This window comes from Trachinotus anak, unplaced genomic scaffold (genome assembly GCF_046630095.1).
Source record: "Trachinotus anak isolate AG129_WGS33_773 ecotype Australia unplaced genomic scaffold, CSIRO_AGI_Tana_v1 ptg000012l, whole genome shotgun sequence".
NCBI classification, from domain to species: domain Eukaryota; kingdom Metazoa; phylum Chordata; class Actinopteri; order Carangiformes; family Carangidae; genus Trachinotus; species Trachinotus anak.
In genome coordinates, this window is record NW_027273863.1 from 11553010 (window position 1) to 12093851 (window position 540842).

At 41.6% G+C, this 540842-nt stretch overlaps 29 protein-coding genes and 2 long non-coding RNA genes across 75 annotated transcripts; 15 read left to right on the forward strand and 16 right to left on the reverse strand.

Moving 5' to 3' along the window:
• The first annotated feature begins 282 nt into the window (after positions 1-282).
• onecut3b (one cut homeobox 3b) lies at positions 283-11590 on the forward strand. Its single transcript, XM_071491329.1, has 2 exons — positions 283-1363; positions 11203-11590. The coding sequence occupies exons 1-2, from the start codon at positions 283-285 to the stop codon at positions 11559-11561; spliced, it is 1440 nt and encodes a 479-aa protein (XP_071347430.1). The 3' UTR covers positions 11562-11590.
• Positions 11591-17439: 5849 nt separating this feature from the next.
• LOC139629278 (leucine-rich repeat and immunoglobulin-like domain-containing nogo receptor-interacting protein 3) lies at positions 17440-55414 on the reverse strand. Of its 2 annotated transcripts, XM_071491815.1 has the most exons (5): positions 54807-55414; positions 26758-27367; positions 25697-26440; positions 25296-25506; positions 17440-25155 (listed from the first exon to the last, which is right to left on the reverse strand). In XM_071491815.1, exons 2-5 carry the CDS (start codon positions 27310-27312, stop codon positions 24878-24880), a joined length of 1788 nt encoding a protein of 595 aa, XP_071347916.1. In that variant the 5' UTR covers positions 27313-27367; positions 54807-55414; the 3' UTR covers positions 17440-24877. The 2 variants fall into 2 exon arrangements, with proteins under 2 accessions (XP_071347916.1, XP_071347915.1); XM_071491814.1 differs by having other exon boundaries at positions 17440-25506; positions 54807-55413.
• A 32800-nt stretch (positions 55415-88214) lies between these two features.
• LOC139629428 (junctional sarcoplasmic reticulum protein 1) lies at positions 88215-92226 on the forward strand. Its single transcript, XM_071492036.1, has 7 exons — positions 88215-88436; positions 89052-89152; positions 90005-90033; positions 90190-90265; positions 90852-90986; positions 91071-91168; positions 91274-92226. The coding sequence occupies exons 1-7, from the start codon at positions 88288-88290 to the stop codon at positions 91646-91648; spliced, it is 963 nt and encodes a 320-aa protein (XP_071348137.1). The 5' UTR covers positions 88215-88287; the 3' UTR covers positions 91649-92226.
• A 132-nt stretch (positions 92227-92358) lies between these two features.
• On the reverse strand, positions 92359-95543 carry sf3a2 (splicing factor 3a, subunit 2). Its single transcript, XM_071492037.1, has 8 exons — positions 95403-95543; positions 94493-94787; positions 94340-94386; positions 93925-94034; positions 93777-93826; positions 93188-93328; positions 93036-93104; positions 92359-92923 (listed from the first exon to the last, which is right to left on the reverse strand). The coding sequence occupies exons 2-8, from the start codon at positions 94688-94690 to the stop codon at positions 92660-92662; spliced, it is 879 nt and encodes a 292-aa protein (XP_071348138.1). The 5' UTR covers positions 94691-94787; positions 95403-95543; the 3' UTR covers positions 92359-92659.
• A 2610-nt stretch (positions 95544-98153) lies between these two features.
• On the forward strand, positions 98154-102065 carry plekhj1 (pleckstrin homology domain containing, family J member 1). The gene is made up of 6 exons (XM_071492038.1): positions 98154-98641; positions 98808-98875; positions 98960-99026; positions 99260-99350; positions 100318-100381; positions 100805-102065. The coding sequence occupies exons 1-6, from the start codon at positions 98548-98550 to the stop codon at positions 100895-100897; spliced, it is 477 nt and encodes a 158-aa protein (XP_071348139.1). The 5' UTR covers positions 98154-98547; the 3' UTR covers positions 100898-102065.
• Positions 102066-103063: 998 nt separating this feature from the next.
• LOC139629294 (fizzy-related protein homolog) lies at positions 103064-111075 on the forward strand. 3 transcript variants are annotated; one of them, XM_071491832.1, is made up of 14 exons: positions 103064-103242; positions 104144-104217; positions 104705-104833; positions 105016-105079; positions 105842-105972; positions 106064-106149; positions 106237-106420; positions 106666-106731; positions 107030-107132; positions 107291-107475; positions 107608-107841; positions 108166-108270; positions 109318-109410; positions 109579-111075. In XM_071491832.1, exons 2-14 carry the CDS (start codon positions 104149-104151, stop codon positions 109618-109620), a joined length of 1491 nt encoding a protein of 496 aa, XP_071347933.1. In that variant the 5' UTR covers positions 103064-103242; positions 104144-104148; the 3' UTR covers positions 109621-111075. The 3 variants fall into 3 exon arrangements, with proteins under 3 accessions (XP_071347933.1, XP_071347932.1, XP_071347934.1); XM_071491831.1 differs by having other exon boundaries at positions 103074-103211; XM_071491833.1 differs by lacking the exon at positions 103064-103242 and adding an exon at positions 103363-103500.
• Positions 111076-115360: 4285 nt separating this feature from the next.
• Positions 115361-117844, forward strand: LOC139629277 (uncharacterized). Its single transcript, XR_011692935.1, has 2 exons — positions 115361-115565; positions 117297-117844. It is a non-coding gene; the product is annotated as an uncharacterized lncRNA (long non-coding RNA).
• Positions 117845-123067: 5223 nt separating this feature from the next.
• LOC139629337 (spindlin-Z-like) lies at positions 123068-129088 on the reverse strand. 3 transcript variants are annotated; one of them, XM_071491887.1, is made up of 5 exons: positions 128975-129088; positions 128271-128312; positions 127036-127295; positions 124691-124924; positions 123068-124248 (listed from the first exon to the last, which is right to left on the reverse strand). In XM_071491887.1, exons 2-5 carry the CDS (start codon positions 128288-128290, stop codon positions 124043-124045), a joined length of 720 nt encoding a protein of 239 aa, XP_071347988.1. In that variant the 5' UTR covers positions 128291-128312; positions 128975-129088; the 3' UTR covers positions 123068-124042. The 3 variants fall into 3 exon arrangements, with proteins under 3 accessions (XP_071347988.1, XP_071347990.1, XP_071347991.1); XM_071491889.1 differs by having other exon boundaries at positions 128895-129007; XM_071491890.1 differs by lacking the exon at positions 128975-129088 and adding an exon at positions 128631-128803.
• An 18520-nt stretch (positions 129089-147608) lies between these two features.
• On the reverse strand, positions 147609-180317 carry LOC139629487 (potassium/sodium hyperpolarization-activated cyclic nucleotide-gated channel 2-like). Its single transcript, XM_071492126.1, has 8 exons — positions 179014-180317; positions 176092-176515; positions 173907-174068; positions 165214-165432; positions 155133-155279; positions 154640-154880; positions 154386-154550; positions 147609-153833 (listed from the first exon to the last, which is right to left on the reverse strand). Exons 1-8 carry the CDS (start codon positions 180186-180188, stop codon positions 152884-152886), a joined length of 3483 nt encoding a protein of 1160 aa, XP_071348227.1. The 5' UTR covers positions 180189-180317; the 3' UTR covers positions 147609-152883.
• Positions 180318-183466: 3149 nt separating this feature from the next.
• rnf126 (ring finger protein 126) lies at positions 183467-189431 on the reverse strand. Its single transcript, XM_071492087.1, has 9 exons — positions 189272-189431; positions 187864-187922; positions 187703-187763; positions 187375-187613; positions 186814-186882; positions 186637-186706; positions 186076-186169; positions 185503-185618; positions 183467-184644 (listed from the first exon to the last, which is right to left on the reverse strand). The coding sequence occupies exons 1-9, from the start codon at positions 189344-189346 to the stop codon at positions 184492-184494; spliced, it is 936 nt and encodes a 311-aa protein (XP_071348188.1). The 5' UTR covers positions 189347-189431; the 3' UTR covers positions 183467-184491.
• Positions 189432-190694: 1263 nt separating this feature from the next.
• sugp1 (SURP and G patch domain containing 1) lies at positions 190695-198266 on the forward strand. The gene is made up of 14 exons (XM_071490747.1): positions 190695-190834; positions 191387-191555; positions 191750-191853; positions 192263-192511; positions 192670-192793; positions 192889-192989; positions 193450-193573; positions 193691-194019; positions 194131-194237; positions 194430-194607; positions 194738-194844; positions 195718-195863; positions 196390-196519; positions 196761-198266. The coding sequence occupies exons 1-14, from the start codon at positions 190816-190818 to the stop codon at positions 196785-196787; spliced, it is 1914 nt and encodes a 637-aa protein (XP_071346848.1). The 5' UTR covers positions 190695-190815; the 3' UTR covers positions 196788-198266.
• A 107-nt stretch (positions 198267-198373) lies between these two features.
• stk11 (serine/threonine kinase 11) lies at positions 198374-214511 on the forward strand. The gene is made up of 11 exons (XM_071490748.1): positions 198374-198539; positions 199358-200340; positions 206508-206591; positions 206784-206873; positions 207193-207325; positions 207843-207979; positions 208572-208699; positions 210099-210156; positions 210354-210547; positions 212706-212950; positions 213763-214511. Exons 2-10 carry the CDS (start codon positions 200057-200059, stop codon positions 212912-212914), a joined length of 1317 nt encoding a protein of 438 aa, XP_071346849.1. The 5' UTR covers positions 198374-198539; positions 199358-200056; the 3' UTR covers positions 212915-212950; positions 213763-214511.
• A 118-nt stretch (positions 214512-214629) lies between these two features.
• Positions 214630-230955, reverse strand: LOC139628739 (voltage-dependent calcium channel beta subunit-associated regulatory protein). Its single transcript, XM_071490746.1, has 11 exons — positions 230869-230955; positions 230418-230595; positions 225354-225425; positions 222079-222224; positions 221807-221868; positions 221526-221688; positions 221259-221439; positions 220999-221139; positions 219760-219958; positions 219411-219606; positions 214630-219327 (listed from the first exon to the last, which is right to left on the reverse strand). Exons 3-11 carry the CDS (start codon positions 225399-225401, stop codon positions 217422-217424), a joined length of 3042 nt encoding a protein of 1013 aa, XP_071346847.1. The 5' UTR covers positions 225402-225425; positions 230418-230595; positions 230869-230955; the 3' UTR covers positions 214630-217421.
• Positions 230956-236020: 5065 nt separating this feature from the next.
• On the forward strand, positions 236021-240574 carry LOC139629619 (midnolin-like). Its single transcript, XM_071492357.1, has 7 exons — positions 236021-236461; positions 236575-236662; positions 236759-236821; positions 237673-238257; positions 238462-238567; positions 238837-239082; positions 239887-240574. The coding sequence occupies exons 1-7, from the start codon at positions 236232-236234 to the stop codon at positions 240057-240059; spliced, it is 1491 nt and encodes a 496-aa protein (XP_071348458.1). The 5' UTR covers positions 236021-236231; the 3' UTR covers positions 240060-240574.
• Positions 240575-245974: 5400 nt separating this feature from the next.
• Positions 245975-251186, forward strand: cirbpa (cold inducible RNA binding protein a). 7 transcript variants are annotated; one of them, XR_011693037.1, is made up of 8 exons: positions 245975-246123; positions 246851-246950; positions 247089-247195; positions 247446-247577; positions 247669-247814; positions 247887-247964; positions 250651-250739; positions 250835-251186. XR_011693037.1 is itself a non-coding variant. In XM_071492591.1 (7 exons), the coding sequence occupies exons 2-7, from the start codon at positions 246851-246853 to the stop codon at positions 248549-248551; spliced, it is 549 nt and encodes a 182-aa protein (XP_071348692.1). In that variant the 5' UTR covers positions 245975-246123; the 3' UTR covers positions 248552-249522. The 7 variants fall into 7 exon arrangements, 3 of the variants coding, with proteins under 3 accessions (XP_071348692.1, XP_071348691.1, XP_071348690.1); XR_011693035.1 differs by having other exon boundaries at positions 247906-247964; XR_011693036.1 differs by lacking the exons at positions 250651-250739; positions 250835-251186 and adding an exon at positions 248538-249522.
• Positions 251187-252138: 952 nt separating this feature from the next.
• On the reverse strand, positions 252139-255507 carry ndufa13 (NADH:ubiquinone oxidoreductase subunit A13). Its single transcript, XM_071492592.1, has 5 exons — positions 255349-255507; positions 254008-254086; positions 253835-253906; positions 253660-253729; positions 252139-252386 (listed from the first exon to the last, which is right to left on the reverse strand). The coding sequence occupies exons 1-5, from the start codon at positions 255440-255442 to the stop codon at positions 252267-252269; spliced, it is 435 nt and encodes a 144-aa protein (XP_071348693.1). The 5' UTR covers positions 255443-255507; the 3' UTR covers positions 252139-252266.
• Positions 255508-256760: 1253 nt separating this feature from the next.
• LOC139629762 (transcriptional repressor p66-alpha-like) lies at positions 256761-273595 on the reverse strand. 14 transcript variants are annotated; one of them, XM_071492588.1, is made up of 11 exons: positions 273436-273595; positions 264644-265155; positions 262948-263080; positions 262489-262617; positions 262207-262284; positions 262001-262120; positions 261500-261664; positions 259760-260018; positions 258847-259271; positions 258631-258754; positions 256761-258033 (listed from the first exon to the last, which is right to left on the reverse strand). In XM_071492588.1, the coding sequence occupies exons 2-11, from the start codon at positions 265150-265152 to the stop codon at positions 257894-257896; spliced, it is 2082 nt and encodes a 693-aa protein (XP_071348689.1). In that variant the 5' UTR covers positions 265153-265155; positions 273436-273595; the 3' UTR covers positions 256761-257893. The 14 variants fall into 14 exon arrangements, with proteins under 14 accessions (XP_071348689.1, XP_071348679.1, XP_071348683.1 ...); XM_071492578.1 differs by having other exon boundaries at positions 258496-258754; positions 261500-261688; positions 262948-263077; positions 273436-273594; XM_071492582.1 differs by having other exon boundaries at positions 258496-258754; positions 261500-261667; positions 273436-273594.
• A 9274-nt stretch (positions 273596-282869) lies between these two features.
• Positions 282870-287842, reverse strand: mau2 (MAU2 sister chromatid cohesion factor). Of its 2 annotated transcripts, none has more exons than XM_071490721.1 (19): positions 287469-287842; positions 287272-287289; positions 287034-287099; positions 286741-286836; positions 286556-286650; positions 286436-286463; positions 286174-286329; positions 285943-286089; positions 285755-285821; positions 285562-285665; positions 285359-285436; positions 285035-285100; positions 284678-284761; positions 284514-284563; positions 284359-284436; positions 284141-284252; positions 283950-284040; positions 283191-283318; positions 282870-283093 (listed from the first exon to the last, which is right to left on the reverse strand). In XM_071490721.1, the coding sequence occupies exons 1-19, from the start codon at positions 287700-287702 to the stop codon at positions 283019-283021; spliced, it is 1773 nt and encodes a 590-aa protein (XP_071346822.1). In that variant the 5' UTR covers positions 287703-287842; the 3' UTR covers positions 282870-283018. The 2 variants fall into 2 exon arrangements, with proteins under 2 accessions (XP_071346822.1, XP_071346821.1); XM_071490720.1 differs by having other exon boundaries at positions 285755-285845.
• Positions 287759-291917, forward strand: armc6 (armadillo repeat containing 6). Of its 5 annotated transcripts, none has more exons than XM_071490725.1 (8): positions 287759-287882; positions 288661-288802; positions 289416-289501; positions 289604-290174; positions 290301-290446; positions 290541-290672; positions 290835-290972; positions 291075-291429. In XM_071490725.1, exons 2-8 carry the CDS (start codon positions 288682-288684, stop codon positions 291285-291287), a joined length of 1407 nt encoding a protein of 468 aa, XP_071346826.1. In that variant the 5' UTR covers positions 287759-287882; positions 288661-288681; the 3' UTR covers positions 291288-291429. The 5 variants fall into 5 exon arrangements, with proteins under 5 accessions (XP_071346826.1, XP_071346825.1, XP_071346823.1 ...); XM_071490724.1 differs by lacking the exon at positions 287759-287882 and adding an exon at positions 288295-288387; XM_071490722.1 differs by lacking the exon at positions 287759-287882 and adding an exon at positions 288349-288458 and having other exon boundaries at positions 291075-291917.
• A 401-nt stretch (positions 291918-292318) lies between these two features.
• On the forward strand, positions 292319-302903 carry slc25a42 (solute carrier family 25 member 42). 3 transcript variants are annotated; one of them, XM_071490730.1, is made up of 8 exons: positions 292319-292701; positions 295285-295446; positions 296019-296130; positions 297501-297526; positions 297825-297991; positions 298125-298241; positions 298613-298764; positions 298898-302903. In XM_071490730.1, exons 2-8 carry the CDS (start codon positions 295366-295368, stop codon positions 299221-299223), a joined length of 981 nt encoding a protein of 326 aa, XP_071346831.1. In that variant the 5' UTR covers positions 292319-292701; positions 295285-295365; the 3' UTR covers positions 299224-302903. The 3 variants fall into 3 exon arrangements, with proteins under 3 accessions (XP_071346831.1, XP_071346829.1, XP_071346830.1); XM_071490728.1 differs by having other exon boundaries at positions 292333-292701; positions 295285-295458; XM_071490729.1 differs by having other exon boundaries at positions 292552-292692; positions 295285-295458; positions 298898-299362.
• Positions 302904-305758: 2855 nt separating this feature from the next.
• LOC139629651 (uncharacterized) lies at positions 305759-327354 on the reverse strand. Of its 2 annotated transcripts, none has more exons than XR_011693015.1 (4): positions 327106-327354; positions 324100-324194; positions 315385-316239; positions 305759-306367 (listed from the first exon to the last, which is right to left on the reverse strand). It is a non-coding gene; the product is annotated as an uncharacterized lncRNA (long non-coding RNA). The 2 variants fall into 2 exon arrangements; XR_011693016.1 differs by lacking the exon at positions 327106-327354 and adding an exon at positions 326044-326161.
• A 24879-nt stretch (positions 327355-352233) lies between these two features.
• Positions 352234-398227, forward strand: LOC139629495 (neurocan core protein-like). Its single transcript, XM_071492141.1, has 20 exons — positions 352234-352511; positions 365824-365903; positions 369794-369991; positions 370694-370876; positions 371513-371687; positions 372609-372736; positions 373453-373737; positions 374281-374424; positions 374564-374635; positions 374719-374876; positions 374957-375119; positions 381382-382569; positions 386309-386425; positions 390511-390624; positions 392651-392702; positions 392921-393027; positions 393356-393438; positions 393755-393899; positions 395033-395215; positions 396969-398227. The coding sequence occupies exons 2-20, from the start codon at positions 365831-365833 to the stop codon at positions 397082-397084; spliced, it is 3684 nt and encodes a 1227-aa protein (XP_071348242.1). The 5' UTR covers positions 352234-352511; positions 365824-365830; the 3' UTR covers positions 397085-398227.
• Positions 398228-400236: 2009 nt separating this feature from the next.
• On the reverse strand, positions 400237-404904 carry tm6sf2a (transmembrane 6 superfamily member 2a). 3 transcript variants are annotated; one of them, XM_071492123.1, is made up of 11 exons: positions 404785-404904; positions 404543-404656; positions 403509-403612; positions 403304-403401; positions 403103-403206; positions 402930-403012; positions 402710-402834; positions 401820-401921; positions 401617-401709; positions 401400-401519; positions 400956-401302 (listed from the first exon to the last, which is right to left on the reverse strand). In XM_071492123.1, the coding sequence occupies exons 1-11, from the start codon at positions 404814-404816 to the stop codon at positions 401093-401095; spliced, it is 1185 nt and encodes a 394-aa protein (XP_071348224.1). In that variant the 5' UTR covers positions 404817-404904; the 3' UTR covers positions 400956-401092. The 3 variants fall into 3 exon arrangements, with proteins under 3 accessions (XP_071348225.1, XP_071348224.1, XP_071348226.1); XM_071492125.1 differs by having other exon boundaries at positions 404792-404899; XM_071492124.1 differs by lacking the exon at positions 404785-404904 and having other exon boundaries at positions 400237-401302; positions 404543-404782.
• A 10648-nt stretch (positions 404905-415552) lies between these two features.
• Positions 415553-460103, forward strand: LOC139629536 (myomegalin-like). Of its 8 annotated transcripts, XM_071492216.1 has the most exons (49): positions 415553-415757; positions 417312-417358; positions 417495-417562; positions 422000-422110; positions 427546-427622; positions 430101-430224; positions 430317-430474; positions 430568-430724; positions 431314-431367; positions 438899-439036; positions 439134-439253; positions 439371-439463; positions 439572-439796; positions 439883-440041; positions 440139-440240; positions 440879-441016; positions 441208-441387; positions 441606-441800; positions 441892-442074; positions 442149-442265; positions 442367-442447; positions 442564-442670; positions 442777-442919; positions 445569-445693; positions 445830-446005; positions 446171-446540; positions 447474-447678; positions 447800-447916; positions 448018-448280; positions 448358-448572; positions 448821-448938; positions 449058-449175; positions 449302-449356; positions 450657-450904; positions 450983-451087; positions 451199-451360; positions 451527-451784; positions 451912-452043; positions 452140-452256; positions 452339-452528; positions 452622-452743; positions 452978-453214; positions 453346-453447; positions 453743-453963; positions 454050-454193; positions 454319-454457; positions 454873-454919; positions 455179-455233; positions 457144-460103. In XM_071492216.1, the coding sequence occupies exons 1-49, from the start codon at positions 415708-415710 to the stop codon at positions 457284-457286; spliced, it is 7011 nt and encodes a 2336-aa protein (XP_071348317.1). In that variant the 5' UTR covers positions 415553-415707; the 3' UTR covers positions 457287-460103. The 8 variants fall into 8 exon arrangements, with proteins under 8 accessions (XP_071348317.1, XP_071348310.1, XP_071348311.1 ...); XM_071492209.1 differs by lacking the exons at positions 415553-415757; positions 417312-417358; positions 417495-417562; ... (4 more) ...; positions 430568-430724; positions 431314-431367 and adding an exon at positions 435462-437511; XM_071492210.1 differs by lacking the exons at positions 415553-415757; positions 417312-417358; positions 417495-417562; ... (4 more) ...; positions 430568-430724; positions 431314-431367 and adding an exon at positions 435462-437511 and having other exon boundaries at positions 453746-453963.
• Positions 460104-460705: 602 nt separating this feature from the next.
• On the reverse strand, positions 460706-466078 carry prkab2 (protein kinase, AMP-activated, beta 2 non-catalytic subunit). Of its 2 annotated transcripts, none has more exons than XM_071492222.1 (8): positions 465934-466078; positions 464801-464980; positions 464504-464661; positions 464214-464307; positions 463761-463875; positions 463336-463469; positions 462694-462762; positions 460706-462574 (listed from the first exon to the last, which is right to left on the reverse strand). In XM_071492222.1, exons 2-8 carry the CDS (start codon positions 464957-464959, stop codon positions 462497-462499), a joined length of 807 nt encoding a protein of 268 aa, XP_071348323.1. In that variant the 5' UTR covers positions 464960-464980; positions 465934-466078; the 3' UTR covers positions 460706-462496. The 2 variants fall into 2 exon arrangements, with proteins under 2 accessions (XP_071348323.1, XP_071348324.1); XM_071492223.1 differs by having other exon boundaries at positions 465983-466045.
• A 501-nt stretch (positions 466079-466579) lies between these two features.
• LOC139629537 (mitochondrial adenyl nucleotide antiporter SLC25A24-like) lies at positions 466580-474833 on the reverse strand. Of its 3 annotated transcripts, none has more exons than XM_071492220.1 (11): positions 474698-474833; positions 471928-472360; positions 471690-471816; positions 471482-471569; positions 471230-471341; positions 470011-470169; positions 469753-469905; positions 469064-469171; positions 468730-468897; positions 468409-468559; positions 466580-468078 (listed from the first exon to the last, which is right to left on the reverse strand). In XM_071492220.1, the coding sequence occupies exons 2-11, from the start codon at positions 472105-472107 to the stop codon at positions 467897-467899; spliced, it is 1428 nt and encodes a 475-aa protein (XP_071348321.1). In that variant the 5' UTR covers positions 472108-472360; positions 474698-474833; the 3' UTR covers positions 466580-467896. The 3 variants fall into 3 exon arrangements, with proteins under 3 accessions (XP_071348321.1, XP_071348320.1, XP_071348319.1); XM_071492219.1 differs by lacking the exon at positions 474698-474833 and adding an exon at positions 472748-472846; XM_071492218.1 differs by lacking the exon at positions 474698-474833 and having other exon boundaries at positions 471928-472636.
• Positions 474834-474924: 91 nt separating this feature from the next.
• Positions 474925-483365, forward strand: LOC139629538 (EEIG family member 2-like). The gene is made up of 11 exons (XM_071492221.1): positions 474925-475205; positions 476777-476897; positions 477200-477229; positions 477743-477859; positions 478337-478383; positions 479743-479846; positions 480238-480333; positions 480453-480660; positions 481225-481361; positions 481886-481949; positions 482241-483365. The coding sequence occupies exons 1-11, from the start codon at positions 475060-475062 to the stop codon at positions 482281-482283; spliced, it is 1113 nt and encodes a 370-aa protein (XP_071348322.1). The 5' UTR covers positions 474925-475059; the 3' UTR covers positions 482284-483365.
• Positions 483366-483892: 527 nt separating this feature from the next.
• On the forward strand, positions 483893-488958 carry prpf38b (pre-mRNA processing factor 38B). Its single transcript, XM_071491459.1, has 6 exons — positions 483893-484321; positions 484793-484861; positions 485102-485253; positions 485657-485717; positions 486945-487180; positions 487523-488958. The coding sequence occupies exons 1-6, from the start codon at positions 484112-484114 to the stop codon at positions 488175-488177; spliced, it is 1383 nt and encodes a 460-aa protein (XP_071347560.1). The 5' UTR covers positions 483893-484111; the 3' UTR covers positions 488178-488958.
• A 114-nt stretch (positions 488959-489072) lies between these two features.
• LOC139629581 (pneumococcal serine-rich repeat protein-like) lies at positions 489073-512649 on the reverse strand. Its single transcript, XM_071492291.1, is given in 45 exon segments — positions 489073-489850; positions 490064-490111; positions 490488-490724; positions 491446-491736; positions 491863-492123; positions 492246-492506; positions 493044-493313; positions 493423-493686; positions 493769-494032; positions 494140-494397; positions 494906-495166; positions 495326-495583; positions 495882-496142; positions 496238-496495; positions 497165-497428; positions 497518-497778; positions 497863-498123; positions 498240-498497; positions 498633-498893; positions 499949-500209; positions 500337-500591; positions 500676-500936; positions 501574-501834; positions 501961-502221; positions 502529-502786; positions 502886-503155; positions 503265-503522; positions 503609-503869; positions 504778-505035; positions 505134-505394; positions 505533-505796; positions 505895-506152; positions 506246-506512; positions 506830-507121; positions 507123-507445; positions 507549-507785; positions 507870-508162; positions 508283-508571; positions 508690-509015; positions 509720-510045; positions 510654-511149; positions 511431-511794; positions 511934-512200; positions 512297-512554; positions 512646-512649. Coding segments are annotated over 45 exon segments (11910 nt in total). The 3' UTR covers positions 489073-489566.
• A 4793-nt stretch (positions 512650-517442) lies between these two features.
• Positions 517443-526653, reverse strand: LOC139629125 (fibronectin type III domain-containing protein 7-like). Its single transcript, XM_071491538.1, has 14 exons — positions 526504-526653; positions 525983-526001; positions 525523-525780; positions 524382-524636; positions 523505-523762; positions 523146-523400; positions 522558-522812; positions 521552-521809; positions 520665-520922; positions 519993-520247; positions 519395-519658; positions 519266-519295; positions 518818-518854; positions 517443-518192 (listed from the first exon to the last, which is right to left on the reverse strand). Exons 1-13 carry the CDS (start codon positions 526558-526560, stop codon positions 518823-518825), a joined length of 2454 nt encoding a protein of 817 aa, XP_071347639.1. The 5' UTR covers positions 526561-526653; the 3' UTR covers positions 517443-518192; positions 518818-518822.
• Positions 526654-529749: 3096 nt separating this feature from the next.
• LOC139629586 (protein AKNAD1-like) lies at positions 529750-540480 on the reverse strand. The gene is made up of 22 exons (XM_071492302.1): positions 540261-540480; positions 539205-539411; positions 537893-539079; positions 537676-537750; positions 537463-537574; positions 536909-537048; positions 536770-536829; positions 536475-536608; positions 536171-536363; positions 534118-534299; positions 533465-533641; positions 532930-533089; positions 532687-532781; positions 532376-532581; positions 532176-532290; positions 531811-531993; positions 531580-531686; positions 531327-531467; positions 531116-531208; positions 530853-530967; positions 530527-530695; positions 529750-530388 (listed from the first exon to the last, which is right to left on the reverse strand). Exons 2-22 carry the CDS (start codon positions 539398-539400, stop codon positions 530218-530220), a joined length of 4011 nt encoding a protein of 1336 aa, XP_071348403.1. The 5' UTR covers positions 539401-539411; positions 540261-540480; the 3' UTR covers positions 529750-530217.
• Between the last annotated feature and the right edge of the window lie 362 nt (positions 540481-540842).

A 540842-nucleotide genomic window follows, 5' to 3' on the forward strand; every position in this document is an offset into this window, starting at 1 on the left:
TCGGAACAACGGGACCCATCTCTACCGCACTGGATTGATCGGAGAATTTTAGCTAATCAATGGATTGGCGTTCAAATGTAATTTTATCGCTCCAGGAGGGATAGGGGGTAAGAGAGAGAGCGAGAGAGAGAGAGAGAGAGAGAGAGAGAGAGAGAGAGAGAGAGAGAGAGAGAGAGAGAGAGAGAGAGCGTCCCTGAGTGAGAGTGAGAGACAGGAGCAAGAGGGAGAGACAGGGGGAGAGGGTGGGGAGGGTGGGACAGGGGAAAATATATCCTTTCAGCTATGGAGCTCACCATGGAGAACCTCCACAGCGTCCCCTCGCACTCCCAGGCGGGGGACCTTATGAGCTCCCCGCACGCACGGCCGTCTCCGTCCCCCAGCTCCACTCCCCGGAATCTGGTCTCCCACGCCCCCGGTGCGCGGTCAGCCATGGTGTCCGGCATGGCCTCGCTGCTGGAGGGCTCCGGCGGGGATTACCGGGCAGACCCGTCCGCGCTGTCCGGTCACCTGCACCAGTCCATCAGCATGTGTGAGACCGGGATGAGCCTCAGCAACACGTACACCACTCTGACCCCCCTGCAGCATCTACCTCCGATATCCACCGTCTCGGATAAGTTTCACCACCCGCACTCGCACCACCATGCTGCCGCCCATCAACGACTCTCCACCGGGAACGTCAGCGGCAGCTTCACGTTGATGCGGGAGGACCACCGGGGGCTCGCCTCCATGGGCAATCTGTACAGCCACTATCCCAAAGAGATGTCCGTGTCCGGCATGGGCCACGGCTCGCTCTCCCCGTTGTCCAGCGGGCTGGGCTCACTGCACAACTCTCAGCAGCCGCTCTCAGCATACGGTCCGAGTACGCACCTCTCCACCGACGCCAAGATGATCTCTCCGGTGTCGGGGTTTGAGTCACACGCCTCCATGCTGTCCCGAAGCGACCAAGAGCACCTGGCAAGGAGTTTAGGGGGTCACGGCCACGGCATGATCTCCAACCTCAGCGGCATGCACCACCACCCGCACAGTCATCTCCACTCCCAGGCGAACGCCGCGGTGATGCTCGGGGACCGGGAGAGGCACGGCCACGGAGCCGGCCAGGGAGTCGCAGGGTCGGGCATCCAAGCGGAGGAAATCAACACAAAGGAGGTGGCTCAGAGGATAACGGCCGAGTTAAAACGGTACTCCATCCCACAGGCCATATTCGCCCAGAGGATCTTGAGTCGGTCGCAGGGAACCCTCTCAGACCTGCTACGGAACCCCAAACCCTGGAGTAAGCTCAAGTCAGGCCGGGAGACCTTCAGGAGGATGTGGAAGTGGCTGCAGGAGCCGGAGTTTCAGCGGATGTCTGCTCTCCGGCTGGCCGGTAAGATACTGTCCTCTCAGTATTAGTATTGATATTTCACATTACACCTGATCAGTCTTTAGTAACAGCCAGGCCACGTCCCACCTTTGTTTGTCAAATAATAAACCGACACATCAAACTTGCGCAGGCCTACAGATTCAGCACCACGGACAGTTCAACCGGCTAAAACAAAGCGCGGAGGCTCAACAGCTTCACCACTGACATGAACTGCATCCTTATCTCCTGATACAAATGTAGATTGTTTATAGAAAGACAACAAGTCTAATTGTTGTTTATTTAGATCTTCAGGAACGAAGGATATTAATGATTGCTTTGGGCGTGTACATGTGCGTTTTACGCGGGCTGTTGTAGACTAAATTTGTGGGTCTATATTTCTGATCGGCACATAGCAAATCGCCATTGATTCACAATAAACCTCGGAATAGTTTCCCTCCCTCGACGCCTTTTTTCTCTGTCTCTCTGTGTCCGGCTATAAACACGCAGCCGCGGCGGTGGGGCTACTGGGCCAACTAGTTGCGCGGGAGAAGCGGGGTGACCCCAGGCTGCCATGATCAATACGCCAGTTCCCACTCTCCCTTTTAAATGTGGCACACAGATCAATAGCCTTCTCGTATCGGAGCTGAAAGACGCAATAACCGCATGGTCTCTCCGGCTTTTCATTTAGTGCTCTGTTGTAAAAGCTCTAAATTTAGAACATAGACAGGTAGGACCGCTCAAACTCGACTTCCACTGTGGTGTCAGTGCAGTCAGATGACCAAAATGTGAGCACTAATATCATTACAATTTCACTGAATTAAACCAGGACCCAATTCTTGTTATTGCAGATGTAAAAAAAAAAACAAACAAACAAAAAACTTAAGACATGGATTATACAGTAAATCTAAGGTCCAACCCAGCCAGTATATGATCCCAGGTCTATTTCAAGGCAAGGTTAAGCTGCATGAACAGTTCTGATGAAATATTGATTGTAGCTGGGATGGGGATTGGTAACAGGGACCAGTATGGATAAGAAAAATATAGAGAATAGAGTTTTTGATGGTGAAAAAACATAAAGGGCGATAAGATTATTGGCAAAATTGCCCTTTTCTCACTGATAACGGTGGTGAAAATAAGGATTTCAACAACTCAGATGAATAGATGTCCAAACCAACATCTAATGTGCAACTGTATTACAGTACAATACATCACAGTCATACCTTTCACCTCCTGTTTTCAGATATGGAGAACAATATGGACAACAACATTAGATTTAGCATCATCGGTAAAGTGTCTACAAACTAGCAGACGATAGATAGATAGATAGATAGATAGATAGATAGAGATTAGTAGCTGAAGCTGTGAGTGTCATTAATAGTGTAGCTCCGTCCTTTCAGTGTTTGCCTGGCTTTGCACATAGAAGATCAATAAGGCCGTTTCCCCTTCCCAACCCCCTTCTCTCCCACTCCCTATGGTTCTCCCTCTCTGTTTTTCTTTCTCTCTCTTTCGCTCTCTGCAGCACATGAAAATAATATCACTAATGTTTTACTGGTTAACCTGGCAACAGGCAGGCAGGCAGGCTGTTTTGCTTCAAAAGATCAGCGCCACAGAACAAAACAAAACAAGAAGAAAAAAAAAATCATTGACTGGAGGACGAGGAGAGGGTGATTGTGAACATGTTTCATAAAGTCAAACAATGCACACAGCCATTTTCCATCCTCTCTGCTCTCTCTTACCAGCTCCATCTTTTAATGCCCATCAAACTTGCTTGTGCCATGAAAGATTAATATCAGTCTGCTGTTTCTCATATCTTCTGTAGAATCCAAACGGATCAAATTGGGATGTGCAAAACTTCAGTCGGCCTGGCTTAAGTGCAAAGGCGAGAAAAGCAAAACTGACATGTGGAAAAAGAGCTGGAAGAGCTGGGAGATGCCATTGATTGAGTGAGGGCAGGCAGGTTTGGGCTTTGTGTGAACAGCCAGATAGAGGCAGGGTAGTGAAAGGATCAATACCGACCTTAATAATTGATAAGTATAAGGGAGAGGGAGGGGAGCGGGGAAGAAAGAGAGAGGCAGAGAGTGGTGATGTTAGCACTTGTAACTGCATCTTCTAGGTAAGCAAAGTCAGGTCTGTGGTTAACGGTTGAGGACCACACACCAGTCTCACTGCCTGAACACCACAGCAGAGGGGTTGTAAGTGGTTTTGAAGAGCACTGTTTACACCCCAAACATCCTGTGAAATATCAATTGCACAGTTTTGACACCAACAGTGATGGTGTACACTTCTAATACTGAAAACCCAGGCATTTACGAAGCGAGAAAAGAAACCTCCCTGGAAATTTGTAACAAAGACTTTGCAATATTTCAAGCAAAATCAGGGCAAAAGGCTGATAATTTTAACACAAACGTGAAAAGATCAGAGCCAAGGAGCATCTTACAGTAGACAAAGAGCATCAGAGCATCCAGTTGCCTATCGAGTTGTAGTAATGAGTGCTTTCTGCTCATGTCAGCGAATCCTCAAAGCAATCCAAGGTTGTGATGTCATTTGATTTTAAAGGTTGCTATGCTTTATGGGGATTGTAATGTGTCTTTATGGAGGCATGCAAGCACATTTCACAGAGTGTGTGTGTGCGTGTGCATGCACATGTGTCTGCGTGAGTGCTTCCACATGCACGTGTGTGTGTGTGACTAGGTTATAGAGTGTGTCTGCACTATACATTGTTCAGGCTTATCTGACTCGCTCTGAATCGGTATTGATTTCCTCTCTTCTGCTCTCTTCGGCTCTCTCATTCTCTCTCTCCCTCTCCTTCCTTCCCTGCCTCCCCCTTCTGTCTCTTCTGGCTCTGTACCAGCATCAGAAAAGCAGATCCTTTGCCTTCTACCCTGATTTCATCTCTGCTCTTTGGTCATCTCTCTCTGTAACCAGCTGAACTCATTTTGCATAGCCACTACACTGGCACGCTTCTGTGAAATACTCTGACACTCAGTGTGTATACGAATGAATGTGTCATGACCTATAAAACCTACAGGCTCTTAAGATACCGCATGAACAAGCTCAATATAGTGTCATACAAACTGTAAAACGACCTCCAGCCAAATATTTGAAATGACCTTTCATGGCATATGCCTGATGAAATTAGGTATTATGACCATCAAGCCCTCATTCTAATCAATCCCAGCACATCATTTAATGAAGAGAATTTGTGCAAGAGATGCAGGGCCGTAATATATACTTTAAAAATAAATGTCCTTAGTAAAGTGAGGAGGTATAAGATAATATGTGAACCAACTGCTCACAGATATTCAAGCTTCCTGCTATTTTGCCTTAAGGTGTAATGAAAATTAATAAGATAAACTTGTAAGCACGCAGCGATAATGTTGTTCATTTGATGCAACCCTTAATTCAGGCTCTTATTTTGAAGGACAGCCTGACTTTGTTTTGGAAAACCTTCATTAATTAACTTCATGCCAGTGTGGAAAAGGCCTCCTGGTGCTGAACAGACAGCTCCCTCTGATCTCACACAGCAGTGGTTTGGTGTCAGATAACAATAAAACATTTAGAGCACGGATTTGTCCGATTAGTGATGGTTCAATTAGCACTTTTCAAGTTTTACTTTATTGTCCACAGGGGGAAGTGTATTACACAGAAACTCGTTTCAGCATTAGCTGTGTGTATGTCAGAGACTTTGTGTGTTTTATTTCATAGAAGTATCTCTCAGCAGAGCCTCACTGTAGCGACACCTTATCACAAAATTTCCCATTTTCATTCCCATTACACTATTAAAACGTCGAGCAGGAGAAAACCGACACAGACTTCCTTTATAGAAAATTAATAATTAATTCTTAATTAAACAATGGATATTTTTCAAACCCAGATTTACATTTATTTTATATTTATATAGTTTACAGTTCACGTATTACATTAATCTTTAAAAAACATTGTGGTTTTCGTGTTGTTACAGGCCGCACATTTCTTAAAAATTTCAAGAAAACATTGTTCGTTGTTGTTGCCATTCTCACCAAATACAAACTCTAAAGGATGCGACATTTTTCAGATAATAATATAAAGATAAATAAATAAATCATAAAAAAAATCCAAGCGATGAAAACATTTAAAAATCCCGTGTCTGAGACTTCAATAAAACAGATTCTACAAAACCATGAACGCGGAGCATTTAATGTCCCTTATTTCCGATTTTCGACCAGATCTGTCAGCCTGACAAAGACAAAATGACTACTGTATTTTCTAATAACCTTTTACTTGGCTAAATGTTTGTAAATACTGTATATACCTTTCTCACTTTAACGTTTCCCTCAGTGGCTTTTCTTTTTAAGTTTCATTTGCGTCGAGAGCTTCGTTTTATTCTCTGAAATTCAGCAACTAATGTTTGATTGGCGCCTGTGCTCTCTGGAGTGAAATTGTACATCTAATTTTCGAGTCGTTTTGGAGTAAATGAAGTAGATAGTTTCCTGGAGAAAAAAAAAGGCATAAAGAACATTTAAAAGCCAAGCAGAGGTTTTATAGACTGCAAGCCAATATCTGACGGGCTGTAAAGCTGCCGATCACTCGTCTGAACAAGACAACACAGGCTTTACACAGACAAATAAACGAAAGCTTTCTAATAATCCAATCCTAATCAATTGCGAGTATTTAAAGGGTGAAGGGACGTTTGTTTTCATCGCTGCTGTGTGTTGTTACGGGTGAGGATGATGGTGATGGGAAAGGGGGGGGGGGGGCGTTTTACCTCCCAGCAATGAATAGGCCAATAATATGATCAATATAATCAATAAGCGTACATCAGAGAGGTGTGACAGTGAGTGACTGACGCCAAACTGTTTCTCGCCTGCAGTAGTCCGTCCAGGGCGGGAGAGGGCCCGTCTCACCGCTCACAAAGCCCGATCTCATCCGTCCGTCCAGGCGTCGACTAGCAGCAGCACGGTGCGGTTAGTTCACCGTCTGCCCCCCACACCCCCACCCCCACATCTATCTCATATCTCATCTTCCTACACACACACACACACACACACACACACACACACACACACGCACGCACACAGACAGACACATACACACACACACACGCACACAGACAGACACACACACACACACACACACACACTTTAGAGGTGTTTAACACATGAACAGTCTCCTGTAACTGTAAAGTTAGTGTCATCATTTTCAGGATATTTTATGCCTTATCCACTTATTGGTTTTCAACTGTTTAATTGTAAAAGGAGATCCAGCTGCCATCTGAGAATCTCATGTTTTCCCTTCTGCACATTCAACATTTCAAAACACACCAGGCAGAATTTCTTCAGGCAAAACCCTGTCCATATCTGCAGTCCTGCTGTTGTGTGATTCAACCTGTGCAAGACAGCTATAACTAACTGTTTTTATTCATGAGCATTAAGGAAGGTAATTTAAAGCCCCCGCCCCCCCCCCCCATTTAAAATTATGTCGGGGTTATTGTAATTTGAGTTTCTCTGTGCAGAAAGATGGATTTGCAGGGTGATGCTAGAGGCTTGCTTTCAAATTAAGCTGCTGAAGGGGGAAAAGTTTCTCTCTGTGAGTTTAAGACATGTTTGTATGAGCAGGATTTGTGACATCACAGCTAGTTTGGTTGAGTATGTACCTTACGCAGTCTGATCTGGAAACAGTGAGAATGGACCTTTCAGTGAGGCAGGAGACATCTTATTTCTAGTTGCTAAACTTTATTTTTCAATGAAAGAGGAGCAATTGGAAGGATTTGTTATCTGGTAATCAACCTGTTTTGAGGAAATGTTATAAAACATCTCAGAAAGGGGAAATTTGGTCCTACTGAATAGGAATAGCAGTGATTTTTGTGAGTTAGCTTGATTAAGTTGTAAATTCCTATCGGGTACTGACTTGAAGTGTAACATAACAGACAAAGGTCAGCCAACATCCACCTACTGCCCTTCTCATCTTCATGTATAAGTGCACAGTCAAAGTAGAAACAACAGCAGCCACTTAAGTGATAAAGCAGAGCTGCTCTTAAAGGAGGCACGAGTGCAATTTAACATGCTGCACGGCCAGCAAGTTTATCTTTGGATCAGCAAGAGGTTGAGATTAAGCAAAGTGGTAGCTGCCTGACACCTTTAGCATTGTTGACACCAGGGCATATGAAAGAAACGACATGAGCAAGTGCCACTTGAGACTGCTGAATGTCCCCGCTTGTCTCTTCAGAAAAGCCCATTTGGTAATGAGGCAACTAAAGATAGCCTGCAACGGTTTGGTTCTTGTCTCAAGAGAGGCCGCTTTAATGAGCAGCTCCCTCTTTTCCTTCCCTGTGGTCCTATTCATTGCTAGGTAAGGGGATGTTCACAGGGCCAGAGGAGTCTCATTTGAAATGGACCTATTGATTATCTGAAATATGTATTGACCATGCAGGCCCAGGCCCTGTGCTAACTCCTCTGGTGGCTGTGTTGAGCTGCAGGGCCTCCAAGCTACAGAGTTGCATTTGAGCTGATAGAGGAGAACCAGAGTGGTGTTGGCATTGTAAAATGGCCGGTAGCACAAGTTGTTCGAAAAACAGGCATTACATATTAAATTATCACTATATTAGCACTAGCATTCAGTCATTACATTAGGGAGTATTGAGTTTGGTTTGAGACAGCACTTAGAGAGCCGTGAGGAGGTTCTGGCATGGCTGGGCCTGAACCAATTGAATAAACGTTCCATGAAATGGTTCTGAAGTGCGGATCAATCAATATGGGGGCTATCAATCTGAGGGCAAATTAAAACAATTGAGAAAAACAACAAGAGGAAAACAGTTTAAGAAGTCGAGTGGGGATGGAGTGATGTATCTGTGATGTAGGGACAAACATATAACCTACGTTGAGCTGAGGAAAAATATCTTGTAATTATGCTTTGCTTGCAGTAACAAAGCATGAACAATGGCAATTAAAACACATGCGCACTCACACATAGGCATGCATACACATGTGCACATTCATATTGATCTCCCCCTCACAGTCAAATCTGTTTACTGCTGTTGTCTAAACCTGCTGTAAAGTCATCAATCATTTGCATACACCACCTCCACATTGCAGCCAGGCTTTATTCCCTTTCTCCCCCCTTTCCTTCCTCTCATCCTCTCCTCTTTCCCCCTCCCTTCTTCCTCCACACATGTGCACAAACACTTCCAGACTGGGGATGAATATCATTCCTCACCTTGTTTCTTTCTTTCACTTACACCAACAGACCCCAACTCATGCACAGGCACACTATTTTTTTTTTTTTTTGATAAAAAATAATCAGTGACATAAGTGTCATTTTATTTTTTGTCCTCCTCCAGAGCTCTCAGACTGGATGACTGCCACTCTTTTCCGCCACATCTCCTTTGTTCTTCCACAGATAAACAATTTCTTCTCCATCTGTCTGTCACAAAGCGCGCTCTTGAGCTATACTCCCCATCACGCCACACACACACACACACACACACACACACACACACACACACACACACACACACACACCTCGGTCTTGCGGATCGATAGGGATCGATCGGGTGGGGAAGGGAGCCCTGATTACTGGACCACGTGTTCGGGAGAAAACCGCGGAAAATCGATCATTGCAGCTTTTTAGGGCAGCAGAACAGAACAGACTCCCTCCAGTCTCCACAGCCAGAGCCGAGCCAACTGACGGTGCATCCAGCCACGGCAGACCGCTTCTTTGTCAGCATTTCACATCACGCTCCTCCAGTTTCAGCACAGACACACAGACCCACAATGAAAACAGCCCATCCACCATGACCTTTTCTAAGGAAAACATTATGATTTTACCTGGAGAGTAAAATAAGCAGAATAATAACAATTCAACTCGCCCCCCTTCCACATCTGGCCAGTGCACTAAAAGGACCCCGGTTGTGTTTTGCAAGTTGTCGCTAGCCCATTATCCAGACTGCACAACCCTCTTTACATTACTGATGACCATTTTCCAGGTCTCCTATAAGTTTTTAGATTGATTTCTTATCCTCCAGGCGGTCGCTGGTTTCACTTCATTTCACTGCACTTTGAAAATCAAATACTAAAGATTTGAAACTTGCCTGAAATCCATCCCAGTGAACAATTAGCTTCCTCAATGTTTGTTTTCTTCATGTTATTGTCATGCTCTACTGCAGCTGCAAGCAGTGGACATTTAAACAAGTCATCCTTTCTGTAGCATTCAAGGACAGTTCGACATCTGGGTGGTAACGCTCAACTGATTAAAAGTATGATTTTGCATCCATGTGCTTGAATATAAACAACCACAGAGAAACTGTCGGCTGACTGAAAATAATATTTGTTCATTTGTTTGTTTCTTTATACAAAAATGAGCTGTTTTAACAATTGAGCCTCGGTTGTTGGGTGTTTTTGAACACAGCAACAGGAAGAGTTTCAAACCTGTTTGCAGCTGCAAGTTTAATACCAGTGAAATAAAGGGAAACAAAATATATCTGAAAGGTAAGAAAACAATAATTAAAAAGCCATTTTAAAGACCCACTCCTATGTAAGTCAAGTTTTTAATCACCTCATGAGCGAAACAAGCAGTCAACCAATGACAAGTCTAATAAAAAACAAAAATAAAAAGTTTCATACACCATGTAAGGAGCCAATCCTGCCAACTTGTGAGGATGGGCGGGCAAAATAAACCCCAAACCTTGTCAGTGCAGAGAGCACAACCACTAAATCTGTCAGCCACGGCCGCTTACAAGCTAACAAACAACACAAACAAATAAAAAAAATGCTAACTACCGTTTAGCCTACTAACTGTTGCAAGCTAACAAACGACCTAAACAAATAACTACGCTTACCGTTCATGCTTACATCTTCTAGTCGCCGATTTTGGTGCACAATATACTCCTCAAAAACTCCTGAGTCTAAATCTAAGTTATATCCAGCCTACTATAATCTAGCTGAGTCTCTCCTGTCTTTCCTCCGCTAGCCGTCTTGACATAACCGTCTTTTTCACCTGGCAACGTAGCGCAATCAGCGGTGGTGGGCGGGGCTAAGGCCGGAACCAGAATTTCTCAATGAGGAAGTAAGCGAAAATGTGCCCTAGCCCCAGTTTTCCTTTTTTTTTTTTTTACGTGGGGAAAACCATGTTAAACAAAATAATAATCATATCAGTGGTATTTTTACATAGTTAAAACATGTCTGGAGAGGAACGTTAAAGGTTAAATCCACTCTGACAGTCTTTAGGGTGATTTAAGCTGGGGAGACTGGTTGAGGCGGGAGTTACCTTTGGCTAACGCCTTTTGAAAGTAATAACATGATTAGATATTTAACATAACATATTGTTGTTGAAATATAGTTTTAATTTGGTCTTTTTCACTCACTAGTGTTGACTGATTGACTTTTTGTTTTCCTCTCTGCCTTTCCACTTTTCCACTCTCTCCTTTGTTGCCTGCATGTTACTTTGTTTTTTTCATCTCCAAATTTGTGCCTTCCTCCATATACTACCATACAGTCATGATATAATTTACATTTGGACAACTAATTAAACACATTTGAATGCAATATCCCCAGAACACTAAAATATCCATTTATGCATACAAACATCTGTGAATGGTCCTTTTTCAACATCTTGCTTTCACACTCTGATTTTCCTTTAAGTCATTTCAATTGTCGGTTTTGATTTCTGTGGTATTTCCCTTTATGGCATCATTAGGTGTCTAACACACCTGACCCTGATTATGTAGCTAGACAATGTTGGTATATATAATTTGTTTCTTTCCATCCAGTTCTATATTCTGTATTTTGTAACTTTACAGTAGTACAGACTATTTTGATGGCAATAAAACTCCTCTATCTTTGTGTCCTCTCCCCTCCCTCCCTCTGTCTCTTCCCTCCTTCTCTGTCCAGCATGTAAACGTAAGGAGGAGGACCGAGGACGAGAGCGCAGCCAGGTGCCAAAGAAGCAGCGACTGGTCTTCACCGACCTGCAGCGTCGCACCTTGGTAGCCATCTTCAGAGAGAACCGCCGCCCCTCCAAAGAGATGCAGGTCACCATCTCCCAGCAGCTGGGCCTGGAGCTCTCCACCGTCTCCAACTTCTTCATGAACTCACGCCGCCGCTGTACGGACCGCTGGGACACAGAGGAACATGGTCATGGAGTGCACGGCCACAGCCATGTGCACACTCCTCACGGAAACAGCAACAACAACAACGCCTCACCGATCCAACCCGGTACCTCCTCTGCAACCACGTTCTCTAAGGCCTGATGGTGGCAGGACAAATCATTGAACAGATGCATGGAGGATGGAGGGGGAGGGGGGGGGGGGGGGGGGGGGGGGGGGGGGGTTTTACACTAAAGAAGTGGGCTCTAACTGTGATCCTGCAGAGCTATAGGGTTTGTAGCTTCAGATCACTCATCTGATTCATCTGCTCAAAGTGCTGAGGACTTGCGTAGATGAATCAGATCTTCTCAGTGCTCCGTGTGTTTTCTATTAATCTGAATGTTACTCATAGGGGCTAACTTGCATTTCAAATTGTGGCTCTTAAAACCAAAGATCCAGTAGCTTTAGGAGAGTTGCCCTCAAACCACCACATGTGGCTCTTAGTTAATCCACCTGAAAACCAAAGAAAATCCATCCACCCTAAACCACACTGTGGGTCTATGTTTAAGCCTTGAAAAGGGTGGAGGGGGTTTGCCTCTTGTCAGTATGTAAACACACCAAAGAATCACTCATGACAAGGAACCGATAGCTTTAAGACAAGGAAACCTTAAGCAGCCACATCATGATCTTCACAAATCAACCAGAAATCAGACAGCAGATGTGTCTGCCGGGCCGTGATCAACCACTCCTCATTTCAATGACAGACACTGAGGCTGAGTGAGAGGTGCGCTTGAGTGTCAAGTGTCTGTGAAATGTTCTCAGCAGGTCCTTTGACCCGCTAACCACATACCACCCCTCTGCATCACTGCATGCGTATTTGTCGTGCGTGTGCATGTGCATAATGTTCACATGCTGTGTGTGCGCCGCGAGTGTAATTCCTCTGCAGTGATTCAGGCCGCTCCACATCAGAGTAACAGTGCCACCTGCTGTCCATTTAGACCACATCTGGACATGTTGAGAGCATGTTGGGTGTAGTTACAGCTCACATCTCCAGCAGGCCTCCAACACATTGTAGTCTGCAGTATAGATTTAAGCATAAGCATAAGTATAGCCCTGCAAACACCAAAAACACTGACACAAAATGATAAAATAAGATAATCCACGCACCCTTTTATACATGTTTGAATGTTAGTTTCATAAGACATGTTGTACGGCTACATGGCCATAGCCCGTGTAGCTACTTGAGAGGATATTTTCAGGTTACAAGAGGAGAACAATCAAACTGGGACGACGCTCCCCACGGTCAAAGGTGTCGTCCCAGAGTGTAGGGAGTGAGGGAGGGGGCGGGGGTGTGCTCTGTTCTAGTGGCCAAACGTAGAGGTCAAATATCACAATATAGGATCCTGAGTGCCAATGATGTTTGCCTCTTTATGATAATCAGAGAACAGGTGCAGCCTGCTCCGTCGCCATGCGCCCTGCTGTGTCTGGCCCGTGTCATTACAACCTTCAAATGCGAGCACTAGACGGGCATGTAGCCTATTCCATACCTCAGAAAAACATTGATGTGATCGACATGAAACACAATGAAAATAACTGTAAATAATCTTTAAGTTCATCTCTCTGTCTCTCTGTCTTATCTATTCTCTATTTATCTACTCTCTTGCTAACCCCTTCTGTTGTGTCTTTCCTTTATTTTTCCCTCCTTACTATTGATGCGGGTAATAATAGTACCATAGACACATGGTTTCTCTCTCGTGACTATTGTGCTATGTTGTGCTGAAACTATATGTAAAAAAGCACCTTCTCGACAAAATGTAAAAACGTAAAGATAAAAAAAAAAAAAGAAGACTCAACATGTCATAGACTGATCCTATGCACAGACAAGGAAGGGATACACAAGTGACAAACTGTGCATATTTGTGAATACCTGTGTGATGGAATAGATGGACTGTCTGGACGTGAAGGACCTCTTCCTTGATCTCTGAACTTTGACCCCTTTGAACTGGACTGTCACTGCATTCCTCTGCTGATGGTGTTTTTTGGTTACCATGAGAACCGCCTCATTTTATTTATGCCTTTTTTTTGGTTATTTTTTTGTGGGCAAAGCCACTCGTTGTGTAGCATCTTCTAGCGGGAGATAATCATATTAGAGAGGAGACGCAGACAGGAGGAATAGGGGTGCAGCAGCGGAGGCAGGAGCATCAGAGGCCTATCATCAGACTGGTAGGAAACATCTAAGCGACATTCCTCCATGGGTTGGGTTCTGGTCTTTATGTAGTGCACTATAACAGATTCCTTGTTGGAGGTGTTATTTAGGACTTCTGCTAGAGTCCAGATGGGGAAAAAAAACTTTGTAGGTTTTTTGTGCAGATGTTCAAGGTTCAGACCCAAAACAGAAGAGTTAGTGTAGGAAACAGTTGTGTGTGCGTGGCTACCTCACAGAATAGAGTGGACTGTGACACAGCCATCAATACCAAAGATACTTCAAGCCTGCCATGTTCACACTGGACTTGGGACGTGCACACATGCAAACACTACCCACATGCAGATTCAGTCACAGGGGCAGATATGCTTCTATGTGCACATACACATTTCCGCAGAGCAGTCGTGCTGCATGGCAAACACACGGAGGTGTTTGTTATGTGGGAAGAGTTGAGTGCCTTTTTCCTTCAACCAGGGGTTGGACTGCTCTGAACACACATACACACACGCAAACACACACAGGGTTTAAAGTGAAGGGGGGAACACACTGGGTGACAGGGGAGCAACACTGGAGGGGTCCTCAAGACATTAAAAAAGTCACTTTTGTTCTGATTTAAAAAGCACTTGTTGTTGGGGGGATTGTTTGCCGGCACTATTTTTTTTTTTTTCACTTGCTGTTAAGATGTCATCTTACCGAGTCCTCTCCATGATACACACATGCACACGCACTCCCACCAGAGATATTTTTGTGTAATTTGTAATCCGAGTGTAGGTGTGTGTGTCTATCTGGCAGTTTACAAAGCCCTCTGATCACATCGAACAACCAACCGATGAGCAATCAGTGCAGAAATTCTTATTCTCCAGAGCTTTCATCTCCTAAAGACACATGACGCCTGCTGGTGACCCCCACCCATCCAAACCCTCTTCGCTGGTCCCTTCGTCCAGGGTAGCATCACAACGAGGCAGGCATGTGTAGACAATTCATCTTGATATACCTCAAATCTTTATTGTAAAGGTTATGTAGTGAAACAATAATGACGATGTTTAGCAATGAGAGTGACATTAAAGTCACAGCAAAATGATTGTTCTGTTTTATATTTCTTTAAGGGAGCGTGTGAAGTATAAGCTGTTTGACATCTTTTTTCAGTTATTGTTTGTAGGTTTGCACGTTGTCCTTTTTGAGCTTAAGAGAGAGACATAGGGAATAAATGAGCAGGTAGGAAAGGACATAGTATATGTTAAAGTAGCAGGGGCGAAGAAGAAATCTGAGGAAATGGGATTATGAATTCAAGTATGACTTTGTAATTGAGAAAAGGATAAAGTCAAGAATGAGACATCAAGGACACACTGATTTATGTTTTGCATCACTTTTTGGCTTATTTTGTGTTTGAAGATTGTCTCCTATGTGTGTTAAGGTGATTCCCATATTAAAAAAAGAGATCCAACCAACGCACCTCTGTTATTAGGGGTGGGATGAGCAATTCTTTTATGCATGGATACTATATAAGTGTATATAAACTGCAGGATGAACTGTATCTCGACATGTGGAGGATAGGGGGAGAGACAGGGAAAAAACTACTGGGTTTTGGTTTCCAAATAATCTTTACATTCTTTTTTAGCTCTGTGTCTTTTATGTGCTGTTTGTGTATTTGTATAAAAATGTGTATTTGTACAAGTATCAGCTTCATTACTGTGTCTTTCCTCCTGTTGTAACCCCCTCCCCTCCCGCCCCTCCCTCCCCTTGTGTGGAAATAGTCTCCACACTTCCATGTCTGTATCTGTATTTACCCCTTGTTTCATCACACAGGTGTGAGTGTGAGCTCGTGTGTGAGTTTCTCTGTTTTGTTGCTGCGTTTCAGCTCATCTAATCTAAATTCGATCGGCCTGGGTGTTTGTCTGCTTTAGGAGCCTAAACAAACAGACGGCCAGGCAGCTGAAATACAGCTTCTTCCAGTGCATCAAAATGGCATCATTTGCTTTTTCCTTCAGACAGACCTCAGAGCTCTGGAAGCCCCAGTGTCGATGTTCTCTTCCTCTTCCCTTACCAATCAATCAATCAGAACCAAGTGTCTTTGTGATGGTAGAAGACAATCAATTTCAAATAGAGCAGAGACAAAAAAAAAACAATAGGGAGGGAGAGAGAAAGAGAGCGATGGAGGAAGGCAGAGAAACTGACTGGACAGGAGAGATGGGAGGAAAGGAGGAAGGATGGCTCTCTGAGAGATCAGTGTATGTGTGTGTGATCACCTTTAACCTCTTCACAGTGACCTTTACGGTGGGGGCCAAGGCACCCAGGACCCTCCCCTGTCTACTAGGGAGGGGGTGGTGGGGGATCTGACTTGTTAAGTGGACATCTAATCGAAGATGTTGATCAAATGCCTGCACACATATGCACAGAACGCATAAACACACATGAACACACAAATACACACACACACACACACACACACACATACAGTCGCCATGCAGAGAGCCTTTCTTCTGATCTTCATCTCTCAGAAATACAGTGAATCTGTCAGGTCTGCCTTCAGCCAGTGGAGGGAGAATCAAGTAATAACTGGAACAAATAATACACCAAGTGAAAACCAGTATGGGTAAATTGTGTGTTTTGACTAAAACAAATAAAAAACCAAACAATCAGTTGACTGACTTTTCATTTTCTGTGTGATGGTTTCTTTCTGTGGTGCTCTGTTGCCACCTAGTGGTGTAAAACTGTACACTATATGACTACAGGTGCACCTTTGGTCAGGGCTGTATTTCATGGTTTGGGCTAAATCTATTAATTCAAATTAAAAGACATATTGTATCACACATCATTGGGGCTTATGCAGGATTTAAACACACATTACCCCCTTAAATGAATCCCCCACCAAAATTTTGACCAGAACCCTTACAGAAGATTTTTTAAATACTTTTCATCATCTGGATCATTTGCATTTTAACGTACATATTTAAATATTTAATACTAATTTAAGAGTCTCATTCACACTACAGGGAAAACATTCTGGTAAAGAATTGCTGATGCTTTTATTTATTTATCATTTATTCTGATTGAAAGTCATCAAATTTAAACATACTGACTTTAAAAATTGGAAACACCTCAAAAACTATCCATCATGTGTTATGTGTGAAATTTGTTCATCATTACATGAACACAACACTGGCATATCATCATCTTTTAGGTTGGTATGACAAACATGTTATTAAATAGAGCACTTATGGAGCAACATTAGCGTTGATCTGGAGTCTTTTTTCTGTCCACCCGAGAAAGTCCAATATCCACTCTTTATTTCTCTCTGCTTTTGGTCTACACCAACTGCTGAGGGAAATATTTAGCTGTTAAATGTTCCACCATGTTCACCGGTCAGTTGATAACTGCCCATTTTATAGCACTTTTTGGTTGAGCACAGCTGACTTCTATGGCCTAAAATGGTGCCATGGCATAAAACTAAACCAATGAGCCGAAAGATGTCATAAAACCTCGTAGAGCTGAGGAAAACTGATAATTCTCATTGGGTATGTTAAAATGAGTGACCTCTTTCACATTCAAGTAATGTGTTCCATTGTTAATAAAAATATTGATTGTAGCAGCTTTGAATGTTGTATGTATTTATATCATACTGTCTTATTTATTCAATGCTGAACACTTTGTATTCCATACTTACTCTCATACTTGGTTTTTGAATGATGTGCAACAATCGTATTGGACATGTAATGCAGTGTGTGTGTGTGTGTGTGTGTGTGTGTGTGTGTGCGTGTTTCATTGTTTTCCAAACTTTAGCCCATTTTTTTCAACATCATGTGACACAAGCAGACAACAAGGAGGGACACAGGACACAGCTGACAGAGTCACATCATGCTTTTATGACGAAAAAGGAGTTAATTTACAAGACAGACAGTATATAAAACATACATTGAAATAAAAAAAGAACTCATGTGTTTTATAGACAAGTACATTATTGTCTTATCCTTCCCTTTGAGACCAAGCAGCCATGGGACTGAGCAAAACATGGGTGATCCCTGGAGAAAAGAAGCAGCAAATAAATCCTATATTACTATACCTACACTATTTACAGTTCAACAGTCATTTTCCTCTGTCAGACATGGCAAGGAGGTCTACAGATTGGATGACGTGATATGGCTAATAGACCTAATATGTACAGTTTCTGTTCTTCACATCCAAGGATCCACACATTAAAAATAAATAAATAAATGTGATAATTCGGGTACAGTCAGATGTTTATGAAGCCAGAGAAAAGGAGAGTCCAAATTTGGTACTTACTGTATAACAGTCGGTATATTGTGAGCTGAGCCATCGTTTGACACCATTCAACTAAACAACTTGCCTTTACATTAGCTCTGCATTATGTTGGAGCACTCAGCACCCATTCCTAGGTTTCAGAAGTCAGTAGAGGCTGTATAAAAGTGGAACAAATATACATTAGTGCATAAACTCAGAGTGATCGATAAAAAATGTTCTGAAATGTTTAACGAGGTTGGTGCCATGTTGATAGGGAAAGAGAGAGAGAGAGAGAGAAAGAGAGAGAGAGAGAGAGAGAGAAGTAGACAGAGAGAGAGGGGAAAAGATACGTTTATCCCAGCCAAATTTGAGAAATACACTTCAGTATTTTCCATTAGAGGGCTCCAACAAATACAGAGCTATATCAATGACAGGCTCCTCTCTCTGAGGAGTGGGAGAGGCGAGAGAGCGTTACATCGGCTCAGACCTGGAGAATAAAGTCGAAGTCTGGCACCATCTCGTTCTTTAAAGAGGAAAAGTGAAATTCTTCTTAAAAGGTAATGTGGAAACCTAGGAATGAGTGCCAACCAGGTCTATGAGAGCTCTGTACGCCTCCTCCTACTCCAGAGGGATTCTGGGAGAGTGACAAGGTTCAAGATAGATCAATGTAAGTATGCCATTAATAATCCTATCCCCATACAGCATTGATCAGTCCCACCATCCTGCTTGGAATATCAATCGCTTTATCTACAGCTTACATATCTGAGCGGATCCTCTGTGTGTGGATAGATATGTGAACAAGTACAATCATCCCAAGTAAACAAATGCTTCTTTTGTAAGATATGCATTTCCTTCAATATTCGTGAATGCAGGTGCAGATTATTACTTGTCCCTGGCTTTGATTTGTACCACATTTTAATGCTCTCACTTGCTCTTACAGCAGTTTGTTTCAACCAGTCCCATGGCCAGCATCTATGGCACCCATAGCTCTCCATACAAGTGTAGGTGAGAGTTTGGCAAGACCAATCACTGTATACAAAAGGCATGCATAGATTAAACCTGCTAAGACCACAAGAAAGAAAGTTTGTTCTCTAGAGAGGAACTGATCGTTTGCCGATCAGCTCTCAGTCATATACAGAGAAAGAATGATGCTGTGATATTTTACTATAGTTGGTTATTGATTGTTATGTTGGTGGTGAGACTGGTGGGGGCATCAGAAAGTATTTGTCTAATCTACAGACTGAGTCCCAGCAAACCAGGTCAGCACTGTTGCTTTTGATCAGATGGAGGCCTGTCCTGATAACACCTTTTCCCACACAGGTACCTGAGAACAAAACATTGCTCCAGGCACCCAGAGCGGAGAGGAGGTCACTCTATGGCTATAAGAAAATCAGTGAAGCACTGACTTATGAAGCTAACAGTCAATTTGCTCTCTTTAGTGTTTCACTGTAAGAGACCCAGAGTTGTTTGTTTTCATACCACATACAATACTGGTACATCAGCGGCAACAGTATGGTCCCATTTGTTGCTGTTACTCACAGTGACCACTGGGGGTCAGTATTGCCACATAGAAAGGGGGGCACTTGTCTGGTCAAGGTTAAGATGGAGCAGTTGTCTGTTCAAGGTGCTTTTAAACAATCCTTCACCAATGCTCTGCTTCATGTCCTGATATACTTGAATGTGACTGTTTGCATTATCATCTCTTTGTCCAGTTAGAGGAACCTTCCAAAGGTAATATTTCTATTTAACGGATGTGTAAAAGCTAAAAAAAAAAAAAAAAACTCCATAAATTCAGCCTCCAGTATTTGTATGACACCCTGCTCTGAGAGGAAATGAGACTAATAAGCCAAGTAATCACCCAATCAGCCGAGCTCACTTCTCCGTCATCCCATTACTGCTCCTCTCAGCTCCGATAATTTAACTCAAGTCTAATCCAATCAAAACAGCAGCCGTAGGATCTGGTGTAAGAGATGGATTTGTTTAGAGCTAATATGGAGTCAGAAATGACTGGAACGGTGAGACTAAAATTCTTACCGTCAAAATAGTCTAAAATCTAGTAAGAGCAAAGCCCCCTTTAACTGAGGAATACAATGAGAACTTACTTAAATCTTACAAACCAAAAATGATTAATTAAAGCTTGGCTGGTAATGGTGCCATGATTATCGTTGTCTGAGGGTTTGTCTTATTTTAGTCTCAGTCTTTGAAGAGTTCCCCAGTGAACGGTATCCCTAACAGTGTCGCTGCTGCTGCTGCTGCTGTAAATGGGGCGTCTAGACTACGGTACACCAACCGGAGGCAAGGACGAACCAGAGGAGGGAGCGGGGGATCGCTCAGCCTACTTTCTCAAGGATCGCAGCAGAGGAGACGAATCAGGCTCAGCCTCACTGGTGTCTACAAACACTGGGAGTCTGTCAGCCAGACTTAGGCGATGGCTTGGCTGCAAAGCTGTGTGCACTGGCATCTTTTACTTTGAGGAGAGCTGCTGAAGAATTGTTTGGCAAAATTTTTGTTGTATCAATGAAAATATTTGACATAATCCGAAAACCTTTGATAGTTGGCCTGTGGGAGGAAATTTAAGTTGGAGAGGAGAGGATAGATTTTTTTTCAGAGAGCATTCAGCTTGAAGGAAAATGAGTTCCTCCAGCTTTTAAGTACTTGTGAAGCTTGAATAGAAGTGCTTGTTTTCAACCCTGACCTGGAATGTCAGTTTTCAGTGAATGGACTGCTTCCTTGTCTCAGTGAACCAAAGTAGACAGAAAGTGAGCGTAGGTGCACAGCTTTACAATAACCCGACCCCCAACCCCCCTTTCTACATTTGAAGGTTAAAGTGTGACAAGATATCATCAGATAAAATACATACAATACAGTCCATGGGTTTTCATATCCAGAGAAAGATCCCAGAGTGGCACTGTGCAGAGCGGGAAAGTTCCAGAAATGGTTTTTCAGGAATGGGTAGGGCGTGAAATGGGAACCAATGTTTTTTTTTAAATTTTTTAAAAAAATGTTTTTTGGGTTTTTTTCGGGAACCTGGGTCACCCCTTTCATCTCTCGTCTCCACTGATCCAATCGCTGCTCCGTATTCGATGGCATCACAAGGAGCAACAAATCATAACACGACAACACTGACTCACAGAACACGTGTCTACTACCACACAACCATAGTCCAGCCTAATACTGTGAACAGGGACAATGAGGGTCGGAAATGTTTAGACAGGGAACAGGAAGTTGGGGAGGAGGACGGTAAAGAGAGGGAGGAGAAGAAGATAATAAAATGAAACACACCCTCTTCTATGCTTACATATGTGATTGATGCTTACACAACAACACCATCAACAATCACTACAGACATTCTCACTGTCTTCTAAACCTAGTTTCCACTGAGAAATACCGGGGAATGGAAACACAAAAGGGTCGACTCAGGGAGAAGAAATGTCCATGAAGGCAACGTCCTGTTCTCAACACCGTGCGAGCCACAATGCCTGCTGACACATTGTTAATCTATTCTCATTCAGCCTCATGAATCTTTAACAGCTGTTCAGTTATTAATCCTGACACAGAAGCCGGAGTTTCATCATCTCTCGCAAGGGACAAAAATGGGGTTTGCAAGATATATATGGCAAAAGTTTCAAGAGTTTGAGGCCCTCTCATTCCTGAGGTAAGCCTGTCTTTAGAAATAATTATAGTTATGTTTTAGATCGGTGGTTCCAAACTTTTCTTTTATAGTATGACCCTCTGTCTATTTGCAACCCCTATGTTGCACATGCTATCAATCTTTAACCTAACCAATGTCTGGACTAGGTTACACAAGCTATTTGTAAACTGATTAGTTAGTTTGTGTATGAAGTCCTTTCTAGTTACTACAACTACTAGATAGTTCCAAACTAGAGACTATACTAAATCAGGCTGCACCATTCAAATAATGTGTAATGTGTAAATTGGTTTCTAGGAAACATCTGTAGTCTTGTCTAGTATCACAAGTTGTATATGTCCCAAATGGAAAAAGTTAGTATTCATGCAGTTTAGAAAGAGTGCGACATATCTGATTATGCTAACCTAATGTTAGCATAAAGTTTTGTAATTTGAGGAATATTGTGTATTTTGGTGAGAGGATTTTAAAAATCCTCCCAGTTTACATTATTTTGAGACAATATCTTGATCAAGTGTCAGGTCACATGTGTCAGCTGTATTGTATTACATCTTACATCAATGTGAACAGGTCAAAACAGTGGCTGTTACACCTGACAGTTAGTGGCTGTAAGTAATTAATAACTAGTAAACTAATCTCTCACAAGTTCACAAGAACTAGCATGTATGGTGCAACCAGTTTTAATTTAGTGATGTGTAAATCTCTGCTTAGCAAACACTTTTAACTAGGCTGCATTTTAACTTGGCTAATTTTCAACTCATCTATGAAGTAAAACTTAGATAAAAGTCAGAAAATATATATCATCTTGTGCAGCAGACCTTTTTCCCAGCTATCAAAATTACTCTGGTGAATACCTGGACCACATATTTGCGTTTTTTTTCTGGCTCAATGCACGCTCTGTTCAGCCCACATACAGTGTGACTGTCAGATGCTACTTCCACATCTGGACCAATTCTGGCGCACACACAGAAAGTCTTCCAGGCTGTCAGCCAACACTGGAGGATAACAGCTGGAATCATCCCAGATGTGGATGTGTGTGGGCCAGACTCGGGCCGAGGACCCAGGCTCAGAATTTTAATTTTGCTATCTCTTGTAATGCCTCTGATTTAACTTGTGACACTAGATTAGGAAACAGAGCTTTGATTTGGTCTCTTTTTTTTACCAAGATATTGCTCTGTCTGGTTTCAGTAGATATGCCAACTGAGATGCAAACAGGCTCTGTCTAGTCTAAGTGAGCTTTATTGGGTCTTGAGAACAGAACAGTCCCACATGGAGGACAAGGAGCTTTAAAACGGTACACAGCTAAAAGGTCACAGAGAACAACAGCTGAATAAATTAAAATGGAGGACAAATGAAACAACAGAACACTTCAAAGAAAGTTTTTCGTCATTTTTTTTGTTTTTAAAACCACAGTACTACTCTCCACTATACGATGCACATGGCGTGGGTAGGGTTAACACGACTTCATTTACATTTGAATCCTCGGTCTCCAGCCAGGGACCCCTCCCAAAGGAGGACCCAGTGGGGGCGTATGGGGGGGGGGGGGTTGGGGGTGAGGAGGGGGGATGCACTGGGCTAGGGGGGCAGAGACATTTGCGCACCGACCGTCTCGGAGACAGAGAGAGCACTCAGCGTCACACTTTGTGATGTCTGTGGTGCGTTGGCAATTTGCATGTTTATTCATGCCTAACCGTGATTGTTATTCCTACCAGTTCAAATAACCTTGATGTTGGCTTTGTGTGAATGTGTGTGTGTTATGGGGTGCAACTTTATGCAAGCACAGTGACAGCAGATGGTCTTGTGATCATCCCGACAGCTTGTAAGATGGCAGTGGCGATAATTATTATTATATAACTGAATCATGCAAACACTACTGTATAAAAAACAACCTACAGATTCTATGGCTTTGTTTCTTCACTCACAAATTTACATCTGTTCTCTTTCAGAGAATGAATTTTGGCTTTATGGTTCTACATACAGTATTGTTGGAATGTAATATTCAAACAGAGTAACTATGTGTGTTTACACTCACTCTGTTGGCTAGTTATTTCACTTTTCCTGAGAAAAGGTGCTATACACTACTACGATGAGTGTGTAGATGTTTATGTGAACACCTCCATAGTGTTTATGTGTGTCCTCTGTCTGCCTCTGAGTATGACCCAACACTCCAGGCTGCTCCCCCCTGGCAGCACTGGGAAGGTCAGGTGTCCACCAACACAGCAGAGGGCAGGGGCAGGGCAGGGCAGAGGCCGGTGGGTTGTCCCTCTCCTGTTGATGAAAGAGCATATGATCTAGAGGAGTGAAAGCAGAGGTCACACTGACTTTTTTCTTTCCTCCTCTTTTACCGAGCAACCCTCCCGTGGCCACCAGCCCAGTCCCCCTTTCTCTTGCTTCTATTGGTTGCTATGGCTACCGCAGCAGCCTGTGTCCGGTGGGCTTGACTTCCTAACCAAACCCTCCGACCCACAGGCAGCCACCGCAGCTCACGGCTAGTGCGCTCGTCCCAAACTCACACAGCTAACATTGTCGCAAAATCTTACGAAGAAAAGGCCAAATCATATTTTCTTTGCCTATTTGTCATTTATGTGAATGATCCAAATCCATTCCTTCTCACCAGATACTATAATCAGATCATATTCTACATCCATCGAGCTTTTGCTCATTAAAACGAATGACATATGATTACGTTAATGAAGTGTCTGACCCAATATAATCCTCCTCACTGTTCAGCTGTGGTCAGAATAGATAAAGCTGGCTGTTATACTGAAGGTTCTATAGAAAACATATTCAAATTTTCTTTCAAAACCATTGTGTTTTATTTAGCGGTATAAATTTACAACTTAACTCTCAACTGCAACTCTGCATGCATGACTCTTAACAAGGCAGATTTTCGAAGAGCATAGCTACAAACTCTATAAATGGATGGTAGCCAGGTCTCCTTGCATTACATTCCTCTTAAAATCCCCGACTGCACAGAATACAATAAAGGGAAATTTTAATGAAAAGGAAATCTTTTTCATTTCCTCATTAATGTAACCAAGAGACAGGACTACCAGTATTACCACAGCTCAGTGATCATGCCAATTCACAACTTGTCTCCTATAATTCTTAACTCTATTCTTATCAAGCATGGATGACAAGTAACTCTTTCTATCTATCAATACTGTAGTTCCTTACAGTATCATTCAAACATGTTTTTCACCACATGCTGAATAAAACTACTGAGTGGCAGAGAGATCAGGGTCATTTTGTTCTCACTCACAAATCAAATCAAATCGAGTCATGGCTCTGGTTTTGATGTGGGCGCTCAATTTTGGATGGAGCCATAGACAGGAACTTACACTGTGCTTTCAAACTTCTTTGCGAGTCAGTGGCTGTGTGCGTTTGCGTGTGTCAAACACGTTTTTGGGACGTGCTCATGCCTCCCCCGAGGGACCCCTGGCTGCGTTGTTTCATATCATCTTCATGTTGAACTTCCTGGTCCCTCCCGAGGAGCCTCCAGTTGCGGGTTCGGATTTCCGGAAAGAGTACTCCACTGTGAAGTTGTTCTTGCGTTGCCCTCGTCCCCGGCTCCACACGAACAACAGCAGGAAACAGAAGAGGACCACCCCCAGGAAGGTGATGCAACCCATTGCCGTGGAGACCAAGATGGTGGTCAGGTCCAAGGTGAACTTGAGGAAAACACGTGTACTGTTCAGATTTGTGTCGTTGAAGAACTCGCCGCTGTACAGCGAGCGGTTGAGAAAGAAGGCTGAGGCGGCGTCAAGCGGCTGGCCGCGCACTGTAAGTGTGGCGAAGTAGGTATCATTACCTCCAGCGTTACTGGCAATGCAGATGTACGTTCCGCTGTCAGTAAGCTGGGCGTAGCGGATCTCCAGGGTGCCACTAGGGAGAACCGTAATGCGCCCTGAACTCTTAGCTGTGATCCGTCTGCGCTGTGGGGAAATCCAGACAATAGCAGGTGCAGGTTCTCCTTCAGCTCGACACAGAAAACTCACTGGCTGGCCTTCACGAGCGATCACCTGTGGGAGGTGGAGGAAAGGAGTGCATGTACTAATAAATGCAGGAGAATCAGAAAACACAGCTAAATATATACACAGTGAAATCTGGCAGTGTTACACAATACTTTTTGTGGTTGTAGAGGCTAGTAGCATAACCTCAGTTATTAATATTTTGCTAAGTATTAAACCTAAATGTAATCATCTTCATTACCTGCTGCAGTTTGCGGTTGCGTATCTTAGGTTTCTGGCATGTAAAGTGATCGAAGAGTGCAGAATCGGTGAAGGTGCTGAGGCTGACCCCTTGCACCTCCACCGGCCCCGCACACACCGGCACTCTGCCGTCAAAGTTGAGGGTCTTGCGTCTCTGCAGGATCCACAACAGACGGCAGTCACACATCAGGGGGTTCCCATCCACTCTGAGGGTCTCCAGACTGTTGACAGAGTGGAAGGAGCCCTCTTCCAGAGTCTGAAGGTCATTGGAGGAGAAGTTGAGCACCCGGATCTGTCGAAGGCCTCCGAGGGCATGGGGCTCCACTGTCATCAACCCTGTGCTTACCATGATGAGCTCCTTCAGTCTGAGCAGGTCCTTGAAGGCCCAGGGCTCTAGTGTGGTGATGGGGTTGTAGGACAGGTTGAGGTGGGTGAGGTGCACCAGGTTCTTGAAGGAAGCTGAGGGGACAGAGGTGATGTTGGTGTTGGTGATGGAGAGCCAGTGGAGGTCCAGGCCCTGGAAACTAAGAGGGGAGATGTACTCCAGGTACGGCCAGTGATCGATGTCCAGACCCCGCAGGTTGGAGAGCTTGCGGAAGTTCTGGTCCTCCAGGGCAGTGATGCTGAGGTGACGGAGGCGAAGCGTGACCAGGCTGCGGAGATAGGACAGTGTCTGGCCAGAGATGGAGGTCAGGTTGCAGCGCTCTATTGTGAGTTCCTCCAGCCCAAGCAGCCCTGAGAATGCCTGGAAAATAAAGGGGATGGATGAGTTTAATGTGATGTTGATGTTCAGTGTTGATTTTAAAACAAACACAGTGTGAAGGAAGTGTGTTTACAACTAACTGGTGACAGAAACTTAAGGGTTCATTAGCATGATATGATATAAGTACATAACTTGTATAATATACTGAAGAACATATTCTACTACTGCCACCAGTGTGAAAGTCTGATCCTTCATGATCTAATTCCCAAGGAGCTATCTAAAAAATAAAATAAATATTTTTACATCCAGATTTTGGTTAATACAACAGTCACGCACTGACAAGATGCTGGACAGCTTACCTTGTGGGATATGTAAACCAGGTCATTGTCTCCCACCTCCAGATGTTTCAGACTTCTCAGATCCTGGAAGGTGTAGTCCAATAAAATCACCATTTTGTTCTCACTCAGGTCCAGGCTGGTCAGATTGCCCAGCTTTGCGAAGACCCCCATGGGCACTAATTTCAGCTGATTTCCCCTTAACTTCAGTACTTTAAGACTCTGGAGGGTGGCGAAGGCATTGGGCTCTAATGTGGTAATGAGGTTCTCACTGAGGTCCACTTCCTCCAGTCGCGGGTATGGTGCCAGGTCGCCCGCCTGCACCCAGCGGAGCCGGTTCTTGCTGAGGTCCAGGAGCTGTGTCTCTGTGGGAATGCCCTCTGGAATGTTGGTGAGCCGCCGACGCTGGCACGACACCGACCTCAGCTGAGCCGAGCACTCGCACCGTGGCGGACAGGCCTGGCTACTTCCTGGCAGTGTCAAGGTTATCATGGCAACCAGAGAAGCAGCCAGGACCCATTGCCACACCCTCGGCCATGGCACTAAGGCACGCCCACCAGGGCCAGGAGAGCCAATCATGGCCCTGGTCCTCTGACTCCTCGCCTGTCGCAGGCAGGGTCAGTACACCATACACCTGCAGGATGAGAGGGAGGGAAGACAGGAACAGAGTGGAAGAGGGTAGAAACAGAAAAAAAGAGAAGTATGAGTAAAGACATGAAGAGGATGTGAAAAAGAAAGATGGAGCCTATAATCCATCATCTCTCAGGCTCATAAAAATTACATCCACATGGCTGTAAATTATCCATGCGTCCTGCAGTTTAAGTAATATTGTACTAAAAGCTGTGGAGATTTCAGACATATCCTGACACAGCATTAAAATACAACTGACGAGACCCCATTACAGGAACACAGATCCCTTTAAGATACTTAACATAATTTGTCTTTTCACTAATTCATCTATGGATTCAGCTGGAGAACTAGGACACTGGGACCTTCTTGCTTCAGCTGAATTCATGCATGTTGCATCTCCTCTGCTCTTGCAGCACTGAGGCCGTCTGCTCCATTTTGACAAACACAATGAATTTATTATCACCACGCATAAACACAGACGGAGCCCCTAAACAACCACGTACGCCGTGCCTATCGAAACGCGAGGAGAAATAGGTGTTTGAATCACTGTGTACTCGAGTCATATTATGTGTTTGATCAGGTACGTGCTGATGCGTGTATGCGTAGGATGTGGCATTTTGCTGGGTATGAATTAAAAATCGTTTTGGTCCCTCTTGCACGAAGATGAGATGAATCACTCGTGCTTTAACATTCCTTCAGGCAACCTGTCATCTCTCCCACGCGCTGTTTTCAACTCAGAGACAGTCAAAGAGCACCTGGCATTAGATCTGGAACACAACTCAATGTCCATCCAGTTAGCAGGAAAGGGTAGGAATACTTTTATACCTGAGGAAAATGCTGCTTAATAAGAAAGTGTGGAAGGAAGAGGTTTTATTTATTTTTTTGCTTTCAGACACAAAGTGCTTACCAGAGACCCCAGATGTTGAAGTGTTGATTATTTACTCGGATGTTTGTTTTTCAGATGAAGTGGAAAGGAGAGAAAAAATATAGTATATCACCATCACCAGGGAGTATCATGTTAAAATGCACTCTGATGCTGCCAGTGGAACGAGGAAGAGCCAAACAGATTAATAATATATGGGTTGGTTTGTGCTTAATGGGCAGTCGACAGAGGGCGAGTCGCAGAGTTAAAAGAGCCAAAAGTCATCAGTTTCCCTCGCCACTGCAGGCTTCGCCTCAATTCTCTTTCTAGCAAGTTGGATTTAGAAAAACAGCCTCTTGAATGCCTAATCATATCTGACTGTTTCAATGCGTCGGCATCAATGGGATCAAACAGGATGAAATGGGATTAAAGCTAAATTTAAATGATGGCAGACATGAATTCTTTGCACACATGATAGCACACACACAAACTGAAATAAACCCCCCTGAGATTGTGTCTCATCTACTAAGCCTCAGGGTGGATAAATCCCACAATTTTCGACAGGCCCATGAAAACACTCTGTTTACAGATCCTGTATGTGAAGGATCTGGTTGAAATCTGGCACGATTTTTCCTTTCGCTTGGAGACAAAACGCCGGCACAGAGAGGCCGCTGTGCCGACTGCTGCAGAAAGTGACCCATTTCTCAGCAACAACTCAGCCTCGCACTGTCAACCAGCAACAACTCAGCATGACCACAACAACAGAGCAGCAAACCTCAGTGTCTCTGTGGAATAGAGCTCAGGAGAGAAACAGAGAGATCTGAAAAACAAACATGAGTATACAGATGTTCTGAAATAACGAGCTATTTATAAAACCAAAACAAACAAAATTTCTGTGTTCCTGCACCATCTGGCTAATTTTTTGTGACAGTGACATGATTATGATCATGTCACTGTCACAAAATTTTTTTAGATCTTTAGCCATTTTAGATCTTTTAGTGGCACGGCTCTAGGATTGGCAATGTCGGTCAGTTGATCTGTCAGCTGGTTTCATGACCCTAGAAAAAGGATCCAAATGACTTTAGTGACACCCTGACCTCTCCTCTAGTGACACAATGAGCTTGACATTTGTGATATTCAACAACTACTGGATGGTTTGTCATGAAATTTAAAACAGACATTTAGGGTCTTCACTTCGAATGAGGTCAAACTTTTTACTTATTCAGTGAAATATCTCAACATCTACTGGCACAAACCTTTGTGCAACAGCCATGGTGCCCAGATGATGAATCCTCATAACTTTGACGATAACCAAACTTAAATACCTGTTGGAGAGATGACATGTGGTTACAGCACATGCACCATCTTCATCATCTTGTGCTTATCAGTGTGTTGGTTTATGACCAAACACCTGCAAAAAATGATTCCAACCATTGTGTTAAAATGATAAAATAAGTAGTTAAGGATATTATTGCTGAACATCAGCTTGCTAGCATTATCACTGTGAGCATGTTACCATGCTGACTTTAGCATTTAGCTTGAAGCACTGGTGTACTTAGGCTGCTAGCATGGCTGTAAACTCTGGGCCTTCTTCTGTGTGTGTATATAGTGTCTGTGTGTGTGTGTGTGTGTATGTCACTGCACATCTGCCCAGCTCTTAGGCAGTGTGATTGATGCAACCAGTCTCCACACCGCCCCCTGAGAGTCATCCTATGGGTCAGTGGCAGAGTCACCGCATGAATCAGTGAGCTGACATCGTCAAGGCACACAAGGTCCTAAGTGCTTGACTCAAGGACAGGTTGGGGATCCTTAAAACACACACACACACTTCTTCAAACACACAGACCCAGAGGAGTCTGCACATCATCTGGTGAGCAGGCAAATAAATATACACCTTTACTTTCACCCCAATGCCAAATACTGAGGATATGCTTTTCTACAATTGTTGTAACAGGTGGTTTTATCAGCAGATTGTGTCCTTCTGTGCATCTGACTGCTTCCATATTCTGCTCGAAAATTAAAGAGCACAGGGCCACTCTTACAACATGTTCCTACACCTGGACTGCTGACACACACAAAATCACAGCAGGAGTCCCCAATTCCACACTACACACTGTAAATTAACATCTGCCAGATGTTAAAGCAACAGCAGTGGCAAATCCCACAACTATCCAGACAGGGAGGAAGGCAGAGTCTGCCACAGGCCGGCTGTCCATAGAGAAAATGGAAGAAAGAATGGGAGGGAAATCAGCCCAGAAGCTAAAAATAACTCACTTTTAGACAGCTGACCTGATGAACAGATGTTGGGGAACAGCATCTTTGCCCAATCACACACACACACACATCATCACAGCACTGATGACCATGGCCAGATGTCTCAAATACCCGTTGTTTCACCTTATGTATACAGTCAGGTAAGTCTGATTAAAAGCAGTGTTGCCAAGAAAAGGCACATCTCAAATACTGCGGAGAAATATCAGGTTGCGGACATTGTCTGGTGTGTATTTGTGTGTTTGTGAGGCAGTGTGTCTGGCTGTAAATAGGTCATCCATGCTGACTGGTAGCCTTTATAAGCCTTTATATTTGGCCAGCAGTGCGTGGCTCTCCTCAACCCTTGTATCCCTCCCTCCTAAGCTTTGTCTGGCTTTCTATCTCTCTCCTCTCTCCCTCTCTCTCTCTCTCTCTCTCTCTCTCTCTCTCTCACACACACACACCCTCACCCCTACACACACAATAAAAACCTAAAAGAGACACAATTCAGTATCAGTCATGTATTAGCAGTTCAGCAGTCAGCAGGTTATTAGAGAAAGCTTTTACATTTTATTGTTGCAAACAAACAGCGCTGCGAATTTCATATTTTTACTTCCAGAGCAAAGCTGACAGTTTGTACTTTCCATTGCTAAGTAGCTATAAACCCAGTATTAAATCTGTGCTTAGTCACTCAATTTTTAGCCCAAGTCAAGTGTGCAATATAATTTAGCAGGTCTTTGAAGGGAGGGGGGGTTGTGAATGTTCGGGGGAGAAGGCAACTGTGGTAAATTTCTTCAATGCAGAGATTTGTGATTTTATTAAAATCTGTAAAGTCTCAGTTTGGCCATATTAATCTACAAGAAATATCAACTAGTTGAGGTCAACATAAAAGTTTCTTTTGTAAGTCTGAAAAGTCAAATTGTTTTTTTTTTGTTTCTCAGCAAGAATTCACAGTTCCCAGGTTGTAATCTAGTAGGTTGGGAAAAAAACAACGCCTAAAGCTGTTGACAATAAATAAAAAACTGTCATCACAACATAATTTGGGGAAGAGCTTCACGGCAATGAACATCTGAGGGGGGACATTACGATAAAAACATGAATAAAAAAATGGTACAAACAGAGTATGACCATATTCAGAAACTTCTGGTCACTTGTCTACTTCATGACCATCGTTATAGTGACACGCAGTGACAGCTCACAACATGACCCTTAACCCCAGCTCCCAGTGAAGAAAACTGAACCTTTCTCAAGCTGACATCAGTTCAATGAGCTGCAGTGTGAAATGCAAAGGACACTGCAGTTGTTTTGAGTTTGCAAAGAGGGACGGTACCCATGACGGAGTGTGGCGCCATACAATACTACTGTAGCTTCACCCACATCCTTCCTCTAAGAACTCTGAGTCACTGAGGCAGCGAGTGTGAACTGATTTAGAGTGACATGCTGCCTGGTTTGACCCTCAGCTGATTAGAGACAAACACACAAACCGCTGCTGCAGTAGAGTTTCATTGAACAGCACATTGGAATATACTGTCTTTAGGTAAAATCCTGTTGTTCAAAACCTATATTCTGACTTTGGGTTAAACCATTTGGTCATAGGATATAGTTTCCTTGTTTCAGGCGGGTCTGGGGCACTTCATTCTGCAATATGCCTGTGTTATTGGGTGAAACTAAGATTAAAGAACCAGATGCACAACCAAATGACTTTACATGGAGAAGTGTTCCTGCTCTAAACCAAATGCACATCAAGGGAAAATCTTTGACTTTTCCTTCAACTTGCAAATTTAAAGCAGCTATAATCTGTATTTTTCATAATAACAGAGTGAAATGAATGTGAAGACAACGTGACAACAGCCTGGTGCTTGGTTTCTCTAAAATGTTGCTTTAAGTCAAAGGAAAGTGACTGATACATTTTTCTTTGCGATAAACTTCGCTCTTTAAAGCACTTTTGTAATTGTAATTCTCATGAGTTTTATTGATATGGGCCCAGGTCTCTCTCACACACACACACACACACACACACACACACACACACACACACACACACACACACTGGGTAGACAAGCTGTTGAGCTGAGGATGCAAGGTAACATATCTACACTGTCAGTCTCAATCCTCTCAGATACTCCTGACAACATGACTCTGCAGCACAGCAAGAGGCTTACAGAGACACACACACACACACACACACACACACACACACACACACACAGTTCATCATCATTTAAGAAGCATCACCCCTTGCTGATGACTGTCTCCTTGTGGTGCAGGGTGGTGATGTTTCATGAAAAGAGAGACGCTTTCTGACTCACGCAGCATCCTACTGTACTGTTTCCCCTCTAGCCGGGTGATCCCCAAAATACTTCACAGATCTCTGTGATTTCTCTGAGCTGATGTATATCTGCATCCTTCCTGAGCAGTGCAGCAAAGCGAGGCGCCACCAGTACTGAGAGTTTGTTAACAAAAACCAGGAAACCAGGAAACCAAACTCCAGCCTCAATTCTCTACTGGCATCAAAGTCAAAGCCAAAATCACATTGAAACAGAACATCACGTACAATGCATCAAGAACAATGCCTGACAGCCACCGACATCAACAACGCAACAAACAAAAGCTAAAACAAGCTAAGATAAAACCCTACACAAAAAAAAAAAAAAAAAACGTGTACTGCTTGTTCATTATGGGGAGAGAATGTCTTCCAGTCCTCAAACGACTTCTCCAACAAAGATCACACCATCGAAAACAAGTTGCTTTCATCATGCTAAAAATAATGTTGGAACAGACACACACACACACACACACACACAACACTATAACACTATAAATGTCCCTGAATTCAGACAGGAGCTGTCTGGGTTGGTGTGTGGGCAGGAGGTAGACAACATTAAGTGGATTAGAAGGGAGATGAGCCCAAAAGGTCGCTTCATCCATGTGTGTGTCCACGTACGTGTGTGTGTGTGTCATGATTTCACTTTGAACTTCACCAACACTGAGACCTCAGTGAGGGGTGCCGGGCACAGCGGGGAGTCTGACTGGCAAATCCCATGACACTGATAGCTTTAGTCTGTATCAGTGTCACTCAGGGCAGCAGAAGTTACTCAGAGTGATTAGTCACAAGCAGCTAATCCCTAAAACTTCATCACTGAATATTCACTGAGCTATATGTAGTTAACCTGTCCTGCTCCACACTCGATTACTAATGAAATAGTTAAAAAGGCCGACAGTCCTGCTGAGGACGCCCTGTTGTTAGTTAACAAGATTTCAACCTTGAAACCTGAAACAATGTCAGGCCAAGTGTGAAAGACCTGGTTCCTGATGCATCCAGATAAAGGATTTCTCAGAGTTGTCTGATGGAGATATGGCAGATTAATATTAGTGCTTTATTTGGCAATAGTAAAGAAAATAGTCAAGTTTTAATCCAAGTGCAGATTTTAACCAAAACTGTCAAAAGAAAATTCAAAGGAATGCCTGTTTCCATCCACTTCTGGTATGTGACTATTTTTTCTTTGTTTTATAAAGATGTGCAATAACATTTCTCCGGTCATTAAACCAAAGAGGGTGCAACAAGATAATGTCAGTAAAAGACAATTGAAGGAAAACATGTGAATGTGGAAAACATTTTGAAATTCCCTGTGTTTCCATTCGGGTTTTCCTTCTTTTCTTTAATGCACAAAATGACTGTTGACTGTTCATATAAACAGGTGGACAGAAACAGACTTTACTGACAGGAAAGATCTGTTATGTTTTCACTGCAGTAAAGTGTTTACTTTGTTGTCTTTATTCACAAGCAGTCATGACTTGAATATTAACATGAATACTGCATAAGCAGCACGCTGCACATAAACACACTCAAAATGTTTTCAGAGGGCAGAAAATGTGGAAGGGTCAGGCCGTATCGACTGTACTGGTGGGTGTTTTCAAACACATTCACCGTCATGGCCCAGTTAAACCTTTGGCATACACGGGGGGGGGGGGGGGGGGGGTGTAGGCTGCATTATTTATCACATATGTATTTCACACATTTTACAGCAATAACCCCAAACTTTACAAGCAGCAATGACAGACCACAATCAGACCTTCGATCAGGGTTCGAAATGCAGTGGGGTGTGTCTGACCCCAAAAGAGGTACAAACAACAGTTACAACTGAGGGGTGAGGTTGAAACAGTTATATCCTTCTCACCTGTGACTGTACACATTACAATATGTAACCCATATTCACGCCTGGAAGAACCTTTCAGTGGACTATAAGTGGACTATAGCATTTCTTTCCTTTACATTAGCTGAACTCACGTGTCTGCTCCCACCTCTTGGTAAATGTAAGTAGCAGTAACTAAATATCTACCTTGTTTACTACACTTTACTTTCTGACCTTCATTACCTTTCTGAATTTCATTGTGTCAACTATCTACGGATAATGTTAGCTAGTTTCTATTTTTAATTTAGCTAACTTTGTTAGCTAGCTGATAGTGCACCCTTTCATTTCCAGTGGTGGTTTGGCATTTCTTTCTTTCGATGGGTGTGTGATGGTTTAGTTAGTCTTTTACCTTTTTGATAGTAGTGTTTATAATAGGCCCCCCTTTTGTTTTCACTCAGGAATTCAGGAGTTTTACCTGGTTGTGTAATTAAACAACATTAAAATCCATTTGTGCTGAAGGTGATTGTAAATGTAAAAGTAATTGTATTAGTTCAGTTCAGTTCAGTTCAGTTCAGTTTAGTTTATCTCATCTGGCTTTTGAGTTCCCTTCGTTTTTACCAGTTTTGTAAGTTACTTTTTGGTTAAATTCCACTACATTTCTGAGTGAAATGTACTTTCTACTCCAATATATTTATTTATCTGCACTGTACTGTGTTCCCTTTGCCCTGGAGAAAAAGTCAACAACACCCGACTGTCATTGTATAATTCGCACTTTGCCTTCAATGCATGCAGGGGGAGACTGACAACAATTCATCAACAAATCACCAAATACATTTATTTTAGCTTGTGAAGTTACTTATTTCATTGAACCTTTATCTTCACATTAAGGTCTATGCACTTGGCCTCAGGTAAATGATGCCTCGCACAAGTGCTAAGGAATATAAAATAAATCAAATTTGCTGACAGTAACTGGATGTGAAATCCAGAAATGCCGTTGATACCCAGTTCTCAGAGTGAACAAAATTCTCAAGAAAAGAGAAACTGCTTCTTTCTCTGGTGTCTGTCGACTGCTTTACTACAAGTATCTGATGCACGCTTGGTTGTTACGGAGATCTGGCCGTTCTTGTTGTACCTATCGTAAATTAGTTGGTAGGTTTTGCATCAGCTGTTTCACTGAGAACGTACATATTGAGAAAGATAGAATATTTTTGCTTCGTGTCTTTGATGTCTTGTGCTACTTTGTTCCTTGCTTGATTTTTCTCCCACTCAATGCAGGCTTTGTTATTTTCCTCTCTGTTATAATGAGCAACAGTGCTGTGTAGTCCAGATCATCAAATCCATGACAAACATCAATGAAGTGTGTGTGTGTGTGTGCGTGTGTGTGGGCATGTTTCAGTCCTCTGAAGTGATCAGATCAGTACATCCAGTTTTTCGGCTGTAATTATTTTTCTCTGCGCAAACTGCAAACCAGACCAGGAAGGGAAACTGTGTGAAGGCCTCACTAAACCGTCCACCTGTCGAGTCAAAGCACCATCTATTGTGCTGCAGCTGATCCTGTATGGTTGCTCAGGTTACAGTGATGACTGACGATAATGTAAAAAATGAAAATTGACCAAAACTATTCCTAATCCCAAAATTAAGAGCTAAACAGTTTTCAGTGTCTCAGCTTTCACAGCATTGGTATTGCAACCTTTATGTGAAATCCCCTGAGCGCCGCAAATAGATTCAAGTGGAATCCTACATGTAAACCTACACACACACACACACACACACACACACACTCTCTCTCTCTCTCTCTCTCTCTCTCTCTCTCTCTCACTTTCTTTCTCTCTCTTTCTCCCCTTGCCTTTGTTTCCGACAGCTCCGGAGAGTCCTGTGTTTGACAGTCATGATAAATATACACAGAGGGACGGTGGGATTGAAGGGAAAAACAAAAACAAAAACAAAACACTGCACCAGCCAGTGAATCACTTCAAACACTGTTTGTTCTCTTCAAAAGTAGAACAAACATCTATGAATTTATCTATTACACTGTTGCGTCCCATCTGTTGCCTTTCGTAACTGACTCTTGTGGAGCAAACACACACTGACTTGAATTGACAGACATATTGCGGAATATTTTGGAAAAAACATATTTGGACCAATATACCGTCAAAATTAACTAAGTCATGACAGATTTTCAAGTCTTTGATGACAAGGTAACAAGATGACAAGAATATTAATATGTTGCAATCTAAAATGTCTATTTGTTGTCAAATAAAACAAACACAAACATTGCCAATAAATCTAATGAAAGAGCAATGAGCAAGAAAGAACAAGGAACTGATCCTAATAACACATGTTTTCTGTGGAGCCAAACCCTGATATATCTTATTATATCTTATTCCTCTGTGGCGTAGAGCCGCAGTGTCCGAACACACGAACACACACTGTGGCTCTGGGTGACATGTTGCACCACGGGCAGGGACACTGTAGTTTATTTTGAGTCAGTCTCACATATATTCTCCTGTAGCTAGGAATGAACTGTTTACTTTTTAGAGTAACGTTTGCAAACAAACAAACAACCAAACAACCAAACAAACAAACAAACAAACAAAAAGACTACAATGGCCTTTGAAAAAGTGAAACTACATTTCTTTTTTTTTTTAATCTTCATGACATTTTCCAAGGTGAATGGAGCCACAGACAGGAAAATATTACTGATGCTGATTTTTTCATGGGATCTGATGACGATGAAAAAAAAAATTGATAGCATATGATAGTAAATATGATAATATAATAGAATACGTGCTATGAACTGTAAAGTGAAGCATGCTAAATTGCTGGTTGATGTAAACAGACGTAATCCCATGATGGCAGGTGAGATACATTATTATAATTATTAAGGATTAATACCTTTTTCCTTCCTATTTCATTGTACTCCCCAGAGAGTTTATTTGCTCTTGGTAAACTCTTGGGATTCTTTTTTGCTGTGATTTTATTCTATGTATGTATTTTTACGTTTTTATCTTCAACTAAAATGCTAAGAATAATACTAAAAAAACAAATTGCAATCTGCATGTATATACAGTATATACAATATATTGATATTTTAAAACTTTCTTACTGCACTTCCTGTTTTGTGTGTCTGCCATGCTTTCTATCATCTAACAACAAAGTCAAAACTTGACATGTAATGATTGATTACAGTCTACTCATTCACAAAGCTTAAGTCCAGTGCATTTCATTGGCTGAGACCAATAACATTTGATGTCCCTTTACAGTAGACAGTGGGTCTGAAGAGATTAATGGTTGACATCTAAACTCATCCAAAATGTAATGTTTTGAAGACAAAGAGCAGTTTCGTTAGTGAACATGGATCCTTTTGTTTTCCGGGAAGGTCTGGCACGTTTAATTAGCTGTAGCTATTCTGATGATTCTCACACCCTGCAGTGTTTTGACCTGCTTTTCTCTGGCTCCAACCTGAGCACATGGCTACACATGCTGAGAGCACAGACTCTTGAAAAGGCACACAGACAGACACACACACACACACACACACACACACATACACACACACACAGGCAGGCAGGCAGATACATATAGTGTAGTAAACAAACAACAGAGGGCAGCCCAGAATCTAGCTTATTAGATTGGTAACCTCGCCTGCAACCATATGGCCTCTGCTCAGGTGTTAGGTCTTCAGGTTTTCACTCGACTCTCTCCGATTCAGTCACCGTAAACCCATGTACACTTTTTCCACCACATAACATCACACTTTCCTCTGCAACGCATAATGAAGTCATGTGATCTGGAGGGGGTCAAGGGTCACGGTGTTATAATAAATCTCCAGTGCAGTGGTCATTTGGGGCTTAGTCAGCAGACATTAGTGGCATGCCAGGGCTAAAAAGGGGAACAGATTGGTTTACATCCCAGCTAAAGTCAACCACTTATTATCACTAAATCACTGGGTCTGTTTAAACTCTTAACATACTTATGTCAGAGGCAGCTCTGACTCACACACTGATGCCATTTACAGTACCTACACAGGCAGGTCCTCAAAAGCAAAGAATTAGAATCACAAAAACTTTATTGTATCTTTAGAAGATGATGGAAATCCGCCTTTTACATTCCCCACAAGTAAGCAAAGTACAACAACGTTTCCCTAATTGAGAGGTGTTTCTTGTCTGTACATTTGAACCTTTTTCATGTGTATTCAGCAGTTATGGCAACTACAAGTGTTACCCTGTCATCCAGGATGGGCCTCATTAGTGAGCAGGTTGGAGCGGCTATAGAGCCCACTTCAGATGTGCAAAATCACCTTTTTGTTCTGGGTTCGGAGCTGAGCAGAGTCGGCTCTGAAGCCAGATGTATGATGCCTTGAAATGGCGTGTGTGCCCATCTGTGTGATACAGTGCTGCATGTGCACCATCATGTTTTTCAGGAACGATGAAGAGCTCGCTCCGCAGATCTGAGGTTTGGACACCTGCCAGCTGGTAGGCAGATAGAAGACTTACAAGTCATTAAGTCTGGTACGTGCACTGCTGAAGCTACACAGAGCTGCGCAAATTGTGCCTGTGCGTGCACGTGCACTGTGTTTACATGGTTTTTGTAAGTGTATCGAGGAAAAGCATTTAGTGTGGCAATTGTTTATCTTGGGGTGTAATTAACCGCCACGTGCAGAGATTATTACAGCATTAGCATGAGTGCAAGTTGGAGAGAAAGAGTTAAGAATAGCAGGGAGATAAAAATCATTTAATCAAACTTGACCTGTCTCTGAGAAAAAAAACCCCACACATGCAGACACCAATCATTTTGAGTGACACACGCTATGACAAGTGACTGAACAGCCTTGAATTAGTCTTGCCCTTTGGGGATCTGTGGCCTTATTACTGGTGTGGATTGAAATGACTCATTAATTATCTCACACATGCTTCGAAAAAGCTTGGTCACCGCCATCAGCCTTATTTCATGTTATTACCTCAATAAATACAGAATATTTGGTCTTATTTTTACCCACCGGTGCAGCAGCATTTTGTAGGTCATGCTGATGAATGTGGACTCATATTGTTGCAAAAGAAGACAAAGCAGGGATTCATGCAAACAGGAGGCTCTGTCATCACAGCTCTGATGACTGGGCTCAAGATGGGATGTGAAAGCAGTTCATTTCTGGTGTCATTTCCTTTCTAAAGGCTAATGAGTTTCCAGATAACAAAATGGTGGGGTGATCCCAAGGGTTGGTCATTGGGAAGTGAAATCACGTCTTCTGCTCCGCGCCAACAGAGCAGCTGCAGATTGTGATGATAGCCGGGCGATTCCTGCAAAGGAAAACATTTCCCTGGAGACGTATCACCTGAAAAGCAACGGCCCCTTTTTCCCCTGCACAGCTCAGTGTGTGTGTGTGTGTGTGTGTGTGTGTGTGTGTGTGTGGATGTTTGTGAGTGTGTATGAAGTGTGGGAGTGTTAAATATATCCCTCAGGTCTGAAGAAGAAAAGAAATTAATTCAATTCTCCAGCTGGTTAGATAGGTGAAAACCAAATGGGGAATTTAAGATAGAAGATGGCCGACACCTCCTCAATATACCAGAGACGGGTGCAAGAAAAGGTGTGATGAAAAGACAGTAAAGGGAGAATATTGAAATAGATAAGTGTTGAGCTGCATAATATAACCGCAACGTGAGCGATGGATAGATTTGGGCATCAAGGGAGGAAGTGATGGACATGGAAGACAGGAAAGTAGTGAGTGTGATGGATGAAAGAGGAGGAAAAGAGCGAGCGGGTGGTGGGGGGCGGTGGGTAAGAGGAACATTCTGTCTCACTCTGTCACTAATGATGGAGGAAGGTCAAAGCTATTCCACAGCTGAGAGAATCGAATGATGCAAATTAGGCCTGATGCTCAATCAGACGCCGTAAGAGAGGCCCAGGAACCCTGATGTTGCTCGATAACACAAGGCTGAGATTTAGTATTTTAGACATCCTCACTTTATAACACAACATGTCAAAATGTAAAATAGCTTCAGTGGCATTTTACTGAGTGAAAGGGCCACACATGTCCACAGAAGAAAAGAGGAAAACCTGTGTAATTTGTACAGCTGAACGCAGCCTGGCTGAGTGACTGACTGGTACGTGGTACAAATATATAACTGTGTGGCAAGTAAACAGTGAGAAAAGGAATGACTTGGAGGGAGAACGAAGGGGGAAGGGAGGAGTATGACAGCTTTCCTTTCCCCGGTCTTTGAAGAGCAGCGTGGTGCCGGATTCACACGGGAAGAATTCACGATGAATATGGAGACAGCTCTGACCTGAATGCATAAACTGATTGCAAATTTATGTTACACTGCGCTCAGACTCTAACACACTTTCTCATTCTAATTAAAAAAAAAGAATAATAAAAGAAATAATAAAATAATAATAAAAAGAATAATAAAAGAATAAAGAACTTGATATCAAATCAGCCTCGAGCATATAAAATGCCCCTTTTCACTCTCATTCAAGCTGTGGTAAATAAACCATATTACCAAAAAGGATGTTCAAGTACAGTAGAGATTAGTTACTGTTTAGTGTAGGTACAAGGACGGGGGAAGCATTGCATATGCATACATGGCAGGTAGGATGTAGGCAGCAGAGTAATTGCACTGCTTCATGGATAATAGTGACCCTGTTAGCCCAAAAGCTTATTGGCTATCCGTTTCTCTGATTCTGCCAGCACATCCAATAGGAACTGTTGCTGCCGTTTCAGATGTGGGGATAAAGGGGTGGAAGGGGGGGGGGCAGAGAAATAGAGGTGAAGGCATTAAAAGAAAAAAAAAAAAACACGGGAGTGGATGATGTGGGGAGGGGAGAGAAATGGAGAGTGACAAGGATGGAGACGTGGAATAAAAGAAAGCAGGGATGTGGAGGAGAGATCTGAATCCTTTGTACAGAGGAAACAAAAGCGACAATCCCTGAGCACTGATAAAACTGTTCAGCTTGTGATTGTACAACAGCAACAGAGCATGTGTGTGTGTGTGTGTGTGTGTGTGTGTTGGTGCTGTGCAGCTTTGTGTGTGTAAAAAGAGGGCTGCTTCACAGGACATTAGGTGATCATCACACTTCCTGGATCCTCTTCTCACCAGAGATCCCAGAGGAGAACATACAAACCAGCCTTCTCTCCCTCTCTCTCTCTCTCTCTCTCTCTCATACGCGCACACAGATACACACATTTATGTGTACACACACATGGTTGTGAAGGCTTTGTAAACACTGCAGAGCAAGGTGGTGAAAAGAAACAGATTACTGTGAAGAGGAGGAGGAGGAGGAGGAGGAGGAGGAGGAGAGGGATCACAGGGGAGGAAGTTTCTGGAAAGGTCATAAAAGCGGTTGAACAAATAAGGGATGTTGGAGGAGTGAGAAGAAGGTAAAATGAGAAATAAAACATACACAGGAGGGGACAATAGATGAGAGGAGGAGATTAGAGGGAGGACGAGGCAGAGAAAGAGACGGAGCTCTGGATGAGGAGCATGTTGACAGATTTAGGGAGAGTTCAGAGTTGGTTTGGTGATTGACAGCAGACTATCTGGAGTCACAGCATCATGACAGCTTCTATTAGCCTCCTCATGTCTGCACCTACACACACTCTGCACACACTTTAGCAATTTTAAAAAACTTTTTTTTTTGTATTTGACACCTTTATTAGGAAGTCAACAGTAGGAGCACTTGCAACCAAGAACTCAAACCTGTGACATTTTAGTTGAGGGAAGTTTATACTATCAGGATTAAAGATTTGTGCTTATTTATGTATAATTTTTTACTAAGCAGATTTTCCTGGTAATTTCTGATGTTCTGAATCTACTACTGTTAAGCACAAGTGAATCTTTAAGCCCTACAGAAATACAAATCAAAATAACAAATGAAACCCTTGAGGTTAAGTTAAAGAGGTTAAGATTATTTGGAAGACAGAATGAGGGAGAGTGGGTCATATTTAATACGAGTCTGTGAGAGTCAGTTTCATGCCAGCATTGAAGAGAAACCATGCTTACAAACATCTGCAGTTTCAGGACAACTGGGCAAACTCCATCTGCTGAGGAGGCTTGTGCGATTGCTCCAAAGCAGCTGCTGACGGACATCATGGTGACACTGTGTTGACTGCTGCTTCAAAGGTCAAAAATAAACTGTCAGACTCAAATATAAGAATGTAGAATATCTGTTGATGCTGTTTTCCCAGATTTCTGAATTACTTTTGGTTGCACAATGTCTTCAAGACTGAAAGAAATGATGACCAAAACTATGGCAATAAGATCCAAGTTATAGTTAACCAATTTCACATTACCCTAGGGATGATACAGTTGGAGCCCTGATCAGATTACTGATAACTGATAACTGACTTTTATCCTCTGGTCCATCCTCTGCTTTGGAAGAATTGGCTGCCGCTGGAGGAGCATCATTATCCAGCGCTAAAACCAGATAAGAGAAACCCTTTGCTACTGATTTATCAAATGATTCCTCTTCCATAAAGTGAGAGATGGCGGATGAGTTTCCCTGAGAGAATATTACAGCACTCAGGGACCTTGCGCTGCTAAAGGAAGCTGTAGCATTGAAGACACACAGAGATGATGGGAGTTCTCCCCTGGGAGCATCCAGTTAAAATTCAAGGACTCTCTCTGTCTCTCATTTTCGCTCCCTCCAATGCTCATCTCGCTCCCTCTCCCCCTCTTAGCGAGGTCACAGCTGAAAAGTTTCAATGATGCCCCAGGAGACCGAGTATAATCATCCAAGTGCGCGTCTGCATCTATGTGTGTGTACCCAAGCGCATGATTGACCTTATGTGCGCACAGAGCGCGAGTGTCCGTGTTTTTGTCCACGTGAAGCTCATGTATAGATGTGTAGGTGGTTGACCGCCCAGTGGCCTCTGTTGCATCCTTTCAGGGCTATCAGATCGCCTGCCGCTCAAGTTGCCGCACCATTTTGCATCCCAAACAGGCGATCTGATGAGAAGTGATACACATTTTAACCTCTCCTGTGTTATTTCCTCTCTCTGTAAAGTATCATAAAACTGAATCAGAGAGCTGGTGGGACTTGTTTCAGGACGCTCAATAACTGTCATTCCACATCTTAAATGCCAAATATCGAATGCGAGTCAAACAGAGTGAGACGGCAAGTGCTCCGTAATGAGATCAGTGGCTGTCTTAGAGGGAGCAAGCTGCTGAAATACACTGTCTGTTGCATGTTGTGCCATCAGAGCTATTCATTAGAAGGAGCATCCGTAATCACCCTATCAACAAATATATTGTAAAGATGCTAGAAAAAAAAGGCACAACAAATGTGCACACAACCAAACACACACACAAACATGGATGAAGGCATACACACCCCGACCGTATACTGTAGATACAAAGTCACAAACACACAAAGAACGAGGCTGATTTGATACACCACCAATCCCAGCCCATCTGCTTAGTATGCAGTCTTTCCCAAGGACAGAGAAGATAGAGAAGAATCTGCTCTATCTTCATGTGATAGCGAGCGAACTGGTGGGAGGAATGAGAGAGAGGCACGAAGAGAGGAAGAAGAAAGAGTGAGAGCTGCAGGAAAGGCGCTGACAGCTCGCCGTTCGAAAATAGCCTGAATAGTGCGGCTCCAAAATAATTCCCTTTTTCTCCCTGATCCTAATTTCAACCACAGTGGCTGAATAATTCATTCCAGAGCAATGACATGCAGAGAAGGGGACAAAGAGTCATTGCTCTATTTTGATTCGCATAATAAATTCATGACTCTATGTTTAAAAAAAAAATAGATGGGGGGGGTGTCAGTGGAGGGGGAAGGCCAGGTGAAATCATGACACAGGAAGGAGCAGTGGGAGGAAAACAGGAGACAAATCAAATGGAAAAGGATGTAGAGGGTTTAGAGATAAATACGTTAAAGTAGTTTCTTTGTAAAAAGAAAAAAAAATCCACACACGTGAAGGCACAGCTGACACAGCATATTAACCCCGGATCAGGTGTGAGTGAGGCTGATAGGCAGCGCGGGAAACAGGAAAAGGAAAAGACTGAATCAAATGCTCAAGTTTAGGAAGACCGTACTGGCCTGAATATAACACAATATTTTTGTTATGGGTTGTTTTTTCAAGTCCATTTATAATGTGTATTTTAGAAATAGTCAGCTCTAAAAATGTCTTGTTAGTCCACCTTGACCTACCAGAGTTTCTTACGGCTTGTATCATGGTTTGCTACGAAGGAAATAAATTCCAGTGAGAACAATTCGAAAGCATCTCCCGATGCCTTTACTGCAGAAACTGACCGAGACCGAATCATCTGTCAAACAGATAAGACTTACTGAAGTCACAAATATCATGACAAGCTATTCGCTTATGACCGAGTGACAGTGGTTAAGACCAATCAGCGTCCTCTGCGGGCGGGACTACCGGCAGCTACAGAGAAGTGACTGATTTAATATGCATAAAAAAATAGTCTACTGACATGCTAACTGGCTTTGAAAGCTACTTAGACTGCAGTTTGTTGTTGTGTTGTGTCGTATGGTTCATCCAATCACCTGCCAAGTGTTTTCAAAAGTGCCAGCCCTTTTCGACAGTTTCCAACGAAGCCTTCCCACTTGGCTCCGATTAACAAATCATTGTTGGGTTAAGTATATTTTATACTTTAATGGACGTATTGCATATTTTACTTTTATGGGATAAGAGGTTTTAAGAATTTATGACTATCTTCTTCCTGAAGTATCCCAGGGAAACTTGTCCAACAGGACTCGTCTGAGGGTTTCAAAAAGCCTTTTACCAAAAGCTGTTGGAAAAAGCTGGGTCATCTTATAATCGGGCCAGTACAGTAGTTCGCAGGAAACAATGTACCAGATGATCTGCAGAAGGAGAGACAAGATGACAAAGAAGCAGAGAAGCAACTTGCCACAGGCTTTTGTTCTCTCTAAAAAGACAGTCATTTGAACAAGTTCCTGAAACAAACTGAGTCAGGGGACACACAGCACCACACAGTCAGTCACGCAAGACCACGAGCTAATGAACAACTTCTATCTGTTCACCACTCTCTTTAACTCTGTGAATGTAGATGATCGTATTAATATGCACGAACGCAGCTGCTGCCCTCCTTTTCCGTCTTTGTTTTACCTTTTGAGCGAAATGGGAAGTTGTCTGTGGACGCAGCCTCTCTTCTCCGGCGTTTGTTTTCGAACGCTAAAAAATAACCCGACTGCCTTGCTAAAGGGCAACAAGTCTCAAGACTGATATAGAACTGCTGAAAAACACAGAGGTCAACACGCAATTGAGCACATGATTCGATACAGTTTTGTTGTATAAACGAGAGGAGATTGAGAGGAGAGTGATTTCACTTTAAAGAGGCAGCTAACATGAAGCTCCACAGGAACCTTCACAGACACTGTAAACATCTACACAGTGACTCAACTGTTGGCCTCTTTATAATATGTGACACATATAAAGGACAAAGCGACACGTATATGCTGGCATCCCCAAGTGACTTCCACATGCCTCCAGTCCTGCAGGGAGGGTGATGCACATGTGTGCGAGTGTGCATTCATGTGTGTGTCTCTGTGTGTGTATCTGTGCACACCAATGGTGAACAGTCCCCAGGCTTCTGCAAGCCTGTTTGTGTAGCAGTGAGGCAGAAGTAATGTCTGAATCTGTGCTTCCTCAGAGCGAAATGTATGTGTGTGTGTGTGTGTGTGTGTGTGCAGAATAGGGGGTCAGTGCTGAAGGACATTACAGAAAATCTGTCCATCTACAGTCACCCAAACAAATTACTAACACAGCAGCATGGAGGATGTCTAACAAGAAAAAAAGCACAACCACATAGAAATGATAGACATTTTACAAGCACTGCATCTGAACATCTGTTAAGATCCAACTGAAATTTGATTTCTGCCCCATTTTCTGTAAGGAAATACAAACTATGATGATACTGCAGCTGTTGTTCATGGTTCATAATTCATAAGGAGATAAAACCTACATTTGACATATCTGTGGAGACAGCGGCCGAGCTTCACGGTGGGCATTTTCCCATGAAAGAAGTTGACTGACATTTGAGAGCCAGTGTTGCTAGGCAACGCACCATCAACTTCCCAGATGCACTGAAACATGTCATAGTCTTGTAGAAGCAGCAAATGTTGATACAACAGGCTGTTGTCCCTTTTCTTGAGTTTGTGTTTCACTCGTTAAGTGGAAGCTGGTAAGTTAACTGACCGTAAATGTAATCTTGTGTGGAACTTTTTCAGTTCTCACAACAGCAACGACGCTGTATGTGATGTGTGTGGGAGGACTGTGAGCCACTGAGGGAATACCACAAATCTCGTTAAGTATTGCACAAGATTTAATCACAATACAGAATGTGATGGGGTTATGCAGCGGAGGAGGAGGAGCGGTGCTCCCAGAGACTTCACTCACTGAGTCCTTTAGCTGAGGCAGGCGTTATCCAGGTAAACAGAGAGAGCGTGTAGCTATAGGCGACGTTTGTCCGTGTCACTGACTGTGGGAAAGTGATTCACATCTGTCCAGGCTTCAGTTTGTGTGTTGATGTTCAAAAAACTGTCGTTCCCTGCATCCTTAAAACTAGACTTGTGTTTAATTCTAATTGATATAAATAAAAATGCCATCTAATTAAATAAATATGTTAATGAAGTAAGCAAGAAAAAAAATGAATAAATGCTACAATAAATAAATATATAAAGACCAGAGCTGCAACTTTTGTTTTGAGTTCAGTGGAACATTCAGTGGAACATTTCTCAGTTGTGTTGTTGTAATCTTTAAAACCCAGGATGCTGAAATGACTGTTTTATTGACAATATGCTATGTAGACATGTCCATTTAAAATAATTTACTGTACAGGTAACAAACCTTACCATACTAAATGTAGGTGTATGACCTATGACCCAGGCTTGTTTGTTTTGACAGCTGATGGACTACTTCAAATGTATTTTGCACAAAGTATTGGTATCATATTGGTGTTAGCCTGGGTTTTACTTGGTATTGTATCAGAAAGGAAATCAATGCTATCTCATATCACTATTAACTGCTTTTAGTGCCCACCTACACAGATATTGTACCAATCAAATTACTAGTCTGTCTTGTCCTGATTTACTTTTTTATTTCTTGGCTAAAAATGATCTTAATTTCAATTCAGCTTTAATACAAAACGAACACATATTTTCACACTGATTTTAACATCATTCCAGCTCCAACACCAAAACATTTCTTCCCTGACCATTTCTGTCTCAGTCTTTCATAGAGGGCATCACATTTTAATTTCTACAGGGTGAAGTGAGCAGTGTTCAAGAAATGATACTTGAATCATTAAAATCCAATTTGCAGGACTGGGGTACAACACTCCATCATGGCTATCAGCCAAGCCCTCCTCTCAACCTCGCAGGAAAACGTGGTTTGTATTGTGCCAGAACAAACTGAGGGATCAGAGGAGAAATCAATAGCAATACAGCATTCATTAACCTCACAGATCAGAAAGACGTTCATCTACTAAGAATCACAGATGAGAGAGTGAAAGAGAGCGACAGGGAGAAAGGGAGGAGAGAGGAGAGGAGAAAAGTGAAGCGTACAAGTGAGACTGATTGACCTTATGTGTATTAAGACAATGCTCCATTGTCACGAAACAACACACACACACACACACACACACACACACACACACACACACACACACTGAGTGAGACTTCGATTGTGCTCTTGCCTTGAAGGCATGCGGTTAGAGTTAATGAATAACCTCCCCCCTGCCCCGAAGGTCTGCTCTACAGATGGCAATAGATGGTAATACACACACACGGACACACACGCACGCGCGCACACACACGCACATACTTGTCTTACATTAGTTGTGAGGACACTCGCTGATGCCTTCCCTATCCTAAATAAACAGCCCTTAGAAGCTGTGATGGCCAGGCCAAATTTCCACATGATAATGGTTTCAAAAGAGAAAATTTGTTTACACAACCACCGAAAGACACACACACACACACACACACACACACACACACACACACACACACATTTACATGAATACTAAGGCTAGCAGGGCAGTCACGACTATAGCTAAGAGTATTGTAGATCTAAATTTCACTGTCGGTTCAAACACCTTTCTGTAACACACACACACACACACACACACACACACAGAAGGGGAAACAAAAGCGAAAGAGAGAGGAGGAAAAGTGAAGAAAGTGGAGATCCTGCAACATGCGTGTGGTCATTAATTGATTTGCATTATTAAATTGTAAGGTGATGCCATTTAACCTGCATTGACATTGAATTAGCAATATAAGCTATGTGTGCACTTTCACTCACTCAGACACACACACACACACACACACACACACACTTATATATATATATATAAAGGGTAATCTTATTGACCTGCATTAACATCTGCAGAGGGACGGGAAACACAGGTGAGCAGCGCCACAAACTTCATGACCCACATCAACATTTAATGAAGTCTAAGAAACATGAGTCCTTAATTCAAGCAGGGCAGGTAATGAGAGGTCAGCCACGTGTACACACACACACACACACACACACACACACACACACAGAGAGAGAGTGAGTTAGTAGACCCAACTGCTCTTATTACAACAGGTGACTAGAGGTAGAGATCATAAACACACTCACCCCTTTTCTGTTGACATTTTTCATCCAGCCCACAGCACTAACACCCCATATTACCGACAATATTAAGAATAATTACCTATAATATCAAAAATCAATGGCTTTTTTTTTCTCTGACTCTAATAAGCTTCTATTTCAGGTCACATTTTCAGGGAGAGAGTGAAACTTTTACGTTATAAACAGCAACTTGCTATGATAAAATAATTCCACTTCAAGGTCTAACTTATAGTTTTTTTCAGATCCTTCTACCACACCAGTCAATATCTATGACCTCCAGACCAAAGGGGCCAAAGTCATTGACCAAATACAACTGAACGCTCAGAAAAAAACTGCTTTGCGTTGAGATTGTTTCGTCACACACACCAAGGTCAAGAATGAAAAGAACGAACTTCAGTCCTCACAGGAATCTTCCTTTCAACGTTCCTTGATGTGGACCACTTTGAAACAAGTTTCTGAGGCAAAGCAGTGAAGTGTAAAGTCATAGCATAATATTCAGACTTAACTGCTATTTTGTTTCATTTCATGGAAGTTTATTTTGTTTTGTTCTGTTAACTTTCATCACTATGATCAAAGAAATATGTCAATTTAAGAGATATTATCCTCGTAAATCCACTTAAAACAACTGCTACTTCAGTCTGACACATTTATTTTTCATGAATGTTGTAGGTAGCTAGCTAACCATGAAGGAAAATGGCATTCGCTTTGGTAACCACACCTACAGAGCTTTGATTGGTTGATTGATTCTCCATCTGGAGGGCACAGTCCTCAAATGAGCACAACAGCAGAATCTCAATCGCTGAACAGATCTGAGATGAGGGCAGCGAGGTCTGTAACCAGGCAAGGAAAATAGCAAAAGACTCTGTGACGTTTAACGTTAATATTATCCGCAGAAATTATTGATAAAGCTCATACGGATCTGGAGACGGACGCAAGAGGATGTGGATATAAACTGAGTTGATGAAATCCCAGTGAAGTACTAGTCTGATGAGAGAAAAGACAGAGGTCTGCGATTGGTCCTCATTGATCCAAAAGCAGCGTGGCTCTTCACAGTCTTGTTAAGATTGTAAATGGTAGGGATCGATTTCTTTTTGAACCGTCAGCTGCTGCTTGAATACCAGTGAAATTACATTTACTGACTGAGCAGTGTCTATTGAAGGCTGAGCTTGAAGGTCAATAAATTGCCTGCTGTAATGTGTCCATTGTAAGAACCAATCTGTGTATTTTTCATAGCTAACACTAAGCCAGTGGATTTTCTTGACTCCTTTTCCTCTGCTTTGTAAAAGCAATCTCAGAAAAATGGTTGTTGGCAGGGTGTAATATTAATTGCAGTTATGTGATGTCGTGGTAAAAGGCTGTTTGTCTCCAACAGTGTATCTTTGTGCTTCCTGCTGTTGCACAAGAAGCTGTATTAGGAAGACATCAAGCGAGGTGTCAAGGAGGTAAAGAATGAGGCAAAGCCACAAAAGAGGAAAAAATTTAGTTTCTTTAAAAATACATGTTTGGTTTTTAAAGTCAGTAAAATGAGACCCTTCAGCCGACTTTTACATGAATCTGCACCTGGCTGAATGATCACAGAAAAATGGGATGGACAAATCCTCAAGGACTTCATATCACTCAGAGGGTAAGATTTTTGTTATTTCAAGGCAAGATTCAATCATCACTAAATTCAATTTGAGAGTTTATTTTACAGAGATTGAGAATGACCCCGGGGATGGTTGTGTCAGACTGAATAATGAAGCAAAGCTAAATGCTAATTCATTATGAGTGTTAGGGGGAGATAGCAGGTGACCTTAAAACTTTCCTATCGGACCCATGCAGCTGAAAGAGAGAGTCAGAGACGGGGAGTGAGAGAGAGAGAGAGAGAGAGAGAGAGAGAGACAGACAGCAGGCAGGTCTGTGAGCGGAAGAATGAACAACAGAATCTGAAGGCCTGGGGTCACGTCTGAGAAAATGCAGCCAGGAAAGTAAATTAAAGTAAGTGAAATGGAAAGTGAAAGGGCAGAATGAGGAAAACAGCAAAAGTGTGCGAGAGAATAATTTATCATGAGCGGGGAAGTATAAGTAAGAGGAACAGCGAGAGGAAGAGGAGGTGTTGGAAGAAGGGCAGGGGGTCACAAGAGAGCGGTGAAGGAGGCAGAGACTGCGGAGGAGTCGTACGTTCCACCAGCAGGTTATTTGCCCTGAGACTGAAGCCCACTTGTTCATTATTGACTGGGATCATGCCCAGTATTTTACACGTTCATGTGCGACAACACCAGCGACCAGCACTTCAAAAGCCTAATAACCTCTGTGGACACACACATTCACACACTCAGAGTGGTGAAATTACACAGTCACTCATGCTGTTGTGCTGAATGATACTGGAAGCAAGGCCATTAAATTCAGTTTTGGGAACGACCTGTGATGCAACCTCAAGGCTCTGTGCTGTAATTCCACACTTATTAATAAAGACTGGTGTGTGTGTGTGTGTGTGTGTGTGTGTGTGTGTGTGTGTAGCTGTGGGCGTTGTGGATGTGTGTTTTTGCCCTTGTCCGTGCATGCATCTCAATCACCATCTGGCAATCTAATAGCAGCAATTCTCCACGCAGGACATCCTTAAGAGCCTTGGTGCATTTCTCAAGGTCAACCATCATCCTCACACACACACACACACACACACACACACTCATGCACACACTGAGATCAAAGATCCTTCAAAACGCCTACATACCCTTGGTCACCTTCCCAGTCAAAGCCTCTCACGTGTGTGGCCAATCGTAGCTCCTTTCCTCCTTTCACACGTCTCCTCCGGCAGAAACATCACGCTCACATTTTTCCTCCCTGGGGCCTAATCCTAATCCCAATCACACAATCGGTGTCTCATTTCATAGCTTTGGTCATCATTCCTATCAGTTATCATAACACTGTTCTCACCAAGTATGTTGCTGAAATCTGGCATTGCTAAAAAAAAAAACAAATCTGAGACAGGCAGGAGTATCATCAAGGTTATAAACACACAACCAGGGTGAAAAGTTTTGTGCTCTTGAGTCCCAACTTATTTAGGTTTTAATCACGCTCCCGGGTTACAGAAAAGAAAAAACAAAGGTGACTGGTAAAAATATTACCCAAACTAAATATTCATAACTTGGCAGAGAGCGAGGTTGATATGAAGGACGAAGAAGAACCAAAACACTTTGCTGTTGGCGTCAGATTAGTTCAGATTTGTTACAGGGCCACCTGCCGATGCGCCACACATCTGTTTGGTTCAATTAACAGTCAAAGTGTCAACATGAGTGTCCTGACTGACTTGGCAAAAACACAAAGTTTTCTCGTACAATGTGAAATTACTACCAACATTTTGGGTGTGCATGCTTTTGCCTTGACCTCCAAATAAAGTGGTTTATAAAGTGGGAATTGTTGCCCTGTTTGCAACCTGTGTGATTGTCTAACTTCTCAGTGAGATCCTGACTGAACTGATAGGAATGATGACCAAAGCTACACAAAATAAGACCCAGGTTGTAACAAATCAGAATTTTCCTTTAAGGTGCAGCAGAAGATTTTTTTTTATTTTATAAATAAATGAAACCCTCTGCTTCCAGGGGCTGTCTGTATCTGCTTCTCTCTGTCTCTCTCTTCACCTTCTGTCCCCAGGGGTGGCTGGAAACTATCACTTTACTGCGGTGTCCACTCACTGGAAAATGACATCAGTAATCAGCACCTGTCAGCACCGAGGCCAAAACATTTTCAGCCACATTCTCCCATTTTTCTGTCACCCTCCAAACTCTTTCTGGCCCGTCTTTCCCTTTTGACTCCTCAGATTCACCTCAATCTTCTTTTATGTGATTCACTGTTCAATCAGTATATCATTTTTCTGTTCATTATGTCCCCTTCCTCTTATCCTCCTCCTCCTCCTCCTCCTCAGTGATCCTACTATGTCTTATTTCCAGTATCAGACTCCATCTGTGTCTTTTCACACTGTTTTACAGGCTTGGCAGCAGGAACGACAGTGATGCTACACTTCAGGTGGCTGTCACACCGCTGCACTAAAAGGGTTATACTGGAATGACTGGTGCTGGGGTTGTGTGTGACTGTTTTATGTAAATGTGTGTGTGTAGTGTATTTGTAAGAACGAGGTTATAAGGTGGTATCATTACCACAGTGGTGTCAGGAAAGTAGAAAAAGAGGCAGAGAAAGGTAGAAAGAGTGGAGTGAAAGACGTCAGCAGGAAAGAGAAGTTTTGATTTAGGGGGTTTCAGCTCTCTGGCAAGTCTCTCCACTCTGAGACGCCAACAGCAAGTCCACCCATATGTTGGGAGCGATCTGCCCGCCAGCTCTGTCTGGGTTTTTTTTTTGTTTTTTTGTTTTCAGGAAGACAAGACCGTGAACAGCGATAAAGTTAGGAACCCAAACAAGTTAATGAGGACCAGGAAATAATGAGCTGATTGCATGATTAGAGGCATAATTCTTCCGTACACTGAAAATCTCCCACAGCTATTTCATATTTGCATATCTTTTCTGGATCTACGGGAGCGGCAATAACATGTAGTTGCTGCTGCGTTCAGGCTCCGCTGAGGTCACAGGCATCCGTAATAAAATGGCCATGAAATCACCGCCCATCCTTCACTTTGGTTGCTGAAAAGGCAGACAGGAAATTAGCCGGCCATGCTGTCCGGAGGGGCAGAGCCAGGTAAAGGTAATTGCTTAGCAAGAGTATGAAACAGGAGATAGGATCAGGAGGGGAAGGGAGAGAGGTGACAGCCTATAATTGGAAATGGAGAAAGAAAGGAAGATGGTGGAAAAAGAGGAAGAGAGAGGGGAGTGGGTGGTGGGGGTTAGATGAATGGAAAGGGGGGCGTCTGGCTGATGCACCTCATGCAAACCTGCTGCCATAAGCCACATGCACTCTGCCACAACGTGACATAACACATGGCCCCTCATGTCATGTTACCACACATGGCATCCTGCAGTGCAGCAGGGGTAAGCAGAGCTATACATGTCTCAGGCTCACGAACAAGTCTGGACTTCAGCTTACACTCACACAAGTTGGCCTGTCAGATTGTTGTTGTTTTTAAATTGCGCAAAACGTACGACTGAACACTGTGCGCAGGACTAATGGCTCGTCAACAAAAGTTGATGCGATGAGCAGTGCTGCGGCCGCAATAGCAAAATGCTGGAACGAGTGAGATGTGATTGTTTAATTCGTCCAACGACATGCATTTACTGGCATCCTCTCTCTGACAGCTTACGAAACCCATTATGAAATGCCTGTGGTGGTACACAGTGATGTTATAACAAGATGTAGATGGTAAGAGGGCATGACCAGGCACACGCACGCACACACACACACACACACACACACACACACACACACACACACACACACACACACCATTTCTCTTCCTTTTCTGGGAGTATCTGAGGGCAAGTGGGGAGACTTGTCAGGGTGCGTAGTCGTCAACACTGAAGATCTGCAAACACGCACTGTTGCGTTTCAAGTGTGTCTCTGCTCTATTGGTAAAAACACAGCAACCACTGAGGACAAAATGTACATGTCTGAGAGAGTGTGTGTGTGTGTGTGTGTGTGTGTGTAGTAGCCTATACGTGGACATACCCAGGACTGAAGCGTGGTCCTTGGTGCCTCCTCATCTGTCCAGCTGTGCGCAATGTGAATCTATTTTCCTCTTCTCCTCTCGGCTCCACAAGTTCCGCTCCACATGTGCCAAGCCGCTCCACTCCTCAGGTCCCCCTCTCAGTCTGTCTCACTCTCAGACTCTGGCATCAGCAGCTGTACCAAACCTGCCACTCGCCCCCCTCTTCTCTCTCCTCCTCCCTCCCTCCTCCCTCCGGCAGGCTGGTGTGTACACACCTCCTTTCACTCCTTGTTGGTTATTGCCCCTGCCAAAAAATGACCCAGGCACTCACGGGAGGGGAGGGGGCTCATTAGAGATGTTCCTCTCGTTCAGACAGTGCTCCTCAGCGGGTCGGGGCACCCTCCATCTCCCCCCGGCGTGGATGTGGGATTATGAGAGAGGCGAGGGAGGATGGTGGGGAAGGGGCGTGCTGTTGCTGTAGCTGCCTCCTTCAGTGTGATCGCCTCTCTCGCACTTAGGATGCTTTTCTCTCTCTCTCTCTCTCTCTCCCTCTCTCTCTCTCTCTCTCTCTCACACACACACTTCATCTCTCACTACCACCCCTCCCTCCCTCTCCTCAGTCACTGTCTATCTGCTGCTGCTCCGGCTGTTTGGATTTACAATTCAGTGAGCCGCCGGGCGTGCGGTTTAGGGGGTGTCTCTAAACAGCCAGGCCGGGAAAAAAACGAAGAGACTGAGAGCAGAGATTAGAGGATGGAGAAACAGGAGAGAGGGAGATAACTGCATTTTGAGCAGGAGGAAGAGGAACTAATAATAATAATAATAATAATAATAATTCAAAAATGTAAAAAGTTATGGAGTGCTTTGTTTGCAAAGCATTTAAGGCGGATTAAAATATAATTTGATATGTGACATGATTAAAAGAAGCATGAATGCAACAAAAGGACAGAGCTAGGAATGTTTTTCTGAAAGATGAATTTCCTGCCAGGGATGGGAAAAGAAGGTCAACATTTACCTCTGTTTTGAAGGTCTCAAAAAGTTTTCTAATCATGAGAATAAAAAAAGTCTACAAGCAAATAATTGATAATCTTTTTTTTTTTTTTTCTTGCAGTGCAAGTTTTTTTTCCCATCCAGATCATTAGACAAGACTTTGATAGCAGTAAGTGTTAAATGTTAAACCCTCTGGCCTTTAAAAGTTAACCAAGGTTCTTAACTTACAGAAAAACACATAGTTGGGTTCCTGACTTGAATGAAATAATGGCAAATGAACAGTTTGGCTAAAAGAGACACTGAATACAATTTAAGAAAATTATATTTTACAATAATCGCTTTGGATAGCTGAGAATGCTGAGAATTCAGCACATAAAATACTGGGAGCTGATCCCATAGATGCCTTAAAGGTGATCATTAAAATCTTAAAATCACAGGAACAAGCAACCAGGGTTGGGATGCTGACATTTTGGTTGCAATGCATTCATCTGTTGGTCTGATGGGTATTTTTTCTGCAGCGTGCCGAACCAAACAGCACCAAAAGGTTCCTGATACAGTATTATAACCATCACAACATACAAAAGGGGGGTTTAGGTTCCAAAAATGACTCTTTGGGAATGTCACTCTTCCAGTGGGTTTGTTCTGTTTAATCACCTCCCCCATTTTGCCTGAAGCACGCAGAGAGAGGGAGCGAATGAGAGAGAGAGAGAGAGAAAAATAGACATTTTTATTGTTCGGTCCTGTTGCCTTGTCAGGGTAAATCAGATCACAGGGTACTGAGGTTCAAACACACACGCACAGAAACACACACAGAGAAACACACTCTTCTACCCTGACTGAGTGCCCCTGGGGTCAGTTAGCAGCTCATCGCAGGAAAGGAGAAGTCTGGCCTACGACCCTGAGGCCAGGGGTCGGCATGTCATGATGCTTGGTGGAGGCCAAGTCCAGCAAACACCTAACATGCCAACCTCTGAGCCAATATGACCCACCAACCGACACACAGAACAGACACACAAAGATACCACGTCACATGCTTTTCCTCTGCTAAAGCAGCAACACATTAAATTGATGGTTCTTACCATCCTGTGTTCTACCTAACTATGTAGATAATTATCACACAGTTTAACACAAATGTCCAATCAGATGAAACAATGATGTGAGGACATTTTATATCCAAGTGGTCAAAGGTCAAATTCACTGTGGCATCATAATGTTCTGCAAAAACACTTGTGGCCATTATTCAATGTCATAACCCTGGAAGAGGAGGGGAGATCGTGACCATCTTTCCTGCAACTTGACTGGTTGGCAGAGACATAAAACTACAAGGTGGTAATTCTAGTTTTATTTTAATGTAATGTGAATGTGGGCTCTGTTTTATTCAAGTGTCCTAGTACTAAACACTGACAGTGTGACATGCACCAAACCAGGACCCTGCTTTTCTTACTGTGCCATGTTTAAATACCTCCTGTGAAAAAGGCTGATGTCACATACTGACAGACTCCAAGAAAGTTGTTGCAATTCTTTTGTCCTCTAAAAATTCCATTGTTTTCATTCACATCTCTTTTTTTGTGTGACAGTAAACTTCTATAATTGACATCATTTATATGAGTGAATGATTGAGCTGTCCTGACCAATGTTGGACAAGTTAGTTGAAAAATGCAGTCAGTTATTGATTATTTATTACTCTTTGAAACAGTTATTACATTACTTTAGTAATTAATCAAAACTATAAGTAATTAGTGACATTAATAGTCACATTGCTTTCCATTACCAAGCCCAGCTCCATCAAAGATGCACATCCATACAGCACATCTTTGGAACGTGTACAGTAGCAGAATATGAGATGTGGTTTAACAGCCATCCATCCATCCATCCCGCTTATCCAGGATCGGGTCATGGTGGCAGCAGGCTAAGCAGGGTGTTCCAGATGTCCCTCTTTCGAGCAACACTTTCGAGCTCCTCCTGGGGGAACCTGAGGGGTTCCCAGGCCAGATGGGATACGTAATCCCTCCAGCGAGTTCTGGGTCTAACCCGGGGTCTTCTCCCAGTTGGACATGCCCAAAGAATCTCCTAAGGAAGGTTGGCATCCTATCAGATGCCCGAACGACCGCAGCTGGCTCCTTTTGACATGAAGGAGCCAAGCTCCTGGGAGTCCAAGCTGTTCACCCTATCTCTGAGGCTGAGCTCAGCCACTTTACAGAGAAAACTCATTTCAGCCACTTGTATCTCATTCTTTTGGTCACTAGCCAGAGCTCATGACCATAGGTGAGGATTGGAACAAAGATCAACTGGCAAATTGAGAGCTTTGCCTTTGCCTTTGCAATGTCCACATTAGTGCTGACGCCGCACCGATCCATCTGTAAGTCTCCCGCTCCATCACACTCTCACTCGTGAACAAGACCCATAGATACTTGAACTTCACTTGGGGTAACAACTCACATCCAGCCTGGAGGGAGCAGTCCACCGTTTTCCAGCTGACAACCATGGCCTCAGACTTGGAGGTGCTGACTCTCATCGTGGCTGGTTCTATTTACCGTACCAACCGTTAACGGCTTCCTTAACATTAATTCCTTAAACTGACTCCTGAATATAGGCGTGTTGTTAACATTAGCATGCTAGCTATGAAGACACAACATGTAAGTAATGCCAACTTTGGACTTAGCAGAATGTGTACTTGCACTCTGTTGTCAGAGCTGTGCCAGGCTTATGCATTTGGGACTAGTCTGTCCACTGAACACAACCAACCATCCTGGTAATACAACAAACAAGACAACTCTTTGATGACACATCCATTACACTGAAGCAACTCACAGGCACATAACCAGATTCATGTCAATTCGAGGTTTTATCTGTGGACAGATCCACTGCAGCAGGGACTGCAGTGACCGTGTCGGTTCAGGGTTACTCTTATCTGATGACTTGCACTTTAAATGAGTGCTGCATATCTAGCAGACTTGCTTGTGGTTTCCCATGCCTTTGTTCAAGAAGTGTAGTTTCAAGTTTCAAGGAAAAACTTCATCTACATCTGCAGATTTATTTGAAGAGACTAGGTGTTGGTTTGGTTCAACATGTGTTCGCTGAACCATTTTCTTTTAATGTTTCAGATTTATATTGATGTTATTGATGATAGGCCATCTGACTGAAACAACAGAGGAGCAGATGGTGTTTTTCCACCGATGTCTACTTTATGAACAACCTTTGCACTGTGCAAATGATTAAATGATGTACCAGAGCAAACTAATATATGTGCATAGTCTTCTTGTTTAACCACATTCATCAATTTAAAAATCTACTTTTGTCTCAACTCGGAAGATGCCTTTAATCAGACTATTGCAGTTGTTTACTCCCACAAATTGTTCTGGACTGCTGAAATCCCACATTTCTGTAACCACACCTTCTGCTTCAAGGTCATGAAATTATTTCCCGTCACTCTGCTCAACTGACAATTCTGGTATTTGTTTAACGGCTCTTCCTCGAGCAAAGATGTCCCTGTGGGAGTACTGTGACTGCAAACACGAGATGTCTTCTCAGTTGGTGCAGAGTGTGAAGATTATGGCTGCGAATGTAAGAATTTGATATCAGAATGGGTCACACATGGCAGCCAAGTGACAGTCTCCTTTCTCAAAGTCCCACTTTTGGGAGGATTTTCATTTGCACTGACATTTAGGACAGAATAGGATGACATTTGAGTTGTGAGTGTATGTGGGACGTGGGTCAGACATAAATGCAACAGAGAGCTTGGATGGAATTTAGCAAGGACTGCAGACATATTATTGCTGTTTAAGAAAGGCGATTATGAAAAACACCTGAATAGTTGCATCAAAAATCTTGTTTATTCGTTACAGAGGCAAATGCAAAAAAGTATTTGTGATAAAAGCAACTACTGAGTCATTATCTTCAAAGCCAGCAAAGGTTTCATCACACTTGTGGGAATGATTCACGCTCACACGTACCTTTCCTTGTCATCCTCTGCTTAAGAATCTAAAGATATGCAAATTAATTCAAAAATAAGTGCAACTTCACAATGATGAAACAGGAAATTTGATTTAAACATGCATAAATTATGCTTATCTTTTTTTTTTCTAGACTACATGCTCCATATCAGCAGCAGTGTGATGAAACTAATCACAGCCTTGTTCATTACTGTTGTGTTTGGCAACTTCTCTGCATTTCTGCCCGTTCAAAAGGCAGACAGCCAAGAGCCAAGTGGAATTACATCTCTGACGTGGTCACACTCTCAAAAATACCACACACATCTCATATGACCTGAGCTATTTCCCATCAAGTAACTCTATACTGGGGATGCCACAGTCGGAAACTCCAGAACTTAAAGCTGTTGCATATGAAAAATGCACATATGTCATGCTCAGTACTCAAAATGTTGAAACATCACCACAGTTCTGTTTTCATTATGCTGTTAAATCATAGGCCTCTTCATGCAATACAGTACGATACAAAGATGGATTATTTATCACTATAATGTTGGCATGATTTTCTAAACTCGAAATTAACACAAATCTGTGCTTTTTATTACAATTAGATGAAAAATGATAAAATGTATGTTTGTCAATCTGCTCCAGAGTAGCTACAATACAATCATATACATTTAATATTAATTGAGATTTGTAGGGTTTTTTTTGTTGTTTTGCTTTAATGTGAAAACTGTGTTTGTGTGTGTCAGACAGAAACAGTTTATCTGTGTCTGTGCCATAACCAAGTGACTGGCCTGTAGCTCAGCCTGTGGTCTCACATAGTTCAGCTTATTCACTGCTCTTCCTCTACGTGAGCCAGCCATGATGTGAGGTAATAACTTTGTTTTCAGTGCAGCCCCAAACAAAATGGATTTAGAGAAAAAAAAGGAGGAAAAACAGAAAGAAAGAACTTTTTGTCCTCTTTTGTTCACCTTCTCCCTCTCTCCATTTTCTACTTTCTCATCTACTCACTGCTCCTATTTGGCTCAGAGAGAAATATCATTGATGACACATTCATTAGCAACTAAATTAGGGAAGAGAGGCATAGCAGTTAGCTGTGATGCTAACTATGTTGGCAATCCAACATCGTTATCTCCTCTACTCTGTATGTGTGTGTGTGTGTGTGTGTATGTGTGTGCGCGCGGCGAGTGTGTATGCTTGTGTGAGTGTGTGGGTGTTACTGAGAGTCTTATCAGTGGAAACAGACCTGGACGTGAGCAGGGTGGCGAGCAGGAGGAGGATGTGGAGGGAGTGGGGGGTGGGGGTGGGGGGGTGGAGGAGGGATGGGGTAGAAAAGCAAGAGTGAAATTGAAGGATAAGAAAAGAAATAGGGAGACTGGAAGCAGGCAGAGATGGGGGGAGATGGACGATAGACACATGGAGGATATCAAAAAAGGGATAATGCGTTGTGAACGAGGAGAGCGTGAGATAAAAGACAAAAAAGGAGGAGAGTGGACGGCAAACGGGGACCAGATGGGACGTGATCCGGGTGGAAAGTGGGAACGGAGGGGGGGACTGGGTGGAAGAAGAGAACAGAAGTTGGTTTAGGGAGAAGATGCCTAAAAGGTGGTACGGAGGACTGGGCAGGTGAAGCGAGACAGGCTTCAGAAATTAGGTTTTTGATGGGCTGATCTTCTGTGCAGGTGCCCCGGGGGTGGGCAGATGCCCCCATCTCCCACTTCTGGCTCTTGTCCAGACCGTTGCCATGTGGCTTTAAACTGGACTAAAGGCTACAGAATACATTATGTCCAGTGTGTTCTGACACTGGGTTTACAACAATGCTTTAAATGTCCATCAGGGATTCCAAAGCTATGTCTGAAATTGCTCTCATTGGTATTCACTTGGTATTTGCTCAGTGTGATTTTATTTGAGTGTAAAATACATACTACGTGGTACCATGAAATTCTCACAATGGATCAAAAATATTTAGTCTCACGGCATGTACAGGGGGTCCTGTAATAACAGACTTTTTGTTGTCATATCATGTCAATAATTTCCAATGTACCCATCCAGTTGATACACATGCACATTCATTCAGGGCTGCATCTCTCCCACCGGATGAGGTTGGGCCTAATGGATGGGTTGACAAAACACAGGACTTTGACTTGGGAGACCACTGCTGGTTTCACATTTGAAACTGATATTCATTATAATTTTATTTTAATCATGACCATTTCACAACCTTAACCCCCTTTTATTCTAAGCATGATGACTGAGGCCCACTAACCTCAATGAAGAAGGCTACGGATTCTAACCTAAATCATGACCTCTCCCTAACCCTAACCAAGTTGTTTCTAATCTAAATAAACCGTGACCAAACAGTCTACCGTAACTGGTCGATTAAGTTGGAGAACTGGTTGAAAAGGATGCTCAAAAGCTCAGAAGTGCTACAGGTCACTATGTGCTCATTTTATCTGTTGTTAATTTTGAAAATATTAATAAGAGCAGCTTTAAGACTAGTCTAGTGACAAGAGGTGTCCCTCTGGTGCAGGAAAACACCATTAACCTCCCATAGTGCTGTTTTTATCCAAAGCAAAGTTGGAAATGTTACAGTTTTGTACCCCTGAAAAAAAAATTGTGATTCCATATACAAACAGCCTGAAGCATCAAACGTCTGTTTCCTTGGTGCTCTGTGCAGAAAATGTTCTCACCTAAACAACCAGTGAGAAAACATGTGCACATCTATCTTGCCCAGGTGCTGAGTCCAAAAACCTCTAAGTGTGATTTATATCTCTCTGAGGGCTCCCAACACCGTCATCTGCCACCATTAAAATAGATTCTCTGTTACATGAGGAAAAGCATAATGTTTTGAGAACAAATTGGCTCTTCATCACACACATTCAGACGTGTAGGAAAGAAACAGTCTAGTCCAACTCAGAGTTGTTGTTACAGCCAAGTGGATAAGTGCGCACATCCACGCCTTACTCACCATAATAAGAACTACCCATAATACACCACAAATTGATTTACAACAGCCCACATGCTGGGATGTACCACTTTCATGTGTGTTTGGGCTCAGTGCAACAATTACCAAACAGTGACCATTCAAGGTCCACTTATTAAGTTGTTCTGGAGCTTTCAACCAAATCACACTGTCCTCATCAGAGGATTAAGTTTTTATGGAGCTGCAGATGTTCAAACCCTCAGTTATTCTCAGCAGTTTTGACGTCTCATCCACATACGTAATGTATTTTTCTACTTTAGTTTATTGTTAATTGAACTGGACTTTTTGTTTTAAATGTTTTAAACATGTTTGTTCCCTCTTTTCTTTCCTTTTTTGTATTCCTAGCACATCAGCAGAATTTCATGTATGAAAAGTGCCTTACAAATAAAGTTTATCATTACTTCTGATCTACTACTAATCTACTACTGGTCTAAGATGCACCCATTAGATCACAACATCTGGAGTTTGATTCTGGCTTGATCCTCCCTCTGTTTTGAGTCAACCTCTACTGTCATCTGTTGAAAGAGAAAGGCAAAAGTTGCTTAAAAGTGTACTATTATTATTATTATTATTATTATATATTTTTAAATTATTATTATTATTACTATTATTAGAGTGAGCTATCTGTGTGCTTATACCATTTGATTCCTTGTTTTAGTTACATGTTGGCCCATCCCCTCTGCTGCTACCTGCTGTCCTTATGTGCTCACTCAGTGTTTATTTGACAAAGCAAACCTCTATACGACAAGTTGAGATTGATCTATTTGATCTATGGTTATCCTGTGTCCCTGTGCAGAAACATTGTTGTATCTTTGCAGAGGCACGTTTCAGCTTCAGTACATGCAGCTGCTGCTGCTCTGTCACACCAACCAGCAGCCACGAGCAGTAAAAACTCTCCGAACTGGACGTAAATGTTCGGCATGGCACTGACACAGAATGTGTGTCTCTCAGTGATACAATCAGAGAGAAAAGGGCATTATCAGCGTTTTGCCCTGCAAACACTCGGCAGCTATGCAGCACCCTGAAGGCACAACAAAGACACATTGCCTCGCTCAGAGGCCACAGCAGGCAGCCAGAGCCAGAGTGTGTGAAGTCTAACAGAAAGTCACCACAAAAGCTTGGACATAAAAAAGAGAGTGAGGAGAGGGGAGATGAAACAGAGTGTACATTTTTTTTAAAGAAAGGGAGCGGGACATAGCAAAAGATAGATATAGTGTGTATTTTAGAGGGGACTAGAGAAAATAGAAAAGCACTGATAGAAAAGCACAAAAAGACATTAAGAATAATCATATCTGGAAGGGAAAGATGGAGTGTGTGCCTGCCAGAGATAGCTGGAGATAGCAAAATGATAGAGAGGGAAGGAGAGATTGTGTGTGTGTGTGTGTGTGTGTGTGTGTGTAGAGAGTGAATGTGTGAATTAAGAGATATGGAGATATGACAGGAGGGGCCTTTCGAAAATCAATACAGCTATGGCTGCAGAGAGATAAAGTGGATTGAGGGAGAATTGGGGCAGTGGAGGAGAGAGACCGATGACAATAGAGCTGAAAGAAGGGCAAAGGAGGCAGAGGGAACAGGAGAGAGAAGGAATGAGAGGATGATAGAGAAAGAGAGAGAGAGAGAGAGAGAGAGAGGGTGTGATGAATGTAAGAGAGAGCAAGACGATGTGAGAGGAGCTGTTGTTTGTCCTCAGGCTGCTCTCTTCGAGGAAGGACAAGGATGTGGGGGTGGTTAGCAACATTTACTGACACAAACTGTGAATGTGTGTGTGTGTGTGTGTGTGCGCGTTCATTTTTCACAGCAACCAGCCACCAATAAAATTATATAAGAATGATCAAAACTGAAGAAACCATGGCAACAGTAATCCAACAGCCACTAGCTTCACATAGAGTGAACACACAATATCAGGTGTGGAAAGTGCAATTATAGATGCTAAATATCTTTTCAGATATCTAAAATAACATCTGTGTGTAATACTGCCAGCCTGATGGTATTTTTTTTACCATGAGAGGAGAGAATAGCTTGCAGCCTAACAGGGAAGAGATGTTTTTGTTATCGTGCCACTGCAGACCACGGGGCTCTTAGTCAGAAAATTCCTGACTGGAACCCAGACAGTGACAGGCATAGCTTCTGGGAGATGAGCGTATTTCAGGCCTGAAACAGAGCCATGATGGACAGAAGATCAGGGCATCTGGGTCACCGTCCTAAATGACTCCCTTGCTTCCAAAAACTCAGGCACGAGCCTCCAACTGCTGTCTGGATCCCCGGCTTAGGAGAGGATGAGGGGGGATGAATGAGGTAGCTCTAGAGAATGCTGTTTCACTAGCTACAGCTTAAAAGCTCATTTACATCTGTTTCACCCTCCCGCAGGGCTAAACTGGGCCTTAGATGGCCTAAATACCAGGTACCCCACCTGTCTTCAGTCTTCGACCCAGAGACCACCAGACTCTCAGACCATCAAGCCAGATTATTGATCATTTGCTCAATTTCTTGAACAGAGACTGCAGTGAGACGGATTCACAGCATGTATAATGTGCCCAAGTCTGTGGGCAACAGGCTGCACCAGCCACATATGTTACATGCTGGGGCTATGGCTTTTATGATTTATGATGCATGGTTTGATGTCAGTTTTGATGATTTTCGTCATTTAATAGCAGGTTCACCTTAAGTCTTTTGCTTCCACCTTTTGGATGTCTAATGATTGTTTTTAATGGTACTTGTTGTAGATGCAGATGTCCAAAAAGTGGTGTTTTATTACTATGTCTTTTGATGTATTTCAAAACACAACACTGTTTACAAGTGTCTGCAATCAATAAAGGATAAGAGCACAAATTATTTTAACTTAAACCTAAAAAAGAGTCAACAGCCATGCTAGTAACTCCATAAGGCTGAAGTTGGGCACAGCTTTAAGCTAACTGCTAACATTACTATGCTAATATGGTCACAATGATGATGCTAACATGCTGATGTTGAGCAGATATAATGCTTTTCTTGTTCACTCTCTTAGTTTTGCGTGTTAGCATGCAAAGATTTTCTAATTAGCACTATACACAAAGTGCAGCTTAGGCAGATGGCAAATTGATGTTTTTATTAACTGATAAAAGTATTAAAGTTTTCCCTGAGGCGAATATGAATGCTTTACCAAATGTAATGAGTGTCCAATAGTTGTCAAGACATTGCACTCAAAACCACAAACGTGAACCTTGTGGTGGCACTAAAGAAAAAATCATCATCATAGTGAGTCACATTCATCCTCTGGTCCCAATATTCACTTTTTTCCCCACAAAATTTTATTGTGTACAAATATTGTCTAAAATCTCCAACAGTCAACCACTAAATATAATCTCATTATATACCAGTATTGAGGTGTATTATCAAAAATATTCTAATATTTGCTTTTGCAGCTGTTTCCCTGCCTCATTTTCCTAACAGCTATTCAGGCAAATATACTGTGTGTAAGGTCATTTTGCCTACAAACACTTGGCACTGAGGCTCTGTTAGTTTTGGACTAAAGACGAGAGGCTTGGCAGCTTCTTAATATTCAAGTCAACACAAATGGTCAGGAGTCCTGTGGGGACCTGAGGGCCCTTACACTGAAATAAGGAAATAGTAACATGAAAAATTAGTCAGCTAGCAGACCCACGGAGGCATTTTTTCCACAATAATTAAAGCTTAACTGTCAAATCTAAAAACCACTTGAGGCCACTGCAGGGAGGAGAGCAGTAGAGTGCTGTCTGATGTGTGCATAGATTTCATCAGTGGGACACATGTGGAGCCAAAGGAGCAAATAAATAAATCTAGTGTCTGCCTCAACTTTCACATTTTAAATTTTCAATCTTGAAATATGAAATACCTCATTGACTCCAAAAACTCTGGTGTGCATGGAATTGAGTGAGAGTTGGCAGGGGGGCAGTGGTGGCTGACTGCCTACCTCTCACCATCACCTGCTGATATAATATCATTATCAAAAAATGCAGTGGGAATAAACAGAAGGCAGAAGGCATCCTCTCTGTGAAGCAACAGTTTCCATTCATAGCCAATAACAGGACATCTGTCACAGTTGGTCATGCAATATTCCTTCACATAGTCGCTCTGGACCATATGGGTCATAGGCATATTCTGTGGTATTTAACCAAGCATTTTATTACAATATGCTGTCTTTCTGTGCTTGGATTGTGACAGAAATAATGGTGCTGAGGATGTATCACAGCACTCCACACAGCTTTCCATGTTAAATCTCTGTTTTTGATTGAGGTGTAATTAGTTAATATGGGAAGTTCACCATTAAGTCATAGACATATTATACATTACATACACTTGTTACCTTGGACAGGTTGGCTCAGCACATAAAGACAGACAGCCATTCACACTCATATCCACACCTATAAAAAAATATTATGTGTTATTATGTTATCCATTGTTGGCATTTGCCAAATAATTTAATAACTATCAGGTGGATTGGCATGACATTTGGTACAGATATTTATTATCCCAAAAGGAAGAAAACTATTGACTCTCGTGACTTGGGTGACTTCTCCTCAAGTTCCACCACAAGGTTCACATTTGTAATTTTGAGTGAAATGTCCTAACAACTATTGAATGGATTATCATGCAGTGTATTTAAGACATTCATGTCTCAGGATGAACTCTAGAAAAGAGTGATCTGATGACTTCCTATCTATTGCCATCTTCAAGTCAAATATTCAATTTGGCCAGATCTTAGATTTATGACCAAATACCTGCTTAACTGATGACATTCCCATTGGCTTTAGCTGTACTTTGTGTTTAGTGCTAATTAGGAAACGTAACATGCTAACCAAATATGGTGAAAATGGTAAACATTCATTATGTCCCCAACCTGAACGAACATATAGGTCTCAGATATGACCCATAGGAGCATCTCCTCACACCCTTACGGCGACAGATGTATAGGGCTTTGGTCACTGTGTTAGAGCAGCTATTTGTAAGTGTGGCTTTCGTTACATAGCCAACATTAGCATTAACACCTGTTTACTTACCAGTCTACAGGAAAGGTTGTGAGTTCAGCATCAAACGTCATTCCTTTACTCGTCAAGAGCTGTCTCCTGTGGTGGAAAGCAACTCTTTTGCTTTGCTTCTGTGTCCATCACTTCTTTTTTTCTACAGAAGTTAGCATGGTAAGCAGCTAGCTCCGGCCTGGTCAGACCATCTTTTCCGATATCTAGTTTCTGTAGTGTACAGTCAGCCCTGAAAAATTAGTGCTGCTCAGAGGATGTACTATAACCTCTTGTATTGTAAACTCAGTGAATCTGAATCTTGGTAAACCCGGTAAGTAACAAACTTTAATGCTAACACTGGCTATGTAGCAAAAGCAAAATGTACAAATAGGTTGTGGAATGGTCATGGTTTGGTTGGGTTTAGCAACAGAACACTAGCATGGCTGCAGACTCCTCGATAAGAGTTTTAACCATATATTAAAATAATCATAGTAGTTTTAAAATGGAGAAATAATCATTTCCAGAGGAAGATAATAAGGATACCAAATATAAATCTATTTGTACACAAAATAATGCATAAAAATAAAATATAACAGCCCAGTAGAAAGTAATCTGTTTGTGTAATTGTTGCTTTTTTGTAAACTGAAACAAAGAAGATTATCAGGGCATTTTAACTAGTCCTGAGCGATTACGATCTATTGTCAGTCTCTTGTGTTTTCTACTCATTTCACAATAGGTTTGATGGTGCTGTGTGATACTGTGTGGGTGCCCAGGTGTGCTTTGCATCTATTGTGTCTGGTGCTGAATCGTATTTATGAATATCATTGTACTGGGAAGACAAAGGAGTGATTGTTGAGCAGTCGCCCTCTGTTATAAAAGCTATTCTCATATTTCATGATACCAACTTCAGTGGATGAAAAGCTGCTGGCACAGAGATAATCTTTGCTTTTTTCCCACACTTTAAACTTAATTTTTTTCTATTCATAAAGAGACATACATAAGGCCCGATTGTTTATGCACATATTCATCTTTATTGCTTTCCTTTTTCTGTTCCTCATAATGTTTCCAGTCGATGGGAGCGGAGCCTGGAGGAATCCTTGTACATGCTGGCTGGAGATGAAATGAAAAAAAGATGAGTCAATTAATGGGAAGAAACAAGAATAATGTCTTGTGACATTTGGGATGAAGTGTGAGGATCACATATTGTCACTGCAGGAGCGCAAACACAAAAACACAATTACTGTGGCTGTGCATTTCTCGCAGTGTGTTACAGACTGTTATAGACATATCTGTGTGTGTGTGTGTGTGCTCTGCATCTGATGATCTTAGAAAATGTTTTGTGGCATGTGGAGGGCCAGAGGACATAACACTGAATCATATTGGTTGCTCCTCATATTAGATTCTCTCGTTTTCCTTTCTTTTCTTTTTTTTTTTTTTTTTTTTAACGTGACGATACATATCTCATACCTGAGGCAGCTCTCACCTTCCTGTTATTATGGAGTTTCATTTTCTCACAGCATCGATCTGATTTGGACCACAGATGTGCTGGAGAAAGATAGAGAGAAGAGAAAAGAGAGAGAGAGAAGAGAGAGAGAGAGGGAGAGTTGTTGATTTTCTTTGAGACTGTGAGTGCTGAAGCATTATCTGCTTTTTAGAGGGTGTTGTTGTTCTGAAGCAGCCGGCTGGAGAGCCCTGCCTTCTGTACCTAATCGGAACCAAGAGCGTGACGCCCTGATTAAAAACCTACTGAAAGCACTCAAATACACACACACACACACACACACACACACACATATACATATACATACACACACATCTTTGAAGAACACAATCTTTCTCTCACATTCCAAACCTATTCTTGACTTTGTTCACACACTTAGACAAAAGCACATTATGTTGGAGTTTCTCAGAAAAGGCTTTGATATATAACAAATAAATGAAAGTGTAATCAGAAGTGCATATGTGTGGGTGAGTTCAGCTAGTTGAAAAGAATGGATTTCATGTACCAGGAGCCATGTCTGGGGATGACATGCAGAGTGTAAAATCAACAATAAGGTCCAATCTCACACTGTGAAGGGTAACACAGACACACATTAGTGCATGCTGTGGCTGTTGTTTGATGTTGCTGCTGTGAATCCCTGAGAAGCTGGGAAAATCTTTGTGGTTCCAGAAAACAAGAAAACACTGGCAAAGCTTTATTTAGCAGTTCCCAAATTTTCCCAGATAAGGAATCGCTGGGTAGGACTAGTATGTGTAATACTGCAATAATTACTGGGAAAATGTTGAGTCACTACACTTCCAATCCAAATGCAAAAATGTGAAACAGAATAAAAGCATATAAATGTTCTCCACAATTAACAACAAAATAAGTTGTTTGTCCATGCAATGTAGAACAATGTAGGAAAGGAGCTTTTTCACACAGATATTGGCAGGACGTTTGTCTGTGCTGTCCAAAACCATTTATGAATCACTGTTGAAAATAAATTTGTTTTATGAGATGACAATGCCGTGGTTAAGGTTTTGTTAGGTTTAGGCACAAAGACGGCTCAGGTACGTCTAGCGAAACACTGTGGCTTGGGTTGAAATAACAGAACTCTGTTAAGGTCAGGAGAGCTCCATTGTCATGGTTACGATAATAAACACTCCTCAAGGTTCAGGAAATACTGTTGTCATGGTTACAAGAAACAGAATCAGAAGGCAACGGGAAATGAACAGCAGTCTCCAGAGGTTATGTCCAAAATCACTCACTCATTCACTTCTCCCTGCTCACTGTCCAGTGATGAGACAGATGAGAAAACACTTTCGGACACTGCTGAGGTCATTCTCTCTGCGCCACTTTCTTACTTTCAGTGCGAGCACACGATGGTACATATTGCTTCGTTATCGTGACCACTGGTTGTACACTACTTTTCACAATGTATTATGGGATACTATGAGTCCCCTTTATTGTAAGGTTTAGAGGTTTTTGCTTTTAGGACCCACAAGCAGAACACAAGTGTGAGATCAAGCAAGCGAGGGGTGTTTATTGCACAGTTTGTAAAGTTAGGAAGACTAAGAGCAGTTGAGGGCACATGGGGAATAAGTCCAGGGAGACAGGTGCAGGGACAGGCCAGGTGATCAGGGGACTCCAGATGGATTCCAGGGGGAAACAGGCTGGCAGGTGGCAGTGGGATTTGATGGTCGCAGTGGGTCTGAATCCATCGATCCTCCAGTAGCTGGGCGGGCAGGCGGACAGGCAGGGTGAGGCAGAGTAGCAGAAGCACCAAACCTGGGGCATAAAGAAATTCAGTCAAAAACACTGAGTTTCAAAACAGGGACAAGAGTCAAAATAGCTGGGCGGACATGATACTGAGGTAGGTAACTGCACAATGTAGCGAAGAGTGGAGGTCTGAGCCAGTCTTAAATACTGCCGAGGGTGAGGCTGATGAGGAAGAGTGTTTTTGACTGATACAGGAAATCTTTCCTGCCCCAAGCCATAACACTGTACAACAACTCACCTCTGTTTGACAGAGAATACTTTCATGCATATTTAAAACCCTGGTCTTATACTTTTTTAAATTCATATTATATTTTTTATATTTATTTACTTGTGTTGTTTATTGTTGTATATATTTTTGCCTTCTATTTTATGTTGTACAGAGTGTTATTTATTACTTGCTGCTGTAACACAAGAATTTCACAAGAATTTCCCAGTATGCGATCAGTAAAGTCCATCCATCCATCCATCCATCCATCCATTCCCTGGAGGGAACAGCAAACTGGGAGACCACACCCAGCTACACACACATACACACAAACAGACCCAAAAGACAGACTGGGGAAAAACACAAGAGGAGAGGGAAACACAGGAGCATATGAGAAAAACAAGAGCCCAAGGGGGCCTAATCCTAACATATATAGGGTATAACAAGCCTCACTAAACTTTCGGCCAGCACAAAATGGCAAAATCACCGTGTTAAGACCGAAAGGTGAAAGTTAGATAAAGAGTTCAATGGAGTGACCAGATATAAAACCACCACAACAACGCAGATGGAGTCTTTGGTTAATTTATTTCTTGTCTTTTCTTTATCTTTAAAGCACAATGATCAATATGGGGTGGAATCAGCTCAAACTGTGCTCCAACTGGTGCAGGCTCTAGGCAAGTTCGGGCGTTTAAGAGGGAGCGTCCCCAGCTGAGGACACAGTGGCTCCTGTCTTTGATGGTGGTCCTTCCTGAAAAGATCCACATATTCCACTCCACAAGATGGTTATGCCCTTCCACAGTCCATATTACAAGTTCCTTTTCCACACCGAGACGATCCAGGTGCACAGTTATCTGGGCCAGCGTTCTCCACAGTCCACCCAGGCACCCACTCTGAGAGAGGCTGAGGCCACTCTGCTCTGCTACCTTTATAGTGACAGCCACCAATGAGCTTGCTTTGATTTCCGATATCAAATACATGACTCCTGTGCTGGGGAGGAGTCCTTCGCACTGCACACTGAACCTGATTAGACTCAAAACAAAAAGAATAAAATCATGCAAAGCAAAATGTGGCACAGCAAGCACAAGTCAGCTTCAATAGTGCAGGCACTAATCATTCCCTCTCTATATCTCATAACAACTGTATAGTGGACTATACTGGGAGTAGTGAGTGATATCAGACACAGCCAGTCATCCACCCACAACTCTCCCTCTGTGGACTTTGTCACTCTATAATAACGTCATCTTACTTCCTCCCTCGCTCCTGTCATAGCTTTTACGGCCGCTAAGATGATTTGTCATGTGAATGTAAACATGCAGTTTTCGGGCATCTGCTGAAATGAATGATTCTGTCATTTGTCTCAGGAAGCCAGTTTCAATTCATATGTGTAGACTAATATTTCCAGTGAATTAATTACTAATAAAAAATTAGCTGCTTGATTTTGTTTCAATTGAGCAGTTTTTTCATATTTCTGCTTAAAAACTCTTTTTCTTAGTTTACCTAAAAATCCCTGAAGATTTGGTAAAATTGAATATCTGTGAAGAAACTGTTAATATTTAAGAAAAAAAATCATCCTCATTATTTATTTTTAACAGGTCACACCAGAACACGGCACGGCTAAATCTTTGTGGCTCTAGATGGTTGGTGGTGTGGTGAGTACTTGCAGTTGAAGAATAATGGTTCAGTTTGTCCAAAAATGTGTGTGTTCGTATTCTGTAACACTTCATTATTCAGAGTGAAAAGCTGACTGAGAAAATATGCTTTCAGGGCCTTTAAAATTAGCATTTAATGTAGGAAATTAAACTGTTAAAAACTGCAGCTGATGTTTCCAGTAACAAAGCTCAGTGGCAGAGATGGATGTGTTGGGCGGGTGTAAAGTTGAAGCAAATGTCCCACAAAGCTCAATGACTCTTCCCTACATGAGTAAAAGTTTATCAAATGCCAACAGACACACACACACACAATCATGGCAGTGGATATAACTACATGTTGTAACCTGTTAGCAAAGGACAAGGCGGTAATAAATCTTTCACCATCATCACCCTGCTGCCTCTTGTCTGCTGCCGCATGTCTCTCTCTCTCCACTCTAACCTTTTATTCTCTGCCCCCCTCCCAGTTTAGCAGCTCTCAACCCTGTGGTCATGAGCAGTGAGTGGTTATGTCCTATGCATAAAAAGAGAGGAGGAGGAGAGGGAGAAATTTAATTAATTTCCGTGTCTATATCCCCCTCCATCCACCTGCTCTATAGTTCTAGGAAGCAGAATATAACCTGCAGTCAAGCGCAGACCTCCATGGGAGAATTGCAATTAATTTTCAAAGCCCTTAATCACACCTTATAACCACATCCACCCAAGTTCTCTCTTTTAAAGAATCCATCCAGAAAAGAAGGGCTGAGGCTTTTCATCTACCCCTCAGCTTAAACTTCCACAAATAAACATATTCACACCTCAGCATTATCCAGCGTGCCAACATTTCCCTTTAGTCATACACAGTTCTGCTGGCTGCAGTAGCTGGGGATTGAAAGACCATATATATATTTTAAATGATTAATGTAACTACAAATTGGCAACATTTTAAATTACAGGCTACCATTTTCCAAGTTCCTACATTGGTGTCCTTTGTGAAAATTAGGTGACAGAGTAAACACTGACTCTGCTTCATTTAATCTGTTTATGTACGTATTCATCTATGGGTGGTTTTTCTTTTTTGGACAGTATAGGGAAATATGGATATTGTAACGAGAAGACAAGAATAAGGTTTCTTGCATTTTAAAGGATTACGCAAAAGTGACTCATAGGTTAGTTGCTGACATGGGACTCAGGTGTTTGAGTGGGTTGTCTATTTGCTCGTTCAGTTGTAATTTAGCTGGGTCGATCTTTGACTCCTGTTCTGAACTGCCAGAGTGTCCTTAAGCAACACACTGAATCCCAAAACTGGCTTTGTATAAAAGCATGTGTCCATTGTTTCTAGTGTTATTCTGGCACATTGTAGATTTCTGGCATATCACGATTTGCCTCCATTGCTCCACTATAGGATCACTTTTGCCCTGAATTACATTTACTTCCAGCATTTTTAAAAACTCTAAATTTTTCCAATATCTGCACATTGCAACTTTGTTTCATTAAACTTGGCAAAGTTGGGAGAGGAAATTGCCCAACAAACTATATAATGTTGAGTATTTTACCAGTTAACTTTCAGACTGTTGTTAAATGAGTGGAAGCCAGCAGCAGTTTGGAAGGATGGGAAAGTATATGCAGTAAAATATATACTTTTCCCAAGGGCACTTTATTAGAAAATGGTGCAACAGTGAGAAGTTTTCTTGATTCAGCTGCCACCCACACTTTCAGGACCTCTACTCACCTTTAAACCTCTGCTGCTGCCCTGAATTAACTTTAAGAACACGACGTGAACCTCTTCTGCTCTAAAAAAACCACAAGTACTGAACGTAACTAGGTTGTTCTCTATCCAACATGGACATATCGGCACATTTCTCCTCTAAAATAAGTAGAAACTAATTCTTTCATTAACTGACTTCCCCTTTCCTGCCGCCCCATTTCCTGTCCTTGTGCTGCCTTTCCCCTACCAGGATGTCCGATCTGCATGAGGGGAGAAAAAGACGGCACATTAATCACCACCGGTACTACTTAGAGCTCCCCAGACAGTCTCTGACACACACACAAACATTAAAGAGACTGAACCTCATACACCCTCGTGCTCCCAGAGCCCTCAGAAAAGCGGTGCAGCTCCATGCTGTTTAAGCACTCGGGGTATCTCACAGGGTTTAGAGGAGGAAAGCTTAGAGTCAGGTTGGAGGAGGTCAGGGAGAAAGGCACGGAGGGATGGAGCAGAGAAAGAGGAAAAGATCCTGGAAAAGACGAAAGTGAAAGGTGGGAACTGGAGCAGCAGAGGAAGAGATTAACTGGCCTGAAAGAGGGAGGTCTAAATGAGAATATATAAAGCGTGAAGTAGAGGAGGATTGACAAGTGAGTGGGTAGAAGTGAAGGGAAAATGGAGGCTTTGGCAGAAATACAGTATGAAATTGGTTGCAGAATTAGCATGCATTTGGAGACACGATGGCGGAGAGGCCAGAAAATGAAAGGATTGTGCAAAGAGGATAAAGGAGAAGGAAGGTGGGAGACTATTGAGGCTTTTGGTGGTTACCTCCGTTCACCTCAGACTGAAAAATATATCCTCTGCTATTTTCATAGCCACACACCCACATGTAGCTTACACATGATATAGCATCCCGATCCCCAGACCTCTCAAGTTCAACACTGAGCTTGTGCCACCACACTTTCTCACCCTGCCTTTGTCTATCTCTGTCCTCGCTCAATAGCTGAAGTGAAATCAGGCCTGAAACACGGAGCGATTATTCCAGCACACTGCAGTTTATTACACCAGAGCTGCAGAAGGAGAGCACAGCCAATACACTGCACAGGCCCTGGCCACTTGTCTCATTGTTGTTGTTTCCCCTTTGGTAATGATTTTATGTAAAGATTTTGGAGTAGAAGATTAATCTTAGATGGCCAAGGCCAGGTAAAGACCCTGTAAACCTACAGCCAGCATACCTTTCCATAAAAAGAGACAGGTACTAACAGCTGGCACACTGTGCATCTGACTGCACTATGAATTCAGTGATGTGATGTAATGTGGCATTATGGCTTCTATGTACTTTAAATAGCCTGCTGCAGCCGTGCAGATCCAGCCATGGTATCTATGGCTTCCAAAAGAACATGTATGGGGAGATTTGTAGTTCATTAAACGCACTCATAACACACTCACTTCCCATAATGCAACTGGCCAGCATCTATTGCTACACCCTCCTTGCCATATCTTAGGAATTCGACACCCTAGTTGGTGATCCAGGCTCTCTGTTAAAAGTTTGATATCTCTAAGCTAAATCTAGATAATCCTGATGACATCACTATGACATCTTCAGGGTTATTTTCTCAGACATGACAAAGCTCCCTTCATAACAACAAAGGAGATTACATGACTGTTTTCACATGCTGAGCGGTACTAACAGTGACTGATAACAGTGACTGTCTTTGACGTGTGAAATAACTTTAATTTATCATCAAGATGACTTCTGTATCTACGATAACGAGCAGGTTTTTATGGTGTGGCATCAGCACAGACATTGTGACACTGAGCAGTGTGTTTGAGACGCTCCTGTTGGATGTGAATACACAGTGTTTGCGAACCAGTGTGTATTCACATCCAAGTGCATGCCTGAGTCCCACCAGGCTATTCCAGCTGACAGGAACAAAAAAGGTGTTATCCTTTTAGATCCCTTGATGTGTACGTTTGCGAAGTCAGTGTGTCCGTGTGTGCATAGTGTGTACGTGCGGGAGCAGCAATGTGCGCAGTGATGCATGGCCCATTCTTCCTCTGTGCAGGACATCTGATAATAAGCCAATCACCGGGGCTGATGGAGACGGGTGAGCGATGAGAGCTCTATCTCCCAGCGGACGGTGAGACTGAGGGGGATAGATGATGTGTGCTGATGCGGGCTGGGCTGCTTTTCGCCTGGCACAGCCACCTAACACCTGAGACCGGGAGCGCTGCAGCACAGCAAGCCACAGCTGATACAGGGCTCATTGTTATAGAGAGAGCACACACACGGTGAATTATTGCCTTGGCAAAGTGAAGGCAGGGAAAAAAAAAAAAAAAAAAACACAATTTGTTTTTTGTTTTATAATTCATCATATCTGCAGTGAGGTTTGGTAGTTCTGAGCTCTGTTTACATTCGCAGGAGGCACCAATTATCTTGTGATATATTAACAAATTAACGAGCACTCGGTCAAGTGTTGTGCCATTTCATGCATACAGAAAAGAAAACATTGATAAACAAGGCTCGGGTTTGCATTAATTACTTCACTCTTGCTGCACTGAAAAAATAAATGGTAATCTTATTTTATTTTGGCACCTGGCGTGGGACTCCTACGCACAGCTGAAATGGAAACTGTCTTGAACTGTTATTGCGAGGCATACATTGATCACCCCCTTATCACCAGCTGCAGGTGTACATAAACAGAAACACAAATACAAATACATTCCATTATACATACAGTACACAAGCACCCTGTCACTAGTGCACCCCTCCACCCCTCCACCCCTGTATTGATCTGCATATTGATTGTTATTTTTCATTGCTGTTCTGTTTAGAACTGGGCTGTAAATCTGGCTCCCTGGATTACTGTTACTGCCAAATACACACAAGTCCAGCGCTTTAAAAAAGGACATGAATAATCACCAAAATTTCTAGATGATCTGTGATGGCATTACAGGGTCACAATCATGCAAATAGGCCAGGGAGGGATGAATCAAAGGAGGTGACAGCATCCCTGCAACACATGCAGAACAATATAGTCAGCTGAACAGGGAATAAAATGTGGCTGAAAGCATCCTGCATGTTCAAAAATTACTGTGGGTTCTTGTGTTTTTGAGAGAATTTTTTGATGGCTGCACACAGGCATGTACAATGTGCACACACGCCCAACAAACAGGCAATAAGAAGTCTGTCGTCAGGTGCCAGCAAACCCTCAGTGGGCATAACAGTCACATATGTGAGCCTGCATGTTAAATCAGAGGGGGTTTGTCTGAGTGCCTGCAGCAGGGAGATAAACAAAAAGCAAAGGCTTGCTCATTTGTCAGTGTGTGTGTGTGTGCGTGTGTGTGGAGTGTGTTCATATGTGCGTGCATCTGAATCTCCACCTTCCAGGACAATACAAGCCTGAAGGAGACCAGGGGCATATTTCAGTTCAATAATCTTACATTTACTGCCACCTTTCCCTCCACAGTTCCTCTATCTCCTGCTTTTTCTCTGGCTGCCTCATTTCACAGCCCTTAAATACAAACTGAAACCGGTGGCTGCTTTGTATTCTTGTTAGCCTGTCATAATGTTACTTAACAACTAAATATTTGACAGACTGATAGAGCACGTTTTTTGATTAAACTTTTTTTTGTTGTTAATAAAGTTAATACGGAAAATGGACAATTTTAAAGTGTCAGTAAAAAAAAATAAATCAAAATTATAACTTGTTGGATGGGTTCAGATTTTTTTCACGCCTGGCTTAAAACAACGCTCACATACTCTAATGTGCACTGAAGAAGAAATGTTGGGTTGTCCCCATCTCTTACATCTGAGTTGCACTAGGAAGGGATCTGCACACTGCCAGTATGGACAACAATAAGTGATTGCAATAATAACTCTTTCAGTGTACATAGGGACACTGATATGTGAGAATTGACCTTGAAAGTTTTTTTAACTGATCCTTTAACGGCTCTCAATATTCTTATTGTATGTATGTGCTGTTTTTCTCCTACAGACATGTTCTTATCCCACTTTTGCTATATATACAGTACATATATGACTTTTGGGCCCACTTTGAAAGTAATGCACCTTATGTACAGTATGTTAAGTGAGAGTCAGAGAGAAGAGGGGTATGTGGGAGAGAGATGGAAAGAGAAAGTGCATGTGTCTGTTATCTTTTCTGCTTTGATCTCTCTTGCTATTATCCACTTTTGCCTGTGGTCAAGTGTGCAGCTGTCATGGCTCCCCAAGAAACAAGGAGATAGACAGTGATGAGTCCTCAAGTCTCCGCTGTCACTGCACACAACGCAGCTTATGTAAGCAGGAGATGACAAAGAAGGGAGGGAGGGAGGACACAGAAGACAACAAGCAGAGGCAAAAAAGAAGGGGAAGAGAAGAAAGTGTCAGACAGGCGGTGGGAGAAAGAGAGGGAGACTGAGAAAGACGAGGAGAGCTGTCATCATAAAGAGTCTGACTCATTCCTACTGTTCTGGATATAGCACTGAGCTGAGAGGCATGTAGCTAATGTACGACAGCTCGAGAACAATTACATTCCTTCAAACCAGGATTAGGCTCATAATATGTGAGAGAAGGGACCAGTTCCTACAAAACTAGAGCGAGAAGGAACTCAATTTCTACTGAGACTTCCACCAAATTATGTCTAGATGTATTTTATTCTTCTCCTCAATATAACAGCACATTCATGCCAAGTGTGGCTATTTTTACTTATGTTTCAAACGCTTCTGTGTCTTCTTGAAAATGCTTGGATCTTGAAAATAAGGGAATGATTTTATAATTTGCTGCAGTACTGAGTTGCAGCACTTAATATTTAGGTTTGTCATATATTGTATCTTTGCCATTTCTCCCTCAGTCTTAGTGTTTCAGGTAATAAATCAATGCAAACTTCTGCTGTATAGATATAGGGTGTTTATCCATATAGGACGGTTTGATGCATGGATACCTGATAGCACCAGCACAAGTCAGATATATGATATATATTCCATCACACTCATTGTGCCATTGTGCCTGTAGCTATCTGCAGAGGCAGTTAAGGGCCCCCGCTTGGCATGTTCTCCCTCTGTAAGTGCCTCCAGAAAGGACTAGCAGTGAAAGCTGCAGTCAAATAGCTGTAATTATCTACAATCAGTTGACAACCAGGGAGCGGCTGAAAGGCTGCTCACACACAAACAGTGGAGGGAACGAGGCTTCGAGGGGCGCAGAGGATAATGTATCTCAGGGAAAGGAAAGAAAAATGGTAGCAATGTTAGCTTCAAAATGAGGCAGCAACACACGTCATAATTGAGATCACAAATGAAGCTAAGCAGACGTGAATAATAATCGGACTACAAAATGGCAACAGTGGCGACCATTGTCTCTCAAGCCTCTCTCCAAAGCAGCCTCCTTTTCGTTTGCATAGCAGCTTTCTCAATAAGACTAAATAAAGATAGAAAATAGAGACACAATATAAAAGAATAGAAATGCAATGCAATTTTTGCAATGTGAAATTCTCCATTTTCATGAGTATGAAATCTCCAGGCTTTTGTGCTGCTTCACAAATGTACATCACAGCTGCATAAATCCTGTCAACATCTACGTATCTCTTTTTATTGTCAACTGATTGGCATCTGATCACACACTCTGTGGTACAGTCTTTTATGCTTTTGTAATGAAAAGACAAATGAGAAGAGCCCATCGCTCAGTCAAACCTCCTCAGAGGAAGCCATATAGAAATAGTTCTTGATCATATTGCAGTGATTTCATCAGCAGATGGAGTTTGCCCAGTTGTCATGAAATTGTGTAGCAGTTTAAGGAAAGAAATAGAATTATCGCCTTGTGGTTGTATCTGTCACTCAGATTAGAGAGGTAATATTCCTGCTTATCCAGAGTCATATTAAATGTTAAGTGTTTTCTGAGATTTTGTCATAATTGCTGTGTGAAGTCTTGGGTAATCGCTAAAAAGTTTTGTGTGGTCACACTAACCTTGAACTTTGACCTTTGACCACCAAAATATAATCAGTTCATTCTTTAGTTTAAGTGAATGTTTTTGCCAAATTTGAAGAAGTTCCATGAAGGTGTTACTGAGATATCATGTCCACGAGAATGGGAGAGACGGACAGACAACCTGAAAACAATATGCCTCTGGCTCTGGCTGTCGCCAGTGCAGATAAAAATATGTGATACGATTGAAAACTCCACAGCAGCTATGAAAAAGGACCTTCCAGTGGGATTATTTTCTCAACTGAATCTCAAACTCAGACATATTTAAAAGTCAGATTTCATTTCAAAAGTGTGTTTTGTCTGTTGGCTTTGGTCAGGGCTCCCTTACACTCAAAAACCTCTGTTTTTAATAACCTACTTCTCACATTTACATTTAAATATATTCTTTACTTAAACAGTATTTTACCTACTGCCTACTTTAGTAAAATATCTAAGTGTTACAGGCCTGCTAACTGTATAGGACATTTTGTCACACCTGCCCCTCTGTAACTTACCAAATCTTCCCCAAAAAATCTGGAGGATTCTAAGAGCACAGGCTGAACTCTGCCACTGATGGCTCAGACAGGCAAAAAAAATGTAAGTGCATGTGATAGGCTTTTGATTAGTCTGAGAAGAAGGTTGATAAATGAGTAAGAGGAGGTTTAGGATGTTGCCATGCAGCAGTCCGTCCTCTTAACAGCTGTAATATGAGAGAGAGATAGCAATGGAGGAATAAAAGCCAAGTTTCTGGAAAAATGAGTGCACCATGAGCCTTAGCTTGTATTCTGAGAGAGAGAAAACTACCTGTCCATGCAATTCTCTATTTTCTGGGCTCAGAGGAGTGGTGGTAGTGGTGGTGGTGGTGGAGTGGGAATCAGGGTGCAAATTACTTCTCTGTCTGCATCAACATCAAACAGTCAAACTAATAACAGAATTAACACCAACCAATCTGAACCCCCTTGTATTTTCTTTCATGTGTACGCAACCCCGCGCACTTCATGTGAAATTGCCTTGCAGTTTCACAAATTCATAATGAGTTTAAGACACTGGAATGAGTTATTGATTATAGGCCCGTACAACTAACATGCATGAACATGTGTGACTGGGGGGGGGGGGGGGGGGGGGGATCAAGACCCCAATGAAGGCAAAAAGCATCTTATAATGCGCTCATTATGTGATCATGTCCGGACTTGAGTGCGCGGTGTATCTTCCAGATGTTGATGACCTGGCCAGTGCTGAGCAGCAGTAATAAATCATACTCTTCCTCTGCGCGTGAGGTTTCACATTACTCAGGTCCCACAGTTACACATGCTTCTGCCAGAGCATTAGGGCCGTGACAGAAGCTGCGAAGCACTGGCCTGGAACTGCTGCTCTGGAGCATGCTCAAAGGCAGAACAGCCTCAGATGAATAGATGGTAATTAATATACATGGCACTCGGGAGACCGCTGTACAGTCTCTGGACAAATTAATCCATCAATAAAGTGGGCTGCAGACACAATGAGAGACAGAGAGGATAAGAGGGAGGGGGAGAAATCTGTAAGGCCAAGCAACTCTGGTGTTTGACTGTGAAAGTGAAGTGATTGGTTTCTGAGAAAAGGGCCCATCATTTAGGTTATACCTCCCAAGAGAAACAGACATAAAAGAATTAGTCTTGAGCCAGTTTTATTAGGTGAAAATTGTGAGGAAAGGTTATGAAAGAGAAGGCAATACCACACAAGACAAGGTGTAGTACACTAAAACTAAATGAATTCAATATCTTAACACCTCAGCATCAAAGTTACATTAAACTAGGCAACGGGCTCTGTAGCAGGGAGATGATAAAGTTGAATTCAATATTCAAAGTCAAACATACCAATTAGATTTCCACTGACTTTTAGGAAATCCAATATCTCTAACCAATTACTCTTCTCTCTTCTTGGCTTCTCAGTTCTCTCATCCTCCCTGGATCTTCTGTGCACTCATCCCATAATGATGAAGCAAGGTTTCAAGAGAATTCGCAAAAAAGATCAATGGGAGGAAGCACATAGCCTGCACATGATGGAAAATCTTTTGCCTAATCTTCTTCTCCAATCAGCCCTTAGCTCCTGCCAGAGACGTCCACCAGCATGTCCCAGCATCTCATTCCCAGACATATCTCTCTGGATGTTACACCTCTGTTTCCCCCTCCCGTGATGGGAAAATGAGGGACGGATTATCGAATTGTTTGGACATTTGAACATTTATCTGCCTAAGGACACAGTCTGGATTAGCAGTGCTCTCCTTCATGAACCTGAGAGGACTCATACTCACGATCTGGTCAGTTACATGTTGTGGTCTCTGAAAGATCAAAGGCTGAGTGAGCTGCCTGAAAAGATACAGAGCTGCAGAGAAACACACGACTCCCACAGTGGCTCCAAGAGAACATGAAGGCTTTGGTTCGAGATTCAAAGTGAAAGGCGAACAGCTCTGAGACATATGACTGAATCCTTGTGGATCCAGCGTCATTCCTCTTCAAATACAGGTTTTTCACTGTCAGCACTGCGCTGGAAAGAGGGCAGGTTGTCCTATGAGGCTGTCTGACAAATGAGGGTTGTTGGTTCAGGCCCACTGACTTACTCTCAGGGTAGCAGCTGCTTGCTTTGTGCATAATAATCTTTTTTAAAAGAGTTTTTAATGGTTTTATTTAAAATGGCATGTAGTGATAAAGTTAATGAAGCTGTGAAAATACCAGACTAAATAAAATGAGAGAAAAACAGTTCAAAATATGTTTTATATGAAACATTAAAGACATTTATGAGTTCATTTTATTCTATACATACAGCATAAAGCCTCTAAGGGGACATGTGCTGCTGGGTCAGCAACATCGAGAGCAGAAAAACACTTGTGAGTGCATGTATAACTTAGCCTCATAACACTTTCACACAAGGCAAACACGTATTTTATGCTAAACACACTTTTCTAACATATATTATGCAGAAATACTGTACAGTAAATTACCTCTATTCCATATTCCTCATTTGAACATTCAACATTCTCTGTATGAAAATAATTTGAATGGGAGATGCTGATGCTACTCCATAGAGGGTTGATTCAGTGAAGCCCATCCATCCATTATCTATACCGCTAATCTGTATAGGGTCGCAGGGGGGCTGGAGCCAATCCCAGCTGACATTGGGCGAGGTCAGGGTACACCCCTGACAAGATGCCAGTCTCTCACAGAGCTGACATACAGAGACAAACAACCATTTGCTCTCATATTCACACCTACAGGCAATTTAGAGTCACCAGTTAACCTAACGTGCATGTCTTTGCATGGACTGTGGGAGGAAGCCGGAGTACCCGGAGGGAACCCATGCAGACACAGGAAGAACATGCAAACTCCACACAAAAAGACCTGGGGTACAAACCCAGAATCTTCTTTCCGTGTGAGGCGATAGTGCTGACCACTACACCACCATGCCATCCTCAGTGAAGCTGAGCGCTCCAGAAAAAGCTGAATGGAACCGTTTGGTTGTAATGTTAAAGAGGACCTCTTGTTCTTTTCCGAGTTTTCCCTTTCCTATAGTGTGCTATAAAGCTTTTGTGCATATATAGTCCAGAAAGTCACAAGGCTCAAAATACATGCCAAATGGACTACCTCTGTAAGGACAAAAAACACTTCTCATTTGCATGAAATGCCTCATTAGAAAACCTTTTGGGTCCTTCAGTGCCTCACCTGCAAGCTGGACACTCCCTGCAAACTTGGCTGGCAGCGGAGCACAGCACACGACTACTTAAAATGAAGGGCAGGAAAAATATTGCCAGAAATGTTCTTCTTTGTCTGCTTCAGCAGAACCAGAAAGAACTCAGTGGCTGGAGTTCATTTTAACAAGGTTCCCTCGGAAAACCCACTGATTGTTTAAAAAAAACCAGGCACAGTTCAACACTGTTATTTCTGAATGACGGTGCAGTTCCCACTTTATGTCGCCCAACGGGAGACACATACTCTGCATTATTATTTGAGGATTTTAGATGTTTAAAAACCAGGTCGCCAGCGACCTGCTGACATTAGTGTGAATCAGCATGGCAGCATGTACAAAATCATAAATGTTTGTCACTATTGACATGATATACCTCGTTGGCTCAGATAAATTATCCACAATTTAACCACTCAGTTTATTTTCAGTAACTATGAGCACAAAAGTATAATTAATTCAGATTTACCAGCTTCATAAACCAGCAAGACAAGGAAGTGGTGGTGACTCCCTACCTTTGAAATCTAAGTGAAGTTCAACTGCCTTCTCCATTCCCTAACTGTTTATATAGTCAGTCCGTAAGTCTCCACAGATTGAAAAAAGTTCATAAAGTATTCTAAGTTATGAATATTGAGATGAAGTCAATTGTAGACTATGAAGCAACTTTATTCATCACACTTCTCTCCACATTTCTGGCATTTCCCTCCTTCCGAATGCCTGGCAGGGGGTATCCTTGTTTTCCTGCTCCACTCTAGCTTGCAAAGGTTGATCGGGTCTATCATCTTCTTTTACAGCTGCTCAGAAAGGGAGACATGGGCAGAAAGTGTAGTTGCTGGCAAACTCAATCAGATGCTGCAGTATATGCAGCATTTTTCTTAGGAAACTGTGTTGATATATTGGAAAAGCAATCCCTAATCGAGAGCCATTCGCTTGCTTTTTTTCCAGAGCTTTCAGTGTTTGGAGGTTTCAAGTTGACATGTTTCCAAGGTTAAGAATTGGCCCCTCATGCTTACCAACACAGACAAGATGTGCTATGGATGATATCGCAACAGCTACTACGTTTGCATGTTAACAGTTGCAACTCCATGACAGGTGACCACACTCCATTTGCTGAAGATCACATGACATGGTTGAGAGCCCTGAAAAAAACTTTTTAAAAAATACATAAATGAAATCACCATAACCGTAAAAACTAGTTGCTACTCTTCATTTTAGTGAATTAAAAGGCTCAGTATACTTAAATAATTCTTTGTATGAAATGCAACAGCATAAGCATTTGTAACAGAACGATCACACTCAAATAGCCAAGGAACAGGACTCAGTGGAGCGGTGTACACTTTCTCCTCAAAAGCCATCGTCATTTCACTCAGTTATACACAGAAATGACAGAGGCAACTGTGTGTAGAGTGAAAAAGTAGAGCTTCAGAGCTTCAGAGAAACGTTCAAAACCTGCATTGGTTTCTTACCTCTTTACACACAACTAGTTGTTTCATGAATTGGTCGAAACTGTCAGATTGTCAGCTTTGAAGCATACTGAGGCCTTAAGTCAGACTCTTACCACTCTTTAAAAGATAGCTTTTAAAGACACATCAGCTTTTCTTTCACAATGTCTGCAAACCAAAGCAAATTAATTAAATCCAATAATAATTCAAGTCCCCGTTAGTCATTCAAGCCAGTGAGCTCCGAACAGACTACAGTTAATGTTGTTTCACGCTCCACCATATTCTTCAGTGAGCGAGGGCATAGAGCAGCTCCCACTGGGTGCTGAACAGTCAGTGTGTCCTCTGAGCACAGTCCCCATTATGTAAGGACAAAAGGGGACAAAGAGCTTCACCAAGCTCGCATCTCTCCAGTGCCTGAATTTGGAACGTAGATATCCGGGAGCAATGTTTGCTCACTTTATTGGGCACAATGTGCCCACAGGAGGCCTGTTTTGCCCTTGAAACATTCTTTAAGACTTTGGCCCAAACTTGGCAGAGTTTCACATTTTGTTCTTACCTCGCCATGAGCGGAGAATGAGATGGAAGGAACTTTGATTAGTCATCAACATTAAAGGGGAAATATGTCAATCTGCAGACTCATTTTGATTGTGTTAAGCTTAATTTGGAAAAATCAATTTATCCATCAGTGATAATCGAAAGAACTGTTCACACAAATGATGAGCTCTAACTAGTTATGAGGCCATATCCCAGGGACTAATAAGCAGTGACAAATCAGCGGAGTGAGAATGTGCATTTGGTCAATTAAGTCTGCAGACAAGTTCATTTTAAGACAAGCTCATTATAATATGATTGAAAGAACACATGATACCACTGTAGTGTTCAGTGTGCGTTCTGTCTACTAGACTATGTGAATGTGCAACACATCCGCACATAAATGCATAACAATCTGTACACAGATTACATGTGTATAGCACTTGACAAGGCAGTGGAAATAAACCTGAGATCATTTTTGCGGTCAACCAGATTATATTCCCCCCCCTTTTTTGAGACAATATGACCTTGAGTTAAAGGAGTCACTTGTTAACTCCCAAGAGAAACAAGCATACGCAAACTAAAAAAATTAGTCAGCTTTATTTTAGCTAAGATTTTAAGATTTAAGTATTCTGACCTGGAGGAAATTTGAACATACTATGTTTTGGATAAATATGAATTTATATTTCCCCCGTAAATGTCATAATCCAAAAGTAAATATGGCTTTTTGTAACAAATGTAAGAATTTACAGCCATGCTAGCAGCTCTGGGAGGTTTTATAGATACAACAGTGCTTTCAGCTTAATGCTAATATGAGCAGGTTAACACACTCATCATTGACAATGCTAACATGCTGATGTTGAGTAGGTATAATGGTTATCAGGTCCACCATCTTAGTTTAGCATGTTAGCATGCTATAATGTGCTAATTAGCTCAACAAACAAAGTAGAACAACCAATTGATAAGACCATCCACAGAGCCAGCATAACTGAAAACTCTTGTAATAAGATGATGGTAATTTCTTGTAGTCTCAGTATCTATGGTGATTTATAAGTCACATGACTGATGGATGGACTGTATATAAGGAAACAGGAAACATTTTCAGACACCTTGATGTTGGCAAGATAGTCAAAAACATTTGATGAATAAAACATGATTTGTATCATTATATGTCATATGAATAAATGATGCGTCATATGATGCAGCTCTGGGTACCATTTGACACCCTGCTTTTATTTTGGTCAGCCAACCCACGGCAAAGGTTACACACCTTATGTCCAATTCAGTGTGATTACTGTTGGGTACAGCGATGTGTGATTCAGCTGGAAAAGTCCCAGCAAATGTATGAGTCAACATTGCCACTAGTCTGTTTACCAACACCAAAGGTGGCCTGCAACCACCTCACCCTGATGCAACCCAATCATCTTTACCTTTTCTGCTCACACTGCTCCTTGTTAGTGGCCTATATGTCGTGTAAAGAGGTGAGCTTGCCTCAAAGCTTCACAATAGACACACACAGCATCAGGATACCTAGTTGCCTCATTCAGTGGATGATATGGGTTGAGGAAAGATGCACGGAAGTATCTACATGAATATATTCTGATGAAAAGAAAAATTGACAAAACGACCATGTGTGTCAGAAGTGCTTGATACAGAAGGCATGGCTGATTGTCAGCTCATAAAAATGAAATGTGTCACTCCTTCAGTAAATCTGCACGATGACCAGTCTGTCTGACAGACTACAGACATCATCTGTAGAGCAGAACACATATAAAGCCTATCTCCAAAGTACAGTGGCGCTCTCTGCTGGTGAATTATGAAACAGATTTTCAGAAAACAAAGGAAGAGGGTCCAAAGCATCTCAAATAAAACCTTCAACCTACAGTTGTGGCACTTTTTTGTACATTTTTTTAAATGCAAAAAACTAAAGCAATTTTGCATTTTTTATTCATGGATGTGTTGCCCTAGTTGTTCGAAATATGTTGGGTTGATGCAGTGTTACTCCTTTGATACCAAATAAGACAAAATTTTAAACATGTTTTTCCAACATGGCTGACAGTTTACCACAACTTGGTACAACCTGTGGCCTTCTTTCCCTTCTCAGCCCTTTCCTGGGATGTGACAGCTGTATGCCGCGTGGTAATGTCAACCCTGCCTCAGTGAACGCCTCTGAATGACACTCAATGCTTTTTGTTTTTTCATTCTCCAGCACCTGTGCTTGGCCATCAGACAGTTTAGAGCATGACTCTGCTGCCATCTCAGCAAAGGAACAACGGGCCTCTGTGACAAAGGTTCCCCGACGCTGCCCAGGGGACCCCAAATGTGGAAGCAGGTAGGTCTTTATTTCAATCAGGGTCAAAGGTTATGCTTCATCATAGTAGAAGCTAGACAGTGGTATAGAAATAACATCAGGCATTTTTCTTTTTGTGTTTTAGTTATATGCAGTGTGTATCCACCTGCCTCTCCAGCGGCATTGCTTCATCTATTTATAGTGGCTAGGACATTAGCTCTATGTCTGTTTAGAAATGTCATGTAAGACATTGGGGCCTCACACTCAAGGGCCTCACAGAATTCATCTGCAAATGTGAAGGTCAAGAAATTGCTTCAGTTTTATTCATAAACTGGAGAAGTTGACCTTTTACTCATATTGTTTTGAGCAGCCAAAATGAAGCAGCGATGAGACAATGGAAATATCTTTTTTTTCTACATACAGAGTAAAGAACAGTGATAAGAACAATGGCAGTAACATTGTGAGCCACTGAATCATCTTGTTTTTGGCACGTAACAGCTGGCAAGATAAGCATTTCTAAAAATATCAACAATCCATCAACTGAGCTGGCCTCTGACTACAGCTTTGTGTGATATGTGCATGTCAAATATGCTAAATCATTTTAAAAACAAACTTAGTTTTCAGCTTCTTCCATCTTCCTCTCTCTCTCTGTCTCAGGGAGGGGATGGAAGAAAGCTATGAGACATTTGAGGAGGAGTTCGGGCCGCCAAGAGCAGATCCTCCTCCACAGAAGCCTGTTCGACAGATCCAGAGACCAGGTGGCAGCACTCACGCACAAACAAACACACAAAATTTGTAATGCCTGCGTATAAAAGCCTTCATCCATTGTGCATATAAATTGTACAACTCTATAAATACTTGGGAGCAGCAGCTCGGGGGAACCACTGAAATATGACTCCTGGTCATAGGCGACACAGTGATAATGCACCTCAGCTGTGTTGGACACAATGTTCAGATCATGTCAGCAGTCAGTGGGTTGTAAGACTCATCTAAACACACAAACTCCTTCTTGTGAGACAACGCTCTAGAAAGTCTAGTAAGCCTGGTCCAGACTAAAAATACTTGGTACCATCTTTTATGGACCTCAGAGATTACATCCTAATGACTCTGGTGATCTCTTGACTTTTCATCTGGAACCATCATTAGGTCAAGATTTGAATTGCTCCGGTACTTCGGTTTCCTCAGCTGTACTCTGTGTTAAGTGCTAATTAGCAAATGTTTACATGCCAACATGCTAAACTAAGAAGATGGTCACTAAGAAGATGGTAAACAATAAAGCTGCTGAACATTAGGTATGTTAGCATTGTAACTGTTAGCATGCTTATGTTAGCATTTAGCCCATAGCACCATTGTGCCAAGTACAGCCTCACAGAGTTAAAAAGGTTATATCTCTAGTAGGCATTTAGCCTAAACTTTGCCGCAGTGGCCCAGACTTATAGTTGAGTAAATTATACTAACAAAATGAAACATATGTTCGGCCAACAGGAATTTATGAGTATAGGCCTACATTAAATATATGTGGACAAATAAACTCCAGATTGAGGGAATGGTTGTTTGGGCTTTTGTTGTTTATGGTTTATGATCAGTAAATCTCCATCTGTCTGTTTCAGAAATGTATGCTACAAGAAAAATCAGAGAGGTGAGTTGAACCAACATGAACAATTTTTCAATGTGTGTACAGCCCCATTTCCCCAAGGGTTTAATAAGGTATCTATCTATTTAATTATCTATCTATCTATATATCTATCTATCTATCTGTCTGTCTGTCTGTCTGTCTAATCTTGTTCTCCAATAGGAAATGGCTCCACTTTCAAAGCAACCAAGGGCAGAGCTCAAGACTTTACCCAGAGAACCCAGCATCCCCAGAACAAGTGAGTCATTCCTTCCCTTCTCTGCAACATTTGTCAGATTTTAAAAGAAATTGTTCAACATTTTGGGAAATATGTCGATTCACTTGCTGCGACCACTTTTGAGTCTGTATGGGAGGCAGGAGCCCGCAAATAGTTTAAGTTAGCACAAAAAACAGTGACCTTGTCTCTGTCCAAAGGTCCAATGCAACTACCAGCAGCTCAAATGCTCACAAATTCAATCTAATCTGTACAAAAAGTAAAGCGTAAAAACAACAGTTGCTGTTTCAAGGAGGGTTATATAATGCTGGTGAGGTCACGCCACCCTTCCAAGACGTAGTCCGGCATATAAAAAAAATAGCAAAATGTTGCTTTTACACTCAGGTTTTAGTACGAATTAACCAAACAAAAATGTGTTAATTAGGTTAGATCTTGTTTTTGTTTGACCAGCTGCTGGTTGTAGCTTCATATTGAGCATACGGACACGACAGGGGTCGAGATCTTCTCATCAAACTCTCAGCAAGGAAGCAAATAAGTATATTTCTCAAATTTTTCCTCGAAATTTTTCATACATTCTGACACTCTCCTTCTCCTTCTCATCCACCCTCAGCATCCTTGCATAAAACCTTGTCCATCCAAAACCTGACGCAGATTGAAACACCGTGGGAGAATGTCACTCTGAACCGATGTCTGTTTGTGGCCATTACCATCCTGGTGCTCACCTCAGGCTTTCAGAGGCTTCATGGCAAGTAGACTAGCAAGAAAATGTTAAATGTGGTGTATAAAAACTGCATGCCCGATGTAACTGAGTGGTTTCTTTTAAAAACAGAAACTTTGCGTGGTCAGGGGACAGTAGAGGAGGAGGAAGAAGTTGGACTGACGGTGAGACGGTCAGGCACATTACGGCACAGAGGGCAACCACCAGAGGTGAATTACTGTTGTAATTAATTCCTTTATTCAATCTCAAAATGAAAGCCAGAACATTTAGTATATATTGTTTCACCCACTTCATGTGTGTGCCCCCCACCCCAGCCTGAGACATCTCTGTGGGAAGTCATGTTTTGGTGGCTGCCAGATTTTGATGACGAAGACGATGAGGAGGATGAGGACGACGATGGGGAAGTCAGAAGAGGGAGGTCAAAGAAAGGAGCAATGGCACGAACATCAAGAGGTCTCAGAAACAAGCCGCTGACAGACAAAAAACTCATGAAGCAAAGGGACAGGAAATTAAAGGACAGGAGAGTCAAGAAAACCAGGGATGAAGAAACCAGAGACAAGAAAGCGAGAGATAAAAAGGACCCTGAAGAAGCAGCAGGTGAAGAAGATGAAGGTGATGAGGAGACAGTGCCCAAGAAAAATAGAAAGTTGGAGGAAAAGAAAGAGAAGAAAAAGTCTCAAAGGGAATGATTGATTCTTTTTGTGTCAAACGCCAGTTCATTTTCTAACTCACCTAACATTTATTAAAGGAGGTAAAAATTTTATCCATTTCTTTCAGTCAAATTATTCAAATACTACCAGACACTCAAAAATAATCTGTGCTTCCAGTTACATGGCCGAACAGAAACCTTGTGTTACAGCCTTTTGTTGCTTTGCTTGATTAATGATTTTGTGTGAAAGAGCTTTGATCGTTGTTTGCATTTTCATGGAATTGAAAATGCTGCATTTAAAATGTTCATGTCATTAATTGATTGCTCTCTTTGGTGTTAAAAGACATGAAACCTCTGTAGTCAGTCACTTATGAAGGGTGCCAGTACATTCAACCGTTGATAGTATGAAGCCTGAACTCTTTCATTCATACAGGAGGGAAAGAATATAGACGAGGATCAAGTTTGTGTTTTTAATCAAAATTTTGACCAATATGTCATTTTTGACCCCCACTTGTATCATCTGAGATCTGCTTCAAGAGCCCAGTTAAAGGGTTTTCTTTGTGAATTCATGCTTTTATGATTACAACTAATTCTGCGCATAAATGTTTCAGGAATGTCTGTAGTGTTGCTCTTCTTTTTCAAAAATGTGTCTCTTCTGCTATGACCCACTCACACGATCACTTGATAGATCCATGAATCTTTCTGTGTGTGATGTCTTTGTAAAAACACAGACTTCCAGATGCAAATGTTTTTTTTTTCTGTCCACAGCATTTAATTACAAAAACAGGCTCTTAAAAGATATCAGAGTCTAAGCATTTATACAAAACAGTGAGGTCACTATTACACTGTTGGAATAACAGACTGTCCTGCACATTTACATAAACCAAACAAATGTATAAAAATCTACTAAATGTGGATTTTAAACATCATCAGAAGAAATAATAAAACTCAATATACCTGTCGTATCAAAAGTGAGACAGACACTGTAGACAGGCAGGGCAGTGTGACTGCAGCCCATGATAGAAAGCAATGATAATCCACTGGTAGATGATCAATTATTAGACATTGTAAGACCGTCAGGAGGTGGTGGTCTCATTGGCATGGGGGGCATTGGCATCTGGGGGGCACCTGGGGCACCAGGTGGGAGAGGGGGGACGGGCATCCCTCCTGGCGGGGGAGGAGGCATACTATCATTTAGTGGGCGAGGTCCAACTCCAGTCATGAGAGGAGGGGGGCGCTTCACACCCGCAGGAGGCGGTGGACCGGTGGACTGGGGAATAGCTTTCTCCATTTTGAAGTGAAACTGCAGGAAGAACTGGGAAGAAAAAAATAACATGAAAGATGAGTTAAATCACCTACATCCTGTTGTCAAAATAAAATACTTAGGTTGGTTTTGTGATAATAAATGTTCATCAGCTCATCAGTACCTGTTTAGTTTCTCTGTTCCAGTGGGTCCAGAAGCGGTTTTCTGCTTTATCAATTTCTCTACTGGGGACCTAATAGAGAAAAAATGTTAATGTCACAGCAGGGAAAAAAAAATCATAAAAAGCAGAGAAACAGAGGCGCAGCTTCCACTCACCTTGAAAGCAATAGTCTCATATGGCTCAGCAGCAAGCAGCAAGTACTGCCAGCGACGATCAGGGGGCTCAATGCGCTGTTCGTAAGCAGACATGAAACGATGCCTTGGTCCGATTCCTTCAGCAATCTCTGGGTAGTCAATCTGATGGGGAAAAAAAAAAAAGACAAACTTGTCTTCTCAGAGTCATATCTTATCATGTTTAGAAAAAAAATTGTCATAACTGTTGCAGTAAACAATATTACAGTTTGAAGCATAGAGTGATGTTGTAAAACAATACATACAGATGCCTTGTTCACGGGCAAGCAGCATATTCCAATTTTTTCACCTTCACACAAGTGAAATTGCATGTGTTTGACCACATATAAGTGTGGTACTTAACTTTAGTTTGACACAGACTGTGTAGGATCAACAGTCCAACAACATATTTGCTGCTGTGAATCACAAGCTTGCAGGTTCCTCCACAAAGGAGACATGCCTATAAACAAAAAGTGAGTACTGGCTTTTGCATGCAGCACTGAATCACACAGCAATAAGACACCCTGAAAATACACAAAACTCAGTTTGTTTTTGCACCACCAAACACACTAACCTGGAAAAGTAAAGACTGCTGTCCGGTCTCTGGGTCTCTCTGTTTGGTTACTGTAAAGAAGAGACAGAAATGGACCATGTGTTAAAATACAATATAGCTGCAGTGAAACTAAATAATGACTGCAATGATAAATAGCCATGATGCTTACCTTTGTATCCTGGTCGACCAATTTTGACAAACTTCTTGACCTCAACTTTAACTTTCGCTGGAGCTGGCTGAGCAGGAGCTTCTTTGGCCTCTTTGGCTGCTCTCCGTGCTCTGAAACAAACAAAGTATACATTTTTATATTTTTGTCAACACATAATGTTTGATAAGTTTCTCAGTTATAGGTGAGTAAGGTGTCACAATAAATACCACATAAACATCCAAAAAAACTGAACTGCTATAGTTATGTGTAAAGGCACATTTAGTTTTGACACAGCAACAACTCTGACCGCAGCACACAGCTATCTGTTGAACACACAAAAGCACCAGTTAAACTGAACTAAAACCTAAGAGACAAAGCAACAGTCTCTACATTTCCATGTGTGATACAATAAGGTAAAAGCAAAATATGGACTTACAAGTTGGTCTGATGTTTCTTTCCTTGTGTGTGAGCTAAGTAGCTGCCCTGCAATTCAGAGGAGAGGAGTTTGTGATTTTTTAAGACACCTGAGTAACAAGAAATGACACCAATTTAAGATAATCTAGGAACATTTCATTGTGTGCCTCCTCACCTCATTGTTATGAAGTGTCAGACAAAGCTTGCACTCGTATGATCCTAAATGATTCTTCATAAAATAGGGATCTTTGTTGATGTCAATAGTCTCCAGGGCCAGCTGACGTAACCGCTCCCGTCTGTCACGGTTACTCTCAGAGGCAGACGCCACTCCACCGCTCCCCGTCTTCCCTCCAGCTCTATGTTGGAAATCCATCTTTGCAAGGCGATGGACTCAAACACGCAGACGCACCCACACCTGAGAGTCCAGTCAAAACTGGACCGGTACTCCCAAATAGATTCTTCCTTATTAACTGAGAAAAACACAAAACACACATTGCTGCCAAGGGTGTACTTTCATGTATACCTGGACTGGAGTTTCACCAATAACTGACTCCATATTGGCTGTTAAGTTAATATAATTTAGTTAATTGTGAATTTGAATTCAGTACGTAAGTAAGTACGTGTTTTATGAGCATTTATACAGTTTGAGGAGCAGATAAAAGGAAACAATAGTGCATATTGTTTACGCTAGGTCAGCTTGCATGGTATCGGTCTAACTACTGGGAAGTGAAGCAAAAAGATAACAGGAAACTTGTTTAAACACATTTTCTGTATTACATGAGATAATTTACCACACGAAGTAGATTAACTTCATTATGCTACAAGACTAAAGCATTCTATAAAATGAATCTCTTCAAAATCCAGTTAGCTGCAGTATATTAGCTGGCGCATTATGACAATGCTAACGCTAAGCTAACGGTGTTATCATCTGGGAATGAATGGCTTTTATCAAATCCGAATGATTAAACTACGAGTAAAATGTAGCTAGCTCCGATTATTTGATAATAAATATGTTAGATACACGGCAAAAATGATAAGTACAACGAGCAGATTTTATAAACTATTGTTTTGTCCAAAACACTCACCAACTCCTCAACGTTAGGATCACGCCAACATAGACTTCTAATGCGCATGCCCGAGTGGCTACATCTTCTTCTTCGGTTTTCGGGGTTGGCAGCTTTGGGTGTATTACTGCCATCTCCTGGGCTGGAGCGAGAGCCGGGCTGCCTCCTTGACTAAATTAGGATGTATTTCTTGGTTTCCAAGGATGCATAAAACAAAAGCTCTTCAAAAAACTTGCCACTAAAACAGGCTGATACCTACATCATGGCTGGCATCTGTTTTATATGCCTTTATATGTGTCCTACTGAAACAATCTCATACTGTATCTGGTCTTAAAGGGAAGACAATTTGGAATTTACCCCAAATTTAACATCTATATTTTGATAACTAAAATCTGTCTTTAATGAGGCCTAAATCCGATTAGCCAAAGGCATCAGGGACTTGTAAAATGTTCAAATTCTACATTTAGGCACTTAATTTAATGTTTCCCGCAATATTCTTCTCCATTGTTTTATTATTGTGATGTATAATTTTTGTCTGAATCCCTGGCTTCGTTTGTTGATGCTTTTATTTATTCCTTAAATTATACAAAGGTAGGTATATGTATATAGAAAATGTAAAAAAGTATGTAATGTCTAAACACGTTGTTTTGGCCCTCACCGACCGCCAGTGAGGGCTGTCCAAGGATGTATTGGTTGGGATCATAATCTTTTATATACAGTCTATGATCATAATACATCCATGGTTGGGATACTCTGAAGGTTCCCACCCGGTAACGTTCCCCCGGAAACGTTCAGCGAACGTTCCGCGGCGAACGTTCAGCGAAGGTTCCCCTGGGAACGTTTGAGGAACGTTCGGCGAAGGTTCCTCCGGGAACGTTTGGGGAACGTTCCGCGGCGATCGTTCAGCGAACGTTCGGCGAAGGTTCCCCCGGGAACGTTTGGGAAACGTTCCGCGGCGAACGTTCAGCGAACGTTCCGCGGCGAACGTTCAGCGAACGTTCCCCTGGGAACGTTTGAGGAACGTTCGGCGAAGGTTCCCCCGGGAACGTTTGGTTAACGTTCCGCGGCGATCGTTCAGCGAACGTTCGGCGAAGGTTCCCCCGGGAACGTTTGGGGAACGTTCCGCGGCGATCGTTCAGCGAACGTTCCGCGAAAGTTCCCCTGGGAACGCTCAGCGAACGTTCCGCGATGTAAAAAGCACCTCAACCCATCTTGTTACCGGAAGTTATGCTAACTTCGCGTTGACGTCTCTGCCACTGTTTTTAAAATAGTTTCAATTTGTTAAAAAAAAAAAAATAATAATAATAATAATAATTAAATTAAATGCATGTTTTTTGTTTTTTGTTTTTTTATAAAGAACTTGTATTTGTCTTGCTGGGCAGGGAGGGAAAATATAAATTTGATCTTGAGTGAGGCCTCAGCTGACAAAGCATGTTTCCATTCATGAGTTTTTAAATGATCCATGTTGATTTGGTATATTGTAAATTTTATCCCCTGTTGGAGAAGCCCAATAACAGACTTTTAATTTAATTTTTAGAAATAAAAAGCAAAGGCAAGTGTCTTACTTTTTACAATTTTGGTGTCATGACAGAGTGTAAAACATAAGATTAATTTAAGTTTGCATCACGCTATGGATGGAACATTGAATTTTGAACTAACATCAAGATACATTGATTTAGCGGTTTGTTTTTTTTTTTTGTCGCACTTATTCGTCATTTCTTACACTTTTTTTCAGGAATGTAATTGTGTTTTAGTCGATATATTCGCCGTATAACTGGATTCACTTAAGACGCCGATATGATTTTTCATAACTTCCTCTCTAACATTTTTGTTCAGGTATTTTAATTTAAGTCATTGAGCTTCTGTGTGATAGTTTCTGTGATGTGTGAGCAGCAGTGTCTCATCCTGACTGCAGGTCACCAGCCTGCCATCCGCTCACAACAACCGCCTTATTATTTTAGGCTATAGATTAATGACCTTCACTGTGTCAGCGGGTTAAACTGATAACTGAGTCCGGCCTGGATGCAGCGTCCTCCGGGTCAGCAGCGGTGACCTGAGCTGCTGCAGCCCGCTCCCCCTCTCTGCCCCTGAGGGGAAGAACCGTCCTGGACGTCCTCATCACCGTCTCTCTAACTCCCCTCAGTGTGTGTTCAGTGTACAGTTTGCTATATGTTCAGTAGCATTCATAATTTAAATTAAATCTTTATTTAAAAAATAATTTTAATATATTTTTCATTTTCAAATCAAATATCTGTGAGACAGAACAGTGAAAAATAGAAAGAGCAATGACGGGACATAAAGCATAACTACAGCCCTGCACAGTTTTGGTTGTTGTTTTTTTTTTTTTTAAAGAAGGCATGCCGTATAAATATGCTTCTCAATGACAGAAAGTAAATATAATAACTTTATCTGATGAGTTGTAGTTATAGCTCACATTCCGCATTCATATCTTAAAATTGCCTAAAAGACCATTTAAACGTAATATTTTTGCCTGGTTATGATTTTTTAAAATGTTGATTCCAATGTGACTTTAGGCTCTAAAGCTTCAGACTGAATGTTGTTGCTGTTTGTTTAAATCCGTGTTTAAAGCCCCGGGCCGGTCCTGTATCAGTCTGTTAAACATCATCAAGTCCGCTTGCAGAGCACTCGTGAACGCGCAGCGCCAGGTCGAGAACGTTTTACGCTCGTTCTCATTGCCCAGATGCACGATGGGAGTGACACTACTGCGCAGTCTCTATGGGCTGCATAACGCGGAAGTAACCCGGAAGCCAGAAACTTTTTCGGCGTATGCGCCAGGCGAGCAACTCGTATTGAACTGAATGGGTGCCATTTTTAGATCAGGTATCCAGGTCTTATTATACATCCATGGGAGTGTCTCGGCAAACTGAGAGGAGTGTGTGTCCGGTGTGTGTAACATGAAGGACGGGTCCGACACTCCAGTATTTGCCTGACCGCCGAAATGACCAAACTTACTTCGTCACATTTCGAGGACATCAGATGATGAAGTTTCTGAATTTAGTTTGTTTAGACAATTGAATTTCTGCTCCGTATTGTAACTAAGCAGCTCCGCTGTAATGTTCCTGGTCTGGGAAATAGGTGGACTGTAGCCACAGTGGTTCTGTAGCTGTCTGTCTTCAGCCGGTGTGTATCTGCGTCAGTGACCGTAATGCGTTTTAACGAGAAAGAGCTGGTTTCTCTGAGCCGCCAGCCGTCAGAGATGGCAGCTGAACTGGGGATGCGGGGACCCAAGAAAGGAGACGGTAACTCGGTGTATTTACCTTGTCTCTCCATACTTCCCTTTCCCGTAATGTGGGAGGCTTCATGTAATGTGAATGTGGGCAGCAGTAGGATCAGACAGTGTATATGTAATTCATCTGCTGGCTGTTTTGCAAAGCTTCATATCATTTCCCTTTTGTTTCCAAACAGTTGTAAAGAAGAGGCTAGTGAAACTTGTCGTTAACTTCCTCTTTTATTTTCGGACCGATGAGGAGGAGGTAAAATGAATCATTATTTATACACCTCACCGATTTTGAAAGTGAAAATACTGCATCAAAGTCAAATCATTATTTATTTGTCAGCCAATTGGAGCACTGCTGCTGGAGCAGTGCCGGGTGGAGAAGGAGAACAGCCTGAGCTTCTCCATTGGTGAGTTACATCCTCATTTCATATCAGCTAATCTACACTTTCTCACCCACTGTCTGGTGTCAAGACTACTGAGTTTACATGTTTGACAGTAATTCAAACCGCATTGTTAATATGTCACTGAGCTGCAACACAGAAATGTATAACAATCCAGTAATAATGGCTTTATATTTCAGTTTCTCTTTATGCATTTTCATTACTGATTTCCATTTAACTCTTGTTTTATCTGTACGTAGCATTCCTGGATGAAGCAGAGAGGAAGTATTTGTTTGAGTGTGACTCCGAAGAACAGTGTGGGGAGTGGATAGACTCTATTATCAAGGCCAGGTTGTACTGATTCTTTTTCTCCATCTTAAAACCAAAGACATAAAGATCTGCATATGTTTGGTCACATGTGACAATGAAAACTAATTTGCAGATTAATTGATTATGAAATAATTGTTAGTTAAGATAAGATAAGTTAATAAGATGATACATACTTTATTTATCACTTTAGGGAAATTCACAGTAAGACCAGTGTCTTATTCATGTATTTAGTTAAATTAAGATTAAGATTGAGTCTGTGCCACTATCCACTGCCTTTGTTTGAGTTGTTGAATAGTCTAACTGGAACAAAGAGGGAACAAAAGATTTCCTAAATCCCTCAGTCCTGCGGTGCAGAGAGATGAGACATTGGCTGATGCTGTGGTTGCAGCTCTCGTTTGATACATAACATGGTGTGGTACATTTTTGATTCAGAAGGAAAAACATAAATGTAATTTCTTTCCAACAATACACAGTAAACCATAATTTGTTTCTTTGAAAATAAAGGGACCCATGCACATTGCATATGGTCATTTAGTTTGCACAAAGACAAAAGGAAGCTGTGTCTGAACAACTATGTTGTCTAAAACTATATATGGTTACATATGAGCAGCGACCAACACTTATTTTTGCATTGTTTGTGGCTTTGGCAGGTCTGAATCTGCAACAAGATGCTATTTGAGCGCTGGGGGTAGACTCCAGTAAAATAATGTTCACAATGTGACTTGTGTTGAGCAGTTTTCATCTGTCCCATCACTACTTGGGCTTGTCCTATGTTAAAGCTTACAGGGGAAACAATAATGCTGCCCAATAGGATATAATGCAAGGGCATCTTGTGATGATGCTACCTATGAGCTGGGCTAACCTCACTTTTGCATTTGCACTGTATTTAGTCGGTAGTAGACTAATAAAGCTTTAATCTTTACTATATTTAATTGGACACTTCCCCCTCATCAGATGTCAAATTAACTTGTCATCTCATCTCTTGCAGTTATGAGTTCATGAGGAAGAACCTGATATTCTATCGAACTGAAATCCACAGGCTCACTGGCAAGGTGAGACCCTTCACGGCAGCATGCCAATGCACTAAATGCCACTCAGATGGTGCTTCTATCCAGCACTGTTATACCATAGGAATACTTGCAGTGTAAAATATACTGGCAGCGTTTGTGCCATAATTGCATAGTATCATGACTTGCAGCAGAAGCTATATTGGCAGGCAATAGAGGAAGATTAAGTAGTTAGATTTTTGTTGGGTAAGGTTTTGCTGTTGGAAATTGGGACACAACAGCAATATAATGGAAATACACATACATAGATTTTCAATTGTCACACTCACTGGGTCGTCTGGTTAAACGGTAAACTACTGTATGTTGTTTTTGTTTGTTTGTCTCTGTGCCTGTGTGCGATTTCAATGAACTGTATTATCAAAAGTTTGATTCTATTTCAATAACAGGCATCGTCTGCTCTCTCCGCAGGACCCCTTGGAGCAGTATGGTATATCGGATGAAACTCGTTTCCAGGTCAGCAATGGGCTGCAACTTATGCCTAGGGATACCTCCTCGCTGTAGACCAGTGTCCTGCCATTCCAACATTCACTCCTCACTGGTTTGAAAGCCATGGAATTACCATTCACACTTTAGACTTTTAGATTTCCTCCGCTTTGAATGTATTTAGTTTTGCCCCAGACTTGTGCATATGTTACTGCAGGGTATCTGAGGCCATGCAATGTGATAACGCTGATCATTTCTGTTTTGTCACTTTCAGTCATTAAAGGTAATACGGGGCTTTTTTTAAAAGTCAACACTGTCTTATCTGTAGTATGGGGGATTTTACATGCCATTTCATTTTCAGACCTCTGCCTTAGTTCATTATTTGCCTATGTAAAATATCTTTTATTCTGTGTTTTTCCACTGGACATGCTGTAGATTTAGACATCAGTCAGTTATTTTGAGCACCTGATTGTAAATGTGCTGTAGAGCTGGGGCTGTGACTTTCTTTCAGGGCTATTAGTAATATTAGCATGACTGTATTTACCAGGAATCAATCCTGGACATATGAATATTTGTTAAAATTAATGTTAATCAAGTAAGTGCACACTGTTCAAGAAACACAGGATCATTAGAAACCTTTGGCAGTATTTACTGTCCTTTTTTGAACTGCATGAGCCCTTTGACCTGCTCAGTTGAGCCACACATTTTTCTCCATTTTTGCTTATGAAAATAAGATTTTTAGAGATCTCACTATGTATTTATCTGCCAGCCCATTTAGAATATTTAGTTTTCAAAACTATACTTTTGCACATATTACTTTACTGGGTGTTGAGGGGTTTTTTTTTTTATTAGAATTTCAATAATTTACTTGAACCCACTGTACTTTTTCTGTGGCACTTTGAATTTGATTCCTTTTAAGCTGTTGGACCATGTTGGGAAACAAGACCCCTGACATGATTTTTAAATTGTCACAATATCTTTGTCAATGTAGTGTAACAGTGAGTTCAAATGTTGCACTCAACCACATTTCACGATGAGACATCACTGTATCCTGCAGATTGGTGAAATATTTATTTCAGCAGTCAGGAGTTTACCCACAAACAGGATGTGTCATTGAATGTGTCTCCAGTTTTAAAACTCTTTGCACATTGAATGTGTTTAGTCTGTTTTTACTTCATGTTATATTGTATTTGTTTCACTGGTATCTCTGTTTGTTTTTTTTACTAATAAAACCATTTGAAAGACATTGTAAATCCTGCAGTCTGTCATCTGTTCACCAAAATGAAAACATTCACACAAAAATGTTACTTTTAATTGTGTGTATTCAGTCATGGCCAGTTTGATAATGCTGTGTAATTGCTATGAGTGATGGTTTCAAATTGTCCTCCAAAGGTCCATGTTGCTCTACACTGTGTAATTCTAAGGGTAAAGTATTGGCATTAGAAAGAAATGTACAGAATTAATCAGTGGATAAAACAAAAGATTGATACAAACAGCTGCTACCTTTAGAGATGTTTCCCTGAGTGACAGGACCGTAGATAATCAGGAGTGTGCCACTTCATATTAATTGGCATGTTAACAGACACACACACACACACACACACATCTTTATTTTACTATAGTCATGGGAACCCGTCATTGACATAATGCCTTCTCTAAGCCTATCATCCTAACCTTAACCATCGCAATTAAATGCCTAATTCTTAACCCTAAAATGTCAATTTGGTCCACATGAAGTTGTCACAGACCCCACAGGTAAACACACACACACACAGACACATACTTGTGTCTTTGTGAGGACACTTGTTGACATAATGCCTTGCCCCTTATCCTAAGCTTAACCATCACAACAGAACCCTTACACTTACCCAAACCTAATTCTCACCCTGACACTAAAACCAACACTTAACCCTCAAACTGTCCTTTGACAGTGTTGCAGAAAGTGAGGACAAAACAAAATGTCCTCACTCTGTCAGGCAAGCATTTTTTTTTGTCCTCACTATGTAGCATTTACAAGTGCACACAAACACACACACACACACACACACACACACAAACACACACACACACGCTTTCAGTTCAGTAAACGTGGTTTTCTTGTTTAACGTGAAGTCAGAGCCTTGTGGCAACAGTGGGAGGCAGTGTATTGTGTATGTGTATGTGTGTGTGTGTGTGTGTGTGTGAGAGAGAGAGTGACACGTTTCCTTAGCAACGCAAAATGTGTGATTCAAAAACAGCGACGTCACATCCTTCCCGTGGTGCTTAGCGAACCCAAATTGAACGATCGGCAAAAGAAAACATTTCTATCTTATATGCTCTGTTTTTAAGAGTAAGAAGCACAAAACTAAACATTTCAACTGGAACTAACTCCGCGACGAAAATTGATTCAACGGTGCGTAACGGGAAGAGGTTATCGGGGCACAGTAGGTGTTAATACGAGTCTAGATGGTGAACAAACAATGTTGCTAATGCATTAGCCGGACAGCTAGCTTAACATACGTTAGGTCAGCTGAGCTAGCGTTAGCATTAGCTTAGCTCTGTGTGCTGGAAGGTTGAATAATTTGGGTTTTTTTAATGCTGTGACTTGTAATAGACAGTTAGACTGTTGTCTAGATTATCACCACAAAGCAGTTGCGGTATCGTATTTCGCTCAGGATTATTTCTGGGAGTGCTTCCTGAAGGTGACTACAAAGTTTGTCTTTTCGTTATCATCCAGTTTAATGTGGTGGTCATCAGCTGAATGACTGTTGTGTTCTTTACTTGATAACCAATCGTTGTCTCGATTAGCGTGATACTCATTTTCCCATGATGAAATTACACAGCTTGTCACTTAGCCGAGTAGTCAGTTTCGTAAACAGGGGATCACTGATTAATTTTGTCATGTCAAAGTATATACTGGGCAGTATTGCTGAAACAACTAATGTATTAATCAATCATCTAAAGAAAACTGACGACAAAAACTTTTGCAATCCACTCATTGTTTAAGTAACGGATCAAGCAAAACACCTAACATTTGCAGATTCCATCTTACTAAATGTGAACATTTGCTACTTTTTTCCCCCTACTGTTAAAACAAGCTGTTTAAAGACGTCACTTTTCATTTCATGACATTTTATACGTAGAAGTACTCACAGATAAAGTGAAAAAATAGTAGGTTAATTTATTGTTAAAGCATAATGATTAAAATTAAAATTACCAAAAGTCAGCAAGACTCTCTTCCAAGTATCTCTTTGTTAGTAATCTGCTATCCTACATGTCTACTCAAAAAATGATTGTATGATTTTATGATTGTGTTGATCAGTTTTGTGTTATCCTGTTTTTCAGGCATCATGGATCAGGACTATGAGTGTAGGCTGCTCAGGCAGATAAACATCCAAAATGAAAACGCAAGCCCCATAGTAAGTAAATGAGACACACACTTTTTTGGACATCTTGTCCATTATGTCCCTGTCCTTGTACATTAGTAAGGTATATTTCCTTTCAATATATAATTCCTCCAGATGTGACCATGAATAAGTAAAGGCATACAGTCTTGACGAGTATGATTAAGTCATCATCATGACTGTAACATGTTGAAAGCCTCTCCCAAATGTTGTATGATGGGCGGAGAGGGTGTTTCTCTCCATCTGTTGGCAGAATAAATGCTTTAATGGGCCATTCTCTTTCATTTGACGGTGTCACGAGTGTTGAGTGAAACCAAGACCTTACTGGCCAAATGACTGGGTTTTGTGAATGTTGCCTCCTGTTGGTAACACCTTGAACAAATGCACCATCTGCCACTTAAATTATCTTCCTTTTGTCATCAACTTTTCAAATCACTGTCCAAGGCCTGTTTGTGTTTGGTCGCCAGTCAGAAAATGCTTTGTCCTCTCCTCCCTTGTGTAGAAAGCTGTAGGAGCAGTGCGAGCTCTGACACCCACCAGCTCCCCCCTATCCTCCCCTAGCAAGCACGGTGATCGCTTCATTCCCTCCCGGGCCGGAGCCAACTGGAGTGTCAACTTCCACCGCATCAATGTGAGTCTGCTTCAATACACCCAGGACTTCACTTTCTTTACCAAAAGAACAGTGGTCTCAGGATGGTTGATTATTGCCGACAAAGAAACATTATATATTATAATTTTCCTTCAATTTATCTGTACTTGCTTTTACACATTTATTTGACAGTGATCATTTATTTATTTCATTTTCTGACACAGGAAATTGAAAAGTCGCACAATCAAAATAGGAAAACCAAAGATGGCACTACAGACAGCAACAAAGGTAATGAATCCACCTTTATACCAAGCATCTAGAGATTAGGCAAATAAATGTAATATGACACAGTGTGTTGCAATAATTTTATTAGTACACTGGCACCAATGTCATGAAATATTCTGCTCTGCTACTGAGAGACAGGTACATCCTTCCTTTACTGCAGACATTTAAACTCTAAACTGTCGGAAGTTCAGCCTTTTGTCAATTAATTGCAGTTTGAAATTGGGGTGATGAGCGATGGCACACATGGATACATTTGTTGCCTTATTGAAAAGACTCGGAAAGCTCTTAATAATGGTGCAGTTTAATTAGCGGTTTGTTTTTCTCTTCAGTGTCCTAGCCACTTTGATGGTGGTGAAATTGTCATGATTGCAGAATCACCATTATCATAACTGGTAGTTAGTTTACAGAAATTATTGTGAAAGCGATGTATCATGAATTACCCTGTGATTCTCAGCCCCAAACGCATATGTTCCTCTCTGTTGTTGCTGGACATTTAGAGTGAGTTTTATCCCCTTTTCAGCTCATTTCCACCGGGATCCCTGTCTGCTCCAGTCAAACTTGATAATTTGACCTTCTCTTGTTTACTAAGCCAGAACAGGCTCATGGAAACTGGAGATAAGGACTAAACAAGGCTTAGTGAAAAATTCTCCCTGATCTTGAGATGTGAGAGAGAAGCTAAGAAATTGCAGAGGGAGCACAGTGTTTGAACTTAATCATTTGGACAGCGTGGTTTGATTTCCCCTCTGTCTCTTCCTCTGCCTTCAGCGGATGGTCTGGCTTACTCGGCTCTGCTGAAGAACGAGCTGCTAGGAGCAGGTATTGAGAAAGTCCAGGACCCCCAGTCAGAAGACCGCCGTCTGCAGCCGTCCACTCCTGCCAAGAGGAGCCTTTTTAGTGTAAAAACAGTTAACATATCTGCAACTTTTAATCTACTAGTTTTTGCTGTGTTTTTATGTATTTGTGTTTATATGTGTTTGTGTTTTGTAGTACTCTGTGAGTACCAAGAGGGCTCTGCCAGAGGAGGATGGAAACACAGTATCTCCATATTCTCTATCTCCTGTCAGTAGCAACAGGTAATACATTTTGCCTGCTATGTTCCCTCTTTAATTGAGGAGGAAAAGAGCAAAGCATCCCTCACTGTATTGTGTTGTGTATTGTAGCCAGAAACTGCTACGGTCGCCAAGGAAACCTACACGCAAAATATCCAAAATTCCTTTCAAAGTTCTGGATGCTCCAGAGCTACAGGATGACTTCTACCTCAACTTAGTGGACTGGTCGTCTCTGAATGTGCTCAGTGTTGGACTGGGTACCTGTGTCTACCTGTGGAGTGCCTGCACCAGCCAGGTGTGTATGATCTGTTTGTATTGAGCAAAATAAAGAGACAAAGAGGCCCGAAGCAATGGTCTTCACTGTGGTTAAAGATGATTGATGAGTATAAACTTTTCTCTCGAATAATGTTTCTAATCACGCTGGATCTGTCAGTTACGGGTTTCACTGGTTGTGTCCTACATATTAACCAAGAGAGTCTTAGAATGTAATTGAACTGCCCCCTGAATATTCATGTTCATGTTCACTCTCCATCTCTTCAGGTGACACGTCTATGTGACCTTTCTGTAGAGGGAGACTCAGTAACATCAGTGGGCTGGTCAGAGAGGGTGAGTTTGTCTGTTATCGTCTTTACATAACCAAAAGAAACCATCTCAAATATGGTTGAAGTCAAACCCTTAAACCAAAACCCTGATGATTTGAGCCATCGTTGGTCAAGGCTGTCACTTTATGTTCAATAAAGATGCAATTTGAGTTTTTGTGCATGGGCTCTGTTTCAATCTGTTTCAAAAGGAACAATCTCTTGTTCCTTTTTTTTTTTTTTTTTTTTTTAAATCATTTTTTGAAGTCATCACAGACTCTTCATACATCAGTGTAATATTCAAAGGGTGGTGTGTCTATTTTTAGGGTAACCTGGTGGCAGTGGGGACTCATAAAGGCTACGTACAGATCTGGGATGCAGCAGCAGGGAAGAAGCTGTCTGTTCTAGAAGGACACACAGCCAGAGTGGGTGAGTTGAGAGAGGCTTGAAAGACAAAGGTGGTGACAGTTGCACGAGTTGAAATATCACTACCATCATTAATTTTCACACAGTTGTTTCGCAACATCTCTCATTCATGGTCAGTGAATCATACTCTCTTGCTTCTGTGTTTTATTCTCTGCTGCCAGGTGCGTTGGCATGGAATGCGGACCAGCTGTCGTCTGGGAGCCGTGATCGGGTGATCCTGCAACGGGACATTAGAGCCCCACCTCTCCAGTCTGAGCGCCGTCTCCAAGGGCACAGACAGGAAGTTTGTGGGCTCAAGTGGAGCACAGACCACCAGCTGCTGGCCTCTGGTGGAAATGATAACAAGGTATGCAGACAGAGAATCTTACCTGTGCTTCTGTCAGCCACATGTCTGTGCCAGGACCACTTTTTTATAAATCCCCACAAACGTATTACTCTATTTCCTCTTCCCTTTGTTGTTTCAACCTCCTGTCTGCAGCTGCTTGTGTGGAACCACTCGAGTGTCCTCCCGGTGCAGCAGTACACGGAGCACTTGGCTGCAGTGAAGGCCATCGCCTGGTCTCCCCACCAGCACGGCCTGCTGGCCTCTGGAGGCGGCACCGCCGACCGCTGCATCCGCTTCTGGAACACTCTGACAGGCCAGCCACTGCAGTGCACCGACACTGGCTCTCAAGTCTGCAACCTGGCCTGGTCCAAGCACACTAACGAACTGGTGAGTCACCTGAAGTCTTTGTTTTGAACAGTGCTGCCCTGAACTAGATGCAGAAGAAGAACAACAGAGATTGTTTTATGATAAAAGAAGAAAGTAGATAGAAGATAAAAAGAGATAAAAAACCAGTTTTATTACTCTACACCCTGCACGTAGCATTGTGTATATCCTGTTTTCATGGTAAAGATGCCAGCTGTGCACACAGTAGTGAAGCAGTTTTGGAGTTGTTGGAAGTTGTCAGTATTGTTTCATTTTTGAGTTGTTCTGTTATTTTTCATCAGCCTTGCCTCCAATTCTTTAGCTAAGCCATGTATAATTTCCCTGCAGGTCAGCACACATGGTTATTCCCAGAACCAGATCCTGGTATGGAAGTATCCCTCTCTAACTCAAGTGGCCAAACTTACAGGACATTCCTACAGAGTACTCTACCTGGTCAGTATACTGTATATTGTGCCTTTTTAATACAAGTCTCATGTTGGACGTTGTCCGAGAATAACAACAGCTAAAACATTCCTGGAAAAGACATATGTCACGAACTGGCTCAAAGTTCATACAAAGAGGGAGGAAGAACACACATGCTTAAAAATCAAACAAAAGTCATTTTTTTAAAGTAACTTATTTGCATAACAAAACCAGACAGGTTGAATCAGTAAATTCAGTAGTGAATGGTAAGGGAGGTGAGAGAGAGACTGAGAAACTGAGCAGGCAGCTTTTAAAAGTTGCCCAGCCCACAGCCCAGGTGAACCACTTCTGGCTGACGACCACTCTGCTTGGCTGCTTCGTGAAAAGGGGGAGGAGAGACGGCGAGCAGCAACAGGCCAGACACAGCAAAACAGGAGTGGTCGTTACACATATAAACCAAAATCTAGTAGGGAAAAAGATAAAAAGAATTAAATATACACACACAGACGTACTGTATACTGTATCTACAGTGCACCCAGAAAGTCCTTAAACCCCTGCAGCCTTATGCTAAAATTAAAAAAGAAAACCCTCATCAATCTACACTCGACACCCCATAATGAAGAAGGGAAAACCAAATTTTAGAAAAAGAAATATGTTAAAAAGGAAAAACCTGAAATATCACATTGACAGAAGTGTTTACACACTTTCCTATGACTGTAGAAATTTAGCTCAGGTGCCTCCCATTTCTGTTAGTCATCTTTGAGATGTTTCAACACCTTGACTGGAGTCCATCTGTGGTAAAGTAAATGTATTGGACATAATTTGGAAAGAAACACATCTGTCTGTATAAGGTCTCAGAGCTGACAATGCATAACAGAGCCAAAAGCAAGACACGAGGTATGAAATGTTTAGGAGTATTTTTCATTATTCATCTTTATGTGCATTTTAAGGAAATGGAATAAACTAATTACTTTAAAATTTCTGAATGTTTTTATTTAATCATAATTATTTTATCCACTAAAACAACAAAAAAATCCTATACTGATTACATACTGTTAAAATACTGTATATGTGCAGGCCATGTCACCTGATGGAGAGGCCATTGTGACGGGGGCTGGAGATGAAACACTTCGGTTCTGGAACGTCTTTAGCAAGATGAGATCCACAAAGGTATTTACTCTCTATTTTTATATTTAGGCCTACGTCGTTGTTTGTTTTGTTTTTGTCTCTATATCTGCTCTCTATTTGTTGCATTCCCTCTATAGGATTTCAAAAACCATATTGCATTTTTCCCAGTGGTCTTTGTTTTACCTTCTTGTGTCTCCCTCCCTCTTTCAGGAGTCGGTGTCAGTACTGAACCTCTTCACAAGGATCCGGTAGTAAGCACACCTCTGTACTACGAGGGAATAAAGCCAGGAGGGGAATTTATCTTTGCATGTATGAAGCTGTAAATTGCCCCTGTGTTTGAGTATTCACCTCAGTAGTCTACAGAGGGCACCCCTCGACTGCCCTTAGTTTATTGGCCAAATTGTAGCTGGTGGTGGGAGGAGCGGTAGAGATGCACAGGCTGAGTGTCGAGGGCAGAGGACATGCATACAGTACGTACAGTATTCCACCTCCTCCTGAATAATGATGGAGCCACTGACTCCTCCAGCAGACCAGAGATCTCTGATGAGGAGGAGAATTTGGGGCGTTATTTCCCCATGTGATTATGTTCTGTTTACAGGCCGATGTTGTGCATACCTGCCAAATATTGAGTTTGTCTGTTTGATTGTCTATTTATTTTGTTTTGTTTTTGTTTTGGTTTTTTTACTTATTTTTAACACATATTCTTACTGGTGTGTTTGTTTTGAAGGCTGGTAAACTTCCTTTTATGTGTGTAACTGCAGCTTTTGGTCTGATCTGTGGAGTATGTTTGGCTTTGTTCAGGTCTTTGCAGAAAAATCCAAGCTCATCTTTTTGTATTTTACATGTACACTGACAACAGATTACATAATCCTGTGCCAGTCTGAGAACTGTTAATGATTAACAAGGATTGGTCCTGTTTTTTTAGATTTGACAAGTTCATTTTACTCTAATGATATTAAGCCTTATTGGCAAATATTGTTTCATCATTTCTCAAGAAAAGTCAACACATCGTAGAAGAAAATAACTATTTGGTAACGCTGTACATTAGATCTGTTGCTTGCAAAAATAATACACTTGAAAATGAGAAGATTTTAATGTGACTTGTGTGGATACTTTTCACTCATCTTGTTTCCTTACTTTCTTAAATGGAAAATCAGGCGAGCAAAAATTAAAACAAAAACACTTTGGTTTATTAGTGCAGTTTGTAACACAGTTAAAACATTTGGGAATAAACCAGACAGTGTAATGCTGTTCTGTGCAGAGCTTCTGGTTTGTGCTGCGTCTGCTAAGATATTCAAGCTTGGGGCACTTGTCTTTTGCTACTTCAGACCATTTGTGTTGAGCAGTCATGCTATTGTATTTTTTTTAATCTAGAAAAAAAAAATTCATATCATCTGCAACATTCTCTCCCAATTTTGATTTTCTTTTTCCTCTGTTTGAATGTTTGAGTCAGCTAGCGTGCCACATTTAAATGAATGCTATTTATTTGTGTTGTGAAAGGTTCTTGTACAGAAGTGGCGTGTTTGTTTACTAATGTTCTCTGAAGGAAGCTGATGGGCAGTTTCACTGTTCAACTCTGTGGAAATTTCTCTTAATGCCACTTCAGAATCAAGACAATGCTGCCAACTTGAATCACAGAAAGAATGTTAAAAAGAAAAATATTTCTGTACTGAGAGATAATCAACAATTAAATGACCATATCTTCTACCTTTCTTGTCACTGTTTTATTGTCCAATTACTGAAGAGTAGATGCAATGGCTCACAAACATGTAGGATACTTTTTTTTTTAAGAAGGCTAAATAATAATAATAATAATAAAAATGCATTCAGTGAAAAACACATTTTTGTCCTCTTGGATGTAATATCTCAGTGACACCTTGAGTGGAATCTGTTAAATTTTGCACAAATGTTTGCACTTAAATATACGAACTGATTAGATTTTGATGGTCAAAGGTCATTGTGACCTCACAAAACACATTTTTTGGGCATAACTCAAGAATTCATACACTAATTATCCATCCATTATCTATACCACTTATCCGAACTGGCTGGAGCCAATCCCAGCTGACACTGGGCAAGGTTGGGGTACACTCTGGACAGGACACCAGCCTATCACAGGGCTGACATTCACCAATTATGACAAATGCAATGAAGTGATGACATTTTTATGACATCCAATTGGTCAAAGGTCAACTTCCCTGTGAAATCGTAATGCAGGAACATGTAACCCAGTGCGATGGTGTGGCTCATGTACGAGTTTTTAATCATTTCAATCATCAATCAAAATAACTACAGATAGGCAAAATATTAAAAGAAAAAAACAATGCTGAGTGTCTTCCAGCTTCCATGCTCTGTGTCTCTGAAGCTTTACTGGAGGGATGGAACCATCCTTATGAAAAATATTGCTTCATCTGGGGTTTTGATGGTGGTGCCTAACACGTTAGTCAATCTCCAATAGGTGTTCATTTGGGCTGAGTCATGGTGACTATGAAAGCGGAAGCATATGATTCACATGGTTCACATATTGTACAGAATAATTTTCTCCTTTGTCACCTGTCTGAACGATTTTCAGCAGATGTGGTTTCTTGTGTTGTTCAAATGCAAAGAGAACACCAGAGGGAGCCATCCTATGAGCTGTTTCAGATTCAGTGATTCAGTGCTACACTGCTGCTACCACACCCATACAATCAACCTTGACCATGTTGCCTTAAAGGTGAGAATCAGGTCTAAAAGTCACCAGAAGAATATCCCACCGGTACTGTTGACTGCCTATGTAACAAGCCATGAGGAAGGTTAAACATCTCAACAGGCAGCTAACGTCCCCACAAGGTATCTGGTTCCACTTTATCCTCAGTTTAGGTCCACATTTGTTAGAGGGAGAGTTCTAACAGCCGCAAAACACCCCGCGGCTTCACCTTGGTCCCTGGAAGTCTGTAAATTTTTATCATATTACCAGTCCAGCCCACGCAAGCATAGTTTTGACCCAGAGCATGAAAAATAACAAATGTTCACCGCCTCCAAAAGCTCCCACACCTCTGCTTGTGCCCTGTGGCCTATCCAAACTCATTCTTACACATTTAAACAGCAAATGGGTTTTTATCAGTGTAAACAACAGCTGGAGGCTCTAAATACATGAAGAAAAGAAGGGACCGTGAATGATTCTGCTCCTGTGTTTTTGAAACATTTACAGATGGAAAGCAGAAATCATCCATAGTTGAGACTGAATTTAACAAGCGAAAAATAAAATAGTGACAAATACCACTATTAATTTTGTGACTTCTGAAACTAAAGATCGTGAAGCGTTTTTGTTTTTTTTCTGTGAGATGACGATCAGGTACTGTAGGCCTATGTGACTCAGCTTCTATCAACACCGAGCCCTTCTCCCCTTCAAACTCCATTATAATGTCATCTAAATAACATGCATGGTCCATTATAGTGATCAGATAAATCATCTGAATGGAAGACATTCATCTGTGGCTCTCGGTGGGCACATGTTAACATTAAGCCCTGAAAGCAGAGGGGAGAACAGAGGGGGATCACTAATATGCATAATCCTACCTCCTGATGTTTCTATCAAGAGGCACAGAGTGCGATGTTCGTTATACAACTAAAGCCTCACAACACAGCGAGCAGGATCTTCCCCCAGGTTCCTCGCTAAGCCTGACTCTTGAGTTGCATTGATAACCAGCCTGCAGGGATATCAAAGGAACAAGGCCTTTGTGATAACTAATAGTTGCAGCCACCCAGGATCCTTTTTGGTCATTTTGTCAGAGGGAAAAGAGCACAGAGAGGGTCACTCATGTGCCTTATTCACAAACAGACGCTAGTCACTCACCCCAGCGGCACCTTTGCATTCATAACATGGGGGGTTGGGAGGGTGTTTTTCCACAGCCTGTAAACTGTAACAAGATTCCAACTAGCAGGTGTCAGAGACAAGGGGCTACGATTTAAACAACCCAATGAAAATGATAAAAAAAACAAACAAACAAACAAACAAAAAAGATCAAAGAACAACATAAAGATTCAAGGAATTCAGTGAGTTCTTGAAGCGTCGTAAGATTTTGGTAAAATGTCACAGGGGACCCTGAATGCAGCAGGAAACATCCTTGTCATGGTGCCATTTACTGGGAGTGAAATTATTGCCGTAATGGCCGCTATTGGTTAATATAAAAAAGTGGGTTCCGGTTCTATTTAGTAAAAACACTCAAGTATATTTTTTCGCAAATATGAAGAGTTGCGTCCTTTTCTCTGCTTGTCTCTATAAAGTGAAGACTAATAACACGATGGGCTCTGTATGCTTTTGAGTTGTTAAATGGAGACAACATGAGACAAACATTAAATTCTGAACAGGATTCTTTATGTTTTTGTATAAAATTTGGTTTTCCAATAATTCTGGCTGCTTGCTGATAGTGTTCATATTTTTATAAGAGTGTGTAAATGTATGGATCCTTAGAGACCTCTTTCATAAGGCAGACGCCACCTAAGTGTCTAACTCCTGACAAAGCTTTTTAATACTCTGATGCTTACCAAACATTGGTATTGTTGTTGTGATAAGTGATCCTAAGGCCAAATTCTTCACTACTTACAAATATCAAAAGTCAAATTTCATTTAATTCACAGTAAAGGAAAAAGAGTGTTTATCTGTATCACCAGGACCACACCTCTGCTGACTGTGACAGTGCTGCTCAGTTTATTCAAATGTAAAGCCCCCCATCACTTTTTGTACTTGTGCCTCAACATAAATCTAATAATGTTAAACTAATGTAATTTTAAAACAAAACTCTAAGCTTTTAGACTTAAGAAAGAGTTGCAAATTTAAATCACTCTCTTGTATCCTACCAGTCTGCAACTACTGCTAAAATGTTGAGGTCAAACACTATGAGCAACTGTAAAACTGAGTAACTGTAATACAATTTATGTCATGTAAAGATGGCACAGTGAGTGAATAACAGGGACACCAGCTCTGATTATTATCTCCCGAACCTCTGAAGAGACTCCTGTCTAATTTTGTGCTTTGTCCGACACATGCTTTCTCTCTATAGACAAAATCTTACCTTGATGGGGTTCTGAAGTAGTCTATGTACATCCAGGTGCTGTTTTTGGGAGACAGTGTTATTCAGGCTACAACTGATGGATGACTTCAGCTTTGAGAACAACCATCTATTGCTGAAATTTACACCATTCAGTGGAAAAATGTATACTTCAGATCGGTTTTCATCCCGCTAATCATTTTTTTTTTTTTTTTTACAGCTTCCTCTCTTCTTTAAAAACACTGATAAGTATTAGAACCAGGATGCAGATGTTCTGTTACACCTACGTACAGAGCTAAATTACCAATCTGCTGTAATTGTCCATGAGATGCTTTAATGGTATGTTCTCAGTGGTATACTACATTGTGGCGCTGATAGCTTTGAGTTGAGCTTGTAGTTTGACTGAGTGCGTGAATGTATTTGCACATCAGGATAAATTGCCAGTTGTTTCTTAAAGCTATTTATTTTACAGTTGTCCAGCCTCCACAGCCCTCAGGCATGTAACATTTCACTCTTGTTGTTTCCATTGCAGATTAATTAGATGCCTAATCTTGATCTCACAGATCAGCTTTAATTCAATTACATCTGAGCTCCTCACTACACAGTCAGGATCTCAGGTGAAGTTTTTTTCCACTCTTGGGGCGCATGATTTCAATTTAGGATTTGTGTGTGTGTGTGTGTGTGTGTGTGTGTGTGAGGTGTTTCCTCGATCTGATTAAAACAGCAGAAAATTGCACTGGTTTATTCCTACAGTAATCAAGCCTGACCGCAAACCTTTCCCTAAATAGAAATCCAAGTACTTTCCATCGATGTAGCCTATATCCTCAGCCTCCATACGTCTTATTCACATGCATCCTTAACCTTCATATAATGTAATTTAGCTGCTGGTTTGGGCCGCACCCTTAACAAGGTCTGAAAAAAGCCCGCGTCCATTGGCCTCCTCTCGCAGTCGTCACTCCGCAGCGACCCGCCTCCTCCTTGTCTTCTCCCGAGCAGCAGACGTATATAAACACACGTCTCCGTCTTCCTCCAGCTTACCCAGTAACATCACGATGTGACCATTACGTGGAGCGGAGATATGGGAGGGCGCACAAGCGCCGACTGTGGCTGAAAAGCCCCAACAGCGAAAGACACGTCGGCGTCACCTGTTGTTCCCGTCGGTAAACGGTGAGTCCATCACTTCCAGCCTTTATCCTGGTTGATTTCTGAAGAGGATGCAGTCGGGCTGTTTATTCTGCAGCATATCAACATGTTTGCATTGCTCTCGCGTTGCCTTTACCTTTTTTTTTTTTTTTTTTTTTTTTTTTTTTTGTGGTAATTTTGCACTTCAGCATGAATAAAGCAAAGAGCCTTCGAGCCACACAAGGAAAAGCAGAAATAGCAGAGTTCAAATCCCGATTGCGTCTGAGGGAAATTAAATGACAACCTCTTCCTCCTCTTCCTGCCTCGCCTGCGGGGGGGGGGGGGGGGGGGGGGGGGGGTGCGGGAGAGAGAGAGGGGGGAAATGTTTATCATGTCGTCATGTTGCCGTGATTTGTAAGAGAAAAGGTAACTGAGGTTACTTTACGTCAGGACCAGGGTCGCCACAGATTATATATGTCACGTCTCAGACGCGTTGTGGGGCTTTATAACCTCCTGAGAGAAAACTTCGGTGCAGCAACAGGTGGCATGTTTTTTCCCGGGCCGGAATCGAGGCGAGATGCTGAGGTGGAGATGGACGCGGAGGAAGTAGGGCGTCATTCAGCACCGAGACCCTGGACAGCTCCCACGTCGAGGGCCACTCACTTTCATTTAGCTGCGATCTGGAATAACGGGGGTGGGGGGGGGGGGGGGGGGGGGGGGGGGGGTTGTCGCCTTTTTTTTTTTAAACTATATTGACATGTCTGTTGAATATTAACACAACCTAATGGTCCAGCTGCTGTTTGGAAACTAAATGGAGGATTTTTCGAGAGGCGTACTGTATGTTTATGAATGCCAGTGTGGAAGAGCAACAGCGAATAAGGTCTCTTCTTTTCCATCAGTGCCATATGATAATGTCTTCAGTGGACATCTTTGACCATCTCCTCTGGGGTCTCCTCTTGTTGTCTTGCTCAGCACCCCTCTTTTCTCTAGTTTGCACTCAAGCCCCAACCCCCCCCCCCCCCCCCCCCCTCCCATTCCCTCCTTTCTTGCATCCTTGCCTCCTTCCCTCCTTCCTTCCTCCCTTCCTTCCTCTCACTAAACTGTCCCCAGCTTCCCATCCCCCTCTTCCACTGACTCCCAGTCTTGTTGCATAGCTACCAGCTCAGAAACATACTGGAGATGCAGGACAATCTGTCTGTCTCTTTTCTCTCTCTCTCTCTCTCAGTCCAATTGTGACTTATTGTAAAGGAAAACACAAATCACTTGAGTTGAGGTTCTGCGTTCACATCTCCATTCTTTCCATTTTCTTAACTGTGCACAGCATAGGGTTTCTGTTCATTGCATATGGTGAACAGCATTAATTCTAAGTGCCTGTGCTGTGATCCTGTTTCTCTCTCTATGTGTTCCTACCCTCCTCCTCCTCCTCCTCCTCCTGTCCCCTCTTTTGAGAGGAGCTGAAAGGTTGGCATTACAACAACAAAGGAAGGATGGAATGTCAACAGGCTTCAGAGAGAAATGGATTGAGGGAAACACAGAGATGGGAATTAGACGTAGTGTTTCCATCTCCGCCATCTGAAGTTCACAACCTATCAATGCGCCACCAGCCAGTGGTCGGGCGCTCTGCAACACCTGTGACACATGTATATCCTGAAATGCTCTGAAGTCCCCAAAGCTGCAAAATCAATAGATCCTGTTTGACATTGGTACAGTGGAGGGAAGATTCAGACTTTAGTATGTCAAGGTTTGGTTGTGTAACAAGCTTTTCTTTTATTACAGATTGAAGCAGTGCATGAGGACAGAAAGGAGGGGATGCAGAGGGGAAGTGTTGGTAGTGCTGAGTGGAAGACTAGTGATTTTGTTGTGACGCTGATCAAAGAACAACAAGTCCCAGTCTGCCTCTCAGCACAAGCAGTCTCCTTCAGTCTCCATCAGCTTTAACCTGCACGTATCTTCGATTCAGAATCTGTTCACTGTTTCACTGTTGGGTTTTCCTGTTTATATGAAACGTACCCCTTAAAACGCACTTACAATGTTCTGATTCAGCCCAGTGTGACTATATGTAGCCTTAACGTGAGAGCATAATTTAACCAAGGATATCAATTGAACTGAATCATGCACGATGAAAACTGCTCCTAAACCTGTTGTGTAATATTGTAACAATGACATACAGCAGCACACTTTGTTCAAAACAGCCATAAAATAATCTGGTGTTACTGTTTGGAGTTCATTTCTAAATTTTTATTGTTCATTCATTAATCTGCATTGGCACTTACAGATTCTCTAGCCTTTTTTTATAGGTTTAATAAAACTCGAATGAAAACCTCTCATGTGTATTGCATTTACTCACATCAGCACCAATATCCACATGACAGGGTTGGATCTGAAAACACACTGGGCGCAGAGGAAATCCCAAAGTAAAAAAAAACACAAAAAAAAAAACCCACACTGTGTCCAATTTACTACGCTCTATTCTCCTCAAACGTATCAGTCGTCCTTGATGAGACCAAAAAGCTTTACTTAACTCATTACTATGTGCAACACTTTCAGTACTTTGAGGACTAAATACATGTGATCCATCAGTAAGAGGGGTCTAAATCCCTCTGTGGACTTAAGGAGCTGCCTCAGTCACTGTAATGTGCTGTAGTAGTTTCTTCAGTATGTGAGTGACCATGTGAAAAAAAAAAGGGAAGCCAGTCTCCAAGCTTTGATGTGCAGAGGGTAACTAACAGGAGAGGTCATCATGGTGGTGTGTTATTCACACCAAATGATGACAGTAACATAAAGCCAACCAAGGAGGCCTAATTATTATTTTATTATTAATATTATTATTATTATTTATTTTCTTAAGTGGTGGCCGGCTGACCTGACTTTCTGCACGTTGACTAAGACATTGCTGAGCTGCATGGTGCCAAAGAAACCATTCACTGTGAACCTAGTAGCGCTGTTCATTAGGATCAGAAATCACTAGGGAAGGAGTCCTGTGCTCAAATTATCCAGTCATGTGTTTCCTTTGCCCTGTATCACACTGCCAGTATTTGGTCTTCTCATGAGCTCGATGCAGATCTGGGTCCTTTCTGATCTTTGATTAATATCAGTAAATAGACCTGAGCAAATGTAAGATATCTACAGTCGCTACAAAGACACAGAGGTGTGTTCACACAGCACAAGTCTGATCCTGCCCCCCACTCCACCACTGGTTTACCGGCTGATGCCATGTTCATAGAGATAAGGGAAATTAACTGACAAAGAAGAGAAAAATATACTAACAGACACAGACATAGAATTAAAATATGTCAAATCCCACCACATCACCGAGAAACAGAAGATTATGTCAAATTTCACCAACTGTATTTAAATATATAAAAATCATAGGAGGGGAACACAGATAAATCTAGACTAAAGAAATTATTTGAAAAAAAAGACTGAAAAGGCTTGAGGTTATAGACATAAACAATGTGAAAACAGACCACATATACTCAGGCTTTTTTGCTGTTGTTACCAGGATACCTGCATGAGTGACCCAACGAGATCCCAATTTTTGTCACGCATGGCAAACATGGTGTGTAGAACAAAAAGAAAAAACCAAAAAAAAAAAAACATGCCAATCTGAAATGAAACAAAGTCACTTCATTTATTTTTGATACATCTGAACATATCAATGCAAAGTAATGATTGTTTGATTTAGTATCTTTGAAATTCAAAGCTGACATGAAACCAACATGCAAGTTACATCTGAAGGATGAATCACCTTTATCTCCACTGACACTAAAGGCAAAAATCAATCATGTCACCATCTCCTGTTAATATTGATCAGAGACAATGCTCACAGCCCCTCTCCACTCACAGAGGCTTGAAACGTTTTAATTAAAAATGCATCGTGGATGGTCTCATTCACACTGCACCCTGTAAGTCTCCAGATTGGCGGCATGCTGGTTTTTCATATATAAAAACCAGGGACTGGCTTGTGTTGCTAAGCAACACAAAAGAGTCAAGTGCATTTGTTTATTGGCCAATAAGAATGCAGACAAAGTTTCAAGGTTTTCGAGGAAGGTCCTGTAATAATATAACTCACAGAAAAAATAGAGGCGAGCATTGTCTAATAACAACCTCTCATATATATCAGGGAGGGTATAAATAGTGTAATGCATAAAGAAGTTCCTCCCCTCCATCCTCAAACAGATCATAAAACAGCTTTCAGGCTGTTGGGTAAAAATGTGGCTGATTTACTGTTGGTTTTAGCTCCATACAGAACATACAAATTACAGCTAAATACCCTCTCTCTCTTCTCCTCTGGTAAACAGGTTCTTTAAATTTAAATGCTCAACAGTGATCACACTATGATGCTCTCTGGCTATATTCCTGGTATGATCAGTTTTGTTTGTACTGTACATATTGTTTCGTTATGTTGATCTGTTCATAAAGAAAAAGGGGGAAAGTGTGATCATCTCCAGTTTCCAAGGGAAAAAAAAGTCATGTTTACCTCTATTACATATCTACCTCCAGCATTTTGGGCCCCCAAGCACCTGTGCCACCCACTGGATGGGGGCAGAATCACACCTCACGGCCATAACCAGGCACATATGGTTCTTTATTTGTCCCATTTTGCCTGAATTAAAACTGAAACCTACTATGACCTTGTGACAAGATTCACAGTCAATTGATACTTGAGTTCATAATTATTGTGTCTGAACAATGAAAGCTGTTGCCAAGTGCCCAGGCAGACGGTTTCTTGAAAAATGAAAATGGTAGAAAATAGTGATGGATGTGTAAAAGGAAGTGCACAACAGGTGACAAATTGCAGCAGACACGTTCTCAAGAGCACAGACCTTGTGTAATGCATGTACTCCCTCCTCGTTGTTATTACTATCTGGGCACCCAGCCTGGCGTGATGGTATGCCAACTGTTCCCCGATGTCTGTACTGGCACCCATCACCAGCAGCACCCTGGCACCTCGGAGGGACTCTGGGGGAGGGAGAGGCAGTCGGCAGTCAGCAGTCAGCATGTGGCTACATGTGTGGTCAGGAAGAGCAGGAATCGGGAGAGAAGATGTCTGCTCGTCATCAAAGCAGGGCTGACATTTGACGAACAGACACAGATCAACCCTGTTATCAGACAGAAGCTCCACCTCATGGCAGATTGTGATTGACATAAAATAATTACAAATATCTGAGCAGGGTCATCTTTAATATCATTTAGTTGGTGCTGAGTAATTTACAAACATGAAATAAATTGTAGTGATAAAGGACAAGCAGTCGTGACTAATTATGTGATCTTCTAATCATCCAGTCTTTACAGCGTTCCCTTTCATAAGATGCACCAGGGACCGTAGGACAAATAACTGCTGCTGTTATCAGCATATTTACTGAAAACAGGAGAAAGCTATTCACTACAAAACAGAAGCCATTTGCACAGTCAGTGTATGAAGCATTCTGATAGACCGCTTTAGGGGGCATCACTAACAATTACAAAGTAATCAATAAGGATTATGATAATGTTTAGAGTGTCTACTGCTGTAAGATAAACAGACATTTACATGATTCTGATCCTAAATTATCTGTGGTGTAAGTTAATAGCTGTCTGTTCTCCTGATTTCATTGGCCTTTAAATACAGAAGCTAATCAGGAATTTGATTAAAATAGGAAACAACAAGGTGAAGCAGCAGAACTAGAGGGAAACTTAATCCTCTGAGTCGCTTGACTTTTTAAAGCATGACACCCTGGTGTATTTTTTATTTAGTTAAGCTGGAACCCTGGTCCAGGCTGGAACATCTGAGCAACCACCAGGTGGACTGTGATGAAAGTTTGTACAGACCTTCGTGGCTCCCACATGATGAATCGTAATGACTTTAGTGGTTCCTGACTTTTTCTCTAGCACCCCCATGAGGTTCACATTTGTGGCTTTAACTGTTGGATGGACTGTCTTGAAATTGCTCACAGGATGAATTCATCTAGTGCCATCATCAGGCCAAAATTCAAATATGTCCAATTTGTACTAGAATTTGATCAAATACCTACAAAACTAATGTCATTCCCCTCGGTATCAGCTGTACTTTGTGTTTGTGTTTCTGTGCTACTGTGTTTAGCTGCCAATTAAATGTTAGCACGCCAACATCAGCATTTTAGCATGCATATGTCAGCTTTCTGCCCCAAGTACGGAAGCACTAGCAAGGCTATAGACTCTTGGTCTTGTTGACCAGTTTCTCCTAGTGATGTTTTTTTTTGTTGTTGTTTAGTCCCTTTTACAGATATAACAGCTTTTGCCTCTCTTGTTAATGTGGAAGGCTGAAGTGTGAGTGTCAGAATCGACCGTTTAAAAGCTAAATAAGAAAGACAGGTGAAAGTTTCTGAGGAAGTTCCTGATCTGGTCAAAACAATCCACCGACCACAGACCACAACCAGGCCACCAGCCACAAAAGCAGAAATTAAACCAACAGCTATGATAACACAAACATCTATAATGGTTTATATTTACATTTACTCATTTCGCAGAAGCTTTTATCCAAAGTGTTTTACAAGTGAGGGACATCACTAAAGCTTCAGTGCAGCAGGAAACCTTGGCATAAGTACTAAGTACTACATCTGTTTAATAATATATAGTCTCTCATGCTGTAGACTTCCCTCTTGTCTGAGACAAATCTAGAGTTTTTGTCTTGCTTTGCAGGTGTGAACTTGAAGCTGCTGGGACCTACACCTGGCATGTTTCAAGGTCTGCTCACTTCTTGTCCAATTTACTTGAATGCTTTTCACATTTACTTATGTAGGTTGGTCAATTGAGCTGTTTCTTAGAAACTGAATGCATTTTCACACACTAACAATTGAACTTCATGGACCGTATATGTTCTGCCACAGCAACTTTCTGAGTTCACACATTCATGTTAGTGACCTTTCTCTCACAATGACTAAGGTACACTGTGTTACATCTCATTCTGTTCTACAGGTTGCAGCCAGCATCTGTTCAATTTCAAAAGTATATATTTTACCCAAATAGGTGTTTTTTTGACCATTGCTGTGTAAAGATGACAATGACTCTGAATTAAAGCAACATCTCTGACAAAATTTGCATAGAGTCTGAATCTGAGTCCATTCACTGTATTCAGAATAGTCAGGGTTAAGAGTCTCAGCTCATGTTATTGTATGAATGGGCATTTCACATTCAGTTACATGGCTAATAAACAAATATGGCCCAAAAAATTATGGAAATATTCACATAAAGTTCAGTTATGCCACTATAACAGCAATATATATCTAGCTAAAGACGTGGCTTCAGAACTAGAATTATATCTTAAAACCATGCAACCCCAGACAGCCCAATCATAGGGAGAAAAATATCAATCATGCCATTATTGAACGATAGATAAAAATCTCTTCAGTACAATGTACAAGCAACTTTTAATAATTTCACTCATCTCTTCGAGTGTTTCAGGGAGCTACCCATATTCCTAATCTAATAAAATATAATTTATATTGCACTTCTTACCACCCCGATGGAACACACTCACCTGAATGAACAAAAAAAATCAGCATTTAACAAATAACTGGACGAGAAAATCATTTTCAAGCAGCTTTGTTTTTACGTTCATAAAAATGTCTCAAGATTATATTTACAGAACAAAACATATTTAGGGTCACAAAGAACAATATTTTGAGGCCTGGATATATCATATCACATCATTCATTTTTGGCAAGTAATGAAGACTAAAGTCTAAAATACTAAACAATGTTGGTGGCCAATTTGAACTACATAAATAGTGTGTAGCACAAACACCAAGGAAACAACTTGACATCAACATCAGTATTTTTCATACATCATAATGTAAAAAACAGAATAACATGATACATGATGTTTTAGACTAGTCTGTTTTTTATCCATGATGTAAAACAGAGTCCAGTCTCATCAGTGCTGATACACTGCAACTGAAATCTGAGTTCACTGTGATGGTAAAATTAGCACACTGGTCAAATGAATATTCTATACTCAACAATCTGAGGCCTACCCAGTGACACACATGAAGCACAGCAGACGTGTTTTGCCAAAATGTTACCAGCAGCAAAGCCAGATGTTCCAGATGAAATAAATAGCACAGGCATATAAAAGTGAAATGAAATATGAGCAAAACACAGAGGTATAGGTAAGAAAGCTTGATTCTTTTAGTTTGATGTGTTGCTTACAAAAAGTATGATTTTGGAGTTTGAAAGTTGCACTATACAAGTGGGGTTTAACCAAATCTACCAGCTTCATGTCATCTGCTGGTCTAAGCAACTGGTCTCAGACCTGCTTTATTTACACTGAAGATGACCTATTCTTCATGTATTAAGGTCAACTTAAAATTGAGATTCAAAAACCAAGATGTTGTCCCCCCCCGTCCCCCACCCCTTCAAAAAAAAGAAAACATTAACAGGGCTTTTGACTTCGGCACGTTGCCTCCCACTGCGGGAGAAGTGAAATCTCTAACACTTTAACAGGTAACGACTGGTCGGGACGAAGATGAGCCGTCAGCTGAAGATGAAACTGGACAGTCAGTACTAGGTCGTCTTCACTAGATCGTAGACGTGGATGTGAACGTCATCATCATATTTGATGTAATATACCGTGGGCTTTGCTGGAACCTGGTAGATGACCAATCCCGTCCTCTTCAGACCGTTATCTGTGACATACTCCACCTGTTTACCCACAAGGCTCTCTGGCTCCTCACCAGGCTTCCTGTCTGCTGGCAGCAGGTGTTTGTTCTCTGGACGACAGATGGATACACAAAAGCCAGATAAGTTAGAGAAAGAAAAATAAGACCAATGTTAGAAGAACGGGTAATTTCAAGAATGCCAGGCCAAAATTGAAACATTCGCAAGAAACTTCAAGGTTAAAAAAGTAAATTATCTACAGTTTCAAGCTGGACCTTAACCCCTACCAAATGATTAGCCAAGTTTATTTTGTGTCTGGCCTTGTCTCCTCCACTTCCTTCTACATATTATTGTCTCTTCATGATAACAACAACACTATTGCCACTGACTTAAGAAGAAACTCTGCACAAAATATTCATTAAAAAAGGAAGAGACAACAGACTGTTTCATAATGTACCCCTGTTCCCCTCCTCCCATCTCTCCAGGAGGAGAGATGGGAGGAGGAGGATGTTTTTTTTTTTATGCCCATCAACAATGAAGCTCTCGTTACCATACCTGACTCCGGCAGGACGCGTAGATCCCCGTCCTTATAGTCATCCCACAGCTGGTACATGTACAGCACTGGGTCCTTCTCGTAGGTGATGTAATACCAGTGGGTCATGATGGGGGCTCGGGACAGCACCATGCCTCGCCACTCATTTTTCTCACCATCCTCCTTCTCAAACAGATGCTCCACTGCTCGGCCCACCAGCTCCTCTGCCCCAGGAGGCACCTTTATCTTATTATTAACTGCAGGAGGGACAAGACACTTTGATGAGCCTGATAACCTGAAAACTTTATAGATCCCAGATGATACAGTACATTGTGACATTAAAATATCATTGTAATGCTGACTAAGGACCAAAATATGCAAAACCCATTGACAATCAATTTTGCTTCATATCAGCTTTACATTAGCCCGTGGAAGAAAGGTTTGTTTTTTTACCATAAAAAACATTATTCTAATTCTTTCTCCCTGAAGTCCAGCATCAATTGGGCTTGAGTGTTCTGTCGTTGTCTAATCAGTTTCATTGAGTTTAATTCAACATACAGTTTACTTAAGTTTTTACATGTGAGGCAAACCTTCTGGCAAAAACACGGTGATATGTTTCAGTTGTCTGTCTGCAATGTTGCCGTTAGTTTGGAGTGAGCAGAGGAAGAACTGGGTAATTAGCAAAAACACCAACAGCACACAAGACAGAAGACTACAAAAAAACAACTTGAGCTTTAATAGAAAATTCTACGAAGAAGCTATAAACTGTTTACAACATGCGCACCCAGGCAAAGCCAAAATATGTCCATGATTAGAGATACGTATGCAGTGCATTCAGAAAGTATTCAGACCCCTTCAATTTTTTTCATTTTGTTGTGGTGTAGGCTTATGCTAAAATTAAAAAAAAAAATTATTTCCCCCATCAATCTAGACTAAATAACCCATAATGACAAAGTTTATGAAAGTGAAAACAGAATTTTTGGAATTTGTATATTCAGTATTCAGACCCTTTTCTTAGCAGTTAGTTGAAGCACCTTTGGCAGCGAATACAGCCTCAAGTCTATTTGGTTAAGCTTTGCACACCTGGATTTGGGGATTTTCTGCCATTTTTCACTGCAGATCCTCTCTGCATCAGAACGGATGGAGACCGTCAGCAGACTGCCATTTTCAGGTCTCTCCAGAGATGTCAGAGCACTGGCTGGGCCAATCAAGGACATTCACAGAGTCCCTAAGCCACTCCTGTGTTGTCTTGGCTGTGTGCTTCAGGTCATTGTCCTGTTGGAAGGTGAACCTTTGGACCAGTCTGAGGTCCTGGGTGCTCTGGACCAGGTTTTCATTAAGGATATCTCTGTACTTTGCTCTGTTCAGCTTTCTCTCAACTCTAACCAGTCTCCCTGTCCCTGCTGCTGAAAAACACCCCCACAGCATCATGCTGCCACCACCATGCTTCACCAGTGGGATGGTATTGGGCAGGTGATGAGCAGTGCCTGGTTTCCTCCAGACATGAAACTTAGAACTGAGACCAAACAGTTCAATTTTGGTTTCATCAGACAAGATGAAAGGTGCTTTTTTGCAAACTCCAAGGCTTTCGGCTCCAGCTTTCATGCGTCTTTAACTGAAAAGAGGCTTCCATCTGGCCACTCTGCCATAAAGCCCAGATCAGTGGACAGCTGCAGTGATTGTTGTCCTTCTGGAAGTTTGTCCCATCTCCACACAGGATCGCAGGAGCTCAGCCTGAGTGACCATCAGGTTCTTATTAACCTGTCTTACCAAGGTTCTTCTTCCCTGATTACTCAGTTTGGACACCTCTAGAGAGAGTCCTTGTTGTTCCAAACTTCTTCGATTTAAGAATTATGGAGGCCACTGTGCTCTTGGGAAACTTCAATGCAGCAGATTTTTTTGTACCCTTCCCAAGATCTGTGCTTCAACATAATCCTGTGTCTGAGCTCTGCAGGCAGCTCCTTTCACCTCATGGCTTGGTTTTGCTCTGATATGCACTGTCAGCTGTGAGACCTTGTATAGATGAGTGTGTGTCTTTCCAAATCATGTCCAATCACAGGTGGACTCCAAGCAAGGTGTAGGTTGCAACTATCATAGCAATGGGTCTACATACTTATGTCAATGTGATATTTTAGTAAAATATCAAATTTAATAGATACATTTAATACATTTTAATACATTTGCTAGTTTCTAAAGTTTCTAAAATCCTGTTTTCACTTTGTCATTATGGGGTATTGGGTGTAAATTGAAAAGAAAAGTGAAAAGTGATTTTTTTTTTTTTCACATAAGGTTTCATCATAAGAAAATGTAAATAAAAATTGAAGGGGCCTGAAGACTTTCCAAATGCACTGAATGTCATGAAACTCACCGACTTTCTCTGACAACACCTGCAGGTTGGACACCCGGTTGTCTTTGAACAGCTCAATGCCGTAGACACAGTCAAAGCCGTCATATTTGACCATGTAGAGGGAGTTATTGACAGTTAGACGCTCCAGAACGGTGCCTTTCCATTTGGTCACGTTACCCTTCTCCCTCCAGGTGTGCTGGATCCTACGGCCCAGCAGGTTGTCAGGGTCTGGGATCAGGGTCGAAGCCGAGCTCTCACTCAGCTCTCCACTGCTACGCTTCCTGTTGACATAGCAATAAGGGAATAAGGTCTGTGTCAGTATTAATACAATAGTTACTTAAGTATGATTCATTTTTTGGGGTACTTTGAGCTATTCAACTGTTAAGTTTTGGGGTATTTGTTTTGACTGAGCAAGTCTTTAAGATATGAAATGAACTGGTACAGTGCTTTTACCAAACATCCAGGTTCCCCCCCCCCCACAATGAGAACTCTACTCAGTAGACATGTCACATATGCACAGGAGGGTGTAAGCCTGTCATACATTAATATAATAAAATGAATATGTACATAAAGTGTTGTGCTAACAGATGATAGGTGCCTCTACTTTAAAGTGCTTCAGCTAAGCTAATCCAATTTCTGTCATGTGTAGTAATCTTCCTACTAATGAAGACTTGCTTTAGTGCCTCTGAACATTTCAAATATGATAATCGGGGTGGGTAGTAAACAATTCGTGTAAAACTTTATCTGAGCTAATTTAGATCATTTACAGTATCTATAGTGTCTCCAATATGCCAATGCCTTAAACCCCACAACTGGTTGGCAGGTTCATCATTACAGCCTCGTGTCATGCTAACAAATACAACCCAGACCCACACATCGATTGTAGTTTTACTGTCCAAAAAGGCTACAAAGACCAAGCAGGCCAGACTGAATTCAAAAGAACAGATCACAAAAATAAAGCAATGCATACTAAAATGTTATTGAATGTAAATTAAGCTTTAATACAGAGCAGAAGTAAGCACACGTAGAATATAAAAGATGTCCAATGGTTTTGTTATAGTTTTGTAGTTTGAAACCAGTAGGCTGGGGCTAAATTTAAGAGGAGCACTGGAAACCTAGGGATTCAAGTTGTAAATAAAAGTTTTGAGGTTTGAGGGGGGTGAATTTACAGGGTATATTAAAGTATAGTGAAGTATACTGTTATACGCTGTACACCAGAGTCAAAAGACTTTAAATAGACTGTGGTTTGAGCCTACCTGCCCCGTTTCTTTGACATGTTTCCATAAATTCACACAGCCCTGTGAGACACAAGACAAGCCAGTTAGTGAATATGACAAGACCAGCTGACGTCCTCATGCTTCACTACCCTGACACATTAGCTCGTTTTAAATAAAACAGTACAACACACAAACTTATGTTACCCAGCAGCTCTGCTAGCCGGATCTCAATCAACAACAGTCATTAAAATCAGCCAGCAGACCCGCATTGCCGGATGTAAACAACATAACTGCGACAAGCCCTGTGCTAATGCTAACTAACGTAGACTAACGCTAATACAGACTACAGGTCGTAAATTTATACAGCTAACTATATGGCTAATAAATGTGTAACTTCACCGTGGCTAGCTGAGGAAATGTCGACGTGTCGAATATCGGCTGAAATGTTTAGTTACAGTCTGTCTAAAATTGGAAACAGCTAGCAGCTAACATCGATGAATCATTTCAGTTACTGTTTACTATAAATGAGCAGCACTTCTGAGAATTTGCCTTCTGCATTTCTGCACATACGCCAGCTGAACAAAAGGAAATGCATCGCCATGTAGGCGCTGATTTTGCACCCTGGTTGTAGCTACTAGATAGACGGAAAAAAGAAGAACTGACCATTAGAAATTAATTCATATTTTGAATGTGGTCACCGAGTGCGACAGGCGGAAGTCAGCAGAAGAAGCTGTTTGCCCTACCTGATCAATAATTTCACATGTGTTTGTCTTTGCAGAGCAGATTCCACCAAACGTAGGGCTAGATACACGGAAACGACTCTGCTTGTGAACTACAACTACCATGAGGAACTCGCGGCGCTCAAAGCACTCTGGGATTTGACGTCAGGTGTTTTTACTTCCTTTAAATTTAGCTCAGTCGTCAACGACCTCGGCGCGAGTCGCAGCCACGCTCACACTGTCTGGTGTTTTCTGTATATTTGACTAGTTGTATATTTTATATTATTAGGTGAGATTGCTGCAAACACAATTCAACTATATGTCCTTCCCTGGTTCAAAAGTCCTTTATTATTTCACCTTTTATTGACTCCTCATAGATGCTTCAATGTAGAAACAACATTGTTCAGCTCAGTTAGGACATTATCAGGTGTATTCATTTAAAATATATATATATATATATTTCATACTTTTCAAAATATTCAACATTTTCTTCCCATTCAGATGAATGGACGAGATGTTCAAAGTTTACAGTTTTCCACAACTTTTCATGCATTTTCAACCGTTTCAACTCATTCATACTTTCAGCTAGAAACTCCATCCAAAAGTCAAAATATTCAGAAAGTGTAGAAAAGCTGTTCAACTAGTCCGAAAAATTCATGTTGAACCCTTCCTCACGGCCACGAAGTTCATTTTTTTGTCAGAATGTAGGCAAATGTGTCTTCTTTCACACGATGTGACCATCAAAGCACAGTGACTGACAGACTTTGAACCATGAGCCTCTTAGCTACATGCCCCTTCGGCCCCAATGTTAACCAAGACCAGAAAATATGGAGAAAACACAGAGGGACATTTTTTAAATCGCTGCACCTCCCTAATTTTTGACACCACAAAGAAATACTTATCACTGAAAATGAATAACTCAGTGTTAAGTTCTCTATAGGACTTTAATACATATTAATTAACTGTACAGAAAATATTTAGTTTAGTCATATTTTTGTTTGTGTTGAAAAACCATTAATATGTATTCACAACAAGGGCTGGGTGTAAGGCTATTTGTTTAAGTACCTGAACATCACTGTTCCTACAGTGGCGAGTTTACACACATTGATCAACTCTAACAGATAGAAGACGAAAGAGGGCAATGTTTAGTGAGTTCACTGTAAGGCAGGCTGGCTCTAGGCGTGGGCATGGGGGGCAGTTCCTCACCAAATACTCTGATTGCCCCTCCATTTTGTTATCAAGTAGTATATCTAATCTTCTTGTTTTGTTCTGACATGATTATACTGTATATTTAAAATGAGAATGCATTGATGTAGCTACTGGTTTGTGTTTCAGAATTGTTTGGCACTTTATTCAAGATATGATGGAGTTTGACCTGTATTTACGCTGTCTTCATTTGTAGAACTATAACCACTCAACTGTAACTACTCATACCTGACAGACTGCAAGCCAAGTCAAGTCCAGTGTTATCCTAGACCAGGTGTTTAAAATATATTACGATCATGGAATTACATTTGCATTTTCAAGTTAACATGATCATTTGAGTAAAGTCTCCTCTAGGCTTCTAACAATGACCTTAACATTTATAATTTTAGTCTATTATTTTTTGGAGAACCCAACTGAAATCACATTAAAATACTTATTCCTGTGTCCCAGAACAGCTCAGTCACCGATTGTGAACACACAGCACTCTCCCCTAAAGCAAGCGACCAAAGGGAGAACCTTAAAATGTGCAATGTCATCCCAGTTTGCTCTTTAACAATGAATGGGGCTTTGATGCTGCAAGGCCATAAAACGTTTGTGTAATTTCTTACACCAAAATGAGTGTTTCAAATTTTAAACTTTTTATCCAATTTAAAATCTGGATGAGACCTGTTAGAACACAACTCAGCTAAATATTATGGGGTTAGTGAGCTAACCTATTTCCCCCAGTGGCTCAAAATAATTTTGGCTATGTAATATAATATATGAGGTAAAAACTAAATTAAATAACATCTAATATCTGCTTAAAACATACAATGAATTTGAGTTTTGTCTTTGCCTACAAATATAGCCAGAATTTCTGAAGGCTATAGATTAGGGATTAGATTTATGATGCATTTTATTTATTTATTTATGAATTTCAGCTGCTTGCTACACATGTTTAGGCCTATGTCATGTTTTGGGCTAAAATATCTCCTGTAATCCAAGAGTTGTATTAGATTTTACAAAATTAATTATTGCATTCACAAAAAAAAACTTTGCATGATAACCCATTTATGTTACCATGTTAACTAATAACTGGATATTTGCAATCTTTTGGCAAAGGCAAGCATTTCAAACACCCTAAGATACATGACCAATTTCACAAAAAGTGCTGTAATATTTATTTTTTGAATTGCTATCATAAAACACAGAGGGAAAACAAGTTTTCTTTGTACCTGAAATGCTTATTTTTACCACAAGATGTCATACTAAACACAACATCTCTGCCATCGGCTCGTCTAACAGACTTCTGATGATGGACTGACCAGCATGGAGAATGACTGATGCAGTATCCTTGGGTGCCTGTCTGACAGCTTTTTCAGGGTGAAAGCTCTTGGTTTTATCTTGTGTCAAAACCACCTTTATGTGCATGACTCACCTGTGATGTGGAGATAAAAATGGTGCATAAACCTCATTTCCTGTAATCAAAAAGAAATCAGTAGTGATTGTACACTCACATTAATGATTGTGGCTGCATTGCTCGGGAGAAACAAACTATTGTCAATGTTTGATTAACATTCATTAGTTTCACTCCACCTTATTAATTATTCATTTTTTCAATTATTTATGTTTAACTCTCATTTTAATGTAAAATGCCAGTACGTCAACACACAAAGAACCATTTACCATTCGTAATACACATTTTATGACTAAACAGAACAGTAACAGTTTTAAAAACAACACTTATGTAACATAAACATAGACGGCAAGCCTGTCAAATAACAGTTGAAAGAATCTGTGTCAGTGTTTGCAATTAATTCATGTCATGAGGATCATCATGATTTGTCCACACCTACCACTGAGGTCACTGAGGTCGTGTCCTTGGTTTTGTTTTTACTGGAAATTTAGGAGTTTACCTTTTACAATTAAACATGAATACACCATGAGTATTTTGAGGGTGTGGGGAAATTTGTTTTCAGGATGTCTATGTTTAAAATCTTGGCTACAGCCCTGATCATGACGTATGTATGTCTTGGCAAAAAAAGAGGATTTATCTATTTCTGTTCAGTAAACATCACTTATATTCCTTGAGTTTATCACCAATCAGTGGCATTTCAGAAACTGTTATCTCTCAGCTAGCTCCATTAATTAGTTTACCCACCAAGATATAATTTGTCTTCCATTAGCAGCTACGGTGGTTTGAATGGTTAAAGCCTTAGGTCTCCTTATAAGAAATAAAATCATGTTCTGATTTAACAGTTTGACCACAGATATTTCAGATCACTTCACCACAGGCAGAACTGCTGCGAGGTGTGAGTCAGTGTTGGTTCGCTGCAAGGCCGGCAGCCTTCCTGAGAAAACCAGTATTCTATTGACACAAAGCTGTCCGGCATCCTTGGTTGCCTCCTCTTGTCCTTGTTGTTGTCACAGCAACAGAAAAGGCCTGAATGTTAGAGAAATAGGCCTGCTTCTTCATCTTCTTTATTTTTAGTTTTTTGTCTGCGTTTTGTCTGTAATACTCTCAAGCAAGAGTTTGGTAAATCAGTTATTATTCAGATTTCATGGCAAAAGGAAGTGTGGAGTGAAACTGAAACCGAACCGGCTGTTACATCTTTTTGTTTAAATTGAAACTGAATGTGTTGCTGTTTCTCAGCTGCAAGGTCCCAGAATATGAATCTTTATGTTTACTCATCTGCCTGACTGACATCTTCTGCTGCTCCTCTCCTGCAGGTTTCTCCACTGCTGCCATCTGAGGAGGGGGAGCCCACAGCGGCCTGGTCCCCTGGGACACCATGAGAATACCGTCTCCAAAAATAGAGGTCTCCTCCTCTCCTTCAATCCTGCTCTTTCAGATAACTGTCGCTTCAGTTTGCTTCTCTGCATGGAGGACACACTCACAGATCATTCACACACTCATGCACAGGAATGATCTGCACCCTGCAGAGAAAATGCTGTTGATGGATTTTTGTCAAGTATTGCAGGAAGATTGCATAGCATAGTCGTAAAGTCACCCCAAGGTTAGCATGTGTGTGTATGTGTGGTTTGTGTGTGTTGGTCCATTGATTAGATATCTCTCTATTATTAGCAACATCCCAATGCAACCTGAACTATGGAAGCTTTAAAGGGATGGTGTATCATGGCTGTATCATACATCTGGAGCTGAATCAAACTTGACTTTGTGTGTGTGTGTGTGTGTGTGTATGTGTGTGAAGCAGGGTGTTGCAGCTGAAAGAGAAGTGTGCTGTTGATGACTGTTTTCAGCGACTGTAATTAGCATGGTTCTGTTTCTGTCAGGATCACAGCTCACCTTTCTCCTATGAGGTCGAATTGGCAAATATGAACATGTTCAACAAAAGCCTGTGCGCCAAATCAAGACCAGACATTGTAAGAAGAACACATGCATGTTTGGCTGGCTGCAGGCTGTTCCTGTGTTTTCTTTCATGTTTAGATGAAAGCTAATTCCCTTGCTCTTTTACACGTCTCACACAGTAATGTCATCCTTACAGAAGTGTGTCTCCTCACAGTGAGGAGTGGAGTTCACAGAGGCTCACACCTGCCTTTGGCTTCCAGTTGCCCATTTTTATATATTCAGCCTAATAAATCTAAATCCCTAGTTCACCATTTCTAGTGAGAATGAATCACCTTTGGATGCCATGTGTATAATTTAATCTCTATAATTTAGTCTGGTGTATGCGATGATGAAGTGCTGTATAGTCAGGCTGACAGTTTGGGTCTCCCTGGGGTGTTTCGCTCATCTATTCTTCTTCTTGTCCTAAGCTATCATGTGAACTTGTGAGCTGACTAGATTTACTCGGATGAACTGGGGAAAGAGAATTGGTTGGTGTTTCCATCCTGTGCAACCTTTTGATTACACATGCTGGTCATCTGGTCTGATTGTCAGCCAGCAGTAAGGTCCTTGTCAGCGGTTGTGCATTTCCTGAATAGAGTCAATATCTGTAAGGTAGACAGAAGAGTATCTATCTGTCTATGTATCTATTTGTCTATATAGTATGAATAAAGTGGCACAGAAATAACTACATGATTAACAACGGTCCTTTCTTAAAGCTAAAGGTAGCTGTGGCATCTGCCATCCAGCACTTAACCATAACACTAAATGTTTCAATGTAATTATATCCAGTCAGTGTGATAATAAGTAAATCCTCTCATTAATTGAGTCTTATTGTGTGGCTCTTGCTGTCACAGCTAATTGACCCCAAGAATGAGGTGGAATACATCTGCCTTCATTTGTGCACAAGTCTAATTAACACCACCACAAGAACCAGTAAGGGGTGAGTGTGTGCATATGTGTGTGTGTGTGTGTGTGTGTGTGTGTGTGTGTGTGTGTGTGTGTGTGTGTGACTCTCCTGGGTAACATGGGATCTCTTGACCGCAATCAGCCGAGCCTCACCATATGGAGAAAGAATCATAAATGTAGTACAAATTAAAACACCGCATATAAAGATTCACACTTTTCATAGTTCATCTTTTATTATTGGAGTACTCATGTCATACAACATTATAACACTGGATATAATTACGTTAGCCAATGTGTTCTGTATATGCTGGTTTAGTACCACATATTTAAATTATGCTCATGTCAGTGTTATTGCTCTATAAAATTTCACTGCATAGAGAAAATACAGTGACTGTAGTGGAAATGAGGAACCATACAAAACAGTAATCATGAGGAATTATGACAGTTCAGGCCTCGATGACTTTTTTTTTTCTATTTCTTGGTAGGTTTGGTCAAGTTTGCATTTATTTTATTACTACTTATAGAGTCAGACATGTCAGCCATTTATCCCTTACCAGCGGTTAACCATATAGACTTGCTAACCAGTCAAGCACTCTCACCACTTGGTATACAAGTGGTACAGCTGACTCACACACTGACATTTTATCATCTCTTAAGTTGATATGGAAAACTTATGAGCAAAAACTATTTTCACACCCAGTAGTTACATTATCACTAATTTGGAGTCATGTTTCTGACCACCAATATTTACTTTCCTTTTAGCTTTGTTTTTGGTTTCCATCAACTCCTAGGAAAATACCAGCACTTTGACTGCTAAATGCTCCACTGGTCACTATGTGTGTGTGTCTACCTGTTTGCTCCTGGACATGTAGTATATAGTAGATATTTAGAGCTTTTTCATTGAAAAACATCCGCCTGCTACATCGGAAACAACAGTGATGACCCCTGAGTGACCCCTTTAACTTACAAATGGTCACGTGATCCATTGTTGATATAAAGATATTTATTTTAACTGTGGGATACAATTATGCATCTGATACACTAAACAAATGTGAGGCATCACAGTGGACATTTCACTGTTTTTCTTTTTTTGTGTATTAGCTGGTGATATTGCATTTTCTAAAGAAACAATACTTTTTCAAATTGAGTTAAGGTCCATTTACTTGTTAGTCCTATCCCAAATGACTGAAGTAAATGGGAGGGATTTAGCGTCTTGCTCAAGGACACTACAACAGGACTTCAACTGACGGTGAAGATGTAATCTGACTCTGCTCTGGACAGCCTCATTCACCACAACACAGCCACCTCAGCAGACAGACACCTTTGCTCTTACTCCCTTACATGCTAAGAAATGATTTGAGCTTTATATATTGCCCCGATGAGATTATCAATTATATTGATTATATGGATTACCTTCCAGAGGTGCTATTACATGTAATGTTGATTACAGTCTATTTTGATGAGTAACAGTGCTGTGTTATTCTCTGCAGTCTCTCCAGCAGGTTTCTGGACTCTTAGTGGACTCTCTATCTGTCTGCCCACGCTTTCTCTCCCTTGTTCCTCAATCCTTTAATCTCTGCATAAACCCACTCTGACTTCATAGCCCTGAGTCATACTGTATCACATCTGACTCCTCTCCTCTCCTCTCCCCTCGCTCACAATATGTGTTCTTCCTGTCACTGTTACACAGACAGCAGGGGGTGCAGAAAACACTTGAGCAAACAGCAGGGACAAATGCTTTTGCAAAATTTGCAGTCGATTGAGGTCATTCATTCAGATCACCAGCAAAATATTTCTAATTTAATGAAAAGTATATGAAGTCAATTGGTTAAATGGTCACAAGATCCACACAGAGTACATTTAAAGTACAGGCATGAAATAAGTATTCTGATATTATGCTGAAATTAAATAATTAATTAATTACTTGTAATCAGCATTTTACAGTAATTGGTGCAGGTGAAGCTGCTTTAATCACAAGTTTACAAGTTTTAGTTTGTTGGCAGTCATTTGAAGTTCAGCCCGCCTTGTTATATCTTGTCTTCCCAACTTGCTGCTGTTGTTATATAGTCACTATTGGTATTACTATAAATACAATCCATCCTTACCAATCAAATAAATGCTTTCTGCCCACTGAGCAGTGTAATAGATAGGATTATCAAGCTTTGCCAATCACAGATTTGCGAAGACTAATTTCTGCTCAGAAGTGCTGCGGCTGTCCAGTAAGTGGAGCACGTGACTCAGATTTTTATACTGAGTCAGAGGTTTTACAACCACAGCACAACATATGGGAAAATCGATTAGTGCAAATGCCATAACATGCTGCACATAATACAGAAACACAATAAAGATACATGCAATGGAAATGCGGTCAAATCCACAAAATGCCATCTGTGACCAGAGGCTGTGACTGTTAAAGTGACATTAAATCCTCAACCTGTTTCCACAGAGGGAATTCTTATTGCAAACTGCAGTAATGTGGAGACCATTTGTGATGATGCTTCTCAGAAAAACACATCAGGATCTGATGTCAAAGACACGTCAACTAACCACAAGGCCTCCAATCTGTTACTTCAGTTTGAAATAAATACATGTTGTTTTTTTAAAAAATCCTGCTTCCTGTCATCGGGTTTGTTTTAAAGAGTCTGTGTGACGAAAGCACAGCCGATAACGACACTGCAGGTGAGCTGTGGAGTAACAATATGCATCATCCTCTTTGCTGCACCCGTCATTCTCCCGGGTTGGGTGTGTGTAAGTGTGTGTTTGGTGGTGACGGTGGCTGTGGGGTGGGGACGGGTTTGGTGTGGGGCTTGGGGATGAAGAAGAGACAGCGGGGGAAAGAGAGCTGGTCCGCAGCTTTACCCTTCCAGTGACTCAGCAAATTTCAGAGATGAATTTTTGTAAATAATCCCCTCTTCTCATTTCTGCTCCCCTCACTCCTTTTCCCCCTTTGTCCTCTTTGCACTCCATTGCCCTCTCTTCCCTGCCTGCTCCCAATAATCATTTATGTCTCATTACTTAATTGCTTTTGCACATAAAAATAACGTCTCATCATTGTAATGACTCTCAATCAGAGAAAAGAGTGGCAGCAAATTTGAGCACTCATCATCACACATCCACTGCCCATTATCGCTCCTTTTCTAGAAAAGCGATTGAGGTGGGAAACATAATCTGGTGAAATAAAAAAAAAAAAGGCATTATTTAAATTCTGTTGGTTTGCGGCGGGGCCTTCAGCTGAATACCCATCACTGACATCCCTCATCTGTTTAGTGCAGAGAGAGAGAGACGTCAGAGGCACTTTGCTGAAAGCAGAGAGATGCAGGGACAGAAATAGACCGTACTGGGATATCTGAGGAGGGGAGGAGAAGGGAGAGGCCCTGGGTATTCTGCCATCCTAGATAACACCATCTCTCCAGCATGGTGGGGTGGAGACAGTGGGGAACATGAGTGTGCACTGATCTCGCGTGTGTGTGTTTCTGTGCCATGAGGTGGTCGAATCAGCAGTGGTCTGATGGAAGACAGAGGCAGGAAGGGGAAAGGAAATGAGCTTCCATGTCAACTCTATTAGATTAGGAAGAGAGTCTACGAGAATCATGGGGTCACTGGAGAACATTTATAATGCAATGACATGTGTCATGGATGTAAAATGTCAGCAGTGATAATTGTCCTCATTGATACGTCCTAATACGTATCAATTATCAGCTCATTTGAGTTTGAGGACTGACTCAGTGTCAGCCTGACAATCAGCTCAACAGCACAACATTTTTCACATCAGCTGAGGAAATGTGCAAACTTCACAGTTTTTATTTGGGTGAACCAACAAGACAGAAATCACTCCCACGTTCACTCATTCACTACTTTTTATATAACAGAGACTCAGCAGTAAATGGACACATACTATTCTTATTTTGTGTGTAATTGTGTTGCGGGGTCACACAATGGTAATTTTCACATTAGTAAGTGGGATAGTGGGACAGAAAAATTGTAGTCTGGACCAAAGTGGTGGGCCAACCAGCAGATGGACACTACAAACCGTGATAGCCACGCCACGAACATGTCTAACAACCTCTTCAGCAGCAGCAACCTCATGTAGCCTCAACTACGTTTTTGAGACATTTTTCTGTCACTGTTTTTCCGGCTCAGGCCTTAGGGGAATTGTACATATCAAACAGAGGGAGTAAGAAATAAAGTGCTGCCTCTAGTGAAAGTCTGTTACGTTCTGGATCTGGAGTTAGTCCTTACCGCAGCGGCCAGGGTCAATTCTGGCCTGTGCCCCTTTCCTGTGTGTCAGTTCTGTGAGTGTCTCATTCCTGACACAGAGTCAGCCCTGTGAGTCATCTCTCTTCCCAAATTATCCTGTCATGCTCTCTCTCACCATGACTGTAATCAAGGCAAAAGCCTGAAAGAATAACTTAAACATATTCTGTCTCTTTTAACTTTCTCTCTGATTGATCATTTTATTAGTAAATATAACCAAAATCACAGTCTTTGTCTTTAATTTATGTGTTTGGTGATTTTCTCAGATGACGCCACACTTATAAAATCAGGATTTGACCATAGGCAGTCCAGCCATATACTAGGTTTTGACCTAGACTTGTTTTCTTCCAACAGCGTCAATGAGCACAGCATCAGACCTGCTTGAATCAGTGAAGTCAGTGGGCTCCTCACATCAGCCACGTCAGGCTGAATCTAGGGTCACCATGACTGGTTTGACTTTTCCTCTAAGCTCACTATCTAGGCCTCACTCCCACTACTTCCCATTACTCACCCCTTATTTATGCTGGTTTGACTTGTCATATGAAGACCAGCCATGACGGGTGGGTCACAGACCATGATGAATAGAGCAGATATGCTGTCAACTAAACTAAGTGCTTGGCGTGATGGAGAGTTTTAAAAGCCATCACTCACTTTTTGACAATTTCTGAACAGTTTAACCAAGACTGAGCTGTTTTACTGTAATTCCTCATGAGCAGAACAATACCTTCCTGTAATTTGTACATCCTCTCTTTCACATCATTTTTGTAGCTCTCTCAGTAGCCAACGTCTTGTCAAATGGCTTGAAGATGAATGAGAGTTTGACAGGTGCTGCCACTGGCTGAGTGGTTTTATGAGCACAAAATGTTTCTCATCAGTGTGGTGACCAAAAGTGACATGACCATATCTGTGTTTATTTGGCCTTTTGTCTGTTCTTGACTTTTGTTACAATACTTTTTTTTTCTTCCTGTCACTTTAGGTAATTAGTTGGGAATTTTTTTAGTTGCAAGTTATTCCACTCACCTTTCTGATGCAGGTCACAGTTGTTCAGATATTGTTAATAATTAAATAATTACAAATCCAGTATGCAGGCGGAATCTCTTGATCAAATGATAAAATGTGGAGCAAACACACACAAAAACGTAAAAACTATTTTTTAAGCACATGATCATTGAACAGATATTGTGTTTTACATGTGCATAAGTGAATATTGTTTAATGCATACTGGATGGAACCGGAGAATCGAATGCAAATAAAGGTGATGAACTAACTAACTAAGTTTATTGAAAAGGCAAAGTTTAGGTCATACAACTTTGTCAGGCATTAAACTCACTATATGAAACAAAAACATCTTTATACTCAAGCTAAAAGCTGCAACAGCTAAAAGGCCAATTTATAAACCTCTAAAATCCTGTCAATAAGCAATACAATAAAAACGTAGATGATCTATAGAATACAATGGGAACTTGAAAACAAACAAATAGGGACATTGGTCCACTGATCAATGGCTGTCCAAATATACATGTAAACAAGTGAAATGTCCACTATAAAAAATGGAGCATAGTGTTAGTGAAGGCAGGGCACTGATGTCATACTTCCATCATCTGATTAGCTGATTCATTAGCTGATCGTCACCATCGCTGGCTCTTTCTTTAGCTGCTTGACCACCAGCTGATCAGTAACGTCCAGTCATACTCAGGCAGGGGTCCAGTGCAGCCTCTGTGACCTGATACTCCTCATTTCACCCTGCTGGTTTACTCATCTCAGTCTGTTTACTGCTTCCTCCCCGCCCTGCACCACAGCCTCCTCCTTATCTGCTAAAGTTTTGGTACTGGTGACTTTACTCAGATCTAATGGTCATGTAGCCTATACATTTGTTACATATTTAAAGATATGTGGCCGTACACACTCCTGAAACAGAGCAAACCTGCCTCTAACTAGATAAAGATAAACACGTCAAGTCATGGTGAGAAACAAGCAGCTGGGTATGGCACACAGGCTCATTAGACACTATAGTGAGCGCAGAGACCTCAGTGCATTTTATGCTTTTGTTTGTCTTACCTGACTTACCCGAGGTCTTTTTGTCCCCAGGTGAGAGAAAGAGACGAGGGCGCTGTTAGGACCCAGGGGTGCTCTGTGTGAAGTTGATGGATGCTGTGGGGTTTCTCTACCCCCTGACAATTAGATCGCCCCACCCCCACCCCCCACCCCCCCACCCCCCCAGAAACAATGGCCTGCTTGAGATGCCTCAGCACAAAGTCATCAATCTTTTCTAAGGCCACTTACAAACACAACTAGAGATTATGTTTCTGCACAGAGTGCTGGAGTCCACTAGAAAATGCAAGACCCCACAGCAGGATGTTAGTGATTGTGGTCACATAGCCAAACACAATGACAGAGCAGAACAGACTGGCCCCTAGGTTAATGCTCAACATCAGAATTAAATAGCTCTGTTAAAGGGTCACAGCAACAAATAGTTTGTCTTGTTTACAGTTTTTCTCTGTTTTCTGTCACTTTCTCCCCCATCATCTGAGCTGTTGGTTAATAGTTTTCACACACACAGTGAATCTGCAGCAGCTCAGCAAGAGAAAAAAAAAATGACCTTGTGATTTGCACAAAGCAGTATTTGCACTGTTGTTTATTTCCCCATATAACACAGCTGTGTTAAGATGAGAGAAAATAACTCTTGTTTGTGCTGGCGGTATGTGTAATAGGTCATGCTAACTTATTTATTTATTTATTATCTGTGTTATTTTATTTGTTGCCTCAGGGATCATGTACAGTATTAAAGATACATGTGAAGATAAATTATACCAGAGTTTGTTTAAAGCTCATTAGGTACATTTACATATTCCAATTATTAATAGTTTTAAAGCCTAAACAGAATAAAATACATCATGTAAATGTCTAAATCACAATAAACAGACCTTAACCAATTTAAATTTCAGTTGGTTGCCAAGAGATAGTTTAAACCTTTTCATGAACTGATCAGAAGATTAATTGTACCACCTAACCTGATTAAATGTGTTCGTGCATGTAAATACCAGATCGTATTAAATCCTGTGTAAACAGCTTACTCAAAATCTTGAATCAGAATGAAAGTAGAATTACCACCTCATAGTTTCTGAGCTTCTGAGTTACAGCATTAAGTAACGGCCAGAAGTGTTTTTGCAGAACATAATAATGTCACAGGGAAGTTGACCTTTGACCGTTTGGATATAAAATGTCATCACTTCATCATATTTAGCGTATTAATCCTTGAGTTATGGTGAAAAATTTGTTTTGTGAGGTCACTATGACCTTTGACCATTGACCACCAAAATCTAATCAGTTCATCCCTGAGTCCAAGTGAATGTTTGTAGTAAATTTTAAGCCATTCCATCGAGCATTAGATATTAGTTATTGTGTTCATGAGAATGGGATGGACAGATGGGCAACCAATAATGCCTCTGGTCCTGGCTGTTGCCAGCACGAAGCCATACAGACGTGTGCACGTAACTGCAGCTATTTTCATCAACAGTCCCTTGACACCGCAGGTCACAGGTGAAACACACCCACAGTAACATAACAAAACTGAGCAAACAGCTGTACATCACACGCACAATATCAGCAGCAAAGGTATGTTAGGCAAATCAGGAATAGAAAGCCGAATGTTGTGCGGCAGCACTTATTCATGAATTTAAATTTTACCTAAATTGTTACGCAGGTAGCTTGGTTAACCAACAATTGCTCCAGATTTAATCCAGGGTGCTAATTTCCACATACACTACTTTTGGATGGACTCAGAGACAAGTGTTTGAAATTATTCATGTAATTATATGTAATTACCAATATCCCCACAACCCCAGTTAATTGCCAACAATTTTGGTAACTGATTAATTTTTGAAAACAGCTTTTTTAAGTATAAATGCAGCTTTTCAAGTAAAAATATTTGCGAGACTCTCTGTTTTCTATGATGGTAAATACTAGATAGAGTTTTTGACTTTACAAAAGCAAAATTAAAAGACCTATTTGTAAGTTTTTCTCAGTTCTACATAGTCAGTGTTAGCAGCTGTTTACTTACCAGTTTAGAAGAAACATTGTGAGTTCAGCATCAAAATTCATTCTTTTACTCCCCAAAAGCCGTCTCCAGCGGTGGAAAGCAGCATCAATGTTAACTCTTGTTTCCACCACATCTCTTTTCCTACTAAAGTTAGCACGTTAAGCAGGTAGCCCTGTCTCATCACTTTCCGGTGCACTTTCTCACTGCATCCTCCAATCTGCCCTGAGAACATAGCACTGCTCAGAGGGCATATTATAACCTCTTGTACAATAAAAACAATGATGGCTGAAGCTCTTGTCGAGACAAGAGCAATCACCGACCATCCCCACTTGCTCCTAGCAAGAAACCGTGTCTGGCGGTAGAGAGAACTTACAAATAGCCCGTTTAACTTGGGCTTCAGGGAATAATGATTACTGTCTTTCCACTATGTTATACTCTGAACAATCAATAATTCTCTGACATGTTGATAATAAAAAGAATTGCTAGTTGCAGCCTTATAGCACCCCTATGACGGAATGATACAACCTTGCTTGAGGTTTTCTGCAGGCTAATTGCTTAACATAGAAAAAAATGAAAGCATTTTGATCAAACACAACTTTACAACAATTGAGCAAAATATAAACTAAAAAAGTAAATGCTGACACGCTCCAGAAGAGGGGCCTCGAGACTGAGGATGGAGGACCCGTCACAGTTGGTATTTTACTTCAGTGATGCAAATTCCTAACAAATTTGTCATTAATCAAATTATTTAGACCCAAATGATAAATAGAAACCTTGTGGCTTTTAGGCCCACGGATGTGAGTGGCCCCTCAGCAGCCTGCTTTGCCCGGTTGGTCCCCAGACTTAACATTATGCTAATCTCTGCATAAGAAGTGGCAAATGCAAAGTTAGCATGACCCAAACTCAGAATGACTACAATTCTGAGAATAAGAACTAGGTTAAAAAAATACCAGAATTCAAGACGTCAGACTATGCTGTAGAGACCATAGAGCGTATTTGTGATTTTCCATAAATAAAATTTACATGACTTTACTTCTTAGTTGCAGCTGCCATATGAAGTTTGTGTTGTAAACAAAGTTTGTGATTGATGTGGCAAAATGCACGTCCTTCTTTATAAAACATTTACAAAGCTATTTCATTTTAAACCTGCATTCTTTACATCCATGTTTACTTTCAAGCTTTCTTTCTTGGCACATTACTGCCACCTGTAGATCAGCGAAATAGTGTGAAAGCATCTGCAGGATTGTGCACCATCTCTCCTGGTGCGTGTGTGAATGATACAAACAAAAAGGCGACCCACATGTGACAGCTGTAGCACATGAGCCAAAGTCAAGACCTCCATGGGATACCCTCAAAGTTCACAGATAAACTGTCTGCAGTGACGCACTAACACACACAGACACAGGTGGTATCTTTAGTGTGTGCTGTCTGACTGGTTAATAACAGCTTTTATGAGGGGCACACACACTCGGATGATAAATAGTTTTGTCTTTCACCGCCTGTGTGTGTGCGTGTGTGCACGTGTGCATGTGTGTGATGGTGTTTGACGGTGTGTGAATGTGTGAGTGTGTCTGCTCTGATGAATAGCCACGGTGTCACTGAGTGCAGACCTTGACAGAGCAGAACAGATGAGATGATTCAGAAGCCAAAGCATTGTCCTGGCTCTCATCACTTCAGCCGGTGGCCCAGAGCAAATATTATCAGTGGAAGTGGATGATGGAGTGAAATTATTGAGCGGGGGGCCCTCGTTTCCTGTCGTGAAACAATCACAGCTGAAAGAGCCTAAAGACCCGAGGAGATTAAATGTTTTGCTAACGAAACAAAATGCTAGAGGGAGAAAAATGGTCATAATATCTGCCTGGAGATGGGTTTTTTTTTTTCATTTCTTCATATTTCCTGTTCTCCATAATTCTAGCATATCACCGCTTTGCTCTCTGCATTGCTTTTTTTCCTTTTTTTTTTTTTACTTTATACTCTCTATTTATCTCCTGTCCTTTTGGCCAGGAGGTTCATGGACATTTCTGGGTCGTCTGTAATGGGAAGTGTTTAGCAGAGCAGATGCATGGAGTGCTGCTCAGGCCAGCTGCTCACAGGGAGCCCAGCAGCCTCCCTCCTCATCTCTTCTGCCATCTCTCTCTCATTTTTTTTTTCTTTTTTTAAAATCTTTTTTCTTTCAAGAGAGGGAAAAAGCTTTCAGTACCTGTAGGTCTGAGCATTTCTTGCTTTGGGTAGACAAAATTCAGAAGAAATAGTTGCTGAATTATTTCACTCAGGAAACATTATTAGAGACTTTCTCAGGAAGCTGCATTTAAACAGGTTCATCATTTATACAAAACACTGTATGTATGAGCTGCACACCGCATGCAGGGTGTGTCCTTGTTACTGCTGTTGTCCTGCTCCTCCTCCTCCTCTTCCCCAAGAGACATACTCCTCATTACAAAATTTGTTGCTATAGATATACAGAACTTGATATGAAATATTGTTGAATTCTCCATTTTAGCAGCAGATTCAATTTTACTGTCTGAAGTAAATAATGGATTTGTAAAATCTAAGGTGTAAGAAGTTTAATTCTATTAATATTTTATTTGTACACCACGAAATGCAGTAGTGTAAAACACACAACTGATAGAAAAATATAGCTATGATAACAGAAAAGAGTGGGTTGTTGCCACAATATAAGAAATTATATTCACTAGACAAAATAATTTATACAGTTAGATTTATATGCATCATGGTTTATTAATCAGTTTTTACCCAGAATTATAGCAGAGGGTGTGTACTGGCAAATTCCTGGATTGCTGGACGGCTCCAGCAGTGAGGAAAAAATGTCTCTCTCTTTGCCTTTTCCTGTCTTTTGATGTATGTGTGCAGTAAGCATGTCACTGGATGGCTGACTGAATTACAGTTTGGTCAGGATCACGTGATTTGTAGGCCACGTGTCCTTGGATGAAGATGGCATTGATCAGTCAGGAGGAAAAAAAATCTCTTTTCGTCTAAATGAACAATAAAACCAAGTAAAACAATAAATCCCCCTCAGGGACCACAGATGAAACTGCCAACAAATTAAATTTGTTGTGTTTTCATAAGATGACATCTTGTAGAATACCATGTGACCCTTCCCTTCTGTCTCTTACTGTGTGTTTTTCTCTTCATCATTTCAGCTTGACGTACTTCTCACTTCCTCCCCGGCCCACTGTCCTGCAAACTGTGATGTGACTGAGGCTGCCTGCGGCTGGAAGATGACTTACTGTATCTCTCTCTCTCTCGCTGTCTTGCTCACTGACTCATTCACGGACTTGGAGCTCGGACCAAATGCTAATCCTGGCATTCAGATCTGAGCTGTGGATGCTCCCCAGTGCAGAGAGACATGGCTGTGGCAGCTTCAGCAGAGAGGGAAACGCTGGGGCAGAAGGATGAGCCTTTGTGCCTGTGTGTATGTGTGTGTGTGTGTTTTATTTCCACACACACACGTTTTCTGTGCACATTCACAAAAGCACCTGTAAAGCACCTGTTAGAACAATAACAAAGCTGTTCTCATCCACTGCAGGAGCTGAAAATGCAGATTTTGCTAACTGGGAAAACCCAGGGGACACAGATGTTCTGAAATCCTCTAAAAATGGACAAAGTAGGAAGTCGATGAGACCACTTGTGCTAAGCAGTTCAAGGAAAACTGGAAGGAGATGGATGGGAAGGCATGGGGAAAACCAGTAAGCAGCTAAATAAGCAAATTGCCCTCTGGAGGTAAACAGCCAGGGGGGTAGTGCAGGAGATGCTGATATGATTAATTGAAGTAGGACAGCCAGGGACACAGTAGAGGACCAGCACTGCAGAGGAAACGAGGTAGAGGACAATCCTCGGCCATCTACAGGATGAAACTATATACTCAGACTACATATAGCTTCACAACTTGGTGTAGTATCTGCCTGCGGCCACTATCAGTACATTGCTTCCTCATTGAATTACAATGAAATAGAGAGAGAGGCAGAGAGAGAGAGAGTGTGTCAATAGAGCGGAAGAGAGAGGACATTATGTCACGTCAAGGTAAAACTACGTACACGCACTGCGGATGGCCTCACCCACATTTGTACCAGCTGCATGTAGATGTGAGGAGGCAACATGAACGGTGTAAAGCTCTGTGTCGAAACCTCACCTCGCATGTAATTTTAATCTTTCTATCTCAGTGTGCCATGCATAATCACTGAGGATCCAGACAGCAGTGTGTGTGTGCGTGTGTGTGTGTGGAAAGGAAAGGAAAGGAAATAGACGGAGAGGGAACGGGTGGGTGCTGCTCCCAGGCTGCCAGAGGAGTGTGTCCTTGGACTGCCCTCATCTCTGACGCACACACCCACCCACCCCGTCACACACACACACACACACACACACGCACACACACACATGCACATGCACATACACTGCCACTGGTTCATTTACTCTCTCTCCATATCAGACAAATACAAAACCAGGGTTTGCGTGTGAACGCACGCGCTCCTAGGTACGGGAATAAATACACTTACTGCTGCGCTATGTGTGTTGACATGCACACATACACACACACACACACACACGCACACACACATACACACATATAAGCAGAAAGCTCTTAGACTGAGCTCAGACATCTCATCAGGGATGCAGCAGAGCCCCTGTCTGCAGAGAGAGAGAGAGAGAGATCTCATCTGATGTGGTGTAGGATGAGGGTGGAGGGGCTGCTGGCTGATTTACAAGGTTGAGGTGTGTGTGTGTGTGTGTGTTTGTTTGTGCACATGTGTTTGCAGCTACAAGTGTAACTCCAGGAGGTATGTTAAATGTTCACTCACAAACACAAACACAATCACACACACACACACACACACACACACTGCATTTATCACACTGCATTTTGAACAACAGAGACACACCAGTGAATAAAAGTCCACACACAGAGATAAGTATGCCAATGCGCTCATCTTTTTATTGCACAACAATGTCTTTTTACGAACGCTTAAACAACATTGCCACTGACTGACAGACCAGCTTATTGAGAGAGACCAGGGTGTGGCTCTGTGTTCTCGGCCAGCAGAGGTGGTGGACAAGACAGCCTTTTGGACGCAGGTTCAAATCAGCCCCTTGCCGTCGCCGCCAGCTGTATCTCAGTCTGAAAGGACTGGACGGCGACAAATATCACCAGCATCCAAAGTATCCACCTGATCCTATGAGATCGATTTGAAAGTGCTGCGGCTCAGGCTGGGTGCTGATTTGTCCCTGGATTGTAGACATCAACTTAGACAGAGCTGGAGTTCTGACATACTTGAACCTTTTTTGTTAAGAGCAGAAGCCAAGCACAGCCTGAGATGGTTGCAGACTGGCCTCCAGAGAAAGAGAGAGAGAACACATGCTGTGTCAGATATCTGTGCTGTTGTCTACATGGTGCTGGTAAAGTGTGTCTGGATGCCCACACCGAGCTGCTCGTGCAGGCTGTGGAATGCTACTAAGTCTAGGGATGTGCCAAAGTCATTTCTAGGAGCATTACAGTGTTTTGTTATTTTTTAAAATTTGTCTTTTAATTTTTTTTTTTTTTTTTTTTTTTTTTTCTTAGAACAAATGGAGTTATGACCATGTAACACTTTCCAGCTGGTGCTGGCGCCTCTCTTAGCCTCACGTGGGTTTCAAACCCCCTAAATGGCATCATATTCTGAAGTGGGACCAACATTATAGAAGGAAAGGCACAGGAACACACACACGCACACACAAACTCAAGCACACAATACACAGAGTCCTGAAGCAGAGAGAAGGCTTAGGTAAGCTAAGCAGGCTACAGTAGCTACGACACAAAGGTTTAACTGTTAGACTAAATAAAATCATTGTACAGTAGTTGGTACACGACAATGTCTAGATTTGAAGGTCCCACTAAGAATCGTACATAGAACTCTGCTTAGATAAGAAAAATACAAACATGCACTCTGCTATTATCTGTCAAGGTAACTCAACCAGGAGACGAGCTCGTGACTGCTGTGGCTTGTGAGCCAAATTCAGCCTTAGAGAGATCTTTTTTTTTTTCTTTTTTTTTTTTTTTTTAATAGCAAACACCAGATCAGTGTGCAACCAGCATCAGAGTCTACAGAACTGTGCAACATTATAGTTTGAGAAAGATTTTCCAGCATGTGCACAGCCTAGTTTTGTTTCTGTATTGTTATTGATATTGTGCAGGCATCTCCACAGTTTCAGTTGTTATTTACTTTTGTCATTTTTGGCTCTGTGCAGCAAGCAGGTCATCTAAGCTAACGTCTAGACTGCCGATATCCACCAGAAGCCTGTCAGAGCTCACCCTCTCACTGTAGAAAATGTTTCTTATACAGCAGGTTGTGGTAAAAACACAACAATGTGCCCCACATCTCTGTGTATACCATATGTACAGAACATGAAAGTACAGAGTACAGCGCGCATGGTGTTGGAAGGCTCAAACCAACAAAAATGTGCAATTTTGTGTTTCCCAAATCAGGGAAAATTATATATACTGACATTGTCATTTTAATTCAGCGATACTAATCTTCATCTAATGTTTTTACATATATTGCAAGTTGAAAATAAAAACACGTATTTGCATTTTTACAGGCACATACATACCACAAAAATAGACTATGTGGAAACTAGATATACTAGGCACAAGGTATATACAGTCCATGTGCATGGGGCACATTGTAAAAACAATAACCAAACAAAATATACCGATAAATCAAAGACACTTTTACAAACAAAAATAATACCCTGATTTGCTAACATATCAACACCAAGGCATTCAGTACCCTTAATATCTGGTACAGCAAGAATGAGAGGTTTGAAACTCAGATGCTCTCAATAATTGTCAGTCAGTGTCAAACATGTATGAGGGATTTCAATCCCACTTCACAGCAAGGTCCAGAAGAAGAACCATTAAACAATCGCACTTTGAACCCCCCGTCATCAGGCAAATACAGCGCTATATCACACACACACGCGCGCGCGCACACACACACAAACATGTCGGCGGTGGCTGGAGGCCAACTGACTGATCACACTTGTGACACAGACACAAAACAGATAACTGGCAGAAGTATGTGCTTGGCCAGGGCTGTATCAGCCTCATAGCTGAGGGTTCAAACAGAGCAGTACTGATCAAAGTGTCTGGGATGCCATCCTTTGAGTGGGAGTGAATTACACACTACAGTATCTTATTGGATGGATGCAACGAAACAGAGACGGTGCCTGATATTGCCTGAAACATTAGCTCTTTGACTCTCCTTCCATCTTGCTCTCACTGACTGTGGACTCATTCAAATACCATCAGCACAGTCCTGATAGCAGCTTAATAGGGCAAACTCTGGTATTAGCACAAAGGAATAGGGAAGAGGACCAATTGATTGCACTGGAACAGTATTGAAGCACACAACAGCTACTGACTCAAATGGACTCAGTTCATTCACAATCGTATTGGCATTTTGGCATGTACCTTTCCCATAGGAAAAAAGCAATACAAAGTTCCTGTGTTGCTGATGAAGCGGGTCGCAGCACTGTGACCCAGGTGTGACAGAGAACGAGGTTTAGTGCATGTTATTGATCAAACAGAACGTGAAAATGTGGCTGCTCTACAGTGACAATGAGCCCGGGATTACAATAATGAAGCCCTTGGATAAAAACAATCACCTACACCTTGTTTCAAGACTTGAACAGCTCTCAGGAAGAGTGATCAGGACAAAATGGCTGCAGTGAGTTATGCTAAAAACAATCGAAGGTTTATGACTCCACTAAATCTGCCTTGTTTTTCTCGGCCAATCAAAATTCAAGGGGAATCTTTCAGCATGGTTAAATCAACAAGTTGATTATGGGAGGATAGACAGGTCTACATAAATCAATGAAAAGCCACGCTGTGGCAATCAATACATCTCTCTGGAAAGGTAGCAAACCTGAGTGAAATGTCCATCGCATCGATTTTACAGTTTGGCTCTGGATCAATGCTCAGAGCTGAAAATGTTGGATGCGGTGTTTGTTTAACACATTGAATCAGCTGCATATTTTCTATCCCAATTGAATTCTGTTTTCATCCTTACAGTTTAACCAGATAATGGTTCCAGGAGAAGTACTGCAACCATTTTAAGAGAATAGAGCATTGATTTTCATTTTGATTACAAGGTCGTAGTGCAACACAAGGTGCTTAAATGGATGTCCTCAGTGCTCACATTAGACCGAGGAGTTCAAAGTGGTTACGACTCTCTCTCGTTCACACCCACTTCAATAAATGCACAAAAAAAAAGTCCTCTCATGTTAGTTCTGGGGATGGGGTGGAGTCGGGGTAGCATTCAGGTTAAATACAGCAACGTTCAACCCAGAGAAGCATCATCGAACCTAAAAAGATCACACAGACACTCAGCAACACATACAGCAATGCCCACAACCCCCTTGCATCATAAAAGCTTCTTTAAATCTCTGTCCCTTTATTTACATGGCAGTTTATATCTGATTAGCTGTCTTCCTTCTCGTATGGCATACATTCAGCAAGAGAAGGCTTTTAGGCTCAAAAGGATCAGAATATTTAGAATAAATCTAACTAAAGCCTCAACACAATCCCAAAGTTTGAACTATGGGATTGTTGTGGATCTAAATGTTGAGGCATTTGTGGGAGTTTTGGGTGATGTGGGGCACATAGAGACTTCAATATGGGGCAACAACTTTTTTTTTTTTTACAGGTGAGGCATTCTGGCCCCATATTGCCCACCCCAAATCCCCCATTCATCTTACAATTGAATATCTTCGAATAGGCTTTAAAGTGACGTTTTTGAGGATTTGACTTGCTGAACTCAAAGTGTGGATTCCTCCTGTGACTCTAAACCAGTTTTCAGCAGTTTGTCCCTTCTGTTTTTACGAAATTGACACTGCACATCCTCTCATTCCTTCAAACATTTTTGGTTAAGGTAACAACATGGTCACTGGATTACAATACCTCAAGTGAAGCCACAACAGCTGCTGGAGTCTTTAAGATTTCACATTAAAAAGAAAACAAAAGGAAAAAGAGAGAAGTTCACTTTCCTGTACAGCATATGTATAGATATTTATATTCATATATATTTATATATAGGCAGGGTAGAGTATTGCAGAATTATATTGCATGTGTTAATCAATAAACCTAGACAAAAACAAGCAAGTATACAGTATGGGTTGTTCACAAATGTTTCCTTTCAATAAAGCTCAGATAATTTAACCACCTATGCCTTCAGGGTTACAATCAGTACGCTGACCAAACAGCTGACCACCTCCCAGATGTTTCATGAAAACAGGTCAGAGCCACTGTCAGCATGTCAAACCAATAACACTTGACAAAGCAGTGTAGAGAGTATGTGAGTCCGTTCTCTGAAAATAGAACCAAAACGTACCGACAAACTCACGCACACAAACTTACACCCACATATATACATACACACAAACCAAATATATGGCTTCTAACGTTGAATCAAGGCAGTTAAATAAATGGCATTTTCTTCTATGTTTCTTTTTTAGTTGATACAGACACAACCAGACTTTGTGTTCAAGCTCAACTTTGGTTTGGGTAGATACAATGAATATAATATCCTTCCGTACTTTTTTCATCATCTATTTACACATCGATGTAAGATCGACCAGCGGTCTAAAACACTATTTTCACTACTATTTTAAACAATATGAAGAGCAATGTGTTCTTTTGCTACGACAGCTTATACAGAAAAATTACACTCAAAACACTTTTTGAACGCTTAAAATGTCATTGTCATTTGACCTCAAGTCCCTGATTTTCATTTTTAAGTCCAGCTCCTGCTAGATTGCATTGCATGGATTCTACACAGTATGCAATAGTTACATTTATCATACTTTTCTTCATATCTTTACAGTAAAGAGAGCGATATACAGTAGGTGTTTGGAAGCAGAGTGTAAGGGGTGATACTAAGACTAAAGGTGCTGGCACAGTAGACTAGACCAGTTCAACCTTAAGTTATACTAGTTTAATTGTATAGACTCCTCCTAGCCAAAGTGTCTCAAGACTCTGAGTTGCTCTTTTCCTTCTGCTGACACCAGCACACAGTGCATCCAGGACAAATGACTGGTGGCGAGGGCGGTAGCTGATTGGTCATTTAGCAGGCTGACAGATCAGCTGGACTGACCTAAAACAAACAGATTCTCCTACAAAAAAGGCCTCTTTCCTGAACTCTACCAGGGTCACAAGTTGGAAGACAGCCGGGATCTGGCAGAGTCTAGCTCTGGAAGGCTGACAATTGAATCTTTCTTGGGAACTCCAGAGTCTGGAGGTCCTGATCCAGCAGCTGCTGCTACTGCCCCCATTCCAGCAGGTCCACCGGGAGGCGGTGTGGAGGCAAAGGCCACCCTCTGTTGAGCTCCTGCCGATCTCCCCACCCCTGAGGACCCGGGCATGCCCGGGTGAGGGGGCTGAGGGGGGCCGATGGAGGTGTTGGAGGTGCGGGTGGAGGGAGGAGGGCTGGGGGCTGCAGAGGCAGCTTGTGGTGGTCCCTCTTGGGGGAGCGAAGGCTGGGAGGCAGACAGGGCCCGGGTATCCTGGCTCAAGGTGCCTGCATGAAGGGAGTGGGTGCTCTTGTGTGAGGCAGGCCTCTGCTGGGTCTGTGTGGGGCTGGGTGCATGGTGCTGTACTAGGGACAACTGGGACCCAGAGGGTCCTGCGCTCGCCATGTACTGGAAAGTCCGTCCTGAAGCTGCGAGCGGGCTTTGGACGGGAGGGCTGGAGATTGCAGATCCAAACGCCCCTCCGAGCGTCTGAGGTGGTTGAGATTGAAGAGGAGACATGGAGACTGGGCTGGAGAGGTTCTGCATCACCTGGAACCTTCGCACCATACGAGGAGACTGCAGAGTCCCTGGACCCACCAACGGACTTGCCATCTGAGGGCAGAAGCTCATGGCCACAGCCTGCTGGAGGGTGGCGATAGCAGAGCCTGTCTGCGGCTGACCAGGGGGAGCAAAGATACCACCAATGGAAGGGGTCATAGACATGGCTCGTGGCCGCTGCAGGTCCACCAGCTTCACCATCTCACGGTCGTACTTGACAATCTCCTGGATCATCTCATTCTCCCGGTTGTTAAAGACGCCAGAGTTGAGATCATGCTGAACCTTGTGCATCAGGATAGAGTTCTTTTTACCTGCAGAAACAAATTAATGGATTGATTATTAAAGAGCTACAAGCAGAAATGAGAAAGGACAGGACAGGGAGGACAAAAAGCAGAACAAAGCATAAATATGTGGGGAAAAAGGATTTGGGAAAGAACAATACGAGGCAGATAGAGCATGTGATGTCCTTCAGACCAGGTACATCCTCTAGCAGAACAAGCCCGCAGGAAAATGGACGTGTCACCCTGTACTCTCATCTACTGTTACAGTGTCCTGTGTCATTCTGAGGGAACGGCACGGCTCATTTTACTGCCTATTTCAACATTAATATTCTGGAAACATTTCCTGAGCACAATATCATTTTGTTTTCTGTAAACGGGCTTCATTTTAGAGTGCATGCTTTGTGTACTTTTTAAATTTTAAAAAAGAGTTGCAGGCAGAGACTCCTAGTTGCTTGGTATGATGCTATGTTTCACAGGGTAAATTCACCCAAATGTCAGGGCCAAATCTTATGTATGCAACCCCCCCTTATTTCCCCCTAAAGTTTCTCTGTAAAGTTCTGTTTTGATTTAGTTTTTGTTTACCTATGCGGTCTAGACGGTCAATGGCAACAGTCTCAAAGGCTCGTCTCATCATGGGATATTCTTCCAGCACCTCATTGAAGTGGTCAACAGAGAGAGAGTAGAGTCGACAGTAAGTCTCTGCTCGCACGCTGGCTGTTCGCCGACCCCTCGTCAATAAACAGATCTCTGAAACGGGGAAAGAGAAAGTGCAAAAGCTTAAAAAAAGAAAGTTAAAAGGAGAGAAAAACACAGGGAATGTACAACCTGCTGCCTACCTCCAAAATAAGAGCCATCAGAGAGTTTCATTGCAAGGGTGCCCTTGGTGATGACGCTGCAGACTCCGTGCTGGATGAAGTACATTTTCTTTCCGATTGTGCCCTCCCTTATAATGTAATCATGTGGCTGGAACACCTCAAAACGCAGCTTGGTCAACATGGCTGTCACAAAGTTCGGCTCTGCGTTGGCAAACAGTGGCATGGACGCCACCAATTTGCGACAGTTGAAGTTGACAATTTCCTAAGATAAAACACATTGCTTGGTACATACTGTACAAGACTGAGGTGTCCCTCTGCATGCAAGTATAAACGCACATCTTGTACACGTGGGATAAACAAACTACAAAATAAAGGTTGGAAAGAAATAGTATGAACAGAGTAAATCATTTTAACTATGTCATGAACAAAAATAATCTTTAAGTACATTATCAGTGTATATCTTACCACAATAAAATTAGAAGTTGATACTTAAATGTTGAAATTGTGTGTTTACCTCTCTGAGAGGCTCGCTGAGTTCTCCCAGAATGCTCTCCTCGTCAAACATCTTGCCCTGGTATCTGTGCTCATAATAATCATGGATTTTCTGTCGGAAGTCAGCAGGAAGCTTGTGGAAGGACATATACTGCTCCACTTGTTTGTACTGAGAGGGAGTGGGATGGACAGAGATAATGGCCGGTTAATGCAATGCATAAAATGATTTTAAAAACACATCTGCAAGAACAGTTTTATTAACCCTCAGTCAGCATGTTAGCTTGTGTATTACCTAAACAAAGATGGGGGCAGGTGATATTCTATAATTTTCTATGCAAATCCTGTGAAAACACACACAGAAAAAAAAATAATAGAACTGATCCTCTAAATATTGTGTGTGTAGCTTAAGTTATACCTCTGTGCCATAAAGCATAAAACGTATCAGTGAGCCACACTATTTAGCTAATTTTGCGTCAGTCCCACAAACAGTGACCTATTGTTGGTAAACACTCACAGAACATCAAATGTGTAACTTTCTGCAGCTGAAAATAGTCCCCAAAAATAGGCAATTCTTCGATAGAATATTACGAGCTTTATTCTGTAAATAAACTAACAAAGGCTGTAAGGTTACGATGCAATTGGTTAAACAAGTTGCAACCATTTCTGACTACTGTGTATATACAGCAAGAACTGCAAATCACATACAGCAAGTACGCAGAGGTCATTGTATATTTTAAAATCATTTTTATGAAGCCACCTCAGAAGCACAGCAAAGTGATGTTTGTGCAGCAGTTACACATTTGTTTTTTGTTTTACACTGAGACCTAGACTCAGTTGCCAGTCTAATACAGCAGCCCTGCAATAGATCCTACCTTCATGAAAGCTTTAATGTTCAGTTTATAGTGAAACTTTTCAACTTTATGGTCACTTTGGAGGCTGTTATTTATTGTACTGTTGACTTAGGTTTTATTATTTTTTGTAGTATTTTTTTTTGCACAACACAATTCAACAGCACCACAAACTACGGCCTCCACAAGGGATACAACTTCTCAACAACAACAAACATGGTATCTTATTTGAGGTGGTTGCAAGAGTATTTCTCTCGTATTTCTTCCAGTGAGTCAACAAAGACAACACAAACAACCACACAGAACAGAGCAAGCTCACGCCCTTCAGCTGTCAACTGAAATGAACACACTCGGTCTTTGATCAGTGCTAGCCAGAAGTTAATCAATGCCAGATCAATAGAAAGTGAAGGGTCCAACATGGCAACAACACAAACAACCAGCCTCTATTGTTGAGATATGCTAATCACAATCTATACCAAAGTGCCAACCATGGAGGAACCAAAAAAAAAAAAAACGTGGCCGGGCTGCAGAGAGGGGGAGTGATAGATGTGGCGGTACAGAGGACAGACAGTAAACTGTTGAGAGAAAAAGATTTCTGCTTGTACTTTGCTGTCAGTCTGTGTGCACTTCAGCTCAAATGGGAAGCTCAATAAGACCACAGCTCAACCCGGCACCTATAAAACTGTCCAGACACGCTCAGCAGGCTGGCACATATTGACTGAAGAAGTCATCTTCTGTTCCACCTCTATCCCATTGGTTCTAAAACTCTACTACTGTGTGGCGGGTGAACGACACAAAAACTGTCGGCTGGCATCAGGTGACAGTCCCCTTGACTGTGGCTTCAGTGGGTTTGCTTCAGAGAGGAGAGGCTGCAACACAACTGGAAGATCCCAGGTTCACCTCTGCTACATTCAGCTGCAGTCAGCAGCCATGTGTCCTGTCAGAGCAAAACAATGAGGTCCACCTGCTCACACACACTGTTTACAAGTTCTGGATCCTCAAGAGCATCTGACTGGAAATTGTTTCCTGTCACAAACAGACAGGCTCGCTCTGTGTTTACAGAGGAGAGACACATTTGGCAAACAAAGACATTAAGTTGCACATAACTCAATTCTAATGTACCTAAGGATTATGCTTATCTCAAACCTTGAAACACAGGGCAACAAAATCCTCTCTTTTTTTATTCCCGACTTCATGCCGGCAGGACAGTAACTCACGTTGAGCAGAAAATAATCCTAATTACCCTACCACAGATAATTTTTTCTTTGCACCTAAAACAACAAACTAAATCCCATCATGTGAGCACATTTTCAAATAATTAGGGTTAAAGTAGCAAGAAAATTATTCATAGTAGAGATTTTATTCATGGTATTTACAATGTAGTCACAAAGTATGAAGACAGCACAACACTTTGTTCTTCTTCTTTAATACAGACTCAATTTCAAGGGACTGAAATAAACAAATGAAGTTACATAATCATAAATAAAGTTTGGTTGTGAATGACTGACTGGACTCAGCAGACACTAGGCATCTTCCCTCATGGTGCTCTGCCAGGTTTGTTCACAAGCCATCTTCAGATTTTGCTTATTTCAGGTTTAGTCTGGTCTTCAGGCCAGACTCTAAGACAAACATTGAACACCCACAAACACTTGTCTTTCCAGTGAATTTGGACATAACAATTTTAAGGCGTTAATATTCCATTGAGTATAAAATATTTTTTGTGCTTTTTTTGTATGTACATCATAATGATGAGTTTGTGGAGGGTGGGGGGGGGGGGGGGGGGGGAGTGTCCTGACTCACTTCCTGTCTCATCTCGGGTAAACGTTTGTGTCTTGTGGGAAACCTACAGTGCTCATGCGACCATGGTAAACACTACCTGCTAAAAATCAGCATGTTAGCTTTGTCATTGTGAGCATGTTAGCATGCTGCTGTTAGCTCAAAGCACAGCTGTGCCTAAGCACAACTTGACAGAGCTGCTTGCATGGCTCTAAATTCTTCTCTCGCTTTTGAATGTCACCACTTTGAAAATCTAAGAGTCTAATCCATAGGAAGTTGTAGCATCTCACTTGTAGAGCAGCAGGTGGTAAAAGCTTTAAGCCTCATAGTGTTGGATTACAGAGCCAAAGCAACAGAAACAAATACTTTCTGTGCTGAGTGTAGGTTCAGTGTTATCCCACTAATGTTACACCACACACTGTTTCTGCAGAGGGGAGGTGGGCCTACATCACCCCTCAGCACTCTGCACTGCAGGCAGGTAAAAAGTGTTGTCACTCTGCCCAGAAAAAAACAGGACATGTTTCTGACTGATACCGTCATCCCCCCTGCTTCATTCTGCCATATAACATGAACATCCTCTACGTCAGGAAAAGTCTCCTGGGCGGGGACAGCTGCACAGCTCGGGTGATGGAGTTAAGCAACACAGAGTCTCACCTGCGTGAGTAACTCTGTTTCCTGACATCTGCAGATGGAGGGTGGCCTAAAGAAATGACCCCGTGTCACAACTCTTTACCCGGCATGTCAAAGCTAACGCTGCAGCTGGTGTCTCTTTTCATAGAGGAGAATTGCTGATTGTGAACAAAGTGCAGGTTTGGGGTTTTCTGGCAGGGAGGAAAAACCTCACACTCCTCGCAGAGATGCAGCGGCTGAGCAGCTGCAGTGAGACACAAAAGTCATTCCGGCCGATTGTGGCTCGGCTAAGTCTGAACGAGTGAGGCAGCAAAAGCCTATCTGATTGAACTTAGATGGTGGCATTTAATGACTTGACTTTGAGAGCCATGTCACAGTGCGCCATATCGATCATCGTCGGGCCGACCTGAAGTCTCTCCAGTGTCACGGAGGAGGGGGAGCATGCGTTTGACTGGTGCATCGCAGAACCCAGAGGGGACTGACAAACACCCAAATGAGATTGAAAATGACATCCACTTTCTGTGTCACTTTGATGACAGTGTGTGCGACAGCAAAACACTTCACTGACATTTTGTCATCTAAACTGCTGTTTTGGGAACTCTTTGCATTTTGTGATTTGTCATTCAGAGGAAAATTTATGGAGAGTTTTGTTTCAAACTTTGATTAAATTTTCCACTTTTTAGCTCATGAACTACTGACCCAACACAGCTGCCAGTGTTTTATCATCCCCTCATCCTTCTTTCTTCCTATCCTGTCTTTTCATTTAGTTTATTTTTCTTTCTTTAATTTTCTTGCCTTTATATTCCTTTCCTTTTCCTCTTCTTCTCTTTCCTATCCTATCCTTACTTTTTTCAGTTCCTCTCCTCTTCCACCCTTTCCTGTCTTACCTTCCCTTCTTTCCTACCCTCCCTTCCCCCCAATCTCTTCTCCTCTCTTCTCCTCTCCTCTAATCTCCTCTCCTCTCCTGTCTTTCCTTCCCTTCTTTTTTCCCTTCTTTCCTACCCTTCCTCTTCTTTCAGTTCCTCTCCTCTCCTCCTGTTCCCTTCTTTTTTCCTCTCCTCTCCAGCTCACTCATCCCACAACTTCTCTCCATCGGAAATCCTAATTTGAGTTCATCCCAAACGGCCATGTGGATGTATAATTCATTCACTTCATTCCCGGCTAAATCGCCTCATTACATTATGAAGCACATTCACCAAAGAGAGGAAAATCAGATAGCAGTAAGTCAGCTTGTCTTGTCTGTCTTCAATTCAAAGATGTGTACAGAGGGAGGAACAACACACTGTGGGGTCTCACACAGTACAAAGTCTCATTAAATGAAATGAGACTTCTAAGGAAAATCCTGTAATTCAGTCAAAGGGAGTGACGAGCAAAGGAGACCGGCTGATAAGAGTTTGCACATCAGACACACTTCCTACCAGAGCAGTGAAAATCATTTGGCACAACCACAGGGACACTGTTTTTGTTGTAGACGATGGTGAACAGGAATCTCTCTGGCCACTATCTTTGCAAAGTCAGCCTCGCTCTGGATAATTGAAGCGATCAGTGACAAGCAGTCTGGCTGAGAGAGAACAAATCACTGTTGTTGATGGTGTCAGTGACACAAAGACGGAGAGGAGGAGGGGGGAAGAAGGTAGAAAACAGCATGTTGTATCCTGTGCAGTGCCACATCATGGCAGAGAGCTCAGACTGCTGTCTGCTCCCTGTCTCGCTGACTGAGATTAGTCTCTACAAGAGAGAGGAGCTGAATCAGTGTAAAACCCCTGTGAGGCCATTAAGAGCTGATTATGGATGCACAAGGTGTATTGGTGTAGAGTCACATTACTAATACACTGTCTGTTGCATGTCTTAAAGGCACAATCTGTGATCTAAAGGGAAGACTGGTAATACAAAACACAAAATTGTAATCTCTTATTTTCTCAAAATATCATTGTTCTCCTGTTAAAAACCATATATCTCCAAAATGTCAACAGCCCTGTTTCCTGCTTCATGATAATGCATTTTTCAGATATTCCTGTGGGTTTTTTAATGGTTTATTTTTAGTTTAATAAGTAGGAGGTGGTTTAAAAATGTTCAAATTTAGAGATGCATGATTTTCACTGTACTGCAACATAAGGACCAAAACCAAAGAAAGACTAAACATTATTCTGCAGTGTTTCTAAATGCTAAATATTCCTTAAATAAGTAATATTTGTAAATAATAAATTAGAATAGGCCTGTATTTGGAATTATGACGCACACAATGCTGATTTTTCATCTATAACTACAACTTGCAAATTATGTGAATATTTCTAAGATTTATGTTGTCAAAAAATGAGGAAATAACAAAATGAATAGGTCTGTTTCACTGAAGATATTTTTTTTGACATTTCATAGTAAGAATCATATTAAAAAATTAAGCATAGCTTAGGCTTAATGTTTTTAGTAACATATGCGCTTTTACTGCTGTGACAAGTCAAAATGTCTGCTGTGGAAAAAAAAAAGCCTCTGCAGTGGCTGAGTGATTACAGAGATGAACGCTGCGAGCTGAACATAGTTAGCATGTTTGTCAAACTACATAGTGCACTCTCCACCTACCCCTGATTAACAAGTCACTGTTAAAGGCTTTGCTGTGACAGTTCAGTGATTGCAGGACCCAAATTCAGTCACTCATGAGGGCAGGTAGTTGCAGAGATGATAATTTAATGATGAAAATAAACAGGCACACAGGCAGATGATTCGACAGGAAGGGGGTAAAAAAAAAAAAAAAAAACTGGAACAGACAACAGAACTCCACACAGGTTGCAGACGCAAAGGGAAACACTGGGGAACAAACGCAGGAAACATAACAGACAAAGTGACAAAGAATGAAGAGAACAGAGAGACTTTAATACTCCGGTGAGGGCAAGATCATAGACACAGGGGAAAAAAAGACAGAGGTTGTGTCCGAAATCACTCACTCATTCACTTCTCCCTACTCACCATGTAGGTAGTTCTACGTGGACGACTACAAAATGAACAAAACACTGTCGGACATTATTCAGGTCATTTTCTCTGCCCCGTTTTTCCTTACTTCAGCAGGAGTACAATGCATGATGGTGTATATTGTGTGGTTAGTGACCATTGGCTGTACTCTAATTTTCACAATGCATTGTAGGATACTATGAGTCCACTGCACAGGGTATAATAATTCTCACTATAGCCTACATTCAAACAGCACGACTAAATTGCAAACTCCCTATATAGTTGACTATAAAGGGAGCAGTGAGTGATTTCAGACACAACCAAGGAGTAAAACAATCAACAGACACACAAGGAAGTAATTTCAAAATAGAGCAGGAAATAAGAGTCCAAAGAGTCACTGAGGGCAGATTGTGACACCTGCACGGCTGTTTTCACCTGTCAGATTGAAGTTAGGCAGAGAGGTGCCCAAATTTTAGGAACCAGTTATAAAGGTGTAACCTCTCCCACCCTACCTGGTGCCACAGGGTTGACAGGAGGTTGAGACAGACGTCAGTCCAGCACAGTACTACTGTACATGCCACATTTACGTCATTTTGTTGGACCAAAAAATTTTCATGTCAGCCACACCCTGAGATCTTGTGAATTTCTGTCAGTCAAGATATCTCTACAGAATCAACAGCCACCATCACTGCATCTAAATAAAATCCAATTTTGAAATATTGCAATTAAATATGTTTGTGTAATTTAAAAACAAGCTATACACAGTCTGTATGTGGTTTCACCAAAAGCAGCAGTGGGTGTGAAAACTCGCTGGTTGACATAAAGGGAGGTTTTCTTCTTATTCAGCTGGTGGTGCATGAAAGCAGAATGAGACCAACTCTAATCAGGCAAAAAAAGTGAAAGCACCCATGTGAGTGGGTGTGAAGAGCCTTTAATGATGCTTGTGTTTCTGTTGGCCAGACGCGCAGTTTTGTAGGTCAGTTATCAGCAAACATTAATTCTGACCTCCAAACTTTCAAAAGCCTGCTGCCAAATTTCGTGATCACCACAAATACTTTCCTAAATTTATCATTTGCATTGGTACATTCGAAGAGGCAAACTATGACACAAGTGAGGCGGCTTCCTTGTCTGCTATCTGTCACTTCACACTATTACTGTGTATAAATAACTCACAGGTCTCTGCACCAAAGCAACAAAGCCAAATTCTACCTAAATTTAACCTGCATGGATTCTGAGTCTGATATTACAGCTGGGCTGAAATGGAAACCTCCACACAATGCTAGCTCGAGCCTCACTGGGGCTGTAACAGACTGCCAGCAGACTTGTTTTGCTAAAAGTCTCCAAATGATAAAAATGTCACTCACAGTCCTTTCTGGAGGCGTGGTGAATTCACCCAGCAGCATCAGCATCAGCCTCACTGGCATTGCTGGCACTTTTCTGCTCTTTTTTTTTCCTTTTTTTTTTTTTAATATACATGTCTTCAGCTCAAATACTAATCCTCACAGAGCAGCAGAAAAAAAAACTTTGCAGTAGAAAAAAAAGAAAATCTCAGAACTGGTCAGAAAAAGGTCCTGGGGAAATGCACTTTCCTGCCCTCAGCAGAAAAAAAAAATACTGGGATGGGGTGAGGACACATTAGAAAACGTCTGAATATGAGTGCATACGCAGTATTACGGACAGATTTCTGATGTGAAAGCATATGTTTCTTACTTCTTACAGGCTGTTTGAGGGTCATACTTTATACTTATACAACCCGGGGTTCAGACTTCTGGTGCAAATTCAACAGGATATTTAAAACTAAGGGGAAAACAGCTGAAGATTGGTCTCTTTCTTGGACAAAAACATTCCTCATAGATAAAACACAACAGATTTCTCTCTAGCCTTTTAACTCCCATCATCCAGGACACACAGGAAAGAGGAGAGCACCAGTCAGCACTCAACTTGCTGAATCGTCGTCTTCTAAACCATTTATTAGACATGATTTATACCCAAGCGTCCATCCACAAGGCTGAAAAAACCCTACGGGGAGTTCCACACAACTCTAGCCAGACGAAGTCACTCTAAACGATGTTGAAACAGACAGTGTTCAAATATCTCGCAGCGCACCAGGACCTGTGTCGACAACAAGGCCCTTCCGTCTCCCACAGGTTTCCCCTCCCCCTCACTTTGCTCCCTGTAGCAGCCGGTTAGCAGTAGCACTGCACCTCTCAAGGACACCACCACCAGAGAGGATAGAGAGAGGGGAAGAGAAGAAGAAAGAGAGGAATTCAGATCCAGAGGAGATGAGACAGACAGACAGAGAGAGAGAGAGAGAGAGAGAGAGAGATAAAGACCAGATAGAGGGGAAAATCAGGTGGAGCGTATTTAAGAGGTGGAGGGAAAAAATAAAGAAGGGATGAGATGATGTTAAGAGGGATATCTAAAGACGCATAAGAGACGACACAGAGTGCAGGTAGAGTGAGAGAGCAGTAAGTGATCAGGAAGAGAGAGAGAGGCAGCCATGGTTGCTTACGTCACCTTCAGGATGACATTGGCAGGACACACAGGTCTGCTGCCTCATCAATTCTACTGCTGCCCAAGGGGACATCATATCTCTCTCACACACACACACACACACACACACGCATTCTCTCTCTCTCTCTCTCTCTCTCTCTCTCTCTATGCTTCATTGTCTCTCTCTCCAACATCAGCTCTGACACACACACACACAGTCGCCCAGCCCCTGGCGACGTGGCTCTACCTGGCCGAACACACCCGCAGCGTCTGATTGGCTGCTGAAAGCCAGCAACACTCCCCCTGCTCCCCAGCAGCAAGACTCTGCTTGGAAACAGAGGCTGCGCTGTTACCACCACAGACCACTGCTGCAGCACTGCTCAGCAATGCTCTGATCCCCATCCCTGTTTTAACAGATGTCTGATAGTCAAAGAAGAATACTGTCCAATGACAACATATATGAGTGGTTTAACAGGACCTGAGCAGGTGTAATTAAGGTCGTAACCTAGAGGAAAGGGTGATGCTGTTGCACCACAGTAAAGCTAGTCATATACACAGTTTTACACTTTTTAAAATTCATATTCATTGTATAGAAATCCTGAATAGACAAGGCTACAAATTAGCAGCCAATATTCAATAACGCTAAATCAACTGCATTCAATCATAAACAAAGAGAATAGCGGAGAAAAAGAAAATATGCATGTGTTAATGAGCTGTGTCATTGTTTGATCTAATAAGGGAATATAAAAAATTGAAGGAGCTCTTCAACCCCACTGACCTCCCCTGGTGGGCCAGTCACACATAGTGAAACCTATCCAACTTTTCCCCCATTGACACTGATTCCAGCAACAAACTCTGTAAGGTCCTCTGTGAGACTTAAGGTCCAAATCCTCATTTGGGTGTAAGGGTTACATGAAATTGTCAATCCACATCAGTCCTTTAACTACAAATAGAGACGTTCTACACCAACAACTCTTTAGGCTTGTGCAAGTTGCTGAAAGTCCTTCATTAATAAGATATGAGCCTCTCTCCTTCACCAGTTTTTCGTTAACATCCATCCATCCATCCACTACATGGAATTAATCTTTGTCAATGGTTCCAGTTAACATTTACCAATATCAATAATTAACTTGAAGAGAATGGAAATCTCTACATATAATGTTTAAGAGGCTTCTCGCATCTGGCCGATCCCCGATCCACTTATTGATTTTAGTATCAGCACTGATAATAAATTGTAGCGTCCCAAAAACCCACAGAACTTTAATTTAACTTCTAGTGAGGATCCAAAGGGTCATACTGAATTTGGCTGGCTGAATTTTGAAAATGTGTACAAAATTATGCACAAGACACCAAGAATATTTACACAAAAGGGTGTAGAACAGGGGACAGAGCTGATTTAATGAAGCTCCTCACCTTTTCCTGATACTGCCGTCTGGAGGAGTCCAGGGACTGGATAAGGGCTGTTGCATGGCCAATAAAAACAGCATAGCAAGTAGCTCCTACAATCATACTCAGCATGGTGAGCCAGATGTCTGATAGACTTTCCGGGGCCTGCCGGCCATAACCGATGCACAGCATGTGGCTCATTGCCTTGAATACAGCAAAGGAGTACAGCTCTGACCAGGTATCATTCTGCAGAGAGAGAGAAAAAGAGGAGATAAAGAAACAGTTAAAGACATCAATGTTATATAAAAGACATGTTTTGAGGGAAAGTGGTGGCAGAGAGTAGGGAACCAGAAGAAAAGCTTTGGGGACAGCGGGGTCACGGAAAAGCACTTATACAAATGAGAACTCCAGGGACAGAGCTGCATTAGAGGGAAAGAGGGAGAAAGTGGAAACGACATCAGGGGAATCCTTCGAGGCCTAATCAGTAAAGTAGAGACGGTTTGAAAATTATTTCCTCCGAGAGGAATGATAATGAGAGGTCATTAAATATGCCCTTTCAGAGCTCTGTGAATAGGAATCTACTACAGGCGGTGACAGCCAGCCAGTGGTCACCTAGCTGCCTGCCTGTGTGGAGATTCATGACGGGACAAACCTCAGTTCATCACTTACAAAAACATCAAGGCACATTAATCGTGTCATTGAATCAACACTAATACTTTCTCAGATGTAAATAATGGCTCAGTGTTATTTCACTATAGCTTTGAGCCAAAACTCTCCTGCTCATAAAAGCTGAGCAACAAGCTCAACTGACCTGATTCTTGTGTTCACTGAGCTTCCTTTGTTCCCCTTTTTCTTTCATTAGCATCTTCCGTAGTGGTGACTCCAGTGACCTCAGTGTGAACAGACTGCTGATGCCAATTAATGCAAGATGTAGCCAAAAGTTTGGATTGAAACAGCATTTTGAAAACCTCTTAGAGCCTGGTTTCAAGAGCGTAAAAAAAAAAGTTGTATGATGGCCCCCTGACACATGCACTCTCTCACAAACACTCCTCTCTAAATTTTCACCAGGCTACACAGAGGTTATAGCGTACCTTCAGATATCCTCTCTTATAACCTACAGAAGTACATTACCAGTCTATTAGTGCATCTGCTATTATATTCCTGGCTTATTCTAAACTAAGTTGTAGTCCTGTGACAACCAATTATCTCCAAAATAACTTTTCATGAGCTAAGAAAATCTTCATTTCTGCATTTGGCCAAAGCCTTTTTAGATATTCAAATGGTTTTTACAGGGTTCATTTAGATGAAGCGGTACAAACACGTGATCTTTCAGTTAATCTGAAAAAATTCAGTCGCCAAATTTAGAGATTTATAGGTTTCATTGGAAAGTGACAACATGCTCAAATGCTAACAATAATAGCATAACTGCATATTATTATGAAGCAGTGTAGAGCAGAGTAGACTAATAATCAAATTGGTTATTTGATTGATAAAAAATTATCAGGCAATCCTTTTGCTAATCGGCTATTTGTTAAGTCGATTATCAAGCAAAAATAGTCTCTGGTTTCAGCTTCTTACGTGTAAATATGTGCTGCTTTTCTCTTTGTGATATGATTGTAATTTAGACACTATGGGGTTTTAACGTGTTGGTCAGATGAAACAAACTACTGTAGACATCATCTTAGGCTGTGGGAACTATGACGAGTATTTTGCACTATTTTCTGATGTTTTATAGTCAAAAATATAACAGATCAATCAATATTGAAAATAATAATTAGCTGTTAAAGGGGAGTATCATAGGTACAACATAAAAGCATGTCTCTGTAGAGGTCCACAAGGCAAAACATTAAAGGGCCACACAGTGATTAGAAGTACTTCTCCATCATGAACAGAGGAAAATGTAGACTCCAAAAATAAATATAGCTCCACCAAGTGGGCTGAGACTAAATGGTGTATGTGAAAACAGAAAGAGAAACAGTGGAGTGAAACAGATTAAATAATAGATGAACGATGAGCACTTTGATTCTGAAATAGCACAGCCAAGAGAGAGGGAGAGAGAGACTCCATGTCCTCACAAGTCTCAACAGCCCTCCATGGAGGTTTCAGTTTGGGAACAATCCGTGGCTTTGTTGGTAATTATCCATTAGTGGCAGATAGTCTGCAGTTGTCTGATAATGCAGGGGCTTTAAATTTATCTCCCAGCGTCTTAACATGCGTCTTTATACGTGCTGTGGTAACATTGCTGTGCAGCAGGCGTGAATTTCTTCTGCCACACAGAATGACCACGTGCAACTTAAGTGATGTGCCTTCAAGGAGTGACATATTTACTCACCACAGACAAAGTGCACCAACATTTAGATCAGGATATGAAGAAAAAAATACCATGAGTCTATAGCTGGGCTATAGCTGTGAGGCTCATTGTAAAGAAAACCAAAATGATAGAAAAAACGTTTAGCACGAAAGAGGGTGGTGGTGACAAATGTGTATCATGCTGTGAGTATGAAAGTTGTGTGAGACGGTGTGAGCAGAAAGGTCAACACGTCAAGTCTTTTGTGAGATTTTGTGATATCATAGCTAGTGTTGGGTGAGACAGATATAAGAAATGCAGTCTTTATTTTTCCTGAACATTTAGGAAAAGGGTATGTTTAAAATAGTCAGCATTTTCATCAATGTCTACTGCTGTTATCATCATAGTGTAGCATGTTAACATGCTAATATTTGCTAATTAGCACAAAACAGCTGAGGCTGAAGGAACATCTGCCCCAAATTGCGTGGCAACTCTTCCAGTAGTTGTCCAGACATTTCAATCTCAACCACAAAAAAAGCGAAAACTTTTGCCTTGTTACCACTCACATCAGTTCACTCTACACCATAGGTTAAAGCACTGAGGCTCCGTATTGGTCTGACAGGTACAGTTATGGAAGAAATGACAGAGACAGACAGAAGCAGATAATGGAAAATGGAGTTACAACACATTGACTGGCCAATCAGTTTGTGTGTCCAATGGACGATAAGCTGGACAAATATCAAAAGATAACTGACGCACATGTAACAAGACCTCTGGCCTGGCCCACCAGTTTAATACAATGTGTTATCTGAGTTTATTGTACAGTCACCTCAGTCTCCTGCTCCCTTCTTTCTACATCTCTTTCTTCAGCTCATCTGCCTCACTGAGTGTGTGTGGTCCCTTTATAACCTGTGGTGCTGACAGTGAAATATGTTTTTACTGAATGTGGAAACTAAGGCATCCTCTGTCCCATTTATTTCATTTTAAGGTCAAAGGAAAGAGGCATGTAGTAATCTATCAGCATGAACAACATGTGATGGCTGTCTGGAGTGGTGTAGCTACATCGTTTGGGTTAATTCATTTAACCCCTAATTTATGCTGTTGTATGATTTTAACTGATATCATTTCTGTGCATGTGGAGCAAGAACCAGGAGACAGTTATCTTAGCTTAGATTAAGGACTGGAAGCAGAAGGAAACAACTAGCCTGGCTAGTTGCAGCATATTTTTACATTTTTACTTGTGTACTGGTAAAACAAACCAGATATAACATATATCTTTCAGTTTTGGATAGAGCCAGATTATCTATTTCTGTCTGCTTCCAGCTTTAACTTAGCTGGCTTCATATATTGTGTACAGAAATCAAAGTGTAACAAACTCCTTACAAGTACTGTTATCACTAATATTAGGACAATTTTTATTACTGACTTTTTTTGAAGATTAATTAGTAAGAGGAAGTCATTGTACATTCAGGTGGGAAGATTGTGAGACACAGATTAAAATGGACCTGATGGATCCACGATTCCCCAACTTTTACTTCCCAGTATGAGTGAAGTACCAAAAACACTACATTTACCCTGATGAAACTTGATTAAATGTTTTCATTAAACCCTAATGACATTGCTATAAGTAGGTGTACGTCCAAATGTAGTGCAAATGTTAACTGCATTTCAAGACAATTAGTAAAAGAAAATGCAAATTAATTAATATTTTCATCTACTTCTGTTTGGTTTGTCGAGATCAGCAGTTGATGTTAATTCTCCAGTCGGGTGCCGTTAAACCATTGCAAAAGACGTAATTAAAAGAGCACCAGTCAAAATTCAACCTCATTTTTGTTTCATAAATTAATGTGAGAAATGTTACAATTTCTGTTTTCATGTGCTGCTATGTTTTGTCTCATCAGCATATATCTCAATCACATACTTCATTTACCTCAAGATTTAGTCTGTTTCCATTGCACTTTGACACATTTTGCTTTTATTGATTCACCAACTTTTCCTCCTTAGCCAAATGTAAAAAATAATATATCAAGATTGTTTAAAATGTCCAATGTTTACCATCCAGTTTTTTATGTACAACAAAAACAGGTGTAAACCCACCTTGTAGTATTATCAGGGTTATTTTTTCAGACTTGACAAAGCTCCTACAAAGGTCTTACAAAGCATGTTACACAGCTGCTTAGTAATCCTCATGATGTAAACTGAACTTTATGTGTAAAATCTTTGGAGTGCCCCTGATTTCTCATGAAGATGGCTTCTGTATTGCATTACTTTTAGAGAGGCCATAATGACAGTCTACAATTACGTAGTCTGGAGGATGCCCCATTGGGCTTGCTTTGAACTTTTTTCCTCTTGAGGAAGCTTATCTGTGAGAAAACCTTTTCCCAAACATGAAATAATACCACTATGGAAGGCATGACTGAATTGGAAGTGGATAGATTGTATACTGTATTTGTTTGGGAAATGGTCAAAGTCACAATGGTGCTTTTACTGTGATCATATGTACCAAAGTAAGTGTTGCTCTGTCTTCAAAACATTTGCACTTGGGCTTGAATTGCTCTCAACACAAGTAATTTCAATGCTGCTTGAGTAATGTTTAAAGTGCAGTAATGGTGCTTCTTGCTTCAGAGGAATATTGTAGCACGGCGTGCACTCGGCGCAATGAGATCTTTGAGAACAAAAACACCTGAGTTCCTGTGGGACTGACATAATCACATCCTTTTCTCTCCTCGCCCAGGAAACAAACACCACCTAATTTCTTGTCCATTTACAGAGGTTGGACAGCAGCTTTCACTTTTCATGTTATATGCAGTGAAAGGCCAAGAGAGTAGTTCAAATCAAATTTGCCACATCCAGCAGCAGGCCTGTAGTACTGTTTGGTCAAACAAATAAAAATAAAGTAAATAAAGTGATTTAACACCATACATAGTGATTACTGGCTTATCTTCTCCGAGCCAGCAGACCACTGTACTGCAAAGCCGCCTCCTGCTGATAGCAGTGGGGGATAATAGGAAAGAGACATCTCTGTGATGTGGATACAGTAAGGGATGGGTACACACACAGTTGTAATTACAGAGTCGAAACTATACACCCCGTGTCTGTCAGTTAGTGCTGCTGTCACTATTATTAACCAGTTGCCTCTGTACTCCACTGACGCAGCGAGGGTCTGCCACCAAACTGCTCTCTACCACGGAAATTAACTTTGTGGCTGACAAGGCTGCGTAAAGCTAATGCTAAATATAAACTAAATGAATTAATGGATGGAAGTTGGGGTGTAATGCAAAAACAACCTATGTTCCCTGAGGTATTACAAGTTAGACAAAATCCAATTACTGGTTGGTGGATGTCATCCAGAGTTACAGAGCGTTCTCAACGCCCTCCATGGGTCCTGCCTGTGGGCCCCACACCACCAGAGCCACTGTAGGGTGCGAGGGTTGATGGATGGCCTGGCTGCAACACACTGGCTAATGTTACAAGTTGTCAGCCACTCAATAGGGGGGTGGTCTCAGGTGGCTGTAGGCAGCCTGTACCATGCCAGACTGGCCCTTTAGTTTGAGAGTGACGGCTCTCAAGAGACTGACTGTCTTTGATTATGCAGAGGGAGAGAGCAATGGAGGAGTCAGTGGCCTGTCAGCTCTGAACTTCATCATCCTGGACTTCAGGATACACTGTACATACTGCAAGGTTGTCCCCTTGTGTGTCATGTAAGTTTTTAATAGTGGAAATATTATATATATATATATTATATAAGTTTTCTTCAGGTTAAGGTTGTTTTGCTTGCAGGGCTGTGGGGAAAGTCAGCACTGTTTATGTCATTTTTACATTATACATACACAGAATAAAAGGAAGCCCATAACAAGAGACTGAGCAAACGAATATCTGTGTATTTAAATAACACGTAGGGCTGTAACAAAGTATTATTTTCATCATTGATTAGTCTGCGGATTATTTTCTCAATGTACAAATGTCAAAATATTGCAGTGTCTCAGAGAAATCAGAGACAGAAAAATCATCAGAGAAAAGCAGCAAAAGAAGAGCAGGAACGCGTGAATGTTTGGTATTTTTGCTTGAAAATGGACTGAAACAATTATCCAGCTATCAAAATAGTTGCTGATTAATTGTCTCTTACATTTTTTTTGGATTCAGGGAGACATGGATACAAGGATTCAGTATTTGCTTTCCTTTGTTACAATGAGAGCGAGTGTGTATTTCAGAAGAGGGCAAACAGTTGAATGATGCAGGTAAAGGAAATGCAAGATGGACTCTTTACTAGTCTGCAACATCAAAGACTTAGTCATGATGTGGTTGAGAGTCAGCCTCAGGGACAGCGGACACACCTGCTCTGATTTAAGTTTCTAAATGTCTGCATTCTGGTTTCAGCATTGAACTACTGTATATGTGATTTACATGTTATCTTTTGATGATCCAAGAGGTTATACTGCAATAATGTGAAATTTCTCTCTGAAGTTAGATGATTGTTTTAATGGTGGACTTAACAACAATAGCCTCTACCTGTTTTGCCACAATAGTAAATATTAGATGATATTTTTCTTCTTGTCTTTTTCTTAGCTTGTACTGCCATTACTTTATGAAAGCACCATTCATCAGAACCCAAAACATAGTCACATTATTGATACTGAGATCCTGAGTCAGTATTGTAATATATGATTTTGTCAATGTTGTCAATCTCTACAAAATAGCACCGGTAAAACTGCAGTATGTCCCCACCTGGCACATTAAACAAAGAGGATTTCCTTCCTTTTCACCAACATGAAAGCGAGGCTATTCACTCTCATCGTCACATTAAATTGTTTTAACTGGAATTACTATTGTACAGCAATAAAAAACTGCTGTCATCCAGGAAATACTTCAAATCTGAAATTTACAAGCGTTCATGGCCACCCCTGACGCTGTAGGGGAGCAAGACCCAATCTGTTTAAAACCCCATTTGGACCTGTTCCTGCTGTCTGGGTTAGTGTGGTCCCCCCTTGCTCAGAAAAAGGCTGGGCTGACAGACAGACCTATAAACAACCAGCTTTTATCTCTCTGAGTGAGACATGGCAACAAAGAGCCCAGCTGCCCGGCCATAACCCCCCTTGCTCATTCAATCCCTGTTTTCCTCTTTTATCTTTCCTGTCATCACCCCACCATACTGAAGAGGAGGCACGGAGGGATCTAGAGGCGTGTTAAATCTCTCTGATTCATTGGTGGTCTAATGTTGTTTCTGTCTGGCACAACGACTGAATGCAACAGCAGAGGCTGGTGATATGAGCAATTGTCTTGATTTGTTGGAAAGAAATACTGACTATTCCTGAATCAGTATAGGTACAATAGCTACAGACATCACTTAAGCTAATCATGGTTGTCTGAGTAGTGCAGTACTCTGTTTTCAAAGATGACTCTCTTGAAACCAAGCTGCAGAATATATAACTTTCAAAGCTAACCTACAGGAACCTTTTTTAGAAGTGCTCGCAGCATGATTTTCGGGGTGTCGGTCCAATACTTTGGTCAAAACTGAAATATGTTATATCTGTTATAACTGTTGGGTAGATTGCCAAGCAATTTTCATGGTCCTTAGGGGATGAATTCTAATGACTTTGGTAATCCACTGGTTTTTCCTCCGGTGCCAGAGGTTTTTTAACTTATCCTGTAAAATATCAATACCTACTATGGATTGGCAATAAATCCTGGACAGTCATTTTTTGCTTTTCAGACAATTAATCCTATTGACTTTAGTGTTTCTCTGACTTTTCAAGCTCGCCATGATCTGGTCAAATTTTGATTTGTCAAACACATTGATTTATGACCAAATATGGACAAAACTAATGATGTTCTTATTAGCCTCAGTTGTACTTTGTATTTATTGCTGATTAGCAAGTTTTACATGCTAACACACTAAACTAAAATGGGGAACATTGTAAAGAACATGCTAATGATAATTAGCGGCCACTGTGAACTTGTTAGCTTGTGGATGTTAGTATTTACTTCACAGTGCCGCTGTCCTTGAGGACAATCTCACACATCCACTAATGTGGCTTTCCACTCCTGGTCTTGTGCCAGTGACTTGGACCTACAGTATATTTATTACTGATTTAATTTTGTGGCAACAAAAGTTGAGTTACGAGGAACAGGAACCCATTTTCCGGTGTTTAAAATAATAAATCAAATTCAGATGCATAGGTTCATACAGAGATTTGCTTTTTCATCTGATGATACTGTAGTTTCTCTTTCAGTAAAAGACAAGAAAGCATTTATCATGGCAACAACATATTGATTGACATACAGCCAATATTTTTTGATGACAGTCAGACAATTTGATCAATACTCTGTGACCACAATCAGCTCTTTCCCAATCAGCTCAGAATAAAAATGTAGATCCAGTTCCGGGGTGATATATGCAACTTCATATGCGCGGACATGATTCCCTGACACATACCTCCATCTTGTTGAGGGACACCCAGCAGTCTGAGGGGAACTCCTGCAGCATGGGAACCAGGAACTGTAGGCATCCGTCCCAGTGACACAGCAGCAGCATCATACCAATTAGGTTAAAGATTCGCATCACCGCACTAGCCAGGTCATAGGTCATATGGAAGATCTGGAGCGAGACAATAAGACAAGAAGTGGAGTTTAAACTGTGCTGTGAGAAAAACAGAATATGTTAGATTCAAAGATTGACCTTGTATTTTGGGTATGAACTACTTAAACAGTTAAAATCATATTACAGCAGCAGGAATGGCTACCTACTCAACTCCACAGTCTCCTTAGGATTACACCAAGTTTGATTAATGAGTAGGGGAGACAGGCTCCCATCAGTCCCAAGTCAAACACAGCAGGAGCAGGCAAGACATTTGTTACACAGAGACACATGACATCTATCAGAGGCTCAAACACGCACACAGAGTCCTGTCACACACACAAAACACTCACGCAAGCCTGGAGGCACAAAGATACACTAACAACACAGATAGACATGCCAACTTGAACAAATACACACATTCAAGCACACAGGATGATGGACAGGGACCATCATGATCCTTAACAACTCCCCTCACCCATCAATCATTCTGAGTCACCGGACAGTCACTTAGGCCAATAATCTTATCACCTGACTGACGTCAACAAACCACTCACTGTTACTGCTTAAATGCAGTAATCATATAAATGATGTGTAAAACTGTAGAGGTGACGGTACTTTTCATAGTAAGAACAGCCAACATTGTCTAATAAAAGTCTACTATCAAAGAATGAGAAATGGGTCATTTCTTACTCAGTGCAGCTGAGGGAGAAGTGATACTCTGTGAAGGCAGTGATGAAGAATGAGACTGGACATGAATCACATATGCTGATCTTTCTAAATGCCGCTTTACCCTTTATGGGGTTTTCTCTGTCAGTTTTTCAGTAACTGACAAAATAGTAATTTGTCAAACCATTTTCACTGAAGATGGATGAGAGAAACTGCATTGTACAATTGTGTCGATGAACGATGAATGTGTTCAATACCATTGACAGCTCCAAGACTGTTTCAGGAACTAAAAGTAGCTCAAGGTTCAGATACTTGGGTTTTCAAAATAAAATGATGGCTGATAATGTCAAAAAGACAGGCATTTTAAAGTGGGCACCGCCTGTGTCAGTGTCTCACTTTCCACCATATCGCCGCTCTCATTCTCCATGCATGCCAAGTATCACTTCCCATCATGCACCACTGTGTGTGTGTATGTGTGCGTATCACATCATATCTTCAGAAATCCAATTATCCAAAGGTCAAGTGAGCAGCCGAGCTCTACTGCGCTGCTCACCACTGCAAAATGCCAACACCATGCTGCCGAATACTGACACAAACGAAAAGTCGAGTGATCTCATGACATCTTGGGACCTCCTGTCTCCCAGGCTGCTCGCCTTTATTTGTGGAAGGAGTCCGAAGAGAGGCTGGACCAGGGCCCAGACAAAGTGCATCCTCCACAGAGTAAATAAAAACTGAGTGGCCAGGAAGGACAGGACTGGGTCTTAGAGATCAGTCTTGGGACTCTATCCGGTAACAGCACCTATCTTCACATCCAAAGTCTACAAGTCAGGCCTGTAGAGCCAGCTTAAACTAACCTCTCCAATCGCTCGAAATTAACAATTAGTGACATATATAATCGCAGTCAACAGCCTCCTAGTGCTACATATTATCATCACCCTCTCCCCCACCTGCTCTTCCTCTGGCATCTTAATTGATTAACTGTGTTTGCCCTGGTAATAGGCTCCTTATTAGACCGCCTGGGCCTGCCAGGTCAGACAGGGAGACAGAAGGGTAGAGGGGGTGGGGGGTTGTGTGACAATAACAGTAATTAGGATGCAAAGTTTGTTAAAGCTCAAACATCCTGCTGACATTATACATTTCTCACCAGGTGGCAGGTGAGAACATGAACACTGAGCCTCCAGGCGGAGGAGAGCAGGCAGCTCAGAGCAAGCAGATTGTTGGTTTGGTCATGAGCCAACATCAGCATATTGGAGGCAAATCAGCGACCTTTTATCACCAACTAGATTGGGTGTTTCTTCCCTCTGTGGCTAAGAGATGTGTGATTAGATTTATTATAATATTTACACAGGGACAATCATGAAATGCATGCTCTTACCTCTTCCCACTGGTGAATGTAGCGTATTAATCTGGAGAGCCTCAACAGCCTCAAAAGACTTAGGATCTTGGTAAATCGGACGATCCTCAGGGCCCGAGCAGTCTTGTACACCTCTGAGTCGATTCCCTTCTCCACTATGAGGAATATGTAATCCACTGGGATGGAGGAGATGAAGTCCACAATGAACCAAGTCTTTAGGTACTTCTTCTTAATGGTTTTAGGGTCCAAAATGATGTCAGAGTTGTCCTCAATGATGATTCCAGTGCGAAAGTTGAGCACCAGGTCCATGAGGAAGAAGGTGTCGGAGACCACGTTGAAGATGATCCAGGGTGTGGTGGTCTCGTCCTTGAAGAAGGTGATGCCCACGGGGATGATGATCAGGTTGCCCACCATAAACAGCAGCATTGTGAAATCCCAGTAGAACCTAGCAGGTGTGTGTGTAGTTGTGGTGTGTACATGAGAGTGTGTTTACATGGGTGTGTGTGGAGTACAGGAGAGGGAAAAAAAGGGGGGGGGGGGGACAAATATAGAGTTAGATAAGAGAAAGCCAATAGGCACAAGAGACTTCCAACCTCAAGACAGAAAAAAGTATAAACGAAGTGCAGGAGCTACACTCTGGCTGCCTCAACATGCAGTGAGTAATAAGAGATACTGAACTTTATTTTTCCAGGACTTACATGAACTATAATCACTGTCTATAAGCAGTTTCTCTGTGTTCTATATATACAACAAAATGAATCTGATTGTCACTGCTCATGTGAGTTTATCTTGAAGTAAAAAAATGTATGAGCATGGCTGTTTTTCCTGGACAATGACTGACTGATCTAAATTTGCTCTTCAGGCTACATTTTCAACGTCTAAATTATGTGTTAAAAGATGGAGGCATGTGTCACCTTCCTCTCTTAACCTTTCTGTTTTCTACACTGGCTTTACTTTCTTCTGACCTTATTAAAACCCAATATGCAGAAAAGTGTTGTGACCCTTCCCATTGTTTGTTTAGATAATACTGAAATGACCATTAAAATACCGTTAAAATATCTCATGTTTTCCACTATATATGGTTTATGGGCAATATGTAAATTTTGCCTGCCAAAAAGTAATTTGCTGCCAAAGAAATGTGCAGTATGTTATGCTTCACATTGATACTACTTATGCTTGGGGTTAATAATGCCTCTTCCAAACAAACAGGTGTACAGTTCTAGTAGGAACAAGGGTAAAATCCAAATACTTATTTGGCTTTGGAGGTAGAACATATCCACTGTATTTTTACAGCCAGGGTCTCTCAGGTGTTTATAAGTAATATCTCATATTATTAGCAAAAGTTATTACGTATCAAGCTGATAAATCAATGTTAAGTATGTTATTTAGCTGTTAAAGAGAGCCAATCACAATGGTTCATTTGTATTCGGATTTTTGCGGCTCTTATGACCTTGCAGGGCACATGGAAGCCAAAAAGGCGACTGACTTGCCACTTTCTCAGTGGTGATGTGGCAGTTTGGTGACTGGGACAGACGGAGTAAAAGTAGCGAGGGCTGAGCCCGTCGGAGGCCTCTCTGCAGGACAGGTGCAGCGCTGAGTCATTACACTGCGACTTATGCAACATGCTCTGACTCCGCCGCGATGATAATGTCTGAAGCAACTTTGGTGCTTCAACCATGCGCATGCTTCATTAGCATAAGAATCACAGAGAGGCAGAGAGCCTCTCACAGTGCGGGAGTTTGCGTGATAAAGAAAGGTGTCCAAAGTGGCCTGTTGTCAAATTACACCTCTGCTGCTGAAGACATGTCTCAGGTTTAGCCTTCAGTGTTCTACTGACTCTGTGTTATGTGATACAAATGGTCTAAACATGAATGGCGCTGTGCAGGGGGGTGGGGGACGTTGTGGGAGTGTGGGGGAGGGCGTGTGTGTGTGTGTGTGTGTGTGTGTATGGGCTGTGGGGGGGGGGGGGGGGTTAAAGGTAGCGCTTAAACGGGCGAGCCGACTCCAAATCAGAAACGGGAGCTGTCCTCTGTTTGTGGTGCTGAAACTGAACCGAGCAGCCAGAGGAAAAAAACCGAGGCTGCTGATCCCCTGAGCCAAACGCAATACAGCGACTGATCCATGTCGAACAGGAGCCCTGCGGGCTCATCTTTACCTCGCCCAGGTCACGAAGAGCCTTCTAGGCTCGTGGATTTCCCTAAATATTTGTATGACAAATAGCAGCTGGGTTTTCCAGCTGGGTTATCAGCGTTGAGCCGCGATAAACTGAGCGCATCCGTCATTTAAATGCAGGATCCGGGGAGTCGTACAGGCGGATATGTCTCCAGTGAGCATGCTTGAGGTTTTCGCACACTTGGCTCAAGGTGACATTCCATTACTGAGTGCATCGCATACACACACACACACACACACACACACACATACCCTACATCCCATCAGCACGGCTCTTGTCGCAGAGCACGGCTTATACTACAACGAATATTATCTCGATCTGTGAAAATGATGGCTTTTTAAATGAACTCGTCGAGCGTCAGATCGCTGTCCTCTGTTAAATGTGAGTGCACTGCAACGAAAAGTCGAGATGTGTTAGCAGGCCAGGCGTGTTGAGCATCCCAGACATGCTACTGTACAAACAGACCGGATTAGGATTTGTTTACAACCTTGAAAGGACACTCTCAGCTGAAGTCCGTTTGCCAGACAACAGGTTGTTTGGGGATTAATGGCAGCAAGTTGCAATGCACTGGTTCAAATCTCTACGGATTCAGTCATAAGGGGAGGGATGAAAAATCAACAGCCCCTAGCCCTGGAATAATAATACATGTGTTCCCATGGAGTCACAGCTGTTACTCACTATAAAGTAGCCTAAGTTGTAGATGACAATGGGGACCCATACGGGCCCCTCATGACTTTCAACGTGCAACCAATGGCGGCCCCAGCTCTTACCTGAAATCGCTGTAAGGGTGGATAATCCAATTTCCAGCTGATTTTACCCTCTCCTGCTCTCTCTCCACTGCTTTTTGACTGCCATACATGCGTAAGGAGAATTTGTTAACTCCAGGCTGCAGCATACTACTAAACTGCCGCTGCATGAAGCTGGCTTGGCTGCCCCGAGGTTCCGCATCCTCGGCGGGCACAATTTGCGGTCCATCCTCCGGCTTCTGGAAAGTGACAGAGTTCCTCGGCTGCTGGGTCTGAGTCGGGCCGTGCAGCGAGGACGAGGCTTTCCGGCTTGGCGCGTTAGAGAAGGACACCTTGGAGTCCTTTTTCTCCGGGACACCGCTGGACACAGGAGTAACGCCAGGGTTTGCGCTCTCTCCTCCGTGCCCCCCAGCCAAGGACCCGCCTGGTGTGATTGAGCCATCCATGCTGGCGGTAGTCGAGTTACAGGCTCCTCGCTTGGCGCTGCCTCCGTCCTCGGCCCTCCCCGACCCTCCTGTCTGCTTCTCCTGCTTGGAGATGATTGAGCGCAGGCTCCCGGTACCCGAGTCCCTCCTGCATTCTCCGTTTTTGTTGCATTTCATGCTGGAAATTGGAGCGACGCTGTTGCAAACATCACCCGCTGTCGCGTTTAAAACCTCTACCGCGACCGCCGATTCCGACGCCTCCGCCCCAGATGCTCTGCTGGTCTCGCCGCGCAGGGCAGCATCGCCCGGAGAGGGTGTCTGGGTCTCGGCAGCTCTTGAGGCAGCAGTGGGCCGTGGGGCGGCAGGAGCGTCCTCTGTGTGCGTAAGGCAGGGCTCCTTGTTGGAGTTCCTCCTGGAAGCCGAGGACGCGGCTCCCCCTCCTGGCGTAAAGTTCTTCATCCTGATACTGCCTCTTCCTCCTCCTCCGCCTCCGCCACTGCCGCTCCCCCCGGCTCGGCGCAACCGCGGATGCTGAAACTTAGACTCCTCTTCTCCGTCCTCTGTCTCGTCCATCGCGATGTTGCTGGCCACACCGGGCTGCTTACCGCTCGGTGCGCCAAAAGAACCGGAGTCCAGACAGTTGTGGCTGCTGCTGCTTCTTATGCATTTGGACGCGGCAGCCCTGGGAGCGCTGATGTGGCCGAATCCACTGCCGCCCACCGCCTTCTTTTTCATGGTGGCAGCAGACGCCGGTGAAACCTCATTCCTGTCCATGACATTAAGCAGATCAAATTTTGCCTCCAATTATCTTTGGAGAAAACCAATCAGAGACAGAGGAGAGAGAAGAAGCAGAGAGAGGGAGAGAGAAAGGAGAGAGGGACAGAGGGAGGGGTGGACGTGACTTCTTTGCAAACTACTGCGTTTATACTTTCACCAGTCATCTTGTCAGAGACGCTCAAGAATGAAACTAATTAAGCCTTTTGACTGCGTCAAATATCATCAAACCATTAGCTTACGCTGCTCCCAGTTCAGTTCAAGCACATTTGCAGCTGAGGCCTCTCAGTCATGACCTAAAGCATGACTTGCCTCATGTAGCTCTACGCAAAAACAATCGTAGGAAATAAATATTGAACATGTGGTCAAACACAGTATATAGCCTACTAACACCAAAAGTTTAATTACCACGTGTTAATGAACACTCAAATGATGTCATGTGTTTTAGAAGGTGTTTTCAATGACAACCACCCTGAATTGGTGTCACTCTTAATTGGTATTTAGCGCCGCCCAGTGGCCACACAGAGGGAGCACAGAAGGTGTAAGACAAATGTTCAGTATTTTGTGATTCTGACACAACAGAAGCTTCAAACTTTGTCAAAGGCAGGAACAGGGACGGCTCTACGGTCTATGTCCATTTGTCTACCCAAAGGTGAATTTATCCTCATACACATTCCCTCAAACATGATCCTCTGGGTGCTTGTATTTGGGTTTATGACCCAAGGGGAACACACTATACCTTGCACCTTTCAAAGGGCACCCTTTGATTTCTGTCCTTCAGTCTATTTTTGTTGGTATAGAGATGCAGGTGACAGGGTACTAATATGGACTATATGGACAGCTGCAGTTTATGTGCATTGAAAGTGTACTGTACAGTCCGAGCAACAAAAATTGTACTGTTTTGTTATTGTGCCTTCTTGGTCCTTTATTTCAAAAAGTGAAGTATCCAGACTATAAAAACACAAAAATGCACTAGAGGAGTATTCAGTTAGCTACAAGTCCTCTTTCAACAGCTTTACAAAGCAAGATGCTTTAGCATCCAGAGGCAGAGTCAGCTCAGTCATCATCTGCATAATCTGTGCACATACCACCTTTAACAAGCATCAACAAGTACAGCAGAGGTGTTAGTGTACTGCCAGCACTGACAGAGAGATGCAGGTTCAGCAGCGCTGATGGACTCTTTAGTGCTCTGGCTTAAACAGTATGATCACATGAGTATAAAAGCAGCTAGTTGCACGCGTACTGCATTAGTATATGCAGTGGCATCTTTGTTGGAAGGAATGGCACTAATATATAAGATGGTCTGAGATAGTCTAAGATTGTGTCTATGGCTAAAGTTCCAGAGCTATAAAGCATCATTCCTGCACAGTGAAGATATGGGCCATGATAATCAAGTGCTCCGTCACTGGAGAAGAGATTAAGTAGCTAACCTATTTTCTTTGATCTAGTTTTGGTTCAGTCTAATTTTGGTCACATGTGTAAAGGATAGTTTACATACATACATACACATAGGCCTACTTAGCAATAGCAATATGAATACACAACTAGTGGTGATCTAATAATGCACATATCATCCCTGCTAAATACCAACTTTCCATGAAAAACCTAATAAAAATTCACCCTCAATTTGGTTTCAAATCTTCTTTTTGCAAATTTCTTACCTTTTGACATCAGTGCTGGGAAGTCACAAGCGTCAAATCTCTCTCTCTCTCTCTCTGTCTATCCTCCCCTCCCTTCCTCTTCCTCTCTGTCTCCTCTCTCTGCCTTCCTCCCTCTGTTTCATGAGACCACACTACGCAGCCGCACCAAGGTCCAGTTTAATTTCCTGGTTAAGTGATGCTGCAGCGTGACACTTGCAAATACTTTTCAACAAAAGACAGTGACTAAAAAGACACAGTGATGCACTGAAATGACAATAAAAATAAAAGAAGTACAGACCAAAAACCAAACAAGAAGGCAAGTGGTGGTGGGATGGATGCCCGAGAACCATGTTACAATGAAAAAATGAAGAGCAGTAATCTACATAGGAAAGATTAAATGATGACCTTATTGGTGTGGTGGTTCGGACACACAAGTGTCCTGAACCAGTAAAACAAATAAAAGTGTAGTAAGGAGTCGCACAATCTGCATGTCTTTCCCATACTTTTGAAAGTATAGCCTCCATAGCCCCCACCATAGCCTCTGTTTTGTCAAGGTCATGTAGGTCAGCCTAACAGCTTTTTATATTTGGAGTGGATGGAAACACTGCATCTATTTGCACTGACAACTTTGGAAGTTTCAGGAATACAGGTTTCATTTGCCATTCCCATTCATCTGAATATGAAAAGCTCAGGTCACTGGTCTGGTGACTCAGCCACTACCTGCTTGGTGAAATTTCCTAAAAAAAAACATCGGGCTCACAAGCACACACATCTAGGCCTGACAAAAAGACCTATGCCACAGGCCTAAATCTAAATGAATAAAATATTATTCAACTCCTCTGGGAGTTTTCATGTTATATCTGTCATTGTACTATACTCCAATAAATGTTAAACGATTTAGGAGTTGTTTTTTTTTTAGATCTGCCTCCTGACTTTTGCTTTTTATTCATGGTGTTCAGGTTTTGCGTTGACACTGATACTAAATACAAGAGAAATTGAACCATGCAGACACAATATGCAACTTATGAAACCTGCTGGCTGTATCATTAATGATTTAGGTGCGTCCAAGTATTTTATTTATTTTATATTTGTAATTAATTTAGATTGCCCTATAGGCTGTTCTCACTTTGACATTAAAATAAATAAACACAAAATCTACAGTTTCATTCAATGTTGTAAAACAATAAAACATGACAACTTCCCGCACTTTACCAGGTACTGAATATAAAGTCATATTTAGGAACCAGAAGTGCCACTGCTTCAAACAAGAGGCTGGGTTATGACATTTGTCTCATAATCACCAGATCACCTGTGGAAGTAAAGGGCTTCCACAGGGCTTACTTTCATTAAACATTTTCAGCTATCACAGGGTCACTTTGTAAAAACAACAAAAAAAAACATGGTAAATGTGTGAATGATCTCCTAACATTAAAGCAGCTTCAAAAGAGAGAGAAAAGGCATTTCAAGCATTCACGTTCATCCTTCCTTTTTGGCAAGTTAATGGTAAGACTGTAGTTCCTCTCTTGATTAAAAACAGTTGGGTTTGGACCAATATTATTTTCATATTATGTCGGTAAAAGGAAACTGTACCAGTGGATAACATTTTGAAACTGCACATTATCAGAAGAAACTTTAAAATATGTTTGTTTCAGCACTTTATTGTGACTGTACGAAAAATCAGTAAATAAAATAATAAACACTTGTATTGTGAAACACATTTGGCCAGAGGTAAGATGATCCCATGCCTTTTTATATCTTTTTTCTTTTACATTGCCCAATTTGTGTCTTGGGCAAGGATTCAATAAATAAGTAGGTTTGTGAAATATTTCACTTGAGGAATAAAAATGTTTCCACTGTTGAGCTGTGAGGATCTTTACCTTGTCAAGAAACACTAAATACACTGGATCAAGCTGTAATAAAAACAAAAACAAGTCCTAGAAGACTTATCCAATGCAAAAACGAAACATGTTTGTTTTTTTGTTTTTTTTCAGTAGTTTACCCAAATTCACATTCTCAACATCAGACAGAATTTTGTGCAAAATAAAGAAAACAAAGGTGCAAATAAATTAAAAATCAGATGCATACACTCAGTTTCCTTTCCACAAGGTTTTAGTTTGATCCTTTAGCTGTACAGTGGCTGACAGTTCAAAATGAATTATCTACACATCTATGGACTCTGCACCACCACAGGCAATGTTTTAAAAAAAAGAGCATTTTGTCTTTTAAATATAAAATGTGTCCCAGCCTTGCGGCAAAGACAAGTCTCCATCAGAAAGCAGTCCACTCTGGCTCAAACTCTCCCCCAGTTCTGGTCACAATCCCACTTTTATTATTATTATTATTATTATTATTATTATTGTTGTTATCATTATTCACAGCCTCTCTGGATCCTCCTTCAATACTGCCCAGTCCCACCTCCTCAAACACTCGATAACAATAGCAGCAGGAGCTCAACCCAACGTCCATTCAGCACGGGAAGGTGGAGGGGATGGGGTCAGGGGTGGTTGACTAATTGTCCGCAACACATTCAGAGTTCACCTCGACTCATATCGTCCCCTAGAATTGAGACGGACAACTGTCCTGGTCTCAGCCGTAGAGAAGAGTTGTTGGGTCTCAGCTGGGTGTGAGGTTTTCAGATGTGAGGTGGTGGTGATGGTGAAAATCTATGAGTTGCTGGCAGCATTCTCATTGCTAGGTGAGCTAGGGGAGGAAGAGGAGGAGGACGAGGGAGAGAAGTTCATTCCTGATAATCCTGGTGGGTCTGTGGCTGTGTTCTGTCCACTAAGACTCTTCCTGCACACAGGACACGTATCGTGCTGTGGGAAAAACAAGGATGAACATGAGTACTGTTCACCAGCAATACATCCACACATTCAGATGACTTTTTTATTCTGGACGGGTTAGGGTTAGGTGACCGTTTCACTGAGTTACAGAAGGTATGATTAAGAATGGGTATTGATGCATCTATACAAGTCAACAGCTATTAATTCTTTTAACCATTAAAAAAAAAAGAGAGATAAGTTCCTCTAGAAACCAATACATCAGGTTTATGGGTCAGCGTTAAATGACATAGTTAAGGCTGTTGTGTCACTCGTTACTGATTGGTTAGAGCAAAAGAAAATTAAACACCACAATGAGTGACTGAATGAGTGAAATTAAAAAAAGATCAGTGTGAACAGCTCTGCAACAAGAAAATACATCCACTGTCCAAATATTCCTTTCCTAGTTTCCTAATATTAGGAAAAGTATTATAGGGCTTTTACAGTGTCATATAGTAAACAGCATGCTTTTGGACAGTTTTTCTTCATTCCCAGAATGAAGACAATACTGACTTTGATATGTACGACAACTTACAGCAGCACTTAAGAAAAGCACCAGAGTAATGTCTTAAACGTGAAGGCAAAGTATAATTTCTTTAACCCAAAGCAGCACTGCTTTTTTTGCTTACTTTTTCACCATCAATACCTTACTAATACACATTACTGAAACTGCCAGCTGCTGTTTGTTTGTCATTTCACAGCTCACTTACTTGCAAAGGGGTGTTGAGCACAAAGAATCATAATAAACAAATCTGGCTTTATATAGCTATACAGTTTGGTGTAGTTGATATCAATCAAATACTGTGATCAATGTCTGATACCAATCTGGCAGATATCATTGATAGATCTACATACCTGTTCCAGCCATGGTACTATACAGTCATTGTGAAACAAATGATTGCATGGCAGCTGTCTAACACTCTCCTCAACGCTGTAGTCTTCTTTGCACACAGGACACTCTAAACCAGCACCTGCACAAACAGAGAACGACAATACTGTCTGTATGTGTGTGTGTGTGTGTGTGTGTGTGTGTGTGTGTGTGTGTGAGAGAGACCTTCAGTCACATGCATCAGCTGCAAGGACGATTGTGAACACACAATTGAGTTCAGACAGTGTTATGACATGTAAGGTCAAATTCAGGTACTATACTGTAATACCTCTGCCAAAACTCTCACTATATATATATATATATATATATATATATATATAAATATAAAATAGATAGATATATATAGAGAGAGAGAGAGAGCGAGAGAGAGAGGAGGCGGGGGTGTGAGCCAGTACAAAAGACAACACTGTTAAAAAAATATGTTCTCTGTTCCGAGAGATAACTCAAAAAGGAAGCACAGATGCTTCTGGTGCACACTGATTGTGTGTAACTGTAAGTGACAGAAGATGTAAGATCTAGGCAGACATGTGAGGACTTACCCACATGTTCCTCTGTAATGGAGATGGTGGGTAAACTCTTTATCCTTTCTCTGTCTGCAGGAGGAGGACCCGTGTTTTCAAACTGGTTCAATAACTACAAGAGAAAATAAGCAGAATTGCATTAAATGGCTGAGATCACTTGTATGAGAACCGGGTTTTTCTATAAATGTCATTCTCTTCCAGTATGTAGCTTAACTAAATATCTGCTAGATGTCTGATTTAATGGAAGACTTGTTTACAAAGTTTGATCAGCCGGCCAAAAAGGAACATTCTAACCACAAAACATTTTGTTTTAGTAACGAAAGAGTACTTTCTGTGAATACTGATTTCTGAAAAAAACACTACTTTCTTAAAATATAAAAAACATTTTAGGGCTGTGTAGCCTGGTATCATTATATTGCTATAAATACATTTACATATCATTATGATGAATTATTGATTATAATTCTATAAATACAATGATTCCTGGGGCTCCACTGAGAAGGCTCTTGGGACACTGTAGCCGACTAATTGATATGTAGATTTATTTCCAGTGTAATGTAAAGACAGAGCATTTTGCACCTGTGTAATGATAGCATCAAGTCCATTGGCGCCCCAGGCGTAGTCCATTGGATTGGAATGTAACATGCCCCTGCCAAACAAGAATGCCATCACAAGAGCAAGTTAAAAACAGTGAACATATTTCAGCTCAGTGACAAAAAACAACAAAACAAACGTGAATCAGATTCTCATGCTTACCATGGTCCCATTCCAATGTTTGGCATGGCTGTAGGTGCTATGATTCCATTTACTAGCTGCTGGATAATTCTGCAAATCAGGAAAAAAAAAAGCACAACCCCCCCCCAGATATTTTCAACTGAACTTGCCTTCTCACTTTAACTGCACAAATGGAAAATATCTGTGCATATTAATAATTAAACGGTCACAGAAATATATTTCAACTTAATACAGATGGTAATAGTAGATATTTACAGTTTAGTAAGTATTGGAACAGCAGGTCTTTGCTATCAAAATGGTAATAATAGATACTGTGTTTATTATATTTTTTGAATGAAGTGTTTTTTTGATAAGAAGCATCATATTGGGCTTGTTAATCAAACAAGGTTCTACATTACGTTTAGCTGTATCTTAACACATCATGTCACCATATTGTAAAACTGAACATAATAATGTTTAGTATTGTCTACCATTACATGAGAAGCACGTATTACTCACACAAGAGAAGCAGACTTTTTACCTGTACTCTCTTGTGTCCCACACCTACCTCCCACACACACTCTACTGCTGAAAATGTCTCACCCCTCTAATGTGGGCACTCCTTCGTGGCGCGTACCCTGTCTTCGAGGAATATGTCGACCCCGTGGTTGCCGCGCGCTGTATCGTTGCCTTGATGCCATTTCCCGTTCTCTCCTGTTTTCTGTCTCTCGGTTGTCCTCTGTGGGTAGCCGCGTTCGAAGGTCAAAGTTTTCATCAAAAATCCCAAGCGCAAACGGACCATACCCAGAGGGAAATGTGAATAAGTGTTGGTGATCCATGTTCTAGTAGAGAAATACAGAGGCAATGTCAAATCATGGTGCAATGTGCAAAATGTTTGCCCAGATGAGCCAATTCTGCAAATCCCACTGACCTCAAAGGCTGAGCGGTTCTGATCACTGGTAGAGGATGTGGATGCGGACCCATTTTCAGTACTGCAGGAACACAGAGGTGAAGAAATCGAAAAGCTAAGACTCAGAAATCCACTTTAACATCAAATTAATAAAATTCATGAGACACAATAATCCTCCATACCTTCTTTCTTCAGGCAATTCCTCAATGAAACCAGATTCACAGCGTGGACAGGTGTAGTCCTATAGTGAAAATATAAATGTCAATATCTAATATGCATTCACCATGACTAACATACATGGAGTTGTCTTTTAATGAGGTCCACCTAGATAAAAAAAGTAATGTACTCCAAGTCAAGAGCCCTGCACAAAATCCTACCTTTATGAGGGTTATACAGATTAGTTAAGTGTGTTAAACAGGTGTTGATTCAACTTTATTGTTATTTTGTAAGCTCTGAGCTTCTGTTGAATCGTATAGTCTCATACTGGGAGGTTCCTAATATTTACTTTAGCCTGACTCATATAAACTGTGTGAATAAAATAGTGCAAGCACAATACAACACAATACAATAACAGCACCAAAAACCACAGCCTCAAAAATGACTGTAAACCCTTATATGTATGTATGTATGTGTTTATGTCAACCAGATAATTATAACCTTGTAAACAAATAGTATCAGTTGTATCAGAATACAGAACTTTGGGTAGATTAACATGTACCAAATACAGTGGCAACTGAGTATATGATGTTTAATATTAGACAATACATAGTTCCCTATTATGTCTTTGTGGAGTACAGACTATGATAATGTTGATTCAACCAGCTTGCGATTTAACAAATGTCACATACTGTGAAAAACACAACGTAACCACTTCCAGTAGGTAAATACAATCTCCTGAGAATACTCCGTAACACAGGTAAGCAGCTGACTTACTGTGTGTCTATAAAGTAACTGTTACTGTAACATTCAAGAAGCTTCCCATGAATAGTTTGACAACAGACTGTGGGGGCAGGCAGGCTGATGCCACAGCAGTAGGTACATTAAACTGAGACTGGCTTTAAACTGAAGTGATATTATGCAAGTTTTACTTCTCTTTTGGCTATAACCACGACAAGCTGACAAGCAATCCTTGCGGGAAAGAAATTTCCGTGGAGTTTTCACATCAGCTGACTGAAAAAGAGTAAGTCAAAACCAAAATCCGCTAACTCAACTCCGACAGATTTGAGATCTAACTAAACCTATGTGAACTACGCTTTCTCCTGTTAGCTTTCTCGCTGACGATAAACGCCATCACTATGAGACCTGTCAACCCGTTAGGATGAGCTCTATCTGGCTGCTATTCAGTATACTGCAATACAGCTGAAAACATACCTCTTAATCGCAAGATCATAATGTGAGCGTCCCGTCAACTTAATTACTACCTCTTGATTGTCACTCTGGACCGTTGGTGCTAACTAGCGTAGCTGAACAGCAGCAGTCAGTCGACATGACTCGCTTGGCGACACTAACACACACACAAGTAACTCCATAACAAAACAAATATAATTTCCCCGTACTTCAAGCCGGTAACTATGTCTCTTTGCTCCTTACCGGTAAACGCGGACTAATCTCTGCTGAACACCGGTGACAAAAAAACCGGCAGGGCCGTGGGGGAGCTTCAGCCATTTCTGAGCAGGAGACCAGTTCGTAAGTACGGACGGGTATCAACGAGGGACAAGAAGACTCGACTTGCAATGGGAAAGACGCGATGAAAACGGAAACATACGCGCACCTACGTAACATCACCATGGCAGCTACACAAAATTACCAATTTCTAAGAAGAAGGGTTCCGGTTGAACCTTTCCTTCAAAATAAAAGCGTCTAATATAAAAAGAATAACACCCATTATGCGACCAGAACATTATTTACATTATTTTGTTTTATTATATTCTATTTGCCATTTTCATTTTGTAGGGGCTTCACATACTATACTTAACAGAGGTAATATATAATACAATATAAACTTGGAAGACTCACACTTATGATTTGAGTGTATGTAGGCTGGAACCATTATGTAATGGACCTTTTCATGTTGTATGAATAGTGTATGTATTAGACACATAGTGTTCATGTATAATAATTTTCAAACATGTCATCAAATGTTTGACAGTTGGCTAATAGGGAAAAAAGTGCATGATACCTGTAGAATATGTGACTTACAAACCATCAGTAGAAACAATAGATGAGCAACTTCCCTGGCCTGATTATTGAAACAGTCCTATAAATATTATACCACCTGAAAGTGATTCAGTAGTATCTAAGAAGCTTTATGTTAGCCCAACATCACTGAAGGTAGGTGAGACAGAACACAATATCATTTCTGATGTGATTATGTAATCATCAAACTAATCAAACAAAGTGAGTGTAGGTCAAAAAGTGCATAAAATAGTGCCTGTTAAAAACTTAACAATATGTGAGTGATATGAACAATAACATAATTTTTACAGCATTTTTCACATCAACATGTATGTGCATTATGTGTATTATGTATAATATTGTGACTATAGTATCCAAAATCAAACAGTGCAAAGCTACACTTGTAACAGTAAAGCCCTCTAATAAAATGAAAATCAAAACAATTGAAGTTATAACGTTTACAATATTTATTTCACAAATATGTAAGATGTCATACTTTGTCAGATTTCTGAATTATACATGAAACATTATAATATTGTTTATAGTATGAAGAATAATTAGAGGACTCTGTCTTATATACATATAGGAGTTTCTCCTGACTTAGCCAGTTAGAAGTTATTATTAGTCTTAGGATACATACTGATGGGGATCAAATATTGGAAACGTCTCTCTGTATAATAGGATTCAATGGACTGAGTGGGTCGCATTATTTAGTTTACCAGAATTTTAAGATTTTGTAAAGGCTGACTATTATTTGACTTTTTTTTTTCTTCTTTTTTTTAATTGCAAAAAAGTATAGTTTCAGATAATGCTTTTATTCTGGACAACTACGACCGGAAGTCCTGTTTTGGTTTTTGCTAGCGGAGTCAGCCTCCAAGTGAACTACACTGTAATACCGAGAGGTTTGTTATAGTGTGTGAGCGTTGTTTTCGAAATATATTGTTCCTCCTGCCACGGCCATGGAGTCTAGCGATGCAGGTAAATCTTTGCAGAAAATTTGAGTGGGATGCTAACGCTAAATATGCCCGTAGTGAACACTTAAGTTAGCCAGGTTAGCCGTAAACGTTAACTAGCTTACGTAGCCGCTGGTTGGCGTAACCAATGGACAGCGTTAGCTAGCTGTAGGTCGGGCTAGCTAAACCAGATGGCTATCAAATAAGAGAATTTGCGTTATATTTACTTAACTCAAACATAACCGAATTTCCTAAGATCTGCAACATGTAATACACATGTAATTCCTCGACTGTCTCTTGTTAACCGCTATCTAAAGTTGTTTCTTTTGTTGTGTGATTTCTAGAAGCTTTCTTGTTCGCCAGTCTGTAATGGCTAACTATATAGCAAAGTTATTATATTGTATATTATAGTACCGTGTTGATCTGCCTTTAAGTATTTATAATATTTATAACCAACAAATATCAAATTGGACACATAGCAAAATTTTAAATCTGAAAATGTCTCAACTGGCAGCTGCACAGTCGTGGAATATGTTAAATGTTGCATTTTATTCAATTTTCCCGTTTGTTTGTTCAGGGCGAGGGGGATGGAAGTCCAAGCCTGTCCAGCCACAGAAAAACAAGATGAACATGAATATTCTCCGTCAAGAGAAGCTTATAGCTGAGAAGAAGAAAGAGATTGAGGCCAGAATGGCAGAGCAAGCAAAAATGAATGTGCAAACAACCAGCAAGCCCTTGCCACCAAGGTCAGGATACACTCACTAGCCCATAAATATGTCAGACATGTAAACATTAGATAAATGCTATTTACTTTATTGCTACTTACTTATTTACTTTATTTTTAAATTACAGTTTCTCAAGTACTGCCAGCCAGTGTTGTAATGCATGATGGTTTTGCATTGTTTTACACTAACATCAACTTAATGAATTTTTTCCAAAGTTCTCCTAGTCTTGAAGGAGCCTCCTCAAACAAGTTTGCAAATGATGGAAGCTTCTTACAACAATTCATGAAGATGCAGAAGGAGAAATCCACCAGTGTGCTAGGTTAGTACCTTCATCTGCACAGTTTTGACCAAGATTGCTATCACGTTTTTGTCATGTCTTTATCACAAGTAATATATTATTGTGATGCTATGTAGTGAAATTTAGCACAACAACAAGGGTCCTGTGGAACAAAGAATAATAGCTGTGACTCTATGGTTTGGGCTTGAGTAAAAGACAAATAAAGAGGTCCTTGACACCTGCACAGTGTGTAGGAGGTAGAGGCTCTTTCAAAGGGCACTCTCACCCAAATACCATGAGAGGACCATGAACATCACCTTATCTTACTTGTGATGATTACCTGCCAAATGTGCGGGGTGAGGAAGAGCTCTTACCAACAGTTACAGAAATAATAATGGCATTTAGCCTGTAGGATAAGGCTTTTTTAATGTGTCCCTTTTCCTATTTCTAGGTTCCACCAGTGATACCAAAACTCCTTCAGCCTTAAATTCATTGACAGGAGGAAACACACTTCACAAAAAGAGCATTCTTGTTGGCAAGCGGCCTGGCCTTGGGGTCAGTAGCATGCTTAGTCAGTTCAAGAGCTACTCACAGTCCAAGAAGAATCCCGTTCTCAGCCAGAGGCCGAGTGTGTTTTGTTCTCCAGATGGTGAAGATGAGGAAGAAGATGCTGATTACTCCAGATTCTTAGAGATGAAAGGTAATTCAAGGCCTGTGTTTTTCAGTGTTTCTCTGGACAACTCCATGGCTTGGGACATTTCAGTGCATCTTCTTCGTACTCCAGTGGTACAGTTGCCTTGTGACTGGCATGTTGTCATAGGTGCTCTTACAGTAAATATACTCATAGCCTGCTTAAAGTCTCTCCCCCAGAGGATTCAGACACCAGACTCATTATCGACAAGATGGCCTCTTTTGTGGCAGAGGGGGGACCTGAACTGGAGAGAAAGGCCAGGGAGGACTACAAGGACAATCCTGTTTTCTCGTAAGTCTGAAAGACATTGTAGCTTATCTTAATTTATTTTACCCATACAGTGCTTTCGAACTTATTGGTTTTCAACTGTCATCATTGTCTTTCAGATTTTTATATGATAAGAGCAGTATGGAGTATCTCTACTACAAAAAAAGAGTTGCAGAAATGAGAAAGGATTTTCTCAGACCAGAAAATACATCAGATATTGGTAAGATTATTTCTTCTCACAGCTTCTTTAGTTTTTGTCTTATGTTTTAATAAGCCATATTTGTTTTGGTATGAACTTTGAAAACTGCAAACAGAGTGCTAACCTTTACTTTGTCCATATCTCTCACCCCGGAGTTGTGCCTAACTGGATTAGCGTTTAAAGATGGAGTAAAGATTCTAGTCTTTAATTGTGCACAACATTAGACATGCAGATACAACTTGTATAGTGTAGCTGTATTGTATGTGGTGGAGCCACTTACTCTGGGCTTTATTTGTTCTTCATTTGCTACAGTAAAAGCCTCACATCCATACAGTTCCCCATTCACCACCCCTGTTCCCCTTGCTCCTCCTTCCTCTTCTTATCCCCTATTGGCTCTAGACTGGTGGTGTGTGAGGGCCAGTTGAGTACGGTACAGTAGTAGAGTGTGAATTGAGTCCCAGTACTGATAGGCTGCTTAAAGTCTCCCCCCCAGTGGACGCGGAAACCCAGCAGGTGGCTGAGAAGCTGGCCAGGTTTGTGGCGGAGGGTGGCCCTGAGGTGGAAGCCATTGCTGCTGAGCGCAACAGAGACAACCCTGCCTTCAGGTCAGTCACTGTACATGTGATTTTGTTTCTTAATCATGACAGATTATGTTTTTTTAAGCCTGGTTGTACTTTGGTAGCTTTTAATCTCGTACCAAATGTCTACTGTCCTTCCTACAGTTTCTTATATGATCACCAAAGTCCAGCTCACCGCTTCTACAAAGAGAAAGTAGAGGAGTATCGTGCTGCAGCCTCCCAGAGTTCTTCACCTCCTGCAGCAGAGTCAAGGACAGATGTTGAGCGACCAACCGCTCCCCCATTACCAGGAATCCCCCCACCACTCAACCCAGCATCTCTACCATCCAATCAGGAGTCATGCACCCCACCTTTTAAACGGAAGAGGAAGAGCAGATGGGGTTCTGAAGATGACAAAGTCGAGTTGCCCATTCCTTCCGTCGTTGTTCCTCAGGAGATTAATGTTCCAGACCCTAACACACCTGCTCTCTCCGGTACATGAACTTGTGTTATACATATTGCTTGAATGTGCCATTTGCCACACTATCAGCTGATCCAGTAGATAATTTGTGGATATATAATTATTTACGTTTTTGGTGTTAAAGCCCAGGAGCTGAGAGGTCTTGGTTATAAGAAGGGGAAACCTCTTGGGCTGGTTGGAGTGACAGAACTATCTGAGGATCAGAAGAGACAACTCAAAGAACAACAAGAGGTAAAAAAATGCCAACTGAATATGCATTTTTAACTATACCTGAAGTCCACCCACATTTTCTCTCGTCGTCAAAGCACTTTGATGACTCTGGTCAATCACACCTTAAAGTCAGGATTATTAGTCCCTGTAATCTACTATCGGTATATGTGATGCTCACTGTGCACGTGTGATGTTTTCTCACACACTCTGTAGATGCAAGAGATGTACGACCTGATCATGAAGCACAAGCGTGTGATGGCAGATATGCAGTTAATGTGGGAAAAAGCCATGAAAGAACACCAACATGAATACGACAGTGATGAAGACGTGGACCAGCAGGCAGGCACCTGGGAGCATCGTCTCAGAAAGATGGAGATGGAAAAGACACGAGGTAAGGTTGACCATCAGCATGGAGAATTATTCAACTGTAACACTCGCAGCAGCTGATGCTTGATGGTAAGTTTTTATCAAAGTGATTAGATAGATCCTCGTTGTTAAAATAAATTTCTGTACTTTTCCAGAGTGGGCAGAATCTTTGACAGAAATGGGTAAAGGCAAACACTTTATTGGAGACTTCCTTCCTCCTGAGGAGCTGGAGAAGTTCATGGAGACCTTCAAGGCACTCAAGGTCAGTTTTCCTCTGAATTCACTTGTCGTGCATAGAGAATTTAGTGGGACTGGGTTCAGTTTAAAATGTATGAAACAGGACTGTTATCATCCACCCATGCCTCTATTTTCAAGCTTTTCATCCAGGTCAGGGGTACTGTGGCAAAAGCCATTAGAGCAACGCAGACGTCCCTTTTCCCAGCAAAGTCCTCTAGTTCTGGCTCAGAGACCCCTAGGAGAAGAATATAATTGCCATTTGTTTATTTGAAACTCTGTTTGACTCGATTTGGCAATGTTGTAGAAACCAGACTTTTTTTCTTTTTTTTTTTTTAAAATAGTTTCAAAGTTGACAAACAGCACAGTATGCAAACAGAGAATCTTTTTCTGCAAGTTCAGTGCTGGAGTCACTTTAGTCAAGTTATTGGAAAGTTAGCAGTCACATTTGACCCAGGATGTAATTCTTAAATGCCACACAGCAAACCAATTTAAATAAATCTTTTTGGTTACTGTAACACTGTTCAAGTTTCTGCAGGTCGTATCTAGTGAGGACCAGCAGTGTGGAATATTGAGGGCACACATCATCCCTGCTGTACTTAACAGACTCAGATGACAAGCAGTTCATTCTTTGCTTGTTAAATCAACTGAGTAATATAAGAAAATTTTGCAATGTTAAATTATTTAATTAATAAGTAGTTGTTGTTGTTGTTGTTGTTGTTGTTGTTGTTATTTTAATAAAAATTGGATTCTGAATCACCCTTATTAGACACAAAGAAAGGGTAACATTGCATTGAAATAAAGATTTTAGAAAGATTAAAAATTATATTGGAGACATTTAAATGGTGCAACTCTATAGTGTGTATGGCATGAATGCAACTGAAGACTTCTTAACTTGCAGGAGGGCCGGGACCCAGACTATTCAGAATACAAAGAATTTAAGTTGACGGTGGAGAATCTTGGTTTCCGAATGCTCATGAAGATGGGCTGGAAGGAAGGTGAAGGCCTCGGCAGTGAAGGACAGGGAATCAAGGCTCCTGTCAACAAGTGAGCATCCATCCTCATTATGTTTAGCTTGCATTGAAATCATTGTAGTAATAACATGACTGAAATCTTTTTTGTTTGCACAAAGTGAACAATACACTCTGGACTATCTCACAAGTCTAACTCTGAAACTACCATAGATCACTGTGTGCCTTTGTGCATCTTTACACCTAAAAGGGCATTTTTCACAGCAGACTTGTCGTAGACAGAAAATCACAGGTGTTAATAATAACATCAGTAGTGGTTCTGTTCTATTTATGTGTCCCAGTAAGCCATGACAGTGAGTCAGCAAGAACATTACCAGGACTCTGAAACCAAAGCAGCTAAATGGAATTCAGCCATCATTCAATTTATTTTTTGCTTTTCTTAATGTGACATATTAATATGTCTTCTGAGAAACAGGCCTATACTTAAATAGTTTGCTTATCCAGATCGACAGACCGTAACAGTAATGTCTTGATAGCTATCACATTACTGCACAGACATGAAAGTAGGAACAAATTTTGGGTGTCTTTCTGTCCCACTCTAGGGGAAATACAGCTGTGAACGGAGCAGGTTTAGGAATTGAACGACCAGCTGAGCTCACAAAAACTGACGATGAATACGATGCTTTTAGGAAGAGGATGATGCTTGCTTACCGCTTCAGGCCAAACCCATTGGTAACATCATGTTGTTTACTGTTTGTTGTAATAATATGCTGTGAATTTGCACCAATTTGCTGTACCATTGCAGATTATGTTAGCTAATGTGTAATGTGTGTAAAAAGCCATACATACTTGTTTAATAGTATAATTAGTTATAGAAAATTGATGCTTCCATTTGCTGTGCTGCTGATCCACTTAACATTGTTGTTGCTATAATATTTGAATTTAATCAAGTGTTTCTTTTTTCTTTCTGCAGAATAATCCACGGAGACCGTATTACTGACGTAGAGGACTGTTTTTGTTACACTTGGTCTTGTTTATTATAACTTAAAAGCTGGTTTCTCCAGTTGCCACAGCTCTAAGTTTTGAAATGGACACCATTGCACCGTAGAAATTTTGAAATTTGAAATGTGTGTGTGTGGGAAGGTAATGAAGTTTGAGAATAGTAGAAACATTGGTAAATCCATTACATTTGACTATTTTCTTTAAAAATCTGATCACCTGTTTTGTTATAATTTCAATTTAATACTGTCACAACTTTAAAAATGTAAAGGCTTGCATCACCTGACTTCCACGACAATTTCATTCTTTTGCATAAGCATTTGTTCTCTTTCATAGCTTGACTTGACATTGCAGTGCAACTGAATAACACAGTTCTGTATTAGTTCATGACCTTCTGTATAATTGCATCGAGTAATTTACCTCACTATGCTCTGACCTAATTTTTGCTTCCTTTCATTTTATGCTTCAGTGTTCACAATTAAAAATGGCCAGTTACTGAAGTGTGTTGTCACAGATATGTTTTAACAAATGTGGCAAACTATAACTACTGCTCTTATGTGTTTATGAGGAAATAAGTAGAGCATAAGTTAGTAAAAATAAGCTAAGAGAAACTCTCTTTCAGTTCATGGCACACCTGCGTATGAAGTGCAGGTATTCATCTAATCATGTTGATTATTGCCATCAGTATTCATCTCTGTGTGGCTCTGGACAGAAGTGAGTCATTGAGTGGAGCTGACCAGGCTCAAGCAGCCAGAGGTGAGGAGGGTGACAGATCAGTGAAATCAGACCTTCACTTTGCCATTCCCCAGGGTGGTTTACGTGGGATAAATATAACTCCAAAATCCCAGCTAAGCAAGAGCCACTCTGGTGTTGGCCACAGCATCGGTCAGAGGCAAATTAAGCCATAGTACAAGTTAAACCAAGGCGTCGGTTAGTCGGTGGTATAGTGAGGTTTTTTAGTTGGATGCAGGGGTGCAGCTAATGGCTGTTATCATTATCTATTAATTGTTTGGTCTATATGTTGCAAGTTCCTGGAGCCCAAGGTGATGTTATGGCTTGTTTTCCCTGAAACTCAAGGCAAAATACAAAAAATAATCAATTACCTTGCTAATAAGACAAAGAAAATCCTTACATTTGGGAAGCAGGATCAAGGGAATATTTGTTGTTTTTATTTGAATAACTGATTAATTTGTTTTTAGAATAATTGCCTTTTCAGTAAATCAGTTAATTGTTTTAGCTCCAGTTGGGTGCAGTTGGAAGTTGGGGGGAAGGGGTCATAAAGTAAAGTATGTGACCAGCTCAAACAAATGTATTTCTCTCTTTTTATAAACAGTATTAATGCATTTTCTTTTTACTCAAAGATTTTGTGGAGAAACTGGTGTGCCAAACCAAGGGGATATCCATTGTAAATGAGAGATATCAATGGTATCAGATTAATTGATGAACCTGAAAACACTGTGTAATAAAACCTAAAAACTCATTGTTGTCAGAGCTGGTTGACAGTCTTCTCGTTCCTTCACTGTGTGTAGAGGGAAAAAAAACTTTGATTTGACGCAGTAACGTATGGGCTGTCAGTGCTAGTTGGGGGGGAGGTAAACAAGATGGCGACGACCTGAGTGGCTAGAGTAACACGAAGAGTCAGAAAATTTAACTGATATATTACCAGACTTAAGTGAAACCTTTACTTCACCACGGACCGCCACACAAAGAGGAAATTGAACCTGCAACGCAAACTGGATTCGTGTGGATCTAGGTGAGACCCGGCATCAGGAGTTAGGTTAACGAGCTAGCTAGCAATTTACATTGGAATCTGAGCGGATTGCTAGCCAACGCAACTCCGGCTAGCTTGCGTTAGCAGGATGCTTTTAACGGCCGGTGTCGATGGCTGGTTGGATGTTAGAGCTAATAATGGTTATGCTGCTGGGTGAGACTGATGCAGCACAGTCACTGGACAATGTCCGTCACTTAGATTCCCGCTGCTACACCGGCAAATGGGATGAAGTTGGCTAACGCTAACCTCAACGCCAGGCAAAGTTGGCTAGCTAGCGCTGCATATCCACTGTTAGCTACAGATGTGTGACGACGTTTGGGTTATCCTTAGTCGTCCACCGTCAGTCCCCATCTACATTAAATTAGTTGATTCTGTTTTAAAGCAGATTTCCGAGTTAAAACCTGCAATGGTTGCTAAAGGGGCGGCTTTATGGAGGAGGCACAGAGTGAGAGTTTATGTTGGCGAGCCAGTTCATTCAAGCAGACGCGCTATGTTAGCTTACCAGCTGGCTAACAGTTCACACTTGAAAAAAATGTAAATTTCAGCCGAACAATTTATTTGTCAATTGTAACTCACACAAGACTCTGTAAAATAAAGCCAAATGTTAAATATGTACCTAAATAAATGATGATCTCTCGGTGTCTGATATGGACCTCACAGCAGAAAGGAAACCCAGTAAGGTTAACCGGTCAATGTTGATGTCTGGATAGATTGTTTACCAAAGAGGGCTAACTTAGTTCAGAAGCGAGCGAAGGCCATGTGTGTATTTTCATTAATGTTTAAATGACTCTTGTTTTCAGGCACTAGGCGCTAGGAACCGTGGTGGCATGGAGGACACCTGAGAACGTTTGAAAACATTGGATGGCTCAGTCGACCTCCAGGAGCCGGGCTGATACCAGAGATTGACTGATCCTGCTGCATTCGTTTGGCTGTAGATCTGTGCTTGGATCTGGTCCAGCTGTGCACACTTATGTGTCCCGAGAAAAACTATGCTATGCAGCATGGAGCTTCGACAGAAATGCTGTGCTGCATGGCCTTGAAGCAGGACTGGTTACCTCTTCCTATGGCTATATGGTATTAAATTCATATAACGGTGATCTAAAGTTAAGAAGAGAAGAATAACATTTTAGAATCACATTTTTTTTTTCGTATCTCCTCAACTGCACTTGTCACAGATGTAGTACATAATGCACAGTATAAAGCACTAACTCGGCACGGGACCCAACAAGTTCTTCACCTCTGTCTGTACCTCCGAGTAAAAAGAGCCCTAATGTTTACAAATTGGGATTGATCCCCCACCTTCTCCCTCAACTCTCAGGCGTGATTACTCTCTCCCATGGTTAGTGTTTTGTAATTTGACTGTATTCCATCTTGTGGAATTAAAATACTCAGCTCAGAACTGAAAGGTTACCAGTGGATTACCCTCCAGCAGCAGTTATAGCTATTTGCAAACATTTTTTGCACAGGAGGTTTAAGCTGTGGCTGCTGAACTGTCAGTCATGAGTACCGGGGAGCTGCATCATCTTGACTATCTAAATGAAAATGAACTGATGGAGATGGATACTTTCATTCACCGCATTGACTCTACAGAGGTGATCTACCAGCCACGGAGGAAGAGGGCAAAGCTGATAGGAAAGTACTTGATGGGGGATCTGCTGGGGGAGGGATCTTATGGCAAAGTGAAAGAGATGCTGGACTCAGAGACACTTTGTCGCAGGGCTGTCAAGATACTGAAGAAGAAGAAGCTGAGGAGGATTCCTAATGGAGAAGCCAATGTGAAAAAGTAAGTGTTTTACTGTTTTTGGGGAGAGGGGGTTGTCAACCTGTTTTGTTTGACACCTCATCTCCCTCTTTTCTCTGCATCCGATAATTAGTCATAACGCTAGTGCCACTGGTGACCCTGCGTGCCATGATGCAGGGTCCTCAGTTATCATGAGATACAGTAGCACTGATTTGACTCTAATGCATGATCTTAATATGAGTTAATTAATTTGAATCACCCCACTGAAAGTTTAATGAATCTTGGATGAGTCAACAGGGTTTCTTAGGACTGTGCCACAATGAGTATGGCCCTTCATCACTCCACCATTTTAAAGAATAATTTTATGTGTAATTTCCTCTCTGACCTCTTCTGGTTGAAGCTTTCATGTCTGTTGCACCTCTGAACAGCATCACTTCTGGGTTTGACCTGGACTGTTTTGTTTTCCACCTGTAACCACACCTGACAGTGATGTGAAATTATACACAACACACCTAAAATATACTTCTGCATCACTTGATGTTCAACCACTGGAAGACACAACAACATATTTCACTGTTACATAATCTACTATTATAAGTGAACAGTGCTATGATTTAAATCATGAAATATCTGAGAGAACAAGTGAGGAAAAGTTTCAGTGTGTGCCAATCACAGCCATCAATACTCACTGCACCATTCGAATTGTTGATAGCTAGCCATACAAATTAGAATAAAAGAAAATTAAGATGACAATGTGTTGATGTCTTGGCCTTTACACACAGGCAAACATCATTTAAACATATGACAGTTGTAATCTGACAAAGCAGAATAGCAAAAAATATTGACTGTACCAGAGTTAAAATGTCTTTGGTAAAGGGTGAAATAGAAGCATTTACCTGTCCGGCATAAAGTGAATTTACATGCACTTCAGCAAATTGATCGTTGTCAATTTTTTGCATTAGCCCAGTTTTGTAAATGTCACATAATTAAAAAAAACTTGCTTTAATTGAGATGAGGGAGAAAGAGAAACCTGGTTAACACACGTCTCTCAGTTCTCTCAATAACTTGGTTTAGTGTTTTACACATAACTTTAGTTAGGACAACCCAACACTGTCAGATCACTTTCTAAAGTCCATAACTTATACATTTAAAAACTGTGATGCTTTGTGGTTGTGTCTAAAGAAAATGTATTACAGTGTATCTCTCTATTGATTATTTTTCCATCCATAAATATTCAACTGGGTAGAACATAGCAAAGAGACCAAACCTTTTTCTTAACTGCATGGGTATACACCAACAGCCTTCTACTGTCTAATTAGATCATTATATTAGATTAAATTATCAAATAAAATCATTAGAATAAAGTTATTGGATTAAATTTCTGTCAGGAGTGTAGGACTTGAAGTTATTTGTCATGTTTTTGATTTGTTTTTTTCTGTGTCCCCCCTGTCTCTTCCTCTTCTTTGTCTTAATGCCTCTGTGATTTGGCTGTCATTTCTAATGTAGTCAAACTTTCTCCTCCACCCTCCGTTTCCTGATGAGTTACAGAAGTTTTAATCACACAGTAGTTTATTAAATATTACTCCAGCCTTCGCTGCGGGCCTGTGCTAATTATAGAGGAAGCTTTAGAAAACGGTCAAAATGAGTTCGCACAGAGAAAGAAGAGCTGCAAGATGGCGTGTTTTTTAAGCCGCATTCAAAACGGCAGCAAAAGAACAAAAGCCTGCGGAGATAGCTCAGCCCTAGGACCATTTATTTGATGTCCAGACAAACTTAACTAAAGTCTATCCCAAAATACTGTTTATCATTTGAAGTTAAATTGGTCATACCAAACACGAGTTGCCTTTTTTAAATTTGCTTGCAGATCTGTTTTACTTGACATCAGGGTGACAACTCAGGAAGACACTAACAGCTGGAAAGAGGGGAGGTGGGCAAAGGTCAGGCCTAATAGTGATAGCATTTTTGTCCAATCAAATAAAAAGTAAACCTACATGTATTCACGTAAGACCAACTAACCCAAGACAGACAACTTTGAGTAAGAAATAACATGTCTCCTGTGCCTATTTACAGTTAGTTAGTACTGAAAGCAGCATATCAGCAGCTCAACAGCAGCAGCTGTAGCTCTCCATCAGTGTCTGTGCTGCATCCCCTCAACCACTGTGCTCTGCACTCAGCAGTGTCTTTGTGTGGAGACTGAAAACAAAATAAACCGAGCAAACTGTCATGGCGGTGTGAAGTGTTGCACTGATGAATACTGAAGTGTAGGTGTTCCTTTAGATCAGCCACTGGGAAATGTTGCTGAAACACATTCTGTGTAGACAGGGTGTGAAAGAGTGAGAAGAGATGTTAACATTTAAGCAACAGTAGCAGACTAAGTGGACTAACGTTAGAAGCTAACAATACTTTTTACTAAAAAGCTTGATAATAGATTGTACACTACGAAGAAAAAGCGAATACATAAGGTGTAGCTATATGTTGGACAGTCTTTCATTTTCACCAATTCTGTTTAGCTTCAGTGTAAACAATATGTTGCTTTGTGAAACCACTGTTGAAAATTGACCAATTGCTTACAGTCCCTATAAAAGTACCCCTCTAACTTGGATTATGTGTTTTAATCTAATACAATGTTGGACTCAACAAGAATTTTTCATCAGATAAAATGGTTTTTTAATGCCAAAGTGAAAACATCTAAATTAATTAACAATCAAAACCACTCAGTGATGAACTGCTTCAGTCCCTTCACAATAACAAACTTAAATCATTAAGTCCACTGTTGTGATGTGTCTAATCAAAGTGTGTTCTAGGTTAAATACACCCACATCTGCAAAATCCAGCTATTGGTGTCAGTTTCTTTGCAATAACTACATCATGAAGACCAAAGGATATTTCAAGTATATCTGTATCACTGTTATATAAGGAGAAGGGTAGAAAAACATTTTGAAGATTCAGTGTCTCTGTAAGGGAAGGCATAAAGGAAGAGGAGGTGACTTAAAGGCCTGTGATGGCTCTGAGCACAGCTGCAGGGTTCCACAGCTGAGATGGTAGACACTGTGTGTGCAACAACTGTTACCATGGCTGAAAAAACTAACAAGACAGCTTGGTTAGTGTTGGCTTGAAGTGAAGGCGGAGGCTGAAATGAAAAAGGCCAACCTGAGAAATCCTGGGGAAAAACATAGAGCTTTTTGCAAGAAAAGCTTGACAAGGGAGAACTTTTTTTTTTCTAGCAAGACCACATCCCAAACATAAAGCCACAGCTTCTCAGGAGTTATTAAAACAACTGTGTTAATTTCTTAGAGTGGGCGAACCTTGCAAATCCTGAATTTGTGGCTGAGCTTAAAAATTAGTCACAGTCCCCATGTTACTTGACATAGGTTGAACAGAAAAACTGCTGTGTTCAGATTTCCAAGGCTGATACAGACCTATCAATGTAGACTTCTCACTTAAAGGGGGAGACCCCTTTTATAGGTCATCATTTTGTATACTATATGTAATTATGTTGGATAAGAGGTGCAGACCGATTTTTTTTTTCATGTTAATCAGTGTCAGACTTTTTAAAAATATGTATACAACACAAACCATTTCAAAGGGCTAAATACTGCAAATTAAAAGGTACTTCAGTCTGGAAGTCCCATTCTGACCTTTTCTCACCCATTGTTGCCTTACCTAATACTATTTTTGTACTATCCTGTTGTCCCAAAGTTCTCCCAAATATTTCTCAGGCTGTGAATTATTTCTATCTTCCCCTGGGTGACAGGGTTGTTAGTTGGAAGCCCTGTTCACACTATTCTTCTTTTAGTTTTTTTTTTATACTTAAATGTTTAGGAGAAAGTTGCAGTGGTAGAATACATGGTTGTGTCGCTTTGTTAATAAGACCACAGCGGTGTTCCTTGATGTGTGAAATTGGTTTGCCCGCATATCCTTGTCCTTTTTCTTTTTCTACATTTTTCTCACTTGGTGGAGGCCGTATGTTTTCCAGCCTGAGGAAGCTGGATGCTTGAGCCTGTAAAGGCCTGTCTGTGTGTGGATGCCATAGTAGCCCCCAGCCTCCTCATTTACTCATTTAACCCCTGTTCAGCATTCCTGTCTGCCAAACACTTCCTGCTTTTACAGGGTTGCTATAGGGACGGGCATGCTCATACTGGCAGTGACTGAGTAATGCCACCCCTGTTTCTACGGCAACACTCCGAGAAAGCCGTGCCCTTGTTTGGAATGACAGGAGCGCACATGGACACGCTCGCACACATGCCCCAAACTAGACACAGACTGTGGACCTGGGCAGCGTAGATGCAGATTTTGATCAGTTCGATTGTTTGTGTTTCCAGTGTGGCTTTGTAGCTGCTGTATCGCTGAGTGCTGAAATCCTTTCAGCTCTGCAGTCTGTAGGCCTGGAACAGGCAACGTCCATTGGTACACATTTGAACTCAGACTGCAGATGGACTGCAGCAGTCACTGTGCCTCCAGCAGCAGCGCTGCCTCTATTTCATGATTTGTTTTATGAAGACAAGCAGTGATGCAGATGCAGTGTGGTTTGCCACATTTCAGATATGTCATCTTATTGTTCAGCAGAGTAGCGGGGACGACGTATAGCTTGAAATGAGGCTATTCTTAAGCCCCACCACATATTTTTTTAATCATAGCCCTGTTTTCATGTGTGCAGGAGGCAGCGGTTTCTTTTTACCAGTGCAGTGATGCAGCAGTAACTGCTTCTGTGTGTGTCTGTGTGCAAGTGTGTCGCTGACGAGGCCCAGAATACCCATTTGTCAGTAGAAAGGTTGTGGAAAAGAAAGAGAACTGACACAGCTCATGGACTTCAGGGGTATATGGGACAGAAGCACCAAAGTATTTTTTGCAAGATTGTGTTGAGGTAAAGAAGAAGATGGATAATACCCCAGTACTGTAGGGACCATGGGAATTTTATTTTTGACGCGCTCCCTTTATAGCTTTGACCTGTTATTGCCTGATACATTTAATCATGTGTTTCCAGGAGCCGGGGGAATCTATTCATGCAAGATTTTTATCTTCTACCATTTTAAATACATGCAGAGACCAAAAATGGATGGTGTTTAATGGTTGTCAGCCTTTGATGTTAATAAAATTATAGTTTCTCCTCAGTAAATATGCAATGTTGATGAAACGGTGAAGAGATGAATCTGCTGTGAGTCATGATGTCAGATACAGCTGCATTAGACCTGCTAACTATGAGGAAAATTGATTCAGAGAAGGCAAGCATTTTATGATCACCCAAGCAAGAAGGAACTTACACATGATGCAAACTGTATGCAAGCTTGCAGGGCACAGCCTTCAGGGTCTTTGTATTAATAATTTTTAATATATTTTTTTTTGGACTGAAATATGAAACCAAAACATTTACAGAGAATAGAGTGTGCAAGCATGTAGTTTTACTCAAAATAAAGTTAGTCTGCTAATTTAAAGACATTTCTGGCAGGTTTAGGCAATAATATGATTAATGCAACTGTGAGACAAATGGTAATATTTCCTCATACTAACTAAAACTTGCAGAAATACAAGTGGAATACCCCATATGCTTGAGATTTTATTTTTGAAACTTATCACAAAATTCCCACCAGTAGTGTCAGATAAAACCTTAGTATTTCCTCTGTGTGTGGACGTGGGTAGTATCTCTGGGGAAGTCTGTGGTTAGTACTTTGTGCTCTTCCCATCCAGATCCAAATTCATTAGTGTCCCCACTCACAGTTCTCTGATGAATGTTGAGTCTCCTGGGGGCTTTGCCACGCTGCTGATTTAAAACTCTCCTCCTCGGGTAGCGAGGTGAACTGTCAGGTTATCTGTCTCTATAATGAGACTGGTGTAATTGACTGCTGCAGCACTTGTTCACCAGGCTGTTTTTTGGTGGGTTTGGGTCTATGGAAGTTTGGCTACACTGACGAAATCAAGCAATATTTATGATGCAGTACCTTAGTGGATAATAATCTGTGCACAAATCCTAGACAAGACCAAGTTTAGTATCACTGTATCATTCTTTAACTCTGTGAAATGATTTGAGTTCCCATTAAACCAACAGGCTTATTAGAAATACCAGTAATGATTGGTATTAGTGCTGGTGTGACACCTGGCCTTTAGCCGACATTCACAGCAGACAAAGGCCGTATTAAAGAAATGATATAGCTCTCCCTTTCATGTCTATTTGCCTACTCAATATTTTCCATGTTTTTTTTGCCCATTTATAGGGAGATTCAGCTGCTAAGAAGACTCCAACACAAGAATGTGATTCAGTTGGTGGATGTCCTCTACAATGAAGAGAAGCAGAAAATATATCCACATGCTGTTAAATGAATAGACATGACTTGATTTTTGCTAGTTAATGATTTCTGACAGTAAATGTTGCTTGTAAATGTTCTTTTCATACCTCAATGTTTCTCTTTGTTAGTCAGCTTCATAATTGGCTCACTTTATGAAAGGATCTGTTTATTTGGTTTGGCAAATTCCCTTGACTCCTGACTTACGTATATGGTGATGGAGTATTGCGTTTGTGGGATGCAAGAAATGCTGGATAGCGTCCCAGAGAAAAGGTTTCCAGTATTTCAAGCTCACGGGTAAGTCTCTCTCTTTCTCTCGCTCATCTCCCCTCTCTCCCTCTTTCTCTCACTCTCTCAGCTATATTTAGTCTGCACCTCTCTGCAGCCTTTGCTCCAAGCCTAAGTTTAGGTCCTAGACTGCAGGGCCTCTACTGTTAAAATAACTGACCATAGATTGTGTGAATGTCTGCTGGAAAAACCACTGAAGCTGAAGTACCAAGTGGCAACGCTTCATCTGACCACAGTGACAAATTGTTTGATATGCTAATTGTTTTTGTGCATTTTATAATATTGAACACTTAAACTCCTCAACCCCTCTGTTGTTCTCTTCTTGCAGGTACTTTTGCCAACTCTTAGATGGCCTTGAATATTTGCACAGCCAGGGAATAGTTCACAAAGACATTAAACCAGGGAATCTGCTGCTGACCACAGACGGGGCACTTAAAATCTCCGACCTGGGAGTAGCAGAGGTGAGATCAGGTTGCAGGATAATGGTCTTTACCAGATTCATATGACTTACTAACTACAAGATTTCAACAAATTAGACCTGTAATCATTTTTCATTTCCACCCATCCCTTCTAAAATTGGTTATGGTAGTTTGGAATATATAAGCTGTATAAAACTGTACACATAAAAGGTGTGATTTTGTGGACATGCAGCTCGGATATAAAAACATAGTCAGAGGAAAAGTATTGACGATAGGTATGCTTTTAAGCTTTAATACGCTGAAATTCTTTTTGTAGAAAGAGTCTCTGTGTTGGTGTATCAAACCTAAAATGACTGTCCACTTAAGTGCATGCATTTACAAACAAATACTGCATTTTATTTAATTTGGAGTCTCTGTGTTTCCTCCTTGTAAAGTGTAAAATGAAATTTCCTTCCCCATTGTCCAGTAGCTTCATGATGAATATCTGCGGTTAAATAGATGGATATAGAGAAATACTTACTCAAATTCAAACTCATCATATTCACTGTGTATTTTACAGGCCCTTCACCCTTTTGCAGAGGATGACACATGTCGCACCAGTCAGGGCTCTCCGGCCTTCCAGCCTCCAGAGATTGCCAACGGACTGGACACCTTTTCAGGGTTTAAAGTAGACATTTGGTCTGCTGGTGTAACACTGTGAGTTGTCAGCGATCAAGTCAGGGAATGCTTTACATGTCATAGCATTTTAAAGACTCAGTTATAGACAAAGTTGTTTTCATATCAGACTAAGTTAGATATTGGTTGCTTATGTTAGTACATTGATTGCCATCTTGCCTGCTTACTTTCCAGAGAAGTTTAAAGCGCATTCATCCATTCATTGTCACGGTCAAAGACACAGATTACCAGTCATTTCTCTATGAACTTTTCACACATTTGCATGACTACATATATCTTTATACTCTGTTGTCTACCTCCAACATCCTCAAAAAGAGTCTTTCCTGCTATCCATTGATCCATTGGCCATTCTGTGTAAAGCTTCAAGTGTATGATTCAGGGAAATGAAAGACAAAACTGCCTAAAAGATACAGTGAGGACTGACTAGTAGTGGTGTATGTAGGCATGTTACACTGTGTGTCAGAGTTGTGATTAAATTTTAAACAGTCAAACCAGAAAAGTATATCTGAGTTTATATATAAATGGTTAGATGGCCATTGTGACTAATATTAGTGGTGGCCCAGTTTACTAAACACTTCATAGTATTTGTTGACACCTGCTTCTCTCCATTCAGATACAACATTACAACGAGTCTGTATCCATTTGAGGGGGACAATATCTATAAGCTATTTGAGAACATTGGAAAAGGAGACTACACTATCCCCGAGGAGTGTGGACCCCTCCTGTCGGACCTGCTGCGAGGTTTGTGTTCTTCACAGCTCAACCTTTTTTGAAATTAAACTTCACTGTCAAGATGTTGGTGTGGTTACATTCCTAGACTGGAGTTCACCACAGGATTAATCCATTGAATGACATGAGTCTTTGTTTACTCTGTGTGTTTTTCTTATGTATTACAAAATACAGGTTTGTGTAGCGTTACAGAAAAGGAGAAAATTAGATGGAAGCTTTATCTGGTGAGAACAAATCACAAGGAAGTTTTTGCCAGTTGCTCTGTGATCTTTCCTGTGCATGTCCAGTAGGTGGTGCCATGACACTGAGAGTCACTCTGACTTCCTCAGCAGGCAAGGCTTCCTCCAAGCTGTAGAAATCCCTCCAGCTGCTGACGTAGTTTCCATTGATTTGGAGCCAGCAGCAGAATACTAAACACTTCATAGTGAGGCATTGCTTTTCATGAGTGGAATGCTGCAATGCTTCTGCCCCTTGTAACAAAAAAAGAGTAAAGAGTCTTTTATAGTCAAATATATAATCGGGTGCGAACTAACCAGCTGTAAAATCCAAAAAGAATGCAGGGAGGATTATGTTTGCACCAGCTAAAGAACCCATTTAACAAAGGCTGAATGCATAAGTAGTATTCTAGCCTATTATCCAGCTTCTCACTTTGTCTTATGGTAATGAACCCACTACTCATACCTTAATTCATGGGATTTTACTTCTACATTTGAAATTACTTGGCACCAAATGGAGGTGTTTTGATGTGTCTGTCACAGTTGATTGAATGTTTAACCATAAATAGGGGACGAAAAACTGCAAAATATTCTTTTACTGTTATAACTGATCAGGCCTCCATTCCCCATTTTGTGTGAGCGTGTGACGTCTGTGTGTGATGACGCAGCACCTGAGAGATAGTCAGTCCATAATTACATGGTCTAAAATAAGCTCAGTGCCACAAAAGGTGTCCTTCAGCAGGCGCAGCACTACTATCACCACTCTGCATGCTGCCCTTCTCTGCCTACTGGGAGACAATTACATTATTAGGTCTGGATAGGCACTACATCACTGCTGCCTTATCACACTGACATTCTGCTTTTCCCACAGATTCAGCCCACATTATGATAATTAAGGCACAAAATCTTCATTACATTGGTACAGCTGTTATGTTACTCATATTGATGTTTCCTTACTGTACCTCATTGACTCCTTAGCTTTGCAGGATACCTTGACACACAGTGACGAATGAGATTATTACTCACATTAATTAATGTTCCTCAAATGAGTTTATCGCCTCTCTGCCGTTAGCCCTCCCCTCGCTGCTGTGGCCTCCCATCAGTTTAGGTTAAACACTCCACAGGAGAAGACGCGAGTGGAGAAATCGTTCAGGATTGTTGTGATTAAAGTGACCTTTACGGTGCGTGTTTTTCAGGAATGCTTGAGTACGACCCTGTGAAGAGGTTTTCCATACAGAACATAAGACAACACAAGTGAGTGATTCAGTATTTGATATAGATAATATTTGTCATAGATATAACACGATGGATGGAAGACCACCGAACACTAGAATGATCAAATGCATTAAAATGAATTAACATTCCTCCTGACCTACAGGAAGTGTCGAGGAAACATAGATAAAAGCTGATCTGTTATTTCCATGCCCCTCCTCCATCCATGTCCCTGTCAGTTGGGTGCGTAAGAAACATCCCCCGTCTGAGCCCCCTGTGCCCATCCCTGCCAGCGCAGAGAGCAGGGACCCTTGGCGGAGTATGACGGTGGTGCCCTACCTGGAGGATCTGCACGGCTACGCAGAGGAGGACGATGACGAGCTCTATGACGGAGAGGATGAGATCATATACACTCAGGACTTCACAGTGCCAGGTAAGTGTGAGCTCAGACAATTCTTACAGTTACATATGTTTGTTTTTTCAATATTGTTATGACATTAATCAGTGATTAATAAATGTCTTTTGTGTTGTTTTAGTTAGTCCTCTACACTTTCTCTTTTACTTTGAGGAAGCAATAGACGACTTATCTGTTGTCTCGTTGTCAGCTACATCCTCCTCTTGTATGATGACACTGATCCATCCCTCTTAGAAAAAGGTTACAGGAAAAAAAAAAAACGCTGTATAGTTTGATGTGCACAAACTGTGACTGCAGTTAACATCAAAGCAGTTCCTGAAGTCAAACATGTTCTTACAAATATGAACTTACATCAGCTTCTAAGTAACCCACGCTAAGTTGTGGCCTGTGACTAAAAACAAAAGAAGCCATACATGTACATTGTGCACATCAGTGGAAAGTGAAAAGCAGAAGCTGCAGGAATAGTTTTACTCATCTTTAACACTCCCTCCTCTGAAGCTTCATCCTCTTGGTTGTTTTCACCCAACTCATTTTTTTATATGATTTAAAAAAAAAACCTGTAATGCTCAGTTGTCAGAAATCGAAAGATATACCTAATGTTGCCAATAAGTGTGTCTCTATAATGTCCAGATTATAATTATATTTTATATTGTATTTATCAGATGCTGTGTTTAGTTTCATATGGGGCCTATCTGTTATATCTATTTCAGTTCCATGTTACAAAAAATGAAACTGCAATTTCTTCACTTTACAAAAACTGGAGCACAGAGGGGTAAATAAAAGCTCCTGGGTTCATTGTGCAGTTCTTAGGTCAGTCTACAAAGTATCAGAAATGTGTTACTTCATGTAGCATGATAATCAGATTATAATCATTACCATTTAATTTCGCTCCTTTTTTAAGCCTGATTTTGTATCCACATCCATCCTGATAATAATATTTTCAGTTAACACAGAAGCATTTCTCACAGTCATTAAAGAATTATTTGGAGTTGTTACTTCTCTACACTGACTTACCAACAACCTGTAAAGCTGCAGTGATCTCATCCACACTTGGTGCAGTTTTCCTGTCAGTATGCTTCATGAATGTAGGTAGATATGTCGCTACGTAGGAAGATGACTTCTCTGTTCTCAGACTGGCTTGCTAAGCTCTGATTGGTTGACTGCTTTGACTGAGAATTGCTAAACAAAGCTTTGGGCACCGATTCACACGTCTGACACAGACAACGTTTTGCCTTTTTGTCGCACTTAAAGCAAACTAATCCTGTTTACTATCATAGTTTTAGAAAATACTGCAATGTTTCCAGTAGCAAAGTGTGTGTACAAACTTGACCAGAGTGTTGACTGACTTTAGGATGAATAGATAATGACAGCATCTTTATGTTTGATTTAATTTGTTCCCCAACTCCTTTTATCTTTTTTTTCCCCCCCAGAATTCAGAGCCTTTATCTGTTGCTAGGCAACAGTCAGCAATAATAAATGCAGTAGTCGGTGTTGGGTATCTAGAAGTGGTGCCCCACATAAAAACCAAATGGAGCTGCAGAATGTGAATGAAGCGATCTAAAAATAGTCCGGTTGAAGTGGTTCCGGTGTGGGAGTATGAATGGTTTTCCAGGGTTCACTCCTACACATGCTGAGCACTGTCGCTCACAGGATGCTTCATATGAAATGATAATATAAGATTGTAAGGTATGATTGTATGGTAAATTAAACAACAGTTTGACCTGGTTTATCTCTGGAGCAGTAACTACATGTCACCACTTGTGTTACTGTTTTTTCATTGTGGGAACTCACATGGCCCAAGCTTGACAAGCAGACACACAGACACACAAACACACCTCTGCACTTGATATGAACATTTCACACTAAGATTAGAGCCTATTTTTCACTGGATTTCCTGTCGTTGTTGGGGTACTATGTTTCTCATGGTTATCTGACCTGACATTTTGCTGGTACTGCTGACAAATTAGCTTTTTAAAGGTCCCCTGTTAAAAAACATGTTTACAGTTTTTACAGCAGCAGGTCTGTGGTGGTTTCCATCTATGTTATCACCAACGTTGTGCACGCTCATGCCTTTACTTCACACACGGTCAATAAAGCAGCAGTCAACACTTGTGTCAGCACTTGTGTGGAAGTGTGATGGATTTGTCTTGAGCCCAATGTGTGTGTGTGCTTTTAGGACAAGTGGCTGAGGAACATCGGGATCAGGGGAACGCAGACCACAGTCCAGCTGTAGCCAAGCCAGTTTGTGTGAACGGGACAGAGGGGGGTTCTCTGAACAGCAAGGCCAAAGCCGAACGCCGATCCTCCTCCTCATCCAACCCCTCACGCAAAGGAGTCTCCACAGCCAGCAAGATCCGCAAGCTCTCCACCTGCAAACAGCAATGACGCCCTCCCCTTCCTCCCTTGGCAACATCCCACCTGGTGAGTGTGTAGACTGTTAACAAAAGCTGGTGCTTCTGAAGGACACCTTTTTATGCAGTAGACAGGGGAAAAATTAAGATAAACAGCGAGGGAGAACAGGTGCAGCAGATCCAGATGAAAAGAATGGAGGGATGAAATGAGAATGCGAACAGAACAGAGACCTAGAGATGAGTATCAGGCAGGAGGAGGAGGAGTGGAAGAGGAAATCAGGGAGGGGAGGGAGAATCTTTGTTGATATTCAGTGAGCAGTGCCTCTAACTCGCCACCGCTCCCCAGGCAAACACATGGGCACTTTCCTATGCAGTCATGAAAACTAGATCTGGACTGGTCCTGTAAGGGTCTGTCTGGATCATAACCTTCCAGGGGTTCATCACTGGACCTCATTCAGGCGAAGAAGTGGGGCAGATTTATGCTGCAAACGTACGCACCAATTTAACAGGTTGTCCTCTCTTTCAAGTTACCACCCACAGTTTGCTCTTTCAATCTCTCGCACATACAAACCACTCACGGCATGAGGCTGTTTGTCATGGCTGCAGTGCAGAGGAGATGCTGTGTATTAATTTGTTCAGGCGATGACTCACCCTGGATGAGATGAAGTGGGCTGTGGGATGTTTGTCTCTCTCTTTCTCGCCCTGTGGATGAGTCTTTCTGTGTTAACAGCACCAGTTAGTACTTGTCTTGTAATAATTCTGTCATACTATTCAGTGTTACCAGGGAATTTTTTTTGGTCATTGTAAATGTTGAGAGCAACTAAAACCAAAACTCAAGAGTCCACCAAACGTCTGTTCATGCTCTGTCTCTGTCCCTCTCAGGTTTACCTGTCCCCGTCCTTCCGTGTCTGGAGTCCTCACAGTTGTGAGAGAAACCTGCTGACGTTAATGCCCCCAAACCTCCTTGGACCACTGGCCTGCAGAGTCTTTTGAAGATGTGGTATGAGTGACCGGGAGGAGGAGGACAGCATGAAATGTTCTTTTTGCTCTGAGACTGAGGCACTGGCTGTGAAGATGGTGTTTTTTTTTTCTCCCATATTTTGGCTCCTTTGAACTCCTGTCATACACTTCTGTCATGTGGTCATCACCTACCCCCCCCCCCCCCCCCCCCCAATCCTGTCATCCTCTTTTGGAGGGCCAAGTGTTGCACCGGACGTTACAAACACCATCACCCCTGTACCCCACCCACCCACCCCCTACACCTCACCTTCTGTTTCTTTGACTACCTTTGTTTTTACAGAACCCTAATGGCAGTTTTTAAGACACATTGTGATGTGTAAAAAAATTAAAGAGAAAAAAAAAGATGACAAAAGTTATGAATAATTCTATATTTAAATCTATGATGAGAATAATTATGATAGTACTACCACCAACATAAAAACTGCATGCTGTACAGAGCTGGAAGAAAGGGAAAGTGCTTGGTTTGTGGACAGACTGACAGACTGAAGCCTTGAGAACCACCGTTAACCTGTTGGGGATTTTTGATTTCCATTTAGTTTTTGTTTTTTCTTTTTCTTTTTTCCAATGAATATTTTTTAATTATTATTTATATAAAATATGTCCCAAACAGGCTGTTCTGTTGAATGATCCTTTCTGTTTAAGTTCGAGTTGAGCATATTTTTATTATGCAGTACATCTCAGTGGTTTGTTTTTTTTGCAAATTATTATTATTATTATTATTATTATTATTATTATTATTATTATTTTACATGTCGTTTACAAACATACACTCTGATAGAAATTCTACATTCATCTTTCTCTGGCGTCTGTGACCAGGTTAGAGTCAGATCCTAGAATATCAGGAGCTGATGCTGCTCAGCTGCAGGCTGCGTGTGCCGTCACAGTCACACAGTCGCCTGTTTTCCAGCGATGCTCTTTGTTATGCCGATCACATCATCGGGAGCCCTGCCCCCCTCTTACGCAGCTAGTCCCATCATCAGTCCTCACGGGGAATAAATCAGATCTATTAGGTGAGTCACAACTCTGAGGGAGGGAGAGACCAGCACTTCCTACGTCAGCGAGGTCGACAGAGAGGTTCTCCACTGGACAGCACGCACGAGGAGCAATGGTGAGGATGAAGAGACACCTCGTGCTAACAGGCTGCAGAACAGCAGTGTGACTAATATGTGAGGACACATTTTAGGTTCTCATGGAAATGGTTCTGCTGTTATGACAGTTTCACACAGTGCATCAGGTTACATGAATCACATTACAACAGCATAATATCATGGGTGGGGGAGTCGCTCATTTCTTCCCTTTTTTTTTTTTTTTATTAAGAAAAATGTTCAATCCAAAATGAAGTGCCTCAGTTGGTCCCACAAAATCTAGCCTTCGTCAAGGCTGCAAGACATTTATATTTTCTGCACTGTTTTATAATAAAGCAGATGGTTCAATGAGGACAAAGAAAGATTTAGAAAATGTCATCACACATTATAACATGCAGCAAGGTCGTTTGACATGATGGCAAAACAAATAATTACACTTTACGTGCATACTGGAAGAGAGAAAGAAAGCTGTTCAGTCCATGAGTTCTCATGAAACATCAACTCTAAAATCATCTCCAGATTGGATTAGCTGCAGCAGCTGCAGTTTTCAGAATGGATTAAAAATGTATCAATCATTTTATCAATCCAACCATTCTTTGGTTGTAGGCTCGAGTGCAAGGATTCGCTGTCTCTCTTTGTTTTATTAAATATTGTTAGGTTTTGTAGCAGTTTGTTGAACAAAACAAGACATTTCAATTTCAATGTGAAATTTCTTTCTTGATCTTTGAGACAGGAGTTTGACAAAAAAAGAACATCAAACACATCGCAGTTCTGCTCAGTGGGTGGCATTTGCTCAGACAGTTGAAAGCTCTCCAAAAAACTAGCTAGTGCACAAGATTTTTATTTATTCTTTTTTTTCTGTCAAAGAAAAGTAACCAAATTTGTGAGATTTTAGACTAATTGAATAATCAAGAAAATAATCCTAATAAAGTTGTAGCTCTACTTCAGGTTTAAGCCTGATGTGTAAAACCTTTATATTTTCTGTATTATTCTTAATGTCAACAATTTCTATGAAAACACAAAAATCAACAATGTGTCGAATTGGGGTCATTTTGTGCTCAAATGCACATTTATGCCAACAGGAGGATGTCAGTGGGATTCACTCAAAATTCTGTCCATGTTTATTATGTCACCTAGTAAAGCATTTTGGCTTGTTGATCTGCTTTTAATAGTTTTTAGACAACAAACTAGCTCTATGGCACAAAGTGATAAGCTATATTAGACTTTGTCTACGTAAACAGTGCTGCTTAGTTGGATCAATTCATTGTTGGCTTTGGTCTTTTTATAGGATTTGTTGGCGATGATAAAAATATCACCAGACTTATCTTTCATTTAGTAATACAGAGCGAGTATATTCCATCCTGCTGGGATTAGGAACAGGCAATGCCACTGCTGTTCAGTTTCAACTTCCACCTTCACAGCCTCAACTCTCTGTCACTGAACCATCTGTCTAAAAGCCTGAGAGGCTCCTATGTCAGTCTTTTTAAGTATCATCTGTCAGTCTCCCCCACAACACAATCCCACCAGTGATACAACCCTCCACTGGAGCCCACAGAAGCTCCTGGATACCATCTCCTTGATTATGATGCGTAACAGGGACAGATGAAAATAACAAAGGTGAAATATGAGTATAAAAATGCTTGATGCACGTACTTTCAACCACTATGTTGGCTGTATTTTCTGGTTGTCCCATCTTTTTTTACTTTTACAAGATAGTGTGCTATCTCCAGATCTGCTGATATGATGATAATCAGAGAGAAGGCTGCAAGCACAAAGCCATTATACGAATTATAATCATTTGTTTTTTTTTACATGATCAGCATTCTTCCTCCTGTCACCAAATACAAACACTCTCACATACACATGTACCCTCATGATGATTGAGACAAGAAGGACACTTGAGGAGGATATAGTTTAAAAATGAGAGGAATGGGTGACAGAAACTCTATCATTATCTTTCTTCCCATCAAAGTGCTTTTGTTTTAAAGTTAAAACTGTACAGTATTCACATACACATCGTTTGGACATACAGTAGCATGCTGAAAATTCACAGTTAGTCTGAAAATATTTTTCTAAAGATGGGCCTATATTTTCAAAGCTATGTGATGAATGCATTTCATTTTAAGAAGGGTACCAAAAAAAAAAGGGGGTGTCACATGTCACATTGGTGTCACAGTGGAAATTAAGGTCTGAATGGAAACACTGGAAGAGACTGGCAGTCAGAAAGGTACTTTTGTTCTTCAGAATATATGTTTGATGATGCATCAGTTACCAGACGAAATTTATCTTGAAGATTTGTCCAAATGTAAAGGACACAGAGACTGACCCAGTGTCTAACACATGATGACATTGCTGTGGACCATTTTGTTCAAGTCTTTGGTCTACACGTAGTGGATCTGAAATAAAGTTGATGAGGACAATGGCGCTGTTAACAGGTTATATTGGGCTGAAGCCAGGTGAGGCTGTGTGAGACACGGTAAGCACACGCTCCGATCCTCCCTGGCTGAGCTTCTCTGCACTGCGCAGACCGCTGTAGAGCCTCTCTTCCACTGACATGACCAGCTTGTCTGACAGGCTGTCCTCTGCCTGCAGGGAAACCTCTGATAGGATAGCTTGACTGCTGTTGTTGTTCCTGTTGTCAACTCTTGGATCCATGTAGCTCATTTGTGCAGTCACAGTGGTCAAAGACTGGCTAGTTGTGCTCTCTGTGTCCTCGTTTGTAGAGACTTGGCAGCCATTGCCCTCTCCACCCGACCCTGCACAACTAGAGCTGCTCTTTTTTGCATCTGTGCCTTCGCATGTTTGGTTGGCTGCACTTTCAATGGCATCCCCGGCAGCTCCTTCACTTGATGGATCCTTGTTGTCCGTGCTGTCTTTGGCTGCCTCCTCGCAAGCTGCAACCTCACTGGCTTCTTCGTCAGCAGCACTCGCAATGCGTGAGAGTGTGCTGTGATATCTGGTGTCCAGAGGGTAACCGGCGCTGTCACCCCTTCTCAGCGGAGTAAACCTCTGCCTCTCTAAAGATGGGGAGTACCTACCCCCAGTGCCTGACCCTGGGTCGCTGTATTGCTTGTGTCTCTGCCATTGCTTCCGGAGGTGAACTCTAGAGCGGTGTCTGGAGCGCATTGGAGAGTCTTGCTGGTCGAAGCGGGGGTCATGACGAAGGAACTCGTTGAAAAGAGCGTCTGTCTTTTCGTCAATGCTGTAGTCACGGCGGCGGAGGCGGGGTCTGTGAGGACTAGAGGGCTGTGGGATTGGCTTCATCAGTGGAGGCATCAGTTGTGGTTGTGAGTCTGGAGGTTTCTGAGGATGAAGGGATTTTAGAAGTTGATATGGTTCTTGATGTGTAAGAGATTGACTGCTAGTTTGAGATCTCCCCTTTAGTTTCTCCTTTGTCTCTGTGTTGTCTGCCATCTCATCCTCCAGCTCCTCCTGAAACAGCTTGGCCTCAATGCTCTCACACACTGAACCTTTTCTCCCAGAGCTGGTGAAGAACAACCTTCTCTCAGATGCTGTCTTCCCTCTTGGGGCTCCAGGAGTCCCAAAAAGCCGCATCTCCTCAGGGGCCCTGGATGGCGCTTCAATGGAGGCATAGCCACTGTCCATTTGAAGAAGCTTACGATTACCTGCCTCATTCTCTCCACTTCCTCCAGCTCCACTTCCCGTCTCACTGTCCCCTCCTGACGCTCCTCTGATTCCTCCCTCCAACACCTCTCCCTCCCCTTCTCCTTCAGGGTCATCATCCAGGTCTTGGGACAAGCAGCTGTCCAGGCCAGGACGAGCTCCTGCACCACCTAAGGATGAAACACTGTCTGCATCACTGCGGATAGACTCCCGATCTGTGCTGCTCTGGTCTGATGAGGCATATTGCTCCAGAGAGGCTCGCAAACTCCAGATGTCTCTGTACAAGGATGGAGGAGCCTCTGAGCTCTCCTGGCGAATCATGAAGGAAAGAGACGAGCCTGAGTCAGCCCTTCGTCTGGCCTCAGCTCCTAACACCACATCTTCTCCATCATCTACCTCTGCCTCATTCTTTTTCCTTACATCTGCTGTTATACCCTCTGTCTTTGTGTCTTTAGTTTTTCTCATGCCTTCAAACCTTTCCTTAATGGCAGCTTCTTGTTGTGCCCCAAACAAGTCATCATCTTCCGTCGATTCTAGCTCGACCCCCACTGCACCCGATCTTACACCTGCATTCAGTTTTGTCCCTCTTTCGACTGCTGCTCCATTGGTTGTGGCCTCCTCTTGCCTCTGGGCACGACAGTCATCTGTTGGCACACAGGGTTCCTCTCTCCTGGTGCTGCTGCCACCACCTACCTCCACCATGGCCTCCAGTTCTAGTCTGCACAGATGGAGAACAGTCAGTTAATCAGTAATTCTGGGAATTTTATGTTGCAAGTCATGGGATTACAGGAGGGGATATACCTGCTGAGGAAGACTGAGGATGTGGGCATTGTTGCGGGGTGAGACAGAGACTCTGCAGAGAGGGACTGGAGGCCGCTGGTCAGGATGGGAGTGTGCGGAAAAGATTCATCTTGGAGAGTTAAAGAGTCATCATCTGTGTGATCGGTGGTTTCACTTGCTGCTCTCTGTCTCTGGAAGGGCCTTCTCTTGGGTGATCCTGGTAGTAATTCACATGAAAAGATAGCTGTCTACTCAATGTTCTTCACCTTGTCACAAGCAGGTTTTTTTTATTCACATACAGTTCTTTTTCAAAGTTAGATATTACACACAAATCGGAGCGTAATAATCCATTTATGACATTTATCCAAACCTTTGGCATCCAGACTGGCAGCCCGGTGACTGCTGTCAAATTTCCACCTCCTGAAGTAAGGCCCTGCCCCCTCCAGACTGGCGTGACGCCGCAGTTTAGAGAAGAAATGTAGAACTGAAGTCTGGCCTGGAGCTTGAGTCAACTCTCCTCTCATCCCCCTTTCGCTCTCAACCTCTCCCCTATCCCCGATAGCCTCCATCTGACAGAAGAGATGAAGGGAGAGGAGGATGGAGGGAGGTGATGAGACATTTAGGAGGGGTTGAGGCAGACAAGCTGAGATGAATCGTGACGGGCAGAAGCAAAGACCTCAGGGGACAACAGTTTGTCATATTGTCACACAGCTGCAGTGATGACCGATGTCACAGTGCATCAGTAGGTTTGAGCCTGTGGTGGCTGCTTTTCACTGCTCTGTTTGAGTGACATGTAGATCAGGCCGCACTCAAGAACCGATCTGTGTGAAGGTATTTTCCCAGTATGAAAGCAAGCTTACTAAGCCTTCGATTGCTGGATTGAAAGCAATTAGTGGCAGTCTTTTAGGAAATGTTTTCTGTTCAATTAAGTAAAAATGGTGTTTCAAGCAGGAAGCATGATAAAGATATCAATAATTATCTAGCAAGCATCTCCTCCCATGATCAGAAAGCAAAAAAACAACACTAATAGTCATGATCGCGTAGCAGCTCTGTAGGTATAGCGGTTCTTTGAGTTAGATGCTAATGTCATTCATGCTGCTGTTTAGTAAGTTTACCATGTTCACTAAGTGCATCAAAATGCTAATATTTGCCAATTAGCATTATTATGCTAGATTAAAAAAAAGCAGAGCATCGCCAAAGTCATTACAGTTCATCCTGAGGGGAACATGAATGTCTCTAACAAATTCCAATGCAATTAATTCACTAGTTCTTAAGACCACAAAAGCCAAACTCCAATGATCTAATCTAACTATCTAATTATCTAAAAATGTTGCAGTGTCTCTTGAGGAAAAGTCAGGGGATCATCAAAGTCATCAGTATTCATCATCCAGGAGCCATGAATATTTGTAGAAAAATTTCATGGCTTCAAATTTCATGGCTTCAGAAGATTTTGAGATATTTAAGTCTGAAGTAGTCAACTGGCCATCCAACAGACTGACACTAGCATCCATGGGGCCATGCCACTAGCTTGGCTAAAAATGTATTGACCTGTATTATGAAATGATCTTTTTTTAATTCTTGATACAAAGTGGGAAAAGGTGAAACTCACTGTCTGGGACCGTGTGTGCTGTGTTTTCATGGCAGATGAGACCTGTCTGGGTGTCTGGTCCAGGACGATGGAGTGGTGTGGGTCTCCTGGCAGACCTCCACTGAGGCTCTGTCCTATCCAGTCAGGAACTCTCTCAGTGGGCTGGAGATTAGAGATGATTAGAGATGAGAAAACAAACCTGATTTTGTTGTGTTTGTATATTTAAATTAAAGTCAAGTTAAACTCTGCTGCAATGATTCAACCACAGAGATATATTTTACCTGGTAGATGGTGAGAGGCAGTTTTGGAGCTGCGGTTTCATTGATGTTGATAGTGCTGCTCTCTGCTGAGTCACACTCCATGATGGTAAGGATCTTCAGGTCACACGGGGCCGGCGCCAGGTGAAGGTGAGTCAGCCGGGCCTTTTTCAGGTGGTGGAAGTCTCCTTCAGTCAGAGTGTACCTGAAGAGGAGGGTAAATCATTAATCATCAAACAGCTTAACCAAGTAAGATGTAAAAAATTTGCCTTCAGCCCAGATAAACTGTACCTGCGTCCTTTGTTCTGAGTTGTCTTCTCCTGTTCGTAAAGTGCAGATTCATTGAAGGAGACTCTGCGGCCAGTAGACCCAGTGGAGACAAATCGCTCCGACTCTCCATCATGACAGCTTGAAGCTGAGAAAGCATCTGATTCATCCAGACGAATGGTGATTTCTGAGTGACAGTGAGGACAAGGACAAACCGAAGGAGAGAAATAATGGAGTTAGTGACGACAGCGGACCAGGATACATATATATCCTATATGAACTTATAAAAGATACACAGCTCTGACCTTGGGTGGGCTGAGAATCCTCAGCATAAGTGGTGTTTGTCTTCTCAGGGTCATCACTGGCTCTGGAAGAGGGAAATTAGTTTTACTCTTTGTGCTCTTTCACAGAAACAAAAATGCCTCGTCACATCACAGCCTTCAATTTCATATTCATGAGAGCTTTAATCCACTGCTGTCATAATCCCATTGACTCCTGTAATCCCCGTGTGTTTGCAGACGAACCGGGCCTGTCAGTCCCACGCAGTGTGTCATTTAGTATAGTAGGCAACACCCACCTGGAGTAGCGTCGTCCACCCATGCAGCAGCGGTGACAGAAGAGGAGCAGCAGGGAGAGCAGGACCAGCGTCCCCCCGGCAAAAACACTCAGCAGCACCAACAGCAGCACATAGTTCTCCACCTGGCCCGCCGACACAGGCACATCCTGACGGGGCACAACCAGGAGGAGAGGTTAGGACCCTAACAGTTCCACATTTAGCCAAGTACTGTGCTACTTGGGGGCAGCACAACAATGTGTAAACACAACACTGACATATTATTTCACACCTTATAAATATATTACTGGTATGTTAGCAATGGAGACACCAGAGTTTGCCCTACTATTAACCAGCTGGCCTGATTCTCATCTTTTAATGAGCTGCTCATCTTGATAAATGTGATAGTGTCACATTTAAATACTCATATTTGTAGGCTTTAATATACCCCAGTTTGGTAGAGTAGTATCCCAAAGATAATTTTGGGGATCAAATTACTTTTGAGGCAAAGTTAAATGTAAACCAAATATTACTCTTCTTGAAGGTAAGAAGGTACATTTTGGCAGATCTCTGGTAAAATGTTCCATACTTTTTTAACTGAGTCAAACAAACTACTGGGAAAAAAAAATATGATAGTGTGCCATAAGGTCAATGGGGTAAATGTAAATTTGGCCAGTTACCAGCTGTGATGGGTACATGGCTTTTGGTGACAAATGATATTAATATTAACTTGTGTGCTTGTGTGCTTTTGTGTGTTTTATCCCTCCCTCAAAAAAGAGGAGAAAATTACCTGAAAGACCTTTTCCCACTGCACCAAGCCATCACCATGCATACATACATGTCAGACAGTGTTCCCTAACCCCGTCCTAACTCCCCTTGCATTATGAAACAACATAAAAGTAGAAAGATTGTCCTCACTGAGAAGAATAAAATTTAAAAATCTTCTATATACAGGAGTGATTAACCATGTCACTACAAATACCGGCCACAAATACCTGCTGTTCACAGTCATCTTTTATTGTTTGAGTTGCACAACATCAATTTTATTTGCATTGCTCGTATTCAGAGGCAATAGCTCGAGGTCATAACTCACTCACTAATAGCACAATAAGGTGGAAGCTTACACATCTCTGTTGTCATGTTTTGTTGGGACAGTAATTGATTCGTTTCCCTTTGAGCTTCATAGCAATGAGGAATCTCTCTGTCACATTACACTGTCAGCTAAGCGCTGCAATATTTAATAAGGAGTGGAATTAACACTGAAAGACTTAAGTCCTTTCCTCCTCACAGTGATTCTTATCCACACACACACACACACACACACACCATACATCCTGCCTGCTCTCTCTCACACACACACACACACATAGAGACAACACAACTGCTGTCCTCTCGACTCTCTCTGATTAATACTCTCAGTCTTGGCTGAGTGAGCCTGAGGATGCTAATCGAAACGTCAGCGAGACCCTTAATTCAATTTCCCAGCTCTTCTCAATGAGGGGGAAATGAGGCCTCCACAGGCTAAAAATGGAAATGGGAGGTGGAGGCGGAGGAGGAGGAGGATGCAGACGCACATGAGCGATCCCCACACCAGACTTTCCTGGCTCTTCTTCCAATATTAGTTTCAAAAGAGGGTGAAAATAATTGGGCTATTTTCACCGTCACAAATAGAATGTGCATCTATCGCAACATTTAGAGTTATGTAATTTATGAGAATGTGAAAGGTTGTCATTGTGCGCTGCTTTGGAGGAGCTCCTCAAGGAGCACAGACCGACCTTTAAATGAAAATGACCTTAACAGGAGCAGCAGCAAAAAACCCAAAGCCTATACTGCTGACTGGATGTACACACATTGAAACTAACGATTATTATCAATTAATCTGCCTATTACTTTTACAATTAATCATTTTGTGTGTAAAATGCTCATGGTAGGTTTTTGGGTTAATTCTCTCTTTTGTTTGAAAAGTTGAAAATACAAAGATATAGAGTTTATGAGTCGATGACATAAGACAAAGAAAAGCTGCAACCAGAACAATGTTTGACATTTTGATTGAAAAATGACTGAAATTATTCATAATAGCTGCTGTTTAATTTTCTGCCGTTTGTCTACTATCCATTCCAGCCATGACAGACGTGCATATAAAATGGAGACAGGTCCAGAAAAATAGCAGAGGTAGAGGTGCATTAGAAAACAGAGGGTGTGTGTGAGAAAGAGCAGAAGCAGCTGATTTTATGATGACTCTGCTCTCGCTGTAAACGTACTTCCGCAAAACAAAGCATTGATCAGCCTGTTTCAACTTCAATCCCAGGCTCAATCTAACAGCAGCAAGTCGCTACACGGAGGAGAGAGTGCTGCTGAACGGAAGGAGCTGCCGTGTTTCTGCTCACAAAATCAGAAGAGGATGACAATTACGTGTGTAAGAGCAAATGAAAACACCCTTGTTGTCCCCTTTTGATTCAACCTCAAACCTGCTTCAAGCCGGAGCATGTTAAACTGAACATTATGTCCCTTATACATTGAGTACATTTTTACATTCATGTGATGTGTGGTGGCCTACATTCAGTTGAAGCCTATGGGGAGATATAATATATTTCATTTGAATCTGTGTGTGTCTGTGTGAGACTAACGGCGCCGTCGCAGCATGATAGCAACACACACACACACCTCGATACACCCACAGTTGTGTGCATGTGTGCGGCACACAAACACGCACACACACACACACACACACAGAATTTGTCAGAGCATCTGTAGCTTAATGAAATCTGCTGTTTTTACAAGCTCAGCCAAACAGGAAGAACAACACAATCAATCAGCTGAAGCAGCGAAGCCTCTCGCCAGTCTTCAGGCCATGTTTCTAACACACTCAGTAGATGCGAACAACAGTCAATTCTCCCTGCGCACAGACAGCTTTAACTGTCAGATAATCACTGCTGCTGGCTCAGATATCCCCCCTGTCCTCCAGAGGCTGCATGGCACACAAAGCCAGAAGCACACACAGTCCTGGTTTTGAGTCAGGTCCTCTTTAGCGACAGATCAGGCTGCCCTCCACTACTGCTCCACCTGGGATATAATACCAGCTGCTGGACCGCTGTGGTGTTAACTCAGCTTGTCTGTCTTCCTCTCTTATTTTTTGGATACCTATTGGTTGTTGCTTTGGTTGAGGTCCAACCTGACACGTAAAGCATTGAGGAAGAATTGTCTTTCACCAGACAACAGACACTAGCCAATGTGAAGCTGTGGACAGTATGTGTTGATGGTGTCTGGCAGAGCGGAGGGGTGGACGCAGCAGTACTCACAGTGGAGTTCTCAGTCAGACTTGTCAGAACAGGCAAATCATTGCTCATGGTCCAGGTCAGCGTGAGTGAACCCTGCAGAGGACGAAGAATGTGAGGACAAAAACACATCAGTGAGCCACAGTTACACATGGTGACATTTTCTTTCATTACGATGACACTGTAGTTAACTCGCAGTGAATCCCACATACACCGTGCTTTACCCTGTACCCTGCTGTAAGTAAGTATGAGACCACAAAATATGTATTAATCCACAGCTGAAAATAGTCCCCCAATAAATGCACAGCTTGAGCAAAAAATGTACGGTGCCCAAATGTTTTTGAAAATGATATAGTTGTTTTTTTTTTTTTTGTAAGAATTATATCATCTGTAGGAGCCAATGGGCTTGGGGCTGAGAAGCACAGAGAGAGTGGGGAAATTGTAAAGTATTGAGGGACAGACGAACCTATTTTCATGGGTGTTGTTGACCAATCACCAACCTTCTCCTTCAAATTTCTTGTTTGTGTATAGATATAACTCTAATTCTTGCTGCAAACGCAATCCCACCATATGTTCAGGTTTTTTAAATTCATTTTTCCTTGTAGATGGTTCAACATTGAAACTCCATTCAAACTTAAAAATGTTCAGCTCAGTTAAGACATTACTTAGACATTAAGGCATTAACTTTTTTGATATATTTCATAATTTCCAAAATAATTATGTTTTTCTGACATTTTCTCCCATTAAGATGAATGGACGGAATGTTTTCCACAACTTTTCATGCATTTTTCAACCCGTTCCTCTCAGTCATACTCTCAGCCTCCATGTGAAATGTTAATACAAACAATAGTTAACACGAAGTAAAAACATCCGTGGCACTTTGCCTTTAATTTTGTTTCATTTAAATACATTTTTTTAATGTATAGATTGTGGTTCATAATACTTTCATAAGACTTAATGGACAAACATATTAATTTCTTCATCTTGTTTTTTGTCATAATCTCTGCCCTATTCAGAAAATGAATAAAAGCAGTATTCTGTTTTCGTTGTTCAAAATGTCATTTACAAATTTCTCCGGCAGTGAAAATATGCCAAGCACTAATTCAACACCAATTCAACAGTTATTACTTTGTTTTGTATTGTCTTCCAATAGATAATGGCAAAGGATAATATCCTGACATAACTGTATAAAAGTTTTAAACAGTAAATATAATCTGCAGCCTTGGATCAATGTAAAGCTTAATGTAGTTTCTAAAACTTGGATAGGTTTTGCATGATCCTGTATATTGGTTGTACTGTCATGAATGCAGCTTCACTGAATGGGAGTACATCCTGCATATGTACAGAATTCATTCAGGTGAAAGATGTTTCATGTACAATGTCAGTATGTTGTGAAGCAACTAACGAATACTGGCAATCTTCATTGATTCTTCAAGTTCATCACAGTAAGATGTCCTGTTAGAAGGCCAAGGTTTGCAATATTTAGTTCTCTGTAAGGGAAACGAGGCAAAACAGCTCTAATGTAGACCTGCTTACCTTTATCTGGGTTTTACCAGATCTATGTGGATCTAGCAAGTTCTGTACTTTCCTAATGGAACTTGATTAGCATTTTAGAAAGCAACTCTAACATGCAGATCTCAGTGTATTAGTGTATCCTAAATCATACAGTAGGCTTCAACTGTTGTAAAAAAAATTGTTCATTTTCTAATTAATATATCTCAACTTTTCTCATTTCCCCGTCCCAGTGGAGAATCATCATGAATGGGAATAATTGGGATTGTGATTTGGTAGTATACAAATAAATATTTGACTTGACGTGAGACTGTTTGGTGGTGGTGACAGTAAAACTGTATCAGAGGTAATACATACATACATACAGTATGTAGTCATTTCAAACTATCCTGTAGATAGATTATAGTGAGAAAATACCCTGAGGTCTATGCCAATCATGTCTATGCTGGTAGAGAACAGCTTATGCCGCTGGCTGAATAGTGGTATGTCACTATGAAATGGTGTATGCTGCTGGATCAGTGTAGAATGGTATAATCGGGGCCTTTGATGAAACATAAGCGCAAGGTTTAAATGTAGGAAGAAATTGGGGGCAAGCTGCCCCCCCCCACCCCCACCCCCCCCCCCCCCCCCCCCCCCCCCACCCTGCAGCTAGCTAGCTGGCTGAGCGCAGGGCCCTGTGGGGGCAAGCCAGCCACCTCCCCATCTTTCCATCGCTTCATACTACCTCAACTGCTTTGTCATACAAATTCAAGTCAGCAACGCAGTTTAGCTTCAGCTTGTGCAGACTCCAGCAATCCCATGGCAATTTCTTCAATTTCTTCTTCTAGTTAATTATTAATGGTGTGACATTCACATGGATAACACGTGACCACCCCTAATTACAAAATGAAGTGACATATTGTCCTCACATATATATCATCAATTTCCCAATTCACAGATAAAGCATGAGGTGTCCCCACAGCTCATCTGTATGTGTCCATGTGTGCTCACACATTCCCTTTTACCAGGGGAAGACCATTTATGATCGAGGAGTTATGTTCTAATATTTCAGACAAATTACACATGGTCACTTCTTTTAAGCTTTATTCTAATATTCTTTGATGTCTTCATCTCTAAATGTTAGTATTTAGGCAGAATTTTGATGCGTCCAATCCCAAGCAAAGGCAACCCTGATTAGATCACTGGGGTTATTTTTTCGCAGAGTTTAGAAAGCCAACTTTTTAAGTCACAGAAAACATCACACATCATGTTTCCACAGCCTGGCATAACTCCTCACAATGAGTGAACTGATCTTCTTGTGTATGACTGGCGTAATGGCCCTTTAACATATCGACGTGACGTAAACCTGACTGTTGTCTGGGCTGAATGCTGTGCGTTACATTTCAATGTGTCTAGAGACTTACTGCTGCTGAAGATGGACTCTTACATCACAATAACCAAGAATCCCTTTCAATAAACTCTGATCTGCGCCTGTAGACTACTTTCCAATCTGTGTAAAATTTACCATTTCTGTGTTACTGTATGCACACTGAGACAGAGACAGTCGTCAGTTTTAAGAGATGGAGAAAAGCAGAAGAGCCAACAGTATGGTTATTGACACATTGTGCGGCTTGTGTAACATCAGTCCATGATTGCATTCCTTACACACGCTGCTAACGCTGCCACACATTCCCTCACCATGTGAGAGTCATATATTATGTAATATCTCAACAGCTCAAGGTAACTTCGATGAGGACAAAGCTCTGAATAGTGAGAACGCACACACACACACACACACATACACTGCACATGTTAAATCCTTGTTCTGTTCAATTATCTTCAGTGATGCTTCACACATGGTCAGTGTCAGCAGGTCATTTCGTCCTTGTTTGTGTGTGTGTGTGTGTGTGTGTGTGTGTGTGTCTTGGGGAGTTTTTCTCTCACTCAGACCATGCATATTGAAACACAAGAGCAAACAGCAGATTAATTAACATGTTTTACGGATGGCGCATGAAAAAATACTGTTATTCTAGAAAATCTGCCTTTTTTCTTCTTTAATTTATGTCGTTTTTGTTTTTTGTTTTGCTTGACACGACCACTGTCTTTCTTAGGACAGATCTACTGCTCAGCACAACCGTCTTCATTTTACTGATTAGGTAACAAACAGTTAAAATGGTTGGAAGCTACCTCGCATAAAAATTAAATAAAATTATACATTACATTGTTCAAGCTTTTCATAAAATGTCCTTGCTGGAAGTCTTACATTTTCCTTTTCTTTCTTGTTACAGCCTGACAAAGCCTGAGTGATAGTAAGAGCAGCTTTGAAAGGTTTCAGAGCAGACGTCCCTTTAAAATAATTTCACTATATTAACAAACCTGTATGTAAAAATGACACTGTGAAGGAATTCCAATAAAAAAAAAAAAAATACACCCATCAATTTATTGAAATACTGAGCTACTTGTGTTTTGTCATTTTTCTTTTTTAAATCTGGACAGACAATGAGTCTCCACTTTGGCACATTATGTCAGTCAAAATAATTCATGCTAATCTGCTGCATCCGTGTTGCAACAATGAACCTGCAGTTAACACTGCCACTCCAAACTCGGCAACACTGGCTTCCTTTATGCATTTCATGTACAGTATATGTACTATAATAGGCCGTGTTAATATGTTAACCCATGGTCAGTCGGTCATGGCAAACTCATGCTGTCACGCCAAATATTGTTCAAACCCACATAGACATTTTTTATGTTAAGATCCTGAAGTTTACAAAAATACCTAGTTCTGTCTAAATCTGTCTGTCAGAAATGATAAAATGTTCCATTTGTTGAAATGGCACAGCCATAAAAACACAGAGTCTTAGGTTTGAATGATTTACACATAATACACAATATGTTATAATGTCAGACAGTGTGGAATAAGATGATTTTCCACCCTACTTAAGGATCAAAATAGAAAGAGGAATGAAAACAGGAGTGTATGTTATGCATTTGACATCTTTTTTAATCATGATAATTCTGATTTGGAGAATAAGGGCTCCATAAAGCACCTTTATTGATAGCATATTTTGTTTTTTTTTTATATTGTTATGACTATTTTAAATAATTATACATGTATTTGTTGTAAATTTAAAATCATTCAAGCCATTCATTTATAGTAACTTCTTTCTTGGTATATTTTTGAGCACATTTAAGTTGTAGACATAGTAATAATAATAATAATAATAATAATAATAATAATGGTTTTCACTGAAAATCTGTGATCTATAATTGTAAGCTATAATTAACAGTTGTGACCTCTGAGCTTCTCCAGCATTTGATTAAATATTGTAAATACTGAGAACTGAAAACACTGACCCCGACTGGTGGAGAAAATATGAATCCAAAGCGTGTGTGTGTGTGTGTGTGTGCGTGTGCGCTTTAGTTTCCAGGGTCTAATGACATATTACATCCTCACATCATCTCCCGCTTTCACCACATACGTCAGACAGACAGACATCCACATAGCTCATTCAATGACTCTATCGGGGGTTTGTAGAGGCATAAACCCTGACGTGTGACTGGATGCTGATGTGCTCCAGATGTGCTGTATCTTACGGTCTATGCAGGCGGTGTTGAGGCAGCTTCCCTCCGCTCTGTGGAGACTGACTACAGCGACCCGCTGCAGCCGGCGGCGCTCAGCGGCAGCAGCATCAGCAGCAGCAGCATCTTCTCCTCTCCTCCGAAAACCCGCGGATCAGGGCTGTCCCACATCTCTGCGTCGTGTGCTCTTAGCCTGCGGGGAATAAATCACCAGAAAGTCACGCAGGAGCCTGAGCCTTCATGTGCCGGACACGGGGGCTCCGCCGTGGCCCCTGCGCATCAAACATGTCTCACTAAATAAGATGCTGCGATTTCTTTTTTTTTTTTTTTTTTTTTTTTTTTTGAGAGCCGGCTGTGTCACCTATCCCCACATCTCACAGAATGAAATAGTACCACATTACACCGGGAGCACGCCTGCGGGTCCGTCCACTGCTCCTGGTGTGAGCCGGGCAGAGGTCGGACTCACCCGGCTGGAGACTCGGTCGGTAGCGGTGCGCAGGCAGCCTGCCCCGTCTGCATACTTTAATCCCGGCTTCAAATAAAGACTGGAGTTATGAATGAAACCACACGCGATTAGACACACCCACCGCCCGCTCCCGACGCACCACATGACCGCCACTGATGATGATGACGATGATGGTGGTGGTGGTGGTGGTGGTGATGTGAAATGGAGGAGAAACCCCGTCCTCATTCACAGCGGCTGCTCATGAATGGCGCCTGCAGACAGGGCGATTGATCGGTTGTCAGATTATTGCTAGAATCGGAGTGGACAGATCCTAAATCTATTTTTGGATATTTTCCTTTGCTGCTGTTTTTCAGTCTTTACAAGTTGCCCGAAGATGCAAGAGGACAGATGGGGGTGTTGTGGACGTTTTTGTAGTCTCTCGTTTCACCACCTGGTGGCAGCGTTGCACTGCACTTCTCAGGTTGAAGGCGTCTCAGATGAAAGTTCTTCATGCGATGTTTTTTTTTTTTCAAAGTCAAATCCAGTCCAGACCTTCAAGGGCCCATGACAAGACTCACAGAGGACCCTCCAGCTGAATAAAGAATAGTTCAAATTCTCTCTAATTCAACGGAGGTCTTTTCTACAAAAAGATTTAAGAGAAGTGATCAGATCTGCCCCAAAACCTAGCAGGTTATTCCCTGAACAGAATCATAAACATTTCTCAAAAAGAACTAAAACTTTCAAGTTACTAAATCATTAAAAGCTGTTGTAACAGTGGCTCATGTCGGTGTGTGTACTGTATTTGTTGGTACTTGTTAGTTTCAATTTGAAACGGCTGTTACTCTTTGGTGATGCAGTTGGTTTGTTTGGCCACAGATAATTTCGGCTCATTGATGTTCTATTTGGTTCTATTGGTTCTATTGTCTCAAGTTGCTTAAACATCGAATTGTTCTGCTCATGATGTCCAACATGGCTGACATGACCCACCTCTGTTGGAGTGTTAGTTGAGAGTTTACAACAAGTCTTTGCCCACACGCTGTAATCTAAAATACTTCTTGCGGTCATACCGTGTGCACTCCTCTGTGGTGTAGGAAATGAAGGCTTTGCACAAACAGAAAATGCCTCAACAGCGAAGTGGCAGGAGGTCTAATCTGTGCCTGTACGATAACAGAAAGTGGGCGGAAGGTGAGGCTGAAGCAGCAAACTTATTAGACATCTGTTTTATCTTCCTGCACAAAAACTTTCCTCCAAAAAACTTGGTTGAGTGACAGAAAATAACAGCACACATGAGCAGTTTAATGCCAAACCAAAATGACCTACATATATTCACTCGCTGGAGTTTACCAGCATTATTAAGTCTGCCGGAGGATGTAGGTGTCACAGTTTCATTTATACAGAAGACATGTTATTGATTCAGGAGTGTGACCGTGTCCCATTTGCCCTGTCTGTGTAAACTTTCCTGTCTGCACAGGTACATTTTTGGGCCATTTTGAGCTCTCCGGCCCCTTCCCCCCTTGCTTAAGAGGGTTTAATTTACTCAAAAGGCCTGAGAGTCCTCTTCTGTGAACATAAACACAGCATATGGGCTTCAAGGACTTGTGACTTGTTTATACAGTTTAGAGGAAAAAATGTTGCCATTCTGGACAGACTGTACAAACTTTACAGCTGTGTGCTTTTTATCTGCAAACTTATACATATAGTTATATGAATATGTTTATTATGTATAACTATTGTATTGATACATTAATAATACATAAAGGCAAAAGTGACATTTTCTTTAAAAATCTTGGTAATCTAAACAATGATACTGCCTTTTCATAGCTCCTATAACCCCCCCCAACAGTCAAACCTTGTTTTGATCAGTGTTAGCATCGCGCCCAGGATGTGATATTAAATCGTATATGCTACTACACAGTGAAACAGTAGTACAAGTAGAGAAAAATTATGAAGTTGGTCAACCCACTCATGAAAGCACCTAGTTTGCTAACATTTGTTTAGCACTAGCCACCATAAACTACTGGTCAAACCAGGAAAAGCTGTAAAAACAAAACCACTGAGTGAACTGAATCGAGCAAAGGTGCGTTGTATAACTTGTGGATTTGTAAGAGGAGGAATGTGTTGTTTCTTCTTTTAAAAGCTTCATAGTCTCATTTTAAGTTATTATGGAACTTTTTGGCCCAAACAACAATCAGGCCTCTTAAAGACGATAGCTACAGGCCTATAATGTGATTGTGCAATTAAAGCTTTGGTCTGGAAGCTGCTGAGATCTCCCCACTTCCGTATAACGAAGAATCTTAATATGTTAAGTTGGATGATTTCATTAAATTCGCTAATAATAAACTCATCCACAAGAGTCTAAAAGTCCTTAATTGTTCAGTGACATGGTGAAACCTTCTGCTGCAGTGACTCTGTGTGTACGTGGAGAATTGTAAGATGCCCATTTGTAAATCCTCGTTTGGACAGACAACTTTCTCTGTTCAGAGGATCTGTATGTGGAGTAACTTATCCACTGAAGTCAGCTTTTAAAGAGGGATCGGTAATGTAGACATGAAAGGTGCTTGTCATTGAGTTTTATGGTACTTTCTGTGCTGTTTTTGTATCTTTGTGTTGAATTTGTGTACATGCAAAAGCCCCACTGGGGACTACAAATGCTGTGGTATGTGGCACTGGTCCATGCTGCATACTTATCCTGATAAAAATAAACCTTAAATAATGAAATAATACTTTGGGGTCTGCTGTTCTTTACAGCGAATGGATAAAAACAGATGGGGGAGTTGATGGGTAGAAATTCATTAGATTCAGATATAAACTAAAGCATTTAAGATCATGGAAGAGCTATAAATACTCTCCTCCATCTGTGCGTCTGTGTTTTCAGGCAACCCGACAGCCATTTGATGTTTTCTCAGTCTATCAGTGAGATTCTTGTTGAAATATTCAGGACAGATTCCTCACATACAATTATTTTTATCTCAGAAATTCCTGTTACTGTATGGTGTAAAATACCAGGGATTTGAAACATCTGGGAAATGATGCCAGGAGAGGCCGGGTAGGGGTGGGAGGAATGTGGAGGAGAGTATGAACGCAGTGTGTATATGTGTGTGTGTGTTGCTGGATGGTTGACGTCAGAGCTGCGTCTGTGCATGCTCTGGAGAGCAGGACATCCTGTGGAATTGTTCTCGGCAAGGCCTGAAGAATGTAAAGCAGCAACCTCTCCCTTCTCGCCAGTCTCGGTGAAACGTCGGTGACACGCTGCCATGGAAATGTTGGGGATGAGAGAGGGCGGGGGAGGCTCAGGGAGGGAAGGATCGCCATCAAAATCTCACTGGGACATTGAGTTCCTCTCATCACTTAAAAGGAAAAAAGACCAAAAATGGATCAGTGTGGGATTCCTTTTAAATTCCAGTGAGGTCAATGCTCTAAATGTCATTTTCTGTGTCTATACGTGACGGTATCATCGAGGATGAGCATATAATTGTGAAGCATGTCACAAACAGGGATGAAAATACTGTCGAAAAACAAGGGAAACAAAGCAGAAAAGGAGAAAATGAATAGATGTTTCTCTCACATAGTGTGCAGGTTGATTGTTTTCAGACAGAAAAGACACAATGAGGAAAACACTACATGTCTGCATTTAGGAGAGTGTGGAGAGCAGTGAGCGTGGGGGGTGAGGTGAAGAAGAGAGGAAGGTGATATGGGAGTGGAGTGACGCAGGCTGGATAAAGCGGGGGTGTTGTGGGTGCAGCTATTTTTAGCCGGCGTGAGGAGACACATATTAGCTGCATTTCACTGCCCTCTCCGGCTTCCTACGTCACTTTACTCCAAGCTGGTCCTCTCCTCCGCGCATCATGTGACAGGTGCAGCTGGTGCAGACCCTGCCGTGGACCTGAGGTGGGGTACGAATACTAAACAGCAGAGGATGTGAAAGACTGCAGAATGCCAAGGGGGACTGCAGGCTCTTCCTGTGAGCATCTCTTCTCACCGGCTGAACAGTGAGCTTATACACCACCCATCGACGTGCATGTGTGAAGGACTGGTCAGGGTGTTTCCCCCGCCCTCAACCATGTGACCTTCAAAAGGATCGAAAACGTTCTTTCAATCCTCTTTGAATTCATTGAACTTTATCTTAACCCAGATGAAATGAAAAAAACTTAAAACATATTTTAGAATTCATATTTGTGATTTTGAGGGCTATATAAATAAAATGCACTCCACGTAACTGTTCATTACACACCTCAGCAACTCCATTGCACATATATGTAGCTGGAAATAAATATATAAGACTAAGAGCTTGTCTTCATTGCTCATTTTCATGACAACAGTTTAAAGTGTCCCAGAAATGTGCAAGAATATATGATGCAATGTATCTTATTAGTAGTTCAGTGACTTCCAACTACATAAACATACTTTGGAGTGGACAGATGTGTAATTACAAGTCAATCCCATTTAATTTATAAAGCACAAAATCACTCAATCAAGATTCTGTTAGACTCCACTAAAGAGCTGTTGTTCAGTATCGATGCTTCCTGTATTGCAGGTCCAGTTGTGCTCATACTGGTTTTATGATCAGTAGGATCAGGTTTCACAATCTAAAGTAGGCAATACTGAGGTTTTTAGGCCCCACAAATAAGCTTACAGATGAGTTAGTGATTGATATTAAAATGTCCCATGCCCTGGGATTTTTCTTTTAAACATTAACTGTGTGTCATGGCAGAAAAACTCAGCTCGTGTGATGGGGTGTTATGATTATCATAGGAAGTACAATCTAAGTAGATGTGTTTCTGATGGAGAGTATAAGTCACTAGGTTATAGTCACTTGTGCACAGATATTGTTTAATTACTTTAGGGAAGCTTTGACTCATGAGAATAATCATCAGGCATTTGAATTCAATTATTATTACGATTTAGTCTGTCGTTTGATTGAAAGAGAAATGAGACACATTTGGACTTTTTGACATGATGACAGCCTGTACTAAATGTTGTGGTGCTGTACAGATTGCATCATTTATGAATGGGGAGTGAGGTACAAAAGAGGGTGGAGCCCCGCGATGAAACAAGCGTTTTGATTGGACAGTACAAACCTACTGGTACTGCGGACCTCGCTGATTGGCTGTGTGTCTGGATGGGCGGGGCCTACACTGAAACGGTTGGGGTGTTTTACGCTCGGTGGAGTAGAGCTGCATCCGCCACGACTAGAAAGAGGAACTGTCACAGCCCGTTGTGGTAAAACCGTGCTCTAATCTTCGTTTTTAAACATCCAGAGATGCTTCACACTCCTCCGAGGAATGAGGAGCAAGACTAAAAAGACAAATAGTGTCGCATCTGGACCTTTATTGATTCTAGCGACCAGAGTCTGATTTTAATTTGGACGTTTCACCGGCAGCTGAATGGAGCAGCAACAGCGGGGTCTGTTTAGCTTCACCCCGGCCATATCTGCAGGCTGCGGGGTTGGAGTCTCCACCGCTCAGTCCGCTATGCGTTTGTCCATCACCTCGACCACCGGCAGCCCGGTGGAGCTCACTGTCCCCCGAGCAGAGACTGTGGAGGGACTGAGGACACGGATCTCCCAAAAACTTAGACTGCGAACACACAGGATCCTGCTCCTGCATAAAGACAGGTGAGCTGGCATGGAGACACTGCATCATGGTAAATCATGAAGTCACTTTAAAATGACTGGCCTCATGTGTGTTTCTATTGCACTGAGTGACTTGGATATGATTTGTGAATTAGGCAGCTGACTGCAGGAAAACTGATGGACCTGGGTGTAGCAGATGGGAGCAAACTGACCCTGGTACCTGTCATTGAAGCTGGTTTAGTAGTAAGTAAACCAATGCACATCTTATACTTACTAACTAGTACTTAATGATATTTCATGGAATCAGACTTCACCGTTTGTGTTGTTTTGCTGCCACAGTGCTCGACTGCCAGAGCTGAGAGGACCGTGATGGACGTTTTGGAAAGTTTATCAGAAGCTCAGGTGAGAGTTTTATTTAATGTCTTCCTACTAAGTGTGTATAGTTAGACACACTTGTTAGGAATGAGAATGGGAAAACAATATTGTCTTTGAAGAATTCTGCACTGATGTGTGTTTCCCACATATTTTGTTGGACAGATGGTGCATGTATCCAACATATTGACTTTTCATGTGTTAATGCACTCCATCCTTCATTTTATCTGAAAAATTCAAAATGACCAAAGTGTGAGTTAGATTGTTCTCACTGGACAGCGACGTGTATGATTCAGCTGTTTTAGGAGAAGGAAACCGCACGTATTTTTGTTTTGCTGTCTTTAGAAAAACATGCAAACCTGCATCCTGCATTATGCAAACATTATTGCACCATGTCATTCACAAAGACAATGCACAACTCATCTGATTCATGACACACTTCACTTGAAGTGTGAAGAAAAGCAGGGCGCTTTGGATTAAAGTTTATTTAAAGTTATAATCCTCAAGATTTTCATGAAATCACAGCCCATTTAGGAAACTATTTATGGTCTTCAGTTTTTTCTACAATAGCCATTCACAAATTATTTCTGTATATAGCAGTTTTCATTGTTACTGGCAAAGATTTCACATAAAACAAAGCATGTATTTTATCCAATACATTCACGATGACCTTCTCCTTTATTAAAACCACCTGGGTTTGTTTGGCTGCACTTCAAACAGACACAACAGCAGCTATTGTTTTTCTTAGACAAAGTACCTGCTCAGTTAGTTATACTTGCTGTTACCACCAGTAACCATGTGTGTAACCAAATCCACCTGGACTGAAATCACAAGGATTATTACTGTAAACCTGAAGTGTTTCCTTCCTGAACATCCTGCAGATCAGTGACTTCCTGTCTGGGCGCTCACCTCTGACCATTAATCTGGGAATCGGCGCTCACATGATGTATGTGCAGCTTCAGCTGTCTGCGCAGGAAGTGAAGAAGCTGCAGCAGGATGGGGATGTGAGAGTCTGGAGCAGCAGCAGCAGCAGCGAGATTCAAACTGGCCTGTCGATGGCCGGCAGCGTGAGCCACCCTGGCCCTGCCTCAGCCTCGTCTTCAACCAACACCACAGGCTCCACTACCTCACTACCTGCCTCCCAAACCTCCATCCCGGCCATGGACACTGCTGACTCCACTTCCCCGATCCAACTTGACCCTCAGAGGCCCAGCTTTAACTCAACACCTCCCACCCCCCACTCATCCACCAATGTCCCTGCTGTGAACTGTCGTCAGCACTCATCTCTACCTCAATCCTGTCACCCTATACACACATATCCCCCTCTTCTTTCAACTGCTTCTTTGCCCTCTGGTTGTCCACATCCCAGCTGTCCACTAGAAGCAGCCACACCAGTCTCTTCACCTGTTCCTCCCGGCTCCAATCCTGCACCCCCGAGCCCAGTACCAGCCTCAACCTTCAAAAAGGTTAGTCTTACATATTCACATCACATTGCACTGTCATCAGTTCACCACTATGTACTGTATTATTAGCAGGTATAAGTTATATAACTTGTAAAACAAGCCAGTAAAAAGTTTAAGAAATATCCAATGTTTAATAGTTCTACTAGTTCTTATGCCCCATCATGGAAGGTGAAAAAAGGAGATAAACTTTTCCGTTTTCTTTTACAGAGTAATGTTCATACTTCACCCAATGCAGAGCTGTGCAAGCAGCCAGGAGCAGTCATAGAAAGTTTTGTGAGCCACTCTCCAGGCGTCTTCTCCGGGACGTTCTCTGGTAAGTCTTCCTTTGTGTGTGAGCAGCAGTGGCCTGAGGACGACAGCACAACACAGTGAGAAACAACAACAGCAGCTCAGTTAGAGCTCAAGTTTGTACTAGTCCCCATTTTTCATCCTCATGCGCTCTCTCTCTCTCTCTCTCTCTCTCTCTCTCTCTCTCTCTCTCTCTCTCTCTCTCTCTCTCTCTCTCTCTCTCTCTCTCTCTCTCTCTCTCTCTCTCTCTCTCTCTCTCTCTCTCTCTCTCCTGCTATCTTCTTATCCCATCAGGCACTCTGGCCCCTAACAGTCAGAGCAGCATCAGTCACCCTCGACGTGGCATCGCCATCATCCTCCAGATTCTCAATGACCTCCTCAGAGCTGCCTACTACCACCAGGGGGCACCACCCACCCTCCCTCAGCACTGCCCTGCTGTAAACCTTCCAGTCAGCCCAGTGCTCACAGCTGAGGAGCCCAGCAAAGCAAGAAGCAAACCAGCTGTGACCCAGAAGGCAGAGCACTTCAGTAAATCTTCAGGTCAGCTTGACCCTTAACCCCAACCCTAACATGCAGTTGTACACTTGCACACAACAGGAATACTTCCACGGTTCAGGTCGACTGAATCTATCATATGTTCCCTTTATTCGAACACTGGATATATCTCAGAGACAAGGCCTGGAAAATAAGAGTGAGTGTAAACACACACAGTGTTTCAGTCTCTTCTCTTCAAATCAAACATGGTCTCATTTGCTCACAAGAGAAGTCTAAGGGGTTTGAATGATACTGGCCAAACTTTCAATGCATCAAATATTTATTCACACACCACTGAATGGAGCGTGAAGACTGTTATTATCTTTACATTTGGGAAACCCAGCGCTTTGTGTGTGTGTGGGAGTCAAAACACACTATTAATTTCCAGTTCTTTACTGTTCTATTCCCTTCCCTTTGTTACTTCTTAAATACTTTTTACATCAATTTATTCTCTTTTTTGTTAGTTTGTTTTTCTCGAGTACCCTGCGTATTTAGACTCTTGGACCTACAATTTAGAACTGCATTTTCATTGTCTACTGTAAAGCACAGGTGTGTTATCTTCCACATCAGCCATTTGCCCTGATAAAGGATTTTACATTGTTTTCTCCACTTTTTATTCTTCTAAGAAAAAACACACACACAATATATATATATATATATATATATATATATATATATATATTTTTTTTTTTTTTTTTTTTTTTTTTTTTTTTTCTTATGATAAAATTATTAATGACAGAACACAGTAAACAATACATTTATTTTTGTGTAGAATGTGTAACATTTTGTTATTTCCTCTCACTCCTGTAGGTGAGGAGACTCACCCCCTCCGCTCAGCCAGAGAGGAGGATCAGACTTTGCAGTGTAAACTAGAGCGCCTCCAGTTTTTGATGCATCAGCGGCGCCTTCGCAGGCGGACTCGCAGGAGCTCACACCTCTCACAAGCGTCTCACCCATACCAACATCGTCACCATCGTCCCTAACCTCCTGATCAGACCAGATCCACTCACTGTGACAGCCGTGGCGCCTTCCCTGATGAATAGAGGGAACCATCGTGGAAACCAGAGCTAACCACCTCTGTGGAACAGTGGAGTGCACTAAAGGGATCTGAGAGGGAGATGCTATGTTGCCATTTTATACTATGAGTATTTCTGAAGAATGTAAAAGATCTGAGGACCCTAGTTCCCGTGGTTGTCATTGCACTGAGCAGGTTAATCCATCTAAGTCCTTCTCTCAGTGGCAGTGACTCTCGTTGTTATGTAGCATATGTCACAAAAGATTCCAGTGTCTGTTTTCATGTTATACATCTCTGTGTTTTGTACAAAGACCTCTTACTGTATATTTGTTTATGTATTCGATGCCTTAACCATATATGTCTTGAATGTAAAGTGTATGTTTTGATCTGTGCGGAGGATGTTTCACATATGCAATAGTGAGATGTAAACGCAAAGAAGGGAAAAATATGCAAAGAATAAAGGAAAAAATTGAAAAACCTGGACATACTGTATCTGCTACAGCTTCATTGAGGTTATTTAACCCATATAAATATGCTCACACAGTATTTGGCATCAGTTCTCTCACAGGCTGCATTGCTCAGTTTGATACAAAGAACTGATCCTGTAAAAATTCTTGCCATGAAAAAACAAAGGTTTTTAATCACCTCCCATCAAGTCATTAACCCCTACATTTTACAACTGCCATATCTCTGTTTGTAACATGCCTAATGATTCACAGTGTCCCAGGTACTCAACACTCTGTTCAGGGTCTTTACTACACAGATACACAGCTGATCTCATCATCATCTCAACAGCTGTTTGAGTATTTTGTTCATCTATTTGTTTGCTGCTTTGCCCGTCAAAAATCAACAAACTATGACTGTTGTATCTCACAAATTCCTTGCTCCTCATTCAAAGATATTCACACCTTCACACGAGGAAGCTGTCCCCTACAAACACAAACACACGAGAGAGCTCGCCTTTATGCCTTGCTTTAGGCAAATATCTTTGGGCACTGAACAAGTTGACAGTTGCACATTGAAACCAAGTGCAGACTATGAAACTTTAAAAACATCTTTCGTTCCAGACTGGTGATATGAGGGTGCACAAACAACACGTATGCATTGATCACATCATTATTTCACTCGACAAAACAATTAATGACTGAAGCAAATTGTCAAAATGTTCATTTAAAACACACAAAAAGTGACTGTGGGGCAAAGTGTGCCAAGTTATACGTAATTATGTTACTTGGAAGCTGGAGAAACTATTTTGATGCTCAAGCCCCTCAGAAGCCAGAGCTGGTGTCTGTGCCCAGAGGTAACATCTGTTCATTTAGTAGCTCCTGATTTAAAGATAAACGGATGCATCATTTGTTTGTCATAAATTTGGCAGCTGCTACTTTCAGTTGTAGTATGCATATTGGTGGGACAACTTATGAAAAATGAATGTTCTATAAAATATATTTAAAGAATCTACAATCAGGTTTTTTGTTGTAGCAGTTCAGTACTTTTATATTACTTTGGGAAGTTGGGGGGAGGTTGCTACCATTTTTCCAACTCAAGGGGAGGGAAGAAAATATAAAGAAAATCGCACAATAAGATGTTATATAACTTGCCATGTAGATTTTTATTTCAAGGTGCCACAAGCCAAAAAAGATGAAGAACCATTGCTCTCGACGCTGAAACACTGCTTCTCCTCAATGTATATTTAACACCAGGAAGCAGAATGTGAGCAGCAGTGATGCGCAGCCAACCTGAATACCTTCACTTCCTCAGCTGAACTTTTGCAATTTTCTCTGAGACTGATGACTCATGAGGATCCTTTTTAAATGGGTCTTAAAAGTGCCTCCCACAACAGCACAGTGACCAGGTGGGTTGAGAGGACAGCACAGCACCTGTCCTCGCTGTTGACGTACAGCCTCGTCTTCTACAGTCTCCTCTGGAAACCACATGGCCTGCTCTTTCATCTGTGGGTATGTTTATTTATTCAGCCATACAACAATGAACAGGACATTACAGAACCGCAGCGTAAATGTCGATGTCATCGTACGTAGAGGTCTGCAGATGGTGATCAAGTGTGCTGAGCAGCTGTAGCAGCACGTGAAAGGCCAGAGATCTGACCATAGTTGGTAGATGTTTTCACTCTCAGGATGTTTGGACTCATATGACCGTATCCTAATGACTGCGCTGCTGTATATCCAGTGCTGATGAAGGTGGACACCATGCTGGAGCCCAGTGAGATCAAATGACATGATCCTGGCAAGCTTTTCCCTTCTGTTTTCAGTTTTTTTTTTAAATGCTAAGCTAACTAGATGCTGGCTGTAGCCTCATATTTAGCATGAAGACAAGAGAGTGAAATCGATCATCTCATTTAATTCTCAGCAAGAAAGCAAATAAGCTCATTTCCAAAACTGTCAAACTATTCCTTATGTAATGGTGCAAAGAGGATGTGCTAGATGACATCTGGCTGGGCTTTGGGCCTCCCACACAGATGTACCTCCTTCCTCACTTCCTACACATGGCATTCAAACACACTTCACTGCTTACAGATGCATGTACAGATACGTCCACCGCCCACACAGGCAAGTTGGACACTGACCAGCAAATTACCATCATGGCTCACACAAACTGGTGCATACAAACAAAGCACTTAAAACATGCAAAATAATCATTGTTAAATATTTAATTTCATATTGGTGATCAGTCAGCTTGATGGACAATGACGCAGTGAAAGTGTAAGGGTATGATGCGTATTCCTTTTTTATTTTTGTAATGAAGGTTGTAATTCATCTGACTGTACTGAAACAGCTTTAATCAAGGAATCAAAAGAGTGATGTTTAATGATGTTCTCGTTAATGGATTTCTTATCAAACTGTGAGAGAAGTGTTTTTTTCTTCTTTTTTTTTTCTAGAAGCAAGATTCCTTGAATAGAAAGTGGGACAAGTTGTCTGTGTACAATTTGGTAATTCACTATGTTTTACATAGGAAATTAGTATTCCTTTGGAAATGCCTCACACAAGCGTACAGACTTAGATAGTGTTGGGATAAAGTTGTGTTTGATGGTAAGCTATTATGAGATATCCTCTGTCGTCCTTGTCAGACCATCCTTTCATCCAATCTGCTCTCCAGTCATATGTTTAACACAATAATTATTTTGTAACATCTCAACTACTTTGGAGGTCAAACATGGTCCAATATGCAGTGCAATGCAGAAAACAGAGGCCTCCAGTCTACATTATGTAATATCCAGCATCTTGTGTCCAGCAGATAAACTTTTGAAATGAAAGATGTTTGCATCAGGGTTGGGTTGACTTATCCCCAAAATATATATGCTCCTGATATGTAGTCTCATTTTGAGTATGGATGGGGCCTATTAGTGTAAATAGGATTGAAACTTAAAATATCACGTTAGATCACAGCCTGGGCACATGGACACTCTTCTTCGTGTTGCAGTACTTACTTCTGTGATGCTGCTGTGAACATGTGAACCGTGATCACTTCTTCAGTTCACTGGAATAAACATTTATTTACCACTGAAAACTGTCTTGTGTTCAAAAATGCGTATGATTAAATAGTTAACAGAGAATAGTAAAAATAAATGTCCTTATGTTTGGCAAATGATTAGGTGAAATTAAGATATATTCAGAAAAAGGCCTATTAATAATAAATCATGACATACCTCTTTATATACAGTATATGTGACATACCTTACATGACAGTACATTAGCTGCTTTTAACCATAAAAAATATCGATATTGGTTATGATATTGGTGATCCTGGTAGGTTATCCACTAAAACCATATTTTGTGGTATGGCATGTTCCTAGTTTGTATTCTTAGATTCATAGATGCATTTTTCAGTGAGGGTGAAACAGTAGACGCCAATGTAAGACTGTTGTGAGGACATTGAAGCAGTGGAGCAGTGAAGCCATAGAGGATCTGCGGGCATGTTTGGAGGGGTTCAGGACTGCTACCAACAGTCTGGATGAGTCCACAGAGGCTGTGACATCCTATATCAGCTTCTGTGAGGACTGCTGTATCCCATCACGCACCAGGGTGAGTTATAACAATGACAAACCCTGGTTCACAGCTAAGCTCAGTCAGCTCAGGAGGCAAAAGGAGGAAGCTTTCAGGAGTGGGGACAGGGACAGGTTTAAAGAGTCCAGGTACAGGTTTAGCAAAGCGGTGAGAGAAGCTAAACGATTGTACTCTGAGAAACTTCAGCTCCAGTTCTCAGCCAATGACTCTGCTTCTGTCTGAAAGGGGCTCAGACAGATCACCAACTAGAAGCCTAAACCCCCCCACTCCATTAACGACTTGCGCCTGGCCGACGATCTGAATGAATTCTACTGCCGCTATGAAAGACAATGGGACAGGCCTGACACCAACCCCCGTGAGTCCAGCCACCATCTCCAGGCCACCAGCTTCTCCTCCCCACCTCAGCAGGGGCCCTGGCACCTCCACAACTAGCCACATCAGAACCCCCCTCCTCCCCCACCAAAGGAACAGCTCTCTCTATCCTGGAGAGAGACATCAATAGGCTTTTTAAGAAGCAAAACCCCCACAAAGCAGCCGGACCTGATACCGCTTTATATACAGTATATGTGACATATATCAATATTGGTTATTATATTGGTGATCCTGGCTCTGATATCACTAGGTAGGTTATCTAATAAAAACCATATTTTTTGGTATGGCATGTCCCTAGTTTGTATTCTTAGATTCATAGATGCATTTTTCAGTGAGGGTGAAACAGTGGATGCCAGTTTAAGACTTATCAACAAGGTAACTGAGCTTCTTTGTTTAAAAATCACATCAGTCGCCCTGACCTCTGTGGTAATGAAGTCTTTTGAGTGCCTTGTCTTGTCCCACCTCACGTGAAGCTAGGAAAGCATGTCTCTGACTCCCGGACCATCAGCACTGGATCCCCCCAAAGCTGTGTTCTTTCTCCTCTGCTCTTCTCCCTGTACACCAACACCAGCACCTCCAGCCATCAGTCTGTCAAGCTCCTGAAGATTACAGACGACTCCACCCTCACTGGACTTCAGGAAGAGCCCAGCCCCACCCATCCCCATCACCCTGTGCGACTCCCCCGTGGCTACCGTGGAGCATTTCCACTTTATGGGAACCACCATCACAGAGGATCTCAAGTGAGAACTGTACATCAGCTCCCTTATCAGGAAGGCCCAGCAGAGGTTGAACTTCTTCAGGCAGCTGAAGAAGTTCAACCTGCCAAGGGAAATGATGGTGAACTTCTACACCTCCATCATCGAGTCCATCCTCACCTCCTCCATCACCATCTGGTACGCTGCTGCCACTACGGACAAAAGCAGACTGCGGATCATCATCCGCTCTCCTGAGAAGGCGATTGGCTGAAATCTACCATCCCTCCAGGACCTGTACGCCTCCAGGACCCTGAGGCGTGCAGGGGAGATTGTAGCTGACCCCTCTCACCCTGGACACAAACTCTTTGAGTCACTCCCCTCTGGCAGGAGGCTGCGGTCCTTCAGGACCAAAACCTCTCGCCACAAAAACAGCTTCTTCCCGTCTGCTATCAGCCTTATCAACAAGGTTAGAGAGCCCCACTGTCACTGATCCCCCTGATCAGTGCACAGTGTAAATATCCATACAGTATATATTTATATATATTTTTTACATTTATATATTTTTTTGCACTACATTCCCCATGTTTTTATTATTATTATAAATATCCCACATATTCGTTGTAAATATTTTATGTTATATTAATTTTATTTTAATTTTTAACTTTTAATTTTACCATTACTTTTACTCTAAGTGTATTGATGTTGCTGTTTTGCACCAAACACCAGCTCAAATTCCCTGTCTGTGGAAACATACTGGGCAGTAGAACCTGATTCTTCCAGTGCAGTGGGTGGCGCTGCGGAGCGGTATCGTTGCCCGGTAACCCGCCTGGACACCGGCGGAAGAAGACGTCACTGCGTAGAGCGGTGAAAAGCAGATCCCCCTCTCTGCTCTCTCATTCGACCTGCGGCTCGGCTCATCAGCTACTTGGTAACAACGAGTGAAAAGGTAAAGGCTCCTTCATGGCTAATGTTAACCTGATTTTATTGTATGTTTTTTTGTGTGTGTGTGAATTAGAAATATCCGCATACATCTGCATTTGAGAGGCGTGGTTGATACGTTGTTTATTTAAAGCTGTGATATAAAAGCTACGATTAAAAACCACATTCAGCTGCACACGAGTTTGAAAAAATGTGATAGCGGTGAAAATCAGCAACATAAAAAATACACCGTGATTCTAGCGTCGACCTGCTGTTAAGAAAAATGTGTGCAACTGGGCTTTTAACCGCGTTTTTTGCGGGTTAACGAGAACATTATATAACCGTGAGAGCGGGGCAGTTGGTGCGTGCTCCTCGGTCGGTGAAACAAAAGTGAGGAGCAGCGGCTCCGAGCTACAAAATGGCGCCGAAAGCAAAAAGCTAGGTAGCTAATCCGCTAACGAAGCGGTACCACGTTTGCGGGCCTGAGGCCTAGCTCGACGAGAACTTACCACCGACTGCAACTGAATCAATTTAACTTGCGTAGTTTAATCGCAAATCTTATTAAAGTGTATTGTTAGGCACTTAAAAAAAGGGGTTTACACAAATACGCGGGAAATAATGGCCATCTCGTGTAACGGGACGCATGACCTACTTTTTCCTGCCTGTGGCGTCTTCCGATTAAGCAGGAAGTATTTAGGTATCTGTGTGCCGTTAGTTTGGATGACTAAGATGTTTTTTGTTTTCCCACGCTGCAGATGTCGGACGAGGGTAAATTGTTCATTGGAGGACTGAGCTTCGAGACCAACGAGGAGTCTCTGGCCGCGGCCTTCGGCAAATACGGAACCATCGAGAAAGGTGAAGCCTCCTTCATTCCAGCACATTTTCCACCCATTAATCACTGCTATGCTCATACAGAGATTTCTATTTCGTTTTTCCCCCTTTTTTTTGAGTCGCAGTGCACGGCTTTATTGATGTATTTTTTCCCTCCATTAGTGGATGTGATCAGAGACAAAGAGACGGGGAGATCTCGCGGTTTCGGCTTTGTGAAGTACGATAACGCAGAAGACGCCAAAGATGCATTGGACGCCATGAACGGAAAGGTACAGAGCTACACGATCAACCCCGTTTATTTTATTTTTTGTATTAATTCTGTTTTGGGTGTATATACCAAAATGGCTTTTTTTTTTTTTTTTTTTAATGTTAATCCTTTGTGCAAATATTTGCTAATTCACCCACATGCTTGTTCAGGCAGTATTTATCATTCTGGTGTCATATTATTGAGCTTATTTATGTGGAGTATGGAGGTTTTTGTTTTTTATTTTAAATCACCAATGACCTCTTGTGTTGCAGACTCTAGATGGTCGGGCTATTCGTGTAGATGAAGCAGGAAAGGGTGGACGCTCCAGAGGAGGTTTCGGTTCAGGCCCACGAGGTGGCAGATTCAGTGGGTCCCGGGGGCGAGGTGGACGTGGTTATTCCCGAGGTGAGAGCCGGTGATCTGATTCCACTGTGGTTTCTTCTGTTTACTGTAAATTACTGGGTATTTATTTTGCTTTGTCTTTATACACTTATTGACTTTGGAGGTGGGGGATACAACGGAGACAGGGGATACGGCGACAGGAGTTACGGTGACAGGAGCTTCGGAGGTGGAGAGAGGAGCTTTGGTGGTGGCGGATACAGGAGTGGGGGATACTCCTCAGGTGGCTACAGAGAAAATAGGTAAGTAAACTGAAAGACCACAGTTCAAACATCCTGATATTACATGGACTTAATTTCACGTGTTCATGCTAGCTAAATTGTGTTGCCTAAGGGGCCAGGGTGGATATGGCGACCGCTCTGGATCCTACCGAGATGGATACGACAGCTATGGTAAGCATGAATGATATGAATTTGTATTGTGTATGTAGACCTATGTTGGGGCTGTCATTTTCAAACTAATTATAACACTAAATGAACTTGCATTTAGACACAGAATTGCACTCACAATTTACTTAAAAGCCACTTTAATGATATCTAGTTCTTTAAAATCACACTTATAAAACATTACATAGTTGGCAGTAGAAGGCTGAGAAATAGAAACACCTCATCACACTAGATGTCGTCAAACACTTACACAGCCCCAACATATGAAGACTTGTATCATGTACGCCCCTCAGTTTTGTACTTGTGCCCAACTCGATGCCTCTCTGTATACCGTTGGCAAAATTTTGCTAGCCCCCACCGCCCCACTCTGATAAAGAGGCTGGCAAACGATTTGAAACAATTTAGGTAACATTCAGCATTTGCTATTCTAATATTGCTCGTATCTCAGTTGATGGAGCCCCTTAAGAAAAAAAATGAGGGAGGGGGTTTGGACTGTCTGGTGGGTTGTAGGGGATGTTGTGAAACTCCAGTGTTGGAACTTTCAGTGTCTTTACCTGTGTGCCCACTTCTTATCCTCAGCTACACACGAGTAAACATCTCCCTGATTCAAGATCATCACTTGGCTGGCTGTATTTCAAAGATGCGCTCCTCAAGAAAAATGTCCACGTGTTATTGCTGACCTTAGTTTTGTAGTTCTGTTGTAGTAGCTCAAGCATCTTAAAAAAAAATGTAGCCATGAGTTTTGGTCATTCCTTAACAAACCATGTTACAAATTACAGTTCAGACTCTTAAATTGCTCGATTGGGCATCTTTATTCCTCTAAAAGATCGATTAACTTCAAGGCTTCTCTGTAATCTGATCAGTACCACAAGTCCCCATTTGGGGGCTCAAACAATGACTCTCCACTTGGCTTTTCGTTGAACAGCCACTACCATCGCTGTAGACTTTTGTCCAGCACGTTAAAGTGTTTCCTCATTTAATTCCTTAGTTTTTGAGTTTGTTTTTTTTTTTTTTTTTTTTTTTATATTGAAATAACCGATGGGGCTTGTTTGGTTTGTTTTTGTTGTTTTTTGGTTTTTTTTTTTTTCTTATTTCCCCTCTCAGTCTCTGTGACTCGCCTACCTCCTGTCAGATTTTAAACTGAGTGAGGAAAGAGATCCATTTACTCTAGAACAGATTTTTGGGGGATTTTATGCTAAATTCCTTTTTACTATCAAAAACTTAGTTTAGCTGAGGCTCCTGTGTGTTCAATTTCCCAAAAGAGTGAATTCCTTTCAGACTGGTGAACTACACATCCGAAGTGGCCGGCTGTTCATGAAGTTGCAAATTGCAGCATGCTACAGTCTGTCCAAGGTATCTTCTGTGCTCTGCTCAACATCTGCATTTTAAATGTGCTGTAAAATGGACTAATCTTGTTTAAGTGATCGAAAATGTAACTTCGTTTCCCCAAAGTAATATCTCAACCGGGAACAGTTTTGTACTTTATGTTCTTTGTATGATAAACATTTTTTTTTCTTTGTCAGTTTGGCTTCATGGAGCCTATTAAACAGACTGTGGAAAATAATCTTGATTCTTTTGCCTTTCAAAACTATCGCATGGGGGAAGATAAGCTTAGAGCTGTAGGCTCATGTGTTACTGTAATGCTGCGTGAAAACCAAGTCCACTGCTCAAAGCACTTAAATTACACATGGATGTCTCTGGAGGGCAACTATAAATTGGCAGTTAAGTGCAGGTTAAGTTTTGATAAGATAAAACAGGTTCAGCTATAATTGGGGCTTTTTTTTTCTTTTCTTTTTTTTCCCCTCCTTTTTAAAGTCCACTTCTTTTGACAAGCTGCCTTTCTGGTTTCCTAGAATCTTAAAAAAAAAAAGATGGTTTTTGGCCCAGTGAATCCTGTACATGTTTCAAAACAATTAATAGCCAGATGTGTTGTCAGACAACTTTATAGTGTACTGAGATCATACCTCTAGTGAGGTTTGAATAATTAGCCCCTAAAGTGGCGGATGGAAATGCTGGGAAAACATCAGCTGGTGTCTGGTCATGTTAATGCTTCATTACGTTCAAGAGGTCAGCCACTTCAAAAACCTACAAGTCCTTGGAGAGCGAAGTGTTGCGCCTACCAACAAGTGCTCATCAGAGATGAAAGCTGCTCTCTTGCCTAGGTCATATGTGGAGAAAGTAGGCCAATGCACGTGAGGTAAAAATCTCCTTTTGCTTTGCTCACATCCTTCAAACTCAGTTCTCATTGTTTCCATGAATACCTTCAAGTTAGTCGCTGTGTTTAGTCCTCTGCTTCAGATGTCGCCTACAAACATGCCATGGCCTCTTCCCCGATTCTGATTCTTAATGTCCACTGAGGAAAAAATGTTTCTGAGTCTCCTCTGGATTGTACTGCTCCACCTCCTGAGTCCACCAAAAACAAGCATTGGCCTCTTAAGTCATGGGTAGTATTGTGCTCAGTCCACTTCTGTTCACTGCATTAGTCCACATATTTGCTCCAGTAATGTCCCACAGCAGTCCTATTTGATGTGTAAGGTGTCTAGACTGTATTCAGTTGTTTTTCTTTGTACCCTTACATATGAATAAGTGGTGAGTTTCAGACTCATGAATAGAGTTGCATGCAGTTTATTGTGATTTCTTATGTCAAACATTAATTGCCAGGCTTAATCCATCTCTTAATCTCTTTCTCTAGACTGAGTGGACTGATGGAGGCTTCACTGGATCTCCTCACAGCTAAAGTGTGCAGCTTTAGATGGCAGTGACTGATGGTGCAGTTATAAGGTAAACTCTCGTTTTATTTATGTGAATGTGTCTTGGATTGATGCGTTCATGATCTGCCAGACTGATAACCTTTTTTTTTTTTTTCTTTGTTTCAGGTCCAATGTGCAGCAGCTGTAAGCAGTGGCTACAGAGGAGGACCCTGCCAACTAAAAGGTCGAGGCCTCTAAATATCAAACGCTGGCAAATGTTATGGCTGCTATTCAAAGTCCTTGGTGTCCAGTTCATGTGTGAAACAGGGGCAGGATGATGGAATAGTACACACCAGGGACCGAACGTCTTGTTTGAATATAACCATACAAGTACCTTTCAGACAGTGGGCTTACATGAAAGTTGGAGTATTCTTATGATCACTGTAATGCTAATGAATTAAAGGTACATGACACTTGAGTACTATTATGGTGTTAAAATCTTTTGTATTGTGATTTTATAAATAAAACTGAAATGGGATTAACTGCTCATTGTTTTGTTTCACACACCTTAAAATAGCTAAATTAATTGCTCAGGTGATCGGATTGACAATCAATTGATGTACATTTCAGACTTATATATGTGTGGCAAAATATGTTATATTTAAAATGGACTTAGACTGTGATGCTGCTGCTGCAAAAGACAAGGTGTTTATGTGATTTGGGAGATGCACCCCAAAACACTTAGATACCTTCAAATAATCAGATTAGACTTTAACCATTACAGCAAGAAATCCTCATGCAAAATTTGAGTTCATTCATTGGTCAGTTGAAAACTGACAGTGACATGTCAGTTTCATCTTGATCTCTAGCTGAACAAACTATAAAAGTCTTCAATCACCTGAAGACACCAACACACACAGATGTTATTTCTCACTATAAACAGAATAAAGCTGTTTAAAGCTGAATTTGTGATAAGACACGTCTTCTACATAACCTGAGAACATTCTGCAGTATTTGCCATTTTTTGTTAGAAGGGAAATTTCAACCAGTTTGTTCACCTGCATGAAAGATGAGTTGAGATAATGGAGATCAAGAGAATTTATTTGTTTTAGTAGCTGAAGTACCAACCTCCACGTTCCAGCTCACTGTTCAGCCTCTGGCTTTATCTGCATATGTAAGCTTCTCAATGTGATAAATAATTAAAATCCATGCATCATTATCCCTGATGCATTTCTGCTCAAGCAGCATTTTAATTTTGCTGGTCAAGTTGGAGCTTATTTTATCAGCTTCATATACTTTCGGGTAATATTTGTCTCTCAGATGAAATGGGGTACAAGTATACTGTGGCAAAACTTAAGTACGGTGTACCCCAAATATGTATTCTGGTTCAATGCTAGAGTATAAACATATTTCTCACCACTGGACTTGATCCTCTCTACCAGACATGCTGTAAATTTCAAACTGAAAGAATCACGACAGGTCAACCAGGATGAGGTACAGAAAAAAGATTCAGTTTAATATTGAACATTTACAAGCTGAATTGAGCCAGGGCTCAGGTCCACACGGTACTGGCTCTGGAAGGTGGTGAACCTCAGGACACTGTTCATCTTGCTGACGCTTACACGTACCACAAGAAGCCGAAACGCCTGTGCAAAAGCTCCTCACGGGGCCGGAGGTTGAACAGCTCCTCTGAGGGAGGGGTGACCCAGCGGTCTGTGTGGTAGACGCTCTCACCGACCTGCACGAGTGTGAGAGAGAGACAGTTTGCGTCATTACAGAGGTTAACCTGCATCGAGATGTGATGACAGCTTGGATTATCGCTGAATTGGAAAAAAAAAACAAAAAACCAGATTGTAGTGATAACTAGAAAATTCTAAATTTCTAAATGCAAATTGTTTGGGACATGCTTTTACCAAAGAGGTTGTTATTTTACAGATTTTTATCAGCTTAACACTTTTTTCAATATCTATTACTCAAAAACATAAATGAATTTCTGCAGTTTATTAAAAACGTACTATTACTGTCAACCCTTACATGCATAGGTAATGGAAACTAGATTCTTCCATATGTGGGGTCAAATGAACAAACAGACTTCGGAAATTAGACCTGCAGAGTGTGTGTGTGTGTGTGTGTGTACTTGCTACATAGTAAGGACCAAAAAAAAGTATTTTACTGACAGAGTGAGGACATTTTGGGAAAGTGAGGACATTTTGGCCGGTGCTCACTTTTTGAGACACCTTCAAATCACATTTTGAGGGTTAAGACTTGGTTTTAGAGTTATGGTTAGAATTAGGTTTAGGTTAAGGTTAGGTGAAGTAGAAAAGTATGAGTGTGTGTGTGTGTGTCTGCTTCAATGCATGCAACTACCTTAGCCACACCTTAGTCATGCCAACAATGCAACCACAACTACAGTAATGTTAGCTACATATAAAGTGGGATAATCAGAGAAGCAGTAATAACAGTAATCATTGTGTAATGTTATGTAAAGCTCTCAATTTAATGAAAAATGTAGATAATGCTTAAATGTATCAAATAGGAAATTGTCTACTGTGTAAAATCATACTGTGTTTTGATGCAGTTGAACAGTACATATTATACAGCTGACAAAATAACCAATCATGGATGAAGTTAATTTTAAGTGGACACACGAGGGTCATTTTTGACGCCCTTATGAAAAGTTGGGGTATTAATACAAAACACAAAAACTTAATCATCTTAAAAATTACAATACCAACATTTTTTAAAAAGTGACACAAACATTTCAAAGAATACCTGAATATGACACAAGGAAATAATTTTGTCATAAAAATACTGGAAAAAAAACAAACACGCCGGCTAATTTTTAACTTAATGGTGCATCCAGGGGTTAATAAAATATACAAAAGCTATGATGAATCTATGAACCATGTATAATGAATGATGTGTAATTTTATTTCAATTTTCAGATACTTAAAAACTACACAATAAATAGTGGGCTACTAGAACAAAGAGAGAAGTTCACTTTTCTTTACCTTCCAACCTGGAACGTCCTTCATGAGAATCGCCTCCTCTTCTAAATTCTCCCTCAGCATTCGTAAGGTCCTGGCCAGAGGGGAAATCCAGCTGTTACATGAATAGCTAGGCTGTGTGTAATACTACCAGATTATAACAATAAATGTGTTTGTCTGTGTTATTTTTCATTGTCACCTTCGATCTTGCTCTGCCTGCAGCAGGGGCATCATAGCTATCCGGGCCTCCATCTCCTCAATCTGCAGGCGTCTGTACAAGTAACATCACCAGCAGTTTTAGCTCGTCTGTGAACATTACTCAAGAGTCTGACTGTGAGCAAAACCCAAAACACAATTACAAGATTTTCCTACCTCCTCTCTCTGTTCCACTTAAATAGCCTCCAGTAACCAAACACCATGATGCCGATGCCAATGCCGAACATGCTATATCCTGTTGATCAAAGCTTTCATTAGTCACAATTTAGTATCGTGTTTTACCACAGATGATTTAGGGTTGTGTTTTGAGTAACACCTCAGCCACGTTATCAGGTCAGTTCAGGATCGGTATTAAAATGAACCTAATTAAACATCTACATTATTTATACATTTACATTATCGATACAACCATTGTATGTTTGATTAGACAAACATCAAAGTTAATGAAAGAGACAAACAGTAAGCTCCTTAATTTGTGCTTTCACCAGTTGTTTTCTCTGATGTTACAAAGATGGAATAAATGAATCCCTGGTAGACTCTATAAAATCTGTCGCTCTTGTGAGGCATGCAGATACTGGCAGCTGTATCTGGCAGCCCATCTGATGTAGCTGCTGTATGGTACCATGACTTTAAGCCAGTCATATATTTTTATGGCAGGGCAGCCCAGATACACATCCATCTGAAAATTAGTTTATTTACATAACCAGAGCCTGCTAGACCAGTTGAAGTATGGCCATCATAGGGTCAAAATAATCTAAATTTAATGATGAACCAATCACTTTGAATAAATTACATGTTTACGTAGTGTACGTCCCACTTGCAAAGTCACTTGTTCACAGTTCGCCGATTGAAGCTTCTCCACATGGGAAAGCTATTTATTTATTGTCAGTGCAGTTCTTGGTATTGATACTCTGGCTCTTGTTACAAAAGTGACTGTCTCACTTGTCAGTGTTTTGTTTTTTTGTGGAGCTTTTATCCAAAATGGAATCGCTAGGCTAACAGATTTAAGGGAACCATACAGCAAAATGTTTATTTCATTTGTCTTATGGCTCTCACACAGCATCTGAGCTGTTCATGCTCACCTGCAGGTTTTTGGCATTATATAAACTCTTTAATTTATTCCCATTCACAACAGTTTAACATAATTTTGTTTGACTGAACCTGTAATGAGCTAAGTGCCAGTGTCACCTAGTTAGCGAGTAGCTACCGTTACTGTCAATAATAATAATAATAATAATAAATAACGTTGTTTAGACACTTCAACATTTTTTCAGATTGTCATATTATAATGTCGAAAGAGACAGAGATCAATTTAAGAGCCAGCGACATCTTTAACATCATGTTTTAGCAGATTACCTACTGTTTCTATGCCACCGGCGCTAGCCCGTTAGCATTAGCCGCTGTTCAGTAGGTGGCAAATATCACAAAGACTGCGCCTTTGTAAGAACTCGTGTATGGATGTGTGTATTTAGCTAGCTGAGTATGTGGTGCATATACCCGAAAGTCCTCGTTTCGGTAGATTTCTTTTGTAATCAAACGAAGCATATCCTCCCGGAGGAGGCATGTCCTGCTTCACCTTGGACCCCGCCATCTTCCTCCGGCCTTCACCAAAACACGCTGCTGACGTCACCGACACGTCTCTTCTTCGCTCGCACGGAAAAGCTGCAGCGGCGCTCCACCGCCCCCCACCGGTCAATATGAGGACCTCTTCTTCTAATAACCATAGTAGCTGTCACAGGATACCTTCACCAGTGTACCATCTTACAAATGTCAGATTGTCGTAGTTCAAATTGGTTAGAGTCCAGTTTCCATTCATAACAGCTCCAGTTGAGATTTCTCTGTAAAGGCAAGAAACATGCTTGAGGTGGGCATTTTGCTTTTATTTTGTCAAGGAACTATTATTGTGCGTCAGTGTAGTGTCGACTTTAAAAATTAACAACTGCATTAAATAGCATGCAAAGCAGGCTTGTAATCTTTTGTGACAGATTACCTCAAGGGTTCACATCTAAGAAGCAGCAGTGGAAGAAGTATTAACATCCTTGACCTAAATAAAATCACATTACCAAGAAAAAAATCCCAACTCCAAAAACTACTGCTTGTACAGAAGCAACAATGTACTTCAAGTGTCACAAATAAAAGCAGATATTATGCAGCAAAATGTTCTTCTTGTTATATTAATGTATTTCAAACTATTATTAATGATACATAAATATGTAGCATAAATATTAATAAGAGAGAATTTGGTGGACTTTAAATACTGGTGCACAATTAAACCTATATCACTGCAGTATATTTATTGTACTGATCACATCTGGTATACATATAAATCTTAATCTACAAAGTAACTAGCAAGTAACTAAAGGAGTGAAATAAATGTAGTGATGTAGAAGTACAAGTTTCTTCTGAAATATCGCTACATAGAGGTATAAAATAACAGAATATGGAAACACTGTCCATCAAAAATGTATTTAACTGCAGTGTTTGAGTAAATGTACCACTGTATCTGAGCTGTAAATTGATTTTTGATTAAAGCTCATGGCTGTCTGTGAGGTTGTCACAGATAGCTGTTAGGCTACATATAACTGCCAAAGGCCTATGTTAATCTACTATTCTTTCCCAATGATCTCATCAACCAGTCTTTCCCTCTGCCACCTCACTTTCACCAGCTGCTACTTTGTTTCCAGATCTTTGTTTCCAGATTTGGGACATCCCCAGTGGAGGCGTTTCTTGTCCTCCTAGTATACTGATCTGATGACCTCCCTGAGAGATTTCTCCACTGGTTCACTAAATTTAACAATCCATGCCACGATCATATGAGAAAGTTAGAGCACTGAAAATGTCACCCAGTAAGTTTCGTTTCCAGATAAAATGTCTATGTGATATTATCCAAACGTAAATGAAAACAAGTGTTTAAAATTTATATTTTTTATTATTTCTTTAGGAGCTAGGAAAAAAGTAAACCAAATAGAATTTAACAGAAGTTTGTACATTGCAATTAAAATCAGGAAGCAGAGAAATTATGCAATATGGTGAGAGGTACAAGATAAAAATAGTATTCCAGGGTCTTGGTGGCTGGGAGACGTTCCCTTTAACAACTGATTCAGGGCTATGTATATGCCAGATATTGCATGAATTATGGTTGTATAAATTGGAGGCAAGATCTCTGGCTCCAGTGTGGCAAATTCAGCTCCTTCAGAGTTTGCATGATGACATAACACTCAAAATAATCTTACAATGTTGACATTAATATAAAATAAGCAAATTACAGATGGTAATTACAGATGACTTAAGCAATGACACCATGCTTCTTCAGCTAAGGTGCAAAATGAACAGAGGGGTTAAGGGTAGGCATGCTGTTAAACAGGGGAAAAAAAAAAAAATACAAAGCTAGAATAAACTCTTCATTTGTGGAAACCACAATATACTGAGTGATTTTTAACATCAGTCGAAAAAAAACCAAAACAAAATAACTTACTGTAAATACAAAATATTCAAAATTCAAACCTTTAACTACAGGGATGATGTACTGAAAATTTTACAACTCAGTTATTTTGTTTTTGCTTATGATAAATGTATTCTGACTGTGAGCTCGTGAGTATGACTATAACCATTCAAGTGTCAAAAGGTTGGGTCAGTTTGACCCACATCATGGCAGAAAGGGCTTAAAAGCCCCAGAACAGAGCACTCATTTTTATCAAAGCACTCACTGCTGACACAACCTCATTACTGCACCATTATTTATCTACCCAGTCTGGAGGACAAAGGTACGCAGGGGGGAAGCCCTTCAAGTATTTGTTTTTTTCTTTGCCGCGATCAAAATGGTTTCTGCACAATTACCAAAGAACAACGAACCTTAAAATAAACAACAGAAAATAAGAAAACTAAAACAACAATCTTAGATAGGTAAGGAAGGAAGGTTTTTTTTTTTTTTCTCACTTTGAGATTGTATTTGCTTAACAGTCCTCCAGGGGGCGCTGTTGACCTTATTATTGGAGCTGAGGAATTTTGACAGAAACTATCGATGAATAAAGGAGTATTTAAGTTATTTCCATGTGTTTGCGGTCTGCGAAATCGATGAGCGAGAGGGGATCATGTCCAGCAGGTACTCCCTCTGACGAGCGTCCACGGTGGCTGGTGTCTTGTGACCTGTCAGGCTGGGGTTCACATAGGCCATAGTCACTCCTGTGAACATGCAACAGAGCCGCAGGTCAGGGTGTGGAGCAAGCCTCTCACTTGACTGAGTTTGTGTAACACCTGAATATTTTGCCATCCATATCCCCACAACAGACAGACAGACAAAGGGAAAATGACAGAATTTCTACTCTAAGGTACAGTAGTGACACCCAGGAGAAAGTAATCCAGCACACTGAGGGACTACAGGAAGATGGAGATCATTTGCAGATGGGGAACTGGAGAGTGGGATTGCCTTGTCCGAAAACATTTCCTCCTGCCTGTTTCTTAACTGAGCTTTATTTTTCTGTAATGTGTGTGATTATTCTACATAAATGCACCTCGGTAAATGATTCTTTAGCACTAGAAAATTTTTAATTTAGGATGTGTAAGGATTGCTTTTGGACCAGACAGGAATTTGAAAGAGAGTAGATGTCAGGCGCCAGAGTTGGGCTGGCATTAATGTGAGTCTACCTGTATTGCTGTTGCTCTGCTTCTTCCATGCAGTGGATGAGGCACTACCTCCGCTGATATTCCTGCCGCCGCCGAGTCCACTGCTGCTCACCTTTGAACTCTGGACAGAGCGGTGAGAAACATGGGCATGCTTACCTGGCCGGCTGACCAAAGCTGCGGCCGCCACTGCACTTTGCAGCTGGGAAGAGGAGGAGAAGGAATGGGGGACTCCCCTCATCCCCACTGATGAGACACCATGGGACAGCTGGCCCTGGGAGCTCTGAGCGGAGTTTAGAGACACAGAGTGGTTTTGACTTACAGTGGCATTGATTGCACAAGAATTACTCTTAAAAAAGAAAAACTGATTCCAACCTGCTTGATGGAGTGGTGGTGAAGGATGTTGCCTCCTCGGCTGGCCTGGTGGTGGTGCTGGAGGGAGGATGCTCTGGCCTGAGCTTGCTTCAGCTGCTGAGACACCAGCTGCTCTACCTTCATCGCTGAAGAGGCTGATGACGAGGATGAGGAGCTACTGTGGGAGACTGGTGAGGACGTCTGCTGAATGATTCGCTGCTCTATTTCCTGCTCTTGTTGCAGTGCTTTGACAAACGCAGCTTTCAGCCTACTGGTATGCTCAGCTTTCAGAGCCTTTTTCTGATTGGATGACATGCAGTCTTCACAGAGCACTGCCCCACCTTTGGTCTTGTCTTGCCTCCAGCGGCAGGTGAAGTCAGTGTTGCATTGAGTGCAGATGAAAGGGTCTCTGATAACGGGCTTGGACAGTGCTACACCTGTCTTTCCTGTATGGAGAGAGATTGGAAACCCAGAGACACTTATCAAAGGTTCTTGTCTAGCAACAAATAAATACTTTGAAACAAAGACACAGGAAGACAGATGACTAAAACCTAGATGAAAGTGAGTGAAACAATATTTTAATTCAATAAAAATGGGTAGGACAATTATTAACACTTGTGTGACACAAATCCAAACATTTATGGCTGCAACTAATTACTATTTTAATTATTGATGAATCTGATGATCATTTTCTCAGTTAATCAAATAGTTGTCGGGTCTAAAATGCCATTTGGGTCTAAAAATCACAATTTACTAAAGCCCAAGGGGATGTCACAAAATTGCCTGTAGTCCAACCAGCGATTTGCAAAGAAATGTTCACAATTTATAGGCTGGAATTTGAGAATGTTTTTCTGTCGATAGACTAATTACTTGGACAATCATTTTATCTCTACAACATGTAAACAAAAGCCATCAAAACAGAAAGCCAACCCACCTCTGTGGATGGTATCCAGCAGATTCTGTACCACTTCTTCCAATCCCACCAGGTAGATGAACTCATTATTGGCTGCTGAGGGCAGGAAGTTGAACTCTGGGGCAGGGGGTTTGGGTGGGGGGATCTCCAGAAGGGTCTTCTCCAGTTGTTTTCGCAGGGCAAGTTTAGCTGCAGCTTGTCGACTGGCTGGAGAGTCATTTATGTTAACCACAGACACACCGCTTCCTGAGGAGGAGCCCTTCAAACTGGATGGCGAGGTCTTTGAAAGGAAAGCAAACACAGGAAGAAACAAGACAGGTTAACTGTTGGAGCAATGCTGAAATTAACAAAGTCCTCTTGGTGTTAACTATTAATTAATTACAAGGTGTTTAATGATCAAAGAACAGAGCTCAGACAGTTGTTCACTGTTCAAGGCCTCTGTGACAGCCCAGTTACAAAAATACACTCAACTGTTACGGCTACACACAATATAAAAATCAGTGGTGATTAAATGATTATTATAGCTTATATTCATATATAAATCACAGGTTGTGAAAGTAAAACTGTCAATTGATAATTTCACTAATGCACAGACATACCGCTGCCAGTCAAGAGCTGGCAGTCAAATCTGTAATTACAAACATTAGCTAGTTTCTTCATTTCACACAGCCTCATGTTACCATCACTTCTGTTCATCAGTTCTCTGAAAAAGGCTGGTTATGGGTCAATGCGCCCTGTGAGACCTTCATTTAAACAGGCACCTGATACAAAGACCACTGACAGCTTTGATAGTAATTGTCCCAGGGTCAACATTTGAAGCCCTTTGGTCAAGTTTAATCGACAGGTTAACGTTATAAACTCATGAGACACGCAAATATAGTGCATTTAACTGAATGTGTACCTAAAGTTTCGTCTGTAATACCAAGTGGATAAAATGTAAGTACTACCTGTTGCAGCTCCTCAGGATACCAGATAAACGATATTTGCTGAAGGTAAACAAAATTATGCTAATTGTGTTGTCACAGGTAAAATGACATGGCGCTTCACTTTAACTGTCTCTATTAGACGGACCAATGGTTAAATCCAGGTCTGGACATGCTAACGTTAGCTAGTAGAAGCTAGCTTGATTGACTGACTGATTGTCAGTCGTTTCTCATAAAATACACGTCCGCTTCTTTTAGTGCAGCACCTGAGTCAACAGGTGACCCTGCACTGCAGCCCCCCCCACACTGCAGGAACTATATATACTATCGATCTGCTGCTATCGATGGTTTGATAGGCAGGTAATAGGTTTTCTTATGAAATCACTTGAGACTTAAGAGTTGGATCTGTGTTTCACCAGTCGGTGGTTTTGATAAGAGCGATACAACAGTTGTCCCTGGTTAAATAAAAAAAAGTCCACCTCTGTAGGAATCACACCCATAATGTCACATACTTCATCTGAACCTGAAGTAGCACTGGTTGTGGACATACTTTGACGCGGACGAATACATGCCCTGCACCTTAAACTCAGACTTAAGGTGAGCATAGAGGCTTTCCTCCTTCAGCAGATGAATGTGAAAACAGCCTTTATTACGAAACCCTGCACATACACCAGTCTGCACAGTGAAGCTCAAACATCCAGGTGAAGTGACACTGAGCAGAGTTGATGAGGAGGACTTGTGTAGGATATTACAGTATTTCCTCCATCCTGGATGGTAAAATACATTTGCATATTCCCTCTTTCTTTGTTTAACTTGGAAACACCTGAGAGGTACTGACCAGCATGTTAGCACTACTGCCAACTCTGATGAGGCCTGACTGCACCATGCCTCTCTGGCCCTGGGCTGTTGGGGCTGAAGTCCTGGGGCCCATCAGCAGAGGAGGGGGTCCTGAGCCTCCAGAGGCAGCCAACTGCTGCTGCTGCTGCTGGCGGAGAGCCTGGATCTGCTGTGGAGATACAGAGATGGGCTAACCAGGAAAATGAGAGGGACGGCACAGGGGGACGTCACAGACAAAGGTAGTGGAGGACGAGGAAGGGACATCAAAAGCACCAAAGCAAAGGGCACACATAAAGAGAGAGAGGCGCAAAGAGAGATCATAAGTTCTAAGTTTAAATGTAATTATTTCCCAGCAGTTTGTCTTAGAGAGTGAAAAAAAAAGCAGCAAGAGTGAATACCTCAGGCTATCATTGCCCAGACAAAGATGAGATTCAAATATAAAATATGGCATTTTAATATCTTAGCGTGCTAATAATAGTGCTAACATTTTCCCATGACTCACCTGTGCCCCTCTGACCAAAGGCGGCATGATGATCTGGGAGCCATGTTTGGATGACACCTGCTGCCCTCCTCTCACCAGTGGCGGAGGGATGACTGTGCCTGAACTCCTGGCTGTCAAAATCTGGTCAGAGAAAACCACCATCAGAAACAGTATGAACTCCAGCTTGAGGGGGTTTCACACTGATAGGCACATGTTAGAGCACTGACCTGCTGAGAGCCTTTATTGCTTGCAATTGTTCCTCGAATTAGAGGAGGAGGAGCAGAGGAGCTGGACAGACCTGAGGGCTGAAAAAAAATAAATAAATAAAAATAAAAATAAATAAATAATAAAATATAATTATATATAATAATTATATTTATATATATAATATATATATATATATATATATAATAATAATAATTTTTAAAAAATACACATTACACATTCAGAAAGCTTCAAGTGGAGGGCTGTGTTGTGGGGATGTGTGACTCTGTGCTGCTGCTGTTTACCTTCTGGAGAGTGTCCCTCTGTATCTGGCTCTGTCTGAGTTTCTTCAGCAGTACCAGCTTGGCCTCCTCCAGTCTCAGCTCCTCCTTCAGCTGCTTAATGATGCGCTCCCTCTCGGCTGGGCTGCTCTTCTACACTCAACAGATCATAACATCACTGACACCACCCACTTTACAAAAGGCAAAAACGCTTTCCTGGTACTGAAATGTCACATGTTGGAGCCTCATCTGGTCCATGTGACCACTGACAGTCATGCATGCTGTGGGACTTTTTCCAGTCGCTCTGACTTTGAGCGTCAATGAAATGTAGCTACAGTGTAAACAAAATCCCACCTTCCTGTGTCCACATTTAAAATTATGAAAAAAGCCAAAGTCTAGGTTACAGTTTAAATGTAAATCTAAGGATCCATGTCAGTTGGACAGCAGCATGAAATGCATGAGCTTTGCGTTTCTTGGTCTCACCATGAGCAAGTCCGTGTCCAGCTCCTTAAAGTGGCTCAGGCCATTCATGGGTGGACTCGGGGAGTCATTATCTGACAGGATGATCACATCATCATCTTCAGGGGACGGAGGGCGCTTCTCCCTTTTTATGCTGCTGGACATTAGAGGAACAATGACATTTAAATTTATATTTGAGTATTTCATAAGTTTAATACCCTTCCAGCTTTAAAATGTGAAATTTACATATTCTAGGTGCATTGCACATCATTTTATACACATTTCCCCAAAATTCAGACATACTTGATATTTAAAAAAAAAAAAAATCTCCACTAGAATTTAAAACAATGGTTAAAGTGTGTTTATCTGCATAGTATGAGTTGGCACTGACTGATCCAGTGGGCTGAGGAGGCTAAGAACATTTTATGGTTTTCGAGGCAGGATGACGAAGCACACATCAACTGGCTCAAATATCAGAGCAGTAATGTCTGTATTCATGAGGTCTACTCCTTAACCGCAGTTATAATTTATGACCGTTGATTCGCTCCACTAAAATCTAGCAAGTCCAGACATATCTTCACAAAGCCTCTCTTCATGTTGATTCTATTCCAACAACAACAGAATAGTCCTAAATGCTAAGGACGGGCAAGGTGGGACTGAAAGCTCCAGTAAAGGTCTTTAAGTCACAATGAAAAGGCTGTTAAAGAGCAGTAACTGAAACAGGATACGGTGGCAGGATATAATATACGTCTGAGGCATACAGGGCTAACTACATACAAAGCTTGCTAAGAAAAGTGGGGATCTTGGAGGCAGCAACCATCACCTCTGTCTACAAAAACACACGATTAAGCACATTTTACACCTAACGCCCCCCCCCCCAACACATACAGTATAGGCAACTAGTTCAAGTGCAGGCCAATATGTGAGAGCAGATGACCTAAATTCTTTGACCAGTGACACTCACAAACTCAAGAACGTGAGTAATGTTCCCATAAAAAACAAGGATGGCCTTGTGATTACACAGATTATGCATTTCTATGAGGCATAAGAAGTCGTTAAAGTCAACGCATGACAATGTAAGGCCTGTCTCGCCTAGCCGTCCTCCTTGTGTGTGTGTGTGTGTGTGTTAGTCTCTCCTCAGGGCTTAGCGCCATCATCACTTCCTGTGGATTAATCACTACTCTTCCAAAGAAGTCACATGACCTCAAAGTCATCATCACGTGACACACTCACTTTTCCTCCCCTACCTCCACCCCCCCCCCTCCCCTCCCCTCCCTGTTCCTTCCACGGTGGAAACCATGGCAACAACCGGCTGGAACCGGTTTGTGACACACGGCTTCATTTTGTGCAAGGGGAGTTTTTAGGGTTCAGGTGGTGAGTGGGGGGAAAATGGAGGTAGACTAAAGGAGAAAGTTAAACATCACCTCTGAGCACAACAACACCCCCCCCCCCCCCCCCCCCACAGTAAGTTTAAAGAACAGGGTCATAATAGTAACTTTAAACCTTTTCAGTCTTTTTAGATTCAAGTTAAGTGTTATTTATCCTCTTGTAAATTCCCATAAGTGGATTTCTTTCAACCAAAAATTTAGAGAAAATTTGTTTTTTGTTTATTTTTTAGAGAAACCAGGCAGCTTCTAGGTAGATGATGATTTCCTGCAGATTCACCCCGCCATTACTTTTTTTTGACAGGTACTGTTAGTTTACTATGACTGTTCCTCACCCTCGGGAGGTGCTCATGTCCACAGGCTGCTCTCCTGTCTGAACCTCCACTTTAATGGTGGCCTTCACCTCGCCTGCAGCCAGCATGCCACTGGACGTCTTTGGCTCCGTCAGACGGGCCCGGCTCCTCGTATCCATAGCTTGCTCCGTCTTCACCTTGCTGGCTCTGTCGTTGCACTCAGTCCGATTGTCTGAGCTCGGTTCAACCGTCAGCTCCTGATCATCCTTCACCGGCTGGGAGGTCAAAGGTAACACTAAAGATAACGGCAACCGGCTCTGCTCCTGGTCCTTTTCATGATCTGATCCGGTGCTAATCCGGCTCTGACCATCCTGTGCCCGTACAGGGTCGGGTTTTGGTTTGGTTTGTTCCTCTGCTGTGGGTTCAGATGGGTCCAATTTAGGCTTTTTGTTTTCATTTTCAGCATCGGAGGGCTCTGTAGACTGGGGGGTAGCCTCCCTCTCCAGCGCCCTCTTCTGGCTGCGGGTCTGGCGGACAGCCTCCTCAGACATCCCCTGCACATAAAAGTACAATTAATTGTGTGATCTGAACTGATGTTCATTCAAACAGGATCAAAGTTACAGGTTAAATCCAACAAGATATAGAAATTCAGTGTTTAGGTTTTTTTCCTCCATACAAAAGTTCAACAGAGTCATGTAACATTTCATAACAACAGCCAAGATATTAACCCAAACTACAGAGAACTGAAATGTGCCTGCTTATGCTGAAAATTTCAGGACATTTCACATTTGTAAGAAATTGCATGTGCAAACCCCATTAAAAAGTTCAAATGCAGTAAAATGTGGATTCCTTACATGTGAAACATCGTTCAGGAGTTGCAATATGGTCAACGTGTCACCAAAGGTCTGTTCATTTTATCTGGTTCTCAGCAACCAAGGAAACTCTCGAAATGTGCAGCCAAGTATTGTTCGTAAGCAGATACATTTGGCTCAAGCTCAAAATGAAGTTCTCTTATCCATTTGAAACTTTACAGCTGTACAGCAGTACTGCACAATGTTTAACAAGACAATTTAAGATCTGATTGATTGGATGTCTCATTTTCTTATTGTGATGTTGACATTATCTGACAAACCTACACTGCGGAGCTATCACCTGATAATACATTATGTCATCCATTTTCCTCAAAGTGCAGTTGTGACGGTGCATCTTTAATTTTGAACTTTGAGCAGACAAAACTGACCTTGAATCCTCTGCAGAAGACACACAGTGACATGGTGACCAGACAAAACATGTTGAATTAGTAAGGTCACATGACCAAGATGTTGACTAATTCCAAAACTTTTCAAATATCAGTATAAACCAAAAACCAAAAGAAGGCAGCAAGATTTCCGTTAAAATATTCATAGGGACCGGTGATTAGCAGTTCTTATGTAATTCATGTGAGCAAGTGAAACATTTTTTTCATTTGTTTCAAAGACTCTAGCTTATGTATAACCTTTCTGGCACTAAAGGTGCACCCAGTCCATTACAGTCTGATATCCCCTGTACAACACAGTCAATCCCACCGGATGCTGACGTGCCAACAGTAGTGGATACAGACGCAAACAGCAGCTCGCTGTGTCAGATGAGCCTTACAGGGTGAATCTGTGCACAAGTACATGTTGCACAGAGACACACTTTACCCCTGTAGTGGCTGCTCTGAATCCTCAGTGTCAGGTCGGAAATGGGAGGAGGGACACAGAGAGATGGTAGACCATATCAATACATGATTACCGTTAAGGTTTTGATAATGGCCTATTCCCTTGTTCTGTGTACACCTCTGGTAACCGTTTACATATGAGAGACACCAAACCTTTTTGACATCACAACTGTAGGGACTGTATCTAAACATTTTTTGTAACCTGCCAAAGCCGACAATCTGATAAGCACACACGCTTCACACAGCATTTGAACAGGTGTGCGGAGTTGAGGAAGAAGGCAGGGTTTGAACTCTAAAGCTCTCTTTACACAACTACTTCTGTCACTTTTTATATTTAGCCCCCCCCCCCCCCCCCCTTTTTTTTATGATTTTGTTTTTTTTGTTTTAGTTTTAATTTTTTGGCTTCATTTCACTTTTGAAAGTCTGAGAGACACAGGAAACAAAGGCAGAGAGAGATGTATGACAAGCAACAGCACCCAGTATTCTGTTTTAAATAACATTCAGCGCATCTCAGCCCTCTCTGTGATGGCTTGTCACCCTCCCCTGATTGTGGCTATGGATTATATATAATAAATACAATGAGTGTGTGTATGTGTGCTACTGCACAAACTATAGAGTATCTTTGTTGTGTGTTGCGGATGTGAACATCATATCTTGGTTTCATAAAGCATCACTACCAGGGGTACTTTATCAGACACTGGGATGTAAACACTTTATCCAGGTGTCTGATCAATCTCTGCCTTGTGCACTGGTGCATCATCAACTGATGTGTGGTAAGTCTGAACAACAACAAACATGACAGTGAATTATGTAACGAAGTTCAACATGCTGAAGTAAAGTAAAAGTATGATTCAGTAATGCAGAGCATTACTTATGTTTTCACTCTTGTTTCCATTACTAGAAAATGCAGCATACAGACAAAAACCAAACTTTGTTTATCTCCAACTCCTGAAGTAACTCGGTTGGTCCAGATATTGAAGGATCAAAACACGCCTCATGGTCGATTGTGATCATGTCTATGTGGATATCATAACCATGTTTTTCAAATTCAGTGTAAACTTAAAACTCAAAACTGGGATACTATGTGTGTAGACACACTCATAGAAATGACATTGGTCATTATCAAATGTGTAAACAGTAAACATGCGCTGACTCATATGGCACGGTGCAGGACATGATGTGGTCAAAGTTCATAGAATCTCAAACAGAAAGCAGAAAATGAAATTCATGTACACTCACATAGTCTCTATAGACTGAGCAGCCACAAAGAAGAAACGCAGCATGGTTATGTCTCGAGTCACATTCATGCATGTATGTTACAGACTCCAGGCCCAGTCCTGCCAACTCTGCTGAGGCCCTCCTGCCCACCGACGCACGACAGGAAGCTATGGTTTTTTTAGGGGGGTTGGGGTGGGGGGGGGGTTACAATTAACACTGGCAACCTGGGCTACTTTTCAGTGACACACCGTACACACTGAGACCCCCACCCCTTCCTGTTCTCAGAACGGTTATGGCGGCGAGCATTAAGCACACTTATTGTATCCATGATGTACCTACACAATACACACAGAGTCGCAGAGCAGCATGCAGAGCCATCGTCTGATAGCTCAGCTAAGTTTTTTTTCTTTTTTAATACTCTGACATCACTATGAGACACACATGACATGACCCTTTCCCAGGATTCACTGGGACACACAAAGCACTTTTCCTGAGAACCGGTTTAAACCGGTTGGCTTGTGTGTGTGTGTGTGTGTGTGTGTGTGTGTGTGTGTGTGTGTGTGTGTGTGTGTGTGTGTGTGTGTGTGTGTGTGTGACTGAGAGAGAAGCTGAAGCTAGTTTTAACCCTTCAGGTGCTGGAGCAGACGCAGGGCTTCCACAGTGACGGCCATTATACAGTGAGTGAGTGTGTGTGTGTGTGTGTGTGTGTGTGTGTGGGTGTGGGTGCATGTGTGTGTGTGTGTGTTTGTGCATGCATGTGTGTGTTGCTGGTGAGGGATGGGCTGGGGGGGGGGGGGGGGGTGTTATGGCATTATCAATTCTGGCACATACAGCTGTGAAATCATGTTGGTGGGAGAAGTTAAACACGGGGAACCCCCCCCCCCCCCCAAACCAACCTTACTCTCGGACACTGACCCTGTCTTTGTAACAGGGGATCTGAATGGCTGACAGGTCTCACATTTCATCTCCAGCAGTTTACACACATTTCCTTCAAGCCCCCCTCATGCACATATACAGACACACAAACACACTTGGTGAATCAACCCCCAATCACCCACTCAAGAACTTGACATCAGATGCAACCAGTGCAAAGCCTCTAAAGGCAACTAAAACCTAACTTTACACATGTTCATGCCGCGCACACAAAGCTGACATACAAGGCAACTGTCGGCTTTCTAACGCACATATCAGGATAAGGGCTACAGTACACTGTCACTTTCAATATTATACTGTTTTTATCAGGTTTCATGGTACAATAATCAGCATAATCTCCACAACAATATTATCCTGATAAATATTCAAATAAGATGGAAATCCTCAAACAGTGTTTAACGGCACTGTAAAGACTTCATTATGCGGTATGTGGCGGTGGTGGTCATGGTGATGTGTCCTTAAGTTTGCTGGCTCTGAGTCTTTTAATACATCTTTATCAGAGTAATAGCTTTCCATCTGCACTTCATTCCACCGTATCAACATACTTGGACCAAATCCTTTTGACAAGGAAAACAAGGAACATTGTTTCCTCTGTCTATGTTGACAAAACACAGTATTTCTCCACCTTTCTACAGTATCCGTGTATTTCCCAGAATGCTGTTGGGTCTTCCATTGTAGGTGTAAGCGACATTTCTGTAGGAGGTCTACAAACAGAACACTGGTAGAGATATGAGCCATGATATGAACTTTCTTTACTGTTTATATTGTTTTAAAAAAAATGAATTTCAACTGTAACAAAACATCAAGTGTACCACAAACATCAGCAGCAGTAACTGTCACAAATATATTGTTATTAATTGTAAGTCCCACTACCCAGCATTAGTCTATGATGCATGAGAGGGGTTTACCCCTATGAAAACGATTGTATTGAAGACTAAAGCTAAACTATAATTTCATTTCTAAATCAACTTACATGATTATTTAGTAATTATTTAATAAAAATGAAACAAATTAAGATGAAATCTGGTAGCTTTAAGGACATTAAAGGAGAAACTTTCCATAGCCTAAATTTAATGATGAGTAACTGAAAAACAATAAATAAATGTGTTTAATTTTATTTTTTTTATTAAAAATAAATATTTCTTTAATGACTGAATATTACACTGCAGATGTTTTATAATATAACACATTCTCACCTCAAAGTAATACATTAGTATTTAAATATTATGTTTTGATGTAAATGTGACACAGGAATGTTTTGTAATGTAACATTAGTGCACAGACAAATATCAACATTGATATTTACCATAATTATTTCAATGATAGTTTTTTGCAATAATCTTGCCACAATAGTGTCTGTGTGTGTTCATTACTCAGGTTACATTAACAAAATGACCATAACTCTGACTCTGGTAACAAATACTAACTTTTTATCATCATCATCAGTGAGTTAATGTGTATCTCATATACATATAAGAAACAGCTGTCCAAATAACACATTAACTGTAGACGGGCTGAGTGTACTTAACTTTTTAGACTCCACAAAAGCAATGAATAGATTTTTTACTTTATGTCTCATCGTTGCTTTTTGTGGCGAACTTGTTTACAAAGGGGAATGAGCATTGTACTGTTTGTGTTTGAAGACTATTTTAAAGGGTTTCCCCAAGTATTTGTTCAGTCAAACTCAATCCTCCTATTAACATTTACAGTGTAATTACATCACAATGATCACTAACAGATTATCAAATTGCACTGTGCAGGTACTTGACTCTTGGTGAGTATGGCTTTTACCATGCATGTCAAAATACATATTTAATCTGCCATCAGGTTCCTACCACTATCTGGGCTCTGTCAGAATCTACACTTTATCTGCACCTGTCAGGTTTTCTGCTGAGCGTCTTCCTTTCCTGCCCAAAGGTGCTTATTCATCTTGTCACTCATGGATCATGTCAACCATCAGTCACTCAGTCATCCTTCACACAGGTTGGCACGCTCACTCTTAACCATCATCGATGTCTGGCTGCGCGTACAGTATGTGTTCAGCATTTTATTTACACACTGACAGACCTTTACCCTGTGAAAACATACTTCTATACTCCACAAGGGTTTCTGAAAACTGTGCAACCACACAGCTGCACTACCTTGTAAAGTGGCTGTACCAGCAAAATATACTTATCAATTATCTGGCTGCATCTGACTGAATAACAAATGATAACAATGATGGTCTCTAAGCACTACCTTGAAACAAAACCACTGCTGCATGATTACGTTCAAACAATTTAATCTGACTCAGTGTAATTTAACAATTTGGCTTTGGAGCTGGTTATAGCCAAAGATAACGTTTGTGGGTGACTGGCTTGCTCATTTAAATGACTCTGGCTCTTAACAAGTAAGTGCTTCATTCAGCAGCTAACATGAAACAGGCAGAAAAAAGGCAATTAGAGAGCAAATTGCTTTGTATATATCTGATGAAGTCATGGAGGATTGACCAAACAGCTGCCCTGTGACCCCTGCAGTCATGTGCAGCAGCTTAAAATGTGGCCAGCAGACGACCCTTTCCAGAACAGTGGCTGATTACACAACTACTCTGGGTCGGTCTTGTGTGCGATCAGTGTAACATTGCTTTCTGGAAAACAACAAGGCTGAATCTTCAGACTCATCCAGTCTCATAATTGTAATACTATGAATCCAGCCAACTCTGGGATGTAGAGCACAACCGGTGCATCATGCTGTGGATGAACTTCTGCACTGTCTGTCACGACAGGCAGTTCAGTAACCCCACAGTCAATGCACAGCATTCTCCTCTCTCCTTTATTTTGAACAGCGTTGGACAACCCCTTCACTAAAGGCAACCTGTATAGTGTTCAGTGACAGTTCATAAAAAATGCAACCATGCACTGGTTTGTTAACATGCAAATAACACTTTACAAGGTCTTTGTTCTCATGAACAACTGACTGTTCATTCTAGATCTCCACAAAGAGGCAATAAAGTCTCCTAAGAGCAGACCACTTCACCACGATACCCTCCCCAGTCTACAAAGGACTTTCAAGTGCCTGTGTTATGTCGCCCTGGCCTGGCTGCAGTACTAATTAACCAAAAACTGCTGCTAACAATGTTAAATATATTCTCATCTATAAATATAGAGCTGCAATGATTATGTGACTGATTGATCTACAGAAAATTAATCAGTAACAGTCTCAACCAACACGTCAGTAGTTTTTGAAACACAAAATGACAAAAATTCACTGATTCCAACATCACAAATGTAATTACTTTCTGGGTGTCTTACTACTCTGTAACAGTAAACTGAATATTTCTGGGTATTGGTCCAACAAAAAGAAAGCATTTGAGGACTTTATCTCACTGTGGGGGACCAGGATTGACCTTTTCGAGGACTTGCTACGGGGTTTTATTCCAAACCAATATTCAAAATATTAATCAGATTAAGCAATTATGACAATTTTCTCCAATCTTAAAAAAAATCATGTAACTTAAAGCCATTCACTTGTCCCTGTTCACTCCTTCTTTATTAGTCGAATTATGAGCATATTAAAGTTCAAAGTTGTAGACTAGATTTTAATTATTATTGCTGCTAAAGTTGTACAACAGGTCAGACATTATGTAAAAGACCTTAGCAAATCTCTTTCCAAACCAGTATTTTGAAGTCTTAACCTCTCACAAATAAAGTTAACAGCAGCAGTCAGTGCATGCATGTGGTCTTGTCAACATACCATGAGCACCACCGGCTTCCGTCACATTCAATCACTGAATAATAAACGCGTATAAATCCACCTGTGTGCGTTCAGAGGAACAGACCACGGAGACATGAGTGTGGACTGGTTTCACGGCAGAGATCCTGAGTCTATGCTTTGTCCCGAAGCGCTGCAAACTGGTCTGGCTGTGGTGGCTGGATGTGTGTGTGTGTGTGTGTGTGTGTGTCTGGGTGAGAGGAAGAGGCAGGGAGGGAGTGTGTGCGGTGTGTGTGAGAGTGTGTGTGTGTTCAGCTTTAAGAGGAGGAAGACTACGGTTGTCACAGCGAGAAGTAGGAAGATTAGCTACCAGATAGCAGAACCAACCCCGGTGCCACGGGGCTGAAAGCGGGCAGCAGCGTCCACCATTACCGCAACACCGCCCAGTACACCGTCCAAAACCACAGTCAGCCCTTTAAAAACTAAACCCAGCCCACACTACATGTGCAAGCAGCCGGCTTTTTTATTACTGACGCCGCCTCGGAGGAGGGGAGCGTGTTGTTAGTTAGCGGGCTAACATTAGCTCCATCGCACAAACAAAAACACGAAGCCGCCTCAGCCCGGATGAAAGCGGGTCGTGTCTGACCATCGTCGGGCTAAAGGGGACTTCAAGTCAAAGTAGTAAAAGTGCTCCAGCCGGGGGGGGCTGCTCGTCAACACGCCCACACGACCAGAACCGAGCCCGAGTCGGTGACCTGGCTGCGCCCCGATGCGGGACAACCACCGGGCTCAAAAAAAAAAAAAAAAAGGGGGAAACACAAACTTTCATCCTGCTGCTGCTGAAAGTGAGGCTGTGTGCGGTCACCGGGGTGTTTACCCGGTTTCCCCTCCCGAGGAGAAACTCATGAATGTGATCGCCGGCCCACGGACGGACGGAGCGGAGCTTGCCGCCGACAAGCCGCTGGCGATGTCACGTTATAATCCTTACCTCATTGAACGACTTCTACCACGCTGAGCACGGTCCCGGGATCGTGTTCACAAGCTGGCACGGTGAAGGAAAACGTAAAATAAAATACATTTTGGCAGAGCAAGCCCCCCCTCTCCTCCTCCTCCTCCTCTCCTCCCCGGTGCTCAACCTTTGGCTCTGCGGAGAAGTGTTACTTTTCACCAGCCCATCAGCTTCTTTATCGTCACAGATAGGTGGAGGAAAACCTGGCTCCTCTCGACGAGTCCGAATAAAAGGCTCCCCTCGATCCACTTACTAAAAACTTCGGCTTTACCTCAGTCAACTTACTCGGTCGCTTTGTCGCCTCTTCTTCGCCGATGGTCGACCAAGGACTGTTTAATCTGCAGCTAACCTCGATAAATCGTTGCTTTTTTGAAATCCAGGGGATATCCTCTTTTTTTCGGCCCTCCCCACTGCCGCGTCTGTTGCCAAATAATGCGCCTCAACACACATGGAGCCGCTGCGTCCTCTTAGTGGGCATGCGCACCTCGGCATACCAGGGCGACAGGATCACATCATGTAAGCCAGTGACCACCAAGGGCCAAAGTAGGACGACCATGTCAGGGGCCCCTATGACCTATGACTGCACCAGCAACTACAGACTAACACACATTTACACACTTACAAACACACACACACACACATCATGTTACCATAAAAACCTATAGAAGATGTAAAGCATCACTCATTTCCCCCTAAACACTCACCAGCATCACATTTGCCCTCATAACTTACAATATGTATCTAAACTGGCGACGCCAAGTCAGGACTCTCAACTCTAAGTTCACTTTTTCCAGTATGCTGAGCACACTGGATCTGGTTTCACCAAAAACATTTAAAAAGAAAACGTGACAATTGAGAAAGATGCTACATATAGAACAATATCATTTTACACAGTAAACAGTGGGAAAACTGCAGTTGCAAGATTATGCAGCACAAACATTGCATGCTGTGCAAGACAGCTGGCAATCAGGGAGCCCCGACAGTCCCAGGTCCACTGCAAGTCTGGTGGTTTTTGGTAAGATGACCAACTGCAAATTTGTTAGGGAACTCACACCATTAAAATACAATAAAAAAACAAAACTGTTTTTATTTTTTGTTTTGGCTGCTCCGCAATAATGGGGTCAGCCCTGTAATTTTGAGTGTTTGTGACTGAGTGATCATAGTTGTCAGCCAAATGCCACGAGCTAGAGTTTCCCCATTGGCCGTTGCTCTTTCAAAATGAAGTGATGCAAACGTACATTATGTGTGCACACGTGTGTTAGTAATACAACATAGTATACTGTGTGTGTGCGCATACATATTGTATATTGTATTACTAATTCAATAGTAAGACAAGTATAGCAGCAGTCACCTTGTTAAAGTTACCCATAATGGAAGAGCTCCAGAGGACTGAGGCTCCATCAGAGCTGATGTGGACCATGAAGAGAACTGAGTCCTCTTTCAAATTAACTCACGATGCAAAAACACAAGAAGAACGGAGTCTCTTTTCTGTTCATCCACTTTAGCAGGACTGAGTTTGGTTCATTTAAAAAGCTCTATATATGAAAACATCCTGATATTCTGTCATGTCTAACTGTCTCTCTGAGTCATCACTCTACAAGTAAATGTAGTTAAAATCACAGCTCGGTCTTTATCAGGATTTTAGCTGCTGCAGAGCAGCAGCTTGGAAATGGCTTGGAAGTTAACATGTTGTCTTGATGGGCTGCGGACAGTCACTATTTTGTACTTGTTCCATTGTCTGACAACAAAAACAGAGAAACATGTGAATTAAAACAGTTTTTTGGGGGAATTCAGCTACGTTAAAATACTGTTTATGAGAGAACAGAGATTAGGAGAGAAGCAAACAGATAAGGTCTATCCAGATACTAGGTTTTGACCAAGTCTTGTTTTTTTGTAATGAAACCTTGTATTGTGGAGGGATCCAATGTCTGCGATAGCAATCTTGTGCCTTGTGGCCCCCTACTTGGTTATTATTTTTCAATGAATTAATTAATCAATTTATAAATATATACATAATATATAGACGAATCAATATATAAATATACAGTATAGTGCATATTTTCCCTACTCACAAAGTCCAAAAACTGCCTGTGATCTTATGCCAGCAACTCCAGCTTCATATTTACCTCCAGCCTGTCAACAGGGAACTGCATCAGCATCACACCTGAATCCTCAGCCCAGCCTCAGCATCACATAATTACCTCCTGTCTCTTAAGGACCTACGCCAGCATCACATTTGACTCTCTGACCCCACATTAAGATCTAAACATCAACCTCAACAATATACTGTGTCTTCTGTATTAACTGAGAAAAAAAAAACTAATGCAATATCAACCTTGCACTTTACTGTAGGGATTAAGACGGGGGTGGCATTAATGACCGGTCAGCCGGGCTTGCAGCTACAGTCAGATCCATACATGTGAGTCCAGAGCACACACAGCAGGGTTACTACGTCAGAAGTTGCAGAATCGCCTCCGTAAAGGCTCCAGCTGGCTGCCTCTTTCATGACAAGACCCGCATCCCTTCAAAGCATCCCTCTGAACTGAACTAATCCTCTCTCATCCACAAACACCAATATAAATGCACATACACACATATGTGTTTGAAATACTGTGATCTAAGTGAGGAAAGTAGTCATCCATAAAGACTGAAGTGGGCAGGGTTTGCTATTCTCTAACAGGTGGGAGGGGCTGTGCTTTAGTGCTTTGTCAGCCTCTCCCTGCTGTTCTTTAAATGACAAAAAAAAAGCTCTCTCTAGATGATGCTGCGTCATCAAATCTGATTGTTTCTGTCCTCTCATCCTTCCACTCTATCTCCTGAGGCTACAGATTGTCTCGCATAAAAGCAATCAGATCTGTACCAGGGGGCTATCTACTCATAATCACCAGGCCCAAAGCTAAAATTTAATGAAGATGAGAAAACACCCCAGAGTTTATGGGTCATGATGAAGCTCTCTATAAATAATGCCAGTGTTCCTGTGGGCCCATGGACAAGTAGCTGTTACCTCAGTGTAACCTTGATCAAAAAACAAGGGCCAGCAGGGACGCTGGGGTCATGGCCTCAGTATTTTTTGGAGGATTTTGGTCATTTTTTCCGACCTGGTGGGAACAGTACTTGTTGTATAACTGTATTGTCAAACTGCTGCATTTCAGCTTGAGGCCATCATCAAGGTCATCGGGTTCTTGTTAAGTGTTGTATGATGACCCTGACTAAGGCCTGATGCTGATGCTGTCAAATAAAAAGTCATGAGATCACCAAAATTAAAAAAAGACCATGATTGTCTTTTGTGGTAATTCATCCAATACTCAAGACATTTCAAGTCTTTGGGACTCATCCTCTGGGAACTGTGTATCAGTACCAAATCTGAGGCTTTTTACTGAAAAAAAGAAATCAACACCAAAATGGTGTCAGGTGAAAGGTTAGGGGATCACCAAAGTCGATAGGATCCTCTGGGAACTACGAATGTCTTCACAAAACTTGATACCAATCCAATCCAATAGCTGTTGAGATATTTAATTTGGACCAAGTCGGTGGAACAACTGACCGACTGAAAACTACCCATGGTTGGTATTTTGTTTGCCGCATACAGTGATGATTCAGCACAATAAATAAATGAGTGATTCACTATTTCCTCACTCGAACAAGTTTGTTGAGAAATATTTCCAGACACCATATTCAAACAGGAAATGAGTAAAATATGAAATGCCAATAATTATATCACACTTGAAACTTCTTTTTTGTGTCTCATCAGATTTTATTTGTTGGTGGCGGATGCACTGGAGGGGGGCTTGGATTCATGACCCCTGTATTTCTAAAATCATGGCTGCTCCCCAGCAAACAATGCATAATTTACAAGAGGTTAATTTAAAGAAAAGAAATTAAAGGCTTAATTGTCTTTTAATTAATATGCAATGGTAGAGAATACATAACAGGGACACCTGGCAGTATAATAAAAATGAAACAGTCCTATAACGACTGCCTATAGCATGTGCAGCTTAAGATAAGGGTCAGGTTGTTAGATGGGATCACAGTTTTCATTTAAACGTATGTTGATTTCCTGTGGTTGGACTTCAGGACGCTGAACTGGATTACATAATATTGTCTTTGTCCACCTCCTCTGTGTAAGAACTATAGGCTACATGTTTTGATTACTCACTGTTTACAGCTATCATATAACGAACCAGTATTTTATAAAGATAGGCCTAATGAAATATAGCACATGGGACATTTTTAAAAAATATGTGTTATTTTATCATTATTATTTTTAATTAAGTTATATGTTAGGAAGGAGGGGCTGAACTGACCTTATATAGGCGACTAAACCTAAAAGGCTTTGGTTTAAATAAATACATGTCTGCAGTTTGCCTGGACAGTGTCAGGTGAGGGGATCAGCTCTGAAGTCAGACTGAGGAAAGGTCAGACTCCAGGCTGCGTCTCCTCTCCCTCTCTCTCCGTGTGGACTAGGCCCAATGGCCGCCCCGTTACAACATGACAGCTTCAACTTAATCCTCATTAAGTACTGTAACAATGCAGGAAGTAGCTGCTGCAGTCACGATTAGACGGGCTCACTATTTGGCAGGAAATGGCTCCTTTCAGCTGCGCCCAAGACACCTAGAGCGTCCCAAAACTTTTCACGTTATTCTCACTGATCCTCTGCCTGTGGTGTCGATAGTTTCCCGACGGCGGCGGGAGCGGGCACATGAAGGAGGGGAGAAGAAACACGATCATTTGATGATATTGTGTTTTTTGTTGAAATGTTTACATGAACAGTGACGATGGATGAGCTCACGGAGGGGGTCTCATTTGAATACCGATGTAGACTGTATGATCGGCTGCATAACCCGGCGTCCGTAGGAGAATAAACAAAGACGATTGTGTTTAAAACACCAAAATAAGTTGTTGTCTCAGTGCGAATGAAGACAACTAACTATTTAATTATAACCCTTACTTTCATTTCACTGCAAATTATTTTGTCAAAATTGCATGTCCTGTGGAGGACGTTTATATTTCAAACGCATTTTTAGGTGACATCTCAGCAAAAAGTGCGCATGTTTATCATTTTTGTCAGTTCAGATCATTGAATTAACTTTCAAGTCATTTATGTTTTGGATTAGATTTGAACCTCCAACTGACTGCTGATAAGAAATATAAAAATCAACCTTGCATCTTTCAATGTGAGGCAAGTCAATGCAATATTGATCAAATTAATATATTCTTTAGCAATGCAATTGCACAGACTCACAATGTGAAGGCTGTTTATTTCCATGTGTTGCCAGTTTAACATCCTCAGGTGACATTTAAACTTCATAAAGACTTGCCAGACCTGTTCTAAAGTATGTGTAATTGTTGTTTGTACAACTAGTGTAATGCATTACACACATCATTTCATAATCGCATTACACTGACTAGTTACATAGTTGCATGTAGGCCTAATCAGAGTAATAAAAACTGGTAAAAGAGTCACCATAATTTGTGTCCCCTGTGGCAGGACTGCAGGCTGGCCGCTCACTGAGGAGTAAAACTGAAGAGCACAGACGGTATGATAAGTGATCTGTCAGCACTCTTCGGCCTGATGAATTCCCCTGTGTTCAAACAGCAAACAACTAGTTTTCAATGTCAAACATTAAGTCTTAGATGGGATGTGACATACAGTACATCCCTTCCTGGCACACTTTCCCACTCAAAAGTTGGTCTTCTCTAAACTTTTCTCTGTATCTCATTCACTCACGGGAATTGTTTGGTCTCTGTGATCAATAAAGAGAAGGGTCCGGGTCTGCTCTATTTGAAAAGTGCCTTGAGATAACTTCTGTTGTGGTTTAGCGCTATCTAAATAAAAATGGACTCCGCTCATATGACATTAATTTCTTTCATTTTCATAAGCCTGAAACAACCTCTCAGACAGCTGGATGTCAGGACTCATCAACTGAATCATCAGGCCTTTCGATGACCTGATCCTCGTCTCTCTCAAGGTCTTGATGGCCTTTGCATCTGACTAAAATTTTGCTACCCCTCACACAGTTTATTCCATTTTTTGTGTGTCTATTTCCAGTGACAGATTTTTGCTGTTGTCTTGGTTATGTACTCAACATGTGTTGGATATGAAATGAAACAATGGCTATTCAAACCCATCACACTCAATTTTCTAATAAGAATACTCAGTGTTGCATCTTTCTTGAGGAGACGATCTTTAGTCAAACACAAATAAGACAGGCATCACCATGCTGAGTGCATATTAAACCCAGGAGTTTCATTCTGGAAAATTTGTGGATGTTAATTAGCAGCAGATGATTAAATTTTCTTGTTATCCTTTTAGCCTGTTATTGACGACTGCAGACTAAAGCTTTAACCCCTTCAACTTTACAGAGGACAGGCTGTATTTGAAATCTCAGCTCTTATGTTTGAAATGAATTCTGTGAAATTGTCAATAAAATGTTTATGTTTGGCCTCTCAGAATGTTTTTTTTGAAGTTATAGCTCCTTAACTTTATATCATGCACCCTTTACATTTTTGTTGACCATTTTTAAATGAATGCTATTAAGTGTCAGATTTTTGGATGTATGTGTTTTTCATTATTGTGCCATGCATCCTTCATTTCTGTATGCCAGAAAAACAATATGCAGATACTTGAAAGTTGTTTAAGTTGTACAATACTTCACTGTGTGGAATGCAGTGTAAGTGCAGACCAATCTGAAAACTCTGCTATCCATTACCCTAACACAATAAAATAACTTGTGTAAGAGATTTTCATAATGTATGAGAAATGACTGAAAACAAAACAGATATATTCTGGTATGGTCCTTTCATGGAGCATCTGCACCTCTCTCTGTTTATTGCCTAGCTTCACTCTCTTTGCATGAGGTATCTCATAGCCGTGGTAAGTCAAGTTTGGGGGTTATGTGTTATTATTTCTCATGTTGGGATTGTTTGTTATCCTGTCATAAGAACACTGAGGCAAATTCCTATCAAAGTTTTATGGTAGTAAAGTATTGAGTCTTTTCAAAATTTAGAGGCTTATTTAATATGACCAATCAAGCCATTCCGCTTTTGAATTTTTATTCATAAAAAGTCATGTGTTACAAGTTAAACATAGTCAAAATGACAATGGGGGAAAAAAAAAAAAAAAAAAATCAAACATTCACTTTTAAAACATACTGTAACGTGGCAATGAAATAAATGGCACCCAAACTGTCATTTTTGTTGCAGCAAATACTTTGCAAATGACCAAACTCATTAGTTTACCTTAAATAATAAAACAAAGAGTACAGAACTCTGTTTAAGAAACTTTACTTGATAAAACTAAAATGTACCTTTCCTCCATAAGTGTAACTAACGTGACAGTCCTACCAGTTTTTAAACAACAATGGCAAGGAACAACTGTATCTGCTATAATGAAAATCAACAGTAAATAAATAAGTTATTTAAATGCAGATTTATGCTGCCATCATCTGGAAAAAATGAGTAAAACAGGAGATAAGAAAAACCGTAGTGAGAAAAAACAATTATTACCAAAATCCTTACAAGGGAAAGATAAAAATGTAGGTTTCATCATGAAACAACATATGTGCAAACAGGTAACAGTCAGTCTCACTCAGTAGAAATATTACTATTATTACTAGTTTCTTGACACCAGGCAAAATGTGCACAGTATATAAACATACACCAAAGTGAGAGTGAAATGGTTGAAATCTAAAGGAAATTACAATCAGGCAGCAAGTCAACTGAATTGCAGTGTCAACAGATTGACCAAATACTTTTTGGAGTGTGATGCATCACAGTCTCAAGACAGGTTTAAAGTTCACTTTTGTTACCTTCAGAACAATAATACATACTATTGGATGTCAGAAAGCCAACGGCTGCATTTATATATCTATAAAATGGGCAGCTGGTTCCAAGGTCTACTAAGTGTAATAACATTACCAGCTGTGACAGCAGGGCTGGTATTGTTTTCACCTTGTGACTGTGTGTGTAACTGTGTGTGACTGTGTGTGTGTGTGTGTGTGTGTGTGTCATCATGGCAAGCTACCACAGAGGTGGTTTTGAGTTCTTTGGCAGGTGTTTTTTTTTGTGTGTGGACAGATTTTGTCAACGTGTCACAACTGTGTAAGATGCAGTCACAAAACTTTACAAAAGTGGAGCTGAGATCAAAATAAAGGCAGAGTTGGCATATGGGTGTGCTGAGCACTCATGTAGTACTAACTACTGAGTACTCATGGGTCTGAGTGTCAACATGTTGATGGGCACTGGGGCAGGTGTGATCCCATCACAAGATGGCCTCTAGTTTGAAGTTATCATTGATCTCAGCTCAGCATGAACACTCACATTTGTTCCTCTTCAGTGAATAAACTACATGTGCAGCTCAACCACCAATAACATACCACTACACTACAATAAGATCATTACAGATATATAGTCTACTGTATATCCAAATGTATCCCAACTAATACTGTGCATCAGAACCAGCAAAAAAGAGACACTGAATTCACGCACAACAATAGACTTGAGTCCCTTTTAACTGTCTGTCTGGCCAATTGATGGTTAAAATTTGATCACAAATTCTATTAAAATCTCTGTGTTCTCCAAGAATTTTTATTTTACTCCATCCAAAATAAAAATACGTCCTTGATGCAGGAAACAGTTAAGAGACGAGCTAAATGAGTGGGAAAAATCTGATGAATTTAAAAGAAAAGTTCCAGAAATATGCTTATTTCCTTTCTTTCCAAGAGTTCGCTGAGAAGGAGGATCACACTTTAACTATTTCCCCTTTTCCAGTCTTTATACTAAGGTAAGTTAGCCATCTGCTGGTGGGAGAGATATTCCAATCCCATTTTTTCCTTACCAATTCCGAAATGGAGTACGAATCCAATACCAATGCATTAAAAAATGTCACAGCTGTATTCTACTAACCCTGTATGGATGTGATGATTGCTGCCATTGTTGTATGACATAGCTCAGGTTAAACCCTTTGTAAAACATGAACAAATCCATGAATGCCATAGAATCTCTCTTTTACAGTGGAAATGGCTTTAAGTGATTACAGTTACAGTGATCACTGACTCGAGTTGCAATGATTGGCTGAGTAGCATCATGTGAAAGGTGCCATAAGGGTAGAAAAGCTGCACTGGTTAAAACAGAAACACTCAGTCGAAACTGAATCATTTTCAATTATTTACAGGTTATAGGTCCAGGTCCGCATCGGACAGCACCTGGGTCTGCACCCTAACTGCAGCCCGCCGATTAGTGATCTTACAGCAGATGTTATGCTACTTACCAGAAATCAAACTTTAAACTGTATCAATACAATACATGGTATTGAATTGGTGCATAGACCCATGCACTTGCTGATTCCCAATCCATTATATTAGGCTGTATCTGAGATATTTCCAATACTTGTATGGGAATAGAAACAACTCCAGCTGGTGGTAGATTCATATTTATTGTAGTGAGTGGTATCACTCTTCTCATCTAACCCTCTGCATGAAAGAAGATAAGCGTATTTCCCAAAATACTGAACTTTTCCTTGAATTTCTTTTTGTTGTATTTGTTGTATAGCCGGTAAAACAAACGATTACAACCACTCCAAAATGTGCCAGTGTAATACAAGTTCAATTTATGTTTCTAAAAAACTTCAATTACTTAAAAGCTGGTCATGATGCTCCAGTGTCCCAAATGAGGGAAGAAATGCAGTGAATGGAAGTCTGCCAAATGACACAGCGCAGTATGCCTTCAGTTTCTCATTTAGTTTTCTTACCGCCCTTAACTCTTACCCTTATACTAGGTATTTCTCCTTTTTTCTGTTTGTCTTTTTTTGTCATTCATCCCAGCAACTACTCTTCTGTCTCCACCTCCCTGTCAGGGTGGGATGCTGTTCTCAGAGCAGGCTGGCCAGGCTGGTTGTCGGTCCATTCTGAGGCTGAAACTGCACAGGGGGGAGGCCGTCTGTCCACTGCAACGCAACACATTACAGCATTACTCTCTTTCAAAGTCCAAGCCTGGCGGCTGGACTCATTGTTTATAGGCTTGCCGACTGATAATGCGCTTACACTGATGAGGTTGTGTTCAGGGAGGCTGCAGGCTGCAATGTGGTCCTGCAGGAGCTGCTGGGAAAAGTTCTGGTGCATCTGAGCTGCTTCATGGGCATCCATGGTGTTTCCACAAGCCTTGTTCAAATCTGCTGGGGAAGAGAGCGCTGTGAATGCAGTTTTATGTTTGCCGATTTTGGATCCTAGCATCATCTCCACCTTTGAATATTCTTGTTATTGCAGAAGTGTTTCCACTTCTCATTGAGGGTATGACTATTGTTGCAGACTAGTCATTTGGAAAAGAAATAGTAGATAGTAATGCTTTTAATAGCTAAATTAATTAATCATTTTTTCACGTGATGTTATGTCGTGTTTGTGTGGCCAAAAAAGCTGAAACATAAAACAAAAGTTACATCACCAACAGCTGTTAGTGGCTCAGTGTCAGATTGTGCCATCATCCATAAAGACTGCATTTAAATTTACTGCATTCATATAATCTAGTTTCAAGTCGTTGCATTTTGGAACACTCCATGACCGCTCCTCCTGCGCCCCCATCAGGCCAAAATATAAAATTATCTTCTAGTAGACAGATGGCAATGAAAGTTGTGAGTTTCACCCCTGGGATCAATGAATTATCATGTAATTAACAGTTCAGCTTGCACAGGCTGCCAGTAAAGTTTTGAACTCTTTTGTTTTAACACGTTTTGCATTAACATTTCATGTGACACAATAAAACACACCATTAACCTTGTACAACTCAAGGCAGAGGGACAGCTGTACCTTTGAGAAGTGCAGAAGACCACAGCTGCACAGACATGTCTGGGATCTTGCTGGCGAGCTGCATAGCAGGAACCACCATGTTGTTACTTTCCTGGAGAAAATATGCGTCAAGATTACATCTACAGTCCTAAAACACCCGTGCAACTGTGTGTGGTCGGATTAGTGATATATCTGGTGATTTGCGGACTCACCCTGTGGTTGCCCAGGACAAAAAAGATGTGGCCCAGTAGGACAAGCGAGCAAGCAGTGAGCCTATTTAGATCCTCGGCATTGGACATCTTCAGGGTCTCCCTTAGAAATCTTCTGTTGATGCAAGTTTACATGTAAAGCCCTTTTATCTAAACTTAGGCACAGAACACCATTACTGAAAGTAAAGTTAATATAGCTCATAAGCAGTAGCTTTTCTTACTTGGCCTCATTGTAACGTCCCTGGAAGAAAGACAGGAGCCCTCTGATGTAAAAGGCTGCAGCCCGTAGACAATGAGAGCTGAAGAAGTTCAAGTTACACTATTCAAAAATCCTGCAAAAAACAAACTTATGATGTGATTTTGTCTCAATAGTTACCTGACAGGGAAGTTGTGATCAGGGTTAATCCTCTCTAAAAGGCTGTACAGCTGTTGATTTAAGAAAAAAAAAAAAGAAGCAAGTTAGAATCACAGTAAAAGAAAAACATACAGATATGCATATGTAAATATGTTTAACTGCTGTGGAGGAAATGGCTTCCTGACCTCTTGATGTCTGTTGCCTTCCCGGATGTAGACGCTGGCCAGGTTGGTCACAATGAACGTCCACAACTCCTGGTGTGTTGTCATCTACCAGAAGAGAAAAACAAAGGAGAGAGACACCAACAAAACTCAGTCATCCAAGTCTCACAGCCAAGAGTTTTGTACCCAGAACAATTTCTTTTTGAAAAAATGTTACATTTTCTGCCGTCACATGATGGCCGTGTCTTCAGAAATGTTTTCAGGAGCCGATACAAACAAACTTGGTGGTGAATTAATGTGTTGTACTGGTTTTCAAAGTTCTGGATAAATCCAAGGGGTCTAATTGGCAGACCAAGGCAACAGTGATGATACAAAACTCACCTGTAGAGCAGCAGTGAACTGAGCCTCAGCGTTATCCATGCAGTTCACCGAGATACAGTAGAGGCCCTGGCGCAGAAAAAGAGGAGACAGATGTGAATGGTTTGTATTATCTGTGACAAATGCAGCAAGAAGCGGATCTTGTTAGAAGAATCCTGCTGCATATTTCAACGGAACGTGATTACTGACCTTTTATAAAAGCTACAACAGAAAAAAATGTGTTGCTGCTATTCTTACAGCTGTATCTTGTCTCATTTGATTTTATCATAAGACAGGTTGTGTTTCCTTTTCTGTAACAGTGAGTATTGTCTTTTCCTGTAGACTCACCAGCAGTGTATGAAGCTGGGCAGCATGATTCGTAAATAACCTGGGAGACTGCTGGCAAAGCTGACAAACCTGAGAAATCTAAACACAGACAAAGACCATCACAGTCTTCAACAAGACAGACAACCTGCAGAGGAAACTGCTTTGACAGAATCTATGCTTCTGTTCACAATCAGCAACTGTTTCTTTCGAAGCTGATTGCTCACCTCTTGTAAAGCTGTGGCCTTGTGTCCGGTGACGAGCCGGCACATGATGATGTGCTCTAGCAGGATGACTTGGAAGGTGGACAGGATGGGACTGCTGTCCAGCACTTTGAACACATACAGACGGACCGGAGTTGATTCAACATCACTGACATCGAGGACGAAATCATCAGTGAGAGTATTCCAACAAACTTACTCTTCAGCTTCTCGAGCTGCATGAGAGCTTTGTCTGTGTACTTCTGTGCCTTCTCCAAGTAGCCCGCCTGCATGGAGTGCATCACTGTCACCTTTTTGTATGAAAACAAACAAGACTTATCCTGCTGTAGCTGCACAACACAGAATATTATGCTATTTTCAGAATGCATGCATGTGACAAAATCTCACCAGGTACACAAGCACACACATGTGCTCTTTGGGCAGCCAGTGGAAGAGAGCTGCTGGATTAGTGGGAAGGATCTCATCATCATGGAGAGTGGAGATGGTCTGGATACACTGCTGAAGCTGCTTCAGACACGGCTTCACACTCTTTACCTAAATCCAACGTATAGATAAATATGTGCCCGGCATTGGCATGATATTAGTTGCCAATAATGAGACATGGGGATACAGATGTACCTGTCCAGCATCCAGGTAGTGAGTAACCTGCAGCACCAGGAAGAAAACTCTGAGGGACTCCTTCTGAATGGGGTTTCCCTGCCAGTTCTCCACGATAGTCCCACACAGTGTCAGCAGGGGGTGCACCTCGCTCAGCTTCCGCTCCATCAGCAGCAGCTGCGGAGCCACAGATGCATACGCGGTTTACAGAATTGCATGGTAAGAAAACAACACAAATAAAATGTGAAGTGCCTTTAAATAGTAGAGAATTATTTAAGCTTACCATTCCTTTACTTAATAAGAACAGAGCTCTATAGGAAAAAATAAGAACAACAAAGTCAATGTGAGATAATGAGCATTCAAACACAGATCAATACAAAAAACATGCTGGTGTGATTTTTACCGTGTGTACTCTGATCCCATGACTCTTGCATACTCTGCTCCAACTCCGAGGAGGTCACAGGCAGAAACCAAGTCCTTCTCTAGTGCGTGTAATTGCTGAGAGAGAAAAAACATCCCACACATAAAAACATTAAAATCGATTCACCAAACATAAATAAGTTTGTAACGCATAATACATTTTCTTACTGCCAGCTGAAAAAGCAGTCTGCAGTGCCAGTAGGGAGTCTGCTGAGAGATCTGGATGGCCTTCCGCAACACTGGTTTGGCCGAGTCCACCAGGTTCTTGAAAACAGAAGCCAGTAAATGAGTTACAAAGACACGGCAAAACAACCAAGCACCATCTGCTACAGAAAGGTTATTTTTCGCTTGCATTTATGTTAAAGCCTAAAAAGTATGTTAACCTGATGAAACATTATACTAAAGTTCCCCAATCGCTCCTTCTCACATTACATTATTAGATGGCGACTAGATGCACCTACCTGTTGACAGTAGAACTCTGACAGAATACTTGCTGCTTCAAACTTGACATCTTCAAATTGAGAGATCTGACATAAATCATTAAGGAGTTTTTTTATTTTCTCGCCCCATCACCAGCAGTGTTAATGCCAAGATAAATCCTGAACCAGAACATGTAAGTGATATTGAGGACTTCAGGGGAGTAAGAGGTCACACACCTTGTATTAGTATGCAACCTCATATCATTCAGAAAAAGGATACTTGTTGTGATATGAACCACTGTGGGGAAAATAAGAAAAATAAACATTAGAGTCTGCATCACACTGAGCATCGACATTTGACAGTGAGCTGGTGCAATGAATGGAGGAAAAAAAAAGCATTACACACTGGACGTGTTTCAAATGTGTTTTCCTTGTCAGTGATTCACTGTACCACAGCCCGGTGTGGCTGCTGCTCACCGCTTTCTCCAGGTGAGTCTGGGCCAGCTCGCTGTTCTTTGTGTGGCGGTACAGCACCGAGCCCAGCTGTAGGTGAGTCCGGGCCTCGACCCTCGGGGGCGGCTTGAACTGAAACACCGCCTGCAGACAGTGGACGCACAGACGGATCTTCGGCGGACTCGACGTGCGGAAATGTTCTGCAAAGCCCAGCAGGGCCAGGTACCAGGGCTCCGGAGCCTCCGCACTCGCTGCCATCTGGAGCCGTGCGAAGACTAAACAGCGACAGCGGGGTCTGGTTCACCGCTGGACCGACGTCCGCCGAACCTGGTCCCCGGCTACACCTCTCCGGGGTTTTCTGCCTCAGTCATTTGCACGATCCCGAGTACCAGCGCGAAGCTAGCCGCTAGAAGAATGATTTCCGGTTTTATTTTCAAAGTAAGACTTTTGGGCGACCATACGTTTTGTCTAAATCGGGAAACTGTTGTGACATGGCAGCAGCAGGAATGAAATATCTACGCCTACACATCCCGAAAAAACACATCTCATGGCGGAAATCAACTTGGCCTGGGAGTTCACCACGGGAATATGATAAATTAGTAAAATGCATCCTTTACTTTGAAGGGAAAGCAGTAAATATAAAACCTTCACTTCAAAGCGCACGGATATCTTCCGTTTCACTGACACTGACGAGGCAGTACCCTCTTTTTGACATATAACATATTAGTTTTTATTCCTTCACTGGCTAATGAAATCGTTGTCTTCAGAGCAAAACAGCCCCTTTGTGGAACTAATGTTTCGCAGTCAATGTTTCGATGGAGCAATTGTATGAGTGGGACATTTTGCGGAATTTGCTATTCACTTAAATTGTTCCGCATAATTCAGGCGCCGCGCCCGTCGGCGAGAGCTGCAAGTAGTGAGCGCAACCCACTACGTAAAGTGCGTAAGTCAACAGTGGTGGTCGGTTCATTCATAACAGTGCAGCAGGCTGTCTGTCTCTGGGCGGTGGTATCAGTTACGTGATTTGACTTTTACGACGATATTTTTCTTATGTGGGAACAATTCTACATCATAAAAAGCGAGGAAGCTTTGTACATTTCAACAACCACCGTCGGCAACAGAAGAAACAAGATATCTGTTTGCTAGCAATAGCTGGTGTTAGCTGTCTTGGGTAAATTCTTCTTATCTTCTGACACCTTATCACGCATCATTTCAGGGTGGAAAATAACGAGGCACGATGTCGAAACGGAGGATCACACAGGAAACTTTTGATGCCGCTGTCAGGGAAAACATGGAGGAATTTGAGATGGATCCTGACGAGGCTTTGAGGGAGGCTGTGGAACAGTTTGAGTCTCAAGGTAAATGTCAGAAAGAGAAATCACTTGAATATTTACTCTGTGGGGGTGACACGAAGCAAGGTACGATCAGTATATCCGACTAAGCTTTGCACTAGAGGTGAAGTCACTGAATGCAGATGCTTCAGTTACTAAAATGTGGCAGAGAAATGGCCTTAATAACACATCACCCTGGAGCCATGAGGTCTGCTGATTATTGTCCATATTGGTGTAATATGCAGGAAATATGTCGCCGTTTCACACAATATGTTTGAGGTGTTACAATTTTTAATTCTCATGTTCTAAATTGACAACAGTGGTGTCATGAATACTTAGATCAATTAAAACATTCACAACGGTCTAACAGACATCTCTGTGCCTTTATGGGGAGTTTAAGAGAATAAGGTATTAAATAATAGATTTCTATCTCCTCCGGCCTCTTGCATAGTGCTGATGTTATTAGGTTGTGATTTCTCTCATTCCCCACAAAGGACGCAGTTCTGAAGAAGAGAAAACACTCCTGCCTCCAAATTTACTTTTGCATACTTACTGTACACCCCTGAGTTGGTAGTAGTTTCACGTATGTAACTTATGTTGAGTGTTACAGCATTAACCCTAATCTCATGTGTGGATACAGGTGTGGACCTCAGTTGTATAGTAAAAGCTGTACCAGCTGCATCATCGGATGAGCAACAAGAAGAGCAAACACATGAGGTGTTACAGGTCGGTACAAGTTGTGGCCTGTTTTGTGAAAAGGAACGGCTTACTCCCAAAGTATCTGTTGTCAAAATCTTGCTCTGTCTTCACCTCACTTTTCACACGCAGGCTTTGGATTCTCTCCGAATTGGAAAAGACTCTGCCGGTGTTATGGAAGTGACAGCAGACATAAAATGCTTCACCGAGCAGTGCTCACTTGGGTTTGCCCAGAGGTACCTGGCTGCCCAAAAGGATGCCTACCCTGTCATCCTCTCCTACTGCAAAAAGAGTGTGGAGGAGCAGGAGGCTGTGAAGGCTGCTCTGTCGGCTCTGGCGGCGTTGACAGATGGACAGCCAGACTTGTTGGATGCAGAGGGCCAGCAGTTTCTTTTGGATGTCCTTAGCAAGTACCAGGCGGATTCCTCTGTGACACGCATAGCCATCTGCGCTGTACATCACTGCTGCTTGAAACATGAACAGAACAGGCAGGATTTGGTCAAAGGTGGAGTCCTGCCCTTGCTGACCACTTCCATTACACGACATAGTGGATGTGCGGAGCTGGTGAAGGAGGCCTCTGCAGCTCTCAGGGTCATGACCTTTGATGATGATGTCCGAGTTACATTTGGGCATGCCCATGAACACGCCAAGATGATTGTTCTCGAGCACAATGGACTGAAGGTCTTAATTGAGGCTGCAAAAGGTAAGGCAGGCTGATCAGTGGTTCACTTGGGGTTTATCATAATAGCTTAAGTGACCATGTTCTTTCTAAATCAAATTCTGATTCACTGAATCTAATTAGTTTATTTCTCATGTTCCTCCCTCACAGCTCACCTTGATAATACAAATGTTCTGAGTGAGCTCTGCGCAACTTTGTCCCGTCTGGCTGTGAGGAACGAGTTCTGTCAAGACATCTGTGATCTGGGAGGATTAAAACTCATAATGACGTTGCTTGCAGATTGCTATGAGACAGCGGTAGTGTACAAATAACAAGAGATCGTGATACACACTGGTTCAAGATTCCACGTATGTGTTTGGTATGCTCACTGAACGCGTTTTCCTCTTGCAGGAGTTGGTTCGACAAGTTCTCAGTGCAATACGAGCCATAGCAGGAAACGATGATGTGAAGGATGCTGTTGTTAATGCTGGTGGAGTCCAGCTCATTGTCATTGCCATGAACAGGCACATGAGCAACTCTGCTGTGAGTTTAATGTCATACTCATGGATTTGATCTAAAATTTACCATAGATTTAGTAAAGACATTTTTTTTTAATCACAGGTTGGTTTTTGATGTGTAAAACTAAAATGAAGTTCTAAATAGATTCTGCAAATGTCTTAAGGTTGTGTTCATGTTCTGCTGTAGGTGTGTGAGCATGGCTGTGCGTGCCTCTCTGTCCTTGCTTTGCGTAAACCCAACAACTGCAAAGTCATCATGGAGAATGGAGGTGCTTTTGCTGCTGTGCAAGCAATGAAGGCACATACTGACGCGGTCAATGTGCAGGTAATATGAGGTTATTAATAATTAATATGCTCACTTGAAAAAAACAGGCCCTTTGACAGTGTGCCAAATCTCTATGTCTCTGTTTTCTTTCTTTGTGAACAGAAACAGGCTTGTATGCTGTTGAGAAACCTGGTTTCACGTATGCGCAACTACAGCCAGCCAATCCTGGAAATGGGAGCAGAGGCTCTGATAACCCAGGCGCTAAAGACCCATCAAGACTGTGGTGATGTGGGTAAAGCGGCCCTCAGAGATCTGGGATGTCAGGTGGAGCTTCGAGAGCTGTGGACTGGCAAACATGGCAGCCTCACCAACTGAAAGTAGAGGAGAGCATCACTGAAGACCATACTCTTACAATGGAAATGAAACTTTAGGATGTTGATCTTCATAGGCAAGAGTTGAAGCAGATACACCTATCTAGCTAGACGTAATTGTTCAGAGTAGTTGTTGTAGAGAAGACTTTTGAGCAGTGCAATCAACCAAGCCACCAATCCCACACAATGCCTTTAAGAGGTTGAGTATATTTTCCAGTCCTTTTTCTGTTTTTGACAAACATAAAAGGTCATTGTAGTCCTGTTGTTTATGTTTTATTTGCTATTAATATTTTGTTTACAATTTTTTGATGTCAAATTTTATATCTGTAAGACATTTTTCTTCATGAGAAGTTAAATGTAAATTTGAGTTTGGTGCCATGGGTAAATACAAATGTATTTGCTGCTATGCAAATAGTTCAACTGTTTTTAACTTTCCCATGTTGGCAGAGCCAAATTTTAACATGTATTGAATGCCTTATGTGTTTACCAGAACAAAACATTTCTTTTTTTGTTTTTAGTTTGTTTATGCATTATGATGAGTGTAAAACTGAAATCTCTGATATAGACCAACCACTGGTGACAGCATATCTTCTGCATGACTATGATAAAGCTCACTTTTGGTGTGTCTGCTTTATCTCGCTGTCTGGCCATGTGTACCGTGTATTTGTTGAGTCATTTTTTTTACTTCCATTGTGTGTTTTTGGAGGCATTTACGGATGTACACACTATCTCATGCAAGGGATAACATAATAAAGTGAAAACATGCTCCTAAGATGCAAAAGATAGACATAAAACATGTGAGTTAACAATAAACAATAATCTTTCAACCAAAACTACTTTGCAAACTAAAAAAAGTAAAAAGTTACAATAAAATTGTTAACCACCACATCACTACATACTGATGAGGAAACTATAGAAAGCCAACTTACTGCCAAGTGTGTCTCCTGCCCACGCCCCTCTAACCGACCTATCCAGGCACGCCTGATTTAGACTTCATTTCCCACAATGCCACTGCGCTCGTCCTTGTCAAACCTCACCGTGGTCCAGCTAACGTTAACCGCCACAGGTCGCTGACAGGAGTAGTAACGGCAGAAATACAACAGCGTGGACGATGTCGGTCACTTGAAGCCACCGCTGGGCCAATGAATCTGAGTCATGTTTGAAAGAGAGTGCCTTTAACACCGAGAGACGTCTATTTTGTGAAGACGCGAAGGAAATATCCATGTTTCCACAACGAGAGTAACGATAACGTTAGTGTAGCGGTAAGCTAACAGCTAGCTAACGTTACTTAACCTGGTATTGGCTAACTTAGAAACAGCTTCGGAAGAACCTGCTAACGACCTGAAATAACTCGCCGAGTGAGGGGTGTCGAAGCTTCTGAAAATCACGATTCTTCATGCTGTTTTCAGGTTTGTAAGGTAAAAAATGTAATGTTGTAACCAGTGACAGCTAGCTGGCTGCAATGGGTGGCTGTGTTTTGTTGGTGGGCAAGTTTCGAAAAGACTGGTAGGTGCACCAGCCACTTCGAAAAGAAGCTTGGTGACTATTTCATGAGTGATGGATGAGTAATTCTTGACTAATACTGCTGAATTGTAACCTTAATGTGTCTGTGGTTATGCAGTGTCCAGTGTTAACACAAATTTGACTGATAATAATGTTACACAGCATGGAGACTAGTAGCATATGGGATACAAATACAAAGCTGTAACAAAACTATCACCTAAAATGACAAAACTGAAAATACCAGGAGGTAGACAAAATGACATGGTCAAATAACATGGATCTGAAATAATTGATAAAAGAGTTTTGTTTTAGTCAGTTGACAGAAAAGGAATTGCCAACAGTTGTATTAATCGATTAATCGTGTAAGTCAATTATGAAGCATAAATGCCAAATATAGGTTTGCTGCCTTTCCCTATCTTATATACTGGTAAATTGAATATCTATGGGTTTCAGACTGTTAGTCTGACAGAAAAAGCGATTTGGAGATGTCACCCTCAGAATTATTTTCTGAAAATCTGTAAACTAAACTGTTGATTTAAAAAATAGTCAATCATTAATTAAATAATTGCACCCCTACAAATACATTATAAGCTTCATGAAGCATTAGCACTAGAATTTCTTTGTGTGACTGTTTAATTGCAACAATTGTATAATGTGTTCTTATTATGTTGTCCACCCTGTATCTCAACACACAGTTACTATTAGTTTCAGGCAGTTATTGTTGATATTTTTACACATTCTGAAACATCTCAATTTACTGATACACCAATATTTTTACTAAGTTTGGTCTCAAGAAGGCATTGCTGTGTATTTAACACTATTTACCCACAGGGACAGCTGTACTCTTCATTCCTGTGTGTGTATCATGGGAAGGGGGTGCTGAGTAAGTTTGGTAACCAAACAGACATTGCTAGCAATCAGGAACAAGGAACTGTAAAATGATATGCATGGGGAAAGAGGCTGTAGGGAGGGGTGAGGGATGGGTTGTGAGTAAGGACAGTGGGTGAGGTGAAAGGGGACACATCAGGGTGCTCATTTGATGATCTGGCTTGAAGCCCTGTTGTACTGATGCCAATATTCGTTGCCCATGACTACCCAGCTTTTCAGCAAACCCTCTGTTTGCTCTCTTGTCCCTTGGCTTTCTCTTTCAGTCTTGTTTTGTGTGATTCTCCTGACTGCCGCTAAACTCCTCAAACTCTGATGTTTCTAAGTAGATTTTTTTCCTAGTAATATGTGATTATTTAACAAATGTTCACTATGCACTAGTTACTAGTTTTTAGGGTAGATAAAGCCTATATTTAGTGAATAATCAAAACCAAAGGTGACATCTCTTAGGTGCTGCACACTCATCATTTTAGTGATTAACAACAAAAAGCAAAAAGGATTATAATTGATTTTTATATTAAATATAACAAAATATTGTTTCTTGAGCAGCAACATCAACGTTACTTTTTAAACTTAATAATGTCTCCCTGGAAAAAATCTAATTTCTAAATAACATAAATAATGTTCCTGCCAACACTGACTGAAGAGTAAAAAATGTCGACCATAGAAATCAGTTGTGTAGATTGCATGTTACAAAATGATAAATTAAAAAAAGTATTAAAAATAGTATGTTACTTGGTTATCAAGAAAATGTTGTAGCTCTTCAAAAATACACATGCCAACTTTATACACACTTCCTGCAATTCACATTTACATATTTAGCAACTTTGTAATTGTGACTGTGATTTAAAGTAAAGTTGCTTTAAACAATGATTGACTGTGAAACTTGTGCAGTATTTAACAATGGACCAGAAAGCCTGTGGGGGCTGAAGGTTACATGAATAGGTGATCTGTCTGGTCAAATGATTAGCTCATTGAAAAACATACAGACATCTTTGTTGGTAAGGGTAGTGAGATCGCCCCAGATAATGTGCTTCCTTTAAAGTTTATCTCATTTTAGTTTTCTTTGACTAGATGGGAAAATCCTTATGTCCTGATTGTACAAAAATGTGGTAATACTGTAATCTGGTATGTTAGCAAGGGAGGGGCTTCAATGGGGTTTTTGTCCTGCAAGAGATTGGGTGTAACTTACACTAGTTCTGCTTTGCTCTGCGTTTCTTTTTATGGCCTTTTATAGGTGTAGAAGTTGGTTAAAGGTATCTGGATTATCCTCTAGGTATTCTAGACTCTGTGAGTCAGCACTTGCTGACATGACACTGGTTAAATCAGCAGAGAAATTTACTAAACTAAAACAGATTTCTCTGCTAGCAGGTTTATACAGGGCTAGACTATTATAAATATTTTGGTACACATAAACAAATGGCAAAGCTACTAATGAATGCAAAATCAAATTATCTTAATTTGTAGATAATGCTTATGACTTGAACTTGACATAGTTCCCTGAAAGCAACAAGAGTTGAAAAATAGCCACCTAAATGTCTTTCTAAGCTAAAGATATATCCTATAAGTGACCTCTTGTTTCTCTTTCTGCCCTCTCCTTCTCTACTCTGTAGCTCTTAGCACCTGGTGTTGCTGCCACTCTAGTGGTTGAATTCATGAACGTGCTCATTGACAGCCCTGCGTAGTTCTCTGGGATGGGGAGTGGAGTCCAGGAACAACGGGCATCACTCACACAGGGAGAAGTGCTGCCGCTGGCTTCCTCCAGTCAGTCAGAAGTGAGCTATGAGGTGACATTTTATAGACAAGAGCCTTCCTTCAACATAACACAATGAAAAATCCACATGATAATAAAGTCCATGTGTTAACATATATCATTTTTTGCATTGCTGCTCAGCTTTAATCTGTGAATTTGAATAATTTGTCTAATTTAGAGACAAGAACTCTGAGGACATCAGAGCAGACATTGTGATTTTCTAAATTATGTCTAGTCAGCGTCTGTTTTTTTTTCCGTGCTGTCTTTATTTGAAGGAAATTCAATTGTGCAGTTAACCATGTATGCGTCCCTTTGCTAGTTGTACCACTGTACTGTGTGTAAAAACAATGAACTGAGCTTAGTTCATTAGCTTTGTGGCCTTTTCTTTGTCTTTGATTCATTTAAGGACATCTGCTCCCATTTGTAAGTTTTTCTGAGCTGGTTAGCGAGTTGTCATCTATTATCCTTATGTAACTCCAGCTTAATAATCAACAGGATCTCAAACATAATATTGCACATGTAAGGACGCAGTTTTCCAGGAGTCCCTCTGTAGGTGTTGGTGACCATAAATGCAATTCCTTCATCTCTGTACAGGGCCTGAAGCACACTCGGTCTGTCCTCAACTCGCTTTTCTCAGGCGCTTTAGCAGGAGCTGTGGCCAAAACAGCTGTTGCCCCATTGGACAGGACTAAAATCATCTTCCAAGGCAAGTTGGACTCTTGGCTGACTTAAAACTGTTTTAAGATTACAAATGATGCAAATTAATGGCACAGAATTATTTCTTGGCTCTATTACTTTTTAAACGTACAGTATGTAACTTCTTCCCCCGAGGGGTCTATCAGTCAAAACAATATCAAAAGACAGTGTTGGGTGATGTCATGAAATAGCGTGGCATCATGGGAGTTGTTGTCTTCACCACCATTGTCGTAATCTTCTCCCGGTGTGGATATCTTCAGTGTCAGTTGTTCAGGAGGTTTTTACCTGGGGCTGAATTATCCACAGGGGTGTCCCCCTCTCTAAAACAAACAGACCCTTTTAACCGTTAAAAGAACTTAATAAAGTAGAGATTAATCAATATAAAAATAGCGTGATTATAGTGATCAATATTATCAAGGTTATTAGTATTATTATGGTATTGTTGAAATATGCTGAAAATGTTCAAAAAGTAATAACACAAATTGAAATCATTTCATCAAGTTTTATAATGGAAACATTAAAAAAAATAATTAGCAGCACCTTTTGTTTGCGTTTGGCGACACACATAGGAAAACGAACGTGGGGATGAGATGCGATGGATCCATTTTATCCAGTCTGCACTGAGGCTAGCAGTTCACTCTTTCTCCCCTACGCCATAGTTCTGAACAGAAAGGCACACTTGTCTGGGAGTGCAAAAGGAGTCTATCGCCTTTTTTTGCGGGTTTACCCACGTTAAAACAATCAATCCTATTCTCACTAATTTTGGTGTAAAAAGACTATTAGCAGGCTGGAAAATCACCAGAGGAGCGCTGTCACTGCCTCTCACCATGTTTTGACTGACACAAAACAAACCCACATTGCTTGCCGCACATACTTCTGGGAGACTGTTGCTGGTTGATACTGTACAGTGCCTTATGTGAGTTGAATTAACCATAGTAATAAACCACAGTTAAAGTGATAATTCAAATTTAAACGGTAATACTAAACCAATTGAAAAAAACAATGTGTAAATGCGTATCTTAAAAATGTGGCTTAAAACTGGATAAAAGTCAATTTTGAGCTTCTAGCAGACAAACACAATGATGCGCATAGGGGATATGATGTCATTGGAAGGTGACCAAATGTAAAGGACTGTTACCATGATTAAAATCATGTATGCAAGTGTGAGAATGACTGGAAACATTTGGGATTATGTAACACAGGTCATTTTTAGATATTTTAATGTGGAAAGGTTATATATTATAACTTTAACTGCATTGCTACTGTTTGTACAGTCTTGAATGCTAGAAAATGTGTTTTTGTTTTACTGAAATGAGAGAAAGTGGACAGTTAAACACTGTACGCATATCATTTATACTGTACATCTGTTTTGTTTTTCAGTGTCTTCAGCACGTTTCTCTGCCAAGGTGGGTTTGGCTTATGGAGCATTGTAAATTTTATGTCAGTTGCTTGATACCTTCTTACCGTCGTTGCAGTTAATATAGTTTTTTATTTCAATTAATAAGTTTAATTAACTGATAAAAAAGATCGTGCATATACTTAAATGTATGCAGTTTATTGTTCATTAATTAACACCAGTCTGACTTTCAAAGAATATCAGAGGAACAAGTTTCTAAACACATCTAAACAAAAATAGATTGTCATCAGTTCAAACTAAGGATGAGCATGTATTGTATTTGTTTATGTGTGCACACTGTATTACAGGAGGCCTATAGGTTGATCTACCGCACCTACCTGAAGGATGGCTTCTTCAGCCTGTGGCGGGGGAACTCTGCTACGATGGTACGAGTCATCCCATACGCGGCCATCCAGTTCTGTGCACATGAGCAGTACAAGAGGCTGCTGGGAGGCTACTATGGCTTTCAGGGGAAGTAAGTGTCAGTTTATACTAGTAGACATTTATGAACTTTAATGTTGACACCCAACATACAATTTTGTTCATGTCTCATAAAGTCATGAAAAACCTAAATATTGATGTACATTTGTTTTCCTCTGCTGTTTCAGAGCTCTGCCTCCATTCCCAAGATTACTGGCCGGATCTATGGCTGGTACCACAGCAGCCATGCTGACCTATCCTCTGGACATGGTGCGAGCTAGGATGGCTGTAACACCAAAGGAAATGTAAGGACATCTAACTGCTAAAACACATCATCTGTGAATATTAGGGCATTTAAATACTGCCAATAGCCAAAGAGCACAAGGGGTTGCAATGATATTAGTGCGTTGCTACAAGGTTCGGGTTTTGGGATGAAATCTGAAACATTTTAAAAGCATATCAAAAGCCATGATACAACACAGTGAATGAAACCAAGGTAAAATGAATTCCCCTATATGTAACTGAAATAGTGATTATTAGCTTAAATAAAACACATCAAAATTAAAATATTTTGGCCTTTCTTGTGATCGTTCCCTTACATTGCCAATAGAGGTAAGGTAGAATCATGTTTTAAGTGGAGTATTTTTTATATTTTGTATTTTTTGTTTTGTTTCAGGTACAGTAACATTCTGCATGTGTTTGTGCGGATCTCTCGAGAAGAGGGCCTGAAGACATTGTATCGAGGTTTTACTCCCACCATTCTAGGTGTTGTTCCCTATGCTGGTCTCAGCTTCTTTACCTATGAGACACTGAAGAAGTTACATGCAGGTAATACACTACCACTGCCAGTTCTAAATGTATTAATCTACAACCCCTTTCTTTCACAATTAATGTTTATGTTGCATATGTGAAATACTTGTTCATGGAATAGCACTTCTTTACGTCCTCTTCTCCCATGTAGAGCGCAGTGGGCGCCCACAGCCCTACTCATATGAACGTCTGGCATTTGGAGCCTGTGCAGGTCTCATTGGTCAGTCAGCGTCCTACCCTCTGGATGTGGTACGGCGGCGTATGCAGACTGCAGGAGTCACAGGTCATACATACGGCACCATCCTGGGCACCATGAAGGAGATAGTGTCTGAGGAGGGGGTCATCCGTGGACTCTACAAAGGTCTCAGTATGAACTGGGTCAAAGGGCCCATTGCGGTGGGGATCAGCTTCACCACCTTTGACCTTACTCAGATTCTCCTGAGAAAGCTGCATCAGATGGGCTATACGGCTCGATAATAGTGATTCGGATTGCACAAGATTCCTGTAAGCCCTCTTAAGAGAAACAAAGAGGGGGAAGTGAGAGAGAGTGGAGAGTGTGTATCGCTGGACAGAAGCAAACACACACTGGCTCAGGATGCGTGGGTAATATTAATGTATTCTCTCGCTTTATCTGTGTGCAAAAAGGGATGTAGAATCCCTGTAGGTGTGAATTAGGGTGTAGGGTGGTACTGTGCACCTGTACACGTTGTCATGTACATCTAAGTGCAATATGCTCAGTGATATTATGTGTGTATGTGTGTACACAGATTATAATGCTCCTGCCCTGATGGACCAGGCCTGTGAGTGTATTTATCAGTCAGAGAGTTCAGAGGTTCACACACACTGACATCTCTCCGCTGCCTTGTGTGTCTGCTTAAAACTGACACCTTCCAATGCAATGCAGGTTGCCACTCATTTGTTATTGACTTTTAAGATGCATTTGATTTGAGAAGAGTAAAGTATACCCCCTTGAGATTTGTTTTGATGTGAGTGAGTTTGTTTTAAGGCATTATACCAAAGGTTAGGATGTGAGCTAGCTGCAGATTATATGATGTTATTGGTCTTAGAAACAAGTTTGCCCAGCACAGAGGGAACAGCATCTACACTACCACTGAATAGTTTTTGTTTGAGTTTAAAGTATTAAAAGTCTCTATACGAGTCCAGTATTTTTAAGTGGAGCTCCTGAACATTAATTTACAGACTGTTATTTGAAGTGAAGCTACTGCGCTCACAGCAGACGGATGATCCATATTTTATGCCAGTGCCAACATATATGAAGTATAAAGAGTGCCCATATTATTTTATGTTTGTTTTAACTGTAATCATATCATGGGCATTTTAAATTATTTTCAAATTTGATCAGTTTTGTTGTCTGATGTATCAATACAGATTTTACTCAGAAAATTTCTGTACAAATTCAAAATACCAGCTGAAAATGTCAGTTCCAGTTTAACCTCACATTGACATGCAGTGTCAAGTAATGCACATCAAACACTTTCATAGATAATTTTTCAAATGTGTGATCATAGACGCTGATTTAACAGTTGCGTAGGAACACCTGTTCAGTCTTATGTAATCCAATACAACAGCCATGCAGTGAGTATTAAGTTTATAATGTTCTGTTGTCGTTGACATGTGTAAGAGGTGTTGCATCTTTAATGGTACTGTTTTGGATTACAATATATTGACGGGTGTTTCTCATATTGTCACGTATGTATATGTCATCAATAATGGACACTGAGTCCTATACACAGTATAGAAATGTTGTCTTCCATTTGCCGTCAGTATGGCAGCTGCAGGATCTGTATTTTGATGACTTTGCTGCCATTCATGCCTGGTTTTGTTTAAAACGTAGCAGGATACTAGTTCTGATTTTGAAAGTTCATTGAAATAACTTACAAATTTCTGGTTGGGGTGGACTCACAATGTAGATCTGTAACAGTATTTACTAATGGACTAACCTGACTGGAACTGTGCACACACACCTAGTGAAGTGATCATTTGTTCATTTCTGTTACAGGCAGAATTCAGTACATTTTAGCATTCTCAGTATTGTACTTTACCTCAGCACATAATCAATAGTTCATGAAGTTCTCACATATCAGTGTGTTATGTGTAGTGTCAGAAATGTGACTTCGTGCTCTGTTTTCATTTGACCATGTGAGACAGTTTCAACAGTACGCAGGCTCAAAGCCATTGAGGAGTGTCAGTAGTTTGTATACTTACAGCACACTTTCTTAACTTAGACCATACATACCTTACATACTGTTTCTATACTTAGACCAAGGATGTGGAGCCAAGTGGAGCAGAGGGCAGGAAGTGTCTTCTTTACCAGAATAAAGCAGGAAACAGACAGATGTGATGATTTAAACTGAAACTCAACAGTTAATTCAGTCCTGTGTTTAATATTTTGTAATGCATGATTAATACATGATTGTTTAGCACTCCTCTAGGGCTGCACAAATTATTACTTTTATTATTGATTTAATATTAAAATTATTTGATTAATCACCAGAAAAATTCCCATAACAGTTTCTAGAACCCAAAGTAATTCCTAAACATTGCCTATTTTTTTTTTTTTTTTTTTTTTTTTTAAATGAGAAAAACAACCCTTTGTGTTTGTGAATGTTTAATCAGAAAATAGTTGAATTGATTTTGTCCATTAACAAACCCATTTATTGACAGGGCTGGGTATTATTTGATACTAATGTTAATACAATACCTGAATTTCAGCACAGATACCAGAATGACTTCTTTGATTTTTCTTTGGAACTTTGGTACTTTTGGTATTTGACAGTTTTTGATACTTGCTGCTAAGGACATGTGTTGGTCAGGAACAGGACATTCTGAAATCTGGTACCCAGCTCTGTTCAGTAACTTACTCCACTCTTAAACCCCCATTCATTAAACTAACAGCCCTCCTCTCTTTGACCTTATCATGCTTTCATCTGCCTGTCATCTGTCTGCTTGTGGACGTTGGGACTGTTTTCCTCATTGTCCAGTGAATCAGGAGAAATGTAGCGTCCAGGTGACAAACCTGGACCTAACCAGACTGTATTTACATCAGCAAACAGTGGAAAACTTTGATGCACTTGGGTTAACAGTGGAGCAGTAGATACAAGTTAAGTTAATTAGTTATCTTTACTCATTTCCTTTGGTAGCAAGATGCAAGTATGTTCTGAGCTGATGTTTGCAAGAGGGCTGCTTGGTTGAAGGTATACAGTAACTGAAAGCTGAGTGAAGGGCAGTTACTGACTCTTAAGTGCCTAGCAAGGAATAGTAACGTTTTTACTATGACTGAGCTACTTCTACTAACCTTTTTGAAGGTTGCTTCCATTTTCTAGCCTTGCTTCGGTCTTGAAGTTACAAATATTCAAGGAGCAGCAGGTGGTTTTGGGATTGTCAAACCTCTGTCACTGAATGTATTACTTCAGGTGTAGTTTTTGTATGTGAATTTTGTAAAACTTACAAACTGCCTTGCAGGGTATTGCCGCTTAGGGTGAGATATGTGATTTTTGGCTCCCTAGCAGACTCGATCAATCCATTCCAACACATATGGGACTGATTTGAGGGTAGAATAAAGGTTAAAAGTACATTTAATGGCTATCTGTACCCATATGGAAGAACATAGAGAGCATTGTAATGTTATTATCTCCCTATTGACGTACCTATAGATCAAAAGAGATGGGTAAGCGTAATGAACTATACCATAATAAGGAGTCTTACAAACTTGGATAAACTCCTAGACAATCACTAAATGCCAAAAAGTTTTATCTTTTGTGTTTGATTAAAAATATAACTGAGTTTTGTTGAGAACCTGACAAGGACTACTGACACTACAACATCAAGCTGGTAAAGTTGTGATTTTATTTGCTCTAATAAAAGCAAATTGAATTGTTTTAACCCTGTTTGTGGGTAATCCTACATAGACGTGCAGACATACAATGCTAATGTATATGCATGTTACATCAGATCATCTTGTATGTTTTTGTTTCTGTGCAGCAGTGGCTGTTTTGTAAATCCTAGTGATTTTTGCCAACTGAATGTAAACATACCTACTAATACCACACCCCATGTCCAGTGTGTAGTGTTGATGGTGTATCTGTAGGAAAGTTTTGAAATATGAAATTCTCGAATAAAACTGGATGTTGATGACAGATGGATGCTTGTTTTTTTTTTTTTTTTTTCATTTCACTGGTTTTCATGGTCCTCAGTGTCTGTGCTTTATGTTTGTGAGGTATGTTTGATATCAGAATGAAACTAGACACAAAATGTTTAGTGTGATCGTCAAGGACATTCAGTCTTGATTATTTTAAGGGACCTGCATCTTTGTAAGTGATTTGAAGGTGGTGAAATGATTTATTGGTATGGCTTTGCTTGTTTACTTTTACTTCTTTTTTTTTTTTTGGTCACATAGAGTGTGGGTCATAGAACATCCAGAATTGGACATGCATTCAATCATTTTAATGTAAAAATAAAAGGTATGAAAAGGGTAAAATTGTTCTTGTTTTCTAAATTAAATAAATAATGCCCTAATTGTCCGTTAAGAAAAAATGAGTTGGAATACAAAAAGTAAGAAAAAATAAAATTAGAAAAAGCCATTAAAAAAAATTATGTGGAAAAGGAACATCAATTTAACCTGGGCTTCCCAAAGTGACACAGAACATACATAAATAAAGATACATATAAACAAAACTGAAGACATATATATTAACCATTTTGAAAATTAATAAATATATAAATAAATGTAAGTGTGGAATTACAAGTAGGCTACATTAATAGGGATGCAAATAATTACATAAATAACTGACAAAAGAAAACACGAAATAAATAAACACTGAATTAATAAATTATCTATTATTTGTTTGTCACTACTTTTAGCTCCGATACATAAGGTTATATAAACAAATACACATGTATATACAGAAATATAATAATGATAATAATAGTAAGGAAAGTAAAATTGTATACTTAGAACATATAATTTTTTTTTTTTTTTTTTTTTTTACTGTCCATTTAGCTAATTTCTTTATCAATTCCCCGGATCCTTTTTCTCCCCCACACTTACCAAGATGTCGTGAACACACATGGTGTGTAGTAACATCCAATGAGCACTGGAGGAGGCTGCAGCGTCGTGAATGGGTGAACTCCTCCGGCTGTAGTTTCCTCTTGTGCCCTGTGGATGGCGGCGCAGCGCGGCTCTCAGAGCTGAGAGGAGGAGGTGAGCTGGGTCAGATGATGCTGCTCGCATGCCCGGGGCCCTGCTGGCGCTTTGAACTTGACCGTGAACGCAGCACAACAACACATGAACCTGATGAGGAAACCGATTCAGTGAACACACCAACAAACTGACCAAAATAATGAAAGGGGCGATATTTTAAAAATACAGATGATGTCTGAGAGTAGATTTAGATGAATCCAGGTTTCGTTCAAATATAGTAATGAATCCGTATTTTATTTAGGCCTACAACTGATTTCAGGTTGTGTCTGCATCTTGACGCATCTCAGTGAGACGAAATATCTGGTTTAGTCAGATATTTTCAGTGAGATTGGGGGGGGGGGGGGGTTGAGCATGAACCGGACAGGAAGCTGGGGCCAGAGTCTTTGTGCAAAGATTTCTGGGAACGTGGGGGAAAAAAGCACTGGAAGAAAGGAGCTATAGGGAAGATAGAGGACTAATTAGAGACGGAAGGAGGGAGGGATGGACGGAGGCTGTCAGTGGATGTGGTTGCTATAGATACCTGGCACGATGCCAGGTGGAGGCAGAACCAATTTGCATTTATTCAGATGATGGCTGTCTCTCTCTCTCTCTCCCTCTCTCTCTCTCTCTCTCTCTCTCTCTCTCTCTCTCTCTCTGAAATAAAAGCAGCAAAACAGCCTTTCTTCCATTTCAGTGTCTTCCATTTCAAATTTATCCCTAACAATTCAATTTCCTTATGAAGCAAGTTTTTTTTTTAATGCAAAACCCAGAGAAAACTGATTCAAAAATACAAAACATGAACCTACTTATACCTGAAGAACAATACATGTGCTCTTCTGTTCAATATTTTCAACATCAAAGGCTGTTTTTATTTGATGGTGCCACTAACAAAATGTTGCTGAACCAACAGGCTTTTCTTTTTTTTCTTTCTTTCTTTTCTCTTTTCTTTTCTTTTCTAACCATGTTAGAGACTATTTGATTGCGATAGTGTTGCTTCTTCTTCTTCTTCTTCTTCTTCTTCTTCTCCTCCTCCTCCTTTTCAAAATTTTGTTTAATTAAAAAAAAAACCAAAAAAACCCCAACCTAATCAAATCTCTTTTTTTGAAAATACAATGAAAACAATTCTGCATTATTGTCCTCTAGGCCTGTGGGCAGTTTCATGAAGGCCTAAATTTGTTTCTCGGGTTAACAACAACAATGCAGCATTTGTTTTAGATTTTAAAAAAAAAGAGACTCAATCAAATAAAGCCTCTTCACTGCAGTTTTGCTCTAATAGCCAATTCAAAATTACCTGTGTTACGGTTAATGCACAATTAACCTTCTTGTAATTAGCCTTCTTTGAGGAATCCGGCCTGCACAGTAGATTAGTTAGCTGGTGTTGGGCCTTTTCATTTCTGATTTATATAAAATATCTATTTCTCTGCACCAATAATGAAAAAAAACTAAACTTAACAAAAAGCCCAAACGGGCCATCACAGAATAAAAGCCTTAAACCTGCAAAAGCCTATTAAAATCAATTACAATAAATGTATTATGTTGTAAAATTCTGATCTAGATAAGGCTTTTTTTGTGTAATGGCAAGTAGTAGTGTTGGTTTTCAAGTAAATAAAATGTGTTGCAACAGTTTCCACTACTAATGACACTGCTACACCTGAATTAATTTAACAGAATCAACGTGTGTCAAAACAGGAAAGAGCAATAAACCTTTGCCCTGCTTTAATAATAAATGTGAGAGCGTGTGTCTCAGTTAAGAGCTTTCGTTGAAAATATATTTAGTATGAAGACTGAATAAAATCACTGGAGTTCCATGCCAAGTTCAAAGTTCTCTTTATTGACCAGATTTATTTAGTTTTACATCACCTGAATTTATTTGAATGACAGTGAAAAAAAGACCTTGGAGTATTTTTTAGCTGACTCAACCTCGACATCTATATAATGGAGTGACAGGTCTTTTAAGGTCAAAGAAAAAGACACACACACACACACACACACACACACACACACACACACACACACACACACACACACAGGATTAAACCTGGATGGATGTATTTAACAGAGTCATATAATTTTACATCAGTTAACATCATCATGAATACATTTGGTAAAATAAAACACAATAATTAGTTAAATTATATATTTTAATTGTACTTAAATCTTAACCCACAGACACACGTGCTGTAAAAATTCAACTCAAGGCACAGATGGAGGAAAAAAATGTTCCGTATGTTCTGCCTCTCTTTGTCAGTGTCTTTTTCTTGGATTCGGTCCAGATTTAGGGTTTCACCTCTAAGTGTTAATTGTACAACAGAAAAAATGGGCAAAAATTGTTCAATTGTTCCAGTCCAATCTTGACAAAAATCCTTTTCTTCAAGTCAAAAGTTGTTCTGCCGATCAGTAATTTTCCAGTGTGCCATCAATCTGCAAGGAGGAAAGAAGACAGAGGAAATTAGTGACAGAACTGGGACACAATAAATTAAAAAAAACATAATAAAATTATCCTATTTTTTACATCATAAAGAACAGTGACACTGCCTGAGATATAACTACACCCGTGCATTCAGGGAGGATAATCATATCTGTGTATGTGTCATGTCACAGGACTGACACAGCAGTTTTTGAAAAAAAAAAAAAAAAAAAAAGTATGGGTGTTGACGGGGCAGCGGCGATGGAGATACAGACGGGACTCCCTCCTCATGACTACCAATATCTGTCTGTGTTTGAGTCTACACTCGGCCACCTCTGACCTCTAAAGTCTGGAGCGTCAAGAGGACACACAGTCGAAAAGGGACCCCTACAATTATGCCCGAGGGAAAAGACGCACGAGCACGCACGCACACACACACACACACACACACACACACACACAGTTCTGCTGTCTGGTTTTGCACCGTCATGACTGAACAAGATTAGGATCTGACTAGTAGAGATAAAGGATTTAATCCTAATTTGTCCAGACTTAAATCATGATCATAAATGAAACAGACCCTCTGCCTTTGTATTTATGTATTTTAATTATTTTGCAAAACCTTTTATAAAAATCTAAAATCACTCTGGGTTCATGTGTTTGAAATGCCAGTTTCTTACTTCTATTAATTCTCAAACACTGCAGACTGATTCACGGTGAAAATCAAGGTGTGTGTGGGTTGTGTGAAGGAGGAGGAGGAGTAGGGTTAGTTATGATTGAGGAGATCACAGCTAGACTACAGTCCCTGGGTAGATGCAGTGTTTCAGACATTGGGCAATTATGGGGGGCCTTCCTGAGCCTGTAGGGCTCTCCAGGGCTCTTCTTCTGCCCACACTGTCCCATCAACTGGCTAATGTATGCAGAGGGGAGCCCACAGCTCTGTCTCCAGACAGCACACACTGAAAGCAACTTGCAAAGAGTTTAATACTGTTAAATATACATTTTGATTTCTATTTTAATAAAAGCAGGAGTGTAAAGGTTGGAGCCTTAACAAGATTACTGTAAGCCTTAAAATGATACAACAGTGTTATGCTTGGAGCCAAAGAAAGACACAGAGATACAGGAGGTCAGAGGAGGTGGATGGACCATTTCCAACCTGACATCTTTTAGAAATCATTCCTTCTCTGCCTTCTGTCTTTCCTGCTTCCCTCCTCTGCATTCGCTCTTATAATCCTAAAATAACTGCAGGATTTTTAATATCTTTGCGAAAAGCAGAGTCTCAGATCTTCTTCCCTTCCACATAAATAAATCTATATCGTCCTTGATTTGTCAGTTTCTCACTTTGAGAAAACACACGCAGCCAAGTCTTCTCAACTCGTTCCAAACAGGAAACAACCACAGACACCAACTTAATGAGGGCAAGATAGATGAGAGCGTTTGGTGAATAAAGCACTGGATTGGATAGAGTTGTGCGACATTTTTTTTTTCAAAATTTGATGTCCTTGATTTATCCATAATAAATGTATTTATTATCAGAGCTGTACACTTCAGACTTTGACTTACTTGAGATTTTTCTTGACTTCAGACATTAATGCAGAAAGATTCAAGTCTCAAGTTTTGTCCTGGTAAGATAGAGTAAGAAAACGACGAGCCACAGAGCTTGAAATATTCGTATTAGGTCTATTCATTGACGAGGCTGGGTTTCTGCTGTGTATAAAACACTAACAGGTCAGCAGGTAGGACAGGAAAAGACCTGACAGACAGCCATCCTATCAATTTGCTTATAAAGATACCAGAACCCTAGAAGACTTAAAATCAGCCCTGATTTTTTAACTTTGTTAACTTCTCTAGCTCACACACAGAGAATACAGCATCCACCAAATTCTCCCTCTCCTCCACTGGACAAGGTCAGTCTTTAGATGATATTGTCATGGTAACGAGGTAAATCTTTGTCCATGGACCAAGAAGGCAGAGCAGAGAAAGTGTGTGTGTGTGTGTGAAGGAGTTGCCAAAGTAAGAGAGGCATAAATCCAGAAAAAGCCTGAATTTGTAACCATGAGGAGGGTGTGAATGTGTATGTGTGACGGGGGGAGGGGGGTGTCCTTACTGGACTCTCTCCCTCCATTTCCCTTCTTTCTGTATTTAACCCCCCCCCCCCCTCCCCAATACACACACACACACACACACACACACACTCTTATGCTGACATTGTGTCCGTCCAACAAAGACGTCCCCGCAGCCCCCTCATTATAAATACATGTCATTGGATCACAGCTCGTCTGAATCCCTGAGTCTGCTGCGCTCTAAGTGGCCGTGACTGAGCCCTGAATGGGTGGCCGAGCGACAGCTATACAAATACAGCCAACAGTGTGTGAGTGCGTGTCTGTGTGTGTGTGCATGCGTGTGTATGTGTGTGCAGAGACGACCACAGCCCCCCACCCCAAACACCCCCCAGCCTATGGGAATGAAAGCCTCACAGCAGGACGAGGTCAGAGGTCATGCTGTCTGTTACATACACATGTGTACACATATACACATACAATTTGCTGGACATTTCATATACTGATGCAGAGGACAAAAAAAAAACAGAAAGGTGAAATTATGATTTAAATGGTTTTGAGTTAAATTCAGCTGAAGAGTGTGAACAGTTAACTGCTGCATGTGGGAAGCAAAGGTTTGCTTTAAATCTGGGGCAATAAGTTTCCTGCTGCCTCAACAACAAAGCTGCACGAATCTAGTCCTGGCTCACTTAGAAGGAGGGAACAAGGTGTCCGTGTGTGTATATATATATTTGTGTGTGTGTGTGTGTGTGTGTGTGTGTGTGTGTGTGTGTGTGTGTGTTAAAAGAGCTCATCCTATTTCATTTTGCAGGGGAAATGCGAAAGTGTCGCTATCCCTCTGGAACCACAAACCAGGACACTCTCTCTCTTTGTCACTATCAAGGCTTCTATTTCTGAGTCTGAGCTCGCATTTCTCCCTGGGTATAACAAAGTTTTCCTCACTCTACTTTCGCTCGAGTTTTGAAGCCACAGAGATTATGACCTGGACTCGACTGGAAATCAGTAATTAACGAGCAACTGATCACCAGCAGGTATGCTAAATATCCACACAAATAAGGCATCTTTTGCTTCTCCTTGAGTTGACAAAATAATTGTATGATATAAAAAGAAGCTTTGTTCCCTAATTTCGTTGCACAAGCGAATGACAAGTGCTGATTAGACAGTGTTTGATGCACACAGGGCTCATTAATGCAGCACAGCAGCAATGAGCAGAGGAAGAGGCGGCGGTTGCCCATGCTAATCATCTATGCTAGCCCGCCACCTTCCAGCACCTTTGCCTATATATGTGTCTCCTCCCCCTCGCTAGATGAGGACCCTGAATAGCTGCCCGCACACACTGCCTGATGGGAAATGCAGGCAGGGTTTTTGAGGGATAAGCGCCTACCATCTTCTCAGCTGCATCGGTGTCTACAGTTTGGCTGTGGGAGAGGTTTCTAATGAAAACAAAAAGTGTTTATAGTGCCTTGCTCTATCCGTTAATCTTAGGCTTCTGAAATAGTGCATCCCTCTTGAAACAATATAGCAAAGAAAATTGCTTAAATTTGTTTGGTTGGTGGAGTTTAGATACATTTACATGATAAGAATCACAATTATCTGACATGTAGATGAATCAAAAAATCTCTTTTGCGAGTGTATCTTGTGTAAGTGAAAACACGTAACATGAGCTAGCTGTCAAAGTTTTGCAGAGGAATCATTGCAAATGTAACTAGTCAGTTGTTCATCATGCAAAAACGGTACAGCAGTTTAAATAATGGCAAAACATCATTTTTAGGTGGAAGTTACTCTTACAGCAGGCATTACATCTCAAGTATGGGTCAGTGTTTTTATACAGGCTTAATACAAAGTCAGCAAGGTGGAGAATCATCAGAAAATTTAATGTTAAGTAACTTAAATGAAAAACACCAAAGGACAGGTCTAAAAAACAGAGTGCATCAGTCTGAGCCCTGTACAACATATGGTCATTTACTGAAAGGCTCAGATATCTATGAGAAATCTTAGACATGGGGAGGAAAAAAGTGACTGAAAGACAAAACACCATGTGTAAAAATTGTGAAATGGAGAATAAAGTACATGAGAGAAAATGAGAGTGAGGGACAAAGAGGGTGCGAGAGAGATGTGAGTCTCAAAAAAGTGTCAATGCCAGGCTTCCTTTAGGCATGAGTGAGAAACTATGAGGCCTGGTGGTGTGTGAATGGTTCGTGAACACGCATGCAAACACATACCACAGGCACAAACACACACTTTGACACACACACACGCACACACCCTCCCTACTGAGCCAGAGCCTGTGCCAGCGAGACAGGTCTATGGGTCTATTGAGGGGACTTGGAGGGAGCTGTCCCTTTCTGTGGAGCTAATGAAGCCTGCACCCACAAGCATAAAGGAGTGGAGAGAGTTAGCACTGCGCTCCTTCACCCATTCACTCACTTCCTTCCTTTACACGGCTCCTGATGAGGTAATGCTTTCCCTCTTAAAGGGATACCATAAGTAATGCACCTTTACGCATGCAGCTCTTTACAATAGGACACGCCAGAAATGAATCTGGATACAATTTTATGGTTACAAACTGGATACAGTTTTATGATATATGCTGTTAAAATGCTGTATATAGGAATCATATTGCTGGCACTATTCTATATTTTTCATATTGTCTATAACAACCATGACAAGAGCAAAACCAACAATATGGTAGTCAATCTCTGTGTCGCTCTCAGCCCCAAGATGCAAATCATTCGCAAATATACGCATTTAATTTTCTAGAAAGTCTCAGTAATTTCCTAAAGCAGCTGGGCACTATAGTTTTTAGCAAATGTTAATCAAAAAGTGATAAACACTGCATTTATTGGGGACTATTTTCAGCTGTGGATTAATACACATTTGGTGCACTAGTGTGTCTTAACGGCAGCAGGACAGTGCGTATGTATGTATCGGCTAAAAAATAAAACACAGACTCCATGTTTATTGTAGTTAAGGAACACGTCACCCAGTGCAACAGTGTGGCTCACTGATGTGTTTTTACATCGTTTTGGGATAATGACTGAGCTCTGTGACACAGAGGAATAAGATAAGGCAGTCTTTGGTTATACAAGCCACACGCTGGGACCGAATCAGTAGCCAAAAAGACTCAGAAGCATTAAAAAGGTGAATCTGCTAATAAATCAAATTAATAACTCAATCACTATTTGGCTAATTTGATTAATGATAACAAAAAATGTAGCAATGCAATCTCAAAATTTTAAATTAAAATGTGTTTATACACTAAGATCTATGTTTTTATAGATTTAATTTGTATTTGATATACAGAAACTTTGCAAATAGAAAATATGATGATTTTTTTTCAGAAGTTACAGTCAATAGGAGTCTGACAGTGCCTAATAGGGAAATTAGAAATAGTTGAAAGAACTATAACTTCTTTAAAAACTAGTATGACTTGTGGTCTGGATAATCTTCCATCTGAAGGATATAAGACTTTTAAATAAATTTTTGCCAATAGATTCCTTCGTCATATAGACCTTTATTAATGTAAATGATCAATTCACTGTTGGTTTTGGTCTTTTCATAGGATTTGTTGACAATAAGTAAAAGATAGAATATCACGAGATTTATCCTTTAAGATGACAGAGATCTCAAAGTTTTGACAAAACTATTAATAAGGTTTTCATGTTTGATTTGACAGAAATCACAGTGGCTAATGCGCCAGCATGGAAATGTGGAGTCCTTTTACAAAGCTGCCATCAATCTAAAAAGAAACAAAGATCGGCACCACACTGGAGAGCCTGGGACCAATGTGTCACTCAGAGAAGAAATGTCACAGAAAGGAGAGATGTGGGGAGAAAAGGCTTCCAGACAACACAATCCCACTTTCAGCAGGGGAGGTCTGACTTTAGGCTGCCTGTCTATCTGCCTGTCTTCTACTCTGCTGCGACTACAAGATGATGAAGGAGCTCTTGTCCAAGTCTACACCCAGTCTAGTCCTCTCTGAGCAACCAGACTGAGCTAACAATAGACAGCAGTGCTTATCAAACAGCCTGGCAACTTCATTAGCATCCAGCAAGACCCAGACGGCAACCCGAGTGGCCCTACACACACACACACACACACACACACACACACACACACACACACACACACACACACACACACACTCATGAGCCAGACAACCCCTTCACTGGCCTTGACCCATGAACTCTAGGGTCCTCTTTCACCTGCTACAACCGCATTCATGCTAGCAAGGCTGTCTCGCCAGTGCCCGACTGTTCTGCATATGTTCTCCGAACATTCCCACGCTCCGAGCGCAGACCTCCAGCACGGGAGACGATCACACTTTCAGCATGGCAGTATTCATAAGGGACATTATGGAGATTTGCATTGTGTCTGGCTGTCTGAGGCTTTTTTTGGGCCTCATGTCGACCACCACCACTGGAGGTGAGGCTTTTCTCTTTCCTTCGTCCTCCTTAAATGAATCTGTAAATATCCTACGACCCCATGTCTGACTGGCACACAAAGAAAACAGAGCACAGCCACATTTGTTTCTAATACACTGCTTTATTTATGTGTGTTCCAGCTGTGGTATGTCTGGAAAACCATGTCTTTGTCATCATGAAATAATGCTCTGATGTCACTCCCCCCCTTCCCTCTATCCTTTGCTTTCTTCCAGTTAAAGCTGTGTTGTTGATTCTCTTTCCCCCTGGCACATGAAGGGTAAACTCGTGACTCCCCTCTCCTCTCCTTCCTCTTCCTGATTCTTTATCATTTGTGACTGGCCAAAAGCAGCTCCACATCTCCCCATTGGCCGGCGTAACGAACAGAAACAGTGATGCTACTAACATGAGGCGTCAGTATAGTAGGGGTGTTTATGTGTTATTGGGAGAAATGGGGTAGAGCGCGTCCCTGCTCTCCCACAGATAATGTGACTGTCAGATGTGGAGGGGTGCAGCACTCGGCAGCTTTTCGTTCAGATCATGTGAGGGAGACCTGGAGACGCGTGCAAAAGGCTGTGACTGAATTTGCCTCGGTGCACAGCATATGGACGCCCTCATCGCTCTATGCAAATGGCCGAGACACAGACACACGTTCACAAATGCAGACAAACTACCCCCCCCTCCCCTCCAGTCCCTAATTAATGGTTCTTCATAAAACCAGACGCCCCCCCCTACCTTCTCAAATAATAACCTCTCCTCTAACACCCCCTCACTCCATCTTCCCCTCCTAAACGACCCCCCACCCCACAGTCTAGACCCTGCAACCCTCTCTCTCTCGCTCTCTCTTGAACCAGACGCCCCAAAATCCTAACCCCCCCACCTCCATCCTCCTCACCCCTCCTCCTCCTCCTCCTCCTCCTCCTCTCTCCTCTCCTCAGCTCCCACGACCAGCAGACAGACCCTATGATTCGCGTGACCGCCATTTTGCTGCCCACAGTAAACCTAACTGTACAGCACAGCAGCTGCCTTGATGGGCGAATGCAAATACGAACGCTGCATTGTTACTCAGCTGCTCAGACGACTCTCATCGCATGAATTAACGCCGCCCCTCAAAAACAAGACCCGCTCAATCAAACGTGACCACAAAAACGACGCACTGCCGAAATGCAGAAACGTGAGGTATTCATTTACACTCCCCTTCAATTCTCTGACTACATAAACAGCCCCGAACGTTAGTATTAAACCAAGTTATGAGATCAGCCATGATGAATATTTTTTTTCATTTTATGCAAGGCGCTATTCCAGAGTCGCAAATAGATGAGCAGCAGTTCCGTTTAACTGGCGTATTCCTGAGAAGCAACATTACATGATCCTTCAAAGCTACAATCCACTGTTCTTCAGGCAGCAATTTTAGTGATACCGCCTTTTTCTATGTTTCATGTTCAGCCCTTCCCTGGCAAAATCACCCCCCCCCCCCACACACACACACACACAATTTGTTCAGTGCCATGGTAACCAGACACCCATGTGCATGAAAATGAGACTATTATGGTCTGTCTGTCTGGAGTTTGTTGGGCCTATGGACCCCTTCTTAATTAGAGTCTGTGTGCGTGTCTGAGCTCTTCTGTTTGCTTAATGCTTTCATCGGTGCATTATGTATGTCTGTGAGTAAAAAACTGTGAGTGTGCATGTGTGACCGAGCGCTATCTGATTAAAGAAAGCCTCGGCTTAGTCTTTTGTACAGTGTCACATTTGCATGCGAGGGAATCACATGCGAACATGCACACCATATGGCACAGTGGGTCCGGACTCTTGATCTCACATGCACCGAACACCTATCAAACACATTTCAGGGTGCGAACGCTGGCACCTCAAGAGAAAAACAAACGGCACCGAATGCGCTTTAAAACATGACTTCACTCCTGCTTTGCTCGCCGCTTTGTCGCATTCATAGGAGCAATTATCAGCACACGCCAACGACATGATGGTTGTAGGTTATGCAAATGCAATTAGCCTCGATTTGCATTCGATAACAGCTAACGGATGCACAGATGGCAGACGACAGAGATGCACCCGCCATCTTTGGCAGAGGGAAAGACTGGCGGCCATTTTGTCTGAAGCTGTGCCCATCTGGATAGAAACAACCACACTGCATTGCTGTGACGACGGCAGCACTTTGGGAGCTGTGGGTGCACGCTGCTGCTGCTCGCTGGCAAACACTCTCAAGGCCAAGCGTGTGCAGTCCATTCATACACACACACACCGAGCTCTCTGTTGTAGATAATGTAAAGGGTGACTGTATCGTATGATTCATTATCTTCAGATCTGAGTCAATTGACTTAAACTCTTAAATGAACCTTTTAAGTTCCAAACATTTCTTTGAGCAAAAAATAAAAACATCTTTTACAGCAGTATCCATCACCCTAAAATCTGACCCGTCTGACCAAATACACATACATGCTGTTTTAAACAATGTATGAGGTAATGAGAGCACATTGAGAGTTGTTCATAGAGTGGAAAAAAAGTGGAGTGCTTAAGAGAGATACTTGCCATTTACCATTTCCACTACAAGGTGGGAAGGTCTCTCTGCTCTGTGATCTTCAGCCCTGTGTGCTGTTCAGTCAGCTTTTAAAAAAAAAAAAAAGATGATCACACTTCATGTGGCAGTGTTCCTGGTTTGAACAGACACATGTCTACGCTTCACCATAGTAACAGCAAACCAAGAGAGGAGGAGAAAATAAAGATAGCACTGTCTCTTTGTCAAATGTAAAAACTGGTTGGGGAATAAATAACGGGTGAGTTGAGGATGGAGAGTGAGTCAAAAGCAGAACTCCCAAACTGGTTTTTAAACAACCAGAGGCAGAAGGTGGGGGATATGTCAATCTTATGAAGGAAAAAAAAATCAAGAGGAAGGAATATCCCTCTTGGCGGTTGTTCAGCATTCTGGGTATTGGGTATTATTTGGGGAGAGATCCCCTTCAGCAGAACCACACACAGCCAGTGGAGATCGGGACTTGAGGTCCAGTCTTAGGAGCCGGGGCTGCAGCTGAGGGCCACGCAGGGCCTGTCCTTTGGAGGTCTGCGGGCCCCTAGGCCACAGACTAACACAGGAAACCCCACTCAGAGCTGTGCAGGCTCTGTGTTTCATATTGATTTTTCCTGCATGACGGTAGCTCCAGAGGTGCTTCTAGCCTTCAGGGACCTTCTCCATCCTTCCCAGCCCACTCACTAGCCCCCCACCTGGGCTTCACTGGCTCTGCTGGACCCTTGGATGGAGGTACGGGCCACAGGAGGAGAGGAGGAAGACGAGAGCCCATGGCAATGATGATGAGCTGCGCTGGGTCTCTGAGTTCAGTCATCTACCAGCCTTTATCCAGCCTTCCAACCACCCACCCTGGTTTCTATCTGTAAAAAGAAAAATAGAAAGTGTTTTTCAAAATCTCACCTTTGGCATTCAGCATCCCTCTGCTCAATGCAAATGCAAATGTAAACACTCACACTTTGATTAAAAATATGTGGGAAGAAAACGCCAACTTGCTCTTTTGTAACCTGCCCCAAGGCGCTCGCTGCGATACAGGCACAAATAAAAATGCTCAGCATACTGTATGAAACACAGACACATCTATCTCTGTTCATATTTTAAAATGTCTTTCAGAAATACTGTTTAAATCATTCACGTTCAAATCATCACACATAACCTCTTAGAACATTTATGTTACATCAGTCCTAATGACTGGCATGAATAAAAACAATGAGCATTATAACCCTTTTGATACTAAACAGATGATTCATCTGCAGGAATTCCTTCACTTCAGTGCATCATGAAATATTCTGAAAACAGTCTGAATCCTGTTATCATGCAAATACAATAAAGTCCTTTATGTGTGGCTTTGTTCTTTTCTATACGAAAAATGAATTGCAGGGGCCTCCTTCAGCAACCACACACCCACTGGCCCCTGTTTCTGTCGAAACCAGCAGCAAATACACGGTCAGGTCAATGTGGTCTGCTGGAAAATTAATAAGACACAGACAATAATAGCCACTTAAAATGGTCGAGGTCAGTTATGGGATGGTTTGCTGGTGAGAATTTGAGTTTGTTGTTTTGTGGGTGTTTTCAGCATATAATAGGGAGGGCACCTGGAGTAGCCCCTAGCTTGGCCTGTGCAGGGGAGTAACGTGGGGTGAGACTGGGTGAGCCGGAGGAAGATTCAGACACAATGTCCCCATTGAGAGGGTTCAGACATGGGTGTTAACTCGCCATTCCTTCACAAACAATAGGGCCCCCCACTAGAGCCGGCATAGGGGACAATGTTGGTTCAGGGCAGCCCTCCACCCGGCGAGAAAGAAAAGAGCTGCATTATCAAGATGGGAGGAGGAGAGAGACGGACAGGAGATAGAGGGATATGTTTGTGTATGGGTGGGTGGAGGGGGTGGGAAGGGGGGGGGGCTGTGACCCATGGCTTTGGACTTGAGGAACGAAACAGAGAGACAACGACAAACGCATCACAGCCACATCCTTAAATATTTACAAAACTAAACTTTAAAGAATCAGTTCAGTAGAGACGTCTCTAACCTTCAGCACGATATTCACAGCAGATGCTTAATGTAGATCCTCTCGTCTGCTTTCTCCTGGCTCGCTTTTAAATGTTGTTATTCTTAATGGCTGATTCAACATTTGGCCATTGGTCAACAGTTTAAAATGAGCCAATTCACTGCTACTGGTATATTTACGGTGATGTACTGAATAAAAAAACAGAATAAAACAAAAATACAGATGGTTAATCAAAATATCCCTGAACCACACAAAGCAGCACAAAGGCTTTAATTACCATTCAAGACTATGTTAGGAAAGGATTTTTTATAAATAATTGATATTTTGTAGATTTAAATTTAGTTCTTTAGTTTCATTGTTGGGTACTTAATAAGGGCCAAGAACGACTGCACTCAGCTCCTGCCTCTGATTGGTTAATATGTAGGACAAGTTGTCTGTGCTTAGTTAATTTAGTTCAATTTAGATGAAGCTATGGAGCCTGAAGAGCACACTAGTCTTTGAATTATTGTACGTTTTTCAGTAAACTGATTAAGTACGTAGTTCTACTGAAGCACACGCCAACTATACGCTTGCGCTCTATAGCTTAAGTCTGTGTCTTTTCAAGAAATAGACGGAGCCCCACTAACAGACCATATAACAAGTGTTAAATGGTTGCAAATGATTCTCAAAAGAAACTCAGCCTGGCCACACTGTCCATATCCTGCAGTGACATCATGTAAACTATTTCCAGTTACTGGGATGATTATTACATAGTGCGTGTCTATTTTATGAAATAGCACTCATTACTCTGTAGCAACGAAAATGCTTGTTGCACATACCACATAACTGCGGTGTCCCTGGTTTGATTCCAGCTGGTGAACTTTTTACCCCATACCCCTCTCTTTCCCCCCCCCTCACTTTCCTGTCTGTCTCTCACTGCCATTAAAGGCAACATACCGACAAGAAAAAAACAAAGGCTTGACATGTAGGGATGAAAGCGGTGACATATTAGCAACAGTCTGTAAAAGCAGCAGAATTTTCATACTATAGTTGCCTTATAATCATGTTCCACTTTTCCTTTTAAAGATGAAATATTGGAAATGAAACACCAAAATGCACCACTACTTCTGCACATTTCAAAGGTTTCGCTGAAATACATGAACAGAGCCAGGTTGAGAATCTGATATATACAGTTTCTGCAGACTTTAATGGCCTCATGTTTGCAGCAGAACGCAGAAATCACATCCTCCAGTGAATTCAGCATTTTTTAAACATCTTTAGCGTTCCTCCAAAGACCATATAACAAGCTTTTACTTGTTCACAGTTGCTTGTTATATACACTGCGGTTGTAGAGGAACACTGTTTTGGGAGTCAGTTCGGGAGTGAAGCTGACAGAGTTAACAAGCTATCGGTAATGCAAGTGTATACGCTTTTATTCCACCTTACATTTCCAGACAAGTAAAACAAAAGGAGTTTCTGCTTAAAATGTATAAAGGAAACTGTCAGGTTGTCTGTGTTTGAGGCCACTGGGTGGTATAGGTGGCAAGTGACTGGGGTGTGGGGGATGTAGGGGTAGCTGGGAAATGTTTATGGAGATCCTGTGTCTCTCTGGGAGCCTAATAGAATCCTGTGGCTGGAGTGAGAGCTCATTGTGGCGGCGTAAAGGATTACACTGGTAAACTGGTAAAACAGGGGAAAGAGCCCAAACACTCTCTACCTCCTATGGAGAGGCAACGAACCATCGAACAATGAGAGTGGAGAGTATACACTGCAAGCTGACTCATTTCATCAACACAGACAGAAAGTAGCGAGAGGAGGAAGATGGAGGAAATAGATTAGAGAGTTCATATACATGCATGTGCACACGCATAAAAAAAAAAAATGTATCGCCTGGAAATAGAGTGAAAGATAGAAAAGGAAGTCGAGCAGAGGGGGATGCGTGGACGACAGTTTCAGTAGTAGAGGGTAATATGGGCAAATGATGTCTGTCTTGCTTGTCTGTCTGCATCCTGAGTGACAGTTTACAATCTCTGAGGCAGCAGGCAGGCCCAGCAGGTCGGCTCTTTGGCGCCATACAATCCCTCATTTCCCAACCAATTTTTTTCCCTCTCCCTCCGTCTACCTTCCACCCCCAGCTCTCGTCTGTTTAGAGCCATCTCCAATCTCCCTCGTTCTTCCACCACCACCATCTCTTCTTTGACTTTTGTCTACATTTTAAAATCATTTTTTCCCTCTCACTGTTATTTTAACCATCATTTTCACTGCCCTTATGCTGAATGAATGACACACAAGTCCTTTTTTTTATGCCTTTAAAGGAAAATAAAACTCAAGCAGATATTCATTTTCCTAATACATAAGCTGCACGGTAATGATCTCTGACAGGCGCTCCCCTCTTCAGCGAGCTGGCTCCTGCTCTCTTTTTTTGGCCCTTTAATCGTAACCACAAATGATGAACTGAATCCGTTTCTGTGCACCTGGCCCCCCATTCATCAGAAAAACTGTTAGCTGGGTTTCCAAAATTGTTTTAGAGCTATATGATCACCATCTTTGATGCTAAACCAGTAAGCTAATATTTCTTAGCTTCAATTTCTCTACTTGCTTTAGCATCTGTCGAGAATTAATCCACTGAGGGTTTACTGGAGTCATTACAAATGTCTGAGGCAAGGAGACCCCCCCCCCGACCCTCCCCAAACCCAGTGTCTGATGAGCATGATGACCCCCGTACATTTCCCACAGTTTTCACAGACAACATGCAAGTAAAGCATTATTCTCCTCTCATCTGCTGTTCAAATGGAAACCACACTGAGCATAATGCATCATCTGCATTCTGCAACCTGCCTCGCTGAAAGACACCTCTCTCCTCCTTCGCTCTCTTCATCTCTGTTCCTTCAAAGGCTGCCGAGGGTGTATTCAAACAGCAGGATACACACTCAGCTAACAAACCTCATTAAGGGCCCATACACACTTTCTCAATGCTAACACTAGCTGTCACACATCTCCTCTCAATGCACACACTGGTGGCCACACTGACCACGACAAAGCATCTTTACAGAGCTAATTAGAAGGGTCCCCCTCTCTATTTGAAACTCATCTGAATAGGAGGGAACATGATAACAAGGAAGGGAGAAAGAGATAGAGAAGGAGGGACAGGCAGGAGAAAGGAGGAAAGGGGAGTCGGAGCAAGAGCAAGAGAGAGAGAGAGAGAGAGAGAGAGAGAGAAGAGAGGATGCTTGCTAATGTACTCAAGGAGATAGCAGGCGGCGTCTTTCGCAGTGTGGAATTAAAGCTGGGAGCTCAAGCAGGCAGGGGGAACTGAATTAGTGTGACACCGCTCTGTGTAGCTCGGCCACAGCGGTGGAGGGGAGCGGGGAGGGAACTGAGTGCTGCACCGTTTTTTGATTGGTGTGCCAGTATCTAGAGAGAGATAGAGGGAAGGAATGGGTGTGACACCAGCTTCTTGCCGAAGGTGGTGAAAGAGCAGCTGCTGACATGGACGACATCTCAGAAAGCTGCACGAGACGCGCTGCTCTTAAACATGAACACAAACACCAAATGAAAACACAGAGTAAGGAACTCGGAAACGCATTTGAGTGACAGGCTTGAAGCAAATAAACTAAATGTGTGACGTATTTTGCCTTTCTTTGCTTTTCTTTTCCTGCTAATCATTGTTGCAAAGCACTCAGTTTTTGTGGTACAATATTAAAAAAAGGCGATCTGTGTTCGCTGCCTAAAACGTTTTGTATTTAGAGAAAGACAGAAGGTCACGCTAAAGGTTCAGCTGCAAAACATTCCTCTATAGCTGCCATATCTTTGTCCAACCCTCCTCCATTTCATGTTTAAATTTTTCTTTTGTGTGTGTCCCTGAAGCGAGCTGTGTGTGAGTTTGTGTGCCTGAGTGTGTGTGTGTGTGTGTGTGTGTGTGTGTGTGTGCGTGCGTGAGCGTGGTCGCAGACAATGCCAAGTTGACAGTTAGGGTCTTGGATCAAGCACAAGGCCAAGTTTGTCTCCACAGTCTGAGTGAACGGACACATCAACAACTGCAGAAGTCAAATATCCCTTTCTCCAAAATGTGATAACATAAAAATATAGAATGAATATACTTCAAAAATGTAAAAATGACTCTATTCTTAAAGTGATATTTTTTAATAAATGTAACAAGAAGGGGGTGCAGTATGTAAACTATTTCAAAATGCAAGAAGAGAAATAAATAAAAAAAGAATAATCCGGGCTCTCTCTTTTTCTTTTCAGTCCTTCACAGAATTTTAAGTTCAAGTTGAAGTTATGACCTAATTGTTGTCCCATCAAGCCCAGTGGCCCCTGATGAGAGTGCAAAGCATTCTGGGAGAATAGCAGGTGTCCGCATGTCACAGAGCTTCACAGACAGCTTGTTAATTTGCACAACTTTTACACACACATCTCTCCCTCAGTGTGTGTGCATGCGTGTATATGTATGTGTGTATATATTAGCGATGGGACTTGACCCTAGCGAGCTGCGGCAGTGTTTCGCGTCTTGCTGGGCGTGGGAAAAAGACGGGACCCCTTTTCACAGCTGCCTCAGCCGAGGCCTGGACTGTTGGGGGCCCCTGTACCCCCTCCACACCCTCCACACACACACACACACACACCCGTTCCCCCTTGCCCCCCCCCCCCCCCCCCCCCCCCCCCCCCTTACTCCTCCTTCTATCCCATTCAGGCTCCGGCCTACTGGCTTTCAAAAGCAGGACCCCCTTCCCAGCCCTTCATAAATACATCTCATTATTCAAGCCCTAGTTTGCATAGGGATTCCAAAGAGATCTCCACTCTGCTCGTGAGGCCTGAAGACCCTCAGCCTTTTGGACCGCACAAGTGCAAATTTCGACTTAGTAATCTCTCTGTGTTAATATTTGTTTTAAAACGATGTGTGCACACTTGCAAAACTATTTCACCAATATTGCAAATGTCTGAACATTTATATTCTGGTGCATCTTCTTCTTAAAATTCCTTTTTTTTTTTTTTTTACAATTGATGTAGCAGAAAATCTAGAGAAACTAAAACCAGTGAAAAGAGAGTTTAGCATGACTATTAGCAAGTGCTATTAGTCTGTACTCCATCTGCCACCGGCTATTGTACAGTACCTCACACACACACACACACACACACACACACACACACACACATATACACACGCACATACTCTTCAACCCCTCTACAACACCCCCCACCCCACCCCCATTCGCTGCAATGCATTACTGCAGAGATTTATCTCCTATCAGCCCGTATAATACTGAGGTTATAATTTACATCCACTCTAGAAAACAGCAGCACAGGCCGGTCCTTGCATATGCTAATATAAAGCTTGGGAAAATCTGGGCGACTCAAAGAACTCCATACTAAATTTGAATAACTGAGCTTTCTATTGAGCTTCAAGGTTGCGGAACCATGAAGATTTGACCTTGCTAACAATATGTACTTATTGTTTAATTCCTAATGCTCAGCTATTTAAGGGAGCATTGGAGGGAAGATCTTGACAGCCTTAAAGATGGGAACGTTTCTGTTACGATCTTGCTGAAATAACTCAAATAATATCTTTTTGGCTCGGGTGTCTATTTCTCAGAAGCCTGAGAATTGAGAATTTTTAATTCAAATGTTAAGCTCAAAACATTCATCATACAATAATCTTTCCTTTTTACAATTTACGCTACGGTATTTTCAGGCTATTTGACTTAATGCTGAATAATGCATGTGCTATACCTTTATGCAAATCGCTCCTTGGCGCACAACAATCAGGAGACTTTGGACAAGGGGAGGGTGGTTCGTCAAGGCATTAGGGGCAAAAAGGACAGAGCCACCCAAACACTCTTTCCACATGAGCAGGTCCAAACCTTGGGTGAAGCCCTACGCCTGCGCTCTCCTAACGGGATAAAGAACCGCAGCAAAGATTACACGGCCACCTCCCCTGCACCTACCACACACTCTACCTGACAAATAGGATCATAGTGTTTAAAGGGATAAAACGCTGAATGTATGAGAATGCGTGTGTGCGTGTGTGTGTGTGTGTGTGTGTGAGAGAGAGAGAGAGGAGGATGGGGATGATGTACAATGTAAAAAAATGTTAATACTTCAAAGGAGAAAGGAATGATAGAATTCAACATGGAGGTCTTACTTCACTCACTCAATTCACAGCGTTTACACTCTCTCTGTTGCTGTGCGCTACAGTCTATTGCTCCTACGCACTCTATGTATATATTCTGATATATACATGAATGATATAAAACTGACATTTACGCTGTGCGCAAATAAAAACAGCAGTAAATGTCCCTCTTAATGGCCCTTTTTGTTTGAATAAGACAGTGAGGATTGCTGTGGTGCTGCACACTTCAAAAATCATTCCTGATGCAAAATACAAAATCCTCAATATTTCAAAATTCAGGCTCTGTCTGTCTTTCACACCCACACACACACAACCAACTCCATCCTCACAGCTCCACAAAAATATGGACAACAATCAACCACCAGCAATGTTGCAACATCACTGGTCATGACACTGTAGAAACACAACTGTGTGCAAGCCTCCAGCATCTTAAAGTTTGACCTGAACCTTTCTCTTAACTCCATGGACTTACTGCTGTGCCCAAAATATATAAGGCAGAATAAACAAACTGCTGGTGCACTTGGCAATATCATGGTTTGGTGCTCATATGAAAGTGAACCACATCTGCGTTCATCATGCATGTGTTCTTGTTTGAAATATTTACCTGCAGGATGGCTGCAGCTCCTCATCCTGTCTGGTGGCAGTCTGTCTTCATTGCGAGTTGATGAAAACTTTAGGTTTGGCGTCGCTGACATTTCCCTTTAAAGACAAAACAAAAGAGAATCAGCTGTAGCTCTAATTTTTCATACGCCATCGCACATTTCAGAGGTAAATAAGCAGCTTGCAAGGCCGTGGAAGAAAGATAAGACTGAATGAGAAATAAATGCATTTGTGTTGACCTTGCAGCTAACAGCAGTTGTTTTACTGTTTTTAGAAGTGCTGCTTTCTCCCATGCACTTCTCATTATTTTGCTTTGTTTCAAGGATAAATGTGTTTTCTGTTGTGTGAACAGTAAATCATGTTTGATAAAAGTGTTTGTGGAGACCCCAAAATTTAAAATGTCATGGAAAAGCCACACTAAGTAGAAAAACTATACCACAAAATGATGGTATAGAGCGTGCTTCATCTGGGCAGCATCCCAAGCTACTAAAAATACACGATTGAACATGAAAAATGTTGTATACCAATAAAAACAGGGTATCAAAAACATTACTGTAATCTGTGGGATTGAACAGAGAGATAGAAAGATTACATAATCCCATCATATTTTAATCCCTGATTTTCTTTGCATCACTCTAAAATGGAGGATGTGGAGGTCAAATCATATATACTGGCTCAAACTGTACACCGGCTATCCTATGCAAACGTTAACAACTCACACACACACACAGACACACACAGTCACACACCATCTGAGCTCTCTTGTTTAACGGCGCACATCAAATATTGTCAGTCATGGTCTAAATAGAGCATGCTGGGACTTCAGGGATATTCAGTCATCTCCAAGGCTTGCTGATTCTGCTCTAAGAATAGATCAAACTCTGAGCCGATGTCCTATTTTGTTCTGATCTAGCAGACGAACGTGAAAATAATCCACCCAGTGAAACACGAATTTGAACATATCTGCCATGTCTAACTCGGAGTCGGCTTCAGTGATGAAAGCATGTTGGAAATAAGCTGAAGATGGTCGTGTACAGCCCGGTCTCTTTTGCTGTAAATGGCTGGTGCACCACGTTGTTGATGTGTTGTACCCTGCAGGTTCTGGTTGGGGAGCAAAGAGCCAAACAACCCACACTATGTGACAGTCAGATGATGGAGAAACAGTGGCTGTGGTGTTATCAGACATGTTAGCACACAGTAGCTTGGTCCTGCGCTGTCTCTCTCTCTCTGTGCTCCACTAAGACTTCATTTTGCACCAAGCAACGTACATGTGCATCCAATTATATATCACACTCCTAATGTCAAGTTAATTACAGCCAGGGGACATCACTTAGCCTCCAGCACTCATAAAGGAAACACACTCAGAGTATCGCAGGAGTCGGGGAGTCTGCACTTGCAGTGGATGCAGCTCTGCAGGATGAATTCACGGTGTAATAACTGGCTTCAGTGAACGTTACACCAACTTCCAGGCCTACAGAAATCGCCATAACCTCCATGTGAGATCTTAGAAAGCGATCTGCTGCTGCTCCCAGCGCCGTCACCTGATCGCTGGATCGACCAATCAAATGCATCCTTTAACTATTTCTGTCTCACCCCTCAAGATATTGCTGTTATAACACCCACGCAGTTATGGCAAACTACACAACAGCGAGCGCTGTGGGTTTTTAGTGTGTTTTTTTCCACATGCGTCACCCCCCTTATGTCCTAAAGTTGAACGATGAGACGATGTATTGATCCTCCTCAGAGCCCGGCATCACCGCGGTGCCCAAACCACGACCCCTGAAAGAAGCAGCAACATTCACGGACACGCAGGTGGCTCCTGTGGACGTGCCGACACCTATTCAGGAGAGGACAACAACCACAACTAAAATTCATGCCGGTGCTGTTTCAGGCTCAGCGGACCCCCACCACCCTCACCCCCAGCCCAGCACCCCCTCCACCACCACACCACTTCTCCTCATCGGCGGCGGCGGCAGCGGAGCTCAGCCTCCCTCAGCATCCGTCCATCCTGCTTCCTCCTGCTGCTGCCCGGCATCGTCTCCTCCTCCTCCTCCTCCTCCTCCTCCATGCCGGGCGAGAAGGACCCCCGGGTCCGAAGTGCTTGGCGTCAGTTCGTACTTTCGGTTCTCTAGCTTTATGAAATTAAAACTCATACAGCTAGATAACCAAAGACACAAACTAACCCGTCGTCTCTTAAAGGGGCCGCATCTCCGATAAACACAGGGAGGAGAGGAGAGGAGAGAAGGAGCGAGAGAGAGAGAGAGAGAGAGAGAGCCTGCCTATGGTCACATTGCACTGAGAGCCCCCTCACACACACACACACACACACAATGAGAGAGAGAGAGAGAGAGAGAGAGAGTGGCAATGTAGCTGCTCCGCATAAAACAAGCTTTTATATTTGTCTGCATGTTTTTGGAGGCGGAATGAAGTGAACACACGCAGGTTATTGGCCTTCATTACTATTTTGATTTTGTCACACGCTCACAACTACACTCACACACACTTTGTCGTACAAGGCCCAATATTGTAGCTGCTTACTTGGCCCAGTCCATCGCCATAAAATTCAACTTTGCCCCATTGGCACCAAAATAAACAACGCAAATAAAACATGCTGCATCAGTCGAGTATCACTACGATTTTAAGTTTCAGCAACATTTTTGCTTTGCACAGCTTCTCAAGTGCATGCAGCTCCAGGCCAGGCAGCCTGCCTCGTCCTATTGCAGCCGTATCAAAACCATTTATTATTATACGGACGTAATTTTTAGGAGCTGGCGTTGCCTTTTGCCAGTATCGTGGATTTACACAGCCAGATTTAAACCACCAGGTCTGACAAACAAGCAAAGTTGTCGTTGCACAGCCGTCAGCTGTGCGGCTGCTGTTGCGTCTAGTTCAAATTTAGTTCAAACCATGAATGTGATGAAGGTACAGCAGAGAAAACACACAGCAGCCTTTTCCAGCGGGGTTAGGACAACTCCCACATCAACTAACATACACACTACATCCCACTTACTCGCACACCGGGGCCAACTCCACTCCACTCCACGGTCAAAATCCTCCCACAGTGTCAATCCCGCCTTGAATCTCTCCGTTTTAGCAACGTCGGATTTCCTCGCTCCCGATGAGAGACAGCGGCGTGAAAAAAATAACAAGAGCAGGGAGAAAGCGTCCTGTCCTATCTGGATATGGACCTCTGTGGCAACCACACGGTGCCCACTCCCACGCACACAGGAGCTGCGACTGTCAAGTGCGGAGAGTCCTCACGGTGAGCAGAGGGGATAAACTCCGCCTCAGAGAGAGAGAGAGAGAGAGGGGGGGGAGGGAGAGAGAGAGAGAGAGAGAGAGAGAGAGAGAGGCGGGAATCTGAAAATATTAAAGCCAATTTGAAAACTGAACGATGCAGTTGTGTGTCAATCAGGAGCTGGTTCCTCCGATGATCCTCATTAGTGACCTCGTCAAACCCAGAGAGACAGAGAGCAGCGACTGATACTAATGGAGCCTGATAAGGGCTGTGGGAAATTATTTCAACTTCTCTACATTTATTTATTTATTTATTTTTAGAGTTTCGCATTCTGTTACAGAAGCTTTTTTTTTTTTTTTTAACTATAAGCTTTATAATCCTGTTCAGACAGTGTAATGGGAGCGCAAATTTTATGAAATCCTTTCAATCCTTTACAATATTCTGCAGATTTTAGCGGTGATACGTTGGAGGAACAAATAATCTTTCAAGACTTCCCTAGGCTTAGAGCTGAAATGTTATTAGATAGAAATCATAAGTCCAAGAAGCTGGGCTATAATTTGTTTTAATTTAGAATAAGCCTTTTCAGATCATTTAAAGAAGTCAAACAAAAAGAAAACTCTGAAAAACACCACAACTGAAAAGCCTCAATAAGACAAAGTTATAAGATATTTTTGCTCTCCTCCGTTGTGCTAGATATTAAATACTAAACATTATTTGATGATGAAATGCATTTCACAGGAACAGTGTTGAAACAGGGCCAATGAGCTGTCTGCACTCTCATTACTTTTTCATATGACCTGATTATGGCTGTTTTATGTATCCCCCCCCCCCCCCCCATGATTGTTACATGATCATACCAGCCTACAGTAACCCTGTTAGAGCATTTATAAACAAAATCTTAAAGCCTCTCCTCTGATCAGTGTTTCTTCCAGGCCGCAGAGGCTTCACAAAGGAAGAGCTGTGGTTTTTATTTTTAATAGATAAAAACTCGCCGTGCCGTCGCCAAGCAGAGGAATTCAGGGTTTCTGTCCTTGGTGCAGAAAAGGCCCACGCCTATAGCCAAATCCTGAGCATATTCAGGCTACACTCAGCCTTATCGAGAGCGATATTATGATATGAGTGATATCTGGGCTGAGGAGATGAGATAGTGAGAGCGATTACAATCACACCCTTTGATATAAGAAGCCGGTGGCAGAGACAAGACCCGAATAGCAACGTGCAATATCTCCCAAAGTTTGAAAGGATATTTAAAAAGATGCAGGAGAGAGAGTGTGTGTGTGTGTGTGTGTGTGTGTGTGTGTGTGTGCAGGTAAACCAATAAAAGGGCAGGGAGCTACAGTCCTGGTTTCCAAACCAAGCTTGCATCTGATAGCAGCCACATATCTGATTATTGCGCATGGGCAATCTGTTTGTATCATGGAGGTGCAGCTCTCCTGTCAGACTGCAGCACAGGTCCGGCTCCACTCTATGAATCCTCTTCTATTCTGCATCATCTATAAGTAGATCTAATCAGCTGTGGCCTCTGCTGCTGTCATCCTGTAATTGAACCAACACCAAGTAGCGCTGTTGGCGCGGTTTGAGAAAAGCGGGAAGTCCTGCACAATTTTTTTTTTTTTTTTTTTTTTTTAATCACTGTTGCAACATTAGCATGAGAGCCGTGTTCATTTTCATTGGATGCACAGTCCTCGTTGCTCCTGAGCATGCGCGATGCAGGACTTGGAATACATGTGCATCCCTATATTACATTTGTTTGACAACTCTTAACTCAATAGTCTATTTGTTGAAATGCTAAATTAATAGATGCACTTATAAACAAGGCCTCACATACACATTTACTGGTATTTTTGAGAGTCAAGAATCTGTGTTAAAATAGCCAATAGATGCTTTAAGCTTATTGTTTTTTATTCAGTAAAATAAAACATTTATATGCCAGATGCCATATTATAAAAGTTGTTGTTTTTTTTTTTTTTTTATAAAGGAATTTAAGTTAATTCTAATTCAACAAAACTACTTTGGACTTGATCTGTTAAACTATTAGGCTAGCTGCATGTTCAAAAAATATCACGCAAAAATTGTATTAATTCCTGGCGATAAAGTGAATTTAGCGAACTGCAGTGAAGGCGCAGAAAAAGGAGGTGTCTGTGTGCGTGTGTGTGTGTGTGTGTGTGTGTGTCAGATGGATTTTCCCACAAACAAGTGACAGGGAAAATGTAACCCCCCCCCCCCCCCCCTCCGAAAAAGAGAGAAGAAGTCAACATCAAGTTCAACAACGTGAAATTTACATAACAATCAGGTCTGGGATCCTTGAGGTCCCCCCACCCTGCACAACAGAGTCTGGCGTCAGCCCCGCTACACTTTCCCAGGCTCACAACAATATCTCCCTGCTGAACTCTGCACTGCAGCGCTGCCTGGGGCCTCCTCCTCCTCCTCCTCCTCCTCCTCCTCCTCTACTACTACATGAATACCTCTCACATGAGCACATGGCAGCGGAGAGCCTCATTAAATATGCCGGAGTTTGCAAAAACTTCTTACTTACAGCCTGCTCCACATGACGAGAGAAACTAGTCCAAACATTGGTAAGGTTTTCCTGATGATTTCAAGCGAGTCAATGATGCTCCAGAGGCCTTGTAGTAGGTTTCTTTACAACACCTATAATATGCTATTTCTAACCTATAATATAGCAACATTATTCCAGTCACAGATGGCTTACACTCTGATCTGATAGCAGCAGTGTATCAGTACATGGGCAGGATTTTTAAAAGGAATATGAAGCCTTAGGTTTTTCTAAATTGTTAGTGTATCATAACTTCACTCGTCAGCTAACGCACAGTGTTTTTAACACTCTCTTATTCAAAGACGACATAGGAAACTATAATTTATTTAGGCTATTGCTGATTTTATTTCACTGAATCTGAAATAAATGTAAATAAAGCCCAAATTAACGTGCACCGTGTTGCACCTGCACCAGTGTCAAAATAAGGAAAGCTACTTACAATTTTCCCAAGTTCAGTCCCATAATTTGCTCCGCACAGATCCTCCGGATTTGGAAAACAGGCCTACATAATTTGCTAAGTTATAACCACGCTCCAGAAATGCCTCCCTCCACATAAACTGGACTCGACATTTGGAGGAAGACAGAGAGGTCTACCTATTGCCTATTCTGCATCCCGGAGGCGCACCGCTTCGCCTGCTGTTTAAAGATATTTTCTTGTCATCTGCAATGTTTTCTTAGTTTCTGCACTAACGGACAACTGGCGACCATAATATGTGGAAAGATCCTCTCTTACCGGATAAAGCGGGTCAGACACGAGGAGTGGGAGAGCTGCGGCTGCAGCCAGCGAGAGAGGCAAGGGGAGGGAGGAGGAGGAGGAGGAGGATGATGATGATGATGATGGGGAGGATGGAGGAGGAGGAGGAGGGAGGGAATAGAGCCGGCTCAGGGCCTATCAAATTTGTCAAGCGGGCCCTACAATATTTGGGGGGAATAATCGGGCATATGAAGCGACGGTTTTTGCTGGTTTTATTTCGAAAGAAGAATCAGAATCACATCAACAAAACCTGCTGCTGTTCGGATTAGCCCCCAAACTGTGTTGATGTAGTTGTGAATGAGGTGGGTATTGTAGAACCTACAGGTCACACTTATAGACAAATGTAACCTCCAAGTTAAAGGTTATTTTCAAAACATTACACTCATTTTATGTTGCTTCTCTCGAAATACGTATAGCCTGATTTTTAAAGAACCATAATTGGACTGTTGCCGCCTTTCTAATGTAATATACAGTATGATTTATTGATTTAAATGTAATGATTTTTATACGCCTAAAAGAAGAACCCACTCCTACGGTTGGCTTTATCTTTCATTTTTCAGGAGCAATCTTGTTGTTTAACCTCCTTTTTTCCTATAGACTCACGAATCGTGACAGTGGGAATCTCAGGAACTGTCATAGACTACTGTTGTTTTAATGTCACGTCTGGGCTGCAGGCGACAAAAGACAGAAGAAAATAATCCAAAGTACTGCATGATATATGTAGCACCTTCACAATAATACACGCTGGATGTACAGAGGTTTATAGCCTGTTTATGATCGACCTATAACAGGCGAGCTGTTTTACATTGGAATAATAAATGCAGCACCGATATTACTGGCTGGTTTCTCGTATGCAGACCAACAGATTGTGGCTGTTTCCAGAGTGTGAGAAATGAATTTTAACGAGTTCGATCTTAAAAGCAAACGACATGCTGCAGGCTCCTGCCTTGTTTTAAAGGCCACATGTGAGTGTAAACTAGCTACAGTGTACAGTAGAAAGGCATCCAGCCCAGGACGAAACAGCGACACACTTTGGTGAGAAGAGACTGGATCACATCGTAAAGGCTGTTTACTGTACAATGTCACTATAATTCGGTTTAAAAATATACATTTAGTAATTGCACAAAGCTTATATTTGTTTGCTTACAAATAAAAATATAGAGAATAAAAGAAGAGATAGTGACAGACATCAAACGTATTGTGGTACAGTCAAACTCTGTATACTTACTGAAAACGCAGTGTATTGAAGTATAGAATGTAATGGCCCACCATCTCCTTCACACAATAAAAAAAATCATGATTCAATTATAAGAAAATGTTGTAAGAGTTTAGGCCATTATGAAAACAGTAAGAAACTGAATCCATCATCAGAAACCAGCTTCTCTGTATTTGCATATTAAATGTGGCCAAATGGTGTTAAATAAGTTTACAGTAAGCAGGCTAACAGATTACAAATGACATCACAGTAACATTTAGTTTTTATCCTGTTGAAACTGAAACTGAAATAAAGGGTTGAAAATCAAAAGATTGTCTTAAATAAAGATTAATATAATTCATACTGTAAAAGCTTCATTATCATTATTATTATTATTATTATTATTATTATTATTATTATTATTAGTCGTTGTAGTAATAGTAGTAGTAACCCAGGCTGATTAAACCCAGGTGTTAATTGTGATGATGTTTAATCCACATTATTTATCTTATATTTCTTTCCATTTATATATTACGCAGTGGATAATGCCAGTCTGTATTGATAATTTAAAACTGAGCTTATAATTTTGTCCCAGGCCTGAAGCTGACATATTGTTATTTTGTAGCTTATATATCATACTCCATCTTTGTGATTTAAAAAAGTACTTAGAGAGTGTTGGACTACATGTCTACATGTATCATCTATAAGATTTGAAGTATGTTACATTTTGCCTGAATAAAAACATGCTAATTCAGCACTTCACCTGTAGAATTTAACACATTTAACAAATCACCATTCAGATCAACTGACAACACTGTAAATTCAAAATTGTTAAATACTGTTTGAATTATTAGTTTATGTATATTCAACTTATTTAGATTGTTTTAATAAATATTTTGACAATAACCTCTCTCTAAACTTCTCCACACTGTATAATAGTAGATATATTTCATTTACTTCACATTACAGGGGGGAAGGAATTGGCATGTGACAGTATGTGACACACGAACCCTGAAAACACTCATTAGGAGAAAAAAAAAAAAAGATGTGAGTGAACTCTGTTTAGGTTTTCTGTAGGTTATATTTGTGACATGCTACACTTGTACAGAGCTGAATTTATGATGGAAAAGTATTTTCCTTGATGATGTAGGTTAACTTTGTCAATCTCAAAGAAATGAAGCGGAATTGATCTATGGATTGTATTTTAACTTTTAAATACATGACATACATGTGATGGTTAATTTTTTTTATCATATGATCTTACAATATAGATAATAATATAGATCATAGAATAAATCAGACAATAAAAATCTAATAAAGGAAATATTACCCACCATATTAATTAACTGTTTTACTTCTTTGCAGGCCTTGTCTCTTCTGTGTAACGTATTGGTGCTAATCTTTCATTTTAAGGCTCACTGGCTTCATAGTCCACTCTGTCCAACACTCAACTTAAAGTCAAGATGCATCACTTGGCTCAAGTTTTTCTGTGTAAGAAGAATTTAGATGTTGAATTATCTGAGAAATACACATAGATTAGAACTACGTCAGAAAAAAGTTCACCAGTGAATCTATTCTTTTATTATGACTGGCCTTTTCCCATGATTTTAATTTTACATTTACTGGGTGGGAGGCAAATACATTAGTTTACCAATGACACAAAAGATTTACGGTGGTTAAAATCAGTAAGATTGTGTTTTTAAAGGTTGACAGTAAGGAGACAGGAAATTGGTAAATACAAGATTAAAAATAAATCAACAAAAGATTCCCCTACATTACCCATGGTGTTTATAATGAACAATGATAAAATGCATTTCAAAGGAAACTGATATGTTCTGTCATGATACACGACTGCACACTTTCCCCCCTGAGAATTATATAAAAAATAATGTTGATATAAAGTTATAGTCAGTTTTGTCAAATTTACACCATCATTTTTTAACAGAGAGGCCACGAAAAAGCCTAAGAAAAATACAACTGCTTAACGCCCAGAGCATGTTAAGTGAGTTTGTTAACGAAAGAAAAAATGGTGGCCATTAATCTGCTGAACAAAATTAGCTAGGGTCCCAAAAAGGTACAGACTTCTGTATTCACAGTGTGGCCATGTTACTTTTAGAGGTCTAAACTCTGGGAACACGTACTGGAAATACATTCCTACAAAAATCATCTATTTTCAAACAGGTCGTTTCACACTTTAAAATGATGCTAAAAAGCTTTTATGGTAAAACTTAAAAGGCGAAACACAGTGCAGCAGTACAGCTGACACAGAATTATCTTCACAGTAGTTTCAGGGGAAATAAAACCACTTTCAAGAAGTTGTACAAAATCACGACTTAACTTCCACAGCCACAAAAAGCAAAACAAAACAAAACAAAAAAAAAAACTCCACAAAAATGTTTTTATCAGCATTAGAGAACTATTCCAAATAAAATGCGTGTGAATGTTTTGTATGAATTCAGAATAAAGTTCTTACCACAGCGAGCTCCCGCAGGGACCTGTCCGCTCCTCCTCGGCCCCGAGTCAAAGAGCCGCAGCCCACCCGCGGCCCGGGGCGCGAGTCCGCCCAGTCAGCTGACTCCCACCCGCGCGCCCTCCCACGAGCCGCGTCCCCACCAGCCCGCGTTCCCACGAGCCAAGTTCAAGCTCAGAGCGCGAGACACCGGCACCGCGCGAGGCGGGCCGCGTGGCCCACTCCACAGAGGCGCGCGCTCCCCGCCGTGGGAGAGTTTGTCACCTGGATGGATAGATAGATAGATAGATAGATAGATAGATAGATAGATGGATAGATAGATAGATAGATAGATAGATAGATAGATAGATAGATAGATGGATAGATAGATAGATAGATAGATAGATAGATAGATAGATAGATAGATAGATAGATGATAGATAGATAGATAGATGTGTTCACTTCATGTACACAAATACATAGAAACCCTCAGTTTCCTTTTCAAATTATTTCCTCAAACGAAAAATTACAATGTTGCTGAAATAGCTACAGTTTTTTTCCCTTGTGTGTCTCCATCTGAACATTTATTATATAGGCTATCCTTTAACACGAGCAACCTCTGTCTGTATTTGCTGTGCCTTTCTTGGAGTGGACTTATTCATTATAGCAGGCCTAAATATGAACAGAAAACAGGCGGAGCCCACAGTTGCTCACATAATGCCTATTAATTATTGTCATCTATTGTCTCCAATTTGATAGAATTTTTCTTCTTAAAACGGCAGCTCATGCAGCCAGCAAGAATAAGCATCAACAATGTTTACTGGATTAAACTGAAAGACACTGGCTTAAAAAAGTAATAAAAGAAAGAAAGAAAAAGAAATCAAGCTTTGATAAGAAAAAGTTAAGTATGATTTTGTTAATCTTCCACATTTTGGCATAAACTACAGGATTTATCAACAAATGGCTGAACACTTTTTAAGCACAGGAGGAGCCAGAAAGAACTCCTTTTAGGCAGTTAATTACTGCAGTCATGCATCTAGACAAATAATAGTACTCAGATGTTCATGGGTGTAATATGTACCAATGGTCTGTTGACTAATATCATGTGAGTACGTTTGCTTTGACCTCCAGTGACAAGAAAGAAAAACTAGCAAGAACCACATCAATTTAGGCACTTCTAACATTTTCTAGAAGCTTATGGTAGGTTTTAGTATATTTAATTATGTTTTATTATGTTTTATGTATCTTATGTTCAAATTTGTGGGTGTTCTATAGTTTCATGCAAGATAAATTAGCCTTAGAGGACAGCAAAGTTGAAAATATCTGAGGAATGTCTGAGCTGAGGAATAGTTATTATCATAAGAATGATAAAGACGTCTCACGGGCTTTGTCAGTTTTCTAAAACATAAGTTTACATTCATAATATGCTGCCATCCACTTAGAAACACACAGCCTGCTCCTGTCATTTAAGCCTTTTTAATGATCCATCTTTCTACAGCCATGGTTGGGACGTCGCCTGCACATTAACCTTGACTAAACAATCTTTCGAAAAATTGCCGCTTGCATGTTAATTCATAAAAATGTTCACAACTGTGTCAGTTTCTTCAAAAAGACTGCATTCTGTCTGCAATCGTACAATGTATAGGATATTTTGTGGTCTTTTGTAAAGAATATGAGAATAAATCAGAACGATTTCAGAATCTAAAAAAGTAAACCCTGTCTCAGCTATCTCAGACTGAGTGTTTTCATTGTAGTTCAAACCTGCTCTCCAATCATTATATTTCAGCCATTTTGCATGTTATTTATTTATGTATATATATATTTTACAGCATTCAAATGAAATGGTGTAAATCAGGTTCAGCTTCTTTTCAACTCTCTCCAGTCATCTCAGCCAACACCAGGTTGGTCCAGCAGCAGAAGATTCCCACATGTGTGATATGTGAGTGTGATGTGTCTAGTCAGAGTATAATTGGCTGGCTCAGTCCCAGACAGCCCTGTCCCACCTCCCCATGCTCCTGCATTTAAGGTCCCACAAAACGGTGTCTGGCTCCATGATCCCACGACCCCTGAGGGAATAAATCCCTCTCTCATGATTTGGATTCTCCGGCTCTGTGTGTGATCATAAAGTAAAGAGTTTTACAAATAAGGAAGTTATTCTAATATTATCCTTATTTCGCCTGATCAAACTTTTATGTCAGATTTTAAAATTTCCAAATTTCCAACTCTCCATTTTGCTGCTTAATTTGCAGTCCTCTGTTATGGTACTGAAATGTTATTTATTGCATTTAGATCATAAGGAATCGTCACAAGTGTGGTAAACGCAGTAGCTAAAAAAAAAAAAAACAAAAATCAAATTTAACACATGACTGAACCTCTGAACCTGCTTGTAACTTTATTGTTGTACCACTTTTACAAGCCCATATACTTGTTCAGTGGCCTCCTTTTTACAGACCTCTTCACTTTGGTTTTAAAGGCTGAACAACCTTATAAAGACATTTTACTTGCAACTCTTCAATCAATGATTCCTCAGTGAGGAAGGAAACATCTTATCATGTAATGACGACACAAAGGGCTGGCCAGGTCAGAGGTGAGACGAAACCCTGACCCCACCACCCCCTGAGCTGCAGAGTGTGGCAGTGACCACGGGGCTGTTGATGAACTCGTGGACTCGTGGACAGTGCATTTAGTGACCTTTAGCGTCACTTGCCGGACAGCAGACGGATGTGTCTTTAACCCAATCAGCACTGATCAGTTGAGGTTGGTCCAGTCCGTGATGTTGAACCTGGTTTATGAAGCAAGAAAACCAGATGAGGATGTAACAACATTTGTAAGTGTTTAATATCATATTAGTCCTATGAGGCATTCAAAACAGGTGCATAAATTCATTATAACACAACTGTAATCTCATATGATTATATGATACACAAATCAATTCAAGTCAAGTCAGTTTCTATTTATATATAGCACCAAATCACAACAGAAATGATCTGAAGGCACTTTTGAAATAGAGCAGGTCTAAACTGTACGCTTCATAACATTATTTACAGAGACCCAACAATTCCCCCCTCTAGCCTGACGGTCTCTTCCATCGCCGCTGTAATCACTGATAAACAAATCAACGAACAAAGTGTGTTTGAACACATTTATTAACTGTTTATTCGCATGTATCCATAAACAGTTTTAAAACTGTTAATAAAGGTGTTAAAAACTCATAAAGTAATGTGGTAGTGTTTTTCTAGACATTCTTAACTTGTGGTCCACTTTCTACACTTCTCCTGGAGCTTTCAGTCCTGGAGCTATCCCATGGCCTTCAGAGTTTGTTCAGTTGTCTCAGACAGTGAAGAAGCATTCATAAATAAATAAATATATTCCAAGACATTATTTTATATGGTCACAAACATGTTACATTATATATAGTGGTGTTTTTTAACACCCCTTCTTGAAAATGCTAGTGAAATGATTTATGTCCAAATGTCTAATTGGTATTATCAAGGTCTGGTTGTTTCAGTACTTATGGAGATTTCTGATATGGCCCTCCATATCTTTAGGTTGGATATATGTGAGAATGAGACACAATCTCATCCTCAGCCAAGCATGTAAGCCAGACACCCAGTCAGTCAGTGTCATGACAGCATGTCAGTGAGAACATTAACTTAACATATGAGTTCACCAAGGTAACTTCATGACATATGTAAGAGATGTACTAATGATTTCACACGAGCTTCACCGGTGAAAATCAAACCTTTTAAATGTAAAGATGTTTTTTTGTTTTGTGTAGTTTCTGTGTGAATGATGCAGAATGTTACTCCACTGGATTTTTAAACTGTTTCCTCTGGAGGAAGCTGGCCTTGAGTAAAAAAAGAAAAAATCCTTTCATGTATTGTGCCACTGTATGATAGTCAGTCCTGTCTTCAGCAGGACTGGGCAGACATTGGTGGGCAGACATTACCCACCCCCAGCCCACCACACATTCAGACGCACACACTCACTCACACACACTGCAGGGCAGTAATTTTTCACCCAGCCCTATGGGCCTCTGACAGGTCTGGGAGAGGGTCTGTCTCCATGTAAGGCGGACTGGCAGGACTGACACCTCCGTATAGCAACGTTAATTATGGGCATCTGCTTGGACGCCCCAGTCTGGGGGCCTTCCAGGGTCCTTGGCTGTTGCCATAGGGACCACGGAGAACCGTTGGTGGTTTGGGGGGCAGACAGAGACCCCGTTATTCTCCTGAGGGGTGGCCAGACATGACCCCCCACGACTCGCCCCTTTTGATTTGGGTGGGAAACAGCGAGCAGCCAGCCAGGAGAGAGACAGATCGTTTCAGGTTCATTTTGTGGACCGTGGGTCCAGTTCCTGTCGGACTGACAAAAATGGGAGAGAGCAAAAACAATTTGGATTTTGGTGCAAAAATACTATATTGCTGTGTGACTGCTGGTCATGAGTCCTTCATGTCTTTGGAGGAATAAATTCAAAAATTGTATTTCCTTTTTTCATTTTACATTTTAGTTGGCTTTCTAAAATTTTGTGTTTGAATTTTAATATTTTTGCACAGATGCATAAATGCAAGAAAATGCAAAGCGAATTAGAAATACTGAACAATTTACACCACAGACACACACACACACTCAGACACACACACAGAGTGCTGGACTCGCTTTATTCCCACTTTGCATATATTAGCCAGTGTCTGTGTTCTGAAATGCATTGTTGTGTTTTCCCACACCTCCCTATTTGATGTCTCTTTTGTCACTGTGAATAAAAGAAGATTGATGAATGGGAGGTGGTCTGCAGCTTCATCTGGGGGGGAGACACCCACATGAGGAGGCCGCTACAGAGGCACTGGGTGACCCCTGTTGGACAAGATGTGAACAGCAGAGAAAACTCTAATCCTGATCTCTTTAACTGATCTGATCTTATTTGTGACTTGTGACTTTCCCATGATGTAACTTAGAATAACTTTTCTTGTTTTTTTTTTTTGTTTTGTTTTTTTGTGTGTGAAACAACAGTTGCTATGTGTTTATAGATACAAACTATACAAATAAAAGCAGTGGTGGAAGATTTTCTCAGGACCCTTATTTAGGCCTGATAGCCATTGTGCAAAATCAGCCCCTTTCAGATTTATTCCATGATGATTTAAGATATCATTATTGTGTTATTTTAATTCATTAATACCATGTAAACAGTATTTTATTTTTATAGACAATTGACTGATGTTAAGTAGGTGAGTTTGATGCATCTAACAATAAAAGGAGGATGCATTCAGATTCTGTACTTAAGTAAGAGTTAGTAAGAGTGAAGGGGTAATGGCCAACTGTCAAATTGATACTCCTAACCAAGAGGGGGCAGCATATTACCAGAAAGTTGGGGTGTCCACCCCTTGCATAAGAAACTTGGAAATGCACCCTTTGGCCCCTCCTCACCTTCGACTGTGCCATAGTTGGGCTGGCCATCAGTTATTCTGGGACAAATCCAAGTGGGCTGGTGGACCATCAAAAAAATCCATAAAGTTTCTACCCGCCCTCTCTGTGTACCTGTCGTTCTGGGTGTACAAGGGGGTTCTGTGTGCATGTTCTTGGTCCGGGGTCACCGGCCAATCACGCACATGCATGGAATGGGGAATAATGTTTTCTACACGTTTTCTTCAGTTATTTTAATCAGTTATCTGACAATGTGATTTCACACCCAGCCTTCCCAGGCAGAGAGACAGGGAGGGTGTAGCGGTGGCAGGAGTAGAGGAGTAACATGAGGAAGAGGGAGAGCAGCTAAATGCAGCTGAGCTTGATAAAAGGGTGGAGGAATGTCACAGAGAGAGGATGGCTGCAACACAGGTATATGACCTACTCAGTTACTACTTCTTTGTCCTCCCATGTTGGACTGAGGGCAGACTGGATTCTGCAGTGACTCACTATCACCTTTTGAGGTAAAAAGTGGTATTACTGATGTGATGAGTCGGGGCTAGCTGGTTAGCATGTTAACTTCAGTAGTTATCTCTGAAACACATGCAAATATCTTTGACATATTAAAACTGCTATTTCTTCACATTCTATTGATAATCTTAGTTATCCTATGAATATTTCAAACTAAACTACATTGCCCCTTTAAAAATACTAAATTACAAGTAAACACCAAAAATGTCACTTAGATAAAAGTACATATGTGTTATTTGCAAATGTACTCCAGGTATTAAATGCAAATACTTAATGCTGCAGAAAGTGCTGTGCTATGTTATTTTATGATTATTATTGACACGTTAATGTGTAAGTATTTTGCAGCTGTAGTTCAGGGTGGACTACTTCGTATACTGTTGGTTTCTTTAATGCAACATATTCTATAGTCTATATTTATCAAAAGTTTTGTATGGAAAATCTGTATAGTTGAATAAAAACTACAATATTTTATTCTGAAATACAGTGAAGTGGAAGTGTAAAGTGGGATTAAATGGAAGTAACTGAGTAAAGTAAAAACGCCTACTATTTGTATATTAGTGAAATACCTGAGTAAATGTACCTAGTTACCTTCCACCACTGAATAAATGTAAACTTCCTACAGTGGATACTGTAAGTAAATTTCAAAATAAAGTTAAACTTCTCTATTCACTGCTATATTTCATTCACGATATAAAGTGACAACCATCTTTTCTTAAAGGAAAAAAAACTGCATCTGCTCATGCCACTTTTCCTTTTTGGGAATATACAATTTAAAAATATTTCTATATTTAAATGCCTTTCTCCAGGTGTTCCTCCTGTAAAGTGCTTTGTAACTTCTGTTTTGTCATGCGCAGTATGGACACTTTCCATGCCAGCTTGGGCTAATGAGCTTCATGTGACACCAATTATATCCACTAGATGGCCCTAAAACATCACTATCTTAACCCTCCTCTACATCATCCTGAATTGTGTCTCTCTCTCTTGTGTCTTGATGTTATATTGAGTCTCATGTGAAACATAAAATAGTTAAAAATAAAAGACCTCTGCTAGAGGGGAGGAGCATAGGAGAAGTTTCTTGAAGTTTGTTTCACACGCAAAGGTTTTTTCACTTTTCCTGGTGTCATCAAAAAGTCTTTCTTGCCAGGGGTGTTACAAAAGTTTGAGAAGCCTTGCTCTTCACTTTCTGTTTGTCAGTCGAGTTAAACTGACTCTGAGGTGTAATTTACTGGAACGCTGAGGACAAGCAGCAGCAACTTGGTGCCCTTCAAGAAAGTTCCTCCAAACATTTATTAGCACAGAAGTGACAGCAGGGAGCAAGAAAAGGAGCTGTGGATGTGAGAAACAGTTGCAGTTGCATTGCAGTGATGAGACCATTAGCGGCACAGTGCTGTGGAGAGAGGAGACAGAGGGCAAAAGGAGGCGACCTGATATCAGGACTCAGTGAATGTCACAGTTCAGTACAGTTCAGCTCTCCTGAGGCTGCTGAGGTTTCAATTAGACTGACCTTTCTACCCAGGAGGTTAAAGACCAGCCTCGCACTGTGATCAATGGGATTGTTAGCCAGCTGGCCAGGTGTGTGTGTGTGTGTGTGTGAGTGTGTGTGTGTGTGTGTACTGGCTTTAAACCTAAAAATCAATAAAATATGGGAAAGAATAATGCGCATGTACTGTTCCTCTGCTTTAAGGTGTCTGAGTATTCAGTCAAAGAGAAAACAGCAGTGTGAAGCAGGGATATTTCTGCTACTGAAGGATTTACGGGCCTGTCTGCGTAATCCTCACACAACACGTCACCAGACAGACACCACAGACACAATGGAGAGAGGAGAAAGATGTAAAGTGTTTAGTGGACAAATGAAGGACAACCTGGTTGCTCAGAATAACAATGAGGCACGAAGGGCAAATTTTAAAATGAATTGTTCGACATTCACGGAAACATACTTATTTGCCTTCTGGTGGAGACTTAGATGACAGGATTGATACCACGCTCATTCCTGTATGCAAATAACTGTGAAACTACTACCAGCAGCCAGTTAGCTTATAGGTTACCACAAAAACATGAAACAGCAAGCCTGGCTATGTCCAAAGGCAACAAAAGCTGCACCTCTGACACTCACTAAGTAACAGGTTATGTTTAAAACCAAAGGGTAAATATGACAGTTTGCTGTTTTACAGGGGGGTTGTTAAGTGCTGGACAATATCTTAGCCAGAAGAAGTAAATTCCTGGTGTCTTCACCTGTTGTCAGGCAGAGAGCCACAGCAGCTGTTTCCCCCTGTTTCCAGTCTTTGTGCTAACCTAAGCTAACTGACTGCTGGCAGTAGCTTCATATTTATTTACATACAGCCAAGAGAGTGGTATCAGGCTTGTCATCTAACTCTCTGCCAAAAAGCGAGTGAGTGAGCGTATCTTGCAGATGTCTGACTATTCCTTTAAAGTGGCCACAATCAATATCTTTGTAAGGACACGTATCAAATGACACTGAAAACAATTTAACAATATGCTCATAGTGATGAGCCTTCAGTGCTTTATAACCCGAATCTGCACCTCTTCTCCTTGTTGTTCAGTGAAAATCTCTAAAACCTCACACTACCAAGCACCAAACAGCAGGCAGACACAGTTAGCGACGAGCTGGTGGACATAGTGGAGCAGCTAAAGAGCCAGATATTCACTTCAGGAGGTGGTGGAAACCAAAAACAGAGCTACAAGAGAGTGAATATTGGACTTAGTTTGCACATTTCATTTCATTTCATTTGGTGTGGTGTTCACAAACGGTGAGTACCTAAGCAACTGATTGCTAACAAACTTATCATATCAATTTAAAAGGTGATATATCAGCGTTACGTTCAGAACATGTTTCGGATATCCCAAAGTTACCAAACTAAATCAGTTAATGCAGTAAACATACTCACACGTTTCCTTTTGCGTCACCCTGACCGTGTAGCTAGAGCCTGTATGGGACTGTATGGTGTTGTCATGTGCCTTCAAGATGCACAATATTTCTAGTGGAGTTATGTTCCTGAAAAAATATTTTGGATTCACACTGTGTTAATGCTCTGACAAGCCAAATGTGTTGTAATTAGGAAAAACAAACAGATGGGCATTTTCATTACAGGCGTTAAACGTGGGTGTGTGTGTGTGTGTGTGTGTGTGTGTGTGTGTGTGTGTGTGTGTGAAAGAGTGAGAAGCGTGCTCACACACACACACACACACACACACACACACACACACACACAGAGGGAGTTAATGTACGGTTCCAGAGTTGAGTTACAGGTTTTGTGAGAAAAATTGAATCAACATCACCAAGAAAACAGTTTTATTGCTTCTTTGTTTTGTAATTCCACAGTATTTTTATAGCAGGTTCCTTATTTCTCACTGTGAAATACTGTGAAATTGTCCTTTATATCCAATTTATTTCAGCATTATTCCCTCATACTGATAGGTCTGCTGTACATTACAGTTTAGCTGGTAGAAGCATTCTGCCATGGCTGTATATTACAATTTGATCTGATTTGCTTTTCCACTCCTGGGCTTAAGTCAACACCCACCTACTTAAACAATAAATTACATGCATTTCTGTGCAAAGCATCCCATGTTGAGTGAGTGGAAATAGGTAAGGTCCATGTTTTTCATTTCAGTGGGAAGCAGTAGTGAAAAAGCTGATAGGAGACGAGGACAGGGCATTATGAAAGGCTCCATGAAAGATGTTTACCCTGTTATGAAATATAGTCCTTGAACATAGTGCAGCGTCATTGGTCGACACAAAGAGAAAGTGGAACATGGAGTTTTTAGTAACTTACTGGAAAAAAACACAGATAGAAGACCTGGGTGATGAAACAGGGTTAAAATTGGAAGTAAAGTAGGTTAAGGAGTGAGTTTGCAAATCTTTAGTCAGATTCCCCTCAGTGTCAAGGAGGCAGAGTGAGGCAATAAGACTGAAACGCACTGTACTACCAGGCCAACTAGGGCAAGTCTTACCTGCAGCAATGAAGAAATAAAAAGCTACTCGTTTAGGTCTTTCATTATCTTACAATTTCCATCACAGTGTGGAATTATGATAGAAAATAGATGAGTTACAGGACGGAGGAGCAGAGTAACAATGTGTGGAGGAGACTAGAGAAGGCTCGGCTGAGGTAGAGTTACAGTAGATTAGAGCTGAGTTTAGACTGAAGTCATATGCAGCAGAAAAGACTGGAGCAGAACAGCAGAGAGGAGATTCTGTTATAGCAATAAAGTTAAAGGGGCACTCTGACAATTTCACAAATAAATTTAGGTTTACCAGACACTATGCAATAAACCCTGGCAAAACAGTCTGAGAAAATAAGATTGTTTGGGATTGGGATTGAGACTTTTGATTTTTTAACACAAAGACTAGAGGTGTGAAGTCTGAATTAAGTAGGTATTTAGGAGGATGTGTTGGTCTAATGAAAAATGCCAATGTTGCATTATGGGAAATGTAGGATCCAGTGGTTTTGGAGCTTGAACAATACTTGGGACTAAATTTTAAAGGTATAAATTACAAATCACTTTGCTGATTCAAATTGTTTTGTTCAGATTTACTGACTTTGTAGTTTGTTGACTTTATTCTAAGCTAAGTGATCAGCTCTCTGTTCAGATATACGTTAGTAAATATAACCGCAAGTGAACGCAACGCCATTCAGGATGTTCAGTGCTGATTCACACAGTCCTCAGTTCAGTAGTACGTGGGCCTGTACAAGCAATGTTTGCAAATTTGATAGTTCAGTAGGTACTTACAAGCAACAGTTATCACATTATCATTGTTGCTGTGCTCACAGAATTTTAATAAGCTTTTAACAAAGAAATAACAAATTGTATATTATGGATGACTTGAGAACAGTGCACTCAGTCACCAGTAAGTGAGTGCTGCGACTAAAAGCTGCTGATTTGGTCAGTGATCATTGGCGTAGACCCTTAAATCAGAGGTAAAGGAACTATTATTTACTACAACTTTGGTTTTATTTTTTCAGCTCTGGTCATCAGTCATATAATAATAACACTGTACTCACTAAACTGCTGAGATCTGGGAATGCTGTAACACTGCTAAAATATGTTCATTAGATAATCAGGTTTTAAACAAGCCATTAGTTTTGACGGATTAGCTACCACTTAATTTGTAAGTAACACTGAAAGTGGGCATAAACATAATGTTGCTAATGATCCCTCGTTGCATAGGAAATCCATGATTGAGCACAACTATGGAAACTGTGCAAAATTGAATCAGGACGTTTGTTTGTAAGCTGTGATGAATGTTGACAATGGACAGTTTGGGTTGTAATCTTTCTTTTTCCCTCTGTTTTCTCTCCTAAAGACATTTGACCAATTTGTCGGTTTGATAAGAGCCTGTCTGATCATTTGACCACTCGTTTTTTTTTTTTGCAATGTTTCAGCATTCTCGGATCTCAGCCATAACAACAAATTATCATAATCAATAGAAATGGAGAAGTGGAGAGGAGTAGAGTACAGTTAAGTTCCAGTAGAGTAGAGAGCAGCATGGGAAAGAAGAGTTAATGCAGAGTTAAAGTAGAGTAGCTGATATGTAATAGTATATGTTTTTCTCTTGGGGGATGTTAATGAACATAATAAACCTGCACTGTGTGTGTGTGTGTGTGTGTGTTTGTATCTCTGTGTGTGTGTGTTTCCCTCTCTCTACATGTGTAATGGATAAAGTAATGGCCCAAAGCTTTGACAACAGAGCTTCCTGCTTTCAGAGCTGTGTGGGTTTTATCTGCTGCTGTGAAGAGAGCGACTGCCACAGATACTGGATGAAAGCAGGAGGAGGAGAAGGATGAAGGCTGAGTGTGGCACAGACCACAGATGCTGCACAGGAGAGCTCATTAGAGACACACACATACATGAATTTAGTCATACCTACACACCCCAGTCATGCATGAGAATGTGGACAGTCACACAAAAAGACACGAGTACAAGCATCATTGACACACACACACACACACACACACACACACACACACACACACAGCTGCTCCTCCACACATGACCTGAATTTTAACTGCCAAGGTAGATCAGTGCTTAATTGAGCATGTAAAAGGTGTGTGTGTGTGTGTGTGTGTGTGTTGCTGGGGGGTTGGGGGTATTAAAACTGTCATCAAGTCTGAATTAAAAGCTCTCACACATCAGCTGAACTGTAAGAAAAGCACAGATGTGAACTGAACACTACACTTCAAAGATCAAAAAATTCCAAAGAAAAGCTTTGCCAAAAAATAGTCTGGTCCTGTCCCGGAAGCATGGAGCTCAAACATTATTATCACTGTAAAACCATTTTTGATTTGGGAATTTGTAGCTGCTTGTTTTTCACTCCTCCCCCAAACTCCCTCTTCCTCTGTTTGCTAATAGTCTCTCCACTGCTGTTGCTGTGATCTTTTTTTTTCTTCACAATTTCTCATCTCTATTTCAGGCTGCCAAGACCTCCTTTCAGTTTGGCTTCTGACTAATATTTTTCTTCTCTACATTAATATCTACATCATTTTACATTTTGATCCCAGTGACTTAAAATCTCTGACAACTAAAGCAAAACAACAATGACAATGTGATTTGACAACAAAAAAAAATAGCAGATGGAGTTTGCTTGGTTCTCAGGGAGATGATTAAGTTGTCATCATGAGACTTAAGGTCCTGTATGTACCTCTGGAATCTTCTGAAACCTACAGAAATCTTCTTCGCTTTTGATTTCCTCAGATAAACTCAAGGAACATATTTTCCTTTATGGGCTGAGAAAAGTTCTTCTCCTACTTAGTAAACACAGTAAAACTAGAAAGAACCTTTTGGACTATCTGAAAAATTGTAATTGTCAAAAAGCTGAAATCGGGCTCATGAAAAGTTAATATTTTGGATACATGATCACTGACTCGTGGTCATACTCTATGTATGAGGAGATTACAACAGATTTTTGATCAAAGTTGGCGTCTGGCATTGGATGTGAATGGCCTCCTTGATCTTGTAATGACAGCTCATCCATTTCCTTGACAACTGAGCAAACACTATCCGCTGAAGAAGACCGTGAGACGCTGTTAAAAAATGCTGTTTCAAGGGAGCGAGGGAAGGAAGCAACAGTACTGTATAAGCAGTGGAGAAATATCCCCCCGACACTGGTAAAAGAATAAAAAAACAAGCTGAAAATCTGCATGGGTGTGATGTGGAGCAGGATCCCTGGTGAGCTCAGTGGACAGCTGGTTCTGGTGAAGACTGGAGGAATGACAGAAATGACAGCTGACAGCAGCAGATAAAGGAAGAGATTTTAAAGTTTGACAGCAAAGGCTCAACGATGTCTGATCGAGTGAAGTGAAAGTTGTGACGTTAAGTTTAACATTTCCTACATAGCACTAAACACAAACTACAGATGAGCCTGATGTGAATGTCATCAGTTTTGCAGGGATTAGGTCATAAATTAAAAACAGAAGGACATGAAAATTTCACCAAAGTTATTACGACTCATCTTAAGGGAGACATGAATACCTTAGCGAATTTTATAATAATCCATCCAGTGGTTATGTAGACAACTCACTCTAACCTCAGTCCCATGGTGGTGCTGAGTCAGAGGGTCACCAAAGTCATCCCAGTACATCCTCTGGGCACCATGAATATCTGTACCAAATTTCAAGGCAATCCATTCAGTAATTGCTGAGTTATTTCAGTCTGAACCAAAGTGTTTGAGCGACCATCTGAGAGACAGACAGACCAACACTGACATTTTAGAAAGGGCGAAGGGAAAATTAGGCCAAAGCAAACAAAAACCAGCAGGCCTGTGGTTAGACAGTATGGAGGTAATCCATGTGGTTAACATCGTTGCCCACCACGTCTCCCCGACTTCCTCCATGACTGCCCTGCTGCCGCCCAGATGGGGCCTTTTGGCTCGCAAACACTTAAACACAGCGTGGTGGCTAAAACAAGTCTGAACTGCTTTATCAGCACAAAGACTGGAGTTTATAAAATCCAGTTTAGTTTAGACTTCTCTCTACTGGGAGATATCCTGTTTCCCCTCTTTTTATGTGGCATGGTTATTGGCTTGTTTGATCTCTTCACATTAACAGCATCACCGTAAAAACAAACCCAACAGGAATACGTCTGCCCAGCAAATAATAAGCAAACACCGGAGCCTAAACGCACTGCGCATCTCGACCAGTGTGGAGAAATCATGACGCCACTGAAAGACTCATTATGCTCTCTGTTTCCTACTGGGGACAGTGTGTGTTAGGATGCTGTAATAGCTTTCCAGAAGTCGTTTTTGTGTCAACATCCTCATCCGGCCTCCCTTGTGTATTGTGTGTTCTCCATTGTGCAAGGATGGAGAGTGATTGACATTCTTTGTCTGTTTGGCGAGGTGCCTGACATTTCTAAAAGTCACAGCTTACATTAAGGCCGAGCCAAACCTCCTTGCATGTGTGTGTGTGTGTGTGTGTGTGTGTGCACTTGTGACTCTGTGCAGTGCATGTGCAGTATGTATGTGTTACAAACAGTGATTGAATATTTAATCCTCTAAATTTTCAGCATAAACAAGCTCAGATATCCACTTTCACTTCCTCCGGTGAAATGTATGTTCAATATTCACAATTTACAATATTTTGCCAATACGACATCTACTGTGCTGCAGCCGTGCAAATCAAAAAAAAGGCAAAGCCCAAAATCTTTATCCTGCAACGTCAGTTTTGGTGTGCTGATGATCTCGGGCTGTTTTCACACGTTCAAATGAGCTTCCCGGAGCAGCTCCCTGAGGCTGTTGCAGTAAAACTCTAACAGTTGCGGTTAGTGCGTCTCCATCTCTTTCCGCTCCTCCTCCTGTCGTGTTCTGAGGGAATCGGAGATGCAACAAGAGCCGGATGAATCTCCCACTGCTCTGTTTGTCTCTGCTTTCCCCATCACGCTCACAGCACTGATGAGGGCCCTGTCAACAAACTTGTCTGTAAATGTGCCTGCTTGTAAAATAAACACACTGACTGGATCAAGAGCATCAGTGGTAGGCTTCACACTGCTGCTAGTATTTGTGTGTGTGTGTGTGTGTGTGTGTGTGTGTGTGTGTGTGTCTGTGTGTCTGTGTGTGTGTGTGTGTGTGTGTATGTGTAAGCCAGTGATTCCAATTTGAATATACTCTCTTCTTTGTCTTACAAAGTATTACAAAACACGCTATTGTGTGAGGATGCCAACTACACTGAGCCCAGAACTAATGTTTGCAAAAGGATTAGAGGCTAACCCATACGCAACAATGTTAACACACTAAATATGATTAAATATGACTAAAATATGTTCTGTGAGACATCAAACAGCTGTGTTTAATCTGAAATTTTGCACTGAAAATTGAGATTTTGGAAGAACATTTTTTGTGTTTTGTGCAATCACTGCGAAACAAAGAACACCAAGAGAGCATGGTGAGGTATTTACATGGCTGAATCAATGAACATTTGCCCGGAGGATGTTTAGCTGGCTTAGGCCTCGTCACTTATTTTGTGTCTTCACTAGTTACTCAGCTCTGCAGATTTATGTGCTGACAAAAACAAAAAGCTTTTGTGTCGGCCAGAGGTGCACTTATCCCATATTTGCACTTAAATCATTGTCAGTGCTGCAGTCTACAGGGCATCAGACAATATCCATGCATCTCTGTGATATTCACATCAGATGACCCCAAACTGTAAGTCTACACTGTTCAGTAACAGTAACGGACCGAATCAATACTTGTTATTGGAAACTCTTGTACCTCTGCGGCCTGGAAACTGATCAGTGGCACTGTGGACAGACGATCTGTCCTCAGCTTCATTTCCAGAGGATCAATTTCCAGTTCAATTACAACACGTCTTTCTCCCCACAGTCGACCTTGTTTATGCCCCAGTCAGCTCCGAATTCTTCTGTGTTAGAAGTTTGAGTAGAAACACACAACAGTTTGAGGATGTGTCATCTTTATGTAGGTGCCTTCACTTCCTCTGAGGTTTCTCCATTTTCTGAATTTATAAAAGAAACAGTTCAAACCACTGAACTGTATGGTGAGTGTTTCAGCACAGCTTCTGTTCCTTCAGTGTCTCCAAACATTGCAGGCTTCAGATAACACCACCGTCAACATGTATTATCCATGTTTAATATCTTAACATCCTTTACTTTTATTTCCCCTTAAAGTTGGTAAAGCTCTAACTAATATGTTTAGTTTAACAATGGATGAAATGATGAACCAACAGGGAGCCACTAAGTCTGCAGTTCTACAGCTCGACAGAGATTTTTTAGTGTCTCTCAGCTCATTGTTTTGGTTTTATGGCCCACAACTTCACTGTTCTGGTTCACCCTCACTGCTCTCATCAACCTCATTTCCAATCCCAGCCACAGCAGGTGACTGACTTCAGGAGAGCACCTCAGATAAACCCGCCTCTCCAGCACTTAACAGCAGACAGACAATGTTAGCATCTAGCTAATGAGCACAGTGGAGTGTTAGATAAAGATATTTCCCCAGGAAGACAGAGCTGAAAGGTGACCAGACAAACAGCTCCAAATAAAAGCTCCACGTATATAATAACTGTATAATGTCATATCATCGTGTTGTGTTTACAGCTTGCCAAAAATAGGAGCTTTAAGGTCAGAAAAATCACTTTACTCCAGTGTCTGGCAGTATCATATTATTTATCTGGCTGTTCCAACTTCTGATTGAATCCATATAATATTTGAGTGAATTATTTAAACCCAAGGCTGGAACTTTTCTGCATGTCTCGTCCGTCCCATTTTTTAGACATTCCTCAAAATCCAGTCTAGAAACATTAGAATCTGAATAAAGTTATGCAGGTCTGAACCAAGTTTGACTGTACTGCAGGAGTTTCTAATGACTAACCCAGAGGCAGGTCAGTTGGGTTAAAGTGAGGTTAAAATGAAGGTTGCAAAAAGCTCAAAACCAAAGCTTCATCACTTGCCTGACTACCAAGAGTGTTTCTCTTTGATTTTAATTTGTATTACCGACGGCCTCCATGTCTGCACAGATAAATCTAAAGTTTTAAAAAAACATTTCACCTCCATTCTGTCAAAAATGCTTCAATTCTCCAAATAAACCTAAGATCTGAATGAGTGAAATTAAAAGAAGCACTTTTCCTTAAAATAAAGATTTTAGTTCATTTTGGAGTCGCCCTGATCACCATGATTAGTGGCTCTATTAAGATTCCAAAACCAACTCCTGCCTCCATTACACAAGGGAAGATGCATAATTCAAAACCATCTTGAGCACAGAGACTGCAGACCTACAGTATGATGAATGACAAAGAGGAGTCTGCTGCTCCTCTACTCACTTTATCATTGAGAGGAATCCGTGAAAGAGCTGAACCTGTGGTCAGATGGCCTTGATCAGAGCTGCCATCAGCAACAAACATGCTTTTTTTTTTTTTCTCCTTTGTTTATAATGTGCTAACGAAGACTGATTCTGTTTGGTTTCTATTGACCGTGCTGCAGTGATGACATGCTGGCTGTGGGTTGCATCTGAGGCAGCTGTGTTTTCACTGAGCAGTTGTTACAATTAAGTCTGCTCAGCATCAGTCAAAGGTTACCCCCTGAACACATTAATTGGATGGATGGATGGATGGATTTTGTCTCATTGGAACAGGTTGGTATGTGTTTGAGCAAGTTGTCATGATTCGTAGGTGTGTGTAAATGTGCGGAAAGAGGGGATGTGAGGATGTGACATGAGGATGTCAGGGGTTTTAGCTGATGGTCAGACTGTCTGTGTAAGCTCATGGGTAAATTCTAATTTAATTCACAGACACCAGATAAACCTTTGAGGTTTATGTAGGATTATAGTCATATAAAGTACACCCCCCAGCCTCTCTCTTGCCCCCCTCCCCCTCCCATCCACACCACCACCCCCTCTCTCCCCCACTCTTTGAATGGGGGCGCTGGAGCCGTCTGCCTGTCACCGCTTGCCTCTTTGTTCAAACTGATTCTGCTTCTCTCCCTCAGCGTAGCTGCTGGCGAGGAGGGGGGGGTGGGGGGGGGACGGAGGGAGCACCTTGCTGTGCGTGTGTGTGTGTGCGTCTCTTCCGACATTCAGCGTGTGAGGATGAACGGCGCATAAGGCTGCTGCCCAGTGAGGGGAGGACAACGCTGAGGAAGGAGTGTAAACTCCGGGACGTGGAGCGCCTGTGCACACGCTCGCCCCGGTCTCTGCAAAGTGCTGCTTCACCCTTGTTTCGTTGCTCGCCGTCTCTGCATCCTCCGGGAGCTTTGGAGAGCACCTGCACTGAGGCGCAAAGCTTTTCGCCCACATTCCAGGGGATTGCACCACCGAGACGCACCTCGTCTTGTCAAGGTAAGAGTGGAGGCAAGAAGACGGTCTGCTTCGCATGTCCGCTTTACCAAATCAATCATTTGCTCAGTGTGGTCATGTCTCAAGTCACCGGGAGGCAGGAGGCTCCTGAGATCGCTCAGCTGCTGGAAGACGGGTTTAAGTGTCTCAGTTTCCTGCTCACCACGTAAAAACGCACTTTTTGTTAAACCGGAGCAAAAACAAGGCAAATGAATTTTTTTTTAAGTGCTTTTCACATTGTCCCTCCACGCAATATCAAATCCTATGCATATGCAATAAGTGCAAGTAAGAAGTATTTCATGTGAACCAATCAGTGCCTTCTCCCTGCATGATCGAGCCTCAGCTTCACACATATCGCACCCGTTTGGGATATCTTTAATTATTTACTGGTCAAAGCTTTTAATATTGGTCTATATTTACGACCCATGTAGGAGCATGCATAAATCATCAACTCGCCAAGTAACCTTGTTAGTGTGTCCTTCACATCTCGAGAGATCTTGTCTTCATATCACAAGAACTTTGTGCTTTGGTTCACGTAGACACACATCTTCCAAACCTTCCTTTACAGATGCCTAAATTAAAAGGAATCAAAGGGGGGGGGGGGGGGGCTGCCGTCTGTCGAGTGATGCAATGGTGGAAGCAGATCTGAACACTTGAACAGGTGTTTGTGAAATCTATTATGTAAATCAGAGTCCTTTGGTGAACAAACAACATGTGTTGAATAACTGCCAAAATCAGATCTTGTATTGGTCCCCCTCCAGAGCTGTCACCTGGGCATGACATTAAAGACACTGCTATGCATAGGAACTGGATGATCAGTGATCACTGCGTCTGCTGGTTGCTTCACACTAACTTTGCTTTGGTCCTAAAAGTGGCCTGATGTCAGAAAAATTAGTGATTGCCTGGTTCCAAGCTGGTGAACAGATCATTGAGAGTGTTATATTGATGGTTGCCTGCTCTGTAAACAAACACTGGCATGTACAAATCACGGTGAAGGAGGAGAACAGTTTGGGTCACCTTGACAAATGAGCTGTATTGTCTGAGAATATGAGAGCCCCCGCAGTCCAATAAAGCCCATTCTGTTCCTATTCACCGCTTCAGTCTGGAGGAGTTCAAGTCTTTTCTTCTCTGGCCTTGTTAGTGCGCCCACTACCAGCTGTGTGTTAGTGCCATAAAGCAGGACGAGGTTAACTAGGCAACACCACGTTATAGACGAGCTGGAGTTGAGGAAAGAGGGAATGTATGTGTGTGAGAGATAACATGGAAGTAGAGCGCCTTTGGGATGAGGAGAGAGGAGAACGGTGAGGAATGAGGCTAAGAGACCCAGCTGAAAGTTTACAACATGCATTTTTCATTCTGTCCGGATATGTGTGTGTGTGTGTGTGTGTGTGTGTGTGTGTGCGTGTGTGTGTGTGTTGTTTGAAAGAGCCATGTGGGCATCCATGTGTCCCGGCACGCATACAGTAGTTGTGTGTATGTGTCTGTGTCTTCCTCTGTGTATGTAGATGACTGCACTTATACGAGCAGAGGGATGAGACAGCGGTGTTGTGAGGAACAGAAGAGTCTGATTCTAAAATAGAGTACGAGCTCAGTTCAGCTGCCTCGCTGTCTGTTGCTGCACACTTTGCACTCAGTCAGCCTCAGTATTGTTTATCATGTCTGGCTGTGAGCCGTCTGCAATTCGAGGAGTCACTTTGCGTGGAAGATGGAAAAAGAGTCATGTGAGGTGCCTTTTAAACAGATTAAATACTGTAGAGCTGGAAAGACTGGTCAATTAATCAATTTGTCAGTCAACAGAAAATGATTGGCAGCAATTTTAAGTCATTGTTCAAGCAAAAATGCAAAACATACCCTCATTCCAGCCTCTAAAATGTGAGGGTCTGCTGCTTTCATTTGCCTGATATGATTGTGAACTGAATATCTTCAGTTCTAGTTGGACAAAATTTGGAATTGGATTTAATTTTGCATGATTTTCAAACATTTTATACAACAATAATCTGTAGATTTACCAATAATGAAGATTGGACCCGAAACAATTTGTTGATTAATCGATTGACAGTAAATAAATCAGAAACCGGTTTTGATAATCGATTAATCATTTGAGTTATTTTTCAAGCAAAAAGGCTGACCATTTGCTAGCAGCCTCTCAAATGTGAAGATTTACTGTTATATCATTGTCACTTGAATATCTTTGGGTTTTAAGACATTACTGTGGCTTTGGGAAACTGTGCTGAACATTTTCTGACATTTTATAGACTAATTTGTAGATTAATCAATCATGAAAATAACCATTAGTGGCAGCCCTAAAGTATAATAGCCTGATTTTCAGAATGAAATGAATCAGAGGAGGCAGTTTATCCCTGCTGGTCATAAATGTGCTGTTTTTTTCTCTGGTTTCCTGGTATGAATGCATTTGGAGGGCCTTGCTGAGGGTGTATTTTCAGTGGAAGCCAAAGGTAACGCTCAGCCAGGCTTGGATATTATTCTCTATGGTTTGAAAGTACCCATTCTAATATGTCACTTAGGTGATTATGGGGTGTATCCCCCCCTTATACAGTGTTAATAGCTAACAGAATGACACTATATAAATGCAAATCAGTACCAGCACTCGCTTATAGAGGCCTAGGTATGATCAGAATAAGCCTCACCTCTGAGAATCACAGGCTTGTTTCTTTGTGGTTATCTTTCTCTGAAGATGTGTTGATTTTGTTTAGATCTGATGTGTAGTGTTGTACAATGGAGTAAATTTATGAGACTTCTCTGTTGCAGTAACTGTAATTCATGAACGACAGATCCAACTGTGAACTGGACTGTGAACTAAAGTGAGAGTTTTATGATCTCTTTGAACTTTCTGGTCCGTTTACAGCCAGAAGGGGAATAGGCATAAGACTAACAATGACTTCACAGTGACTGGAGCAAAAACTATCCACGTTTTCAGCACTGGACAGCTCCCAAATCTCAGAGCCCAATGATCCGACCATGAACATTTGTCAAATAGAAAAAGCGCAGTGAACAGTTTGTGTTTTGAGCTACAGGATTTGGACGTAATGTCGAACTCTGTCTCCCTCTCTCCCTGGAATATTGAAACCCTCTCGTCGAGTGAGTCCCCAGCCACCAAACCCCAAAAGGGATTGGACAAACCATCCATCAATCAACTTCAGTCTATAGCCTGGGAGGGACTAAAGCAGCCCACCAGGCCAATCGCTACAAGTGTAGATGAGACCACAGCTGAACAGCTCACCCACACAAAGAGAGAAAGGTCCCTCTCTTTGTCTTTGGCCAAGGGGGCTCTCCTCTGACGTAGTGACTGCTGCAAGACAAATGTTTGGCTTTACAGTTGGATAAGAAGAAGCTCTATAAGGCAGCAAAGTTTTATCAGCCTGTGCAATGTAGAGAAGAGTTGAATGATTAGTCACTTTCAAAGAGATAGCTAGGCCTAACAGTCATTGCAGTGGTGTTACTTTTATTTTTTTTCTTCCCTTATACTGTTTGAAATATCTCCTCTCAGCTTTTATTTCTTGTTATTGTTAACTGCTGATGTGAAAATGAGGAGACAGCTTCTGCCTCTCCGGGCGTTGGCACTGGTGATAGAACACTTGAAGGACAGAGTTTCTCTCTTTTTTTCTTTCCATACCTGGTTCATAGTCCAAAGTCAGCACATCACCATAAAAGAAGAGGAATATTTGGATGAAGTCTCACCAGTGTGTCTATGTTTGTGTCTATTATTCCATCCTGTGGAGAAAAACATGGCCTTATGGTAGCTCTGATGATCCAAGACAAACAGTGTTAGTGTGTGTGGAGCTGTAGAGCTAATATACTCCAGATAATAACTGCATCTCAGGCACCTGATCCTTTATTGGCTTTGTTACCAAGAGCCAACCTCCGAACCTTCACCTTTGACCTCTGGTTTCTCTTAGACACAGCTGGTGTAGTGGCCACTTAAAATCATGATCCCCCTCCATATTGGTATTTACTTAAACAAGACTGGCCCAAGATTGGTTTTAGCCTCTTTTAGCTCATTGTTTCGGTTTTCATGCATCTTTACTGTTTGTCACTGCTCTCAGTGTAGTTTTAGTGAAAAAAAATGACGGTGCACAGTGACTGGCCGGTCAATGATGTGTTGGCTCCATCTGGCCAGTGGCTCCTCCCATCGCCGAAAACGTTGGAGCAAATTATTATTGTTTGGATAAACTGAGTGCATGTTATGAATGTAAATGCTTGCATTCTCATCTGAAAAAATATGGAAACTTAGTAAAGTGATATGATCTCAGTGCTAGGACCAAAATTATAAGAGCTTTGAGCCTAGATTGACCATGGATAGCACAGGATCAAGCTTTTATTTTGGTACTTCTGCTGACCAGCAGCGTGACTTAGCATATTAGCTAAATATTTCGATTTAGATTTGACATTTAGATTTAATTTTAATATTTTGATTTAACATTCTCATTACATTTTTAAAGAAAAGGAAATATGACAGTGTTCACAACTATTGCTGTAAATCTGGTAAAAAGTGAAAATTAACACTACTTTTTTTTTTTTGTAGCTAAATGTAGCAAAATGTTGCTGTTTATTTCAGTATTCACCACTTTATAATTGTCACCCTATAATAAGCTGATAAAGAATATAGTGAAGCATTTAGCAGTTAAGAGCCTGATGTTTCCATTGGGAGTAGATGGGACCATGATATGTCAATGTTGTGTTTACAGTTTATCGCACCGCCTCCATGTGGCCAAAATGACAAATTGAAGCATGTTTAAAAGTGATTTTGACGGCATTAAGTTTGTGCTTTTCAGATACACTTCACATAAAATAATAAATTTAGAACAGCAATGCATCTTTTTCTATGGATGCCTAATTCTGCCAGGGAGAGAAAAACAAAAAGCCTACATGAAATATATTAGAAAATTGTGAAATAATACATTCAAATTATAATGTTGTGGTCATAATTTTCACATAATAAATAAAAATTGTAAGACAGTAATTCAAAAAATGTTGTATCTCAAAAGGTATATTCTGACTTTTTTGTCCATGTTAACTTTTTATCCACTTTTATTTTTAAAATCATTCCGATGACAAATTTCTATTTACTATTTACATACTTTTTTTTTTTTTTACTACAATTTTAATATAAAATAGATCTACTTGGTTTTTCTGTGAAGTCCTTCTGTAAGTTAAATAAGAATGTTTTAAGTAAAAGGTTCAATAGTAACAAATGCTATGATACCAGGGTGATTTGATCCTTTATGATGCATTACAGAAATGAGAAATGACTGATTCCACCTTGGCTGCTGTTTGGTTTCCATTTCCTCTAAAAGCTATGCTACAATACTCTGTTCTCACACATTTATATGCACACTTATAGATAGTATGGCTCTCGCATATGTTATCCAAACACATTTAAATAGATTGTACTCTCAAACTCGCATTTGGCTTACATGCATCGAATCTTACATAGTCAAACCTACACCTTTTTCACATACACACACAACAAAAATACACATATGGCGGTGGCAGAAAGAGGCTGAGGATGAAGAGGTGGGGAGAGAAAATGAGCATATCTGAGATCATCCGCCACAGGTCTGTTGAGTGTAGCTCTACAGCAGCTTAATAGCTCTACAGGCAGGTCGGAAACAGATGGATGTTATAAGAGCTGTCAGTCTCTTTCAGGTATGAACAAATCATCAGTGATACATGCATTAAACATCAGTATATTACCTCTTGGGTAACTGTGTACCCTGCTGAAAAATTAATGAAAAGAACAAGAAAACTGTAACAACCAACTACAGTACCTATAACCTGCTTTTAACTCCTCTCTTTCCCTTACTTACCATATTTGTCTGTCAATGGTCCTTCAGAGTGATCTACATTGCCTCCTCTCTGCGCTTTACTGCACACACACACACACACACACACACACACACACACCTTGCCAAAATTTAACTTGGCCCCCAAGGGTGTTATTGAGCCAGTTTAAGTAACCCCTGTCCCAGTGCCCAGTGGGATCAATGGTTTCAGTGTGAGAGGATGGAGAGTGTAATCTTGAATCGGAGGGACCAGCAGCTTCCCAAAGTCCTCTTGCCATCTCAAGCCCAGGCCAAAACTGCATGAGTCATTAGTTGCTTTGAGTGTGATTAGTCACCACACGGGCACACTCAACACAAAGGCTATCTGTGTGTTTTTGTGCAGGATGTTCATATCTGATTCAGATCACTTCACTCTCCCTCTGCAGTGTCCTTTTTTCTGTTTCTTGAGCAATCTATAATAATAATAATAATAATAATAATAATAATAATAATAATAATAATAATAATAAACTTTATTTATAGAGCACTTTTCATACAAGAGATGTAGCTTAAAGTGCATTAAAATATTAATTAAAATGAATGTTCATGCACGCTGGTTTGATGTCTTTTTTATGGCAATGAATCAAGACTGCAACATACTATCACTGTATTTTTTCTTGTCTTTACAATTCATTAATGAAAATTGCCTTTGTTTAAGCAGAAGTTCAAATTTGAGCCACACATCTATTCAGGATGCACTGGCTGCAGTTTTTTTCTTGTAAACAACAAATTAAGCCGAATTATAGAGCCTCCAATGCAGCTTTTCTGAGGAGCTTTCATCGTGGCAGTCTATTATTGTCACAGCGTTGATAAAATGACCTTCCTTTCATTCCTCTTCCCTCATCCTCTTCCTCTCCCAGCTCACCACTTTGTCTGTCACTCATCTGGAGCTGTTATTCTGCTGTTCGCTCTGCTACTCTCTCCAGAGGTAATAGTTTTGTGAGACATGATTAAAGAAAAAGGGTAGGAGAGGAATCACCTTCTCCTGTCAGGTCCCAGTAGGGGGAAACAAGACTGACAGTTTAACCCCTTACTGTAAAACTGACTGTGCTTCAGTCCTAAAGTCTAATAGAACAGATTTATCCAAAGCCTTCAAGCCTCTTCTCTTAAGATAGTTCATATTTTTAGATATTAATTCTGCTGCTTCTCCTTGTCATCATGTTGTTGGGCAAACAAAGGTTTGATACTTAAATAAAAAGTAAACGGAAATTCATTTCAGTCAAATGCAAAACACAGAAGGAAAAACAATTTTTTTCTGTGAAAACAAAATTATTACACATAAATAGAATTCAGCCTTTTCTCAAGAGTTTCAGCCTTTCCAAAGCCAAAATGACAAGAGCAAAACTGTAAGCACTGCAATCAAAGGTGTGTTTATCTGCACTAACGTAAGCTGTAAACATAAAAAGACACTAGAAGAAGTAGAAGTAATAGAATAAGTTGTGTGTTACTGCTAAAATCAGGGTTACTGCTTATGTTGCTTAAAAAACCTTGTTCAGGTGGAAACAAAGACGCCAGCTGTAGGCTAATGTTAGAGGCTCTATTCTGACCTGTATTTGGTTTACACCACAGCAACTCAGCCAAACTTGCTACCTGGGTTATTTTTATGACAGATAACATTGAATTACTCTTCAGTTTATAATGCTGTGTTATACTAAGGCTCCCCTGCTATACAAGAACAATGCTGCTCCTTTGTTGGTTTTCTATATGGCTCATGTGGTTTTATTTTGCTAAATGACATTTGATATGGCATTTAGCATATCATGTGTGTGCTGTAGCCACCCAGTGCATATTTAGCATCCATCTTGTTTAAAACAACAAGTAAAAAGTCATCTGCAGACAGATTTTTAGTCAGCCGTGAACTAGCTAGCTACAACATTAGCAAAAAAATTGCCAGCAACAATTATCATTTGAAAATACAAAATCAACTGTTGCCTGGTAAAATGAGAAGTCTGCTCTTGTCTATGTCTGTAAAAAAAAATCTACAGGCTTTTGAGTGTTACATCTGACCCCATCATCGTAAACTACTGTACATATGTGTCATGCTAGAGCAGAAAGCCTGACAGACATGGCGACAGTAATTTATACATGGATATTTGTTGTCTTGCAGAATATAAAGGATTCAGTGAACTTAAGGTGACATTTAACAGAGAGGTTAGATGCCAGGTTTTGTTTTGTGCAGAACGTAGATCCAGAGACTTACCTTCTGCATTGGCTGGGGTTTGATGTGGCTGTACTATTGCAGTGGCATATGTGTTCGTGCTTGTGTCATCAATCAACCCAGGACCCAACTTGGCCTGAGTAAGTAAACCTTTGCAGTCCTACACACAAACACACACACACACACACACACACACACGCACGCACGCACACACAGACACACACACTTCAGTGCAGCATGATCGAGGCATTGCAAGCAAAAAGATGTCGTGCTGGGCTCAGCTGAGATGACATGTTCCACACTTTTCACACTTTATCTTCAAGCAATTTTCCCACCAACTGCAGAACTGGAGGAGATTTGGGTCGAGGGGCCCGTCTTGCCTGCGTCATGATGATCACGAGGCCAGTTGGTCTCCTGCTTCAACAGATTGACAGCTTAGTGTTGAACCCTAATGTTGGTCTGCCAGCCTCGTCTGTTAGCTCTCTTTGGATCTCTGTCACTCTGCTCGCTGGCTCTTACAATGAGCTGAGAATGTGTCCTATTCAGACGACATCGTGAAAATGTGTCGGATGGACATCCACATTGAAGTCCACTGAAGCATTTTAGAGACTTCTGGCTCAAGACACAACTGTGCCTGTGAAAGTGAAGAGGGGCGATTTAGAGGGAGACGTTCACAACATCTGATGTCTCGTCCTTAACAAAAGGGGGCACTGGTTAGTATGCAGCTGGTGTGATTGGATAGCCAGTGCACTGTATGTTGTAAATCCCCTCTGGTAAAACTTTGAATGGCTGCTGTCTATAGGAACACAGTTTGTATGTTGTATAGCATCCATAGAGATGTCCATAGGCTGAACTTTGAATTCTGCTGCTGTGGATAGTGTCTGTTGGGCCCCTGCCAACCCCAGGCACTCAGATACAACACTCTCTAATGCGCTCTGCTTGCAAGACTGGGCAAACTCCTCTGTGTCATGACCCTCTCCAAACCTTTAGAAATCTCTTGTCACCCACCCAGCTAGCTCAACCAATACTGCAGGCCTTCAACATGCAAAGAGTCCAACGGCTCAACCCCAATCTGTCACAGCCCATCACAAGGTCCTAACCCACCTTTATGGTGGGATGCCTCAAAGTGTGTGGCACAGTGGGGTCTCACCCTCACTAGAATCCCCTTTTTCAAAAACTCCAAGACCGACCTGGTTGCCCACTATTAGAAATCACACAACAAATTGTTGTTTAATGACAGTATTGTCTGGCAGGTGTCAGCAAGTGCTTTACTATCTGAGAGGAATGTTTTTCTTTGCATCACACGCTCCACTTTTATTTGGTTGAACGTTTTACTGAGCTTTCACATGGTCAGAGAAGAGAGCCACCATTATTCCTGTAATTTATAAAGGGTTGAGTTGGTGTTGCATAATCTTCTTTCTGAGCATTGGGGATGCTGTTGGCATGACTTGCTGTTACCTTGGTGAATGCAAAGAGGCCATTTGCTTCCTTTGATTAATTATTTATTTTATCTAACTGAAATCCAGACAGTCCAAACATGTTGGACCGATTTCTGCTCAGATTATTTTAGATTCCTCAAATGGTCTTCTAGCAAGCCCCGGTGATGCCTGTGAAGTCAGGAAGGTACAAAGAACCAATATTTTGTCCATAAATAGATCAATAATTTAGAGCTGTTTAAGTTGCTTAACTCTCCTTGAAATCAGCATTACTGTAGAACACAAAGCCGTGTTTACTTCAAACAGCATACTCTCCTCTTCATCTCCATTTCATACCAGTACGGGGCAATAAAGATCCGTCTCAGGCGTCTCTCCATTGAGCTGAGAAGCTTCGGGCCCCAAGCCAAATCCTCTGGCAAAGTCAGCAGCTCATTTCTGATGTGTGGTAGGATTTCCTCTATGTTGTGCAGTTGGAATGCACCAGGATCAGTTTTTCACTGCAGTACACTGAAAGTTAATCCCCTTTTATACTTAGAGTATAGTGACCATTTGGATGTTTTAATGGATTCAATCCGGTTTTCTTCATCAGATATATCCGTGACTGGCATAAGATCAGATCAGACTTTACATCATGCGATAGCCTATTTTAGCCAGGTACAAGACCAGTGTTGTAAACCATTATTTGTATAGGCAGCTGGAGCTCAGGTGGTAAAGAAGGTTTCTGTGTGAAAAATACAAGTCGCTCTCAACAAAGGCATCTTCCAAATAGATGTAATCTGACTATAAATTGACTATAAATGGAGAAATCTCTGTCTTTCTGTCTGTCCTGTGATTTTCTCAACAACCGCTCAGCCGATCAACTTCAAACTTGGCAGGTGTATTTCCGAGGACCTGAGTAAGCGCAGCATCGACTGTGAAGTTTTTTTAGATGAGCGGGTTCTCGAGTAACATAAAAAGAGAAACATTAAATGACAGTCAGTTTGGCCTGTGGCGCTGCAAAACCAACACTAATCAATTACAAAAACAACACATCTCAAAGATGGCTGCTGCTCATCAAAGCATGCAAGCTGCAGCTACAAAAACTGCACAGGACCACATGAAGTGTGGGATTACCTTAGCCAGAGACCCAAGCTCTGCAGATTGGAAATGGCTTCTCACAGCAGTACAACAGTTGTGCACGGTCACTTAAAGCTAAAGCATCCTGGAGCAATTGATTTAAGATGCAGCGACAGCAAACAGCACCATTTTGTTTACTTTTTATCCCTTACCAAAGACTGATATATTAGGATTATTAACAGGGGGAACAAGCAATTTATTCATTATAACAACAGCATGCATCATCTAATACTGTTATTCTGCTGTTGTATAATTTATGTTTCTTTATGAGTGAGAAATAGTTTAAACTAATGTGACAAACTGTTGTTACAGTCTGTAAATCATTTTAAATATTTACCAGTGATTTTCTTAACTGCATGTTACTCCAGTGATTAAATTCATGTCAGGCTCTTTAGTAAATATAGTCATTCTGCAGTTCATGTAAAGGGTTGCTATGACACACATTGATTCAGTTAATCTACACTCATGTACCAATTTTTTAGGTACACCTAGATAAAACTAATGCAGTATAATACAACAGGCCAGCAATAAAATCCTCCCTTCATGAAGATTATAATGTTCAGTTTTCACTGAATCTGTCTGAGAGAGGTGTTGATTTATTTTAACGGTCATTTTGGAGCCTGTAATTTGCTGCACAGTCTGCGAGGACGTCTCAGTGTCTGCATGGTGGGTTTTCTCCAGGTGCTCTGGTTTCCTCCCACAGGGCACAAAAATGTGCAATTAAAGGAAAATTAGAGACACTTCCAGTGGCCGTGAATGTATTTACCTTGTTACATTTTTGGGTGCGAGTTTGGACTTTTGGGTATAAAATTAATCAGGCAGAAGTTCACAGAAACCAAACCATTTTCTCATTTTACACAAAAGGTATGATACATTCTGGAAAATACATAAGGGAGATAGAAACTTGCAAAAACAACAGTGACAGCTCTAAACTACAGTGGTGACGGTCTTAATAGAGCCCTTACAAAAACACAAGAAACTATGGTTTTAACCACTTCTGAGGGTTAAAATTCTCCTCACCAGGGACAGAATTTCTGTCCTGCTATTGTTCTATCATTTCATCCAAATGTATAGATTCATATCATAAATATATTCGATTGTTGTCTTTTTCATGTATAAATTACAAGAGATTTGCTGAGATAAAATTAACCTTGCTTTTAATATCACTGACAACACCATGTAAGGATTTTTTTAATGAACAATGGGACAGATGTAGCATCTCTTTTTATGCATATGATTAATCATGTGATCACTCTTCTCTTACAGTAGAAGTAAGACAATAAATGTGATATATTCTTTAGAGACACTTTTTTAATTTACTCACCTTCTTTCACTGAACATTGACTGAACATAAATGCCATATGTAAGATGTATTAATCTGAAGAAAAGTCAAGTTAAAAATTCTAGTGTATTCAGTAGGGCGTCCTTCCACCTCCAACAGTGAATGGGTTCAAAGGTCACTTTGTCTTACTGCAGTGCCAACGGTTTACAGCCTTTCACACACACAGTGGTATGTCTTAGCTTCCTGGCTGGAAAGTGCTGAATGAGTCATTTGCCTCAGCTGCAGTGAACTGTGCCTGGGTCCTTAAGTGCCTTTACATGTGCAGTTATTTATTATTATATCACAAAACCAATAAATGGATATGAGACATTATCTGTTCCTGTTTGTGATATTGTGTGCATGCTGCTCAATCACCTCATTTGCCTGAGATTTGCATTTCAATGATTCAGTGTTCAAGGCCATTTGGGGCATTTGGTGTATTTTTTTATTTTTTTTGGTCTGGCCACTGGTAAGTTGGGTATGATAAGGAGACTAATGGTCACAGTGCAGGGGAGTCATTACAACATAAATAAATAAGAGAAAAACTAAAGAAAGTATGAGGGATTTGCCCATTCAAAAAGTTTGTTGAGGTCTGCATTAGCTTTTCACACTGCTGCTTTAACACCTGTTGTGGCTTCACACATGATGGTTACCTCAACTTGTGAAAATTGCTCTCATGGTAGCTCATTAAGATAAGTGATATGTATCCAGACCTAAGTGAACATCGCCAGCAGAGTTAAGAAAGGGCAGTGCTAACAATCCATTTCACTTCCATCAGGTGAAAACCCTTTGCCTCAGTTTTCAGCATTTTACCAAGGCACACAGCTTTGTTTGTATCACACATGGATGGATCTGAGTTGGTCTAATTAGCTTCACAAACTGTTTTATAAGTCAAACAGCTGTGGAGGTTTTTCAGACACGCACAGGAGTAAGCAGCCCTTCATCTGTTCAGACAATGAAACTGGCACTGGCTCAACCACAGAGCAATTAAGGGTTGAGTAAAACTGTGACATTAAAGTGCAGAGGTTTCATGTTAACAGACAGCATCTGAATATCTAACTTACAGTAGGAAAAAGGAAAACATGCATATGAATGCATGGGGTGATAACACTGCATGCAGATGTGTGTATTATCTTATTGTATGAATGCGGATGAAAACATGAATCACAGTCTTAATATGCTTGCATTTGAAGGACAGAGGCACTGATAACATTGTCAGTGCACCAATTACAGTTCATAAAATAAGATAATCATTTAATTGTCCAAAGGGTGTCACAACATTTTAAAATTTAAAAGCAAGTATACATGTCCAGTATAACTAAATTGGATCTAAAGCTTCGCTTTGGTTCGCTTTCTCCTGTTGCTACTGATTCAGTCTCCCTCCTTGATCCTGTCTCACTGCTCTCTTCTCTGTTTTCAACCCCTCTCTCTCTCTCTGCAGGTTCAGGATGGTGCTCGCTCAGTTTGCAGCAGGGCGGCAGACCCTCTTTGCTCTGATGCTGCTGCTCTATTCAGGCTTGGGTGAGTTCCCTGTCTCCTACCTCCACTCTTTGTTTCTTTCAGCTGCTTCATCTTGCAACTGCTGCAGAAACTAATCAGCAGTTTTGGATATAGAGGAACAACGGTCAGTGGTAACAGAATATGTCAGTACACAGGAGTGTTTAGTGCAAGAAGGTGGAGGGAAAGAAGACAGATGACCGGAAGGAAAAGAAAATAAGATAAAGGCAGGGGGAGCAGCTGGACCAGAATACAGAAAAAAAGTTCCCACATTCATTTTTCCATAGGCATAATTACACAAGACAGGTCTGTACTAATTTGAGTGTTGTAAGTGAAAGCTGACATGCTGAGGATGTTTGCAGACATGCTCGGTGGGATTGAGCTGGAACACCTCCAAACCCATTTGTGCAAGTTTAGCCGACCATCTGTTCCATTACAACTATGCATAAAATTCACAATTATGGAACAAAAAGACAGAAAAATGTCAGAGCTGCAAGTCTCTGGTGGATAATATCGCAGGTTTGAGGTCACACATGCAGTCTGCTGGCTGCCTGTATTAAAGATAAGTTGCTCTCCTTAATTACTTTTCCTGCAATTGGCATGCATAGTTTTAGCTGGTCAGCCTGGATTTTCATTAGAAGGAGAACTGAATCTTTAATTTCCAACATTAAAACATAAGCTCACTGGCCATTATGCTCTGACAGAAGAAAGTTTTTATTCAACATTCAGTCATGTGTTATCTGTTTTTGTTGCACAAACCAGGATCCAAAAAAAAAAAAAAAAGATCTCCCCACTATAAAAAATTAAACAATCAGGATTGGAACCTGCTGTTTCCCTCAACTATTCATCTCTTAAACTACTGTAAAAGCACTTAAAATGTTTACATGTTGAATTAATTAACTTCTGAGTCAATCATTTCCAGGTTCATCTCCACAAAGTTACCTTCAAATAGTCAAAGTATCCCAAGATATGTATTTACCACTGCAACTCTTAATAATGGTATCAAGACAGTTAACCTGCAGATTGCAGATTCAATCCAGGTTAAGAAACATTGATGAAACCCTGTTTGCAGTTTATCTGTAATCCAAACAGCTCAGTGGACTCTGGAGGACTGACAGCAATAAGAGATGACATCTGTTAATGACAGAGAGTGTCCTTTCATGTCACTTCCAGCTCTCTGCTCCTCTTTTTAGGCTGTTTTTCTTTTGTCCCATCTGTCACCACCATGCTACAGGCAGGGTAGACTTACCATCCAAAGTCTCTCAATTCAGTTTCTTAGACTCCCTCTCTCCCTCTCTCATTCCTCCTCACCGTGTTGTTCCGGCTCTTATACTTTTCCCGGGTATTTGTGATTCTGTGATTACATCTGATTTGGGGGGAAGGCAGCAGCGGCGTTCTTCAACACAGAGAGATGCTCTCAGGGGGTTCAGCTTGTGAAAGCCGCCAATCTAAATGCAGATGGAAATATGTTTCAGGGATTCAATTCCGCCATGCGCGATACTCCAAAGGAGGCTTTGTTTTTTTACACAGGTTCCCTTGTTATGCTCATATCAGTTCTCTACAAATTGGTGTATTTGAATAGTGAAGACAAGAAAAGAAAACAAATGCAAACATCCCCTAACAAATTTCTTTTAAGCTTATTAAAGCTCTGTAGTGGTGCCGTCTGCCTTTTGTTGGGATGTTGACAGACACTGTAGCACATTATACTCCATGTTACTGCTTGATTTTATGAGCAGAAACAACTCATGTACTTGACTATGATTTCTGAGTATACAGTAGCCAAAAGTAAATGAAAGTTCAAAAAGAGAAACTTTTGTAGTTAGAAAAAAATCTTTTATGTTTAACATGAGCAAAATGTCAACCATAAAAAGTGAACAGCCACTTCAACCGATAAAATAAAATAAAATAAAATTAAATAAATAAGATAATAAATAAATACAATGATATTTTACTGTAAGATCCACAGAGGATAAAGCCACAAAGAGGTTAACAAAGAATTGGTTGGTTGGAGAATAATGCCTTTGCAGGTGATCCTGTTGTCATGGTTACATTGAACCTGTATATCCTGGCAACCAGACTGAGTGAATTGCTGATATCAATCTGCAGAAGCATGAATCTAACTCAACTCTTACAGTGACATTCCTTTTACATTGATGCTTTTTTGGCATGAAGTAACTAAATGAATTAGTCTGAGTGACAGTGACAGTCATTTGTGTGAATGGTGAAAAGAATTTAAATCATGAGGTTGGAGGCGGTGAGCCACCGTGGTCTCTGGTGTGTGAGTACAGGTGTGTGCGTGAGTGGCTAGGTTGTGTTCCTTTGCTGAAGTAACGAAACAAGGTCCTTATTATTGTCATTCTTGTATCTCCTTGTTTGTTTAGTGCACAATATTCACCTGAATCAACGAGCAGACTGATTCATGTCTGTTAAAAAGTATTTATCTGCTGAGCACTTTCTTAAAGTACATTCATGCAGTAGGCTGATGATTCGTGGTGAATCATCAATAAAGGCAATTATTTACTGCACTTCATTGTTTTCTTTGCTTCTAAGCAAAATGTCCTCCAACACACAATGTATTCAGAAAGTATTCAGACCCCTTCACTTTTTTCATATTTTATTATGTTGCATACATTTCTGACCCTTTAATATGACATGAGTCCACCTGCGGCAAATTCAATTGATTGGACACGATTTGGAAAGACACACACCTGTCTCTGTAAGGTCTCACAGTTGACAAGGCGTATCGGAGCAAAAACCAAACCATGAGGTGGAAGGAGCTGCCTGCAGAGCTCAGAGACAGGTGTGACAGGATTGTGTCGAGGCACAGATCTGGGGAAGGCTACAAAAACAACTCTGCTGCATTGAAGTTTCCCAGGAGCACCGTGGTCTCCATAATTCTTAAATGGTAGGAGTGTGGAAAAACCAGGACTCTTCCTGAAGTTCATCACCTGGCCACACTGTGGAAGAAGGGCCCTGCTAAGGCCTGATGGTCATTCTGGCTGAGCCCAGAGATCCTGTATGGAGATGGAAAAAACTTCCAGAAGGACAACTTCTGGGCTTTATGACAGAGTGGCTTTTCTTCACTGAAAAAGCACCTAACTGACTCACTGTGAGAAACAAGATCCTCTGGTTGGTCCGTTTGGCGTCAATTCAAAGTGTCATGTCTGGAGGAAACCAGGCACTGCTCATCACCTGCCCAATACCATCCCACTGGTGAAGCATGGTGGTGGCAGCATGATGCTGTGGGGGTGTTTTTCAGCAGCAGGGGCAGGGAGACTGGTTAGAGTTGAGAGAAAGCTGAACAGAGCAAAGTACAGAGATATCCTTAATGAAAACCTGGTCCAGAGCACCCAGGACCTCAGACTGGTCCAAAGGTTCACCTTCCAACAGGACAATGACCTGAAGCACACAGCCAAGACAACACAGGAGTGGCTTAGGGACTCTGTGAATGTCCTTGAGTGCCCCTGCCAGAGCCCTGACTTGAACCCAATTGAACATCTCTGGAGAGACCTGAAAATGGCTGTCCACAGCTGGTCTACATCCAACCTGACACAGCTTAAGAGGATCTGCAGAGAAGAATGGCAGAAAATCCCCAAATCCAGGTGTGCAAAGCTTGTTGCATCACATAACCATGAAGACTCGAGGCTGTATTCGCTGCCAAAGGTTCTTCCACTAACTACTGAGTAAAGGGTCTGAATACGTATGTAAATGTGATATTTTCATTTTTTCCTTTTTAATAACTTTGCTACAGATTGCAAAAAATGTGGTTCTCATTTTGTCGGTATAAGGTATTTTAGCATAAGGCTGCAACATAACGAACTGTCAAAGAGTGCAGGGGTCTGAATACTTCCTGAATGCACTGCATTTAATCACATAATCCAATTATGTTCTGTTCTCTTTTTGTTCTTCTTTAGGTGAAGCCTCCTCCATAGTGAACATGCGTAGGATCATCCATCCTACAGTACAACAAACACAGGCAGGCAGAGCTGTCCTCCCCTGTGTCTTCACCCTCCAGACCAGCTCCTCCAGCCAGGCTCCGCACCTCCTGTGGACCAAGCTCCCAGCAGGAGGACAGGGTGCTCCTGCTGAGCAGATTGTGCTTTCAGCTAAAGGTAAAACAAAGATGTGATGTAACACTCTGCTTCAGCTGTTGATAAACAATTTAACAATCTGACAATAGCAGCTCCTGAAATTACAATGATGAACCTTCATAGTTGCATTTTATCACTGAACTCAAAATCTGTGTGTTTGAGTTTTAGCAAAGATTGCAGATTGAACTCATCTACCTCGGGCCCCTTTACAGTTTCAGCATCTTTCAGTTCTTTGTTTTGGCACCGAACAACAGACATGAAGGTAGCAACTTGGTGGTGAACATAGTGGAGCATTTAGCAGCTAAAGAGTCAGAGGTTTCCTCGTGAATGAGCGTAGACCAAAACCAAGCTGTGCTAAAAGAAAGTGAATATTTGACTTATATATGTGACCACAAACACAACTAATTAATGCTCCTAATACTCTTAATTAACTTAAAAGGTGATCACACATCGTTTCTGATGACAAAAAAAAACATGAAGCTGAATTAATCTGAGTGTTTGATCTTGACTTGAGCAGCTCCTACAGTTAAAATGAGATAAGTCCTCTCAATAAGAAGGTTTTCCAGGATTTGAGCAAAGTCATCTTTACAAAATGAAATTTGGTAATTACATTTTATCTCCATCTAGTCATCTGAGGCCCCTTAAAGTTAATGTTCTGTCAGTAAAATCTGCAGGATGCCAGTAGACATTTGTCATGAAGAAACCTATTTTTCTTTGCCAAAGGTGATGTAATCAAGGTGAATAAGGCTTTCAGCGGACGCGTCATGCTGCCAGGATACACTGCCAATCCCCTGAATGCTACCATGGAGATTTCCAGTCTCCGTACCAACGACTCAGGCACTTACCACTGTCAGGTTGTCATGGGTAACGACTATGAGAGAGACACTGTGCCCCTGGTGGTCTCCGGTGAGTGCAGCAGCCACTGGCAGGGATTTCTTTGTGAGAAAGGTTTAGTGCCACGACTCCCTACAGAATACATTTACACTAAACAGAAACGCTGCTGACAGACTGAGCAGCATTAACACAAAAGGCTTTGAAATTCTTCTTCTTCTAACTTCATTGATTTTTCTGTTTTATCGCATTCAAGGTTTGTTGTGGTAATGTAAGATGGATAATGGCTGCTTTAAAACAGGAGCACAGCCAGCCCCCTACCGGTTTTTTAAATTTAATTAAACGATAATAACATTGATTCACTATATCAATATCATAATGACTGTCTTCATGCAGCGCACTGTTTTGTGCGCTGCATGAAGACAGTGTGTTGTTTTTGTTATCTAGCTTTCCACTCGAGTAATTGTGTAATTCTTTTAATTAAAGTGTGTGGACCGAACGCAAGTGATAATTTTTCTGTTAGCTCATTTGTGAAATTTTCACTGAAACTCACATAGGATTAGATTGATCTGTTTGTGGCCACAATTACATGTTCATTGATTACTTCCCACTGATTTATTGATTTTAAACTCGGATGCGTTGGTATATCTCTCAAATAGAAAGAATTGAAAAGGTTTACCTCAACACCTGTCTCTGTGTCTGCCCCTGTAGGTGTGGTGTTTCACTACCAGGCTCCCAGCACCCGTTACTCCCTTTCATTTGCCGACGCACAGCGGGCCTGCCTGGAAAACGCTGCTCAGGTTGCCACGCCAGCCCAGCTGTGGGCAGCGTACTATGACGGCTTTGCCAGCTGTGCAGCCGGCTGGTTGGATGATCAGACAGTCCGGTGAGATGATGTTTAATAACGCTTACACCAGTTGCTTTGAATCAGGCTTGCAACTAACTGTTTTTATGATTGATTCATATGAAGTAGAGCTGAAGTTGAATAATCACACAAAAATGAACAAAAAAAAAAAAAAAAAAAAAAGCCTAACCTTGTCTCGCACCAGCTTCTCTGCTGTGAGGATTTGCGAGGACAAGACATTTGAAGACGTCAGCATAGGGTTGGGGGAAATTGAAATAGATGTTTCTCACAATTTCTGATCATTCACAGGCCAAACAATAGAAATCATTAGCTGCAGCTTTAATACGAAGACAATTATTCATCATTTGTTCAGAATTTCCCAGAGTGCAGATTACTCTTCATTATCAAAAAGGATCAGGGAAACCAAAAGATTTTTCATTTGTGAAGCTGAAAGAAGTGAATTTTGAATGTTTTTGCTTACAGGAATAACTTGGTAAATATGCTTATTCACTTTCTTGCCAATCAAGTAATTGATTAATCAACTAATTGTTGCAGGTCAGTTTTAATGATTGCTATATTTCTAATAAACCTTTGAGTCTGTAATATTATGCTATTTTCTTTGTTTTGCATTTTGTTCATCCGCTCTCTTCTTGGATCATCTTCTGTTTCAATTAATATTCAGCTCTTTTGTTTTGTCACCTCATCTGCTTCAGGACCATGTTCTTTTTACCTCTGTTGTCTCTTTGCTGTTAATTATATTTTAATCTATTCTAATCTCTTGCCCTTTAAAACAAAACACGAATAAGAATTTATTCTGTTTTAAGACTTAATGAAAAGGAAAAAAATGATGTTTGAGCTTAGATAATGTCCTTACAGACAAATGTCCACGGGATATTTATGTTACTTATTTCCTGTGATTAGTGAAAAGAAACAAGGTTGACTCCCACATGATTGTCTCCACAGTTATTCTGTCCAGCTGCCAGAGCTTGGTTGCTATGGACACAAGGAGTACTCTGCTGGAGTGAGGAATTATGGGAAGAGGGACCCGAAAGAGCTGTTTGATGTGTACTGTTTTGCAAAAGAACTGGATGGTATACACACACAAACACACACACACACACACACACACACACACACTCACAGACTCACAGAAAACACATCAAAACCTGTGACAGCTTTTGGCTTCACACTAGTGGTTGCATCATACACTACTACAATATTAAAGGATAAGTATTGTCATATTCTTTTCTGTTCCAATGAAAGTGCAAAAAAGCAACAGTGGATTGATCCTGCTCGCAACGCGTCACACCATTACACTGGGTGACATTTTCCCTCATGAAAATGGGCACTGTGATTTATTTTGAGCCAATCCCACAAACACCATCCTGCTGTTATAAATACTCACTATTCCAACAAATGTGTGTTAATGCACGGCTAGAAATAGTGCCCTGCAAATGCACCATTTATTCCTTTTTGAGTAACATTTGCTTAAAACCACAGAGCCCAGCCACGTTACAAAGTTATTTAGCATGACTTAAAGAATTGTACTTTATATTCATGTCATGCTTTTATGGACTTATTATAGCTTTAGTAGGAATGAATGTGCTTGGAGCTTGGGGTCACAGACAGTAACAAAAATATAAAATGTCATCAGCCTTCTCCTTGAAGAGCCAGGGCCATTACATAATATTACGTGTGCTTTCAAAGTCTTAATAAGTAGTGATTTAACCCAGGTGTCTCCCTGATAGAAACCCACAGGCTTCATCTGCTTCTTGACAAGCTCATGTCTCATGTCTCCCTCCTGCAGGTGAGGTGTTTCACTCCTCCGTCCCCGGCAGGTTATCACTGTCTTCAGCCTCAGACCGCTGTGTGTCCCTCGGGGGTCAGCTGGCCACGGTAGGGCAGCTTTATCTGGCCTGGAGAGCAGGCCTGGACAGCTGTGCCCCAGGGTGGCTGTCTGATGGCAGTGTCCGCTACCCGGTGACCTGGTCTCGCCCGGAGTGTGGAGGGAGCCAGCCGGGAGTCTACACCATCACACCCAACAGCACTGCTGACAACACCACAGCGCTGTATGATGCTTACTGCTACAGAGGTATTGTAACAACCACTGGCAGCATTTGTTTACTATCGAAAATACAGAGCTAACTCATTATGGATTGTTTAGACAGCAATAAAACATGAGTGAATCTATTTCACTATGGCAATAACCTTGAAATTATGTTTCATAGGATATAAATGTAATGTCATTGGAGTGTGTAGATAAAAAATGGATGAATACACTGACCTAACTACCATCTCACTCATAAGAGAAGTGTTGATGTTGCTGTGGATGCTTTGAATCCTCTTAATGTAGTAAGAATGAAAATAAATGTCATTGCCACTGTTGTAGCTATGGCAACACTGATTTCTGATCCACATTATCTACCCCACCGTCATGTATCTGTGAAACTACTGGATTGACAGAAGCAGTGGGAGAGAGAAAAAGAGGACAGGCTGTTTTAAAGTTAAATATCCAGGAGCTCTTCTTTTTTTTTTTGGTATTTGCAAAATTAAAACAGTAAAACTTTGACACAAACTGGGTAAAATCCTTCAGCGTCTGCCACAGAAAACCAAATCTCTTCAACTTATTTCCTAGGTAAAGTGAAGAATACTGGCTCCATCTCTCACATCTACACCTCCCTGTGGAAGCCCTGGAGCTACCTCACAGGCTCTAGTGATGCCGAGTCCACAGGGACAGACAGCCCCGACCTGACTACACAGCAAACCACCACTACCAGAGGTTTTACATTTGTCTATGATTTGCAGATCTGTAGGAGCTGTAATCAGAGAATCAACCATTTAATATGTAAATATGGACATAGTAAGAATTCACATAATTGGGTATAAGCGTAATATTCTATGCACATACACCCATGCAGGGTCCACAGATGCTTCACCTTCCAACTGGACAGGGTTGGTTGACCTTGAAGAGGAGGCCAGTGCTGATGCTTGTGAGTATGATTACTAATATTGATGCCTATGAAAAGGAATTTGTGGATACTGTGGATTATCATTCACCCGTTCATCTCCTCAGCCACAGACCCCTGGTCCTCAGAGTCCTCAGGACCCTATGTGACCCTCCAGTTAATCCCAGGACAGAGCTCCTTAGACTGGGGGGAGCTGCTGGAGCCTGGACCTGATTCGGAGGAGTTTCTCCGACCTCCAGTTCAACCAACTCCTGCTGAGAAGAAGGTCAGTCTGGTTTTAAGCTTTTGTTCTAAGGTTTGAAATACTGAAAAGTACTGTGTTGCTGAATCCACTCATTATTTCAGGTGATCTCAAAGATTGTCAAGTCCATTTTGAAGCCTTGGAATTACCTGGTGGGGACCGAAGATGAGGAGGGAACCCAAGCACCAAATGGACAGGCAGGGGAAGAGGATGCGACTACAAAAAAGACTGATCAAGAGTCGAGTCCATCCAGTACATCATTACCAGGTGTGTGGATTATTGTTATCACTAATCACTGAGCTGAATGGCCTATCCTAAGCCCTGACAATGCTCATGTGCTACTAAATCATCTTATAAAAAGAGAAGAAAAAAGAGGAGTACGCTTCATAGCGTTTGAGTTATGAGGCATCGTCAAGGCTTAATGACAGTGTATGTTTATGAGTATGTTTTTTGATTGTTTGTGTGTGTGTGTGTGTGTGTGTGTGTGTGTGTGTGTAATTCCCTCAGTCTGTGATGTTGGGAAACATCAGCGTAGCAACACAACAGGATGGTACAGTCATTAGAGTACAAACAAGCCCCTTGAATGTAGTTCATTAGAGAAGCACAGGGGTATACAAGGGGAGAAGCAGTGGACCAAAGGCCTTTGGTGCCCCTGCATCCGGCTTGGAGTCAAACTAAAGCCACGCTGACCTTTCTGTGTAGTTCAGACTGCCTCTCCTGTTGGGTCGCTAATGAGCTGACTGACACCAAGTGTGACAGTGAACGAGCTACAGCTGTCGCCAGTTGCTTTCCTGACACTGGGATTCGATCAGAATAATTAAAACTTGCTTTTTACTTGTAAATGACCTCTTTGGAAAAGGTTGCAATTAATATAATTTTTTATTTCTATTTATTAGAAATTGGAAGTATTATATATAAAAAGGCATCATCAAGCAGTACCAAATGATGTTTTATGTGTAAGGCCCAGCCACTAATCTACTGTGCAAACATTACAGTCCTATAAAATAAATGAAAACTATATTTAAGTTCTCCAACTGCTCTAATCAAACAGAACAAAGTCAGATAAAAATCAAACAATATGGTTACATGATGAATGGGAGGATCATTTCTGCCAGCCTCCTGCCTTAAGGGCTGATTATCCCATTGAAACAAAGTTACTTCAGTGACTTTTATTGGGAAACATTTCTGGAGGTGAAGGAAAGAGTATGTGAGGTTAGCAGGGATGATGGCAACACCGCGCCTTTCAAATGTAACAGAGAAGACTTATGGCTTTATGGAGCAGAAATAAGCAGCCCACCCTGGACAGACTGAGTAACCACACTGAAGACAACACTAAAAGAATAACTGAAACAGAGAGCTGCATTTCTGTGGGCGAACACCCCACAACTTTTTGTGTTTTTTTTTTTTTTTTTTGTCCTTGTCCCCTGTCACTGTGCATGCTCTTATCTAATAGTACAAATATAAATGCTCAGTTACCATGTTTACCCTTTTCTCTTTCCCCAATGATGTTCTGTCACTTTCAATAGACTGCAGTTTGATCACAGTTTGTCCGCTGGGGTACATGAGGGTTGTATGAATGAACATCGGCAGTATGATGGACACACATGCAGCTGCTATTTTATTCTCTCTCAGCGGTGGAGGGATAACTCTTAGGCTCACTCAGCCACTAAAAGCCACTGAACGGCTGTTATTTGTTCTTGTTCTTGAGGGGTTCTGTTTAATATTCAGATTTGATCCATTGTTTGGGGACAGAGCCTCACTGTCAGCTTCATGTGTATTTTCCGTTTTACTGTGTGGGTGTTATGCTCCGGTCCTTATGTATGTGATTACTAGATCTGCTGCTGCTTTCATTTATCTGTGTCGCTCTAATGATCACCTATCAGTTTCCACATGTTGTACAAAGTGTAAAAAAAAACATGAGTGACCTTAGAATTATTTCACTAAATGTGAGGGGTATTAACCACGTCATCAAATGCCAGAAAATCATGTGTTGTCTTTAAAGGCAGAGAAATTTCAGGGAAACCCACCTTTCAAATCTGGAGCATATTAAAGTAAGGGGAAGCTGTGTATGGACCAGGTGATCCACACACGGGGGGAACAGCTTTTCCTGCCTTTAACCCATGAGAAAACTATAAAAGATAAATAGAGTCACTGTGTACTTTTATCTGGCTAACTGTATGGTGGACATTGTTATCCTTGAATGCATATATCCTCCAGACTATATATGAAGCCTCCTTTGTCCCACAGTTTCTGTCAGATTTGGCTACATTTTCTTCTTCATACACGAGGTGACTTTAACTTTGTAGTGTAAAAGTGTAAAAATGTGTGGCTTTCTTCAGGTCTCTTCAAGAACTGTTTTGAACAGGACACTTGCACATCTTGCTCATGGTAGAACCAAGCCAAAGCTAATCCCCTCACTCATAGGTAGAAATGGGTCTAGGCACCTCAAATCAGCTGATATGAATAAAATAATGAGATTATTTTATAAAGACTTGAATATCTATGTTGAGTCTTGATAAGATAAATTTGTCGACTCTATCTGATGAGCAGAAAGTGGATCCATGGAAGCTGATTAGTAGGGAAGAAGTCTCAGAACTCATACATATTCTCAAGGGAGTACCTCATCATAGTAAGCCCCCCTCACAGATATGATATGTATTCAGATTCCTTTAGCAGCGATTGTCTCCCCCATACCTCACCAATATCTCTGTCGCTTTAAAGAAAGATAAACCTCCTGACATGAGCTCGCAAATCTTCTTGCCAAGCGGCTGGAGAATTTACCACCAACTCGTATAAACTCAAAGCAGACAGGCTTTGTTGTTCATTGACGTTCCTCAACCTGCGACGTGAGAAGGCTGTTGAGTATTGTGCAGTTTACTACTCAGAAGAAACAGACGGCTGTCACTGGCTGTCTCCTTATGCTCAGAGGGCCTTATAGGGTCGAACCATAAATGGATCTGAACCATATATCATTCACCAACAGCTCATGCCAGAACAAATGATCTAGATCTTTTTTTATAAAATTTTAATTAAATTAAAAAAGACCTAGAGCGATGGCATGACCTCCACTGTCCTTGATTGGTGGAATCAGTCTCATTAAGATGAATATTCTCCCTTGACTTTTAGATCTAATTTATTTGGCCTGGCAAAAAACCTAGACAAAGGCTTAAAATATTACATCAACCGACAGATATATAGATGGCCTTTCTATGCCTAATTTGGTATCTTGCAACTGGTCCTGTCATGGATGTCTTTTCTAGCTTTGGTTACAAATCTAAAGAGAGAGATTTGTATTGATTCCTGGGTTTCAGAGTGTGGCATGATATAACTAAATATCTGGGAAGGAAAAATGTGAAGTCCCTGCTGTCTCCTATCTAAAATAGTCTATAATCTGTGTTCTCCTCTCGGCAGAACAAGGGTATTCATGTACTTGGTGACTTATTTAAAGTTAATACTCTACTGTCCTTCCAGCAGCACCAACAGATATCTGATGTTCTCAAGGAACATTTGTTTAGATACCTGCAAATGAGGCATTTTATATCTTCTCAGGTTATCTCCTATTCTGAGAGATTTATCTTACAGAACCAAAACCTTTCATATCATCATTTTATTCACTCCCAGATTCCTCATGTGAGTTGGCAAATGCTTCTTGTAAATGACAAAGAGATTTAGATACTGAATATATTGGAAATTATTGGCAAGCAGTTATAGACTTATTCAGATCCACGTTCACATATAACAGTCTCAGGGAGATGCAACATCTGTACAAGATTCTTCACACCCCTGTTACCAAAATAAGTCGTTCCCTTTCTTCTCTGCAGTAAATGCCATTCTAATACGGGGACATATTTCCATTGCTTCTGGGAGTCTAAACTATTTTCCAGATACTGCGTTTCTATTTCCAAGGTAATTAGTGGAACATTTAAAATGAAAATTAAAAAAAGACCCTGGTGTTTTCCTCGTAGGCTTTCCCTCCAGGGAATTGCACCTCCATACATCACACGACAACCTTCTTGAGAACCTCCCTTTAATTGCGCGAAAGTGCATCTTGCACAATTGGATCAAAGACTCCCTGCCAAGCGTCACCCTCTGGTACAGAGTCACTTTTTAACACCCTCCCCCCCTTAAAGATTACAGGCTATCTCAAAAGGAAAAGACAAGCTGTTTGTCAGGGTTTGAGTACCTTTTCTAGATTATTTACCCGCAGACCTGAAAAACTTATTTCTAATGAATGAGAGCTTGTCTGAGCGGAAGACCCCTCTGAAAACCCCAATTATGGGAAACATATGTAATACTTCCCCATATTGGAATGGCATTCACTGCATAGAGGAGATTTATTTTGTGATATGGCTACTGATAACTGGTTATCCTAAACTCAGATGTGCATGTGTGTGTTATGCTGTTCCTCGTTAAAACTCTGTTAAAAGTATGTAAAAAAAACAAAAAAAAATCCAGTGGTAACACAAACAAACAATATTGCATATTTGCTTTTCATTATTAATTGTAGGAATTTGGTGCGGCTGTTTTAATTCCCATTTACCCATAAGCATTTAGCAAGCAACTTTTACCAAAATCAGTAAAGTCTTATTCTGTCATTTAACAGGGCTTTAGACCTAGTGTTTTTATAATTCTTCACAATCTCTTCTCTTCACAATCCATTGCTTAAAATGTATGAGGCCATATAACAAGGACATGTTATTTCTGTTGTTTGTTTTCGATATTCTACAGAATGATTGTTGTGCCAGAATCTTTATATTACAAATGTAGCGGAAGCTAAAAATGGAGAGAGGAGAGAAGGCTCTGAAGCCTCTCTACTTAGCATTTTGAGAGTTCAGCCAGATTGTGTCTTGGCTGCCACTTAGATATGTTTGGTTAGATTTGCTCATTTAGGGACCTTTCTAATCAAAAAGCAGTTTTTCTGACTCAACTAGATCAAATGGAAACCCTCATCACTGAGCTGTTTAGAGCACAGTTGAGCCTATTTTGCTGGACAAATAAACACATTTTAAGAAATCTGCTTTAATGGAGTGCTTACAAAGAGCATGCAGAACCAGAAACAGGAGGAGCATGCTTGTTTTCGTGACTACAACTGTTCTGTGCCTTCCTAAACTAGTGCACATGCAGAGAAATCATGTCTCCAAATGTCTCTCTTGAGCTGGATGCCCATTATCAACACTGAGGCACAGGCATCATAGGATGAAAACATCAGGTTTCTTTCAAACATAAAGGCAGACGATGGAAAACGGGTGAAAACCAACTCATCAACCTGTATTTCTCTTTCCCACTCCTTGGGGGCCTTGCGGCTTTACAAGCCATGTGCTGGCCGTGGAAGAAAGAGGTTTTCAAATGGCAGGCATCTCTGTTCAGTGTTTGTTGAAACTGTGTTACAGAGTTGTTGATTCAATTCTGAGGCAATTTGTGAGACTGTGGTTGTCCTTAGTTTCATTGTGTTTGGCCTGATAGTGTGTGTGTGTGTGTGTGTGTGTGTGTGTCTAGGGGGATTTTATACCTTCATCCATATGTTTTTTTGTCTTAATTAAAAGTGGCTGTTTTAAACATGATAATGACATGACCATCTTTATAAGTGTCATAAGTAATAGCTCCTATCTGTTAATGATCTTCGATCATATTTTTCTCTCTGTCAGCACTTTGCCTGTTCTTGCCGTATATTGTCATTAATTTTGAACATTTTATTTTAGACATGTTATTTAATTTTGCAGCTTTCAGACTGATGCCTTTGCAACTTAGAGGTTATCTGTTGTGTCACTTTTCAACACTGATAGTTTCCGAATGCTGCTTTCAGATTGTATGAGATGGATGGTAGAGATGTTTACAAACCGCAAGTGTTCCTGTCAAATCAAGATGTTTGAGTTACTGCAAAGTAGATCGTGTGAGGATCAAAATACCACACCTTGACAATTTAGCACTACATTCATTTACTTTGGGCGTAATTTCTTTGGAAGGCAAACACTGGTTGATGTGAGCTTTTAGAAATTTTATTTTTTTTTGTTGTAATCACAACTTGGACATTTTGAAGTCAGAACTGGGTAATTACATTACATCAGTGTTGAATGTTAGACAAACAATTCCGTCTGCCTTTGTAAATGTAATGACATAGTTTTCGTTAGCGCATCCATCTCCTATATACAGTGTTCTCTGGCTATATTTATCCCAGTAGTGTTTGACAGTAATATTTAACATACCGTAGGGGGAAATGTTCAGCATTATTCCAACCTTTCCTTCAAACGTTTGTCTTCCCAGTGTCCACAGAGCTTTGCTTGCTTGTGCTGATAATATTGAAGTGTAGACAGCGCCGGTACAGTGATAGAGAAAAATAGCTGATGAGTAGCTCACATAGCTTTGAAGCATTTGTTTTGCCTCGCTTGGCACGACAGAGAGAATCTATAAGATGATTCTCACTTTTTTCGTCATCTTGGCTTCGTCTTTTGCACTTTTCCCTCTGCCTGCAATAATTCCACCCCTGACTTTCCTCGTTCTTTTCTTTTTCTTTCTTTTGTGCCCTCTGCAGGTTTGTTTTCTTGGGGAAGTTCATGGTTCAGCAGTCCCTCGGTGGAGAACACAGCACCAGCCAGTGAAGACTCACCCACTCGTCTAGCATCTACTTCGGCCGCCTCCAGTATTCCTATGACGACAGAGAGCACCAAGAGCTGGGAGAGTTCAGAGACGCACACGTTCACCGCCTCCAGCTCTGCACCCGAAATCACCTCATCCAGCGGGGATACCTGGGTCCGTGTTGAAGCAGAGACCACAAGCCAGCCAGGTGAGAAGAGGGAAGAGACGGTGACCTCCAGAGCAAGCGGCAGAGGAGGCAGAGGGAGAGGGAAGAAGAACAGAGGGGAGGACAGGAGCAGAGGAGAAGAGAGGGGGAGAGGAGAGGAGAAGGGGAAAGGAGAAGATGAAGGGAGCGGAGAAATCAGCGGTGCAGAGGCAAAAGGGGAGATACAAGTCTCACGACGACCAGTTGGAACAAGTAAACCCAGAGAAAGATCCAGAGAGAGATCTAGAGAAAGGGGCCACAGGAGAGGACAGTCCACTACCACCACCGTGACTACCACTACCACTGCCAGTCCTCCAGAGCCCACAGTGATGATCACAACTGGGTCAGAAGACGCTAGCTTTTCTATGTCTGAATCTCTGTCAGCTTTACCAGCAGAAACCCCATCCCCGTCGATCTTGTCAGACCCATATCCAACACTGTCCTCATCTCCATCCCCATCACCATCAACCTTCCCATCCCCGTCCGTCTCAGAGTTCATGTCCTTTTCTCAGTCATCTCCATCTCAATCTCTGCTTGAACCTCAATCTCCCTCCCCATCCCTGTCTGTTCCCTTTTCCTCCTCCCCCTCTCCATCCAGTGATGCACATTCATCAACTTCCCAAACACCATACCCTTCACCCTCACCAGAATCTCCCTCTTCCCAGTCCCCATCTCAAATGGTTGGATCAGGAGACCCATCTCCATCTCCTCTCTCAGAGAACCAAGACAGCTCCACTAACCCTGTAACGTCAATTCAATGGGTGGAGAAAGCAGGTCAGAACAGCTCTCTGGATTATCCTCCATTCCTGTCGGGGCCCCCGGATGAGGAGGAGCCCACTTGGTCTCACGCTGTGGGCTCAGGGGCCCTGTTACCTGGCAACATGGAGGAGGAGAACAGCAGAGGATCTAACGTCAGCACCATAACTCTGGGCCCAGCAAGTAAGAATTTTTTTTAAGATGTTGTACCTTGCCACCCTGTTGGTAGACTTTATTTTTTTAAATTAGTCATAGATTTTGTTATAATTCCACAAAAAACACTGTTTCAATTTGATAGTGTTAAAGGATAATTCTGATTATTTTATCACAAGTTTTTATTGTGAGTTTTACTTTTGTAATTTTGGCCATCATTTCTATTGGGAATAGTAAAAGAAATTTAATTTCTGAGACCTGTGAAAAAGCGATAACTAAAAAGACAAGTCAATAAAACACAAACAGCACACCCCTATAGATTCATCAAAATTTATATGGGAAAGAAAACACTGACAAAGTATAAGATAATTACCCAAAGTGCTTGTTTCTGGTTCATCTCTGACCTGATATACTCACTGTGGTTGTAGTTGTGCATGCGTACAGTTGTTTGCGATGCTATGAGGGAATCACTACCGACATTTTGGATGCGCTCACTTTCTTTTTTCCTTCTGTAACTAATCGCAGTAATTCTCTGCTACTTTGACATTTTATGGGGGTCTTGTTTTTTTGCTGTCTGATTCAGTGGATAGACTTGTTTGTTACACATTGGCAGGGCACAGGGACTGCAGGTGTTGGGCAGTGGTCAGCCTCCGTCTGAAGAGGAGAAATGTGACATTGAGGTTTTTTTTATTTTTCTTCGTTGACTTACTCACATTACAAATGACCCGGTTTTGTTCATAGCTGATGAGCGTGAACCTTGTGGTTTCACAATGAAGAGGCTGCTTGTGGTAACTGAAGCTAAGCTAGCATTAGCTGTTGAAGGCTAAGATGGCTTTAGCTGCTGATGGTCAGTAAAAACCTCAAACATCAGGCTGGCTGCGTATTACCTGCTAATGTCTTGTTTTCTATTTTTACATGTGTTACGTACAGAACATGTGTTGTGTGGGTGAGGAGACTTTAAAGGCACCTTTGACAGAGCTGAACTGAGCAATGAAACGTAACAATCAATGCATCTGACCCTTGCTGTGAATCTCAGGAATTACTTTGGTAACACTGTTATCATAACAAAACGATAAAAATAAGACTGGTTGTAAAAGAAGAGAGTAATCCTGCAAGACTGCCTTTTCATTTCCCTTCCTCTGACCTCTCCACCAGCTTATTTCTTCAAAAGATTCAGAGTGTATTCCCTGGCTACACATCTTTTTATTCCCACTACAAGCAGAGATCACCTCCCCGCCACCATACACGGTCTGTCCATTAAGTCTGCAGCACTGAATATCTCAGTGAAGCTCCTGGCTCGCCACCTGGTTTACTACTTATTTCTCGCTTGATAATGAGAGTGCATACAGGAAACATCTTATCACTCGGCATTTGAAAGCCCCACGGACACCATGCTATCACACATTTCTACGGTGATTTATTTTGCGCCCTTTGAAAGCGGCTCATGTCTGCAGCAGGCGTGGCTGAGCTGCCTACACGGGGTGGAAGCACAGATGGAAATCAGCTGTAAACTGTATCGACAAGAAGCCGAGGGCAACCATCTGGTCTGCTGGTGTACAGTATCAGGGTTGATTGATTGACTGAGAGACCCTGGAGTCATGCAGGCAGAAGGCCATAAACACACACACTGATATCTTTGCTGCACAAACAGAAGAGGTGGATGGAAATGCTTGCAGGAGATAGGACCAGAGTAATGGCTTTCAGCTTACATCTCTCTCACTGTCGTGTACACACTCTCAGCTCCTGTCCAGTCCCCTGTGGTTGGGCTTCATGGCGGTGGTCAGTGTTTGCTCTCGTGACTGGATCATGCTGCACTTCATCAGTCAGTTCAATCAATGGGAGAGGAGAAAAAAGGGGCCTCAGGTTGGATTCAAGGACCTTCAGCAGCAAAGCACAATGTACTAAAACATGAACACACACACATGCAGACACACATGGATTCACACTGGATGCACAAAGACACAATCATCCATTAAGTTTCTTTCTGCTGTTTGATCTTTCAAACTGATTTTTTTTTATCCTCCTGTAACATTTAAATTGCAGACAGTTTCTTTGTTTTCACCCTCCTCTTCGTGCCGGCCTGCCTTCACAGAAATGCCAAGGATGTCTGGGGAGATTTAAACTCCTTATCCACAAATCATATTTCCAAAGTAAACCGTATTTCCACTGTAGTCTGTGGATGTGATTACTCATAGCAAAGGCTAGGTGTGATGTGTAGATCAATACTTTGAGGTTTGCTAGCTTTGCCGCAGCAAAGTATTTTCCCCTAACCGTCTTATCTCTGTAAACTTATTTGTTGGATTTTGCTGTTGCCAGCTTATTGTTGTTGTTGTTGTTGTTTGTGCCAGTGGTGTCAGCCGCTGTGCGGAGCGAGGGACAGTCCACTCTGCGTGCCTCCCTCTACCGACTATTGATTTTTCTGCACCGTTCGCTTTAATGAACGGCCAATCACACAAGGTTTATCTTTCACACACAGGGCACACACACACACACACACATACAAACATTAAGACTGTCGTAAATCTGCTTGTCATAACAGTTTATTTGTCAAGGCGTGCCATGACCTTGACTGATGCAGTGGGTGCAGGTGCACGACGGACCAGACTGCTGTACATTAAATGAAATGCATGGCTGATTTTAGCACCTGACTTCAGCAGAATTCGAACCATGAGCAGAGAGGTTAGCAAAATTTATCATAAATCTATGGAGGTTAAGTTATTGAGAAAACTTGCTCTGTACCGGAGTCCTTGATTGAAAACTCTCTATCTTGTTTTTTTTATTTTTTTGACCCTGAACATTTATTTTGTCCAGTGCAGCAGCCGGCATGATGATAACTCAGAGGATGTGAGCCTGAGATGTCTGCTTCTGGTTAGTTATTGACTAGGATCAGCTTCGGGGCTAATCATAGCCAAGGTATTGATTTTCGCTCATTGTACCGTGTAAACACAAACACACACACACACACACACACAATGTCAACCTCACATACCACCTCCTCCTAAGCAGTCTTCAGTGTCAGAGAGAGAGATCTGGCAGAACAAAGACTCCCATAGCCGAGCTTTTGCGCCCAGGATGAACGAGTGGTGGTTTTCAAAGACCTTAAGTTGCTATAATGAGCGGCTCAGGGGAGAAACACGTGGTGGTGTATCAATTGATATGGAAATGTGTAATTGTGGAGGGAGACCACACACACGCACACATTTTGGGGGTGAATAGCGAGGCCAAGGCGCTCAGCGGGAGGTCTGCTCATTTCTGTTGAGGATGGCTAATGTCTGAAGTTCTCACGCTGCCCACTACGCTCAGTGGAGTGAGCCAAGGCTTGCTTTCCATATGGTAACCATGACAACTGTGGCTGTGAGTGGATGGCGAGGTTGAGGCTCTGTGGCTTCTGATCCCTTTGAAAAGAGACGGAGTGTGAAATGGATATGCGTGTGTTGTAACCACTGGTTTCAGCCGAAGTGCAGTGATGGAAAATTAGGATGGCATGTGTTTTTTTGAGTCATACATTGATTTTATTTTTATCCAGAATCCAAGCAGTGCTGAGGGAAATTGTGCTTAAGCCATCCAACTTTCAAGGATCACCATGGAAAGAAATATTTTAAGCTTTACTCAGTGTGTAGAGCTTAGATGCACTTGTTGTATCTTTGTCAAAATAAATCACATTTACAAAAAGAAAAAAAAACATTCTTCTTTACATTATCACTAATTAACTCCCTTATTTTCAATCCCTGAACTCCCCCTTCACCCCTCGTCCGTCTGTCTCTTTTAGTCGAGGTGGAGCCCTGCGTGACAAACCCGTGTCTGCATGGAGGAAAGTGCCTTCCTCAGGGAACGGGCTACAGCTGCTACTGCCCACAAGGATACACTGGGGAGAACTGTGAGATTGGTGAGTTATACACACACACACACACACATGCACACACACCAGCATAATGAAGCCAGCTCTGCATCAGTCTGTACATATTGACGTAAGGCTCTTGAACGTCCTATTGGCAGGTCAAAGGCCGAGCCATCTGTCACAGTGAGAGAGGAGGTTGACTAGCTACTAGGGTCAAAGGTTAGGTTCAGACTGTCAGAGTATGGTGATGGTGATGGTCCCTCAAGGTCGTAGCTATGGTAGCTTTCACTGGCAAAGTTTTCTTTTCAGTGCCATCTAGCCAACATGCTGATTTCATGTACAAGTGGATCGACTTCTGTGACACTCTGCTAGCACTCAACAATTCTCTAACTTGTTGTTACACCCAAAAACATTATTACAATCACTTGAAGCTGGTTTAAATTCTTGTCTCAAGCATAAATGCCTAAAGGTGTTGGAATCGAGTCAAGACCTCATTTAGTTTCATCGTGGCTAAAAATATATATAATAATAATTTAATGGCAGAAATCGCAGATTCAAATCAGCACCAACAACTAATCAGCAGCCTGGATTTCATGGCAATCCATTCATAGGATTTTATGAAAGTTAGAAACAAAGAGCAGAGTGAATGTTTTGGTGGAGGTATAGAGATGGCTAAAAGGTGGGGATCACTGCTATTTTTAATTATACCTTCAGAGGTTTGACATAGTTTGACACACTTTTTTACAGGAAGGACAAGGTCAGGGTCACACAAAAGCAGCGGACAGTGACATGAAGTGTACGACAAAAAGAACTGACAGTATCTAGATTCAAAATCTTCCTGATCAAAGCTTCTTTGTTTACATCTAATTTCCTCTCTCACTCCCTGTCATCTTTGGCAATGACAAGATCAGGACTGAATTGTACTTGTTGAGGTGTTGATGTATTAATGGTGCAGTGGTATCAGGAGGCCAGATGTGATTCTTTTTTCTTCAAGGTTAACATATACACCCACAGTCAGCTACGCAGCTAAAACTCAATATCTCAGCTCACAAAGCTCCAGACGTCATCACTGTGTCCCAGATCCCTGCTGAACACTGATTCTGAGCAGGTTTGAGGAATGAGGAAAGCTGACAAAATTAAATGTTCTCAAAGCAAACAGCGTGCATACAAAATATTGTCCATTTCTGAGTGTGCTGTTGAGGGGCACTATTCTCCCAAAATGCAATGCACAAAGGAAATGGAGGGGCGGCTCACAGCTGAAAAAGATTAAGATAAACTGTGGATGCTGGATGCCTCATCATCATTTTATTGATATCTTTCATACTTTGCTATGAGCTTGAAACAGGTGTTAAAATGTCTCAAAAAGTCTTAAAAGTCCCTGTTTTTTTTCATATTGTATAAAGACATAGCTTTTTTTGAAAATATCTCTGGTTGTATCAGACCATTGCTGGCAATATTGGAAATCACTGATAAGAACAACATTATATTGGATTTACAAGATTTCTGCGTCAATGTGATGCACCCATAGTTTTTTTCAGGTAATTATTAATTTTATTCACTGGAGTAGCCAACTACATCTATAAAGGCTCCTCAATCAAGTCTGCAAAATTGTACGAAATCATGATTCTATATATATATAAAATGAATATTGAGGTAGAAGATTCTGTACAGCCACCGTTATGGCTCACTTCTTGAATTAAACTGGTTCCCAAATATAGTTATATCTCAGAAGAGAGGCTTGTGAGCTTTGCTGTAATCCCCTTTGTCCCGCAGCAGGTAGAACTACCTTTGCAGGGGTTCTGTGACACTCTGACTCAGAGGTATATGTCTGCCTTAAGGATCCTAATTTATTCCTTAACACATGTTCAGCTCATTAGGCTGCCATTCCTCGAGGAAATGATCACTTCATGAATAAATGATCCATGATTTGGCCTGTGAACACCTTAATATTTAGTGAGTTTTGTCTGTTGTTCGGTGTCATAGAAAGACGGAGGGATGGACAGAGAGACAATCAAACTGACAGCCAGCAGCTGATGCGTGGGTATGCTGGAAGGCTTTGTTATGGATTTGCAGAATTTGCAGTATTATCTCTCTGAGGAGCAGCTTCCCCACTGCATAATGGATGAGAGGGACGAGGGGAACAACAAAGAGCTGGACTGATTTTAATGGAGAGGAAGAGTTGGTGTTTAACTGTGAACTAGCACATCTCGAGGTCATTCAAGGTCATTGATTGGGTGGGGGAGGGGCAAGTATATCATATTTATATGAGACTTTCTTTTTACTTTATATGTTGGTTTTTATTCCAACCGTTTTATTTTATAAAGAATATGAGGTCTGAGTCACTACATGTTCCTGTTCCTCCAGTGCTGATAAAACAAAATAACGTAAATGTAAAAGACTTCTTCATCACTTTGTAGGAAATCCAGCCTCTGCCCTGTGACTAAACACACTAATGTGTGTTTTTCAGTTTAATTTTCTCTTGCCTTAATTATTTGGAGATTATCTGGCTGAGTTGCACCCACTGTTTGATTTAATCTCTAATAAATGACGGTCTGAGCTTGGTACAATTATTATTAAAATGATTAATCCTTGATTGATATTATAAGACTTTTTGTACAATTTGAGCACAGTTTAGTAACTTTGAAATGGATCTAATCCTATAATGTGTTTTCTGCCACAGTGTTATTCCTCTCACATAGTGGTTATAAATGATTTAAACGACTGAACCAAGATGTCAAAGAAGACTATTTTTTCCAAAAAAAGTGGCTTTTGAAAAACTCTCAGGCTACTAAACTGCTATTTGATCTCACAGACAAACATGTAGTGTGATTGATCACAACTTTGAGCTTGTTACAAGAAAACAGATCAGTACAAATCCCTGCTTTCAGTCACAATGTCTTTCTTCAAAAATAACAGCCCCATTTTCCTCCCTCTGTCATAAAAGAGCCACTTCTTTATAAACAGATAAACAGCCTCTGTTGTCAGATTAAAGTTAGATCAAACCAAAAACTATTTGATGCCGCAGAAAACACATTTTAACAAAGTTAAAGCTGAGAAGATTATATTTTTAAAAAGATTGAAAAACAATCGTCCTTAGTGCCAACTACCATATTTTATTGACAAACCATCATATAGTCTAGACTAAAAGTGAATCCTTATGTAGCTCATCACTGTGTCTGGTGAGCAGAGTCTGAAATATGAACATCTTGTGTGAGGTTAAAGGTCATTCTAGCTTGATCGGTCTGACACATTTACAATAGCTCCTCACAGCCACTAACCTTTTTCAGTGTTCAGCTTTCTGCTTGAAACTAAGTAACAAAGATCTGAGGAAATACGCTGAAGTAAGTTTTAACTTTTAAGTAGCTCTCTTTCTGCACTCTTGCTGTGAGTTTTAATAGATTTCTGCAGTCCTGGGTTGTTATTCTGGCTCCAAAAAACCCCACAGTGTTGAAAGAAGATTACATGCCCTCCATTTACAATGATAAAGCGATGCTTTATTGATCCCTGTAGAGAAATGTTCCTCTAGCCTGCCACAGAGAGGTTGGAGAGCACAGTCAGCTGCAGAGCAGCAGCCCTTGAGCTGGTAGCGTATCTGCTGTTGCTTAAGGCCTCTTCAGCAGTGTGGAAGTCTGCCAAAATGGGGGCCCGAGTCCAGACCAAGTTCAGCTCACTCATCCACTAAATTTATGTCTACGCTTTAACAGCTTTAAAGGAAAAGCAATGCAGACTGCTGTTTCTCCCTCGTGCCATGTTTTGTACAAGGAGACAATGAACAAGAGACAAAATAAGAGATTAGACATACATCAAGTCAAAGATCTGTAAACGCATAAAGAAGGATGTAGTAACACTTGAGAGGCTTTTAGAGTGTCTTCCTCTGTGAGCGAATGAAGACAAATAAATAATGTAAAGGGCATTAGACTGTATTCTGCTCACTCCCTGATTGAATTATGACACTGTACATACCAACACGGACACGTTACACTGTTAAAACCAGGAGTGATGACCAACTCTTGTTTTTTTCCTACTTGAACGCCCACACAGTTTTTTTATTCCTCTTCATGAACATCTCTTTGGTTTGAACCCTAATGTAATCTGCAGCCCATCTGTTCTCATTGCTTCTTTCCTCCTAACAGATGTTGATGACTGCCAGTCCGAGCCATGTGAAAATGGAGGCACTTGCATTGACAAGATTGATTCATTCCTCTGCCTTTGCCTGCCCAGCTACGGAGGAGACACATGTGAGAAAGGTGAGAGGGAGAATACTGCACACACTTGGATTAAGAACACACAACTCCGAGCTGCGTGAGGGGGATTATCATTACATTATTGGACTGTGTAGTGCCAGCAAATTCAGTAAGTTGTTGAATGTGCAATCACAGTGGTGAACACCAGCAGTAAATGGTGGAAATAATCCTGATCAATGTGCAGCGCTATATGTCATAATACAGTATCACAAGGCTGCGTCTCTCTGCAGCTATCAGACAGTGTATCTGTGTGTCATAGCGCTGCAGGGCGAGGGATACTGACTCAATCTCCTGCGTGCACAAAAATATGCACACTGTTTTCCAAGCACCAGTTCCTATTTGCATATTTTTGGTCAATTATGTGGAAGGTAGTACTTATCAAAAACACAATTGTATTGTGTTTGCTGTGATTGTAATTCTGTTTTTATGGTCCATGATTATTGCTGTAACTCTTTTTTGTTTGTAGATCAAAGGTGCCCTATGGGGTTTTCTTGTAAACAAACAAAATTATGTATACTTTCGGTGCTTCTTCCAAAAACACACTGTGTGTATCCCTGAGGTCATGCAAGCTTCTTGATTGCATTTCCTTTCCCATAAAACATTTGTGGCCATTTTGACTAATGCATTGTTTACATCTATGTTTGTTGGCTTGCTTCTTCCATGCTTTTGTTGCTGTGGCTTTTTTTGCATGTTACTGTCACCGCCTGTCGATCAGCAGGATTGTGTGAAACTGGCAGCAGGATTGTGTGCTCACATGTGTGAATGAACATCATCAAAAACAGGGACCCGCTCTCAAAACATTGGTTCATAGTGCTGCTAATCATCAAAGACCCCAGGAAGAGCAGTTCTTACCAAGGCATAAACTAATATGGATCTAAATGAGCAAGCCAGCAGAAATTATTTATGGCTTTTCAAAACAGGAGCTTTTCGAAAGAGGGTGACAAAAGATAAGTCAATATATAAAAACAATCTGAATTAAATGGACAACTCCCAAAATAAAATGTATAAAATCAAGACAAAGCCAATGAAAAAAAAAGAAGATTTTTTAAGATAATTTTGAAGCGATAGTTTGACATTTTGGAAAATATGCTTATTTGTTTTCTTGCCGAGAGTTGCCAAGATACAATGTGTTAATAGCTGAGCTTTAGACATGCTGGTTGGCAGATTTAGGTACCTTTGGACAGAGCCAGGCAAGCTGTTTCCAAAAAATAAGTAAGTAAATGACAGTGAGAACCAGGGTTGGGGAGGCAGAGAAACAAGCCGCAGAAAATAAGCAGGCGGATGTGAAGCCCTGTTGCTAAATATATAAACCAAACTAAGCTAGCAATGAACCGGCTGAGTATAAAACAGTTTGATGCAGGCACTTAAATATCAGAATAGACAAATCAGGATCCATGTTAGGTAATCAAAGAGGCGTGCAGCACGGCAGCATTCAGCCCACAAGCACTAAGTTGGCAGTCCATGATACAAGAAAAAGGAGGCAGCCTGGTCTCATGAGCAGATGCAGTGTGGACACTAAACACAGAGGAAAGATTCACATGTATGTCTGTGTGGTATGTGACACTAATCACCCCCCATACCACACTCTCACTGATTCATCACCCCACTGTCTTTAGCCACCTCCAGCTCCAGATCTGTCCTCCCTAAATGTGTGTGTGTGTGTGTGTGTGTGTGTGTACTGCACTACTTGTAATGAGGATTAATGAATATCTAACCTTTGCAGTTATAAATGAATCCACAGACCTTGGTGTTATTAATGAATACTAATAGTGCAGAGAGGGGGCCACATGTGCGGTGAATTGAAAACGAGCCTGTATAATTACACTTCATGTATTTAGCCTCTCAAGATGCCAAATCCATATATTTTAGTCTTTATTTGCCAAATGAGATCGAACGCTCTCTGCTTCCTCTCTCCTCTCATCCTAGACAGACTATTTTGTTCCTGCATTTAACTACACTTTATTCGTGCCTTTAAGGAATAATTTTCGCTTCTGCCACTTCTGCTCCCCCTTTCTCTTCATCTTCACAGACATAGAAGGGTGTGAGCATGGTTGGAGGAAGTTCCACGGCCACTGCTACAGGTAGGAATGATGAAAAACTAGCAGTAGTCGGAAAATAGATAGAATCACTATCTATTTTCCTGCAACCACAGGTGCCTCATCTATCTGCATTACTTCTTTATACCCTTGAGTTTTCTGTGACACACTTATCGCAGCGGTCTATACCAATTAAACTTGTCTTGCTCTGTAATGCATGAAAGATATATTTTCATATCCACTTTCACTGCATTGTTCCACAGGTACTTCTCCCACAGACACACCTGGGAGGATGCAGAGAAAGACTGCAGAGAGCACAGTGCTCACCTCAGCAGCGTCATCTCTGCTACCGAGCAGGAGTTTATCAATGGTATGTGTGTGTTTCTGTTGGTGTGGTTTGGTCATAATTTATATGTGACACACAAAAAAGGAAAGAAATAAAACAAAGACATTAATTAAATTCAACATGAGACCTGTACATTCAGAAACAAAAAATATGAAACACAGGATAAAGAAACTAAATTAATGTGACTTATCTGCAGGGAGAGTGCAAATGAACATAGGTGATGGATTAGACGAGAAGGACAGAGACTGATAGTGTGAAACACTGTGATATACTGTATACCAGTGTGTGTGGGTGTCAAGTTTTTACAGTGTAATTTGGTCAAAGAATCATTTTTTACTGGTGATATTTCCAGGTCTGGGTCATGACAACGCCTGGATCGGACTGAATGACCGCACAGTGGAGGAGGACTTTCAGTGGACTGATGGAAATGATCTGGTTAGTGATCATCAGGACCGTGTGGGTGTGGTTTTATCTGATTTGACAGACAGCAGTTAGAATAGCTGAGATAAAAACACCAATACAGAAATCTCTCATGAAATAGCCAAAACTCTTTTAACTTTGGCAGAAAATTTTGCCTTCATAAAGGACCCTATTGCTCATAATAAGAAACTGAGAAAATATGTTTCATGTCCCCAGTTTATCTGCATCTCATTTGTGATCTTACAAATTGCATTTATCCAAAATATACTAGAGTGACAGTACAACAAATGAAAGCAAGTGCAGCTGAATCGTGCTGTTTGCTGTTATGCAGGTATATGAGAACTGGAGGGAGAGCCAGCCGGACAACTTCTTTGCAGGTGGCGAGGACTGCGTTGTGACCATTGCCCATGAGGATGGCAAATGGAACGACGTGCCCTGCAACTACAACCTGCCCTACATCTGCAAGAAAGGCACAGGTACCACAACACGGCCAGACTGAATGCAACCAAACAGTTAGTACTAGTAACAGATAGTATTCAATAACAGACTAACTATTCCCTTAGTACAATTAAAAATGTGCAAACAAACAACAACCTTCTGTCATTCCCTGTTGGACAAATTGTGGTCCAGCATGACTCAGAGCTTAATAATCATTTCATGCAGAGAGATTTCTGCTGTCTTCATACAACTTGGTTGCTGGTGTGTTGACCAGCTGGCTGCATATTATTCATCAGTGCTCATCATCAGTTCTTGTGCAGGAAAGATTTCTTCATCACAAGGCGTCGGGAGTATCTCAGACACTTTCTCTCCATCAAAGGTCACAGCAGCAGATGCTCAGAAAATGAACGACAAACTTAAGTGAAGGTTGTGATTCAGTCTCAAACCTGTATTGATTTTTGAAAGCAATATCCCCTGGGCTCACTTACATTTTGTCCACGCAGCAGAACTGTAGTTGCGGCTATTGCCAATTATTACCTTGTTCACAAATATGATCTGAAATTCCTCCGAGCCATTTTGCCAGGTTTTCCTATTGCTCCTTCCCTCAGTGAGCCAGAACTCAGCCGGCCTGAATGCGAATGCAGTAAGATCGTGTAGGATGCAAAGAGAGCGAAACACTGGGAGCAGCTGAAGACATAGAGGACGGTCAGGAGGAGTTAGAAGAGAAGGGGGAGACAGATGGAGGAGGACAGGGGAAAAAAAGATTAAGTAGTTTGAGTGTTTGTTTGTCGGGCTGTGGTCTCATGGGTATGTGGTTTGGCTGTTTTCCCTGTCTACTGCAGAAAAACCTATTACCCCCCTCTGGCCTCTCCACAGCTCAGCTCAGCTATCAGATACAGCAGCGATGCTGCCATCTACAGGCAAAACACACCTCTATTATTGTGCCTTCGAAATTGATTGATATTTAAAATATTTTTTTGTACCTACAGACATGGATTGTGCCCTCATGTTTGTACATTTGTACATTTTTACCTAACAGTGGAAGAGACTATTGCCATACATGAAGTTGTGGACTTTTGGCACCACATATGACTGATGTGAAGAACATGCTGAACATTTACTAACTTTATCTGTGTGATTAACATGGTTTTAATTCAATTACTTTTGGCAGTGCTGTGTGGGACCCCACCCACAGTGGAGAATGCCCATTTGATAGGTCGCCGGAGGTCACACTATGACATCCATTCGGTGGTTCGTTACCAATGCTCTGAAGGCTTCTACCAGCGTCACATCCCCACTGCTCGCTGCCGGGCTGATGGGAGCTGGGAGAGACCCAGGATCATCTGTACAAAGTGTGAGTATTCAGGAAGCAGGAAGTATGAAGCTTTATATTTCTTGTTACACTCTAATCGTCTAATCCTTTGTTTTTGATTGGCTTTCCTTGGCAAATATAGTCATCTTAAAGAGTGCAAATGTACCCAGCCTATGTACCCAGAGTTTAGGACACGAACCAAGAACTGCAATGCAATCTTTCTACTGTCACTCACTAATAAAGGCATTAAAATAGCCAAAAGTGACTCAGTGACTTTGACAGTGGCATGATTGTTGGTGCCAGATGAGCTGGTTTGAAGATTTATGAAAGTGCTGATCTCCTGGGATTTTCACATTCAACAGTCTCTGGAGCTTTTACTTAGAAAGGAGTGAAAAAAAAAGAAACATCAAGTGAGCGGCAGTTCTGCAAATGGAAACGTCTTGTTGATAAGTGAGGTCAGAGGAGAATGACCAGACCTCTTGGTGCTGAAAAAAAGGTTATGGTAACTCAGATAACCACTCTTTACAACTGTGGTGAGCAGAGAAACATATCAGAATGAACAACATGTCGAAACCTTGAGGTGGACAGACTACAACAGCAGAAAACCTTGTCTGGTTCTACTCATGTCAGCCAAGAACAGAAATCTGAGGCTGCAGTGGACACAGGCTCAACAGCCAGACAGCTGAAAAACATATCCTGGTCTGATAAATCTGAGGCACACAGATGGTAGGGTCAGAATTTGGCATAAATAGCATGAATCCATAGATCCAACCTGCCTGGTGTCAACAGTCCAGACTGCTGTGCTGGTGTGTCGGTGATGAGAACGTTTTCTTGGCACACTTTGGATCACTTAATATCCAATTAACCTTTGTTTGAATGCCACTGCCTTACCGAGTATTGTTGCTGACCATGTGTTCCCCTTTATGGCCACAATCTTCTAATGGCTACTTACAGCAGACACCATGTCACAAAGTTGTCTCAAACTGGTTTCATGAACATGACAAGTTCATTGTTCTTCAGTGACCCCTCGGTCACCAGGTCTGAATCCAGTAGTGCGTGTATGTCGGCTGGTTAGTAACAATAAACTGCTGAAACTACAATAATATTAAGATATGTCTGAGATAATTAAAACAGTGTCATAGTTTGTCACTAAATATATTGGACAATACTTTAGGAAAACTAATAGAACATAAATGTTTTTAGATACGTGTTTTTAGCTATGTGTTTATGTTAAAAAAAGTAATATCTGCCCATCTATCAATCATTAGCTATATCACTTCTCCTTATGACATTGGGCAAGAGGCAGGATACAACCTGGACATGTTGCCATTCCATCACAGGGCTGACAAACAACCATTCATGCTCACATTCACAAGCAGTTCAGAGTCTGCATGTCTTTGGACTGTGGGAGGAAACCATGGCACCTCGAGAAAACCCATGCAGAAGATGCGAATCACACACCCAGAGTGTTCTTGATGTAAAGCAACAGTGCTAATCACTGCACCATCATGCCAGCTAAAGCTTACATAATGCATATATAAGGTCCCTTAAAATATGAAAAAAAGTAGAAACACTCAAATTAAAGACTATGGAATTCAATGAGAAGAGCAAGAGTAAGATATAAAAATATAGATTTTTTTTTTTTTAAATGGTGAGCAGGGGATTTAATTCACTGGGTACAACAAGTGTGAGGTACAGTAATCTTACAAAATCTGAGTTGTGTTGTTTATCTACACTACTACAGCATTAAACAACATAAAACAAGATAAACATATTTGCCTCCTTCTATTTTTAGCCCGACGATCACACCGATACAGACGCCACCACCACAATCAGCACCACGAGCGCCGCAGCCACAGGAGACACGGAGAGGGACACAAGGCCAGAGAGGACGCACACAGCTACTACTGAACCAAATAACACAACGTCTGCAATGCCTAGGTGCTAACCATGGCCCATAAAGAAAGACAGTAGTTCACATCACTCTCATTTCCTTTCCTGCTTCCGACCATGCTCTCTGTTTAGCTGACAAAATAAGGTTTTCTTACTCTAACTTAAAGTTTATCTCCTTAATCCTGTCACTGAGTTTGGGTGTTTTGATGCCTCTTTTTGTTTCCACCCCACTTCCTTTAACCAGAGGTCCATGCGAACACTAACTCTAACACTAACTCTTGTTAACATTGTCCATCCCTCACGTCTCAGTACAGTAAAACCTTCACCTGTCTATGAACTAAAGCCCTCTAGACTTTACAGCAGTGTGTGAGCATGTGTGAGCGTATGCATGTAAGAGAGAGACTTAGAGAAGTGCTGAGTCACTTTTTTTTTTTGTAAGTTTGCTTGTTGTACATGAAAAATGACTCTCATCCTAGTATTCTGTTTACAAAGCACAGATGTAATGATGCAAGATAGCATTCAGTCCTTGATAACCCTGAGCTTTTTGTATGTGTACTGTAGCTGTTACTTTTTTCCATAGAGTACCTGAATAGCTGGTCTGTCTTAATGTACTGACATGCTTTTTTTCCTGATATTTGCCATGTTTTTGTGTAATGTTACTATTTATTATGAATCATTTGCTAGTGAATATGCTTTCTTTTTTTTACTTATACTTCAGAGAGCCGAAAGTAACATTGTTTTTTCTATACCAGTATATAAGTCCAACAATCAGTAACAAAATTAATCATGATTGCCTCTAATCTCTGTATTGTAAGTATTGTGGTGTTTGTTATTGGCTGATCCTTGATCAATAGCTGGACCTTGCCCAATCAAATAGACTCCCTTTTTCCCATAAGCACTCTCACCTAATGAATATATCCCATTGACATAGTTAGTTAGAATGGGATTATACAATACTTTCGTGAGATAACCACTTGATTGTATTTGAATCGCTAAATACTTTGAATCTTTGCACGGCTATATTTACATGATGGGTAGAATGTCACAATTTTTTTGTCTTTGGTCCCTTTGATATTTGATCGGTCATCCACTTTTTTGGTGTTCTTATGACTTTTTGTCCTGCTGTTGTATTTCATTCTTAATAAAGTGGGAAAAAAATGAGCAACATTCCTGAGTATTCCTCATTCAAGCAAAAGGAAAACTAACTTATTTATATCTTAAACATCTCAACAACTATTGGATGGATCAGCCATGAAATTTTGCACAGACTCTCATGGTCCCCAGAGGATGAAACCCGATGAATTAGATTATCCCCTGATGGTTCCCTTGCCAGCAAGTCAAAATTTTCCCTTATCAAGTGAAACACTTTTATATCTACCAACTGGATTGACTGGCTGTGGCTCAGGCAGTAGAGCAGATTGTCTACTAACCAGAGGGTTGGTGGTTTGATCCCTGGTCTGTGCGTTGAAGTGTCCTTGGGAAAGATATTAAACCCCAAAATGCCTCTGATGGCTGTTCCATCCGTGTATGAGTGTGTGTGTGAATGGGTGAATGTGGCCTACATTGTACAGCGCTTTGAGTGGTCGATAAGACTAGAGAAGCATTACATAAGCAGTCTATTAACCATTTTTTGTACAGACATTCATGGTGCCCCTGGCTTTCCTCCTATCACAGCCACAAGGTTGACTTTTGTGGCTCTACCCGAAACATCTGGCGACTCTTGGTTGAACTGCCATGAAATTTCCCCACAGTATGAACTGAAAATAACATTGGTGACCTGACTTTTCATCTAGTGCAACTGTCAGTTCAAAATCTTGGCTTTTATATACTCTTACATATAGTGCTGATCATAAAGTGTTAGCATGCTGACACACTAAACTAATACGATGAACTTAGTCAAGGTTATACCTGATAAACATCAAGTTAGCATTGTCATTGTGAGAATTTTAGCATGCTGACATTAGCATTTAGCTCAAAGCCTCACATAGAGTAGCTAGCAAGGCTGTAGCAGACTTGTGTGTGTGTGTGTGTGTGTGTGTGTGTACAGATCCTGTAATCCATTACTTTTTGACAGGAAAGTGGTGTTGTGCTTAGATTGTTTTCGTCATGTCACCAGTGTGGTACCCCAGCAGATGAAACTCTTTATTCTGGCCTTTACTTTTGTGAGCTTTGCTGCTCACTTTATTTTGCTCTCTACACTGTGAGCAATAGTTTCATCCTGTTTGGTACATCAGGTCATTTTCTCATCTTTGTTGTGTCAGTGAGCAGAATATTTGAAGAGAGAGAAGGACGACCCACCAGCAGTTAGACATAACAGATTGCCTTTGCCAGAATCAACAGAATTCACAATGTAGTAAATTTAAAAAAGTATTTTCGTGTCCCACAGTATAATTAGTGTATGATTTGGATCTGATACAACTGTTCAACCATAGGTGTCTTCATCAACCCCCCCGCCCCATGTTTAATTAATTCAATTGTTCTATAATTTTTACAAACCCAGTTAAGACTTGAGTCATATGTCCCAGAGTTTTTCCAACATGAAGATCCCATTTTTTTCTTCTCTGCCAGAAATCATTTAAATACATAGTTAAATTAATGTCCTCCCTCATTCTCTTTGGCCTAAGAAGAGAGGTTTAAAGATCAACCCTAAACTTATAAAACGTGAGCTGTACTTAACTCCACAAATTCTTAGAGAAAACAATCAAAGTCATGACCTTTGTGTCCTCAAGAGCAGCTACAGCCGTGTTCACACAACACGAGAGGGCAACTTTGATTCACCGCAGTAAATTCATTTGGCATCCAAGACTAAAACAGTTTGGGCCATACACGGCCGGCCGATGTGTCAGGTGATCATTCGTGCTGCTGTTGTGTGACAGCTAACCTAAATCCAGGGTTCACTGCTTATCAGTTTGACAGCCACAGCGGTTCACTGTACATAGGGCACAATGACATCACCAGGCGGGGACAATATTGACTTCTGAGGAGATCATCCTATTAAACCAGCAACTGCTCAGTTGGTGGATAAAAACCGATTTCAACTTTGGATTCATGATCAATTCATAGCCCGTTACACTCACAGATACTGGGCCATTTGTATTAGACTAAATAAAGTGGAACATGAGACTCTGAGCTAAAATGATCATAATTGATGAGTCAATGGACATAACTACTTATAAGTCATGAATCATCTTTTATTTATCAGTCAATAATCTGTGGTTTCAGCTGCTCCAGTGTCAGGATTTGCTGCTTTCTCTGTTTTGATATCAGTGATAAAAGTTTTGGACAAAAACAAAACAATTTAAAGACATTACCTGAGCAAATTGTGATGAACATTTTTTTTATTATTTACTGACACTTTATAGACCAAGCAATTAATCAAACAATTAGAAGGTAATCTTTAGTTGCAGCCTCAGTGACAACATCACAAAAGAGGTTGCACAGTATCTGTCACTACGTCAACTTTTCCTCTTGAGTAACATCTGCTATCATCTCCCTTGTCAAAAACTCACTGAAGTTATTAAGGCTTTCAAGCTTTCATGAACAGTTTTTATATTCACAGTTTTTCAAAAGGATGAAAGCCGTGATAGTTTTCGATGACCCTGTCAATGTTAGATCAGTCAAAACAAACTTTAAGCTATAGAGCTGTGGATTTCTGCATAGAAAGATGTATAATAATGACTTTCCCTCTCCAGCAGTGTGTCGCTGACCTGTATGTACAGGTTAGTAGTCTTAGTTTGGGAAGGTACCAACTGGGTATCTGCATGAGTCACCTGTGAGATGATCACAGCCCTTAACTCCATCAACAGCCTTCTTATCAGGGTCCAATAGTCCATGCAGGGAGTGCTGCGCAAGGTGACTGATTTTCGAACAGCTGACTCAGAGAGCAGTGTCTTTAGATTTCCTCTGGGTTTTAAGGTTGAAAAAAATGCAAGTTTAAAGCAGTTTGTGCGCAAGAGAGTCCCCAGAAAACATTAGCCTTGTCACAGTGTGAAGTATTCCTCGACAGTCCGCAGCAGGTGTGTGGGTTTAGTTTTTCTTCTTCTCGTTGTTGGCCTGTCCCTTGGGAACAGGTTTCATAAAATAAGCAGGGCTGGTGTGGCAGCGCAGGGCCAGCAGAGCCGGCGCAGCAGCGAGCAGCACATTGAGAGTGATAACAGGCCACCATTTGTCTGCTGGGACTCGGTATGTGAAGGGAGTGCGAGAGTGCAGAGATGCTCCAATATGGCACCACTGAGTCTGGAGAGAACAGCAGGAAGTCAACATGAGACTTTATGTTGCATTTTGCTTTTTCACAGAATACAAATAACAACAAACGCATAATAACCAAAGTTACCTGAGCCATTGCTCCTGCAAAGAAGATGGTCCAGTCTAACATCCAGCTGCTCCCAGGTGTTTTCAGACCATAGATGAGGACAGTCAGCAGGGGAAGAGCGTAGAACAAATACACCAGCATCTTAAAGAATTGTGCACAAAAATCAGTTATCGTTTTGAACAAGGAAATACAGAAGATTTGGTTTCATTTCACATGTTGGTATCTTATCCAGACTGACCATAACCCTGGGGAAGCCGACTGGGTCTTTGAGGTACGGCTCGTACTGATAGATGTAGGTGAAACAGGTGTCCAGAGGACAATCCAGCACCACCTGCGCCACGGCAGGACAGAAACAGCATTCAAACACATTATCTCAAATCTCTATGAGTCAGGCAGACATACAGGAAAAGGCTGCAAAAGCTTCCAAGTGGTTTTACTCACAAAGCCTCTGAAAACAGAGAAGGCCATCGCTCCCACTAACAGAAGTGAGAGAAGCAGGTCGACCGGCCGAGACAGCAGACCTTTCTTCTGCTCCTCCGCGATCTAGTCAACACAGAAGCATTCTCAGTTAATGTAGGCACTGCCCGTTTCATTATTTTAATACCTTAATAGTGATTAAAACCAAATTCATATATTGATAGGGATTGAGATTGGCTTACTAAAGGTATGTTTGTATCAGCATACTGTACATGTAACCTGCAGCAAGACATGTTTGACAGGCTGCATTTTTATGCATGTGTTAAGCATAACATGATTTTTATTCCATTTATGATTTTATTTATATTTACTATTATAACTTGATGTCCAGCAAAGTTTAATGTTCAAGTAATTCTGTTACCTTGTATTTACCGTTTCATCTTTCATCATAAAGCCTATTGTTTAACATGTGTTGGCCACAACACATCACAGTCAAATGTGTTTATGTACAAAACAAATAATTCTCAAATACAGGCCAATACCTGTATGAGCCTCAAGTATCAGCATCATTCAGGCTGTGATATCATAAAAGTCTTTTAGCACAAATGAGTTGATCCTCTTTGCCAGTAGTTCCCAACCTGGGGTTTGGGTCCAACACAAAGGGTCATGAAGGGGTCAAGTCACAAGATTATTACCAGAGGGAGGAAACAAGAAAAAATGTGTGCTTCAAAAAATGATGCTGCTTATTTTTTTTTTTTGCTTTTCTTTAATCTTGCTTTTCTCTTATTCATTCTGTTTAATCTCTTCGGTCCTCTGAAAGAAGTTCAAATAAACCAGTGGAAAAGGGTTGGATGTCACTGCTCTATAGATATTCATTATATATTATGGTTAATGTCTCAACAGCTGAAATGTACCTTGTCTGCTATGACAACTGGCATCTCTCGGGGTCTGCTGAAGAGCAGGGAGGCTGCCCAGAAAGGCACCAAAAAGAACGGCACATTCCTCCAAAAGGCTGGTCGAATGTTAGACCCATATTTACCTGCACAAACGAGAACGTCGTCACTACTCAAGAACACTCAATGGAGTACATGCTGACACCCAATGACAAACAGTGCTTATGTAGGCAGCTCTCACCGATGACAACTCCTGGGATGAGAACAATTTGATGGGCGATGGAGGAGCCCGCCCACAGCAGGCCCAGGCTTCGATAGGACTTCCTGCAAGAACAGAAAAGCAGCAGGTTTCATAAAGAGGTCCCACTGAACACAGAGCGGGCAGGTGGTGGTGGTGACAACGCCACAGCTCACCCTTTGAACATGCGGTGGATAATAATGAGGAAGAGGAGGAAGTGAACAACGCCTTCCCAGTAAGACATCATCACAGCGTAGGCGGTACTCAGATGAGGTTCACCCTGAAGAGACAGCATCACATAATGACATATAAACTTCTGAATGACGCCATCATCAGGAAGTAGTCTTTTAGAGAACGGGAGGACAGGTTTATCTTACCATCTTTAGATAGAAGCCCATGAAGCCAGAGATGAACCCATCCTGCTCTAAAGCGTTCGTCAAGCCCACCAGGCAGGTGAAGGAAAACTCTGCAAACGCTGAAGAAACACATACACAGGATTAAAAAAAGAAAGCGACTCTGCTGCTTCTACACTCCACTTTCACTTCGCTGATAGAGGGCAAACATGTGTTTATCTGGTTGTACCATAGAATAAAGGGTCCACTTTCTTGTTGTGTGGCACAGTGAGGAGAAGGAGAAGAAGAACAGATCCCAGGACGACCATTCCCATTCCCAGGATAGGCAGAGGTCTGAGGAACAACAGCGATGAAGACAGTCAGAGTGCATTCATCACTTTATCGGTGCAAGCCAACAACCCTGCAAAGTATTTAGCTTGGCTTTAACTATTAGCTTGTGCAATTAATCGTTAAACAGAAAAATTAATCAGCTACTATTTTGATCATCAACATTCACTGGTTGTCGCTTCTCTGCTGTGAGGATTTGCTGCTTTTCTTTGCCTTTTTGTGATAATGAACTGAGTGCCTTTGAATTTCAGATCGTTTGTCAGAGAAACCAGGCAACGTGAAGAAGCTTCAAATAATTAATTACACATTTTCCTCATTTCCAACATTTTCATTCAATTAATCACCAAAGGAATCAGCTGATTATTCAATAATGACAATAATCATGTACAATCTTCCTCACATTCATACTTCAGCAGAAAAAAAGGAAGGAGGTTGGAAATGAAGACTTGCAGGCTGCAGACAACCCTGGTAACAACGGAACTGAATCTTTAATGTGATATTTCCTTCATTTTCCTATCAGGAAAAATGATGGATGTGAGACTGGATGTTGCACAAAACTGTTCTGCGTATCATTCAAGCCACATAGTGAAGTAAAGAAATTATAGTTAAATCATTACTTTTAAAAGTGTAACTCTGTGGACCAGCTGCACTGATCTTGGCACAGACAGGGAACACCAGCGAATTTGGGTGATTTATGTCCACTTCGAAGCCTAACACTTAGGGTAATCAATTCAGTAATTTACAAGGCCTAATTTACTTTTAGGAGTTTAATCTATTTTCCTTGAATGAATTTACATTAGTTCTCTCTGGTTTTGTTGTCGAGGCCTGTGTGAATCTTGTTTTCAGTGTAGGCCTCAAGAATCTCAGCAAGATGAGGGTGAAATTATCACACACACACACACACACACACACACACACACACACACACACACTTACTCCTGAAGTGCGGGGATGTTGTTCAAGGTGTACAAGACTGCAGGAGCCAGGAGCGAGAGGAGGAACACGGACACTTCCACCGGCGGCCTCATCGTTGAAAGCTGATTGTTTGACCTATTGAAAAAAAGAGAGAAGTATCCAGATGTGTATAAATATCAGCAGCTACACGCGATTATTGGTCATGTTTGAAGCCAGCGTCCTCTCCACTGCCGCCGCGGGAAGGAGATAATTAGGAGTGTCACCAGTTGCCTTTTGGCCTGTGATGAAACACCATGCTGCTCCAATGACTGTCACCCAGTGGGTCTCAAAGTTCAACTTAGGGACTATGCTCAGGGGTCAGCTTCTTTTTTTTTTTTTTCCCATGGCTGTTAGCATCCAGCTTATTGGTGCATTACCGCCACCTTCTGCTCCGGAGTGTGGATGAGACTGCTGACCAACAAACAAACAACAACAACAAAAACTATGCTCTCACGTCTGCTCTAACCTGCATGTTATTCTTCCTGCTTTACAACCCTGTCCTTGTCAGCCACTCTATTCCTATATTCCTGTGTAACCATCAAATCCAGTCGACACTGCCACCATCTCTACTGTGTTCACCCCCAACTTATTAGATGTTCTTCTGTTTATTCCAGTTCCTTTAGCTGGAACAGCCACTCCAAACCCTGATGCTCCTGCCTCAGGTTTCTTAGCCCCATCTGTATAAATCTGTGTAAAATGTATTGTATTATTACATAATAGTTGAATGCACTTACCAAATCAGCTTCATCTTTGCCTTTCTTTTTAACCTTTAGCAAGTACCAGTCTGCGTCAGGCCACAACAGCATCCATGGAGCCACCTCTGGGGACACTACTGCAGGGCTTATCCTCAGACCAAAGACTCCAGATCTTTTTGCAATGCTATTTCCTACCCGAAGAAAAAATGTCCTTTTGACTTTTCCCATTCTCCCAGCACTCCTGTAACACTTCTTCAGTGGGATGAGAATCTTTGTGTCCCTGCAAATTAACCCAGTAGTTTGCCATCAATTGCATTTCAATCAATCAATTTGCAATGGCATTTCTCCCATTTCTACCTGTAAGGCAGGTACTGGTGATGTTTTAAAAGCCCCACTGCACACTCTCAGTGCTTGTGATTGAATTACATCTAGTTTACTCATAAGAGACTTGGCTGCTGACCCATATGCTACACTGCCGTAATCCAGCACAGATCTTATCAGCGCCAGGCACAATCTTTTTAGCGATGAGCAACTCGCTCCCCAGTCACTTCCCGTCAAACACCTCATCACATTTAGCACTTTTTTCCATTTTTCCTCCACTTTCCCAATACAGTCAAAAAGAACACCCAAAAATTTAAATGAACCAACCCTTTCCAGGTCTTTCCCATACATCCTCAAACTCATCCCTTCCTCAATTCTTTTCCTAGTGAAAGACAGTTTGAGTTTTTTCTACTGACAACCACAGACTTATCACACTCCCCTGAGGTGTGCCATTTTCAACTGTATTTTGATTTGACAGGTCTAATCCAATCCGTACTTGGATTTTTCTCCCAACTCAAATTGTGCATCTTAATTAGCATTCCCTCCTTCCACATCATGTCATAGACTTTTTGTATATCAGAAAACACTGCAATAACTGATTCTTTATTTACCTGGGCCTTTCTGATTTCACTTTCAAGCCTTACTACTGAGTTGATGATATTCCTACCTTTCCTAAAACCACACTGATAACTTGCCAGCATTCCTGTCTTTTCAAGTTTCTATGATAACTTAGGGGTCATTTCCAGTGTGTGAATTATTATTATTATTATTTTTTTTCTTGAATTTACATTGAATTTGGTACAAACTTCAGTAGGGAAAGCCATATTCGTTTACAATCTCCATTAAAGACAGATAATATGTAATATATAATACACAAAAGTAACAAATAGCATAAGACAACAAAAATAAAGCAACATAGAATAAAGCAACATTTGGGGGGTTGACAGAAATTTAATTTGTGCAAGAACAGAGCAATGATATTTAAAGGTGCAGAGATGGACATGACTTCACAAAGTCTGTTTATATATTGATTATTTAGGGAGATAATCCTGACAGATGAAAGACACATTTTCATTTTGTTTTTGAAACATGACAGGGATTTGCTTCTATGGATATGGTCTTCACTCAGTAGAATAGTTATATTTACTATATGTGACAGACCATCTATGAAGACTAAAATCTGTAATTTATTAAAGGAGGGAGCATCTGTTCCAATGTTCATCCAGCTGTAGGTTTCCTTCCAAAACTGTTGAGTGACTTGAAAAGAAAAAAAAACAAATGTTCAGTTGTTTCAGGGTTTCTGAAACAAAAATCCACAATGCTCTACCTCAAATTGAAAACTTTTCCACAAGGTTTCAGCAGCTGGATAAACATTGTGTATAATTTTGAACTGCATATCTTGTTGTTTTCTAAATTTGGTTTGTTATCAATTGTTTTAGCTTAGGATGGTCCATTGAAGTCTGTGAATGATTTATGTTTTAGAGTTTTGCCCAGGACTTTGTTATTATTTGTCTTATTGTGAAATTTTAAAATTCAGATTTTGGATTTCTGAATCATCCTTCATGCATTAAATTCACATTTAGTGGTGTTTTAGAACAGGGGTCTCCACATCCTGCTGGAAAACCATTTGGATCATTAATGGTCATTCACCATTCAGCAGACTGAGGCCTACTGGAGGCAACTTTCTTTCCTTGATACTGTCATTTTTGTGCTTTTGCTCTCTAGTATCATGCAATTTTTGGATTCTAGGTACACAAGATGAGTCTGTAATGACAAAAATAAAATTAAATAAAAAGTCCTGGTCACACTGCACATGTTGAAGTGTTGTCTATGCTCATGTGGCCCCTGGGGTTCGTTTAGGGAACCATCTGTCCTGTTTGGTCTAAGATTAAGAACTCCTCCATCTGATGTCTCCAGTCTTGATTAGATTCTGGATTATATCTGAGAGGGAACACAAAGTTCAGAACAAAGATTATGTTTTTTCAGGCAGGGTGTTGTTTAAAACTAATCATCACTATTAACATTTCTTGTACAGTTTCTTGACAAAATATTGGCTCATAGCAGCCTTTTACTGCAGATTGTAGAGAATGAACATGTGCATTACATAACTACATCTTAAGGATGAACAACATTTGTAAAGCAGGCCTACATCTAATGCAACTTTATCTTCTGTCACAAAGCGGCTGAAGAGGATTATGCTGCTGTTGCCACAGAAACTTAGTGACCAGTGGAAAGAGAGAGTAGTGAGGGGTGGGGAGTCCATGAAGAGACTAGAAGCAGGCAGATTCAATCAGACGTGCAGACAACCCTTCACACACCCACACAGCAGACAGGCGATTTTCTTTTTTTTTATTTGAGGTGACACAGATTTTTAAAAGAGTCCACTCAGTCTGCCACCATGCTGCACCCTTTAATCATCGGCATTGTGACCGTAAACACCTCTCTAACCGTCATCTATTGGACCTTCCTCCTGGGGGATGCCTACTTCAAGTGGCTGACGGAGCCAGAAGACAAACCCAAGAAGGTGGTCACCCCAGCCTGAGAGAGTCGCAGTCAATATGGACCTACTTGGCTGAGTGACTGGGTGTTATTTTTGCTTAGGACTAGTTCAGCTTGTAGCGCTTTCTGTGGAGTTTTATTTCGCAATCCATCTGCTCTATGTTTCACTTGAAGATGATCTGGAACCCCACTGTGAACCTCAAAAAAATTACTGAACTGATTGATCCTGCAAGCAAGTGAGAAAGGAATCCTTCTCAGAGGTAAAGTCTGGCATTCATCAAAAATGTCTGTATCATAAAATACATTGAATTACATGGTTTATTATCTGTGAATTGTCTTGTAGCAGTGTTCGTGGTGTATAGTGTGAATTAGCAGCTCAAATTGCACCAAACTTTAGTGTCCACAGGTTCCTAAGGTAATGCCAAATTTACCTCCATCTTCTGTTTTGCTGACTCAGTGAAAATGTGTTGGTGGTGACGGTGGTATGTGTCAACCAAATCCTGTCAAGGATTATTAAAGAACACCCCCTTAATAACACAGACAGCCTTCCTCTCCTGGCAGCTTCATCCTGAGACGCACTCAGAGACCTCACCGTGCTTTTTCATCACATACACTTTTTTCTCTTTTGTCTTTCTTTCAACTTGATTTTCATTCAAACTCATCAACTTTTTTACATCGCTCCTCTTCCGGCTGTTGAACAAAATGACACACGTATTTTACTATGGGATGCACCCAGTGTCTTGGTTCATTCTCTTTGCAAATGTAGCCATCACCATCATGGAGTGGCAATTCCTCATTTCTCAGTTTATCAAACTTAAAGACCCGGCAAAAGAAAAAGAGCCTGAACCATAGAGGAGGCAATCTGCAACACATCCCGATGCTTCACCGAAAAGAGTTGAGAGGATAAAAATGCATTTTAGGACCGTTGTTTACCTGCCTGCTTGTAGAGAGAAACACTGATGGTGGGTTGTTTTTTGCTGTGATAGAGCAGCCACTGCGGTAAGCCTTTTGTTTGCATGACTTTAACCTTCTACCATGTGTTTCTGGTTATTTCCAGAGCTGTCTGTGTACAACACACACTGATTTGGAAAACCTTTCATGCACAAGTCAAAGCAAAAAGCTGAGGAGCTGTTTGAAGTCTTGATTACAAGGTAAGGAGATGATCAAATCTTTTAGATTTGAATGGGGGTTTAGATATTGCTCTTCATCAGTTTCATGTGAGTTTTTCACAAGTTACATTTGATGATTTACAGTTTTCCCACCCATGGGAATATTTACTGGTCACAAAACTCAGATTGCATTTTGAAATATCACCATCTGCTCTGTTATGAAGCAAGAAATGAGCCATGCAGATATAGTGTCATATAAGTGAATTATGTGATGGGACATTTATAGAATACAAGAAGTGGACCTGCTGTGCTGTTAGGATGAATATAAAGCATGCAATATCCATAAAGTGATACCACTTTAAACCCTAGAGAAACTGGTTTTAATGTAATATATGTATCATATTTATATGCAATGTGGTCATAGAGGACCATAAGCCTCTTTGGCATATTACTGTCCACCTCTCCTCGCTCATATCTCTAATCCCTGCAGATGAAAAGCTGATATTGCTCTGTGACAGACTCAATCCTATTAACTCTGTCTGTCCTATATTCACCTCTCCTCCATCTCACACTCCTCACTCCACTGGGAATTTGACCGCGGACCCCCTCTCCGAAAGACTAGAAGGAGGAATGTTGGGATTTAAGTCTAGACAAGAGATTAGGAGAATTGGCACACTTATGTTATGAGATTTTTCTTGTCTGGTGAACCACATTTTAGTAGCACTACTCTGTGACACTCCTGACAATGTTCTCATTTTTTAAACATATTGACATTTCCATCTGTCAGTCAATCCTGCCATTCCTCCAAGCTTCAGACTATGTTATAAATCTTCTAATGCTCAGTACCTCTCCCTCCTCCTCTCTGATGCACCTATTTCACCCGTTCCAAGTTTTCACAGTGTCACGAAGGAACTCGGATCTGCAACAAGACAATAAATCTCTCAGCACCCAAAGAAACAGCCCCCAAAGTTTCACCATATTTTCTGAAAAGAGTCTCCTATAAAGAGAGTATCTACTTGTCAAAATCAACTATACCAAAGCAGCCAAAGCATGAAGCAACAACCGGTTGTGTCCCTGAACGCCTCAGGAGGGGCTATGCTTTTGAACCTCACACAAGAGGTTTTTGAGCATCGACAGCTCCTCCAGTTCTCCAGAAGGAAGGCGGAGGAGGAGGAGGCCTATTTCGTGGACTACATTCCCCCAGCTAGAGACGCTATAACTCTGCCGCGCAATGTAGTCTATGTCCTAGTTGGGGTGGTGTTGGTTATTGTGGCCACGTACGCCATAGTGGGACACCTGATTAAAGATCTGATGCATGACCTGGCAGGTAACCCCAGGCTGGTGTCTTCTCCTTCCCATCAGTCCACTCCAGTGTCCATGTTTGTGGTGTCTCTGTGCCCCTTTTCTTACCCTAAAGTCTCGGGTCAAAGTGACATCAACATTTTGTCTTTCCCTACTTTATCCTCTCGGGTGATGTGACCGTGTTGCTTGATGACTCTCCCTCACATTTATTTTGAGGTTTGTGTGCAGAATTTAAACCTTCCCAACAGTTTCATTGTCATATCATTAAGGTGAATACTGATACCAATACCACTGATAAACAGTCGAGGGAATGACTGCAGCTAAACAAACATCTCAAAGGGGTACTCTAATAATTTAGTGTTTCTCTTCCACAAAGCTGGTAGGCCAAGATCTCCAGACCATTAGTCAAAACTTGATCCTGTATTTCTTATAATGAAAGTCAATAGTATGGTTTATTAGACTTCCCTTAACTGGTGAAAACCCACTTCTTTCAAATTCTAAACCCAAGGTTAGACTACGTGATCAGGGCTATTTTTACAAAGTAGAGAAGTCTTCCATAGCCACAGAAAAAAAACTAAACTTCACATGCAAAATTGGTGGAGTGCCCCTTTAAAACACGACATTGAGTCAGAGAAAAACATTGCATTTCATGTCACTATCATGGTTTTCTCTCTCACAGACTGGATTCTTGGCCCCAAACCGGTGGAGGATGATTCAGAAGAAGCAAAAGCAGAAATAGAAAAAGAGCGGCAGCTGAGCATTTCTAGTGAGCTGAGGGGGAAAGACATGCTGAGGATGGAGAGAGAGAAGGATGGGCTACTACCAGGTTTCCACCAGGGAGATGGAAGCTACCAATGTCCATCCACCCCTCCTCCACTTAGAAGCGCCATTGCTTCATCATACCCTGGAGAAAAAAGGGTATCCACTCACAGTGTCACCTTCGCCTGCCCTGCCTATGTCACTTCCCTCTGAGTTTTTGTGAATTCACTTTGTCACAAAAGTGGTTCGGATACATTTTTGTCACATCTCCCATTTCAGTGCAGTGATCAATGTTGTCTCTCTGCTGTAGTGATGGATAAGCCCAAAGCTATTTTTGTTTTCTATAAAATAAATGTTGGTCACAAGTTGTAGTTTGTACTCATTTCACAAGACAATGCTTTCATTGCTTATTAAAAAGTTAGTTTAAACATGGTCTATATTGTCAATCATTTAATTAAAATGCACAGTATTATTATTCACCATCCAATCATTTAAGCTACAAAATGTAAATTATACACTATGTGAACATGAGCTGTAAAAAGGACATTTTATTTTGATAACTGACATTTAAAGCAAATAATGTGTATGACATGAAAACACTTCTCAGTGAAAATGTCCAATTTCTCCTTAAGTGTTGTTAAATTGCACATGAATTTCCATTTCAGTGCATTCCACTGTCATAACCATCATTTTCCCATTACTTCACACTTCTTGCTGTAAAGTGTTTGTGAAGAAAGCATACATCAGTTTTCCTGTTCTGGTGTTGGGACTAAGCTTCTCTCCAGTAAACAACTGAATAATACAAGAGTGCTGTTGTGTCTTGTCTGCTTTCATTAATCCATCTTACCTTACTCTAATACCTGGTTGTGTCAGTTGCAGTGACCTTTGTAAATACCAGGGATTACTCTACATCAGCCATATTAAATGCTGTTCGGTAATGATGTCCGCACAGAGAGCATTAAGATTGATAGAAAGATAGATGGATAGATAGAAAGATGGATAAATATACATGCTGTTCTATGTGCAGCGGGTAAATACTATCTCTGTAACTGGGAAACTCTGCTAGCGGAGTCATTCCTCTGACCTTGAGCACCTCAAGCCGCTGCAGCTAATCTAGTTTCCATATGCATCGCTCAACAAGCAGACAGAGAGGGAGGGAAACAAAATGAAAAAATCATCAGGGTGAGAGACACGGTTGAACTTTTAATTGAAGACTTTCTTGCTTGGTCTAGTCTTTGGCCACAGGAATATAAAGACACCTGGAGGATCCTCACCTGATTCTTTGCAAAGTTTGTGAGTATGTGAGGCAATGAGGCTATTTTCTGTAGAGATTCTGTAGACACATACATGACTTTGATGTTGGAGAATATAGTATTTCCTGTGGATCTTGTTGTGATTTGCATGGGATGATGAATAAGAAGAAACCTCTGTGCTGGCTTCTTACTGCAGTGATGACATAGAGATATTAAGTGGATATCCCCTGGCTGACGGCAGATTTTTTGAAGACTACTACACGGCAATGGATGTGACAGTGGACAGCTTAAATGTTCACCACAAGGAGGAAGACGGGAGTGTGTTATTTGAGTCCTATGTACCCCCTTCTCGGGATGCCATCCACCTGCCTACCTATATGCTCTACCTGATCATGGCTGTCTTCATCGTGCTGTCTGTTCTTTACGCCATCATAGGGCACCTCATCAAAGACCTCATCCATGACTGTGCAGGTTTGTTACTGTATCTGCAGCTTCTTAAAACCAGAAGATACTGTTTCCACTGTCCAATACAGTCTCTCGTTGTGTTTTTCTCTTGCATCCTGTCTAATGTGTTTTATTTCCTACACATCTTACTTCTTCTTATTTCTCCTGATTTCCAGATGGGCTGCTTGGGGAGCAGCCCGAGGAAGTGGTGGTGAACTACTGTGAGGCTAAGGACAAATTCATGGCCGACTGGTGCCCGGAAACCTCACCTGAACTGGAGGCGATGGCTCGGGCCGAGGAGAATAAGATGATTGACAGGGACTTCATGAAAGCACCTGCCATCTGGGTCATCAATACAGAATCTCGGGGGAGCAGGACGGGACCCCGTGTGGTCTTTGGGAAGAGGACTTAGCGAGGAAATGAATGAGGACATATTGTTGATGCTTATCCTTCTGTATGTGGTGTGAATGTATGTATACTATAGTGAAGAGGTGAAATGAGTGGCTGTAACAAAGGTTAATGTGTAAGGCTGAAAATGTATTATGTTGTAGGAATGGGGGAGGACTCTGTCTATGTAGGGACTAAATGCTTGAGTGGTCTCATGACGACATCTAGTGTCTGCTGAGGTAACTACAACTGATATCCAACACGAACCTTTTTATAGCAAAATGATGCTCGCGCAAGGTTAAGATTTGAGATTAATAAAGATTACAAAAAACTATGAACATGCCTTGCCATGTCATTTCTGAATATTAGTTTATGACAGTATTAGTTTTGTCTGTTAATGTGCTGCTGATGTGAGAATATGTAGACACAGTATGTACAGTACATCTATGCTAGATGTCAGTGTAAAGTCAAAAGTATTAAAAGTTAAATCACTGTTGTCTAAGCTGAGGAACTATGAATTATGTGTATTTTAATTTTGATAAAAACATGTGGAAAAATATCTTTGTTTTTGAATGTTTTTCTTTCATTTATATCTTATATTTGGAAAGATCTCTATGCTCTCACAAAGAGATGTTTTGCACATATTTGGTATAAAATAACCAGAGACAACTACGACATTTGGCATAGATTCAAGAAATCATAGAGACAGATAAAAAATATGATACTTTTGGATGCAAAAACAAAAAAATCAGTTGAAATTAGACACTAGAGGCAGAAAGGCCAGGAACCTTAAGAGTTTTTTCTTTTAAGTCACATGTGTGAAGTCACACTGATTCGTAACAGCTTAAAGTGTATTAATGGTTCATATCTGAATCATGTGGTTAAAGAACAATTTAAAGAACAGGGATATTTGGAGATGTACTGCGATCTATGAACTTCCTACTCACTTAAGATTTCATGAATGCAGTATTACTAGAAAGCAGCAGTTTGACCCAAACAATGCATTTGAGAGGGTAACAGTTCCACATGAAGCCCTTGCTTGTGTGAACACTAAAAAATCATTCTAACTAAACTTCAATATGAAGGGTCAGTTCACCCAAATCCTTAAAAATCATTTTTTCATGAATGGCAACCTTGGCCCCAGGAGAGGGCGCTGTGGTAAAAATAAAAAAAAAGACCCCATAAACTACATGCCACCACATCTGATACTGTGAAGTAAGCACAGGAACCTTCTCAGGCTGATATGAATTTGGAGGTCTTTGAAGTCATAATCCAACAGCCATCCACTAAAGAAGTGTTAAATGTGAAACACAACAGAAAGTCTTATTATATTTTGGCTCCTTCATTCGCACGGACTAATGACCTTTCATATGTGTGATGCAGGTTCAGCTAAGGATCTCCCTCCTCTTTCAGAGCTGTTTCTGTCATATCCATGAGTGGTATTTTAAGGGAGACTTGCAGATTCAGGTTCTGTGGCCTCTAACCAGATTACCAGAGCTGTATCTCTCTTCACATCCTCCTGCTGTTAACCTAGGGCAAAAGGAAACAATGACATAATCTTATTAACTTTGTACCCCTAATCCTTCTCTTTCAGAGCAGGATCCCCAAATTAATGTCACTATCCTGAAATAGATGAAATAATCAGCAGTCTCAGCAACTTGATACAAATATCAGCAGAGTGTGAGCTCAGATAACTTTGAAGTGTCTGCATAGTGCAAGGCCATAAAAATCCAGGTAATCAGGCAAACCTTATGGTCAGTTTGTGCTGTATAAGGCATGCGGATGTGGTTTGTGAAAATATGTTCTGTCTCTAGTGGTAACTTGTATTTCAAAAAATCCCTGCTATGCCTTAAAGTAAATGGACACTAGAATTAAGAAGTCAGCCAAGGATTACATGGGGGAAATTATAATAAGCCAGTATATGTGCTGTAGAAAGAGCAGGGCTGTTAGCTCGGTGAAAACTGGAAGCTTGTGCTACATTTGCTTTGATACCATGGTTGTGGTACTTTTATTTTGGAAAAATCGGCCACCTTCAGTTAAATCAGGGACTGAGCAGATCATTATTTTGAAGGATGTAACCTCAGAAAGCGTTCTTGCCTTGGAAGCAGCTCGTGTGGTGGTGGGCTGGTCGAACAGCAGGGACTCTGCTCCATGGGATGGGGGCTCTGTCACGTCTCCGCTTTCATATTTCAGGGCGCGCATCTTCACACTCACACACACACACACACACACACACCTCCAAACCTGAGCGGTGTGCGGGACGTCGACCGCGCAGATAATATGTCCCTGTTTGGTTGTATTTCCCCTTAAAAATGAACAATGGACTGGTGATCTGAAGGCAGCGGCATGGATGCCCGTTGACTGAGGGAGCAGCCTTTATGGATTGGAGCTCATCACCGCCGGAGCAAATCTGGGGAGAGTCTGAGAGGTGAGGCGGCATTTGGTCGATTGTGTGCGGGGGGACACCGCAGCGGAAGACCGGCGCTCACTGGGCATTTAAACAAAGCACGGCCCTGGGTATGAGCGGGGGTTCGGGCTAATTAAAGCGCACCTTTCGGTCTCAATGCATACATTCATAAAAGCAGTCGTACAACCAAAAAAAAAAAAAAAAAAAAAAAAGGCCTTTTTCTCCACATAAGACGTGGCTGTATCACATAGCCTATAGTAGCAATCTGCATGCTTAATGCATCGGTGGAAGCTATTGAGGCCACTGGCGATTCCATTTTTTGACTGTCATATTGCATATGTCTGTATTTCCCTCCGTTTATAATAAGATTTTCCGATGAAATATATGGATAAGCAACGCGGCTAATTTTTTGGCTTGCTTTGCAGAAAAGAACACACATTGCGGTACAGTGGCAAATATTTAAAGGGCCCCATCCTGCATTTTGGGCAATAGGGCCCGGGAGACACTTCACATAACAGACCAAGAAGTAATAACTAACATTAAATTCCTTTATAGCCCACAGTCAGGTCTGAGAGCATGACAAAATAAAAGCATGACTTTCAGTTGTTAAAAACGTTTAGACAGTCTCTCATCGTAACTCACTTTAATGCAAAGCACTGAATACTAAATAGTAATTAGTTGCATGGATTCAGAGTAATGGCAATCTCACATGGTTCTAGTTCTCCATGCAGAGTGTGGTATGTAGGTTACTGCATCATCAGATCCCTCCCACAGACAGGCACACTTCAACCAAAAATGGACCATGCCACAACCGGCAACCAGAAAACAGTAGTGAAATACGCTGTGGTTATGAGACCCTGCCCTCCACAATACTGTAGCGTGACTATTTCCCCACCTGGTGAACTTTTAGGCCTCTGGCATGCAGCAACTGTCTTTACATTTTCTGAGCCGACAGCTGTCAGAGGAATTTACAGTGTGCAGAGCCTAGAATGAGGAGCACTGATGGTTAGTATGCAGCACTGTAAAAGACATAGCCCAGTAGCGAAGGCAGAAATATAGTGACCCAAAAAATGCTACTGGAATGCTGTGGGCACTGCACACACTGTTTGATTGTATAGTGTACTTGTCATTTTCTTGTGAAAATCTTGAATGCGGCCTTGTCAACTGCTTTCCAGGGAAGAATTATTTCACTAATTGCAAATGTCATGTAAACACCCCCAGTTTTTCTTGGCAGGGAGGTGGTAGGGTATAGTTAAAGGGCTTAGATGAACTTTGACCCTCAGCAGCCCCCCCTCTCCAAACTCTTTCCTCTCCGCTGCTGGGACTCCCTGAAGACCCCCTACTCTCCCACAGAGGTGCAAATGAGATAATGCTACTATAGTGAGAAGATGTCTCCCTGCTTGTAAGGATTACAAAAAGACTGGTTATTGATTATTTTGCATGATATTCACACCTCTATAAATAGAAGGAATGGATATACTTCTGTAGGTGTTTGAATTTTTTCACAGGTCTATTTCTTTATCTCTCACTTAGTCATGCTGACAGTGCTTCTTTTTTTTTTGCTTCTCTGAACAGTGCTGTGGAAGAGGATACTTCATCCAAGACCACAGGTCACATGACAGGTACATTACTCTGATAGAAAAAAAGAAATATATTTTTCTTGTGTAAAAATCATAAACTGCTTAATTAGTTTGCTAATTCTATGATTTCTAATAATTTAGCGATTATTTTAAATGTTTTTTTTTTTCTTCTGTTTAGATTTGTGTAGTGATGAAACAGACAGCTCTCTTCCTCTCCAGCTTCACACACTCAAGGAGTTTGAACAGGTGAGAGCCTTTATGCGAGCACCTTGTCCATCAGCGTGATCACTGACACTGTGGCTGAGCCCTGATTAAATGTGCTCTACGGGGCCATCTTGTGGATCCATGTCTTACTACAAGATGTAAATGAGCTGATTTGGTTTGCTTTGATACAGAATCTTCAGATCAGAGAGTGATGAGGAAATCAGTGGTGTTCACTCCAGAAATCCATGATCACAAACAAACCATCTGCACTAAATGTCTTTAAATTACTGTACAGAAAAGGAGAACACCTGCAGCAAAGGATTTGGATGGAAAACACCCTGAACCCTCCTGATGGTTCAAGTCTGCCTCCGGCTACAGCATGGCCTACTTTAGGATTTCTCACCAGTGTCTGCTGCACTATTATTGGGCATTGTACCAGTCACATTTTACAGAAATATTATATTAAACATTCTTTTTAATGTTTGACAGTAGGGTGTTCTAATGGGCAGGCAGACTATTACTGACACAAAGTCAAACCCATATACAGCAGTAATAATTTATCCTGCTGAAGTGTACTTGAATAAGGAACAACTATGATACAAACTGCAGGTCTGTAGTTGCTGATTCACCTCTAGCTAAATTTGACAATGTGGAAATCTTAAAGTTGGGCAATCGTCAAGAAAATGTGACTTTTGGTCATGATAAAGTCATATAGTGTGGCTGGAGAACAAATTTTGACAAAAGAACGAGGACATTTTTTGTGAAATGTCACTGAAAGCTGCAGTATAATTTGTGTAGCTGTTATGAATTGAAATAAACATTAATAAATGTTTTTTTATTGCTGTTTAAGAATCAAAGCTTCAGCTCAGCTTAGCATGAAAACTGGAAGCATGGGGAAACAGCTAGCCAGGCTCTGTCCAGAATTACAAAATACAACCACCCATACCTCTTAAGATCACTAATTAACACGCTGTATCTTGTTTGTTTAATCTGTGGACAAACCAAATAGTTTGTGTTTTTAGAGGGAGTTATTTAACATAACTAGTTTGTGATGAACAACACTGCGTCTAGTGTTTCTGCTGGTTGCCTGACTCGAGGAAATCACTGCTCCTGGCTGTTGTTCGCCTGGAAATAACTCCCCATAAAACCACAACTAGTTTTTTTACATTTCTGTTTTTGCATGTATCTAATTATACAAAGCGAATCGTCTTACAGCTCTAGTTCCATAATTAATATAGCTCAATGCTACTTCTGCCAGCTGCCATTCCTCTTCGCTGCATCTTCACTCTTGTTTCTCTTTTGAGTCCATTGTCCATTAGTAGCCTCATGCAGTGTAACAACTGGTTGTGTCTGCGATTGTGCTCTTTGTAAAATAGCGGTTAAGTTTGGCTGATTATCCTCTGAAATACCCAGACTGTGTTACACAGTATTACATTGATTCCCGAGTCCTGCACGCTTTCCTTCACCAGCCAAGCACTAAAACTGTCACTGAAAACTCACCACCAGTGATGCCCCTTTAATGTTATTCTGGAGGTGCTGCTGAGCCCTGTTGAAACAGGAGGTGTCACCAACCAGACACGAAAGCTGGAGTCACTTTCATGGCTGCCAGATCTTGGATGTGTCACTTTTACACCTGACATAAACACATTCCCACACACACTCCACGTACACATTTACACACATTCACTCCTATTTAATCGTCCTTGACCAATAGCTGAAAACAGTGTGTGTGGGAGGGTGTGGCTGTATCATGTGTGGAGTAGTTTAAAAACACACACTATGAACATGATGTCATCCCAAATGTTATGTGGAGTCTCCGCTTGGCGCCTAGCCTAATCTTTGCTCTGAATTATTTAGCAGCAGCATGTAATGTGACACTTTAATGGGCACACTCACTGAATGCATCAAGAACTAATAATGACGTAATGTGTCGGTAACATGTCTCAGTCACTCTATCATCCCCTTTTATAGAGCCTTTCAATACGGGAATGTTGTGCCTTTATTCCACCTTGTCGTTCTGTATAAACAGTATGAACATGGAACGGGGGCATTGTCTTTTGGCCTTTATCCGGCAGCAGAGGTAGTCGCTTAATTGACATGCGTGTAAAATGGAGAGCCAGCATGATGGGACAGACACCAATGCTGTTGTGTAACATGTCATGTCATCTGATTTCTCCACCAGAGCAGCATTATGTGTAGACAAGCAAAGCCAACATAATCAGGGGCCTTTTAAAGACAATATAGCAGGATCTCTGTTTAAAAGGGGCTATAAATTATTTTTTCACTAGACATTAGTCATGAAATTTTATATAGGGTTGTTGCCTTTTTTATGAGATCAAATAAATACTTAGTGGAGCCCATCTTCCTTTCTTTTTCTTTCTTTCCGTTCACTCATCTCTGAGGGACATTCAGGGATTCACCGCTCTGTGAGATTCAGGACACCTCCCTATTAATAGCACTGTAGCTCAGTGCTTCCAGGTCTCCTATTTCATCCAGTTTCTTTCCACTCACCTGTCTGCCCCACTCGCATCAGCCCCTCTGACTCTATTTCCCTCTGCTGGTTAGCCTTGTCAGGGGAGTTTCTGGTTTTTAACTTTATAACTGTCATAGAGGTTTGGTAAATTCAGATTGTGATGGGGTGGATGTAGTTCCTTTGAAATGATAAATGATATTGACTCAAAAAAAATGAGCTTCACTGTGTCTCAGTGACTTTTCTCTTTGTAAAGGAGGAAGCAGGCAGGAGGCAAAAGAACACCGAAACAAGCTGTCCGACACAGCCACTCTCACTTTAGCTCACTTTCAACACCTCTAAAAGGTAGCAGAGTGTTTAGCAAACGCTCCTCACTAGCTAGCCTTAACTTGTTGCTAACTTTGTCTTTGTCTAGTGTGTTGTGGTTGTGTGTCCGCTACTTCACACACAATTTCCTGAGACAGGTGAGACTGAGCCATATATTACATTTCCCACCTTTGCTTCCAAAACAATTAGCTAAAAAAGGCCAAAAAAGCTCAGTAGAGCAGGTTGATAATTTTCTGTGACCCCTTTTAAATCAGACTTCATAATTTGACTTTGCGTTCGCATTTTAATATTAAAATGGTATTGATCCATGTAATTGTAGCATATAACTTATGTTGTGATTGTGACTGAACCCTTTTACCTCTTGAAACATGTATTCTCTTTATTTGAGGGCGTTGTCAGTACTCTAAGTCAGACATTAATTTCCACAGAGATAAAGCAACTCAGTAAACCCATTTGGCATATGAGGAGAACAAATCATGATCTAAGATACTTAATATTTTACCAGTTTTAGTCCAGAGGGTTGAAGCAGTTACGTTTAGCAATAGGCTACCATTTGTGTTATACTTATCAGACCTTAAATGTTTTTTCCTTGGTAAGAATGCACATTTATTAGAAAAAATGAGACATTGGTTTCCATGGTGAAAATTTCCAAAGTGGGGTATAGCGTCTCTCTGAAGTAGAAATGAAACCTACATCCAAGACTACTGGACAGTCTTGTTTCCCAGGTGTTTCCTAGCTTGGTAAACTTATATAAACAATACAATATATAAACAAATATTACTGAGATAGTCATTTGTTAAATTCAGTAGAGCCTAAATGGAGGTGAGTCACTGTTGTGGTTATATAACATGGAGGCAGGTGTGGACAGACTCAGCTGTTTAGCTGTGTAGGGATCAACCCCCAGACTCGAAAATATATTGAAAGGGGGAAGAGAAGTGGTTAAAGTGGATAAATAAAATTGACCTTTAATAAAGTATCTGAAAGGAAGCAGAAAAGGACACAAGGGGGCTCACATTTAACCCCCTGTGTTCTTTTCATGTCCATGTTCCTTTTGACAGTTCAGTTTTGCAGAGGGGTGAGATTTCCCTTCATATCACAAGTGCCTGTGAGCCCTGGGCCTTTTACCTCCCCCTTCTCCCTCCCTCCTCCCCCTCCTCTTCCCTTCCACCCATCTCCCTTGGCAGTCTGGGATTCCAGGGATGTCTCCTCCAGTAAAATAAGCTCCTGTCCCGTCCCCTAGTAGACCAGATCACACCATGGCGCTGACATGGCTGCATCTCTGACAGCCCGGGCTGCAGAGTAGCCCTCTGCACTGCAAAGGCCCCCATTATACTCTAGTGTGTGTGTGTGTGTGTGTGTGTGTAGCTTTAGTGTGTGTTTGTGGTTTTGTAGATGGTATCCCAATGGCTTGTTAGAGGCTGGGATGCTGCTTTGTAAATAATTTGGGTTTTTTAGGTGTAGCATTATGCTCTTCAGGAGAAGAAGATAGCATGTCTAACGGTTACCGGACTCTATCGCAAGGACATGTCATGGCAGTCGCTGTCCTTTAATATGGACTCTGTATTCGCCCAGGATACAGAGAGGTCGAAGACGACTGTTAATTTCTGACCTATAACGGACATGTCAAGCAGTGTCGGTGCTCTTTGACGGTCATGTCTAACGGTTACCGTACTTTGTCCCAGCACCTGAATGACCTGAAGAAGGAGAACTTCAGCCTCAAGCTCCGCATCTACTTCCTGGAGGAGAGGATACAGCAGAAGTACGAGGAGAGCAGTGAGGATGTCTACCGCACGGTGAGTAGAGCAGCTCACTGACTATGAGGAAACGAATGGTCCTGTTTGACTGCTGATGAATGGGACTATGAGTGGTTGCTCTTCAGGGGCCAAGGGTCATTTAATTAAACAAAAAAAATGATTAGCACTAATTGATTTTGGCTTTGAGTAGGTAATCAAAAGAGTTGATTTGTACCTTCATCAGTGGTATTAGACGATTGTTATCAGGATAGTCCTGAGGAGTAGCTTTACTGAGCTGCTTCCACTGTTTGTTGACCCAGCTGTCACACTGACCTGGTTGAGATGATGTGACCTGCCATGTGTTTGTTTTACCAAGTGCTTGTGTTTAGATATGGCCACCGTGTGAAGGACTACACATGAACTAGCTTTTTGCACAGAAACTTTTAGGGTGCAGTTTGTTTGTGTGCCTGTCTGTCAGCTGTCCAGTAGGACCTGTGTATTGTTGTCATACTGGGATTTGCGAAGATTTTGTGTTTTAGATGGACAAACTAAATTTAGTCTCACCTCGCAGCCCAGAGATTCTTTGTCTTAAACTGCAGCCACAGACATATAGAGATTTAGTGGGATATATATGTGGACCTGTAATAGAATGTCAGCAATAGGCCAGTGATAATAAATAAAAGGGAAAAAAAATGTGTCAGTGGCACCAAGAAAAATGTGATGTCAAACAGAACATTATTGTTCTGTGCTTGGTTTTTCTAGAGATGCACTGAACTGAACCACCAGATCAATATTGCTGCTGATACTGACCTTATTTAGCAGATGAGGTATTGGCCATGACATGACCAATCCACATTTAATACAGTTTCCACTCTCAGATACAGTCGTTCAGTCGCACTGGGTCACTGATTCGATTTTTAGTGTCACAGCAATGGCCTCATATTATCTTATTTGAAGATAATTAAGATATCATATCAAAGAGTTGTCTCCACAGTGAGGTGCACCATAACATTATACTTAGAAGAAAGAGAACACTGATGTTGGATCAGTACTTGGCAAAATACCCTGAGTTGAGGTACTGGAATTGGTATTATAATATAAGCTGGACTGGTGTATCCCCACTACTATCAAATAGTTCCTGATTTAAATTTTAGGTTAGGTTTTATTTCATCCCAGTAAAGTTCTTCTACGGCTAATTGTGTTTAGACAACAGTTAATATTTAGGGACTTTTTTGTAAAGTAAAAAAAAAAGTATTTTTCTCCATAAATTACTCATAGTGTTCCCTATATAAACCTTTGGGGAAAAATCAACCACACAGTATAACACTGATAAGTGCTGATATCACAAGTCAGGCTCAGTAAGGCATCTAAAATCAGGGGCAGAGGCAAACCAGCCAAGTCTCTGGAGTCCCTGATGGCCCCACATATTGGTACATTTTGCAATGACAACTATAAAGCCCCTTAAACCTCCCATAAAGGCAGTATGCTGTGCCCCCTAAAAACCCCTTAAGTGGGGCCCCTGATGAAGTATGTGTCTCTCCACTGTCTGAAGCAGTGGTGTTTTGGTACTGGTACCACAAGTCAGATATCATACTCTCACTAGTATTAATCATCAAATAATACTCTGATAGATGATCAGCAACAATATTAACAACACATTTTTTTTTTTTTTTTTTTACTGATTTGTTGTTTAAATCTTTTATGAAGCGTTGTCTCAGTCCAGCTTCTCAAATATGAGGATTTTCCTCTTGTCTGTTTTATATTGTTGAACATCTTTGGGCTTTGGACTATTGGTCAGACAAAACAATTACATCATATATGTATCTTTGAGCTCTTGTAATTTATTATGGGATGTGTTTTTGACATTTTCTAGATTACACAATTAAATGATTATCAAAAACATAAACAAAAGAAAAAGTGATAATGAAACAACATTTTTTAGCGTATTTTTCTCTTTCTCACAGTATCTGTGAGTTAACCTTGCGTGCACTGGGCTCTGTTTGTTTCTAAGTCCCTCTGCGTGCCTCTGTATGTGCACGTGCAAAGTGAGCACCTACACTAAGGTGACCCTGCTCAGCTGGTGCCTGTTTGCATGAGCCAGTTGGCATTTCAGACTCATCTCATTCTTCATCCCTTCGTTCAAAATCCCCTGTGATCATCAACAACTCTTTGATATGAGAAAATTAAATGGCTGCTTGAACCAGCTGAACAAGACCTGAGTGTCCTGCCACTTATCCTCCACAATTACTGCATACCAGCAGTGACTGAGTAAACTGATCCCAGAACATACAGACATCCAACTGGAGTTTATAATCCTTGTGCTTGACAAGCTCTCTCTGTTTGGCTAAAGAATCATCAGTCTAATCACTTTTTTATTGGAGCCTAAATCTTTGCACCGTAGATGTTATCAGACCTGAGCAGCTCGGGTACATAGTGATCTCTCTCAGAGCTTGAGAGACTCTATTTATAGAGCAGGCTTGACTACACTGATTTATTTATCACATGCATTCATACGAGTGTCCATACAACACGAGATGCACTGTGTTACACGTGTTTGTGTGCGTTCCTATGTTTCTCTTCACTGTATCATTTGTTATATTGGTGTTTTTGTAAGGCATTTAATTTCAGTCAAGTCAGTTTATTAATAACACTTTATGATTGAGGCAGACTATTTAATATGAATTGTAAGTAAATGCACATTTAGCATCTTGTGCTGTAGAAACTGCAGTGTTTAATTCACTGATTTCTAGGGCTGCAACTGATGTTTATTTACACAGAATAACCTGTTGGTTATTTTTCAGTTTGACTGATTGTTTAGTCTATAAAATGTGACAAAAATACTGATAAATACCCATCACACGTTCTCAGAATCCAGGATAATGACTTTGTATGTCTTGATTTGTCCAACTATCAGTCAATTTACAGTGATGGAAAACAGAGAAAAGTTGCAGAGTTTCAAAGTCTGATATTTTTGCTTTAAAAATGACAGTTATCAAAGCTGTTTGTCGTCTAATTTTTAGAGATACTCCCAGATGTAAATCTTTAGCATGGATCAAAACTGAATGAGCAGGATCATCATGAACTTAAATAATAATACCTGTCAGTATAGTGATAAGTCATCATAACATTGCAGGTGTTTGTGTTATGTGTGATGGTCCTGTCTGTGCAGCCGTCTCCCTCTTCCTTCACTGAATGGTTATAAGTAGATCTGTTGCTGAGGGGCCGTCAGGTCGGGGGGGGGGGCTAGAATAGCAGGTGCACTGTGATGGGCATCTATATTTAGAGCTGTTTTCAAGATGAGAAAATGTCTCTCTTACTGTAAACCTTGTTGACACACACACAGGGATACATGTTCCTCATGCATGTGTGGTGCATTATTTATTGTTAGAACATTTAGGCAAACCACTTGCCATCATTAGCCATGCAGAGCATATGTCTGGTCATATGTTGCATAAGTTCTAGCTGCTGCTGCATCGCTCAGCATCATAAGAGTGGACTGCTCAGTTAGAGATGAATTGGACAGAGTAACATTAATGATCAATATAAGCAGAGAATACGCAGAGCCTCAAATTGTCTTAATTTAATTATCCTAATTTAAGTTTTTCTCATGAATATTTGTCCGTCTAACGTCTGCATGACTACTGTATACTGTGTACTCTGGTCACGTGCAGGATAAATGTGTGCATGCGTGTTGACCAGCGGTGTGTGTCGGTGCCTTTCAGAAATATGTTTATGGGTAGGTTTCAAGTTAGGAGAGTAGGTACACGTGTAGCCCAGCTCTCTGTGAGTGTTATTGACATACAGTACATGCATAAAGCTCTTTGGCAGGGACAGGGGAAGGTCGAGAGGCCTGGACATGCACGTAGAGGCACTAAAATAAAAACAGAGAAAGGAAGAGGCAGGAAAGGAGAGACAGAATGACACAGGGACAGAGAGGCAGTTAAACCAAGATGATGGACAAGAGAAAGTGGACAATCTGTTGAAATGAATGTGAGCTAGGCTGCAGTGATAAAGGTGATAGAACCACTGAGAGCAATTATCTGATCTGAGTCCAGCAGACAGATAAACTGTCCTCTCTCTCCTGTCTGGTCAGAATGGAAAGAATGAACCCCACCATTCCCACTGTTTCAATCCTCTGTCCCTTAGCCCAGTTTAAGAGCCCTGATTGGCCCTAAAATGTTCCCTGTGGTCCCCAGCAGGTAAACAAACTGTGGAGTTTAGCCTTTGGCCCCAGTGGTGAGTATCTGAGCCGCCCTGAATTCTCCAGCTCTAAATATACCAGCCGTGACAGCACGGTCAGATGCTCTGTGCTAATGATACACAACACCCACCAGCCCTGATTCACGCAGCAGAGAGAGAGGGATCAGGGTGTGATGAAGAGATGTAATGACTGAGGAGACTGAGTGGGGAACATGACAGATGAGTGCTTGGGATGTGATGAAGAGAGGGAGGAGGATTACAGAGATTCAGACAAACCCAGTGAACACACAAAAAGTGAAATCCACTTTTTTAATCCCTTGTAATTATTTTTCATTTCAAGAATCTTGAATTGAACCTCAAGAAGACAGACTCCACGCAAAACATTTTTTACCTGATATAAATACTGAATGATCCTAAAATAGATTGAGTTGTCCTTTGTTTCTGCAGTAAAGGACAAGCGTTGTTATTAGTCCAGTGTATATGTTTTGCTGTAGGTGTGCTTAGTCGAGTGTAAGGCGAGGTATCCCAATAAAAACAGTTTTATTTTTGTGTTTTGATACCATTATAGTGAAACTTGATGAATATTGTTACATCCTATGGGAATATGATTGTCAGTACCCTCACAGGTGTTTCAGTGTTCAGCCTCTTTACACAGTCCTCTGTGTGGGTGAACCATAGGTGTGTGAAGCCTTTACAGCTGAAATATCTGTATGTCACTTAAGACATTTGACAACACTGTACAACCAGTCCTTACCAATTCTTTTACAGTTTCAGCCTATAATAATAATAATTAGGTGGTAATTTCAAAAAATTTTAATTGCGATCCTAGTTTTCACAGAGAATACCTCAGGAAATGTAAAAGCCAAAAGATATTAGAAAGCTTCTGTATTTCACTTTGTTCAACATTGCTGCTTGTGTTTGGAAGCTCCATATGGTAGCTATACTGACAACCACTGAAATTATGCCTGCAGAGTGTTTGTTTTGAGAAAAAAAAATGCTTCTTTATTAAGTCTGCCTAGTGTTAGGAAATGTGAAAACAAAGATTTGTTGTTGTTTTTTTAAAGCTTGAAAAGTCATAAAGACTGCAATTACATCTGAAAACTGACTTTCATTATTATGTCAAGTTTCACCCGGAGCACTTGATCATTTTAACAGTCTCTCTTTAGTCACAGCTACAAATTGCTACTAACCGACTCTGCAGAATACTGTTGTACAAGCTGCTGAAAAAGTGTGCTGGTGAAATTGTGATGGTGATGATGGACTGACTGACCGTACTGCTCGTCATCTTTTTGCAGAACATCGAGCTGAAGGTGGAAGTAGAGAGCTTGAAGCAGGAGCTCCAGGAGAAACAGCAGCTTCTGGACAAAGCCCTGTAAGTCCACAAATGTTAGTCATAAATATTTGTTGTTGTGCTCTTCCAACCCTTAAATTAAGACTTCTTAGTCTGAAAATAAGTGTGATCTTTGGTGTCAAAACAGTTTCTGTCCCCGATTATACACATATATCACACCAAAGCGAACATTTTACTCAACTGAAAAGTGGATTTCAATGACTCTTTTCACATGTCGACGGTCAATTAGACAGGCAGGTATCGACAGCCTAGCAGCAACAACCTGTTTACTTTGGCCACATAGACTTTGTTTAATACAGTATATCCATGTGTATGTGCACACCAATACACAAGTTGCTCCAGTGGAGTTAGACTCTGACAACACAGATGAATCCTCTGGTATCAGACCTACGTGTGTTTATGTGTGGTTGTGCACCTCCATCTATGGATGTTGGCTGCTGTGGTGTAAGTGTGTCCCTGCTAGAGATTAGCTATGATTCTCTACATGGTCCTGTCTTAACGGGCGGTAACACCTCATATCTCTAACAGCTCATATGTCGGGCAGCAGCTGATAGAGACAACACACACACACACACACACACACACGCACACAAACACACAATGGAGTTACGTAAACTTTCATAGTAAGATGCAACCCACAGTGTAAACCCCTAGTATGTTAGAAAAATCTTGTTTTAAGATTTTTGGATAAATGCTGTTTGCAAATTCTGGTATTGTCAGTGTGACATGGTGATGAGAGGCACTGTCCTTTTAATCAGATGTTTGCAGTTTTCAGGGTTTCCCCAGAAAATCTTAAAAAGCTTAGAGATCTTACAACATGTAGGGTTTGATTAATCATGTAAGAGAAACACAGGTTTCTGCTTCCTTAGTGTGGCAATTGTTTATCCCTTTTTGGCTTTGTCGATCCCTTAAAACAGATGTTCTTCTCCCCCCTCATGCCCCCAGGGTGGAGCCTAAAACTGCTGCAGGGCTTTAGTAGATTGTATCGGCTCTGCACGACTTTGATTTGGCATACGACAGAGAGAGAATCTTTCTGCTGCTGAAGTTGTCAGAAATGTTGCTTTAAAGGTCATGGTTGTTGGCCTTTAAATTGGCATGGATCATCACTGGCCAGCTGCTGGTGCTCTTGGAAAGGATAAATTGGCTCTTATTACTCGTCTCTATTTTAGTTGCTGTTGTTGCTCCCTCCCTGCACATCCTTTACTCCAGTATTGTTACAGATAAATGTGATTTGGAAAGCTGTTCAGTGACAGCAGAGATGATTCTGACAGTGGAGCCAGTTATTATTACATGACTTTGATTCAGCTGTCCTCCTCAATTATGCTGCTTTATGTTATGTATTTCTACAGTACATATTCTGTGGTGTGCTTGTTCCACACATGGTAAATGGTAATCTAATGATCAGTGGGAAAACTGACTGTTTCTACACAGCCCCAGATCAACACAGAGGATTCTTGTCCTACCAGCAGCATATTCTGTGTTTTGAGTGATCAATCCAATTGCCAGAAATTTCTGCCACAACTAATCACTGGAGCTGCTGTAAAAACACACACATCATGAAAATATGCGATACAGTGTTTGTCTCACCATAAAGCACAGTCTTTAACAGATTCTTGGTTTAAATTGTCCATGTTGTCGGCAGACCAGTGTTACAGAATCCTCTGCCTTCTGAGCTCTTGCAGAACGGGTGGTCTTTGAGCTGTCCACACAGGCTGAACGTCGTGTCCACTACACATAAAAGACACTTGTCCAAGAGACAGACATTTGCATTACTCAGACTGGTTCAAAATATCCCAGTTATTTGAGCTGTTGCATGTGGTGGACAGAGTTAAAAACGTATGTAGAGAGGGTCCAGAACAGGACTCATGGCGACAGAGTGGCGTGTGCCATTCTGGGCGCAGGAATTCTGGGATAGGGTCGTTCACTGACTAAGTGATATAGACAGATGCTTGCACAGTTGGAGGCCAAAGGAGTGAGGAAAACACTTATGAGCCCAGAGGCACATATGTCGTTGTGGAGGAACACAAAGGCACAGGAAATTTCATAGTTCAGAGTAAAGTTTAAAATATTCATGTTTCATGCACACAAAGCTTTAACAGTGTATTTCAGTTCATTACAGACGCTAATGATACACAACACCGACGCATCTACCAGTTAATCTTCACATCTGTAACACAAGCCTCTGAACTCTGTGCTGCAGCCACAGTCCAGGCTGCTTTCAAAAGGAAAAAGAACCCAAATTAAATCCATGACTGTATAAACATCAGACCATGTGAACGTCACCTCAGAGAAAGTACACATTAGCATTAATCATGACAATAAAAGTCTACACATGGGTGGGGCATGTACTTAATCTGTACTATAAGTGGAGGGGTGTTGGGTATCCCATGAGCACTGTAGCAGACAGGAAAATGATGACGTCATATTATCTTTTGGTTGTCTCCATCATGTCCTAATGTTGACCCTCTGACTACATGTGTGTGTTTTCCTCTTTGACAGCACAACAGCAGAGAGCTTGACCAATCACAATGAAGCAGAGCTACAGAGACGGTGTCAGGAGAGGCAGCAGGAAATTGATCACATGCAGCAAGTGCTTGAGACCAAGATTCAGCTCCTGCAGGAGGTTGGTCCACTTACACCTTCAGGTATTTCAGCTGACACAGAGGGGCCTCCGATTTTCAAATCCTAACAGTTTCACTCTGTGTGTGTTTCCAGGAGGCCCAGCTAGCACGCAGCGAGGCTGAACGGATGGCCTCGCTGGCTGGATCACACTCCCATGCCTCCCTCCTCTCCCTAGACACCCCCATGGAAGAAATTCCAGAGGATGAGAGGCCTCCGAGCATCCTGTCCCCATGCAACACCAACAAAGACAGGTGCCCCAAAAAAAATCTCCTGAACCATCAGCCACACCTAACTAAATACATCTCTAAGTGGCGCTGACTGACCACACCTCTGTCTGTATTCAGGTTAATAGAGGAGCTGACCAAAGAGCTTCGCTCCAAAGACGCTCTCATCACAGAGCTGAGCGGAGAGAAGACGACCCTCACGCTCAGGGTGGGAGAGCTGGAGGGACAAGTTCAGGAGCTGTCTTCATCTCTGCTGCAGAAGGACAAGGATGTGGAGGTATAAATGCCTTTTATTTTTCGCTTTGAATGACAAACTAACATCAAAGCTCTGCAGCTGAGTCGTAGAAAATCAGGACTCAAACTTCCCCATATCCTTCCTCCAATCTGAGGTAAAGTGTAGGAACCCTTCAGTAAATGTCTTTCTATAAACTGTTTCTCCCTGATGTATGTAGAGTATATCACTCAACCCCTTTACAATGTCCTTCTATATGTACACACACACGCACACACACACACACACACGCACTGCATTCCTCTGGACCACCATGTTGCTTCTGGCCAGACTTCTATTCTAGAAAGAGTCTTCAGCATATGTGACATTCCTCAGCCTTAATTCATGTTGGTCACACTACTTTCACAAACACAGACACTGATGTATGCAGATGTATTTGTATGCAAGTGTCGACACACTTACACATGCTAAAAAAAAACATTTCATGTGTCATTGCAGGTTTATATATTCACTTTCCTGTTTCTGTCCCCATTCCCTTACCCCATTTATCTTAAGACTGAATATAGTTATTGATTTTTCAGTTCCTAGTTGGGTACATACAGTAGGTTTATAGTCTGTCTTCTCTGTTACACAGTTCTATCAGGAGGAACTGGGTCGAGAGAGGCTGCGCATCGAACAGGAGATGCAGGTAGGTGCATTGCTAAATTTCAGCAGCTCAGTTTGGTTTTGAAACGCTGGATCATTAGTCTTCACATGTCATTATACAGTTCTCCACTGAGTGTCAGGGCAGCATCACCGTGCTCATTGTTGAAATCCAGGGCACTTTGTCAGACAGACTCTGCCTCCCTATGGAGAAGTGACACATAGCATTTTCACACATGAGCTGACAACTGTTGATTAAACCTGACGCGTATTTGAATAATTTGGCCAGTTACTTGTTGTATTACAGAAGTGACCTGTAGTAAAAGAAAGATGGAAATAGGAAAACTCACAATATGACCAACACAATATTATTAATAGTAAAATAAACAGCAAGCTTGTGGTACAGTATCAACTAACTTCATTTACATTTGACCAAAGAGAAAAAAAGCACAGCATTAAAAATATAAGATCTATTCCTTCTCTGCAGAGTTTTGTGTAGGAATCAACATAATATCAATGAAACTACTGTGTAGTATAAGAGAACAGAGCATCATTATACCTCAGCTGAAAGAACTAACTGTGAACAAGGTCATTGTTAAAAGTAAACATCCAGTAAAGCATACTGCAGTGAAGTGAAACTTTGCTTGACTTTGTGCAATCAAACCCTGAATGCTGCATGAGTCATTGTGGCTCAGTGGCTGATTCCAGGATGACTGGCAAATGCTATAGACATGTGCTGATGAATTAGTATATACTGTGCATCTAAAACTAACAAACAGAGGCAAGGAACATGACGCAAAAAGAAATATGTGGTAATTAAAGCTGCAGTGGATGGAGTGTTTTGTGAGGCTGGCTGTGAAAGTACAGTCCATCTTACACAGGGTTTGTCTCATCACACAAAGTGCCAGAATCTCATTACATTTACAGGCTTAAGCTGCGCTAACATCCCCAAGGACACATTTCTCCTCGGATACATAATGAAACTACAACTGGAGAGGGACCATTATCTTGACAACAGCTCTCTATACCCACAGTGAATTCTCACCATTTATTACTCTTATAAATTGATGTAACATAACAACAGTCATAGCATGACCTGTGCAGTGCTGGTTGTTGTTATTTGGTAACAGCATGAATGTGTCACATTATTTGTTGCAGACGTATTTGATGCTGGGTGAGTTTCTCACAAACAATGTTTTCATTTTGAAGGTGCTACCGCAGGGTTAGGTTTTAACTTGTAAATCAGTTCTGATGAAGGATGCAAATGTACTCGCCAGGCAGGCTCTGTGCTCAGATTTCACACTGGATGCATGTGTGTGTGGAAGTGTGAATGTGTGCTTCTATTAGAGTTCACTGAAAAAATAAACAAATCTGAGCGCCATGTTCAATAATGGACAACTATACTGTATGTGCACAACATTGAGTCACTAAGGGAACAGTGGGCTCGTGTATAATAAGCTTCATAGTATCATTTACAAATGATGAGACACATTCTGTGTGGGAGTATTTACTGTATATACATAAGAAAAACGCAGCCTTAACATGAGCACAATAAGGAGACAATGTTTGTGTTCTCTGATGCCACCTGCACGTCGAAATACTTGTTGGGACAGTGCAGGGGACATTTGACTTTGCAAAATCAGGGGGAAATGACAGTTGTTTGTTGGGTAAGTGGTGTATATGTGTGTGCAAGAATGTGTGAGAGAACTAAATGAAACTGTTTGTATATGCCAATGGTTCCATGTTTTAAAAAATTAGAAAAATAAAATTGCATTTCAGAATTTAGGGAACAACACAGGTGGCAGAATATGATCTTGTGAGGATCATTGTGTGTGTGTGTGTGTGTGTGTGTGTGTGTGTGTGCACATTCCCATGAGGTGCCTTCTTTCGTATGTGCATGTGTGCATGCAGGCATCTCACTGGTTAGCAGTTTAGCGGCTCTGGTTTCAGTCGGGTTGTCGATAGGTCAGGTCGACCTCTGAGTGATCTGCGACCCTGACACTGATATCAAGTTGTGTTGTTTCAGACAGACGCCCGCCATAAGAGCTCTTAATTAGTTCCCCAGACACCACAGCCATTTAGATCAAATCTATGTCTGGAGAGAAAGGAGGAGGCGGGAAAAGGTATCATCTGAAACTTCTTAACACAATCATTTCCAGAGTTTCTGTTCCAAGGATAATTTTCAGTAATCAGTTCACTGTAAACAGCTAAACTGTTTATATGTTTTGACATTTGCTCGTATTTATGAACATCAAATTTCACAAAACATAAAATAGTATGATTGCATAACATACAAATATACCATAGAAATATCAAATGTCTAGAGTTATTCAGCTACATTTTTCCCACATGTGTTGTTGGCGGTCTACAGGCTTCTGAAAACATCAGATTTAGAGAAAATGACTCAGGACCAGTAATTAACCTTTAAACAATCAGCAATCAAGGACCACCAAGAAGACCTGGGGTCCCACAACTCTGACTCACACATTAATGTAGATGTGCAGGATCACACTCTGGCCTGAAGCAAAGGAACTGCTTTGATGATGAAAATACATTGACGGTCGACAGGAGATTTTTTTTTTCACTGTGTGTCTGTTTGGAAGTCACAGCGAGGCAGCATGACCATCTGTCTGAGTGCCCTCGGGAAAAGATAAATTGTGGTTGCTGCAGAGAAGAACTTGCGCAGTCAAATGCATCAGAAAGGCCTGGCTGTTTGACCATCACAGTCAAACCATTGTTGAAATATCTGCACTACGGCAACAGGAAATACTAAAAATAATAATCTTGCAGCAAGTACATGTTTTAACACTTGGTACTGGTGTTTGAAAAACTACACTGGTCTGTTGAGGGCGCTATTAGAAGACTAAAACTAACACACCAGTACAATTAAACCTTAAATTATTGTCTTGAAAATGTTTAATTCCACTTTTATTAATTACTTAATAGAGGACAGACAACACTTGTAACAGGGATTATGTAGCTGTAACCAATAAACTTTTTTATACACAGTATTTGTTCATTTATAGATGATAACTGACTCAAACTATTTATTAATAATCCGTCAAGCACTGACTCTGTGATGCTGCCAGTAAGATAATGACTTCTATTCAAAGTTTGTCTTCATATCTTTACATCACCATTCAGCAGCTGTCATCTTACTAACTGGTTTAAATGCTCGCTGATCAGTAGAGAAAACATTCAAAATCAGCAGAGCCTCTTGGCCTGATAAAATACTGATAAATGACTAAAGGTCATGCAGGTGACCCTGAATAGAATAGAATAGAATAGAATAGAATAGAATAGAATATTCAGTCAGATCAACAGTCCAAAACCCAATGAGATTCAGTTTATAAAACAGAGAGAAGCATAAAATCTTGTGCTGGCTAAATTTCTTAAATGATCAACTGATTATCAAAATAGTTGGCACTTCATTCTCTGTCACTCGACCAATCGATGAATGCACTAATAGTTTCAATATTTCTTCCTATATATTATTTCATACACAGTACATTTTAAACTCAAATAGTGGATTATAGAAACTGGTTCAAGTTCACCCTTAGGCAGTGTGTGTGTGCGTGTGTGTGTCCATTTGATTTATCACATAATAGAGCAGGATATCAGACAAAAAATAATAATTATGCTTAGACTTACATTAAAGCCCAAACCTCGTAGAACAACAATACTGTATGCCGTGTCAATTTAAAAAAATAGAATAAAAAAAAGAATTCAATAGAATAGAATAGAGTCTGTGTTTCACTCAGTCGTATTTAATTTTGCAGAGCGTCACTAATGTTAACATGCTACTGAGCATTTCACCTGTTCAGTCAGGCGAGCAAACAGCTTAGTAAACCGGACCGGAGGAAGTAACAGACTCCGAGGGTGCGCCACTCCGTCTCTTTCACATTAAACCTTGAATAAAGCAGATATCTGCCTGTTTTACATTTATTCGTCTGTTTCATTAGGAAACCCGTCGTTATGAATCGAAATCATAGCGGCTGTTAAACCGTGAGCATCCCTGTATGACTGCACCCGGCGGCTTCTCCACCCCCGTTTTTGCCTGAATGGTGCGCTCCGCCGCTGCAGGTCTGGTTCAGGCAGCCACAGCGTTATCTGACCGGAGGATCTCCGACCGCACGGAGGACCGGCCCCGGTGTGTGCGCGTCTCCGTCTCCAACACCTCTGACATGAATGAAGCGTTCATTCCTCCGAGCACGGACACCGGGGAAAGACTCCGAGGACTGTCCCGGGACGGCTGTGACTGCTCCGTGTCCGTGTAAAAGGGCCACGGATTGTTACCGGTCGCCGGTCGTAATGAACCTGTCGGCGCCTGCGGTGCGGTTCGTGTGTCCGTGACAGCCGAGGGATGGTGCAGAGGAGCGTGCGGTGCTGTCGGGAAATGCAAAACACATAGTACACGGACAAATACTGCATCTGATAGACGGGACTTCAACATCCGTGGGGGTGTGCGCCATATTCCCGATGCACCTGCACCTCCAGTAAAGGGACGGAGATCCTGCGCTGATGGAAATCTTTAAATGATATTTGCAGTATCTGTCAATCTGCTTTTACCTCACCGTTTTCAGCGCTGCCAAGAACCACATGTGCAACCATTCTCCCCAAGCCTGGACGACTGCCTCTTCTTTTCTACCTCATCTCATTTCTCTTTAAGCCATTGAATTAAATGCCATTGTGTGGACTGGTGCCATGAGGAGCTTTACACTGATCAGATGCAGAAGGCTTTTATTGTGAGAAGTGTTTACTCTGATGCAGCTTAAATGTCAAGGATCAAGGTGTCCTCATGTTAGAGCGAATAAGAGTGTGTGCCACTGCTGGATGATTATAAGCCTGTGGAATGCTTGATCTCAAGATGAAGGAGACTTGTCGCATCTGTGGCCGAGAGCTCTGCGGTAACCAGAGGCGATGGATCTTCCACCCCACCGCCAAACTCAACCTGCAGGTGCTGCTGTCTCACGCTCTCGGGAGAGAGCTGACCCGGGATGGCAGAGGAGAGTTTGCCTGCTCCAAATGCACCTTCATGCTGGACCGCATGTACCGCTTCGACACAGTCATTGCCCGTGTGGAGGCCCTGTCCATCGAAAGGCTGCAGCGCCTCTTGCAGGAGAAACATCGGTTGAGGCAGTGCATCGGTGGGCTCTATCGGAAAACAAATTCAGAAGAGGGTGCAGGACCAATCAGTGGAGGTAATGAAGGGCCAGGAGATGGCATGGTGGACATCTCAGGTCTCACTCATGCAAAGTACTGTGCCCTGCTCCAAGATGACCTGGTCTACTCTTTGTATGAGTCCTGGGCTGATGACAGCCTGGACTGTCACCATCACCACCACCCTCAGTGTCCTGCAGGTCCGGGGTCAGAGGTTACAGTTGCAGGCTCACAGCGCTGTGTGCCCAGCACTCCCAGGAGGTGTCGAGGATGTTCCTACTGGCGGGTGGCAGATTCAGACTATGAAGCTGTTTGTAAGGTGCCCAGGAAATTGGCACGGAGTATTTCCTGTGGGCCATCAACCAGATATTCAGCAAGTGTTATCGGAGGCAGTGTGATTGGAGGATTAGGGGGTGTTGGAGAAGGAGACAGAAAAAATGTGGAAGATTCAGAAGAACCCCCCTCCTCTCTAACTCTGGTCCCTGGTTCTCAAGAACCCTCGAGGACATCAGACAGTGATCGCACCCTGGCTGGACGAGCCAGCTCCAGCCCTTCTATAGCGTCCCTGGAGGTAGCCGAGGAAGACATCCAGCCTGGAGCCATAACAGATGGTCCACTGAGCTCCCCCAGGGACGCCTTAGATGACCGGATCTCTGACTCCCTCTCTGAGGAGCACATGGGAGCCCCACATGGCCCAGCCTCACCAGGGCTCAGCCTCCCTCTGGCCCTCTGCTTGCTGCAGAGCTATGCTGTCTACCGGCCAGTCCAGAGCTTTAAGGGGAGCAAGCTGCCAGTGCTGCTGAGACAGAGCTCCAGTAATGGAAGCAGCAGGCTGGGCTTCCCTGATCCGGTCTTGGGAATGTCGTATGGAACTCCAGAAGGAGAAAGACACAACCACATGCCAACACCTGAGCTGGAGACCCCTCTGATCAGGCTGGGTGCCAGGATGGATCAGGATCTGAGCTTGACTGATATGGAGGATCTATTAGAAGACTTGTACAAAGAGTATCCTCCCCCACCTCCCCACCAGGTATAAAACCTTGATGAGGATGGTGATGGTGCTGAGTACAAACATTTCACTACTGTAGGATGATGACACTTGGTGGACTAGTGGATTTTGGCCATGCTCAGCACGTCAGCAGTATCTGCAGTGAACCACCTCAGCAGGCTTTGGTGTTTGACACACAAACAGCGCACAAAACGATCATTCTCACACACCTTTTTTAGCTTAATTAGCCACATAATCCAGCTGTCAGTCCTTAAATCCCGCTCACAGCCTCTCCCACAAGGAGGATGTGAACTACAGTGGTGTGTGCGTGTGTGTGTGTGTGTGTCCTCTGCTTAGTTTTCTATGTGTGGGAATACATTACATGAGCAGTTAGGTGTGGGTAAGCGGTGACACACGACATGGCCTAATTACCTTGTGTGTCTGTGTGTGCATACAAAGAGGTCATTAGAGTAGAAAATAAGATTATAGAGTGAAAACAGGCATTTTTCACAATTAAATATTCAAATGTTCAAATTTAAAACCAGCATTTACTTTTGTGTTTGAAGCTGAGGATCCACAGTGACTTCTGTGTGTGTAGCCACTGAAGCACGAACACAGCCTGCAGACAGATGAGTCTCCCAGTTTTTCCAGTTATAAATGAGGTTGCAGCACAGGATTTTCTGCACCAGAATGCCAAAACAAGCGTGTGTCAGAGTGTTTGCATGTGTGCTGTATTCAAAAGCCGGCTTCCTCAACTTGATAATCATCAGTGATGGTTTTCGGATTTGCCGTTGAATGAGATGTTCCTCCTTAATTAGAGTGTATGATCTTGGTGCCGTGGCTGCTGACTGAAGTAGGTTAGATGTGGGGAGACATTAAGATAGAGTGACTCCCACACTGGCCTATTTTCACTCAGAGCCCTTGAGGCAAAAGTGATCCACGCAATGTCAGACCACCCTGTCATCTCAGTACTGGTTGGCTACAGCCAGTAACGCCATTTAAATGATAAGTTAAGTTTAGAAATTCTATTAGGAAAAATTGAAGTGAAAATCTAAATGTATAATCTCGTCTACATGAAACTACAAGTGAGTGTATCATGGTGATATCCTTCTTTTAGTTTGTTAAAGTTGAAATTATTCATACACTGGTTATGTAAAGATAATGGTAGCACAGAGCAATTTGGACTCACTTGTGCTAACTCATGCATGCACATGCTCACACACAGGCTCGCTCCTCACCACAGCTTTTTACAAAGTACACACATGAATGAGCGGAGTTTCTCAATGTCGTACACATACAGTGTTACGTAATCCACAGTGCAGGTTATGCAGCGTTCAGCTTCTGTATTTTCCATGAATTCTGAGACATAGTATCTTCTTATAAAATAATGCGGCTACTCTCTCTTCTTCCCTCTTTGTCTTCATGACAGAGTCTGGTCGAGGAGCAGCAAAGTCAGCTGAACCAGTATGAGTGCGCGGCCGGTCAGTGTGTCAGCGAGCTGCAGAAGGCCCAGCTCCAGGTCCAGTCCCTGCAGGTCAAGATCCACGAGAGTGAGGCCAACAATATGGTAAGACGCTCAAAAACACTTCATTACAGGTGGATATGTTTGATACGAGCACACCTGAGGCCTGACGACAGCCTGACAGTGATCTCTCTGTCTGTAGAAGCTGCAGGAGAAGCTGAATGAGATGGAGTGTGAGCTGCGATCACTCCGCCAGGCTACTCAGAGTCAGGAAAGAACCATTCAGGGTCTCACCGAGTCTGTTAGCACAAAAGACAGTGAGGTGTGTTTTTTTTTTTTTTTTTTTTTCTGCATTAAGTAGTGAATTAACAACAATCAGCCGAGGTGAGATGATCACTGCTGAGAATGTGCTCAAACATATGCTTCATTCTGCTTCAAGGCCCAGGAGCTGTACCAGATGATTGAAGGGCAAAACACCACTCTGTGTAAGCTGCGAGAAATGGCCCACCGCAACCAGCTCGCTCAGTGCAAGGTGAGACCTGATGCACGTATAGTGGTGCAAACCCTGATCCAGAATAAGTCTTGTGAGAAATTACGTCTTCAGGCTGATGACCTTGGTCTGTGATCATTCCTTCTCCAGGCTCCAGAGGGGGTCAGTGAGTCCTTGACGCTCGCTCAGCTGCAGGGCGAGCTGGTCGGGGTGCAGAGCTCCCTGTTCTCCCTTGGTCTGGAGCTGGAGGCCAGCCAGAGGAGTCTGAGACAGAGCCAGAGGCAAGGAGACGACCTGGCGAGGTTCAAGGACAGACTGAACTCTGATCTGCAGGAGGCACTGCAGCACAGGGAGGTCACTGAGAAACACAACCAGGTCAGTGTGTTTGTGAATGTGTGAGAGTGAGAAAACCCAACATTTGGGAGCAGAAGCGTGTGTAACCTCTCGTGTCTGTGCTGCAGGACCTGCGGAGTGCCCTTCAGAAAGCTCGCTCTGAGCTCCAGGCTAAAGAAGCAGCTCTAAAGGAGAGCGACGCAGAGAAGCACAGCGTGCTGCAGGAAAAAGAGAGAAGCATTGCACAGCTGAAACGCTCTCTGCAGGACAAGGAGCAACAGCTACAGGTAACACACACAACCCTGCACACTTTGCATACATACACTATGTGGATACGCAGATATGTACATATGCTTAGATGTCTAAAAATCTTTATATCTGTAGGAGTATTCGGACATGTTGGAATCAGCAGGAAGATCCAAGCCGAGAGATGCTCTGCTGGAGAAACTACGAGAGCGCATTAAAGATAGAGACAGAGCTCTGGAGGTAAAACACAAACGCACACACACACATTCATATACACATCAGGCACAGAAATGACAGGTAGCGTGGTGTAAATATTGAGTGGGTGCAAAAATGCAACTACCTTTCTCAACCGTTGTTTCATGTGGATCACTGTTTCCTATGCTGTGTGATTCATGGGGCAGTCATGGGAGTCTTGCAGGGAAAATTAATCAGAAAAGACCCAAGTATGCATTTTTGTAGAAAGGGCCAGTGGTAGACAGTAAAGCAAAATCCGCCAGAGTTCAGCATAAAATGTCACCACCAGTGTACAAAGAGATCTTGGTGGGAGGTGTGAGGGACAGAACAGAGGGAAAACATCATTACTGTCCCCTGTACAGTGCATTGTGCTATTTTATAATCAAACGTACCTTGAAAAGAGTATAGATCTTCCAAAAAATCAGAGGAATGGCGGTGCCTGCTTCGAAAATGTTAATTTTATATCCTGATACATTGGATTTAATTAGTTTTTAAGAAAAAAAGACCTTTGAATTCTGTATATTGGCCCCTTTTTTTGCTGTCAGCTACAGAGCTGAACACAGTATAGAACATGATGAATGTCACAGCTGCGGGCGCCCAGAATAGCAGCAGGGTAAATTATTCTCCCCTCTCGCTGTCTGCAGCGCTCCATCGATGACAAGTTCCGCTGTCTGGAGGAGCGTGAGGGCCAGGTGAGGAGGCTGCAGCTGGCCCTCAGGGAGAAGGAACGAGACCTGGAGAGACTGCGCTGCATCCTTTCCAACAATGAAGAGACCATCACGGTACACTCATCACACACAGTGCAAAAGATATCAGATCCGCTGGTTTATACTATTGGCCAAGGCCCATACAGTGGAATCTGGTCAGACATCCATCAGCAACTCCAAAAAAGTAAATGCATATTCTAGATATACGTATATGAGGTGTTATATTTTGCTTTTTGTGCGGTTGTGCCTGTGATTGTCATCATCAGAGTCTGGACGGCTTGGTGCGAAGTAAAGAGCTGGAGCTGGAGCAGGCGGCAGAGGCCTACAGGAACCTGCAGTGGCTGAAACAGCAGAGTGAGGAGAAGGAGAGAAACACCCTGAGAGAGAAAGACACCATCATCAACCAGCTGCAGGCAGCCCTGCAGAGCCGCAGCCAGGAGGCACAGGTAACACACACACACACACAGCTTCGTGCTTTTATTATCATGGCTTCTGATTGTTTGCTGTGTAATTTTCAAAGCTTTGGAAAACCAGCCCAGGTAGACAAACCTGTGTGTTCACTTTAACAGAAACAACAGGTGTGCTGATTCAGCCTTTTCTGGGTGTATGTGGCTTTGTGTGTGTGTCTGTGTGTGTCTGTGTGTCTATGTGTGTCTGTGTACAGGATCTGACAGCCGCCCTTGTTGCCAGAGTTCAGGCCGGCCCTACTGATGTTGTGGAGGAGCTGAAGGCTCGGCTGGCACTGAAAGAGAAGCTGTTCCAGGAGCTGCTGTCAGACCGCAGCCGCCAGTCTAATGAACACCAAACACAGGTCCAGGATCTGCTCAACACTCTCAGCTCCAAGGACCAGTATCTGCAGGTGGGCCCATGTTGCTGGTATATGCAACTCAGACTGTGTGCAACAGAAAGATGCTGGAAAGCCTTTAACTTCTCCACTCTTTCTCTCTCAGGACTACTCCTACAGGCTGTCCCTGGTGATTAGTGAGCGGACCGGCCAGCTGCAGGAGCTACGCAAACAGCTGGTGTTAAGAGAGCAGGAGCTGTGCGAGCTGAGGCGCGATAAGGAGAGGGAGATGGGTGGAGAGACGGCGCATCTGCAGAGTCTGCTCAAAGAGAAGGAAGCCTTTATCAAGGTAGCTGTCCATGCACACATCCTCTTGCTCTGTGTCCTGTATACCCGATCTTCACAGTTTACTCTATTCATCAGGAGCTGATGCAGGGCCAGGAAGAGGCGATGCAGTTGTCTTCTAAAGAGAGTGAGGTAGAGATGAAGGCTCTCCAGGATGAGCTGCACCTGGTATTGAAGAAGGAAAGGGAGGCTCAGGTATCTGTGTGGATGATGAATTAAAACAATACTTGTGTTGTTGTTGTGTTTTTTTTTTTTTTTAATCTTACAAGTTTTAACTTTGTGTCCACTCCCTGCAGAAGGAGCTCTCTGTTCTCCGGTCATCTTTGGCTCCGCAGCAGGTTGAAGGAGTTCCAGCAAAAGACAGCACGGATCACCAAGTAGGATTTTCCTTCATTCCCAATTAGGCAATACTTAGGGGTTTTGTACGGCTTAAGAATGATGCACTTAATGTATATCTCCTTCCTCCTCAACCCTGCCTGACAATCTGGTCTAGTGTGTGCTGGAGCAGCTTGTGTCGGAGTACAACAAGCTGAATGACGCCCTGAGGGCAGAGAAGAGATTGTACCAAAATCTCATGCAAATTCACGCCAAGAGTGATAGGTAGGGAAGCTGCACTCAGCCCAGTTCCCTGTGAATACAGTAAGTTGCAGTTTTTTTGCTCTTGCCCTAAAGACACTTCTTTGTTGTTCTCTTCTCCACCTCGCAGCAGCTCAGAGAAGATCCAGGCCCTCCACACTGAGCTAGACTCGGTTCAGGCACTCCGCGGACAGCTGGAGGAGATCCTGGCCAGGACTCGTAACATGGCCTTGGTGCTGGACAGGGCTGCTAAAAGGCAGCCTGACTTTGGAGGTGGGGATGGGCAGGGTCCAGCCTCCAGGGCTGCAGTGGGCACCGTCACTAACGCTCTGTGATGCTCTGTCTGACCACAGCTCGACTGAGTGACACTGACACTCTCTATGTGAGATGAAGCTGCCTGTAGCCACTGATGGTCAGTTTTATGAAAGAAATGTGGTTCTAAAGAGAATATGATGAGGCACAATCTTCTCAGTGTGAATGAAAATCTAAATCTGACCCTCAGTCTGCAGACGGCTTCGTCCAGATAGCACAAGCACCACTCACAGTAGCAGCTGCCTGTTCAGATTAACCTTAATTATATGAAGTGGCAACGTGCAACTCAAGAGTCTTATTTATCAAATAGATTTCATGAGTGTGGTGTGAATATGTTTTTCTAATGTTTCATGAAAACTGCCTGCGTATTGCTTTGCAGTGCGATTGTTCTGTATTGCCATTTCTGTGTACTGTCTCTCACCGGTGTCACTCTTCCAGCCTTACTGTCACAGTGAAGTTCCGTCTTGTGGAGAAACTCAAGCTCATGCCTTACAGTGAAACGTCTCACCATCCATCATTTGTTTTATATCATCTGTTCATGAACAGGATGTGCACACTTAGCAAGGCCCAAGATACAAATCCAAAAAAAGATGGCCGAGTCTTTTCCCCTCAGTTCAGCTTAACCTTGGACTGCTTTCATACCCACTTTTATACTGTAAACCTGCTCTGCTGTAGTTACATTTTAGTCGGACAGATATGCATGAAACAAAGTCAGCCACATTAGATGTAAGGCGCTAGGTGCCTGCTGATTACTTTAAAGTAATATTATGGTAAGTTAATATGATATGTGTTGTTTTTAGTTTATCTGCTTGTTGAACTTCAGTTCAGCTTTGTACCAACATAGCAGGAAAATATAAAATGAAGCTATCTGACAGTCTGTGCCGTGCTCTCTATAAACCACATGAGATGTGAATGCCAGGAATAATACTTGCTCATTAAGTATTTACATTGTAGGCAGAGTACATTTTCTTTGGATGTGTGCCCTGATCACTCATCTAGCCTCAAAGATGGAATCCTTGTCAACACTTCTCTTTTTTTTTTTGTATTTTAAATGCAACAAAAATAAACATGTGCTGGCTTTTTGTGGAAAGCAGCTCTGTTTTGGATTTCTCTTTATTGTGTTTAATTGGGAGTTTGTTTTAAGAATATCCCAAACCTGAAATCCCCGACGTGGTCCTTCCTTCTTTTCCCCAGAGATCAACCCACAGTGTGTTTTTATCTATGAACCATTCCTCAGAGTAGAAATACTGTATACATGTCATCCTCAGCCTCCTCAGTTTGTCTCCTAGTTTGTCCTAATATGCATTTTTACTGTAAGAACACACACATTATAAATGTCTTAAAATGCTGTCACACATATAAATATTGTCAGAAGATTTCTATAGATAATTCAGTGTTAATGTTTATTTGTAAACATCTACATCAAACTCCTGACATGTATTACCAGACATTTTCCTGTCTAAATGAGTGTTTTTTTTTGTTCATGTCCTTGATCCCTCATGCATGAGATTGTGGCATGGTTTTCATGTTTGCATGGCTGCTCTGCTCTAATGCCCAGTTAGATGTTCACAACACTAAAATGCAAATCCAAATAAGGGAAGCTCATGTGAGCCCTTTCACTCAATGGTTCCATGATATAAGAAAAAAACCAAACATGAAATCCATGTTAGTTTAAATGACAGACCTTATAGTGCCACTTTCTACATGTTCCCAGTATGAGAGTGGTGACAGTATGAAGTGTCACTGTGTGTAAACAGGGCCCCACATTCAGTCAGTTCAGCTTACAGAGCACATTGTTCAATCAATAATAACCCAGTACTTTTGCTCCATGAATTTCCTGCCCTCTCACCAGCTGCACAAAAACATTTCACATATTTAACTTTCACCCCTGTTAGTGGGTGGAGACATTTTTAGTTGCTCAGTATCTTTGCACTTTCCCTCATAATGAAATAATCCCATTATAAATCCCAACAATACAAAGATTAACTGTAGCGATACACACCCATACACCTATGATGCATATCTAGCACTGCACAGTGTGTATGTGTGTGTCTGTTGTGTATCATTTGGGCCTATTATGTAAAACAATTTTCCTCTGGAATTTCTGCCAGTCACTTTCCTCTGAGCCTCTGCTTCCTGGCAGCAAACCAACATCTATGTATGTGTTCCTCACTCACTCTTTGTATGAGTGTGTGTGCAAAACTTTAATAAGACAAAACAAAAGAATATGCTGCATACATATGAAGTTTTGGCACATGATTACCACCAACCTTTCGTGTGTATGAATATAAATGATCCCAAATCCATGACATTTATTTCAATTCTCATGAAAACACACACACACACAAACTAGTACTGGGCTGCACCACCTTCACTGTGCTTTTGGCTGGCTGGTGATGTATGACATAACATTTCCCTTCAGTGCCCCGGCTTTCAAAGTGGTGATTCAGTGTACAGACAGAAGTGTGGAAAGAATGGGGTAGAGGGTGAACACTTGAGAGGGAGAGACACAGAAATCAAAAGAAGACGAAGAAAAAGCTTGGATTAAGATTTAAACAAAAGAGCAAACAGCAAGTGGATATTGTCCTTATATGGTTGTTGTGTTTCCAGAGCTCAGCACAGAGGAAGAAGAGGAGGAGGAGGGAGACGATGAAGATGGCAGCAGTGACGAGTTCACGGACAGCATAGAGGAGGATGGTGATAAAGTGACCGCCAGAAGTTTGTCCTTTATTCAGGTAAAATGCTTCTATTTACATTTCACACTTTTGTAAGCGCGGATGTATTGATTTCTCACTGATTTAAACCTTATTTAAACCCTTTACCCAAACCCTTCACTTGCATAGAAATTTAACTTTTTCCTGACTTGTGTAGACTTCTGGGAAGGCTCATGACCCTGAGGGTGTGACTGGAGGGCTAGCGAGGGGGGTACTGCCCCAGAGAGCTGATGTAAAGCAGCTCGAGGAAGAAAAGAAGACACTTGAAGGCCAGCTGGAAGAAATAAGGTTACAACTGGAGAAGGATGGATACTCCTCTGTGGCCCAGATGAGGTGCATATTTGTTTCAGAGATCCTCAGGAAACTTTATGTTTTAATTGTCAAAGATTGACTGTTATGTTTGTTGTTGTCTCTGCCCTCTGAGCTGCTGGAGAGGTTTAAACAGCTCCATTATACTGATGTCTGTCTGGCTTAATCTTTCTGTCCGTCGTCCACCAGGAGTGCACTGCAGAGGCTGCAGGAGGAGAACCAGGCTTTGAAAGAAAGCCAAGGGCGAGCTGGAGTCCTGAGTCTGAGGATGAACACGGAGAAGAACCACAGGAGCCTGAACCAGGAAGAGGAAGAGGAGGAGGATGAAGAGGAGGAGGAGGATGAAGAAGAGGATATTGGGGAGGAGGAGGAGGAGGAGGAGGAGGAGGAGGAGGAAGAAGAAGATGAAGAGGAGGAAATACCACCGATGCCACTGGGGAAGCGAGGTCCTCTGCGTGTCAGTCTGAATGAGGAGCGAGGGAAGAGGCACTGCACGAGGCCACACTCTCTGGACCTGGGCAAGCTGACGTCCCGTCATCACACGCACCAGACTGCAACGGTAACACATTAGGGTTAATATGTAGGATTATGCATGGGATTTTGTTTCATGGTATTTTGTCCATCCTTTGTACAATATGGTAATTTTTACTATGGTTACACAGTCACAGAAATAATTTTCCTTTATTTTTTCTTCAACATATCTGACAGTGTCCTAAAGAGAATAAAATGGCAAATAATGGTTGTGGAAAAAGTGTTTGCCTAATTCAGCTGAGTAAAAGTGGCAAATACCATTTGGATAGGAAAATAAAAGTCCTAGCTAAATTTCTAATTCCAAACAAACTAACCAAAATGCAATCCTATTGGCAATAAAGTATCACAAGTAAAACTTCCTTCCTTCCTTATTTTGAAGGATGGTTAATATTTGAGGCATTAAAGTGTATTGAAGTTTTTTTAATCTTGTCAATTCTCCAGGTTGCAGTAAATAACTAGTATATTCAGTCGTTTAAAAATGAATCATGTTTTCAAGCTACAGTATAGCATGTGAAACCATATTTTGGGAAAGTGAAGAGAACTGCAGCTGGCAGATTAATCTTGTAAAAGTGCTTTGTTACCTTCCACCTCTGTGAATAAAGCAGTGTCTATGCTCGCTGCAAAGTAGATTTCAGGGATCTGTGCTAGAGCAGCTTTGCCTCCAGGCCCTGCCCTCCTTTTCTCCCTGACTTCTCATCACTGTGCTCTCTATTTACAGTCTCTCTGTACAGGTCTGATGTTCTTTTAGTCTCGTGGTTGTTTACATAAGTAACGGAGCTCTCACTGCTGCATTTCCCTTGTTAAAATAGTCAAACAGTTATTGTCCTGCTGTATGTGATGATAAGTGTGTCAATGAAAACATAAGCTCCCATTTGTTAAACTGATGAAAGTGACATACTCTACCTGCAGCATCCTCCCTTTGTATTACATGTCAGTTGCTTAAAACACTTTGTTGCTACAGGAGGTGGAGCCTGCTGGTGACAGGAGTGAGGTGGGAGCGCTCTGGCAGGATATAGAGGAGGGTCTCCACGAGCAGGCTGCCCGCCTGCGCTCCGATCTGGCTCTGAGCCACCAGGAGAATAGAGAGCTGCAGGAGAGGCTGATGGTGTCTGAGGCCACGGTCCACGCTCAGGCTGAACAACTGAAGGACTACAGAGATCTGCTCAGTGAGTCGCTCTCTAGAACATGCACAAGGGAATGCAGTCATGCTGAAAAAAAGTGTTCAAAACCACAACCGCATTTGTTAGTATACAAGATTTCAGTCATTTCTCTTTCGTGTCTCTGCAGCAGAGACATCAGTCCAGCAAGCCAGTAAACAGGTGCAGGTGGATCTTCAGGATCTGGGTTATGAGACTTGTGGTCGGAGTGAGAACGAAGCTGAGAGAGAAGACACCAGCAGCCCAGGTAACAAAGAGATGAAATTTACTCTTAAATCATGAGAACCGACGTTAGTTTCTCCTGTAAAATAAACTCATTAATCATGTCTCTGCATCTCCGTCCTGCAGAGTTTGACGACCTGGAGATGTGCACGTCCCTGTCCCATCAGCAGGACTATGAGGGTGAGGGCGGCAGCTGGTACGCTGGTAACTGCAGCAGTAACAGAGGAGCTTATGAAATGGGGGATGAGTCCTCTCTCCAGCACCTGGTCCAGGACCTGCGCTCACAGCTGACCCGCTGCCACAAGGTGATCCGTGGGCTGCAGCTGCGTGTCCGCTCCCTGTCTGCCACCAGTGACTACGCATCCAGTCTGGAACGCACCCCTCGCAAGGTACTGTAACACTAAACAGCTGCTCCGCATTACTGACTGTAATATTACTGACAACTCATTTTATCCCCACCTTCTAGGTAAACTGGGCTTTTGAGACATCACCCGCCCCCAGCGGTGTGGAAGAGGATGAAGGCTGGATGTCTGACACTCAAGGGATTCGCTCAGGGTCAAAACCCAGCAGGGAGCTGCAAGAACTGATGGCACGAGTTGCGTCACTGGAGGCACAACTGAAGAGCTCCAGAATGGAGGGAAAAGGCCAAGCAGAAGAGGGGAAATGTGCCACTTGGCCAGGGTGAGTGAACAGGGACAGAGAGGCAGTGGTTAAAGAAGGAAGGGGAAGGGGAGTGTGGGCCTAGTGATGGTTAGCCGTGCGTGTATACCCCAAGGCACCTTCATTTTATCTAGAATCGGTTAACAGATGCACATGGGAACGGTTAGTCATGAGACTTAAAGCCTGTGGTGCTCTGAAAAGATGGTAGCATTCCTATTAATTGTGAGCTTCCTTGTGTCCCTCTCCTATTTCTTTTCCTCCCTTTACAGGAAGTACAACACTCTGATCCAGGCACAAGCTCGTGAGCTGTCCCACCTGAGACAGAGGATGAGAGAGGGGCAGGGAGTCTGCCATATCCTCACCCAGCACCTGGGTGATACCACTAAGGTACCAAAAACCATAAATTAATTCTTAATTTTCTCCATATTACCAAGGCAAAATAGGCCACATAGAGACGTTTTATCGTCGATATTCTTGTATTTCCCCAAATTCTCAACAACTTTCAGGCCTTCGAGGAGCTGCTGCGAGCTAATGATATTGATTACTACATGGGTCAGAGCTTCAGAGAACAGCTGGCACAGAGCATTGCCCTCTCACAAAGAGTGGTCACCAAGATCAGTGGACGTAAGCAACATCTTCTCCTTAACTCCTCGTGGTTTACAGTTTTTACATTTTTGTGGTCTTTTACTGTCTAAGTTGTCTTTTCTGAACATTGCGTCCTCTTCTGCTGTTTGGATTTGGTTTACACAGGCGACCGCGCAGAGAGCAGTGATGACAAGACGGGTCATGAGTTGCTTGCCCTACGGTGAGTCAACACTATCATAAATGTAGTGTATGTGTGAAAAAGAATATCTTTACCATGTCACAACTTGAAGTGGTGGTAAGGTAAGCTGCCATGTGGAGCCAGTATGAGAGGTTTAATTTAAAATAGGACTCAATGCTTACGTACACACACCTTCAGTTATATACAAGAATTGCAGCAGATACAGAGTCCCCTGCTTGTACATATATTTATATATTACATCGGGGAGGTAAGGAGTAGACGTGGTTGGTTGCAGACCTTCACGTGTGCAGGGCCGGCGAATGTTTACAGGCTTGAAGATGAGAAGTCAGAGCGAATCTATTTCATGATTCAGCTGCACAGTTCAATGCTCAGATTACATCTTGTCTGCAAGTGTTTTTATAGTGTTTAGACTCTTCACTTCTCATGCATCAACAAGTATCACCCGCAGCATTGTGATCAGTGTATTAGCTCACTTTGTAGAGCACTAGCTCTGTCCCACTGATTAGTTTAGTTTAGCTTTGTCATGTGACACGCTGCAGCATGCGAGGAGCCGTCCACATGGCAGAAGGTTGCTGTTAATCCACACACCGGCCAGAGCATTGATCCTTTACCGTTAAGTTGCTTTAGTTGAATAGACTTACAGGTGTCCAACCAGCAGGGCTTAAGGGGCTCAGTTAGAGTCTTTTACTGGTGGTGTGTCACCCTGCTGAATGTAAGACTGTTCCTTTTGGATCTGAAAGAAGGAGTTATTTATGGATTTCTCTAAATGTGACATCAACATTTGACATTAGATTCATTTTCCAAAACTTGTTATTTATAATGTTGTCTAGAAGTCTGGGTAAAGTGGAAAGAACCAGAAGACATCAAAGACTGTAGTCAGCAGTTTTCTCTGCATCTTTAAAGCTGACCCAGCTTTGTCTCTAGTGCATCAAGGACTTATACAGAGGCTCCCTGTGGTCTCTTTCTGTGGGTGGAAGCCAAACTTAAGAGACAGCCTTTTTTTAGGATGCTGTTGGAGAGAGAGTTCATTCTTCAACACCTCAAACAGTAAGATACACACACATAGTCAACTTCTTGTTTACTGTGAGAACTCCACTTTTTAACACAGTTACTGGTAAATGGTTGCAGATCGGTCCACTATTCATGAAACTGAAAGACTGACTTAATTACTAAGCCTTAGATTATACATTTACATTTTGTTTTGTTGTTACTGACAAATGTAAAGACATTGCGTAAAATGTTGATATAAACAAAGAGCTCTGTTGTGAACTGTGCCAGGAAACGTCAAACAGCTGATTCTTGTCCTGGTGTGCACATGCAGGCTGAGTAAGGAGCTGCAGCAGAAAGATAAAATCATTGAGTCGCTCCACACCAAGCTGCAGCAGCGTCCTGAGACCCCGTCCAGCTGCCACGCCCTCTCTGAGACCACCGACCACTCAGACAGGACCTCCTTGGTGTCCGACGAGTACAGAACCAATGAAGACTTGGAGCTGTGCTCTGATTTAGATGCCAGAGAGTATCAGGAGGAGCACCGGCTGCAGCAGCCAGGACACGGATCAGAACCAGATGGTATAGTCTAAACTTAAGCTTTCTTTCTCTCTGTGAAATGCCTCTTCTATCCTTTCACCTTCCATTCCCCTCTTCTAGTCCGTCCACATTTCCCTCTTCCTCATGGTCTCCTCAAGTCCTCCAGCAGCTGTCCCAACATGCTTTGCTCAGCCCCTGTGGCTTTGACCAGTCAGTCCTCCAGAGGTATGGGCCTCACAGATGGTTATGACTTGCAAAGAACCCAAAAATCCAAATTTTCTTTTCCTCCTCTTCCTCCATGTACTGTACCTGTCACTTCCTGTCATTCTCCTCCAGCCCTTTTCAGTGCACCTGTTTCCTCCTTCCTCTCTGTCCCCTCTGGCCCTGACGTCTGGGGTAATGAAGTAACTTCTGACCCCCGGCCCAGGGCCCTGTCTGTGATCGCTGTTCGCCCAGAGCTGGACACGCTGTACAAACAGATGAATGAGCAGAACAGGGGTGAGGGGCCAGGGAGAGTGTGTCATGTGTGAAATCAATTGTAAATTAAAGATTTAACTGTCATAATCTCTACTGTGTGTAACCACCATCTCATAGTCCTCTTTGTGTTTTCACCTCATGTTTCCTACACTTCTTCACTCTTCTGTGTGTGTGTTTGTTGTTACAGGATTTGCAGCTCCCCATGACAAACCTCTGTTCACTCTCTCACCTGGTGCCCACAACCAACACAACCTCTCCAGCTACAGCCTGCTATCCAACCATGCCTTTCAACAGTACCAGCTGGGTGGCATCCCTGAGGGCCACTCGCTGAAGTCTGACTCAGGTCTAACGACAGGCGGGACTTTGTGGGACATGGAGAACATGGTTCACCCGGTCGGAAGCTTCCCTGGATCATCTGGACACCAGCCAGGAAGCAGCCATGCAGGTATAAATAAGTTATGCTGTTCCGTTACTTACCAGCTCTGTATTAACATCATAGGCCTACAATCTGTAAGGATAATTAGCTGACGAAGTGGATGTGGCTATTCTTAATTTAATCTATTTGTCCCTAGGGGTAAATTTGATAGAGGAGCACCTACGGGAGGTGAGGTGTCTCCGTCAGCGTCTGGAGGAGTCCATCAGGACAAATGAGAGGCTCCGACAGCAGCTGGAAGAGAGACTGGCCACCACTCGGCGTGATGGAGGTACTGTAGCCCTCCTACACTCGAGAAACACCACACATGATCACTTCTTTCTCTTTAAGAAATTACATCAAATAAAATCTGTTTTATTTTGTCCAGGGGCACCGACAAACATCTACATACAGGGACTGGACACAGTCACTCAACTGTCCAATGAGATCAGAGTCCTGAAAGAAGAAAACTTGGGTTTACAGTCGCGCCTGCAGGCCAGCACAGGTGTTGTATCTAAAGCCGACTAAAGTTTTCTTCTGGATTCTGCACATGAGCTCGTTTTGACTCACCTCTCCTCTTCGCTCAGACTCGTGTGAGGAGGTGGTGCAGTTGCGGGAGGCCGTGTTTACAGCACGGGCACGCCTGAAGCAGGCAGAGCTGGAGGCCGAGCAGTGGAAGGAGGAGCTGAGGCGACTTCAGACTCACAGCCAGGAGCAGGGACAGCAGATACACACATTAAGGCAGGAGCGCCAGGCCAGTCAGGAGAGAACCAACAGGTTGGTGTGTTCGTGAGCATATAGTAATTGTGCCTGTTTGTGTTTCCATATCTGTCATTTGACCACACAGTATTTGTGTGTGTGCGTCCTCAGGCTCCAGCATGAGGTGTCACTACTGCAGCAGCATCTGTGTGAGAGCAGGGAGCTCATCCACTCCCTGCAGAGTGAACTACAGGTTTATGATCGAGTGTGTTCCAGCACAAAGGCCAACAAAGGTGGGAATTGTAATATATACTATGCTTAATATACTGCCTTTTTAAATAGAAATAAAAGCATTACTTTGAATTCACTATGTGTACAAGGTCCTTACTTTGGCACCATCTGGTGGTAATATTAAGAATGACATAATGCACACTGACGTGAATAGGTCAAAGCAAACATAGACTTCTTGAATATTTTTAGTTAAAAGGATGTCCCAGTCTCTACAGCAATGTGTATTTTGTCTTCAGGCTACCTGTGTGAGCTCCCAGGTCTACCAGTGGAGCTGGGGGAGCTGCTCGGGGAGGTGAGGAGTCTGCGTGCCCAGCTGCAAACCAGTGTCCAGGAGAACAGCGCCCTCAAACAGCTGGAGCTCCACAAACAGCTGGAGCAGAAGCTGGGTGTCGGCTCTCCTCGGACTCCCTCCCTCTCTGCCCTCACTGCCAGCCCTCAAAGAGAAAACTTCTACAGGCGACAGCTGCTGCACGGTGAGACACTTCTTCTGCTTCTAAATGTGGCTCTAACACACTACTGCACAAACTGTTTGTGAGGCTCTGTGTGCTGTGCTGTGGGTTTGCATTGTTTCCTAGCCTGGTTTGTGTATCTGTGTGTTCCACAGACCCAGCTCCGTCTCCACCGGTCAGGGACATTGGTCTGTTTAACTGTGGATCTCCTGGTCCCCCCTACTCAGACCTGGACGACAGCCATAGCACTGCCAATGGTGTGACTTTAACACTGCAACTGCATGACTGCAACTAAATCTGCCTTTACATTTACATTTAAAGGTAGAGAGGGACGCCCCTGCTCTGGTAGGAAGTGGTAGTGCGTTCACACCAACGGGGGACAACGTGAGAGAAGAGTTTGGCAGAGCCACCCATTCGTACTTTGCTGCCTTATTATACGAGAGTGTATTGCTTTGTAACAATAATAACTCCTTATGATTCTAATGTGCTTGTCACTTTCAGGATAAAAAAAAAAAAAACAATTAGTGTCATTTAAAGTCCTTTCATCTCCAGCAGACCCTCTGGACCCTCACTCTGAGCTCGAGGGGGAGGCCCCTGATGGATCATTTGCGAACCGTAACGGCCGTCATGCCATCGGTCACGTGGATGATTTCAGTGCTCTGCAACAGCAAGTTCTAGAGGGGCGGAGTCTTGTCCAGCGCATGGAGACCACCCTGCAGGCCTGCCTCGGCCCGCCACTGCTGGATGGCAACCAGAAGCAGAGCAGCGAACTCGTGAGAAAGAAATATTTTTAACAAAGCAGTGTCCACATCGAGTAATGACTGTAGAGCACAAATATCTAAGTGAGTTCTTTATGCAGGTTCTGGACTATGGATGTGTGAAGAGTCTACTGTCCAACACCAGGACTCTGAGGCAGATCCTGGAGGAGGCGATGTCACTGCTGAAGATGTTCTGGAGGGCGGCTCTGCCGAGCACCGATCCCTCCATCCAAAACCTCAAGAAGGTTTGGAAGCACATTATTATTATTATATTATGACTAGTCTGAGCTTTAAGAGCTCTGACAGTCAAACATGTTATATAAGAAAGTCAAGCCATGGTAACAAATATACTGTGTGTGTGTGTGTGTAGGAGCAGTGTATGCAGGAGGAGATCTTGTCCCTGAAACTGCGTATGTCAGAGCAGGAGGAGGTTCTTAAAGGGACGATTCAGAGACTAAGGAGCACCAGCCGCACCAAGGAGAACATGGAGCACTTCATAGTTAACCAGTGTAAGTGTTTCTGTGCGTGTGTGTGTGTTTCTGTGTGAGAGAGTGACAGAAAAAAATGGTAGGAAGGGCAAGTGTAAAACAACAGACCTAATAAGGTAAAGGAAGTGAGACGGAGAGCGATTCTCAGCAGACATTACTCTTCTTGGAAGAGGAGAGAAATTCCCGGTTGGGGTTTAGACAGAAACAATAAATGAGGCAATTTATCGTCCACAGATCTGCAATACACAGGCCTCTGTGAATTTTACTGACAAACATAAGACTGCTTCTTGTAGCCCTGGTCTGAATACAGAGAAAACCTAAAAGGAAAAGGTGTTATTTATATATGTGTGTAGCACATGTATAATGCCGATTAGTTTTTACATCTCTGTGCGCTTCTAGTGTTGTAATAGCAAAACAACCATATGTTTTTCTGCAGTGTCAAGGACTCGTGATGTGCTGAAGAAAGCAAGGACAAATTTAGAGGTAAGCTGCTTCTCTTATCCAGGATATCATAATACATAATGTAGGTTATCTGTGTGCATATTCCATAGGTCACAGTATAATATGTGTCAGTATTATATGTTGTGACATCCCTGGTGTCCTAAACTTCTTCATGTCTTTGGTATTTAGGATGTAAATTCATCACTTTTGGCTTTTCTGTCTCACTTGTTCCTTCGTCCTGCATTTGTCTCTCCTCACCTCTCCTCTCCTCCCCTATCTTCTCCTCTTTTAAAACCCCCAGAAGAATGAGCTGAGACTTTCCTCTCTAAGCTCCTCCTCTTCCTCTCCTTATGCTGGTAATTGTGTGACATCTCGTGGCCTTAGGTAGATGTTGTCCCAGATACTCTATTTGAAAAACTGGACTGTAGTAGTTTTAGTAGCAGGACCATTCCTTATGGTTAATCTGTAAACGTTAAAGTAAATTTCTGTTGTCTGGGGCAGCTTTTACCGAAGTGTGGATTTGCTTTTGTCTAATCATGCTGACGTCACTGCTTCACCATCCCATCTGACAGCGAACTCCATCCTGGTTTAACTGTTGACTGCTATTTTTAGAATTTTGTTTCTGCTTCAATAGATTGTTTATGAGAGCGAAATAAAACATGGGAGATAATGGAGCTAATGGCCCGCTACTATTCTGGTCGAGAGCAGAAAACAAGATGATCACACACACACACACACACACACACACACACACAGCTCAGTTGGTCACTTTGTTTTCTACCTGGGACACTGCCATGGCCAGTAGTTAAGTTTTTGGTGTGCGTGAGTCAACCTCACTGTATAACTCACAAGGAAGTAAAGCTGGTTGAATGTGGGTTTTAAAAGACTTAGAGTTGTTCCTGAAACCACAACACTGGCACCAAATTGCATACACATCGGTCTGCTAAGCTTCCAAAGCATCAAAGCGTTGTTTACGTGACCCCTGTATTAAGGTTGAGTCTATTTACAGCTTCGGACCCCACACGATGAACACCAGAATAACCGTACACATAGTTTCCATTCTGTGTTGTTGCTGTCACAGTGTCAACCAAGGATCTACACGCAAACATGTGTGTGACACCATCTTCTGCTTCTGCCCTTTAAGTCATAGGATTGAGTGGTGTCATTAACACATAGATTCATTCACACCACAAGGCACGCAGCACACAGAAACAAACACAGCGTGTGTGTGAGTGAGTGTGAAGGATGGGAGTTTGAGTAACAGCATTGCTTGTTCTCTAATCGCTCATTCCCAGTTCTTCATCTGCAAGCAGTTATACTTTGGGAATTTTATCGCAACTAATATTAAGAACAGCAACCTGCTCCTTGCTGTGGTGTTAATTTTTTTTTTTTAAAGGTTTGACATTGTAGGAATTATTTACTTTATTGCCAAGAGTGAGGTGAGAAGATTGTTACCACTGTCTTGTCTGTACACTAGAGGTGACGCTAGAGTCAGAGGTGGTTAGCGTAGCTAAGCAAGTTAGAATAAAGAATGCTAACAGCTATCCAAAGGTAATAAAAGATCTACTTTAGCCTCTAAAGCTCAGGCAAATAGTGGAGAAATTATAACAAACAATAAATTGCCAGAATTAGCTATTGTATTTAACATATTAAATGGAGGTAAAACAAAAAATAGAAATTCTATAAACGCTACTTCATATAATTTTTAGTTTCAGATATTTTCTGATTTGTGATGCTGTATGTGCATCTTTACTGCAAAGAGCACTCTGCTTTACTCTCTTGACTTTCTGGTGTCTTCAGAATATTAACTATAGATACATAAATTAACCTGAAAAACAAAACGATTTTAAGCTCTAAGTAGTTTCAGCACTGTTCTTCTCAGGCCGCATACAGACCCAACAACCTTCACTGTAGGTCAGCCTGTATGTAGCCTGAGAGGCAAAACCCTGCTTTGGAGGCACAGTAACAAAAGAAAGTCAACCTGAAACAATAAGGGAGCTGTATGCCCCCTGCATTCTCAGTGGAAATTACATCCTTGTGCTAAGCTAAATGACCATCTCCTTGCTATAGTGTTGTATTTACCATATTTATCATACAGACATAGGGCACTCAATCTTCTCATCTAATACTGCAAGAAGGCAAATAAGTATATTCCCCAAAATGTTGAACTATTCCTTTAACATTTCACCTCACCAGCAGTTTTATCAGGCTGTTTTAGGATTGTTGAATGATAACGTTCCCTCTCTCCTTTTGTCTTTAAATCTAGCTGAGGACCCAGGAGATGCTGCCAGAGAACAGCCTGCTGATGGCAGTTTCCTGAAGACCAGCGGTGCTTCCAGAGCTGCTGGGGCCGTGCCGCCCAGTCAGCGTCCTCCGACGAGGAAGCGCAGCAGCCAATGCCTGCTTTAGACTTTTAAAGAACCAGCCTCAACGCTACCACCTCTGACCTCTGACCTCTATGCTGAAACAGCCAAGACCCCTCCACAACACCGGCCCTCCTCCTTCCAGTCCCCGCTACACCATCGCTCCCTCCTCTGGGCAATATGTGCACAGTATAATCTGCACCTTGAGCCTTACCCTCTCACCAGTGTTGTCACTCTCTGCCCCACCCCACTGCCCCCAAAACCACATGTATTATTGTCTTTGAGTGATGCAGTCAGCAGTTTGCCTTGTCGTGTGTGTGATGGAAGAAGGTGTTTGAAATGTGCCTCTGATGGTTTCAGCGATGTGCGTCCTACTGATGGAGCTGGTTGAAGATGCTCTTAGAAGCTGATCTCAGACCAGATGTATCTTTTCAGTCTGATTTCAGTAGGGTTGTATTACAGAAATGTTGAGGGTAATTATGTTAATTTAGATTAGTGTCAATTACCTTGTATTTTTGGAAATTTACGCAAAGAATTGACATTGGAGGATTTCATTTTTTTTTCCTTGAGAGAACTAAACTTGTAATTTAAAATATAAAGTTTCTGTATTACACCCTCAGATCTGTCTGTAAGAGCATCCTCTCCTGAGAGCCAGACAACTTGTGGACAGAATAGATGATCATGCATGTTTAAAAAGGCTTGTGAGAGGAATTCTGCACACATGTACACATATCCATATATGATTGAACACAGCTCACTCAAAGACAGCACATCCTCAACTATGACTGCCACAGAAATGTTTACTTCTCGTGGCACTTTTATTAACAAGGACATCTTTTTTTGCAAATGCAATGCAAATAACAATGACACCCACAATGTATCACTAGACACAGTGGAAGAATGTAGAGGAGGTAGGTGATCACTGCTACATAGTTGTGTAATAGCTATATCTGTACTTGTGGAGGAAGCTTATGAATGGTATGTCAGCCATCAGCCAAGGGTTATGAATAGCAGAACAAAAGCCAGAGAAAGGTTCCATTTCAGTCACAAGCCTCCTCTTTTAGCTCCTAATGGTGCTTTTTGGCATTAGTCGTATAAATACTGAGGACTGGAGAGTTGGGTCAGTTAAATTCTTTGTGTTTGGTTGGTTGTGATACCCAAGCAGGTTGTACACTATAGTATGTAAAAAAGAGGTTGATGTGCTTAAATGGAACCAGGCTAAACACGCGTATTCAAGCTCCTCTGTAGGAGTTCTCATACGAGCATGTGCAATAATAATGTTTCTTGAATGATCATGCTGCACCGGATTATTATTATTTGTTTGCCTGACACTGGACTATTAGTCACAGTCATAATAATGTTAGGACACGATCAGTGTTATGATTGTAGTTTTTTCTGGAGTGTTGATGCATGACAGAGATTGGTAAATGGTGAATTCTAAGCTATGGAACAGGGGATTGCCAATACTTGCCAAAGTTTGAACTTTGAACTCCTTACTTCACTTTGACTTGCCTTATCCATGCGAATGACGAACTGATCTGAAACTGATACTGAGGGCCTCTAGAACCACAGAGACGGTAACCGTTAGACAGCTGGTTCAGTTTATTTCGTATTGTGCGACAGAAATTAGCTCCTTTTTTTGGACCAAAACGCAACACTGGATTTTTTTTCCCATAGGGCCATATGCTAGAGTCTTTATGTTATTTCTCTTGGTTCAGGCCATCTTAGCATTCCCATGGCAATGGCAATATAGGTTATCAAGTTCTTATAGCTGACACAAACTTTGGCAGGCTACTGGTGGGATCATTGTTCTATAATTCATTCACTTAAACAGTACAACTTCACGTTTGGTTTGATGTGTTTTCTTGCTGTACATTGGGCATCTTATGCTGTAAATAACCTGCTATTCTGTATGAATTTGACTTTTATGTGTGTGTGTGCGCGTGTCTGTATGTGTGTGTGTGTGTGTGTGTGTGTGTGTGTGTGCGAGAAAAAACATCCAACATTTGCTTTTTGCAAAGTTGATTATCTGGGTAGCTGTGCAATAGCTTTACATATTTTATTTTGATGTTAAACATCATCGTATTACGAGTAGGTTTGCTACATTCACTTCAATGTATGATTTATATGCAGTGTATGTTCGAGGATTGTGTCACTTTGAATCAATTAGCCACATAGATGTGTCTGATAAGAAATCATAAACAATGCCTTCATGATATCTAATACACAGATCACAATATCGTCCACCTATAACAAAGCTCTGATTAATGTTGCTTCGCTTGCCTTTAAATTTAGCTTGAGAGCTTCTTCAGTCTGTTCTCAGTGGTAGAAATGGCCTTCAACTAGCACTTCTCTACCTGAGATCTGCCAAACTAGGTTTTATTTGCGCTCAAGTCTTCAGAAAAAGACAAGTTGCCAAGTATTTCAATAGAGGTAAAAAGTTTGATATTTCCTTTTTGAAATTAAAGAAGTTAAAGGGAAAAGTTTTGAAGAATTGTCTACTGTAAAATAGAACAAAAAGCCAATGACTGGAAAGATTGTGAATCACTGGATCTACAAAGCACCTTGTTAGAGCGTAAACAAAGCCTTATTGCTATTTGTTATAAAGAAGGGAATCAAACAGCAGTTTGAAACAATATATTGTTGGTCCTGAGTTGCGTATGTATATACTGCTATTTGATTGGTGCAGCTTTTATGTAAGTGGAAAGCAGCTTTGTTTCTGAGTTTGTGTATAATGAACTAGAAAGCCGATACAGGACTCATATGGATCCTGTCTCTGATGACAGTTAAAAGTTTGTTGCGTTGGTACAAATATTATCACTGAAAGATTTTGGAAAGGAATGAATAAAACACTTAAAAGCTTGCGGTTTGTGTATTTTATTTTTTTGTTGTTGTTAAATGCACTTTTGGTTCCAATTAGATGTTGGTTTCATGTTTGGATTCTCATTAGCTTTTGATTTTGCCAAAAGATACAAGTTTCTACCTTAGTTTGTTAAAGAGTAACTTAACACCAGGCTGTTGCCCCTCTGGCCACACCCACAGGTGATGTCACAGTGTACTAATACACTCTGAGGTGCACTTTTACATCACTGCACCAAAGTGAGAAGTTAAAACACTGGAGTAAAGCAAAAACAGGCAACAATTTTCAGCCAGTAATAATTAATAATAACCCATACTAAACTAGTAAAAGATTAACTGTCAGAAATAAAAAATTATGTATGAAGACCACTCTTTTGTTTGTTCTTAATACATAGTACATAATGCTGAAACGAAATACTCTCTCCAGGACAAGGGGTATAGAAGATAACAAAATGTCAAACAAAACATACAGCATTAGCCAAAAACATAATGTGTTTTTTCACTAAGCTAAAAAAACTTTAGTAAAATTAGTAATATTGACATAAAAGAGTGTCTTTAACCCAGAATACTAGCTTCTTACACTAGAAAGAAAGAAAGACAAAAAAGTAGGAGTTAGGACCAGCATGTCCTCTCTTTATTTGCAAACAAGTAAAACTTTGTACAGTGGATCAACACACTGGTTCTGCAAAGCATTTTAAAACATTCATGTAACGGTTGTAAAATTCAAGTTTTGGTTTTAGCCTTAAATCACCACTTCCACAGCTTTTGTCCATACTCCCTTATCATATCTGTAAGTCTTAAAAACTCTTTGGACAAAACTGCATGGCTAGGCTCAACATTCACAAAATACTTTCAGTTTCTAGTTGATCACCAACAGGATTCATGAAAGCCCCCTCTACAGTTCTGAAGAGTGTATCAACTGTGGGTATATACTGCACTGTAACTGCAGACACCTAAACAACACAGCTTACAAGAGACAAAAATAACTTTTAAAGCCACCATACTTTGAAATACAAATGAGCTGAAATGGTTATAAAGCACACACACATGTGAGCAAACTTTGTACAACATTTAAATTCATGGCAACTACTCATCCTCATAGCCCTGTTTATTTATCTGAGAGTGTGCCTCTGATCACATTTTGAGGTGTGTGCGGTCGCGCTCTGCTTCTGAATGTACCACACTCAGTAAGAGTGTCATATCCTCGTAAGTTATAGACATTCAATACATGCAACGCAGCAAGTTGAAACTGTTTGAGTGCACACGCCTCTGTGTATGACTACACATGTAACAGATACATACAGTACATTTCTATTTGATAAACAACACAGTACAGATGCACACACATATATAAAGCACTGCAAGTTCATTATTTAAAAAAAGCACAAATTGGGTTCTATAGTCCAGAGAAACTACAGTACAAGAGTTGTCTGCTGCATAGTTAAAAGCTTCTATCAACACTCCTGCTCACAGGATGGTAAAGTGCTCGCAACATTATGTCAAGATAAAGGCAACAACAGAACTAAACATTGACCTTTGGCCACCATATTTCTTCTGTGAAGCGGGTTTTCCTCTTGAAACAAACAAGTACTCCCATCTGTAGCAATGATTACATAAACAAATATGAGAAATACAACTTATTTACTGTGTATTATCAACACCAGATTCTGTTCACTGCTACCTCAACAAAATCCAATACTTTTCTTCAGCAGGTTATTGCACTTCATGTTCAAGCAAAGCCAAGTCTGCTGCTCTCTTCAGTACCTCAAAAATGACTGTGGGCCCGATCAAGTCAGTCTTTCTGCATGCACTTTTCAAGCAAAACGTCAAGTCAGTTAGTTAAACACTTAACTGAATGAGTTAAAGGTGGCTATGATGACACAACACTTTAAAGTCAAACTGTTGATCCACACCAGAAACACTCAATACCCCTCACTTACTGAGAGCATTCATCAAACAGATAACCTACGGATCCTCTACCTGCCAAGATGTCATGTGATATGGATATGCACCTAAAAAAAAATCAATTTTTTACACACTAGCATGCATATAATCACGTTGTGCAGCAAACACACATAGCACACACAGTGATTTAGTCAGTCTCTTATCTGTCTGTAGATGTCAATGGTAAAAGCCACAGTATGGTTTTCATCTCTTGCTGGGACCCTACGCACTTCGCTACTTTTGTTCAAAGCCCTATGTAGACAGAAGTGCAACCTTTTTAAAAAAAAAAAAAAACCAAGCCACAGTCACAGCCACTGGCCTTGAGCTCACCTGTAAACTTGTTTCAGTGCAAGATTTGGCTAAATGCGATGTTACAAAAAAAAACCCAAAACAAAACAGCAGAATACGAACAGGCTGCTTTCTAAAAGCACTGTGGAGCACCCAAGCTGAGGTTTAGATAGGCTTGTAAAGCAGAGAGGTGACGTATTTCTTCTTGTATCTGTGAGTCGCACTCAGCACCATCACTCCATCCTACACAGAGAGAAAAACAATGCACAGGGAAGCGGCCGTTAGTGGGATCCAAACCCACAGAGCAGTTCAACTGAGTGAGAAGAGTGAGAAGTGTTTCAGCTGTTTCCAGTAAAACCTACCTTTATTGAGAGAGCATAAAGGTGATTTAGCATGACGTGGTTGGGTTCAGGCAGCAGGGCAGGGTCACACTGACAAGACAGAGTAATAGGAAAAGTTAAAATCAGACAAAAATTACCGCCTTGCTGTTTTATGCCTCTGCCAACCAGCTAAGCTGTAGGAAATATGGTCAAAACCTCCCCCTCTGTTCCTGAGTAACAGCATTGAATAATGGCCAGATGTGTTTTTGCAGAACATTATGATGTCACAGTGAAGCTGACCTTTGAGCATTTTGAATATAAATGTCATCACTTCATTATTGTAACCTATTAGACATTTGTGTTAAATTGTGTCATGATTAGCACATGAATTTGTGAGTTATAGCCAAAACGTGTTTTGTGAGGTCACAGTGACCTTGACCGTTGACCTTCAAATTCTAATCAGTTCCTCTTTAAGTGAATGCTGGTGCCAAATTTTAATGGAACTTGCTAAAGGTGTTACTGAGATATAGAGTTCACATGAATGTGATGGAAAGATGCACCCGGCCCTGGCTGTCACTGTTGGTTAGCAACAATAAAGACAAGGCAAATCAAGGCCTGCAGAACAATATTAAATCAGAGTTGTGAATAGGGTGATGTGGCAATGGTAAAGGTGCAGACACTGACAGATATATTGGTGTCTTTGTTGAGTATGACTTGAAGGAGGTGAGGGGGGAGTATCGGTGGGGCTTTGAAATGCTCCTCGGGTCTGAAGATGTACTGCTCCTGTCCATATGGACCTGGAGGCGAGCTGGATAGATCTGTGGACACAGAAAACACACAATCACATTACTAATAAGGTTTCGACATTTGGTGGTCAGTGTACAAAAACAAGTATTCACAGGAATAATTTGGAGCAATGGTTGTGAAGAGTTTTACCCTGTTCCTAGGACTATTCATATTCATTGTTCATACATTTTCAAACCACCCAGGTCTGTTTGTGTGACCTGCATTGGAAAATAATAATACCTTTCCACTACCTATTGATTCAAACTGATGAAATTGCATTGGCTAAATGTGAACCAGTATGAACAATGTGAATACAGACTGACCTGATGTGTCTGAGCACTCAAGAGAGTCGACCTGCAGGGCATCAAACACCTCAAAGTCAGACTTCTTCACCTGGATCAGGTTGTTGATGGTGCCGAGCTGGCTGGTTACCACAGGCTGCAGAAGAGAAATGTTCCCAGAGGTCGTGATCAAACACTCATAGCAGAGAGACTTAAAAATGCAGTTATTGGTAAGAGTTGAAGACTATCAAAAAGCATACAGCAATGTTTGTACGGTAATTATGTGTATTACAGACCAAAAAGCAACATTAACAATATCAGTCAGCATCTTTGGGTTTTGGAATAGATGAGATTATCCTGTCAATTTCTTGTTGGTTTCTTATATAACGTCTTAATCTCTTTAGAGGCTTCTATCCTTAGTGGTGAAAGAAAAAATTAAAGGAACACTTATACTAGTAACATGAAAATTACAATAACAAGACAACGATATTGTACCTCAGAGGGATCGTGGACCCACTGCCCATCTACAAAGAACTTGTACTGGTGCTCTCCTTCAGGCAGGTCCAGGATCGCTACAAAGTCATTGTGGCTTTGAAGAGAGGAAGATTATTATTATTAATAGCATAAGTGCAACACTGAGCTTCTCTCTCTATTAAAACAAGTGGCATTTGGGGTTAAGGCTAGGGTGTAGCACAACTGAGGGAAATGGCATATATGGCTATCCATATATGGCAGCGAAAATGAGAAATGTGCTGACATCTACAGCAAAAAACAATCCCGTTTACCTCTTATTTAGCGGTATCTTCGTGCCCCAGTTATTAAAGGAACCAGCTATGTAGACTTCCTTCCCTCCACCTGCCCATCGGATGACAGTGGGTCGGGCCTGAGGACCAGGCTTCACCAGGTCATCCAGATCCGGCGTGAATTCTTTCTCTCCTAATGTCTAAAGGCAATTTGTTGTAAATCTTAACTACAAGCTGTTTTTAGAAAAACCAAACCTAACATATGCCACTGAAATCTGAGAGGTGCTCTTGCAGAACAAACAAGGTTCTGCGTAATAATCAGTATTTTCCCAGTAGTACCTTGGACTCAGGCCCATGGGTGTTGAAGATGTTGGGGTCATCTGTGCTGTCCACCATCTTACTGCTGGGTTCTTGGTCTTTGTGACTGCCGCTGCTGTCTGAGCGGTGGGCTTTGGCTCCATGGCGATCTCCAGACACCCTGTCACTTGTGTTGCCCATTATGCTTCACTATTAACTGTGCTATTAGAAAGAAAGGACAACCTGTAAACTAAAGGACTAATTTAATTGTAATGAGCTGCACCATTCAGAGATTAGGACTGTAAGACAGAATCTGTAATGAACAACATGACAGCTGGCGTTAATTTCATGTCTTGCTTTAAAAATTCTATCAAGCTGATGAGGAGTTTGTCCACACTTTGTGAACAAAGTCACTGATGAATCTTTGTAAGGCCTGAACAGCCCCCAAGATGCCTGTTCTTCTGTTTCCTTATTAATCTACCTGCTTTTGTGTTAGACTAATGCCATCAATGCAAAACCTTAAGATACTGTTAACAACTGATGCATTCATAACAATGTAATGACAATCCATGGTGCTGGCCACAGCCTGTTGTGTGTGCTAAATGTGATGTGGAGTGGCCGATTTAAAAGGTCCACCGCCATCATACAACTAGTAATGGGTCACAGTTTCAAAGATAAATCAACTGCGAACATGAAGAGCAGCAGTCTGGTTCACTCCAAGGGCTAAACGGCTTTCCAAAAAGGCTAAAAGGCTTATCGGCTAGGCTAGACAGATACGAGTAAGAAACAGTGGCTGTCTGGTAAGTGTGAACCCGGACTTGCCAGAACAGATCAGACCACGATAACCACAACGTACACTCATCCTGTCAGACTTACACAGCACAAGCAACAAGTTTCAACTTCACAAACTGACAGACTAATACATCTGAGTTAAGGGCGGACAGCTTTGTTAGCTGTAACCTACTCCAGTCTCCCCTCTGTCTGTTCAGCTGTGCCCACTGAAGATCACTTCGACAGGAGAATATTTTTAGCTGCCGCTGACAGTTAGCTAGCCGCTAGCTGTCACTTTCTAACTGCTAGCTAGCCATTTGTCGATAATGTCGGTGTCGACTGAGATAACGCGGCGATAACGAACCAAATGCACCATGTAACACCGACAGAAGGGACAAACTCACCGACACCAGCTGCTGTTATTCCGCAGTTTGTTTACAGCGGAGGGCTCACCTCTTTGTAGCAACTGCAGCGCCCTGGTGCCCCAACTACGGTGTGCGTGTAGGACAAAATTAGTTCGAAAGTTCGCCTATCAGCAGCCCGTGAGAAAACGCAAACATTATAAACATTTACTTATAGGCGTGCATGTATTTGGCTTTATAATATGTAACACTATATAGATTTAAATCGTATAGACGGACATGCATGGTATTTGATATGTCTTCATGCTGTCCAGAATTGTTTCCACATATACCTGCTCAACCACACTGGTTTATTAGGTTAACTGAACTAATTAATCATCTGTCCCCTTTATTCTGTGCTGAAAGAATCGTTAAATAATGGATGAAATCAAATTTAATCTGAGTCTCATTTCTTCCTTTGACTCTGTATTCTGTCTGCTTTCTCACAAGAGTTTCTGTCATCTATTGCTGCCCATGTTTCCGTAAGCCTGCAAGTAGACCATACATTTTGTTGAGCTACATGGTAGGATACACATTCTAATCCAAAGTCTAATACCACAATACTCATGTAATGAAGGACAAAAAGGTTAAAGGTCTAAAATACTATTATGATCTGGTTTATTTAGATTAAACCGACACACACCAATGCCATTAAATATGTTCCACATGTTGTCTTTATTAACCACTAGTTGGAGCTGTTGACTCATCTCAATAATCTTCACAGCAGCGACCCCCACTCAAAGGCCAAACTTGACATCACTGAACCATTGCTCCCCAGTAAGCCTCTCACCAAGAACCATGTTAAACTTTCGTGTTAAGTTTCCACACTTTCAGGTTAACGAGCATTAAATCAAGAGTTTTAATTTTAGTTCCTTAACATCCAAACGTAACTTATAATAAAAACAACAGGCTGATTGTCATCAGTGTGTGTGTGTGTGTGTGTGTGTGTGTGTTTGTGTGTGTGTGTTTGTTTTCAGGGTAGGGTATTGATGTATTGAAATGAAAAGTGACACATGACAAAAAAAAATGGTAGTTACAAGCCTTTCAATCCAATGACCAACACTATTGGACTGTTTTCTTGAAAGTGTCATCATATTTCATGGTAGTAACCATTATCAAAACCCATAAATAATTACTACAAAAAGATGTGTATATATATATACATACATTATTAACTATGTATAGTAAAAAACAACATATCTGCTGATGTCAGGAAGTTCACATAAAGTGGATGTAAGGCACATTGAAAGATCATGAGATAACACACAGAATGTGTAATTAGTGATTTTCACATTGTATAAGATGTGTGAGTGTCTTCATGCACACAGTATTCCAGTGTTAACTAGTATTGATTTTCCAGGGCAGCTGCTGATTGGAGCAGGGTTTGTCTGGAGCTGATGTCACTCTACAGAGGACAACTTAGAAAAAGTGTTATATTAACCCTAAACAGTGTGGATTTCTGCATTTAAACTGACATTGTGTCATTTTTCCTCATTCTGTGTTACAATAAGACATTATCTCTGGTGTGAGAAAGTGTTTTCTTTGTGAACAAAGAACAGTATTGGCCATTTAGCTACCATTTTGGTCGATCACAGTTTTAAAAGAATAACAGTAGGACAGATTCAACAACCATTATGTATTATAATGTCTACTTCGTATGCTATTTTATGTACAGTACTGTGTTTGTGTCAAGTATTGTTTTGGACAGTTTATAAATTTGGGGAGTGTGTTATGTGTAACAGCAGGATAAAAATTAAAGCATGCTCACCACAAATGATTAATGCTTCAGCTACTGACAGACAACCCTTATTGGGATACATGCAGTTTTCCATCCACTGAACTCCTGGGTCAGCTGGTGGAAATCATGCTCTGTATGCTTGATGTCTACCTGTCTTCTTGGAGTTATTTCAGACATTTTCCAGTCTGACAAATACAGTAAATGTCCTTTTTTTATTTGCTTGAACCATCATTTGGAGATTCCTAAACCAGTCTTCATGTACTCATAAACCACATAGCTAATGCTGACAGCAGGAATGACTTTCATAAAGTTTGGCAGGATTCCGCGGTAGAGTCCAAAAAACCCATCTTTGGCTACAATCTTCTTCATCAGAGAACTCATGGTGGGCTGGTCAGATGCATCCAGAGACGCTGCAAAGAAATACTACGTTAGGGAGGCAGTGGTGTACCCAAAAGCTCACTTTTTATTTCTGTGCTCTATGGAAGAGACAGCTATACTGAGCAAGTCTGAACATTGGAAAGGGTAAAATAGATAGAATTATTGTATACCGATGTTAGTAAAATGTTATGTGCAGTTTACACAAACAAGATTAATTCACAATGTGAATTAAATGAGGGAGGTAGCTCTAAAACATGCATATGTTTACATAAAATATCAGATACCTTTGTCTCCACGTAAAAATCTGGCCTACAATGTGTAAGTTTTGTCATTACTGTTATCAAATGTCAGACTGAGTTTACCTTGTGCCTGCATCCGTGTGCGTACAAGTGCGAGTGGATAGCTAGCCAGCTGGCCGCAGGTGCTAGAGATGGTCCCGCAGCCCAGCAACACCAGAACTCCAGGGTTAGCTGAGTCTTTGGCGTGGTACGACAACCATGTGTTCTTTAGAGTCTGAGACACATCAGCATGACACATAAGTTTATTTCTCAGATTAATTTTAATGTATCCCTGCAATCCAAGATGAATTGGTTTATCGTGCATGTCAATGAGTTAATTTAACAAAGTGCACTCTGTTGTGAAATATCACTGAGGGGGCAGAATGTCTCACACAGCCTGCATACCTCATAAACAGCGAGGTCTATCCCGGCGTAGGGAATGATGCCCAGTAAGTTTGGAATGTAGCCCTTGTAGAAAGCTTTGACTCCCTCCTTCCTCAGGATCTTCTTGGCACAATCAAACACTCCTGCATACTGGCCAGTCTTTCTCAGAGTCAGTCGAGTTTTCAGTACCTTAACAGTACAGAAGAAATAAATTGAGGCACTGAACAGGTTCAAGTGATTTGTGTCGTATTTTTGAAGTTTGTGGGAAAAACTTTTAAGAGCTGACCTCATTTCATGTTAATGCATTCCACGAATGAGGCTGTGCGATGAAACAGTGATGCAATAGTTGTCTTACCTCCATTGGGTAGATGGCTGTCTGCGCTGTGGCCCCAGCCAGAGAACCAGCCATAAACCTCTTGTGCGTCTCAGTCTTTTTGCCCTCTGATGATAGCAACTTCTTATACTGAAACAAAAAAAAAAAACAAATGCAGATACCAATACTAATACTGCCTCACCGTAGTTGTATGCCTCTGCCAACCTGTCAAGTTTCAGGAAATATGGTCACAATCTCCCCTTCCTGAGTTACAGCGTTGAATAATGGCCAGAAGTGTTTTTGCAGAACATTATGATGTCACAGTAAAGTTGACCTTTGACCATTAGGATAAAAAATATCATCACTTCATCATTTTATCCTCTTATTTGGGTTAAATTGTCTCGTAATTAACATGAATTCTTGAGTTATGGCCAAAAACATGTTTTGTGAGGTCACAGTGACTGTGACTTTTGACCTCTGCCCACCAAAATCTAATCAGTTCATCTTTGAGTCCAGGTGAATGTTTGTGCCAAATCTGGGAAAATTCCCTGAGGCAGTCTTGAGATAACGCATGCCCAAGAATGGGAGGTATGCACGTATGTATGTACCGACAGGCAGATTCTGTTGCCCTGGAGACATAAAATTCAATAACACAGATGCAAAATATTTATAATAAATATGTGATAAATAATATCAAACGTGTAAAAATGTTTTGCTTTGTAGTCTCTTACTTGTTCATATGCCATAAATTTGATTGCTGTCTCAGGTGCGATCTTTAAAACATTGATTCCATTTCCTCTCCACAGTGACTTTAGACCTCCCTCTGTTATCATCAGTTTGAAGCCCCCTACCAGGCTTATATTGTTGGTCTTAGAGGAGTGAACCTGCAGGGAAAAAATTATAAAATTTACAGGACATTTGCACATGCATCTATTAAAAGAGAGGATAACTTTGGCCATCCCATATATATGTATATAAATATATTTTACCTGCATGAAGACTTTCACCCGATCCAGAGGAGCGGTACCGGTGCGAGAGACGGCCCCCGCCACTGCACCGGCAAAAAGCTGCTTCCACCAGACACCTGAGGTCTTCTCTTCTTCTGTGAATTCATCAGGGATGGCCAGGCTGTCACCTATGTCCAGCACCTAGTGAATACAAAAGCACATGCACTCACCACTTCAATATATGGACACTGACAGCTCTATCAACACATGCAGTATGATTAGTGTCTTATGAGAATTATTTGCCTTTGAGATTGTATCACTCAGGACTGTACATGTCACACAGTGTCTCTTTGTGTGGTTGACAATGTGACAAAAAAAACTTCACAAGCCCACTCAGCATTTCCCCTTTTGAGGTCTGATTTCACAGTGATGCAGCAACCGTTTTTTTTACGTTGCCAAATTGTGTAGTGGAGAGAGGACAACATTTACAAAACCTTGAATGTAAGGTTTCAGCCAGAAGCTACAAACATCAGGCACGTAACGCGCGTTTCACTTCGCATTTGTTAAAAGCTTATGGCGAAAAGGCCACACTGTGAGGAAACAGCTAAAAACAATACAAGTGCTGTAGTTGTCACAATTTTAACAAACAAACAATGAAAACAAACAATGAGCTCCTTATCCTTTACCTAGAAGTGCTTGTGAAACCATAATCACTGAGCTGACTGAACCCTTGTCTTGCATGCTTTAGCTGTTTCAGATAAACATGTCCAATGTTTTTCCAAAAGCATAGAAGTGTCTGTGCCAAACATGGTGCGGTGGCGATTTAATGCAAAACTACAGGGAAACACGAGGGCTTTACTCATGTGTCCTGTGATCACTACTACGTCACGTAAATGGCATGAGAATGAGGTTCTGTCTCGCCATTAACGTGCAGCAACATTCTGTCATAAGGTCTATTTAGAGATGCACTGTTTTGCTCTTAATGGAGCAAAAATCTTTTGCAGCACGAGAAACAAACCAGTGACATCTTCATTTGTACAAGGAGGTAGAGGAGCAAGCTGAGCGAAGCAGATTGCAATGCTGTGACCTGATTATCTTGGACAGTCTAGTCTCTCAAAGCTACTGCCAAAATGTGGACTGCAGTGAAAATCCATACTATCCATCACTATCCCAACTACACTGCACGTGACTTATTCCACTGCAGTTGCCTTCATGGTCTGTAGACTGTACATGGGAGTGTTTGTGTGTATATGTCCTATACCGAGGAATGTTTCCAGTAGCGTATGATCTCTTCCAGGTTGTGGGCAGGGCATAGCAGGAAGTGTTCTCTCCACTCATTCCAGTCCACCATCATGGTGCCATCAATGTCCATGCTAAGGAAACAGAGAAAACTCTTTACTGATCTCTGACCTCTTATTATGTTGAATTTACACTGTATTTATAATAACTTTGTCTATTTGAGGTCAGACTGCAAACAGAAACGTGTTACAATGAGTGGAAGTGGAGGTCAAACCTCTGCAAGATTTTCAGGGCATCCTCTCTGCTCACATCCAAGCCCAGCTCCGCAAGGCTCTGCTGGATCTCTGAGGCATCAATGCGCCCTAACACAACATGGAAAAACCCCACTGAAATATGCACCAGTATAAACAACGGACATGTGGCTTTGCAAGCATTCGCTGGCATGTGAGAGCACTCTGCAAAACACTTCACTCATTGCCTACCATCGTTGTTTTTGTCCAGACTCTTGAATGTCAGCCGCAGCTTCTTCTCGTGTTCCTTCAGATATCTGGTGAACTCGTTGAAGTCCAGACTCCCGTCTTTGTTCTGGTCGCCAGACGACACTATTTTCTGCAGAGAGGAGATCAGATCTTGTGGTTCATTTGCCTACTGCTGAGGAATTTCATGCAAAGCGAGCAGGCTAAGATCTTTAACTCCTTCCCGTGGCCCCTGACATTTTACCTGTGCAGCACCCTGCCGGAATATGCCCATCGCCTTGAGGCCAGCTCGCAATTCAGCGACATCCACTTTCCCATCTTTATTGGTATCGAGCCTGTCAAACAGGTCCTGGTATGACCTCTCACTGTCGGCATCCCAGCAGCGGGCATTTGATAGTAAAGCCGCCCGTAATGTGTGATACATTGTCGGGCCAATGTGCGAGCAGCGCGCAAACGACGGGTCCTGCGGTCAGGATGTGCAGCTATGAATCCATACCGATCATCATTCACGGGGGCTGCTGAAATCCTGAAATCAGGTCGTTGCTCGCGATGAAGAGCAGGTTTCCAGGGACTTTAATGTGCAGACTGTCCCACGCAGAGGCGAGATCCGCGGCGTCTCAGGGCAGCTGCAGTAACAGAGGGCGGGGCCACAAGGCTGCGTAGCCACTCGATGTTTTCTACGGAAAAGCAGGAAAGATGGTGAAATAGCAAAGCGGTGAAATAAACAACCCCTGGATTAACCACAGGCATAATCCCCCTTTATGCGTCTAGTAGTAGTGTTTATTGTGTGCTGCTGCACGCCTGCCTCCGTGTGATATGTGGTGGCGCATCAGAGAGGGAATTTAATCTCTTCATCTAGAAGGACGTGTCACTTGCAACACACCGCGTCGTGTTTCCTGCAGGGCAACAGCGTGGGTGCTCACTGGAGGGCGCTGTTTCATCGCACGGAGGCCGGTGCGGGCAGGAGAAAGAGCGGGGGCCCCTCAATAATCCACCAAGCCCTCAGCAAAACGACACGCGTGTCATTTTAATTTTACTCGTGAATTTCTGTCACCGACTCTTACCTCTGAAAATGCTCGATCAGGTCAGTGTTGTCCGCGCACAGATGCAGGGGTGGAAAGTAATTACTGTAAACAGAGTCTCATGCTTTTGTACAGTTTTGAGGAACAACTTTTTTATGCTCCGCCCTGTCCATGGATGAAGACTTTATTATCTTTTTTTAAAGTCTATTTCCATTTTATGCTACTTCCATCTGCTCCTCCACTACATTTTAGAAATACTCTACATTTATTTTTGACTTCATTACCTTTATCTGACGGGATGTAATTGCTTTTCAGATTTAGACTGTACATATAATGAGTTTATTTCATATCATAAACTGCATTTTACAGATAATCAGCAGTATGTCAATTAGATCAAATTGGCTCCACCTCAACCTGCCATAATATTAAAATGTTGCTTTGCATGTTATTGCATCGATAACAATTGAAACAATGCTGCCATGCTCGCAGGGGGTGAATGTTTGTGTCCAGTGAAGTCTTGAACATTTCAGCAGACTTTTGTTGTTTCCGGTGCATTTCAAACTGCATCGCTTTATGATGGGCCTGAGATGTGCCACTTGAACTGAGAAAGAAAATGAGTGAAGATTGTGAAGAGGCTGAATTAAAAACCGTTATGTTGGTGACCTGTTTAAATGCAGTTTTAAAGGGAAAGTAAGAATGTGTAGAAAGAGGCTAAATAAGACGGTGTTTGGAAGCTTATCTTATTGTAACTCACTTCCATGGCAGCAAAACGGCACTGTTTCAGTATTTGTTTTAGCTGGAGCTAAACTACAATGATTAATGGATGACTGGTGCTCTGGGCTGTTGGTATCAGGTAGCTTGTACCTTTGTGTGAGTGTAAGTCTAATCAGCTGATCTGAATCCGTTTTGTGTTCCTAGCTGCGATCAATGGTTGCCATAAGGATGGTAACTCCTTAGTTACACCTCTAAACTCGGGCTTGTTAGAACATCAACTCCTATCATATAAGGACACTTTATATTTTCTGAGAGAGGAGACTGCTGAATGCAGTGTTATAGAGCATTTGTTTGTGGTGTCAAAAATGTGGGAGGTGCAGCTATTTTAAAAATGCCCCTCTCTCTGTTAACATTTGAGCCAGTCGGACGGTGCTTTCTGTCACTCAGAGGCTTATAGTTCAAATTCTGTAAGTCACTGTGCTTTGATGGTCACGTTGTGTGAAAAAGCAGTGTGAAGAGTGAAATTTGTGGTCCTGAGGACAAGTTAAACGCACATTTTTCAGACCATTTGAACAGTTTCCTCTCACTCAGAGTGTGATGTCATCTGCCTCAGCTGTGCCACATACACACTAATGTAAAAATCTGAAAAGGCTTGGGGGAAAGTTCCCTGAAAGTTCCCTGAAAGTTCCCTGAAGAAATAAGCTGCAAAAATTTAACCTTTAACAAACATTCCTAGAATGTTCTCAAAAGTTGTAACCTTTAGAGAGCCATTAGGGAACGTTCCCTCAAGGTTCTCTGACGGTTCCACAAAAATATACTAAATAAATAATCTGAATAACCTTAATAAATCTAAATAACCGCTAAAATAAAATAAAATCTAAAACTGATTCTGAGAGAATGATGTTTGTAGAACGTTCAGAGAACACTAGGGAACGTTCGATTGAGGGTCACTGACGTTCCACAAAGATAACTTTTAACAAACGTTCCAGAACGTTAGTGGGACTGTCAGAGAACCTCTGGGGAAACTTCCCTACTGATCTCTGAAAGTGCTACATACCACTTTCCCTCGAGGTCTCCGAGGTTTCACAAAAATAACTTAGAAAACATTCCTGGAAGTTGCGAAAATTTCATCTTTAACGAACGTTCCCAGAAGGTTTTCTACAGGTGAAACCTTCTCCATTAGGGAACAGCATGAGGCGAAGTGTCTGCTGGGTAGAGCTCTACATCGGTGTTTGTGAAATGCACTGAAGTGTGGTTTACTTTTCAAGAGTAACCTACATTTTTTCAGTGATGTGTTTCTTTTGCTTTTCATTTGCAGTTTTTGTCACATGCGCGATATTTCCCCACTTCTCTTTCACGCAGTCATTCAGTGGTGACGGGGCCGGGGCCACTGTCCACGTGAATTCGGTTATTCTCTCGTTTTCGTGGAGCTCCAGTGTCCAATCACGCCTCAGAATCCCCCTCACGTCATGAATGATATTTTTCGGAGGGTGGGAAGGAGGAGATTTGAACTTTGAATCGTGTCCACCGACTACAGTCAGTGAGCGACAGCTGAGCGAGCACAGGCGCGGTGTGCAGCTGTCCGGCAGCTCCTCCACTTCAGCTGTGCCCCACACACTCGCTTAAGCTTAGCGAACATCATGTCTTTCATTCTTATGAAGAAGAAGAGATTTAAATTTAAAGTAGACTTCGATTTGGAGGAGCTGTCCTCGGTTCCCTTCGTGAACGGAGTTTTATTCTGTAAAGTCAGACTCGTAGATGGAGGCTTTGCCGAAGAGTCGACTCGGTAAGATTTTTTGCTATTTATAGCAGCAGTTCACTTGTTGTTCGAACAAGCTAAAGTTAAATTTAAGTGAAACTTGTTTTGGCCAGTTTTAAGTCCCTCCTCGGTTTATTGTGGACGCCTGTGAAGCGTTTCTTGTCTCGGTCTTTGCCTCTTTTTCGATTACGACAATCTGTGGCATTCAGACCGTGTGTAACGTAATATGTAACTAGTTCACGATAAGTTACACACCAGAAGCTAGCTCTAAGCTAACCTGGCTAACCTTTAAAACGCAGTACTAACAGGGAACTGCTCTATATTGATTTGAAGACTTGCTGCTGTGAATTAAACGTGGTTTTAAGTGAACCAGTGACTCTAATTAGTTCAATAATATTCACGTTTATTTTTCCAACAGATGGAGACACGATAGTCACTTTTTCGTTTAGCGATGTTTAACGTTACAGTTTACCCAGCAGTTGCTAAGCAACGAGTTCAGCAGGACAACGTGAAACAGTGTCGGCTTGACTGGTTCAGTCGGTCGTTGCCTAATAGAGCAGATATTTCGACTGTCGTCTTGCTTTGATCTGTATGTGTATTTTGTCTATTTATTGCTCCTATTGTTTTGTTATATACCGAACAACAGAATTTCCTTCCATCGCAGAGGAGAATACGAGGTTAATCCCCCTGGGTCTATGATTGTAACTGCCCGTAGCACTTAAATGAGTCACTCTGGAAAAAACGGACAGAGGCGCAGCTCATGTCAGCCGCTAGTCCTCATTACTTTACCATGGTAACTGTCTGTGCGTAAAGACTGTGATGTAAACACTGTATTCTTGGTTTACCATGCTCCAAACACAGCTGTTGTCTCTTTGTTAAATACAAACTTGTTCATCCAGATACAATTTATATTATTATTATTATTAAAATAGCCCCTAAATCATCTAAAATTGTATCTTAATATAAACAAGTCATGATAATACAGTATAACATTTCTTTCCATTCCTGTGGCAAAACCGTACCATAAGGCCACATCCTCTTGTTGCTGCTGCCAGTGATCAGCATTGTCTGCTGTGCATCCTGCATGCGCCCTGTGAAGTCAGATTGACTAAAATAGCACAAAATCACAAATCACTGCCGTCTTCCAAAAGATATAATAAGCCAAGTACACTGAGAAGACCCATCACAGAAGTTAGGCCATCCTCCACACATGAGTGATGCACACATTTAGGACCCAACATCTGACTAGTTGGAATTAAGAATAGTTTTTAAAGGATGAATGAATACATTGTCCACTACAACTGAACAAGATAGCTTAAAGCCTCTTGGAAGACCATGAACTCACTTAATAGATAAAATTTAATAAATATCACTTGCTACATTCTTCTCCATATTCTGATTAAAATTAGAAACCTGCAAAACCTTAGCTTTCACTATTCTTGATGTTCTGGGACACATTCTCTCTACTGTTCACACTGTGTGAGAAGTCCGTGCATGAATGTGGCAGAATTGTGATTGTCTGCTCTTTCAGTTTTCAGTATGTCTGTGTGTTTTAGTCTCTATATGAACCAGTGCTTCTAACAGTGCTTCTCTTGCAGGGAGCCTGTCCAGGCCAACTGTGTACATTGGAAGAAGAGATTCTCTTTCATGTGTAAGATGAGTGCCAATGCTGGGACAGGTGTTCTAGACCCCTGTGTGTGTCGGGTGTCTGTGCGCAAGGTACAGGGCATTTTTTATGCCATCAAGCTCTGTTTTGTCGACATTACGAAAAATGCATAGTAGGCGTCTTCCATAGCAGAGTCCAGGCAGTTAATTTAGATTCATTTGTAGCAAGGAAATGTTTATGTGTATAAGATCAGAAGCACTGCTAATTTATGACCATATCACAGCTGCCAAGTGCTTTTTGCAGACAGCAGTCATACAGCAAGGAGTCACAAATGTTTAATGAAAATAGTTGTGTGTTATAGAAACAAACAAATGCAAATGCAACCTCATTTATTTTTGTGTTTTTGTCATTTTAGGAATTGAAGGGTGGAAAAACATTTGCAAAGGTAATACGTCTCTTCTAAAAACCTGCAGAGTGGCACTTGTTGTAAACATAGCAGCCTTGGTACCAGTGGCCCATTAGAACAATCTTATCATGAAATTTATGTGATAACAGTCGGCCTTCAGCCGCCCTTAGAGGACCTTTCAGTGAGGTGAGTCTGTGTGCTAAGAATGTTTTTATTTCTAGTTTCCGGCTATGGTTACTGATTGAAAAATCAGTGGGGCAAAACCTACTCCATGTTAACCAATAACTCAAGTGATGAGTTGAAGAATTAAGTTATCTGATTTCTCAAGTATTGAAGGTCCCATCGTAGATACCTCCCGATTTCTTTAAATGTAGATTACTGTATGTTTTATAACGCCACATTATCAAAGGATGGTGCTCTGGCTTGACATGTATGAGCAGCTGATCAGAGAAAAGTGCACTCTTACTATTCAGTACAATTTAAGTTGAGTAAATTCTGTAGCAATTCAGGCTGACTGCTAAACAGTTTCAAACTGATTGTTCCTGTGTGCAGCTGGGCTTTGCTGACTTGAACCTGTCTGAGTTTGCTGGGTCTGGCAGCACTACACGAAGGTGTCTCCTAGAGGGATACGACACAAAGAACACCAGACAGGACAACTCAATTCTCAAGGTATGTTGGTGAAGTGACACACAGCTCAACAGTACTCCTTTAAATAAAGTGGGAAATGCCCTTAGGCGTCCCTACCACACTGCCAATGTTTTTGGTATAGCCCAGTAATGTGTTTGCACATGATAAGCATACCACCTATGCTTGCAAAACTCTGTAGCTCTAAAGCAAGTCACCAGTTCTTGAGTTCACTAGCAGCAGCTGACACGAAAGCTGAATTCCCTGATAGTTGATGCAAAACATGCCTGAGCCTGTGATCTACAAACTACCTGAGCCATAGAAACCGTGAGAACAAATTTAAAATATGTAGATTCTTCCTGGTGCACAGACCTACCAGCTTTCATGTCTCAAAATCTTATTCTACACCTTAGATAACAGCAAAGCACACCACACTGGAAAAGTGTGCCTTTTTTCTGCCTAACACATATAGTTGCTTGTCAGCCTAAAACTGAAATTACTGTTCTTCTTTTTTTGTTACAGGTTGTCATCACTATACAACTAATGTCTGGAGACCCCTGTTTTAAAACGTAAGACCTCTTCTTGACCTTATTCATCATTTTTATCACTCATCCTTAAAGTCTAAGTATTTTGATATTCCATTGTACCTAAGGAAGTGTTCAACTAAAAAACGTTATAGTGAAAGTATACTCCACGTGTCTGCGCCTAACCACAGGGGAATGTTTTTTCATCACATCCTGTCTGTCACCAAACTGAAAACACGCTCTCTTGTCTGATATGACTGACACCCACAGAGTTCAAAGTTATTTAGTATTAGTTTGTGGCTTATCTCAGCCTTATCTGAGAGCCAATAACACCTTGCCCAGACATTAATCTGCCCAACCTCAGAAGTGAGCAACAGCTGATATGTGATCTACTCTGCCCAAAGTCAAGAGCTGTATGTTGAGCATTTTGTCACAAAGGACATGATGTAATATCACATTTGTGGCAAAGGTAATACCATGTGCAAACAGTTAGCTTTCTTCAACCAACACAAGTCTTTCCCTGTATTCTTTCATGTTCCCACTCCCTCGCAGTGTAATAATACACATGTTGCTGCCTAGGAGATGTCTAAAGTGTAAGCTCAAGGATAGCCTAGTCATTCATCCCACGCAGTGTTACTCACTGTTATGTGAAGGACTTCGAACAGTGCACAGCGGAAAGATGACGGTCACTTTTTTTTCTCACTGTCTGCCTGCTAAACTTCGTCTGCCTCTACGCCCTCATTCCTGTGTTTAACATAGACTCTTAGTAACAGAGAATTATTGTTTCCTGTGTTAATGTCTGCTAAACCGGGAGCTGCTAAAAAGTAGTGGTCATTCTGTTAATACACTTATTACTTATAACTAATGTGTAACTTGAGTAGAGACTGCTGGTTTTGTTGTTTGCTTACAAATGTGTTTTAATACCAGGAGTTTAGTTATTACATTTCGCATATTTCTACATGTAAAACATGTTTTATGAATGTATCAACATTCAACAAAAAAACAAACAATATCTTAGTGGCAAGATCTGTGTACTGTCTACTGTAGGTGATAAGACCAATACATTAAAGTGCAGAGTTTTTTTTATGTGATTACAGCATCTCTAAAATGATTTGGATGGCCTAAACCCATAGAACAATTGACAATCCCAGGGTTTCAATGAGCATTGTTGTCTCAGACCATGTCTTTTTCTCTCCTGCAACTATGATTCATTAAAGTCATGAAATGTTAATCAATCTTACACAGAGTGCCTCTGATCAGAATTAGAGTTAAATTTCAGTGTCAATATAAACATACCTGCTGCTGATAAAACAGCTGGAGGAGCTTTTTTCCAACAACACTAAGTGACACTGAGGCACCACTTTTGCTTCTAAGTAACTTCGCTGCTTCCTGTCTTGCCTACAGTCCTCCATCTACAGCCATGACTCTGGGAATCCCACAGGCCAAAGCAGAGTGTCTCCTTGAGGACAGAAAGGGAGGAGACATGCACATATCCCGTTCACTCACCCGTATGTATACACACACCATTGCATTAAAGAATTCACTATTTCTTACAATAGACCTTTACTTTAAACTTAAATAACCTTTAAGTTTTCTCAGTTCTTAACAAAAGCAAAGATTTTTTGGGAGACAGTTTTGACAAGGTTCTACAAACCATCTTTCATGAGTAACCATGATTAATCAGTAGTAAACAGTAACGGGTTTAAAATCCTCTGAAACAAAAGCTTTGGCATTAATAGCGTCATTAAGAAACTAAAAGTCGTTTTACTATGAAGAACCAACCGTGGCTGTGGATAACAGTTTTACTGTAGGTGTGTGTGCATTTTGTCCTGGAAATTAGTCATAACAAAACTTGTGCTTTGCAGATTTTACAACTGAGTGACTTATACCATTTTTCAGAGACTCCAGGGAAATCGGTATCAGTCCCAGAGGAGCTGGTAGTGTATGGTCACTCCAGAACATCCAGCTATGCAAGTCAGCAGTCAAAAATCTCAGGTACTAAACACAGAAATACACATTTATTCCCTACAAAAAGCAAAATTATTATTACACCAGTTACACAAATCATAAACATATCCCTTCATATGGTGCATTTTTTTTCCTCTGTCCTGCAGGTTACAGCTCAAATCACTCCAGTTTAACAGATCTGAGCCATCGGCGGAGTGCATCAGGAGGTTCTACCTCCACAGGCATTGGCAGCATACTGGAACCCAGTGATCAGCAGGTAGAGAGAGGAGAGAGGGAGAGCAGGTCCACTCCACCAGTCTCTGCCACCTGTCACCTTGCACCTGAACACCCCTCTACACCTGCCAGGGTACTAAGGTAATACACTCAGTTACAAATGGTCTGAAATTGACTTATGCAACTGTAGGTCTTTCCCTGTTTTCTGACATTAAAACTTTTAATAAAAAAACAAAGAAAGAAATTTGATCCAGTCTAAGCGGAGAAGTTTAAAATCACCACAGTTCACTGCTTACAAATCAATACATGATTAATTTGTCATGGACAAACTGGTGGTGTTAGAGCATACTGTAACTATAAGACACACTACAGGTAATAATTGGAACATATAAACTGCCATCATGTACAGTACGTAATATTAAATAAATAATCTATATATTTGTTATTCTTTGCTTATTGGCTGGCTTTATACTGCAATATATAATAATAACCAGAAATAACAAGACATTGCAAGAAAGTTATATCACAATGTATCTCTTGTTTTTTCTTTTATTCCCATCTCTTCTTTTCACACATTTTCTATGCTATTTTTTTTACATTTGTGTATAATTTTGTTATAGACAGGCCTGGTGCTTGGGTATATTCTGTCTTTTTCTATGAAGGTCACATTTGTAATATTCCACCCTGTTACTGTGTCGTCATTAGGCATCCTGTTAAGCAGAACTCAATGGAGAATCAGTTGAAGAGAGTCGATGCCACCAGGGTGGATGCTGATGACATAATAGAGAAAATCCTGCAGAGCCAGGATTTCAGTCACAGCTTCTTGGACTCCAGTGCAGAGGGTGTGTACACTTAATCCGTAACTTAGTGCACTTATGAAGGCTGGGTTGGAAAGTTTCCATCCAGCTGATGGGATCAAATTACTTTGACGTGTCTCAATACGACTACACAATGTCTCTAAATACTTCCTTGACATGATGAAAGATCATTAGATAATTATATAGGAAATCATAAACTGGACGTCAACATGGACCATTTCTACATACAGTACTTACCAGCCTAAATGTTTATGTGATCATTGAGACCGATGTTGCACACATTTTAAGTTTATAAGTGCATCTTTGATTGTGGTCCTCAACTATCAACTACCTCCCTGCATGTTCTTTGAAAGATCTAACATTTATGTCTGTGTGGTTTGTTGTCAGTTGTCTCACCAGCCTCCCTACAACATCCTCCAATCAATAGTCATTTAATTTTAGAGATCTTACAAACTAAGTGTGAGCCAGGCATTTTCAAACCCAACCATGTCAATTGATTGACAGTTTCTTTATTTCTAATGTGTGTATATATGTGTGTATTGCTGCAGAAGAGGGGCTCAGCTTGTTTGTTGGTCCCGGTGGGAGTACAGCTTTAGGAAGCCAGCACACAAGGTGGGTGTGATTGTGTAATTGTGGAATGTGGATGCTATGCACCAAGCATTTACAACGAATTTAAATTAATTGCAAACATGCTAAACTGGGATTCTAACAAAGATTCTTTGACCGGTCATCATGTTTGTTTGTAACATGTAAAATTTCATGTTAACATACTTTCAATTTCACAACATAGTGTTAGTTTTGGGCATGAAAGTGTTAGTTTTGTACTGTGATCTGGCCCCACAGCAAGATCAGATAACCACCTGCATTTACTTTCATGTAACACACTGTGGCATTCTCTTTCAGGGTTGCAGCTGGAGCCTTTGAGCAGGTGGTGATCAAGCGCTAGGCTTTGGGAAGCATGTGCCCGACATAAAGGGTGCCATATTACGCTGATGCAGGGGACGCAAGGCTAGGTGCTGAAGGTGCCATCAGAACTCCTGCCTCACTCCAGGAGATTTAATTTCTCTTAAGCAATCCTTCTGCATCTGTCCTACAAAAGGGAGACCAGGAGAGCCCTCTAGTGCTTAAGAAGTGGAGTTGAAGGCCATATTGTTGTAACATGATGACTGAAGTAACTTGTGTACTGCAATATTTGATGGTCTGCTTGTGCTCTAGGAAAATGTGACACAAGATTCATACTGTCATTTCTCTGTTCACCCCTCTTTGTCAGGGAGCTTTCCCTGTTATTTAAAGAGCACATGAAAGTGTCCAACATGTTTTTACTTTGTTACAATTTTGATTTTGTTTCACCATTTTATGATGTTAGTTTTAGTGTTTTATTTGTTTTTTTAAAAAGGGTTGTGATTAAGTTATTGCATCTGACAACACATATCAGTGTTTTTCCTAAAGGAATAATGTCACAAATTCGAGCTGGCGTTGTCCTCTTAAAAGAATTTTATGTAAGAGTGTGACAGATAATTACGAGTCACCTTTTCTCTCTGTTATAATTGATAGGATAAGTGGTTGGAGGAGCAGCATCCACACCTGCAATCTTATATATCTAGAGTAATAGAATACTTAAAGTGTGGAATTTATGTACACTGGTTACAGCACCATTGTGGGACGGTAGCTCAAGTCCTTTACACATAAACACCTTCACCTGGTTGTGAAGGAGGATAACTGTATTTAAAATACCATGAAGATTTTTATGTTTTGTTCCTTTGTACTATATATATCAGTTGTGTGTGTGTGTGTGTGTGTGTGTGTCTGTGTCTGTGTCTGTGTCTGTGTTTGTGTGCGCGCGTGTGCGTGTGCGCGTGTAAGAAGTCACTTATGAAGTCATATCTGTAGTATGTAAGCTATGGCACATGTGATTAAAGTCACCTATGTAAAGCCCATGATGTTTTTAAGATATCTATGTTATTTTTAAGATTCTGCATGATGATGTATTTAAAGTCAGATCTGTAAATAAAGAGGACATGCACTCAGGATATGGATAACTCTCAAACACTTTGTGCTGCAACTCACTAGTCCTTTTGCAAAAATATGGGGCATAATTTTACCCAGTAATAAAAATTAAAGTTAAAAAATTAAACATTTAAAAACGCAAATAAACTATCATTATGTTTTATTCTAATTAATCGGGCCATAATGAAAATGTTGAGTAGAAAATGGATGTTGAAACAACAATTTGAAATTGGAAATTAAAGTTTAAAACTGTAGAAAGGACACTGAAACAATATTAACAAGTTCGACAAAAGTATTTCCAGTTTAGACAAAACACATTTCAAAGTAAACGTCTATTGAGTATATTGATATGAAGAGAAAAAAGGCATGTTTTTAAATGAATATACGACTGAATATAAATATATATTGAGTACACGGTATATGTACAGAAACCTTAGATATATTGATTTGTGCAGTCAAATACAATTTAAACTGTTAGGGGGGGGTGCGCATATGCTTTTATTTTGTAAATGAGACGTTCACTGTATTGACGGATCTACAGTTCGTCCAGACTGCACCACCAACGGTACAGTTCCGGTTCCACCTCGCAGCAGGACTTAAGCTACAACGACGGCGGGAAGTTCTTATTATCAATTTAACCACAAATCAGCAACAACCAAACGGACGAAATTGATAAACATCGACAATTCACTATCTAATATTGATGGCTTTGTAAACGGAAATACGCCAACTGTAAACCAAGTTTAACGGCGTGGGATTCAGCTAACATGGCTAACGTCGGAAACCAGCTACCAACACAGGCCGTTAGCAAGCCTGCACCAGGAAAACATGGAAATGTACTGCCCCTGTGGGGTAACGAAAAGACTATGAATCTCAACCCAATGATTCTTACCAATGTGCTGTCCTCGCCGTATTTCAAAGTTCAGCTTTATGAACTTAAGACCTACCATGAAGTCGTGGACGAAATCTATTTCAAGGTAACATTAGCGAATGCTAACCCGCATGCTAGTTAGATAACCACTGTTGAGTGAAGATTGCGTTACTGTGGCAGCGGTGTGCTGCAGTCGTCAAGTAAAAAGGGGTAACTGCATCAGGCAGCGCTAGTTTTACCCGTGGTAAGTCATATTAAGCTAGCTTGCGATTGTGGGTAGCTGTTATAAACGCAGCGGTTTACCGCTTACGTTACGCCTGGTTTACTCAGAATTGCTTAGTTGTGTAATGTTTTAGTGTTTTCGGTCAAAACTTGTAGAAGTATTAGGACAGTTCATTCTTGCGGATAGTACGCTGTGCTATCAATATGAATGGGAACTTCCACTGTAGTCTTAGCATTTCTCATGTGGCCTCGAATATAAAAGTTATCATCGAGGATTTTTCTGGTGGGCATAATAGCAACTCAAATTAGGTCGTGTCTGTGTGCGTGTTTAATATGGTTTTCTGTGTGCCCTCAGGTGACTCATGTTGAGCCTTGGGAAAAGGGAAGCAGAAAGACCGCAGGCCAGACTGGAATGTGCGGAGGGGTAAGTGAGAAGTACGTGCTTTTTATATTCCCCATATTCCCCATCTTTTACCCCTTGTGTATTTTCCTTAACAGTCTGCGTGATACCTGAAATCATTGTGTTGGAAATCACTTGATAAGATTTACAAGTAGGGCAAATTTACGCAGTTCGTTATTACTTATATTGTTGTCAAAGAGTAGTCATGATCAATAGGTTAGCTATGAGTGATGTGCTTTACAGATATATCTTCATTCTTGTTAGGTACGTGGAGTTGGGACTGGTGGTATTGTCTCTACTGCTTTCTGTCTTCTGTACAAACTGTTTACACTAAAGCTGACTCGCAAACAGCTGATGGGTCTGATCACCCACACAGATTCTCCATACATCAGAGCACTTGGTTTCATGTACATAAGGTATGTTTTTTTGTTGTTGTTTTTGCATCAGTTTGCTAAATTTACTCACCATAATTCTACTCTATAGATGTAACTTTTGTTTCAAGACATTTTGAAGACATCTTTAAATTACAAAAGTATCAATTGAGTGTGTGTATATATATATATATATATATATATATATATATATATATATATATATATATATATATATAAATAATTTGTTAAAGACAGATTTAATTGCTTCATCCAGATCATGAAAGGTTTTGTTGACATTGCTCACATTAACCTCATGAGTGAAAATCAGTCACTGAAGTATCACTGGAACAGGTCCATAAAAACATAATTGAAATATGTGCAACATCACAACGTGGTTATGTGATGAAAATGCTGATATTGTTCTCCCTGTTTTATTCCACCTCAGATACACTCAGCCCCCAACAGACTTGATCGAATGGTACGACGGCTTCCTGGATGATGAGGAGGTATGTCACCACGGGTAATAATTTGATGTTCCTTTGTCTCCATTAAATACAGTCACACAACACATGTTAAAAGCTGTCCCTTTCCCCCCTTGTGATGCTCATAGCTGATTTTTCACCTTTGCCTTCATTTGGCTTAATTGTCCCCAGTTTTGTCCTCTAAACCTGAGTAGCTAGGTTACTTGCTCACTGCTCTGCTGCTGATTTTTATCAGGGTAAGTACTACAATAATGCTGAGTCAATCTTAGTCTAATGTGATATCAAGGCATGCTCTCTGTTTTTGACAAGATTTTTATCAGGACTTGTTGCACAAAACTAAATGTGGGATAAATCACAATTGGAGAATTCATACAGATACATGCACAAAATATATAAAACATGTCAAATTTTGCATACATCTATTGTGTTTTATCCATATTTAATTGAAATATAATTTGATCCCACAATGTGCAACCAGGCCTCCTTTGATGTTCTGTTGCATTATAATTGAATTGATGAAATCCTACCCAACTGGTTAATTCCCCTGTTTTTTTCTTTAGATGCCCATTGTGCAGCAGGTGAATTGGATATTGTATCTCAGCACTGTTGGTTTGCGTGTGTGAGTGCAAAGCAGCTGTTCTCTACCATATAAAGTTGATAACTATTCAACTGGTGTGCACTTACCTACCTGCTCCAATCTGTGCTTACACTGTGGGCATTTTTAAGTCTCCTGAAGAGGTCATTGTGTTGTTAGGAGAATGATGAAGGAAGCCAAGGCTTCTCTATCTTTGTCCCTTCAGCTCAATGAGGATTTGCCTCAATGTTCTGCTTTCCCTTCCCTTCATTTATGGTCTGTAAAGAGTAAACACAACCTCGCTGCTAGATGCTTTTTTAAAAAAACAGATCATCTGAAGGAAAGAGGGGAGGATCTTTGATAGGAAAATATAACAACTTTTGCTCGATTTCCAAAGCTCACTTTGTAAATGCAGATTCCAGGAACTGCTAGACAGTTTAGATGAGGCAAACTTTTTTTGTGATATTTATATTATTGTTTCCTCTAGTAATAATTATAAGTAAAGCCAGACACATTTAATTGATATGAGAGATTAAGCTAGATGAACAGAGGTGAAGGTTCAGTACTTGGTCATCACAAATTGTTTCTGATTTGAGGCAAGATTAAAAAAAAACAATCAGATTTATCTACTTTGTGCCTGTGTGTGCTAAATGAGCTACCCCACCATTTGGTTCCAGGAGCTTGACGTGAAGGCAGGAGGTGGCTGTGTGATGACCATCGGAGAGATGCTGCGCTCCTTCCTGACCAAACTGGAGTGGTTCTCCACTCTATTCCCCCGTATCCCAGTGCCTGTGCAGAAGATTATTGACCAGCAGATGAAGGCAAGGCCTCGTAAGGTCGCTCAGAAGGAGACACAGGAGGAGGAAGCCACATTTGCAGAGACAGGGAGGCAAGGGGAACGACGCCGCTCCAGGTAAAGGGTTCAAATAATTTAGCACTACATTTTTTTTCTCCCCCAAGACAATCTTACATTGCTCCATCAGTGTCTTTTCTGTATCTTAAAATTGAAAAGTTCAATGAATTTCCCCCCATTTTATACCATCTGTTACTCTAAGTATATTTATGTAATACATATGAATTGTAAAACTTTTAAACTGGTGGAAAAGTGTTGACATTAAGCTCATACTTGTGTGTGTGTCTGTGTGTGTGTGTGTGTGTCTGTGTCTGTGTCTGTGTGTCTGTGTCTGTGTGCAATCTATAATTAATTAGACTAGAAAGTTGAATTGCTTGAAGCTTATTGTATCTTTGTTCCCAGGACACCCCGACGGACACCGAGCCCCCGAAGGTCGCCCAAACGGTCAAGGAGCAGGAGCCACCACCGTGAGAAGGACCGCCATGGCCCCAGCTTCGACCGAGAGCTGGAGAGGGAGCGTGACAGGCAAAGGAAGGAGAGGGAGGGCAGGGACCGGGATAGGGACAGAAGTGACCGAGGGGACAGGGAAAGACGGCGATCACGCAGCGCAGACAGGAACCAAGACAGACGAGAACGTAGCCGGGACCGAAGAAGCGAACGCAGAGACAAAGAAAGAGACGGTGGGGATGACAGGAACAGGAGGAAGGACAGGGATCACCATAAAGATAGAGGCACTGAGAGGGAGAGGTCCAGGGACAAGAAGAGCAGGGGAGAGACTGATGACAGGAGGCATAAAGACGACAGGGAGAGGCACAGAGAAGAGAGGAAGGCCAAAAGGTCGAGCCGGAGTCGAAGCAGGGAGAGGAGGCACAAAAGTGGGGAGGAGAAGAGCAGGAAAAGAGAGCGCAGCCACAGCAGAGAGAGAGACAGGGAGAGAGACGGAGAACAGCGTTCTCACAAACGTAGTCGTAGCAAAGAGAGGAGTCATCATCAACGTGAGTCCAGTAATGACCATAGTAAACATAGTGAACGCAGAAGGAGTCAGAGCACTGAGTAAATGTCGCCTCACAGCAATATTACTTCTTCTACTCCCTGTGTTTTTCTTCCTTTTTTCTACCCAGTTGTCTGGTCTGTCACTTGTGCTAAAAAGTAGGAATGTTAGCACTTCGGACATCTGGAGTTGTTGTCTTTGGCCAATGTAATGTTGCTTTACGTTATATGTTTTTCTGCCTTTTTCACTCCCAGTTAGACCATTGTTAGTCTTCACTTGAAATTTGGAAAGTGGCAAAAATGGCATTTTAATTTTCTATGGTTCATTGTTTTGCCCCAGGACGATACTGGTTTGTATATAATGTTTTTGGAAGCTGTCTACACATGATAAGTGGTCAGAGTTGCATTCACCGCTGGGTTGGACGCAGTCCGTGCTGAAAGTGCAGCTCAACACTCGTCAAATAACTGTTATGTCCAGGCTGTAAAAAAAAAAAAGCCAATACATGCCTTTTTTTTAAAAATTGATTAATACTTAAGTGCATAATTTCTTTATACTTAAGCTTCTTTGTCTGCTGTATTCTGCTTAAACATGCTTTCAACAGTCCAAAGTGAGTGGTTAAAGTTCATATTTGAGTGTAGCAGCGATGTGGTTCAATAGTGGCTCAAGCCAGCGCAAAGTAATTCTGTCGATGATCATGTGTAGACAGCCTGAGAATGTTTTAATCCTCCAAAGGGCAGTATGCAAAGGGTAATTTTTTTACCACACACACTTGAGCCCTGCTTGTGCTGTGATTGGGTTATTGCTCTGTTGCATTTTGTTTTCTATTAAAACACTTTTACGAACAACACTACCGTTCTTGTTTTACAGCAAAAGGGCATACAAATGTCACACACGCAGATTACGACAGAGACAAAAGGATATCACAGTCATTGAGTGAAATACAAAGGATGAATGCAAACAATGTTGTTGGTAGTTTTATTAGAACAGAAAATAATTTGACCATGTTAAATATAACTTCAGCAATGGCAAAAAGTGAATACTCTGGATACTTCCTGATATATTACTTTTTAAGATGACCAATATATAATTTACAAAAGTGAATAAAATATAAAAAGCAGGAGGAACAAAGCCCTAGATATGAAAATATATAACCTCAACCAACAGCAGTCAAAACATGTACCTCTATAAAGGGTTTTTACACAAATACAAAATAGAAGAACCAGTTGTAGCTTTTCTTTACATGACCAACATGCACTAAAACCACTGTGCAACTTATGTTAAACCAAGAGATTTGTAAATGTTAAAGTAACCCACACTAACTTGCACCAGATCTAAAGTTATTGCGTATTATGAGTAAATGTCAAAAGCACTGTCCCTTCGACAGTAAAACCATCACATTTAATTGGGAGATGTGTTTACAGACATTTTGCTTTGTCTACGGAATTTCTTTCCTGTTTATTGGGGAAGCCCTGCTCCTGTTTGCACACACACAGGCTCTGACTCTGGTCCACTAGCAGCTGAGTTGCTGGCCGACACAGAGAAACAGTAGTTGGAGTTGGGGCTCAGATCAGTGAGAATTATATTCTCCCCGTACACTGTTAGTTCCTGGGGATTACTGGATCTGTCCTGCTTCTTAATCAACAGGGTGTAGTAGGAAGTAGCTTCCACTTGAGACCACTCAACAAAAATAACTGTTGACATTGCTTGTGTGACGTCTAGCACGGGAGCTGAGAGGCCTCCTGTTGGGGGAGAAACAAGCCAGAGTTGTGAATTAGGTCCCAGCTGACTTATGGGTTGTTTGTCCTGTAGATGAGGACACAGTTGAGTTGGCATGCAAGTGAAACAAAAACCTGCTAGGCCAAGGATAGCAGCCCCCCATAAATTAGCGGAACATTAAGAAAATAATATTTTAGTATTTAAACAAAAAATAGGTGTTTCTTACAAATACTCACCATTCTGCATCTCATGGAGATCTCTCCTCCTGCGTCCTTGTGGTACCGCTAAAGAGAAAAAGGGTACATTAATTGGTTTGTTCTAAAAATTGAACAAACAAGGACAAGGGCTCTGAGGCGTGCAGGGAAGATTGTAGCTGACTCCTCCCACCCTGGACACAAACTCTTTGTGACACTCCCCTCTGGCAGGAGGCTGCGGTCCTTCAGGACCAAAACCTCTCGCCACAAAAATAGCTTCTTCCCATCTGCTATTAGCCTCATCAACAAGGCTAGAGAGCCCCACTGTTGCTGATCAATTGCACCAATCACCAGAAAAAATTCCTTGTATGTGAAAACATACTTGGCAATAAAACTGATTCTGATTCTGATTCTGATTCTGAAATACAGTATAACGCATCTTTTAACACACACATCAGTTTCCTACCGTTCGTGACACTTATAGCTTCACTTTCTCCAGCTGCGTTGCTGGCTGTGATCAGCAGGTGACTGGAAGTGATGTTGGACAGAGAGCAGGACAGCCCTGCCACACTGCATAGCTGAGCCCTGGGTGTAACACTGTTGTCATACACGGTGTATGTTGTGGCAAACACTGAAGCATTCCATGAGACTGTGGCGAAGGAGCTGTTACCACTGTACAACACTCCTGATGGTGGACAAGGAGCTGGGGGGGGGGGGGATTATAATTAGTTAAAGCTAAAATATAAAAGTCATGCTTTTCCCTATAACCTGAAATATTCATTGCTAAATGAGCAACAACAGCAGTACAACTTGAGAAAAAGCACAGATTACTAAAAACAAATTAGGCTGCAGCATAAGTTATTATTTACAAAACACTTGCTGATTTAATGAAACACTGTATGATGTATTGTCACAGATAAAACCACCCAAACTGAAAGACTTCCACTGATTTACAGATACTGTGCAGCAGCATGGGACTAAAAGTTTAAATGCAACATTTACTGGAATTACTATTTACACCTGGGATTTTGCTGTCAAATAGTCTCCCATAAAAATGTGTATTCAAACCCTCACATATTTAGAAAAAGGCCTGTTGGGAAATAAAGTGTGCTTAACATTTTCTTTTACAATTTCTACCTTCCCTAGCTTGGCCTATAGCTGCGCTGACTTTCAAACTCATTCACCACAAAATACTGTATACATAACTCATCATCTGCCTTTTTTTTTAACCTACAGTCCTACTGTATCATTGGATTATCAGTAATGTTAAGTTTTGACAGGAAAAGCACAGGTGGCTCTGTGGACACCCTCACTCAATCTTCTATGAGGGGATACAGACATTTATCCTTACACCACTGTAACTGTTGAAGTGTAGAAGGTTAAACCGCGTCTGCACAGTATCTTACGTGTGAAGTGTAATCTACCTGTTGTTCCATTAAGAGGAACAGACGGGTCGCTGGTACCGGCACCATTCCTGCTCTGCACTGTAGCGACATAGGATGAACTGCAGGGGAGAGGAATCTCAAAGTATGTCCTGTTTGTCCAATAGGAGGCGAGCTCGAACAGGGCCTGGCTGTCCCCCAACAGACTTCCTGTTAACGACAGCATGTACTCAGTGTCTCTGCAGGAGACCTGTGTCCAGCTGAAGCGCATCACCTGGATCTCCATCTGCATGGGCAGCAGCTGCACTTCAATAGTGTCTGGAGGGCAGGAAGCTACAGGAGAGAGGAGAATTTAATGTATTACATGTATCATGTATACATTATGTATAATGTTTTACATTTAAGGGCAAACATTACAAAGTTATTGAGTGTTTGAGAAGTAACATGCAGCTCTTATACCTGCTCCCCTCTGCACTGGGTCACTGAAGGAGCTGTTGCATGTCCCATCTGAGGCCTGCACAGAGAAATTGTAAACTGTGCCGCAATCAAGACCCTCAATTGTACAAGTGGGACTTGTGCTGTGACAGTACAGCATGTCTCCATTCCCAGACTGGGCACAGCCATAGTAGTCAACAGTGTTATCTCTGGGCATCCATGACAGCAGTGCAGACTGGTTGTGACAGTGGAACATAACTGAGAGTCCAGCAGGCTGGCAAGGACCTGGACAGAAAAAATATGAAATAGTTAGTGTGCTGAAACTGGTATTATTTACTCATAATGGGTCTCTTGAATGTCAATGCATTAATATTCTGTATATCTGTTATTTATATCAAGACAAATACCTGTATTTAGTGTTGCATTTTGACTGGCCTTGCTGGAGCAGTTCTCATGGCTAGCAGTGACCACCACTGTATACTGCTGGTCACAGTGGAGCTCTGATACGCTGCAGTTACTGGAGGTGGTGTTGCAAGTATGTACGTGTCCATCTCCACCCATAGCAACAACATGGTAGCTTTCAGCAACAGGAGAGGGTGTCCAGGACACCAGTGCACTGAGGTCCTCACAGGAGCTGCTAACCATCACGTTCGTGGGTGGACAGGGCTCTGGGAAGAGGAAATCAGTCTGTGTTAGTTGGCTTGAAATAGGGTCTTCATGAAACCACAGTAATTTGTGATTATTTATACCAGTGGTTCCTAAACTGGGGATTTAGTAAGATTGGGGAATAAGAAAAAACTATGTCAAGTTATACATTTTTTTTGTTTTTCTAAATCTAATTTTTTGTGTGAACTGTTACCATTTATTAACAATTATTCAGTTGAAACAATTGGATCATTTTTAGGGGGAAAAACACTCCTGGATCACTGTTTGCTGAACTGCTCACAGCTCAAACATGCAACTTGTGTGATGGCAAGTTAAACACATAACTTGTATTTGTACACTTCATCCTTTGGTCATTGTAGTAATTTATAAAAGAGAAATGCCCTGATAAATACAAAAAAACCCAAATAATCCAGGTGCAATACATGACAGAGTAAACTGTGTTTGAAAGGGTTACATTGCTACAAGGCAGATTTACACAATACAGTTGTCTCATTAAATATTCACAATAGGCCTAACAGAAAATAAACAAAAACATGTACCCATGCTAACTCTGTAGGGTGGACTTCTCATGCTGCTGCACTGGTCTGATGAGGCAGCCACAATGATGGTGTAATGGAGGTCACATCGCGCTCCATACAGGTAGCAGCTCGTGCCCGTGTTATTGCAGGATAGGTAGGTGTGATCGCTAGCTTCTGCTGTGGCAGTGTATTCTGTGTTTCCATTGCTGCCCTCCATCAGTTCCCACATGACGAGGATGGAGGAATTGTGGCACTGAGGGAAGGCGGTGATGCCAGAGAGGGAGCAGGGGGCTGGGGGGAGGATGTAGATTTCGTTAACTGTGACACTACAGCGTAAATTATTATTTGGAATCACCAAAAAAAAAGACACATTTCTCTCATTAGGACTGAAATCTGTTACCTGTCTCCAAGTCGATGGTGGCGCTTGGCTGACTCTCACATTGGCTGTTCATAGCAATAACACTGAAGTTATAAAGTACACCGCAGGCCAGGTCCTCCACCTCACATGTAGTGTTAGTGGAAGTGGTGCAGTTGGCTGTATAGTCCTCTCCACCTACAGCTGACACAGTGTAGCTGTCTGCCCCCGCAGCAGCATCCCATGATATCCAAGCAGAATTGGTCACACAGTCGAGGTTGCCTCTGATTCCCTGAGGCTGGCAGGGAGCTAAAGAGCAGATAGAAAAGTGAAATCTGTGACTGGATGGATGGGTTTATGCCAGGATGGACGACTTCTAATGTTTTCATACCTGACGTGATGCTGTGGGTCTGACTGTGCTGGCTGCGGCAGTCGCCTCTCACAGAGACGACCTGAGCGGAGAATGTTTTCCCGCAGGTCACATTGCTGATGGAACATGCTGTGTTTGTGGTGTTACATGACTCAATGATTCCTCCATTTTCTGCGATTACTGAAACCAGGAAGTGGTCAGCTTCTCTGACGGCATCCCAGGAAATCGTCAAGTCGTTTGAGGAACAGCTGAACTGGGCACTCATGTTCTGGGGTGGGCAGGGGGCTGGGAAGAAGGAGAATTTTAAGTTGAAAATGGTTGGTATGTACAGCCTCAAACACTAAAACTGTGACTGTGCATCAGAGTGTGTCTGCTGGTGCTGTATCTCTCACCTGAGTTTAATATCCAAGCCTGGGTTGGGACACTAGAGCAGCTGTCATCTATGGCCACTACCTGAACGCTGTAGCGGCTGCCACATGTGAGGTTGTCAAGGCTACAGTTGAGGTCAGAGGTATGGCAGCTGACATTGCTATGACTACTGCGGGCTGTCACCGAGTACTGTAAAGCCCCGCGACTGGCAGACCAGGACACAACAGCAGTGTTGTTGGCGCAGTCCATCACCACTGAGACATCAGTGGGAGCGCATGGCACTGCAGATAAAGAAGAGTTAGTCGATACACACTGTGAGCAGAGCGCGCAGAAACTCAAAGGAAACTCGACGCTGAAATGTTGAATTCAGTTCAGCAATAATTCATGTATTTATTTGTGTATGGATGATACAATTTAGATCATCCTTCAGAGCAGTAAAGGGATTTATCAAATTCCTCCAAAAAAATCCAGTAGTTTGGCTGCAAAACACCTTGATAATGCCACATATGTTGGTTGGAGACATTTTTTGATTAATAGATGTTTAAATGCTTTTATGGCTCTGAAAAGTTGTCCCTAAGGGTTTACCTGGATTTCCATTTAACGACTCCAACAAATTTGAACAGACAAAATTTATGTGAATATTAATCGGGATGGAAAAGAACAGCTGTGCTGCTTATGGACTTCCCATGCATTTTAGCCCAGTTATGATACCATTGCTTGTACGACACTAAGTTTCCATCAATAAAATACTGCATATGTTTTCCCTACCAACAGCCCTTCAATGCTCACCTGACTGCAGACTGGTGGTTTCACTGGCGGTGGTGTTACACTGTTGGTTGGAAGCTGTGACTGACACAGAGAAGTTGTACCCACAGGTCAGGCCGGGGAAGCTGCACTGATTAGAGTCAGACATGCACATTCCTGACATGCCAGTGTCAGTCTGCGTGGTGACGGTGTAGTAGTCTGACCCATTGCTGGCCTGCCATGTGACCATGACAATGCCAGACAGACAGTCCTGCAAGGTAGAAACTCCTGAAGGTGGACACGGCCCTGGAGAAAAGACATGCAAGTTCATTTAAGACCTGTTTGAGCTTAATTCTACTCTTATATATATTAATATTGTGATTTTTTTCATCACTTTGCCTCTTAAAGTAAACTAATTTCACATGTTACACTTTAACATACATATATAAATGGTGTTTAACCTACATGTCTGCACGAAAGCCGATGCACTGGAGCTGCCAGGACAGTGCTGGCTGTGCGGTGTGACTGTGAGGCTGTAGTTTTGTCCACAGGTACAGTCAGAGAAGTGGGCTGTGGTGACATTAGTGGTGAGCCCAGTTGTTTTGTTTCCTGCCTCAGCTGATACCATGTACAACTCTGTCCTGTTACTTGCATCCCAGTTCAGAGAAACCACGTTCATATTGCAGTCCACAGAGGCAACCAAATTCTGGGGCACACAGGGATCTGGAAGAAAGAAAGATGATGGGAATGTTGTACCAGAGATCTGCACTTTGGTCCTAATTACAGGGAAAAGTGATCTTTTTCCTACATATATGTTGATTTATATGTTTCCTTGCAGACAGATATAGACATTTAAACACCTCTATTTTCTATTTCCATCTCTATTTCCCTATATTTAGTTCAAAATTGCACAGTTCTTTCCTGGTGACTCCATAGAAATTATTTAAAAATTACAAACAGAAAATAAATCATTGCCATTTATTCATACAGCTCGTCTCTGAACAAATGCTGTGTAACGTACTCATGTGGATGACTGAGCTGTTGCTGGGCAAGCTGGTGCAGTTGCCATCCTTTGCTCTCACTACAACAGTGTAGTCCTCCCCACAGTGCAGGTCGTTCCAGGTGCAAGAGGTGGTGTTGGTGAGACACTGGTGGGTGTGGCCATCAAGGCCAGTCGCTGTGGCAACATATGCTTCAGCGCCATCACTGGGCCCCCAGCTTACAGATCCCATGTTGAACTCACACTGCACATAGGTCTTCACATCCCAGGGGATACACGGGGCTGTGAAGAGAGGAGAGGTGTGAACATACACACACGCAGCCACAACATTTAATCTAAAGTATGTGCATACCCAGGTGTGAAATACAAAATCATACAGGTTTTGAAGAAGGCAGGTCTGCTGCGGTTGCTGACACACTCGCTGCCTAGTCCTTGCACAGTGACATTGTAGTCCTGTCCACACGGCAGAGTGGCAGACAGAAGGGTCTGGGTTGTGTTGTAGATCTCCACATATCCAAGGCTCCCTGTGGCTGTAACCAAGTAATTCACAACACCACTTGCTTGGTGCCATGAGATCTGCACCTCCTCACTCTGACAGAGCGCCTGAGCAGACACAATCACTGGCTGGCAAGGCTCTGATAGGAGCAAGAGGAAGAAAAAGAAGTAAAACATCATTACAAACACAGGCAGAAGTAGAAAAAAGTAGAAATACTGAGCTGAAACATTTAGTTTAGTGACTTAATGCATTATTATTTTAGTATAAGTTTGGGGTGTGAGTGACAAAACATTAACCAGGAACTATTAGATAATCAATTTATTTTACAAATATGGTAAACTCTTGATGGTTCCAGCTTCTCAATTGTGAGGATTTGCAACTTTTTTCTTGTTTTACATTTTAGTACAGTATAACATTTTTATAGTCTACTATTTGGAGTGTTGGTCAAACAAAACAACAACAAAAGTTATTTGAAGACATCACTTTTTGTGATTTATGAACCAAATGATTATCATTCAATCAAGAAAAATAATTGCAAAATTTATCAATAATCAAATTAATAATTGTTAGTTTCAGCCTTAATATGTTATATTAAAAAAAATACTTTGCTACAAGTAAAATTAATTGAAAAAATTAACTGTGTAATATTAAAATTATAATAATGCTGTCCCCAGAATGTCCTGAAATAATCAAAAGTAAATCTGAATCTGAGCTCTGAAATGAAGTGAAGTAGAAGCATAACATAGAAAAACACAAGTTAAGTAGTAGTATCACAAAACTGTACTTGAGTAAGTGTACCAAGAAGTACCTGTTTGGATAGACACAGTACTACTGGCCTGGCTGTAGCAGCCTTGGCTGTGAGCTGTGACAGTAAAGTTGTACATCTCTCCACAGGCCAGACTGGGGAACTGACAGGTAGAGCCTGTAGAGTTACACTTGTCCCCCTCCCCTCCTGATGCCTTGATGGCAGTCGCCATGTAAAGTTCAACATCAGACCTCTCCTCCCAGGACACGACTGCAGTGCGGGAGCCACACTGCAGGTCAACAGCTACATGCTGAGGCGGACAAGGACCTGAAGAGAGGTGTGGAAGAATAAAGGTCAAATAAAACCCAGACTGGCAATTGTCACTAATTAGGATTAACTGTAAACAATTGACTCACGTGTGGTGAGGTTGGCGTGCATCGGTGCTGTGAGGCTGCACTGTTGGTTGCTGGCGGTGAGGCTTAGGTTGTAGGTTTCCCCACAGGTTAAACCTGTCACATAACATCTGTTCTGCTGAGTTGTACACAGAGTCTGAAGACTTCCACTGACAATGGCTGTCAGGGAAAAGTTTGCTGTGCCATAAGTAGTATTCCAGGACACAGTGGCACCATCAGAGTTACAGTTGACTTCTATCTCTACCTCTCTGGGCAGGCACGGAGCTGAGGAAACAGTATGAGTAAGTTTATGAATGAATTGCAAAAAATATGGACAGAAAATTACATATGTACTGAGTCTGTCTTTACCTGATATAAGAGACACCACTGTGCTGTCAGAGCTGTTGTACTGCTGTCCCAGGGCCTTGACCCAGACGCTGTACACTGTGCCACACGTCAGTCCTGAGACAGTGCATTGTGTGTCCGTGGTAACACAGGACATGTAGTGTCCATTTTGGTCATCAAAGTAGGCGACATAGCCCACAGCGAGGTCGCTCTGCTCCCAGGAAACAGCTGAAGTAAGCTGTTCACACGCCATATTGGCCTGAACGTTGGTCGGTGGACAGGGTTCTGAATTAGAGGAAAACACACACATTTAGGCACGAAGGAAAGACATACAGAGCCAGACCTGGACCTTGGTGAAAGGATTTAGCCATTTCACATTTCTTCTCAACCAGGTGACACACCTGTCATGAGGCGGTAGGGTTCAGAGGTCACAGTGTTGTTGCAGACCAGATTTCGTGCCATCACAGTGATGTTGTAGATCTGACTACACTGCAGGCCATTCAAGAGGCAGCTGTTGTTAGTAGTGTTACAGGTGACCATCGAGCCCTGGTCAGTCACCGCCTCAACAGAGTAGGAGTTGGCACCGCTGGCTGCATCCCACATCACCTGGGCTGTACTCACGTTGTAGTGGACAGAGAGATTTGTGGGAACACAGGGCTCTGGGGGGAGATAGAGGTAACGTAGAACATAAAAAACAACAATAATTAAACAGATATGAAAACCAGTATACTATCTGTATCCCACAAATACAACAGCTGACATGTAACAAACACACACAGGTGAACATACTATACCTGTGGTGAGGTATCCTGGCATTTGAGCAGTACTGTTGCAGGTCTGTCCCAGAGCCATAACAGTGATGTTGTATTCCTCTCCACACTGCGGAGAGCTCAGCTCGCAGTTGGTGTGGTTGGTGGTGCAGCTGGTGGTGTGGCCTGATGAAGCTGTAAGCTCAGCAGCATAGGACACAGCTCCAACACTGGGCTGCCAGGATACGGTAGCAGAGTGGGCCTCACAGTCCATAATGGCTTCAATGCCGCTCGGCTGGCAAGGCTCTGTGGGATTAGGAAGAATATGACTTTGAACATTCATATCCAAATCCCATCTAACAAATTATGATGGAGACAATCTGAGCTCAAAGATCCACTTAAATTCAGAGCTTTCAACTACATCTTACAGTCCTCACTCACCGTTGTCCAAATCATTACTAAGTGGAAGTTTAATCTTAGATTCCCAAACACCAAAGGTCAAGAGTGAACATCCATGCACATATTAAACTAACAAGTGTGTATGTGTAGACCTGGATAAAGTGCAAACAGCTAAGTCAATTAGGAACATATTGTCTTCTCCCACTGTAGTCTAATGCAGTGTCTGCATCAGAGCAGCCATTACACCTCACAGTTTCCAGCTGCACATTTCTTTTTAGCTATAATAGTGGTGTGGCTCTAGTAATGACAGTGTCAGTCTGTTAGTCAGCTGGTCCACCACTTTGTTGCAGACTTTTACCTCAGCAACTCCTGGACAGATTTCCATAAATTCACAGTCCCCAAAGGATGAACCATAATGTCTTAGTGACCCCCTGACTTTTCCTCCAGCACCACAGTGAGGTTGAGTTTTAACATTTAAACTCCAGCATCTCAGCGTTGTCACTGTGAGCGTGCTAGCATGCTGAAGTTTACCTCAAAAAGCACTGGTGTGTGACTTTCAGAGCCACTAGCAAGACTGTAAAATTTAAGTCTTGTTATCCAATTATAGTATCTTTAAAATGATTATGTCATCATATGTTTGGTTTGTAGAAAAACGAGGCATTTGCAGTGAAAATTGGTGCAGTCTGTGTTTTGCTTTAAGCTCTGGAAGTACACATAAAGGTGCATGGCTGAGGGTTGCCATATTTTCAAAAACACAGTAGCACTATAGATTGTTACTTCAGAATCACAGGGCCTCAACTAGAGTCTCCTTTCCAACACTATGGCATATGTATTAGTCTTTCCCTCGGAGGTTTATCAGAATAATGCCTATAATAGAATGAAGTTAGGAAATCACACTTGCCGCTGTTTGCTTGGAATGAGTGTCTGTACATTAGTAGATGTAATGTTAAGTATTTTTTTACCTGATCTAAGAGACACCACTGTGCTGTCAGAACTGTTATACTGCCATCCCAGGGCCTTGACCCAGACACTGTACACTGTGCCACATGTCAGTCCTGAGAGACTACATTGGGTGTCTGTGCTGGCGCAGGAAGTGTCGTGTCCATTTTGGTCATCAAAGTAGGCGACATAACCCACAGCGAGGTTGCTCTGCTCCCAGGAAACTGTCGCAGTAAGATGTTCACACACCATGTTGGCCTGAACGTTGGTGGGTGGACACGGCTCTGAATGAAGAGAAAAACACACATGTAAATATGGAGAGAAGACGTTGTCATATTTATATAGAGCCATGCCTGTACACACACCCCTTCCACAGGGGGTGTGTACAGCTATGGCAATCAGGTAGCTAACCTGTCATGAGGCAATGGGTTTCAGAGGTCAAACTGTCACAGGCCAGGTTGTGTGCAGTCACAGTCACGTTGTAGATCTGACTACACTGCAGGCCATTCAGGAAGCAGCTGTTGTTAGTGGTGTTACAGGTGACCGTCGAGCCCTGGTCAGTCACAGCCTCAACAGAGTAGGAGCTGGCACCGCTTGCTGCACCCCACATCACCCAGGCTGTACTCATATTGTAGTGGACAGAGAGATTTGTGGGCGCACAGGGTTCTGGGGGGAGGAAATAATAATGTAGTTGCCATTTTGTGTTGGTAAAATGACTATTAATAGTCCAAAGTTTTGAGTTATACTCACCTGTAGCGAGCCAGACTGGAGCACTGGCAGGTCCAGGACAGCCTGTGTGCATTGCCTCCACAACAACAGAGTACTCCTGTCCACAGACCAGGCTGTTGAGGTTACAGGATGTCCCCATCTCACTGCAGGAGGAGTTATGTCCATTGGCAGATGTTGCCTGGACGCTGTAGCCTGTGGCTGCAGCTGCGCTACTCCAGCTGACCAGAGCGTTATGTGCGGTACAGTTCAGTGTAGCTGACACATTGGTGGGAGGACATGGGGCTAGAGAAAGAGAGAGGTGCGGTTGAGAAGAAGAGACCAGTGACAAAAAGAGACACTAAAATTAAAGAAGTATTCAAGAACAGGGAAAATATGCTTATTAATTTTCTTGCCAAGAGTTAGACGAGAAGATCAATATTACTCTCACCCTTGTATATGAAGCTACAGCCAGCAACTGGTTAGCTTAGCTTAGCATAAAGACTGGAAACAGAGGGAAACTGCTAGCCTGTTTCTGTCCAAAACTCAAAAATGTACCTGCCAGCACCTGTGAACCTGTGAAACCTTATCTAAAGCTCACTAACTCTCATCTGTTTAATCCATACAAAAACCAAAGCATAAAAACTACATATTTCAGCATGGCTCCTATGCTCCAGCAGTCACTGCGCCCAACCCAAAAAACAGTCTGGGCACTTAGCCCCCATGTGTTATTTCGATTTTGTTACCCGTGGACACACACGGCCATGGTAGTTGTTTCCCTCTGAGTTAACCTAAGAGAACCAGCTGCTAGTAGTACCTTCATATTTAGCATACAGACATTAGAGTCACATCAATCTTCTCATTTTAGCAAACAAGTGTATTTCCCAAAATTTCAAACTATTCCTTTAAGAAATGGTTATGAAAGAAAACTTATTCAGTGTACCAGTCATCTTCTCTAAAGGGTCACTTATGTCGCTCATGCACACATTAGTGTGTCCCATCACAGTGAACGTGTAGAGTTGACCACAGCTCAGGTCCAGGAAGGAGCAGCTGCTCTCAGTGGAGTCACAGGTCGAGTCGACGCCTGAAGCAGAAGTGGCTTTGACAGAGTAGTTCTGTGTTGTGCTGCTCTGGCTCCACTTTACAGTCATGATGTTGCTGCTACAGTTCTGGTCAACAGTGATGTTCTCAGGTTTACAGGGAGCTGGGGGTGGTTTAAAAGACAGAGGACATTTTCCATTACAATCATCAGTATTTATTCTTCAGCAACATCGTTTGGTTTTAGGTTGATTCCATATGTAAGTTCTAACCATGAAAGAGCTGCACTCACCGGACTGAACCCTGTAGTCAGAGCCAGCGATGATGCTGCAGTGAATGGAGGAAGAGGTGACGGCCACCTCATAGACTCTGCCGCACTGCAGGTCATGGATGGAGCAGGAGTTGGAGGTTGAGTTGCAGGAGGCTCTGTGTCCGTCAGTGCTGATGGCCCAGGCGGTGTAGTCGTCCGAGCCTGCAGTCCGTGTCCAACTCACATTCATCACATTTGTGTCACACGCAACTTCTGCTAGGACATCTTCTGGGAGACAGGGAGCTACAGGGGAGAGTTTGATCACAGATAAGCTCATGTGCTGCCAGTATAGGTACACACATGAATTTGAGTTGTTATAGATGAGTGAATACACTGATTGAATACAAATCATAACCATCATAATATACATAGATTTCCTCAGGATTTGCTTACTGCCTTCCTCTCACCTTGATCTATAAGGGCGCATTTTGGAATAATCATAATCACTGGCGATTAAACAAATATTCATATTAAAAGATGTTTAGTGTGTAGTTGCCTATGTGCATGTATGCCTGTATGTATAGGTGTAAGCTTGTGCTTTTTTTCTCACCAGAATCAAAATGAATGTCAGCATGTTTAGTGCTGTTGCAGCTCTCCGTGGAAGCCACCAGTGTAGCAGAGTATGAGCGACCACAGTCAAGTTTTACAGCGCAGGAGGTGTCATTGGAGGAGCAGGACGCTACGTGGCCGTGCTCTCCTGTCACCTCGACAGTGTAGAAACCTGCTCCGATGCTCTCAACCCAGGAGAAATTCCCTTTGTTTGTCCCACAGTCCACACGAGCAGTGAAGTTGGTGGGCTGACAAGGAGCTGAAGGAGGAGGAAGAGTGACACTTAATGTATGTTGATTTTAGGTTATGATTTTTTTTTTTTTTTTACTGCAGCTGTTGCCATAGAAACACATTCTACCTGTGCTTATTTCTATGGGTGGACTGTAGCTGCTGCGGCAGTTTCCATCCCGTGCTGCGATGCGGAAAGCATATCTCTGTCCACACAGCAGGTTGGTCAAAGTGTATGAAGTGTTAGAGGTGGTGTGCACTGAAGGAGGGAGCGTGCCGCCTATCCTCTCAGTTTGTAAAGTGTAGGTGGCCCCGGACACAGAACTCTGGTCCCATGTGAGGGTCAGGATGTTGGTATCACAGCTGACCTGGCCTGTCAAGTTAGTACCTGGACACAGAGCTGGGATGATACAAAAGGAAGTTGAAGAAAATTCCTTGTGATTAAACCAACCTGAAGTTAGAAACACCATATCAAAGAATCCAAAGAACGCGCTGCAGTTTCCTCTCACCTGTTCTCAGCACCACGGCTGAGCTTGGCTCGCTCCAACAGCCCCTGTCCACAGTTACCACAGAGACGGAGTAGGTTTCCCCACAGTGGAGGTCGGTGAAATTGCATGTGTTGGAATAGTTTGAGCTGCAGGTGTGAGCGTGCCCATCATCTGCAGTTGCTGTTGCTATGTACATCTCTGCCCCTGTTACTGGAGACCAAGAGACAATGCTGTCCTCACAGGCTGGAGACACTGTGACGTTACTGGGAGCACAAAGACCTGGAGAAAAGGAAAGAAAAAAGGGTTTAATATTGTCCTTTTTTTTCCTGAACAGAGATGTAACTGAATATCAAGTTTTTCTGCACCTGCTCTAAAGCTGTAAACAGCACTTGGGTCTCCTGTGCATGTCTTGGAGTACGGTGTGACGGTGATGCTGTAGCTTTCACCACAGTGGATGTCAGGTACTTTACAGCTGGTGGTGTTGGTGTGGCAGTGGTGTGTGTGTCCATCCTGGCCTGTCACTGTCACATTGTATCCTACAACAATGGGGCTTCCTACCCACGTCACCAGGGCTGAGTGATTTGAGCACAATAATGTGGCGCTCACATTCTGCGGGGCACATGCGACTGGGGAGGGAAAAAGAAAAAAAAAAAAAGATGAGTGACAATGAAGTGGTAAACATAAAAAACATTAACCAACAATTTGTGAGTTTTCCAGAATCATAGGAACAGTTGGAATAGTTCAATATTTTGGGAAATATGCTTATTAGCTTTCTTGCCAAGAGTTTGAGAACATTGATACTACTCATGTTTTTGTGTTAAATATGAAGCTGGAGCCAGCAGCCATTTAGCTTAGCTTAGCATAAAGACTGGAAGCATAAGGGGAAACTTGCCAGGTAACAAAATATCTAAAGCTTCTTAACACAGCAATTAACAAATCATATCATGTTTCTTTAAGGTTCTGTAAATGAGATTTTAAACAATAATATAGCAGCAAGCAATGATTTACTATGCAAAGATATAGTGGAGTAATGTCCAAGTCCAAGGCTAAATTCAGGCTTTCCCAGTTGGACTGCAGTCAAATCCCGGTTGGCCGGTGGACCATCAAAACCAGAAAATCTTTTAAGTTTTTGCTAGCTCCATCTGTGTTTTTACCGGCTCCTTCTGTGTCATTTGTGAGACCGTAGATAAAGTGCAAGGCTGAATTTCTTTCCCGGTCTGACTGTGGAGCCAATACTGGTCTGTCTTTACCAAGAGGAGAACCCTCCAAGCTGCTAAAGGGCTTCAGCTCGACTTTTCTTCTCCATGTGTAACTTGTCGCTACATAATGTTACATGTCTGTTTTCATTAGTGATCAGCTACAGTAGCATGATAACGTTAGCTAGCTTGCTGCTACCCATATTATGGATTTGTTCAGCAAATGTTGCTATCGCTATCTCTGCTTCAAAACCATCTTTTTCATGTTACGTCTGAAACTGTGGATAATGCAATTTTGGAAACTTTGTTTATTTGCAGTACGTCAGTGGAACAATTACCTGTTTCCAGGGATTGACTGACACTTGGGATGCTGTTACACTGCGCCCCCTGAGCCTGGACTGTTATATTGAAATCCAAGCCACAGGGAAGATTTTGGAACATACAACTGGTATTTGTAGTCTGGCGGCTATCCTGATGTCCTTCCCCTGCTACCTGAGCCAGGTAGCTGAGGCTTCCCGCAGGGCCAGTCCAGCTGAACACTGCTGTGTTGGTGCCACACATATACTGCTTTGATATGATAGCTGGAGGACACGGGGCTGAAACAAAAGCAGAGGATACAACATAAAGACCAGTGTTTAGTGATTCCTTTACACACATATACTAAATGTTCTTTCGCGGCCATGCACACACTCACCTGTAGTAATGTTGGCGCTGGGGCCAGGCGCACTGTCACATTGGCTTCCTCGTGCAGTGACCGTGGCTGTGTAGCTTTCACTACACAGGAGATCTGTTAGGGTACATGTGGCAGTGGCTGAACTGCATGAAGCCTTGTGCCCACTTGTAGCTGTCGCGTTAACTATGTAACCTGTTGCATCAGCCATTGACTGCCATGACACAGAGGAAGAATTGGTACCACAGATCTCAGTGATGTTTTGGACAGAGGGAGAGCAAGGAGCTGAGAGGGAAATAGAAAGGGAGAAGGATCATAAGTGAATAAAGTAAATGTTTTATCTAAAGATATATATATTCAAGTCTATTTTCTCTTTGTACTTTTAAGTTAAGCTTAAATCTGTCCAGCTTTCCTGTCTCCTACCTGTCATCAGGACTGTTCTGGAGCTTCCAGTGCTGTTACAGGTGGCATCCTGGGCCACTACAGTCAAATTGTAAACTTTTCCGCACTGAAGCTGGCTCAGCTGGCAGGAAGTTGTATTGCTCGTACAGGAAATATAATTCTGAGAGCTGCCCTCTTGAGCGACTACAGTGTAAGCCGCGGCCCCGGCAGCGGCAACCCAGGACACAGTGGCCATGTCTGAGCCACAGTAGAGGTTGCTGGTCACATTGACAGGATCACATGGTCCTAGTGGAAAAGGTAGAGAGGATCTATATGTCACGGGATGTGTTCCAAGTCACAAAACCCTGAGATACATAAAATATCCAAAAAGATATAAACAGAACCTGTTGTTATGACAGTTTGACTGGGAGCGCTGGTGCAGTGGCCATCTTGGGACGTTACTGTGATGTTGTACCGACTGGCACACTGCAGGCCGGAGACAGAACATGTGAGGTTTGATGAGGAGCAGGTGTCAGAGAAGCCGTTGGGGCCTGTCACTGTTGCCATGTAGGTGGTGGCACCAAGAGAGGCGTGCCAGGAGGCCAGAAGAGAGTTTGTGCCACAGTCTGTCACTGCTGTTAAGCTCTGAGGGGGGCAGGGTGCTGGAGGAAGGTATCACAGTGCATGAAATAATCAAAGCAACAAAATACAGTCAGTGGACGTTATTATCCTTTTACCATCAACATCTTTATTACCTGTTTGAACAGTCTGTGGGGAGCTGTATGGCCCGCTGCAGCTGCCAGAGGAAGCTTTGACAGAGACATTATAAGTCTGTCCACACTGAAGACCAGTCAGACTACAGCTGGCACTGTTACTGTGGCAGCTCACTGAACTGATGTTTCCAGCCAGAGGCACAGCAGTCGCACTGTAGTTGAAGGGCTCAGGGGAAAGGATCCAGCTGACCATCAAGTCATCGGTGCCACATAACAGGTTTGTACTGACGTTCTGTGGAGCGCATGGTACTGACAGAGACATAAAATGATGAGAAAAAGTCAAAAACTTCAATTTAATCTGAAGTGACTAAAAACTAAATCCACACACTTAAATCTTGTTGCACCTTTTGAGGGACTGTGTAATCCATACAAAAACGAAATTGTACAAAGATAAAATGTGGGTTTTATTGGGGGGTTGTATTAGGGGCTATTTCTTAGCTAGGCACAGTGATTACCTAGAAATATAAAGGGAGCTTTAGAGGTGTGTGTATTTTTACATGCGTGTTGTGGCAGATACGTTTAAGATTATGGTCTGGTCAAATGTGGCCCGACCTTGCTCTCAGTACCTTGGTCTTGTGTGAAGGGAGCACTGTAGTTGCTGACACAGGTGCCGTCAGTGGCAGCCACATGAATTTCATACTCCTGGCCGCAGACCAGGTCACTCAGTGTGCAGTTGGGGCTGGAGCTGTTGCAGGTGAGGATCTGTCCATTGCTGGTGGCTTTCACATCATAGCTCACTGCATTCGCACTGGGGGCCCAGGACACTTGAGCAATGCCAGCGCTACAGATCAGCTGGCTGGACACATTAGAGGGAGCACATGGCTCTGGAGGGGAATCAAATAAAACATCAATTACTGTCAATGACACTGTAATGACAGACACCATCGATGACATCACTGGTGGTGGTCAGTGTTGTGTTACCTGTGTCCAGAGAGACAGTGCTGCTCAGTTGACCTGTACAGTTGTCATCAGCTCCTGAAACACCAATGGTGTAAACCTGACCACACTGGAGCCCAGGGAGGCTGCAGTAGGTGTTATTGGTCGAACACTCTGATCTGTGACCTCCGCTGCTCGTAGCGACAGCAGTGTAGTATTTGGCACTGTCACTGGCCACCCATGACACAGGTACAGGATCTTCAGCACACGTGCGCACGGCCGTGACGTTGGTGGGAGGACACGGCACTGAAGGGAAATAAATACGGAGGAGAAGTTTGAGGATGTGCATCTATGTCCTTAGCAATGAAAAATCTGCGTCACTCACATGTTTGCACTGTGGCCTCTGTACTCGGCAGACTGAAGCACGTCCCTGTGACAGAGAAGACGACCACCCCGTAGGAGCTTCCGCACAGCAACCCTCCCATGGAGCACTGTGTCTCCGTAGAGTTACAGTATAGAGGCTGACCCACTCCTCTAGAGATGATGGTGGTGTAGTTCTCCGCAGGAATGGAGATGTTCCAGGTGACCGTCAGCTCTCCGGTAACGCAGGTCACGCTGGCCCTCACATCCTCAGGACCACATGGCACTGAAAGAAGAGGGGATAAAAATGAGCACATCTTTGCTCATCATTCTCCCTGAGAGAAACAGTTCTCCACTCTGAGTTTACTACCTGAGTCCATGCTGATGGGTGTCGAGGTGGACGGACAGTTTCCATCATTGTAGGTGACGGTGACGTTGTATCTCTTTCCGCAGGGCAGAGAGGTGATTTTACAGTTGTTGACTGTGTTGCTGGTGCAGGTGAGTTGAGCTCCACTTTGATCCTCTATAGTTGCTGTGTAGAGGCCTGTGGGCTGATGGTTCTGCCACACTATCAGAGCATGGTTGGCCTCACAGTCTCTGAATGCCTCGATGTTGGTTGGAGGACATGGTGCTGGAGAGGAAGTAGAGGATTCAGTCGGAAAACTGATTTAATTTGACAAATTATCGTTTGTTTTTTGAAGGAAGTGTATGTTTGTAAAGACTAGGGGAGATGAATAATCAGTTTTCAGTTGGTGCAAAGGTTTGTTCTACACCTGATATCACACTCTTGTAATCCAGCCTTGTGACCTACCTGTCATAAAGGTGACCTCCTCGCTGGCTGTGCTGTTACATTTGAGATTAGTGCCAATAACGCTCGTAGTGTAATTCTGCCCACATCTCAGGCCTTCGATCAAGCAGTCGGTGCCCATTGAATTGCAGCTGTGTGAATTTCCGTCGGCATCCTGAGCAATGGCAATGTAGAATATGGAACCAGCTCTTGTCGTCCAGTTAACTCTTGCAGAGTCCTGGCTGCAGTCGACTGATGCTGAGACATTGATTGGGGAGCAGGGGACTGGGGAGAAGCGGAAAGTTTGTTTTTTAAGACCAATCTCTCATTAAACAAGTCAGAGCGTCGAAACAGCATCAGAGACATCCAAGGAACTATGAATAACATCATACAGTTGTCTCACAGAGTTCCCAGTACGTACCAGTCTGAGCCACCTCTCCCAGCACCCTGTTAGTGGTGCACTTGTCATTGGAGGCAACGATCCACACACTGAGGTGTTCGCCGCACGGCACGCCGGTCACTGCACAGCTGTTGGAGGACGAGGTGCAGTTGTAGGTTTCTCCAGTGTTTCCCTGGGCTTCTACAGTGTAGGAAAGAGCTCCAGCAGCAGAGTCCCAGGTTGTGATCAGTAAGTCAGGGTGACACTCGGCTGCTGTCTTTATATTTGTTGGTAGACAAGGAGCTGGAGGGAACATACAGATGAATAAGGCAGTGTGTGGCTCTTTTCTGCTATTTTATCTTCCCACAAATAGACATTAGATAGATATCACATTTTCAACATTTTTTACATGATATAAAATATAACAATATTTAATTTTATTAGTTTATTATTTTCATCAGTAGTGAATTCAAATAAGTAAATCAGAGATAAAACACTTTGTTAGAGCTTACGCTTACAACATTATACTCTGTTCAACAAGACTGTACTGTATTGTAATTATTTTAAATTACATTGAACAATCAGGTCTGTTCTGTGCTGTATTAACAGTATTGAAGTGACAAATGCAAGTTGAAGGATAAGGGTAGTGCATATTTTCTTGTTATCAACAAAATGAAAAGACCAAAACTAGCACATTGCTAGTGTAACTGAAAAGGAGTAAATACTGAATTTGTTAGGGACTATATTCACTTGGTGCCCCAGCAAAAAACTATTATGTGGGCGTGACTCAAAATAAACTGCAGTGTCCATCTTCACTGTTGTAGCTTTGGACCACACTGAGTCTCTAGAAATAAAATATATCAGGCTTTGACTGACTACACAGATAATTGTGTTAGTGAGATCGATTCATTGTTTTCTCTTTTCATGGGGTTTGTTGACAATGAGAAAAATATACAGTAGCTACAATATCACCTAAATGATCTTGTTACAATTTCAGAAAAATCACAGTAGTGCATTTCAGCCCTCTGTGTAATCAAAACAAACCAAGTCCTACTCACATGTTCGAACAAACTGAGGCTGGCTGACCTCACTGTTGCACTCAGAGCTGACGGCGTACACGGTGTACGTGTAGGACTGACCACAGCCTGTGTTAGTGAAGTAACAGGTGTTGTCCACCGTCCTGCATTCAGTCACTTTGCCGGTGCTGTCCACTCCCGTGGCCACATAGTAGTAGGTGTTGTTGGTGGGCTGCCAGCTGAAGACGATAGCATTGCTGGAGCAGTCGTGAAGGGTCTGAGTATTAGCTGGAGCACATGGGACTGGAGAAAAGAGAGGGGACAGAGAATTAGACAGAATGGTACAATAATAGAGGAATACAAACTGGTGCCATGGAAATCATCCAAACTAGGCTGAATGAGGAGAATAGAGAGGTAAGGCTGTACACTGGGAGCAGAGTGAAGTTTACATGAATCAGTGGACTATTAGTTCAGGAGGTAGATTCTTACAGCAGATTTAACAATAGCAGTTTATGTCCTGTTGTTTGAAAGTCCACAGATATCAACTAAAGAGCCAGAGATCTGATTCCTTTTGTAATTTACCTCTTTGTTTGCATTCAGCACTTGATTGGCAGGACCAGGCATGTCTGCTAGGTGTGTGTGTATGTATGTGTGTGTGCTAAACACCAAATGTCCCGGGGCAGACTGTGTGTGTGTGTGTGTGTGTGTGTGTGTGTGTGTGTGTGTGTGTCTCCTTCACCTTTTTTACTTTCCAGACTGATACTATAGCTGACCTTTGGGATAACTCCCTGATTTCAATAGACTGTAAAGCGCTTTAGATTGACTGGTGTTGGGTGGCAGGTCTTGGTGCCTAATGAGAGGGTGTGTTTCACTGCTGAGCACGAGAAAAGAGCACAGGACACCATGGGAGGAACCTAAACACCTTCCCAGAGGAAAGACTTATGGGGAAGGTTAGGGATAAAGAGCTTAGAGTATGTCCAGAAATGTAAGTGTGTGTGACAGTGAGTGATGCAATGAGGTGGTGTCTGCATGCACGTGGGAAACATATACAGACAGGTGATGAGGCACAGACAATACAAGCATTGAAAAGGGTACGACAGATAAATGCAAGCCAAGACTGTAGTTTCCACATGAGCAGGTACTGCGCCCACCTGTCTCGAACAAGGTGGAGGTGTTGGAGGTGCTCTCGCAGTCGTCAGAGATGGCTACGACATGGACCTGGTACTTCTCACCACATTTGAGCATGGTGATCTGACAGCTGGTGGAGGCTGATGTACAGTTAAGAGACTCGCCGGTGCCATCAACAGCTGTGGCCCTGTACAAGTTGGCCCCAAACACCAAATCCCAAGTCACTGTCACCATGCCACTGGAGCAGCTGTAGTCCACAGAGATCGTCGTCACTGGGTTTATGGCTGAAGAAAAAGTGTTAAAAAAATACAAACAGATGATACAGATGTCCAGAATATTTGTTCATCTTAATCCTAATGTTTTGTTAGGGTTGCATAAGTAGCATCACCATGAAGGATAATGCAGAGTATGTCTCCTTGTCTGTGAATGCATAGCATATATTTAATGAAGTATTTGGTGTAATAACAATACTTTGAATGAATGAATACCTTTATTGTCATTGCATTTTAACATAAAATGAAATTTACAAACTTTATGATAATCTCTGTATTTTGTCGCCTTCATCACTTGAGTACTTCTCTACACATTGGTTGATTTTGAATTCATGAATACCTATATCACTGTGGGGCCCCAAACAATGAGGAATTAAAGCCAGCAATACAACACCAGGTTAAAATGAGAGTGTATGAATCAGTTGTGTTGCTAAAGTACTCACTAGAGGTAGTGTGTGTAATATTAGAGGCCTCCCCAGGTACCAAGAAGACGTTGACTGATGATACTCCCACAGTGTAGGTGGAGCAGGGCTCCAGATTGCTGATATCCATGGATGTAGCTGAAGTGTTTGTGATGACAGGGGCGTTGCTGGGGTTGTCATTGTCACTCACAGTCACTTGATAAAGCAGGACTTTGCTTACAGAGTCCCAAGTCACTCGGGCTGTGCTCTTTCCCGTCGGTACCAGGGCCACACCAGTCGGTGGCTGCACCACTTCCAAGAGAAAATACAGGTGTTACTCTAGTACATTTAGAAATCACTACCTATGTTTTCATAAGTTGCTGTTAAGTAGTTTTTGATTATCAAGCTTCTGACTAAAGGTCAACTAAACCAGCATGTTATGTGAACTTACGTGTCGTGATTGTCCTTATATTACTTTGGGCACCCCTTCCTGCACTGTTAGAGGAGTAAATGTAACAGTTGTAAGTTGTAGAGGGAGTCAAGCCGTCCACTTGTCCACTCAGGGTTGTGAAGGTCTGGTTATATTTCCTTGCAGGAAAGCTGAACAACTCCTCCACAAACAAGATGTAGCTGTCCGCCCCTATTACGCTGGACCACTCAAACTTTATAGATGTACTCGAAATAGCTTTGGAAAAGGTGATCTGAGATGTGGCGGGCACTGTGGGAATTCAGGATAAGGAATTCAATATTACTCAGCAAAGGGATTCCTTTGATTAATTAAACTTATTTATTTTAAAATATTTTTTGGCTTTACCTGTCATTGTTATTTCAACATCTGTGCAGACAACAGCATAAAACTCAAAGACCTTCAGTGTAACTTGATAAACATGCCCAGGTCTTAACCCCTGAATCAGCCTCTGTGTGCTGGGTGCTGACTGCATCACCACCACTGGGGCGACACTGGTTGAGTTCACAACTCTCAGGTCCAGTAAAACTGAAGTTCCAGTGTAGCTGCTCCAAACCACATTCAGTGTTGATGCTGAAGGAGATGTCGCTGATACAATATCACATCCTGAAAAAAAGAAAAAAAGATTGGTTGACTTGATATATTTTTATACAGTAAAGAGAATAGCAGCACGTTCTTGTAACACATTATAAAATACTCATGCTGAAAGTGTTGAAGCAAAATAGTTAGGAAGGTTAGGTGTTAGATAACTTAGGTTGGATTGTATCATTGTAATTGTTTTGAATATTCAAGCTCAGATTTGTGAAATGTTCTCCTGTTTGGGAAATGGAAGAATAAAGAATAGTTTTAAACCACAATTAAACATCTCGTTTCAACTTTGAAGTAAGAATGAATAAAAAAGTCTTTAAAGTTGATAGAAATAACGATTTGACATGTATCGTGATAATTATTGATATCTGCTGACATTTTATTGTGATAACTTTTTTATGGCCCTGGTGTCTAATTCTTTGAGAGGTGGTTGACTTTGTGGTGGAGACCTTCCAGAAACTATTATCATTTTCAACCAGTCATATTGTTAATCTTAATGCACATGACTCTGAATTTGAATTGTGAATTTTTTTTGGATTAAATTTAGAGGCCACTTTTGATCAAAACTCGATTTCTGCATAGTTGGGGCCACATTTGACAATGGGTTAATGTTACACATTAACAAACATAAAACAAAACATAAAGACATGAACATGCCCTGTGCTAATATTTGAGAAAGCTTTGGGATATATTCAGTTTAACTGGAGAAATGATCTGTCCTAGTTAGCTTATTGGTGATGGACAAAAAACCGTGTGTCAGATTTAGTTAGCTACAAACCACTAAATGTGGTAATTACATAAACCATGTCAATAAGAGCACTCACCTGTAGCCAAAACATGTTGTATCTAAAAAAAGGAAAAAGGAAAAGATAGAGTGATAAAGTGAATTAATTAGGAACTATGGGAGTTACATGATCAAATTAAAAAAAAAAAAAAAAAAAAAGAAACTGAAAAAATGTATTACCTGTATGACAGACAAAAGAATGACTGAGGAATAAAAAAACCACATCTTATCCATTGTTAACGTCAAGGTCTCAGTAAATTACATCCATATGTGGCGTCTGCACTCAGGAGCTCATCTGAAATCTTTACATGCTGAGTGCTGTAGATCAGCTTCGTGGGAACCAATCAGGTTGCCTAAATGAGGACAGGTGGATGCCTGTGGGCTCTTTGTCATCATGAGAAGGAAACAAAGTATGTGACTTGTTAGGGGGAGGTGGGGGCTCTTTCAGCTCCCCACCCCATTACATTCAAACTTCTCCTCCATCTTCCCAGAATATTTAATTTTTGTTAATTATAACTTTGGAGTCTGTCTGTACTTGACTAACTTAGCTCTGAAGGTAAAAGAACAAGCTGGGACACTGATTTTTCTCCAGATATCTTTTTTCCTTTAATAATTCTCCCTTGGTCTTACAGGAACAGGACTGGCCTGCTGTACGGTAACATGATCTCCGGTGTATGACATACTGAAAAGTGAATTGACCCAAGTCCCCCTACAACATCCTTCCTGGATTGATGTCATTTTTCTTGGAAACGCTCTGTCATTAGGCATCCTTGTATAATAGCTGCCCTGTAGGACTTATGTTGATGAGCAAAAACAGCTATGTACAAAAATTTGTACTGTGTCAGATGTCAATATTTGATCATTAGTTTTTTTAGTTGTTTTTTTTTTTACTTAGCTGTTACTTATTGATATATTTCCAAGAAAGGCATCAGCAAATTGATATTAATGAGGGAAATGGAGAAACAGTTCAGAAACAGGCGCCAATATCCCTCAATCCTAGAAACACTAACAAAAATCAATTAATTAGAAAAATTATAGAAAATGTGCCATGCTGAGTCACTTTATTTTATGGTAATTAGGTAGAAATATGTTCACAAGTATAACTGATGATTAATATAAAAACTGTGAAGTTTGTATATGTTTTATTTGTTGATCATCGTATTAGTCTGAAAATAGACTACAGGTAAGCATTCAATTAAATCAATATGCAGCATAAATGTTCATTAGATTTATTACCAAGCAGATGTATAATGAGTTGCAGTTTATAATGAATCCAAATTAAGAATTTTTGTTATTTCTTGGAAATCTCCTTATTAGGAGCCTAAACCAGCTGATTTTTAGGAAATTACAAGGAAAGTTTTCAGGAAATTAGCTGTGGAAAACATAGACCTGTCTAATAAAGTTATACAGTTTTTTTCACATCTCAAGTTGCTGAATCTGAGGACATCAATTACAGTTAAAGACAATCGTATAAAGGAACATTGTCAACTAAATTGAACTATAAATTTAACTTTAATTAACTACCTCAACCAAACTTTGACTCAAATACTTGAACATTAAAAAGTTGAAAGTTGAAGCTGAAAACTAACAGATATGTAGAAAGAAGTCTCATCAGCATAGAATTTAAATATTGCAAGGTGTTTGTGTAGGCTGTTTCCACTGATACAGAATAACAGTGGTCCTGTGATCGATTCTTAGGGAACACTAAATACTGTGAGGGAGGTTAAACTTGTTTTCACAGTGCTCTATGTGATAACCAGTTTTTAAACATGTTTCATATCATGTCAAAAGCTTTGGACACGTCAACAAATGGAGCTCCAGTTTCACCCATTATCTAGAACAATTCCTGAGAGAACCTCACGTCTCAGCCACATGTAATATAAAACATTGAAGCTATAAGGAAGAACATGTCTCACTCCAGGAGAAATGGATGAAAACTGATTAAGTAGTTTCAAATATATTTTCTGTAACACAACAATTTCTGTTTAGTTTTTCATACTGCTTGTTTTTGTTGTGAGTAGACACACCTTTGCTTATCTGGAGTACAAAGCCACGTGAAGGTGTAAATGATAGTAGGTATAAAGTGTCTTTTTAAAAATATTTTATTTCCCTATCATCCTGACTCTAAGACTTTTGGAAATCTAATATTGGATTAAGAGCACATTGTCCTCAATGCCAGAGAGCTGCAGTTACACCTTATCATGTAAAAAAAAAACATTCATTCTGAAACTTCATCACTTTTCATTCCAGTTGTATCAGTTTATGGAGTTTGATTTTCTTATAAAGAATGAATCAAAGATACTTTTCAAAGATAATTTTTCTGACCCAGTATATTAAAACAACAAACTAAGCTATAGAGATTTCCTTTTCATAATATGTCCTGTATCCCAGTTCTAAGCTCAGTGTATTCTGCTGACTGTGTTACATAAATAAATGTGATAGCTTGTTGCGTGTTGCAATGTGTGACAAAGAGAGCTGTGGACAATAGGTCCACACCTCTATCTCTTCCCTGAGCCCTGCCTGGCTGCTTGTGTTTGTCTTTAGTGTTATTCGTCCCATTGTGAGCATACAGATCATTGGTCTGAAATGTATCTGCCTGAGGGTCGGGTAGCTTGTGTTTGCCACATGCAGGAACCAAACGTTCTTGAATACATGCACGTTTTGTAAATTCAGCCTGGTAATTGTTTTTTAAAGTCCACCTCTGCGATTTTTGGCCATCATGTTTGTTCATCAGGTCAGAATCAATGTGAGCAGTTAAGTGCTGTATGTTGACACATACAAGCAATATACATACATTACAGGGAATCTGGTTTTCAGTAACACTCAATGAAAAGTGTAGTGTGCAATTTGTTGTCCAGATAATGTAAAATTGTATACATTTTTGTGTTATCCAAAAATCTTAAAGATCAATCTATACAAAGACAAAAGCAGACAAAGGCAAAAACACTGCTGAATAAGGTGGGATAATGTACACATTGTTGTGACAGGGTAGAACCGAAATACTGCCTCCAATAAAGTTTAGGAGCTGTAATCCAGTGTGCAGACACACTTATCTTAATGTTAACAACAGTTAAGTTAGAATATACAGCAAACTATTACAGTGATCAATAGTGGAAAAAGGTACAAAGAGTACACACTTAAATATCAATTCACAGTTTTGCTGTACTGTTCTTGTACTGAAGAGTACAGAACACACACTGGGCCTCATGTAGAGGCTTTTAATCCATGCTAGTGGCTCTTGGGACTGTAATGTTGATCAGTCAGTCCACCACTTTGGTCCATCATAAAATAATAGGATTCAGATTTTGTACAAACATTCATGGTACCCAGACAATATATCCTCATGACTTTGGTGATCCCCTGGCTGTTTCTTTAGCAGCTGCATTAGGTTAAGATTTATGGTTTTCTCAGAAATGTCTCAATAACTTGTGGTTTTGATTATGACAAATTGGTTGGATTATGATACAGATGTTGAATTATGGTATACTGATTTTACTCACTTTTTCTCAATGATGATCACATGACTCACTAATATACATATAGTCATATGGGGGGCATAACTTTTGAAGGTACAAATGCTAGAGATACATTTTGCCTAGATAGGATTTTCTAAGCCTCACATAAAAGTACACGGCCTCAAGAAGAAGGATTTGGAGATAATCAGTTCCTTTCTGTATGTATGTATTAAATTGTGCAACTGAATTTCAAAGCCTGAGACTATGAATTAAGATGATTTAAGAAATCAAACCATTTATTAATAGTTAACAGGAGTCAGTAATGAGCAGCCTGTCAAGCTTTTAGTCAGTCAACTAAATGTGGCATCAAGCTTGATCATCCACCCGTGAAATGATAATAAATACATGTGCAGTGTGCTCAGGCAGAGACAGTGTAACTGACTTGGGTCAGTTATACAACTTTTAAGGTCAGTGAAAGTCTGCTCCTCAGGTATCCCATAACAGGCTTGATGTAAGATTGGTGTAAGGAGATTTTTCTTTCACCATTTTCTTTCTGGATTATTTTGAAGCACTGATTATAGCTTGTGTATCCAAACTCCCACACCACAACAAAACATCTCAGCCTCATAAATGAAGACCCACAGAAATGGTTTGACAGCACACAGTGTTGTAATGCAAACATTTATTGGTGTCGTCTGTCCACTGAGAGAAAACAAATCCAGTGAAAGCAGAGGTAACACTGAATCTATCTTCAGCAATCTGATCAGACATATCATCCACAGGACTTGCCATGCATGACTTCAGGCCAAAGAGATGGATACCCGCTGCCCCACTTTTGTGACCTTTTTCTAGGTCACCAACCTGCTTTGCAACCCAGAAATGTCACACAGCCGCCATATGGAGGTCTTCTACTTGGAGAAGTCCTAAAATTTTATTTTTTGTTGATTTATTTGTCCTTGATTATTGCTATGATAATCTTATCTGGGCATTCACTGTAAAGTTTCAGTTTCTGCTTCCTTTGCATTTATACTAGATGTCATTACATGGTGAGGGTACATCAAGTCTCATTATGAAAGTGCAACTGTAGTGATTAAGCATGAGGAACTGCAGAGCAGAAAATAAAGTAACATGTATCCTACAATATAAAGTAGCAATATGGAAAATATTAGTCAAATACCTCGAATAAATGTTAAAATAAAATAAAATATTTTTCCCCAAAAAATCTTTCATAATTTTCCGTGTTTTAATTTAGTGTTTTAGCTTTTTGTTTTTTTTATTCAGCAGAAACAGTTTATCAGAAAGTTTCTCTTAAAAACAGCAGTAACAACAAAACAAAGGTATTCCTAAGCAATAGTGATATTTCATCGGAGTATACTGGATCTTCATGGTTGTCACCGGTGTGAATGCAGCTCTTGGTCTATGGCGGTTGATGGGGGTGGTGGTGGGGGTGGGGGTGTTGAAAGACAAGAGAGAGAGAGAAATAATCAACCTGGACTTGATGGGAAAAGCAGTTATTGCCATTATCTCATAAAAAGCTTCAATACTGATTCATCACACTGAGTCAGGGGCTATTAAATATCTATAATCTCACACCCACTCATCACCAGCACAGTAAGATATCCGTGTCACGTTCTCGCAGCAGATCTCCATCTTCATTTACCTGAGTCACGTTCCCCTCATTCTTGTTTCCATGTTTTATAGACAGACATGTATTCAAGACGTCCCAGAGGTAAAGACAGACAGAGATCAGCCTCACCTGTTCCCGCCTGGCTATATGCTCTCTCATTCACACCTATTGTTATACCAGTGCGCTATAGGTAGAGTCAATTTATGGATGCCTGTGATGCTGTCACAAGATACCCTTCAAGCTGTGAAGTACAATGGATTCGTCCTGTGAAAGAAGCCTTTGTCAATTTCTTTCACGTTTACTGCCTAATGTACAGGAAAGCATGCTGTTTGTCTCAGGTTGTTACATAACTTGGGTTTCATATAGCAGGAAGACAGTATATGGAGGGAGATGAGTGACAAAAAAACTCACTTACTCAATTTAATTCAAGCTTCGTCTTCCACGAGAGATCACTTGAGAAAGAAAGAAAGACAGGAGAGGTTGGTGCAGGGGCAGTTTTCAAACTGCTCATAAATTAATTTGACAACAACTCAGCATATAGGGAAATATGATTATTCACATTGTTGTCAAGAGTTAGATGAGAAGATTTAACTCTCTGTTAATTAGGTGGCTTTACGCGGTGACGTGGTACCTTTGGATCGAGCCAGGCTAGCTGTTTCCCCCTGTTTATAGTCTTTATGCTAAGCTATGCAAACTGACGCCCGACTCAAGCTTAATATTTACCATGTAGACATGAGAGTGGCATCAAAGTTCTCATATAACTTTTGGCTAGAAAGTGAACAAGCGTATGAACCAAAACATCAGACTATTCTTTTAACTACTGCCAAACATAATGTGAAGTTTACAGTTTAGGGGATACTTACCCATACCAGCATTACTTCCTGGGCATGGAACTGAAAAAATGACAAGATTGAACACAAATCATACAAAAATTACAAGATCAAATTTAAATTTTTGATATTAGTCATTTCAGAGTCCACTTTATGACCCACCTGAGTATGTCCTGGGCTGACAGAAGTTGACTTTGATCCCATTCTGTCCCACTGGTGCCGCCACTACTGTATAGACATCCCCGCATGTTTCCTCCTGGATATCACAGTATGTGCTACCGGCAGCTGCGATGCAGGTGTAGTTGGCCCCTGTCCCGTACAGCTCTACCGTGTGGTTGTGGATCTGATGGCCCATAGAGCGCCAGTACACCCTGAGAGAGTTGTTGGCCCTGCGATAGAGCTTGACGCCTGTTGGACAACAGGGACCTACAAGAGAGTGAGAGGCTTTTGAGTTCCTGTCATGTTTAGATGGTTTAATGCATTTTGCATGTCTATATTTACGTTGTCCACCCCTCACCTCACACCCTGAAATAGCCACTGTGCCTGTATAAACTTTTGTGAATATGGACATATATTCTATCTTTTTTTTTTTTTTGGCTGATGGTTATTTCATTTTTTTAAATACACATACATGGCTGTGTTAGGTTCAGATTAATGATTCTTTTGATTGATTGATTGACAAGTTTATTTTAGATGTGTGTATATTCTTTCCCTCCACTTGATAAATATTCTAAAAGTACATTTATGTGTTTGTCCTCACTGGAGGAGAATCCACGATATTTGCACTCTGACTTGTGTCCTGTGCTGCTGATAGCCTCCAGGTTGACGCTGTAGTTGGTGCTACAGGTGATGCATCCCATCAGGCAGTGGGTGTCCAGAGTGTGACATTTAGCATATCCGCGGGACGACGTCAGGGTGGTGATGTAGGAGCGGGCCCCACTGCCAGGTGACCAGGTCACGTTGGTCATAGCCTGGGTGACCTGGGTCACATTCACAAACATGGGGCAGCACGGACCTAGGGAAGAGGAATACAGAATGATAATCAATACGACAGTGTATATGTGTTAAAGCCTGGCAAAAAAGAAATTGTTCTCAATGGTTAAATTACCTGGTTAAATAAATAAAGGAAACTGTGCTGCAGCTGATCTTCAATATGCTTTCTCTGCCATTCATTTGACTCAAAAGTGATTAACCAATTTGAGTTCATATTCTTATTATGAGAAACCTACATTACTGTAATTTTGAAATGATTGTTACAATAATGCAGCATAGCATTATTATTTTAGCAGCATGGACTGTAATAAAGGGCTAAAATCACATTCAAAGACTTCAGCACATGGCTTTCTTAGGCAAATTTGTGGTCTTGACATATAAAAATAAAACTGATTTGACTTGACATTTAATTCTAGTGATCGCAAAGAGACTGTCATACCTGTTTCTAACGGTTTACTGTATCCAGGCAGACTCCGTCCTACAGCTGAGGTGGCCACTGCCGTGACTTCATAGACTGAACCGCAGGGCAGTTCTGTGAGCTCACAGGAGCTGTTTCTTGTCTGGCAAGTGTGTGTGTTATAGCGTCCGATGGCGGTGATGGTGTAACTTATGTTGCGTGTGTTGGGGTTGGTGATGAGGACTCTGTATGAAGAGTTGCTTGTCTGTGCCATATTCAGGATCTCTGGAGAGCACGGAGCTGCAGAAACACAGACAGGGAACGCAGACATCATAAAGACATATCTAAATGCAGAGTGAGAAATTATTAAAAGAAATAGTTTGACATTTTAGGAAATATCATTCACTTTTCTCCTAAGAGAGTGAGATGAGAAGATCGATACTACTTGCATGTGAATGTAAAGCTGTCTCCAGAAGCTGGTTAGCTTAGCTTAGCTTTGTTAAGCATAAAGACTGAAAACAGAAAACAGCAAGCCTGGCTCTCTGAGGCTCACTAATTAATATCAAAAAACAAAAACAAAAAACACATTGTTAATAACTGATCCAAAAAAGGTGTAAGAATGACATATAGGTGCTTGTAGTTGTAGTTTTTATGCTAAGCTAAGCTAAGCAACTGTTGGCAGTAGCTTCATATTCAGTGTACAGACATGAGAGTGGTATTAATCTACTTGGCAAGAAGAGGAATATTTTACCAAATGTCATCTATCCCTTTAAAGCAGTACTGAGATAGCCTCACCTGTTCATTGTTTTAGATTGATCAGCCAAAGAATTACTTGCATTTCATGTGTGTGTGTGAATAAGTGTGTCTTTACGACCTGAGATGTCACTCTAGATCTAACTTCATGTGTTTTAAAATAACCCTGCTAATACCTGTCTCGTGTGTGTGTGGTGTGCAGGTGCGGTTGCATCCTCGTAACTCGCTGCAAGGTGTGACTGTCACAGAATAAGCTGTGTTGCACATCAGATCTGAGAGGGCGCACACTGGTGCCGTGTCGTTACAGTGGACGACGTCATTGGTCTGTTCTGCTGTTGTCTCGTACAGCTCGGCCCCTTTGACCGGCGACCACATGATCTCCAGGGTTTCTGCAGAAACCAGCTTTATGGTAACACCCTGTGGACAGCAAGGAACTGGGGGGATGGGGGTGGGAGGAGAAATGCAGAAGATAGGTGAGAATAAGTACTGTCACTGGGCAAAGGATCACACTTGGTGACCTTACATGTTTTCGTCTACCTTCTAGGCAGCCAGTGTTTTCACTTCATGTCAGTAGAGTGCGATTTTACAGGAACTTGAGACATAAGTCCATCACACTGTATTTCTTTTTCCACTTCTCTACTGTATCTTTTCTTCGAAGAGCTGCAGCTTCTTGTAGCAAACAATTTGACTGGTCATACCAGAAAAGGTTACAGGTGTAACATGTGTAACAATAACATGATGGCTCTTTTCCATGTGTCCTAAAAAGCCATGCCAATGTTTTTAATACCAGGGAGGTGGTATTGTGAGAGAAGTGGCACACCCAATTGAGAAACACCCGACCTTATTAATTACACCTGTGCTTTTCTCATTATAGCTCCTCAAAAGATCTGCCAAAAAAGATGATATTTTTACAACAATGCCATGGTGGAGCTTTCAGGGAAGCTGAGACATCTGAGATTTTGAAGCCAAAAAGTTGCTAGTGAAATGTAGCAGTCACACCATCTGTGGTGCTAATAATGAAAAAATAACAATGGCATGCTTTGTGAAATTGTTGCCCATAAAGCAAATACACACAATGTGAAGCTAAAAATAACAACCCAGTTGTATGGTCTGTTGACTTGAAAACAAAAACATGTATTGGTGGCGCTACTACAAGTGGGTGCTTCTGTGTGATGGTCCTACTGGTGGTGTAGTTGCGGACGTGTGCATAAGGGCTGGAGCCGGCCTGGTTGTAGGGGAAGACCGTGGTGAGGTAGGTGTAGCCACACATGCAGAAAAATGGGCAGGTGGTTTCAGTGGTGTTGCACGACTTCTCAGTCCCGTCGTCCCTCTTTATGAAAGCCATGTAGTACTCCACCAGTGGCACCTCATCCCACACCAGTGAGCAGTTGCCTGCCGTGGGCTCCTCCACCCAAATGTTCTCTGGGGGACATGGGTCTGGCAGAGAAAGAGAGATGGGGGGTGGAGGGAACATCACTTGTTAAAGGTATAGCTGAACAGTTTGGGAAATACATGTCTGTGCAGCAAATATAAAGCTACAACCAGGACACAGGTAGCGTAGCATGATAATTTTAATGCCAAACTAAGCTAACAGTCTTCTGTAGCTTCGGTGATGCAAACATGAGAGTGGCACTGATTCTCTCTAACTCTTAGCAAGAAAGCAAATCTTTCTCATCATGTTAAACTGTTCTTGTAAATGGGATTTTGTATCTGATATTCCAAATGTATAAGTAAGCTGAATGTGGCCGTGGTTGTGTGTGATATACCCACATGTAATGTAGTCAGCTGGTTGTGAGGGGCTGCTGGGACCAGCAGTGTTATAGGCTGTGACAGCGACAGTGTGGTTCTGGCCACAGTCTACAGGTACGATGAAACAGTAGCTATTAACTGCTGAGGTACAGTTTTGGCCATTAGACGTCCAAGCTATGTAGTTCTCGGCTCCCTGCACGGGCACCCAGTACACGGCGATCCCCAGGGACCGACCCTGAGTCACCTGGACTTGTGTCACATCTGGGCTTGGAGGACCTGAAAATGAAAGACAAAAAGAAATACTAGTCACCACCAACTTACATAGAATGGTTTGTAGTGCAGGTTTTCTTTCACATGTTCATCGACTTAATCATGCTCACGTGTGATCTGACAGACAGTGAGGTCATCTCCTGTGCGACCCTCAGAGTCCCAGGCCGTGCCCTTGATACAGTAGGTGGTCCCCGCTTCGAGGCCATCAAAGGTCATCATGGTGTCAGTGGTGTTCAGTTTGAGGCGGGAGCTGGAGCCCTCTCGGATAATGCAGAGCGTGTAGAGGACAGCGTGCTCAACCGGGGGCCAAGTCACAAGGATGGTGTCGTTGCTAGGGGAGGTGGTGTTCAGCTTGGGTGCAATCACCACTGCAGGCAAAGGCAAACAAAGAGAAATGAGGGTTAATGGGAAAAATAATAATAAAATGGACGAAAACACACCAATTTTTTTGTAAGAGGTGTGAAATGGAAACAATTTCCCTGTGGTTGTGTTACGTTCATTTCTCCTTTGGGAAGGGAGACAACCTAGTTCTCATGGTTTCTCTTTTCACATCATGAGAATAGTGTAGTGCGGAGGGGTGGATACAGTTTCCACCCTCCTGCAAAAAGTAGAGACTGTGTGACAATGGACAATGAAATGACACGCCGTTATGGCCGCCAGAGTGAGATAACAAGCTATTGTCCTACAGGAACAACAGATAGGCTGCGTTTCACTCTTTAAACACTGATAAGCATCTTGAGTAAACTGCTTCAAATGTGTAGTGTCTGGACAAGTGAAAGTGGACAGAAAAGGTCATTATTATCCCATTTTATAGATTATTAGTAAGAATATTACTGAAAATAATAACTATGCGTTCAGTAAGTGTTTTCAGACCTGCAAAATCAGATCATTGATCAGCATTTCAATCTTCTACCGCCATTTTTAATGCTTTGACCACAGTGTAAAATCAGGTATTTAGGACTCCAGTTTTAGGCTTTTCGCCCGTACCTGTCTTGGCTTTGACAGGGTAGGAGGGCTGGCTCCTCCCTCCTGAGTTGACAGACATGACGCTCAGCATGTAGTATGTGTTGGGCTGGAGATACACCACGGTGCCTGGAGAGCCAGTCACGGGGGTCTCAGAGAAGAAATCACCCGCCTCTGCTCTCAGGATGTAGCCGGTTGCCCCGGAAACCTCTGTGAACTCTACAGTGATGCTGTTGCTGTGTTTGGAGTAGGCCTTTATGATACTAGGTACCTCAGGAGCTGGAGAAGAAACGAGAGAAATTAAATCAATTAAACAGATAAGAAAAAGGCTTTTAAATACGACAGAGTTACATTACACTGACATCATTCATCTGGCAGATGATTTGATACAAAGCAACTTATAACTGAGGGTCAGCACCAAAGCTTCAGTAGGGTCAGAATACTTTGGGGACTGTTTCTCTTTTTTTTCTTACATATAATAATATATGATTAATGCAGTGGTGGAATCTAACTAAGCACAAAGTATTTATACTATATTGTAGAATAGTAGTGGTATTTTCTTTTTACGCTACTTTATACTTGTACTTTTTACTCCACTACATTTATTTTTAATATGTAAATTATGAGAAGATCTTATAAATGAATGTTTTCTTCATGTGTTGATTAATCACTGGTCTATAACAGAGCCCAAGGGGATGTCTTCACATGTCTTATTTTGACAGTTCAAAACTTCATGACATTTAGTTTATAATGATAAAAAAAAAAAGAAAGAAATGCAGCAGCTCCCCACAGTGGAGGGGCAGGATTATCGACATGTCATTGAAAAACAATTTGCATTAATTGATTATCAAAATAGTTATATTAATAATATATAGTTCCTACATCAGCAATTATAATCCAATATTATATGAAAACAGAGTGACAATGACAGAGGCTTTTCTGACCCAACAAGTACTTTTACTTACTTTTACTAGTACATTTAGGTGATAATACTGTGATATCTTAAGTAACTCTTTAAATGCAGGATTTTTACTTGTAGTCTTTTTGCATTGTAGCGTAGCTTGTAAAGGATTTGAATAGATCAGATACAAGAAGTAATCACAACTCTGCTTCCAGGTAGAATAAAGTGTCTGAATCCTTTTCTGTGCTTGCTGCTGTTACTGACCTGTGGTCTCCTCAGTCAGTGCACTGCTGAGGACATTGAGAGCATTGTCCATGGCTTCTAGCTGCACGGTGTACAGCGTGTTTGGTGACAAGGAGTTGACTGAGCCCATCACAGAATTACCACTGAACTGAGCAAAGACAGGATATTTCGAGGAGTTCTTAGGTGTTGCTGTGATCTTGTAGGAGCTGGCACCAGTGGGGCCCTTCCACTGCACCGTCATGCTCTTAGATGTGACCGTAAACACTGAAATTGTGATGTCTGAAGGGAATAGAGAAGAAACCAATGTTGGGATATATTCAAAAACACATGTATGTTTATAGTATTTTCATAAATTGGGTAAAAACTTTATTTCTGGGGACTTTTAATGGTAGTTTGCATTCGAAAGTTCAGAGATTATTATTATTAAAGTTTGGGATTGTAAAATAAAGTATCTAAAGACAAATGTAAAAGATGATTTTACCATTTTGAGCAGCACAAATCTGAAAAAGACAAATCATGGCAAATTAATGGAGGAAGAGAGGAAATAACTTGATGAGAAATGACAGGAAAAAGATCATTTTAAAGACAAGTACATCATTCCAGGAGCGGCAAGCTACTGGTATTTCACATTACATCCTGAGGCAAATTATGGCCTGTATCATGTTCTAGGAGCATGAGAGGCAGCAAGCTGCACATTACCTTCACTCAACACAGATCTCAGGAGTGGTCAGTGCAGGTATTTCTTTCAGGTCGGAATGAATTTGTCTATTGAGCTACGGTTGGGCATGCCACACGCACTTGTTGAAAGCAGTGACACTCAAAAGAGCCAGTGTTCATATGTTTCAAAACTCCTCCAGCCTTGCACTATTCTTTATCTGAATATGTGTACTGTATCAAAAATAGACTCTATCAGCTATGGTACACTGATAGTGTTAAAGTTGTTGGTATTTCTGTTACAATACATCATAGAAAGTGTATATACGATGAGAAACGATCTCTTACCTCTGTGAAGGTCAATAAAAGCAAAACCTTCAGCATCTTTAACTGTGTTCTTCCCATACTGCCTCCAGGCAAGATGTGTGATGCTGTTAATGAAAATGACTTCAGGGAAGCAGCTCAAGCTTAAATTTGATTTTTTTTTTCTTTTCTCTCCCTCCCTCCCTCTCTCTCTCTCTCTCTCTCTTTCAGATGAAACGACAGGTCCTTTATTGTTTCAGCAAATACCAAAGAGCCCAAAGGCTGTAACTCCTCCCCTCAGGGGTGTTTGGGTGGCCTATCAGAGCGAGAGGAGGAAGCTCACCTGTGATAGATGAGGATGCAGATAAAAATACTTTTGTTGAAAACTTGTAACTTTTTGTTTTTGCAACCATGGCCATTAAATGTGAAGAGTGGCGAAAATTGTTTCCCGTTTTTAAGTCTGAAATATTTTGCATCTAAAGAAACCACCCTAACATCCTGTAGAGAAATGTGCAGCCTTCACACCTTAAGTAAAAAGATAACTTGATACCAGTGATGACCTATTTCTGCTGATTGTATGTCTGTGTTCATCAAAAACAATATTTGATTTCTCCTGGTTTTCAAACCAAATCAAGTTTATTTATATAGCAGGTTTAAAACAACAGGAGTTCACCAAAGTGCTGTACTCATTTTAACATAGCGAGTAAAATGACACCAGTAACTAAAGGCATAAGTAATAGCATAAAAAAAAAAAAAGCAAGAATACAAAATGCAAAAATGTGAAGCAGAAAACAGAATAAAAATTGTAAGAACAATTTCTAAAATAAAAGAACTATAAAATATAAGAGCAACATGTGCATCTTTTCTCTGATATGGTTACAGTTAATTAATCTGCTTCAGAGTCAGCTAAAGACACAATCCTCTTTCACCATGACACTGAAAAACTAATCAAAACAACAGAAGCAAGCTGGCTTACATAACCCCACAGAAAACCTGCTTGAAATGTTTGGATAACTGGAAGTTCATACAGTATGATATTCTACAGGGAACTTTACTACGATGTATAGAATTACTGTATGTACAGTACTATATGTTCAAATATTTCCAGGTAAAGTTACAAAGACGACTTTTTAGCCAATGGTGAGGTTAGACTAAAGCTTTTCTATTCCCCAGTGGCCGAGTATCTGCGTCAGGTGTGTATTATGAAGATGGGCTGGGATCCCGAAGGACCAGCCATGGACGAACTCCTTTGTGAACAAAGGCCAGAAGGAGACAGCTGATCAAATTCAACTTCACACGAATGAGATAATCGCCACTTTCAGAGAGTTCAAAGAACAAAAAGTAACAGTCTCAGATTTCCCAAATTACCAGCCTAATTGTTTTGTATAGAGATAATGCTCCAGTGTAATTGAATAGGTGGAAAAGGATGTAAACAATTGTTTTGTGTTATCGACTTTGAATCACTGACCAATCAGAAACCCACAAACAAAACTAACAAAGAACAATCAGTGACCCCAAGTTCAGACAGTGTACAAGGTACATGGTCTTTATCCTTTAAATGAAATTACCATCTCTGATATGGCTGCAGATTGACAGATGACTGTTCACCTGTCAATTAAACAACAGGGATGATGTTTTTTATGTTATGATGAGTTTAATAGTTGATTTTCATAAAGTTGACTTGTATAGACCATATTTACAATCACAGCCTCAAAGGATTCCACAGTTCAAAAGAAGAAACAAACATCGTTTCTCGAGAGAATGACTTCAGTGTTTTACTTTTCCAAAAAAGATATTTATAAGAAATCGCATTGATCCATAGGCTGACTTTGCATACAATGGTGACATCGCATAAAGCAGCCAAAAACTCGAATAAAACATAAGTTATTTTGGGGAGAAACACAAAAAAGGAACCATCCCTCAGCTCTAACAGGTGGCTGCCGTGTCTGTGCCTCTCTCTTTTTCTTTTTGTGTAAGACTTTGAAAGTCAAATCAACTTGTATTTATCTTCAGAATCACAGGTTTGTGTCATCTTAACAGACATCCTAACTACATACAACATGTGACCCCTGCGTCAGACTGCAGAAATATAATTCAATAGACTGAATAGTGTAGAGCCACATAATTGTTATTTATCATGAAATAACCTTCAGTGAAGAAATGTTAGTTATCTAACCAGCTTCCTCACTTTTCTAGTCATGTCCGTCATACATGCTGCTCTAGGCCACCTTTGGATACATTATATAGTCTTGCATTCATTTCCTGGAGACTTACCCTAAACTCAACCACTACTTGCCTAACCCTAAACCTGACCCTGGCCTCACGCTTACCTTAACCACCGACACAGAAATCAGCTTTTCCCCACGGCTTTTGTCCACAGTTGGACCGTCCCAAATGAACTAGGCTTTAGTTTGAAATTAGTCCTCACACATTCAGGACAAGCACATAACATCACATGTACAGCCAGGGGGGACCACTGAGGCCTCTGTTTCACATTTGTCCAGGGTGAACATTTAATGTAACTTCTCTGATTTCACAGTAAATCATTGGAAAACTCATGAGATGCAACTACAAACAAGTTTGTTTGGTACACGGAAATGCACAATAACAGAAAGCATTTATCCAGATATTGTCATTGATATCATGATTAGTCCTGCTGACACTTTAGAAGAACACCAGTATTTTCCTGTTCAGAATCTCAGCTTTTCAACTACAGGTTACGAGTGTGATGGTCTGGTCTGTGGGGGAGACCCTGTGTTTGAGTTGAAATGTGAGAGATAAGCTGCACTGGTAGAGAAATCACTATGAGCACTGAGAACTTCACCTGATCTTTGAACAGTCGGACGGGACAGTTCAGGAATGTTGTTTGCACACATCTCCTTTTCTGATACCCCCTTTAGAACAAGAGAGAAACTCGATACCCCACAAACAAAAAGCCGAACTCAGCCCGGCAGCATCGGGCTGTGATGGTGACAGGAACAGGGCCACAAAGCCACCCAACAGAAACTCAGTAAGAAGACACTGTGTCATGAGCACGCACAGGCCAGCAGGTATGGGCATTAGAGGCATCGAATGAGCACATTAGCTAAAAGCACAAAAGTTGATACTCATCTGAAGTAAAGGCAGAGAGGGATTTTCCTGAAATGCAATATTGTCAATATGACCTAGATTTATTTTGATTGAACTTTATCTCCTTACCCTGTGGCTGCTGGTGTGCATTGGATAGCTTATAGTTTGGAAGTAGGTAAAATAAAAAAAGAAAAGAATTAGACGAGACAAGTGTACTGACATGAAACACTGGGAAAAGATAGTTTATGTTTATTACTTCATCTGCTGAGTGACATTGGACAGTATGAACGATGCTGCTCTCTAACTAAAGATCACAGATGTGACAACGTGCCTCTTTTTAGCTTCGAGGATAGAGGGGGATATAAAGCATGCTGAAGAATGAAGTGGCCCAAAGACATAAAAATCAAATATAAAGACACTCAGTATAAACAAAATGCTGTCAATCAACAAAAATATCAAATTGCTTAAAAAAAATCTGAAAACCTTACAATGCACAGATTGAAGGTTATAATATTGATATTTTACTTTTACAATGTAATTCAGGTGATTTCCTCCTATAAATATACAATCATGTACAAAAGCAATAACTTCACACAGAAACACCCTTAAATAACTCAAAGTCAGAAAAATATATTCTTCATAGGCATCATTGATCATAGGGACGGGCAGATTTTTGATGACTGGGTAAACTTATAGCGCATGGTGTTTCCTGCCCTCTAGTGGCTGCATGTTGTGCAGTTTCCTGCAGAGCTGAGCTTTGGCCAGGTCAGCTGATAGTCTCCTAGCCATCCGGTCGGTGGTCCTCTTCATGCTGCGGGCCACTTCAATAGCCTGGTCAAGAGTCCTGTCCATTTCTTCCTCCTAGAAAAAAGAGCCAAATCACATGCACATATAACCACTGATTATTTGCTCCTGTGATGCACAACATGTGAGTAAAAATAATCTCTAAAATGTCACACTATTCAGCAGACACGCATGTGGAAAGATGAGACATGTCACCTTGCTCCCTCTGCGTCTCCCTGTCCTGCTGACAGCCTTTGAGGGCACTGAGACAGGGGACAGCGTCTGCTGGAAGAACACGTTGCTGGGCAGGAGTGCTGTGTCTGACTGTGTGGACCGTTTCCTGTGATGGGACACGGGCTGCAGCGGCGGCTCCCTCACTTTATAGCTGGATTCGATGACAGATAGGAAGAGAGAGATTGATTCCTGTTTTACAGAACTATATAATTGAATAACTTTATTTGGCAAAGTGCTGATAAATATCTGTCTGTTTTCAGCGAGAGATGTTGATGTGTGATTGTGCTGGAATTGAGATGTGTGCTTACCTGGCAGGGAGGCTGCAGGAAGAGCCGTAGCTGACCTGGAGGAGCGGCTTCTGGAGAGATGGAGAGGAGAGCAGAGACCACCTCTCCTTGGAGTAAAAACTCTCCGTGATGGCTGCTGATGTGAGAAGTACAACAGTACGTGCACAACTCATACACAAGACTGTACATATTTACAACCCTGTTTACAATATTATGACAGGCACACTGTTCTCCCACCTGATAAGTAACAAACATGAGAAACATCAGATGAGAAAGTTACTCACTCTTTGCTCTTTGCTTGGCGTGGCTGTCAGACGCTCCTTTTAAAATGGAGCTGGTCAAACTAGATGTTTTCACTGAGCAGTTTCCTTCTGTCCCTAAAGGAGTAAAATGTGTATTTTGTCCACTTTGACCCACTTTGGAGAGAAATGATATGATAACCATGAAGAATAATTCTGAATGTACTGCACTGTGAAATATTATTGTGGCCCTGACCTCTGTTGGACTGCAGTGTCCCCTGAAGTTTAAACTGAAACTCAGGTCCAGAACAAGAGATGCTGCCTCTTCGGCTCCCTACAGGTGAATTGTGGAACTGTGACGTGATCTCAGAGCCGTCTGTATCCCCACTGTTTGTGTCTGGGGAGGAGATCATCAAACTCAAAGTGGATGTTGTAAGAATTATCTCCCCACAGAGATGTTGAGACACACTTAGACGCAGACAGGGAGCATTATGATGGTGGTGGAGTACCTTTGCTCCTACTGGGGTCCATGTCTGAAGAGATCCAGTCCTCTATTCTTGCTGGACTGGTGATAAGATTATTCACAGTTTGTCTGCTGTTAGAGGATCTCCATTCACTAGAGGATACAGTGTAAGAAAAATGAATGATTGAATGATAAAAACATGAAGTCTTTCACCCGGTTGGTTAATATCCAACAATGTCCTTTCTATTTATCCACTTTCCAACAGGATCAGGTTCACCTGTTACAGTTTGCTCTTAGGTGGGTCCTGGATCTGGTTTTAGACCTGCGCTCCTGACCATCCTGTCTGTATTTGGAGGTGAGATAGTCCATCTTCTGTGCTAGGTGAGGCAGCTGGACTAAGCCCTCCTCCAGGTCCTTCTTCAGCCTGAACACCTCTGACTGCAAGGCCAGGATAGCCTCACTAAACACACAGGAACACACAAACGCCCAGATACAGGTATTCATAAGTTCACTGTGTAGATGGGCGTGAATAGAAGAGGATGATTAAATCTTTATTTACGCTGGTGAAGTTCTAGTTTGCAGCTGTGCAGCAGTCAGCCACCAACACTGCTTATACTTACACTGTTTATAGCATATACTGACCTATTACAAGAGCAGGAATACACTTGGCTGCCTCTTTCTTCTGTATCCATGGTGGTGCTGAGTCCTGGTTCAGAAATGTGGTGATGGAGCTGTGCAGGCAGGCTGGGATCAGATCCTGTCCAGTAAGTGTGGGAGAAGCACTTAGTATTTCACAACTTGTTAAAAGAGATGAAGAATCACATTGTGAAGGCCTCGCTCACCCGGTAGCCTGACTGAAGGCTCCTTAGTGGTGCTCTCCACCCACAGCTCCACTGCAGCTGCTGCACCACAGGACTGTGTTTGGACAGACGGGTGGGGGCTGGCCCAGTGCCGGCTGTTCAGAGAGGCTGAATGGATGGCTGTCTGCAGGTTGGAGCAGGAGCCCTCACTTTCAGAGCTACTTAAAGCATCAGTATTGGACTGCACACTGGAAGTGGACAGATCCAACATGAGTTATTCTACCAGGACCCGTGTGATGTCTGGACAGTGACTGTGGATCAGTCAGTGAATCAATGTTTAGCTAGATTTGTACCTTTCTGTGAGCAGATTTGGTTGAAATGGTCCAGAGGTGGATTGATTCAAGTAAGAGCTCCCAAATCCACTGTCTGTCTCTGGACTCACGATCCTCTGCACCCCAGAAAACACAACATCGGTTAGAATAATGTACCCTCCACACACCATTGCAGGAAAACCTGGTGCATTAAATTATCATCTAAGTCTGAAGCTAAGTAGCGATCACAATTGTCACACAAACTGACTGTTGTCTGTGGCTGACCTGCGATGCACATGGGGTGTTGAGAGGAGCGTCTGAGTGGCTGTGGGTGTCCGAGTGTCTGGGTGCATCAGAGGAAGAGGACACCTCCACAGCCAGACTCACAGAGTCACCCAGGTCACATTCATCCTCCGGGATAAGGACACAATCCAGGGTGCTACAACTGCAGCAAGAACAATAAAGGTATTTATTGAGCCAGTTAATGATAAATGTTATTGCCGAGGCATCTTTCAACCTGTGGAGCTGAGATGAAAAGAGTTAGTTGTTTAAAAATGGCAAGCAGTATTTTAACAGTGGAACATGAAAAGCATTTTATGATAATTTATCTCGGTACAGGAGACGCTTCCTAGTTCTAGATTGACATCACATATATAAAAGTAGCTCACTTACACTGTGACAGGATTAGTAGATGGATTACTCGTATGAGCCGTAAATTATTTAAGAGCAAACCAATACAGACAAACCACAACAGAGAGTCAGTCCAGTCACAGTTATCTCTTTGATGTGGTCCAGTAGGCTTTAATATCCCAACACTGACCTTTCAGGTGTCCACTCCCTCTGTTTTGAGGTTGAGCTGGTTCCACTCAGGTACGCTAAGATGTTGCTATGATCTATCCCCTCTGACAAGACAGAGACAGGGCTCCTCTCCTCTTCACTGCCCTCCTCGTCCTCAGCCGTCTGGATGTCCAGTCTCTCCAGAGATCCCAGTGAGCTCCTGAAACAGGGCAGAGAGAAAACCTGCTCACACAGTCAGACCCAAACGCTCTGTTCCCTCTGCACGGTGGAACCCAACACCAACACTGTACCTGAAACACGATCGGCCCACAGGAAGGCTGAGAACGTGCCTATTATTTCAGCACAAACAAACACGCAAGTATCACTGGAATCATCAATAGCTGGACACAATAGTGGCAGTGGAACATGCATAACAGTGGTGTATTATATTTATGTAGGGATAACAGGTAACTACTTTCGTTTTTCTGTATGGAATTGACACTGGTGCATAAAATATTTCATTACAATACTCACAGGTACAACAGTGTTTAACTCAGTTGAAACTTCATAACTTCATTAATCATAATTATAAGATAAAAAAAGAGTATATTATTAGGACATTAAAGGTGAGCATTAACTACCAGTGCATTAATTCAATAACAACAAAAGATTTTTTTAAATATTTTTATGAAGTACCGTGAATGGCAGCTGTTATATCCAGTATTTTTCAGGACAGAGTCGGTGGTAACGAGCTCACTGCTTTGCTCCAATCCACCATCTTCATGGACCTCACAGGCCTCCTCCACTTCCTCTTCCGTTTCTTCCTCTTTCCGTGTCTCCATCTTACAGCTCACAGTGGAAAAACCTGCACATGGACCCTGAAACATGAAGCTCAGTCAAATAATTTGTGGTTAGTGTAATCTTACACACACACACACTCAGCATTTCCTCCAGGAGAGAATTTGTCACAAAGGAAGGTGCAGGGTGTGGACACAAATAAGGTTCCACTTTTCAAAACAGAGCAGGCTGCATTCACAGTTAAATATATAAAAGAGTGTCAGCAAAGGGATTGGGTCATAGACCAAAGTACACTACAGAAACAAGCTCACATCTGGTACTCATTTGGCTCATTGAGTAACAGATTCTTGCCTCTGAGACAGAAATGGAGAAAAAGAAGAGAAGTTCTCCCTTAAAAAAATCAACCAAAAGCTCCAGATAAACAGAGACATGAGGGCCAAGGAGGAGGCCAAAGCAAGCGAGGCTGTTCCCATTGTAGATTAACTTTTGCAGAAACTGGAGGAGATGCACAACATCTCACCTCAGTTGTTAATCAGATGCTCGATGCTGAGCTCAAATCAAAGGTGTAAGGCCTCCACCAAGGAATTCAGGAGCTGAGCCAAGTCCTTCAGAAAAATAAGGATTTGAGAGAAGTGGCAGAGGCAGAGAAAATGGAGGCAGTCGAGGTGGAAGAGGAGCTTTGCAAGGAAGTAGATGGTATGCAAAGGGTCATAGTGGTTGAAGGAGGTGCTCCAATAATGCCCAGCAGAAGCTCAATACAATGGAGAACAGCACTGAGGATAAGGCCAAGAGCTACACTGTAGAGAAGAAGGAAAAGGAGCTGCTCCAGAGGCAAAACGACCTAAAGGAACAGAACACGACAGACAGTCTGAGGGACTTTGAGATGCTGGAGGCTCTTTGCCAAGAAACCATGAAGCTCCAAAAGTTCTCAAAGGATCATGCAGCTGAAAGGCAGACTCCTGCCATCAGGCTGGAAATGGATGAAAAGAAACAGAAAGGTTTTTTTGTCGTTATATATTATGTCTCATTCAAATGCTAGAGAAGGAGATGGAACTCAGATGGAGCCCGGGCAGAAACAGACAAACTTGTGGCCATTGAGATCAGGGTGGCCAAAAACTAGAGAAATCCAAAATGTGCTCAAAGCCCATGGAAAATAAAGTAGGTTTCACAACCAAGACAGAGACACCCATCGAGAAATGAAGATCTTTGCAGAGTTGGTAGACAAAAAAAACAGTAGTTGTGTTTGATCTAGTTTGATCTAGTTTGAAGAATAAATGAACATGCACATGACAGTGCACTGTAAGTTGACTCGTGCTCCAATGTTGTTTCTTTTATGTTTTTTGATGGATGGGTGTGTTATGAATATTGTGCCTTTCCTCCCACTATCCGGGGAGCCTCTTGGATGCACGCACAGACCCACAGACTCTATGATATTATATGATTCTCTGGTTGATACAAGAGAGTAATACAATAAACTCACCATTTACCATTCACTATATGATCAAGTAAAACTAAGATAATGTGGTTAAAATCATTAGATAGAAATGTAATACTGATGATATCATTTTAAAAATAATTGTAGTGACGTTATAAATTACATACAACAATCCAGGTACTTTATTCAGTCAAGTCCTGTATAGCATGTATTCCTATAATATTTCTATAATATCCATATTAACATAAACTGTACCTTTCAGTTTGTAATTTCTAACATCAATGTTATTAAAAAAAAAGTAAGTTACATATATCTAGTTGTTGAGACATTTTACACAAAGCCAAAAATGTTAATTTCATGAAAAAATTGTGGATCACTATGAAAGTCTGCACCAAATTTCATGGTTTCATCAGTTCAAACTTTGTTGAGATATTTGACTGTGGACCAAGTGGTAAAAAAAACTGTGAAGGTAACAGAGCGTTGTTGAGTTAGTGGGTGTGTCTGTGAGTTGGTTACCTCATGCAGGGATGGTGGAGGGGAGGGTGTGGGCATGCAGAGAGCACTGGGCTTCACATGTAGCATCTCTCTCATAGCTGTGGGAGTGGAGGACGAGTGAGGTGGAGAAATCTGCTCACAGAGGTTTTTGTCTATCATCTCCTTTATGTCTTCAAGGTGCATCCCTATCCTGAATATGTCTCCCTCCACCAGCCTGAACACGTGTCAACACACACACACACACACACACACACACACACATGAATGGATGCATTACCATGATACTAACATATTTACATGGGTGCAATAGTGAGGTCTCTTTAACCTGCTTGGGTCAAAGGTGCCAGTGTTCCTGGACAGACCCATGTAGTTCTGCATCTCCAGGGCTCTGTGCTCCTCCTTCTTACTGATGTATTTCCTCTCCAGCTGGTCCTGAGCCTCCATCATGCTCCTCAACATCTGACAAAAGACAAACCTCACATTTAGGTACATGCAACAGTAAAGAAGGAACTAGTTATTAAAAATGATAGTGCACCTGAAATAAATACTAAAAGTCGAAACGTTCCATATCTTGTATGTCAGATACAGGCGACCATGTGTAGAATGTAAACATTTCTTACCATTTGCTGTTCTGCTGTGCTCACTGACATGATGCTTACACTCACTTTGAACTCCTCCACCTGTGTAGAAGAAAGTTTGTTGATCGATTTAGATGTATTATTTTATTTAATGGTAGCTTGGTGATATCTTCAGACTTACCTTCTGCATGAATGGGCTGATGATGTCTCTCAGCTCAGCAGTCATTTTTTCCCCATCACTGGGCTCCTGCTCAGGCAGGGCGGAGGAAGCTGTGTTCACCTCCTTGATGTTGCTCTCGTTGGCTGTTCCTCCAAAGTTTTCTGAAAACATTTTTTTCTCACTTTTATTTACCTCATTGTTGTACTTGATGAACAAAGTAAGCATGTCTAATATTTTGTACTTTTGGTGTATAAATGTGAAGAATTTGTTATTTTGTGTTTCATGAAGAGTTACAAATCACACATGATGCATATAGTTTTTGATCTTATGATTTGAAAATATGATGCAGAAAGTGACATATTTTTAGTGTGGTCAGGTTGTCCTGTTTACATTCATTGTTTTCCACTTAACAAAAGTGCTCCAAAAGCAAAGTAAAGCTGTTTGTGTTACTAGAATAATGTCATCTGACCCCATTTGTCTCTATGGAAACCAGTTGCACTTTGCTGCATGATTTGCAGGTAGCGAAGCAAAGCGATGACCCGTCATAATATCAGATGTCAGCTACAGAGACGTACCTGATGTGGAAAGGTGAGGAGCCAAGGATCCAAGATGGCTTCCCTCAGCTAAGTTTCTCTGATGATCATTATCACACTCTGAATAAAGCATGAGTTCTGAGGAAGGATGAGTCTGCAAAAAAAGTTTAATAAATTAGTAACTTGCATTGAAAAAATTTGATTATTAACTTGTTTTGATTTCTCAAACACCTGCATGGTTTCGGTTTTACTTACATTGGCTCCTAGTCTCATTTGATCAATAAGGTTTTCTGCCTCAGCATATTTGGTCAGTAATTTATCATATTCAGCCTAAAGAAATGAGGAACAAGTTAAATATCAGGCCTAAGAGCACAACATTCACATATCTGTTATATGAGGAAATCAAAGCAAAAGAAACTAAAAGGCATGAAAGGATGTACACTGTGAAGAGTAAAGTCTTGAAGTTTTCTACCTGCAGGTGATGCACCAATGCTGGAGGAGTGTGTTTCTCCTCATCTTTGAAGACGTAAGGCTTCTCTGATGGCTGGACTGAATCCTCCAGGACTCTGCTGATCACCTCTAACATACCCGGAGAGGACAGGGCTCTGTGCATGATGTTGGGGCTCTGAGGAGCAGGTCTGGCAGGTCCACTTGGAGCTTTGGGGATTTTTACCTTGGGGGCAACCTTAGAGAAGTCAGGGAGGCGGTAATGGACCTGGCCTTGGCCATACTTCATCTCACTGAAGGACCTGGTGCGCACAAGTGGGACTCTCTGAACCTGATCGTCCTCTTCAGACTTTTCCTGCTTCACTACATCTACACCACTGTTGTCCCCACTGCTCTGCTTTGAGGCTATACTTGCACAGCTGGATGCAGTGCTGTCAGCAGGAGAAGTGACATTATCAATGTTCCTTTCAACCTCCTCCTCTAAACTTTCTGATGAATGTTTTGATGCAGCATGACTCTTTTCATCAGTCCTCTCAGAGAGGGCACTCTGATTAACCTCAGAATTACAAGCAGGGTTCTCTGACTGGTTACTATTAACAGCTGTGCTGTTGTGTGTTGGACCCCAGCTCAAAACAGTGTCGTCCATGCTCTCCAGTAAGGACACCTCCGGCAGGGTCTCTGCCTCGATCAGCCTACCTGGCCGCAGCAACTCTTCCTGAGAGAAGTGTCGCAGCAACAATTGGTTAATGTCTCCAGGACCAGGGCATGATGGGAAAACCTCACTTGGCTTGGAAGCATCAAAACAGTTGTCCTGTTTGGTGCTGGCATCCTCATTATGCTCAACAGAAACCAAACTTTCACTGGTACCAACTCCATCTGTTGTAGTCAACCCAAGCAGACCAGGACCATCAGCGTGAACAGTTTCTCTGCTGTCAGAGCTCGTGTTGCCCTCAGAGCCAGCTGTCTGGTTGAAGTAGGGACTTCCAAGGTTACCATCATAAGGTAGGTCCTCCTGATCCTCGTCACTGGTATCATGCCCTTGGTCTTCATAGCCCCGCTTTAAGGGTGGCTCATCTTGCATTGTGTTTGGTCTTTGGGCAGATACATGCAATATGCTGCTCTTGGTCTTGTTCTCTACCACTCTCTCACTGTGACTGGTCACACTGCTGGACTCTGAGGAGGTGTCATCCAAGGCTGACAGCACTGCGCTCCCTGCAAATTAAAGAACATAAACACCAACTTTGCTACATGTGTTATAACACAGTGTTATGTACAGTTCAGCTCAGGCAGGATAGTGTATAACACTCAATAGACAAATGCGCACTGTAGTGACTTACCGCTGAGATGGATGCTGGCCTCAGAGGCAGCAGACTCTGCCTGGGAGAGATGTAAAGCTAAAGAACTCTCCAAATCACTTAAGTGGAGACTTTCATCCTCACTCAGGTCAACAAAGATGCTCTGCTGGATGCACTTCTCCCACAGCACGGTGGGTCCCTGACGGTCCTCATCTGATTCCTCTGGATCTCCCTCCATGGACACTTTCTCTGTAAGAGAAAATTTAAGTGGACGCTCTATTAAGCCTCTCTTCACCTGTGATAAGACGAGGGGGGTAAGAAAAGAGGATGGAGCACCTGTTCATCACTTAGCAACACAACTTGTGAGCTGACAACATTGGATCAAAATGTACTAAGCTGTCAACTGTTCAACAATCAATACATTGTGTGGGCAGAGGTTTGTGTGACATACAGTAAGTGTGTGTGGTGTTTTATGGGTGAAAGAATTTGTGTGTGAGAGAAACAGTAGCGGAGGCATTAAAGAGCTTTAATTCAATAAGAAAAAAAAGTTTTAGCATCTATCCAAGGTGAAACAACTTATTCTGCAGCATAATGGCCAATATCAGTGATAACAGTTATTATTGAAGAATTATTATGCATGAATTAACATAATTTAGCGATGTAGATGGTTGATGGAGCTATTAATGATTTATTGGGTTGTTTAACCCATAACAATGCATCATATTATATAATGCATCTAAAACTATCACCTGTGTAAATATAGCAACTTTATCTGCCATATAAATGTAAACAGTACAATGCAAGTATAAAGTAGCAGAAAATGCTGAAGTACAGTACTCGTAATTCAAAATTGTACAACCAGTAGTAGAAGTAGTAGTGACTAGCAGTTTTTGAGTAATTGATTAAATTGAAATTGAAAGTAAATCGAGCTCAGTCCCACCCCTGCTGAGAGAGGACAGGTGTGTGTGGCCTATTAAAGCTTTGCTATTACAAGAAAGATATAAACTGCTACAATACAAAGCTGAACTTATGTAAAAAAGAAAAAAACAGTTCCTGTGCTGTATTTTCACTTTCATGTTGTTGGTGGTAGTAACTTACTCTGGTTATGGATCCTTCAGCATTGCGACACTATGGTTTCAAGTTGATCCGATCCACAGCCGTGCTCCTGCCTGGCATAATCTTGAAGCTAGGTAGCCGGCAGTATTTCTGTCTGTTCCTCTCTCGACATATGTTTTCTCGGACAGGTTGAGTTTCTGCGGCATCATTAATAATGTAGGCTGAAGGCCGGAGCCGGACGACTGAAGGCGGCGTACAGGCGGAGTCTGGTTGCTTGGTAACGGATGAACATGAAAAAAGAAATAATAAAAGTATTAAAAATTGGAAAAGAAATGAAAGTACACTGAATTGTAAATGATTTTCAGGGATTTATAATACAACTGAAAAATAGAAAGCGTTAAAAAGTGGACGTGGTTAATATTTTTCATTTGACATTACATCTGCATGTGATCTAAGTTTAACAGATACATTATTATTCTATATATATCCGTGTAGTTGGAAGTGACAACATGACATAACATAACATTATATTATGTAGTTTCAGTCTTGCATTGCAAAAGGAATAATTACTTTCAAATTGATGTAAAGGATGCATAATTAATTTAAAGAGAACAGCTCTAGCCT

Bases quoted from the DNA above. Each gene is read 5' to 3' on its own strand.
- prpf38b (XM_071491459.1), top strand. From the start codon at position 484,112: ATGGCTAACGTCGGAAACCAGCTACCAACACAGGCCGTTAGCAAGCCT. The intron at 484,322-484,792 runs GTAACATTAGCG...GTGTGCCCTCAG, and splicing joins TGGACGAAATCTATTTCAAG to GTGACTCATGTTGAGCCTTG. The intron at 485,718-486,944 runs GTATGTCACCAC...ATTTGGTTCCAG, and splicing joins GCTTCCTGGATGATGAGGAG to GAGCTTGACGTGAAGGCAGG.
- LOC139629487 (XM_071492126.1), bottom strand. From the start codon at position 180,188: ATGGACAGGAATGAGGTTTCACCGGCGTCTGCTGCCACCATGAAAAAG. The intron at 174,069-176,091 runs GTAAGAGCATGC...GTCTCGCTCCAG, and splicing joins ACATTCACCAGTGGGAAGAG to ATCTTCCATATGACCTATGA. The intron at 154,881-155,132 runs GTAAACACACAA...GTTTTATCTTAG, and splicing joins TCAGCGAGCCTCTCAGAGAG to GAAATTGTCAACTTCAACTG.
- stk11 (XM_071490748.1), top strand. From the start codon at position 200,057: ATGAGTACCGGGGAGCTGCATCATCTTGACTATCTAAATGAAAATGAA. The intron at 208,700-210,098 runs GTTTGTGTTCTT...CGTGTTTTTCAG, and splicing joins CCTGTCGGACCTGCTGCGAG to GAATGCTTGAGTACGACCCT. The intron at 210,548-212,705 runs GTAAGTGTGAGC...GTGTGCTTTTAG, and splicing joins TCAGGACTTCACAGTGCCAG to GACAAGTGGCTGAGGAACAT.
- sugp1 (XM_071490747.1), top strand. The intron at 191,556-191,749 runs GTCAGGATACAC...TTTTTTCCAAAG, and splicing joins AGCAAGCCCTTGCCACCAAG to TTCTCCTAGTCTTGAAGGAG. The intron at 195,864-196,389 runs GTGAGCATCCAT...GTCCCACTCTAG, and splicing joins ATCAAGGCTCCTGTCAACAA to GGGAAATACAGCTGTGAACG.
- ndufa13 (XM_071492592.1), bottom strand. From the start codon at position 255,442: ATGGCGGGGTCCAAGGTGAAGCAGGACATGCCTCCTCCGGGAGGATAT. The intron at 253,907-254,007 runs GTAGGAAAATCT...TTACTTGTACAG, and splicing joins AAGTGGAACAGAGAGAGGAG to ACGCCTGCAGATTGAGGAGA. The intron at 253,730-253,834 runs GTGACAATGAAA...CCCTCTGGCCAG, and splicing joins CAGGCAGAGCAAGATCGAAG to GACCTTACGAATGCTGAGGG.
- LOC139629537 (XM_071492220.1), bottom strand. From the start codon at position 472,107: ATGTATCACACATTACGGGCGGCTTTACTATCAAATGCCCGCTGCTGG. The intron at 469,906-470,010 runs GTAAAATATATT...TTTTCCCTGCAG, and splicing joins GGGTGAAAGTCTTCATGCAG to GTTCACTCCTCTAAGACCAA. The intron at 468,898-469,063 runs GTAAGACAACTA...TGTACTGTTAAG, and splicing joins CAGCCATCTACCCAATGGAG to GTACTGAAAACTCGACTGAC.
- mau2 (XM_071490720.1), bottom strand. From the start codon at position 287,702: ATGGCAGCGAGTGCGGAGGCTCCGGAGCCCTGGTACCTGGCCCTGCTG. The intron at 286,330-286,435 runs GTAAGCTTAAAT...GTGGCTCCGCAG, and splicing joins TCTTATTAAGTAAAGGAATG to CTGCTGCTGATGGAGCGGAA. The intron at 283,094-283,190 runs GTAAGCGCATTA...GTTGCGTTGCAG, and splicing joins CTGAACACAACCTCATCAGT to TGGACAGACGGCCTCCCCCC.
- cirbpa (XM_071492589.1), top strand. From the start codon at position 246,851: ATGTCGGACGAGGGTAAATTGTTCATTGGAGGACTGAGCTTCGAGACC. The intron at 247,196-247,445 runs GTACAGAGCTAC...CTTGTGTTGCAG, and splicing joins TGGACGCCATGAACGGAAAG to ACTCTAGATGGTCGGGCTAT. The intron at 247,578-247,668 runs GGTGAGAGCCGG...TATACACTTATT, and splicing joins GTGGACGTGGTTATTCCCGA to GACTTTGGAGGTGGGGGATA.
- tm6sf2a (XM_071492123.1), bottom strand. From the start codon at position 404,816: ATGGTGTTTCATCACAGGCCAAAAGGCAACTG. The intron at 402,835-402,929 runs GTGAGAGCTGCC...TCGTTTGTGCAG, and splicing joins CATCCCAGGAGTTGTCATCG to GTAAATATGGGTCTAACATT. The intron at 401,303-401,399 runs GTAACTTTGGTT...TGTTCTCTCCAG, and splicing joins TTGCAGGAGCAATGGCTCAG to ACTCAGTGGTGCCATATTGG.
- LOC139629586 (XM_071492302.1), bottom strand. From the start codon at position 539,400: ATGGAGGGAGATCCAGAGGAATCAGATGAGGACCGTCAGGGACCCACC. The intron at 536,609-536,769 runs GTAAGAAATGTT...GTCTTTTGTCAG, and splicing joins GCACAGCAGAACAGCAAATG to ATGTTGAGGAGCATGATGGA. The intron at 531,209-531,326 runs GTCAGGGCCACA...TTACTCCTTTAG, and splicing joins GACACTGCAGTCCAACAGAG to GGACAGAAGGAAACTGCTCA.
- LOC139629294 (XM_071491832.1), top strand. From the start codon at position 104,149: ATGGATCAGGACTATGAGTGTAGGCTGCTCAGGCAGATAAACATCCAA. The intron at 104,218-104,704 runs GTAAGTAAATGA...TCCCTTGTGTAG, and splicing joins ATGAAAACGCAAGCCCCATA to AAAGCTGTAGGAGCAGTGCG. The intron at 106,150-106,236 runs GTAATACATTTT...TGTGTATTGTAG, and splicing joins TCTCCTGTCAGTAGCAACAG to CCAGAAACTGCTACGGTCGC.
- slc25a42 (XM_071490728.1), top strand. From the start codon at position 295,366: ATGGGGAGTGGAGTCCAGGAACAACGGGCATCACTCACACAGGGAGAA. The intron at 295,459-296,018 runs GTGACATTTTAT...ATCTCTGTACAG, and splicing joins AGTCAGAAGTGAGCTATGAG to GGCCTGAAGCACACTCGGTC. The intron at 296,131-297,500 runs GCAAGTTGGACT...TTTGTTTTTCAG, and splicing joins GACTAAAATCATCTTCCAAG to TGTCTTCAGCACGTTTCTCT.
- LOC139629337 (XM_071491887.1), bottom strand. From the start codon at position 128,290: ATGTCAAAGAAACGGGGCAG. The intron at 127,296-128,270 runs GTAGGCTCAAAC...CTATGTCAACAG, and splicing joins ATGTCAAAGAAACGGGGCAG to GAAGCGTAGCAGTGGAGAGC. The intron at 124,925-127,035 runs GTGAGTTTCATG...TCCCTCCTGCAG, and splicing joins GGTGTTGTCAGAGAAAGTCG to TTAATAATAAGATAAAGGTG.
- LOC139629125 (XM_071491538.1), bottom strand. From the start codon at position 526,560: ATGGGAAGAACACAGTTAAAGATGCTGAAGGTTTTGCTTTTATTGACC. The intron at 524,637-525,522 runs GTCAGTAACAGC...TTTCTTCTCCAG, and splicing joins ACTGACTGAGGAGACCACAG to CTCCTGAGGTACCTAGTATC. The intron at 522,813-523,145 runs GTGGGTATATCA...TTTCTCTGCCAG, and splicing joins ACCAGCTGACTACATTACAT to ACCCATGTCCCCCAGAGAAC.
- LOC139629538 (XM_071492221.1), top strand. From the start codon at position 475,060: ATGTCTTTCATTCTTATGAAGAAGAAGAGATTTAAATTTAAAGTAGAC. The intron at 477,230-477,742 runs GTAATACGTCTC...TCCTGTGTGCAG, and splicing joins GTGGAAAAACATTTGCAAAG to CTGGGCTTTGCTGACTTGAA. The intron at 477,860-478,336 runs GTATGTTGGTGA...TTTTTGTTACAG, and splicing joins AGGACAACTCAATTCTCAAG to GTTGTCATCACTATACAACT.
- plekhj1 (XM_071492038.1), top strand. From the start codon at position 98,548: ATGCGTTTTAACGAGAAAGAGCTGGTTTCTCTGAGCCGCCAGCCGTCA. The intron at 98,642-98,807 runs GTAACTCGGTGT...GTTTCCAAACAG, and splicing joins GGGACCCAAGAAAGGAGACG to TTGTAAAGAAGAGGCTAGTG. The intron at 98,876-98,959 runs GTAAAATGAATC...TTTATTTGTCAG, and splicing joins TTCGGACCGATGAGGAGGAG to CCAATTGGAGCACTGCTGCT.
- prkab2 (XM_071492222.1), bottom strand. From the start codon at position 464,959: ATGGGCAACACAAGTGACAGGGTGTCTGGAGATCGCCATGGAGCCAAA. The intron at 462,763-463,335 runs GTCAGTGTCTGC...CTGTCTTGTCAG, and splicing joins ACAAAGACACCAATATATCT to TGTGACCCTGCCCTGCTGCC. The intron at 462,575-462,693 runs GTAGGTTTTACT...CTCTCTGTGTAG, and splicing joins TTTATGCTCTCTCAATAAAG to GATGGAGTGATGGTGCTGAG.
- LOC139629495 (XM_071492141.1), top strand. From the start codon at position 365,831: ATGGTGCTCGCTCAGTTTGCAGCAGGGCGGCAGACCCTCTTTGCTCTG. The intron at 374,636-374,718 runs GTGAGTATGATT...TCATCTCCTCAG, and splicing joins GGAGGCCAGTGCTGATGCTT to CCACAGACCCCTGGTCCTCA. The intron at 386,426-390,510 runs GTGAGTTATACA...TCCTCCTAACAG, and splicing joins TGGGGAGAACTGTGAGATTG to ATGTTGATGACTGCCAGTCC.
- sf3a2 (XM_071492037.1), bottom strand. From the start codon at position 94,690: ATGGATTTCCAACATAGAGCTGGAGGGAAGACGGGGAGCGGTGGAGTG. The intron at 94,035-94,339 runs GTAAGTCCATAT...TGTTTGTTTCAG, and splicing joins AAGAAACATCAGACCAACTT to AGCACGGAGAGCAGCCAAAG. The intron at 92,924-93,035 runs GTACTGATGAGC...TTTTCTTCCCAG, and splicing joins GGAACAGAGAAACTAAACAG to TTCTTCCTGCAGTTTCACTT.
- LOC139629762 (XM_071492572.1), bottom strand. The intron at 261,689-262,000 runs GTGAGTCATGGG...TTTCCTGGTTAG, and splicing joins CTTTGGTCAGAGGGGCACAG to CCCATCTCTGTATCTCCACA. The intron at 260,019-261,499 runs GTCAGTACCTCT...TTCCTTTCAAAG, and splicing joins GCAGTAGTGCTAACATGCTG to ACCTCGCCATCCAGTTTGAA.
- LOC139629428 (XM_071492036.1), top strand. From the start codon at position 88,288: ATGCTTTTTGTTTTTTCATTCTCCAGCACCTGTGCTTGGCCATCAGAC. The intron at 88,437-89,051 runs GTAGGTCTTTAT...TCTCTGTCTCAG, and splicing joins GACCCCAAATGTGGAAGCAG to GGAGGGGATGGAAGAAAGCT. The intron at 91,169-91,273 runs GTGAATTACTGT...CCCCCACCCCAG, and splicing joins ACAGAGGGCAACCACCAGAG to CCTGAGACATCTCTGTGGGA.
- onecut3b (XM_071491329.1), top strand. From the start codon at position 283: ATGGAGCTCACCATGGAGAACCTCCACAGCGTCCCCTCGCACTCCCAG. The intron at 1,364-11,202 runs GTAAGATACTGT...TTCTCTGTCCAG, and splicing joins GTCTGCTCTCCGGCTGGCCG to CATGTAAACGTAAGGAGGAG.
- LOC139629536 (XM_071492209.1), top strand. From the start codon at position 436,174: ATGCTTGATCTCAAGATGAAGGAGACTTGTCGCATCTGTGGCCGAGAG. The intron at 441,388-441,605 runs GTAACACACACA...GTCTGTGTACAG, and splicing joins GCCGCAGCCAGGAGGCACAG to GATCTGACAGCCGCCCTTGT. The intron at 442,448-442,563 runs GTAGGATTTTCC...AATCTGGTCTAG, and splicing joins AAGACAGCACGGATCACCAA to TGTGTGCTGGAGCAGCTTGT.
- armc6 (XM_071490725.1), top strand. From the start codon at position 288,682: ATGTCGAAACGGAGGATCACACAGGAAACTTTTGATGCCGCTGTCAGG. The intron at 290,673-290,834 runs GTGAGTTTAATG...GTTCTGCTGTAG, and splicing joins GGCACATGAGCAACTCTGCT to GTGTGTGAGCATGGCTGTGC. The intron at 290,973-291,074 runs GTAATATGAGGT...CTTTGTGAACAG, and splicing joins CTGACGCGGTCAATGTGCAG to AAACAGGCTTGTATGCTGTT.
- LOC139628739 (XM_071490746.1), bottom strand. From the start codon at position 225,401: ATGAGCAATGATTTGCCTGTTCTGACAAGTCTGACTGAGAACTCCACT. The intron at 221,140-221,258 runs GTAAAATATATC...TCTAATCTCCAG, and splicing joins TGCCTCTCACCATCTACCAG to CCCACTGAGAGAGTTCCTGA. The intron at 219,607-219,759 runs GTTTGGATAAAT...AATTACTACCAG, and splicing joins TGCCAGTCTGGATGCCAAAG to GATCACCCAAGAGAAGGCCC.
- LOC139629278 (XM_071491814.1), bottom strand. From the start codon at position 27,312: ATGATTGGCTCTCCTGGCCCTGGTGGGCGTGCCTTAGTGCCATGGCCG. The intron at 26,441-26,757 runs GTAAGCTGTCCA...TTTATTTTCCAG, and splicing joins TGGTTTACATATCCCACAAG to GCATTCTCAGGGCTGCTTGG. The intron at 25,507-25,696 runs GTAATGAAGATG...CACCTCCCACAG, and splicing joins GCAACCGCAAACTGCAGCAG to GTGATCGCTCGTGAAGGCCA.
- rnf126 (XM_071492087.1), bottom strand. From the start codon at position 189,346: ATGGCTGAAGCTCCCCCACGGCCCTGCCGGTTTTTTTGTCACCGGTGT. The intron at 187,614-187,702 runs GTCAGTGGGATT...TTTCTCTACTAG, and splicing joins AGAACCGCTCAGCCTTTGAG to AACATGGATCACCAACACTT. The intron at 184,645-185,502 runs GTATGTAGATCT...TTTTTCCCACAG, and splicing joins TAGTACCATGGCTGGAACAG to CACGATACGTGTCCTGTGTG.
- LOC139629619 (XM_071492357.1), top strand. From the start codon at position 236,232: ATGGAGCAGCAACAGCGGGGTCTGTTTAGCTTCACCCCGGCCATATCT. The intron at 236,663-236,758 runs GTAAGTAAACCA...TTGCTGCCACAG, and splicing joins TCATTGAAGCTGGTTTAGTA to TGCTCGACTGCCAGAGCTGA. The intron at 239,083-239,886 runs GTCAGCTTGACC...TCACTCCTGTAG, and splicing joins GCACTTCAGTAAATCTTCAG to GTGAGGAGACTCACCCCCTC.